Source organism: Melozone crissalis, unplaced genomic scaffold (genome assembly GCF_028551555.1).
Source record: "Melozone crissalis strain CALT ecotype California unplaced genomic scaffold, PUWL_Pcris_2 ptg000066l_1, whole genome shotgun sequence".
NCBI lineage: Eukaryota > Metazoa > Chordata > Aves > Passeriformes > Passerellidae > Melozone > Melozone crissalis.
In genome coordinates, this window is record NW_026535844.1 from 8,967,273 (window position 1) to 9,531,078 (window position 563,806).

The 563,806-nt window shown below is 50.6% G+C and overlaps 6 protein-coding genes and 2 pseudogenes across 9 annotated transcripts; 3 read left to right on the forward strand and 5 right to left on the reverse strand.

The window, feature by feature from the left end:
* Positions 1-39,278: 39,278 nt before the first annotated feature.
* LOC128945510 (zinc finger protein 239-like) lies at positions 39,279-49,045 on the reverse strand. The gene is made up of 2 exons (XM_054289274.1): positions 49,023-49,045; positions 39,279-40,359 (listed from the first exon to the last, which is right to left on the reverse strand). The coding sequence occupies exon 2, from the start codon at positions 40,346-40,348 to the stop codon at positions 39,440-39,442; it is 909 nt and encodes a 302-aa protein (XP_054145249.1). The 5' UTR covers positions 40,349-40,359; positions 49,023-49,045; the 3' UTR covers positions 39,279-39,439.
* A 4,066-nt stretch (positions 49,046-53,111) lies between these two features.
* On the reverse strand, positions 53,112-99,613 carry LOC128945582 (serine/threonine-protein kinase PAK 3-like; the record flags this gene model as incomplete). The annotated part of the gene is made up of 14 exons (XM_054289317.1): positions 99,308-99,613; positions 88,906-88,928; positions 78,641-78,695; positions 75,108-75,187; positions 62,378-62,387; positions 58,713-59,094; positions 58,158-58,463; positions 57,903-57,966; positions 57,024-57,072; positions 55,894-56,003; positions 55,025-55,142; positions 54,533-54,632; positions 54,085-54,281; positions 53,112-53,243 (listed from the first exon to the last, which is right to left on the reverse strand). Coding segments are annotated over exons 1-14 (1,932 nt in total), but the record flags the coding sequence as incomplete, so codon positions are not given.
* Positions 99,614-117,504: 17,891 nt separating this feature from the next.
* On the reverse strand, positions 117,505-202,507 carry LOC128945481 (zinc finger protein 420-like). Its single transcript, XM_054289246.1, has 5 exons — positions 202,442-202,507; positions 195,790-196,607; positions 192,157-192,263; positions 191,309-191,401; positions 117,505-118,284 (listed from the first exon to the last, which is right to left on the reverse strand). The coding sequence occupies exons 2-5, from the start codon at positions 196,594-196,596 to the stop codon at positions 117,543-117,545; spliced, it is 1,749 nt and encodes a 582-aa protein (XP_054145221.1). The 5' UTR covers positions 196,597-196,607; positions 202,442-202,507; the 3' UTR covers positions 117,505-117,542.
* LOC128945469 (zinc finger protein 208-like) lies at positions 154,032-458,134 on the forward strand (annotated as a pseudogene).
* Positions 237,985-293,270, reverse strand: LOC128945492 (class I histocompatibility antigen, F10 alpha chain-like). Of its 4 annotated transcripts, none has more exons than XM_054289261.1 (8): positions 293,136-293,250; positions 291,147-291,410; positions 290,501-290,776; positions 289,957-290,229; positions 289,764-289,871; positions 289,630-289,665; positions 238,570-238,602; positions 237,985-238,215 (listed from the first exon to the last, which is right to left on the reverse strand). In XM_054289261.1, exons 1-8 carry the CDS (start codon positions 293,209-293,211, stop codon positions 238,202-238,204), a joined length of 1,080 nt encoding a protein of 359 aa, XP_054145236.1. In that variant the 5' UTR covers positions 293,212-293,250; the 3' UTR covers positions 237,985-238,201. The 4 variants fall into 4 exon arrangements, with proteins under 4 accessions (XP_054145236.1, XP_054145235.1, XP_054145234.1 ...); XM_054289260.1 differs by lacking the exons at positions 289,630-289,665; positions 289,764-289,871; positions 289,957-290,229; positions 290,501-290,776 and adding exons at positions 238,722-238,757; positions 238,857-238,964; positions 239,044-239,316; positions 239,525-239,800 and having other exon boundaries at positions 293,136-293,234; XM_054289259.1 differs by lacking the exons at positions 237,985-238,215; positions 238,570-238,602 and adding exons at positions 288,788-289,023; positions 289,478-289,510 and having other exon boundaries at positions 293,136-293,255.
* An 18,573-nt stretch (positions 458,135-476,707) lies between the features above and the next one.
* Positions 476,708-478,083, reverse strand: LOC128945583 (zinc finger protein 345-like; the record flags this gene model as incomplete). Its single annotated transcript, XM_054289319.1, has 2 exons — positions 478,078-478,083; positions 476,708-477,457 (listed from the first exon to the last, which is right to left on the reverse strand). Coding segments are annotated over exons 1-2 (756 nt in total), but the record flags the coding sequence as incomplete, so codon positions are not given.
* Positions 478,084-478,702: 619 nt separating this feature from the next.
* Positions 478,703-497,169, forward strand: LOC128945584 (serine/threonine-protein kinase PAK 3-like). The gene is made up of 14 exons (XM_054289320.1): positions 478,703-478,823; positions 481,285-481,302; positions 481,911-482,024; positions 482,487-482,524; positions 482,923-483,304; positions 483,464-483,769; positions 483,961-484,024; positions 491,731-491,779; positions 492,802-492,911; positions 493,665-493,782; positions 494,924-495,023; positions 495,275-495,471; positions 496,382-496,519; positions 496,969-497,169. The coding sequence occupies exons 1-14, from the start codon at positions 478,703-478,705 to the stop codon at positions 497,056-497,058; spliced, it is 1,845 nt and encodes a 614-aa protein (XP_054145295.1). The 3' UTR covers positions 497,059-497,169.
* A 3,438-nt stretch (positions 497,170-500,607) lies between these two features.
* Positions 500,608-542,884, forward strand: LOC128945475 (zinc finger protein 850-like; annotated as a pseudogene).
* Positions 542,885-563,806: the final 20,922 nt, after the last annotated feature.

Sequence of the window (563,806 nt, forward strand, 5' to 3'; positions counted from 1 at the left end):
AGCCCAGGCTGAGCAGCTCCAGCTGTGCTGGGAGACCCTGGGGGAGGTTCTGGGGCAGCTGCTCAAGGACCCCCTGACCTGGAGCCCCAGCCAGGCATTGGGCTCCTGGAAGGGGATGAACGTCCTTGTCCCCAGGAGGGAAATCCCAGCACCCCCAGGGTGTCAGGGGCAGCTGAGAGACCACAGCAGGAAGGGGAAAGCCAGAGAGAGCTGTCCCCCCTCCAAAACTGCACCCCAAAAATCCCAAAACTCAGGGATTCCTCTCAGGAAAAAGCACCCAAGAGCTGCCAGATTTCAGGGAAAAGGGGAATGTGACCCCCCAGACAGAGCCAAGAGGGGCCTGAATCCCCCAAAACCAAGCACGAGGGTGAGGGATGGGGCTGGAGGGACAATGGCAAAGGGGCAGAAGAACAGGGGAAAAGCGGATTCAAAGAGAGTGGGAGAGGCATGGGACCCCAAACCTGAGTTGCAAGGGATCTTTAGTTTGGAGGAATGATGGGAGAGGGGAGGAAAAGGTGGGGATGGAACAGAAAAAGGGCAGTTCCATGGGGATCCCTGAAGTGCTTCCCTGGAACTCTGGGGCGGGATGGATCCCCACTGGGTGGGTCCTCAAGCCCATTGCCCATCCCTGGGGGGTTCATGGGGGTTCCCTCCACCCAAAAGCTGGTGGTGCTGTGGCTGTGGAAGAGATGTTGTGGGGAAAGGGGGGTCTGGGGTGGGCAGGGAGGGGGAGCAAGAGGAAGAGAGGATGAGGAGGAGGAAAGGAGGAGGGAAAGGAAGAACAGGAACAGTACCAGGAAGAGGAAGAGCAGCAGGAGAACCACGCGGTTCCCCCACCCACCCTCTGAATCCACAGCTCCCCCTGGTCCCAGCAGCATCGATCCACCCTCCACATCCTGCAGGTGAGCGAGCTTGTCCCACATCCCTCAGGGAGTGTCCAGGAGGGCTTTTTGCGAGGAAGGGGATGTTTGGATCTCACAGAACCCATCAGCTGAGCCGCAAATGCCCCTTGGAGGGGTCTTGGAGGACCCACATGGTGATTGCCTGGTACCGGCAGGGGCAGGGGGGTGACATCAGTTTTGGGGCTTACTGGGAGTGGGAGAGCAGGGAGGAGCAATCCCGGAGCTGGGGGATCCCAGCAGCCTGGAGGGGTGGGGGAGGCTGGAGATGAGCAGGGTCTGGGCCCACCAACAGTGAATGGGGCGGTGACTTCTGGAGCTGGACTTGATCAGAAGGACCAAGGTGCTCACCCGTTGTTTTTCCCCCAAGCCAGGATTTGTCAATCCCAAACTTTGTCCAGATGGAAAAGGAGGAGACAGCTGCCAGGAAAAGGAAGATTGCATGGGGCACTGAGGCAGGTGAGGAGAAAGTCACTGCTCCTTTCCCCCTCTCCTCTGTTCCATCTCCCAGCCTAGCATCACCCCTGGCTGCAGGACAACCCTGCTGATGAAGCTGTCCTGCTGGGGATGCATTGGGTGGATCTTCTTCCCCATCCCTATGGCATGGAGGCAAATCCCAGCCTCTCCTTGTCCACCCTCCTTCCTCTCCTCATTCTGTCCTTCCTTCTTCATTCCTTCCTCTCCTTTTCTTTCCTTATCCCAGGCACTGAGCTGCAGACAGAGACCAGGGAGGACAAATCCCCATGGCAGAACCTCATGGAAGAGGCCGTTTTGAGTGGCTCCAGGGCAGAGCATGGGAATCTAACGGGTGTGGGATATCTTCTCCCTGGGAGGGAGCTCCTGGGCAGGTGTGGTCAGAGCAGACTCCTCAAGGTTTGAGGGAGCAGCTCCCCAGCCCACCTTGCACTCAGGCCCTGATGGATAATCTTGTGCTCGACCAGTTGAAGAAGGAGGGCTCTAGACACTGCTGAGGGTCCAGCTGGTTTATTATAGGAGAATCGAAGGGTCCAGGCGAGGAGAGGAGCAGGGACACGACCACAGCCAAAGGGGAGCTAGTGGCAGAGCCCAGAACAAGGGTGGGGCCAGGATTTATAACAGGAAGAAGGTGGGTGGGGCCAGGATACAGACAAGCAATAGGAAGAGGGATCAGAGGAGAAGTCAAAGTGGGGTGACAAGGGGTACATCAATGGGGTTGGGGGAAAGGGTGGTCTTACAACACAATCCAATGGGGAAATGAGGAACAGAGAACCTTCTAGAAATGGGGGAGCGGACCACATCTGATTAACAATTAGACAGAAGTGTCCTCCCAAGGCATCTCCGCCCCATTCTCCCTGTGGTCCCTTCCCACAAAGGGCGAGGAAAAGCCCTGGAGATCCCACACAAGGAGAGGCTGCAAATCCAGCCCCAGGAGCTGTGAGGAGGAAAGACTCTCCATGTGCCGGGAAGGCGGCCAGAGGGAGATCCAGACAGAGCTCAGAGCTGGTGGAGAAGCCTCAGGATGGGGAGAACCTCCATCAGTGCTTGGAATGTGGGAAGGGCTTCAGAGGGAGCTTTGGAGCTTCGACTTGATCCACCACCAGGTGATCCACACAGAGGGAATGGCCCTAAGAGTGTGGGGAATGTGGGAAGGGCTTTGGGCAGAGCTCCAACCTCATCAATCATCAAAAGATCCACAGCAGGGAGAGGCCCTATGAGTGTCCTGAGTGTGGGAAGAGGTTTTGGACTAACTTGCATCTCCTTTACATGAGCAGATTCACACAGAGGAGAGGCCCTACCACAGCCCCACTTGCAGGAGCGGTGTTAACTGCAACTCCACCTGTGCATCCACACCGGGGAGAGGCCCTATGAGTGTCCTGAGTGTGGGAAGAGCTTCTCCAGGAGCTCTCACTTGACCCAACACCAACGGAGGCACTGGTAAGGGAAGCTGTGCGAGTGCCCCAAGTGCTGGAAGAGCTTTGTGCACTGCTCCAGCTCCCTCTTTAGTGCAATACAGCAATCCCCCATGGGAAGAGCCACACTGGATGGTCTCCAGTAACCCCCGTTAGGCAGAGCTCTGGTTATGCCCATTCTGGGTGACTCTTGTTGGGTGGGGGGGAGGGGTTGGAGAGATTTATTTCCTCTCTCCTTGTCCTGATTTGATCTGGTTGATAATAAATTCCTCCCTGTGCCCAGGCTGTGTCTGTGATGCCCATTTTGGTGTTTAGTGAGGGATCTCTTCTCATCTTATCCTGACCCAGGAACTCTTGGTTAAATTTTCTCTCCCCTGTGCACCTGCCGGAGGGCAGGGACAGAGTGGCTTTGGTGAGTGCCTGACATCAGGCCAGCATCACCCAGGCCATGGGTGTCTTTCTGTCCCTGGCCCTCCAGGGAATGAACCCCTTTGCAAAACATACAGAAGACCTTTCCCTGTTCCTTGTCCCTGCCCTCAGTGCAGTCCTATCCCCAACGCAGTCCACCCGTGCCGTACAGCAGCTGTGCCCTATGGCTGCACCCTGGTTTAACTGCTACCAGGGGACAGCCCGCTCTCACCCACAGTGCTGGGAGCCAGTTGGGCCGAAGAAATCCGGCACCACCGCACCTGTCCTTCACCCAGTGGAAGATGCAAGAGCATCTGAAGGGAGGATTTCAGTAACCCCCGAGGGGAATTTTTCACAGGTACCTTGCTTGCACTGACTGTTTCTGTCTGTGTGTGTGCCCCTGCACACATGTGTGACCGTGATTGAAAAGGGTCTTCTCCAATTAAATATCTCCCAAGGCTGCAGCCATCTCAGTGGCCATGACCTGAAGGGGCATGGAGTTCAAACGAACGAGAGCATCCAGACCGGGTCTTTCAAATGCACTGTATAAGGGGGGCTTGGGAAATAAACTGCCTCTGTTGCCACATGAAACTGCCCCACCTGTGCACCACTCCCCCCACACGTGCCCTAACACATGGTGACCGCCAGTGATCAGGACTCTGCCATAACCTGGCACAGAGCAAAGGAGACAGATGGCGAAAAGCCGCTATGGTGTTTAGAACCAGGAATATTACAGTCTAAAGCTGGAAATCGGTGTAGAACCGGGTTGCAAGCAGTGTAAGAGCTGGGAATCAGTGTAGAACTGGGTTACAAGCAGTGTAAGAGCTAGGAATCAGTGTGGGAACCGGAATAAATACAGTGTAAAAGTGAGAATCAACGGGACAGCCAGCATGGTGATGTGACCGTGATCACAAGGGTTCTTGAATAAAGGAAGAGGTGAGAATGTTGACTCCATGTTCAGAAGGCTTGATTTATTATTTTATGATATATATATATTACATTATAACTATACTAAAAAGAATAGAAGGAAAGGTTTCCTCAGAAGGCTAAGCTAAGAATAGAAAAGAAAGAATAACAAAGATCTGTGGCTCGGACAGAGAATCCAAGCTATCTGGTCTGTGGTTGGCCATTAATTGTAAACATTCAAGATGGCCCAATCAAAAATCTACCTGATGCATTCCACAGCAGCAGATAACTATTGTTTATATTTTTTCTCTGAGGCCTCAGCTTCTCAGAAGGGAAAATCCTAAAGAAAAGGATTTTCACAAAAAGATGTCTGCGACATGGTGAAAAACCAGAACTTTGCCTAATAGACAGCAGAAAGTGCTGTGAGGTTTCTAGCCCTGTTTTTGTGGAGTGGAATCACCTAGGAGACCATGGGAGCTTGGATGTCAGCGCCAGAAAACTCTGTAATGAAGGTACTGATTTTCTTCTTTAAAAGGAGAAGGATTGATTACGATGAATGAGCCCTACAAGCTTTGTTCACATGGTGTGAAAGCCATCAGCTGGATCAGAAGCGGGTGTTTTAGATTTGCCCTTTTGGGAGGGAGCTGGACAATATATATTTGCAGCAGCCTCTAATGCTGAGGACAAAGCCACGGGTGTTATAAAGCCTTGGTCAGCAATTATGGACTTGCTAAAACAGTTGGAATATGAGAGGCAAAGGGGGAAGAGCAGCAGCACAGCTGCTCCTTTGTGTAATGCTGTGCGGGGGCCGGCGGGCCCCAGCTGCTGTAAAAATGTGTCCTGCTACATTGGGACTGCGGCTGAGAACTGCTGTGAAAAGCGCCAATCACTTGGGTTTTTTAAAAAAATTTAAAAGTTTAATAGTAATAAAATGGTTATAAAAATAGTAACACAATTAGAGTAATAATAATTTGGACAATTTGAATTAGGACAATATGAGACAATAGAAACAAAGAGTTACAGATGTCTGGGTACCTTTTTCTGGGCAGTGTGTTTCCAGTATCCTTTTTCTGTCTGAAAAAGGACACCCGTTAACAAAGGATTAACTTTTAAAAACAATAGCCTGTTGCATATTCATACACTTCATAGATGATACATAAATTCCATTCAAAACCAGGATTCTGTCTGGTCATTGTTAGCTTCGTCCTCTGAATCTTAACAGCACCTTTGAGGTGGGAGGATGTTTGTTTCTTCTGATAAGAGGGCAATAAATTCTTTTTCTCTGAAAGATATCGGTGTCCTGTGGCTTCTATTTCGCTGCAAGTCCTTTCTTTAAAAAAAGTATCCTACATAGCATGGTTTATATTTTAACATTTTTTATGACCTAAAGCTATATTTAACACACTACTTAAGAGAATTAATACAGCATTACTTTCTAACACAACAAATATAATATTCATTTTAATATTTGCAAAAAGCCAATCATAAAATACACATTTTTCACAATCCCCACTCTTATTCTTTGTAAATCATTTGGTTTGAGCAATATTTCTTGTCTACTTGCATCTTCTGGACTATGCTGGCAAAATAAAACAGGGGATTACGCAAGGAAGAAATATCAAAACAGTTGTAACACATAAAATGTAAAATCTTAATTTCTTCTAATACATTACCCCACCAGCTAGGTTTCTAGCTAGGTGGGGTAATGTATTAGAAGAAATTAAGATTGTTTTCTAATTTTTGGACTGGTACCTGGGTTATTATATGCATAAATTTTTTCTTCTTTGATTTCTTTTGCTTTTTCTAGAATGACTTTTCTGGGGTCATCAATTTTCAGCAATCTGATATATTAAACTTGGCACAAACACCCCCTTCTTTGGCCAATAAATAGTCTAAAGCCAACCTATTCTGATACACTACAGTTTTTGTTTGGCTTAGCTGACTTGATATTAACTCTAATGCCTGGGTGGCTTTATTTGCTACTGTTTCTGTAACTGCTTGGAGTCTTGTAATACGACTCAACAGATAATTTGGGGTCAATACAGAGTTAGATTGCTGTGCTGGTTTTACCTTTTGGTTTACTAGTTGTTTTATTACCGAATCCTGAACTGTAAGGTTAAATGTAAAACAAATCCATCTCTCTCCTTTTGGACATTCAATTCCAAATCTATTACCATTTTTCCTAAGTTTCTTGCAATCCAATAATTTTCCCCATTTTGCCTGCAGGTTCCTAATTTGTATGGGTTATATAATAGTGGCTGTTGACATGGGTGTGTGTAATGGAAGAGGAACTTTGGTTTCTTTCCATGTAATACTTTCTGTGGCATTTGTGACATGATCTTGCTGGTATCCCAAAAGGGAAAAGACAACTGTCTTGGTTTGGAAAGACAAGTGCCTGCTAAGGAAGGCAGGAGCCTCCCCTGAAATGGAGAATGTAAACCCTTCCCACCCCTCCAAATTGCTATAAATTTTAAATTAAGGGGCTCTCAGGCAAAAAATATGAGAGCAAGAAATAACAGATCTTTATTAGGGAAGAAAAATAAAAGGATAAAATAAACAATGCAGTAACCACAGCAACACTGACAGAGTCAGAACTCAACCTGACACCCTGTTGGTCAGGGTGTTGTTAGCAGTCCAATTGGAAATGTGGCTGCAGTCCTCCTGGAGTGTCAGGGGTGGTTCTGTTGCAGCAGGGGGTCCTGCAGAAAAGGGTTTAATCTTCCTCTGAAGATCCAGTGGAAGAAGAGGCAGCTGCTGTTCCTCTGGGGAATCCGGTGGAGAAGCTGTGTTGGTGTTTCAGAACCTCTGGATTATATCTGGGTAGCAATACTTGGCTCCTCCCTCTGGGCGGAGCATCTCACAATGGGATGTTATAGTTCTTATCAGTCATGCAGTGACATTCAATAGTCTGTTATCAGCAGATGTCCCCTCCCAAGGGAGGAGTGATTGTGGTCACTCAAAGAGAGAGATAAGGCAAACTGCCCACTTGACAAAAGACAACGGCCATCCAGATGGTAATAGAATACGTCTTTTCTTGCAATCTGGAACAGACGGGCTCAGCCTCATCTTCCTCCTGTTCATCTAATTCAGTTTCTTGCTCTAATTCCTGTTCCTCCAATTCCTCCCCTCTATCTTGTTCTGCTTTTCATTCCTTCAATGCCTGATACAACAGTCTCCAGGTAGTAGCCAAATTGACATCCGTCTTATCTCCCTTAGATATCACTTCCCATAGTCTCTTCCCAAACTTTTTCCATGCCCTGACGCTGAAGGCAGTGTCAGCATCAGCTTTAAAGTTGTGTGATTTGCACCATATCAGTAAGCTATGAAGAGCATAATCAGAAGCTTGAACATTTTTTATTTTCAGTAAAGTTTTCCACGTAGACAAAAGTCTTTTCCTCGTTTGATAAATTATTTCCCATTATTTTCCAAATCACTCACCTTGAATCAGACATCTGAATTAGGTCCAGACCTCTATAGCGTCCGTGCTGCCTTCCCTGATTTTTAGGGTACTCTTCAACTTTTTTTCTCTCTTTTTTCGCTTTCCTTTTTTACAGTCCAGTTGCAATCATGGTGGGCGGCACCAGATGTTGCTATAGAACGAGACACAGCGCCAAGTACTGACTCCATCAGAAGGGTGTATAAGAGCGATTTATTATAACAACATGTTGGCTTTATAGTTTTTCAAGATATTTTAATTTACTTAGCAGACACATCCACTGCCCATTTGTCATAAGAAAGAAACAATGTTCTCAGTAAGTGAACAAGGAGCCACGTCATTCTGTGAACCAGCTAAAGTCCGTATGTTTTTACTTTCTCTTTTCCATCCTGTTGCCATGGGGATAGCCTTGGTGTCTTCCTTGAGAGAGATACGAGGAGGAAGGCTTTCCTTATCCTCAGGAAGCCTTCGCTGGCTCACAAGAACAGCACAAAATGCCTTTCATACACTGCCATGTCTATTGTCTGGCACTGGTCAAGCACAAGGGGATTGAAGCCAACTTGCCCATAAGGATCAGCATAATTGCCTGTGCCCCACAGCACATCAGTGCCAATCACATGCCTGGGATCCTGCAGACCCAGCGTAGCATTCTGCTCCACTGCCCTGGCTGCCAACTGAGTCCATTTAGACTCAAAAATGCCGAATTCTACTGGCAGAATAGAAGCCAAACTGTGGATGTCGTAAGGTGTCAGCAAATCAGTAGCAAGCATTCGAAGCAGCTGCATGACTTCAACAGACCCCAGACCATATTGTCCAAACTTATCACAGAGTTCCATCATAGCTATCCATGATAAAGGCTGATAGGTGTTATGAGTAACACCCCTAAGCACAGGGAAAGCCTGGCAACCCCCTGGTAAGGTGGCAGCACCTCTCAAGTCCCATCCTTTGGGCCCCACAGGGACAGAGGCAGACGCCTGACTGGGAGTCAGCTCAACACCATGCAACACCGTGTCCCCTGCAGCATCAGCAGGGCCAGAGGAGCCATCTCGGCAATCCAGTAGATGCTGCGCGAAGGCACAATCAACCATTTCCTTGACCTTAGCTTTGACTTCCCACCAGAACCGCCTGTGTTCCCTTGGACGTACAGTCACCTGACACGGGGGGAGTGTCCACAAGACCATCAAGGAGCGTCCACGCCGACTGTCACCATTTGCACTAAAAGTGAACACCAGAGCGTCTTCCTGCACCACAGCCCCAGTGTCTGTGGGAGGCCGGGGTGGCAGGGCCGAACCAGCCACTGCAGGGCCCACTCCAGCCCCAGCAGAGCCCGTGCCCGTTGGCAACCCAGCAGTGCTGACTGCTGCACTTTGGGCAGAGGACATGGTGGTGGACGCAGGTCCCGGCAGTACTCGTAGATCCGGTGCGGGTCAGAGTGGGACCTGCGTGGGGCCCCCCTTCCGCGGCACGAGGGAGGGATGGGGCGCAGAGACGCGACTCATGGAACTGCAGGGCAGCACAGGGGTGTCCGGGACCACCCCTATGAGAGTTCTGCCCGTGACATGAAACCCCACAGCAGACACCGCCCCCCCAAGTGAAGTGGGGCGGGCTGCCCACCCACCGTGGTGGGGCCCAAGAAAGCACCGATCACACCCCGCCTCCAGCAGCTTCCACCGCCTGCGCATGCCCAGCAGGCTGCGCAGACTCAGAGGCTGTTGATACCGCCCCCCTGAGGACGAGACCAGTGCTGAAGTGGATGAACCTGCTCCCGTCGTGCCCAGGGGGTATTTTGTGGAAACGCCACAATTTCGACAAAGTATTGTCACCAAATCAGACTCAAGCAAAGGTGGGGGCTGAGCCGGGGCTCCCTGCAGCCCTCGAGTGCCAGGAAGGCAAAAAGAGAGGGGGATGCCCCCCCTGACCCACCATCTCCACGGTGTGAGGCAGGGTGGGCTTGGCTTAGCTGACTCCACAGGGCCCCCAGAAGTCTGCGGGGCTCTGCCCACTTGCTGGCTGCTCAGAACCAGCTGGCTGGGACCCCAATCCACCTTTGGGGAACAAACGTCGCCCTCTGAGCCAGAACCGTCTCCCAGCTCACCATCTCGAGGGAGAGGGGAAGCTTCTGCTTTGTGCAGAAATTCAAATTCCCCCTCCTCCATGTCCAAGATGGAAGAGTCCCCCTGGGAACTCTGAGAGCTACAAAATCCAAACCCTTGCCAAACCATGTCAAACTTTTCCCATTGCACCAGCAACAATCCCATGTCTATACTACAATCAGCAAAGAGAGCTTCCATGAGGCATTCTCCCACGAGAGACCACGCCTCCCTGGAGAACACCTCCGCGGGGTCTGAAAAAAACCCCTTGCTCTCTGGCCCACAGAGATAATCTTTCAAAATTGTTCCAGGAAATGAAAGCCCGTTTCCACTCCATGAGACCATTCCTGAGATCCAAAACCAAGGAGTCCTCCATAGAAACCACAGGTATTGCCACTGTCACAAGAGCTGCAGGCAAAGTGCCAAACGGCTCACAGTCACCACGCCAAAGCAGGGAGTGGGGGGTAAAACTATACGACCTCACCCATGGCTGTCCCACACATGGTGGCCACCAGATAATGCAATAGGACACGAAATAAAAAAACGCGGACACTGGAATTCCATGGTAAGAAGAAAGTAAGTTTATTTTCTGATTCCACTATTTATAGAATTTCAAACGTGACAGAGGATTGGAGGATGGAATTGCCACCTCCCCACTGACACTGGACAAGCCAACAATCCATCAGATTTCTCCCCCTCCAGAAAGGAATGTAAAAACAACAATTATTTACATAAAAATGCGTGAGAAACTCCATTACAAGAATGTAAACATCAGAAGGCTTAGAAGAACTTAGAAGACCAGGGCAACAAGGAGCCAAGCATTCCTAACTGGGTGTAATCTGAGATTTGGAACAACGAAGACAGCCTTTTCCCACTGGATTCCTAGAGAAGCAGCTTTTTTCTCCACTAGATTCCCAGAGGAAGTCCACGCCCATCTACACCACCACTGGATCTTCAGAGGACAACTCCACCCTTCTACAGGATCACTGCTTCAACAGAACCACACCTGTCACTCCAGGAGCACTGCAGCCACCATTTAATAGGACTGCTACCACCACCCTGACCCACTGGGTGTCAGGTCGTATTCTGACTGTCAGTTTCCTTTGTTTTGTACTATTGCATTTGTATTTTTATTTTTCCCGTATAAAGAACTGTTATTCCTATTCCCACATCTCTGCCTGAGAGCCTTTAAATTTCAAAATTATAATAATTCAGAGGGAGGGGGTTTACATTTTCCATTTCACAGGAAGCTCCTGCCTTCCTTAGCAGACACCTGTCTTTTCAAACCAAGACAGAGTGTCATCCATATAATGTAGGATGATGGCATCTGGGAAGGTCCTTTGGATGGGAGACAGGACATGGGCCATGTACCACTGGCATATAGAGGGTGAGTTTTTCTCACTTTGTGGGAGGACTCACCAGTGGTAGCGCTTCAGATGTGCCTGTTCGGGGAGGGAATGGAAAAAGCGAATCTGGGAGCATCTCAAGGACAGAGAGTGATGTTAAAAGAGTGGTCTTTGATATCTATGACCACCAGTCTCCAGTCATGGGGAAGCATGAAGGGAGAGAGAAGGCCAGACTGCAAGGGACCCATGTCCTCCATTATTTTAGTGCATTTTCTTTGTTTGGCAGGTTCACTGCTGAATTTGTGGTTTTGTTGTCTGCTTAATCTGTGGTCTTGTCGTCCCCCTGTATTGTCCTCCCCCTGTCTTCACAGTGGCATAGGCTCCTCATTTTGTATTTTGTGTTTCTAAAATTAGACGTACTCCCTCATTGTTATTCAGTTCAGTTAGATGTCAATCTTTTTCTTTGTCACCTATCCACTCCCTACCAAGGTTTAATCCCCAACCTTCCCAGTTGTCAATCCTTCCTATCCTTGCCCCTTTTCCCCAGAATCCTCCTTGCTTTCCCCTCCCATTGAATGTCAATCCTCCCCCAAACCTGCCCTTTCTTCTGGAGAACCTGCCCTGTCTATTCTGTATCTTTTAGAACCCTGTTTACCCAAGTTATGTCCCTCCCTATGGCTCCCTTATTGGTTCAAGTGTAAAATGTCCTGCTTGGACCCCTCCCCAACCATACTCCTATTGGTTTGCTACCCTAAACCCCTCCTCCTGAGTGATGTTATAAAAGCGCTTGTTCACCCCAAGTCTTTATCTTGGGTGCTGGTCATGAAATAAAGCCACCCTGGTTTCACCCCCAAGACCCGTGCTGCTGCCTTTTTGTTCCTGCGCTGGACTGGGACTGGTAGCTGGGATTTGCGGAGCTTGCGAGGGGAATCTGTCACGCCCCTGTTGTCATTGTCACCTGGCCAGGGCACAGTCCACGCCGCGACACTGCATGACCTCATTAATTTTATGAAGGTCATAGAGGAGCCTCCAGCTGTCCTTACCAGGTTTTTTAAAAACAAAGACAGGGGAGTTCCAAGGGCTGTTGGTAGGTACAATGTGTCCCTTGGAAAGCTGCTGCTTCTCCACAAGGAGCTCAAGGGTACATAATTTCTCTGTTGAGAGGGGCCACTGATTCACCCATGGTGGGGTGTCAGTCTTCCAGGTGAGTTGTGGGGTGTTGCACTCTGCAGTGGCCCCAACTAGAAATCCTGGGATGGAGGTGGAATATCAAGTCATGCTCCCCATTGGGACAATAGGTCCCTGGCCCACAGGGTGATGGGTGCCCTGAGTACAAATGGCCTGATGGTGGCAGTTTGGCCCTCTGGTCCCTCTATTGTGATAGTATGCTTGCTCCTCATGGAGACGATGGCTCCTCCAATCACTGAGATGACTCCAGTGACAGGAGTCAGCTCCCAGTTTGGGGGCCATTTAGGTTGTGAATTCATAATAATGTCAGCCCCTGTGTCCACCATCACTTCTAGGTAGATATTACCTTTATTCAACTGACTGCAGTCTATAAGAGGTTTGTCTTGGCCCATGATTTCAACCCAGAATGCCACTGGGTGCTCTGGGATATTGTCTATGCTTAATGGCAATAAAAAGTCTTGGGCGATCACAGTCTCTCTGTGCAGGAAGCGTGCTGGTTTTGTGCAGCAGACAGTGACTGTGATTTCATCAGTTGGCCCAACAGTTTGTACTGCTGCTATAACATGTATTTCATTTGGTCCATGAATACAATTACCTATTACCAGCACATCCCTCAGGTCCTCCAGGGGTCCATATTTTCTGGTGGGAATAAGATGGAAAGCAGATGTATCAAATTGTACAGACAGAGCACTCACCAGCTGGTGTCAGGTCCTGACCTGAACTTGCTGGAAAGCCTTGGTGACTCTGGTCTGCTGTTCTGAGTATGAAGAGCTCCACGGGAATTTCCCACCTCTTGAGCCTCTGGAATAGTGGGGAGGGTACAGTGAAACAGCTTTCCATTTGCTGTCTTCAGGTGGGGCCACCCCCCCCTCTGTTGGAAGATTTTTGGCTGATAATGGTGCTGGTGGTGGTGAGGCTGCTGGTGATAAAGAAACTGAGAACGGCTGTTAGAATGTCTGTTGCAATCCATACAATGTGGTGAATGGCACCTCTTTGGTGGCTGCTGGTCTTCAGGCATTTTGTATTCTTGACCGTCCTTCATAAAATGGCCCAGTTCCCCACAGTTAAAACATTTTGCAATGTCTTTGCATGTTAAAAAGGCCTCTGCTACTCCCTTAGAGATTGCCTTTGCCACGGTGTGTTCAGTGGAAGTCAATCTGGCACAGGCCTCAATTATCTGGTCGATTGTAGGTTCTAGGTCGAAGGGGAGAGCTCTTAATATTGTTTTGCAGTCAGCGTTCACCTTTGCCAAGGCCATTTTATTTAGCACTTCCTTCTTGGCCTCTGGGCTTTCTATTTGTCTCTCAAGTGCAACTTTAGGTCCGTCTACAAATTTTATGAAAATTTCACTTGCCCTCGTTTAGTGTTAGTGAAACTCTGTGTATGTAGGGTGTCGTTGGGAGTGAGGAGCTGGGATGTCTTTGCAGCAGTGGCGATGTCATTGAGTGCAGCTTTTTGTAAATCCTTTGCTTGGTCTTGTGGCATCTGGAAGTCACCTTCTCCTGCCATTTGTTCAAGGGTTATTGCAATATCCGTGGTCTCTGGGCTTATATGAGTCCAAACCCGACTCACTCAGGACCCAAGCCCACACAGAACCGCATGAACGAGATAAAAGACGAGAAGCGCTCCCTGCCACGTGGGTCAAAGTGTCCAGTTTATTCGTGGGGGACAGATCACCTCTGGCACAGGCGACCACCCAGGCAGCAAAGAGGGCGTGCCTCACCTGCACTGGGGTTTTATGCCCCAGGTGCTGGGGGCGGGGAAAGAGGACCACGGTCAATGGGATAACACTGGGGAGGGGCAAAGGGAAGGACCACCCGTGGGACAGACCACCAGGGATACAGAGACCAGGGATGTGAGGGAGGAACCATGTGAGGGGGAATATACCATCCACGTGACCCAATAACATTTTTTTCCCAACACCCAGTGCAACCAACTAAATATCTAGTGCTATACAACAGGTTATATTTGGTTTGTTGGTATCTTTTGAATATATGTCCACCGGTGATTTGATATGCCTTTTTCACTGCCTCTCCCACAGCATGCACTCAGCCAGGGAGAGGAGGTAGTTCATGATATTTTTAATATCATGGGGGATCAAGATATGGGCAGAGAAAGTAGCTTTCAGCAAGTTTTTTAAGAAATGCATCCCTTGACCATATTCCTTAGCCACTTTGCAGAGCTCCTTCAATTCCCCATAGGGGATTGGCTCCCAGGAATTGATTGCAGTTGCCCTTCTGCTGTGTTTACATATAATTGAAAGCCCAAGATTTTTTGGCAAGCTCTGGCCCCTCCCAGGTAGGTTCCCTCTGCAGTTTGGTCCAGCGATCCTCAGACTCAGGACCAGAATCCAGGTCTGCGGAATCCCTACTTTCATCCCCCGAGGAGGATGAAGGGTGCTTGATGACTGCACGGGGCCTCTTGGGGCAGCTGGAATCTGCCTGTTTGTGGGCAGCTGTGGAAGCCAATATGGCCTCCTTCTGGTCATTGTCATCACCACTTCTGGCTCCAGTGTTGTGGGAATGGGTAGGGGAGGACAATCAGAGGAGGAGTCAAGAGAGGAGGGGATTCCCAATAGAGAAGGGAAGTCCCAACGGGGACACACTTCCTGACAGAGAAGGGAGGGGCAGGCCGCGATTACAGGAGTGGAGAAAGTGGGGGGAGGGTAAGAGAGGCCATTTTTGGCAGGATAGGGAGGTGACAAAATGGCCGTCACCTTCATGGGGTCAGCACCATTTTGTGAAAAAAGGGCAGGAAAACTTGGAGAGGGAGAAGACAAGATGGCAGGGTGGGCAACATTGCTGGCACCATCTGGGAGAACAACAGGGGGTGGTAGAACTGGGTATGTGGACATTGGTAAGAGGGCCAGGACAGAGCCCAAAGCAGCATGGCCAGTGCTGCCCTTGAGAGGGAACAGAGAACACTGGGAGATGTCAGGTTGACAGTAGCAATCCTGTGCCTGCTGGCAGGATCCATCTCCTGATTCTCCCTGGGGCAGGGAAGAGGGTTTAGGGATGTGAGGGGAGGAATGGGGAGAAGGGGTGTTAAACTGGGGTCCCGAATGTTTCCCAACATTTTCTACAGATGTAACAATAAGGCCAAAGGATAAAATTTCCCCACTGAAAGATCCCCTTTACTCGAAGAACATAGAATCTTTTCTCTATATGGTCCCAAAACTCATTGGAATGGATTCCCTCATACTATCAGGAAAATACTTGAACAACCAATGAAGAAAAGATTTTAAATCTCCCTTTGAAAAATGAAAATTTTCCCCAACAAGGATTCCTTTAACTTGGGTATAAACTTCCCTTTGTGGGTGGGTCAGTTTGGCTCCCATCCCCACACTTCCTCCCAACATCCAAGAGGAAAAGAAGGCAAAGGAAAGACAAAAAAGGGTGACCCCCAAATATATTACTCACCAGGAAGGAATCAGCAAAAGCTCTCCAGGTGCTCCATCAGCTCCAGCCGATCTTCTCACCTCAAGAAGGTTGCTGGTCACCTGTGGGATTGCCAGAATAAAACTTAGGAGTATCCTCTGGGAACTGGCTGCTCCGAACATGGCTTAATTTCAGTAGCAAAAAAGCTACTGAAGACGCCTCCAGGAATGCTCTGAAGAGGTCCCTGTTCAGGCTGCCAGCTGTCCCAAGCTGCAAGCCCATTGGTGGTGGAGCAAGAGGAAGCGGAGCTGTGACCTTCCAGAAACATCTCCAGTAATGAAGCTGCTCAGTGGCACAGGCGCACACACACACACACACGATCACTCTAGCACACACTTCTCTTGTAGAATCACCAACAACAAAGAAACAGGAAGGGCCTGTCTATGGAGGTCTGAGGCAGAGGTTTATTCCAGCCATGCACAAAGGGGTCCAGGGACAAAGACAAAAAGAACAGTGGAGGGTCCAGGTTTAAATACAGGGGACAAGGGAGGGCAGAGCACAGCATCCGCCAATGGGCCAATGGGCTGAGGGCTCAGGGCGGTACAGAGGGGAGACATGGGGTGGCAGCCAATAGGGTAAAGGGGGTGGGACACTGAGGCAATATGGGGCCAATGGATAAGCAGGGAAGGGAGAACATTCTAGGACATATAAATATAACGAAAAAGGGAGGGAGATGCCAACAGTTCAACCAGGAAGGTAGAACTGGGTACATTTGCATGTACAACAAAGCATCCTAGAAAAGGCTCTGCTCAGTTGCCCTGAACAGGGGAGATTTCTCCAGCTTGGGCTCTGTCTGTCTGTCCAAAGGACTATAATGGCCTTTGTTCTGTAGGCCCACTGGCCTCCACAGATGCTCAGTGGAAAAAGGAGTTAGAAGCCTTGCTTGTGAAATTTGTGGGACATGCAAACCAGAATATCGCTGTCCTCATGATTGACCACCTGGCTGGAGAAGGAACCCACTCAGACCCTGTTGGGCAAACCCACATTCCTGGAGAGGCCCTTGAGGGTATTACTGAAGCTGTGCATAGCACATTTTTAAAGGTTCCTGATGCTGTGACCCCCAAAAAGCATTCACTTATGTAAAGCAAGGACCAGCTGAGCCTTATATGCAATTCAAGGGCTGCTTGAAAGAAGCTCTTAAAAGACAAATTGAGAATGACTTTGCCAGAGAGGTGTTGCTTTCAAAATTAGCTGTTGAAAATGCTAATGAGAATTGCAAAAAACTTCTAAAATGCTTGTCTAAGGAGGAACCCACCCTGCTGGAAATGATAGAGGCATGTAACCACCTGCCTACCTTCAGCATAGGGCAACCGTTACTTATGAAGCTGTGGGGGCTGGTATAGCAAATGCCTTTGTGTGGAAGGGGCTAACAGTAGGCGTGTTAGCTAAAGGAGTGAGAAGAAAGTTAAGAAGCAAGAAGCTGATAAGGAGCTCTCTCCAGGGCTGTAACTAAGGAGACCATGAGAAGTGAGGAATTGAAGAAAGATAAGAAGAGAACTTTGCAGCTGGATGAAGTGTTTTTTAGAAAGTCAGTTGAAGCCACTGTAACTTTTCAGCAATGATGTTATGTTGATTTATTGTGGCCAATAGTTAGGGTAGAAGAAGTATAAATAATTAGAAAGTGTATAAAAGTTCAGCCATGTTCGATAATAAAGTTGCCATCTGAGACTGCTTGTAGTCTCTGCTTTGTGTCATGACTGCCTTGACAGCGTCCTCTGGTGACCCCGACGTGATTCAACACCCTTAAGAACATACTTGGTCTGGACCCATACGGGGTCCTAGCGACTGCAGCCGTGACCCACTGGGACATAGTGGGGGAAGTGGCCTTGGTGCAGCTGAGAATGGCGGGTGGAAGCCACAAGGAAGTCCAGACCTGACTTTCTCCTATCAAGACACCTGGAAGTAGGTGAGCCACCAAGTAGTAATAATGGGAAATAATTTATCTAATGAAGAAGAGACTGTTTTGGCTACATGGAAAGTTTTGTTAAGAAATAAGGGAATTAATAGTTCAGACTATGCCCTTCATAGTAAATTGCTGTGGGCTAAATCACAGGATTTTGGAACTGATCCTGACACAGCATTTAGTGTTAAGACATGGAAAAAAGCCGGGGACAGACTGTGGGAAGCCATCTGAGCAGGAGATTAAACTGTTTTTGATCTAGCTGTTACCTGGGGATCGCTTTTTGAGGCATTAAAAAAATGGGAAAAAGACCAAGAACAAGCAGAGCAGAACGCGGACTAAGAATCAGGGTTGATAACAGAAACTGATGAGGGAGATGAGGCAGAGGGGGCCTCTGATGGGGAACTTGGTGAATCTGTCCTTGAAGAAGGTGCAGGTGCCATGCAAGTTACCAGGCAGGCTAGCACAGCTTCCAGGAAAGCTGCCAGAGTTTCTGGGCTGGATGCCAAAGCTTCTGGGAAAGCTGCCAAGGCTTCTGGGCAAACTGCACAGCAGCTCCCGATGGTGCCTGTATACACTACACTGCTGCACCAGGTAGCTGAAATGTCTTTAGCAGAGAGAGAAACCCAGCTGTCTGGGCCCCTGCTTGCCTCTGCTCTAGTCCAGCCATCTACCCCCTCACTCCCCTCTGAGTTGCATGAACAATCTGCAAGTTGTATCCTCTGTTACCTGACAGTGACAGAAACAGTGAATCAAGTGAAGAGTTGCCCGCAGTAACCTGAGTTGGGGCAGGGAACTGTTGACTGTTCACCTTCTAATAGCTTTACCCCTACTACCGCATGGACTTTGCCCCCATGTCAAGTAACTGGGCTTCCTTGACAGCCTCAAGAGTTTTGGGAATTTGTTAGGAAGAAAGCAGCTGAAGAAAAAAATTGGGACATGATAGAAAGATTAGGTGGTCCAAGAGTACCTCAGGAGAACGGTGCCAATGCAAATGTTGCCTGTGATAATCCTATGGCTTTTCCAGTTTTTAAAGCAGCTCCTGGAACACGGCAGGATGATAGTCATCACATCTGTGCCTGGAAGGTTGTGCAAGATCTCCAGTCAAAAGTGGCTCAGTATGGTATTAATTCCTCAGAGATAATGCAATTAATACATGTAATTAATGCAGTTATCCTTGCACCTTATGACATCATGCATCTTTCTACAATTTTATTCCAGCCAGTAAAATACGGTGTATTGCAAGAAACTTAGAGGCAAGTGCCCGAGCACACAGCTCTAACAAATATGCTGTTGCCTCAACACAACCCTCCTCATGCTGTGGGTGTTGATGCCTTACTGGGTACTGGGCCTTTTGCTAACCCAGATTTACAGGCAAGGTGGGATCCCTCAGTTTTGGCACAAGCTCAGAGAATTGGCATTGAGTGCTTTAATTAAAACAATGGAAATGGCAGCTCCAAAACAGAGATGTATTACTATACAACAAGGGATGAGAAAACCATTTTTGCAATTTGTGGAAGAGCTTTCTGCAGCTATTGAAAAACAGGTAGATGATGAATCTTTGCAACACAAATTGTGTATACATTTGGCCAAAGAAAATGCAAACTCAGACTGCAGAAAGATTATTGACACTTTACTTGGGGAACCCACATTGCCTGAAATGATTACTGCTTGATCAAAAGTTGGTTCAGTAGAGCATAAAGTGGCAGCTCTTGCTGTGGTTCTAAGACCTTCATCAAAATGCTATAATTGTGGACAGCAAGGGCACGTAAGGGCACAGTGCAATACCCAGAAAATAACATCTAAGTCAAGTGCAAACAGCAATATTGATGGCAATTGTTGTACTAAATTTGGGCACTATGCTAAATAATGCAGGAGTAAATATCATGCAAATGGTCAGCTGTTGCAGGGAAACAAGAAGAGGAACATGAAGGGGCATGTGGGAAAACAAATACCCCAACAACCACAGCAGCAAATATGGGCCTTTCCAGAACTGCAAAGCTACCCATTTGTGAACAATACTCAGGGGCAACAAGTGGGTCCGCAGGGACTGATATACCCACCGCCAACACAGTAACCATTCTGACAAAAGAAATGTGCAAAGTGCCCCTCAATGCCTATGGTCCAGTAGGACAGGGATTGAGTGTATTTTTGATAGGAAGATCAAGTACTACACTTAAAAGGTATTCATGTGCATGTAGGACCTATTGATGCTGATTATTTAGGGCAGATTCATGCTATGGTATCCATTGATGACCCTCCTGTCACTATTCAGAAAGGAACTTGCATTGCTCAACTTGTACCTATTGTGAGTTCTGTTCCAAATACAGTGGACCGAAGTCATGGCAGAGGATGTTTTGGATCAACAGGGGTACCTCAAGTGTTCTGGACTGAGAAAGTAATGGAGAACTGTCCAGAAAAGACATGCATCCTCACCGCCAGTTGTGACAGTGGTCACAAGGGTTTGGAGGTGAAGAGAGGTGAGAATATTGATCTCATGTTCAGAAGGCTTGATTTATTATTTTATGATATATATATATTGTAGTTAATAGGGTTAGGCGCTCGGAAAATCTCGCGATGTCACGGAAACCAGTAGAATTCCTCTCCCCCAAAAGCCTAGTGATAAAGGATCACCCAAGAATGTAGTTCCCCCTAACATTAGTAACTTTCGACTCCTTACTAACCAATTACAGTAAAGTAAGACCCCCTGACGTAGAGAGAAAACTCTCCCAGTATAAAACCCGACAAGACGGGACAATAAAGGTCTTGAACCGTCCACCATACTGGTGCCTGCATGTGTTCTTGGCCCGAGTGACCCTGGAGAGTTTGGGTTGCCGTGCCGTTTCCTCAGAACCAGGTCGCCTCGCCTTGCATCAGAAGGCAACAAGTGATGCCGACACCCGGGATCGAACCAGTGCCCGGGGAACGGGGATCCACCTGGAAAGAGGACGGCGGCTGTAGCAGCGGGTCCGACTACAGCGGAGGGGACGCCCTCGAATCATGGAATCAGTCCCAAAGGTCGTAAGTGAAGTGTGCACACAATGGGGAATAGATTGTAAGCTTAAAGATACGACTCTCGCATTGTCGAGATTGATTAAGCTGGGGGCTATAGAGAGCCCCGTGGGTATTTTACACCCGGAGGTGTGGGATAATTGTACGAAAACCCTGGCCGAGGATACCATGTGTTCAGGCTCGGGGAAAGCTCTAAAATCATGGGGCAGAGTCATCCGGGCTCTGCAAAAAGCTCGACAAGAGCAAGAAACCTGGAAAGCTGCCAGAAGCTGCTTAATAGCCACTCCGCAGCTAGGGGTGGGGGCAGCAACACAGATCACCCCGGAAAATGATCAGATTGCAGATGGGGATGTGCGGGGGCTAGGCGCGTCCCACCTCCTCTCGAGCCTGAGCCCAAAACCCCCGGGAGACCCCCCAACCCCCCCGCGAAGCCCGCCAGATCCCAGCCCCCCCCCGGAGCCTCCCGACAAAACCGCAGCTCCTCTACCCGTCCCCCCCACACCGATCGCCGACCCAGCGCAGGAGGCAGAGCAACGGGCGCAGTGTTTTTGGGGGGGGCTGGCGGAGGAGGCGCGGGAAGCGGCGGGACGGTCAGAAACCGCCCGGATCGATAAAACCTCTCCGCCGCCATATGAGCTTGAAAACGGCGACCGACCGCATGGTCAGGGCGGAAGAGAAGAGGGGGAAAAGGGCGGAAATGGAGTCAGCCCGCTTAACAATGCATGCGCGGGAGAGCGGGGAGGGGGGGCGGTCCCCGCGGTGGGGGGTGAGACCAGTCAGAGCGCTCTATTCAAATTAAGCCCGTATAAGGCAAGGACCTCCCACAGCAGGAGGCGGGGAGACCCCAGGGGGAGGGAACGGTCCGCCCCCCGCAGGAGGGGGCGGGGTCGGAGCCCGAGAAAAAGGCAGAGCAGCCCAGAAGTGCTCAGCCATTCGGCTTCCGACTCCGACTCAGACTCGAGCCGGGACGAGTCTGAGAGGGAGTCGGGGAGCTCCGGTTCGGATACTAGCCTTAACAGAGGGAGAGCAGCAGCATATAAGGTCTCTAGTCACAGTGCTCCCGCATGGGTGAAGGGGTCATCAGAGAAAGACCGGACCCCACTTACAGACTGGCGAAAAATAGCCTGCGCCGAGTACACCCCTTCAGCCAAGCAAGTGTTCCCTGTCTGTGTGGGGGGGACAGGCGAAAACCAAAGAAGGACCTATTCTCCAGTGAATCCAAAAGAGGTACAGGCAATTATTAAAGCGATTGCAGACAAGGGAATTAATTCTGCCATGGTTAACACACTCATAGACGGCATTTTTGGGGGGGATGACATGCTTCCCTTTGACATCAAATAGACGTGTAGGATGATTTTCGATGATTGTTTTTGAACAAGAGTGGGAGGATCAATGCACAAAGGAGCTAGCCCAGATAACGGGACCTGACCATCCACTGCACGGCTCCAGTATACAGAGATTGATGGGTAGAGACCCCACTATGATCACCCCCCAGGCCCAGGCTGAGGGATTAAGGGCCCATGAAGTTATGACAACCACACGGGCTGCCCGAGAGGCCATTCGTTCTGCTTCCAAAGTAGTGGCTAAACCTGCCCCGTGGTCCACCATAAGACAGAGTGAAAGCGAGAGCTTCACTCAGTTTGTGGACAGGCTTCAGGCAGCATTAGATTCCTCCTCATTACCCTCAGAGGTGAAGGGTCCCGTGCTGGCAGACTGCCTACGCCAGCAATGTAACTCAGCCACCAAGGACATTCTAAGATCACTGCCTCCTGGGGCCAACATAGCAGACATGATCAGACATGTCGCAAATAAGGAACACCTAGCTCCCATCCAAGCAGCAGTCCACACTGCAATAACCAGTGTGATGGCATGCCTTAAGTGTGGCCAGGCAGGCCACTTGGCAGTAAACTGCCCCCAGCCAGGACGCCTATCAGCAGCTGCTCCGCCACGAGAAGGAGAATTTAAGGGACCGTGCTGGGCATGTGGGAAGAAGGGACATTTAGCTAAGGAATGCAGATCCAGGCTTCAGGGAAACGGGGGAGGGAGGGGGTGGCCGGGCCGTGCTCAGCCCCCTCCCATCTGGAATGTGCAGCGGCCCAGCTACAGCAACCCCCAGTGAGGCAGGGGACCCTCATACCCCATGTCCCCACAGAGAGCAGTCAATTTTACATCCCCACCTACAACGCAATGCTAGAACTGCACAACACCACCAGTAATGCTTTCACACCCCCCACCGCCACAAGCCGAGCCGGTGTCACAGGACCAGCAGGGGACGCCCCAGTGCGGGATCCCTGGGTGGCCCTGGCCATGAGAATAGGGAAGGAGCCCCTGATGGTGTGGGGGACATGCCGCCTTTACGGCAGTCAGGATCCCCACGTCATAGGGTTTAAGTTCTGGGCAGACACGGGATCAGACTGCACAATTTTTCCCCAAGCACATTGGCCCGGACATTGGCAATTCAAAGAAGTCCCTCCAGTGAACGGAGTGGGAGGGCAGTCCCGGGCATGGAAAAGCACCCAGCTGGTGGCTTTAACACCTCACACAAAAAAGGGACCAGGAGTGTCAACATCTGCAGCAGCCCTAATGCTGGAAGAAGCACCCTCATCGCGACAGGGCACCGTGTCAGTCATTCACATCAACAGCCACGACCCAGTCAAAGGTTACTTCCAGATCGGCAACGACAAAGCGGACGCCGCAGCGAAAGGCGTCTGGACGTTGCAGGAAGCCCTGAAAAAGCCCAGATCGAGGAGCAGAGAAAGGCAGAGCTGGAGGATGAGAGGGACCACGGGAGAGACGTGGATGAGGAGCTGCAGCAGGAGAAGCAGAAGCTGCCGCAGCGAGCGACAAGGATGAAGCTGGAGGAGGAGGAAGATGTGCGGGAACTGAACGCGCTGTTCCTCAGTGCCAAGTGCAACATGACCTGGAAAAAGCAAGTCCTGGAGAAGCAGATGATCCTTGAGGAACTGGCGGAGGAAGAGAAGCTCTTGGATGAGATGATGGAAATGGAGCGGGAGAAGGGCATGGAGGCCCAGGAGGAGCTGGAGCACCAGAGGAAGCAGGAGCTGATGAGAGCCCGGCAGGGCATTGTGAAACAGATGAAGCAGAATGTAGAGGAACAGGCATTGAGGGCTGAGGAGCTGTACCAGGAGGGCCAGAGGCAGCTGGAGCGACTGGAGCAGATGGAAAAGGGAGGATCAGAAGGCCTGGGAGCAGAAACAGGAGCAGAGGGCCCACAGGTGGTAATTAGAAACGAGCTAGGTGAATGGGAACGGGGCTGGAGGTTGATGCTCATGGGGAGAGGGTACGCAGCTGTCAAAAAGGACGGCAAAATCAGGTGGTGTCCACTTAAGTCAATTAAACCGGACCTCCATAACGAGCAGAATGAGACTGACGAGAGTTGCGAGTTTCTGTTTACAGGACCTGCTCATGGGACGTCCTTGTGATGCGTACATCCCCATTCCAGAGGAAAGAGACAGACCGCCAAGCCCCCAGGCAGCACCCGAGAGACCCGCACGGGTGCAACCCAAGCATCAAGGGTGTTTCTGTGTGATTTTGCTGTTGGGGCTTGTTGCCAGAGGGCAAGCCAGCCCAGACCACTACCCCCATCGGCCATTCAGGTGGGTCATGCAACACCTTAGTAGTGACAAAGTGCTCAAAGAAATCACCACACCGAACGCCCCATCCTTCGTGCTCCACATCACCGACCTGTTTCCAGGACAACCAAAGGTAGACCCCCATTCCCCACACTCCACACACATGTACCTATCCTACTGGTGCCCAGCTTCAAACCCTGGGAAAAGCTACTGCAATCATCCAGGGTGGGGACACTGTGGGCACTGGGGCTGCGAAACCATTGTCACAGATGCCAGACCGTCGGGGCCTGGGTGGGATCCACAAGAGCCAGACAAATTCTTACAGTTCACCTGGGCACCCACCCGTTGCAAAACACCCATCTTCATACCTGGAAACTTCCATCGATATCGCCATAAAATCCCCAAATTTCGGAAATGCACTGACTACAACATGACAGTTTTGCAGCCACATCACCCTAGCTGGGCAATAGGCAGAGCGTGGACAGTAGTCCTTCAAGGGTCAAAAGAGAGAGTGAATGTGCGAATTATTAGGCTCCAACCGTCGGCACCCCGAGTGGTCGGACCCAACAAAGCGATTAAAAGCGTGCCGAAAGGGAGAAACGCGACCCACCCCAAAGCCTTGCCCACAAGGGTCGCTGATATCCCGACCGGCCATGCGGAAGCCTTTCAGATAGACCGTTCAGCCGAGTTAGACTCAGACCCAATCCTCCGTATGTTAGAAGCTACCTTCCTATCCCTGAACGAATCTAACCCTAACCTAACCGAGTCCTGCTGGCTTTGTTACGATGTTGAACTTCCTTTTTACGAAGGAGACGCTTTAAACACTCCCTTCAGTTACTCCACAGCAGATGCACCCAACCAATGTAGATGGGACACCCCCCGCAAAGGAATCACCCTGAGTCAAGTCACAGGCCAGGGCAGATGCTTAGGCAATGCAACCATAGCCAAGCGGAGAGGCAACGTCTGCACCGAAGTTGTCAAATCCAATGGGAAAAACAATAAGTGGGTAGTCCCATCCGCATCTGGGATGTGGGTTTGCCAGCGATCTGGAGTGAGTCCCTGTGTGTTCCTTGCCAAATTCGATGACTCTAACGACTTTTGTGTCCAAGTTCTGATTGTTCCTAGGGTCCTGTACCACGCAGATGAAGAAGTGTACCACCTTTTCGAGGAATCCAGCCGGCTCCACAAAAGAGAAATAATAACAGGTATAACTACTGCAACGTTGCTTGGCCTAGGAGCAGCCGGAACGGCCACAGGAGTCTCAGCCCTAGCGACCCAGCACCAAGGACTGTCACAGCTGCAGGCAACAATTGACGAGGACCTGCAGAGGATCGAGAAATCCATCTCCTTTCTAGAGAAGTCAGTCTCCTCACTCTCAGAAGTGGTCTTGCAGAACAGGCGAGGACTAGACCTCCTGTTCATGCAGCAAGGGGGCCTGTGTGCCGCCTTGAAGGAGGAGTGCTGCTTCTACGCATACCACATGGGAGTCGTGAGAGACTCCATGGCGGAACTCTGAAACAGACTGGCTCAGAGACAGAAAGACAGGGAAGCCCAACAGGGTTGGTTCGAGTCCTGGTTCAATCGATCACCATGGCTAACCACCCTAATTTCTACCCTAATAGGTCCATTGGCATTGCTGCTTTTTGCTGTTACCTTCGGACCATGCCTGCTGAACAAGCTAGTCTCATTCGTTCAAACCCGCCTAGAAAGGGCCAACATCCTGTTCATAGACCGGCAACAAATGCTGTGAATTCGACCAGGGAACACTGCCAGTCACAAGATTTTCTACCCAAGTTTACCAAACCCCTTTCTTTGTCAACAACCCCATGCCTCATCTCAGTACCTATATATATGACTACTTTGTTCATTTGTAGAAAAGGGGGGAGAGATGTAGTTGATAGGGTTAGGCGCTCGGAAAATCTCGCGATGTCACGGAAAGCAGTAGAATTCCTCTCCCCCAAATGCCTAGTGATAAAGGATCACCCAAGAATGTAGTCCCCCCTAACATTAGTAACTTTCCACTCTTTACTAACCAATTACAGTAAAGTAAGACCCCCTGACATAGAGAGAAAACTCTCCCAGTATAAAACCCGACGAGATGGGACAATAAAGGTCTTGAACCGTCCACCATACTGGTGCCTGCGTGTGTTCTTGGCCCGAGTGACCCTGGAAAGTTTGGGTCGCCGTGCCGTTTCCTCAGAACCAGGTCGCCTCGCCTTGCATCAGAAGGCAACAATATATTCTACATTATAACCATCCTAAAAAGAAATAGAAGGAAAAGTTTTTAGAAGGCTAGCTAAGCTAAGAATAGAAAAGAATGAATAACAAAGGTCTGTGTCTCAGCAGAGAGCGAGACTCAGCTCTGCCGGGAGTGGTCAGTAAATCCAAACATCCCCAGGAGACCAATCACGGATCCACCTGTTACATTCCACAGCAGCAGATAACCATTGTTTACACTTTGTTGCAGAGGCCACAGTATCTCAGAAGGGAGAAAAATCTCAAGAAAGGATTTTTCAGAAAAGATGTCTGTGACATTTCACCCTTTTAATTTTATTAAATTAAAAAGAAAAATGTTTGTAATTTTCTCTGCTGTGCACATGCAGAGGAAAGAACAAACACTTGAGAGGTTATCTGTTCCCAATCCAAATGTCAGTCAAGTGCTGGTGTGGAAAGAACAGGGAATTTCTTCACCTGTAGAAAATTAAATGCTATCAAATCACAAAAACAATCTTACAATATAAGAAAATGCAAAAACAACGCAAAGAAAGTCCAAGTCCAAACAGCTGAGTTTCAGGAAAAAGTCCATGGACTGAAGATGTTCCTCTTAGACATCTCTGAAACTCCTTTTTGGTCCTGAAACAGGCTTGCTGCAGAAAAGTCCATCAATAGTTATCAAAAGTCCATTGACAGTCATAGAAGAATTTCAAACAATTTGAGACAATTTCTGGAATGTCCTGGCCACAGCCCTTTATTGAACAACTTTGGGCTGAAGTTAATTTTTGGCCCTTCAGTGCTTCAGAGCTGCTGCCAGGTATTTCAACTCTTCTGATTTAATTAAAATTTTTGGGGGGTTTGTTTGGTTTCTTCTTTGTTTTTTTTTTTTTTCTATCGAAAAAAGCAGCAGCAGCAGAGCAGCCCAAGAAAGGCCCTGGGAGGCCCTGGCCCATGGAGAGGGATCAGGAACCCAAGATCTGGCCCACAAAAAGGTGGGCCAGGACCAGAAGGGTGAAGCAAAATCCCCAAACCCATTAGGAGGCCGGAAGGTGGCCCTGGCCCAGGGACCCAAGCCCAACAGCCCAGGCCCAGCCCCCGAGGCAGGCTGTGCCTTGCCACAGGCCTGCACCCTGCTGCCAGTACAATGGCAGAACGGATGGTGAAACGCTTCTTTTCCCCAAAATCACTGAGGCATGCCAGCAGCTGGGGAATAGCAGCCCTCCCAGAAATCCTCATCTCGGGTGTAGGATTGTTTGTTCCTCACAGCAAGCAAGCCATGATGGCTTCCTGCTGTGCCCTCTGCCTCTGCAATACAAATACAACAGGTGTGTCTCCCATCTGCCTCATGGCACCACCCCCTCTGGGCTGGGGACCAAAGGCAGAGCTTTCGGGACCCACCTGCCCCTCGCCGCTGGGGTGCACGAGGGGCAGGACAGATGGCAACCTCCAAGGGGCAATCCCCGAAGAAATGCCCCCCAACCCGCCAAGAAGGGTGATTTTGAAAACAGGCAGCCGGGCTGCCCCCGCCCCCAGCTGTCGGGCCATGCCTCCTCCATGGAAGGAGAGGCTGACGCCCTCTTCTCCTGTCCCAGCTCCCCCTGCAGGGGCAGCCCTGGGACAGCCCGAAAAACTCGGGGGGGAAAATCGCTTTGGGCGCAGGAGCCGCCGTGGGCTGCTCCGAGGGTCCTGTGGGTTCGGTGGCGTTTTCAGCATCATCCTGAACAGGGACTGGCTCGGCGGCAGGCGGCAGGGGTGCGCAGGAACACACCGCTGCTGTGTCGCTTGTCTCCGGGAGCGGCAGCGAAGGCGACGAGGCCAGAGAGGGGGCTGGCGGAGGCAGATCACTGTCACCTAGCAACATTGGTGCAGCCACAGGGAGCGGTGTTTCTGAGCTGTCAGACGCAGGCATGGAATCCAGTGAAGGCGCGGACAGGGCCGCCTGAGGAGGCAGCCGCGGGGTGGCTCTGGGAGGCGGCCCCGCAGGCCCGGCAGAGGGGGCGTCGGAGACCAGTGCCGCCCCCATCTCTGAGTGGGGCGGGGTCCAGGAGGCCGGCCGTGGGGGGGCCTGCCGGGCATCCAGGGGCCGTGCTTGCGGCGCCGGCCAGGGCGGCGCTGCCCACTCTTCATTCCCCGGAGAGAAGGGGGGGAAAAAGACAGCCCCATCTGAGCATGCTCCGAAGACACAGTAAAAAAAACTTTTTCGGCTCCGAGTGAAACTTCGCCCCCCCGCCAGGATGCAGGGGGGCTGGGAAGCAGCAGATTGTCCCCCTCCAAAGGATCTTCTCCTGCTGGAGTTGGGGGAAATGGGGCGAGCCTGTTGCAGTTAGCAATCAAGAGAAAAAACGCTGCTCTTCGTTCCAAGACCGGAAAGAGTGCCTTAAATGTTAGATAAATTCAGGGGTGCCCGATTCCACGGTCCAAAACAACTGGGAAAATGGATTCCATGCACCCCCATACAAACACATCCAGGGCATACAGCACATTCATAAAAAACCCAAAAAGCTTTGCCCATTGGAAAAACTCATAGAAATGTCTTTCTGACAGGAAAATTCCATGAATTCCATTCTCTTCACCCCATTTTTGCCAGAGGGCAATAAGTTTCTCCTCCGAAGGGGAGAAAGGAACCTCGGCCCTGCTGGGAATGCACCACCACCTTTGCAGCCGTAATCTGCAACGGCCAGGATCAGCAGGAAGGGAAAAGCCAACAGTACCTTTTGAAAGAGTCCAGCATGCTCTGGCCATCTGCACGGTGCTGAGCTTTCCCGCCATTCTCCTGGAGACTTTTCAGAAGGTTCTTTTTGTGGTTAGCCTTGGCTGTGAACTCTGTCCAAATCAGGATCTTCAGTTCTTCAGCTCCTGGCTATAATCCACTTCTGTGGTCACTTGTGAAGCAACCATCAATGCCACACATTCGGGGTTTACCTAGTGCAGCAAATGCTCCTCTGGGATCTCATCAAGTGATGATTTGCTCTTTAGACAAGGGGTCACCAATTGATGATTTTTTCCTCCTCAGTCACTCGGGGTTCACCAATTGTGACAGTGGTCACAAGGGTTTGGAGGTGAAGAGAGCGGCGAGAATGTTGACCTCATGTTCAGAAGGCTTGATTTATTATTTTATGATATATATATTCTACATTATAACTATACTAAGAAGGAATAGAAGGAAAAGTTCTCAGAAGGCTAGCTAAGCCAAGACTAACACTCAAGGTCTCAGCCTGTGAAGTTAGACATTGATGTTAAAACTGCTACTGATGTACAGAAATTGGTTGGTTTAATAGGTTGGATTAGATCATATTTAGGCATAACTACTCATCAGATGCAACCATGGTTTGATTTGCTCTCAGGTATCACTTCCTCTACTGAGGAGAGGCAATTGACCCCAGTGGCAAAAAAGACTCTAGAAGAAATTGAATTAGCCTTAGCACACAAATTTGTTAACAGAATAGATACCTATGTTGGTGTTCAATTGTTTATTTTGAAGCACCATGAAATACCATGTGGAATACTGTGTCAATGGAGTGATAATTGGGAATATTAACTGCATAACCTGGAGTGGATATATTGATCTTTCAGATCTCAGAAAACAGCTCCAGGACTTTATGAGCTTTTTGCAGACATCATCATCAAAGGCCGCAGACGTTGTCATGAGATTTTGGGACATGACCCTGTGACCATTGTGATACCTGTAAAACAGTGGTATTTTGAATGGTGCTTTGAAAATAATAATGAGTTACAATCTGCCTTATCTTGTTTTACAGGCCAAATAAAATACCATTTGCCTTCTCATCCTGTTCTAAAACTGGCCAAACAAATTCATTTTGAAGGGAAACAAATTTGTTCTCCTGTTCCAGTGGAAGGTATAACAGTTTTTACAGACGGATCCGGGAAAACGAAAAAAGCAGCTGTGGCTTGGAGAAAATATGATCACTGCTAATATGAGACAATGATTCAGCAAGGATCTCCTAAATTGGTTGAACTTTGTGCTGTTTTTTTGGCTTTTACTTTATTTCCTGATTCTGTAAATAGAGTTACTGATTCCATTTATGTTGCCAATTAGGCTCCGCATTTAGATCAAGCAGTGTTGTATAATATTCAAGAGAAACCATTATTGATCATGTTAGTGAAGTTATGGACAGTTTTTAGTGGTCAAAAATATCCTTACTTCATCATGCATATTTGTAGCCATACGCCATTACCTGGATTTTTTTTGAAGGCAAAGCCTATGTGGATTCTCCAGTAGCTGCTGCTGCAATCAAGACTGTACCTGATGTGTCGCAGCAAGCAATTTTATCTCATCAAGTTTTTCATCAGAGTGCTCAAGCTTTACAGCAGCAATTTAAATTGTCTCCTGGTGAAGCAAAATCAATTCTTTCTTCTTGTCCTGACTTGTCACATGACTCATGTCACTCAATATTATGATACCAACCCTAGGGGTCTTCTTGCTTTAGAGGAATGGCCAACTGATGTTACTAAAATGCCAGAATTTGGTCGCTTTAAGTATATTCGTGTCACAGTTGATACCTTTTCTCATGCAGTGGTTGTTTCAGCATTCACAGGAGAAAAACCTTGTGATGCTATTCGTCATTTTCATCATGCCTTTTCTATTCTAGGTGTTCCATGTCAAGTAAAAACAGATAACGGCCCAGCATATGCTTTGCAGAAAATGCAAACATTCTTTTGTGCTTGGGGCATTGAGCATTCAACAGGCATTCCACATGTCCCCACAGGCCAAGCAATCATTGAAAGAGCCCATGGTCTTCTTAAACGCCAGGTTCAAAAACAAAAAGGAGGAATGTAACAGGAGTCACCTCAAGCGAGATTAGATAAAGCTATTTATGTGTTAAACTTTTTGCATTCCCAACTTTACTCACAGTTATCTCCAAACTTTTACCATTTTCCCTCTTTGAATTCTAAGCAACCAGATTTCTGTAGAAATGTCAAGGTATGGGTCAGGAATTTAATTACTGGTATGTAGGTCTGGTCCAGAGGAACTAACAACCTGGGGAAGGGTTATGCTTGTGTTTTGACAGATAATGGTCCTCGATGGGCTCCTGCTCGCTGTGTTAAACCTTATCTGGAGAATGCAGGACAGGACAGGATGGATGGTTCTGCAGCTGAAGCAGAACGTGCGGATGACACTGGCTAAGGCCATATATCAGGACATGTATTTCATCAGTTTTAATGTGCATTCATAGCAGTTAAAGCGTGTGGTTTTGGTTTGCACTGATCAGGAGAATGCAGGTTTTTGGAATCTTTGTTCTAGTATTCCTGCAGCTCATTTTGAGCACTTGGGGTGGTTATAGTTTAAGATTTGAGTATTAGACATATAACTTAATAGGATAAAGTAGTTAAAAAATTTAAAAGCACTTATAGATGAAGGACAGGAACGATTGTATTAAGAATGAGAATGTTAATTTTGTTGATGGTTGTGATTGTTGCTTTGTGTTTCCCCTGTCTGCTTGGATTTTTGCAAAGGGCCCTGCAAAAATCCATAGCAGCTGTATTTACAGATCAAAAACAAAAAGGAGGAATTGTGGTAGGGGCTAACAGTGGGCCTATTATTGCTAAAGGAGTGAGAAGAAAGCTGAGAAGCAAGAAGAAGCTGATAAGGAGCTCTCTCCAAGGGTGTAACTAAGGAGACCAAGAGAAGTGAGGAACTGAAGAAAGAAGAGAACTTTGCAGCTGGACAAAGTAATTTTAGATAATCAGTTGAAGTCACTGTAACTTTTCACCAATGATGTTATGTTGATTTATTGTGGCCAATCGTTAGGGTAGAAGTAGTATAAACAATTAGAAAGTGTATAAAAGTTCAGCCATGATTGATAATAAAGAGTTGCCATCTGGGACTGCTTGTTGTCTCTGCTTTGTGTTGTGACCACCTCTACAGTGACACCTTTGCAGCTTTGAGGACTATGCCAGGGGACTCCTGAACATGCTCCAGGGTCAGGAAATCTGGGCATTTGAATAAAGAAGTGCTTTGGAAAGTGGGAGGCAGATCCAAAGCTCCCTGTATTTGCCGTTGGTGCCGTAATGGAAGGTATTATGCTAATCAACAATGTTCCAAGTCGTGGATTTTGAAGAGCATTTGATATCGAGAAACAGGAGCTGAGGCACAGGGTGGCACCGCACACAGACACAAATGCCCCAGCTGATGCCTCAGAGCAAACCACAGCAAGTCCCAGCCCAGTTGCCACAAGCAGCCTTTGCCTGACCATTGCCAATTTACAACCATCACAGCAGGGAGCACCGGACTGGACCTGGCCACCTCCATCACAGTAACGTTACTTGAGTCATCTGTTCATTTGCTTCCCACAGGAATTTTCAGACCACCCGGGCAGCATATGCATGCATTGTTTATAGGTTGGTGATCCACCTCTTTGATGGGACTTTTTGTTCTCCCTGGGGTTATAGACTCTGACCCTGATAATGAGATTATGATCATGGCCTGGACACTCCAAATGCCTTTCACTGTTCCCCAAGGAAATTGAAAAGTTTAATTGATTTTATTTCCCCAAACTATGAGCATACTTTTCACAGACATGATGCAAAAAAGGGGATTTGGGTCTATTGCAACACCCCAAGTATGCTGGGTAAAACCTATATTAGAACAACACCCCACATGCTGGTGTACTCTGACATCAAAAGGACAAAAGATAACACTTGACAGCCTCATAGACACAGGGGCTGAAGTTACAGTTATCTCTCAAGCCAAATGGCCCTCACAGTGGTCCCTTGCTGAAGTGCTCCAGCCATTTGCAGGCATCGGAGGAAACAACTGCAGCTGTCAAAGCCAGCACTTGATACAGATCAAAGGCCCCGAGGGACACTGTGCCTTAGTCATACTGTTTGTATTACCAATGCCAATGGTACTGTAGTGGGGGATGTTCTCTCCCAATGGGGCTTTGGAATACAATCAGATTTTTAATGGGGGCCATTGGAGCGCGACACTTTAACCTGGAAAACAGGAAAACTGGTTTGGGTGGATGAAGGGCCCCTACCATTGCAAAAACTTCATGTATTAACAGTGTTGCTCCAACAACACCTCCAGAAAGAGCATATTGTCCCTTCTACCCATCCTTCGAATTCTCCCATGTTTGTTATCAAAAAGCAAACTGGCAAATGGAATTTACTCCATGATTTTCAATAAATGTAGCTGTGGGGAACACGGAGGCCTTACAGCCTGGTCTCCCATCTCCTACCATGATCCCTGAAATTGGCACTAGACTGTTATTAATTTAAAAGATTGGTTTTTTGATACTCCTTTGCATCCTGATGATGCTCCTAAATTTTCCTTTTCAGTTCCAAGCACAAACATGCAGGCGCCCTTACAGCGATATCACTGGGTAGTTTTACCTCAGGGCATGAAACCCAGCTGTACTATTTGCCAGTGGTGTATTGCTAGGTCCTCAATTCTGTTCATCAACAAATGCCCAATGTTTTTTTCTACCATTCTATGGATGATATTCTTGTAGAAGCTGAACAACAGGAAGTCACGGAGAAAGCCTAAGTTAGCTCTTGTCACCAAAGCTGTAAATCAGGCAGGGCTTTGCATAGCTCCCAAAAAGGTACATAAACATCCTCTGTGGAGGTATTTGGGGTAGTGTGTTGGAGTCTATTCAGTTTCTCCCCTAGCTCTGCAAATTCAAATATTTGCACCTTATATGTATTAGGCATTGTATTATGTATTGTTATGCTTATTCTTTGTATTTTACAGTCTGTGAAAAAATTAATAGACAAGTCACGTAAGAGGGTATTTTTGTTTGAACAGATAGGGGGAGGTATGGGGAATAAAACAGAGAGTACAGTGGAACTGATAAAGGGGCCTGTTATCTGAGGCCTGATCAAGCAGAAACCATGGGAAAGACAGACACAGATAAAGGTTCTCAGGGCAAGAAGTGACCAAGAAAAATATTGTGAGACTTAGTGATAAGATAATGTTAACAGGTGACATGATGTCCTGAAGAATGTGTAACCAGTGGGGGATTGTTACCGAAAATAGAGCCCTATATAAGTACCATACAAGTAAAAATCTCTATAAACCCCTGGTATACTCAATAAAGTTGGCTTCTGATCTACATTCGGATATCCCTGTGTCTCCATCATCATTTACCCCCCCTGGGTGGGGGGAAGAGGTTGGAGAGATTCCTTTCACTTCTCTTTGTCCTGCTGTGATTTGGTTGGTAATAAATTCACTCCCTGTGCCGAGGCTGGGTCTATTTTGCCAATGCCGGTGCTCTGGGCGGGATCACTCCCATTCCTGCTCTCAACACCCAGGCCTCTCCACAGCCAATCAGAGAATGTGATGAACAAGAGTCAGCCAATCAGAGAGAGCAGGTCTGATGACTCACCACTTGCTGGGCAGACCCTCAGCACCCAGTGTTCCCCACCTGGCCCACACCCTCCCTGCCCAGTCACACCCCAATCCTCCCTGCCCAATCACAGGAGGTCTCAGACAGGTGCAAGGCCATGGGAAGGGGCTGTGGCCGCCACCAGCTCAGGAGCTCTGTGGGCAGAGAACAGGGGGTGACACCAGGACTGGGGACACTCACAGGACTTCCCTTCATTGTGCCTCCATTTGTGTTGGCTCAAGTGAGAGCTTCTGGAGAATCTCTTCCCACACACAGGACAGTCATTGGGGCTCTCCCCAGTGTGGATGTGCCTGTGGGTGACGAGGGTGGAGTTGTGCCTGAAGCCCTTCCCGCAGTGGGGCAGCGGAAGGGCCTCTCCTCTGTGTGAATCTGCTGATGTACTGAAGCACAGACAGACAACTCTTCAACTAATTAAAGTTGAAAAGAAGGATATTTTATTGCAGTTCTGGACACATGAGGAATCATTTCCAAATGCAGGTGCAAGGAGTTGCAGACTCCGGCTCTTTATACAGAAAAGGCTTTACATATCCAAGCAGTTTCTAAGGAGTTGTAGTACAAAATCATTACCTGCCCAATTTGTATTATAATCAGCTGAATACCTAATATGGCTGCGCACTTGCACTCCCTTAATTGGGTCAGTGGGATTTTGAAATAAGGGAGTGGGCATATGGGAAGAAGAAAGCTCTCTTTCTCATGGTAAACTCTTCACCCATGGCCAGTTGGCAGGACTTTTTGATCTGCTGATCACAATCCAAGCCTCTCCTAACTGTTTGATTATTCTTAAGGCAAGATATTTCTATGGTCTCTGCTCCTTCACAATTGCTACATCTATCCCTGTCACTCCTAGCTTTACTTTTCTAATATATTTCTTACTCTTTCACTAAGGTATATGATTTTCGCTAATTAACTTAGCTTCTTAACTAATTTTAAAATCTTAGCTAAAATATGTAACCTTCTACTATCTCAATAATATTCCCAGCTGGCCCTGGACTCATCCAGAGTTTTCAATTATCATAAATACATTTCCAGCTGACCCTTTGACTCATTACGATGAGATTGCAGCTGCTCAGAAACCAGTTCCTACACTCAGGACACTCATAGGACCTCTCCCCAGTGTGGATCTTGCAGTGATTGATGAGGTTGGAGCTCCACCCAAAGCACTTCCCACACTCCCCACATTTGTAGGGCCGTTTCCCCATGTGGATCACCTGAAGCCAGATCACATCTGAGCTCCAGAGCTCTGGCTGAAGCCCTTCCCACATTCCAAGCACTTGGGTGGTTTCTGCCAGCCATGAGTTGTCTCCACCACCTCTGTGTTCCAAATGGATCTCCAGCTGCCTTCTGGATACAGGGGGCATCTTTGCTCCTCACAGCTCCCAGGGCTGCGTTTGCAACTCCTCCTTATATGGGATCTCCAGGGCTTATCCTCCCCATTGGATTCCCATGCCATGGAGCTGCTCAAAATGGCCTCTTCCATAAGGTTCTGCAGCAGGGATTTGCTCTCCCTGGTCTCTGTCTGCACCTCAGTGTCTGGGGTAGAGAAAGGAAAGGAAGGAATGAGGAAGAAAGAAGGACAGAATGAGAAAGGGAAGGAGCTATGGACAAGGAGAGGATGGGATTTGCCTCTGTGCCAGAGGGAAGGGGAAGGAGATCCCCCCAGTTCATCCCTGGCAGGACAGCATTGGTAGTGGGCATTGTCCTTCAGCCAGGGGAAATGTTGGTCTGAGACATGGAGCAGAGGAGAGGGGGACAGGGGCAGCGACTTCCTTCTCACTTGCCTCAGTGTCCCATGCCATCTTCCTTTTCCTCGCAGCCTCCTCCATCTCCATCCAGACAAAGTTTGGGATTGACAAATCCTGGCTTGGGGGAAAACAATGGGTGAGACCCTTGGTCCTGCTTCCCAAGCCCAGCTCAAGAAGTAACCGCCCTGTTCACGGTCGGATGGGCCAAGACCCTGCTCATCTCCAGGTTTCCCCACCCCTCCAGGCTGCCGGGATCCCCCAGCTCCAGGACTGGCCTTTGCTGCTCTCCCCACTGTGATGCCAATCAGAGCCCCAAAATCAAGGTCCCCCCTCAACTGGTACCACTGCCCCAGCCAGTACAGACAGTTTGCCACAGGAACCCTCCACAATTCTCCACAGGGGCATCTGCATCTCACTTTTGGGGCATCTGCAAGATCCAAACATCCCCTCCCCTGCAAGAAACCTTCCCAGAGATCCCCCGATGGATTTGGGGTGAGCTCCCCCTCCCCGCTCACCTGTGAGATCTGGGGGGTTGATGCTGCCAGGGCCAGGGGAGCTTCAGACTCAACGGGCAAGCAGGAAAACCATAGGGTTCTGCTGCGGCTCCTCCTCTTCCTGTTCCTGCTCTTCCTGTTCCCATCCCCCGCCTCCTCTCTCCCTCCTCTTCCTATTGCTCCTCCTCCCTGCCCACTCCAAGTCTTCCTTTTACACCCTTCTCTCTCCCATGGCTGCACGATTTGGGTGGAGGAAACCAGGGAACTTCCCATGAGCCCCCCAGGGATGGGCAGGGGGCTTGGGAACCCACCCAGTGCAGATCCATTCCCCTCCAGAGCCCCAGGGAATCACTCCAAGGATCAAGCGATGGGGACACAATGGGATCCCCACCGAACCACCCTTTGTCTATCCCATCCCCTCTCCCATCGTTCCCCCAACCCAAGAACCTCTCCCAGCTCAATCTTGGGATCCCATCCCTCTCACACTCTGAATCTTCTTTTCCCCTGCACTCCTACCCCTTTCCCATCGTGCCTTCAACTCCACCTCTCGTCCCTGTGTTTGGTTTTGGGGGATACAGGCCCCTCCTGCTCAGTCTGGGCGGGTCAGATCCCCCCTTTCCCTTAATTCATGCAGCTCCTGGATGCTTTTTCCTGGGACGAATCCCTGAGTTTTGGGACTTTTGGGGAGTCGTTTAGAGTGTAACATCTCTGACCGGCTTTCCCCTTCCTGTTGTAGCCCCTCAGCTGCCCCTGACACCCTGGGGGTGCTGGGATTTCCCTCCTGGGGACAAGGACGTTCATCCCCTTCCAGGAGCCCAATGCCTGGCTGGGGCTCCAGGTCAGGGGGTCCTTGAGCAGCTGCCCCAGAACTTCCCCCAGGGTCACCCAGCAGAGCGAGAGCCACTCGGCCTGGGGCCCCCAAAGGCCTCAGTAAGTCCCAGGTCCCTCCCAGGAACCCTCAACTCCCTCAAACCCAGCATCCCCCACATGCCCTATAAGTTTCCCCCATGGCACTGGCCATGGCCATGTCCCCACATGTCGCTGACCACGTCCCACCATGTCCTCACCCATGCCTGTCTCCCCACCATGTTTCCATCCCTGTCATTGTTCCCCACATCTCCATCCATGCCCGTGTCCACACATGTCCCCATGAATGGCTATGGCCCCCTCCATGTCCATGTCTCCCTATGTCAGTCTCCATGTCTGTGTCCCACCATATCTGTGTTGTACCATGACCACACCCATGTCTTAGTTCAATGTCTACTTTTACCTCAAGATTAGATATTTTAAAGGGATGAAGAGAAATTAAAAGAAAATCAAGACCATAACAAAAGGATTTCAGTGTCCATGCTGGCTGAGGATCCACGTGCTTGGGCAGAAGGCAAGAACCTTTTCTGGTGGAGTTTCTATCCCACTGTCTCCAAAATCTTGGTCTTTTCCCCAGTTTTTCACCATTTGGTTACGGAAGACACCCTTGGGCAATAGGAAATCAAAATTGTGGAATCCCTGAAGTTGGAAAAGACCTTGTCCCGGCTCAGGGCAAATTTGGGAGAGAACCCCCAAAGGGGTTCCTCTAGACAGCAGATTCAATTGGCCCCTCCCCCAACTGGTTCAGGAAAAATAAAAGACCTCCTTGAAGAAAAGTGGAAAACCCTGTTTATTACACAATAAAACCTAAACAGTATTAAACAATAAAACCTCTTGCTGCTCTAAAAGAGAAACAAACTCACAAAGTCCCCTCCGTGGGCTGTAGCTTGGCTCACTCAGTCTCTTATCAGTCCCTCTGGTGCTGGAAATGCAACGGCCCAGGCCCGGCCTGGTGGGCCACAGGTGTGAGCTGCCGGTGCTCCCCTGGGTGTTCAGGCCAGAGCAGGTTTAAACAGGTCCAAAGAAAAGGGAAAAAACCCCACAGTCCAGGGAACTTCTTTGCCTCAACTAGCTAAAACTAACTAAAAGCAAAGGAGAGCTCTGTCTTGCCGTTTGTCCAACCACAGACAACACAGCACAGGAGCAGGAATGTGGAGGAGTGAGTGTCGAGTCTGAAAACAAACTGCACGCTGCTTCTCTCCTCCTTTCACTCTCAGGACAAGTCCTAAAGGTACAAAACTTATTATTCAGCATAAACAGAACAGACTGGGGATACAAGCATCATATAGTCCAGTCCACCCTGAACATACCTTCAACACCATTCAGTACTAGCTGATGTTACTAGAACATAGGATTGAATGCAAAAGATTTTATGTGGTTGAAAGTTGAAATCTGCTGTCCCCAAGGAATTCTGTGTCCCAATGGATGTTCCTGCTGCTGCATTTATCTAGCTGCCCACAGGGAACCAGAAAGATGTGAAGTCTCCAAACCAGGTGTCTTCCCAACACAGATCACCAGGACCATGGATCACCAGGGCTCTGCCCAACAACGGTCACTGGGGATCATCCAACGTGGATCCTCTCATGGGGGATGGAGCTGGAGCAGCACACAAAGCTCTTCCCACACTTGGGGCACTCGCAGGGCTTTCCTCAGTGGTGCCTCCATTGGTGTTCTGTCAAGTGAGAGCTCTGTGAGAATCTCATCCCACACTCCCAACACTCGTAGGGCCTCTCCCCGGTGTGGATGCGCCGGTGGATGGTGAGTTTGCAGTTTTGCTTGAAGCCCTTCCCGCAGTCGGGGTAGCGGAACGGCCTCTCCTCCGTGTGAATCCGCTCATGTTTGAGGAGATCGCAGCTCCTGTGAAACCTCTTCCCACACTCAGGACACTCGTAGGGCCTCTCCCCAGTGTGGGTGCGCTGATGTTTTCTCAGGTCAGAGTTCCACCCATAGCTCTTCCCACATTCCAAGCAGCTGTAGGGCCGTTCCCCCGTGTGGATCACCTGGTGCCGAATCAGGGCCGAGCTTCCTCTGAAGCTCTTCCCACATTCCCCACACTCAAAGGGCTTCTCTCCAGTGTGAATCATGTGGTGCTGCACCAGGTAGCCCTTCTGCCTGAAGCTCATGCCACATTCCTCACACTCATAGGGCTTTTCCCCAGTGTGGATCACCTGGTGTCGTATCAGTTGGCCCCTCTGCCTGAAGCTCTTCCCACATTCCCCACACTCAAAGGGCTTCTCCCCAGTGTGGATCCTCTGGTGTTGGATCAGGACGGAGTTGTGGCTGAAACTCCTCCCACACTCCTCACACTCAAAGGGCCTCTCCCCAGTGTGGATCACCTGGTGCTGCCTCAGGGTGGAGCTCCAGCTGAAACACTTCCCACATTCCAAGCATCTGTGTGGCTTCTCCCTGACATGAGGCTTCTTCACTAGCTCTGAGCTCTGGCTGGATTGCAGGATGCATTCCTGGCTCACAGGGGCTCTTTCCTCCCCAGAGCTCCCTGGGCAGGGTTTGCTGCCCCTCTTCATGAGGTACATTTGGGGCTTTTCCTCGTCCTCCATCAGGCCACGCCCTGGGAATGAAAAATCCTGGTTTGGGGAAAAAATCAAGAGGAGAGCAGCTTGGACTGGAAAAACCTCCATGTCCAAGTTTATCTAGAAAAGTCATTGGGCAACTTGTGTCTGTAAGAACCTCCAAAACACCAAGATTCAGCACAGAAATCCTCTGAAGATCAAGATGCAAGTCTAAAATTTCCCAAACGTCAATATTCAGCAAAAACTCCCGCCAAAATAAAGAGATTCAGCCCTCACAAAAAAACAAAAGCACCAACATTTGCCCAATAAAGCTCAGAAACATCAAGATTCAGCCCCCATGAAAATCATGGATTCACCCTACCCCAGTCACCTGATGCATCTGGGGGCACAAAGCTCCTGGGGCTGGGGGGCAGGCTACAGATACAGGGAGGAGTAGAACCTTGTGGTGCCACCTCTTTCTGCTCCTCCTTCTCCTCTGTCCCTGCTCTTCCTCACACTCCTCTTCCTCCTACAACTCCTCCTTCTCCTGCACAATCCCACCTTTTCCTCCCACGTGCAGCATTTGACCAGTTCGTTCCTCAACCCGGCTTCTCCTTCCCTTCTCCTTCTGCCCCAGGCCCAGCTCCCACTGCTGGCTCCCTCTTGCCCCCAAACCCACAGCACCCCACGGCAGGGGCAGGGATGGAGCTGGGGCAGGTCGGGCTGGGGCAGCGTTGGGCTCTCGGCCGCTCCCGCCCGTACTCGGTCCCCACTGCAGCCGCTCCCACCAGGACAGCACAGGGGGGCCCGGCCTTGGCGCTGCCCCACTCCCACCTCCCCAAATTCCCCTCAAGGGGGGCACACATATGGGGAAAGCTGGGAGCTGCAGGTCTGCCCGGCAACTGCTGAGTCATCAGCTCCATGTGCTATGATTGGCTGAGCACTGCCTGAGGGGTGGAGCTGCAGCAAGGCGGGATACCCTGCTCCAGGGGGGATGTCCCACAAATGGGGGACCCCCATGAAAGGAAGAAGTGTAAAGTGTCTTTACAAACAGATGCTGTGAATCTGCTCAGAGATAGAGCCAGGAACTTGTACATAAAGAAGCGACAGGAGAAGCCACCAGTTTCAGAAAATGTTATCAATTGATGACACAGACTGCTGCTCAGGCAAGGTCCTGCTAAATTCATGAACTTCGAGAAGAACAAAGACTTCACAGAGCCATGATAACGGTTTGCTACATAAAAGTAGGGAGCATATCAAGGGGATATGTAGTAGGTGGATTGGGAAGTCTGTTCCTTTCAAGTACTCCACCCAATGGGGAAAGGAAGAGGGAGATGCAGCTGAGAAAATTAGGATGATCAGGAGGCTGTGTCCTCCAACAACTGGAGAGACCCCATAGGAAATGTCCCATGGACCCTGCCTTTTTTTAGGAATTAAATTACTTTTACAGGACTCGTCTGTCTGCTTTGTGGACAGAAACCTCTGGTGATGTCAATTTTTCCACACACCTTGGAACGCGTCTGGAATTCCTTCCACCATCTGGGGCGGCGGGCAGTGAGTGCAGCTGAAGGTGCCTCACCCAGTTTGGGTGATCGGCTCCCTTGGGGGGCAGGAGCACCAGGGATTGATTGGGTACCTGAGAGTGACCAGGAGACAAACAAGTGACACATCAGGGGAGGCTGTGAAGAGTCAGCAGGGAGAGAGCAATGAAAATCTCATCAGTGAGTGCACTGGGATCTTTGGGGAGTGAACATGGCAGGGCACCCACGCAGGGTAGTAAAGAGAAAGCCAGGAAGGGGTCCTGTGCCAAAGGGATGATGATCCCAAACTATCTCTGAAGGGTTCCTTCCGAGAAGGGTGAGGAAGATTGCACATTTCCCCACAGGTAATTAAGGACTTGGACACCCAGGGTGGCAATAAGGGAAGTGGAGAAGGGATTTAGACAAAAGGGGATGGATGGTGTTGGTGTGCTGGGAAGAGACTGGGTGAAGAGGAGTGTGCAGCAATAAGGTTAAGGCAAGAAGCAGCAAGAGGAATCTATGTGGTAAGAAAAAGAAAAGAGGAGGAAGAGAAAAATACCGAGGATTGGGATGTTTTTCAGCAGGGTCTTATCCTCAACCTTTGCCAGCTGATCATTTGTATCCCCGGTTTCCAGGAGAGGAAATCAAGGAGGTCAGGGTTTCAGGGGGTTTCTCTGTGGGGGGCAGCGGCAGCACCGGGCGCAGAGCTGCGGCACCGGGAGCACGGGCTGGGGGCCTGTGGGCAGCTGCGGGGCCGGGCCGGGGCTGTGGGGCAGCCGGGGCTCAGCGCCGGGCGCTGCCTGACCCCACCAGCCCCGGGCAGGGCCGGCAGCGGCCCCCGGCCCCCAGGAGGCTGCGGGACGCCCCGGCCGCTGCCCGGCCCCGCGGAGCTGCCGGCCCTGCCCGCCGGGGGCGCCTTTGGACACTGCGGCAGGACAGGGAGCGGCTCTGGGATACGGGCTGGGGAGGGCACCCTGAGCACAGGGAGGAGGAGCAAGGAACATCTGGGAAAGGCGGATTATAAGGGAAGGATCAAGATATTCTTTGGGTCGCTGGAAAAAAAATGATTCTGCAGAAAGCTCAGCAGTTGTCAGAGGACGAGCACCCACAGGCACTGAGGGGGGCTGCAGGAGGGGCACAAGAAGGCCCTGCAGCACTTGGGCACAAAGGCACAGCAGGTGAATGCAAGAAGGGAGCAGCAAAAGGCCAAGCTGAAGGCAAAGGCCAGGGCACAGTTCCTACAGCCCCTGAGGGATCAACCCCAGGGCCCAAGGGGGCCCCAGCACCCAGGGCACGGCTCGGCCACAAGCACCTGGCAGAGGCATTGCCCTCCTCGGCAGGGGAGAGCCCACCCAAACAGCCCCTGGCAAGGAACCAGGGCTCCAGCTGCAGGGCACAAGGACACTGCAAGCACAGACAGCAGCACCCTCAGGACCAGCAAGTCCACCCCTTGATGGACATGGATTGGCAGGGCTGTCACATCTCCCATCACACCAGGGACCCTCCACACTGCAGCCCTTGAGAACATTCAGGGTGGGTCTGCATTGAGAGGAGGCATTTCCTGATGGACACAGGAGTCTCTCAATCCACTCTGAATCTTAGACCTAATGGGTAAAACAGTAAAGGCATGGTTTAATTATTAAGGGAATAAGTGAGAAAGATGAGCAGGTATGATTTAATCAACCACTATTAGGAGATCTAGGGGATACATCTCCTAATGTTTGAAATAAACGCATTTTTTTTTCTTCCTACTGTGATTGCAACTTACTGGGAAGGAATTAGTGGCTGAATTTTGATATTGTAAAAGGTCATACAGAGGCTTATGCCGTTGTACTTTCTGTCAAATGTCTGGCAAGGCCTATGCTGAAGTGAACCCACAAATGTGGGAAGTCCCAGGGAAAGAGGGAAAATTAGGTATGGAGCCTCACCAAATTACTGTGAAGCAACAAGGACAAGAGGTTGCTTGTATTGATTTAAAATCAATACCCTATTCCAAGAGAGGGAAGGAAGGGCTTACCGCTTATCACTCACTCCCTGTTAAAGGCAGGGTTTTGGAGCCAGGGATCTCTCCCTAGAATACTCCAGTCAACAAACTGGATGGATGGACACAAGGAGGAATCACAGAATTTTCAAGTGTTAAAAAGGAGATTAACTGAGGCTCCTGCCTATTGGAATAAGAATCCCAATATTACCAGGTAGATTGTGCCTGGGCCAGTGTGACCCTTGCTGCTGGGCCAAAGGCATCAACTGTGGTGTATCACCCAGTGACACCTTTAGCTTGCTGGAGATTGCAGCTAGGCAGTGAAGAAGTCCAGGCTTGTTAGGAACTCCGTTTACCTCAGGGGAGGAGGCTTCAGGCGATGGTGAAGAGAAAGGAGACGGATTCTGCTGGAGGGTTATATCCAGAGCTTTATTCCATGGTCACAGAGGTCTGAATCTTGGCAACAACTCCAACAGAATCCCGACCACATGGCTTGGTTCGGCTTTTAAGCTCAGGGACAGGGGAAGGGGAGGGACAGGTGAGCCACCAACCAGGTGGGAGGGGCAGGGTCTCAAGGGACGAGGGACACCTATACAGGCCAATGACCCCCAGGCCTGAGGGGCATCCTTTGAAAGTGACGAACCACAGGACACCTTGCAGGAATGTTAAAACTGATTGACAGCCCAGCAGGGGGCGAGGGGGGAAGGGGAAGAGGGGTATTGGCACACCTGGGGAAGGGACCTGGAAGTTTAAGACAGGTTATTACGACACACCGCAACACCTGCCCTGGCCCTCCTAGACAGGGAGAAAGAATTTGAATTATAGGTAAATTTTAAACAGGGCCATGCCAAAGGAATTCTTGTGTTAAAATGTTTAACCCAGTGGCCTGAGTGGCCTCAATGTCTGCAGAATTGTGCAGCCACAGCTTTCGTGGGAAATGAGGCCTGAAAACTGATGACAACAGGAGGATCTCCTATAGTTCAAGTCTGGCACCAAGGTAAAGCTTTGACAACCAAAAGAGCCTCTAAATGGATGTGCAGGGCTCGGTTATTGCAGTATGAAACTTGTTCAACAGCACAGGAGGATTTAGAACTGAGGACAGGGCAAGGGTTTAACCCAGCCTCCTGTTTGAACAGCCTGGAGAGGGGCTGGCAAGGAACCCAGGACTGCACTCAAGGGACAGAGCTCCAGACCCAGGCTGGGACAGATTGATGATGGGACATTGCCTGGCCTGAAGGAGAAAATGTGTTTGTGGATGGCTCTGCAAGGGCAGCAGAAGGGAAAAGAGCTACAAGACAGGCTGTGATTAAGGAAGGGGAATCAGACACAGCGCAGGTCACCGCCCCATGCTCAGCTCAACCCGCGGAGCTGTGGGTGCCTGTGAGAGCCTGGTACTGAAATGCCCTGAGCAGGAAGGCTTCAATATCTTCTGCTGACACCATGGCACCTAACAGGGGGGCAAAAGCAATTCTCACTTCTTCAGCATTCACTGCATCACTTATCAGGAATTTCTAAAAGAACAATTCATAGAGAAGGGATTGTGGAAGCAATAGACTCAGAAAGAAGTCGTCATTTTACTGGAAAGATCCTTCAGGGGGTTATGGCAGCTTTAGGAATACAATGGGACCTCCATATCCCCTGGCACCACCAGGAGTTCAGGTCAGGTAGAAAGAACGAATGGGGAAAGAAAGAAAGAAAGAATGAAAGAAACACCTTTGGAAGCTGGTGATAAAAACCAAGAGGCCATGGGTACGGCTTTTGCCATTGGCTATGGCAAGAAGAAGAGACAGACTCAGGGCAGATATTCAATTATCTCCCTTGGAACTGATGTCTGGAATTCCTTACCCTGGTAATTCTCCACCCAGTGCAGGGTGGAGATGAGGGATGTACATTTAAGGCAGTCTGTGGCCACAATCCTGTCTCTTGTGAAATCTCTCCCACAGGAAGCTGGGCTGGCACACAGCCTGCCCTGGCACTTTGCTGCTGCCAATACCCAGCCAGGACATCGGCTCCTGCCTAAGGAGTGCAAAGCAGCACCACTGGTGGCCAAGGGGCCCGTGCCAAGTTTCTGAGGCCAGAAACAGCCGCCAGCACAGCTCAACACGGGGGGACCCCTCAGCCTGGCCTCAAGGGCTCTGAAGCCCCGCAGATTTGCACTTCCCGCCCGCAGCAGGAGGATGGGAGGCCGCCCCTGAGCCTGCCCTGAAGGCAACGCAGCAGCAGCCAGGGCTCCACAGCGGGCCAAGCCCCTGCGCCTGCCCACAGATCCTTGCCTGGAATCCTCTGCAATCCTGGCCACCCTCCTCTGCCATCTCCAGCCACTGGGGCCAAGCCTTGCTGCCACTGCTGCAGCTTCAGCGCTGGCTGGGCCTGCACTGCCACAGCTGCTGGGGAACACCACGGCACAATTCCACTCTGGGCCTCACTGACACCCACACTCTGGGCTCCCTGCCATTGCACTGCTGCAAAATGTACCGATTTGGGTTCTTTTAAATATACTTTCTCTACTCAGGTTTGGTTTGTCTTTGCCTCGAGGAAAGGAATTTTAAAGGTTTTATTTAAGGGGTGTTACACCATTCAATGGAGAAGAGTTCAACATCCGAACAGACTGGGAACAGCCCAAAAGACACCCACAGAGATAACGACCAGCAACAAAACATCAACATTGCCCAGCAGCAAACAGCAACCAACAGCTACCCCAGACACTGCCCCTGGCAGAGCTGGAGACACCTGGGCTGGAAAAGGCTGAGAAGGAAATCCAGGAGTTTGGACCTAATTTACATCAGAGGGGAAGAAATCTGGGTCTAATAGGAAACCAAACACTAAAAACTTACACAACTTGAAAGCAATGAACATTAAACCAGTGGATTTCTGTAGGTTTTGGATGGCATAAAGTTTAGGAAAAATCTAGTAAAACTCACATGTCATTCAACAATTTTCTCTCCACACCCGGGCTGTGTGTGAGTGAAATGATTTCTGTTGCACATCCTGGCCAGAATCAAGTAATGCCTTGACTTTTTAACACTGGAAATGTTGGAGAGTTTTGGCTCTTCTCACCATTTTGGTGACAAGATTACAACATTAGAATGTTTTTTTCTTAATAACCCTTCTTTTGGTCAGTAGGGTTTGGGTCAGGGGTGTCAGAATCAATTTATATTCTGAGGAGAAGTACAGGCTTTTTGGGTATGTGTGTGCTTGTCTCTAAGTGATGGCACAATTTTGGTCTGGGTTTCTCCATGTTCACCTTTAGGATGCATTTGGAAAAACTAGAAGAGGTTTAAATGTGACGCTTTAACTCATAAACAGTTAACAGAATAGTGTTTAAAAAAAGGAAAAAAAAGACATCAAAAAAAAGGCAAAGGAAGCTGGGTGGGAAAGGAAAAGGGGAATCACCAGGTTACTGCCCTGGAAGAGAAGCTTTGGTTCTAGTCAGCCTGAGAGGAGCTTTAGAAATGCACATTAACACTGCTGGGCAAAGTGTGGACAATGCACCTGGGTCTCTTGCCTGGGGCAGGAATTGGGCTGATTCCCTCTGCCCCTCACCCCAAGCTCTGCCTGCTTGCACTGATGGAATTTGCACAGCTCAAGGCAGAGCCCAGGGTGAGGATATCTGACCCTGCAACACAAACGGGTGAAGCTGCAAAGGGAAACAGCAAATGGAGAATGTTGGGAAAACTGCACTATAAATAAATGGGGGGGAATCATCCTGCTGCCATCTCCAACATGTGCTGTCACTGTCTATGTTATATAGGGTGGATTACAGCATGGTGGCTGTTCAGGAAAGCAGTTGAGAACCCAAGTATTTGATGTTTAAATTACAGAAAATTGGCCAATTGATGCAGCCCTGGCTCCTGAGGCAGTGCAAATAATGGGAAAAACATAAACACCCACCAGAACAAATCCTACAACACCACGGACCAGCTCCTGGGAACCCGAACCAATTCATATCAGGAGCCACAGAGCCCATTTCTCATTTCAATGGCATCATTAGATTACAAGCTGTCCTCGGAATAACCAAGCAGACAGCTCCAGCTCCTGACCTTCCTGCTGACCAATCCACTGAAATGAGGAACACAACACTTCACCATGGGATGGCATCAGATCATCTGGTAGCAGAAGGAGGAGGAGTTAATGAAAAATTAAATGACTTAAACTGCTGCTGGCAAATAGATCACAAAGGAAAAGCGGTGAAATAGAAAACAAAGGAAAAAACAAAGCAGCTCATGTTCCAACTAAAACGTGAAAAGAATGGCAATGGGACACGGTTTTGTGGCTCCATGACAGACCATGGGATAAACAAACGCTGTTTCTCCTCTGATGTGCTACAGCAACTCTCATCTTTTTACCATGCTCCACACCTTGAGAGTGCAGCTCATTCAGCAGGTGAGCGAGGGGATGCAGGTGGCAGCCAGGCCTCCTGATCCAGAAACGGCTACAGAAGGACAGGGAATAAGGGCACTGAGAATAATCCCAAAACCAAAGACACAGTAAGGCAAAAAAAAAAAACAAAAAAAAAAAAAAAAAAAAAACCCCAAAATAAAATAAAATTCACCGAGTGAATCTGCCTGGAGATAGGGCCAGGGACGTGTAGATAAGGAAGGGAGAAACCATCAGTTTCAAAAACTGTTACTAATTAACATGGACTGCTGCTCAGACAAACTCCCGCTGAATTCCTGAACTTCGGGAAGAACAAAGACTGAACAGAGCCATGAATATCGGCTGTTATACAAAAGTGGGGGTGCACATTAACGAGGACATGCAGTTGATGGATCGGCAGGTCTGAACCTTCCAAGTACCTCAGCAAAGGGGCAAACGGAGAGGGAGATGAGGCCGGGAAATGAGGATGAAAAGGAGGCTGCGAACTACAACAATGGCAGAGAGCGCACGGCAAATGCCCCACGGCCTCTCCCTCTGCTCAGCAATAAAGTCACTTTTACAGAACTCCTCTGTCTCCCCTGGGCACAGAAACCTCCGGCCACGGGAATTTCCCCGCACAGCCCCGGACACGGGGCAGCCCCCTCTGTCCCAGCCACAGCAACCGGGCCGAGCCAGCGCTGCTCCGGCAGCGGCTCCTGCCGAGGCAGCGACGGCAAGGAGACCGCGGGCAGCCGCTCCCGCAGCGCCCTCACGCCAGCGGCAACACGGGCCGGACACGACACAACGAACCCGCCCGAGCCCCCTGCCGCCCCCGAGGCCCCGCACAACCCAGCGCGACTCCCACCTGCGCTGCGGCCGCGTCCGAGCTCCGCCTCCGAGCTCCGCCGCCGCCTCACCGCGCTCCGGCCGCTGCCGCCGCTCACGGGCCCGCACCGACAATGGCGCCGCTGCCCAGCCACGGCCGCCCTCAGCCCGCCACCGGGGCCCTGCTCCGCCCCGCTCCCACCAATCAGCGCGCCACAACCACGACTGACGGCACCATCACCCAATCCCAGCCAGGGCCGGGCTCTGCACACGGCACAGCCCCGCCCCGCGCTCTCAGGGCACCCAGGGCTGCGTGAGGGCAGAGCCGGAGCTGAGGAACAGCCCTGGAACGGGCCCGGGCCCGAGGGGGATTGAGCTGAAAACACAAACAAACTTCTCCGCACCTCCCGCCACGGCTTTCCCGACACTGCGGCTCCGGTGGCTCCGGCTCAGCGGGAAGCCCTGGAGCCTCACTTCTCGTACCCCTAATTAGGAGCATCAGTGCATCGCTTTGAATTCCCCCAAAAACAGGAAAACCGTTCCAAACCCCAGTGGATGAGTGGGGGAGGGGAGAGATTTGTGACAGAAAACTCCAAAAACTCAGAGCAGGATAATGAGAAGTAAGTGAAGACCTTTAAATCCAGTCATCCCCCACGCCTTCCTCCTTCCAGCTGCACCTCCTACCCCGGCAGTGCCGCAGACAGGGAATGGAGCCGGGCTCAGTTCATGCCCCGGGGCTTCTCCCTCTGCTCAGGGACAGGAGTCGTTCCCCTGCTGCACCCTGGGCTCTCTCCCACCGGAGACTTCTCCAGGAACTTCTCCAAGCTGAGTCCATCCCACGGGGCACAGCCCCCTCCAAGTGCTGCAGCGTGGGTCACTGTGCCCCGGGGTCAGTCCTGCCAGGACAGGCTGCTCCAGCGGGGCCGCGGGGTCACAGCCTCCTCTCAGGCATCGCCGTGCTCAGCGTGGCTGCTCCGCGGGCTGCAGGGGGATCTCTGCATCCCCGTGGATCTGCAGAGGGATCTCTGCATCCCCGTGGATCTGCAGGGGGATCTCTGCATCCCCATGGATCTGCAGGGGGATCTCTGCACCCCCATGGATCTCTGCATCCGACATGGCCGTCTTTGGAGTCACCAGGAATAGGCTGAGCTCTACCTGAAGCTCTTCTCACATTCCCCACACCTTTCCCAGCACAGGGAGGCTTTTACCTCCTCACAGTTCCCCGGGCTGACAAGGAGAGGAATAGACATGGTGAAGGGAAAAGGAAAAGGCAGAAGGAGAGGAAGGAACAAGAGGGAACAAGGGAGGAAGGAGATGAGAAAGGAAAGTGGATGGATGTAGGACAGAATGAGGAGAAGGAGGGCAGACAAGGAGAAGATGGGATTTGCCTCCATGCCAGAGGGAAGGGGAAGGAGATCCCCCCAGTCCATCCCTGGCAGGATGGTGTTGGCAGTGAGGCTGTCCTGCAGCGATGCTGGGCTGGGAGATGGAGCAGCAGAGAGGGGAAAGGGGCAGTGATTCCTCCTGCCCTGCCTGGCTGTCCCAGCCTGGAGCGTCCTGAGGCTGCCGAGGCCCTTGGAGCGTCCAGCACTCCGGAGCCCGAAGCTCAGGGCTGCTTTATAAAGCTGACAAAGTCGGCAGGATGGGTCTGGGTATGATCTGCAGCAAACTGGGTTTATTGGTACAGGAACAGGGGATGGAGCTGAACAGGGCCCAGGGACAAAGACAGGGTGCAAGCTGAGGGCACAGGGGGTTTTTATATGGGGTAGTGAGGGTGGAGCTGAGGGTCAGGGTCCAATGGATATGGGGGAAATGGTGCAAAGGAGGGATTAAGGGTCGGGTCTGCTAATAGGGAAACAGGGGCAGAGGAATGCAGTAAATTAGGGCCAATGGAGGGACAGAGAGGAGAACATTGTAGGGACTAACCAGACACCAGTAATAGGGGGTGAACTAGGGTAATTAGGCCAACAGGCCAATGGAGTAACATAACTTTACATAAATGAGCATGTGCCTGCAAAGATCTGTGGGAGAAGCAAGCTTCTCACCATAACCTTGAAATCTATTCCTCTTACTGGGGACCAGTCCTCCACGGGTGGGAGATTAAACTCTAATGGTAGGCCCATGGGCCTCCACACCAATGCATTTTCCTTTTCTTTGCAGTCTTTTTCTTCTCCATCCACACAAACTTTATGATTGACAGATCATGACTTGGGAGAACAACAAGGGGTGAGGACCTTGGGCGTTGTGAGAAAGGAGCCTCACGCTTTAGAATTTTTAGAATTTTAATAAGGGATAAATAGAGACACATGAATAACAGCACTGGTGCTTGGCGATGGCCTGAGGCACACCTGTTAACCACAGCAACTCTTCTTATCTCCTTTTCCCCCTACATTCGTAAATGCATATTCATAATGATCATAGTAATTCAAACATTTCTTTTAACTTGTTTACATGTTCCAGGAATTCTTTAGGTTGGTTTTACCCCCATCTCGCCTTTTTAGAGTACATGCAGGAATCATGGATTGCTGTTTTGAGGGTTGTGTGTCACTCCCTCACAAGGGCCCCCTGTTCTGTGGTTTCAGCAGGTGACAGTTATTGACAGTGGAAGGGTCAGTGGCAGGGCTCCTCATCACATCCCTTCCTTAAATGTTATCTGACCATGCAGAGGGTTTTAGCCATTTCCACAGGTCCTTTAAATGAACATTAGCTATTTCACAAACATCTCTGAGTTATTATTGTCAGTTAGTTACAAAAATAAAAGCATTAGTTATTATTTCACTACAGCTACTTCTGCAAAAGTTAACATTATAATGGACAACATCTGGCATCCACTTTAATATTTTGCAAAAGCCAAAACTATAATGTATGTTTTTCACACTGTTCGCAAATTAAAATATCATCCATAAATGATGGTCTGAGGATATGAGCTACACAGAGGCCAGGGCATTGGCCACAAAAACCTGACAAATTATGCTATAGCAAAAGCAGTTAAAAGTGATTACAAACTGTACTGCAGCAAAATTGTTGTAATTAAGAATACTTTGCAGAAGTCAATACATAATAGCAAAAGCAACACTACCTAGTTATTTATAACAAACCCAGGGCAGGTTTTTCCCTTGCATGGAGCACTTGGGCCTTCCCCGGGCCCCTTCTGCCCTCGTGCAGAGCCGGTGGCATTTTCCAGCACACCCAGTTTGTAACCAAGAGCCGGGTGCAGCCGAGAAGGCTCCAAGCGCCTCCTTCCAGGCTGACTCTGCAGGTGCCGAGGCTGCTCTGGGCTCTGCCAGGGCTCTGCTGGGGCTCAGCTCTGGGCCAGGCTGGGCCCGCTCTCCCCTCACATTGCTCCGGGCAGCTGAGGCACAGCGGGAGAAGGAAGGGACACGGCAAGGCAGTTGAGGGTTAAGAGAGTTTTTATTCAAAAAACTGCCATAACAAACAGGCTGTCATAAGAACCATAACACACAGGCAATCCTAACTACCCTAACCAACTAGCAGTGCTAACTACCATAACCAACTAGCAGTGCTAACTACCATAACTACCTAGTTGACCTAACTACTGTAACAAGAAGCTGCCCTCAAGTGCTTCATCTCCTCCGCTGCTCCCTCAGTTGCTTCGCTGCAGTGATCAGAGGTGTCAGGCTGGAGAGAGGCTTGGCTGATGATAAAAATGGGTGCTGCCAAAAGGATAAAGAGGAAAGAAATGAACTGTTACTTTCCAGAGTCAAGTTCCTCACAGGCTCTGTTGCAACAGGACAAAGGGAAATGGTTTGTAACTCAGGAGAGGGAAGCAGGCTCAGATTGGATCTAAGGAAGAATTTTTTAACCAGCAGAGTGGGGAAACAGTGACAGAAGGTGCCCAGAGATGTGGGAGGTGCCTCCTCCCTGGAAACATCCAAGCTCAGGTCAGGCAGGGCTCTGGGCCCCCTGAGCTGCTTGAAGATGTCCCTGCTCGCTGTTGTGCACCAGGCCCAGATGAGCTCCAAAGGAGCTGCCAAGCCACAGCAGGCGAGGATTCTGCTTGCTCTGCGTGTGGAACGCAGCCAGACTGGAGACTGTCGGAGGGGGCCCCACAAGAAAACCCCTCCCTGGCGCTGCTGCTTCCCCTGCAGCCCCTGGCCCTCACCTGCAGCAGCTCCTGGGCAGCCCAGCGCCGCTCCTCGTCCGTCTCCAGGCTGCACTCGAGGAAGTCCCGCAGCAGAGCCGACAGGCGCCGGGGCTCCTGCAGCTGCGGGGTCCCGTTCTGCCGGATCAGAGCGCGAGCCTGCAGGGAAAGCAAACTCAGTGCTCTGCCAGCTCCCTTCACACCCACACGGGCTCACATCCACCCCGGGGCCTCAGCCCCAGCTCCAGGGGCACTTTCCTCCCTGCCACAGATGCTGCTCACAGCTCATTTTGCTATGCCAGCCAAAAACCCCAAACCCTGGGGCTGCCACAGCCACTGCAACATCCAAATGATCTCGCCTTGAGAGCCAGTTTCACTGGCTGACTTTGTTCGTTGGAACCTCCATGAGAAATATTGTGTTATTTCAGAGGATTCTTACGTCAAGTGCATCTCTGCAGTGCCACTGACACTCAAGTAGATGCATTTCTGATGCCCCGTCCCAAAAATTGCCAGGCAAGAAACAGGAGGTTTGTGTTGCTGAAAGCTCAGGATTGGTGCCAAAGAGAAAGTAGCTTGGACTAGGAAAGAAATATGTTAGATTCTAAAGGGGATGTTAAGCAATCATCTTCAGGTTTTAGACAAGTTTCCCAGTGAGAAGAATCAGGGGGGTGATCATCTTGCAAAACCTCTTTTTAGAAACTCCTTCAAAAAACTTGTTGGGATTTGTGGGTGGGATTTGGGGATGGTTTGGGGTTTTCTTTCAACATTAGAGCTACTGCACTCGTTCACATTTTCAGGTCATCCTCCCAGCCAGAAGAGCTGCAACAACATAAATCCCAAAGCAGATTTTTGCTGGAGACTGCAGAATAATCATCTGTGTTGAGGATGGAGTCCTCTGGGAATTCCCTTCCCATGTGTAGAAACTTCCAGCTGCTGCTCCCAGTGCAGGGTCCCCCTGTGCTCACAGGCCTCTGCAGCCACTGCAGAATTTGCCTCTTACCATGGCCGCCGTTTCCCTGAAGTAAGGAGGTTCTCCTTCCACCATCTCGATGGTCACAATTCTAAAGGCCCAGATGTCCACCTTGGGGCCATAAGGAGATCTGGTCACAACTTCTGGGGCCATCCAGTGAGCAGTGCCCACCATGGAGCTGCACTGGTCCTGCTTAGGGCTGAGCTGAGCGCAGAGGCCAAAATCAGCTGAGAACAGAAACAAACCCTGTCAAAGGCAGCTGGAATGAGGAAACCAAGCACAAAGAAGGGCCATAGGCAGAGCAAAGGCACTGCTGGCACCCTGCTCCTCTCCTGAGCTCTCTGCAGGGGCAGCCTCTCTCAGCTGGCAGCAGAGGCCGGGCAGTGCCCCCAGCAGCCCTTGTGGGGCTCTGGCCCTCCCTGGGAAGCAGCCCCACACCCGCAGCCCGGGAGCGCCGTGCCTGGCCAGGAACACCCACCCAGCCTGACAGAGCCGTCCGTGCCCAGGAGGATGTTGGAGCTCTTCAGATCCCTGTGGATCACCCGCTTGGAATGGAGGAAATCCAGGCCCTGCAGACACTGAGAGAGAACAAGAAACATGAGGGCAAAAACCAATGGCCAGAATATATCACACAAGAAAGGACAGTTCAGAATTCTGCCAGCAGCAGCTTTGCTGTGACAGGCCAGGAGTGCAGTGCACACCAGCTCCAGGCAAATGGTTCAAGGCAAAGCTGAGAACAGCAAATCAAATCCAAACCAGACAGAGAGTACCACAACAGCAGGAGAGAGAACAAGAACAGAGTAGAAGTGCAGTGATGCTGGCAGGCCGTTCACTGCAGAGGCTCTTTCTTCTCCAGCTCACAGAAACAACACAGAAACAAAGGCCTGAGCATGGAGCCACTCCTGTTCTCACGCCCTCTTTGGAAGGGCCATCGTGTCCCAGCCATGGAGTGACAAGCAGGACCGCTCACCTCCCGACTGACAGCTGCCATCTCTCCTTGAGCCATGCGTATCTGTCTGACAACGTCCTGCAAAGTTCCTCCATCCATGTATTCCATCACCAGCCAGAGATCTCCATCAACAAGGAAGCTGGAAGAGGAAAGCAATGGCATGGAAAGGAAAGTGCAGAGCTCAATTCCCCCATGGAAAAGCCTGGAGTGGGGTTTTGTTTCCAGGTCAATTATCAATGAGGACAGAATCAGATGGAGAGACATTCCTGCCAGGCTGCACAGCCCTTGGAATCTGCACAGTCTAAAGGAGAAGGAGACACCTGTGAGAAAGGAGAGGCCTTAGATGGCAAGCAGGTGAAAAATAGCAACAGCCCAGATCAATGTGGAACCACAACCCTTGGCCCCAGCTGGTTCAGCTTCTGAACTCATCAGTTCCACCATTCCCTGCAGAAGAAGGCAACACAACTGCCAGGGTTATCCAGGGGAGGAGGCTGTTCAGCACTTGGGACAAAAGCAGTCAGAAAACCTTTCAGAAAGTCCCTTCAGAAACAGGCAAGGCCAGTGAAAAATGGGCAAATGAGGCATTTCTGGACACAAGAACCTGATCTTCCTGGCATCTGTAGCAATGGAAAAGGGCTGGGAAGAAGAAGCCAAGGGAAATAATTTCTGCTGTGGTTCATCAGCATTTGTTAGAAGACACAGCAAATGGGGAGGAACTTGAAGGAAAAACCAAAGCAAAGCAACAAAAGCACACGGAGGGAGTGAACTGCCAGGCTGTTGTTTTGGGAAGATGTGGCTGGGTCAGGCATTTTCCAAACAGGCTACAGACTCCAGATGCCAGGAAAGGTTAACGCAGGGCCTGGGCACGGGATAAGAGCGGAAGCACTGACCTGTCCAGAAAGTTGACAATGTTGGGGTTCTTCTTGTCCTTCAGGAGCAGGATCTCATTCACAGCTCGTTCCCTATTCTGCCCTCTGAGACTCATTTTCTTGATGGCCACCTGAAGGGACATTGCAGCCTTTAACTGCAGGAGTCTGTGGCAGGAGGCCACAGCAAACACGGAGCGAGTCTTTTTGGAGCAACGGAGCCGGCCTGGGCCCAACTGCCTTGGGATGGGACACCAGAGCTCAGCAAGGGCCATTCCCACAGCCCATTGCTCTGCCAGCCGGGGGCTGCTCACAGGACACATGGCCAGAGACATTTGGCCTTGCAAGCTCTGCAGAAATGGTCCCTCAGCTGCCAGCCTCAAAGCTCTAACAACATTCTCTGCACCTACAGTCTTCTCAAATGGCCTCAACACTCTCATTATTATTATTATTATTCAAACACATGTTGCAAGCAGGAGGTAATTCTGGTTCTGTAAAAACAGAGCAAAACAGCCAGAAACCCTTTAGCAATTCTATGGGATTTGGTCATGATTTCAGATCCAACTGCTCTGTTTGGGATTGCACAACTAAGCAAACACACACCCATTGCTCAGGTGATGCCTGTCACAGGCTGTCACTGACACCAGACCCAAACACAACTGCAGGATTTAGGAGAGAGCTTTGCTCTGGACACCCATCTTCTCATTTCTCTCCCTCTCCCTCTGTGAACAGCTGAAGTAGGACTAAAACCCCAAAATAAGCCCAAGCAGGAGCTCTCCCTAATTAGGCCTTGAGGTTCCCTTTGAAGATAAAAGGCAGGATGGAAAAACTGCTAAATAATGTTCCTGTCTGAGGCTGGGATGACGATAAACTGGACCTCAGTCTCCAGCAGCTGATGCATTCACACTTTTAGATATGAAGACCAAGCCAGGGCGTCCTGCACTGACAGACACCGCTGCCCTCCTTGCATTCCTTGTGCTCTTCAGAAGGACCAAGTGTGTCCCAGCTGTGCTCTGCAGGCTGACACTGCTCTGCCTTCAGAGGAGCAGCCTGGGCAGGAAAGCTCTGCTGGCCCCCAGAGCTGCAGCCACAGCTCCCAGCAGAGGGGAAAGCCCTGCAGAGCTGCCAGCCGTGCTGGGCGTGTTGGCACTGACCTCTCCTCCAGTGACCCTGTCGAGTCCTTTGTAAACGGTTCCGAAAGCCCTGGAGACAAAAGAGCAGAGAAGAAAGAAGCAGCGCTTTAGGCCCTGGCAGTGAAAGCCAGCCCAGACAGGAGATCTCTGCTGCCTGCAGCGTTCACAAACACCTGGGTGCATCGACCCTTCCATCACCAGCACAGCAGCCACCAGCCCTCTGCCATGCAAGGTGTGCAAGAGGAAACTGAGACCCAGCACGAAGGAACTGGGCTGGAGCAAATCCCAAATGTCCACGCTGAATTGCTTTAGTTCCAAAGCTAGGAGGAGAAATGGGTGTCTAAAGAACTGGAAAAGAATGCATTTCATCCTTTTCCATTTCCTGCCTAAGACCTGCAGGATCCACAAGGGCTCTGCCATCAGACAGGTGATGCTTTTTCCTCCACAGTGCATCAGCTCTGTGTCTGTTACTGAATGTATGGGGTCTGCTACCTGTGCTAGAATAGAGTACTTATTATTTCATCTCTGGTTTCTGTTTCTAAACCATTAGGTTGATACTCCTGACCAGTGGATATTTTTTGACGGAAAATATTTGAAAGAAATCTTCTTGAGAACTGTTTTCTGACAGTCACCAGATGGTGAGTTGGTCTTTTAGGCAATCCAGTTCCAGGGACAGAAGATCTTCCAGGTCCTGCTCCTTGCTGCAGGCAGGACACTGCCAGTCTCAGGGGCCTTGGATGGTGCCTTCTGACCACAGTTATCAATTCTGATCTGGACTGAGAGACAGCAGGATGGTAGCCAGTGTCTGAAGGTGCTTTGGGCTCTCCTGACCTCTCACTTGATCCTGCACCAGTGCAACACCCAGCCCTGCTTGTGCAGAAGCAGCTGCTGTGCACTTACCCTTGGCCAATCTCCTCCACTTCCAGGTATTTCTGGGCAGGCTCCGCCTCGCTCACGGTGTTCCCTGAAAGAAAAAATGTGGAAGACGCTCCCTCCCAGAGTGAGAGCCCACCTTGCAGCAAAGCCAGAACCAGCCCCGCTCCCTGGGGCCGTGAGCCCCTTGGTGTCAGCTGGGGAAGGACAATAAATGGCTCTGGGACATTCAGCTGCAGAGCAACCCTGGGTGCAGCTGATGCCCAGACACACACACAGCACCTGCTCGGGCACCCAGGAACAGAGCAGACGTACTCAGCTGCATCAGGCACCACTCCCCTCTCCCCTCTGGCTGCAGGGCTGTGCTGCTGTCAGGATGTTCAGCCCAGGATCCCACAGCGGAGGGAGCTTCATTGTCCTCTTCCCAAGCAGAGGGAGGTTCTCCATCCTCTTCCCAAAATGCTGCAGCTTCTCCATCCTCTTCCCAAAATGCTGCAGCTTCTCCATCATCTTTCCAAGCCAGGGGATCCTTGCTGTCCACTTCCCATGCTGGGAGATGTTCACTCTCCTCTTCCCAAGACACAGGATGTCCTCCATCCTGTGCGAGGAGGATGGGAGATGGGAGATGTCCTCCATCCTCATCCCACTCCAGGAGATGTCCTCCATCCTCATCCCACACTGCGCATTGTCTGTTGTCCTCGTTCCACACTGGGAGATGTCCTCCATCCTCATCCCACTCCGGGAGATGTCCTCCATCCTCATCCCACTCCGGAAGATGTCCTTCATCCTCATCCCACACCGGAAGTTGTCCTCCATCCTCATCCCACTCCGGGTGATGTCCTCCATCCTCATCCCACTCCGGGAGATGTCCTCCTTCCTCATCCCACACTGCGAGTTGTCCGTTGTCCTCGTCCCACTCTGTGGGAGCTTGGCCATTCTGGTCCCACACCAGGGCACATCCACCGTCCTCGTCCCATGCCAGGAGATGCCCCCTGTCCTTGTCCCACCCTGCGGGAGCCTCGCCGTTGCATTCCCACACCGCGGGATGTTCGCCCTCGTCTCCCAGAGCAGTGGGAAGTTCACTGTCATCTCCTGGCACTGAGGGAAGTTCACCATCGTCCCCCAGAGCAGCAGGAAGCTCACTGCTGTCTTCCTTGTCTTTGGCCTCCGCTTTGGAAGCAGAGGGAGTCCCAGGAGGTGCTGGTGCTGCTTTTGTGCCCTGTGGACAGACGGCAGTGTGAGGGACAGGAAGTTCTATCTCAGTTATCACCTTATTTATCCTCAGCTGCACATCCAGCTGCACTAAGAAAAAATTTGGTTCAGAGCTGTTCCGACTAACAATGGGCTAAAGTCGACATTGCCACTTGTTGTTGGGAATTCAATATTCCACCATGGCTAAAGCCAGCAAGCAATCCTCTGCCTGCAAAACCAGACCTGCAGCTCTTCAAAAGCTCTTCAGCAGAAAAGGAGAAAACTGCCAGGGATCCCTTTGCTGCTGCTGCTGCTGCAAAGATAGTGACAGGAACTTTCCTTCAGCCTCCCAGGCTTGCACTCGGCTGCCACATGCCGAGCTCACCACTTGCTGCACAATTCCAAACACCAAAGGTTCCTTTCCCACTCACCGAAGGAGGAGCTGCTTGGAATGTAGACATGAGGTGCCCTGAAACGGGAGAGGGAACATGAACCAGATGCTGTTAGGAGAAAAACTGCCTGTGGTGGGAAATGCCACGGAGCAAGGCAACCCCGAGAGAGCATTTTGCTTTCACAGCATCCCTCCAGGAGCCACAGTCCTTTCCCACAGCAAGCAAGAGAGCAGCACAAAATACTGGGCTGGGTCAGCTCTTGGCTGGAGCAGCAAAGGGAGGGAGTTCCAGGCTCTGCTGGCACAGACTCCCTGCTTGACGGAACAGAACCCCCCAGGGCCCATTGCAGATGCTGTGCACCCCCCGCTGGCTGCAGACACCCCCTTTTTCAGCTGCAGCTGCTGGCAGGAGCTCTCCCAAAGCAATGGTGTCTTCATGGAAATTTGGTTCCAAAGTCAACTCAGCTCCAGAGGAAGAACAGAAAGCACACAGCAAGGCCAAAGCCACAGATGCTGCAGCAAAGGAAAACCTCAACTTACGTGCCAAGTGGGTTAAAAAATACCCCGAATAAGCCACAGAGTACATAGTGCAAACTGCAGCAGCCATGTGCTGCATCATTTTGGCTGCGCTGCACACGTCTGCAGCCTGTAGTCCTGCAAGCACAGAAGGACACCCGTCAGGGTTGGGCTGGCTGCTGAGAATGCCTCGGGCAGGAGGATCCTCCAGCAACGAGCCCAGAGCCACTCTGGGCACTGAGGCCTCCGTGTCGCACAGCAACGGGAACACCACGGGGACGTGGCGCTGTTCCTGTGACGTCCCAGCAGCAGCTCACGCAGAAACCGCCTGGAAGGTTCTCCTGTGTCACAAAGGAGCACAAAGAACCCTCCCAGGGCACAGCCTATGGCCCAAAGGGTGCAAGAGGAACTCGGAAAATGCAGCAAACAAGGACACACCATAGCCCAGCCTGAACACTGAGGAGGAACAAGGACGCACCAAACCAAAGGAAACGTGACTTTTAGTCACTGATACATCTGACTAAAAGCAGCAAGCCGTGTTCCGTCTGGGATCTTTGTTCTGGTTCTAAATGCAAGCAAGGTTTTCCACTCTAAATACACAAAAGGCAGGAACTGGGGAGGAAGTGGGGTAGGGAGGAGGAGGAGGTGGAGGAGGGAGAGAGGAAAAGGAGGAGCAGGAAAAGGAAGAGCAGGAGCAGGAACAGGAGGAACAGGAGGTTCCAGTGCCCCCTGTGGCCGCGGCTGCGGTACCATCGCCCCCAGCTCGTCCTGAAAGTGAGCGGGGAGGGGGAGCCCGTCTCAAATCTATTGGGGGTCCCTGTGAGGGTGTTTTTATTGGGGTGTGTTTGGAGCTCACAGATTGTGGAATTGACCCCAAACATCATCTGGTGTCCCTGGGAGGTTTTTTTCTCTGTGTGTGTAGGTTTGGATCTTGCAGGAGCCCAAAGCTGAGCCCCTTGTGGGATCTTTGGGGGCCCATGTGGCCATTGCCCAGTATGGGCAGGGGAGGACATTGGTCCTGGGGACCCCCGAGAGAGCAGAAGAGGGGAACCCCTGGGACCCCCAGAGTGGGGAGAGCAGAGAGAGGCGATCCCAGAGCTGGGGGACCCCGGCAGATTGGAAAGGGGGGGAGCCTGGAGAGGAGGGACCCCTGGGATCCCTGGGATCTCAAAGTAGAGCATGAGGGCAGAAGGCCCCCATGGACCCCCAAAAGCCCCTGGATCATCCCTAAGCAGAACGCTGGAGAAGGGGGAACCCCTGAAACCGTTGGGCTGAATCTTGATATTGTGGAGATTTTCATGGACACAAGACTCCTGCTGAGTTCCAGAGATGGACCTGGCCAGGAGGAGCCTCTACTCCAAGGCACTCCCACCTTGGTTTCCCCCAAATCAGGGTTTGTCATTCTCAAGCTGTGGCTAAATGGAAGAGGTGGAAAAGTCCCAGAGATCCCGCACGTGGAGGGGCTGCAAACCCAGCCCAGGGAGCTGTGGGGAGGAAAGAGCCCCCCTGAGTCAGGAAGGCGGCCGGAGATCCAGCCAGAGCTCAGAGCTGGTGGAGAAGCCTCATGGCAGGGAGGAAAGCTTATGTTTCCTTCTTGCTGGTTGGTGGAGACATTGCTGTGATCTTGTTGATGACATCAGTGGGAATCTGATGCCATCCATCTTGCCACTTTACTCCAGGAACTGGATCTTTTGGGCAGGTCCTTTGATTTTGCTCTTCTTGATGGTGAAGCTGGCTTCCAGCAGAATCTGGATGATCCTCTCTCCTTTCTCAAACACTTCCATTGCTGTGTTCCCCCACACAATGATGTCATCGATGTCCTGGATGCCTCACCCCTTTCTAGTGCAGTCTGGATCAGTCCATGGCAGATGGTGGGGTTGTGCTTCCACCCCTGGGGCAGTCGGTTCCAGGTGTACTGCATGCCCCTCCAGGTGCAAGCAAACTGAGGCCTGCATTCTGCTGCCAGAGGAATGGAGAAAAATGCATTGGCAATGCCAATGGTGGCATACCATTTCACTGCCTTGGACTCCAGCTCGTACTGGAGTTCCAGCATGTCTGGCACAGCAGCGCTCAGTGGTGGAGTCACTTCATTCAAGCCACGATAGTCCACAGTCAATCTCCATTCTCTGTGAGACTTGCGCACAGGCCAGATGGGGCTGTTGAAGGGTCAGTGGGTTTTGCTGAGCACCCCTTGGCTCTCCAGCTCACAGATCATTTTGTGGATGGGGATCACGGCATCCCAATTTGTCCAGTACTGCCGGCGGTGCACCGTCAAGGTGGCAATTGGCACTCGTTGCTCTTCCACCCTCAGAAGTCCTAATGCAGATGGATTTGTGATAGTCCAGGCAAAGTATTCAATTGCTTAATGTTCTCTGTCTCTACAGCAGCTATGCCAAAAGGTCACTTGAGTCTTTCTGGATCTTTGTAAAGCCATTTGGGAGGAAGTCTATGCCCAGAATACACGGGGCCTCTGGGCTGATCACAATAGGATGTTTCTGCCACTCCTTCCCAGTCAGGCTCACCTCAGCTCCCAACGGGGTCAATTGCTGGGATCCCCCTGTCACCCTGGCAATGGAAACAGGTTCTGCCCCCACCTGTCCCGATGGTATCAGGGTACACTGCACACCAGTATCAACTAAGGCATCATATTTTTGTGGCTTTGATGTGCCAGGCCATCAGATCCACACTGTCTAAAAGATCCAGTTTGCCCGTGCCTCTTCCTGGCTAGAGGCAGGGCCCCTCTAGTCCATGTTATTTCTTTCCTGGGCATACATGGTAGAGGTTCCTTCAAGGGGATCTGACAGATCATACTCAGCAGCTCGGTCATGGGAGGTTGAGGCTACCTTCACTTTACTGGAGTTCCCTCGATTTGTGTTTCCCTCCTTGAATTGACGCACCCGTGCTGCCAGGACAGAAGTGGGTTTTCCATCCCACCTTCCCATGTCTTCCCCATGGTCACGCAGGGAGAACCACAGGTCAGCCCCTGGGGGGTACCCTCTCTGTCTAGCTGGGGAACATTGGGCTCTGACTTTGGGGCCTGTGACTTGCACTGGTGCCATATGGGAACTGTTGCTCCTCACTGTGACAGTGTTCACAGGGGTCCCAGAATGAGGGAAGAGACGAGAATGTTGACTCCATGTTTCAGAAGGTTTGATTTATTATTTTATTATATATATTATGTTAAAACTATACTAAAATAATAGAAGAAAGGATTTCATCAGAAGGCTAGCTAAGAATAGAAAAAGAATGAATAACAAAGGCTTGTGACTGACCAAGACAGTCCAGACAGCTGGACTGTGATTGGCCATTAATTAGAAACAACAACATGAGACCAATCACAGATCCAGCTGGTAATTCCACAGCAGCAGATAATTATTGTTTACATTTTGTTCCTAAGGCCTCTCGGCTTCTCAGGAGGAAAAAATCCTAAGGAAAGGATTTTTCATAAAATATGTCTGTGACACCTCACCTCCTCCCTCATCTCCTCTTTGAGATTTTTAATCACAGCAGAGACATGAGCCAGCATTGGGCCATTGATCATACTCTCATAATTTCTAAGCTTGTTGGCAACACAGCCCACTGTCTCTCGGTTGGTGTCGGCATTAATCGTTGAAATAAAGGCAGTGTATTGAGATGGCCCCAGATTTACCACACTCCACAACATTTGCGCTGTGCACCTGACCTTGTTGGGGCCATTATCATGCTGTCCATCCCCCCCAAAGAGTACCTCCAATACTGCCACATCTCTCAGCTGTTGGATGCCTTCCTCAAGGGTCTTCCAGCACATTCTATGGTGGTGCTCCTGCATGCTCTCCCTGTGGACAAACCTCTCTCTGGCACTCATTAAAAGCCGCTCCTAGAGGGAAAGGGACCCTGGCTCCCTTACAAAAATCTGATTGATACCTGAGTCCTGGGTCAAGGGTCCCAAATTCCTTGCCTCACCACCATCTAGTACAGGACACCTGTACTTATAAGGTCCCAGACCCAAAGTAGCCAGGTTGTATAAGTCTCACATCCCCATCATACAGTGTCTCTGTGCAGATTTTGGAGATTTTCGTACGTCAGGGACTCGGTGACGATCTCAACCTCTGGATCTCCTGAGGGTTGTGAGGGCTTTCCCTTATCTGGGTGCTCTGCTTTCATCTTAGATCTCCTTGTTTCTACAGGGGCAACTGCTGCTGGCTGTGACTGCCTTTGCAGTTCAGCAGGAACCCGGACAGTTGTAATGTCTGTGGGTTTCATTGCTGCACTATCAGACTCTCCCTCTTTGAGGCACTGGGAGGGCTTCTCATGAGCTTGAGAAATGTGCTCCTTCAGCATCTGGTTTATCTCGTGTATCTCTCCCTCACCAGAACCCCCATCCAATCTGGGTAGTTTATAGCTGAGGTGGGCTGTGGGGCAGGGTCAGGCTCTGGGGCAGCATCCGTTGTCTTTGGGGTAGGTGTCAGGGTGGTGCAGGATCCCCGAAAAAGGGGGGCAGGGGGCTCCCAGAACTCTGACGGGGCTGTAGGGGAGTCCCAGTCCCAGATAACGGGGTTTAGGGGAATCCCAGTCCCGGAAATGGAGATTCAGGGGTGTCCCAGTGCCCAGGAATGGGGGTTCAGGGGGGTTCCCACGCCGAGATTCGGGATTCAATGGGATCCTGAGCCCCAGGAATGGGAGATCGTGTAGGTCCCGGTGCCAGATAAGGGGGTGCAGGGGGTCCCGCTGCCATGAAAGGTTCACAGGGTCCCCATGCCCAGGAACAGGGACTCAGGGGGTCCTAGTGCTAGGGAAGGTGATAGAGGGGGATCACAAGACCCAAAATGGGGGTGCAGGGGAATTCCCCTGCCCGGCAATGGAGGTTAGGGGGTTCCCAGTGCCCAGAAATGGAAGTTCGGAGGGGTCCCTGTTGGGATTTTAGCTGACTAGAGATTGGAAAAGTACAAGGCCATGGCTAATTCCAAGTCCTGCACCTGCAAGATAGCGTGTCCTTGGGCCTAGCTGTAGTATGATAACAAATAGTGAAAGAGACACGAGAACAAGAGAGATGTAACCCCTGAGGAATGGGGAAGAGCTGGTGTTGTGGTGTGGCCAATGGACGGTGTAAATCACAGAATATTCATGAGTTTATTACTTTCTGTATAAGTGTCTGATGCTCTCCTCAATAAAACGGAACTTGCGGATGACTCAATATGAGTCCGAGTTTTCCGTGCACCCGACAAATGGCTCATCCCCGACAAACGGCTCATCCCCGACAAACGGCTCATTCTGCAACAGGTCCCGGTGCCCGGGAATTGCGGTTCAGGGGGGTCCCGGTTTCGGGGGGTCCCACTCACCTTTGGTCGCGCCCCCCGAGTTCCCCAGGAGCCCCCAGAGCACCCCCAGCCCCAGCGCTGGAGCCATCGCAGCCGTCCCCGATCGCGGCTGTGGCGCAGCTGGAGAGACGCGAAAGCGAAAGTGTCCGAGGAGCGCGGGGGGAGGGGAAAAGGGGGAGGGGAAAAGGGCGAATTCCAGTGAATTCACCTGGATCCCCTCCTGCCCCCCCTCTGGATCCCTCGGGATCCGTCTGGGACCCTCCAGGGTCGTGCCCTGCGGGACCCCCGGGCCGGGCTGTGCTGAACTCCCGGCCCTGCGCTCAAACTCTGCCCGGACCCCGCTGGGCTCGGCCCAAAGCCGGGCAAGCACCGCGAGCAGCGGAGCCAATTTTTCCTGCGGGTGCGGGTCCCAGCCCCGGCGGAGCAGGGCTGGGCGCTGGGACCCGACCCCTGATCCCCAATCTCCTTCTCTCTCTCCCTCTGCTGTTCTCTCCCTTTCCTTTGGGGGATCACAAATCCCAGAGCGGCCGCAGAGCCCCGTGCCCAGGCCGGGTTTCCCAGCAAAGGGAGGCTGGGGCTGAGGTGCCCCGGGCTGGCCGAGAATGGGGGCCCGGGGGTCCCCGGGGTCACGGAAACGGGGGATCCAGGGGCCGGGAGAGGAGGATACCCGGGAAAGGGGGTGCAGGGGGTGTTGGTGCAGGATAAGGGGGTGCAGGGGGGTGTCGGTGCAGGATAAGGGGGTGCAGGGGGGTGTTGGTGCAGGGTAGGGGGGTGCAGGGGGGTGTTGGTGCAGGGTAAGAAGGTGCAGGGGGTGTTGGTGCAGGATAAAGGGCTGCAGGGGGGTCCCAGTGCCCGGGAATTGGGTGAGGGGGGCAGGATCTGTGAAATGGCAGCAGCTGCTGGGGAGGGACTGAGATGGACTGGGATGGACTGGGACAGATTGGGAAAAGAACCCACTGGAAGCAGAACTGAGGCACCAGGGATCATACTGGGATATACTGGGACCACACTGAGGGTGACTGGGAGCAACTCAGAGCATGCAGGGGACAATTGAGATATACTGGGAGGGACTGGGAATGGTTTGGATAATCCTGGGACTGACTGCAATCATACTGGGAGTGATCAGATCTGTAGTAGAGGTGAAGAGGAGAAACTGGAATAATGCAGGGAGCAACTGGGATGATACTGGGAGCAGCTGGCCCATGCTGGGGTCATACTGGGATCATATTGGGACTGATGGGGTCACACTTGGAGTGACTGGCATAGTACTGGGAGTAACTGGGATCACACTGGAGGTGACTGGGGCCACAGAGAGCTCTTACTGAGAATGAAAGGAACCATACAGGGCATGACTGGGAGCCACTGGGACCATGCTGGGGGCAATTGGGATCCTACCGGGAGTAATTTGGAACATACTGGGAATGACCGGGATCATCCACGGGGTGACCGGGACCCCACAGGTGACGCGGCGGCGGAGCTCGGAGGCGGCCGCAGCGCAGGTGGGAGCCGTGCTGGGTTGTGCGGGGGCTCGGGGCTGGCTGCGGGCCTCGGGGGCGGCAGGGGGCTCAGGCGGGTTCGTTGTGCCGTGTCCGGCCCGTGTTGCCGCTGGCGTGAGGGCGCTGCGGGAGCGGCTGCCCGCGGTCTCCTTGCCGTCGCTGCCTCGGCAGCAGCCGCTGCCGGAGCAGCGCTGGCTGGGCCCGGTTGCTGTGGCTGGGACAGAGGGGCCTGCCCCGTGCCCGGAGGCTGCGCTGGGGCTGCCTCCGAGCTCCGTCGCCGCCTCACCGGGCACCGACCACTGCGAGCGCTGGCAGGCCCGCACGAACACTCCGGTAATGGCGGCTCTGCCGAGCCAAGGCCGCCCTCAGGGCGGCACCAGGGGCCGTGCTTGGCCCCGCTCCCACCAATCACCGCGCGAGCTCGAGGAGTGACGGCAGAATCAGCCAATCGCGATGAGGGGCGGGCTGTGCACACGGCACGGGCCCGCCTCCCTTTCCCCGCACTCGGCATTTCCCGGCAGCCGCGGCTGAGGAGCGGCCTCGGCGCTGGGCCCGGCCCGGGCAGGAGGCCAAGGAGCCGCTGGTGCTGCCCCGAACCGCCGGGAGCTCGGTGTGACCGGGACCTGAGGGCGCTGGGAGCTGGGGTGAGTGCGGGACGGAGCCGGGACCCGCCTGCAGCCTCGGCAGGAGCCCAGGCCGGAGCAAGGGATGCTGGAGAGAGGCCAAAACCTCTCTGTCACTTCCCTCCTGTCCCTGGGCGGGGAACAGAGCGCGTAAGGAAAAGCTCGAGGGTCTGGGTGAGGGTGGGACAGTTCAATCACTGGTGACGGGCTCAACGCACTTGTCAGGAAAATTAATCCACAAACCTCAGAGGTTTGTGTCCAAAAAGGAGACAGAGGAATCCTTTTACTTTATTCGAATAAAGAGAGATGCCATGGGGCATTCCCCTGGGGTCTCTCCAATTTTTGGAGGACGCAGCCTCCCTTTTTATCCCAGTTTCCCGGCCGCATTTTCCTTCTCTCTTTCCCCATTGGCTGAGGTACTTGAGAGGTTCAAATTTCCCGCTACTCCTGATACTTAAGATTTCCCTCTGATGTACAACCGCCCATTTAATTTTTAATTCTTATGGAATTTAGGGTTTTCCCTCATTGTTTCTTTCATCTTTCAGTGTTCAGTTTCATTTATCAGCAAACCTAAAGTTTGTTTGTAAAAGCAACTATCTTTTCCCATTCATCAATCAGTGGAATCTTTTCCATTGTTTCTTTTATCTCTCAGTGCTGGTTTGATCTACCAGCAGACCCACAGCCTGTTTGTAAGGACAAAATCCATCATTCCTCTCACACTTGACTTGGGGAAATTAATTGAATTTATGATCAAACATGGCAGGGCAAGAGAATGAGAACTGAAATAATTCCTACGAAAATATCCTGGCCCCACTTCTCTCTCCTTCCCGGGCTTAACTCTGTCCCGCATTCCCTCGCTTCTCCCCAGCCAGAGGCGCAGGGGATGGGGGTCACAGCCCGGTCCTGTCACAGCCTCCCCTCAGGGACAGGAATCCCCGTCCTGCTCCGGCCTGGGGTCCCTCCCACGGGACACATCCCTCGGGAACGGGCTGCTCCAGCGGGGATCGCCCCGGGCTCACAGGTGCCACCAGGAGCCGCTTCCATGGCTCTGCAGGGGCTTCCCAGGGGCTCGGGGCCTCTCTCGGGCATCCCCTGCCCGCGGTCTCCTTGCGGCCGCTGCCTCGGCAGGAGCCGCTGGCGGAGCAGCGCTGGCACGGCCCGGTTGCTGTGGCTGGGACAGAGGGGGCTGCCCCGTGCCCGGGGCTGTGCGGGGAATTCCCGTGGCCGGAGGTTTCTGTACCCAGAGGAGACAGAGGAGTCCTGTAAAAGTGACTTTATTGCTGAGCAGAGGGAGAGGCCGTGGGGCATTTGCTGTGCAGTCTCTGCCATTGTTGTAGTTCGCAGCCTCCTTTTTATCCTCATTTTCGCGGCCTCATCTCCCTCTCCCTTTGCCCACTGGCTGAGGTACTTGGAAGGTTCAGACCTCCCGATCCGCCAGCTGCATGTCCTCGTTAATGTGCATCCCCACTTTTGTATAACAGCCGATATTCACGGCTATGTTAAGTCTTTGTTCTTCTGGAAGTTCAGGAATTCAGCGGGACTTTGAGGAACTTTCTGTGTCAATTTCTAATATTTTCTAAAACTGATGGCTTCTCCCATTACTTCCTTATCTACAAATCCCTGACCCTATCTCCAAGCAGATTCACTCATTGACTCTGTTTTTTCTTCCTGGGTCCTCTTTGGATTTGGTATTATTCTCAGTGCCCTCATTCCCTGCCCTTCTGTAGCCGTTTCTGGATTAAGAGGTCTGGCTGCCACCTGCATCCCCTTGCTCCGCTGCTGAATGAGCTGCACTCTCAATTTGTGGAGCATGGTAAAAAGATGAGAGTTGCTGTAGCACAGGAGAGGAGAAACAGCATTTGTATAACCCATGGTCTGCCAGGGAGCCACAAAACCGTGTCACATTCTGTTATGGTTAGAGGCTGGCACAATGGTAGTGCTCCTATGAAGATAGTTTCTCTCTGGCGTCTGCCGTGAGATGTGACCAGGAATAAGCAAAGCAGGCTTTTACTTAGAAATAAAGAAAAGAAAACTTTATTAACTAAACTACAACTCTAAATAACAAGAAATATGCAGGGAAAATGAAAACTTTCTAAAAACATTTCCTCCTTTCTCTACTAAATTCCAATACAACTATCTCTCAAATTTCAACTCTCAGTCTATCACTAGTCTTTAGATAATCAATTCTCAATTCATCAAGAGGAGAGGAGTCTTTCTTGTGCTATAGGCTTCTCTGGAAACACCATTGAATCTTTGTGTGTTTCTGGTCACTCGTGGCACCGCCAGGAGTAAATCTGCTGTTGTGACCTCTTCCCTTTATGTCTCTGCTCTCACCACTGACCATGGACTAGAGCTGCTCCTAGGGTTGTCTTTTTAAGGATGCTTTGTCCCGTTCCAAACAGAGCACAGTCTCATCTTCGGGGCACTTGTCTTCTTCAAATTTCCCTCCTTGGTGCTGAGGGGTACTGACACTGAACTTTCTTGGGTCTGAGCCATTGCCTCCCTCTGGATGCAGTTTCTGTGTCACACGAAACATGTTCTGTCCATGGCTATAACCAGAAGAGTCTGGCTAAGCTACTTTATCATCTCTTCTCACTTAAGATTCTTCACTGTCACACTTGCACACTCTTTATTCCATTTCATCTCTATCTCTCTTCTAGGAAAGGTTAATGTTCTGCAAAGTTTTCATTGTCTGAGAAAGGGTTAAAAGCTCCCACAAGCGGCCGGACCCCTTCTCGCTGCACCCCCTCCCTCCTTCTCCGCAGGCTGGGCTGTGCTGCCAGCACTTGATATCAAATTTCAAGGCAGCACAGGCTCGCTCTGTCTCTGGGTGGGGGTGCTGCCCGATGCCTCCTGGTGCTTCTCCCACCCTTCTGTGCTGGGGCCTCTTCACTTCCCTCGCTGGGATTCAAGAGATCTTCCCCCGAGAGTTCTTTGCTCTTAACCCCTGCGTTCTCAGAGGCGTGTCTAATGTCTCTAGTGGCTACACAAGGTGCTAATATTAAAATCTGAACACTTATTGGTGACTACAGCATATCTCAGAAAACTTACTTCCTCTCAAACTATGACACATTCCCATCCTATCTGCGTTTGGATTGGTGCATGAGCTGCTTTCTTGTTTCCTTTGTTATCTGTTTCACCACTTTTCCTTTGTCATCTATTTGCCAACAGCAGTTTGAGTTATTGAATTTTCCACAAACTCCTCCTTTTTCTGCTAACAGATGATCTGATGCCATCCCATGATGAAGTGTTGTGTTCCTCATTTCAGTGGATTGGTCAGCAGGAAAGTCAGGAGCTGGAGCTGTCTGGTTGGTTATTCCAAGGACAGCTTGTAATCTAATGATGCCATTAAAATGAGAAATGGGTTCTGTGGCTCCTGATATGAATTGGTTTGGGTTCCCAGGGGCTGGTCCATGGTGTTGTGGGATTTGTTCTGGTGGTCTTTCAGCTTTTCCCCATTTTTGGGCGCTCCCTTGAGCCAAGACTGCATCAACTGACCACTTTTCTCTAATTAAATCATCAAATACTTTGATCCCGAACTGATTTCCCTGAACTTGTGATAGCTAGAACATCTCAGTGCTCTAATCCACCCTATATAACACAGACAGTGACAGCACGTGTTGCAGTGGGCAGTAGGCTGATTCCCCCCCATTTATTTATAGTGAAGTTTTCCCAACACTCTCCTTTTGCTGTTTCCCTTTGCAGCTTCACCCGTTTCTGTTGCAGGGTCAGATATCCTCCCCCTGGGCTCTGCCTTGAGCTGTGCAAATTCCATCAGTGCAAGCAGGCAGAGCTTGGGGTGAGGGGCAGAGGGAATCAGCCCAATTCCTGCCCCGGGCAAGAGACCCAGGTACATTGTCCACACTTTGCCCAGCAGTGTTAATTTGCATTTCTAAAGCTCCTCTGCAGGCTGCCTGGAATGAAGCTTCACTTCCAGGGTGTACTCACATATGCCCCCCCCCCCCCCCCCAAAAGCCAGGGTTTGGGGTATTTTTAATTTTTAGGGTTTTTTTTTTGAAGAGTGTTCTATTAACTGTTTATGAGTTAAAGGGCCACCTTTAAAGCTCTTCTAGTTTTGCAAAGTGCAGCCTGAAGCTAAACACCAGAAAACCCAGACCAAAATTTTGCAATCTCCAACAGCCACGCAAACACACAAGAAAAAGAATCCAAAGCAATAAAGACTTTTTCTACTTCTTCTGCTAAGAATAAAAATTGATTCTCACGTCCCTGGCCCAAACCTAACTGACAATATCAAAGTAGCATTAATTAGAAACAACATTCTTATGGTGTAATCTTATTCCAGCCAGCCCAGAGTGTGGGTGTCAGTGAGCCCCAGAGTGGAATTGTGCCGTGGTGTTCCCCAGCAGCTGTGGCAGTGCAGGCCCAGACAGACATATGACACAGAGGTACAACAGAACTGACCTCTGTATCACCTTTTATAAAATTAATTTGCATTCCAAGTTTAGGAATCAAAACCCTTCCCAGTAAATCATGATAGCAATTAGGAGCAAATAAAAATTCATGCATTTCAAGCCCATCTCCCACATCAGCAAACAGTGGTAGAATAAAACCACTGCTCTTTCCCACTTATCTCCTCACTAATTAAACATATTTTTAGCATTTTTCCCCCCTTGGGTCCAAGATTCAAAGTGCACTGAGAGGCTCCTGTGTCCATCAGGGGAGGCCTCCTCTCAATGCAGACCCTGCCTGAATGTTCTCAGTGTGGAGGGTCCCTGGTGTGACGGGAACTGTGACAGCCCTGCCAATCCATGTCCATCAAGGGGTGGACTTGCTGGTCCTGAGGGTGCTGCTGTCTGTGCTTGCAGTGTCCTTGTGCCCTGCAGCTGGAGCCCTGGTTCCTTGCCAGGGGCTGTTTGGGTGGGCTCTCCCCTGCCGAGGAGGGCAATGCCTCTGCCAGGTGCTTGTGGCCGAGCCGTGCCCTGGGTGCTGGGGCCCCCTTGGGCCCTGGGGTTGATCCCTCAGGGGCTGTAGGAGCTGTGCCCTGGCCTTTGCCTTCAGCTTGGCCTTTTGCTGCTCCCTTCCTGCACTCACCTGCTGTGCCTTTGTGCCCAAGTGCTGCAGGGCCTTCTTGTGCCCCTCCTGCAGCCCCCCTCAGTGCCTGTGGGTGCTCATCCTCTGACAGCTGCTGAGCTTTCTGCAAAATCATTTGTATCTCCAGTAACCCGAATAAAATCCTTAAAAGATAATCTCCATGCTAAAATGTACAATCCACATTTCCCAGGTGTTCCTTGCTCCTCCTCCCTGTGCTCAGGGTGCCCTCCCCAGCCCGTATCCCAGAGCCGCTCCCTGTCCTGCCGCAGTGTCCAAAGGCGCCCCCGGCGGGCAGGGCCGGCAGCTCCGCGGGGCCGGGCAGCGGCCGGGGCGTCCCGCAGCCTCCTGGGGGCCGGGGGCCGCTGCCGGCCCTGTCCGGGGCTGGTGGGGTCAGGCAGCGCCCGGCGCTGAGCCCCGGCTGCCCCACAGCCCCGGCCCGGCCCCGCAGCTGCCCACAGGCCCCCAGCCCGTGCTCCCGGTGCCGCAGCTCTGCGCCCGGTGCTGCCGCTGCCCCCCACAGAGAAACCCCCTGAAACCCTGACCGCCTTGTTTTCCTCTCCTGGAAACCGGGGATACAAATGATCAGCTGGCAAATGTTGAGGTTAAGACCCTGCTGAAAAACATCCCAATCCTCGGTATTTTTCTCTTCCTCCTCTTTTCTTTTTTCTTACCACATAGAGTCCTCCTGCTGCTTCTTGCCTTAACCGTATTGCTGCACACTCCCCTTCACCCAGTCTCTTCCCAGAACACCAACACCATCCATCCCGTGTTGTCCAAATCCCTTCTCCACTTCCCTTATTGCCCCTCTGGGTATCCATGTCTTTAATTACCTGCGGGGGAATGTGCAAACTCCCTCAACTTTCTTGGAAGGGACCCTTCAGAGATAGTTTGGGATCATCATCCCTTTGGCACAGGACCCCTTCCCGGCTTTCCCTTTTCTACCCTGCGTGGGTGCCCTGCCATGTTCACTCCCCAAAGATCCCAGTGCACTCACTGATGAGATTTTCAGTGCTCTCTCCCTGCTGACTCTTCACAGCCTCCCCTGATGTGTCACTCGTCTGTTTCCTGGTCACTCTCGGGTACCCAATCAATCCCTGGTGCTGCTGCCCCCCAAGGGAGCCGATCACCCAAACTGGGTGAGGCACCTTCAGCTGCACTCACTGCCCGCCGCTACATATGGTGGAAGGAATTCCAGACGCATCCCAAGGTGTGTGGAAAAATTGACATCACCAGAGGTTTCTGTTCAGAAAGAAGACAGAGGACTCCAGTAAAATAATTTTATTAAAAAAAAAAATGGGAGAAGCCATGGGACATTTCCTATGGGGTCTCTCCAGTGATTGGAGGACACAGCCTCCTGGTCATCCTAAGTTTCCTGTCTACATCTCGCTTTCTCTTTCCGTATTGGCTGAAGTACTTGAGAGCTACAAACATCCCAATCCACCTCCTGCTTCCCCTTCCTAATATGCTCCCCAATTTCGTATAGCAAATGATATTTATGGCTCTGTGAAGTCTTTGTTCTTCTTCTCGAAGTTCATGAATTTAGCAGGACCTTGGCTGGGCAGCAGTCTGTGTCATTAATTAATAACATTTTCTGAAACTTGTGGCTTCTCCTGTCACTTTCTTATGTACAAGTTCCTGGCTCTATCTCTGAGCAGATTCACAGCATCTGTTTGTAAGGACACTTTACACTTCTTCCTTTCATGGGGGTCCCCCATTTGTGGGACATCCCCCCGGGAGCAGGGTGTCCCCCCTTGCTGCAGCTCCACCCCTCAGGCAGTGCTCAGCCAATCATGGCACATGCTGATGATGACTCTGCAGTTGCCAGGCAGACCTGCAGCTCCCAGCGTTCCCCACCTGTGCCCCCCCCTCGGCCCCAGCACCCCCCTCGAGGGGGAATTTGGGGAGGTGGGAGTGGGGCAGCGCCAAGGCCGGGCCCCCCCGCGCTGTCCTGGCAGGAGCGGCTGCAGTGGGGACCGAGTGCGGGCGGGAGCGGCCGAGAGCCCAGCGCTGCCCCAGCCCGACCTGCCCCAGCTCCATCCCTGCCCCTGCCGTGGGATGCTGTGGGTTTGGGGGCAAGAGGGAGCCAGCAGTGGGAGCTGGGCCTGGGGCAGGAGGAGAAGAGAAGGAGAAGCAGGGTTGAGGAACAAAATGGTCAAATGCTGCACGTGGGACGAGATGGTGGGATTGTGCAGGAGAAGGGGGAATAGCAGGAGGAAGAGGAGTGTGAAGAAGAGTGGAGACACAGGAGGAGGAGCAGAAACAGGAAGCATCAGAAGGTTCCATCTCTCCCTGTATCTGCAGGCTCTACCCCACATCCCAGGAGCATTGACCCCTCATATGCAGCAGATATCTGGGGAGGAGGATCCATTAATTTCACTGGGGTGAATCTTGGTGTTTCTGAGCTTTCTTGGGCTAAATGTTGGTGCTTTGGTTTTTTGCAGGGGCTGAATCTTTATCTTTTGGAGGAGGTTTTTGCTAAATCATGATGTTTGGGGAGTTTTTGATCTGTGTCTTGGTGTTGGGAGAATTTTTGTGCTGAATCTCGGTGTTTTGGAGGTTCTTACAGACACAAGATGTCCAGTTAGTTCCTGAGATGAAGTTGGGCAAGGAGGAACTCCCAGTACAAGGCACCCTCTTATTCTTTTTCTTTTTTTTTTTTTTTAAACCCAAACCAGGATTTTTTATTCCCAAGGCTTGGCCTGATGGAGGACGAGGAAAAGCCCTGGAGATCCTGCACAAGGAGTGGCTACAAACCCAGCCCAGAGAGCTGCGAGGAGGAAAGAGCCCCCCTGAGCAAGGAAGATGGCCAGAGATGCAGCCCGAGCTCAGAGCTGGTGGAGAAGCCTCATGGCAGGAAGAAGCCCCACAAGTGCTTGGAATGTGGGAAGGTTTTCAGCCAGAGCTCCAACCTGATCCAGCACCAAAGGATCCACACTGGGGAACGGCCCTTTGAGTGTGGGGAGTGTGGGAAGAGCTTCAGACAGAGCTCTGGCCTAATTCAGCACCAGGTGATCCACACTGGGGTACGACCCTACAAATGTGGGGATTGTTGGAAGAGCTTCAGAGACAGCTCTGACCTGATCCGGCACCAGATGATCCACACTGGCGAAAAGCCCTATGAATGTGGGGAATGTGGGAAGAGCTTCAACCAGAGATCCCACCTGATCCAGCACCAGAGGATCCACACTGGGGAACGGCCCTACACCTGCTTGGAATGTGGGAAGAGCTATGGGTGGAGCTCGGACCTGAGAAAACACCAGCGCAGCCACACCGGGGAGAAGCCCTACGAGTGTCCTGAGTGTGGGAAGAGGTTTCAGATCAGCTCCACTCTCCTCAGACATGAGCGGATTCACACAGACGAGAGGCCCTTCCGCTGCCCTGACTGCGGTAAGGGCTTCAACCGCAAATTCGCCCTCGTCTCCCACCAGCGCATCCACTCCAGGGAGAGGCCCTAAGAGTGTGGGGAGTGTGGGAAGAGCTTCTCCCTGAGCTCATCCTTGACCAAACACCAACGGAGGCGTCACTAAGGGAAGCCCTGTGAGTGCCCTGAGTGTTGGAAGAGCTTTGTGCACTGCTCCAGCTCCATCCCCCATGGGAGGATTCACGTTGGATGATCCCCAGTGACCTCTGTTAGGCAGTGCCCTGGTGATGTGTGTTGGGATGACACCTGGCTGGGGGGCTCCACATCTTCCTGGCTCCCTCTGGACACTTGGATGAATGCAGAGAGCAGAACATCCATCAGGATGTAGACCAACAATGGGAATTCCTTGGAGAGAGCAGATTTCTTGGCTTTCAACCCCAGAACATCTTTTGTATTCAGTCCTATCTTCTGGTGGCATCAAGGAGTTCTGGATGGTCTTGCAGGTCTTTTCTAACTTCAGGGATTCCATGATTTTAATTTCCTGTTGCCTAAGTGTGTCTTCTACAGGCAGATGATGAAAAAGTGAGGAAAAGACCAAAATTTTGGAGACAGTAGGGTAGAAACTCCACCAAAAAAGGTTCTTCTCTCCCACCCAAGCAGGTGGAACCTCAGCCGGCACTGTTGCGATCCATCCCAGCGGACGGGTAACGCGATGATTTTTAGGTGCAAAAATAACCAACAAGGCACAGGGGATTTGCAGTAACAAATCAACAAAGTGCAGGTTTATTGAAATAACCACAACTGAAATGCGTTGGTAAGGGGAGCTGGGGAAAAAAGGGAGAAGAGGGAGGAAAAGAGGGAAGATGGGTTATAGCTACCGAGACATGATGGTGCTTTTGTCCTTTGGGGTCCAGCCATCAAAGCTCACTGGGTCACGTCCGGGGAGATCTCGAAAAGCACGGCTAACCAGGACTCCAATGATACGATTTTTCGTTGGGGAGAAGGGGAGCCGAAACAAAGGTCTCCAGGGAGGGGGAAAGAACAGAAAAGGGGGCACACAGAGTCCTAGCCAAGCAACAGGCAAAATCATTGTTTCCATGGCCCAATGCTCGCAGGTGCGTTTACTCTGGGCAGCTTTTCCCCCCTTTGTGCACACCTCCCCCGAGTTGGGGGGGGTTCAGTCCCAGTCTCTGGAAGAAGGTGCGAGGGGGGTTTTCTTGCACGGGGATTTCCTGTCTTGGTTCTTTGATGGAGAGGCTTGCATTTCTGCTTGTCTGTCACAATGGCTGAGGACAGATGAGAGGGGTCTTCTGTGGGAGACCACCCAGAGCTGAAGCCAGGCAGGCCAGGAGATAGGGAGAGTCCATTGTTCAGGAGGGGCAGAATGCCCTCTTCATGTTCAGCGTGGTGTGTTATGCAAATAACACCTGTGGAAACAAGCTGATGATCACATGACTTCCCCTCCCCACTGGCTCAACAGTTTTAACTTTTCGGTGGTCTTTTCTTCATGACAATTGTGAGGCAAAAATGAAGGATATTTTGGACAGACTCTCACAGGCACGGACATGGAAATCTTTTTCTTTTAAGCTTGATTTTCTTTTAATTTCTCTTCATCCCTTTAAAATATCCAACACAAGCGTAAAAATAAAGACATCGAACTAAGACATGGGTGTGGTCATGGTGGACACAGATATGGTGGGACACAGACATGGAGAGTGACAAGGGGACACATGGACATGGAGGAGTATGGGGACGTGGGGGCACAGGGGCACAGAGGCGGATGTTGGGGACAATGACAGGGATGGAAACATGGTGAGGAGACAGCCATGGGTGAGGACATAGTGGGACATGGCCGGTGACATGTGGAGACGTGGCCATGGCTGGTGCCATGGGGGAAACTTGCAGGGGATGTGGAGGATGCTGGGTTTGAGGGGTTTGAGGGTTCCTGGGAGGGACTTGGGGCTTGCTGAGGCCTTTGGGGAGCCCAGGCTGAGCAGCTCCAGCTGTGCTGGGAGACCCTGGGGGAGGTTCTGGGGCAGCTGCTCAAGGACCCCCTGACCTGGAGCCCCAGCCAGGCATTGGGCTCCTGGAAGGGGATGAACGTCCTTGTCCCCAGGAGGGAAATCCCAGCCCCCCCAGGGTGTTGGAGGCAGCTGAGGGGCCACAGCAGGAAGGGGAAAGCCAGAGAGAGCTGTCCCCCTCCAAAACTGCACCCCAAAAATCCCAAAACTCAGGGATTCCTCTCAGGAAAAAGCACCCAAGAGCTGCCAGATTTCAGGGAAAAGGGGAATGTGACCCCCCAGACGGAGCCAAGAGGGGACTGGATCCTCCAAAACCAAGCACGAGGGTGAGGGATGGGGCTGGATGGACAATGGCAAAGGGGCAGAAGAACAGGGGAAAAGCGGATTCAAAGAGAGTGGGAGAGGCATGGGACCCCAAAATTGAGTTTGGAGGGATCTTTAGTTTGGGGGAATGATTGGAGAGGGAGGAAAAGGTGGGGATGGAACAGAAAAAGGGCAGTTCCATGGGGATCCCTTTGTGTTCCCCACTTGATCCCTGGAACTCTGGGGCGGGATGGATCCCCACTGGGTGGGTCCCCAAACCCCCTGCCCATCCCTGGGGGGTTCATGGGGGTTCCCTCCACCCAAAAGCTGGTGGTGCTGTGGCTGTGGAAGAGATGTGATGGGGAAAGGGGTGTCTGGGGTGGGCAGGGAGGGGGAGCAAGAGGAAGAGGAGGGACAGAGGATGAGGGGGAGGAAAGGAGGAGGGAAAGGAAGAACAGGAACAGTACCAGGAAGAGGAAGAGCAGCAGGAGAACCACACAGTTCCCTCACTCACCGACTGAGTCCGCAGCTCCCCCTGGTCCCAGCAGCATCGATCCACCCTCCACATCCTGCAGGTGAGCAGGGAGGGGGATCTCATCCCACATCCCTCAGGGAGTGTCCAGGAGGGCTTTTTGCAAGGGAGGGGATGTGTGGATCTCACAGAACCCATCAGCTGAGCCGCAAATGCGCCTTGGAGGGGTCTTGGAGGACCCACATGGTGATTGCCTGGTACCAGAAGGGGCAGGGGGGTGACATCAGTTTTGGGGCTCATTGGGAGTGGGAGAGCAGGGAGGAGCAATCCCGGAGCTGGGGGATCCCAGCAGCCTGGAGGGGTGGGGGAGGCTGGAGATGAGCAGGGTCTGGGCCCACCAACAGTGAATGGGGCGGTGACTTCTGGAGCTGGACTTGATCAGAAGGACCAAGGTGCTCACCCGTTGTTTTTCCCCCAAGCCAGGATTTGTCAATCCCAAACTTTGTCCAGATGGAAAAGGAGGAGGAGGCTGCAAGGAAAAGAAAGATGGCATGGGGCACTGAGGCAGGTGAGGAGGAAGTCACTGCTCCTTTCCCCCTCTCCTCTGTTCCATCTCCCAGCCTAGCATCACCCCTGGCTGCAGGACAACCCTGCTGATGAAGCTGTCCTGCCGGGGATGCATTGGGTGGGTCTCCTTCCCCTTCCCTCTGGCATGGAGGCAAATCCCAGCCTCTCCTTGTCCACCCTCCTTCCTCTCCTCATTCTGTCCTTCCTTCTTCATTCCTTCCTCTCCTTTTCTTTCCTTATCCCAGGCACTGAGCTGCAGACAGAGACCAGGGAGGACAAATCCCCATGGCAGAACCTCATGGAAGAGGCCGTTTTGAGTGGCTCCAGGGCAGAGCATGGGAATCTAACGGGTGTGGGATATCTTCTCCCTGGGAGGGAGCTCCTGGGCAGGTGTGGTCAGAGCAGACTCCTCAAGGTTTGAGGGAGCAGCTCCCCAGCCCACCTTGCACTCAGGCCCTGATGGATAATCTTGTGCTCGACCAGTTGAAGAAGGAGGGCTCTAGACACTGCTGAGGGTCCAGCTGGTTTATTATAGGAGAATCGAAGGGTCCAGGCGAGGAGAGGAGCAGGGACACGACCACAGCCAAAGGGGAGCTAGTGGCAGAGCCCAGAACAAGGGTGGGGCCAGGATTTATAACAGGAAGAAGGTGGGTGGGGCCAGGATACAGACAACCAATAGGAAGAGGGATCAGAGGAGGAGTCGAGGTGGGGTGACAAGGGGTACATCAATGGGGTTGGGGGAAAGGATGGTCTTGCAACACAATCCAATGGGGAAATGAGGAACAGAGAACCTTCTAGAAATGGGGGAGTGGACCACAGCTGATTGACAATTAGACAGAACTGTCCTCCCAAGGCATCTCTGCCCCATTCTCCCTGTGGTCCCTTCCCACAAAGGGCGAGGAAAAGCCCTGGAGATCCCACACAAGGAGAGGCTGCAAACCAAACCCCAGGAGCTGTGAGGAGGAAAGACTCTCCATGTGCCGGGAAGGCGGCCAGAGGGAGATCCAGACAGAGCTCGCAGCTGGTGGAGAAGCCTCAGGATGGGGAGAACCTCCATCAGTGCTTGCAATGTGGGAAGGGCTTCAGAGGGAGCTTTGGAGCTGGGACCTGATCCACCACCAGGTGATCCACACAGAGGGAACGGCCCTAAGAGTGTGGGGAATGTGAGAAGGGCTTTGGGCAGAGCTTCAACCTCATCAATCATCAAAAGATCCACAGCAGGGAGAGGCCTTATGAGTGTCCTGAGTGTGGGAAGAGGTTTTGGACTAACTTGCATCTCCTTTACATGAGCAGATTCACACAGAGGAGAGGCCCTTCCACAGCCCCACTTGCAGGAATGGTGTAAACTGCAACTCCACCTGTGCATCCACACCTGGGAGAGGCCCTATGAGTGTCCTGAGTGTGGGAAGAGCTTCTCCAGGAGCTCTCACTTGACCCAACACCAACGGAGGCACTGGTAAGTGAAGCCGTGCGAGTGCCCCAAGTGCTGGAAGAGCTTTGTGCGCTGCTCCAGCTCCATCTTTAGTGCAATACAGCAATCCCCCATGGGAAGATCCACACTGGATGATCTCCAGTGACCCCCGTTAGGCAGAGCTCTGGTTATGCCCATTCTGGGTGACTCTTGTTGGGTGGGGGGGAGGTGTTTGAGAGATTTATTTCCTCTCTCCTTGTCCTGATTTGATTTGGTTGATAATAAATTCCCTCCCTGTGCCCAGGCTGTGTCTGTGATGCCCATTTTGGTGTTTAGTGAGGGATCTCTTCTCATCTTATCCTGACCCAGGAACTCTTGGTTAAATTTTCTCTCCCCTGTGCACCTGCCGGGGGGCAGGGACAGAGTGGCTTTGGTGAGTGCCTGACATCAGGCCAGCATCACCCAGGCCATGGGTGTCTTTCTGTCCCTGGCCCTCCAGGGAATGAACCCCTTTGCAAAACATACAGAAGACCTTTCCCTGTTCCTTGTCCCTGCCCTCAGTGCAGTCCTATCCCCAACGCAGTCCACCCGTGCCGTACAGCAGCTGTGCCCTATGGCTGCACCCTGGTTTAACTGCTACCAGGGGACAGCCCGCTCTCACCCACAGTGCTGGGAGCCAGTTGGGCCGAAGAAATCTGTCACCACAGCACCCGTCCTTCACCCGATGGGAGATGGAAGAGCATCCGAAGTGAGGATTTCAGTGACCTTTGAGGGGAATTTTTTACAGGTACCTTGCTTGCACTGTTTCTGTCTGTGTGCGTGCCCCTGCACATGTGTGACCGTGATTGAAAAGGGTCTTGTCCAATTAAATATCTCCCAAGTCTGCAGCCATCTCAGTGGCCAGAACCTGAAGGGGCATGGAGTTCAAACCACTGAGAGCATCCAGACCGGGTCTTTCAAATGCACTGTATAAGGGGGGCTTGGGAAATAAACTGCCTCTGTTGCCACATGAAACTGCCCCACCTGCGCACCACTCTCCCCACACGTGCCCTAACACATGGTGACCGCCAGTGATCAGGACTCTGCCATAACCTGGCACAGAGCAAAGGAGACAGATGGCGAAAAGCTGCTATGGTGTTTAGAACCGGGAATGTTACAGTGTAAAGCTGGGAATCGGTGTAGAACTGGGTTGCAAGCAGTGTAAGAGCTGGGAATCGGTGTGAGAACTGGGTTGCAAGCAGTGTAAGAGCTGGGAATCAGTGTGAGAACTGGGTTACAAGCAGTGTAAGAGCTGGGAATCAGTGTGGGAACCGGAATAAATACAGCGTAAAAGTGGGAATCGACGGGACAGCCAGCATGGTGATGTGACCGTGGTCACAATGGTTCTTGGATAAAGGAAGAGGTGAGAATGTTGACTCCATGTTCAGAAGGCTTGATTTATTATTTTATGATATATATATTACATTATAACTATACTAAAAAGAATAGAAGGAAAGGTTTCCTCAGAAGGCTAAGCTAAGAATAGAAAAGAAAGAATAACAAAGATCTGTGGCTCGGACAGAGAATCCAAGCTATCTGGTCTGTGGTTGGCCATTAATTGTAAACATTCAAGATGGCCCAATCAAAAATCTACCTGATGCATTCCACAGCAGCAGATAACTATTGTTTATATTTTTTCTCTGAGGCCTCAGCTTCTCAGAAGGGAAAATCCTAAAGAAAAGGATTTTCACAAAAAGATGTCTGCGACATGGTGAAGAAACAGAACTTTGCTAAATAGACATTGGAAAGTGCTGTGAGGTTTCTAGCCCTGTTTTTGTGGAGTGGAATCACCTAGGAGACCATGGGAGCTTGGATGTCAGCAACAGAAAACTCCATAAAGAAGGTAGTTATTTTCTTCTTTAAAAGGAGAGGGATTGATTACGATAAATGAGCCCTACAAGTTTTGTTCACATGGTGTGAAAGCCATCAGCTGGATCAGAAGCAGCTCTTTTAGATTTGCCCTTTTGGGAGGGAGCTGAACAATATATATTTGCAGCAGCCTCTAATGCTGAGGACAAAGCCATGGGTGTTATAAAGCCTTCGTCAGATTTATAACATGGGTATATAAAGTCTTGGTCAGCTTTATAACTTTTAGCAAGTCCATATAATTATGGACTTGCTAAAACAGTTGGAATATGAGAGGCAAAGGGGGAAGAGCAGCAGCGCAGCTGCTCCTTTGTGTAATGCCGTGCGGGAGCCGGCAGGCCCCGGCTGCTGTAAAAATGTGTCCTGCTACGTTGGGACTGCGGCTGAGAACTGCTGTGAAAAGCGCCAATCACATGGGTTTTAAAAAAAAATTTAAAAGTTTAATAGTAATAAAATGGTTATAAAAATAGTAACACAATTAGAGTAATAATAATTTGGACAACTTGAATTAGGACAATATGAGACAATAGAACCAAAGAGTTACAGATGTCTGTGTGCCTTTTTCTGGGCAGTGTGTTTCCGGTATCCTTTTTCTGTCTGAAAAAGGACACCCGTTAACAAAGGATTAACCTTTAAAAACAATAGCCTGTTGCATATTCATACACTTCATAGATGATACGTAAATTCCATTCAAAACCAGGATTCTGTCTGGTCATTGTTAGCTTCGTCCTCTGAATCTTAACAGCGCCTTCGAGGTGGGAAGATGTTTGTTTCTTCTGATAAGAGGGCAATAAATTCTTTTTCTCTGAAAGATTTAGGTGTCCTGTGGCTGCTATCTCGCTGCAAGTCCTTTCTTTAAAAAAAGTATCCTACATAGCATCGTTTATATTTTAACATTTTTTGTAACCTAAAGCTATATTTAACGCACTACTTACGAGAATTAAAACAGCATTACTTTCTAACACAACACATATAATATTCATTTTAATATTTGTGAAAAGCCAATAATAAAATACATATTTTTCACAATCCCCACTCTTATTCTTTGTACATCATTTGGTTTGATCAATATTTCTTGTCTACTTGCATCTTCTGGACTATGCTGGCAAAATAAAACAGGGGATTACGCAAGGAAGAAATATCAAAACACTTGTAACACATAAAATGAAAAATCCTAATTCCTTCTAATACATTACCTCACCAGCTAGGTTTTAACATTGTTTTCTACTTTTTGGACTGGTACCTGGGTTATTATATGGATAAATTTTTTCTTCTTCGATTTCTTTTGCTTTTTCTAGAATGACTTTTCTGTGGTCATCAATTTTCAATAATCTGATATATTAAACTTGGCACAAACACCCCCTTCTTTGGCCAATAAATAGTCTAAAGCCAACCTATTCTGATACACTACAGTTTTTGTTTGGCTTAGCTGACTTGATATTAACTCTAATGCCTGGGTGGCTTTATTTGCTATCATTTCTATAACTGCTTGGAGTCTTGTAATACGACTCAACAGATAATTTGGGGTCAATACAGAGTTAGATTGCTGAGCTGGTTTTACCTTTTTGTTTACTAGTTGTTTTTTTACCAAATCCTGAACTGTAAGATTAAATGTAAAACAAATCCATCTCTCTCCTTTTGGACATTCAATTCCAAATCTATTACCATTTTTCCTAAGTTTCTTGCAATCCAATAATTTTCCCCATTTTGCCTACAGGTACCTAATTTGTATGGGTTATATAATAGTGGCTGTTGACATGGGTGTGTGTAATGGAAGAGGAACTTTGGTTTCTTTCCGTGTAATACTTTCTGTGGCATTTGTGACATGATCTTGCTGGTATTCCAAAAGGGAAAAGACAACTGTCTTGGTTTGGAAAGGCAGGTGCCTGCTAAGGGAGGCAGGATCCTCCCCTGAAATGGAGAATGTAAACCCTCCCCACCCCTCCAAATTGCTATAAATTTTAAATTAAGGGGCTCTCAGGCAAAAAATATGGGAGCAAGAAATAAAAGATCTTTATTAGGGAAGAAAAATAAAAGGATAAAATAAACAATGCAGTAACCACAGCAACACTGACAGAGTCAGAACTCAACCTGACACCCTGTTGGTCAGGGTGTTGTTAGCAGTCCAATTGGAAATGTGGCTGCAGCCCTCCTGGAGTGTCAGGGGTGGTTCTGTTGAAGCAGGGGGTCCTACAGAAAAGGGTTTAATCTTCCTCTGAAGATCCAATGGAAGAAGAGGCAGCTGGGGAATCCAGTGGAGAAGCTGTGTTGGTGTTTCAGAACCTCTGGATTATATCTGGGTAGCAATGCTTGGCTCCTCCCTCTGGGCAGAGCATCTCACAATGGGATTTTATAGTTCTTATCAGTCATGCAGTGACATTCAATAGTCTGTTATCAGCAGATGTCCCCTCCCAAGGGAGGAGTGATTGTGGTCACTCAAAGAGAGAGATAAGGCAAACTGCCCACTTGACAAAAGACAACTGCCATCCAGATGATAATAGAAAACATCTTTCCTTGCAATCTGGAACAGATGGGCTCAGCCTCATCTTCCTCCTGTTCATCTAATTCAGTTTCTTGCTCTAATTCCTGTTCCTCCAATTCCTCCCCTCTATCTTGTTCTGCTTTTCATTCCTTCAGTGCCTGATACAACAGTCTCCAGGTAGTAGCCAAATTGACATCCGTCTTATCTCCCTTAGATATCACTTCCCATAGTCTCTTCCCAAACTTTTTCCATGCCCTGACACTGAAGGCAGTGTCAGCATCAGCTTTAAAGTCGTGTGATTTGCACCATATCAGTAAGCTATGAAGAGCATAATCAGAAGCTTGAACATTTTTTCTTTTCAGTAAAGTTTTCCATGTAGACAAAACAGTCTTTTCCTCATTTGATAAATTATTTCCCATTATTTTCCAAATCACTCACCTTGAATCAGACATCTGAATTAGGTCCAGACCTCCATAGCGTCCGTGCTGCCTTCCCTGATTTTTAGGGTACTCTTCAACTTTTTTCTCTCTTTTTTCGCTTTCCTTTTTTACAGTCCAGTTGCAATCATGGTGGGCAGCACCAGATGTTGCTATAGAACGAGATACAGCGCCAAGTACTGACTCCATCAGAAGGGTGTATAAGATTGATGTATTATAACAACATGTTGGCTTCATAGTTTTTCAAGATATTTTAATTTACTTAGCAGACACATCCACTGCCCATTTGTCATAAGAAAGAAACAATGTTCTCAGTAGGTGAACAAGGTGCCAGCTAAAGTCCGTATCTTTTTACTTTCTCATTTCCATCCCATTGCCATAGGGATAGCCTTGGTGTCTTGCTTGAGAGAGATACGAGGAGGAAGGCTGTCCTTATTTTCAGGAAGTCTTTGCTGGGCCTCAAGAACAGCACAAAATGCCTTTCCTACACTGCCATGCCTATTGTCTGGCACTGGTCAAGCATAAGGGGATTGAAGCCAACTTGCCCATTAGGACCAGCATAATTGCCTGTGCCCAACAACACATCAGTGCCAATCACACACCTGGGATCCTGCAGACCCAGCATCGCATTCTGCTCCACTACCCTGGCTGCCAACTGAGTCCATTTAGACTCAAAAATGTCGAATTCTACCAGCAGAAAAAGAATAGAATCCAAACTGTGGATGTCATAAAGTGTCAGCAAATCAGCAGCAAGCATAGCAAGCATTCGAAGCAGCTGCATGACTTCAACAGACCCCAGCCCATATTGTCCAGCCTTATCATGGAGTTCCATCATAGCTTTCCACGATAAAGGCTGATAGGTGTTATGAGTAATACCCCTAAGCACAGGGAAAGCCTGGCCACCCCCTGGTAAGGTGGCAGCACCTGCCAAGTCCCATCCCGTGGGCCCCACAGGGACAGAGGCAGACGCCTGACTGGGAGGCAGCTCAACATCACGCAAAACCGCATCCCCTGCAGCATCAGCAGGGCCAGAGGAGCCATCTCGGCAATCCAGTAGACGCTGCGCGAAGGCACAATCAACCATTTCCTTGACCTTAGCTTTGACTTCTCACCAGAACCGCCTGTGTTCCCTTGGACGTACAGTCACCTGACACGGGGGGAGTGTCCACAAGACCATCAAGGAGCGTCCACGCCGACTGTCACCATTTGCACTAAAAGTGAACACCAGAGCGTCTTCCTGCACCACAGCCCCAGTGTCTGTGGGAGGCTGGGGTGGCGGGGCCGAATCAGCCACTGCAGGGCCCACTCCAGCCCCAGCAGAGCCCGTGCCCGTTGGCAACCCAGCAGTGCTGACTGCTGCACTTTGGGCAGAGGACATGGTGGTGGACGCAGGTCCTGGCAGTACTCGTAGATCCGGTGCGGGTCAGAGCGGGACCTGCTTGGGGCCCCCCTTCCGCGGCACGAGGGAGGGATGGGGTGCAGAGACGCGACTCATGGAACTGCAGGGCAGCACAGGGGTGTCCGGGACCACCCCTATGAGAGTTCTGCCCATGACATGAAACCCCACAGCAGACACCGCCCCCCCAAGTGAAGTGGGGCGGGCTGCCCACCCACCATGGTGGGGCCCAAGAAAGCACCGATCACACATCGCCTCCAGCAGCTTCCACCGCCTGCGCATGCCCAGCAGGCTGCGCAGACTCAGAAGCTGTTGATACCGCCCCCCTGAGGACGAGACCAGTGCTGAAGTGGATGAACCTGCTCCTGCCGTGCCCAGGGGGTATTTTGTGGAAATGCCACAATTTCGATGAAGTATTGTCACCAAATCAGACTCAAGCAGAGGTGGAGGCTGAGCCGGGGCTCCCTGCAGCCCCCGAGTGCCAGGAAGGCAAAAAGAGAGGGGGATGCCCCCCCTGACCCACCATCTCCACGGTGTGAGGCAGGGTGGGCTTGGCTTAGCTGACTCCACAGGGCCCCCAGAAGTCTGCAGGGCTCTGCCCACTTGCTGGCTGCTCAGAACCAGCTGGCTGAGAGCCCAATCCACCTTTGGGGATCAAACGTCGCCCTCTGAGCCAGAACCGTCTCCCAGCTCACCATCTCGAGGGAGAGGGGAAGCTTCTGCTTTGTGCAGAAATTCAAATTCCCCCTCCTCCGTGTCCAAGATGGAAGAGTCCCCCTGGGAACTCTGAGAGCTACAAAATCCAAACCCTTGCCAAACCATGTCAAACTTTTTCCATTGCACCAGCAACAGTCCCACGTCTATACTACAATCAGCAAAGAGAGCTTCCATGAGGCATTCTCCCACGAGAGACCACGCCTCCCTGGAGAACACCCATGCGGGGTCTGAAAAAAACCCCTTGCTCTCTGGCCCACAGAGATAATCTTTCAAAATTGTTCCAGGAAATGAAAGCCCGTTTCCACTCCATGAGACCATTCCTGAGATCCAAAACCAAGGAGTCCTCCATAGAAACCACAGGTATTGCCACTATCACAAGAGCTGCAGGCAAAGTGCCAAACGGCTCACAGTCACCACGCCAAAGCAGGGAGTGGGGGGTAAAACTATACGACCTCACCCATGGCTGTCCCACACATGGTGGCCACCAGATAATGCAATAGGACACGAAATAAAAAAACGCGGACACTGGAATTCCATGGTAAGAAGAAAGGAAGTTTATTTTCTGATTCCACTATTTATAGACTTTCAAAAGTGACAGAGGATTGGAGGATGGAATTGCCACCTCCCCACTGACACTGGACAAGCCAACAATCCATCAGATTTCTCCTCCTCCAGAAAGGAATGTAAAAACAACAATTATTTACATAAAAATGCGTGAGAAACTCCATTACAAGAATGTAAACATCAGAAGGCTTAGAAGAACTTAGAAGACCAGGGCAACAAGGAGCCAAGCATTCCTAACTGGGTATAATCTGAGATTTGGAACAACGAAGACAGCCTTTTCCCATTGGATTCCTAGAGAAGCAGCTTTTTTCTCCACTAGATTCCCAGAGGAAGTCCACGCCCATCTACGCCACCACTGGGTCTTCAGAGGACAACTCCACCCTTCTACAGGATCACTGCTTCAACAGAACCACACCTGTCACTCCAGGAGCACTGCAGCCACCATTTAATAGGACTGCTACCACCACCCTGACCCATTGGGTGTCAGGTCGTATTCTGACTGTCAGTTTCCTTTGTTTCGTACTATTGCATTTGCATTTTTATTTTTCCCCTGTAAAGAACTGTTATTCCTATTCCCATATCTCTGCCTGAGAGCCTTTGAATTTCAAAATTATAATAATTCAGAGGGAGGGGGTTTACATTTTCCATTTCACAGGAAGCTCCTGCCTTCCTTAGCAGACACCTGTCTTTTAAAACCAAGAGAGAATGTCATCCATATAATGTAGGATGATGGCATCTGGGAAGGTCCTTTGGATGGGAGATAGGCCATGGGCCATGTACCACTGGCGTATAGAGGGTGAGTTTTTCTCACTTTGTGGGAGGACTCACCAGTGGTAGCGCTTCAGATGTGCCTGTTCAGGGAGGGAATGGAAAAAGCGAATCTGGGAGCATCTTGGGGATAGAGAGGGATGTTAAAAAAGTGGCCTTTGATATCTATGACCACCAGTCTCTAGTCATGGGGAAGCATGAAGGGAGAGAGAAGGCCAGACTGCAAGGGACCCATGTCCTCCATTATTTTAGTGCATTTTCTTTGTTTGGCAGGTTCACTGCTGAATTTGTGGTTTTGTTTTCTGCTTAATCTGTGGTCTTGTCGTCCCCCTGTATTGTCCTCCCCCTGTCTTCACAGTGGCATAGGCTCCTCATTTTGTATTTTGTGTTTCTAAAATTAGACATACTCCCTCATTGTTATTCAGTTCAGTTAGATGTCAATCATTTTCTTTGTCACCTATCCACTCCCTACCAAGGTTTAATCCCCAACCTTCCCAGTTGTCAATCCTTCCTATCCTTGCCCCTTTTCCCCAGAATCCTCCTTGCTCTCCCCTCCCATTGAATGTCAATCCTCCCCCAAACCTGCCCTTTCTTCTGGAGAATTCCCTGTCTATTCTGTATCTTTTAGAACCCTAATTGGTTTACCCAAGTTATGTCCCTCCCTATGGCTCCCTTATTGGTTCAAGTGTAAAATGTTCTGCTTGGACCCCTCCCCAACCATACTCCTATTGGTTTGCTACCCTAAACCCCTCCTCCTGAGTGATGTAATAAAAGCTCTTGTTCACCCCAGGTCTTTATCTTGGGTGCTGGTCATGAAATAAAGCCACCCTGGTTTCACCCCCAAGACCCGTGCTGCTGCCTTTTTGTTCCTGCGCTGGACTGGGACTGGTAGCTAGGATTTGCGGAGCTTGTGAGGGGGATCTGTCACGCCCCTGTTGTCGTTGTCACCTGGCCAGGGCACAGTCCACGCCGCGACACTCCATGACCTCATTAATTTTATGAAGGTCATGGAGGAGCCTCCAGCTGTCCTTGCCAGGTTTTTTAAGAATAAAGACAGGGGAGTTCCAAGGGCTGTTGGTAGGTACAATGTGCCCCTTGGAAATCTGCTGCTTCTCCACAAGGAGCTCAAGGGTACATAATTTCTCTGTTGAGAGGGGCCACTGATTCACCCATGGTGGGGTGTCAGTCTTCCAGGTGAGTTGTGGGGTGTTGCACTCTGCAGTGGCCCCAACTAGAAATCCCAGGATGGAGGTGGAATATCAAGTCAAGCTCCCCATTGGGACAATAGGTCCCTGGCCCACAGGGTGATGGGTGTCCTGAATATAAATGGCCTGATGGTGGCAGTTTGGCCCTCTGGTCCCTCTATTGTGATAGTATGCTTGCTCCTCATGGAGACGATAGCTCCTCCAATCACTGAGATGACTCCAGTGACAGGAGTCAGCTCCCAGTTTGGGGGCCATTTAGGTTGTGAATTCATAATAATGTCAGCCCCTGTGTCCACCATCCCTTGTAGGTAGATGTTATTACCTTTATTCAACTGACTGCACTCTATAAGATATTTGTCTTGGCCCATGATTTCAACTCAGAATGCCACTGGGTGCTCTGGGATATTGTCTATGCTTAATGACAATAAAAAGTCTTGGGCGATCACAGTCTCTCTGTGCAGGAAGTGTGGTGGTTTTGTGCAGCAGACAGTGACTGTGATTTCATCAGTTGGCCCAACAGTTTGTACTGCTGCTATAACATGTATTTCATTTGGTCCATGAATACAATTACCTATTACCAGCACATCCCTCAGGTCCTCCAGGGGTCCATATTTTCTGGTGGGAATAAGATGGAAAGCAGATGTATCAAATTGTATGGACACAGCACTCACCAGCTGGTGTCAGGTCCTTACCTGAACTTGCTGGAAAGCCTTGGTGACTCTGGTCTGCTGTTATTCGGAGTATGAAGAGCTCCACGGGAATTTCCCACATCTTGGACCTCTGGAATAGTGGGGAGGGTACAGTGAAACAGCTTTCCATTTGCTGTCTTCACGCAGGGCCACCCCCCGCTCTGTTGGAAGTTTTTTGGCTGATAATGGTGCTGGTGGTGGTGAGGCTGCTGGTGATAACGAAACTGAGAACAGCTGTTAGAATGTCTGTTGCAATCCATACAATGTGGTGAATGGCACCTCTTTGGTGGCTGCTGGTCTTCAGGCATTTTGTATTCTGGACAGTCCTTCATAAAATGGCCCAGTTCCCCACAATTAAAATATTTTGCAATGTCTTTGGATGTTAAAAAGGCCTCTGCTACTCTCTTAGAGATTGCCTTTGCCACGGTGTGTTCAGTGGAAGTCAATCTGGCACAGGCCTCAATTATCTGGTCGATTGTAGGTTCTAGGTCGAAGGGGAGAGCTCTTAATATTGTTTTGCAGTCAGCGTTCACCTTTGCCAAGGCCATTTTATTTAGCACTTCCTTCTTGGCCTCTGGGCTTTCTATTTGTCTCTCAAGTGCAACTTTAGGTCCGTCTACAAATTTTATGAAAATTTCACTTGCCCTCGTTTAGTGTTAGTGAAACTCTGTGTATGTAGGGTGTCGTTGGGAGTGAGGAGCTGGGATGTCTTTGCAGCAGTGGCGATGTCATTGAGTGCAGCTTTTTGTAAATCCTTTGCTTGGTCTTGTGGCATCTGGAAGTCACCTTCTCCTGCCATTTGTTCAAGGGTTATTGCAATATCCCTGGTCTCTGGGCTTATATGAGTCCAAACCTGGCTCACTCAGGACCCAAGCCCACACAGAACCGCATGAACGAGATAAAAGATGGGAAGTGCTCCCTGCCATGTGGGTCAAAGTGTCCAGTTTATTCATGGGGGACAGATCACCTTTGGCACAGGCGACCACCCAGGCAGCAAAGAGGGCGTGCCTCACCTGCACTGGGGTTTTATGCCCCAGGTGCTGGGGGCGGGGAAAGAGGACTACAGTCAATGGGATAACACTGGGGAGGGGCGAAGGGAGGGACCACCCGTGGGACAGACCACCAGGGATACAGAGACCAGGGATGTGAGGGAGGAACCATGTGAGGGGGAATATACCATCCACGTGACCCAATAACATTTTTTACCCAACACCCAGTGCAACCAACTAAATATCTAGTGCAATACAACAGGTTATATTTGGTTTGTTGGTATCTTTTGAATATATGTCCACCAGTGATTTGATATGCCTTTTTCATTGCCTCTCCTGCAGCATGCACTCAGCCAGGGAGAGGAGGCAGTTCATGATATTTTTAATATCATGGGGGATCTAGATATGGGCAGAGAAAGTAGCTTTCAGCAAGTTTTTTAAGAAATGCATCCCTTGACCATATTCCTTAACCACTTGCAGAGCTCCTTCAATTCCCCATACGGGATTGGCTCCCCGGAATTGATTACAGTTGCCCTTCTGCTGTGTTTACATACAATTGAAAGCCCAAGATTTTTTGGCAAGCTCTGGACCCTCCCAGGTAGGTTCCCTCTGCAGTTTGGTCCAGCGATCCTCAGACTCAGGACCAGAATCCAGGTCTGCGGAATCCCTACTTTCATCCCCCGAGGAGGATGAAGGGTGCTTGATGACTGCACGGGGCCTCTTGGGGCAGCTGGAATCTGCCTGTTTGTGGGCAGCTGTGGAAGCCAATATGGCCTCCTTCAGGTCACTGTCATCACCACTTCTGGCTCCAGTGTTGTGGGAATGGGTAGGGGAGGACAATCAGAGGAGGAGTCAAGAGAGGAGGGGATTCCCAATAGAGAAGGGAAGTCCCAACGGGGACACACTTCCTGAGAGAGAAGGAAGGGGCAGGGCGCGATTACAGGAATAGAGAAAGTGGGGGGAGGGTAAGAGAGGCCATCTTTGGCAGGACAGGGAGGTGACAAAATGGCCGTCACCTTCATGGGGTCAGCATCATTTTGTGAAAAAAGGGCAGGAAAACTTGGAGAGGGAGAAGACAAGATGGCAGGGCGGGCAACATTGCCGGCACCATCTGGGAGAACAACAGGAAGTGGTAGAACTGGGTATGTGGACATTGGTAAGAGGGTTAGGAGACAGCCCAAGGCAGCATGGCCAGTGCTGCCCTTGAGAGGGAACAGAGAACACTGGAAGATGTCAGGGAGATGGTAGCAACCCTGTGCCTGCTGGCAGGATCCATCTCCCGATCCTCCCTGAGGAAGGGAAGAGGGTTTAGGGATGTGAGGGGAGGAATGCGGAGTAGGGGTGTTAAACTGGGGTCCTGAATGTTTCCCAACATTTTCTACTGATGTAACAATAAGGCCAAAGGATAAAATTTCCCCACTGAAAGATCCCCTTTAACTTGAAGAACATAGAATCTTTTCTCTATATGGTCCCAAAACTCATTGGAATGGATTCCTTCATAACATCAGGAAAATACTTGAACAACCAATGAAGAAAATATTTTAAATCTCCCTTTGAAAAATGAAAATTTTCCCCAACAAGGATTCCTTTAACTTGGGTATAAACTTCCCTTTGTGGGTGGGTCAGTTTGGCTCCCATCTCCACACTTCCTCCCAACATCCAAGAGGAAAAGAAGGCAAAGGAAAGACAAAAAAGGGTGACTCCCAAATATATTACTCACCAGGAAGGAATCAGCAAAAGCTCTCCAGGTGCTCCGTCAGCTCCAACCAATCTTATTGCCTCAAGAGGGTTGCGGGTCACCTGTGGGATTGCCTCAATAAAACTTAGGAGTATCCTCTGGGAACTGGCTGCTCTGAACATGGCTTAATTTCAGCAGCAAAAAAGCTACTGAAGATGCCTCCAGGAATGCTCTGAAGAGGTCCCTGTTCAGGCTGCCAGCTGTCCCAAGCTGCAAGCCCATTGGTGGTGGAGCAAGAGGAAGCGGAGCTGTGACCTTCCAGAAACATCTCCAGTAATGAAGCTGCTCAGTGGCACAGGCGCGCACACACACATACACGATCACTCTAGCACACACTTCTCTTGTAGAATCACCAACAACAAAGAAACAGGAAGGGCCTATCTATGGAGGTCTGAGGTGGAGGTTTATTCCAGCCACGCACAAAGGGGTCCAGGGACAAAGACAAAAAGAACAATGGAGGGTCCAGGTTTAAATAAAGGGGACAAGGGAGGGCAGAGCACAGCATCCGCCAATGGGCCAATGGGCTGAGGGCTCAGGGCGGTACAGAGGGGAGACATGGGGTGGCAGCCAATAGGGTAAAGGGGGTGGGACACTGAGCAATATGGGGCCAATGGATAAGCAGGGAAGGGAGAACATTCTAGGACATATAAATATAATGGAAAAGGGAGGGAGATGCCAACAGTTCAACCAGGAAGGTAGAACTGGGTACATTTGCATATAGAACAAAGTATCCTGGGAGAGGCTCTGCTCAGTTGCCCTGAACAGGGGAGATTTCTCCAGCTTGGGCTCTGTCTGTCTGTCCAAAGGACTATAATGGTGTTTGTTCTGTAGGCCCACTGGCCTCCACAGATGCTCAGTGGAAAAAGGAGTTAGAAGCCTTGCTTGTGAAATCTGTGGGACATGCAAACCAGAATATCGCTGTCCTCATGATTGACCACCTGGCTGGAGAAGGAACCCACTCAGACCCTGTTGGGCAAACCCACATTCCTGGAGAGGCCCTTGAGGGTATTACTGAAGCTGTACATAGCACATATTTAAAGGTTCCCGATGCTGTGACCCCGAAAAAGCATTTACTCATGTAAAGCAAGGACCAGCTGAGCCTTATACGCAATTCAAGGGCTGCTTGAAAGAAGCTCTTAAAAGACAAATTGAGAATGACTTTGCCAGAGAGGTGTTGCTTTCAAAATTAGCTGTAGAAAATGCTAATGAGAAGTGTAAAAAACTTCTGAAGTCCTTGTCTAAGGAGGAACCCACCCTGCTGGAAATGATAGAGGCATATAAACACCTGTGTACCTTCAGCATAGGGCAACTGTTACTTGTGAAGCTGTGGGGGCTGGTATAGCAAATGCCTTTGTGTGGAAGGGGCTAACAGTTGGCCTGTTAGCTAAAGGAGTGAGAAGGAAGTTAAGAAGCAAGAAGTTGATAAGGAGCTCTCTCCAGGGCTATAACTAAAGAGACCATGAGAAGTGAGGAATTGAAGAAAGATAAGAAGAGAACTTTGCAGCTGGATGAAGTGTTTTTTAGAAAGTCAGTTGAAGTCACTGTAACTTTTCAGCAATGATGTTATGTTGATTTATTGTGGCCAATAGTTAGGGTAGAAGAAGTATAAACAATTGGAAAGTGTATAAAAGTTCAGCCATGTTCAATAATAAAGTTGCCATCTGAGACTGCTTGTAGTCTCTGCCTTGTGTCATGACCGCCTTGACAGTGTTCTCTGGTGACCCCGACGTGATTCAACACCCTAAGGAACATACTTGGTCTGGACCCATACAGGGTCCTAGCGACTGGCAACCGTGACCCACTGGGACCTAGTGGGGGAAGTGGCCTTGGTGCAGCTGAGAATGGTGGGTGGAAGCCACAAGGAAGTCCAGACCTGACTTTCTCCTATCAAGACACCTGGAAGTAGGTGAGCCTCCAAGTAGTAATAATGGGAAATAATTTATCTAATGAAGAAGAGACTGTTTTGGCTACATGGAAAGTTTTGTTAAGAAATAATGGAATTAATAGTTCAGACTATGCCCTTCATAGTAAATTGCTGTGGGCTAAATCACAGGATTTTGGCACTGATCCTGACATAGCGTTTAGTATTAAGACATGGAAAAAAGTCAGGGACAGACTGTGGGAAGTCATCTGAGCAGGAGATTAAACTGTTTTTGATCTAGCTGTTACCTGGGGATCACTTTTTGAGGCATTAAAGGCATGGAAAACAGAGCGAGAACAAGCAGAACAGGACGTGGATGAAGAATCTGGGTTGATAACAGAAACTGACAAGGGAGATGAGGCAGAGGGGGCCTCTGATGGGGAACTTGGTGAATCTGTCCTTGAAGGGGGAACTTGGTGAATCTGTCCTTTAAGAAGGTGCAGGTGCCATGTAAGTTACCAGGCAGGCTACCAAAGCTTCCAGGAAAGCTGCCAGAGTTTCTGGGCTGGATGCCAAAGCTTCTGGGAAAGCTGCCAAGGCTTCTGGGTAAACTGCACAGCAGCTCCCTATGGTGCCTGAATACACTACACCGCTGCGCCAGGTAGCTGAAATGTCTTTAGCAGAGAGAGACACCCAGACATCTGCCCCCCTGCTTCCCTCTGCTCTAGTCCAGCCATCTACCCCCTCACTCCCCTCTGAGTCGCATGAACAATCTGCAAGTTGTATCCTCTGTTACCTGACAGTGACAGAAACAGTGAATCAAGTGAAGAGTTGCCTGCAGTAACACCTGAGTTGGGGCAGGGAACTGTTGACAGTTCACCTTCTAATAGCTTTACCCCTACTACCCCATGGACTTTGCCCCCATGTCAAGTAACTGGGCTTCCTTGACTGCCTCAGGACTTTTGGGAATTTGTTAGGAAGAAAGCAGCTGAAGAAAAGAATTGGGACATGATAGAAAGATTAGGTGCTCCAAGAGTACCTCAGGAGAACGGTGCCAATGCAAATGTTGCCTGTGATAATCCTATGTCTTTTCCAGGTTTTAAAGCAGCTCCTGGAACACGGCAGGATGATAGCCATCACATCTTTGCCTGGAAGGTTGTGCAAGATCTCCAATCGAAAGTGGCTCAGTATGGTATTAATTCCTCAGAGATAATGCAATTAATACATGTAATTAATGCAGTTATCCTTGCACCTTATGACATCATGAATCTTTCTACAATTTTATTCCAGCCAGTACAATACGGTGTATTGCAAGAAACTTAGAGGCAAGTGGCTGAGCACACAGCTCTAACAAATGTGCAGTTGCCTCAACACCACCCTCCTCATGCTGTGGGTGTTGATGCCTTACTGGGCACTGGGCCTTTTGCTAACCCAGATTTACAGGCAAGGTGGGATCCCTCAATTTTGGCGCAAGCTCAGAGAATTGGCACGAGTGCTTTAATTAAAACAATGGAAATGGCAGCTCCAAAACAGAGATATGTTACTGTACAACAAGGGATGAGAGAACCATTTTTGCAATTTGTGGAAGAACTTGCTGCAGCTATTGAAAAACAGGTAGATGATGAATCTTTGCAACACAAATTGTGTATGCATTTGGCTAAAGAAAATGCAAACTCAGACTGCAGAATGATTATTGACACTTTACCTGAGGAACCCACATTGCCTGAAATGATTACTGCTTGATCAAAAGTTGGTCCAGTAGAGCATAAAATGGCAGCTCTTGCTGCGGTTCTAAGACCTTCATCAAAATGCTATAATTGTGGGCAGCAAGGACACATAAGGGCACAGTGTAATACCCGGAAAATAACATCTAAGTCCAGTGCAAACAGAAATATTGAGTGCAATTATTGTACTAAATTTGGGCACTATGCTAAATAATGCAGGAGTAAATGTCATGCAAATGGTCAGCTGTTGCAGGGAAACAAGAAGAGGAACATAAAGGGGCATGTGGGAAAACAAATACCCCAACAACCACAGCAGCAAATATGGGCCTTTCCAGCACTGCAAAGCTACCCATTTGTGAACAATACTCAGGGGCAACAAGTGGGTCTGCAGGGATTGATATACCCACCACCAACACAGTAACCATTCTGACAAAAGTAATGTGCAAAGTGCCCCTCAATGCCTATGGTCCAGTAGGACAGGGATTGAGTGTATTTTTAATAGGAAGATCAAGTACTACACTTAAAAGGTATTCATGTGCATGTAGGACCTATTGATGCTGATCATTTAGGACAGATTCATGCTATGGTATCCATTGATGACCCTCCTGTCACTATTCAGAAAGGACCTTGCATTGCTCAACTTGTACCTATTGTGAGTTCTGTTCCAAATACAGTGGACCGAAGTTGCGGCACAGGAAGTTTTGGATCAACAGGGGTACCTCAAGTGTTCTGGACTGAGAAAGTAATGGAGAACTGTCCAGAAAAGACATGCATCCTCACCGCCAGTTGTGATAGTGGTCACAAGGGTTTGGAGGTGAAGAGAGGTGAGAATATTGATCTCATGTTCAGAAGGCTTGATTTATTATTTTATGATATATATATATTCGACATTATAACCATACTAAAAAGAAATAGAAGGAAAAGTTTTCAGAAGGCTAGCTAAGCTAAGAATAGAAAAGAATGAATAACAAAGGTCTGTGTTTTACCAGAGAGCGAGACTCAGCTCTGCCGGGAGTGGTCAGTAAATCCAAACATCCCCAGGAGACCAATCACGGATCCACCTGTTACATTCCACAGCAGCAGATAACCATTGTTTACACTTTGTTGCTGAGTATCTCAGAAGGGAGAAAAATCCCAAGAAAGGATTTTTCAGAAAAGATGTCTGTGACATTTCACCCTTTTAATTTTATTAAATTAAAAAGAAAAATGTTTGTAATTTTCTCTGCTGTGCACATGCAGAGGAAAGAACAAACACTTGAGAGGTTATCTGTTCCCAATCCAAATGTCAGTCAAGTGCTGGTGTGGAAAGAACAGGGAATTTCTTCACCTGCAGAAAATTAAATGCTATCAAATCACGAAAACAATCTTACAATATAAGAAAATGCAAAAACGACACAAAGAAAGTCCGAGTCCAAACAGCTGAGTTTCAGGAAAAAGTCCATGGACTGAAGATGTTCCTCTTTGACATCTCTGAAACTCCTTTTTGGTCCTGAAACAGGCTTGCTGCAGAAAAGTCCATCAATAGTTATGAAAAGTCCATTGACAGTCATAGAACAATTTCAAAAATTTGAGACAACTTCTGGAATGTCCTGGCCACAGCCCTTTATTGAACAACTTTGGGCTGAAGTTAATTTTTGGCCCTTCAGTGCTTCAGAGCTGCTGCCAGGTATTTCAACACTTCTGATTTAATTAAAAATTTTGGGGGTTTTTTTGTTTTTTTTTTTTTTGTTTTTTTTTTGGTTTTTTTATCTATTGAAAAAAGCAGCAGCAGCAGAGCAGCCCAAGAAAGGCCCTGGGAGGCCCTGGCCCATGGAGAGGGATCAGGAACCCAAGATCTGGTCCACAAAAAGGTGGGCCAGGACCAGAAGGGTGAAGCAAAACCCCCAAACCCATCAGGAGGCCGGAAGGTGGCCCTGGCCAAGGGACCCAAGCCCAACAGCCCAGGCCCAGCCCCCGAGGCAGGCTGTGCCTTGCCACAGGCCTGCACCCTGCTGCCAGTACAATGGCAGAACGGATGGTGAAACGCTTCTTTTCCCCAGAATCACTGAGGCATGCCAGCAGCAGGGGAATAGAAGCCCTCCCAAAAATCCTCATCTCAGGTGTAGGATTGTTTGTTCCTCACAGCAAGCACGCGATGATCGCTTCCTGCTATGCCCTCTGCCTCTGCAATACAAATACAACAGGTGTGTCTCCCATCTGCCTCACGGCACCACCCCCTCTGGGCTGGGGACCAAAGGTAGAGCTTTTGAGACCCACCTGCTCCTCGCTGCTGGGGTGCACGAGGGGCGGGATGGATGGCAACCTCCAAAGGGCAATCCCCGAACAAATGCCCCCCAACCCCCCAAGAATGGTGATTTTGGAAACAGGCAGCCGGGCTGCCCCCGCCCCCAGCTGTCGGGCCATGCCTCCTCCATGGAAGGAGAGGCTGACGCCCTCTTCTCCTGTCCCAGCTCCCCCTGCAGGGGCAGCCTGAAAAACTCGGGGGGGAAATCGCTTTGGGCGCAGGAGCCGCCGCGGGTTGCTCCGAGGGTCCTGCGGGTTCGGTGGCGTTTTCAGCATCATCCTGAACAGGGACTGGCTCGGCGGCAGGCGGCAGGGGTGCGCAGGAACACACCGCTGCTGTGTCGCTTGGCTCCGGGAGTGGCAGCACAGGTGACGAGGCCAGAGAGGGGGCTGGCGGAGGCAGATCACTGTCACCTAGCAACATTGGTTCAGCCACAGGGAGCGGTGTTTCTGAGCTGTCAGATGCAGGCATGGAAGCCGGTGAAGGCGCGGACAGGGCCGCCCGAGGAGGCGGCCGTGGGGCGGCTCCAGGAGGCGGTCCCGCAGGCCCGGCAGAGGGGGCATCGAAGACCAGTGCCGCCCCCATCTCTGAGTGGGGCGGGGTCCAGGCGGCCGGCCATGGGGGGGCCTGCCGGGCATCCAGGGGCTGTGCTTGTGGTGCCGGCCAGGGCGTTGCTGCCCATTCTTCATTCCCCGAAAAGAAGGGGGGGAGAAAGATGGCCCCATCTGAGCATGCTCCGAAGACACAGTAAAAAAAACTTTTTCGGCTCCGAGTGAAATTCGCCCCCCCCGCTGGGATGCAGGGGGGCTGGGAAGCAGCAGATTGTCCCCCTCCAAAGGATCTTCTCCTGCTGGAGTCGGGGGAAATGGGGCGAGCCTGTTGCAGTTAGCAATGTAGTTAGGGAAAAACCGCTGCTCTTCGTTCCAAGACCAGAAAGAGTGCCTCAAATGTTAGATAAATTCAGGGGTGCCCGAATCCATGGTCCAAAAGGACTGGAAAAATGGATTCCATGCACTCCCATACAAACACATCCAGGGCATACAGCGCATTCGTAAAAAACCCAAAAAGCTTTGCCCATTGGAAAAACTCATAGAAATGTCTTTCTGACAGGAAAATTCCAAGAATTCCATCCTCTTCACTCCATTTTTGCCAGAGGGCAATAAGATTCTCCTCCGAAGGGGAGAAAGGAACCTCGACCCTGGTGGGAATGCGCCATCACCTTTGCAGCCGTAATCTGCAACGGCCAGGATCAGCAGGAAGGGAAAAGCCAACAGTACCTTTTGAAAGAGTCCAGCATGCTCTGGCCATCTGCACGGTGCTGAGCTTTTCAGCCATTCTCCTGGAGACTTTTCAGAAGGTTCTTTTTGTGGTTAGCCTTGGCTGTGAACTCTGTCCAAATCAGGATCTTCAGTTCTTCAGCTCCTGGCTATAATCCACTTCTGTGGTCACTTGTGAAGCAGCCATCAATGCCACACATTCGGGGTTTACCTACTGCAGCAAATGCTCCTCTGGGATCTCATTAATTGATGATTTGCTCTTCAGACCAGTGGTCACCAATTGATGATTTTTTCCTCCTCAGTCACTCAGGGTTCACCAATTGTGACAGTGGTCACAAGGGTTTGGAGGTGAAGAGAGCGGCGAGAATGTTGACCTCATGTTCAGAAGGCTTGATTTATTATTTTATGATATATATATTCTACATTATAACTATACTAAGAAGGAATAGAAGAAAAAGTTCTCAGAAGGCCAGCTAAGCTAAGACTAACACTCAAGGTCTCAGCCTGTGAAGTTAGACATTGATATTAAAACTGCTACTGATGTACAGAAATTGGTTGGTTTAATAGGTTGGATTAGATCATATTTAGGCATAACTAATAATCAGATGCAACCATGGTTTGATTTGCTCTCAGATATCACTTCCTCTACTGAGGAGAGGCAATTGACCCCAGTGGCAAAAAAGACTCTAGAAGAAATTGAATTAGCCTTAGCACACAAATTTGTTAACAGAATAGATACCTCTGTTGGTGTTCAATTGTTTATTTTGAAGGACCATGAAATACCATGTGGAATACTGTGTCAATGGAGCGATAATTGGGAAGATTAACTGCATAATCTGGAGTGGATATATTGATCTTTCAGATCTCGGAAAACAGCTCCAGGACTTTATGAGCTTTTTGCAGATATCATCATCAAAGGCCACAGACGTCATGAGATTTGGGGACATGACCCTGTGACCATTGTGATACCTGTAAAACAGTGGTATTTTGAATGGTGCTTTGAAAATAATAACGAGTTACAATCTGCCTTATCTTGTTTTACAGGCCAAATAAAATACCATTTGCCTTCTCATCCTGTTCTAAAACTGGCCAAACAAATTCATTTTGAAGGGAAACAAATTTGCTCTCCTGTTCCAGTGGAAGGTATAACAGTTTTTACAGACGGATCTGGGAAAACGGGAAAAGCAGCTGTGGCTTGGAGAAAGGATGATCACTGCTAATATGAGACAATGATTCAGCAAGGATCTCCTCAATTGGTTGAACTTTGTGCTGTTCTTTTTGCTTTTACTTTATTTCCTGATTCTGTAAATAGAGTTACTGATTCCATTTATGTTGCCAATTAGGTTCAGCATTTAGATCAAGCATTGTTGTATAATATTCAAGAGAAACCATTATTGATCATGTTAGTGAAGTTATGGACAGTTATTAGTGGTCAAAAATATCCTTACTTCATCATGCATATTTGTAGCCATACGCCATTACCTGGATTTTTTTTGAAGGCAAGGTCTATGTAGATTCTCTAGTAGCTGCTGCTGCAATCGAGACTGTACCTGATGTGTCGCAGCAAGCAATTTTATCTCATCAATTTTTTCGTCAGAGTGCTCAAGCTTTACAGCAGCAATTTAAATTGTCTCCTGGTGAAGCAAAATCAATTCTTTCTTCTTGTCCTGACTTGTCACATGACTCATGTCACTCAATATTATGATACCAACCCTAGGGGTCTTTCCGCTTTAGAGGAATGGCCAACTGATGTTACTAAAATGCCAGAATTTGGTCACTTTAAGTATATTCATGTCACAGTTGATACCTTTTCTCATGCAATGGTTGTTTCAGCATTCACAGGAGAAAAACCTCATGATGCTATTCATCATTTTCATCATGCCTTTTCTATTCTAGGTGTTCCATGTCAAGTAAAAATGGATAACGGCCCAGCATATGCTTTGCAGAAAATGCAAACATTCTTTTGTGCTTGGGGCATTGAGCATTCAACAGGCATTCCACGTCTCCACAGGCCAAGCAATCATTGAAAGGGCCCATGGTCTTCTTAAACGTCAGGTTCAAAAACAAAAAGGGGGAATGTAACAGGAGTCACCTCAAGTGAGATTAGATAAAGCTATTTATGTGTTAAACTTTTTGCATTCCCTACCTGACTCACAGTTATCTCCAATCTTTTACCATTTTTCATCTTTGAATTCTAAGCAACCAGATTTCTGTAGAAATGTCAAGGTATGGGTCAAGAATTTAATTACCTGTATGTGGTCTTGTCCAGAGGAACTAATAACCTGGGGAGGGGTTATGCTTGTGTTTTGACAGATAATGGTCCTCGATGGGCTCCTGCTCGCTGTGTTAAACCTTATCTGGAGCACGCAGGACGGGACACGTGTGGTAGATAGGGACAGGCGTTCGGAAGATTACGCAATGTAACAGAAAGGCAGAACCCCCTGTTCACCTAAGATAAGAAACCACCCTAGGAGGAATGTAACCCCCTAACGGTAGTAACTTTCCATTCCACCCCTGGTAACTTTCCACTCCTTACTAACCATAGATAGTAGAGGCAGACCCCCCTGTGACGTAGAGAATCCCTTAGACTATAAAACCCCACGAGAAGAGTTAATAAACGCCTTTGTACCGTCCACCACATTGGTGTGTGCATGCTCATTGGCCCGAGCAACCCTGGAGAGTGGGTCGCTGTGCTGTTCCTCAGAACCAGGTCGCCTTGCCTTATATCAGAAGGCAACAGACATGATGGATGGTTCTGCAGCTGAAACAGAACGTGCAGATGACACAGGCTAAGGCCATATATCAGGACATGTATTTCATCAGTTTTAATGTGCATTCATAGCAATTAAAGGCTGTGGTTTTGGTTTGCACTGATCAGGAGAATGCAGGTTTTTGGAATCTTTGTTCTAGTATTCCTGCAGCTCATTTTGAGCACTTGGGGTGGTTATAGTTTAAGGTTTGAGTATTAGACATATAAGTTAATAGGATAAAGTAGTTAAGAATTTCAAAAGCACTTATAGATGAAGGACAGGAATGATTGTATTAAGAATGGGAATGTTAATTTTGTTGATGGCTATGATTGTTGCTTTGTGTTTCCCCTGTCTGCTTGGAATTTTGCAAAGGGCCCTGCAAAAATCCATAGCAGCTGTATTTACAGATCAAAAAGAAAAAGGAGGAATTGTGGTAGGGGCTATCAGTGGGCCTGTTAGCTAAAGGAGTGAGAAGAAAGCTGAGAAGCAAGAAGAAGCTGATAAGGAGCTCTCTCCAAGGCTGTAACTAAGGAGACCAAGAGAAGTGAGGAACTGAAGAAAGAAGAGAACTTTGCAGCTGGACAAAGTAATTTTAGATAATCAGTTAAGTCACTGTAACTTTTCACCAATGATGTTATGTTGATTTATTGTGGCCAATAGTTAGGGTAGAAGTGGTATAAACAATTAGAAAGTGTATAAAAGTTCAGCCATGTTCGAAAATAAAGAGTCGCCATCTGAGACTGCTTGTTGTCTCTGCTTTGTGTTGTGATCACCTCTACAGTGACAGCTTTGCAGCTTTGAGGACTATGCCAGGGGACTCCTGAACATGCTCCAGGGTCAGGAAATATGGGCATTTGAATAAACTAGTGCTTTGGAAAGGGGGAGGCAGATCCAAAGCTGCCTGTATTTGCCGTCGGTGCCGTAATGGAAGGCATTATGCTAATCAAAAATGTTCCAAGTCGTGGATTTTGAAGAACATTTGATATCGAGAAACAGGAGCTGAGGCACAGGGTGGCACCGCACACAGACACAAATGCCCCAGCTGATGCCTCAGAGCAGACCACAGCAAGTCCCAGCCCAGCTGCCACAAGCAGCCTTTGCCTGACCATTGCCAATTTACAGCCATCCACAGCAGGGAGCGCAGGACTGGACCTGGCAACCTCCATCACAGTAACGTTACTTGAGTCATCTGTTCATTTGCTTCCCACAGGAGTTTTCAGACCACCCGGGCAGCGTACGCATGCATTGTTTATAGATTGGTCATCCACCTCTTTGATGGGACTTTTTGTTCTCCCTGGGGTTATAGACTCTGACCCTGATAATGAGATTATGATCATGGCCTGGACACTCCAAATGCCTTTCACTGTTCCCCAAGGAAATTGAAAAGTTTAATTGATTTTATTTCCCCAAACCATGAGCATACTTTTCACAGACATGACGCAAAAAAGGGGATTTGGGTCTACTGCAACACCCCAAGTATGCTGGGTAAAACCTATATTAGACCAACGCCCCATATGCTGGTGTACTCTGACATCAAAAGGACAAAAGATAACACTTGACAGCCTCATAAACACAGGGGCTGATGTTACAGTTATCTCTCAAGCCAAATGGCCCTCACAGTGGTCCCTTGCTGAAGTGCTCCAGGCATTTGCTGGCATTGGAGGAAGCAGCTGCAGCTGTCAAACCACCACTTGATACAGATCAAAGGCCCCGAGGGACACTGTGCCTCAGTCATACTGTTTGTATTACCAATGCCAATGGTACTGTGGTGGGGGATGTTCTCTCCCAATGGGGCTTTGGAATTCAATCAGATTTTTAATGGGGGCCATTGGAACGTGACACTTTAACCTGGAAAACAGGAAAACCGGTTTGGGTGGATGAAGGGCCCCTACCATTGCAAAAACATCATGTATTAACAGTGTTGCTCCAACAACACCTCCAAAAAGAGCATATTGTCCCTTCTACCCATCCTTTGAATTCTCCCATGTTTGTTATCAAAAAACAAACTGGCAAATGGAATTTGCTCCATGATTTTCGATAAATGTAGCTGTGGAGAACACGGAAGCCTTACAGCCTGGTCTCCCATCTCCTACCATGATCCCTGAAATTGGCACTAGACTGTTATTAATTTAAAAGATTGTTTTTTTGATACTCCTTTGCATCCTGATGATGCTCCTAAATTTTCCTTTTCAGTTCCAAGCACAAACATGCAGGTGGCCTTACAGCAATATCACTGGGTAGTTTTACCTCAGGGCAAGAAAAACAGCTGTACTATTTGCCAGTGGTGTATTGCTAGGTCCTCAGTTCTGTTCATCAACAAATGTCCAATGTTCTTTTCTACCATTCTATGGATGATATTCTTGTAGCAGCTGAACAACAGGAAGTCACGGAGAAAGCCCAAGTTAGCCCTTGTCACCAAAGCTGTAAATCTGGCAGGGCTTTGCATAGCTCCCAAAAAGGTACATAAACATCCTCTGTGGAGGTATTTGGGGTGGTGCGTTGGAGTCTGTTCAATTTCTCCCCTAGCTCTGCAAATTCAAATATTTGCACCTTACATGATGCACAAAAACCTTTGGGAACAATCAACTGGGTGCACTCCTTGTTAGGGATTTCAAATACAAAGCTAAAAGTTCTTTGCTTGAATGGTTAAAAGGAGATTCAGATCTTTTATCACCTAGACAACTTAGATATCATGTTCAGCAGGCACTGCAATGCCCGACTGATGCCATAGTAAGCCAACAAGCTTCACGCTGGGTACCTTGAGGAAAGTGAAGGGAGACGACCACATCCTGATTGATGAGCATCAATCTCCGATTTATTGATCCAGCTTACACACTTTTATAGTAGTGTTAATTAAGCTCATACATATTGCAAAACCTGAGCTCATCATTGGTTACAGATTACACACCAACACCTCCTTTGTTGTCAATACCTGTGGTTTCTTGTTGAGGCTAATACTTGTTTTTCTCATCCTGCTATTGACTTGTTATTGAGCACCCTTTCAAGGACTCCATGTTTTTCACCATGCCTTTCTCATCACTTAGCCAAGGACACGGTATTTACTTTTTAAGGAAAAAGCCTGAGAACTTGCTGCTTACAGCTGCCTTTTACTTTTTAACCAGCTGTATGTGGTCATGGCCTTTCTATAAGCCATGTCTGAACAAAATTCTCCAACAAATTCCCCATTTTTCTTTTTTGCACAAGGAGGTTAGTCTGCAAGGTTTTTTCTATCATTCTACTGACCATATCTTGAATACAATTAAAAATACAAGGTAAAATAAGGAAAAGCATTAAAAGCACACCTAGTATCCCTATAAGGTTCCCCAGCCATGGTCTAAGCAATGGCTTTTACCCCAAAGGGTTAAAACCACCCCCAACTGAGCCATAATGTCCTGCCTTATCAGGCATTGCAAGGTAGGTGGTAATTGGACTACTGAAAAAGAATACTGGTAGCTGTTTTTCATTCATGAGAACCTGGAGAGGAGGCAAATGGCTAGGGCTAATATTGCTGGAATTTGCTCCAGTGTCCAACAAGTCTGAAAATGATCCTTTCTGTCCTTGAAATTCCACTTCCACCCTTTTCTTGGGTCTCTCAGAAAGGTTCAAAGTCAGTAAGGTAAGTCCTCCGGTGGATTCAAAACCATTTTCCCGCCCTCTCTTGTTCTTTTATAGTCTGTAATACCTTAGTCATTTGGCTCAAGTGGCACCAGCTGAGCAATTCTCAGTCCTTTGTTAATCTGGAGTGGTGGGAAAGGAGTATGCACCATAACCATATAGTCCACACCAATGATGCCAGGCAAAACAAATAATCCCAAAGCAGATGATCTTCCGAACAGCAAAGCACCCAGCTTGACCCTGTATAACAATAGGTCCATGATTCCCTGTTGGGATTTTTCGTGGGTGCGGGGTCATCAGCATAACTTCTACGGCGGCTGCCAGTTCCAAGCCAAAGTTCCCTGTGGTGTCGGGTTGGAGACAGGAGAGGGTGCTGATGCTGCAGCGACGACTTGTGTCGGTGCGCGGTCACTGCGGTTCTGGGACCAACTAGCCGTTGGAGGCAGTGCTGCTGACGCTTGAAGTGGTGCAAGAGCAGCTAACACCCAATTTTGAGAGGACTTTGCCTGTTCTTGTAAGCCTAGCCCTAATTGTTTGATTGCCTCTACTACAAAGGCTTGTGCTCTGTTTGGCATTAAAGCCATCCTCTCTAATGCCTCCTCTATAGTCCAATTGGCACCCAGAGTATTAAGCACTCTCCTAGTAGTAGAATTACAATTTTGGAGAGCACACTCCTTGAGTAATGCCCCCCTAAGATATTCTGGTACTCCAGCCCTTTCGATTGTGGCAGTAGCCTTATCAATAAATGATCCAAATGACTCTTCCGGCCCTTGCTTAATTCCCATATACACGGGTATCCCTCCTGGCTCTTTTACCCTCTCTATAGCAAGCCTGACCAACCTCATAGCCTCCCGGCATTTCTCTTGCCCCAGCAAAGCTTGTGCCTTGGTACAAAGAAAAGGTCCCAGGCCCGTAAGCTCATTAACGGTTATACCATGGAGAGGGTCTCCCTGCTGCCTCTCTACTGCCACACACTCGTTTACAAGCTCTTGCCAATGAGCATTAAATAACAATTGCTGATGTGGGGTAAAGATCAATTTAGCTAATCCTCGACAATCATTCACCAAAAGAAGACTGGTGTCAAAAATATAGTCTAACATCTGTTTAGCTGGCTCACTTTTCACTCCAAATTGACTAACAGTAGACCTCAGCTGAGACAGAAATTTCCAATCCAGGGCTGTAATAGTAGCCTGCATGCCCCCTCCCTCCTGCGGATTGAATACAACAGGACAAGCCAGCTCGGTAGCAGCACTGATAACTTCCTCATCACCCTTTTCCATAGCTTCTCTTGCAAGCACAGCTCACGCCAACCTCCGCTCCCTTGCAATAGCCCCCGCTAGGTTGTTTTCTGCCCCGGGGATCAGCTCATTACTTTGCGGGAGCCTATCAGGTGGTCTTGGCCACGGCTCCTGTTGTTCAGAGGGTGCGGAAGCCTCAGAAGCGCGCTGTATAGCCTGGCTTGCTGAAGCAGAGGAGGGCGGCAAAGCAGGTAAGAAAACCGTCCTCAATGCAGGAGCTAATGGTGTTCCCCTCTCCTGATCGTAATCTTTATTACGCCCATGAGCAGCTGTTGCTTCTCAGCAGCTTTTTGCTTGGCCTGATGTTGTAAGAGCTCATTGTGTACCACCCTCCATAATTTACCTAACTTCTTGGCAGTTTTATCATCCTCTAAAGTAGCCTCCCACAATAAATCACCGAATTTAGGCCACTCCATTAACTTGTGAACCGTATGGGGGTTAATAAAAACTCCCCTATCGTAGCCATAAGCCAATAGCCCTGGCAAATCCTTCTGCAAATCTATCCCCTTAACCTGCCTTTTTTGTAAAAAGGCAGTAAATAAATAATATGCTGCTTGCCTTTCCAAACCTAAATCGTCAGCGCTGTTTGCAGCCTCTTCAAAGTCCGGCAGCAGTATCGGTCGGGCTCGTCTATACGACACCCGAGGCATGGCGCGTCTCACCTTCTTTTTTCTCCTTTTTTTTTCTCCGTGATTTTCTGCCGTCCCGGCTGCTTCAGGACCCAACCCGTGTCTTCACTCCTCTGTGGTGCTTCGCAGCATCATGATCGGGTGTCACCATTTGAGGGAAGTGAAGGGAGACGACCACATCCTGATTGATGAGCATCAATCTCCGATTTATTGATCCAGCTTACATACTTTTATAGTAGTGTTAATTAAGCTCATACATATTGCAAAACCTGAGCTCATCATTGGTTACAGATTACACACCAACCCTTCCTTTGTTGTCAATACCTGTGGTTTCTTGTTGAGGCTAATACTTGTTTTTCTCATCCTGCTATTGACTTGTTATTGAGCACCCTTTCAAGGACTCCATGTATTTCACCACGCCTTTCTCATCACTCAGCCAAGGACACGGTATTTACTTTTTAAGGAAAAAGCCTGAGAACTTGCTGCTTACAGCTGCCTTTTACTTTTTAACCAGCTGTATGTGGTCATGGCCTTTCTATAAGCCGTGTCTGAACAAAATTCTCCAACAGTACCTGATCTGCCTTTTTTAAAAATAACCTTGCATCCAGCAAAACAGCCCCATGCCTTGATGTTTCAATGGGACTCCAAGGCACCAGACTCTTTGTTTATCACTGAATGGATTCATTTACCGCACCAAATGACTAATACCATTAGTAACCAACATGAAATGATGGCCCAACTGGTTGTTCAGGCCTGACAGAGACTCATTTCTCTTGCAGGAGGGGAATTTTCCACTGTTTTCCTACCTGTAGGGTAGCCTTTGCTGAATTCAGTGGACAAATCTCAATACATCCTGCAAAACATGAACTGTTTTGACATCTTTTAAAAGCCTTTTTAAGCTTTTATATTTTTTTTCAATTGACAGAGAAAACCACCTTCAAGGCTTAGCAGTATTCACAGATGGTTCTGGTCGTTCTCAGAAATCCATGGTAGTATGGAGATATGGAGAGACCCCCCTTCTAGTGCCTGGAGAGCAGATGTATCCACAGCTCAGGGGTCCCCCCAAATTGTTGAACTTGCTGCTGTTGTCAGAGCTTCTCAAAAGTTTTCTGTTCCTTTAATCTGGTTACAGATTCAGCTGAAGTTGTAGGAATTGTGATGAGAGCTGAAGCATCAGTTTTGAAGAAGGTTGAAAATTGACAACTTTTTTATTGGTTGCAACTCCTCATTTTTTCCTTAGAAAATAGAACATTTCCTTATTTTGTTAAGCATATTTGATTGCATACAGACCTTCCCAGATTTTTAGCTGAAAGGAACAGGCAAGCTGGCCTTTTAACAATGCCTGTACGAGAATCTGTTCTACCTAATAAGATAGAATAGGCTAAATTGAGCCATTCGGTTTTTCACCAAAATGGTGTCACTTCGATTTGGCACTTTGGCATTACTAAAGCCCAAACTTCAAGAATTATTGCTGTTTGTCTTGATTACCAAAAGTATTCTTTTCTCTCTATTGTAGGAAGTATTAATCCCAGAGGGTTTCAGAGCCTTCAAGTCTGGCATCAGACATTACCCATTTTTCTGAATTTGGCCATTTAAAATACATTAATTCCTCTTTTGATATCTTTTCTGGTGCTCTTTTTGCATCTGCCCATTCAGGGAAAACAGCTTAAGATGTCTCTAGACACGTTGCTGCTTTTGCAATGCTTGGTATACCATCTGAAGTAAAGACAGGGGACGGCCCAGCTCATACTTCCTGTCAAGTTGCTACCTTTATTGCCTTATGGGGAATTCTTATATTTGTGGGGTTCCCAGACCAAGGAAGGAATGATGAATCTGACTCCATGTTCTTAGAAGGCAAATCTATTATTTTATTATATTTTACTATATTAAAGAATGGTATACTAAAACTATATTAAACTACACTAAAGAATACAGAAAGGAGACTTACAGAAGGCTAAAAGATACTAATGAAAAACACATGACTCCTTCCAGAGTCCTGACACAGCTTGACTGTGATTGGTCATTAAGTCAAAACAATTCACATGAAACCCATGAAACAATCACCTGTTGGATAAACAATCTCCAAACACATTCCAAAGCAGCAAAACACAGAAGAAGCAATGAGATAATATTGTTTTCCTTTTTCTCTGAGGCTTCTCAGCTTCCCAGGAGAAGAATCCTGGGCCAAGGCATTTTTCCAGAAAATATGACTTCCACAGGGAATTATGCACAAAGCAGGTATTGCTCATTCCCCAGCAGGCCAATCTGTCACTGAACGGGCTCATGGCTCCCTCAAACGTCTCTTGGTACAACAGAAAGGGGGGGCCAGAGATAGCACCCCTGACAAGAGACTGCAGAAAGCCCTTCATGTTTTAAAATTTTTGAATTGTTATTTGATGGACCCCAACCCACATTGTTTGATTGTACATTTTAATTGTAATTCACAATTGCAAAAAAAGGGAAAAAAACCCTGCCTTAATGAAGGATCCAGAATCTGGTAAGGTATTGGGGCCTTATCCTTAGTTCACATGGTGTCACCATTGAGTCAGGAACAGGAGTCAGGTGACACATGAAGTCTAACTCTCTTCAGGAGACTAATATTAATTTTATGAGAAACCCGTTCTTTTTTATACACTGCTCTGACACAGGTGGACCTGATTGATCCTTTAATCAATACACTTCACATGATTGGCTACTTAAGGAAACACCCTTTAGCAAACATCTTATGAGAAAACAACTGTTCAAAACACCAGCTGCAGCATTGTTTTAATTCTTTCTTTTAGACTTCTCAAAACTTCTCCCAAAATTCTTGGGAAAGTTTATCTGGCTTTCTCTCTCTTACCAGGCTGCCAGTATCCACAACCTGGGGTAGAGGTTTTGCTTGTGTCTCCATAGAGAATGGTCCCAAGTGAATTCCAGCAAATAATGTGACGCCGTTTTGAGAATCTTTGAGTGTATGCCCTGAAGATTCACCTTGAACACCAATACTGGCAGAGAACCCTTGTGAACAGGACCCCAACACCACATCAGCACGTTTTACCTCTAACAGACTTATGCCCTTGTGAAAATGGTTAAGGTTACCCAGTGGTATCAGGGTTTACAGGGCTAGGAAAACTTCTGGGGGACTGGAAACTTGGTGGATGAATAACAAATTTCATTAATATAGCCTTATATGTATTAGGCATTGTATTATGTATTGTTATGCTTATTCTTTGTATTTTACAGTCTGTGAAAAAATTAATAGACAAGTCACCTAAGAGTGTATTTTTGTTTGAACAGATAGGGGGAGGTATGGGGAATAAAACAGAGAGTACAGTGGAACTGATAAAGGGGCCTGTTATCTGAGGCCTGATCAAGCAGAAACCATGGGAAAGACAGACACAGATAAAGGTTCTCAGGGCAAGAAGTGACCAAGAAAAATATTGTGAGACTTAGTGATAAGATAATGTTAACAGGTGACATGATGTCCTGACGAATGTGTAACCAGTGGGGGATTGTTACCGAAAATAGAGCCCTATGTAAGTACCATACAAGTAAAAATCTCTATAAACCCCTGGTACACTCAATAAAATTGGCTTCTGATCTAAATTCGGATATCCCTGTGTCTCCATCATCATTTACCCCCCCTGGGTGGGGGGAAGAGGTTGGAGAGATTCCTTTCACTTCTCTTTGTCCTGCTGTGATTTGGTTGGTAATAAATTCACTCCCTGTGCCGAGGCTGGGTCTATTTTGCCAATGCCGGTGCTCTGGGCGGGATCACTCCCATTCCTGCTCTCAACACCCAGGCCTCTCCACAGCCAATCAGAGAATGTGATGAACAAGAGTCAGCCAATCAGAGAGAGCAGGTCTGATGACTCACCACTTGCTGGGCAGACCCTCAGCACCCAGTGTTCCCCACCTGGCCCACACCCTCCCTGCCCAGTCACACCCCAATCCTCCCTGCCCAATCACAGGAGGTCTCAGACAGGTGCAAGGCCATGGGAAGGGGCTGTGGCCGCCACCAGCTCAGGAGCTCTGTGGGCAGAGAAAAGGGGGTGACACCAGGACTGGGGACACTCACAGGGCTTCCCTTTGTTGTGCCTCCATTTGTGTTGGCTCAAGTGAGAGCTTCTGGAGAATCTCTTCCCACACACAGGACAGTCATTGGGGCTCTCCCCAGTGTGGATGTGCCTGTGGGTGACAAGGGTGGAGTTGTGCCTGAAGCCCTTCCTGCAGTCGGGGCAGCGGAAGGGCTTCTCCTCTGTGTATCTGCTGATGTACTAAAGCACGGACAGACAACTCTTCAACTAATAAAAGTTGAAAAGAAGGGTATTTTATTGCAGTTCTGGACACATGAGGAATAATTTCCAAATGCTGGTGCAAGGAGTTGCAGACTCCTGCTCTCTATTTATACAGAAAAGGCTTTACATATCCAAGCAGTTTCTAAGGAGGTGTAGTATATAATCATTACCTGCCCACTTTGTATTATAATCAGCTGAATACCTAATATGGCTGTGCACTTGCACTCCCTTAATTAGGTCAGTGGGATTTTGAAATAAGGGAGTGGGTGTATGGGAAGAAGAAAGCTCTCTTTCTCATGGTAAACTCTTCACCCATGGCCAGTTGGCAGGACTTTTTGATCTGCTGATCACAATCCAAGCCTCTCCTAACTGTTTGATTATTCTTAAGGCAAGATATTTCTATGGTCTCTGCTCCTTCACAATTGCTACATCTATCCCTGTCACTCCTAGCTTTACTTTCTAATATATTTGTTACTCTTTCACTAAGGTATGTGATTTTGCTAGCTAATTTAGCCTTCTTATCAAATTTTAAAATCTTAACTAAAATATGTAACCTTCTACTATCTCAATAATATTCCCAGCTGGCCCCTGGACTCATCCAGAGTTTTCAATTATCATAAATACATTTCCAGCTTACCCCTTGACTCATTACAATGAGATTGGACCTGCTCAGAAACCACTTCCTACACTCAGGACACTCATAGGGCCTCTCCCCAGTGTGGATCTTGCAGTGATTGATGAGGTTGGAGCTCCACCCAAAGCCCTTCCCACACTCCCCACATTTGTAGGGCCGTTTCCCCATGTGGATCACCTGCAGCCAGATCACATCTGAGCTCCAGAGCTCTGGCTGAAGCCCTTCCCACATTCCAAGCACTTGTGGGGTTTCTGCCAGCCATGAGTTGTCTCCACCACCTCTGAGTTCCAAATGGATCTCCAGCTGCCTTCTGGATACAGGGGGCATCTTTCCTCCTCACAGCTCCCAGGGCTGCGTTTGCAACTCCTCCTTATATGGGATCTCCTGGGCTTATCCTCCCCATTGGATTCCCATGACATGGAGCTGCTCAAAATGGCCTCTTCCATGAGGTTCTGCAGCAGGGATTTGCTGTCCCTGGTCTCTGTCTGCACCTCAGTGTCTGGGGTAAGAAAAGGAAAGGAAGGAATGAGGAAGAAAGAAGGACAGAATGAGAAAGGGAAGGAGCTATGGACAAGGACAGGATGGGATTTGCCTCTGTGCCAGAGGGAAGGGGAAGGAGATCCCTCCCAGTTCATCCCTGGCAGGACAGCATTGGTAGTGGGCATTGTCCTGCAGCCAGGGGAAATGTTGGGCTGAGACATGGAGCAGAGGAGAGTGGGAAAGGGGCAGCGACTTCCTTCTCACCTGCCTCAGTGTCCCATGCCATCTTCTTTTTCCTCGCAGCCTCCTCCATCTCCATCCAGACAAAGTTTGGGATTGACAAATCCTGGCTTGGGGGAAAACAATGGGTGAGACCCTTGGTCCTGCTTCCCAAGCCTAGCTCGAGAAGTAACCGCCCTGTTCACGGTTGGATGGGCCCAGACCCTGCTCATCTCCAGGTTTCCCCACCCCTCCAGGCTGCCGGGATCCCCCAGCTCCAGGACTGGCCTTTGCTGCTCTCCCCACTGATGTCAATCAGAGCCCCAAAATCAAGGTCCCCCCTCAACTGGTACCACCGCCCCAGCCAGTACAGACAGTTTGCCACAGGAACCCTCCACAATTCTCCACAGGGGCATCTGCATCTCACTTTTGGGGCATCTGCAAGATCCAAACATCCCCTCCCCTGCAACAAACCTTCCCAGAGATCCCCCGATGGATTTGGGGTGAGCTCCCCCTCCCCGCTCACCTGTGAGATCTGGGGGGTTGATGCTGCCAGGGCCAGGGGAGCTTCAGACTCAACGGGCAAGCAGGAAATCCGTAGGGTTCTGCTGCGGCTCCTCCTCTTCCTGTTCCTGCTCTTCCTGTTCCCATCCTCCACCTCCTCTCTCCCTCCTCTTCCTAATGCTCCTCCTCCCTGCCCACTCCAAGTCTTCCTTTCACACCTTTCTCTCTCCCATGGCTGCACGATTTGGGTGGAGGAAACCAGGGAACTTCCCATGAGCCCCCCAGGGATGGGTAGAGGGCTTGGGAACACACCCAGTGCAGATCCATTCCCCTCCAGAGCCCCAGGGAATCACTCCAGGGATCAAGCGATGGGGACACAATGGGATCCCCACTGAACCACCCTTTGTCTATCCATCCCCTCTCCCATCGTTCCCCCAACCCAAGAACCTCTCCCAGCTCAATCTTGGGATCCCATCCCTGTCACACTCTGAATCTTCTTATCCCCTGCACTCCTACCGCTTTTCCATCATGCCTTCAGCTCCACCTCTCGTCCCTGTGTTTGGTTTTGGGGGATACAGGCCCCTCCTGCTCAGTCTGGCGGGGTCAGATCCCCCCTTTCCCTCAATTCATGCAGCTCCTGGATGCTTTTTCCCGGGAGGAATCCCTGAGTTTTGGGACTTTTGGGGTGTCATTTAAGAGTGTAACATCTCTGTCTGGCTTTCCCCTCCCTGTTGTGGCCCCTCAGCTGCCCCTGACACCCTGAGGGTGCTGGGATTTCCCTCCTGGGGACAAGGACGTTCATCCCCTTCCAGGAGCCCAATGCCTGGCTGGGGCTCCAGGTCAGGGGGTCCTTGAGCAGCTGCCCCAGAACCTCCCCCAGGGTCACCCAGCAGAGCAAGAGCCACTTGGCCTGGGGTCCCCAAAGGCCGCAGCAAGCCCCAGGTCCCTCCCAGGAACCCTCAACTCCCTCAAACCCAGCATCCCCCACATGCCCTATAAGTTTCCCCCATGGCACTGGCCATGACCATGTCCCCACATGTCGCTGGCTATGTCCCACCATGTCCTCACCCATGCCTGTCTCCCCACCATGTTTCCATCCCTGTCATTGTTCCCCACATCTCCATCCATGCCCGTGTCCACACATGTCCCCATGAATGGCTATGGCCCCCTCCATGTCCATGTGTCCCTATGTCACTCTCCATGTTTGTGTCCCACCATATCTTTCTTGTACCATGACCACATCCATGTCTTAGTTCAATGTCTTCTTTTACCTCAAGATTAGGTATTTTAAAGGGATGAAGAGAAATTAAAAGAAAATCAAGACCATAACAAAAGGATTTCAGTGTCCATGCTGGCTGAGGATCCATGTGCTTGGGCAGAAGGCAAGAACCTTTTCTGGTGGAGTTTCTATCCCACTGTCTCCAAAATCTTGGTCTTTTCCCCAGTTTTTCACCATTTGGCTACGGAAGACACCCTTAGCTAATAGAAAATCAAAATCGTGGAATCCCTGAAGTTGGAAAAGACCTTGTCCTTTGGTTCAGGACAAATTTGGGAGAGAACCCCCAAAGGGGTTCTTCTAGATAGCAGATTCAATTGGCCCCTCCCCCAACTGGTTCAGGAAAAATAAAAGACCTCCTTGAAGAAAAGTGGAAAAAACTCTTTATTACACAATAAAACCTAAACAGTATTAAACAATAAAACCTCTTGCTGCTCTAAAAGAGAAACAAACTGACGAAGTCCCCTCCGTGGGCTGTAGCTTGGCTCACTCAGTCTCTTATCAGTCCCTCTGGTGCTGGAAATGCAATGTCCCAGGCCCGGCCTGGTGGGCCACAGGTGTGAGCTGCCGGTGCTCCCCTGGGTGTTCAGGCCAGAGCAGGTTTAAACAGGTCCAAAGAAAAGGGAAAAAACCCCACAGTCCAGGGAAATTCTTTGCCTCAGCTAGCTAAAACTAACTAAAAGCAAAGGAGAGCTCTGTCTCGCCGTTTGTCCAACCGCAGACAACACAGCACAGGAGCAGGAATGTGGAGGAGTGAGTGCCGAGTCTGAAAACAAACTGCACGCTGCTTCTCTCCTCCTTTCACTCTCAGGACAAGTCCTAAAGGTACAAAACTTATTATTCAGCATAAACAGAACAGACTGGGGATACAAGCATCATATAGTCCAGTCCACCCTGAACATACCTTCAACACCATTCAGTACTAGCTGATGTTACCAGAAGATAGGATTGAATGCAAAAGATTTTATGTGGGTGAAAGTCGAAATCTGCTGTCCCCAAGGAATTCTGTGTCCCAATGGATGTTCCTGCTGCTGCATTTATCTAGCTGCCCACAGGGAACCAGAAAGATGTGAAGTCTCCAAGCCAGGTGTCTTCCCAACACAGATCAGCAGGACCATGGATCACCAGGGCTCTGCCCAACAACGGTCACGGGGGGTCATCCAACATGGATCCTCTCATGGGGGATGGAGCTGGAGTAGTGCACACAAAGCTCTTCCCACACTTGGGGCACTCGCAGGGATTCCCTCAGTGGCGCCTCCGTTGGTGTTCTGTCAAGTGAGAGCTCTGTGAGAATCTCATCCCACACTCCCCACACTCGTAGGGCCTCTCCCCAGTGTGGATGCGCCGGTGGATGGTGAGTTTGCAGTTTTGCTTGAAGCCCTTCCCGCAGTCGGGGCAGCGGAAGGGCCTCTCCTCCGTGTGAATCCGCTCATGTTTGAGGAGATCGCAGCTCCTGTGAAACCTCTTCCCACACTCAGGACACTCATAGGGCCTCTCCCCAGTGTGGGTGCGCTGATGTTTTCTCAGGTCAGAGTTCCACCCATAGCTCTTCCCACATTCCAAGCAGCTGTAGGGCCGTTCCCCCGTGTGGATCACCTGGTGCCGAATCAGGGCCGAGCTTCCTCTGAAGCTCTTCCCACATTCCCCACACTCAAAGGGCTTCTCCCCAGTGTGGATCATGTGGTGCTGCACCAGGTAGCCCTTCTGCCTGAAGCTCATGCCACATTCCTCACACTCATAGGGCTTTTCCCCAGTGTGGATCACCTGGTGTCGTATCAGTTGGCCCCTCTGCCTGAAGCTCTTCCCACATTCCCCACACTCAAAGGGCTTCTCCCCAGTGTGGATCCTCTGGTGTTGGATCAGGACGGAGTTGTGGCTGAAACTCCTCCCACACTCCTCACACTCAAAGGGCCTCTCCCCAGTGTGGATCACCTGGTGCTGCCTCAGGGTGGAGCTCCAGCTGAAACACTTCCCACATTCCAAGCATCTGTGTGGCTTCTCCCTGACATGAAGCTTCTTCACTAGCTCTGAGCTCTGGCTGGATTGCAGGATGCATTCCTGGCTCACAGGGGCTCTTTCCTCCCCAGAGCTCCCTGGGCTGGGTTTGCTGCCCCTCTTCATGAGGTACATTTGGGGCTTTTCCTCGTCCTCCATCAGGCCATGCCCTGGGAATGAAAAATCCTGGTTTGGGGAAAAAATCAAGAGGAGAGCAGCTTGGACTGGAAAAACCTCCAAGTCCAACTTTATCTAGAAAAGTCATTGGGCAACTTGTGTCTGTAAGAACCTCCAAAACACCAAGATTCAGCACAGAAATCCTCTGAAGATCAAGATGCAAGTCTAAAATTTCCCAAACGTCAATATTCAGCAAAAACTCCCGCCAAAATAAAGAGATTCAGCCCTCACAAAAAAACAAAAGCACCAACATTTGCCCAATAGAGCTCAGAAACATCAAGATTCAGCCCTCATGAAAATCATGGATTCACCCTACCCCAGTCACCTGATGCATCTGGGGGCACAAAGCTCCTGGGGCTGGGGGGCAGGCTACAGATATAGGGAGGAGTAGAACCTTGCGGTGCCACCTCTTTCTGCTCCTCCTTCTCCTCTGTCCCTGCTCTTCCTCACACTCCTCTTCCTCCTACAACTCCTCCTTCTCCTGCACAATCCCACCTTTTCCTCCCACGTGCAGCATTTGACCAGTTCGTTCCTCAACCCGGCTTCTCCGTCCCTTCTCCTCCTGCCCCAGGCCCAGCTCCCACTGCTGGCTCCCTCTTCCCCCCAAACCCACAGCACCCCACGGCAGGGGCAGGGATGGAGCTGGGGCAGGTCGGGCTGGGGCAGCGTTGGGCTCTCGGCCGCTCCCGCCCGCACTCGGTCCCCACTGCAGCCGCTCCCGCTGGGACAGCGCGGGGGGGCCCGGCCTTGGCGCTGCCCCACTCCCACCTCCCCAAATTCCCCTCAAGGGGGGCACACATATGGGGAAAGCTGGGAGCTGCAGGTCTGCCCGGCAACTGCTGAGTCATCAGCTCCATGTGCTATGATTGGCTGAGCACTGCCTGAGGGGTGGAGCTGCAGCAAGGCGGGATACCCTGCTCCAGCGGGGATGTCCCACAAATGGGGGACCCCCATGAAAGGAAGAAGAGGAAAGTGTCTTTACAAACAGATGCTGTGAATCTGCTCAGAGATAGAGCCAGGAACTTGTACATAAGGAAGTAACAGGAGAAGCCACCAGTTTCTGAAAATGTTATTAATTGATGACACAGACTGCTGTTCAGGCAAGGTCCTGCTAAATTCATGAACTTCGAGAAGAACAAAGACTTCACAGAGCCATGATAACGGTTTGCTACATAAAAGTAGGGAGCATATCAAGGGGATATGTAGTAGGTGGATTGGGAAGTCTGTTCCTTTCAAGTACTCCACCCAATGGGGAAAGGAAGAGGGAGATGCAGCTGAGAAAATTAGGATGATCAAGAGGCTGTGTCCTCCAACAACTGGAGAGACTCCATAGGAAATGTCCCATGGACCCTGCCTTTTTTTAGGAATTAAATTATTTTTACAGGACTCGTCTGTCTGCTTTGTGGACAGAAACCTCTGGTGATGTCAATTTTTCCACACACCTTGGAACGCGTCCGGAATTCCTTCCACCATATGTAGCGGCGGGCAGTGAGTGCAGCTGAAGGTGCCTCACCCAGTTTGGGTGATCGGCTCCCTTGGGGGGCAGCAGCACCAGGGATTGATTGGGTACCTGAGAGTGACCAGGAGACAAACAAGTGACACATCAGGGGGGGCTGTGAAGAGTCAGCAGGGAGAGAGCACTGAAAATCTCATCAGTGAGTGCACTGGGATCTTTGGGGAGTGAACATGGCAGGGCACCCACGCAGGGTAGTAAAGAGAAAGCCAGGAAGGGGGTCCTGTGCCAAAGGGATGATGATCCCAAACTATCTCTGAAGGGTTCCTTCCGAGAAGGGTGAGGAAGATTGCACATTTCCCCACAGGTAATTAAGGACTTGGACACCCAGGGAGGCAATAAGGGAAGTGGAGAAGGGATTTAGACAATAGGGGATGGATGGTGTTGGTGTGCTGGGAAGAGACTGGGTGAAGAGGAGTGTGCAGTAATAAGGTTAAGGCAAGAAGCAGCAAGAGCAATCTACGTGGTAAGAAAAAGAAAAGAGGAGGAAGAGAAAAATACTGAGGATTGGGATGTTTTTCAGCAGGGTCTTATCCTCAACCTTTGCCAGCTGATCATTTGTATCCCCGGTTTCCAGGAGAGGAAAACAAGGAGGTCAGGGTTTCAGGGGGTTTCTCTGTGGGGGGCAGCGGCAGCACCGGGCGCAGAGCTGCGGCACCGGGAGCACGGGCTGGGGGCCTGTGGGCAGCTGCGGGGCCGGGCCGGGGCTGTGGGGCAGCCGGGGCTCAGCGCCGGGCGCTGCCTGACCCCACCAGCCCCGGGCAGGGCCGGCAGCGGCCCCCGGCCCCCAGGAGGCTGCGGGACACCCCGGCCGCTGCCTGGCCCCGCGGAGCTGCCGGCCCTGCCCGCCGGGGGCGCCTTTGGACACTGCGGCAGGACAGGGAGCGGCTCTGGGATACGGGCTGGGGAGGGCACCCTGAGCACAGGGAGGAGGAGCAAGGAACACATGGGAAAGGCGGATTATAAGGGAAGGATCAACATATTCTTTGGGTCGCTGGAAAAAAAATGATTCTGCAAAAAGCTCAGCAGCTGTCGAGGATGAGCACCCACAGGCACTGAGGGGGGCTGCAGCAGGGGCACAAGAAGGACCTGCAGCACTTGGGCACAAAGGCACAGCAGGTGAATGCAAGAAGGGAGCAGTAAAAGGCCAAGCTCAAGGCAAAGGCCAGGGCACAGTTCCTACAGCCCTGGAGGGATCAACCCCAGGGCCCAAGGGGGCCCCAGCACCCAGGGCATGGCTCGGCCACAAGCACCTGGCAGAGGCATTGCCCTCCTCGGCAGGGGAGAGCCCACCCAAACAGCCCCTGGCAAGGAACCAGGGCTCCAGCTGCAGGGCACAAGGACACTGCAAGCACAGACAGCAGCACCCTCAGGACCAGCAAGTCCACCCCTTGATGGACATGGATTGGCAGGGCTGTCACAGCTCCCATCACACCAGGGACCCTCCACACTGGAGCCCTTGAGAACATTCAGGGTGGGTCTGCATTGAGAGGAGGCATTTCCTGATGGACACAGGAGCCTCTCAATCCACTCTGAATCTTAGACCTAATGGGCAAAACAGTAAAGGCATGGTTTAATTATTAAGGGAATAAGTGAGAAAGATGAGCAGGTATGATTTAATCAACCACTATTAGGAGATCTAGGGGATACATCTCCTAATGTTTGAAATAAACACATTTTTTTTTCTTCCTACTGTGATTGCAATTTACTGGGAAGGAATTAGTGGCTGAATTTTGATATTGTAAAAGGTCATACAGAGGCTTATGCCGTTGTACTTTCTGTCAGATGTCTGGCAAGGCCTATGCTGAAGTGAACCCACAAATGTGGGAAGTCCCAGGGAAAGAGGGAAAATTAGGTATGGAGCCTCACCAAATTACTGTGAAGCAACAAGGACAAGAGGTTGCTTGTATTGATTTAAAATCAATACCCTATTCCAAGAGAGGGAAGGAAGGGCTTACCGCTTATCACTCACTCCCTGTTAAAGGCAGGGTTTTGGAGCCAGGGATCTCTCCCTAGAATACTCCAGTCAACAAACTGGATGGATGGACACAAGGAGGAATCACAGAATTTTCAAGTGTTAAAAAGGAGATTAACTGAGGCTCCTGCCTATTGGAATAAGAATCCCAATATTACCAGGTAGATTGTGCCTGGGCCAGTGTGACCCTTGCTGCTGGGCCAAAGGCACCAACTGTGGTGTATCACCCCAGTGACACCTTTAGCTTGCTGGAGATTGCAGCTAGGCAGTGAAGAAGTCCAGGCTTGTTAGGAACTCCGTTTACCTCAGGGGAGGAGGCTTCAGGCGATGGTGAAGAGAAAGGAGACGGATTCTGCCAGAGGGTTATATCCAGAGTTTTATTCCATGGTCACAGAGGTCCATTGGCAACAACTCCAACAGAATCCCGACCACATGGCTTGGTTCGGCTTTTAAGCTCAGGGACAGGGGAAGGGGAGGGACAGGTGAGCCACCAACCAGGTGGGAGGGGCAGGGTCTCAAGGGACGAGGGACATCTAGACAGGGCAATGACCGCCAGGCCTGAGGGGCATCCTTTGAAAGTGACAAACCACAGGACACCTTGCAGGAATGTTAAAACTGATTGACAGCCCAGCAGGGGGCGAGGGGGGAAGGGGAAGAGGGGTATTGGCACACCTGGGGAAGGGACCTGGAAGTTTAAGACAGGTTATTAAGACACACCGCAACACCTGCCCTGGCCCTCCTAGACGGGGAGAAAGAATTTGAATTATAGGTGGATTTTAAACAGGGCCAGGGCAAAGGAATTCTTGTGTTAAAATGTTTAACCCAGTGGCCAGAGTGGCCTCAATGTCTGCAGAATTGTGCAGCCACAGCTTTCGTGGGAAATGAGGCCCGAAAACTGATGACAACAGGAGGATCTCCTATAGTTCAAGTCTGGCACCAAGGTAAAGCTTTGACAACCAAAAGAGCCTCTAAATGGATGTGCAGGGCTCGGTTATTGCAGTATGAAACTTGTTCAACAGCACAGGAGGATTTAGAACTGAGGACAGGGCAAGGGTTTAACCCAGCCTCCTGTTTGAACAGCCTGGAGAGGGGCTGGCAAGGAACCCAGGACTGCACTCAAGGGACAGAGCTCCAGACCCAGGCTGGGAGAGATTGATGGGACATTGCCTGGCCTGGAGGAGAAAATGTGTTTGTGGATGGCTCTGCAAGGGCAGCAGAAGGGAAAAGAGCTACAAGACAGGCTGTTATTAAGGAAGGGGAATCAGACACAGCGCAGGTCACCGCCCCATGCTCAGCTCAACCCGCGGAGCTGTGGGTGCCTGTGAGAGCCTGGCACTGAAATGTCTTGAGCAGGAAGGCTTCAATATCTTCTGCTGATACCATGGCACCTAACAGGGGGGCAAAAGCAATTCTCACTTCTTCAGCATTCACTGCATCACTTAACAGGAATTTCTAAAAGAACAATTCATAGAGAAGGGATTGTGGAAGCAATAGACTCAGAAAGAAGTCGTCATTTTACTGGAAAGATCCTTCAGGGGGTTATGGCAGCTTTAGGAATACAATGGGACCTCCATATCCCCTGGCACCCCCAGAGTTCAGGTCAGGTAGAAAGAACAAATGGGGAAAGAAAGAAAGAACAAAAGAACGAAAGAAAGAAAGAACGCAAGAACGAAAGAAACACCTTTGGAAGCTGGTGATAAAAACCAAGAGGCCATGGGTACAGCTTTTGCCATTGGCTCTGGCAAGAAGAAGAGACAGACTCAGGGCAGATATTCAATTATCTCCCTTGGAACTGATGTCTGGAATTCCTTACCCTGGTAATTCTCCACCTAGAGCAGGGTGGAGATGAGGGATGTACATTTAAGGCAGTGTGTGGCCACAATCCTGTCTCTTGTGAAATCTCTCCCACAGGAAGCTGGGCTGGCACACAGCCTGCCCTGGCACTTTGCTGCTGCCAACACCCAGCCAGGACATCGGCTCCTGCCTAAGGAGTGCAAAGCAGCACCACTGGTGGCCAAGGGGCCCATGCCAAGTGTCCCTGAGGCCAGAAACAGCCGCCAGCACAGCTCAACACTGGGGGACCCCTCAGCCTGGCCTCGAGGGCTCTGAAGCCCCGCAGATTTGCACTTCCCGCCCGCAGCAGGAGGATGGGAGGCCGCCCCTGAGCCTGCCCTGAAGGCAACGCAGCAGCAGCCAGGGCTCCACAGTGGGCCAAGCCCCTGCGCCTGCTCACAGATCCTCGCCTGGAATCCTCTGCAATCCTGGCCACCCTCCTCTGCCATCTCCAGCCACTGGGGCCAAGCCTTGCTGCCACTGCTGCAGCTTCAGCGCTGGCTGGGCCTGCACTGCCACAGCTGCTGGGGAACACCACGGCACAATTCCACTCTGGGCCTCACTGACACCCACACTCTGGGCTGCCTGCCACTGCACTGCTGCAAAATGTACCGATTTGGGTTCTTTTAAATATACTTTCTCTACTCAGGTTTGGTTTGTCTTTGCCTCGAGGAAAGGAATTTTAAAGGTTTTATTTAAGGGGTGTTACACCATTCAATGGAGAAGAGTTCAACATCCGAACAGACTGGGAATAGCCCAAAAGACACCCACAGAGATAACGACCAGCAACAAAACATCAACATTGCCCAGCAGCAAACAGCAACCAACAGCTGTGGGATCTCAGTCTCTCAGAACTGGGGGGCTCGGGAGTCCTGGAATGCTGCCAGAAATGTCTGGTGGCTGGACTTTGATCCCACATGGGAGATGACATCAGTATGAGGACGGGAGGATTTCACTGGGGTGAATGGTGAAGGGACAAGTTAATTGGAGTGTGAGATACAGGGTTTAAGATCCCTGTACAGGGGGGTCTAGAGAGGCAAGATGGAGGGATTGGGGCGTGCCCTTCTTCTTCTTCTTCTTCCTCTAGGCCTCCATCTTCTGTGGTGATGTTGGCACTCCGGGATTGGACCTTACTAGGGGAACACTGGTTAATAAGGGTAGAGGGTATTGGAGAAAAATGATAAATATTGTATACGTAACTCCGGGTATAAAGATAGGTGACCGCCCCAGGGGCTTTCAGTGTGTGCCCATGGCTGACTGCTGAGCAGAACTCTGTCAGGCCAAGAGAAAATCTTTTAGATAAGCAATTAATAAACACCAAGACCAAGAACAAATCTGAAGCTTCCTCTCGTCCTTTCGAACCCGGGGGCCCAAGGCCATCTTTGGGCTTTTCCCCAGACCATCTGAACAGCCCAGAAATCCCACAATTGGCGTCCGCTGTGCGGGCTATCTCCCACCAAACCTTTCGGGGGGGGGAAAGCCCTGAAGAGCTGAAGAGCCAAGAGAACAGCACTGATAACTTCAGAGGAGGGAAGCCTGAAGAAAGAAAGAAGAAAAAGAAAAAACCGGCCGGGAGAAGCTGCAAAAATCAGCAGTCACTGAGAAATTCCATCTCTCAGCTTCTGCTGAAGACAGCTCGTAGCAGAGCGGCCTGGACTGGGACCAGAAAGGCGCCTCTGATCCATCCCTCGTGATCTGCTGGACGGAGAACAAGGGCCTCCAGACCACGCTGACGACAGATTCGGTAAGAAGGCCAAAATAAAATTATGGGGGCAACACTCTCCCAAGAACAACGGGAAATCTTATCCACCTTACAAAGTGTAGCAGAATTATATACAGAAGGGATCCCAAAGAAAGAATTAAAACAGCTGTTATTATGGGCAAGGCTCAATTACCCACTTGCGGAGACATATCTTTTGTTCGAAGTTGGGTTTTGGCAAGAGATTAATAGGCATTTATATATTTTAGCAACAAAAAAAGATGAGACAGCGTTAAAGCTACTCTCGCCGGCAAGAATCATGTTACAAGGTATTTCAGTGCAGTCTAAAAGACTGGAAAAGCAGCGAGAAGCTGCGGTACCCTCAGAGAAGGGGGCGGAGCGGCAGAGCTCCGGAAAAAAAATTGCTCTGGCTTTGAAAGGCCAGGGGGAAAGGGCTCTCGAAAAAAGAGAGCGGGAAAAAATATTAAAACCCCCGATCAAAAAATGCAACAAACCCCAAGGGCGTCCTGAAACTCCAGAGAGTGTGGAGGAGTCAGGAGCAGAAGGGGGGGAGCAGGAAGATAAGGGATCGGGGGGGGGGCCTGTTCGCGGTGAAAGCGGCGACGGCAAACGCGAGCAGCGCGGGTGAGGATGAGGAAACGCGCGCGGAGGGCGAAACTCGCAAAAACCGGGGTGTAGACTCACACGCGAACGCGGAAGGCGGGCTGAGGGAAAATTTGCAGCCTCAGAGGGCCGCCGCGGCGGGACGCAGGAGGCGCGCGGGTGTGACGTCAGAGCCGGTGCGACGGTCAGCTCGAATCGCGGGTAGAGCCGGGGTGCCGGCGGGAGAGGCGAACACAACGTCAGAGGAGGAGGGGTCGGATTCCGGGACAGACCGAGGGGCGGGAACCTCGGAGGTGAAACAGGGGGGAGACGATGATGACGTCACCTTGGGGGACACCGGAAGTAGCTCAGAGAGTACGCACGCGCAGAGAGTAAGACGCGGGCGGGCCCGAGCCCGGTCCCCTGTGACGTCGCGGGTGAGGAGGGGCCGTGCTAGGGATTCTACGTCCCAGGGCTCCACTCCGTCTCCAGATCTGGCGCCTTTGGTCCCGAGCCTCGGAGTTTCAGTTCCTTCCCTTCATGGGAGACGCCGAGCCGGAAGAGGAAGTGGGGCAGTCGAGATTGCACCGTCATCCGAGCCAGGGAGGCCGGTGACAGCGCCACCTAGTGGCAGGAGGGCAGAAGTGCATGACATGCCGGGTCGGCTCGGCGGAGCCACAGCGCCATCTCGTGGCGAGACTGCAACAATGCAGCAATTTTTTCCAACAATATATAAAAAGAAAAGCACCTCGAAGAAAACAATGTTAACACGACAAAGGGATTATCCATCCACTTCGGGATTTCATGAAGATGATGAAAGCTCAGATGAAGAACAGCTACAAGGGGAAGATGTCATAAGGATCACAGCATCGGAAGGTGTCCCAACATGGATGCTATCAGCAGCAGAAGCAGCAAAAAGCTTCTTGCATTCATTCGATGCAGTAAAGAAGAAATATCAACAGGATCCTCGAGTTTCCTTTTCGGATTTAGGAGCAAGGCCAAAAACCTCAAGGCGAAAAATGAGACACTATGAATCACCGATGACATCTACAACACCATTATTCATGCAAATCCCAATGGAGTCTGATGAAGAGGGGTTTCAAGAGCCGGTGAAGACAATGGATTGGAGGCAAATCAGAGAAGCATTGGAAAAGGAAAAGCATTTATTCCCGGGATCAGGGGATTTGACAATGCCAGTGACATATGATGCCCAGGGACAGAATCCAAGGTGGGAAAGGATGGGTCATGAGACACTCAAAGACTTAGGGAAGGCAGCTCAGACTTTTGGGCTGAACTCACAATACTTCAAACAGCTATTAAGAGGGACATTCTCTATGTATGATCTCACACCATATGACATTCGAAGTATTGTGGCAATGATCCTCACTGACACACAGAGTCTTGTCTGGGAAAAAAGGTGGAGAAAATATCTTGCTGAGTTGCGGAACAGATACCAAGGTGGGCCGAATGCGAACCTCACAGAAGGGCAATTAGCAGGGGATCCTCCAGATGACAATCCAGGGGAACAAGCAGCGCGGCTTCCACGGAGAGTGTTAAGCGACATCAAAGAAGCAGCGCGATTGGCAATCATGCAAATTACGCCGACAGGAGCTCCGGATGTCCCGTTCTCTTGCATCAGGCAAGGTCCCACAGAGCCATTCATGTCATTCATCGACCGACTCACGCAAGCCGTGGATCGACAGGTGACAACAGAAGAAGTGAAGAGGCCTCTCTTGGAGAATTTAGCTTTCGGCAATGCCAACCCGGATTGTCAACGGGTGATTAGCACCATGCCAGGACGGCCATCCTTGGCAGAGATGGTGGAGGCATGCAGCAAGGTGGGGACGCCTCAGCACGTCGCAGCGATTGTAAAGGATGAATTAAAAGAGGAATGGGAGAAACAGCTAAAGGGACGCTCAGAAGGGCAATCAGAGGACAAGACATTGGAGAAGATGTTCGAGAAATTACTCCATCAACAGGACGAAAATATCAACAAAGTTCTTGCGGCAATGCAGAAAAGAAACAGACCCCAAGGAGGACAGTGTTACGGATGTGGGGAATCTGGGCACATGAAAAGGAATTGCCCACGGACACATATACCAACGCCAGTCCAGAGAGCGGAAAGACCAATTTGCGCACGGTGCGGAAGAGGAAGACACTCCGTGAAAGAATGTTATTCCCGGACAGATGTGGAAGGAAATCCGTTGCCGCATCCGGGAAACGGGAAATTGAGCGCGGGAAATCCCCGGCGCGCTCCGACACAAATACTGGCGGTGTCACAAGAACAGACAGGGCAGTCATCAGTGAGCGACAAGCAGATGCCCTCAGCAAAACCCTCAGTCGATTCCACAGTGACCCAGACCTCCTCCCACCAGGGGCACAGTGTGCACTGGCAGCTTCAAAACTAGTATGCTTTCTAGATGAAAGTCATGCGGAGATACCAACAGGTATCCGCGGGGACTCATACAAGAAACAAGATTTTTTGATAGTTGGACAAGATAAGTGCAGTATTCTTGGGCTCATTGTCTATCCGACAGTTGTCTCAGCAGACAAAAATACAGAGTTAACAGTTTTGGCAAGAGCGCTTCGTCCACCATTGACTGTACCAGAAAATACTGTAGTTGCGAGAGCCTTTGCATTGCCACCACATGCAGTTGGAGAGGTCATGTCAATCTTCGACGAAGAAGGTCTCCCTATGAAAGAGCATGTTGAAGTACATACAACATGGGTGAAGCACATAGGTCGAGACCGACCCACGCTCACGTGCCAATTGACATGTGGGGACAGGACAATATCGATCAGAGGTATGCTCGACACAGGGGCGGATGTAACAGTAATATCGTACATCTTTTGGCCACGCAATTGGAGCTTGGTCGCGCCATTGGGCTCTCTCTCAGGCATCGGGGGAGCATCTCTGTGTCTGCAAAGTGAGAATTCCGTCGTTGTCACGGGACCAGGAGATAAGACGGCGATCATTCGTCCTTTTGTCGTTCAAAAGCCGATCACAGTCTGGGGTCGGGACCTTTTGGCACAATGGGGCGCGAAGATCGAAATGGATTTTTAATAGGGGTCACTGCAGCACTCGCCACACTGAAGCTGACATGGAAAACAGATGATCCAGTTTGGGTGGATCAGTGGCCCCTTGAGCGGAAAAAATTGAGTGCTTTGAAAGACCTGGTCCAAGAACAATTGCAGAAGGGACACATCAAGCCAACAGACAGCCCTTGGAATTCTCCGGTGTTTGTCATCAAGAAAAAGCTGTCGGGCAAATGGAGGTTGTTACACGACCTCAGGAAGATCAACGAAGTCATAGAAGACATGGGGCCACTTCAGTTGGGACTTCCATCTGTCTCAATGATTCCCAGAGATTGGCAGCTTGTGGTCATTGACCTCAAGGATTGCTTTTTTAGTATCCCACTCCATCCAGATGATGCTCCGAGATTTGCCTTTTCAGTCCCGAGTATCAACAGGGAAACGCCTCTGCAGCGGTACCATTGGGTCTGCCTTCCACAAGGCCTGAAAAATTCTCCGACGATCTGTCAATGGTACGTGGCGCGAGCTTTGGCACCAGCACGAAAGAAATTTCCGAAGGCGAAGATCATTCATTACATGGATGATTTGCTCATCGCAGCATCAACACGACAGGAGCTGCAAGAAGCTCGTGACTGTGTGATCGCAGAGGTGCAAAAGGCAGGTCTGGAAATCAGCATTTCAAAGATTCAAGAGGTTGCACCTTGGAAATATCTAGGGTGGAAAATCTCAGAGAAAACAATAAAGCCTCAAAAGGTGGAGATCAGCACAAAGGTCAACAATTTGCATGATTTGCAACAGCTTTTGGGAGAAATCAACTGGATGAGACCAGTTTTGGGAATCGCAAATAGTGACATTCCAGCACTGCTTGATCTCTTGAGAGGAGACACAGACATTCGTTCTCCCAGGACACTCACACCAGAAGCAAGAAAAGAGTTGGAGAAAATCTCGGATGCGATACAGAAAAGGCAGGCACATCGATTTGTTCCATCGTTGCCTTTTCAGTTGGCAGTGCTGGGGAAGAAAACGCAGTTCCATGGTTTGATCTTCCAATGGGATGAATCACAAAAGGACTCTTTGATAATCATAGAGTGGATTTTCCTACCGCACAGGCCCGCGAAAACGATTCTCACAGATCTGGAGATGGCAGCACAAATCATCATAAAGGCGAGAACAAGGCTGCTGACAATGGCAGGAAGAGAATTCTCAGTCATCAGGTTACCTCTGAAACGAGACTACTTCGATTGGGCAATGCAACAATCGAAAGACCTGTTAATCGCATTGTTAGCGTTCCCAGGAGCTTGCACAATCCACTTTCCCCAACACAGAATACTGCAGTCGCAAATATGCTATAGAGCAAAACCACAGATAAGTGAAGAACCTTTGGACGGGATCACCGTGTTCACGGATGGCTCGGGGAAGACACACAAGTCAGTGATCACGTGGAGAGACTCAACGACAGGAATTGGGAATCAGACGTGAGGATGGTTCAGGGCTCTCCACAAATTGTGGAGTTGGCAGCCGTTGTCCGAGCATTTCAGTTGTTCAAACAGCCTCTCAATCTGGTGACAGATTCCGCATATGTTGCGGGTGTGGTCAAGAGATTGGAGGGTTCGCTCTTGAAAGAAGTCAGTAATGAGGTTTTATACTCATACCTGACAAGCTTGAAAACACTGCTAGAGAGCAGGGAAAGGAAGTATTTTATCACACACATTAGAGCGCACACAACACTTCCAGGGTTTTTAGCGGAAGGGAATGCTCGGGCGGACAGGTTGACAATGCCCATTTTGCAAACGCTGCCGGACATTTTTGAGCAGGCAAGGTTAAGTCATGCGTTCTTTCATCAGAATGCGCAAGCACTGATGGAGTCCTTTCGTCTCACAAAGAGTCAGGCGAGGGAGATCATTAGTGCTTGTCCAGACTGTCAGCTTGTGCAGCCACCTTCTTCTACCGGGGCCATCAATCCGCGGGGGCTGCAAAGTCTTCAGTTGTGGCAAGCTGATGTCACAAAATACCCATCTTTTGGGAAGCTCAAAAATGTTCATGTTTCTGTAGATACATTCTCAGGTGCAGTCTTTGCTTCAGCACATGCTGGGGAAACAGCAGACCATGCTTGCCGACACTTTCTGCAGGCATTTGCAGCATTAGGTGTGCCTCAGGAGATAAAAACAGATAATGGTCCAACATACACAGGCAGGGTGCTTGACAGATTCCTGAAAAGATGGGGTGTCAGACACACGTTTGGTATTCCGCATTCACCCACAGGTCAGGCAATCATTGAGAGAACACATCACACCCTAAAATCCCTTCTGGACAGACAGAGAAGGGGTGAGCCAGAGGCAACACCTCACATGAAATTAAATAAGGCATTGTATGTGCTGAATTTCCTAAATAGCTCATCCTCGGAACCTGATCCACCGATCGTGAGACATTTTCTAAACAACACACAGGCAAAGCTAAGGGAAAATCCTTTAGTTTTGATCAGGAACCCGGAGACCGGACAAATAGAGGGTCCTTTCAGACTAATCACTTGGGGAAAGGGTTTCGCTTGTATCTCCACAGATCGAGGTCTGAAGTGGGTGTCAGCGCGGCACGTGAAGCCATTCCGAACGCGAGAACACGAGAATGCTGATCCGAGAAGCAGAGAGACGAGTACTCAGACAGAAGTCGAGACTCGGGCTGCGAAAAACGACCCAGAAGAGAAATGAAAAGAAACTAAGGACTTTGGGGGGTTTTCACATAAAAGCAAAAAAAGGTCTTTTGGTGCAAACAGAAGGGGGAGATGTGGGATCTCAGTCTCTCAGAACTGGGGGGCTCGGGAGTCCTGGAATGCTGCCAGAAATGTCTGGTGGCTGGACTTTGATCCCACATGGGAGATGACATCAGTATGAGGACGGGAGGATTTCACTGGGGTGAATGGTGAAGGGACAAGTTAATTGGAGTGTGAGATACAGGGTTTAAGATCCCTGTACAGGGGGGTCTAGAGAGGCAAGATGGAGGGATTGGGGCGTGCCCTTCTTCTTCTTCTTCCTCTAGGCCTCCATCTTCTGTGGTGATGTTGGCACACCGGGATTGGACCTTACTAGGGGAACACTGGTTAATAAGGGTAGAGGGTATTGGAGAAAAATGATAAATATTGTATACGTAACTCCGGGTATAAAGATAGGTGACCGCCCCAGGGGCTTTCAGTGTGTGCCCATGGCTGACTGCTGAGCAGAACTCTGTCAGGCCAAGAGAAAATCTTTTAGATAAGCAATTAATAAACACCAAGACCAAGAACAAATCTGAAGCTTCCTCTCGTCCTTTCGAACCCGGGGGCCCAAGGCCATCTTTGGGCTTTTCCCCAGACCATCTGAACAGCCCAGAAATCCCACAAACAGCTACCCCAGACACTGCCCGGGCAGAGCTGGAGACACCTGGGCTGGAAAAGGCTGAGAAGGAAATCCAGGAATTTGGACCTAATTAACATCAGAGGGGAAGAAATCTGGGTCTTATAGGAAACCAAACACTAAAAACTTACACAACTTGAAAGCAATGAACATTAAACCAGTGGATTTATGTGGGTTTTGGACGGCATAAAGTTTAGGGAAAATCTAGTAAAACTCACATGTCATTCAACAATTTTCTCTCCACACCCGGGCTGTGTGTGAGTGAAATGATTTCTGTTGCACATCCTGGGCAGAATCAAGTAATGCCTTGACTTTTTAACACTGGAAATGTTGGAGAGCTTTGGCTCTTCTCACCATTTTGGTGATAAGATTACAACATTAGAATGTTTTTTTCTTAATAATCCTTTTTTTGGTCAGTAAGGTTTGGGTCAGGGGTGTCAGAATCAATTTCTATTCTTAGGAGAAGTACAGGCTTTTTGGGTATGTGTGTGCTTGTCTCTTAGTGATGGCAAAATTTTGGTCTGCGTTTCTCCATGTTCACCTTTAGGATGCATTTGGAAAAACTAGAAGAGGTTTAAATGTGGCGCTTTAACTCATAAACAGTTAACTGAATACTATTTTAAAAAAGGAAAAAAAAGACATCAAAAAAAAGGCAAAGGAAGGTGGGTGGGAAAGGAAAAGGGGAATCACCAGGTTACGGCCGTGGAAGAGAAGCTTTGGTTCTAGTCAGCCTGAGAGGAGCTTTAGAAATGCAAATGAACACTGCTGGGCAAAGTGCAGACAATGCACCTGGGTCCCTTGCCGGGGGCAGGAATTGGGCTGATTCCCTCTGCCCCTCACCCCAAGCTCTGCCTGCTGGCACTGATGGAATTTGCACAGCTCAAGGCAGAGCCCAGGGGGAGGATATCTGACCCTGCAACACAAACGGGTGAAACTGCAAAGGGAAACAGCAAATGGAGAATGTTGAGAAAACTTCACTATAAATAAATGGGGGGGCATCATCCTGCTGCCATCTCCAACACGTGCTGTCACTGTCTGTGTTATATAGGGTGGATTACAGCATGGTGGCTGTTGCTACCACAAGTTCAGGAAAGCAGTTGGGAACCCAAGTATTTGATGTTTAAATTACAGAAAATTGGCCAATTGATGCAGCCCTGGCTCCTGAGGAAGTGCAAACAATGGGAAAAACATAAACACCCACCAGAACAAATCCTACAACACCATGGACCAGCCCCTGAGTACCCGAACCAATTCATATCAGGAGCCACAGAACCCATTTCTCATTTCAATAGCATCATTAGATTACAAGCTGTCCTCGGAATAAGCAACCAGACAGCTCCAGCTCCTGACCTTCCTGCTGACCAATCCACTGAAATGAGGAACACAACACTTAACCATGGGATGGGATCAGATCATCTGGTAGCAGAAGGAGGAGGAGTTAATGAAAAATTAAATGACTCAAACTGCTGTTGGCAAATAGATCACAAAGAAAAAGCGGTGAAATAGAAAACAAAGGAAAAAACAAAGCAGCTCATGTTCCAACTAAAACGTGAAAAGAATGGCAATGGGACACGGTTTTGTGGCTCCGTGACAGACCATGAGTTAAACAAATGCTGTTTCTCCTCTCATGTGCTACAGCAACTCTCATCTTTTTACCATGCTCCACACCTTGAGAGTGCAGCTCATTCAGCAGCTGAGCGAGGGGATGCAGGTGGCAGCCAGGCCTCCTGATCCAGAAACGGCTACAGAAGGACAGGGAATGAGGGCACTGAGAATAATCCCAAAACCAAAGACACAGTAAGGCAAAAAAAAAAAAAAAAAAAGAAAAAAAAAAAAATTCACCGAGTGAATCTGCCCGGAGATAGGGCCAGGGACGTGTAGATAAGGAAGAGAGAAACCATCAGTTTCAAAAACTGTTACTAATTAACATGGACTGCTGCTCAGACAAACTCCCGCTGAATTCCTGAACTTCGGGAAGAACAAAGACTGAACAGAGCCGTGAATATCGGCTGTTATACAAAAGTGGGGATGCACATTAACGAGGACATGCAGTTGATGGATCGGCAGGTCTGAACCTTCCAAGTACCTCAGCAAAGGGGCAAACGGAGAGGGAGATGAGGCCGGGAAATGAGGACAAAAAGGAGGCTGCGAACTACAACAATGGCAGAGAGCGCACGGCAAATGCCCCACGGCCTCTCCCTCTGCTCAGCAATAAAGTCACTTTTACAGGACTCCTCTGTCTCCTCTGGATACAGAAACCTCCGGCCACGGGAATTCCCCGCACAGCCCCGGGCACGGGGCAGCCCTCTCTGTCCCAGCCACAGCAACCGGGCCGAGCCAGCGCTGCTCCGGCAGCGACTCCGGCCGAGGCAGCGGCCGCAAGGAGACCGCGGGCAGCCGCTCCCGCAGCGCCCTCACGCCAGCGGCAACACGGGCCAGACACGGCACAACGAACCCGCCCGAGCCCCCTGCCGCCCCGAGGCCCGCAGCCAGCCCCGAGCCCCCGCACAACCCAGCGCGGCTCCCACCTGCGCTGCGGCCGCCTCCGAGCTCCGCCGCCGCCTCACCGCGCTCCGGCCCCGACCGCCGCTCACGAGCCCGCACCAACAATGGCGCCGCTGCCCAGCCACGGCCGCCCTCAGCCCGCCACCGGGGTCCGGCTCCGCCCCGCTCCCACCAATCAGCGCGCCACAACCACGATTGACGGCACCATCGCCCAATCCCAGCCAGGGCCGGGCTCTGTACACGGCACAGCCCCGCCCCGCGCTCTCAGGGCTCCCCGGGCTGCGTGAGGGCAGAGCCGGAGCTCAGGAGCAGCCCTGGAATCGGCCCGGGCCCAAGGGGGATTGAGCTGAAAACTCAAACTTCTCCGCAGCTCCCGCCACGGCTTTCCCGACACTGCGGCTCCGGTGGCTCCGGCTCAGCGGGACGCCCTGGAGCCTCACTTCTCCTACCCCTAATTAGGAGCATCAGTGCATCGCTTTGAATTCCCCCAAAAACAGGAAAACCGTCCCAAACCCCTGGGGATGAGTGGGAGAGGGGAGAGATTTGTGACAGAAAACTCCAAAAACTCAGAGCAGGATAATGAGAAGTAAGTGAAGACCCTTAAATCCAGCTGTCCCCCACGCCTCCCTCCTTCAAGCTGCACCTCCTGCCCCGGCAGTGCCGCAGACAGGGAATGGGGCCGGGCTCAGTTCATGCCCCGGGGCTTCTCCCTCTGCTCAGGGACAGGAGTCGTTCCCCTGCTGCACCCTGGGCTCTCTCCCACCGGAGACTTCTCCAGGAACTTCTCCAAGCTGAGTCCATCCCACGGGGCACAGCCCCCTCCAAGTGCTGCAGCGTGGGTCACTGTGCCCCGGGGTCAGTCCTGCCAGGACAGGCTGCTCCAGCGGGGCCCTCTGGCCGCGGGGTCACAGCCTCCTCTCAGGCATCGCCGTGCTCAGCGTGGCTGCTCCGGGGGCTGCAGGGGGATCTCTGCATCCCCATGGATCTGCAGGGGGATCTCTGCATCCCCATGGATCTGCGGGGGCATCTCTGTATCCGCGTGGATCTGCAGGGGCATGTCTGCAGCCCCGTGGGTCTGCAGGGGGATGTCTGCAGCCCCGTGGATCTGCAGGGGGATCTCTGCAGCCCCATGGATCTCTGCATCTGACATCGCCGTCTTTGGAGTCACCAGGAACAGGCTGAGCTCTACCTGAAGCTCTTCTCACATTCCCCACACCCTTCCCAGCACAGAGAGGGTTTTACCTCCTCACAGCTCCCCGGGCTGACAAGGAGAGGAAGAGACATGGAGAAGGGAAAAGGAAAAGGCAGAAGGAGAGGAAGGAACAAGAGGGAACAAGGGAAGGAGATAGGAAAGGAACATGGATGGATGAAGGACAGAATGAGAAGAAGGAAAGTGGTCAAGGAGAAGATGGGATTTGCCTCCATGGCAGAGGGAAGGGGAAGGAGATCCCCCCAGCCCATCCCTGGCAGGATGGCGTTGGCAGTGAGGCTGTCCTGCAGCGATGCTGGGCTGGGAGATGGAGCAGCAGAGAGGGGAAAGGGGCAGTGATTCCTCCTGCCCTGCCTGGCTGTCCCAGCCTGGATCGTCCTGGCGCTGCCGAGGCCCTTGGAGCGTCCGGCACTGCGGAGCCCGAAGCTCACGGCTGCTTTATAAAGCTGACAAAGTCGGCAGGATGGGTCTGGGTATGATCTGCAGCAAACTGGGTTTATTGGTACAGGAACAGGGGACAGAGCTGAACAGGGCCCAGGCACAAAGACAGGGTGCAAGCTGAGGGCACAGGGGGTTTTTATATGGGGTAGTGAGGGTGGAGCTGAGGGCCAGGGTCCAATGCATATGGGGGAAAATGGTGCAAAGGAGGGGTTAAGGGTCGGGTCAGCAAATAGGGAAACAGGGGCAGAGGAATGCAGTAAATTAGGGCCAATGGAGGGACAGAGAGGAGAATATTCTAGGGACTAACCAGACACCGGTAATAGGGGGTAAACTAGAGTAATTAGGCCAAAGGGCCAATGGGGTAACATAACTTTACATAAATGAGCATGTGCCTGCAAAGATCTGTGGGAGAAGCAAGCTTCTCACCATAACCTTGAAATCTATTCCTCTTATTGGGGACCAGTCCTCCACGAGTGGGAGATTAAACTCAAATGGTAGCCCATGGGCCTCCACACCAATGCATTTTCCTTTTCTTTGCAGTCTTTTTCTTCTCCATCCAGACAAACTTTATGATTGCCAGATCCTGCCTTGGGAGAACAACAAGGGGTGAGGACCTTGGGCGTTGTGAGAAAGGAGCCTCATGCTTTAGAATTTTTAGAATTTTAATAAGGGATAAATAGAGACACATGAATAACAGCACTGGTGCTTGGCGATGGCCTGAGGCACACCTGTTAACCACAGCAACTCTTCTTATCTCCTTTTCCCCCTACATTGGTCAAATACATATTCATAATGATTATAGTAATTCAAACATTTCTTTTAACTTGTTTACATGTTCCAAGAATTCTTTTGGTTGGTTTGACCCCCAACTCGCCTTTTTAGAGCACGTGCAGGAATCGTGGATTGTTGTTTTGAGGGTTGTGTGTCACTCCCTCACAAGGGCCCCTGTTCTGTGGTTTCAGCAGGTGACAGTTATTGACAGTGCAAGGGTCAGTGGCAGGGCTCCTCATCACATCCCTTCCTTAAATGTTATCTGACCATGCAGAGGGTTTTAGCCATTTCCACAGGTCCTTTAAATGAACATTAGCTATTTCACAAACATCTCTGAGTTATTACTGTCAGTTAGTTAGAAAAATAAAAGCATTAGTTATTATTTCACAACTACAGCTACTTCTGCAAAAGTTAACATTCTAATGCACAACATCTGGCATCCACTTTAATATTTTGCAAAAGCCAAAACTATAATGTATGTTTTTCACACTTTTCACAAACTAAAATATCATCCATAAATGATGTTCTGAGGATATGAGCTACACAGAGGCCAGGCAATGGCCACAAAAACCTGACAAATTATGCAATAGCAAAAGCAGTTAAAAGTGATTACAAACTGTACTGCATCAAAATTGTTGTAATTAAGAATACTTTGCAGAAGCCAATACATAATAGCAAAAGCCAACACTACCTAGTTATTTATAACAAACCCAGGGCAGGTTTTTCCCTTGCATGGAGCACTTGGGCCTTCCCTGGGCCCCTTCTGCCCTCGTGCAGAGCCAGTGGCATTTTCCAGCACACCCAGTTTGTAACCAAGAGCCGGGTGCAGCTGAGAAGGCTCCAAGCGCCTCCTTCCAGGCTGACTCTGCAGGTGCCGAGGCTGCTCTGGGCTCTGCCAGGGCACTGCTGGGGCTCAGCTCTGGGCCAGGCTGGGCCTGCTCTCCCCTCACATTGCTCCGGGCAGCTGAGGCACAGCAGGAGAAGGAAGGGATATGGCAAGGGAGTTGAGGTTTAAAAGAGTTTTTATTCAAAAAACTGCCAGAACAAACAGGCTGTCATAAGAACCATAACAAACAGGCAATCCTAACTACCCTAACCAACTAGCAGTGCTAACTACCATAACCAACTAACAGTGCTAACTACCATAACTACCTAGTTGACCTAACTACTTTAAAAAGAAGCTGCCCTCAAGTGCTTCATCTCCTCTGCTGCTCCCTCAGTTGCTTTGCTGCAGTGATCAGAGGTGTCAGGCTGGAGAGAGGTTTGGCTGATGATAAAAATGGGTGCTGCCAAAAGGATAAAGAGGAAAGAAATGAACTGTTACTTTCCAGAGTCAAGTTCCTCACAGGCTCTGTTGCAACAGGACAAAGGGAAATGGTTTGAAACTCAGGAGAGGGAAGCTGGCTCAGATTAGATCTAAGGAAGAATTTTTTAACCAGCAGAGTGGGGAAACAGTGACAGAAGGTGCCCAGAGATGTGGGAGGTGCCTCCTCCCTGGAAACATCCAAGCTCAGGTCAGGCAGGGCTCTGGGCCCCCTGAGCTGCTTGAAGATGTCCCTGCTCGCTGTGGGGCACCAGGCCCAGATGAGCTCCAAAGGAGCTGCCAAGCCACAGCAGGCGAGGATTCTGCTTGCTCTGCGTGTGGAACGCAGCCAGACTGGAGACTGTCGGAGGGGGCCCCACAAGAAAACCCCTCCCTGGCACTGCTGCTTCCCCTGCAGCCCCTGGCCCTCACCTGCAGCAGCTCCTGGGCAGCCCAGCGCCGCTCCTCGTCCGTCTCCAGGCTGCACTCGAGGAAGTCCCGCAGCAGAGCCGACAGGCGCCGGGGCTCCTGCAGCTGCGGGGTCCCGTTCTGCCGGATCAGAGCGCGAGCCTGCAGGGAAAGCAAACTCAGTGCTCTGCCAGCTCCCTTCACACCCACACGGGCTCACATCCACCCCGGGGCCTCAGCCCCAGCTCCAGGGGCACTTTCCTCCCTGCCACAGATGCTGCTCACAGCTCATTTTGCTATGCCAGCCAAAAACCCCAAACCCTGGGGCTGCCACAGCCATCACAACATCCAAATGATCTCGCCTTGAGAGCCAGTTTCATTGGCTGACTTTGTTAGTAGGAACCTCCATCAGAAATAGCACTTTTTGCTTCTCCAAATATGGACACCAGCTTTACAGGCCATTTTGCAGAGTCAGTGTGGTCTGCTTGTGTTATTTCAGAGGATTCTTACATCAAGTGCATCTCTGCAGTGCCACTGACACTCAAGTAAATGCATTCCTGATGCCCCATCCCAGAAACTGCCAGGCAAGAAACAGGAGGTTTGTGATGCTGAAAGCTCAGGCTTGGTGACACAGAGAAAGTAGCTTGCACTAGGAGAGAAATTTATTAGACTATGGGGATGTTAAACAATCATCTTCAGGTTTTAGACAAGTTTCCCAGTGAGAAGAATCAGGGGGGATATCATCTTGCAAAATGTCTTTTAGAAGGTCCTGCAGAAATCTTGTTGGGTTTGGAGGTAGGATTTGGGGGTGGTTTGGGGTTTTCTTGCAAGATAACATTAGAGCTGATGCACTTGCTTCATATTTCCAGGTCATTCTCCCAGCCAGAAGAGCTGCAACATCATAAATCCCAAAGCAAATTGTTGCTGGAGACTGAAGAATAATCATCTGTGTTGAGGATGGAGTCCTTTGGGAATTCCCTTCCCATGTGCAGAAACCTCCAGCTGCTGCTCCCAGTGCAGGGTCCCCCTGTGCTCACAGGCCTCTGCAGCCACTGGAGAATTTGCCTCTTACCATGGCCGCTGTTTCCCTGAAGTAAGGAGGTTCTCCTTCCACCATCTCAATGGTCACAATTCCAAAGGCCCAGATGTCCACCTTGGGGCCATAAGGAGATCTGGTCACAACTTCTGGGGCCATCCAGTGAGCAGTGCCCACCATGGAGCTGCACTGGTCCTGCTTAGGGCTGAGCTGAGCGCAGAGGCCAAAATCAGCTGAGGACAGAAAAAAACCCTGTCAAAGGCAACTGGAATGAGGAAACCAAGCACAAAGAAGGGCCATAGGCAGAGCAAAGGCACTGCTGGCACCCTGCTCCTCTCCTGAGCTCTCTGCAGGGGCAGCCGCTCTCAGCTGGCAGCAGGGGCCGGGCAGTGCCCCCAGCAGCCCTTGTGGGGCTCTGGCCCTCCCTGGGAAGCAGCCCCACACCCGCAGCCCGGGAGCGCCGTGCCTGGCCAGGAACACCCACCGAGCCTGACAGAGCCGTCCATGCCCAGGAGGATGTTGGAGCTCTTCAGATCCCTGTGGATCACCCGCTTGGAATGGAGGAAATCCAGGCCCTGCAGACACTGAGAGAGAACAATGTGGTAAATAGGTATGATTCATGCTGATAAAATTGAAACAGTAATCAATATTGATACAGTAATTAATATTTAGAAATAATAAAACAGTTAAAAGTTGTAATGCCAAATAAGAAAGGGAGAGGAGGGGCTCCACCCCCCCCCCTCCTGGCAGATATTCAAGGATAGGAGGAAAAAGCAAGAGATAACAGTTACTAAAAATTAACAGAGATAAGGGAAAATCTGCTTGGGTCCCAGGAAAATGCCCGCTATAAGAGATTTATTGCTTTGATGCTAAAATGTAGTCATATGTTAATTTTGGCTTACATTATACTGGCTTGGTGCACATGTGTAACCCAAAGGTGAATTAAAGGACAAAGAGGAAGATGAGAGGTCTTCATCCAAAATGACCCCCAAAGACTTGTGTGACCACCAAACCGAGTGGTGGAGCATGCGCGGTAAAGGTGGTGATGAGGGCGGAGGTAAAAATGTGATGAATCGAAAATGGGAGGAGATGACATTGACACATGACATATAAGGGGGGAATCTTCACTTGCAAGCTCGCACGTGAGGTGGAAAGGGTCCAAGAGCCCTGCACTCCGTACCTCACGGTTATCTTTTGCTTATGAGCTATTATTTGAACCAAATTATCCCTTATTTTTAATCAAATTATATTGTCAATATATATTTTCTAAACTATTCAATTAAAATTGCTGCAGTCTCAAATATTGTTTGTTTTTTTTTATGATGGGATAATTGGGCAGACAGAACAGCAAGAAACATGAGGACAAAAACCAATATATCACACAAGAAAGGACAGTTCAGAATTCTGCCAGCAGCAGCTTTGCTGTGACAGGCCAGGAGTGCAGTGCACAGAAGCTCCAGGCAAACGTTTCAAGGCAAAGCTGAGAAGAGCAAATCAAATCCAAACCAGACAGAGAGTACCACAACAGCAGGAGAGAGAACAAGAACAGAGTAGAAGTGCAGTGATGCTGGCAGGCCGTTCACTGTAGAGGCTCTTTCTTCTCCAGCTCACAGAAACAACACAGAAACAAAGCCCTGAGCATGGAGCCACTCCTGCTCTCACGCCCTGTTTGGAAGGGCCATCGTGTCCCAGCCATGGAGTGACAAGCAGGATCCCTCACCTCCCGACTGACAGCTGCTATCTCTCCTTCAGCCATGCGTATCTGTCTGACAACGTCCTGCAAAGTTCCTCCATCCATGTATTGCATCACCAGCCAGAGATCTCCATCAACAAGGAAGCTGGAAGAGGAAAGCAATGGCATGGAGATGAAAGTGCAGAGCTCAATTCCCCCATGGAAAAGCCTGGAGTGGAGTTTTGTTTCCAGGTCACTTATCAATGAGGACAGAATCAGATGGAGAGACATTCCTGCCAGGCTGCACAGCCCTTGGAATCTGCACAGTCTAAAGGAGAAGGAGACACCTGTGAGAAAGGAGAGGCCTTAGATGGCAAGCAGGTGAAAAATGCAGTTTAGCAACAGCCCAGATCAATGTGGAACCACAACACTTGGCCCCAGCTGGTTCAGCTTCTGAACTCATCAGTTCCACCATTTCCTCCAGAACAAGTCAACACAATTCCCAGGGTAATCCAGGGGAGGAGGCTGTGCAGCACTTGGGACAAAAGCAGTCAGAAAACCTTTCAGAAAGTCCCTTCAGAAACAGGCAAGGCCAGTGAAAAATGGGCAAATGAGGCATTTTTGGAAAGAAGAACCTGATCTTCCTGGCATCTGTAGAAATGGAAAAGGGCTGGGAAGAAGAAGTCAAGGGAAATAATTTCTGCTGTGGTTCATCAGCACTTGTTAGAAGACACAGCAAATGGGGAGGAACTTGAAGGAAAAACCAAAGCAAAGCAACAAAAGCACATGGAGGGAGTGAACTGCCAGGCTTTTGTTTTGGGAAGATGTGGCTGAGTCAGGCATTTTCAAAACAGGCTACAGACTCCAGATGCCAGGAAAGGTTAATGCAGGGCCTGGGCATGGGATAAGAGCTGAAGCACTGACCTGTCCAGAAAGTTGACAATGTTGGGGTTCTTCTTGTCCTTCAGGAGCAGGATCTCATTCACAGCTCGTTCCCTGTTCTGCCCTCTGAGACTCATTTTCTTGATGGCCACCTGAAGGGACATTGCAGCCTTTAACTGCAGGAGTCTGTGGCAGGAGGCCACAGCAAACACGGAGCGAGTCTTTTTGGAGCAACGGAGCCGGCCTGGGCCCAACTGCCTTGGGATGGGACACCAGAGCTCAGCAAGGGCCATTCCCACAGCCCATTGCTCTGCCAGCTGGGGGGTGCTTACAGGACACATGGCCAGAGACATTTGGCCTTGCAAGCTCTGCAGAAATGGTCCCTCAGCTGTCAGCCTCAAAGCTCTAACAACATTCTCTGCACCTACAGTCTTCTCTAATGGCCTCAACACTCTCATTATTATTATTATTCAAACACATGTTGCAAGCAGGAGGTAATTCTGGTTCTGTAAAAACAGAGCAAAACAGCCAGGAACCCTTTAGCAATTCTATGGAATTTGGTCATGATTTCAGATCCAACTGCTCTGTTTGGGATTGCACAACAAAGCAAACACACACCCATTGCTCAGGTGATCCCTGTCACAGGCTGTCACTGACACCAGACCCAAACACAACTGCAGGATTTAGGAGAGAGCTTTGCTCTGGACACCCATCTTCTCATTTCTCTCCCTCTCCCTCTGTGAACAGCTGAAGTAGGACTAATACCCCAAACTGAGCCCAAGCAGGAGCTCTCCCTAATTAGGCCTTGAGGTTCCCTTTGAAGATAAAAGGCAGGATGGAAAAACTGCTAAATAATGTTCCTGTCTGAGGCTGGGATGAAGATAAACTGGACCTCAGTCTCCAGCAGCTGATGCATTCACACTTTTAGACATGAAGATCAAGCCAGGGCGTCCTGCACTGACAGACACCGCTGCCCTCCTTGCATTCCTTTGGCACTTGGGAAGGACCAAGTGTGTCCCAGCTGTGCTCTGCAGGCTGACACTGCTCTGCCTTCAGAGGAGCAGCCTGGGCAGGAAAGCTCTGCTGGCCCCCAGAGCTGCAGCCACAGCTCCCAGCAGAGGGGAAAGCCCTGCAGAGCTGCCAGCCGTGCTGGGCGTGTTGGCACCGACCTCTCCTCCAGTGGCCCTGTCGAGTCCTTTGTAAACGGTTCCGAAAGCCCTGGAGACAAAAGAGCAGAGAAGAAAGAAGCAGCGCTTTAGGCCCTGGCAGTGAAAGCCAGCCCAGACAGGAGATCTCTGCTGCCTGCAGCGTTCACAAACACCTGGGTGCATTGACCCTTCCAACAGCAGCACAGCAGCCACCAGCCCTCTGCCGTGCAAGGTATGCCAGAGGAAATTGAGACCCAACAGGAAGGAATTGGGCTGGAGCAAATCCCAAATGTCCACGCTGAATTGCTTTAGTTCCAAAGCTAGGAGAAGAAATGGGTGTCTAAAGAACTGGAAAAGAATGCATTTCATCCTTTTCCATTTCCTGCCTAAGACCTGTAGGATCCACAAGGGCCCTGCCATCAGACAGGTGATGCTTTTTTCCCCAGAGTGCATCAGCTCTGTGTCTGTTACTGAATGTATGGGGTCTGCTACCTGTGCTAGAATAGAGTACTTATTATTTCATCTCTGGTTTCTTTTTCTAAAGCATTAGGTTGATAATCCTGACCAGTGGATATTTTTGACGGAAAATATTTGAAAGAAATCTTCTTGAGAACTGTTTTCTGACAGTCACCAGATAGTGAGTTGCTCTTTTAGGCAATCCAGTTCCAGGGACAGAAGATCTTCCAGGTCCTGCTCCTTGCTGCAGGCAGGACACTGCCAGCCTCAGGGGCCTTTGACGGCACCTTCTGACCACAGTTATCAACTCTGATCAGGACTGAGAGACAGCAGGATGGTAGCCAGTGTCTGAAGGTGCTTGGAGCTCTCCTGACCTCTCACTTGATCCTGCACCAGCACAACACCCAGCCCTGCTTGTGCAGAAGCAGCTGCCATGCACTTACCCTTGGCCAATCTGCTCCACTTCCAGGTATTTCTGGGCAGGCTCCGCCTCGCTCACGGTGTTCCCTGAAAGAAAAAACGTGGAAGACGGTCCCTCCCAGAGTGAGAGCCCGCCTTGCAGCAGAGCCAGAACCAGCCCCACTCCCTGGGGCCGTGAGCCCCTTGGTGTCAGCTGGGGAAGGGCAATAAATGGCTCTGTGACATTCAGCTGCAGAGCAACACTGGGTGCAGCTGATGCCCAGACACACACACAGCACCTGCTCGGGCACCCAGGAACAGAGCAGACGTACTCAGCTGCATCAGGCACCACTCCCCTCTCCCCTCTGGCTGCAGGGCTGTGCTGCTGTCAGAATTTTCAGCCCAGGATCCCACAGCGGAGGGAGCTTCATTGTCCTCTTCCCAAGCAGAGGGAGGTTCTCCATCCTCTTCCCAAAATGCTGCAGCTTCTCCATCCTCTTCCCAAAATGCTGCAGCTTCTCCATCATCTTTCCAAGCCAGGGGATCCTTGCTGTCCACTTCCCATGCTGGGAGATGTTCACTCTCCTCTTCCCAAGACACAGGATGTCCTCCATCCTGTGCGAGGAGGATGGGAGATGGGAGATGTCCTCCATCCTCATCCCACTCCGGGAGATGTCCTCCATCCTCATCCCACACTGCGCGTTGTCTGTTGTCCTCGTTCCACACTGGGAGATGTCCTCCATCCTCATCCCACTCCGGAAGATGTCCTCCATCCTCATTCCACACCAGGACATGTCCTCCATCCTCATCCCACTCCGGGAGATGTCCTCCATCCTCATCCCACACTGTGAGTTGTCCGTTGTCCTCGTCCCATTCCGTGGGAGCTTGGCCATTCTGGTCCCACACCAGGGCACATCCACCGTCCTCGTCCCATGCCAGGAGATGTCCCCTGTCCTTGTCCCACCCTGCGGGAGCCTTGCATTCCCACACCACAGGATGTTCGCCCTCGTCTCCCAGAGCAGCGGGAAGTTCACTGTCATCTCCTGGCACTGAGGGAAGTTCACCATCGTCCCCCAGAGCAGCGGGAAGCTCACTGCTGCCTTCCTCCTCTTTGGCCTCCTCTTTGGAAGCAGAGGGAGCCCCAGGAGGTGCTGGTGCTGCTTTTGTGCCCTGTGGACAGATGGCAGCGTGAGGGATGGGAAGTTCTATCTCAGTTATCACCTTATTTATCCTCAGCTGCACATCCAGCTGCACTAAGAAGAAATTGGGTTCGGAGCTGTTCCGACTAACAATGGGCTAAAGTCGACATTGGCACTTATTGTTGGGAATTCAATATTCCACCATGGCTAAAGCCAGCAAGCAATCCTCTTGCAAAGGAGGCCTGCAAAACCAGACCTGCAGCTCTTCAAAAGCTCTTCAGCAGAAAAGGAGAAAACTGATGGGAATTCCTTTGCTGCTGCTGCTGCTGCTGCAAAGACAGTGACAGGAGCTTTCCTTCAGCCTCCCAGGCTGGCACTCGGCTGCCACATGCTGAGCTCACAACTTGCTGCACAATTCCAAACACCAAAGGTTCCTTTCCCACTCACCGAACGAGGAGCTGCTCGGAATGTAGACATGAGGTGCCCTGAAACAGGAGAGGGAACATGAACCAGATGCTGTTAGGAGAAAAACTGCCTGTGGTGGGAAATGCCACGGAACAAGGCAACCCCGAGAGAGCATTTTGCTTTCACAGCATCCCTCCAGGAGCCACAGTCCCTTCCCATAGCAAGCAAGAGAACAGCACAAAATACTGGGCTGGGTCAGTTCTTGGCTGGAGCAGCAAAGGGAGGGAGTTCCAGGCTCTGCTGGCACAGACTCCCTGCTTGGGGGAACAGAACCCCCCAGGGCTCATTGCAGATGCTGTGTACGCCCTGCTGGCTGCAGACATCCCCTTTTTCAGCTGCAGCTGCTGGCAGAAGCTCTCCCAAAGCAATGGTGTCTTCATGCCAATTTGGTTCCAAAGTCAACTCAGCTCCAGAGGAAGAACAGAAAGCACACAGCAAGGCCAAAGCCACAGATGCTGCAGCAAAGGAAAACCTCAACTTACGTGCCAAGTGGGTTAAAAAATACCCCGAATAAGCCACAGAGTACAGAGTGCAAACTGCAGCAGCCACGTGCTGCATCATTTTGGCTGCGCTGCACACGTCTGCAGCCTGTAGTCCTGCAAGCACAGAAGGACACCCGTCAGGGCTGGGCTGGCTGCTGAGAATGCCTCGGGCAGGAGGATCCTCCAGCAACGAGCCCAGAGTCACTCTGGGCACTGAAGCCTCCATGTCCCACAGCAACGGGAACACCACAGGGACGTGGCGCTGTTCCTGTGACATCCCAGCAGCAGCTCACGCAGAAACCGCCTGGAAGGTTCTCCTGTGTCACAAAGGAGCACAAAGAACCCTCCCACGGCACAGCCTATGGCCCAAAGGGTGCTAGAGGAACTCGGAAAATGCAGCAAACAAGGACATCCCACAGCCCAGCCTGAACACTGAGGAGGAACAAGGACGGCACCAAACCAAAGGAAACATGACTTTTAGTCACTGATACTTCTGACTAAAAGCAGCGAACCTTGTTCCATCTGGGATCTTTGTTCTAGTTCTAAAAACAAGCAAGGTTCTCCACTCTAAATACACAGAAGGCAGGAACTGGGGAGGAGGTGGGGTTAGGAAGGAGAAGGAGGAGGAGGGAGAGAGGAAAAGGAGGAGCAGGAAAAGGAAGAGGAGGAGCAGGAGCAGGAACAGGAGGTTCCAGTGCCCCCTGTGGCCGCAGCTGCGGGACCATCACCCCGTCCTCGTCCTGCAGGTGAGCAGGGAGGGGGAGCTTGTCCCAAATCCATCTCGGGGGGTCCCTGAGAGGGTTTTTTATTGGGGTGTTTTTGGAGCTCACAGATTGTGGAATTGACCCCAAACATCATCTGGTGTCCCTGGGAGGTTTTTTTCTCTGTGTGTGTAGGTTTGGATCTTGCAGGAGCCCAAAGCTGAGCCCCTTGTGGGATCTTTGGGGGCCCACGTTCCTTTGCCCAGTATGGGCAGGGGAGGACATTGGTCCTGGGGACCCCCGGGACAGCAGAGGAGGGGAACCCCTGGGACCCCCAGAGTGGGGAGAGCAGAGAGGGGCGATCCCAGAGCTGGGGGACCCCGGCAGACTGGAAAGGGGGGGCCTGGAGAGGAGGGACCCCTGGGATCCCTGGGATCTCAAAGTAGAGCATCAGGGCAGAAGGCCCCCATGGACCCCCAAAAGCCCCTGGATCATCCCTAAGCAGAACGCTGGAGAAGGGGGAACCAGTGAAACCGTTGGGCTGAATCTTGATATTGTGGAGATTTTCACGGACACAAGACTCCTGCTGAGTTCCAGAGATGGACCTGGCCAGGAGGAGCCTCTACTCCAAGGCACTCCCACCTTGGTTTCCCCCAAACCAGGGTTTGTCATTCCCAAGCTGTGGCTAAATGGAAGAGGTGGAAAAGCCCCAGAGATCCCGCACGTGGAGGGGCTGCAAACCCAGCCCAGGGAGCTGTGGGGAGGAAAGAGACCCCTGAGTCAGGAAGGCGGCCGGAGATCCAGCCAGAGCTCAGAGCTGGTGGAGAAGCCTCATGGCAGGGAGGAAAGCTTATGTTTCCTTCTTGCTGGTTGGTGCAGACATTGCTGTGATCTTGTTGATGACATCAGTGGGAATCTGACGCCATCCATCTTGCCACTTTACTTCAGGAACTGGATCTTTTGGGCAGGTCCCTTGATTTTGCTCTTCTTGATGGTGAAGCTGGCTTCCAGCAGAATCTGGATGATCCTGTCTCCTTTCTCAAACACTTCCATTGCTGTGTTCCCTCACACAATGATGTCGTCGATGTACTACAAGTGCCCTGGAGCCTCATCCCTTTTCTAGTGCAGTCTGGATCAGTCCATGGCAGATGGTGGGGTTGTGCTTCCACCCCTGGGGCAGTCGGTTCCAGGTGTACTGCATGCCCCTCCAGGTGCAAGCAAACTGAGGCCTGCATTCTGCTGCCAGAGGAATGGAGAAAAATGCATTGGCAATGTCAATGGTGGCATACCATTTCACTGTCTTAGACTCCAGCTCGTACTGGAGTTCCAGCATGTCTGGCACAGCAGCGCTCAGTGGTGGAGTCACTTCATTCAAGCCACGATAGTCCACAGTCAATCTCCATTCTCTGTGAGACTTGCGCACAGGCCAGATGGGGCTGTTGAAGGGTCAGTGGGTTTTGCTGAGCACCCCTTGGCTCTCCAGCTCACGGATCATTTTGTGGATGGGGATCACGTCATCCCAATTCATCCAGTACTGCCGGCGGTGCACCGTCAAGGTGGCAATTGGCACTCGTTGCTCTTCCACCCTCAGAAGTCCTACTGCAGATGGATTTGTGATAGTCCAGGCAAGGTGTTCAATTGCTTAATGTTCTCTGTCTCTACAGCAGCTATGCCAAAAGTCAGAAGCTCACTTGAGTCTTTCTGGGTCTTTGTAAAGCCATTTGGGAGGAAGTCTATGCCCAGAATACACGGGGCCTCTGGGCCGGTCACAATAGGATGTTTCTGCCACTCCTTCCCAGTCAGGCTCACCTCAGCTCCCAACGGGGTCAATTGCTGGGATCCCCCTGTCACCCTGGCAATGGAAACAGGTTCTGCCCCCACATATCTCGATGGTATCAGGGTACACTGCGCACCAGTATCAACTAAGGCATCATATTTTTGTGGCTTTGATGTGCCAGGCCATCAGATCCACACTGTCTAAAAGATCCAGTTTGCCTGTGCCTCTTCCTGGCTAGAGGCAGGGCCCCTCTAGTCCATGTTATTTCTTTCCTTGGGCATACATGGTAGAGGTTCCTTCAAGGGGATCTGACAGATCATACTCAGCAGCTCGGTCATGGGAGGTTGAGGCTACCTTCACTTTACTGGAGTTCCCTCGATTTGTGTTTCCCTCCTTGAATTGACGCACCCGTGCTGCCAGGACAGAAGTGGGTTTTCCATCCCACCTTCCCATGTCTTCCCCATGGTCACGCAGGGAGAACCACAGGTCAGCCCCTGGGGGGTACCCTCTCTGTCTAGCTGGGGAACATTGGGCTCTGACTTTGGGGCCTGTGACTTGCACTGGTGCCATATGGGAACTGTTGCTCCTCACTGTGACAGTGTTCACAGGGGTCCCAGAATGAGGGAAGAGACGAGAATGTTGACTCCATGTTTCAGAAGGTTTGATTTATTATTTTATTATATATATTATGTTAAAACTATACTAAAATAATAGAAGAAAGGATTTCATCAGAAGGCTAGCTAAGAATAGAAAAAGAATGAGTAACAAAGGCTTGTGACTGACCAAGACAGTCCAGACAGCTGGACTGTGATCGGCCATTAATTAGAAACAACAACATGAGACCAATCACAGATCCAGCTGGTAATTCCACAGCAGCAGATAATTATTGTTTACATTTTGTTCCTAAGGCCTCTCGGCTTCTCAGGAGGAAAAAATCCTAAGGAAAGGATTTTTCATAAAATATGTCTGTGACACCTCACCTCCTCCCTCATCTCCTCTTTGAGATTTTTAATCACAGCAGAGACATGAGCCAGCATTGGGCCATTGATCATACTCTCATAATTTCTAAGCTTGTTGGCAACACAGCCCACTGTCTCTCGGTTGGTGTCGGCATTAATCATTGAAATAAAGGTGGTGTATTGAGATGGCCCCAGATTTACCAGACTCCACAACATTTGCCCTGTGCACCTGACCTTGTTGGGGTCATTATCATGCTGTCCATCCCTCCCAAAGAGTACCTCCAATACTGCCACATCTCTCAGCTGTTGGATGCCTTCCTCAAGGGTCTTCCAGCACATTCTATGGTGGTGCTCCTGTATGCTCTCCCTGTGGAAAAACCTCTCTCTGGCACTCATTATAAGCCGCTCCTAGAGGGAAAGGGACCCTGGCTCCCTTACAAAAATCTGATTGATACCTGAGTCCTGGGTCAAGGGTCCCAAATTCCTTGCCTCACCACCATCTAGTACAGGACACCTGTACTTATAAGGTCCCAGACCCAAAGTAGCCAGGTTGTATAAGTCTCACATCCCCATCATACAATGTCTTTGTGCAGATTTTGGAGATTTTCGTACGTCAGGGACTCGGTGACGATCTCAACCTCTGGATCTCCTGAGGGTTTTCCCTTATCTGGGTGCTCTGCTTTCATCTTAGATCTCCTTGTTTCTACAGGGGCAACTGCTGCAGGCTGTGACTGCCTTTGCAGTTCAGCAGGAACCCGGACAGTTGTAATGTCTGTGGGTTCCATTGCTGCAGTATTAGACTCTCTCTCTTTGAGGCACTGGGAGGGCTTCTCATGAGCTTGAGAAATGTGCTCCTTCAGCATCTGGTTTATCTCGCGTATCTCTCCCTCACCAGAACCCCCATCCGATCTGGGTAGTTTATAGCTGAGGTGGGCTGTGGGGCAGGGTCAGGCTCTGGGGCAGCGTCTGTTGTCTTTGGGGTAGGTGTCAGGGTGGTGCGGGATCCCCGAAAAAGGGGGGCAGGGGGCTCCCAGAACTCTGACGGGGCTGTAGGGGAGTCCCAGTCCCAGATAACGGGGTGTAGGGGAATCCCAGTCCCGGAAATGGAGATTCAGGGGTGTCCCAGTGCCCAGGAATGGGGGTTCAGGGGGGTTCCCGTGCCGAGATTCGGGATCCAGTGGGATCCTGAGCCCCAGGAATGGGAGATCGTGTGGGTCCCGGTGCCAGATAAGGGGGTGCAGGGGGTCCCGCTGCCATGAAAGGTTCACAGGGTCCCTGTGCCCAGGAACAGGGACTCAGGGGGTCCTAGTGCTAGGGAAGGTGATAGAGGGGGATCACAGGACCCAAAATGGGGGTGCAGGGGAATTCCCCTGCCTGACAATGGAGGTTAGGGGGTTCCCAGTGCCCAGAAATGGAAGTTCGGAGGGGTCCCTGTTGGGATTTTAGCTGACTAGAGATTGGAAAAGTACAAGGCCATGGCTAATTCCAAGTCCTGCACCTGCAAGATAGCGTGTCCTTGGGCCTAGCTGTAGTATGATAACAAATAGTGAAAGAGACATGAGAAAAAGAGAGATGTAACCCCTGAGGAATGGGGAAGAGCTGATGTTGTGGTGTGGCCAATGGACGGTGTAAATTACAGAATATTCATGAGTTCATTACTTGCTGTATAAGTGTCTGATGCTCTCTTCAATAAAACGGAACTTGCGGATGACTCATATTGAGTCCGAGTTTTCCGTGCACCCGACAAATGGCTCATCCCCGACAAACGGCTCATTCTGCAACAGGTCCCGGTGCCCGGGAACTGCGGTTCAGGGGGGTCCCGGTTTCGGGGGGTCCCACTCACCTTTGGTCGCGCTCCCCGGGTTCCCCAGGAGCCCCAGGAGCCCCCAGAGCACCCCCAGCCCCAGCGCTGGAGCCATCGCAGCCGTCCCCGATCGCGGCTGTGGCGCAGCTGGAGAGACGCGAAAGCGAAAGTGCCCGAGGAGCGCGGGGGGAGGGGAAAAGGGGGAGGGGAAAAGGGCGAATTCCAGGGAATTCACCTGGATCCCCTCCTGCCCCCCCTCGGGATCCCTCGGGATCCATCTGGGACCCTCCAGGGTCGCGCCCTGCGGGACCCCCGGGCCGGGCTGTGCTGAACTCCCGGCCCTGCGCTCAAACTCTGCCCGGACCCCGCTGGGCTCGGCCCAAAGCCGAGCAAGCACCGCGAGCAGCGGAGCCAATTTTTCCTGCGGGTGCGGGTCCCAGCCCCGGCGGAGCAGGGCTGGGCGCTGGGACCCGACCCGTGATTCCCAATCTGCTTCTCTCTCTCTGTGCTGTTCTCTCCCTTTCCTTTGGGGGATCACAAATCCCAGAGCGGCCGCAGAGGGCCGTGCCCAGGCCGGGTTTCCCAGCAAAGGGAGGCTGGGGCTGAGGTGCCCCGGGCTGGCCGGGAATGGGCGCCCGGGGTCACGGAAACGGGGGATCCAGGGGCCGGGAGAGGAGGATACCCGGGAAAGGGGGGTGCAGGGGGGTGTTGGTGCAGGATAAGGGGGTGCAGGGGGGTGTTGGTGCAGGGTAAGAAGGTGCAGGGGGTGTTGGTGCAGGATAAAGGGCTGCAGGGGGGTCCCAGTGCCCGGGAATTGGGTGGGGGGGCAGGATCTGTGAAATGGCAGCAGCTGCTGGGGAGGGACTGAGATGGACTGGGACAGATTGGGAAAAGAACCCACTGGAAGCAGAACTGAGGCACCAGGGATCATACTGGGATATACTGGGAACACACTGAGGGCGACTGGGAGCAACTCAGAGCATGCAGGGGACAATTGAGATATACTGGGAGGGACTGGGAATGGTTTGGATAATCCTGGGACTGACTGCAATCATACTGGGAGTGATCAGATCTGTAGTAGGGGTGAAGAGGAGAAACTGGAATCATGCAGGGACCAACTGGGATCATACTGGCAGCAGCTGGCCCATGCTGGGGTCGTACTGGGATCATGCTGGGACTGATGGGGTGACACTTGGAGTGACTGGCATGGTACTGGGAGTAACTGGGATCACACTGGAGGTGACTGGGGCCACAGAGAGCTCTTACTGAGAATGAAAGGAACCATATAGGGCATGATTGGGAGCCACTGGGACCATGCTGGGGGCAACTGGGATCCTACCGGGAGTAATTTGGAACATACTGGGAGTGACCGGGATCATGCACGGGGTGACCGGGACCCCACAGGTGACGCGGCGGCGGAGTTCGGAGGCGGCCGCAGCGCAGGTGGGAGCCGCGCTGGCTTGTGAAGGGAGCTCGGGGCTTGCTGCGGGCCTCGGGGGCGGCAGGGGGCTCAGGCGGGTTCGTTGTGCCGTGTCCGGCCCGTGTTGCCGCTGGCGTGAGGGCGCTGCAGGAGCGGCTGCCCGCGGTCTCCTTGCTGCCGCTGCCTCGGCAGCAGCCGCTGCCGGAGCAGCGCTGGCTCGGCCCGGTTGCTGTGGCTGGGACAGAGGGGCCTGCCCCGTGGCCGGAGGCTGCGCTGGGGCTGCCTCCGAGCTCCGCCGCCGCCTCACCGGGCACCAGTCACTGCGAGAGCTGGCAGGCCCGCACGAACACTCCGGTAATGGCGGCTCTGCCGAGCCAAGGCCGCCCTCAGGGCGGCACCAGGGGCCGTGCTTGGCCCCACTCCCACCAATCACCGCGCGAGCTCGAGGAGTGACGGCAGAATCAGCCAATCGCGATGAGGGGCGGGCTCTGCACACGGCACGGCCCCGCCTCCCTTTCCCCGCACTCCGGCATTTCCCGGCAGCCGCGGTTGAGGAGCGGCCTCGGCGCTGGGCCCGGCCCGGGCAGGAGGCCAAGGAGCCGCTGGTGCTGCCCCGAACCGCCGGGAGCTCGGTGTGACCGGGACCTGAGGGCGCTGGGAGCTGGGGTGAGTGCGGGACGGAGCCGGGACCCGCCTGCAGCCTCGGCAGGAGCCCAGGCCGGAGCAGGGGATGCTGGAGAGAGGCCAGAACCTCTCTGTCACTTCCCTCCTGTCCCTGGGCAGGAAACAGAGCACATAAGGAAAGGCTCGAGGGTCTGGGTGAGGGTGGGACAGTTCAATCACTGGTGACGGGCAAACGCACTTGTCAGGAGAATTAATCCACAAACCTCAGAGGTTTGTGTCCAAAAAGGAGACAGAGGAATCCTTTTACTTTATTCGAATAAAGAGAGAGGCCATGGGGCATTGCCCTGGGGTCTCTCCAATTTTTGGAGGACGCAGCCTGCCTTTTAATCCCAGTTTCCCGGCCGCATTTCCCTTCTCTCTTTCACCATTGGCTGAGGTACTTGAGAGGTTCAAATTTCCCGCTACTCCCGATACTTAAGAATTCCCTCTGATGTACAACCTCCCTTTTAATTTTTAATTCTTATGGAATTTAGGGTTTTCCCTCAATGTTTCTTTCATCTTTCAGTGTTCAGTTTCATTTATCAGTAAACCTAAAGTTTGTTTGTAAAAGCAAATATCTTTTCCCATTGATCAATCAGTGGAATCTTTTCCATTGTTTCTTTTATCTCTCAGTGCTGGTTTGATCTACCAGCAGACCCACAGCCTGTTTGTAAGGACAAAATCCATCATTCCTCTCACACTTGACTTGGGGAAATTAATTGAATTTATCATCAAACATGGCAGGGCAAGAGAATGAGAACTGAAATAATTCCTACGAAAATATCCTGGCCCCACTTCTCTCTCCTTCCCGGGCTTAACTCTGTCCCGCATTCCCTCGCTTCTCCCCAGCCAGAGGCGCAGGGGATGGGGGTCACAGCCCGGTCCTGTCACAGCCTCCCCTCAGGGACAGGAATCCTCGTCCTGCTCCGGCCTGGTGTCCCTCCCACGGGACACATCCCTCGGGAACGGGCTGCTCCAGCGGGGATCGCCCCGGGCTCACAGGTGCCGCCAGGAGCCGCTTCCATGGCTCTGCAGGGGCTTCCCAGGGGCTCGGGGCCTCTCTCGGGCATCCCCTGCCCGCGGTCTCCTTGCGGCCGCTGCCTCGGCAGGAGCCGCTGGCGGAGCAGCGCTGGCACGGCCCGGTTGCTGTGGCTGGGACAGAGGGGGCTGCCCCGTGCCCGGGGCTGTGCGCGGAAATTCCCGTGGCCGGAGGTTTCTGTGCCCAGAGAGACAGAGGAGTCCTGTAAAAGTGACTTTATTGCTGAGCAGAGGGAGAGGCCGTGGGGCATTTGCTGTGCGGTCTCTGCCATTGTTGTAGTTTGCAGCCTCCTTTTTATCCTCATTTTCCCGGCTGTGTCTCCCTCTCCCTTTGCCCACTGGCTGAGGTACTTGGAAGGTTCAGACCTCCCGATCCTCCAACTGCATGTCCCTGTTAATGTGCACCCCCACTTTTGTATAACAGCTGATATTCACTGCTCTGTTAAGTCTGCTCTTCTGGAAATTCAGGAATTCAGCAGGACTTTGAAGAGCTTTCTGTGTCAATTTCTAATATTTTCTAAAACTGATGGCTTCTCCCATTACTTCCTTATCTACAAGTCCCTGACCCTATCTCCAAGCAGATTCACTCATTGACTCTGTTTTTTCTTCCTGGGTCCTCTTTGGATTTGGGATTATTCTCAGTGCCCTCATTCCCTGTCCTTCTGTAGCCGTTTCTGGATTAAGAGGTCTGGCTGCCACCTGCATCCCCTCACTCAGCTGCTGAATGAGCTGCACTCTCAAGGTGTGGAGCATGGTAAAAAGATGAGAGTTGCTGTAGCACATGAGAGGAGAAACAGCATTTGTTTAACCCATGGTCTGCCAGGGAGTCATGAAACCATGTCCCATTCCCATCCTTTCCGTGTTTGGGCTGGAACATGAGCTGCTTTCTTGTTTCGTTTGTTTTCTGTTTCACCACTTTTCCTTTGTCATCTATTTGCCAACAGCAGTTTGAGTTATTAAATTTTCCACAAACTCCTCCTTTTTCTGCTAACAGATGATCTGATCCCATCCTATGGTTTAGTGTTGTCTTCCTCATTTCAGTGGATTGGTCAGCAGGAAGGTCAGGAGCTGGATCTGTCTGGTTGGTTATTATTTTGAGGACAGCTTGTAATCTAATGATGTCATTGGAATGAGAAATGGGTTCTGTGGCTCCTGATATAAATTGGTTTGGGTTCCCAGGCGCTGGTCCATGGTGTTGTGGGATTTCTTCTGGTGGCCTATCAGCTTTTCAGAATTCCTTTTGTCACCCTGTTAGGTGCCATGGTGTCAGTAGAAGATATTGAAGCCTTCCTGCTCAGGGCATTTCAGTGCTAGGCTTTCATGAGCACCCACAGCTCCACGGGTTGAGCTGAGCATGGGGCGGTGACCTGCGCTGTGTCTGATTGCCCTTCCTTCCCTGCCCTGGAACAGGGTGTTGCTTTTAGACACCACTTGTCCTGGTTGCTTCAGAGTACTTTGGACAGACTCCATATCTAATTTTCCCTCTTTCCCTGGGGCTGCCCACACTTCTGGGTTCACTTCAGCATAGGCCTGGCCAGACGTTTGACACAGAGGTACAACAGAACTGGCCTCTATATCACCTTTTATAATATTAATTTGCATTCTGTGTTTAGTGATCAAATCCCTTCGCAATAAATCATGATAGCAATTAGGAGCAAATAAAAACTCATGCATTTCACACCCATCTCCCACATCTGCTAATAGTGGCTGAATAAAACCACACATCTTTCCCACTTTCCCTGAATAATCCAACACATTTTTGGTATTATCCGCCCCTTGGGTCTGAGATTCAGAGTGGATTGAGAGGCTCCTGTGTCCATCAGGAAATGACTCCTCTCAATGCAGACCCTGCCTGAATGTTCTCAAGGGCTCTAGTGTGGAGGGTCCCTGGTGTGATGGGAGCTGTGACAGCCCTGGCAATCCATGTCCATCAAGGGATGGACTTGCTGGTCCTGAGGATGCTGCTGTCTGTGCTTGCAGTGTCCTTGTGCCCTGCAGCTGGAGCCCTGGTTCCTTGCCAGGGGCTGTTTGGGTGGGCTCTCCCCTGCCGAGGAGGGCAATGCCTCTGCCAGGTGCTTGTGGCCGAGCCGTGCCCTGGGTGCTGGGGCCCCCTTGGGCCCTGGGGTTGATCCCTCAGGGGCTGTAGGAACTGTGCCCTGGCCTTTGCCTTCAGCTTGGCCTTTTGCTGCTCCCTTCTTGCATTCACCTGCTGTGCCTTTGTGCCCAAGTGCTGCAGGGCCTTCTTGTGCCCCTCCTGCAGCCCCCCCAGTGCCTGTGGGTGCTCATCCTCTGACAGCTGCTGAGCTTTTTGCAGAATCATTTGTTTTCCAGCGACCCAAAGAATATGTTGATCCTTGCCTTATAATCCGCCTTTCCCTTGCCTTATAATCCTCCTCCCTGTGCTCAGGGTGCCCTCCCCAGCCCGTATCCCAGAGCCGCTCCCTGTCCTGCCGCAGTGTCCAAAGGCGCCCCCGGCGGGCAGGGCCGGCAGCTCCACGGGGCCGGGCAGCGGCCGGGGTGTCCCGCAGCCTCCTGAGAGCCGGGGGCCGCTGCCGGCCCTGTCCGGGGCTGGTGGGGTCAGGCAGCGCCCGGCGCTGAGCCCCGGCTGCCCCACAGCCCCGGCCCGGCCCCGCAGCTGCCCACAGGCCCCCAGTCCGTGCTCCTGGTGCCGCAGCTCTGCGCCTGGTGCTGCCGCTGCCCCCCACAGAGAAACCCCCTGAAACCCTGACCTCCTTGTTTTTCTCTCCTGGAAACCAGGGATTCAAATGATCAGCTGGCAAAGGTTGTGGTTAAGACACTGCTGAAAAACATCCCAATCCTCGGTATTTTTCTCTTCCTCCTCTTTTCTTTTTCTTACCACATAGATTCCTCCTGCTGCTTCCTGCTTTAACCATATTGCTGCACACTCCCCTTCACCCAGTCTCTTCCCAGCACACCAACGCCATCCATGCCCTGTTGTCCAAAAGCGAGGGGAATTTGGGGAGGTGGGACCGGGGCAGCGCCAAGGCCGGGCCCCCCCGCGCTGTCCTGGCGGGAGCGGCTGCAGTGGGGACCGAGTGCGGGCGGGAGCGGCCGAGAGCCCAGCGCTGCCCCAGCCCGACCTGCCCCAGCTCCATCCCTGCCCCTGCCGTGGGATGCTGTGGGTTTGGGGGGAAGAGGGAGCCAGCAGTGGGAGCTGGGCCTGGGGCAGGAGGAGAAGGGAAGGAGAAGCAGAGTTGAGGAACAAAATGGTCAAATGATGCATGTGGGAGGAGAAGGTGGGATTGTGCAGGAGAAGGAGGAATAGCAGGAGGAAGAGGAGTGTGAAGATGTGTGGAGACACAGGAGGAAGAGCAGAAACAGGAAGCACCACAAGGTTCCACCCCTCCCTGTATCTGCACCCTCTACCCCCAGCTCCCGGAGTGTTGCCCCCTCACATGTCGCAGGTATCCGGGGAGGAGGATCCATGATTTTCATGGGGGCTGAATCTTGGTGTTTCTGAGCTTTATTTGGCTAATATGTTGGTGTTACAGTTTTTTTGTGGGTTCTGAATCTTTGTATTTTGGAGGTGGTTTTGGCTGAATCTTGATTTTGGCAGAGTTTTTTATCTATGTCTTGAAGATTGCAGGATTTTGGTGCTGAATCATGTTGTTTTGGAGGTTCTTACAGAGGCAAGGTTCCCAATGACTCGGGCATAGAGGAGCCACCAGCCCAAGGCACTCTCATCTTGTTTTTTTTCCCCAAACCAGGATTTTTCATTCCCAGGGCGTGTGTGGATGGAGGACGAGGAAAAGCCCTGGAGATTTCGCACGAGGAGGGGCTGCAAACCCAGCCCAGGGAGCTGCGGGGAGGAAAGAGCCCCCCTGAGCCAAGAAGGTGGCCAGAGATGCAGCCAGAGCTCAGAGCTGGTGGAGAAGCCTCATGGCAGGGAGAAGCCTCATGGCAGGGAGAAGCCCCACAAGTGCTTGGAATGTGGGAAGGGCTTCAGGTGGAACTCCAACCTGATCCAGCACCAGAAGATCCACACTGGGGAAAAGCCCTACGAGTGTGGGGAATGTGGGAAGTGTTTCAGCCGGAGCTCAACCCTGATCCGGCACCAGGAGAGCCACACTGGGGAACGGCCCTTTGAGTGTGGGGACTGTGGGAAGAGCTTCAGAGACTGCTCTGACCTGATCCGGCACCAGAGGATCCACACTGGGGAACGGCCCTACGAGTGTGGGGAGTGTGGAAAGAGTTTCAGCCAGAGCTCCCAACTGATTCGGCACCAGATGATCCACACTGGCAAAAAGCCCTACGAGTGTGGGAAATGTGGGAAGAGCTTCAGGCAGTGCTCTGGCCTGATGAGGCACCAGGTGATCCACACTGGGGAACGGCCCTACACCTGCTTGGAATGTGGGAAGAGCTTTGGGTGGAGCTCCACCCTGACAACACACCAGCGCATCCACACCGGGGAGAGGCCCTATCAGTGTCCTGAGTGTGGGAAGAAGTTTCACGTCAGCTCCGATCTCGTCAAACATGAGCAGATTCACACGGAGGAGAGGCCCTTCCGCTGCCCCGACTGCGGGAAGGGCTTCAAGCGCAACTCCACCCTCACCACCCACCGGCGCATCCACACCGGGGAGAGGCCCTACGAGTGTGGGGAGTGTGGGAAGAGCTTCTCCAGGAGCTCAGCCTTGACCCAACACCAACGGAGGCACCACTAAGGAAAGCCTGTGAGTGCCCCGAGTGTGGGAAGAGCTTCGTGGGCTGCTCCAGCTCCATCCCCCATTGGTGGATCCATGTTGGATGATCCCCAGTGACCATTGTTGGGCAGATCCGTGGTGACCCCTTATGGGGAATAAAACAGAGTACAGAGGAACTGATAAAGGGGCCTGTTATCTTAGGTCTGAGCGAGCAGAAAGTGTGGGAAAAACAGACACAGATAAAGGCTCCCTGGGCAGCAAGTGACCAAGCAACATGTGAGATTTTGATAAGATAATGTTACCAGGTGACATGATGTCATGAAGAATTTGTAACCAATGGGAAATTGTTACCAAAAATAGAGCCCCATATAACTACCATGCAAGTGAAACCCTATATAAACCCCTGGTATACTCAATAAAATTGGCTTCTGATCTAAACTCAGATGTCCCCATCTCTCCATTGTCAATACCCCTGTTCTGGGTGATCCCCATTGGGTGGGGGGAAGGTGTTGGAGAGATTTCTTTCCCTTCTCCTTGTGCTGCTGTGATTTGGTTGGTAATAAATTCACTCCCTGTGCCCAGGCTGGCTCTGTTGTCCCCGTGCTGGTGCTCTGGGCGCGATCTCTCCCTTTCCTTGTCTCATCTTCTGTGCCACTCCTCCGCCAATCAGAGAATGCAATGAATGGGAATCAGCCAATCAGAGAGAGCAGGGCTGATGACTCACTTGCCAAACAGACCCACAGCACCCAGTGTTCCCCACCTGGCCCCCACCCTCCCTGCCCAGTCACAGCCCCCCGCGGGGTCCCCCCAGGTCCCTCCCCAGTGCCCCCCATAAACTGGACTGTGTTTAACTGGGAAGATTTACTGGGAACACTGGGAGCAGCCAGGTGGGGGCAGAGTGACAGCGGGGCTTGGGGGACACACGACCCACCCCCAAAATCAGCACGGGGATGCAGCAGGAGGTCCTGGCTAGGCCCGAAGCCACGGGGATCTGTTTTCCCTTCTCTAAATTTTCAGTGTGAGGTGCCCTGATAAACCAAACACCATTTGTTTTTTCTGATTTTTCCTTCAGGGTTTTTACAGGTCCATATTGTCTACTGCAATTAATCTAATCTACTGCAACCTCACTCCATGTCCAAACTTTACCGCTACTGGCAGGTGAATTAGATTGAGAAGCTGGGGGCTGTGAGGGGATGGAGTATGGAGTGAAACCAGAATCAGTAGATCCAGTTTGGTCGGTGGGGTTACCAAGGAATCTACCTAGTCTCTCTATGGGACCCAAGGCCATGATGGTTTTCTGTAAAGTAATTGCTGTACATTTAGGTGTTCTGGAAGCCCTCGAATTAAAGAAGTAATAATTTCAGGTTTTACAGGTAATTGCATTGGTGACTGAAAACCAGGAATCAACTTTTATTCCATGAATCATTTGCAGGCAGGTGGCTTTGTGGGCGCTTTCCAAAACCTGGTTGAGGGTACTGACTATAGCTAAAGGGTCTCCCCTTTCCAAAGGATTCATTCCCCCGGCCCAGAAAGCTGCACATTGTGTCAGGGACCATGTGTCACGCTTATGTCCTGTTGTTTAGAAAACTCCATGTCCCCAGTACCCACTGGTCTCCTGTTCCGTTAATTTAATTTGATCTCCACCACTGAGGGACACTCAGAAGACATATTCTTCTCCGATTCTTGTGGAAGGCGCCCATATTTTTTCTTCAGCTTAGCTAATTCGGTAGCACTGAATGGTAGTTGTTCAGTTCTGATATGTGATTCAAAATCTTCATCATTAACATAATTATATTCTGTTCTAACCAAGGGTCTCAAATGAGTGTAGCAGTTTTCTCCACAGTGTTTTACTGCTTCTAGTTCCTTATGGGGATAAATCTGTTTAATGTGAGGAGTTTCTTTTTCCTCTGCCTGTGTCGAGGAATCAGCATTCAGTGAATTCTTAACATGTTCTTCTCTAAGGGCAGCTCGTAACAGATGGATCTCATTCCTTTATTAATTTAATTGTTTTTGCAAAATTTCAACTAGGTTTTGAAGGGAGTCCATTAGACCTTTTTCCTCACTTCTTCACTTTAAGAGAGTTTCTATAGCTGCTGTGAGACAAGCTCCCAAAACTGAGCAGAGAATAGTTTTGTTTTTGGCCAGTTTAAATTTTTGTTTCATGTTGTAAAGAACATACTCTATCAATAACATTTTCCAAATTAAATCAGTTACTTTGTACCCATTCTTCTCCTCCTGGAGAAGGTTTGGCATTGTGTTTGGCTAGTAGAGCATAAAATTCAGCTTTAACTTTTGTGTTGAGGTTTTCAGTCATTTTATGAAGGGACCAAAACCATGACAGAGAGGTATAGACTTAAGTTACACAATCTTACAGGTCTTGCTGTATTTCCCTTCCCTTCCCTGAGTGGGTGAAGAGACTTAATCTGCCTGGGAGGTTCTACTCAGTTACTTCAAGTAGTCCCTTCACTTCCCAGACAGTCCAGATTCACACATACACAAAAAACAGTTTCCCCTTTTGCACAAAGAGATCTTTTGTGAAATTCTGAAGACAGAACCCTCAGTTGAGTATGGGGATGTTTTTCACCTAGGTGTGTGCAGTTTGTGGCAAATTCGAGTCACCCCCCTTGCTTTCTAGACAACCGCTCACCCCTGTTGAGGTGTCGGGCTCAGTGCGGCTGGAGTGAAATGTCCTTCCCCTGTTACAAATCCACACAACCCTGCAAACCCCTCTGTCTGTCAGAATCCGGTCCATGATGCCAATTTAATGGCATGATCCGCTCATACAAGTGGGGTTGTAATGGTCCATTTTACCGATCTCAGAGTGCAAAAACAACACAGGGGATTTCAGTCTTAATCAAAACAAATGCACCTTTTATTGAGTGCCCATAGCAAAAGCGATAAAAGGAATAGAAAGCAGATAAAGGGAGAGAGAGAAAGACGGGGGTGGGAATAGCTACTGAGGGAGAGACAAAATCCTTGTGGTCCAGCCAACAGATGTGTCTTGTCATGTTGGAGAGAATCTCAAAATCTTTGGATAACTCAGGGGTCTTTTATAGTCGTCCACTGAGGGGGGAACAAGACATTAAAAGACAATGAAGAATAAGTCTATTGAAAATGAGTACAGACAGTCCATGTTCCAAAACAGGACAAGTCAATCTCAGCAGTGAGTGGCATCCATTGTTTTCAGGATTGGTGTCCATGAGAAACCAGTCTTGGTCCAGCAAACACACCTGCAGACAGTACTTGGCAAACATCTTCCATCATTCAGGCCAGCGCCCCTGTGTTAGAATTTTAAGGGTCTCAGTCTCAGTTCTTGGGAGAGGTCCTTACAGACCTTTCCCTTACAGCGGTTGTGAAGCAAATGAGGGATTTTCTGTAGGGGATCACCAAAGTTACCCCAGAAAGTTCATTTGGCCAAGAGGTTGGGAAATTCATCGACCATTGTGATGAGCAGAGATCGTGAAGCAGGTGTAAGTGTACAGCTCAAGCCACTCCCTCTCAGCCCCTGCTTGAAGCAGTTGTACTGTGGTGACACAGCAAGCACAGCTGCAAACAATCACTTGGTGAGCATCCACCTCAAACAGGCCAGAACTCCAGCCAGGGTCTTCAGGATCTTGGTCTCTGTCCTTGCCACGGTCAGGAGGCAAATGAGGGAAACTTTGGACCATCTCTTACAGCAGTTTACTTTATGGCTTCCTCAACAATCCCCCCTCTGGGAGATATCTGTTAATGGGCCATTGAGTGTCACTGCATGACTGATATAAATTTCATCATCCCCTTGTGAGGTGCTCCGGCCAGAGGGAGGAGCCAGGCATTCCTACCTGGATATAATTTGACATTTGGAAGAAGAGAGACAGCCTTTTCCCACTGGATTCCCAGAGGAGCAGCTTTCTTTTCCACTGCATTCCCAGGGGAAGTCCAGGCCCACCTACGCCACCACTGGACCTTCAGAGGAAAACTCCACCCTTCTACAAGATCTCTGCTTCAAAAGAACCACACCTGTCACTGCAGGTGCACTGCAGCCACCATTTAATAGGACTGCTACCACCACTGTGACCCACCGGGTGTCAGGTCATATTCTGACTCGGTCAGTGGGGTTTTTTGTTTGTACTATTGCATTTGTATTTTTAATTTTCGTAGTAAAGAACTGTTATTCCCATATCTTTACTTGAGAGCTTTTTAATTTCAAAATTATAATAATTCAGAGGGACGGAGTTTACATTTTCCATTTCACAGGAAGCTCCTGCCTTCCTTAGCAGACACCAGTCTTTTCAAACCAAGAGAGAATGTCATCCATATAATGTAGGATGATGGCATCTGGGAAAGTCCTTTGGATGGGAACAGGACATGGGCCATGTACCACTGGCATATAGAGGGTGAGTTTTTCATATTCTGGGGGAGGACTCACCAGTGGTAGCGCTTCAGATGTGCCTGTTCAGGGAGGGAATGGAAAAAGTGAATCTGGGAGCATCTCGGGGATAGAGAGGGATGCTTAAAAAGTGGCCTTTGATATCTATGACCACCAGTCTCCAATCATGGGGAAGCATGAAGGGAGAGAGAAGGCCAGACTACAATGACCTCGTTAATTTTACAAAGGTCATGGAGGAGCCTCCACCTGTCCTTGCCAGGTGTTTTAAGAACAAAGACAGGGAGTTCCAAGGGCTATTGGTAGGTATGATGTGTCCCTTGGAGAGCTGGTCCTCCACAAGGAGCTCGAGAGTACGTAATTTCTCTGTTGAGAGGGGCCACTGATCCACCCACGGTGGGGTGACAGTCTTCCAGGTGAGTGGTGGGGTGATGCACTCTGCAATGGCCCCATCTAGAAATCCTGGGATGGAGGTGGAATATCAAGTCAAGCTGCCCACTGGGACAACAGGTCCCTGGCCCACAGGATGATGAGTGCCCTACTACAAATGGCCTGATGGTGGCAGTTTGGCCCTCTGGTCCTTCTATTGGGATAGTATGCTTGCTCCTCATGGAGACAATGGGGGAGATGACTCCAGTGACAAGAGTCAGCTCCTGGTTCGGGGGCCATTTTGTTTGTGTAATGATAGTAATGTTGGCCCCTGTGTCCATCATCCCTTGTAGGTAGATGTTATTACCTTTATTCGACAGGCCACCCTCTATAAGGGATCTGTCTTGGCCCATGATTTCAACTCAGAATGCCGTTGGGTGCTCTGGGATATTGCTATGTCTAATGGCAATAAAAAGGCTTGGGCAATCACAGTCTCTCTGTGCAGGAAGTGTGGTGGTTTTGTGCAGCAGTGACTGTTATTTCGACAATTGGCCCAACAGTTTGTACTGCTGCTATAACATGTATTTCATTTAGTCCATGAATACGATTACCTATTACCAGCACATCCCTCAGGTCCTCTAGGGGTCCATATTTTCTGGTGGGAATATGCAGAGTCATCAAATTGTACAGACAGAGCACTCACCAGCTGGCGTCAGGTCCTGACCTGAACTTGCTGGAAAGCCTTGGTGACTCTGGTCTGCTGTTCTGAGTATGAAGAGCTCCACGGGAATTTCCCACATCTTGGACTTCTGGAATAGTGGGGAGGGTAGAGTGAAACAGCTTTCCATTTGCTGTCTTCAGGTGGGGCCACCCTGAAGTCTGTTGGAAGTTTTTTGGCTGATAATGGTGCTGGTGGTGGTGAGGCTGCTGGTGATAATGAAACTGAGAACGGCTGTTAGAATGTCTGTTGCAATCCATACAATGTCATGAATGGCACCTCTTAGTGGCTGCTGGTCTTTAGGCATTTTGTATTCTGGACAGTCTGTGGTAGATAGCGACAGGCGATCGGAAGATCACGCGATGTGACGGAAAGCGGTAGGACTCCTTTTCCCCTAATCCCTTAAGATAAGAGATCACCCTAGGAATGTAACTAGGAATGTAGCCCCCCTAACGATAGTAATGCTAATAACTTTCCACTCCTTACTAACCATACTGCAGACCCCCTCTGACGTAGAGAAGCCCCTTAGACTATAAAACCCCACGAGATGAGATAATAAAGGCCTTTGACCGTCTACCACATTGGTGTCTACGTGCTCTTTGGCCCAAGCAACCCTGGAGAGTTTGGGTCGCCGTGCTGCTCCTCGAAACCAGGTCGCCTTGCCTTATATCAGAAGGCAACAACTGGTGCCGACATCCGGGAAGAAGCTCGGGTAACGGGAATTCGCCTGGACAGAGGACGGCGGCTGCAGCGGCCGGACCGTCTGCAGCGGGGGGGACGCCCCCGGACCAGCGTGGACCATGGAGGCCATAGCGAAGGTCGTAAGTCAGATGCATGCGCAATGGGGTATTGAGTGTAAGCTTAAAGATCTATGTCTTGCATTACCGAGACTGATTAAGCTTGGGGCTATAGAAAGCCCAGTGGATATCCTCCATCCGGGGGTTTGGGATAATTGTACAAAAGCTCTGGCCGAGGAAGGTATGTCCTCAGGCTCAGGGAAAGCCCTAAAATCGTGGGGCAGAGTTATCCAGGCTCTGCAAAAAGCTCAACAAGAGCAAGAAACCTGGAAAGCCGCGTGAACTTGTTTATTAGCCACGCCTCCGCTGGGGGTGGGCGCTGCGATGCAAACCGCAGAGGATCTTGTCCCGGGTGAGCACGCGGAGGCGAGAACGCCGGAACGCCCTCAGCGAGCGGACTCACCATCAGAGGGGGGGGAACACGCGTGGGCGTTCTGGCAGGGGCTCGCGGAGGAGGCGTGGAACCCGGCCGGATTGTCGGACCCCATAGGGATCGATAAAAATGCCCCCCCACCCTGTGCGTTTGAAAATGGCGCCGAACCGCGTGTTCAGGGCGGAAAGGAAGACGTGGAGGGCGGAAATGCAGTCAGCCTGCTTAACAATGCCTGCGTGGGCGAGCGGGAAGAAGGGGCGGCCCCTGCGGAGGAGCGTAAGACCAATCAGAGCGCTCAGTTCACATTAGGTCCTTATAGGGCAAGGACCTCCCCCAGCAGGAGGCGGGAGAGCCCCAGGGGGAGGGAACGGCCTGACCCCCGCAGGAAGGGGCGGGGTCGGAGCCAGAGAAAACGGAAGAGCAGCCCAGAAACGTCCGGCCAGACAACTTCCGGCTCAGACTCTGACTTGAGCTCCGAGCTCGAGAGGGGATCGGAGGATTCTGACTCGGATTCTAGTTTTAACAGAAAAAGAGCAGCGGCATGTAAGGTCACTAGCCACACTGCGTGGGTGAAGGGGTTATCAGAGAAAGACTGAACCCCGCTTACAGACTGGCGGAAAATAAAAATAGCGTGCGCGGAGTGGGCTCCCTCTGCCACACTGATGTTCCCGGTCCATGTGGGGGGGGCAGGCGGAAATCAAAGGACCTATTCCCCAGTAAATCCGAAAGACGTGCAGGCAATTATTAAAGCGATTGCGGACAAGGGAATTAATTCTGCCATGGTTTCCACACTCATTGACAGCGTTTTTGGAGGGGATGACATGCTACCTTTTGATATTAAGTGGACTTGCAGGATGATTTTCGATGGGGCAGGGATGATCGTTTTTAAACAGGAGTGGGAGGACAACTGTAGAAAGCAGCTAGCTTTGGTAACCGGAGCTGACCATCCACTGCACGGCTCCAGCATACAGAGGTTAATGGGAACAGACCCCACTATGATCACCCCCCAGGCGCAGGCTGAGGGCCTGCAGGCCCATGAAGTTATGACAACAACCCATGCTGTCCGAGAAGCCATCCGTGTTGCTTCCAAAGTAATAGCCAAACCCTCCCCATGGTCCTCTATAAAACAGAGTGAGAGTGAGAGCTTCACTCAGTTCGTGGACCGTCTTCAGGCAGCATTCGATTCCTCTGCATTACCCTCAGAGGCGAAGGGTCCTGTGCTGGCAGAATGCCTGCGCCAGCAATGCAACTCAGCCACCAGGGACATTTTAAGATCACTGCCGCAGGGGTCTATCATAGCTGCCATGATCAGACACGTTGCAAAGGAAGAACACCTAGCTCCCATCCAAGCAGCAGTCCACACTGCAATAACCAGTGTGATGGCATGCCTTAAGTGTGGCCAGGCAGGCCACTTGGCAGTAAACTGCCCCCAGCCAAGATGCCCACCAGCAGCTGCTCCACCACGCCAGGGGGGACTTAGGGGACCGTGCTGGGCATGTGGAAGGAAGGGGCATTTAGCTAAGGAATGCAGATCCAGGCCTCAGGGAAACGGGAGAGGGAGGGGGCAGGCGGGCCATATCCAGCCTCCTCCCACCTGGAATATGCAGCGGCCCAGCTACAGCAACCCCCAGTGGGGCAGGGGACCCTCATACCCCATGCCCCCACAGGGAGCAGTCAGTTTCACACCCCCGCCAGTAGCACAATGGCAGAGTTGTGCAGCACTGCCAGCAGTACTCTCGCATTCTCCACCGCCAGAAGCTGCGCCAGTGCCACAGGGCCAGCAGGGGACGCCCCAGAGCGGGACCTCTGGGTGGCCCTGGCCATGAAAATAGGGAAGGAGCCCCTGATGGTGTGGGGGACATGCCACCTTTACGGCAGTCAGGATCTCCACGTTATAGGGTTTCAGTTTTGGGCGGACACGGGATCAGACTGCATGATTTTTCCCCAAGCACATTGGCCTGGACATTGGCAATTCAAAGAAGTCCCTCCAGTGAACGGAGTGGGAGGGCAGTCCCGGGCCTGGAAAAGCACCCAGCTGGTGGCTATAACACTTCACACGAAAAAGGGACCAGAACAGACAGTAGCGATCTATCCCTACATCCTGCAAAATTCTCCACCCCTGTTAGGAAGGGATGTCCTTTCCATGCTAGGATTCAGGATTACAAATTTATCCTGAGGGCCACTGCCGTACACCCTCCGCTGCCAATCAAATTGACTTGGAAATCATCAGACCCTGTATGGGTCGAGCAGTGGTCCCTGACAGAGCCTCGAGCGGCAGCCTTGCTGGAACTGGTCGACTGCGAACTGCAAAAGGATCACCTAGAACCCTCCATCAGCCTATGGAACACCCCTGTATTCGTGATCCCCAAAAGGTCCGGAGAAGGTTATCGCCTCGTCCACGACCTGAGAGAAGTGAACAAGACAATCCGACCCATGGGCCCAGTCCAGACACTGCTACCCACGAACTCAGCCATCCCCGCAGGGCAGCCATGCGCAGTGCTGGACATCAAAGACTGTTTCTTTTCAATATCCCTGCACCCTGAGGACAGAGAACGATTCGCCTTTTCCGTTGTGTTTCCAAACAGTGAGCGGCCCAACCTCCGCTTCCAATGGCGAGTATTACCACAGGGCCTAGTAGACAGCTCGACCATATGCCAAATCACCGTGGACAAAGCACTAACGCCAGTCTGACACTCCTACCCCACTGCGACCATCATTCAATACATGGACGACATCCTAGTCGCTGCACCATTGGCAAGCCAAGTAGATCACCTGGTGTCCACAATCACGGAAATCCTTCAGGCCAACAGCTTCGAGATCACGAGCGCAAAGATCAAGAGAGGACCTGCGTGACCTTCCTGGGAGTGGGGATCACAAGCTCCTATGTAACCCCCCCCAAGGTGAAGGTCCGTCGAGACATCAAGATGCTCCACGACGTGCGACGCCTGGTGGGATCGCTGCAGTGGCTTCGCAGCATCGTCCTAATTCCTCCCGAGGTCATGGACCCTCTATATGACCTCCTGAAAGGAAAGCACCCCTGGGAACCCAAGGAGCTGACACCGCAAGCAACGAGCTCCCTCGACTTCATCAAAAGCCAGATGTCCACTGGCACACTTGCCAGGTGGAACCCAGCCATGCCGCTGGACCTATACGTCCACTTTACACCGAAGGGAGGAGTGGGAGTACTGGCCCAAGGACCTTCCGAAAAGTCCCGACCAATCCAATGGGTGGTCCTCGGAAGACCTGCTCGTGCATTTTCCCCGGGAATCGAATGCATCGCTAACCTCATCATGAAAGGCAGGAAACTCACCTTGAAACACCTAGGAACCGAGCCGACAAGCATCCACCTTCCTTTCCGCAAGCAGCCGACCATGGAGTCAGCCACAATATCGGAGCACCTAGCCCTTGCTCTCACCGGCTTCGGAGGAGAAATCTCCTATTCTGCCAGACCACCCTGGACTCAGCTGCTGACCATTGTCGACATGGACATGCCGCCAAAGGTCATGGACCGACTGCAGCCAGGACCAACGGTCTTCACAGACGCTTCCTCCATGACTTCAACCGCAACAGCAGTGTGGCAGGCAGGAGAACAATGGCATTGCGTGTTGGAGAATTTTGCTCAGAAATGGCTTGTAGAGTTTTGTTCAGACATGCCATAATAATATACAGCTGATGGAAAAGTAGAAGGCAGCTGTAAGCAGCAGTTCCCAAGCCTGTTTCTGTAAATAACAAAAGTTCTCAGGCACGTTTATGTAAACAGCAGAAGTTCTCAGGTTGTTTTTAATAACAAGTAAATATTTTATCCTTAGGTAAGTTTTGGGAAAGCAAAAATGACAAACATGGAAGCCTTGAGAACCGTTCATATCAGGGTGAGAAAACAAATCTTGGTTTCAATAACAAACCACAGGTATTGAAAACAAAAGGAGGGATTAATGTTCAATCTGTAACCAATGATGAGCTTGGGTTTTGCAATATGTATGAGCTTAATTAACACTGTTATAAAATGTGCCTGGTGGATCAATAAATTGGAGTTCGATGCTGATCAAAGGACGGGTCGTCTCCCTTCGCTTTCTACAAATGGTGACACCTGATTGTGATACGGCAACACACCATGAAGGAGCGAAGAAAAGGGTCAGGCCCGAGCAGCCAGGGCGGCAGTAAACGCGACAAAAGGGATAAAAAAGAAGCTGAGACGCGTCGTGCCTTGGGTGATCGTAAAGGCGAGCCCGACTGGTACGTGCTGCATGGATCCTGAAGAGGCTGCAATCAGCGCTGACGATTTTAGGTATGGAAAGGCAAGCAGCGTATGAATTATTGACTGCCTTTTTACAAAAAAGGCAGGTTAAGGGGGTAGATTTGCAAAAGGAATTACCAGGACTTTTGGCTGACGGTTATGCTAGAGGGGTTTTCCTTAACCCCCATACGGTTCACGAGTTAACGGAATGGCGTAAATTCAGTGATTTATTATGGGAGGCTACTTTAGATGGTGATAAAACTGCCAAGAAGTTAGGTAAATTATGGCGGGTCATTCGCAATGAATTACTGCAGTTTCAGGCCGAAAAAGAGGCTGCCCAGCAGGCTAACGCCGCTCATGGGTGTAATAAAGGATGCGATCAGGACAGGGGATTACCATTGGCCCCTGCAATGAGGACGGTTTTATTACCGGCTTCACTGCCCTCTTCAGCAAGTCAGGCTACACAGAGCGCTTCTGAGGCTCCCGCACCCCCTGAACAACAGCAGCCATGGCAGAGATCCCCCGATCAGCTTCCGAAAATCAATCAGCCAATCCCTGGGGCGGAAAATGACCTAGTGGGGGCTATTGTAAGGGAACGGAGGGCTGCGCTTGCCAGAGACGCTATGAAAGGGGGGGATGGGGAGCTTATCAGCATTGGTGCCAAACTGGCTTGCCCTGTTGTATCCACGGCGCAGGAGGGAGGGGCCATGCAGGCTACTATTACAGATTTTGATTCGAAATTGCTGTCTCAACTGAGATCTACTGTTAGTCAGTTTGAAGTGAAAAATGAGCCAGCCAAACAGATGTTAGATTATATTTTTGATTCCAACCTTCTCCTTCTGGAGAATGATTGTCATGAGATAACTAAATTGATCTTATCTCAGCCCCAGCAATTGTTATTTAATGCTCATTGGCAAGGGCTTGTAAATTAATGCGTAGCACAATTAGGGCTAGGGACCTCTCAGAATCAGGTGTTAGCTGCTCTTGCACCTCTTCAAGTGTCAGTTGCATTGGCACCAGCAAATAGAAGAGGCTGCATGAAATGTTACCGATGCAGAGGCATGGATCACAAGCGCTGGGAATGCCAGGCTGCAGGACTCTGGTGCCGGAGATGCCGATCGGACACTCATAATACGAGCGCTTGCAGGCAGAAATCGGGAAACTTCCCCAGGAGTACGAACCGCAGTGACCAGGCACCAACAGAAGTCGTCGCTGCAGCATCATCACCCTCTCCTGTCTCCAACCCGACACCACAGGGAGCCGCCGCGGGGGGAGCGGAGCCGCCGTGGGGGGAGTGACCCGCGCCGCCACGGCTGCAGTGCGGACGGAGCGCGCGCCGCACCCAGCACGGGGGGGGGTCGCCCGCTCCGACACAAGCGGCGCGGGACTGGAGCGCTTTTCCAGCGCCAGCGTTTCTTCCTCCAACCCACAGCCGGTAAAAGCTTCAGTTTTAGATCTAACAGCCATAATAAATATGACTCTTGGCAACAAAAGAAGGGATCCCTACTGCAATTAAGAAACCAGTGATAATAAACAAGCGACACCAAGGAGCATTATTATCCAGACGTTCCTTGCCCGTTATGCTGTCTTAAAATCCCCTTTATTAACACAGACTTTAGATATCAGAAGCCCAAATAACTCAGTCAGTGAAACATCAGACTCTAAAATTGTATTTTGAAAAATTTAAAAATGTTAAAAATGTGTTAGTGATTGTAGAAGTAAGATGTAATGAGTGTGTTTTTTATATTTTTTAAGCCTTGTTTAGATGTGATAGATGTAAAAGCAAGCATTGAATTCAAAAGAATTTTTCCACAGGTATACCTTAAACAAACTTCTTATGTTTAAGTGCATTCAAGTATAAAAATGCTGCAGCAAACACGTGAAAAAAGTTGTTTTAGCTTAGTATTTTAGAATTAGGCCTGCAAGTAAGTTATGGTAAATGCTATATTTTATTTTTATAGCAAGTTTTATTTGTTGCTAAGTAGTTTAAGTCAAATTATCTATTAAGTGTTATTAAGCTTAAGTGAAGTAGATTCTGTTAAGATTAAATTATATTAGGTTTAAGTTATGCAGAATTTAAAGTCAGTTAAGTTCTGTTAAAGTTAAGTGATTTTACATGTAAGTTTTCTTGATTTGAAAATCTATTAAGTTTAAGTTCTGTTAAGGTTTAGTTCTGTTGAGTTAAAGTTCTGTTGAGTTTAGTTTTTGTTAAGTTTAAGTAAAGATAAATTTAAGTAATATTAAGTTCTGTTAAGTTTAAATATTTTAAGTTTAAGTATTTTAAGTCTAAGTGCTATTAAGTTTAAGTGATGTTAGATAGATTTATGCTAGATGTTTATTTTATGATCTGCATTTGTTGGGACTATTTGTTTTGCTTGGCATCATTGATGTGGACCATATGGTGATGGCATATACCCCTTTTTCCCCACTTCAAATCAACAAAGGGACAGAGAATTCCTCAGCTGGTGACATTTGAGCCAAATGACTAAGGGATTACAGACTGTAAAAGGACAAGAGAGGGGAAAAATGGTTTTGAATCCACCGGAGGACTTACCTTACTGACTTTGAACTTTTCTGAGAAACCCAAGAAAAGGGGTGGACGTGGAATTTTCAAGCTTGTTGGACACTGGGGTCAATTCCAGCATTATTAGCCCGAGCTGTTTGCCTCCTCTCTGGGTTTGCATGAATGAAAACAGCTAACAGCCTTCTTTTCTTAGTCAAATTACCACCTACTGTGCAATGCCCGATAAGGCAGGACATTATGGCTCAGCTGGGGGTGGTTTTAACCCTTTGGGGTAAAAGCCATTGCTCGGACCGTGGCTGGGGAACCTTATGGAGATGCTGGGTGTGCTTGTGACGCTTTTGCTTGTTTTGCCTTGTATTTTTTGATTGTGTTCAGGATATGGTCAGTAGAATGGTGGAGGGGTCCTGGCAGACTGGCCTCCATGTGCATAAAAGAAAAAAACCGGGGAATTTGTTGGAGAATTTTGCTCAGAAATGGCTTATAGAGTTTTGTTCAAACATGCCATAATAATATACAGCTGATGGAAAAGTAGAAGGCAGCTGTAAGCAGCAGTTCCCAAGCCTGTTTCTGTAAATAACAAAAGTTCTCAGGCACGTTTATGTAAACAGCAGAAGTTCTCAGGTTGTTTTTAATAACAAGTAAATATTTTATCCTTAGGTAAGTTTTGGGAAAGCAAAAATGACAAACATGGAAGCCTTGAGAACCGTTCATATCAGGGTGAGAAAACAAATCTTGGTTTCAATAACAAACCACAGGTATTGAAAACAAAAGGAGGGATTAATGTTCAATCTGTAACCAATGATGAGCTTGGGTTTTGCAATATGTATGAGCTTAATTAACACTGTTATAAAATGTGCCTGGTGTATCAATAAATTGGAGTTCGATGCTGATCAAAGGACGGGTCGTCTCCCTTCGCTTTCTACAATTGCGTCAAAGCCTGTGACCCCACACTGTCAGTACAACAACTGGAGGCAGCAGCAGTGGTCTTGGCGTGCAGACTCTTCCAAGATGAACACCTCAACATTGTAATGGACTCTATATTTGGGGCAAGGCTCTGCCTAGCCATGGCAGGACCAGGTGTGTCAACATCATCAGCAGCCCTAATGCTGGAAGAAGCACTCTTCTCGCAACAGGGCACCGTGTCAGTCATTCACATCAACAGCCACGACCCAGCCAAAGGTTACTTCCAGATTAGCAACGACAAAGCGGACGCCGCAGCAAAAGGCGTCTGGACGTTGCAGGAAGCTCGTCAACCGCACGAGTCGCTCCACATCGGAGCCAAAGCACTGGCAAAGAAATGCGGACGCAAAACATGTGGTAGCCACCTGCCCTCATTGCCAGAAGTCACCCCTATGGACCTGTGGGGTCAACCCGAGAGGTCTCAAGCCTTCAGAGATCTGGCAGTCAGACTTCACCTTGTGTCAACTGCTGAAGCCCCGAGCATGGCTTGCAGTGACAGTGGACACTTATAGAGGAACGATCATAGCCACACAGCACCCCAAAACTAACTCCAAGGCCACAATCCAGCACTGGCTGACAGCCATGGCTTGGCTTGGTATCCCCAAGCAGATCAAAACTGACAACGGTTCCAATTTCACCTCCAAACCAGTGCAAGAATTTGCCTCAAAATGGGGCATCACATTAGTGCAAGGTATCCCATATAACAGTACCGGGCAGTCCATAGTTGAGAGAGCAAATCAGACCCTGAAAACCAAGCTAGAAGTGTTGGCGAAAGCAGAGGGCTTTGCCAATTCCATTCCCCCAGGAGATCAGGCACGTATACTGGCAACCGCTTTGCTAGCACTGAATCAATTCCCTAGGGGAGATGAAACAAACAGTCCCGTTCAAAAACACTGGGCCACCCGAACGCTAGAGGAGGGCCCGCAGGTTGTAATTAGCAATGAGCTAGGCGAATGGGAATGGGGCTGGAGGCTGATGCTCACGGGGCGAGGGTATGCAGCTGTCAAAAAGGACGGCAAAATCAGGTGGTGTCCACTTAACTCAATCAAGCCCGACCTTCACAATGAGCAGAATGAGACTGACGAGAGTTGCGAGTTTCTGTTTACAGGACATGCTTGTGGGACGTCCTCGTGACGCGTACATCCCCATTCCAGAGAAAAGTGACAGACCACCAAGCCGCCAGGCAGCGCCCGAGAGACCCGCACGGGTGAGACCCAAGCATCAACGGTGTTTCTGTGTGATTTTGCTGTTAGGGCTTGTCGCCAGAGGGCAAGCCAGCCCAGACCACTACCCCCATCGGCCATTCAGGTGGGTCATGCGACACCTTAGTAGTGACAAGGTGCTCAGGGAAATCACCACACCGCATTGTTCGTGCTCCGCATTACCGACCTGTTTCCAGGACAACCAAATGTAGACCCCTATTCCCCACACGCCACACACATGTACCTACCCTACTGGTGCCCAGCTTCAAACCCAGGAAAAAGCTACTGCAATCACCCAGGGTGAGGATATTGTGGGCACTGGGGCTGCGAAACCATTGTTACAGATGCCAGACCATCAGGGCCTGGGTGGGAGCCACAAGAACCTGACAAATTCCTACAGTTCACCTGGGCACCCACCGGCTGCAAAACACCCGTCTTCCTCCAGGGAAGTTTCCATCGAAACTGCCATAAAATCCCTAGATTTTGGAAATGCACTGGCTATAACATGACGGTTTTGCAGCCAGATCACCCTAGTTGGGCCATAGGTAGAACGTGGACAGTAGTCCTTCAAGGGTCAAAGGAGAGGGTGAATGTGCGAATTATCAGGCTCCAACCGTCGGCAACCCGAGCGGTCGGACCCAATGAAGTGATTAAAAGCGCGCAGAAAGGGAGAAACACGACCTACCCCAAAGCCTTGCCCACAAAGGTCACCAATGTCCCGACTGGCCACGCGGAAGCCTTTCAGATAAGCTGCTCAGCCGGGTCGGACTCAGACCCAATCCTTTGTATGTTATAAGCTACCTTTCTATCCCTGAACGAATCCAACCCTAACCTAACTGACTCCTGCTGGCTTCAGTTACTCCACAGCCGAGGGCCCTCACCAGTGCAGATGGGATACCCCCCGCAAAGGAATCACCCTGAGTCAAGTCACAGGCCAGGGCAGATGCTTTGGCAATGCAACCCTAGCTAGGCGGAAAGGCAACGTCTGCACCAAAGCCCGACAGGAAAGACAATAAGTGGGTAGTCCCATCCGCACCTGGGCTGTGGGTTTGACAGCGATCTGGAGGGAGTCCCTGTGTGTTCCTTGCAAATTCAATGACTCTAACGACTTTTGTGTCCAAGTTCTGATTGTTCCTAGGGTCCTGTACCACTCAGATGAAGAAGTGTACCAGCTTTTTGAGGAACCCAGCCGGCTCCACAAAAGAGAAATAATAACAGGTATAACTATCGCAATGCTGCTCGGCCTAGGAGCAGCAGGAATGGCAACGGGTGTCTCAGCCCTAGTGACCCAGCACCAAGGACTGTCCCAGCTGCAAATGACCATCGATGAGGACCTGCAAAGGATTGAGAAATCCATTTCCTTTCTAGAGAAGTCAGTCTCCTCACTCTCGGAAGTGGTCTTGCAGAACAGGCGAGGACTGGACCTCCTGTTCATGCAGCAAGGAGGCCTGTGTGCTGCCTTGAAGGAGGAGTGCTGCTTCTACGCGGACCACATGGGAGTTGTTAGAGACTCCATGGCGGAACTCCGAAACAGACTGGCTCAGAGACAGAAAGACAGGGAAGCCCAACAGGGTTAGTTCGAGTCCTGGTTCAATCAATCACCATGGCTAACCACCCTAATTTCTACCCTAATAGGTCCATTGGCAATGCTGCTTTTAGCTGTTACCTTCGGACCATGTCTGCTGAACAAGCCAGTCTCATTCGTTCAGACCCGCCTAGAACAGGCCAACATCCTGTTCACAGGCCGGCAACAAATGCTGTGAATTCAACCAGGGAACACTGCCAGTCACAAGATTTTCTAAACTTGCCTGGCAAAAACTTACTCAGGTTTACCAAACCCCTTTTCCTTTGTCGAAATACAACCTTATACCTCATATCAGTGCCTATGTATATGACTACCTCATTCATTTGTGAAAAAGGGGGGGGAGATGTGGTAGATAAGGACAGGCGATCGGAAGATCACGTGATGTGACGGAAAGCGGTAGGACTCCTTTTCCCCTAATCCCTTAAGATAAGAGATCACCCTAGGAATGTAACTAGGAATGTAGCTCCCCTAACGATAGTAATGCTAGTAACTTTCCACTCCTTACTAACCATAGATGGTACTGCAGACCCCGTCTGACGTAGAGAAGCCCCTTAGACTATAAAACCCCACGAGATGAGATAATAAAGGCCTTTGACCGTCTACCACATTGGTGTCTGTGAGCTCTTTGGCCCGAGCGACCCTGGAGAGTTTGCGTTGCCGTGCTGCTCCTCAAAACCAGGTCGCCTTGCCTTATATCAGAAGGCAGCAACAGTCCTTCAAAAAATGGCCCAGTTCCCCACAATTAAAACATTTTGCAGCATTTTGGGATGTTTAAAATGTCCGTCTCCCTTAGAGATTGCATTTGCCACAGTGTGTTCATTGGGTCAACAAAAGCTCTCCAGGTGCTCCGTCAGCTCCAACTGATCTTATCACCTCAAGAAGGTTGCCAGTCGCCTGTGGGATTCCCCCAATAAAACTTAGGAGTATCCTCTGGGAAGTGGCTGCTCTGATCATGGCTTAATTTCAGTAGCAAAAAAGCTACTGAAGACACCTCCAAGAATGCTCTGAAGAGGTCCTTGTTCAGGCTGCCAGCTGTCACAAGCTGCTAGCCCATTGGTGGTGGAGCAAGAGGCAGAAGAGCTGTGACCTTCCAGAAGCATCTCCAGTAGTGAAGCTGCTCAGTGGCACAAGCGCGCACACACAGAATCACTGCAGCACACACTTCTCTTGTAGAATCACCAACAACAAAGAAGAGGGAAGGGCCTGTCTATGGAGGTCAAAGGAGGAGCTTTATTCCAGCCACACGCAGAGGAGTCCAGGGACAAAGTCAAAAAGAACAGTGGGAGGTTCGGGTTTAAATACAAGGGACAAGGGCGAGCGGATTAGAGCATCAGAGCCAATGGGCTGAGGGCTCAGGGCAGTACAGAGGGGAGACAAGGGGTGGCAGCCAATAGGTTAAAGGGGGTGGGACACTGAGGCAATATAGGGCCAATGGATATGCAGGGAAGGGAGAACATTCAAGGACATATAAATACAAGGCAAAGGGGAGGGAGAGGCCAACACTCCAACCAGGAAGGTAGAACTGGGTACATTTGCATATACAACAAAGTATCTTGAAAGAGGGTCTGCTCAGTTGCCCTGAACAGGGGAGATTTCTCCAGCTTGGGGTCTGTCTGTCTGTCCAAAGGACTATAACGGCCTTTGTTCTGTAGGCCCACTGGCCTCCACAGATGCTCAGTGGAGAAAGGGGTTAGAAGCTTTGCTTGTGAAATTTGTGGGACATGCAAACCAGAATATTGCAGCCCTCATGACTTACCACCTGGCCGGAGAGGGAACCCACTCAGACCCTGTTGGGCAAACCCACATTCCTGGAGAGGCCCTTGAGGGTATTACTGAAGCTATGCATACCACATTTTTAAAGGTTCCCGATGCTGTGATCCCCAAAATGTGTTTACTTATGTAAAGCAAGGATCGGCGGAGCCTTATATGCAATTCAAGGGCTGCTTGAAACAAGCTCTTAAAAGACAAATTGAGAATGACATTGCCAGGGAGGTGTTGTTTTCAAAATTAGCTGTAGAAAATGCTAATGAGAAATGTAAAAAACTTCTGAAGTCCTTGTCTAAGGAGGAACCCACCCTGCTGCAAATGATAGAGGCATGTAATCACCTGTGTACCTTCAGCATAGGGCAACCGTTACTTATGAAGCTGTGGGGGCTGGTATAGCAAATGCCTTTGTGTGGAAGGGGCTAACCGTGGGCCAGTTAGCTAAAGGAGTGAGAAGAAAGTTAAGAAGCAAGAAGTTGATAAGGAGCTCTCTCCAGGGCTGTAACTAACGAGACCATGAGAAGTGAGGAATTGAAAAAGAAGAGAGCTTTGCAGCTGGATGAAGTAGTTTTAGAAAGTTAGTTGAAGTCATTGTAACTTTTCAGCAATGATGTTATGTTGATTTATTGTGGTCAATAGTTAGGGTAGAAGAAGTATAAACAATTGGAAAGTGTATAAAAGGTCCACCATTTTCGATAATAAAGAGTTGCCATCTGAGACTGCTTGTAGTCTCTGCTTTGTGTCATGACTGCCTTGACAGTGTTCTCTGCTGACTCCGACATGATTCAACACCCTTAAGAACATACTCGGTCTGGACCCATACGGGGTCCTAGCGACTGGAAACGTGACTCACTGGGACCTAGTGGGGGAGGCTGCGTTGGTACAGCTGAGAATGGTGGGTGGAAACCACAGGGAAGCCCAGACCTGATTTTCTCCTTTCAAGACACTTGGAAGTAGGTGAGCCACCAAGTAGTAATAATGGGAAATAATTTATCTAATGAAGAAGAGACTGTTTTGGCTACATGGAAAGTTTTGTTAAGAAATAAGGGAATTAATAGTTTAGACTATGTCCTTCATAGTAAATTGCTGTGGGCTAAATCACAGGATTTTGGCAGTGATCCTGACACAGCATTTAGTGCTAAAGCATGGAAAAAGTTGTGGACAGACTGTGGGAAGTCATCTGAGTGGGCGATTAAACTGTTTTTGATCTAGCTGTTACCTGGGGATCGCTTTTTGTGGCATTAAAGGCATGGAAAACAGAGCGAGAAAAAGCAGAGCAGGACACGGACAAAGAATCGGGGCTGATAACAGAAACTGACAAGGGAGATGAGGCAGAAGGGGCCTCTGATGGGGAACTTGGTGAATCTGTCCTTGAAGAAGGTGCAGGTACCATGCAAGGTACCAGGCAGGCTACCAAAGCTTCCGGGAAAGCTGCCAGAGTTTCTGGGCTGGATGCCAAAGCTTCTGGGAAAGCTGCCAAGGCTTCTGGGCAAACTGCACAGCAGCTCCCAGTGGTGCCTGTATACACTACACCGCTGCATCAGGTAGCTGAAATGTCTTTAGCAGAGAGAGAAACCCAGCCATCTGCCCCCCTGATTCCCTCTGCTCTAGTCCAGCCATCTACCCCCTCACTCGCCTCTGAGTTGCATGAACAATCTGCAAGTTGTATCCTCTGTTACCTGACAGTGACAGCAACAGCGAATCAAGTGAAGAGTTGCCCGCAGTAACCTGAGTTGGGGCAAGGAACTGTTGACAGTTCACCTTCTAATAGCTCTAGCCTTTCTGCTGCATAGATTTTGCCCCCATGTCAAGTAACTGGGCTTCCTTGACAGCCACAGGACTTTTGGGAATTTGTTAGGAAGAAAGCAGCTGAAGAAAAGAATTGGGATATGATAGAAAGATTTGGTGCTCCGAGAGTACCTCAGGAGAATGGTGCCAATGCAAATGTTGCCTGTGATAATCCTATGTCTTTTCCAGGTTTTAAAGCAGCTCCTGGAACACGGCAGGATGATAGTCATCGTGTCTTTGCCTGGAAGGTTGTGCAAGATCTCCAATCGAAAGTGGCTCAGTATGATATTAATTCCTCAGAGATAATGCAATTAATACAGGTAATTAATGCAATTATCCTTGCACCTTATGACATCATGCATTTTTCTACAATTTTTTTCCAGCCAGTACAATACGGTGTATTTCAAGACACTTGGAGGCAAGTGGCTGAGTGCACAGCTCTAACAAATATGCAGTTGCCTCAACACAACCCTCCTCATGCTGTGGGTGTTGATGCCTTATTGGGCACTGGGCCTTTTACAGGCAAGGTGGGATCCCTCAATTTTGGCGCAAACTCAGAGAATTGGCATGAGTGCTTTAATTAAAACATTGGAAATGCTCCTCTGGGATATCATCAAGTGATGATTTGCTCTTCAGACGAGGGGTCACCAGTTGATGATTTTTTCCTCCTCAGTCACTCAGGGTTCACCAATTGTGACAGTGGTCACAAGGGTATGGAGGTGAAGAGAGAGGCGAGAATGTTGACCTCATGTTCAGAAGGCTTGATTTAATTTTTTTTGATATATATATTCTACATTATAACTACACTAAAAAGAAATAGAAGGAAAAGTTCTCAGAAGGCTAGCTAAGCTCAGAATAGAAAAGAATGAATAATAAAGGTCTGTGTCTCAGCAGAGAGTGAGACCCAGGTCTGCCGGGAGTGATCAGTAAATCCAAACATCCCCAGGAGACCAATCACAGATCCACCTGTTACATTCCACAGCAGCAGATAACCATTGTTTACACTTTGTTGCTGAGGCCACAGTATCTCAGAAGGGAGAAAAATCCCAAGAAAGGATTTTTCACAAAAGATGTCTGTGACAGTCAGTGGATGTCATCCAGGAACCATATCAGTACCAGTTTTGATTGACACTGGAGCAGATGTCAGAATACTCTCGTGACTTTGCTGGCCTCAATCGTGGCCTCTCGCTTATGCAAGTGTTGGACTTCTGGGGTTGGGTGGTGCCACAACAGGTGGTTTGTTAGCCATTGTAATTAATGTGAGACATCCTGATGGCCAACAAGCTAACATCAGACCCTACGTTGCCAATGCTCCTCAAAGTTTGTGGGGACGAGATTGTTTATCTCAATGGGGTGTCAAAATTACTACAGATTTTTAATAGGGGCCACTGTGATGCAGGGCAATGAATGTCCAGTTGTGGCCCTGACATGGTTGACAGATAAACCTATCTGTGTTGGCCAGTGGCACCTTACTACCGAAAAGCTTACTGCCCTGCAGGAATTAGTCACAGAACAATTGCAAGCGGGACATATTGAAGAATTATTCAGGTCCTGGAATACCCCTGTTTTTGTAATAAAAAGAAATGGTGAAAATGGAGACTTTTACATGATTTACGGCAGATAAATGCTGTAATGGCAACAATGGGAGCTTTACAATCAGGTCTTCCTACACCTACAATGATTCCACAGGAATGGCAAATAGTTGTCATTGGTTTGAAAGATGGTTTCTACACATTGGCTGAGGAAGACAAAGAAAAATTTGCTTTTACTGTGCCTTCCATAAATCATGCTGCACCCAATAAAAGATACCAATGGAGGGTACTCCCCCAAGACATGAAAAAATTGCCTGTTTGTGGCACAGGCCTTGTCAAAAGTGCAGGAGTAATTTAAAAACTGCTACTAGTATCACTACATGGATGATATCTTGTTGGCATCTGATAACAAACAACAGTTATCAGCTCTTAAACAATGTGCTGTGACAAATTTGAAAACTTTTGGTCTGATCATTGCCCCAGAGAAAGTGCAGGAACATGCCTTGGAAATATCTAGGTATGTTGGTGACTAACACTCAAGGTATGGCTCAGCCTGTGAAGTTAGACACTGATGTTAAAACTGCTACTGATGTACAGAAATTGGTTGGTTTAATAGGTTGGATTAGATCATATTCAGGTATAACTAATCATCAGATGCAGCCATGGTTTGATTTGGTCTCAGGCATCACTTCCTCTACTGATGAGAGGCAATTGACCCCAGCAGCAAAAAAGACCCGAGAAAAAATTGAATTAGCCTTAGCACACAAATTTGTTAACAGAATAGATACCTCTGTTGGTGTTCAATTGTTAATTTTGAAGGACCATGAAATACCATGTGGAATACTGTGTCAATGGAGTGATAATTGGGAAGATCAACTGAATATTCTGGAATGGATATTTTGATCTTTCAGATCTCAGAAAACAGCTCCAGGACTTTATGAGCTTTTTGCAGATATCATCATCAAAGTCTGCAGATGTCGTCATGAGATTTTGGGACAGGACCCTGTGACCATTGTGATACCTGTAAAACAGTGGTATTTTGAATGGTGCTTTGAAAATAATAATGAGTTACAATCTGCCTTATCTTGTTTTACAGGCCAAATAAAATACCATTTGCCTTCTCATCCTGTTCTAAAACTGGCCAAAGAAATTCCTTTTGAAGGGAAACAAATTTGCTCTCCTGTTCCAGTGGAAGGTATAACAGTTTTTACAGATGGATCCGGGAAAAAGGAAAAAGCAGCTTTGGCTTGGAGAAAGGATGATCACTGCTAATATGAGACAATGATTCAGCAAGGATCTCCTCATTTGTGGTGTTCTTTTGGCTTTTACTTTATTTCCTGATTCTGTAAATAGAGTTACTGATTCCTTTTCTGTTGGCAATTTAGTTCCTCATTTAGATCATGCATTGTTGAATAATATTCAAGAGAAACCATTATTTATCATGTTAGTGAAGTTATGGACAGTTATTAGTGGTCAAAAACATCCTTACTTCATCATGCATATTTGTAGCCATACATCATTACCTGGATTTTTGTCGAAGGCAATGCCTATGTAGATTCTCTAGTAGCTGCTGCTGCAATCAAGACTGTACCTAATGTGTTGCAGCAAGCAATTTTATCTCATCAATTTTTTCGTCAGTGTGCTCAAGCTTTACAGCAGCAATTTAAATTGTCTCCTGGTGAAGCAAAATCAATTCTTTCTTCTTGTCCTGACTTGTCACATGACTCATGTCACTCAATATTATGGTACCAGCCCTAGGGGTCTTTCCGCTTTAGAGGAATGGCCAACTGATGTTACTAAAATGCCAGAATTTGGTCGCTTTAAGTACATTCATGTCGCAGTTGACACGTTTTCTCATGCAATGGTTGTTTCAGCATTCACAGGAGAAAAAACTCATTATGCTATTCGTCATTTTCAGCATGCCTTTTCTATCCTAGGTGTTCCGTGTCACGTAAAAACGGATAGTGGCCCAGCATATGCTTTGCAAAAAATGCAAACATTCTTTCGTGCTTGGGGCATTGAGCATTCAACAGGCATTCCACATGTCCCCACAGGCCAAGCAATTATTGAAAGGGCCCATGGTCTTCTTAAACGCCAGGTTCAAAAACAAAAAGGGAGAATGTAACAGGAGTCACCTCAAGTGAGATTAGATAAAGCTATTTATGTGTTAAACTTTTTGAATCTCCTACCTGACTCACAGTTATCTCCAATCTTTTACCATTTTCCCTCTTTGAATTCTAAGCAACCAGATTTCTGTAGAAATGTCAAGGTATGGGTCAAGGATTTAATTACTTGTATGTGGTCTTGTCCAGAGGAACTAATAACCTGGGGAGGGGTTATGCTTGTGTTTTGACAGATAATGGTCCTCGATGGGCTCCTGCTCGCTGTGTTAAACCTTATCTGGAGCACGCAGGATGGGACACGTGTGGTAGATAGGGACAGGCGTTCGGAAGATTACGTGATGTAATGGAAAGGCAGAACCCCCTGTTCACCTAAGATAAGAAACCACCCTAGGAGGAATGTAACCTCCCTAACGGCAGTAACTTTCCATTCCACCCCTGGTAACTTTCCACTCCTTACTAACCATAGATAGTAGAGGCAGACCCCCCTGTGACGTAGAGAATCCCTTAGACTATAAAACCCCACGAGAAGAGTTAATAAACGCCTTTGGACCGTCCACCACATTGGTGTTTGCATGCTCATTGGCCCGAGCAACCCTGGAGAGTGGGTCGCCGTGCTGTTCCTCAGAACCAGGTCGCCTTGCCTTATATCAGAAGGCAACAGACACGATGGATGGTTCTGCAGCTGAAGCAGAATGTGCGGATGACACTGGCTAAGGCCATATATCAGGACATGTATTTCATCAGTTTTAATGTGCATTCATAGCAATTAAAGGCTGTGGTTTTGGTTTGCACTGATCAGGAGAATGCAGGTTTTTGGAATCTTTGTTCTAGTATTCCTGCAGCTCATTTTGAGCACTTGGGGTGGTTATAGTTTAAGGTGTAAGTATTAGACATATAACTTAATAGGATAAAGTAGTTAAGAATTTTAAAAGCACTTATAGATGAAGGACAGGAACAATTGTATTAAGAATGGGAATGTTAATTTTGTTGATGGTTGTGATTGCTGCTTTGTGTTTCCCCTGTCTGCTTGGATTTTTGCAAAGGGCCCTGCAAAAATCCATAGCAGCTGTATTTACAGATCAAAAAGAAAAAGGAGGAATTGTGGTAGGGGCTATCAGTGGGCCTGTTAGCTAAAGGAGTGAGAAGAAAGCTGAGAAGCAAGAAGAAGCCGATAAGGAGCTCTCTCCAAGGCTGTAACTAAGGAGACCAAGAGAAGTGAGGAACTGAAGAAAGAAGAGAACTTTGCAGCTGGACAAAGTAATTTTAGATAATCAGTTGAAGTCACTGTAACTTTTCACCAATGATGTTATGTTGATTTATTGTGGCCAATAGTTAGGGTAGAAGTGGTATAAACAATTAGAAAGTGTATAAAAGTTCAGCCATGTTTGATAATAAAGAGTTGCCATCTGGGACTGCTTGTGATCTCTGCTTTGTGTTGTGATCACCTCTACAGTGACAGCTTTGCAGCTTTGAGGACTATGCCAGGGGACTCCTGAACATGCTCCAGGGTCAGGAAATCTGGGCATTTGAAAAAAGAAGTGCTTTGGAAAGGGGGAGGCAGATCCAAAGCTCCCAGTATTTGCCGTTGGTGCTGTAATGGAAGGCATTATGCTAATCAACAATGTTCCAAGTCGTGGATTTTGAAGAACATTTGATATCGAGAAACAGGAGCTGAGGCACAGGGTGGCACCGCACACAGACACAAATGCCCCAGCTGATGCCTCAGAGCAGACCACAGCAAGTCCCAGCCCAGTTGCCACAAGCAGCCTTTGCCTGACCATTGCCAATGTAAAACCACGCACAGCAGGGAGCGCCGGACTGGACCTGGCAACCTCCATCACAGTAACGTTACTTGAGTCATCTGTTCATTTGCTTCCCACAGGAATTTTCGGACCACCCGGGCAGCGTATGCATGCATTGTTTATAGGTTGGTCATCCACCTCTTTGATGGGACTTTTTGTTCTCCCTGGGGTTATAGACTCTGACCCTGATAATGAGAATATGATCATGGCCTGTACAATTCCATCGGCCTTTCACTGTTCCCCAAGGAACTTGAATAGCTCAATTGATATTATTTCCCCAAACCATGAGCATACTTTTCACGGACATGACGTGAAAAAGGGGATTTGGGTCTACTGCAACACCCCAAGTATGCTGGGTAAAACCTATATTAGAACAGTGCCCCACATGCTGGTGTACTCTGACACCAAAAGGACAAAAGATAACACTTGACAGCCTCATAGACACAGGGGCTGAAGTTACAGTTATCTCTCAAGCCAAATGGCCCTCACAGTGGTCCCTTGCTGAAGTGCTCCAGGCATCTGCAGGCATTGGAGGAAGCAACTGCAGCTGTCAAACCACCACTTGATACAGATCAAAGGCCCCGAGGGACACTGTGCCTCAGTCATACTGTTTGTATTACCAATGCCAACAGTACTATGGTGGGGGATGTCCTCCCCCAATAGGGCTTTGGAATTCTATCAGATTTTTAATGGAGTCCATTGAAGCGCGACACTTTAAAACTAACCTGGAAAACAGAGAAACCAGTTTGGCTGGATCAATGGCCCCTACCATTACAAAAATATTGTGCATTAAAGGAGTTGGTCCAACAACAGCTCCAGAAAGGGCATACTGTCCCTTCCACTCGTCCTTGGAATTCTCCCATGTTTGTTACCAAAAAACAAACTGGCAAATGGAATTTACTCCATGACCTTTGAAAAATGTAGCTATGAAGGTCATAGAGGCCATACAGCCTGGTCTCCCATCTCCTACCATGATTCCCCAAACTTGGCACTTGACAGTTATAGATTTAAAAGATTGTTTTTTTTAACATTCCTTTGCATCCTGATGATGGTCCTAAATTTTCCTTTTCAGTTCCAAGTGCAAACATGCAGGTGGCCTTACAGTGATATCACTGGATAGTTTTACCTCAGGGCAAGAAAAACAGCTGTACTATTTGCCAGTGGTTTATTGCTAGGTCCTCAGTTCTGTTCATCAACAAATGCCCAGTGTTCTTTTGTACCATTCTATGGATGAAATTCTTGTAGCAGCTGAACAACAGGAAGTCACGGAGAAAGCCCAAGTTAGCCCTTGTCACCAAAGCTGTAAATCAGGCAGGGCTTTGCATAGCTCCCAAAAAGGTACAAAAACATCCTCTGTGGAGGTATTTGGGGTGGTGCGTTGGAGTCTATTCAATTTCTCCTCTGGCTCTGCAAATTCAGACAAATATTTGCACCTTACATGATGCGCAAAAACTTCTGGAAACAATCAACTGGGTGCACTCCTTGCTAGGGATTTCAAATACAAAGCAAAAAGTCCTTTGTTTCAATAGTTAAAAGGAGATAAAGATCTTTTATCAGTTAGACAACCTAGATATCATGTTCACCAGGCACTGCAATGCCCGACTGTTGTCTTAGTAAGCCAACAAGCTGCACACTGGGCACCTGAGCTGCCTTTTTTTAAAATAACCTTGCATCCAGCAAAACAGCCCCATGCCTTGATGGTTCAATGGGACCCCAAGGCACCAGACTCTTTGTTTATCGCTGAATGGATTTATTTACCAGACCAAATGACTAAAACCATTAGTACCCAACATGAAATGATGGCCCAAGTGGTTGTTAAGGTGTGACAAAGACTCATTTCTCTTGCAGGAGTGGAATTTCCCACTACTTTCCTACCTTTAACCACCTTTTATTTGAATTGGGTATTTCAGGAATCAGAGGCTCTTCAGATATCCTTTGCTGAATTCAGTGGACAAATCTCAATACATCCTGCAAAACATGAGCTGTTTTAACATCTTTTAAAAGCTTTTTTAAGCTTTTATGGTTTTTTCAATTGACAGAGAAACCCAAGAGGAGTGAGGTTCCACTTCAAGGCTTAGCAGTATTTACAGATGGTTCTGGTCACTCTCAGAAATCAGTGGTAGTATGGAGAGACCCCTCTTCTAGTGCCTGGAGAGCAGATGTATCCACAGCTCAGGGGTCCCCCCAAACTGTTGAACTTGCTGCTGTTGTCAGAGCTTTTCAAAAGTTTTCTGTTCCTTTAATCTGGTTACAGATTCAGCTGAAGTTGTAGGAATTGTGATGAGAGCTGAAGCATCAGTTTTGAAGGAGGTTGAAAACTGACAACTTTTTTATTGGTTGCAGCTCCTTGTTTTTTCCTTAGAAAATAGAACGTTTCCTTACTTTGTTATTCATATTTGATTGCGTACAGACCTTCCCAGATTTTTAGCTGAAAGGAACAGGCAAGCTGACCTTTTAACAATGCCTGTATGAGAATCTGTTCTACCTAAAAAGATAGAACAGGCTAAATTGAGCCATTCATATTTTCACCAAAATGGTGTCACTTTGATTTGGCACTTTGGCATTAGTAAAGTCCAAGCTTCAAGAATTATTGCTGTTTGTCTTGATTACCAAAAGTATTCTTTTCTCTCTGTTGTAGGAAATATTATTCCCAGAGGGTTTCAGAGCCTTCAAGTCTGGCATCAGACATTACCCATTTTTCTGCATTTGGGCAGTTAAAATACATTAATTCCTCTTTTGATACCTTTTCTGGTGCTCTTTTTGCATCTGCCCATTCAGGGAAAACAGCTTAAGATGTCTCTAGACACGTTGTTGCTTTTGCAATGCTTGGTATACCATCTGAAGTAAAGACAGGCGATGGCCCAGCTCATACTTCCTGTCAAGTTGCTACCTTTATTGCCTTATGGGGAATTCTTATATTTGTGGGGTTCCCAGACCAAGGAAGGAATGATGAATTGGCCTCCATGTTCTTAGGAGGCTATTCTATTCCATTATATTAATTATATTATATTATATTATATTATATTATATTATATTATATTATATTATATTATATTATGCTGTACTAAAACTATATTAAACTACACTAAAGAATACAGAAAGGAGACTTACAGAAGGCTAAAAGATACTAATGAAAAACTCGTGACTCCTTCCAGAGTCCTGACACAGCTTGACCGTGATTGGTCATTAAGTCAAAACAATTCACATGAAACCAATGTAACAACCACCTGTTGGATAAACAATCTCCAAATACATTCCAAAGCAGCAAAACACAGAAGAAGCAATGAGATAATGTTGTTTTCCTTTTTCTCTGAGGCTTCTCAGCTTCCCAGGAGAAGAATCCTGGGCCAAGGCATTTTTCCAGAAAATATGACTTCCACAGGGAATTATGCACAAAACAGGTATTGCTCATTCCCCAACAGGCCAATCTGTCACTGAACGGGCTCATGGCTCCCTCGAGCATCTCCTGGTACAACAGAAAGGGGGGGCCGGAGATGGCACCCCTGCCAAGAGACTGCAGAAAGCCCTTCATGTTTTAAAATTTTTGAATTGTTCTTTAATGAACCCCAACCTACCGATTATTTGACATTTTAATTGTAATTCACAATTGCAACAAAAGGGAAAAAATACCCAGCCTTAATGAAGGATCCAGAATATGGTAAGATACTGGGGCCTTATCCTTCGTTCATCTGGTCTCACCATTGAGTCAGGAACAGGAAGCAGGTGACACATGAAGTCTAACTCTCTTCAGGAGACTAATAATTATTTTATTAGAAACCCATTCCTTTTTATACACTGTTCTGACACAGGTGGACCTGATTGATCCTTTAATCAATACACTTCACATGATTGGCTACTTAAGGAAACACACTTTAGTAAATATCTTATGAGAAAACAACTGTTCAAAACACCAGCTGCAACATTGTTTTAATTATTTCTGTTAGCCTTCTCAAAACTCCCCAGAACAATTCCTGGGAAAGTTTATCTGGCTTTCTCTCTCTGACCAGGCTGTCAGTATCCACAACCTGGGGTAGAGGTTTTGCTTGTGTCTCCACAGAGAATGGTCCCAAGTGGATTCCAGCAAAGAATGTGAAGCTGTTTTGAGAATCTTTGAGTGCATGCCCTGACGATTCACCTTGAACACCAACACTAGCGGAGAACCCTTGTGAACAGGACCCCAACAAGACATCAGCACCTGTTTAACCTCTAACAGACTTATGCCCTTGGGAGAATGGTTAAGGTTACCCAGTGGTATCAGGGTTTACAGGGCTAGGAAAACTTCGGGGGGACTGGAAACTTGGTGGATGGATAACAAATTTCGTTAAAATAGCCTTATATGTATTAGGCATTGTATGATGTATTGTTATGCTTATTCTTTGTATTTTACAGTGTGTGAAAAAATTAATAGACAAGTCACCTAAGAGTGTATTTTTGTTTGAACAGATAGGGGGATGTATGGGGAATAAAACAGAGAGTACAGTGGAACATATAAAGGGGCCTGTTATCTGAGGCCTGATCAAGCAGAAACCATGGGAAAGACAGACACAGATAAAAGTTCCCAGGGCAAGAAGTGACCAAGAAAAATATTGTGAGACTTAGTGATAAGATAATGTTAACAGGTGACCTGATGTCCTGAAGAATGCGTAACCAGTGGGAAATTGTTACCAAAAATAGAGCCCTATATAAGCACCATACAAGTCAAACCTTATATAAACCCCTGGTACACTCAATAAAATTGGCTTCTGATCTAAACTCAGATGTCCCCGTCTCTTCATCGTCGATAAGCCCTGTTCTGGATGATCCCCGTTGGGTGTGGGGCAGGTGTTGGAGAGATTTTTTTCTATTCTTCCTGTGCTGCTGTGATTTGGTTGGTAATAAATTCACTCCCTGTGCCCAGGCTGGGTCTGGTGTCCCTGTGCCAGTCCTCAGGGTGGGATCTCTCCCATTCCTTTTCTCAGTGCCGAGGCCTCTCCACAGCCAATCGGAGAATTTGATGAACAAGAGTCAGCCAATCAGAGAGAGCAGGTCTGATGACTCACCACTTGCTGGGCAGACCCACAGCACCCAGTGTTCCCCACCTGGCCCACACCCTCCCTGCCCAGTCACACCACAATCCTCCCTGCCCAGTCACAGGAGGTCTCAGCCAGGTGCAAGGCCATGGGAAGGGGCTGTGGCCGCCACCAGCTCAGGAGCTCTGTGGGCAGAGAAAAGGGGGTGACACCGGGACTGGGGACACTCACAGGGCTTCCCCGAATGGTGCCCCTATTTGTGTTGGCTCAAGTGAGAGCTTCTGGAGAATCTCTTCCCAGACACAGGACACTCATTGGGCCTCTCCCCAGTGTGAATGTGCCTGTGGGTGACGAGGGTGGAGTTGTGCCTGAAGCCCTTCCTGCAGTCGGGGCAGTGGAAGGGCCTCTCCTCTGTGTGAATCTGCTGATGCACTGAAGCACGGACAGACAACTCTTCAACTAATTAAAGTTGAAAAGAAGGGTATTTTATTGCAGTTCTGGACATATGAGGAATCACTTCCAAATGCAGGTGCAAGGAGTTGCAGACTCCTGCTCTCTATTTATACAGGAAAGGTTTTACATATCCAAGCAGTTTCTAAGGAGGTATAGTACATAATCATTACCTGCCCACTTTGTATTATAATCAGCTGAATACCTAATATGGCTGCGCACTTGCACTCCCTTAATTGGGTCAGTGGGATTTTGAAATAAGGGAGTGGGCGTATGGGAAGAAGAAAGCTCTCTTTCTCATGGTAAACTCTTCCCCCATGGCCAGTTGACAGGACTTTTTGATCTGCTGATCACAATCCAAGCCTCTCCTAACTGTTTGATTATTCTTAAGGCAAGATATTTCTATGGACTCAGCTCCTTCACAATTGCTACATCTATCCCTGTCACTCCTAGCTTTACTTTCTAATATATTTGTTACTCTTTCACTAAGGTATGTGATTTTTGCCAGTTAACTTAGCTTCTTAACTAATTTTAAAATCTTAGCTAAAATATGTAATCTTCTACTATCTCACTTATACTCCCAGCTGGCCCCTTGATTCATCCACAGTTTTCAATTATTGTAAATACATTTCCAGCTGACCCTTTGACTCATTATGATGAGATTGCAGCTGCTCAGAAACCACTTCTACACTCAGGACACTCATAGGGCCTCTCCCCAATGTGGATCTTGCAGTGATGGACGAGGTTGGAGCTCCACCCAAAGCCCTTCCCACACTCCCCACATTTGTAGGGCCGTTTCCCCATGTAGATCACCTGCAGCCAGATCACATCTGAACTCCAGAGCTCTGGCTGAAGCCCTTCCCACATTCCAAGCACTTGTGGGGTTTCTGCCAGCCATGAGCTGTCTCCACCACCTCTGAGTTCCAAATGGATCTCCAGCTGCCTTCTGGACACAGGGGGCATCTTTCCTCCTCACAGCTGCCAGGGTTGCGTTTGCAATTCCTCCTTATATGGGATCTCCAGGGCTTATCCTCCCCATTGGATTCCCATGCCATAGAGCTGCTCAAAATGGCCTCTTCCATGAGGTTCTGCAGCAGGAATTTGCTCTCCCTGGTCTCTGACAGCAGCTCAGTGCCTGGGGTAAGAAAAGGAAAGAAAGGGAGAGGAAGGAATGAAGAAGGAAGAAGGACAGAATGAGAAAGGAAAGAAGCTGTGTACAAGGACAGGATGGGATTTGCCTCTGTGCCAGAGGGAAGGGGAAGGAGATCCCTCCCAGCTGGCAGGACAGCATTGGTAGTGGGGTTGTCCTGCAGCCAGGGGAAATGTTGGTCTGAGACATGGAGCAGAGGAGAGGGGGAAAGTGGCAGTGACTTCCTCCTCACCTGCCTCATGTCCCATGCCATGTTCCTTTTCCTCGCAGCCTCCTCCATCTCCATCCAGACAAAGTTTGGGATTGACAAATCCTGGCTTGGGGGAAAAACAACAGGTGAGACCCTTGGTCCTGCTTCCCAAGCTCGAGAAGTAACCCCCCTGTTCACAGTCGGATGGGCCCAGACCCTGCTCATCTCCAGCCTCCCCCACCCCTCCAGGCTGCCGGGATCCCCCAGCTCCAGGACTGACCTTTGCTGCTCTCCTCACTCTGATGCCAATCAGAGCCCCAAAATCAATGTCCCCCCTCAACTGGTACCACTGCCCCAGCCACTACAGCCAGTTTGCCACAGGAACCCTCCACAATTCTCCAAAGAGGCATCTGCATCCCACTTTTGGGGCCCTGCAAGACCCAAACATCCCCTCCCCTGCGAACAAACCCTCCCAGAGATCCCCCGATGGATTTGGGGCGAGCTCCCCCTCCCCGCTCACCTGTGAGATCTGGGGGGTTGATGCTGCCAGGACCAGGGGAGCTTCAGACTCAATGGGCAAGCGGGAAAACTGTGGGGTTCTGCTGTGGCTCCTCCTCTTCCTGTTCCTGCTCTTTCTTTTCCCATCCTCCGCCTCCTCTCTCCCTCCTCTTCCTATTGCTCCTCCTCCCTGCCCACTCCAGATCTTCTTTTCACACCCTTCTCTCTTCCATGGCTGCAGCATTTGGGTGGAGGGAACCCCAGTGGGGATCCATCCCTCCCCAGAGTTCCAGGGAGTCACTTCAGGGATCAAGTGGGGAACACAAAGGGATCCCCATGGAACTGCCCTTTTTCTGTTCCATCCCCACCTTTTCCTCCCATCTCCCATCATTCCCCCAAACTAAAGATCCCTCCCAACTCAATTTGGGGATCCCATCCATCTCCCACTTTGAATCCTCTTTTCGCCTGCACTCCTACCCCTTTCCCATCGTGCCTTCAGTTCCACCTCTCGTCCCTGTGTTTGGTTTTGGGGGATTCAGGCCCCTCCTGCTCAGTCTCAAGGGACCACATCCCCTCTTTCCCTCAATTATGGCAGGTCCTGGATGCTTTTTCCTGGGAGGAATCCCTGAGTTTTGGGACTTGTGGGGTGTAGCTTAGAAGTATGACAGCTCTCTCTGGCTTTCCCCTCCCTGCCGTGGTCTCTCAGCTGCCCCTGACACCCTGGTGGTGCTGGGATTTCCCTCCTGAGGACAAGGACGTTCATCCCCTTGCAGGAGCCCAATGCCTGGCTGGGGCTTCAGGTCAGGGGGTCCTTGAGCAGCTGCCCCAGAACCTCCCCCCGGGTCTCCAAGCAGAGCGAGAGCCACTTGGCCTGGGGTCCCCAAAGGCCTCAGCAAGCCCCAGGTCCCTCCCAGGAACCCTCAACTCCCTCAAACCCAGCATCCCCCACATGCCCTATAAGTTTCCCCCATGGCACTGGCCATGGCCATGTCCCCACATGTCGCTGGCCATGTCCCACCATGTCCTCACCCATGCCTGTCTCCCCACCATGTTTCCATCCCTCTCATTGCTCCCCACATCTCCATCCATGCCCGTGTCCACACATGTCCCCATGAATGGCTATGGCCCCCTCCATGTCCATGTCTCCCTATGTCACTCTCCATGTCTGTGTCCCACCATATCTGTGTTGTTCCATGACCACACCCATGTCTTAGTTCAATGTCTTCTTTTACCTCAAGATTAGATATTTTAAAGGGATGAAGAGAAATTAAAAGAAAACCAAGGCCATAATAATAGGATTTCAGTGTCCATGCTGGCTGAGAATCCACATGCTTAGGTAGAAGGCAAGAACCTTTTCTGGTGGAGTTCCTATCCTACTGTCTCCAAAATCTTGGTCTTTTCCCCAGTTTTGCACCATTTGGCTATGGAAGACCCTCAGGCAAAAGGAAATCAAAATTGTGGAATCCCTGAAGTTGGAAAAGACCTTGTCCTTTGGTTCAGGGCAAATTTGGGAGAGAACTCCCAAAGGGGTTCCTCTAGACAGCAGATTGAATTGGCCCCTCCCCCAATTGGTTCAGGAAAAATAAAATACCTTCTTGAAGAAAAGTGGAAAAAACACTTTATTACACAATAAAACCTAAACAATATTAAACAATTAAACCTCTTGCTGTTCTAAAAGAGAGACAAACTCAGAAAGCCCCTCTATGGGCTGTAGCTTGGCTCACTCAGTCTCTTATCAGTCCCTCTGGTGCTGGAAATGCAATGGCCCAGGCCCGGCCTGGTGGGCCACAGGTGTGAGCTGCCGGTGCTCCCCTGGGTGTTCAGGCCAGAGCAGGTTTAAACAGGTCCAAAGAAAAGGGAAAAAACCCCACAGTCCAGGGAACTTCTTTGCCTCAGCTAGCTAAAACTAACTAAAAGCAAGGGAGAGCTCTGTCTCGCCGTTTGTCCAACCGCAGACAACACAGCACAGGAGCAGGAATGTGGAGGAGTGAGTGCCGAGTCTGAAAACAAACTGCACGCTGCTTCTCTCCTCCTTTCACTCTCAGGACAAGTCCTAAAGGTACAAAACTTATTATTCAGCATAAACAGAACAGACTGGGGATCCAAGCATCATATAGTCCGCCCTGAACATAACTTCAACACCATTCAGTACTCCCTGATGTCAGCAGCAGAGAGGATTGAACACAAAAGATTTTATGGGGTTGAAAGTTGACAAATCTGCTCTCCCCAAGGAATTCCCATTGTTGATCTGTGTCCCAATGGATGTTCCTGCTGCTGCATTTATCTAGCTGCCCACAGGGAACCAGAAAGATGTGAAGCCTCCAAGCCAGGTGTCTTCCCAACACAGATCACCAGGACCATGGATCACCAGGGCTCTGCCCAACAACGGTCACTGGGGATCATCCAATGTGGATCCTCTCATGGGGGATGGAGCTGGAGCAGCACACAAAGCTCTTCCCACACTTGGGGCACTCGCAGGGCTTTCCTCAGTGGTGCCTCCATTGGTGTTCTGTCAAGTGAGAGCTCTGTGAGAATCTCATCCCACACTCCCCACACTTGTAGGGTTTCTCCCCAGTGTGGATGCGCCGATGGATGGTGAGTTTGCAGTTTTGCTTGAAGCCCTTCCCGCAGTCGAGGCAGCGGAAGGGCCTCTCCTCCGTGTGAATCCGCTCATGTTTGAGGAGATCGCAGCTCCTGTGAAACCTCTTCCCACACACAGGACACTCGTAGGGCTTCTCCCCGGTGTCGATGTGCTGGTGTTTTCTCAGGTCAGAGTTCCACCCATAGCTCTTCCCACATTGCAAGCAGCTGTAGGGCCGTTCCCCCGTGTGGATCACCTGGTGCCGAATCAGGGCCGAGCTTCCTCTGAAGCTCTTCCCACATTCCCCACACTCAAAGGGCTTCTCCCCAGTGTGGATCATGTGGTGCTGCACCAGGTAGCCCTTCTGCCTGAAGCTCATCCCACATTCCCCACACTCATAGGGCTTTTCCCCAGTGTGGATCACCTGGTGTTGGATCAGGACAGAGTTGTGGCTGAAACTCCTCCCACACTCCTCACACTCAAAGGGCCTCTCCCCAGTGTGGATCACCTGGTGCTGCCTCAGGGTGGAGCTCCAGCTGAAACACTTCCCACATTCCAAGCATCTGTGTGGCTTCTCCCTGACATGAGGTTTCTTCACCAGCTCTGAGCTCTGGCTGGATTGCAGGATGCATTCCTGGCTCACAGGGGCTCTTTCCTCCCCAGAGCTCCCTGGGCAGGGTTTGCTGCCCCTCTTCATGAGGTACATTTGGGGCTTTTCCTCCTCCTCCATCACACCACGCCCTGGGAATGAAAAATCCTGGTTTAGGGAAAAAGTCAAGAGGAGAGCAGCTTGGACTGGGAAAACCTCCGTGCCCAAGTTCATCTGGGAAAGTCACTGGGCATCTTGTGTCTGAAACAACCTCCAAAACACCATGATTCAGCACAAAAATCCTCTAAACATCAAGGTGCAGATTAAAAAATTCCCAAATGTCAATATTCAGCAAAAACCTCCTCCAAAATACGGATATTCAGCCCTCACAAAAAACAAAAGTACCAACATTTGCCCAATAAAGCTCAGAAACATCAAGATTAAACCCTGGTTAAAATCATGGATTCCCCCTCCCTCGGTCACCTGTGGTATATAGGGGCACAAAGCTCCTGGGGCTGGGGGGGGGGCTGCAGACACAGAGGGGAGTAGAACCATGTGGTGCCGCCTCTTTCTGCTCCTCCTCCTCCTCTTCTTCCTCCTACAACTCCTCCTCCTGTACAATCCCACCTTATTTCCACATACCTTTGGACTCATCCAGAATTCCTTCCACCATCCAGGGTGGCGGAGTGCAACTGAAGGTGCCTCACCCACTTTGGGTGATCGGCTCCCTTGGGGGGCAGCAGCACCAGGGATTGATTGGGTACCCGAGAGTGACCAGGAGACAGACGAGTGACACATCAGGGGAGGCTCTGAAGAGTCAGCAGGGAGAGAGCACTGAAAATCTCATCAGTGAGTGCACTGGGATCTTTGGGGAGTGAACATGGCAGGGCACCCATGCAGGGTAGAGAAGAGAAAGCCGGGAAGGGGTCCTGTGCCAAAGGGACGATGATCCCAAACTATCTCTGAAGGGTTCCTTCTGAGAAGGTTGAGGGAGTGTGCACATTCCCCCAGAGGTAATTAAGGACATGGATACCCAGAGGGGCAATAAGGGAAGTGGAGAAGGGATTTAGACAACAGGGGATGGATGGTGTTGGTGTGCTGGGAAGAGACTGGGTGAAGGGGAGTGTGCAGCAATATGGTTAAGGCAAGGAGCAGCAGGACGATTCTATGTGGTAAGAAAAAGAAAAGAGGAGGAAGAGAAAAATACTGAGGATTGGGATGTTTTTCAACAGGGTCTTAACCTCAATATTTGCCAGTTGATCATTTGTATCCCCGGTTTCCAGGAGAGGAAAACAAGGAGGTCAGGGTTTCAGGGGGTTTCTCTGTGGGCGGCAGCGCCAGCACCGGGCGCAGAGCTGCGGCACCAGGAGCACGGGCTGGGGGTCTGTGGGGAGCTGCGGGGCCGGGCCGGGGCTGTGGGGCAGCCGGGGCTCAGCGCCGGGCGCTGCCTGACCCCACCAGCCCCGGGCAGGGCCGGCAGCGGCCCCCGGCCCCCAGGAGGCTGCGGGACGCCCCAGCCGCTGCCCGGCCCCGTGGAGCTGCCGGCCCTGCCCGCCGGGGGCGCCTTTGGACACTGCGGCAGGACAGGGAGAGGCTCTGGGATACGGGCTGGGGAGGGCACCCTGAGCACAGGGAGGAGGAGCAAGGAACACCTGGGAAAGGCGGATTGTACATGGAAGGATCAGGATTTTCTTTTAAGGATTTTGTTTGGGTCACTGGGGATACGAAAGATTTTGCATAAAGCTCAGCAGCTGTCGAGGATGAGCACCCACAGGCACTGAGGGGGCTGCAGGAGGGGCACAAGAAGGCCCTGCAGCACTTGGGCACAAAGGCACAGCAGGTGAATGCAAGAAGGGAGCAGCAAAAGGCCAAGCTGAAGGCAAAGGCCAGGGCACAGTTCCTACAGCCCCTGAGGGATCAACCCCAGGGCCCAAGGGGGCCCCAGCACCCAGGGCACGGCTCGGCCACAAGCACCTGGCAGAGGCATTGCCCTCCTCGGCAGGGGAGAGCCCACCCAAACAGCCCCTGGCAAGGAACCAGGGCTCCAGCTGCAGGGCACAAGGACACTGCAAGCACAGACAGCAGCACCCTCAGGACCAGCAAGTCCACCCCTTGATGGACATGGATTGGCAGGGCTGTCACAGCTCCCATCACACCAGGGACCCTCCACACTGGAGCCCTTGAGAACATTCAGGGTGGGTCTGCATTGAGAGGAGGCATTTCCTGATGGACACAGGAGCCTCTCAATCCACTCTGAATCTTAGACCTAATGGGCAAAACAGTAAAGGCATAGTTTAATTGTTAAGGGAATAAGTGGGAAAGATGAGCAGGTATGATTTAATCAACCACTATTAGGAGATGTAGGGGATATGTTTGAAATAAATGAATTTCTTTTTCTTCCTACTCTGATTACAATTTACTGGGAAGGAATTGGTGGCTGGATTTTGATATTGTAAAAGGTCATACAGAGGCTTATGTTATTGAACTTTTGTGTCAAATGTCTGGCAAGGCCTACGCTGAAGTGAACCCACAAATGTGGGCAGTCCCAGGGAAAGAGGGGAAATTAGCTATGGAGCCTCATCAAATTACTTTGAAGCAATAAGGAAAAGAGGTTGCTTGTATTGATTTAAAATCAATACCCTATTCCAAGAGAGGGAAGGAAGGGCTTACAGCTTATTATTCACTCCCTGTTAAAGACAGGGTTTTGGAGCCAGGCATCACTCCCTACAGCACTCCAGTCAACAAATTGGAGGAATGGACATAAGGAGGAATCACAGAATTTTCAAATGTGAAAAAGCAGATTAACTGAGGCTCCTGCCCTGGCCCTCCTAGACAGGGAGAAACAATTTGAATTATAGGTGGATTTTAAACAGGGCCATGGCAAAGGAATTCTTGTGTTAAAATGTTTAACCCAGTGGCCAGAGATTGACTTCATTGTCTGCAGAATTGTGCAGACACAGCTCACATGGGAACTGAGAGCTGAAAACGGATGACAACAGGAGGATCTCCTATAGTTCATGTCTGGCATCAAGGTAAAGCTTTGACAACCAAAAGAGCCTCTAAATGGATGAGCGGGGCTCAGATATTACAGTATGAAACTTGTTCAGTGGCACAGGAGGATTTAGAACTGAGGACAGGGCAAGGGTTTAACCCAGCCTCCTGTTTGAACAGTCTGGAGAGGGGCTGGCAAGGAACCCAGGACTGCACTCAAGGGACAGAGCTCCAGACCCAGGCTGGGACAGATTGATGGGACATTGCCTGGCCTGAGGGAGAAAATGTGTTTGTGGATGGCTCTGCAAGGGCAGCAGAAGGGAAAAGAGCTACAAGACAGGCTGTTATTAAGGAAGGGGAATCAGACACAGCGCAGGTCACCGCCCCATGCTCACCTCAACCCGCGGAGCTGTGGGTGCCTGTGAGAGCCTGGCACTGAAATGCCCTGAGCAGGAAAGCTTCAATATATTCTTGTGACACAACCATCAGCTACCCCAGACACTGTCCCCGGCAGAGCTGGAGACACCTGGTCTGGAAAAGGCTGAGAAGGCAATCCAGGACTGTGGATCTAATTTACATCAGAGGGGAAAAATGCAGGTCCAATGAGAAACCAAATACTAAAAACTACACAACTTGGAAGCAATGAACATTAAACCAGTGGATTTCTGTGGGTTTTGGATGGTATAAAGTTTAGGAAAAATCCAGTAAAACTCATGTGTCATTGAACAATTTTCTCTGCACACCCGGGCTATGTGTGGGTGAAATGATTTCTGTTGCACATCCTGGCCAGAATGAAGTAATGCCTTGACTTTTTAACACTGGAAATGTTGGAGAGCTCTGGCTCTTCCCACCATTTTGGTGATAAGATTACAACATTAGAATGGTTTTTTTCTTAATAATCCTTCTTTGGTCAGTAGGGTTTGGGTCAGGGGTGTCAGAATCATTTTCTATTCTGAGGAGAAGTAGAGGCTTTTTGGGTATGTGTGTGCGTGTCTCTTAGTGATGGCAAAATTTTGGTCTGGGTTTCTCCATGCTCACCTTTAGGATGCATTTGGAAAAACTAGAAGAGTTTGAAATGCAATGCTTTAACTCATAAACAGTTAACAGAATAGTGTTTAAAAAAAGGAAAAACAACAGGCATCAAAAAAAGGCAAAAGAAGGTCGGTGGGAAAGGAAGAGGGGAGTCACCAGGTTACTGCCCTGGAAGAGAAGCTTTGGTTCTAATCAGCCTGAGAGGAGCTTTAGAAATGGAAACGAACACTCCTGGGGCAAAGTGTGGACAATGTACCTGGGTCTCTTGCCTGGGGCAGGAATTGGGCTGATTCCCTCTGCTCCTCACCCCAAGCTCCGCCTGCTTGCACTGATGGAATTTGAACAGCTCAAGGCAGAGCCCAGGGGGAGGATATCTGACCCTGCAACAGAAACAAGTGAAGCTGCAAAGGGAAACAGCAAATGGAAAATGTTGAGAAAACTTCACTTTAAAAAGTGGGGGGGAATCATCCCTCTGCCCACTCCAACACGTGCTGTCACTGTCTGTGTTATATAGGGTGGATTGCAGCATGGGGGGTGTTGCTACCACAAGTTCAGGAAAGAAATTGGGAACCCAGGTTTTTGATGTTTAAATTACAGAAAATTGGCCAATTGATGCAGCCCTGGCTCCTGAGGAAGTGCAAACAATGGGAAAAACATAAACACCCACCAGAACAAATCCTACAACACCATGGACCAGCCCCTGGGAACCCGAACCAATTCATATCAGGAGCCACAGTACCCATTTCTCATTTCCATGGCATCATTAGATTTCAAAATAATAACCAACCAGACAGATCCAGCTCCTGACCTTCCTGCTGACCAATCCACTGAAATGAGGAACACAACACTAAACCATAGGATGGGATCAGATCATCTTTAGCAGAAAAAGGAGTTTCTGGAAAATTCAATGACTCAAACTGCTGTTGGCAAATAGATCACAAAGGAAAAGTGCTGAAACAGAAAACAAAGGAAACAAAAAAGCAGCTCATGTTCCAGCCCAAACGTGGAAAGGTTGGCAATGGGACACAGTTTTGTGGCTCCCTGGCAGACCATGGGTTAAACAAATGCTGTTTCTCCTCTCATGTGCTATAGCAACTCTCATCTTTTTACCATGCTCCACACCTTGAGAGTGCAGCTCATTCAGCAGCTGAGCGAGGGGATGCAGGTGGCAGCCAGGCCTCCTGATCCAGAAACGGCTACAGAAAAACAGGGAATGAGAGCACTGAGAATAATCCCAAAACCTAAGAAGACTTAGTAAGGGAAAAAAAAAAATTCACTGAGTGAATCTGTCTGGAGATTGGGTCATGGACTTTTAGACAAGGAAGGGAGAAACCATCAGTTTCAAAAAATTTTACTAATTAACATGGACTGCTCAGACTAAGTTCTGTTAGATTCCTGAACTTCCAGAAGAACAAAGACTTAACAGAGCAGTGAATATCGGCTGTTCTGCATAAGTGGGGGTGCACATTAACGAGGACATGCAGCTGGCGGATCGGGAGGTCTGAACCTTCCAAGTACCTCAGCCAGTGGGCAAAGGGAGAGGGAGATGAGGCCGGGAAAATGCGGACAAAAAGGAGGCTGCGAACTACAACAACGGCAGAGACCGCACAGCAAATGCCCCACGGCCTCTCCCTCTGCTCAGCAATAAAGTGACTTTTACAGGACTCCTCTGTCTCCTCTGCGCACAGAAATCTCCGGCCACGGGAATTTCCCCGCACAGCCCCGGGCACGGGGCAGCCCCCTCTGTCCCAGTCACAGGAACCGGGCCGAGCCAGCGCTGCTCCGCCAGCGGCTCCTGCCGAGGCAGCGGCCGCAAGGAGACCGCGGGCAGCCGCTCCCGCAGCGCCCTCACGCCAGCGGCAACACGGGCCGGACACGACACAACGAACTCGGCTGAGCCCCCTGCCGCCCCCGAGGCCCGCAGCCAGCCCCGAGCCCCCGCACAACCCAGCACGGCTCCCACCTGCGCTGCGGCCGCCTCCGAGTTCCGCCGCCGCCTCACCGCGCTCCGGCCGCTGCCACCGCTCACAGGCCCGCACACACGCTCCGACAATGGCGCCGCTGCCCAGCCACGGCCGCCCTCAGCCCGCCACCGGGGCCCGGCTCCGCCCCGCTCCCACCAATCAGCGCGCCACAACCACGACTGACGGCACCATCGCCCAATCCCAGCCAGGGCCGGGCTCTGCACACGGCACAGCCCCTCCCCTCGCTCTCCGGGCCCCCTGGGCTGCGTGAGGGCAGAGCCGGAGCTGAGGAGCAGCCCTGGAACGGGCACGGGCCCGGGCCCGAGGGGGATTGAGCTGAAAACACAAACAAACTTCTCCGCAGCTCCCCCCACGGCTTTCCCGGCGCTGCGGCTTCGGTGGCTCCGACTCAGCGGGAAGCCCTGGAGCCTCACTTCTCGTACCCCTAATTAGGAGCATCAGTGCATCGCTTTGATTTCCCTCAAAAAGGAAAAACGGCTCAAAACCTGTGTGGATGAGTGGGGGAGGGGAGAGATTTCTGACAGAGAACTCGAAAAACTCAGAGCAGGATAATGAGAAGTAAGTGGAGACCCTTAAATCCAGCTTTCCCCCACGCCTCCCTCCTTCCAGCTGCGCCTCCTGCCCCGGCAGTGCCGCAGACAGGGAATGGGGCCGGGCTCAGTTCATGCCCCGGGGCTTCTCCCTCTGCTCAGGGACAGGAGTCGTTCCCCTGCTGCACCCTGGGCTCTCTCCCACCGGAGACTTCTCCAGGAACTTCTCCAAGCTGAGTCCATCCCACGGGGCACAGCCCCCTCCAAGTGCTGCAGCGTGGGTCACTGTGCCCCGGGGTCAGTCCTGCCAGGACAGGCTGCTCCAGCGGGGCCCTCTGGCCGCGGGGTCACAGCCTCCTCTCAGGCATCCCTGTGTTGAAGCGTGGCTGCTCTGGGGGCTGCAGGGGGATCTCTGCATCCCCATGGATCTGCAGGGAGATCTCTGGATCCCCACTGATCTGTAGGGGGATCTCTGCACCCCCACGGATATCTGCATCTGACACTGCCATCTTTAGAGGCGCCACAAATAGGCTGAGCTCTGCCTGAAGCTCTTTTCACATTCCCCACAGCCTTCCCAGCACAGGGAGGGTTTTACCTCCTCACAGCTCCACAGACTGACAAGGAGAGGAAGAGACAGGGAGAAAGGAAAAGAAAAAGGCAGAAGGAGAGGAAGGAACAAGGGAAGGAGATGGGAAAGGAACATGGATGGATGTGTGACAGAATGAGGAGAAGAAGGAGGGCGGACAAGGAGAAGATGGGATTTGCCTCCATGCCAGAGGGAAGGGGAAGGAGATCCCCCCCGTCCATCCCTGGCAGGATGGCGTTGGCAGTGAGGCTGTCCTGCAGCAATGCTGGGCTTGGAGATGGAGCAGCAGAGAGGGGAAAGGGGCAGTGATTCCTCCTGCCCTACCTGGCTGTCCCAGTCTGGAGCATCCTGGCGCTGCCGAGGCCCTTGGAGTGTCCGGCACTGCGGAGCCCGAAGCTCACGGCTGCTTTATGAAGCTGACAAAGTCGGCAGGATGGATCTGGGTATGATCTCAGCAAACTGGGTTTATTGGTACAGGAACAGGGGACAGAGCTGAACAGGGCCCAGGCACAAAGACAGGGTGCAAGCTGAGGGCACAGGGGGTTTTTATATGGGGTAGTGAGGGTGGAGCTGAGGGTCAGGGTCCAATGGATATGGGGGGAAAATGGTGCAAAGGAGGGGTTAAGGGTCGGGTCAGCTAATAGGGAAACAGGGCCAGAGGAATGCAGTAAATTAGGGCCAATGGAGGGACAGAGAGAGGAGAATTTTCTAGGGACTAACCAGGGATGGGTAACAGGGGTTGAACTAGGGTAATTAGGCCAATGGGCCAATGGGGTAACATAACTTTACATAAATGAGCATGTGCCTGCAAAGATCTGTGGGAGAAGCAAGCTTCTCACCATAACCTTGAAATCTATTCCTCTTATTGGGGACCAGTCCTCCACGGGTGGCTGATTAAACTCTAATGGTAGGCCCATGGGCCTCCACACCAATGCATTTTCCTTTTCTTTGCAGTCTTTTTCTTCTCCATCAAGACAAACTTTATGATTGACAGATCCTGCCTTGGGAGAACAACAAGGGGTGAGGACCTTGGGTGTTGTGAGAAAGGAGCCTCACGCTTTAGAATTTTTAGAATTTTAATAAGGGGTAACTAGAGACACATGAATAACAGCACTGGTGCTTGGCGATGGCCTGAGGCACACCTGTTAACCACAGCAACTCTTCTTATCTCCTTTTCCCCCTGCATTGGTCAAATACATATTCATAATGATTATAGTAATTCAAACATTTCTTTTAACTTGTTTACGTGTTCCAGGAATTCTTTAGGTTGGTTTTACCCCCAACTCGCCTTTTTAGAGTAGGTGCAGGAATCGTGGATTGTTGTTTTGAGGGTTGTGTGTCACTCCCTCATAAGGGCCCCCTGTTCTGTGGTTTCAGCAGGTGACAGTTATTGACAGTGGAAGGGTCAGTGGCAGGGCTCCTCATCACATCCCTTCCTTAAATGTTATCTGACCATGCAGACGCTTTTTGCTATTTCCACAAGTCCTTTAAATGAACATTAGCTATTTCACAACTATCTCTGAGTTATTATTGTCAGTTAGTTAGAAAAATAAAAGCATTAGTTATTATTTCACAACTACAGCTACTTCTGCAAAAGTTAACATTCTAATGCACAACATCTGGCATCCACTTTAATATTTTGCAAAAGCCAAAACTATAATGTATGTTTTTCACGCTGTTCGCAAACTAAAATATCATCCATAAATGATGTTCTGAGGATATGAGCTACACAGGGGCCAGGGCATTGGCCACAAAAAGCTGACATGTTATACTATAGCAAAAGCAGTTAAAAGTGATTACAAACTGTACTGCATCAAAATTGTTGTAATTAAGAATACTTTGCAGAAGTCAATACATAATAGCAAAAGCAACACTACCTAGTTATTTATAACAAACCCAGGGCAAGTTTTCCCCTTGCATGGTGCACTTGGGTCTTCCCCGGGCCCCTTCTGCCCTCGTGCAGAGCCGGTGGCATTTTCCAGCACACCCAGTTTGTAACCAAGAGCCGGGTGCAGCCGAGAAGGCTCCAAGCGCCTCCTTCCAGGCTGACTCTGCAGTGCCGAGGCTGCTCTGGGCTCTGCCAGGGCTCTGCTGGGGCTCAGCTCTGGGCCAGGCTGGGCCTGCTCTCCCCTCACATTGCTCCGGGCAGCTGAGGTACAGCGGGAGAAGGAAGGGACATGGCAAGGCAGTTGAGGGTTAAGAGAGTTTTTATTCAAAAAACTGCCAGAACAAACAGGCTGTCATAAGAACCATAACAAACAGGCAATCCTAACTACCCTAACCAACTAGCAGTGCTAACTACCATAACCAACTAACAGTGCTAACTACCATAACTACCTAGTTGACCCAACTACTGTAACAAGAAGCTGCCCTCAAGTGCTTCATCTCCTCCGCTGCTCCCTCAGTTGCTTTGCTGCAGTGATCAGAGGTGTCAGGCTGGAGAGAGGCTTGGCTGATGATAAAAATGGGTGCTGCCAAAAGGATAAAGAGGAAAGAAATGAACTGTTACTTTCCAGAGTCAAGTTCCTCACAGGCTCTGTTGCAACAGGACAAAGGGAAATGGTTTGAAACTCAGGAGAGGGAAGCCGGCTCAGATTAGATCTAAGGAAGAATTTTTTAACCAGCAGAGTGGGGAAACAGTGACAGAAGGTGCCCAGAGATGTGGGAGGTGCCTCCTCCCTGGAAACATCCAAGCTCAGGTCAGGCAGGGCTCTGGGCCCCCTGAGCTGCTTGAAGATGTCCCTGCTCGCTGTGGGGCACCAGGCCCAGATGAGCTCCAAAGAAGCCTGCCAAGCCACAGCAGGCGAGGATTCTGCTTGCTCTGTGTGTGGAACGCAGCCAGACTGGAGACTGTCGGAGGGGGCCCCACAAGAAAACCCTTCCCTGGCGCTGCTGCTTCTCCTGCAGCCCTTGGCCCTCACCTGCAGCAGCTCCTGGGCAGCCCAGCGCCGCTCCTCGTCCGTCTCCAGGCTGCACTCGAGGAAGTCCCGCAGCAGAGCCGACAGGCGCCGGGGCTCCTGCAGCTGCGGGGTCCCGTTCTGCCGGATCAGAGCGCGAGCCTGCAGGGAAAGCAAACTCAGCGCTCTGCCAGCTCCCTTCACACCCACACGGGCTCACATCCACCCCAGGGCCTCAGCCCCAGCTCCAGGGGCACTTTCCTCCCTGCCACAGATGCTGCTCACAGCTCATTTTGCTATGCCAGCCAAAAACCCCAAACCCTGGGGCTGCCACAGCCATCACAACATCCAAATGATCTCGCCTTGAGAGCCAGTTTCACTGGCTGACTTTGTTCGTTGGAACCTCCATCAGAAATATTGTGTTATTTCAGAGGATTCTTACATCAAGTGCATCTCTGCAGTGCCACTGACACTCAAGTAGATGCATTCCTGATGCCTTGTCCCAAAAACTGCCAGGCAAGACACAGGAGGTTTGTGTTGCTGAAAGCTCAGGATTGGTGCCAAAGAGAAAGTAGCTTGGACTAGGAAAGAAATATGTTAGACTCTAAAGGGGATGTTAAGCAATCATCTTCAGGTTTTAGACAAGTTTCCCAGTGAGAAGAATCAGGGGGGTGATCATCTTGCAAAACCTCTTTTAGAAACTCCTTCAGAAAACTTGTTGGGATTTGTGGGTGGGATTTGGGGATGGTTTGGGGTTTTCTTTCAACATTAGAGCTACTTCATTCGTTCACATTTTCAGGTCATCCTCACAGCCAGAAGAGCTGCAACAACATAAATCCCAAAGCAGATTTTTGCTGGAGACTGCAGAATAATCATCTGTGTTGAGGATGGAGTCCTCTGGGAATTCCCTTCCCCATGTGTAGAAAACTCCAGCTGCTGTTCCCAGTGCAGGGTCCCCCTGTGCTCACAGGCCTCTGCAGCCACTGCAGAATTTGCCTCTTACCATGGCCGCCGTTTCCCTGAAGTAAGGAGGTTCTCCTTCCACCATCTCGATGGTCACAATGCCAAAGGCCCAGATGTCCACCTTGGGGCCATAAGGAGATCTGGTCACAACTTCTGGGGCCATCCAGTGAGCAGTGCCCACCATGGAGCTGCACTGGTCCTGCTTAGGGCTGAGCTGAGCGCAGAGGCCAAAATCAGCTGAGAACAGAAACAAACCCTGTCAAAGGCAACTGGAATGAGGAAACCAAGCACAAAGAAGGGCCATAGGCAGAGCAAAGGCACTGCTGGCACCCTGCTCCTCTCCTGAGCTCTCTGCAGGGGCAGCTGTTCTCAGCTGGCAGCAGGGGCCGGGCAGTGCCCCCAGCAGCCCTTGTGGGGCTCTGGCCCTCCCTGGGAAGCAGCCCCACACCCGCAGCCCGGGAGCGCCGTGCCTGGCCAGGAACACCCACCCAGCCTGACAGAGCCGTCCGTGCCCAGGAGGATGTTGGAGCTCTTCAGATCCCTGTGGATCACCCGGTTGGAATGGAGGAAATCCAGGCCCTGCAGACACTGAGAGAGAACAAGAAACATGAGGGCAAAAACCAATGGCCGGAATATATCACACAAGAAAGGACAGTTCAGAATTGTGCCAGCAGCATCTTTGCTGTTACAGGCCAGGAGTGCAGTGCACACAAACTCCAGGCAAACGGTTCAAGGCAAAGCTGAGAACAGCAAATCAAATCCAAACCAGACAGAGAGTACCACAACAGCAGGAGAGAGAACAAGAACAGAGTAGAAGTGCAGTGATGCTGGCAGGCCGTTCACTTCAGAGGCTCTTTCTTCTCCAGCTCATAAAAAAACCACAGAAACAAAGCTCTGAGCATGGAGCCACTCCTGTTCTCACGCCCTGTTTGGAAGGACCATCGTGTCCCAGCCATGGAGTGACAAGCAGGATCCCTCACCTCCCGACTGACAGCTGCCATCTCTCCTTGAGCCATGCGTATCTGTCTGACAACGTCCTGCAAAGTTCCTCCATCCATGTATTCCATCACCAGCCAGAGATCTCCATCAACAAGGAAGCTGGAAGAGGAAAGCAATGGCATGGAGATGAAAGTGCAGAGCTCAATTCCCCCATGGAAAAGCCTGGAGTGGAGTTTTGTTTCCAGGTCAATTATCAATGAGGACAGAATCAGATGGAGAGACATTGCTGCCAGGCTGCACAGCCCTTGGAATCTGCACAGTCTAAAGGAGAAGGAGACACCTGTGAGAAAGGAGAGGCCTTAGATGGCAAGCAGGTGAAAAATGCAGTTTAGCAACAGCCCAGATCAATGTGGAACCACAACCCTTGGCCCCAGCTGGTTCAGCTCCTGAACTCATCAGTTCCACCATTCCCTCCAGAAGAAGGCAACACAATTCCCAGGGTAATCCAGGGGAGGAGGCTGTGCAGCACTTGGGACAAAAGCAGTCAGAAAACCTTTCAGAAAGTCCCTTCAGAAACAGGCAAGGCCAGTGAAAAATGGGCAAATGAGGCATTTCTGGAAAGAAGAACCTGATCTTCCTGGCATCTGTAGCAATGGAAAAGGGCTGGGAAGAAGAAGCCAAGGGAAATAATTTCTGCTGTGGTTCATCAGACTTGCTGGGAGACACAGCAAATGGGGAGGAACTTGAAGGAAAAACCAAAGCAAAGCAACAAAAGCACATGGAGGGAGTGAACTGCCAGGCTTTTGTTTTGGGAAGATGTGGCTGAGTCAGGCATTTTCAAAACAGGCTACAGACTCCAGATGCCAGGAAATGTTAACGCAGGACCCGGACACCGGATAAGAGCTGAAGCACTCACCTCTCCAGAAATTTGACAATGTTGGGGTTCTTCTTGCCCTTCAGGAGCAGGATCTCATTCACAGCTCGTTCCCTATTCTGCCCTCTGAGACTCATTTTCTTGATGGCCACCTGAAGGGACATTGCAGCCTTAAAATGCAGGAGTCTGTGGCAGGAGGCCACAGCAAACACGGAGCAAGTCTTTTTGGAGCAACAGAGCCGGGCTGTGCCCAACTGCCTTGGGATGGGACACCAGAGCTCAGCAAGGGCCATTCCCACAGCCCATTGCTCTGCCAGCCGGGGGGTGCTTACAGGACACATGGCCAGAGACATTTGGCCTTGCAAGCTCTGCAGAAATGGTCCCTCAGCTGTCAGCCTCAAAGCTCTAACAACATTCTCTGCACCTACAGTCTTCTCAAATGGCCTCAACACTCTCATTATTATTATTATTATTATTCAAACACATGTTGCAAGCAGGAGGTAATTCTGGTTCTGTAAAAACAGAGCAAAACAGCCAGGAACCCTTTAGCCATTCTATGGGATTTGGTTATGATTTCAGATCCAACTGTTCTGTTTGGGATTGCACAACAAAGCAAACACACACCCATTGCTCAGGTGATGCTTGTAACAGGCTGTCGCTGACACCAGACCCAAACACAACTGCAGGATTTAGGAGAGAGCTTTGCTCTGGACATCCATCTTCTCATTTCTCTCCCTCTCCCTCTGTGAACAGCTGAAGTAGGACTAATACCCCAAACTGAGCCCAAGCAGGATCTCTCCCTAATTAGGGCTTGAGGTTCCCTTTGAAGATAAAAGGCAGGATGGAAAAACTGCTAAATAATGTTCCTGTCTGAGGCTGGGATGAAGATAAACTGGACCTCAGTCTCCAGCAGCTGATGCATTCACACTTTTAGATATGAAGACCAAGCCAGGGCGTCCTGCACTGACAGACACCGCTGCCCTCCTTGCATTCCTTGTGCTCTTCAGAAGGACCAAGTCTGTCCCAGCTGTGCTCTGCAGGCTGACACTGCTCTGCCTTCAGAGGAGCAGCCTGGGCAGAAAAGCTCTGCTGGCCCCCAGAGCTGCAGCCACAGCTCCCAGCAGAGGGGAAAGCCCTGCAGAGCTGCCAGCCGTGCTGGGCGTGTTGGCACTGACCTCTCCTCCAGTGGCCCTGTCGAGTCCTTTGTAAACGGTTCCGAAAGCCCTGGAGACAAAAGAGCAGAGAAGAAAGAAGCAGCGCTTTAGGCCCTGGCAGTGAAAGCCAGCCCAGACAGGAGATCTCTGCTGCCTGCAGCGTTCACAAACACCTGGGTGCATTGACCCTTCCAACAGCAGCACAGCAGCCACCAGCCCTCTGCCGTGCAAGGTATGCCAGAGGAAATTGAGACCCAACAGGAAGGAATTGGGCTGGAGCAAATCCCAAATGTCCACGCTGAATTGCTTTAGTTCCAAAGCTAGGAGAAGAAATGGGTGTCTAAAGAACTGGAAAAGAATGCATTTCATCCTTTTCCATTTCCTGCCTAAGACCTGTAGGATCCACAAGGGCCCTGCCATCAGACAGGTGATGCTTTTTTCCCCAGAGTGCATCAGCTCTGTGTCTGTTACTGAATGTATGGGGTCTGCTACCTGTGCTAGAATAGAGTACTTATTATTTCATCTCTGGTTTCTTTTTCTAAAGCATTAGGTTATACTCCTGACCAGTGGATATTTTTGACGGAAAATATTTGAAAGAAATCTTCTTGAGAACTGTTTTCTGACAGTCACCAGATGGTGAGTTGCTCTTTTAGGCAGGACACTGCCAGCCTCAGGGGCCTTTGACGGCACCTTCTGACCACAGTTATCAACTCTCATCAGGACTGAGAGACAGCAGGATGGTAGCCCAGTGTCTGAAGGTGCTTTGGGCTCTCCTGACCTCTCACTTGATCCTGCACCAGCGCAACACCCAGCCCTGCTTGTGCAGAAGCAGCTGCTGTGCACTTACCCTTGGCCAATCTCCTCCACTTCCAGGTATTTCTGGCCAGGCTCCGCTTTGCTCACGGTGTTCCCTGAAAGAAAAAATGTGGAAGATGCTCCCTCCCAGAGTGAGAGCCCGCCTTGCAGCAGAGCCAGAACCAGCCCCACTCCCTGGGGCCGTGAGCCCCTTGGTGTCAGCTGGGGAAGGACAATAAATGGCTCTGGGACATTCAGCTGCAGAGCAACCCTGGGTGCAGCTGATGCCCAGACACACACACAGCACCTGCTCGGGCACCCAGGAACAGGGCAGACGTACTCAGCTGCATCAGGCACCACTCCCCTCTCCCCTCTGGCTGCAGGGCTGTGCTGCTGTCAGAATTTTCAGCCCAGGATCCCACAGCGGAGGGGGCTTCATTGTCCTCTTCCCAAGCAGAGGGAGGTTCTCCATCCTCTTCCCAAAATGCTGCAGCTTCTCCATCCTCTTCCCAAAATGCTGCAGCTTCTCCATCATCTTTCCAAGCGAGTGGATCCTTGCTGTCCACTTCCCATGCTGGGAGATGTTCACTCTCCTCTTCCCAAGACACAGGATGTCCTCCATCCTGTGCGAGGAGGATGGGAGATGGGAGATGTCCTCCATCCTCATCCCACACTGCGCGTTGTCTGTTGTCCTCGTTCCACACTGGGAGATGTCCTCCATCCTCATCCCACACTGGGAGATGTCCTCCATCCTCATCCCACTCCGGAAGATGTCCTCCATCCTCATTCCACTCCGGAAGATGTCCTCCATCCTGATCCCACACTGCGAGTTGTCCGTTGTCCTCGTCCCACTCCATGGGACCTTGGCCATTCTGGTCCCACACCAGGGCACATCCACCGTCCTCGTCCCACGCCGGGAGATGTCCCCTGTCCTTGTCCCACCCCACGGGAGCTTCGCCGTTGCATTCCCACACCGCAGGATTTTCGCCCTCGTCTCCCAGAGCAGCGGGAAGTTCACTGTCATCTCCCGGCACTGAGGGAAGTTCACCATCGTCCCCCAGAGCAGCGGGAAGCTCACTGCTGCCTTCCTCCTCTTTGGCCTCCTCTTTGGAAGCAGAGGGAGCTCCAGGAGGTGCTGGTGCTGCTTTTGTGCCCTGTGGACAGACGGCAGCGTGAGGGACGGGAAGTTCTATCTCAGTTATCACCTTATTTATCCTCAGCTGCACATCCAGCTGCACTAAGAAGAAAATGGGTTTGGAGCTGTTCCAACTAACAATGGGCTAAAGTTAACATTGCCACTTATTGTTGGGAATTCGATATTCCACCATGGCTAAAGCCAGCAAGCAATCCTCTGTCTGCAAAACCAGACCTGCAGCTCTTCAAAAGCTCTTCAGCAGAAAAGGAGAAAACTGATGGGAATTCCTTTGCTGCTGCTGCAAAGATAGTGACAGGAACTTTCCTTCAGCCTCCCAGGCTGGCACTCGGCTGCCACATGCCGAGCTCACCACTTGCTGCACAATTCCAAACACCAAAGGTTCCTTTTCCACTCACCGAAGGAGGAGCTGCTTGGAATGTAGACATGAGGTGCCCTGAAACGGGAGAGGGAACATGAACCACATGCTGTTAGGAGAAAAACTGCCTGTGGTGGGAAATGCCACGGAGAAGGTAACCCCGAGACAGCATTTTTCTTTCACAGCATCCCTCCAGGAGCCACAGTCCCTTCCCACAGCAAGCAAGAGAGTAGCACAAAATACTGGGCTGGGTCAGCTCTTGGCTGGAGCAGCAAAGGGAGGGAGTTCCAGGCTCTGCTGGCACAGACTCCCTGCTTGGGGGAACAGAACCCCCGAGGGCTCATTGCAGATGCTGTGCACGCCCCGCTGGCTGCAGACACCCCCTTTTTCAGCTGCAGCTGCTGGCAGGAGCTCTCCCAAAGCAATGGTGTCTTCATGGAAATTTGGTTCCAAAGTCAACTCAGCTCCAGAGGAAGAACAGAAAGCACACAGCAAGGCCAAAGCCACAGATACTGCAGCAAAGGAAAACCTCGACTTACGTGCCAAGTGGGTTAAAAAATACCCCGAATAAGCCACAGAGTACAGAGTGCAAACTGCAGCAGCCACGTGCTGGAGCATTTTGGCTGCGCTGCACACGTCTGCAGCCTGTAGCCCTGTAAGCACAGAAGGACACCCGTCAGGGCTGGGCTGCTGCTGAGAATGCCTCGGGCAGGAGGATCCTCCAGCAACGAGCCCAGAGCCACTCTGGGCACTGAGGCCTCCGTGTCCCACAGCAACGGGAACACCACGGGGACGTGGCGCTGTTCCTGTGACATCCCAGCAGCAGCTCACGCAGAAACCGCCTGGAAGGTTCTCCTGTGTCACAAAGGAGCACAAAGAACCCTCCCAGGGCACAGCCCATTGCCCAAAGGGTGCAAGAGGAACTCGGAAAATGCAGCAAACAAGGACACACCATAGCCCAGCCTGAACACTGAGGAGGAACAAGGACGGCACCAAACCAAAGGAAACGTGAACTTTAGTCACTGATACTTCTGACTAAAAGCAGCGAGCCTTGTTCCATCTGGGATCTTTGTTCTGGTTCTAAAAACGAGCAAGGTTCTCCACTCTAAATACACAGAAGGCAGGAACTGGGGAGGAGGTGGGGTTAGGAAGGAGGAGGAGGAGGAGGGAGAGAGGAGAAGGAGGAGCAGGAAGAGGAGGAGCAGGACCAAGAACAGGAGGAACGGGAGGTTCCAGTGTCCCCTGTGGCCACAGCCGCGGGACCATCACCCCATCCTCATCTTGCAGGTGAGTGGGGAGGGGGGAGCTCGTCCCAAATATATTGGGGTTTCCCTGAGAGGGTTTTTTATTGCTGTGTGTTTGGAACTCGCAGATTGTGGAATTGACCCCAAATATCATCTGGTGTCCCTGGGAGGTTTTTCTCTGTGTGTTCATAAGTTTGGATCTTGCAGGATCCCAAAGCTGAGCCCCTTGGGGGATCTTTGGGGGCCCACGTGGCCATTGCCCAGTATGGGCAGGGGAGGACATTGGTCCTGGGGATCCCCGGGAGAGCAGAGGAGGAGAACCCCTGGGACCCCCAGAGTGGGGAGAGCAGAGAGGTGCGATCCCAGAGCTGGGGGACCCCGGCAGATTGGAAAGGGGGGGAGCCTGGAGAGGAGGGACCCCTGGGATCCCTGGGATCTCAAAGCAGAGCATCAGGGGAGAAGGGAACCCATGGACCCCCAAAAGCCCCTGGATCATCCCTAAGCAGGACGCTGTAAAATTGGGATCCCCTGGAGGCATTGGACCCCTATGATCCCAAGGAAAGGAAACCGCTGGAACCCCATAAGTGGGATTCCAGCAATAGGGAACTCCTAGGAGAGTTTTTTTGGGCTGAATCTTGACATTGTGGAGATTTTCATGGACACAAGACTCCTGCTGAGTTCCAGACATGGAATTGTGCAGAAGGAGCCTTTACTCTAAGGTGCTCCCATCTTGGTTTCCCCCAAATCAGGGTTTGTCATTCCCAAGCTGTGGCCAGATGGAGGAGGAGGAAAAGCCCCAGAGATCCCTCACAAGGAGGGGCTGCAAACCCAGCCCAGGGAGGTGTGAGGAGGAAAGAGTCCCCCTGAGCCAGGAAGGCGGCCAGAGATCCAGCTAGAGCTCAGAGCTGGTGGAGAAGCCTCATGGCAGGGAGAAGCCCCACAAGTGCTTGGAATGTGGGAAGGGTTTCAGCTACAGCTCCACCCTGATGGAACACCAGAACATCCACACTGGGGAGAGGCCCTGGGAGTGTGGGGAATGTGAGAGGAGCTTCAGTGGGACCTCTGACTGAGCTTCAGCAAGCACCACAAGATCCACACTGGGGAACGGCCCTATGAGTGCTGTGAATGTCAGAAGAGCTTCAGGTGGGATTCAGAGATCGTCACTCACCAGCACTTCTGAAATAAACAGGGCCAGGAGACTTCTTCTCCTTTTTAATGCCTTTATTAAAAGTGATCAGCTCAGGATTGGGCGGCTCGGCGGGTCTGCAGCGTCCCGTCGTCTCCCAGGGCGACTCAGAGGAGGAGGATATGCGCAGCTCTGTCCACAAGGGGCAGAGTTGGGGGAATCCAGTCCTCGTGGGAGCCTTTTGGGCGTGGTATTCCCCGCCAGGTGGTACTTTTGCCGGCTGTCTTAGCAGGCCCTCATCTCCGGGGGCTTCTCCCATGGTCAGGGCGAGAGGGTCCGAAGGTGTTCCGCATCTCTGCAGGCTCAGCATTCGGCTCCTCTCGTCCAGACATCACTCCAGTCTCTCAACTCTTAGGTGGCTCGTTGTTTTGGGGTCTTCTCTGTACACTGGGGGACCCATGCTGCATTGTGGTCTTGGAGTCACTTTGCATAGCCCCCCTCACCTTCTCAGGTCTCTTCATCCTTCTGGGAAAAGGACACCTTAGCCTCGGGCGAGGCTCTGCTAATACAAAAGGAGTGATTAGCCTCAAGGACCCGTGATTACAATAACAAAACACGAAGAACTTGGGCAGCTACCGTGCTCTGGCTGCCTTTTTGTAACTTTTTCTCACAAAAAAATATTACCCGAATTTTGTTCATAACAGTCCCCCCTCTTTTTCTTTGATCGAGCTTAAATTCTAAGCTCGCATCAACTCACAATTTTTTGTTTTGAATCTACTATAAATTTCTTGTGCACTTTGGTAATCATGGTTACTTAACCTTGTTACTTTCCTTGGTTTCTTCAGGTTGGTCTGCACGGCAAGTACTATTCTACTAAAACAGATAAATAAGCATAGTAAAAAAAGCAATCCTCCAAGTACACACACAGTGAGAAAAACTACCTTTTCTCATACATCCTTTTTGAAAATCTCCAGGTTCTCCCACCCACTGGGATCAAGTGTAGGAGTTTGATCACGATTATTTGCACATGTTAATCTTTTTATTTCGTTTGAAATGTTCCTAATAATTGAATTCCTTATTCTTAATACTGCCTGGAGGCGGATTACTTTATTTAACATAGAGATTGGGATCCGAATTTGGCTTTTACAATTTTGGATTTTCTCAATTTCTATTTCACTTTCCCGGTTCTGTTTATTTTCTCTCAAATCATTATATATAGGAACTCCCAAACTTGATCCAGTTTCTTTGGGTAATAAGAAAATTGGTTTTATCACTCTAGCAATGCAGCTGCCAGGCGAGATAAAACCTAGGGGTTTTGGGCTCCCCTGAAATGTGTTCCAAAAGGGGTTCATCTCTTTTCCAGTACACTCATATAAATACTTGTAACAAACAATTTTTCTTACCATTTTCACAATTTCTTTGCTTTTTACTAGTTCTGCTGAGCTCGTTTCAGCAGCATAACATTCAATGCACAACCAGGCTTCCCCTATAGTATACTCTCCTAGGAGTGGCTGCCCAAAAGTGGCAGTATTGTATGCTCTCCAATACACTCTCTTATTTTTCTGATAAAGGACCAATTGGGAGGGGTTAACACGATCAGGGTCAGAACTGATGTGGACTCTCGACAAGGAGCTCACTTCCTCCTCACAGAGAGGTTGGTAGCATTCACTGCACCGCTCAGCTGGGCTTCCCAGAGCACCACCAGCAATCAGAGCCATCAGTACTACCCTTCCCAAGAGTCCGGTATGGGTCATCTTGCACAGTCTGCCCACCCGGCCTTGCCTCTTGGGGAATTTTACTGAGGAGAAGCTTCCAAGCTCTTTAGAGTCCCTTCTGCCCGCTTCTTTGGTTAAACCCCTCTTGGTCTGTTCCCTACCAATTTTGGTTTCCCCTCCCAGGGGAGTGTTCCGTAGTGGATTAACCTGGAGTCTTTAGAAATAAATTGGGGAACTTAACCAGAATTACTTATTTACAGTCTTAAACTTTTTACCAACATAGTTTACACAAAACAGTTTTGAAACATTTTAAGCAATATTAGAACTCTTGATACCAATTTTTTCCACACAGTTCAGTCTTTTTTACTCTTCCTTCTGAGAGTCAACTTTAAATCACAGTATACTCAGGTGAATTAACGTGTGAAGCAGATGAATCCTTATCCAGTGCCCAGAGGTGAGAATGGTGTGGACTCTGGCCCAATGCCAGAAGGAAAAACTGGGACTCTGGCCCAATGCCAGAAGGAGAAAGGGGTGGAGTCCGGTCCAATGCCAGAGGGAGAATGGGGTGCAGTCCGGTCCAATGCCAGAATGCCAGAGGGAAAAAAAACCTGATGTTGAATCCTGGTCCAATGCCAGGAGGAGAGAGTGATGTGAGTCCAACCTTTTCCTTTTGGTCTGCACCGTCGAATTAGTAATGAAGGGTACCTGAAACGGGCTTTCAAACACAGGCATTAATGGTCTGCTATTTAATGGTTCTGTCAAAACTCAGTTTCTCTGTTTAATATTATTGGTTAATTTCTCTTTTTTCCATAGCTTGCATGTTTCTCTCATCAATTTCTACATACTCTGTATTTTGAAAGGAGTTGTATTTCGGTCAGCTAACTTAACTCCCAAAGTACTTTTATTCTCTTATATCTCTGTGTATTTAATTCACGGGTTTTCTGTTCTATTTTTCAAGATCTTATCTATTTATCTCTTGCTTCTGTTTCTTACTTTCACTTACAGCTTAAATACTTCTTTCAACCCCTTACACTTAATTTTTTTTTTTTTTTTTCTTACACCATTCTTCTACACAATACACTTCCCTCTAAGGAGATGTGGTAAGACTTATAATGCACAATCTACATTACTTCTATTCTAATTTGTCTATATTCATTCTCACACATTCCTTCACACCCTCAAGACACAAACTGGATCATTATTGCTAGAAAATCACGGGTCCCTGCAGCCCCCCCCTCACCCTGGGGTTGGCCCACAGGTCTCAGTATCCCTGGGCCTCTTGGAAGGGCCCTGACTCTGGTTGCCTCTGGTGCCCATTCAACTGTGAGGCTGTCTGCATTCACTCACGCTCTTACAGCTACAGCTACCTCACACACCTGAGGAGCACTAGTTTGGTTTGCAGGTCACACACACACACACTTCCACTGCCCCCTTCCCACCTGCCTGGGAAGTTGAGGCTGACTTTGCTTGTGACTCACTCTCACACACACAACAAGACAACAGAAAGGTACCTTTTACTTTCACATCACTTATTACAAGTTTAGTTTCACTGGCCAGTTTTGGTGCTATTGGATATCCTTTCTACCTAGCTGTTTTTGTCTAACTTCAGATGTTTTTTCACTATACTATACTTTTTAGTACTTTGTTGAGACAGGACTTATCTGCTCCTGTATCTACTCAAAAATTCAAATTCTTCATTTAGGGGTCCCATCTCAAAGTTTACCAAGGGCTCTTCTAGATGTTGCATCGGGTCCCCTAGTGTAAAGCCCCTGACCCTCTAATCAGCATCTTTAAGGATCTTCCCTAAATTATCTTGTTCCCTGGCTATTGCCGCATCGAGACTGAGCTTTCTACAAAACCTCCTGACGTGTCCTGGCTCTCCACAGTAATAGCAATGTCGCTCTCTCAAAGGGCCTTGAGGTGTCTCCATCCCTCTTGCACCTGACAGTACTGGCCTATCCTTGCCTCCTCCTGGTGGTGGACCCGCCCACCCTGCACTTTCTCTAGCTACAGCAACCATGATCTTAGCCTTGGCCTTTGCTTTTTCTTCCTCCCTCCTTAAATACACCTTTAATGCCTCTTTTAATAACTCATTAATGTCCTTCTCTTGCCAATCTTCCATCTTTTCCAGTTTTCTCCTTATATCAGGCCAAGATTTGGTAACAAATTGGACTTTTAGCAGCATTTGACCTTCTGGGGTGTCTGTGTCTATTTTAGAGTACAACTGGAAGTTCCGCCTTAGGCAATTTAGCCAGGCAGCAGGAGCTTCATCTTTCTCCTGTGTACCCTCAAATGCCAATTGGGTGTTAGTTCCTTTGTGAACTGACTCTTTGATCACCCGTATTATCAAAGACCTATATTCCCTCATGGCCTTCCTCCCCTCCTCCTGGTTAGGGTTCCAGCTGGGCTCCGTTAGCGGCAATTTCTGTTCACCTGTTGGCACCTGGGGTCCTGGACTGTTATCTTTCTCACAAATTCTTATGCCAGTCGCCCTTATCATCTGGACCTCTTCTGGGGAAAATAATATACTCAGGATGGAATTCATCTCCCCTCAAGTGTAGATATTTGGACCTAGAAATTGATCCACTTGGTTGGCTATGCCCACTGGGTCCTCAACTAAATGCCCCAACTCTTTCTTGAATCCTCTCACCTCAGAAGCAGTTAGGGGAGTATTCACAAAGCCAACACCTCCCGCTATTCCTCCCATAGGAACCTCTCTGAGGGGAAAGAGTCTCTCCGCCTTGGAGGTCTTGGATCTGGTGCTACAGTATGGCCCATCTTCAGATGCCAAACTACTTTGAGGTATATCTGGGTTACCCTGAACTTTCTGCCCATCAGCAGGTGTACTTGCTGATAGCTGTTTACTGGACAAGGAGACATTTGTGTCCCAACTAGGAGGAGGTAAAGGGACAGCAATAGGAGGGGGAGAAGAGCCTGAGTGTATATTAAGCGGAGCTGGAGAAGGGGTGGAGAATACAGCAGGTGGAATAGGCGCTTGTGGTGATGCAGAAGGATCTGGAGGAGCTGAAGGGGGTGGTGAGGGAGTGTTTGGAGGAGATACTGGGTTTATCATAGCAGAAGCTGAAGAGGTAGAAGGAGGAATTTGAGCAGGTGGTAGTGGGATGGCAGCCGGGGGAGGAACCGGACCTGCCATTTGAGGTGCTTGAAGAAGAGGATTATAAGGTGGAGGGGCAGAAGGAGGCAAATAATCCAGGGGGTCCCATCTACTAGTTCTATCATCCCCTCCTTCATTCCCCTCTTTCTTCCTTTGTACCTTACAAATTCACACCCTTTCATCCTCAACAGCGCTCCTTACCCAGTAAGATATATACAGTAATTGCTCAGGATCAGTATCTCCTCGAGCTGTCAGATAATTATTTAATTGTTGGCACATCCACTTATCCTTTGTCCCACACCAAGGCCATCCTCCTTGCACCTCTAAATCTGGCCACACTTCCATACAATAATGGATCATTTTCACTTTATCTAATTCCTCCGTGGCCTCTATAGAATCCCATTTTACTAACAGTTCTCCTAAGGGACTATTGGGATGTATATACCTCAGTTTCTTGCTGGTCTTTTTACTACTACAACATCCCATTTTTCAGGTCTCAATAAAAAAGTCTCAAAGGTGCCTCTACTGACCGGGAGTTTCAAAAAACCTTGTCTGAGGAGCTTCAGCCTCCTCCACTGAACTTCAAATTTCTGCCTGATGCTCAGGACTTTATACTGAAACAACTGCCCAATCTCTTGATTGCCCAACTTCCCAAGGTCAGGTCTTATATCTATCGGGACTTGAACACACAAAGCCTCGCCCAAGAATCCGGGTCGTGCCTGACTCCCTCAGTCAGGAAAAACAACTGCCTGATTTTTAGTTTGCCTAACTCGCCAATTTTTAGGCTTCACCGTATCAGGACTTAAAGTAAACCACAGCCTCCTTCGCTGGGGTTTGTGCCTGACTCCCTTTGTCAGGACTTACTTTGCCTGCAGGGCTTGTGAAAACACCCGAATCCTTCTCGGGACTGACAAATCTTACTCGAATCCTTCTCGAGACTTACGAAGGTGCCTGACCTCCCTTTGTCAGGACTTTGGGGTGCGTGCCACTCATACACAGTAATTCACTCCGCACGCCCGGAGTGGGGGGGCCCTTTATTCCCCCTTGGGAGACGACTTCACTCACGCTAATTCCAGTCGCTTTCCCCTGTTTCCGGCCTGCCCCTTCGCAGGAGTCAGGAAACGCGGTACTGAGGGGTCCCACTCGCTTCGAAGGTCTGGCTGCCGGCCCACGTCTCACTCACACAATTGCGCACGTCTCCCACTCCCGCCACCGGGTTTCTCACCAGTCCGGTGCTCCTCTGCCTCGCTGCTCCTGAGCCGATCTCTCTGGTCCTAGTAGCCAGCTGTCCTCTGAAGATCCAAGATGGCCAGTCCTGAGTCCTCTTGCGGTGTGGCTATCCCGGACGAGCGCCCCAGCTGAAATAAACAGGGCCAGGAGACTTCTTCTCCTTTTTAATGCCTTTATTAAAAGTGATCAGCTCAGGATTGGGCGGCTCGGCAGGTCTGCAGCGTCCGTCGTCTCCCAGGGCAACTCAGAGGAGGAGGATATGCGCAGCTCTGTCCACAAGGGGCAGAGCTGGGGGAATCCAGTCCTCGTGGGAGCCTTTTGGGCGTGGTATTCCCCGCCAGGTGGTACTTTTGCCGGCTGTCTTAGCAGGCCCTCATCTCCGGGGGCTTCTCCCATGGTCAGGGCGAGAGGGTCCGAAGGTGTTCCGCATCTCTGCAGGCTCAGCATTTGGCTCCTCACGTCCAGACATCACTCCAGTCTCTCAACTCTTAGGTGGCTCGTTGTTTTGGGGTCTTCTCTGTACACTGGGGGACCCATGCTGCATTGTGGTCTTGGAGTCACTTTGCATAGCCCCCCTCACCTTCTCAGGTCTCGTCATCCTTCTGGGAAAAGGACACCTTAGCCTCGGGCGAGGCTCTGCTAATACAAAAGGAGCGATTAGCCTCAAGGACCCGTGATTACAATAACAAAACACGAAGAACTTGGGCAGCTACCGTGCTCTGGCTGCCTATTTGTAACTTTTTCTCACAAAAAAATATCACCCGAATTTTGTTCATAACGCTTCCACACCAGGGAGAGGCTCTGCGAGTGTCCCGAGTGTGGGAAGAGCTTCGTGCACTGCTCCAGCTCCATCCCCCATGGGAGGATCCGTGCTGGATGGTCCCCAGTGACCCCCATTGGGCAGAGCCCTGGTGACCCCTGTTCTGGCTGATCCGTGTTGGGCAGGGGGAAGGTGTTGGAGAGATTTCTTTCCCTTCTCCTTATGCTTCTGTGATTTGGTTGGTAATAAATTCCCTCCGTGTGCCCAGGCCGGGTCTGTTGTACCCGTGCGGGATTTGCTGCGTGATCTCTCCCGGTCCTTGTCCCCACGCAGGAACCCTCGGTTCCATTTTCTGTCCCTGTGCGGCTGCCGTGGGCAGGGACAGAGCAGCTCTGGGGGTGCCTGGCATCTGGTCGGCGTTACCGCTCACCACGGGCAGCCCTGAGATGCCGCGCACCTGGGCACTCAGGTGAGCCCACACATTGCTGGGCTCACCTGAGTTCCCACCTGCCCAGCGCCCCAAGGTTCCCCCCTGTTGCCTTCTGATATAAGGCAAAGCGACCTAGTTACATTCCTAGGGTGATCTCTTATCTCAGGGGATTAGGGGAAAAGGAATCCTGCCACTTTCTGTCACATCGCGTGATCTTCCGATCACCTGTCCCTATCTACCACACCCCCCCCACCTCCCCAAAAACCTCCAGCCAGGGCCTGTAGCGTCCCGGGAACCCCTCAGCCAATCAAAACACAGCCAAAATGCGCCGTAGCCAATGAGCGCGGTGGGCGTTGAAGAATCATCAGTTGTGTGGCAGAGCCTCTGAGATCGGTTCCCCAAAAGTGGCGGCAGCCAGTGAGAGCGTGCGGTGCTGCCGAGCCCGCCCTGCTCCGGACTGGCGCTCCCAGCGCAGCGCGGCTGCTTTGGGGCTGCTGCTCCCTGCCTGGCCCCAGCCATGGGGCGAGGGGCGGCAGCTGGGGCCCTGCTGGTGGCACTGGTGGTGCTGGGAGCCCCCCCGGCTGCGGGCGTGGAGCTCTCGGGTGAGCGGGGGGGGCGGGAGGTGCTGGACAGGGGCGAGAACGGGGAAAAGGGGGCGAAAGGGGGAGCCCAGAATGGAGCGACAGGAGGAGGGGACCCCCCAAAGGGAGAGCGGGAGGGGGCTGAGACTTGGGGGGAGGTGAAGAAGGGGTGGGAGACGGTGGGAAAGTGGTGAAAAGGGGAGAGTGGGACCCCAAAATCGAACCCATGGGACCCCACAGAGATGCCGCCGGAGGTGCCCACAGCAAGATGCTGACAGGGATTAGGAACTCCCTGTTGGGCTTTGTCTTCCTGGCGCTGGGACTCGGCTTCTACCTGTGCAAGAAGGTGAGGGGGGGTCCCGCGGGTCGTGTCCCCCCTCCCCCGGAGTGTGTGTGCTCCCCCCGGGGCCCCCCAGCCCGGTGTCACCCCCTTTTCTCTGCCCACAGAGCTCCTGAACCGCCAGCGGCTGCAGCCCCTCCCCGTGGGCTTGGGCCCGGCCGGGACCCCCTGCTCCGTCCCGGCTCTGCTGATTTATGGGGTGGGGTTGTGTCTCCCCAGCCCCGCTGTCACTCACAAGAGAACTTGCTAACACTTTATATGAAGTTCAGAGTTATATACTAGCACAGTACAGAATATGGAAAATATGAAAGTTAAAACCTAAGGCATCATTCTTATGGTCTTGATCACCACATGGCCATGGTTGCATTGCGGTCATGTCTTGGTTACAATCATCTCATGTTCATGGTCATCTCATGGTCATGGTCTTGTCATGGTCACATTCATGGTCATCTGACTGTAATGGTCATCTTATGATCATGGTTGTGTCATGGGCATGGCCATCTCATGGCCATCTCAGGGTGATGGTCATTTCCTGGTGACCACTTCCTGATGATCATCATCTTATTCTCGTGGATATCTCACTATAATGGTCATCTCACAGTCATGTCATGATCATGATCACACATGGCCATGGTGTGTTGTGATCATCTCTTGGTCATCTCTTGGTCACAATCATCACATGCTCATGGTCATCTCATTTGTAATGGTCATCCAATGGTTCTGGTTGTGTCATGGTCACGGTCATGGTCATTGCATTGTCATGGTCATTTTATGATCATCTCATGTTCAACTCATTTGCCACAGTCTTGTCATGGTCATCTCTGGGCTATGGTTGGGTCATGATTGTGGTTATCTAATGATCACAGTCATCTCATGGCCATCACATGGTCACGGTCATTTGCTGACAGTCATCATGCATCCTCTCAGTCATCTCATTGTTATGCTCATCTCATGGTCACAATCACATCATGGTCAGCTGGTGGCCATCTCATGGTCACAGAATTCACAGAATCACAAGGTTGGAAGAGACCTTAAAGATCATTGAGTCCAACCCATGCCCCAACTGCTCAACTAAACCATGGCACTGAGTGCCATATCCAGTCTTTTCTTGAGCACATCCCAGAATGGTGATTCCACCACCTCCCCAGGCAGGCAATTCCAGAAGTTTATCACCCTTTCTGTAAAAAACCTTTTCCTAATATCCAACCTATATTTCCCTTGACACAGCTTGAGACTGTGTCCTCTGGTTCTGTCAGTGCTGACTGGAGAAAAAGACCAACCCCACCTGACTACAACCACCTTTCAGGAAGTTGTAGAGAGTGATAAGGTTACCCCTGAGTCTCCTTTTCTCCAGGCTAAACAACCCCAGCTCCATCAGTTGTTTCTCACAGGGCTTGTGTTCCCAGCCCCTCACCAGCCTTGTTGCCCTCCTCTGGGTGCACTCAAGTGTCTCAATGTCCTTCCCAAACTGACGGTCCAGAACTGGACACAGCACTCAAGGTGTTGCCTCACCAGTCCTGAGTATAGGGGAAGGATGACCTCCCTAGTTCTGCTGGCCACACCATTCCTGATACAGGCCAGGAGCCCTTGGCCTTCTTGGCCACCAGGGCACTCTGCTGGCTCATGTTCAGCCAGCTGTTGACCAGCACCCCCAGGTCCCTTTGTGCCTGGGCACTGTCCAGCCACACCATCCCCAGCCTACAGCACTGCAGGAGGTTATTGTGGCCAAAATGCAGGACTGGGCACTTGGATTTATTAAACTTCATCCTGTTAGACTCTGTCCATCCATTCAACCATTCCAATTCTGTCTGCAGAGCCCTCCCACCTTCCAACAGATGGACACACACTCCCAGCTTAGTGTCGTCCGCAAACTTACAAATGAAAGACTCAATCCCTTCATCCATGTCATCAATAATGATATTAAACAGAACTGGTCCCAGCACAGACCCCTGAGGGATACCACTGGTGACTGGCTGCCAGCTGGATGCAGCACTGTTCACCACCACTCTCTGGGCCCGGCCATCCAGCCAATTCCTAACCCAGCACAGAGTGCTCCTGTCCCAGCTGTGGGCTGCAGCTTTTCCAGGAGTGTGCTGTGGGAGACAGTGCCAAAGGCCTTGCTGAAGTCCAGGTACACAACATCCACAGTCTTTCCCACATCCACCAGGAGGGCCACCTGGTCATAAAAGGAGATCAGGTTGGTCAAACATGACCTATGCCTCCTAAACCCCTGCTGTCTGGGTCTTACACCCTGGCCATCCTGTGAGTTCTGTGTGATGACACTCAGTACGAACTGTTCCATAACCTTACCTGGTACTGAGGTCAGACTGACTGGCCTATAATTACCAGCATCCTCCATCCCACCCTTTTTGTGAATGGCTCTCACATTGGCCAGCTTCCAGTCATCTGGAACCTCACCAGTGAGCCAGGACTGCTGGTAAATGATGGAGAGCGGCTTCACAAGCTCATCTGACAGCTCCCTCATGACCCTGGGATGGTTCCCATCTGGTTCCATGGATTTATGAATATCCAAGTGTCTCAGCAGTTCTCTGACTGCCTCCTCTTGGATAATGGGGGAAACACTCTGCTCCCTGACACCACTGAGCAGCCCAAGAGGACAGTTGTCCTTGAAGGCAAGTCTTCTCACTAAAAACTGAGACAAAGAAAGCTTTAGGCACCTCTTCCTTCTCTTCATTTGCAGTTATTAAGTTCTGTCCCTCATCCAGTAAAGAACAAAGGTTGGTCTTACTCTTCCTTTCACCATTAATATATATGTATATATAAACATTTTTTGTTTTCCTTTACAAAAGTCACTATTTTAATTTCAAACCAAGCTTTAGCCTCCCTAATTTTTTTCCTGCATGCTCTAGCAGCCCCCTTAAATACTTCCTGAGTGACCTGACTCTCCTTCCAAAGATAATACATCCTTTTTTTATTCCTGAGTTGTCGGGGGAAGGAGACCCAGACACCAATTGGTTCATCCAAGTCCAATTTATTGATCGAATACGGCGGGTTAAATATAGTTCTTAATAAGCTTCATACATATTGCAAAAGTGGAGCTCAGGATTGGTTAGTTACATATCAGCAACTACACCTACTTCTACATTCTTGTGCTTATTCTTCTGTTACATTCTGCAGATATTCAGGACTAATCTCACCTCCCTTTCCTCATGTTGCAGCAAGGCCATCCGGCATTCTTGCTTGTCAGCAGTCACTGAATCAGAGACTGCTGACCTCCCTTTCAAGCTTAACCCGTGGCATTATGTCAGGATGGCCTTTCTCACTTAACCAGTTATTAACCAACCTCTCCACATTTCCCCCGTTTTCTTCTTGAGCAAGGAGATTAGTTTGCCAGGTTTTTGCTATCATACGGCTGACCATGTTTTGAATACAATTAAAGACACAAGGCAAAATAAGCAAAAACATTAAGATCACGCCCAGTAAGCCGATAGCATATGTCACAATGTTCCTTAGCCATGGTCCAAGCCCTAAGCTTTTAAGCCATTCGTCAATTCCTAAACCTTCTTCTTCTTTGAGATGGTGAAGTCCCTGTTGCAGTTCTTTTATCTTGGTATGAATGGACACCGAATGATCAGACAAATTCATGCAACACATTCCCTCAAACTCTTCACATCCATGTCCTTGTGCTAAGAGCAAAAAGTCTACAGCAGCTCTATTTTGTAAAACAGCATGGTTAACACTTTGCACATCTGCAGTTAACATGTCTAGAATTTGGGATGTCTTGTTTAGCTCATTTTTTGCCCAGCACCCTAATTGCTTTGCTAAATTCATAGCCTTATTGGCAGATCCTCCTGGTAAAATAGTTGAAACTACTACTTGCCTGAATGTACCCCAAAACTTTGGGTCTCCTATCTGGCTGCAGTCCAAGTCATGTATACTACGCTTTTTCCTGTTTGATGTTTGACTGAGCTGCATTAGCAAGGATACATTAGGGTGAAATAAGGACAATTTTCCCAAATAACAGGATCCACCCTGTGGCTTAGCTGGTACACCATTCCACACCCTGTCTCCACAAATTAGAAATATTCCTGTAGGTAATTTCATTGGTGCCGTGATATTCGTGCCGTTACATTGATTGTAATGCTGTGGAGAGAATTCACTCAAATTCAGGGATGAATCTAAGGTGGCCCATGTGTCTTTAAGTTGATTTAAATTCTGGACATCTAAGGGTTTGAAACTAAACCATCCGCCAGCTGTAGTGTTAGGCATACTGGCATTTGCACTTCCAAAAAGATCCAATTCTTCAGGAGGAGAATGCAAGGAAGTGTTAAGTGATTGGATTAGTAAGCATTGGCGATAGCCATCACTCTGACCTGCAGTATACCCTTGTTGCACTGGCAATGTGATGTTCGACATGTTAGACATACATAAGGTTCGATTATTTATCAAACCACAAAATTCTCCAGGAGACCACACCGGAAGTCCCACCAGGCATGTTCGAAATGGGTTAGTGACTCCTCCAAGACTAAGACAAAGCGATGATTGATTAATTTGATTAGCAAGTGTTACCCATAAATTCTCTCTTGGCTGACTAAAGTGTGTTATTCCTACTGCTTCACTTGCTACAGCATTGAGCAGTATAATAAAAACAAACTTCATTTTTCTTTCTTCTTTGCCTGTTTTTCCTTCCTTCGCTGACTTTTATCTGGTTTGTTAGGCCGATTAAAATGGACCTGAGTCAGTCTTTGAATACACTGATCTAACTCCAAATCAACATCCTTGCTTACAGGTATAGCACGTGGCAGATTTAAAGGCAAATCAGCTTTACAGCGAGCTGCTATAATGCGTGAGGCATTAGTAATTTCAAACTCTCTAAGCACTTGCTGCAACTTCCATCTAATATATGCTATAGCTACTTGTTCTGCACTCTCAAAAAGCTCTAATCCTGCCCTTCCTGGCAGGCCAGTACTTTGTTCAAGAGGTCTAACCCAGACGAAATCTTGAATCCACTTCCCGAAACATGGTCTACACCATAAATTTGCTATTGTCTTTTGTGAGTACCAATAAATCTTATTACAACCTGCACAATGCAAAGCTATCCATGCATAGCACTTATCAGCATCCCTTTTGCAAACATAACAAGGAAGTGAATGTAAGTAAGGACCAGTATAAAAGTCTGTCTCTTCGACCCAATGCAACCAATTTAATGGTGGTGATTGCAAAGCCTCTTCACCTTTCTTACTATATAAGGCTAATAGTTCAAGCTCTTTCTTTAGCGCAAGGCATATTTTATTTTGTAATCGTTGTTTGTATTGTTCATTGTCTTCATCAACTATACCCTCCTGAGGGTTCCATAAATATAAAAGTATTCTATTCATAGAAATTAATTAGCCTTATTTAGAAGAGGTCGTTCCCTTCCTAGCCTTCTTTTTCTTATCGGTCTTCAGTTTTGCCGCTCCTAATTTCACTGGTCCCGTCACTTACCAACCTAATTTTTGTAATTTTTTAATGCAATGATCTAATGCTCCTTCAGGATTCCCCCTGAAGGGCCCTACAATAGAATGTTGTGTTAAAGGTACTAATTTTCTACACCTTACAGAAATTATACGTGATTTACTTTGAACCTTAATTCTACTCACAACACATTGTACTTCCCAACGATAATAAGCAAGAATTTTCTGTTCAGGAGCCTTATAAAGATTTAAAGCTACATATGCATTTTGCCCCGTCTGTCTCCTTAATTCATCTTGCCAATCTTTACCCCACGTGTGCTCATGCTCACAAGTGTGACACCATAAATCCCATAATAATGATTGTTCTATCCAAAAGGTATTATCACAACCCCCGCAGCGTAAAGCTATCCAGGCAGCACAATGTGGATCATAACAGTCAAGGCAAGGTGCTTTTGCTGGATTTGTTAAACGAAAAGTTGATAATGAGTCAATAAAACCAATCAACTCCTGGGCCGTCCGATAGTGACGTGTCAGTGCTCTGCCCAACACTTCCGAGTGTCCCTTCAATTGTAGCAGTAGCGGTTGTAGGATTAAGGGCAGTTTCTTCCTCAGTCGCTCCTTGTCCTCCTCCGTGAGGCGGTCCACCAGACGCTGCATCAAAAACAGGTTTAGTCCACTTAGCAGGCACCCACAAAGGCCCTGTAGGTGAAGAAACACAAAGATACCCCCGACCCCAATATAATACTTTCACAGGTTTTTCCCATAATCCTGTACTCGGGTTCTTATACCTAACCCAGACCTCTGTCTCCTCAATATTTTTCTGACCTGACCTCGGATGATGTTTAATCGCAGGAGGGGTATCATCTTCTCCAAAAATACATAAATGATTGATCACATACAGAACCTTAGCCAAACATGATTGTGGGTCTGTTAAATCTTGATGCTTCTCAATATACCATTTAAGGGTACCGTTTGCTCTTTCCACTATTGCCTGTCCAGTAGAAGAGTGTGGAATACCTGTCACATGCTTAATGGACCACCGATTTAAGAATTTCTGGACCCTAGCACACACATAAGCTCGACCATTATCCGTTTTGATACTTCTTGGAACTCCCATAACAGCAAAGCAACTTAACAGGTGCCTGATAACATGTGTAGCTTTTTGTCCTGCTTGAGCCGTAGCCCATATGTAGTGACTATATGTATCTACAGTGACATGCACACACTTAACTTTACCAAATCTAGGTACCTGTGTAACATCCATTTGCCATTTTTCATTTATTTCCAAACCTCGAGGATTAACTCCCATGCCTAAACCTATTCCCTCATTATGATAACTACATATTGGACATGCTCTAACAATGGCTTTAGCTTCTGATAAACTCAGCTCAAAATGTTTTGCAAGCCCTCTTGCATTTTGATGATGTCTGCTATGTGCTTCTCTGGCCAATGTATGCTTGTCAATAGGACAAGAGTTATCAATGGGTAAAGTAACCAATTTGTCTGCACGTTCATGCCCTTCTCCTAAACCTTCAGACCATTTATGGCTCCTAATATGAATCACAGAATACGCTGCACTTCTTTCTCGTAAAGCTTTCCTTAATTGTATCAATAACTCATACAATCATTTATTATTCACTTCCTTAATTGCTGCTTCCTCTATTCGTCTGGCTACTCCGGCAACATACATAGAGTCTGTGACCACATTTAAAGGCTCCTGTAAATTAGACACTGCCCATACTACTGCCAACAATTTCAAAGTTTGTAAGCTATCTGCAGGATCTGTTGTAAGAAGTTGATGCTTCCATTGTCCTTTTTCTTGCCAGGTGACAGCAGCACGCCTTGATTTCTTTCCCGCATCTGTAAAAGTTGTAATAGCTCCTTCTATAGGGCGTTCTTCTCTCAATGGTCGAGTAATCCAGTTCCATTCTGTCATCCATTGCAAAACTTTAGGCACTAATTTGCTGGTTTCTACTTTAGCAGATGATGCTAATAATGCTTCCTGCAAATTCTTTGAATTAATCAAGTACCAGTCCAAAGTTTCTTTCTCCATAGGCAATCTAATGGTAGCAGGTTCTCGACCATCCACTTCAATAACTCTGAGACGCCCTTTTTTGACTAACACAGCCAATTGTTCAATTTTTGAGAATATTGTTGTCTTATGTTGTAGTGATGGTGACAACCATTCCAGAACTCGTATCTCCCCCGTTTTCTCCTGTTGTTGAGAGAGAGCACCAAGCAAATGGCAAGGACTATTCCAAATAGTAAGGTCAATAGGGCAGTCGAGTTGTCGACGAGACACATATCCCTGTTGTACACAATTACTAATTTGTTGCAAGGCGAGGTGGTGCTCCTTTGTCAGGTGTACAGGAGTAGTAGGATCAATACCCTTTAACAAAGGCCGTAGGGTTTCTAACAAATGATTTGGTATTCCCACAATAGGTTTTAACCGCTGTAAATCTCCCAGCAACTTCTGTGCATCATGCAAAGTTTTAATGTCCAATTGTAATTCCAATATTTGAGGTATTACTTTTTGATCTGTTAAAGTCCATCCCAGATATTTCCATGGTGTGGTGGTCTGAATTTTCTCAGCAGCAATAACAAGCGAATATGCTGAAAGAGTATCTCTAATACTGTCAATCTGCAGAGAGGAGAATGGTTGTTGCTGTGCAAACAAAATATCGTCCATGTAATGATATATTATAGTTGCTGGCCATCTGCGATGTAGTGGCTGTAATGCAGCATCAACATAAAGCTGACATAACATAGGGGAATTGCGCATCCCTTGCGGAAGAGTCGTCCATTCAAATCTTTTATCTGGCTCTCCACGATTTATTGCCGGTAAAGTAAAAGCAAATCTCTTCATATCATCAGGATGTAGCCCAATAGTGAAAAAACAATCCTTTAGATCAATAATTAAAAGTGGCCAGTGTTCTGGGATCATAGCTGGATTTGGAAGACCAGGCTGTAAGGCCCCCATTGGTTCCATTTGTTCATTTACAGCCCGTAAATCATGTATCAAACGATATTTCCCTGATTTCTTCTTGATAACAAAAATAGGTGTATTCCAGGGGCTCGTAGAAAGTCGTAAGTGTCCCTGTGAATATTGTTCCTTTACCAATTCATGGGCATGCATAAGACTCTCCCCTTTTAATGGCCATTGCTTAACCATCACCGGTGTGTCCGTTTTCCAGGTGAGTGGAATGGGGAAAGTCCAAGCAATGGCAATTACCCCAAAGGGTGATGATTAGTTAACACCACTCCCAATTGTGTTAAAATGTCCCTTCCAATTAAACAAGAAACTGTAGGAGGTAATTGAACAACTGAAAACACAGCAGATACTTGTTGATCATCAATACACACTAACAAAAGTGGTGATCTACTTGCTAATGTAAATCCTCCTACTCCAGTGAGCATATTTGATGATGGGAATAGAGGCCAATGTTGAGGCCATGCTTCTGGAGAAATAATGCTGGTATCTGCTCCTGTATCCAATAATCCATAAAGGGTTATGCTTTGATGTCCATGGGTAATTTCCACCTTTTGTTTTGGTCTATTTTGTAAATCCACAGTCAAAAGTGTAACACCAGTAGAGCCAAAACCTTTTTCATCCCGCGTTTGTCCAGTAAATGATGGTATACCAGATGTCATTTGTGATAGTGGTATTAATTGTGCAATGCGTTGTCCTTTTGTTATTTTAATAGGAGGATAAAGGGTGTAAACCATAATTTGTATTTCCCCTGTATAATCCGCATCGATAACACCAGGCAATACAAATAATCCCAGCATAGTTGTTGAAGAACGTCCTAATAACAATGCTCCACATTTTTGTTCATTCAAAATGAGAGGACCCTTTACTCCAGTTGGTATCCTCTCAGGCTGATTCATCATTAATGTGACGTCTACTGCTGCTGATAAGTCCAAGCCGAGGCTCCCTGCTGTGGCTGGTTGCAGACAGGAGGGGGCAGCGATGTTGCGTCGGCAGCTGGTGTCTCCAATGTCACGGCGGCTACTTGTGTCTGGGCGCGGCTCGCCTGCTGCGCGCTCCTGGGATAGTTTCCCAACCGGCGCCTACAAGCTGTAGAGTTGTGGGAACTGGATCGGCAGTTGTGACACCATATCCCGGTTGCTCGACACGTTCGTCGCGTATGTCCCTCACTGCCACATCTGTAGCACTTGAGGAATGGTCTCGAGCTCTGCGTGACCGCCAGTGAGCCACTTCGGAGAGGAGCAAGAGCAGCTAACACTTGACTTTGAGTAGACTCTGCTTGCTTTTGTAATCCTAACCCTAGCTCCTTTAGTGCATCTATTATAAATGCCTGTGAAGCTGTTGGCATTAATGCCATTCGCTCTAATGCTTCCTCAATGGTCCAATTTGCCCCTAAAGTAGCTAACACTCTTTGTGTTGCTGGATTGCTATTTTGTAACGCACACTGCTTCAATAGCGCCCCCTTCATGTAGTCCGCAACACCAGCCCGATCTATAGCAGTAGCTGCCCTGTCTATAAAATTCCCAAATGATTCTTCTCTACCTTGTTTAATGCCCATATAAGCCGGTAACCCTCCTGGTTCTTTAACCATATCTATTGCAGCACGCACTAACCACATAGACTCTCTAAGCTTATCTGCTCCCGATATCATCTGTGCCTCTGTACGCAAAAATGCCCCTAAACCCATAAGCTCATCTACTGTCACTCCATGTAATGGATCTCCTTGAGCTCGCTGCACAGCAACTGACTCATTAACCATAGCTTGCCAGTGTGCATTAAACAATAACTGCTGATGTTGAGTAAATATCAACCGAACTATTCCTCTTAAATCATTTGGACATAAAATCTGAGTATTAAAAAGGTAATCTAACATTTGCCTAACAGGTTCACTTTTTACTCCAAACTGACTAACTGTAGAATGTAACTGAGCTAACAACTTCCAGTCTAAAGGCTCATAGGCTGCTATATTATGCGTAAGGTTCCCCTGTGCATCATATTGTGGTGTATATGTAACCGGACATGCAAGACTAGAGGCTACCTCCATCGCCTCGCCGTCCCCCATTGCATTACTTCTTTTGCCACAGCAGCCCAAGCTTCCCTTCTCTGCTTAGCCATCTCCCCCCATAGGTCACTGTGTGCCCCCGGGATAGGATCTGACTTTTTAAGGGTGCTATGCTGCTGGCATTTCGGTAGAGACACCGAGCTTTCCGGCGGGGAAGTCGGCCCCCCCGCCGGTGCTGACTCATTCTGGGGAAGCGGCGGAGGCAAAGCCGGTGAAACCGGAGCTGGCTCGCGCGGGGGAAGTGCCCCCCCCCCCCCATCGAAGCCGAAGGTGAAACCGGAGCCGGCTCGCGCGGGGGAAGCGACCCCCCCACCGAAGCCGACTCTCACGGGGGAAGCGGCGGAGGCAAAGCTGGAGACGGAGGTGAAGCTGGCTTGCCCCCACCCCCACCATCCAACCTGCCTGAAGCTGGCGGCTGAGGCGAGCTCTTACCTCCACCATCCAACTTGCCCTCCTCCCCCAACAGTAAAGGTGCAGACGATTCCACACTATTTATAGGAAATTCCTGCACACCACTCTGCTGGGGACTCTTAGGCATAAGTATCTGAGTTACAGAAGGTGCCAGGGGATCATCCTCACGACCATACCCTATATTCTTCTTATAAGCTTCTGTTGCCCTTTCTGCTGCCTTTCTCTCAGAGACCTGCTGAAGCAACGTATTATACACCACCCGCCATAACTTGCCAAATTTCTTTGCTGACTTATCATCATCTAACACTGCATCCCACAGGATATCCTCAAACTTTTTCCACTCTGCTATCTCATGAACTGTATGTGGGTTAGCAAAAATCCCTTTAGAATGACCATAAGCTAATAACCCTGGTAATTCCTTTTTTAAATCTATCCTTTTTACTCCTCGCCTTTCTAAATATGAGGAGAAGAGGTCGTATGTTGCTTGCCTATCCATACCTATATATCAGCGCGCGCTGTCGCAGCCTTCCAGGCTCCTGCGACATGTAGAGACTTGAGTCACCTTTGTGATCCTCAAGGGTGCTTTTAAAATCCGGCACTGTCCCGGCTGCAAGGACTCTCACCCAACTTCCTCGACCGTGGCGAATTTATAATCCAAGAAAGCGAACATTCAGAGTGCTGCCCGCATTCTCCACCATTTGTCGGGGGAAGGAGACCCAGACACCAATTGGTTCATCCAAGTCCAATTTATTGATCGAATACGGCGGGTTAAATATAGTTCTTAATAAGCTTCATACATATTGCAAAAGTGGAGCTCAGGATTGGTTAGTTACATATCAGCAACTACACCTACTTCTACATTCTTGTGCTTATTCTTCTGTTACATTCTGCAGATATTCAGGACTAATCTCACCTCCCTTTCCTCATGTTGCAGCAAGGCCATCCGGCATTCTTGCTTGTCAGCAGTCACTGAATCAGAGACTGCTGACCTCCCTTTCAAGCTTAACCAGCGGCATTATGTCAGGATGGCCTTTCTCACTTAACCAGTTATTAACCAACCTCTCCACACTGAGTTCTTCCAAAACCTCCTTGCCCATCCAGGCTAGATATTTGCCTCTTCGACTCATCTTTTGGCACACAGAGACAGTCAGTTCTTGTGCCCTCAGGATCTCCATTTTGAAGCATGCCCACCCTTCCTGAACTCCTTTGTTTATAAGGACTACATCCCAAGGAACTATCTCAATAAGTCTCCTGAATAGGCCAAAGTCTGCCTCCCAAAAGTCCAGTGTAAAAGTCTTATTAATGCTCCTCTTGACTTTACCAAATATTGAGAATTTTATCATTCCATGATCACTATGCCCCAAGTGGCCTCCAACTACCACATCTCCCACCAACCCATCTCTATTTGAAAATAGATCATGATGGTCTCACGAGCATGGTCATCTCATGGTCATCTCTTGGTCACAGTCATCACATGCTCACAGTAACCTCACATTCACGGTCATCTCATTATAATGGTCATCTCATGACCATGGCCATGCCATGGTCATAGTCAAAGTCATTGTGTGGTCATGGTCAAATCATGATCGTCTTGTGGTCAACTCATGGCCACAATCATATCATGGTCATCTCATGGCTGTGGTTGTGTCATGGTCATGATAATCTCAAGGTCACAGCCATTTCCTGATCACCATCATCTCATGGTCATGGATATCTCATGGTCATCTCACACTCACCTCGTGGTCCCTATTGTCTCACAGCCAAGGTCATGTCATGGTCATGTCAGGGTTCTGTTTTGGTCATCTCATATTCATAGTCCTGCCATGGTTATCTCACGGTCATGGTCACCACATGGTCAGGGTCATCACATGATCACATCATGGTCACCTCACGGTCACGGTCATCTCACTGTCATCTCAGAATCACCTCATGGTCACAGTGGTCTCATGGCCATGGTTGTGTTGTGGTCATATCATTGTCATCTCTTGGTCACAATCATCTCATGGTCATGGTTGTCTCATTGTTATATGTTGTCTCATGGCCATGGTTATCTCTTGCTCATCTCGTGGTCTTTATGACCCCATGGCCATGGTCAAATCATGGTCATCTCATGACCTTGATCACCTCACAGCTGTGTCATGGTCGTGAAATGCTCACGGTCATTAAATGATCATGGTCATCTCATGGTCAGCTCATGGTCATAGTCATGTCATGGTCGTGGTCATTTCCTGAGCACCATCACCATCTCATGTTCATGGTCATCCCCTGATCACCTCAAGGTCATGGTCCTCTCATGGTCACTATCTCATGCTCATGGCTATGTCATGGTCATGCGATGGTCACAGTCCTCTCACGGTCATGATCATATCGTGGACATGGTCACAGTCATGGTCCTCACATGTCATGGTCATCCCAAGATCATCTCATGGTCAACTCATGGCCATAATCATCATGGTCATCTCATGGTCATGGTTGTGTCATGATCACAGTCATGGTCATGGTCACCTCATGGTCATGCACAGCAATGGGGAACAAGGACACATGGACCTCCTTGCTTGTTCCAAAGAAGTTCATTTGTTGTAACCAGCTGATCTTTTTTATATTCAAAACTTGCCCCAAACTTTACAAAAATAAGCATGCATTGTTTGCCTGCCACTGCAGTGTTGCTATTGATTTGTCCAATCAGCTTTACCCAATCAGCTCTCTGATCATGTGGTGTCCACGCATCTCCTCAGCCAATCCCTGCCTCACACATGAGGCAACCACCAACCACCATGTGGCCATCGACCCACAGCTGAACCTCCCCAGAATGCCTTTTGGTGAACAGAAGTGAACAGGATTGAACAAAGGTGGGAAAGGTCCTTATTCTGTAAGGCTTATTCCCCACAGTTATGGTCATCACCATCACCTTATGGTCATGATCATCTCATGGTCATCTCACAGTCACCTCATGGTCACAATTGTCTCACAGCCATGGCTGCGTCATGATCATTTCATGGTCATGATCACCACATAGCCATGGTGTGAGACGATTGTGGTCATCTCATGGTCACCTCTTGGTCAAGATCGTGTCATAGTCATAGTGATGGTCATCTCAAAGCCTTCATAATTTCATGGCCATGGTGGTGTCATGGTCATCTCATGGTCATCCCATTGTCATAATCATCTTGTGGTCATCTCATGGTCATGGCCATCTCACAGTGATGGTCATGGTCATTTCCTGATCACCATCATCTCATGCTCAGGGTCACGTCACTGCAATGGTCATCTCATGATCATGTCATTGTCACTTCATGGTCATCTCATGGCCACGATCACGTCAGGGTCACCTCAAGGCCATAGTTGTGCCATGGCCAAGCCATGGTCATCTCTTGGTCCAAATCATCTCATGGTCAGGGTTGTGGTTGTGTCATGGTCATGGTCACAGTCATGGTCATCCCATGGTCATGGTCATCTCAGGGTTGTGTCACTCATGGTCATTCTCACGGCCATCTCATGCTCATGTCATGGCCGTGGTCATGGCCAGGGAACCACTCTGAGATCCTGAGCCCTGATTTTGGGACACTCAAGGACCTCTGGGGACAAAAACGCTTGGCCTGACCCCTCCCCCCATCTGACTGTCCCTCCAGGAGCCCAGCGTGGCCAAACCCTCTTGGGGACACCTCAGACATGGGACACGGAGCGGGAAATTAATCCTGGGAGATGGAGCCGGGTGTGGCTGGCAAGCCCCCATCCTGCTCCTGGTGTCCCAGTCCAGCTCCTGATCTCCCCATCCTGCTCCTGGTGTCCCCATCCCTGCTCCAGTGACCCCATTCCCATTCCTGGCTCCCAGAGATGAACTGCCAGACACTGAAGGAGGGAACCCAGATTTATTGCCCAAAGCAGGATAGTTTCACACCAGAAGTGAAGCATGGTGAATATTTGTGGTTCTTGCCTTTAAAACATTGGAAAATGGGAAATGGATCTGTTAGCAAGAGCTGTGGGGTGGGTGGGAGCAGTGGGATGAGCTCTGCTGGCAGCTCTCAGCTTTCCAGGGAAGAGGGAAGGGGCCAGATCCAACTCCATGGATTGCTCAGGCGGCGATTCCTGCCAGGATGAGAGAGGGTCATGGTGTCACCCTGTCCCTGTCCCCATTCCACAGGTTGGCCTGGCTGGAACCCATGGAGAGCAGGAGATGCTCCAGAATCCCACGTGATCCCACCCCAATCTTGCTGCAACCCTGCTCCATCCATCCCACCCGATCCCACTCCATCCACTCTGCCACAACCCTGCTCCATCCATCCCTCCTGATCCCACTCCAGAATCCAGCCCCAATCCCACTCTACAATTCCACCTGATCCCACTCTGGACCCTGCTCTGATCCAGAATTCCTCCCCGATCCCAGTCTGTCCATCCTGCCCCGATCCCCCTCTGGAATCTCACCCTGATCCTGCTCCATACCTGTGCTCAAGCCATTGGTTCCCACATCTTTTCCTGCAGAAAGAGAAGATCCATGAGATGCCACCACGGATCACACAGTGGGATTAACCCCAGGATCTATCCTGGAATCCGCACAGAGGGGATCCAGAGCTGGATCCACCACTGGAACTCACCAGCTGCCGGGTTGTATCCATTCCTGTCCCTCCTCCCTGTGGAAACAAAGTGGGATCAGTGTCAGTGGCACAGGATTCCCAGAACGGTTGCTGGGTGGATCCGTGTCCCTTCCCGACCCCCATCCCGTGTGTTACCGGATTGGAGCTTCCAGACGCCGAATCCGATGAGGACGATGAGAATGAGGATGGCAGCGATGACGGACACAGTGACCACCACGGTGAGATTCCTGCCAGATGTCCTCTCTGGGAAACGTGGGATAGTGAGGATGGGAATCCCCATTTGGGAATTCCAAATTCCCAATCCCCACATTCCCAGCCTCACCCCAAGCGAAGATCCCGGGCTCTGGCATTCCGGGATGCTCCACCCTGCACCGGTACTGCTCCCGCTCCTCCGGCAGCGCCTCGATCCTGGCCCAGGTGTGGAAGGTGCCGTCGCTGTTGGGAACGATGCCGCCCCACTCCGTCTCCTGATCCAAGGTTTCACCCCCCTTCATCCAGCTGACTGCGATGGTGTTGGGGTAGAATCCGTACACGTGGCAGGAAAGGATCAGCGTCCCGTGTTCCTCTCTTCCGGACACGTGGACATCAGGGGGCTCTGGAATGGGATAATAGTGGAATTCACCATTGGGGTGAACTCTACTCGTGGAATTCCCACTTGAATGGGATAAGAGTGAGATCTGACTATGAAATTTGATGGGAATGTGATGTTGGCGAGATCTACCCACGGAATTCCCACAGTAATGACCATGTTCCCAAGTCCTCCATTCCGAAATTCCAAATCCCCACAGGAATTCTGCTCCCACCTTTGCGCTCCAGCTCCTTCTGCCCGTATCTGACGTATTTCCGGAGCCATTCGGGGCAGACGTGCTTCAGGTAATTCAGGTGCCTCTCAGCCACGGTCCCATCCTGTTCCCAGCGCCTCCTGGTGATCTCAGCAACGCTGTCGGCTGCCATGAATCTCCCGGATCCCAGGTCAAAGGAGATGAAATTCCTTCCGTCGTAGCCCTCCCAGCGGGACCCACGGACACTCCCATCGGACAGGAGTTCACAGCCAGAAAGCCGCTGTACGGTGTGGAGACCTGGGGGGATTGTACCCACAGAGACCCGTGGAATTGTGTCCCAGCTCCACAGAGCCCTATGGAGCCCCAGAGTCTAATGGAGACCCACAGAGCCTCCTCCCAGCCCCTTGGAGCCCCATGGATCCACATCCCAACCCCATGGATCCCAACTCAGCCCCACAGATCCCATCCCAATCCCATGGATCCCAACCCAACAGATCCCAACCCAGCCCTACAGATCCCATCCCAGCCCCACGGATGCACATCCCAACCCTATAGATTCAATCCCAGCCCCATGGATCCCATCCCATCTCAGCCCTACGGATCCAATCCCATCCCCACGGATCCCATCCCAGCCCAGCCCAGCCCCATGGATCCAATCCCAGCCCCATGGATTACAAGATATTCCATCCCAGCCTAATGGATCCCTGTTTCAGCCCCTTGGAGCCCTGTGAATGCACACCTGAGACTTATAGATCACACCCCAGCCCCACAAATCCCCATCCTAACCCCATGGATCCCCATCTTAGTCCCACAGTTCCTATCCCAGCCCCACAGTTCCCATCCCAGCCCCATGGATCACAACCCAAGCCCATAGATCCCATCCCAGGCCCATGGATCCATATCCCAACCCATGGATCACAAGATGTCCCATCCTAGCCGAATGGATCCCCATTTCAAACACCTGGAGCCCTGTGAATCCACATCCGAGACCTACAGATCCCATCCCATCCCCATGGATCCCCATCCCAGCCCTACAATTCCCCTTCCAGCCCCACAGATCCCATCCCAGCCCCACAGCTCCCCCTACTCACCCCCGCTCTGGTTATATCGCTCTTGCAGTGTCTCCAGGTTCCTGGCAGCCACGTGCTGGTTCCCCTCATTGATCTGGGTCTGCCTTTCCCAATATTCCGGCTCGGCTCCATCCTTCATCCACTGTGTCAGCGGCTCTGCCCAGCCCCTCTCGCTGTCATAACGTACGAAGGGGATCCCATCCAGGTACCCCATGGACATGTACTGGGGGATTCCCGGGCTGGGCTCTGACACTGCCACTTGCAGGTAATGCAGGGAGTGGAGAACTGGGGGGACACGGAGATTTGGGGGGGTTGAGGGGATCATGGAACAATGAAAGGGGAACTGGGAGAGCTGGGAAGGGGTTTGGGGATCCTGGGGCCAAGGAAAGAGTGTGCAGGGTGGGAGAGGTGGGATGGACAGGAAAGGGCCTGCAGGGGGTCCTGGTGTCCAGGAATGGGGGCTCGGGGGGTTCCAGGGTTATGGAAGGGGATGGGGGGGGCAGGGACTGGGAAAGTGGGATGGGGGTTCCAGGGGATCCCTGTGCCCAGGAAAGGGAGTCCAGGGGTCCCCAGTGCCAAGGAAAGAGGTCACAAGATGGGAGGACATGGGAATAGGAGGTTCAGGGATCCCTGATGCAGAGGTAAGGGGGGGCTGGGGGCTGAGAAAAGCAGGAATGGGGTCCAGGTGATCTCAGAGACAAGGAAAAGGGGGGGTTGGGGACTGGGGAAGAAAGGATGGATGGGAAAAAGGGTGCAGGGAGGTCCCAGTGCCCAGAACTGAAAATTCAGGGGGGTCCTGGGGCCCAGAATCCCCCCTGGGACCCCCCTGGGACTCCCCACCAGATGTCAGAGGATGGAGAACTGGAAAGGTGCAGAGATTGGCGGGGGAGGAAGGATGGGGAATGAGGAGAGCCAGGAAAGGTCCAAGGTTCAAAGAAGGGACTGGGAGAGGTGGCATAGGGGGATCCAGGGGGTCCCTGTGCCCACCAAAGGGGGTCCAGGGGTCCCCGGTGTTGAGGGCAGTAGGGTCTGGGAGCTGGGAAAGGAAGGAATGGGGCTCCTGGGGGTCCCTGAGTCACGGAAAGGGGGGTCTGGGTCTGGGAGAGGCGGGTGGATCCCGGGGACGCAGCTTGGGAGACGAGAAAGAGACTGAGGGAACGCGGGGGAAGGGGATGGGGAAAGGGGGAATTCCAGGGAGTTCATCTGGATCCCTCTGGATGCCCCCTGCGACTCCCCTAAAACGCCTAGAACCCCGTTTCAGGAAGAGGTGGGAGAGGAAAACGGGAGAGACACGGAAAGTTGGCAGACCTGAGGGGTCCAAAAGTCAAGGGAAAGAGTCAAAGGATCTGGAGTCTGGGAAAAGTAAGATGCCCGAAAAGGGGGACAGGGGCGTCCCAGAGCACTGACGGGGGTGCAGGGGGAGCCCAGTCCCGGATTAGGGGGTGCAGGGGCGTCCCGATGCCCGGGAATGGAGATTCAGGGGTGGCCCCGTGCCCAAAAATGGGGGTTCAGGGGGGTTCCCGTGCCGAGATTCGGGTTTTAAAGGGATCCTGAACCCCAGAAATGGGAGATCCGGTGGGTCCCGGGGCCAGATAAGGGGGTGCAGGGGAGCCGCACTGCCAGGAAATGAACGTTCATGGAGGTCCCCGTGCCCAGGAATGGGGGCTCAGGAGCTTTCCCTGCCCAGGAATGGGGGTTCAGAGGATTCTCTTCCCAGAATTCGGGGTTCGAGTGGGTCTCGGTGTCGGGAAATGGCGATTCAGGGGGTCCCGATGCTGGGGAAGGGGGATCACGGGGGTCCCTATGCCCAGAAATGGGCGCTCAAGGGGTCCCCGTGCTCAGGAATGGGGGCTCAGTGGATTCTGATGCCCGGGAATGGCGGTTCAGGGGGTTCAGGGGGGTCCCGGTGCCACATGAGGGGGTACAGAGGGGTCCCGGTGCTGGGGAAGGGGATGGAGGGGAATCAGAAGACCCAAAATGGTGGTTCAGGGGAATTCCCCTGCCTAGGAATGGAAGTCTAGGGCGTTCCCGGTGCCCGGAAATGGAAGTTCGGGGGGTTCCCGGTGCCCGGTAATGGAAGTTCAGGAGGGTTCCGCTGCCCAGAAATGGAAGTTCAGGGGTTTCCCGGTTTCGGGGTTCCCACTCACCGTTGGTCGCGCCCCCCGGGTCCCCCAGGAGCCCCAAGAGCAGCCCCAGACCCAGCTCTGGAACCATGGCGCTGCTCCGCTGCGGCCCCGCCCACAGACCTGACCCCGCCCCAGACCTGACACCGCCCCCAGAGCAGCCTCCGACCTCGCCACTGGCCTCGCTATTTCCTGCCCGCCAATGGCAGTCTGATCTGTCAGTGACGTCATCGGTCGCCGGGCAGATCTCGGTCTCGCAGGTTGGGACGCGGAAGCGAAAGGGACCGAGGAGGGCGGGGCGGGGAGGGGAGGGGACGGGGGAATTGCAGAGAATCCCTCTGGATCCCTCTGGATCCTCGCTGCGACCGCCCTGGAGCCCTCTGAGAACCACCTGGGAACCCCTGGGACCCCCTTAAGGAAGCGCCGGGAGTGAAGAACTGGGGGGACCCGGAAATTTGTGAGATCTGGGGGCGCAAAGGGGAAGGAAAAGGGCGGGTCTGGGATCTGGGAAGGGCGGGAGGGCCGGAGAGGGGTGCGGGAGGTCCCGGGGGGGGTGTGAGGGGGGTCCAGGAAGGGGTCCCAGTCCCGGATTAGGGGGTGCAGGGGGTCCCCATGCCGGGAACGGAGGTTCAGTGGGTCCCAGGTCAGGGGATGGGGGTGAGGGCAGTGGGGGGTGCAAGGCATCCCTGTGCCCAGGAAAGGGGGTGCACGGGCAGATCCCCAGTGTTGAGGAAGGTGATGGGTGGGGGCTGGGGAAGGCAGGAGTGGGGGTTCAGGGGGTGCCGGGGTCAAGGAAAAGCGGGGGCTGGGGTGTCTGAGAGGGGGAGGGCCGGGAAAGGGGGTGCGGGGGGGGCATTGGGGCTGGATAAGGGCGTGCAGGGGGATCCCCGTGATGGATAAAGAGGTACAGGGCAATCCCCATGATGCATAAGGGAGTGTGGGAGGGTCCCGGTGTGTGAGAATGGAGGGTTTGGGAGGGTTCCAGTCCTGGATAAGGGAGTGCACGGGGGTCCTGGTGCAGCGGAATGGGGGTTCAGTGGTGTCCTGGTGCCAGACAATGGCATGGCAGGGATCCAGTGACCGGGAAGAGGGTGCAGGGGGTCCCCATTGACATGAATGGGGGGCTCGAGGGAGTCCTGATGCAGTGGAATGGCGGTTCAGGGGGTCCCAGGGCCAGATAACGGGATGCACTGGGGTCCCGGTGCCCAGGAAATGGGGTTCAGGGGGCTTCACTTCCCGGATTCCGGGGTTCAAGGGGTCCTGCTGCCTGAAAATTGAGGTTCAGGGGGGCCCGGTGCCGGATAAGTGGATGCAGAGGGTCCCCGTGCCCAGAAATCGAGGTTCAGGGCGGTTTCCGTGCCCGGGATTCAGGGTTCAGGGGGTTCCAGGCTCCAGATAAGGGGGGTGCAGGGGATTTCGGGCGTCGGGAAGGGGTTACAGGGGGATCCCAGTGCCCCGAAACGTTCAAGGGGGTCTCTGTGCCCTGGAATGGGGGTTCGCCCGCAAATGGAAGTTCGGGGGGGGTCCCCGTTCCCGGGAATTGCGGGTCAGGGGGTCTCGGTGCCAGGGCAGTCCCCGGTCCCCGGGCGGATCCCGGAGCCGCAGCCTGGGAGACGCGAAAGTGACCGGGGCAGCGCGGGGAGTGGGGGGGGGGGGGGGGGACAGAGGAAACCCTGGGAATTCCCCTGAACCCCCCGGGACCTGCCCGGACCCCGCGCAGGGGGTGGAGAACTGGGGGGACGCAGAGACTGGGGGGTCTGGGGGCGTCCAAGGGTCGGGAAGGAAACCGAGAGAGCCGGGAAGGGTCCAAGGTTCAAGGAAGGGACTGGGAGAGGCGGGATGGGGGACCCAGGGGGTCCCTGTGCCCACCAAAGGGGGTCCAGGGGTCCCCGGTGTTGAGGGCAGTGGGGTCTGGGAGCTGGGAAAGGCAGGAATGGGGCTCCAGGGGGTCCCTGAGTCACGGAAAGGGGGGTCTGGGGCTGGGAGAGGCGGGCGGATCCCGGGGACGCAGTTTGGGAGTGTCATGATCTGTCCTTACGAACGGGTTTCGTGATGGTTCGTGGATTGATCTCAGGGTGCAAAAGAGCTGACACGGTACAAGGGGGTTTGCAGCGATAATCAAAACAAATGCACCTTTATTGAAATAACCACAGCAAAAACGCACTGGGGAGGAATCAAGGAAAAAGGGAAAAGAGGGAGGAAAAAGAATGGGTATACAGCTACCAAACGTCGAACTGCGAAGTCCCTCCATGTCCAGCCGATGGAGTTCACCAGGCCACGTCCGGGGAGATCTCAGAGGCCCAGCTCATCTGGACCCCAATTATACTCTTTTTTGATGGGGGAAGGGGGGATGAATTTTGCAACCAAATCAAAGTTAGTTTACTGTATCTTCGGGGGGAAAGAATGGTGTTTGGAAAGGGGCACGCACAGTCCATGTTTGGCCATAGGTGAGAGCCATTGTTTTTGTGGTTGACTGCCTGCACTTGCAACATCCATCTTGCTTTGGGCAGCTTTCCTTCTCCCCCCCATAGACCTCCCCTGATTTGGGGGTTTCAGTCCCAGTCTCTGGAAGAAGGTGAGAGGGGCCTTCTCACATAGGGATTTCGTGTCTCGGTCTCTTGATGAAGAGGCCTCTTACATCTCAGTTTGTCTGTCACAGTTGTTATAAACGAGTGGGAGGGGTCTTCTTTGGGGGGGACCACCCTAAAGCCTAGGAGAAGTTCAGCCAGGCCGAGAGGTGGGGAGAATTCCAGAGCTATTGTGCAAAAGGGCAAAATGCCCTTTGAGCTCAGTGAAGCATATAGCAAATGCACCTGTGAAAACAATAATTTAGCAACGCTCTCAGGTCTCAGGCATATGACTTTCCCCTACAGGCTCAGAAACTTCAGACAGGAAGGGTCTGTTTTTCAGTGACCCCCCCAATGACGATCATGAGGCAGATGAGGGATATTTCAGACAGACTCTCACACGACCCCGTGACTCACTATTGTCTTGAGGGATCTTCATCCGCAGGGCTCTGGAGTGTCGTTGATGAGTCTGCAGAACTTGCTGTACATTGGTTGTATAACCTGGAAAACAGGGACAGTATGACAGAGAGAGGAAAGAGAGAGAGAGAGAGAGAGAAAGGAGGAAAAGAAAGGATAGGAAAAAGAGGGGGAAAAGGGAGACAATAAACAAACATAATTAATATTGATTATAACAGTATTATTTTCATAACAATTTTCAAAATGGTTAATTAATTAAAGTAGCGCTATTTTTGTAACAATTTTCAAATGGTTGAAACAAATCACAAATAATCAAAAGCAAAAGCAATAAACAAATCATAAGCATTAACTTTAAAATTATTTTCTAAAACAAAACGCTAAAAATCGAAGGTAATTCTCACAAAATCATAAACTGGAATCAAGGATTGCTCTAAAACACATATGCTTAATTCATAATTGCCTTGTGTCAACTGACTTGGGGATGTCCACAGTGTAGAGGACATCAGCCAAGTTGTGTGCATGAACTATAGACATCAATCTTGTCAGCCGTTTCATCATCCTCCAATTCATAACAAATAGGGCTGCTGACAAGATAAAACAAAGCAGAATTAGAATCAAAAGGATAACAATGGGATGACACACTGTTTGGACACCCGTGGCAGTAGGTGACCACCCAAAGAGGGTATCTCACCACCTGTGCTCAGCATCTTTCTTTACCCTCTCCATAACACGGTGTATCTGTCTCACATTGTGATGAACAGTTACCAGGGTTTTCTGTCTGTTTTTCTTAATCTTTTCGAGGATTTTTAATGGAGCAGCAGTTGTCTTACCAAAGTAAGATTCATCCCAATAGGAGTAGGCATCAGTTTGTGAATCAGTGTGTAGTTAGATTGCAATAGGTGGTGAGAGGTAACTGGAGCTTCATAAGAGAAATCACATCCTGTAATCTTGGTAAAGTTACAAGCACAAAAATTTGAATCATTTTTAGTATCTACTACAACATTCTCTACAAATAGAAAATCACAAGCAGTTCTGAAGCATGCACACACCCATTGCCTACATATATATAAGGACTGTTTCAGATGCCTCATTGGGACAAATTTCAAAATGACAGATATTTTGCTCTGTGTCTAAACAAATGTCTTAAGCTATGATTGCATTGCTTTTACAGATGAACCCTTGTTGTTCTCGGACAATACAAGATTCTAAATTGACAGTTTGCCATTTCTCACCAATTTGATGGGCCCATTCCCTATGCTCAGAAGGATAGAGAATAGCTCCATCATGATTCAGCCCTAATGCAATCGTAGGAACTATCAAATGCACTGAGGCATTACGTATGGTTAACACAGAAGCCGTGGCTGTGTTTGTAATGGGGTTGTAAGTAAAATACACTAAGTTCCACCAGGATTGGAATTCTCTTTCAAAATCAGTGGCATTGTCCCAAATTATTTTCTGAATTTCAGTGGGAAAAGTGCCTTCTTCACCTTCTCTTACACTTGAGGCAGCAACTGACTGCATCCACAATTGTGCCTGGATACAGCTGAGAGCCAAAGAAACGTTGTTTTGTGCAGCACCGAGTGCATCAATTACCAATTTTTGGTCATTTACCTTTACCTTTTCCCAACTTGGCAAAATGTTTGATAGCAGCCACTGGTGTGTTCCTAAAGCCAGTACGGACGACTGCAATGGTTGTTACAATTTGGTCAAATCTCTAGTTGTAGCAGCCAATTTTATTCATTCACTTCTGAATCAATACTTTTTAGAATTTCCAATCCTGTTCCCACAACACTGGTTATGTCTCTTAGCATTCATCTTTTAAAAGAGTTCTGCTTTTGCAACCAGGTCATCCAACCCTCAAAGGAAGTTTGCAAGAAAGGCGAACAGGCCGGCTGAATTTCTGAGACATTATTTTGCATCAGCAATTTGACTTGTTTAAGAGACCATGCGGGATTGAACAGTATTTTTTGTTGTCCTGTTTTCCTAATTATATCTGGTCCATTTTCAAAAATTCTTGGGCTAAACATAACCAGTGGTTGGGCTGGAGTGGTGGTGGTGTAAATTGTAACAAGTTGGGCAATAGCATTTACTATAAACTTAAAATGTAGGCCCTACAGGCCTACATTTTTTGGACCAAAGACAAACCACTTCTATGGTTTGTGCTAATGTAAAATTGTGCCAACAATCCTGTACACTTGGGTGCGTACAAACCTTTTCATGCTTATTTGTTTGATCTGTCAAAACACTGATTGAGGTTGCCTTACTATGGGTAGTACCATTAATCATTTGGATCCTATACCAATTTTTTTCCCCACTATCCCTTGAAGCTGCCAGGTTTTTTGGTTTTCCCATTCCTGCCTAGTGTATATCTGATTTTCATGCATAGCAACAGTTGATAGTTTTAAATCCTTCACATTTCCTGTGGATTCGGAAAAATGAACAAAAGCCTGGGACCAAGGCCATTTAGTACCTAGTTCACTAAGGGCGCTCTCAGTCCTTTCTACCCATTGGGGTGTAACTACTGTACTCAGTGTGGGCTTTGTTATAGCGTTTATCTTAAATTTGTAAACCGGGCCTTTTAAACTTAATGGATCTGTCAAGTTATTTTGCCAACGGCGTGTCACATAAGTTGGTTTGGCTAAAGTAAAATTATGCCAGCAATCAGTTGATGCATTTCTATAATCCTTTGTAATTGCATTGTTGGTTCTGGGGCCTAAAGTGTAGTTACCAACATATTCCTGCTGGCAGCACAGAGTGAGGGGTATTTGTTTGGTACACTCCCACTTTGTCGTAGGACACAGTTCTGTTGTAGGGATGTGCAAATAGTTTTTTCCATCTGGTTCTAAAAATTTTCTGGCAACTGTTATGGAGGTGGCTTTCTCATAGAGAGATCCTTCCACTTTTTTGCATGCGACCACAATTGACTCACCAATTGTTCCAGTTAGGGTTCTAGTTCGGTCCTTCTAATCCCATCCCCACTCACCTGGACAATATACCTCCGAGTCATGCAGCACTATAGGCTCTAGGTTCAGGTGGTGACACTTGGGATACGCTCCTAGAACATTAGTGTGATGGATGGTAGCTTCAGACCAAAACCACTCAGCAAGATTCTGTCCATGAAATTGTGGTAGGATGCAGAAAAGTATCACCAGTGTTATCATGGTTCAGATGATCCTCATGTCGCTTGGGGTTCTTCTGTCAAAGTAAACACAACAGAATCCTGCCACTAAGGGGCAGAAAAAGTTAGAATGATGGAATTATCCAGTGTGTATTTATCTGATGATCTCTCCCTAGAGCATCAGAGGCTACCCATGCGTATTTATTCAGAGGGGGTTTTAGCACTAGTGGTACTTCCCCTACAGTAGAGAGATCCACCAGAACAGGTTGTCCAGGGTAATGTGCTGGAATCTTGAAATCATCTGGTCTCCCTAGAGAGGCAATTATGCTTGGAGTTATCGGGCAAAAAGCAGTGATTTTGGGACACCCATTTACCCCCGTCTATCATTCACACTTTTCACAGCTTCCCATAACCAAACATTCTAATTTCCCTCCTCTGGTTTCAAAAGTCGTTTCAAAAGACCATTGATCCTTTCTATGATCCCGTTAGCTTGAGGGTAGTAAAGGGTGTGAAAAGTCCACTTAATCCTTCATTTTTTGACTAATCCTGTACAATTCTAGCAGTGAAGTGGGACCCATTATCAGAATGAATTTCTTATGGTTTTGGGAAAATTCCACACCATCCCTGCAATGCTTTGACAGTATTATCTTCTGTAGCTCTTTTAAAAGCATTGACCTGGACCAACCCAGATACAATTTCTACTCCTACCAGCACAAAGTGTTTGCCTTCTGACTTCTTAAAGGGTCTGATATAATCTACCTGCCATGCATCCCATAAGCCTTTATCCTTTCTTAAATGCAGAGGGTTATCTTCCAAAGGATGTCTCTCCAGTCTCCAGTCTGTGATTGCTCACAGGCTGATACGCATGTTTTACACCTTTCCCTGGTGATAGCCAACCCTGGGCAAGTGCTTCCTTGCACAAATCTTTTGCATCTGTGTGCTGTCTTTTTACATGCAGCCATTCTAATGGTTGATCCCAGTTCTCTCTAATTTGTTGCTTTTCAGGGGACTTAGTCTTGTTCCACCTTCCTGCTGGATTTCCATCTGTCTGGTGAAAGGCTGCCCACCCCGACAAAGTTCCCTTGGCTTGCGATGTTTAAAATTTCTTGCCACTTTTCCTTTTGCCATACTGGAATTCTGTTAACTTCTCAATAATTTTGCTGCCAAAAAGGAAGGCACTCAGTACATCCTTTATACACAGGATAGGAGTCAGTGTAGATGCAGACAGGAGAGGTATTCTGTACCTCACGTTGGAAAGCACTCCAAACAACTATCAGCTCCCCAGCCTGAGCGCTGCCTTCTCCCTCAGTAATAATTTGTTCACCAGAGGGAATGTGGAGGGCTCTGCCTCTGTATCTCCACACCTTCCCCTCTCATTTAGCAGAGGCATCAGGGAACCAAGAATTTGCTGATTGTTCAGGGGAGAAAGGTAGGGCTACTTTAATTACAGAGGCAGGTTTATTTTGGCTGCAACCGAAGTTCTCAGTTTCTTGTATCGCTAAATTTTTTACAGCACCTTCTGTTATGGAGAAAGTGTTAGAGTCATGTTCAATCTGAGCATACCAGTTTGTAACTGAGGCCCTCTGGGCCACCCCGTCAGGTGGGGGGATCCCAGTAGTGTCTTTATAACTTTGAAAAGGGCCTCTCAGACAATTAGTTGTTGTCGTGCAATTTTTTCCACTTCTGTGAGAGATAAGCTAACCACAAACAATCCTTTTTCCCAGGTGGTGTATCTTTTCTCAACATCTTTGAAACCACAGGAATAGAAACCAACAGGCCTCATCAGACCCTCAGGACCCCACTGCCAAATGTGTACTGATAGCCCTGAGGAGGCAAATCCACTTTCCACCTGAAAGGGATCTGTGGGATGGACAGGGTCCAGTGCTTGGTAAGCTGTTGCTTCAAAATCAGTAATTGCAATGCTTCATCCTGAGAAGGAGTCCAATCCCATTTCATCCTTTTCCTCAGCAAGTCAAAAAGCAGCCTAGCAATTATTGAAAGATCTGGAATGTGTTTTCTCCAGAACACTAATAATCCTAGAGTTTACTGGAGATCTTTCCTGGATTCAGGCATTTTGATCTGATCTAAAGAGGTTAGGATATCAGGTGGAATACATGTCATACCTCCTTTCCAGCAAATTCCAAAAAACTTCACTTCCTGAGAAGGCTTTTGAATTTTCTCGGAGGGAATTTGCAAATCAAGACTTTCTAAATGGGAGATTATTTATTGTTGGGTATCTCCCACTACTTCTATTTAATCTCCTGCCACCAGGATATCATCATCTATTGATAAACAGCTACATTGTCAGGTTTGGGTATTTTTCCTAATTCCTGGGCTAAAGTAAGGTGGACCAAAGTGGGGGAGTGTTTGTAGCCTTGAGGAAGCCTAGTGAAAGTGTATTGCTGTCCTTTCCATGTGAAGGCAAAACGGTCCATATCTTCTGGCTGTATCATAAAAATCGTGTCTTTGACATCTATTATTGCCATGATTGAGTGAGCCTTTTCTTGAATTGATGTTATTAATTCAGCCAAATCTGGGACCACTGCTGTAAGAGGGTCTGTGTTGGCATTAAGCCTGTGAAAGTCAACTGTCAGCCTCCACTTCCCATTGGGTTTTCAAACTGGCCAGACTGGCAAGTTGAAAGGAGAATGGGTATTGACTATTACTCCTTGGTGTCACAAGTCCTGCATAACCGGTTGATGCCCTCTTTGGCACCAGAGGGTAGAGGGTATTGTTTTACATGAGCAATTTTGCTAGACAGTAAGGAGGGTGCAGCTTGGAGCAGTCAAATGTTAAGATGTGGGACGCCAAATGACCACAGGAATCCTTCAGAACCTTCCCACTGCCTCCCAGCAAGGATATCCATCCCTAATAAATTGTTTGGAATATCCCCAATTACCACTTTGAGAACTAATTCATTCCCCTCTGTCATTATAGAGCACGACACAGTACAATAATACACAACTCCATCAAATGGTGCAAGAGATAAAGTTATTAAACCAACGTAGCTTTTAAAGCTTTTCCAGATCTTTACACCCATCTAACACACATACAGTGCCCATTGGCCATAAAAGAGAAACAAAGTTCCCAGCAGGCAGCCAGGGAGCCATGTCACTCTGCGAGCCAGCCAGAGTCCATATCTCCCAACTTTCTCTCCTTTCTCTGGTCTCCACGGTAACGACCTTGGTATTCCTTCAGGAGAGATATAGGGCTTCTCCTTATCTTCAGGAGGCCTTGCTGGCTCACAAGGACAGCACAGAATGTCTTTCCCACACTCCTTTCCATGGAGCGTGAGCTTTACTAAGGTCACATTCATAGATTCTGTAGCTCCTAGGACGTTTAAAACACAACATTATTTCTTTGTTGGAGCAATTCTACACTTCTGGGCATCCTTTCTGTTAGTGCAGAGATTTGTACCCCAGTGTCAATCAGAAAGGTTACAAGTGTCCATTTGAGGCCTGTGATTGCTGTGATCAATATATCTCCTGATTTATTTTTAGTGAGCATTCTCAGATACATCCATGCTCTGACCCTTTGCTCACCCATAAGGAATGGAGAACCTAGTTTCTCTGGTTCTGTGTTTGCTTTGGCTCACATCCTAAATTCTGAGGGAGAGGCTGGGAGAGGGTTTCTTTTGGCTCACTGCCTCGATTCTGAGAAGGGAGGGGTGCACTGGGTTGAACTGATAAATTCAGTTTCTGATAGTGCCAATTAGTTATTATTTTCTGTAATTTATCAAGGGGCAAACCATCCATCACCTCTCTGGGGACCCACCTTTTAACTTCCAACAATCACCAACATTGCAAGTTAGAGATCTGTTTTCCCTTCTCTAAATTTTCACTGTGAGGATCCCTGATAAACCAAACACCTTTTTTTTTTCCTGATTTCTCCTCCAGGGTTTTACAGGTCCATATCATCTATTGTATTTAATCAAATCTACTGCAACCTCACTCCATGTCCAAACTTTATGGCTACTAGCAGGTGAATCAGATTGAGAAACCGAAGCTGTTAGGGGATGGAGTATGGAGTGAAACCAGAATCAGTAGATCCAGTTTGGTCAGTGGGGTTACCAAGGAATCTATCTAGTCTCTCTATGGGACCTAAGGCCATTATGGTTTTCTGTAAAGTAATTGCTGTAGGTTTAGGAAGCCCTCAAATTAAAGGAGTCATGATTTCAGGCTTTACAGGTAATTGCATTGGTGACTGAAAACCAGGAATCAACTTTTATTCCATGAATCATTTGCAGGTAGGTGGCTTTGTGGGTGCTTTCCAAAAGCTGGTCTGGGGTACTGACTATAGCTAAAGGGTCTCCCCTTTCCAAAGGATTAATTCCCCCAGCCCAGAAAGCCACACATTGTGTCAGGGACCATGTGTCACGCTCATGTCCTGTTGTTTAGAAAACTCCATGTCCCCAGTACCCACTGGTCTCCTGTTCCATTAATTTAATTTGATCTCCACCACTGAGGGACACTCAGAAGGCATATTCTTCTCCGATTCTTGTGGAAGGCGCCCATATTCTTTCTTCAGCTTAGCTAATTTGGTAGTGCGGAATGGTATTTGTTCAGTTCTGATATGTGGTTCAAAATCTTCATCATTAATATAATTATATTCTGTTTTAACCAGGAGTCTCAAATGAGAGCAGCAGTTTTCTCCACAGTGTTTTACTGCTTCTAGTTCCTTATGGGGATAAATCTGTTTAATGTGAGGAGTTTCTTTTCCTCTGCCTGTGTTGAGGAATCAGCATTCAGTGAATTCTTAACATGTTCCTCTCTAAGGGCAGCTTGTAACAGATGGATCTCATTTCTTTCTTCATTTAATTGTTTTTGCCAAATTTCAACTAGGTTTTGAAGGGAGTCTATTATAGCTTTTTCCTCACTTCTTCACTTTAAGAGAGTTTCTATAGCTGCTGTGAGACAAGCTCCCAAAACTGAGCAGAGAATAGTTTTGTTTTTGCCCAGTTTAAATTTTGTTTCATGTTGTAAAGAACATACTCTATCAATAACATTTTCCAAATCAAATCCGTTACTTTGTGCCCATTCTTCTCCTCCCAGAGAAGGTTTGGCATTGTGTTTGGCTAGTAGAGCATAAAATTCAGCTTTAACTTTTGTGCTGAGGTTTTCAGTCATTTTGTGAAGGGACCAAAACCACGACAGGGAGGTATGGACTTAAGTTACACAATCTCACAGCCTTTGCTGTGTTTCCGTTCCCTTCCCAATTCCCTGGGTGGGTGAAGAGACTAAATCTGCCTGGGAGGTTCTACTCAGTTACTTCAAGTAGTCCCTTCACTTCCCAGACAGTCCAGATTCACACATACACAAAAACAGTTTCCCTTTTTGCACTAAGAGATCTTTTGTGAAATTCTGAAGACAGAACCCTCAATTGAGTATGGGGGTGCTTTTCACCTAGGCTTGTGCAGTTTGCAGAAAATTCGAGTCACCCCCCCTTGCTTTCTAGACAACCGCTCACCCCTTTTGGGGTGTCGGGCTCGGTGCGGCTGGAGTGAAACGTCCTTCCCCTGTTACAGACTACACACAACCCTGCAAACCCGTCTGTCTGTTGGAATTCTGTCCGTGACGGCAATTTAATGTCACAATCCACTCGTACAAGTGGCATTGTGATGGTTCATTAACTGATCTCAGAGTGCAAAAACAACACAGGGGATTTCAGTCTTAATCAAAACAAATGCACCTTTTATTGAGTGCCCATAGCAAATGCAATAGAAGGAATAGAAAGGAGATAAAGGATAGAGGGAGAGAGAGAAAGACGGGAGTGGGAATAGCTACCAAGGGAGAGACAAAATCCTTGTGGTCCAGCCAACAGATGTGTGTTGTCATGTTGGAGAGAATCTCAAATTCTTTGGTTAACTCAGGGGTCATCCTCCAAGGGGGCAACAGATAAAAGACAATGAAGAATAAGTCTATTGAAAATGTGTATAGACAGTCCATGTTCCAAAACAGGACAAATAAATCTCAGCAGTGAACAGACGCATTGTTTCAGGATTGGTTTCTATGGGAAACCAGTCCTGGCTCAGTGAACACACCCGCAGGCAACACTCGGCAAACCTCTTGCTTCAGTCAGACCAGCGCCCCTGTGTTACAATTTTAAGGGTCTCAGTCCTTGGGAGGGGGCTTCCCTTACAGCAGTTGTGAGGCTGATGCGGGATCTTCCATGGGGGGATCACTGGAGTTACCTCAGAAAGTTCATTTGGCCAAGAGGTGAGGAAATTCATGGACCATTGTGATGAGCGGGGATCGTGAAGCAGGTGTAAGTGTACAGAGCAAGCCGCTCACTGTCAGCCCCTGCTTGAAGCAGTTGTACTGTGGTGACACAGCAAGCACAGCTGCAAACAATCACTTGGTGAGCATCCACCTCAACCAGGCCAGAACTCCAGCCAGGGTCTTCAGGGCCATGGTCTCTGTCCTTGTGACGGTTGTGAGGTAAATGGGGGAAACTTCAGACCGCCTCTCACAACAGTTTGCTTTATCTCCTCCTCAACAATCCCCACTCTGGGAGATATCTTCTGTTATTGGGCCATTGTCACTGCATGACTGATAAAAATTTCATCATCCCATTGTGAGATGCTCCAGCCAGAGGGAGGAGCCCAGCACTCCTACCTGGATATAATTTGACATTTGGAAGAAGAGAGACAGCCTTTTCCCACTAGATCCCCAGAGGAGCAACTTTCTTTTCCACTGCATTCCCAGAGAAAGTCCAGGCCCATCTATGCCACCACTGGACCTTCAGAGGAAAACTCCACCCTTCTACAAGATCTCTGCTTCAACAGAAAAATACCTGTCACTGCAGGTGCACTGCAGCCACCATTTAATAGGACTGCTACCACCACTGTGACCCACCGAGTATCAGGTCATACTCTGACTCTGTCATTGGGGTTTTTTGTTTGTACTATTGCATTTGTAATTTTAGTTTTCCTAGTGAAGAGCTGTTATTCTTATTCCCATATTTTTGCTTGAGAGCTTTTTAATTTCAAAATTATAATATTTCAGAGGGAGGGAGTTTACAATTTCCATTTCACAGGAAGCTCCTGCCTTCCTTAGCAGACACCTGTCTTTTCAAAACCAAGACAGAATGTCATCCATATAATGTAGGATGATGGCATCTGGGAAGGTCCTTTGGATGGGAGATAGGACATGGGCCATGTACCACTGGCATATAGAGGGTGAGTTTTTCTCACTTTGGGGGAGGACTCACCAGTGGTAGCGCTTCAGATGTGCCTGTTCAGGGAGGGAATGGAAAAAGCGAATCTGGGGGCATCTTGGGGATAGAGAGGGATGTTAAAAAAGTGGCCTTTGATATCTATGACCACCAGTCTCCAGTCATGGGGAAGCATGAAGTGAGAGAGAAGGCCAGACTACAATGACCTCGTTAATTTTACAAAGGTCATGGAGGAGCCTCCACCTGTCCTTGCCAAGTGTTTTAAGAACAAAGACAGGGGTGTTCCAAGGCCTGTTGGTAGGTACGATGTGTCCCTTGGAAAGCTGCTGCTCCTCCACAAGGAGCTCAAGAGTACGTAATTTCTCTGTTGAGAGGGGCCACAGATCCACCCACGGTGGGGTGTCAGTCTTCCAGGTGAGTTGTGGAGTGGTGCCCTCTGCAGTGGCCCGAACTAGAAACCCCGGGATGGAGGTGGAATATCAAGTCAAGCTGGCCACTGGGACAATAGGTCCCTGGCCCACAGGGTGATGGGTGCCCTGACTACAAATGGCCTGATGGTGGCAGTTTGGCCCACCAGTCCCTCTTTTGTGATAGTATGCTTGCTCTTCATGGAGACAATGGCTCCTCTGATCACTGAGATGACTTCAATGACAGGAGTCAGCTCCTGGTTCAGGGGCCATTTAGGTTGTGTAATGATAGTAACATTGGCCCCTGTGTCCATCATCCCATGTAGGTAGATGTTATTACCTTTAGTCGACAGGCCACCCACTATAAGGGGTCTGTCTTGGCCCATGATTGTTGGGAAATTTAGGAGACTAGAGAATGGAAAAGTACAAAGCCGTTGCTAATTCCAAGTCCTGCACCTGTGAGATAGCGTGTCCTTGGGCCTAGCTGTAGTAGGATAACAAATAGTGAAAGAGACATGAGAAAAGAGAGATGTAACCCCTAAGGAATGAGGAAGAGTTCATGGAATAGTTTGACCAATAGATTGCTTGGCTTACAGAATATTCATAAGCTTATTATTTGCTGTATAAGTGTTTGATACTTTCTTCAATAAACTGGACCTGTTGGACCTGTGATGAACCACCTGGTGTCCTGGTCCCCTTTCCATGACAAATGGTGACCTCGAACGCTGACCCCTCGTCTCGACTAAAAGAAAAAGGGGGAGAACACGCCACAGTCAAGGAAGTTGGAGCTGGGTCCCGTTTGCAGCCGGGACGGTGCCAGAATTTTGAAGCACCCTTGGGGTTCACATCGGTGACTCAAGCCATTTACATGCTGCCGGAAGCCTGGAAAGCTGCAAAATTTCACTTACCCTTGTTTGATGTTAGTGAAGCTCTGTGTAGGTAGTGTGTCATCAAGAGTGAGGAGCAGGGATGTCTTTGCAGCAGTGGTGATGTCACTTGAGTGCAGCTTCTTGTAAATCCTTTGCTTGGTCTTGTGGCTTCTGGAAGTCACCTTCTCCTGCCATTTTTTAAAGGGTTAAATTTGGTTTGTTGGCATCTTTTGAATATGTGTCTGCCAGTGATGTGAGATGCCTTTTTTACTGCCTCTCCCATAGCATGTACTCAATCGGAGTGTGAGACTCTGTCCAAAGTTTCTCTCATCTGCCTCACGATCGTCATTGGGGAGCACTGAAGAAAAGATCCTTGTCTGAAGTTTCTGGCCCTGTTGGAGAAAATCACCTGCCAACAGCTCCAAGACCTGAGCACAGTGCTAAGCTATTGTTCACAGGTGTTGTTTGCTGTATGCTAAACTGAGCTCAATGAAAGAAGAAAGGGGCATCTTGCCTTTTTGCAGCAATAGCCTTGGAAGCTGTCCTAACACTCAGCCTGGCTGGACTTCTCCTGAGTCTTAGGTGGTCCCCCACAGAAGACCCTTACCTGTTTTACAGCCACTGTGACAGACAGACTGAGATGTAAGAAGCCTCTCCATCAAAGACCGAGACATGAAACCCCCATGTGAAAAGGCCGCACTCTTCCTTCCAAGGAGTGGGACTGAAACCCCCAACCTGGGAGAAGTGTGTGGGGGAGGCAAGCTGACCAAAGCGAGATATTTGCCTGCGGGTTGTGACCACTGGACCAAGAAGACAATGGCTCTCGCTTACTGCTGAGAACATGGACTGTTGCATCTGTTCTTTATTGTATGTGTCGTCGCCCTCCCTGCCACCCCCAGCAATTTCCAATAGAGTTATCATAATAAAAACCTCTGAGTTAGCTAGAGATTTCAAGATCTCCCCAGACGTGACCTGGTGAACTGCACTGGACATCAAAGACTTCGCTGTTCTATGTTTGGTAGCTATATACCATCCTTACTCTTGTTCCCTCTTTTCCTTCTTTTTCCTTTTTTTCCTCAATTCCTCCCCAGCGCATTTGGCTGTGGTTATTCAATAAAGGTGCATTTGTTTTGATTATCACTGCAAACCCCCCTGTGCCATGTCGGTTTTTTGCACCCTGGGATCAAATCCACAAACAATCACGAAACCCATTCATAAGGACGGATTGTGACACGGGAAGAGTAGACAGTTCAAGATATTTCTATTTTCATGCACAACCAAGACACGGGAAGAGAAGGTGGCTTCCAGAAAGTTTTTAAGAAATGCAATCCCCAATGATATTCCTTAGCCACTTTGCAGAGCTCTTTCAATTCCCCATAGGGGATCGGCTCCCAGGAATTGATAGCAGTCACCCTTCTGCTGTGTTTACATATAATGGACAGGCCCACAATCTTTTTGGCGAGCTCTGAGCCCTCCCAGGTAGCTTCCTTCTGCAGCTTGGCCCAGCGATCCTCAGACTCAGGACCAGAATCCAGGTCTGTGGAATCCCTACTCTCATCATCCGAGGAGGATGGAGGGTGCTTGATGACTGCATGGAACCTCTTGGGGCAGCCAGAATCTGCCTGTTTGTGGGCAGCTGTGGAAGCCAATATGGCCTCCTTCTGGTCATTGTCATCACCACTTCTAGCTCCAGTGTTGTGGGAATGGGTAGGGGAGGACAATCAGAGGAGGAGTCAAGAGAGGAAGGGATTCCCAATAGAGAGGGGAAGTCCCAACCCGGACTCACTTCCTGACAGACAAGGGAGGGGCAGGGCATGATTACAGGAATAGAGAAAGTAGGAGGAGGGTCAGAGGCATCATTTTTAGCAGGACAGGGAGGTGACAAAATGGCCATTGCCGTTGTGGGGTCAGCACCATTTTGTGGAGAAAAGGCAGGAAAACTTGGAGAGGGAGAAGACAAGATGGCAGGGCTGGCCACATTCCTGGCATCATCTGAGAGAACAGCTAGGGATGGTAGAACTGGGTATGTGGACATTGGTAAGAGGGTTAGGAGAGAGCCCAAGGCAGCATGGCCAGTGCTGCCCTTGAGAGGGAACAGAGAACACTGGGAGATGTCAGGGAGATGGTAGCAACCCTGCGCCTGCTGGCGGTATCCCTCTCCCGATCCTCCCTGGGGCAGAGAAGAGGGTTTAGGGATGTGAGGGGAGGAACAGGGAGAAGGGATCCCAAATGTTTCCCAACATTTTCTACAGATGTAACAATAAGACCAAAGGATAAAATTTCCCCACTGAAAGATCCCCTTTAACTCGAGGAACGTGGAACCTTTTCCCTATATGGTCCCAGAACTCATTAGAATGGATTACCTTATAATATCAGGAAAATACTTGAACAATCAATGAAGAAAAGATTTTAAATCTCCCTTTGAAAAATGAAAATTTTCCCCAACAAGGATTCCTTTAACTTGGGTATAAACTTTCCTCTGTGGGTGGGTCAGTTTGGCTCCCATCCCCACACTTCCTCCCAACATCCAAGAGGAAAAGAAGGCAAAGGAAAGACAAAAAAGGGTGACCCCCAAATATATTACTCACAAGACAGTGGGTCAACAAAAGCTCTCCAGGTGCTCCGTCGGCTCCAACCGCTCTTCTCGCCTCAAGAAGGTTGCCGGTCACCTGTGGGATTGCCCCAATAAAACTTAACAGTCTCCTCTGGGAACTGGCTGTTCTGAACATGGCTTAATTTGAGTAGCAAAAAAGCTACTGAAGATGCCTCCAGGAATGCTCTGAAGAGGTCCCTGTTCAGACTGTCAGCTGCTGCAAGCCGCAAGCCCATTGGTGGTGGAGCCAGAGGCAGCAGAGCTGTGACCTTCCAGAAGTGTCTCCAGTAATGAAGCTGCTCAGTGGCACAGGCACACACATACAGAATCCCTGCAGCACACACTTTTCTTGTGGAATCACCAATGACAAAGAAATAGGAAGGGTCTTTGTATGGAGGTCAAAGGAGGAGGTTTATTCCAGCCACACACAAAGGAGTCCAGGGACAAAGACAAAAAGAACAGTGGAAGGTTCGAGTTTAAATACAGGGGACAAGGGGGGCGGATTAGAGCATCAGGGCCAAACGGCTGAGGGTCCAGGGCAGTACAGAAGGGAGACAAGGGGTGGCAGCCAATAGGGTAAAGGGGGTGGGACACTGAGGCAATATGGGGCCAATGGATAAGCAGGGAAGGGAGAACATTCAAGGACATATAAATATAACGAAAAAGGGCAGGAGAGGCCAACAGTCCTACCAGGGAGGTAGAACTGGGTACATTTGCATATACAACAAACATCCTGGAAGAGGCTCTGCTCAGTTGCCCTGAACAGGGGAGATTTCTCCAACTTGGGGTCTGTCTGTCTGTCTGTCCAAAAGACTATAACGGCCTTTGTTCTGTAGGCCCACCGGTCTCCACAGATGCTCAGTGGAAAAAGGGGTTAGAATCTTTGCTTGTGAACTTTGTGGGACATGCAAACCAGAATATCGCAGGCCTCATGATTGATCACTTGGCCGGAGAAGGAACCCACTCATACCCTGTTGAGCAAGCCCACATTCCTAGTGAGGCCCTTGAGGGTATTACTGAAGCTGTGCATAGCACATTTTTAAAGGTTCCCGATGCTGTGACCCCCAAAATGTATTTACTTATGTAAAGCAAGGATCGGCAGAGCCTTATATGCAATTCAAGGGCTGCTTGAAACAAGCTTTTAAAAGACAAATTGAGAATGACTTTGCCAGAGAGGTGTTGCTTTCAAAATTAGCTGTTGAAAATGCTAATGAGAAGTGTAAAAAACTTCTGAAGTCCTTGTCTAAGGAGGAACCCACCCTGCTGTAAGTGATAGAGGCATGTAACCACCTGTGTACCTTCAGCATAGGGCAACTGTTACTTGTGAAGCTGTGGGGGCTGGTATAGCAAATGCCTTTGTGTGGAAGGGGCTAACAGTAGGCCTGTTAGCTAAAGGAGTGAGAAGAAAGGTAAGAAGCAAGAAGGTGATAAAGAGCTCTCTCAAGGGCTGTAACTAAGGAGACCAAGAGAAGTGGGGAATATAAGAAAGATAAGAAGAGAGCTTTGCAGCTGGATGAAGTAATTTTAGAAAGTTAGTTGAAGTCACTGTAACTTTTCAGCAATGATGTTATGTTGATTTATTGTGGCCAATAGTTAGGGTAGAAGAAGTATAAACAATTAGAAAGTGTATAAAAGGTCAGCCATGATTGATAATAAAGAGTTGCCATCTGAGACTTCTTGTAGTCTCTGCTTTGTGTCATGACCGTCTTGACAGTGTCCTCTGGTGACCCCGACATGATTCAACACCCTTAAGAACATACTTGGTCTGGACCCATACGGGGTCGTAGCAACTGGCAAACGTGACTCACTGGGATGTAGTGGGGGAGGCGGCCTTGGTGCAGCTGAGAATGGAGGGTGGAAACCACAGCGAAGCCCAGAGCTGATTTTCTCCTATCAAGACACCTGTAAGTAGGTGAGCCACCAAGTAGTAATAATGGGAAATAATTTATCTAATGAAGAAGAGACTGTTTTGTCTACATGGAAAGTTTTGTTAAGAAATAAGGGAATTAATAGTTTAGACTATACCCTTCATAGTAAATTGCTGTGGGCTAAATCACAGGATTTTGGAACTGATCCTGACACAGCATTTAGTGTTAAAGCATGGAAAAAAGTTGGGGACAGACTGTGGAAGTCATCTGAGTGGGATATAAAACTGTTGTCAATCTAGCTGTTACTTGGGGATTGGTCTTTGAGGCATTAAAGGAATGGAAAACAGAGTGAGAACAAGCAGAGCAGGATGCAGATGAAGAATCGGGGTTGATAACAGAAACTGATTAGGGGGATGAGGCAGAGGGGGCCTCTAATGGGGAACTTGGTGAATCTATCCTTAAAGAAGGTGCAGGTGCCATGCAAGTTACCAGGCAGGCTACCAAAGCTTCTGGGAAAGCTGCCAAAGCTTCTGGGAAAGCTACCAAAGCTTCTGGGAAAGCTGCCGTTGTATCTCCTTATCAGACTCCTAAACTTCTTTATGTCACAGCTGCACAGCAGCTCACGATGGTGCCTGAATACACTACACTGCTGCACCAGGTAGCTGAAATGTCTTTAGCAGAGAGAGAAACCCAGCCGTCTGCCCCCCTGATTCCCTCCGCTCTAGTCCAGCCATCTGCCCCCTCATTCCCCTCTGAGCTGCATGAACAATCTGCAAGGTCATATCCTCCGTTACCTGACAGTGACAGCAACAGCAAATCAAGTGATGAGTCGCCCGCAGTAACACCTGAGTTGGGGCAGGGAACTGAGGACAGTTCACCTTCTAATAACTTTAGCCCTACTGCCCCATGGATTTTGCCCCCATGTCAAGTAACTGGGCTTCCTTGACAGCCTCAGGAATTTTGGGAATTTGTTTGGAAAAAAACAGCTGAAGAAAAGAATTGGGACATGATAGAAAGATCAGGTACTCCAAGAGTACCTCAGGAGAGCAGTGCTAATGCAAATGTTGCCTGTGATAATCCTATGGCTTTTCCAGGTTTTGAAGCAGCTCCTAGAACACGGCAGGATGATAGTCATCGCGTCTTTGCCTGGAAGGTTGTGCTAGATCTCCAATCGAAAGTGGCTCAGTATGGTATTAATTCCTCAGATGTAATGCAATTAATACATGTAATTAATGCAGATATGCTTGCACCTTATGGCATCATGCATATTGCTACAATTTTATTCCAGCCAGTACAATACGGTGTATTTCAAGACACTTGGAGGCAAGTGGCTGAGTGCACAGCTCTAACAAATATGCAGTTGCCTCAACACAACCCTCCTCATGCTGTGGGTGTTGATGCTCTACTGGCCACTGGGCCTTTTGCTAACCCAGATTTACAGGCAAGGTGGGATCCCTCAATTTTGGCGCAAGCTCAGAGAATTGGCATGAGTGCTTTAATTAAAACAATGGAAATGGCAGCTCCAAAACAGAGATATGTTACGATACAACAAGGGATGAGAGAACCATTTTTGTAATTTGTGGAAGAGCTTGCTGCAGCTATTGAAAAATAGGTAGATGATGAATCTTTGCAACACAAATTGTGTGTACATTTGACTAAAGAAAATGCAAACTCAGACTGCAGAAAGATTATTGACACTTTACCTGAGGAACCCACATTGCCTGAAATGATTACTGCTTGCTTAAAAGTTGGTTCAGTAGAGCATAAAATGGCAGCTCTTGCTGCGGTTCTAAGACCTTCATCGAAATGCTATAATTGTGGACAGCAAAGGCACGTAAGGGCATGGTGTAATACCCAGAAAATAACATCTAAGTCAAGTGTAAACAGCAGTGTTGTGTGCAATCGTTGTGCTAAATTTGGGCACTATGCTAAACAATGCAGGAGTAAATATCAGGGAAATGGTCAGCTGTTGCAGGGAAACAAGAAGAAGAGCACCAAGGGGCATGTGGGAAAACAAATACCCCAACAACCACAGCAGCAAATATGGGCTTTCCAGCACTGCAAAGCTACCCATTTGTGAACAATACTCAGGAGCAAGAAGTGGCTCTACAGGGACTGATATACCCACCGCCGACACAGTAACCATTCTGACCAAAATAAAATGTAAAGTGCCCCTCAATGCCTATGGTCCAGTAGGAGGGGGATTGAGTGCGTTTTTGATAGGAAGATCAAGTACTACACTTAAAAGGTATTCATATGCATGTAGGACCTATTGATGCTGATTACTTAGGACAGATTCATGCTATGGTATCCATTGATGACCCTCCTGTCACTATTCACAAAGGAACTTGCATTGCTCAACTTGTAAATATTGTGAGTTCTGGTCCGAATACAGTGGACCAAAGTCGCAGCACAGCAAGTTTTGGATCAACAGGGGTACCTCAAGTGTTCTGGACTGAGAAAGTAATGGAGAACCGTCCAGAAAAGACATGCATCCTCACTGCCAGTGGATGTCATCCAGGAACCATATCAGTGATAGGCTTGATTGATACTGGAGCAGATGTCAGAATACTCTCATGACTTTGCTGGCCTCATTCATGGCCTCTCACTTGTTGGGATTTTAGCTGACTAGAGATTGGAGAAGTACTGGACTCAGCCTAATTTGAGCTATTGCACCTGCAAGATAGTGTGTCCTTGGGCCTAGCTGTAGTATGATAACAAATAGTGAAAGAGACATGAGAAAAGAGAGATGTAACCCCTAAGGAATGAGGAAGAGCTGATGTTGTGGTGTGTAAATTACAGAATATTCATGAGCTTATTACTTGCTGTATAAGTGTCTGATGCTCTCTTCAATAAACAAAACTTGCTGATGACTCATATTGAGCCCCGAGTTTTCCCTGCACCAGACAAATGGCTGGGAAACCGCAACAATTGGCGCCCAAACAGCGACCCTATGCACTCTACAGACCCTACGGACTTTACAGAAGACTTGGGCCTGCGAGCCACGGTCCGATGCAGTATTTCTGTGTCAATCCCAACGCAGCCTGGGAGGCACAAAAAGCAGGCCCCACGTCTCAGGCGACCATATATAGAAGAGCTGACGAAAGGCAAAAGGGCGGGCTGCGGTGCCCTGGCGACCACATAGGAGAGTCCAGCTGACTGAACGCCGCTGACATCCTGGAAAGGCTGCAGCGCGCTGAATATCAGGTTAAAAGGTAATATAGAGACAAGCGGCGTATAATCCTCTTAAATGCTTTTTAGAAAAGCGGGGACTATAGACTGTCGACTTGGGAAGAGAATTCCCGAGATTGCTGCGCATAGACTTGCAAAAACGTCTGTTGTGGTGCTGGCACTGTAAGTACACGCAGAATAAATCAGCGACCCTGCTGTGATGGCGGCAGCAGCCGCGGCTTGGGGCGCCTGCGGGGCTGTGCCACTCTGAACTTGGCATGGGCGCTGTGCCATGGGGAGCAGCCACAGTAAGCGGCTCGCCTGAGGCGGCAGTGGCGGCTCCAAGCAGCGGCGGGCACAGGCAGATCGTCTGAGGTGGCATTGGCGGGGGAAGCGAAGCCCCGCCGCGCGGGGAGCGACCCGCGCCGCAGTGGATGCTGCGCTGGGTCTGGCCCACACAGTGAGTCAGCCTACAGTGCATCTCGCAAAACAAGAAGCCCAGCATGGAGGCGGTCGCGCCGCTGCGTTGCGGGCGGCGGCGCGGGACTCGAGCGTTTTTCCCAGCGCGAGCGCTTCTTCCCTCCGCTTGCAGCCGGTGGGGGCCTTAGTTTAGACCCAGCAATCTTTAATAGACTGAACCTTAACAGACTGCAAGTATAGGTCTGGACCTCGGCCGGCGCTGCCACGGACAGTGTCTCTGGTGCGCAGGGATCGGTGCCACCGGCCGGCGCTTGGTGGCAGGGACAACTCGAGAGTCCGCGCGAGCCCAGCCTTTCTGGCGCACTAAGCAGTTAAGAGACCAGTGATGATAAATAAGCAACAACAAAGAGCATTACTATCAGGACAATCCTCACCTAAGTTAAAAAGACTTTTTGTTCCTCCTGGCAGAGACTGTGAAAGAGAAATCAGTGTGGTGAATGCGTAGAGCCAAATTTCGGCTGATTTGGCTTAGCATCCATTATGCTGCCTTAAAATCACCTGTATTAACATAGACTTTAAACATCAGAAGCCCAGATAACTCAGTCAGTGGAGCATCAAACTCTGAAATTGTATTTTGAAAAATTTAAAAATGTTAAAGATGTGTTAAAGCGATTGTATAAGTAAGATGTAATGAGTGTGCTTTTTGTGTTCTTTAAGCCTTGCTTAGATGTGGTAGATGTAAAAGCAAGCACTGAATTCAAAAGAATTTTTCCACAGGTATACCTTGAACAAACTCCTTATGCTTAGGTGCATTCAAGTGTAAAAATGCTGTAGCAAACACATGAAGAAAGTTGGTTTAGCTTAGTATTTTAGAGTTAGGCCTGTAAGTAAGTTATAGTAAATTCTATATTCTATTCTATTTCTATATTAAGTTCTATCCGTTGCTAAGCAGTTTAAGGTAAATTGTCTATTAAGTGTCATTAAGTGTTAAATGCTGTTAAAGTTAAGTAGTATTTTTAAGTTTGATTTCTGTTAAGTTCAAGTGTTATTAAGTTTAGGTGAAGTTAGATTCTGTTACATTTAAATTATATTAGGTTTATGTTATGTAGAATTTAAAGTCGGTTGAGTTCTGTTAAGGTTAAATTCTGTTAAATTTAAGTGATTTTACATGTAAGTTCTGTTGATTTGAAAATCTGTTAAGTTTAAGTTCTGTTAAGGTTAAGTTTTGTTACGGTTAAGGTCTGTTAAACTTAAGTTCTGCTAAGTTAAAGTTCTGTTGAGTTTAATTTCTGTTACGTTTAAAATAAGTTTAAGTGATGTCAAAATCTGTTACGTTTAAATATTTTAAGTTTAAGTGTTTTAAGTGCTGTTAGGTTTAAGTGACGTTTGATAGATTTATGCTAGACATTTATTTTATGACTTGTGTGCAGGGTGTTGTCGTGAACATCAGAGAAACCCTAGTTAGAAGAGACAATCAGAGGCATTTGTGAGTAGAGCCATTCCTGTTTGAAGTATATCTGCTGTTTGAGAATGGAAAGCAAACTTACCAGACAATTGACGCAGATGAAACCTGCGCACATGTTGCTCCTTTAGCTTATTTTTGTAGGTTGTATTAGCACACCTGAGTTTTATTTGAGCCTTGTAGCAGCATAGAATCCTTTTTGTATCTGTCGTATGGCATATCCTATAGATAGTGATAGACTTTTCGGTTTGTTTCCCTGGCTTAGATCCCTTGTAAGAGAGAAACCTTGCTAGCTGAGAATACTGCTTGTAATGTAATAGCTGCTGGAATTGCCTATTCTTGTATTGCAAAGAGTGTGACACAGTTAGCCCATAGAACTTGGCTTGTTCCAAAAGAAAGTGAGGGAAATGTTGGGATTTTAGCAGACTAGAGATTGCAAAAGTACAAGGCCATACCTAATTCCAAATCCTTCACCTGCGAGATAGCGTGTCCTTGGGCCTAGCTGTAGTATGATAATAGTGAAAGAGCCATGAGATAAGAGAGATGTAACCCCTAAGGAATGGGGAAGAGCTGATGTTGTGGTGTGGCCAACGGACGGTGTAAATTACAGAATATTCATGAGCTTATTACTTGCTGTATAAGTGTCTGATGCTCTCTTCAATAAACAGAACTCACTGATGACTCATATTGAGCCCCTAATTTTCCCTGCACGCGACAAATGGCTCATCCCCGACAAACGGATCATTTCTGCAACACATATCCAGTCTTTTCTTGAACACATCCAGGAAGGGGGATTCCACCACCTCCCCAGGCAGGCAATTCCAGAAGTTTATCACTATTTCTGTAAAAAACCTTTTCCTAATATCCAACCTATGTTTCCCTTGACACAGCTTGAGACTGTGTCCTCTGGTTCTGTCAGTTGCTGCTTGGAGAAAGAGACCAACCCCACCTGACTACAACCACCTTTCAGGGAGCTGTAGAGAGTGATAAGGTCACCCCTGAGTCTCCTCTTCTCCAGGCAAAACAACCCCAGCTCCATCAGTTGTTTCTCACAGGGCTTGTCTTCCAAGACTCTCACCAGCCTTGTTGCCCTCCTCTGGGTGCACTCAAGTGTCTCAATGTCCTTCCCAAACTGACGGTCCAGAACTGGACACAGCACTCAAGTTGTGGCCTCACCAGTGTCGAGTACAGGGGAAGGATGACCTCCCTAGTTCTGCCGGCCACACGATTCCTGATATAGGCCAGGAGCCCTTGGCCTTCTTGGCCACCAGGGCACTCTGCTGGCTCATGTTCAGCCGGCTGTCGACCAGCACCCCCAGGTCCCTTTGTGCCTGGGCACTGTCCAGCCCCACCATCCCCAGCCTACAGCACTGCAGAGGGTTATTGTGGCCAAAATGCAGGACTGGGCACTTGGATTTATTAAACTTCATCCTGTTAGGCTCTGTCCATCCATTCAACCATTCCATTTGTGTCTGCAGAGCCCTCCCACCTTCCAACAGATGGACACACGCTCCCAGCTTAGTGTCGTTTGCAAACTTACAAATGACAGACTCAATCCCTTCATCCATGTCATCAATAACGATATTAAACAGAACTGGTCCCAGGGACTGGGAACTGAGGGACACCACTGGTGACTGGCTGCCAGCTGGATGCAGCTCCATTCACCATCACTCTCTGGGCCCGGCCATCCAGCCAATTCCTAACCCAGCACAGAGTGCTCCTGTCCCAGCCGTGGGCTGCAGCTTTTCCAGGAGTGTGCTGTGGGAGACAGTGTCAAAGGCCTTGCTGAAGTCCAGGTACACAACATCCACAGTCTTTCCCACATCCACCAGGAGGGCCACCTGGTCATGAAAGGAGGCATAGGTCAAACATGACCTATGCCTCCTAAACCCCTGCTGTCTGGGTCTGGTACCCTGGCCATCCTGTGAGTTCTGTGTGATGACACTCAGTATGAACTGTTCCATAACCTTACCTGGTACTGAGGTCAGACTGACTGGCCTATAATTACCAGGATCCTCCATCCCACCCTTTTTGTGAATGGCTCTCACATTGGCCAGCTTCCAGTCATCTGGAACCTCACCAGTGAGCCAGGACTGCTGGTAAATGATGCAGAGTGGCTTCACAAGCTCATCTGCCAGCTCCCTCATCACCCTGGGATGGATCCCATCTGGTTCCATGGATTTATGAATATCCAAGTGGCTCAGCAGTTCTCTGACTGCCTCCTCTTGGATAATGGGGGAAACACTCTGCTCCCTGACACCACTGAGCAGCCCAAGAGGACAGTTGTCCTTGAAGGCAAGTCTTCTCACGAAAAACTGAGACAAAGAAAGCATTAGACACCTCTCCCTTCTCTTCCTTTGCAGTTATTAAGTTCTGTCCCTCATCCAGTAAAGAACAAAGGTTGGTCTTACTCTTCCTTTCACCATTAATATATATATATATAAACATTTTTTGTTATCTTTTACACAAGTTGCAGTTTTAATTTCAAACCGAGCTTTAGCCTCCCTAATTTTTTTCCTGCATGCTCTAGCAGCCCCCTTAAATACTTCCTGAGAGACCTGACTCTCCTTCCAAAGATAATACATCCTTTTTTTATTCCTGAGTTCTTCCAAAACCTCCTTGCCCATCCAGGCTAGATATTTGCCTCTTCGACTCATCTTTTGGCACACAGAGACAGTCTGTTCCTGTGCCCTCAAGATCTCCATTTTGAAGCATGCCTGCCCTTCCTGAACTCCTTTGTTTTTAAGGACTACTTCCCAAGGAACTCTCTCAATAAGTCTCCTGAGTAGGCCAAAGTCTGCCTCCCAAAAGTCCAGTGTAAAAGTCTTACTAATGCTCCTCTTGACTTCACCAAATATTTAGAATTTTATCATTCCATGATCACTATGCCCCAAGTGGCCTCCAACTACATCTCCCACCAACCCATCTTTATTTGCAAATAGATCACGATGATCTCACAAGCATGGTCATCTCATGGTCATCTCTTGGTCACAGTCATCACATGCTTACAGTAATCTCACATGGTCATCTCATTATAATGGTCATCTCATGATCATGGCCATGCCATGGTCATAGTCAAAGTCATTGTAGGGTCATGGTCATCTCATGATCGTCTTGTGGTCAACTCATGGCCACAATCATATCATGGTCATCTCATGGCTGTGGTTGTGTCATGGTCATGATAATCTCAAGGTCACAGCCATTTCCTGATCACCATCATCTCATGGTCATGGATATCTCATGGTCATCTCACACTCACCTCATGGTCCCTATTGTCTCACAGCCAAGGTCATGTCATGGTGATGTCATGGCCATGGTTCTGTTTTGGTCATCTCATATTCACAGTCCTGTCACTGTAATGGTCATCTCACAGTCAGCTCATGGTCATGATCACATGTGGCCATGGTGTGTTGTGATCATCTCTTGGTCACAATCATCTTATGCTCATGGTCACCTCACAGTCATGGTTATATCATTGTAATGGTCATCCCGTGGTCCTGGTCATCTCATGGTCACAGTCATCTCATGGCCATTTCATGATCATGGTCATTTCCTGATCACCATCATCTCATGGTCATGGTCATCTTAAGGTCATGGTTGTGTCATGGTCATTGCATGATCATTTTGTGGCTGTCTCATTGTCACCGTCATGTGTTGGTCTTGATCCTGTCATGGTATCATGGTTATCTCACGGTCATGGTCGTCACATGATCACATCATGGTCACCTCACGGTCACGGTCATCTCACTGTCGTCTCAGAATCACCTCATGGTCACAATGGTGTCATGGCCATGGTTGTGTTGTGGTCATATCATAGTCATCGCTTGGTCACAATCATCTCATGCTCATGGTTGTCTCATTGTTATATGTTGTCTCATGGCCATGGTTATCTCTTGCTCATCTCGTGGTCTTTATGACCCCATGGCCATGGTCAAATCATGGTCATCTCATGACCTTGATCACTTCATAGCTGTGTCATGATCATGATATGCTCACGGTCATTAAATGATCATGGTCATCTCATGGTCGACTCATGGTCATAGTCATGTCATGGTTGTGGTCATTTCCTGAGCACCATCATCTCATGTTCATGGTCATCCCCTGATCACCTCAAGGTCATGGTCTTCTCATGGTCATGATCTCATGCTCATGGCTATGTCATGGTCATCTGATGGTCACAGTCCTCTCACGGTCATGATCATATCGTGGACATGGTCACAGTCATGGTCCTCACATGGTCATGGTCATCCCAAGATCATCTCATGGTCAACTCATGGCCACAATCATCATGGTCATCTCATGGTCATGGTTGTGTCATGATCACAGTCATGGTCATGGTCACCTCATGGTCATGCATAGCAATGGGGAACAAGGACACATGGACCTCCTTGCTTGTTCCAAAGAAGTTTGTTTATTGTAACCAGCTGATCTTTTTTATACTCAAAACTTGCCCCAAACTTAACCAAACTAAGTACGCATTGTCTGCCTGCCACTGCAGTGTTGCTATTGATATGTCCCTTTACCCAATCAGCTCACTGATCATGTGGTGTCCACGCATCTCCTCAGCCAATCCATGCCTCACACATGAGGCAACCACCAACCCACTCTCTGGCCATCAACCCACAGCTGAACCTCCCCAGAATGCCTTTTGGTGAACAGAAGTGAACAGGATTGAACAAAGGTGGGAAAGGTCCTTATTCTGTAAGGCTTATTCCCACAGTTATGGTCATCACCATCACCTTATGGTCATGATCATCTCATGGTCATCTCATGGTCATCTCACAGTCACCTCATGGTCACAATTGTCTCACAGCCATGGCTGCGTCATGATCATTTCATGGTCATGATCACCACAGAGCGGACTTTCACAGGTAGCCTCCCTACCCTGGTAGCAATGTCTTTCCACTCTTCAGCAGCCCAAATTGGTTTTCCTCTACGTTGCCAGTTGGCCTTTTTCCACCTCTCCAACCATCCCCACAGAGCATTGGCTACAATCCATGAATCAGTGTAGAGGTAGAGCTTTGGCCACTTCTCTCTCTCAGCAATGTCTAGGGCCAGTTGAACAGCTTTGAGTTCAGCAAGTTGGCTTGGTCCACCTTCTCCTTCGGTAGCTTGTGCAACATGTTGTGTGGGGCTCCATATGGCTGCTTTCCACTTCCAGTTCATCCCTACCATGCGACAGGAACCGTCAGTGAAAAGAGCGTAGCGTGTTTCCTCTGGTGGTAGTTGGTTATAGGGAGGAGCCTCTTCAGTCTGTGTCACTGGTTCTTGTTCCTCTTCATCTGTGACACCAAAATTCTCACCTTCGGGCCAATTTGTAATGACCTCCAAAATCCCAGGGCGATTCAGTTTACCTATACAGGCGCGCTGAGTGATGAGAGCAATCCACTTGCTCCATGTAGCACTGGTGGCATGGTGAGTGGAAGGAACCTTGCCTTTGGACATCCACCCCAGCACCAGTAGTCGGGGTGCCAGGAGGAGTTGTGCTTCAGTGCCTATTACCTCCGAGGCAGCCTGGACTCCTTCATAGGCAGCCAAGATTTCCTTCTCTGTGGGACTGTAGTTGGCTTCAGACCCTCTGTCGCTTCGACTCCAAAATCCCAGTGGTCGACCCCGATTCTCTTCAGGCACCTTCTGCCAAAGGCTCCAGGACAAGCCATGGTTCCCTGCTGCAGAGTAGAGCACATTCTTCACCTCTGGTCCTGTCCTGACCGGGCCAAGGGCAACTGCATGAGCAATCTCCTGCTTAATCTGGACAAAGGCTTGTTGCTGCTCAGGGCCCTACTGGAAATTGTTCTTCTTGCGGGTGACCAGGTAAAGAGGGCTCACAATCTGACTGTACTCAGCAGTGTGCATCCTCCAAAAACCTATGGCACCTAGGAAAGCTTGTGTCTCTTTCTTATTGGTGGGTGGAGACATTGCTGTGATCTTGTTGATGACATCTGTAGGAATCTGACGCCGTCCATCTTGCCACTTCACTCCCAGGAACTGAATCTCACGAGCTGGTCTCTTTACTTTGCTCTTTTTAATGGCGAAACCAGCTCCCAGGAGAATCTGGATGATTTCCATCCCTTTCTCAAACGCTTCCGCAGCTGTGTTCCCCCACACAATGATGTCATCAATATACTGCAGATGTTCTGGAGCCTCACCCTTTTCCAGTGCAGCCTGGATCAGTCCATGGCAGATGGTGGGGCTGTGCTTCCACCCCTGGGGCAGCCGGTTCCAGGTGTACTGCACTCCCCTCCATGTGAAAGCAAACTGAGGCCTGCATCCTGCTGCCAGAAGAATGGAGAAAACTGCATTGGCAATGTCTATAGTGGTGTACCACTTTGCTGCCTTGGACTCCAGCTCGTACTGGAGCTCTAATTTGTCTGGCATGGCAGCGCTCAGGGGTGGAGTCACTTCATTCAATGCATGATAGTCCGCAGTCAATCTCCATTCTCCCTCAGATTTTCGCACAGGCCAAATGGGGCTGTTGAAGGGTGAGTGGGTCTTGCTGACCACCCCTTGGCTCTCCAGCTCTCGGATCATCTTATGGATGGGGATCACAGCATCTCGAGTGGTTCTATACTGTCATCGATGCACTATGGAAGTGGCAATTGGCACCTGTTGCTCTTCTCCCGTCAGGCATCCTACTGCAGATGGATTCTCAGACAACCCAGGCAAGGTGTTCAATTGCTGGATGCCCTCTGTCTCTACAGCAGCTATTCCAAATGCCCACCTGAGTCCTTTTGGGTCTTTGAAATACACACTTCTAAGGTAGTCTATGCCCAAAATACATGGGGCCTCTGGGCCAGTCACAATAGGATGCTTCTTTCACTCATTTCCTGTTAGGCTCACATCAGCTTCCACCAAAGTGAAATCCTGGGATCCCCCTGTCATACCCACAATAGAAACCGACTCTGTCCCCACATGTCTTGATGGGATTAATGTGCATTGCACACCCGTATCAACCAAAGCTTTATCCTCTTGTGTTTCTGATGTGCCAGGCCAACGAATCCACACAGACCAGAAAACACGATTTTCCCTAGCCTCTACCTGGCTAGAGGCAGGGCCCCTCTAAGCCTGGTTATCCTTCTTTCCCTGGGCATATGTTTTGGATGTTCCTTCAAGGGGATCAGACATGTCATCATCATCATACCTGGCCATTTGGCTACGGGCAACTGGAGCTGCTTTCCTTCTGGTGGCTTCCTTCAGTTCACGCACCCGTCATGCCAGAACAGCAGTAGGTTTCCTATCCCACCTTCTCATGTTTTCCCCACAATCACGCAGGTAGAACCACAGCTCAGCTTGTGGGGTGTACCTTCTCTCACCATCTGGGAAATGTCTGCCTTGGATACCAGAACCTCTGATCTGTACTGCTGAAATTTGGAGAAGGAGAAGGTCTTCTTTAATCTCCTCTCTAAGCTTCTTATGATTCTCCTCTATCTTATCCTCTAAGTTCTGCAGACGTGTTTCTACCGCTGCGATTCTGGCATGTGTCGAGCCATGCACAGCATCTGCATATGTTTGGAGCTTCCTTGCCATGTCAAGCACAGTCTCATCCCTCTCATCCCTCTTCATTATAGCTAAGGCAGAAGCATATTCGTGTGGCCCAAGTCGTACAAGTTTTCGCCACATCACAGACGTGCATGGTACCAAGTCTGGGTTCCTAGTTGTTACGTCATCTGAGAAGATAATCTCTGCCACTGCCATTTCTCTCAGGCGTTGGATCCCTTGCTCTATGGTCTTCCACTGAGTTTGTTGCATATAGAGATCATCTGCACACAGGTATCTTCGTGCAAAACTGTCCAAGACCCGTGCCCAGAGGCTGTGTGGATTAGCCCCCCTCATAATTTCTTGGTCGATGACAGGATCCTGTGACAGGGATCCCAAATGCCTGGCTTCAGTGCCATCCAGAATTGTAGCCTTGCCTGCAGCATCCCAGAGACGGACCAGTCAACTAATTATGGATTCATCAGGTTGTTGGGTGTAATCCTTCTGTAAGCCACGAAGGTCCTTCAGGGAAAAGGACTCAATATTTGCATCTGATCTTGCACCTGCTGCTTTGACTCCTGATTTTATATCAGGAGGCACTGAGGTTCCTTCTCCTTCATCATCATCATCATCATCATCATCCACTGGTCGATTGGTCTTGTCCGTGCATTTCCCACTTCTAGTGCTGGTAGCAACAGCCATGGGTTTAGATGCTGACTTCGAGCCTGGAGTGTTGGCTGCAGCCTGAGTCACTGGGATAGTTGCTGATTTATCTCCCTGCCCCCCTGCCTCTGTCTGCTGCCCGACAGTATCTAACAGTGTGCGATAAGCATATGCCAGGGCCCAGCTCACTGCAATGACCTTCCTCTCCTTAGGCTCATCCTGGTACTTCTCTTTCAGATATTTCTCCACCTCAGCTGGGTTCTGAATTTGTTCATGGGGAAAATCCCAGACTAAAGGGTCAGAGAATTCCTTCAGGATTTGGCCCATATCCTCCCATTTTCCACACCACTTAGGATTTTCCACACTGGGGTCTACTCCTGAGTCAGGGGTCTCATCAGCCCATCTAGAAATCTCAGCCCTCATTCTAGAGAAGCAGCAGGCTGTATAGAGGAAGGTTACCAGATTGAATACCAGAAAGATGGTTTCTTTAACATTGAGGGGAAACTCAACATCCTTCACTAGTGATGCAACGGATTCATAGGAGAAGGAGGAAAGCAGAGGCTGAAAAACCTCATTCCCTGCTGCTCCCCCTCTAACAAACTGGATGCATAACCATAGCCATGAACCATTCATACCTGGAGCAGACCCCAGCATGTTTATAAACTTCTTGCACATCATTGCCACCAAGCCCAGCAGGATAGCTACTCTGGTCACTGCCCCTCTGATGTAAAAACTACGTATTAGGGACAATACTAAAGCTATTTTTGAATAAGAAAATAAACCTAGGGACCATAGAGGTATTAAAATCTCAAAAAACCCTAGGGACCAGAAATGCATGCAAATTTTCACCCCAATAGACATTATGAATTCAAAAAGCATGGCTATTAGCTGATTTAAATGAACACAGAGTAATAGCAACCAAAATGCAGTCAAAACAGGGTTTTTCCACTCTCTCGAGCCCCCAGGATGGGGGCCAATATTATGTCCTGGTTTAGGGCAAATTTGGTAGAGGATCTCCAAAGGGGGCCCCTCCAGAAAGCAAAACCCACATGGCCCCTCCCCCCAACTGGTTCAGGAAGAATTCCTCAGAGAGAAGTGGAAAGAACCTGTTTATTTAACAGGCACAGCATGCCCCAGCACACAAAATGAACAATACCGGATGACACCGCTCTGAAAAAGGTGGCAAAATCAGAAAGTCTCTTTTGGGGATTTTTGCTCTGTTCTCAGTCCCTCCGGCTCTGGGGCAGCTGCTGCAGCCACAAGGTGCAAACTCTCGGTGTTCCCAGGTCCCAGTCCGGTGCAGGTTCGAGATGGTCACAGAAACAGGAGAGGAGAAACAGTCCAGGAAGGAATTTGGACTGTTTAGCTAGAACTAGCTAATAAGCAGAGGCCAAAGCAGAGCAGAAGTGAGAGCAGAAAAGAGAGCAAGCAAAGCAGCAAGATGAAAGCAAGAAGCGAAAACAGCCCTATGTACTGCCCGTCTGTGTGTCCCTGATAAGAGAAACCCAAACAAAACTTCCACTCTTCAGAGCCGGTCTTAAAGGCACAGAACATACGAATGGGGATACAAGCATCATAACGTCACCCCAGGACATTCCACCCCTTATCCCCATATCATCAACATACTACAACACATCATACATTATTCATACAAAATTTCCATCTGTTTCCCCAAAATTTACAAGCAATACCCATCATGCCTTCATCACATCCCCACACTGGACCACTGAATCCAGGCCCTATATTACAGAGCTGTAGGATACCCCCTTTTCACTTTAGCCACTTAAAGCTCCATCTATCACTATCATCATAACATCACCCCAGAACACAGGTGCAGAACTTGGAATTAACTACGGCCTTGTACTTTTGCAATCTCTAGTCAGCTAAAATCTCAACATTTCCCCCATTTTCTTTTGGAACAAGCCAAGTTCTATGGGCTAACTGCGTCACACTCTTTGCAATACAAGAATAGGCAATTCCAGCAGCTATTACATTACAAGCAGTATTCTCAGCTAGCAAGGTTTCTCTCTTACAAGGGATCTAAGCCAGGGAAACAAACTGAAAAGACTATCACTATCTATAGGATATGCCATACGACAGATACAAAAAGGATTCTATGCTGCTACAAGGCTCAAATAAAACTCAGGTGTGCTAATACAACCTACAAAAATAAGCTAAAGGAGCAACATGTGCGCAGGTTTCATCTGCGTCGATTGTCTGGTAAGTTTGCTTTCCATTCTCAAACAGCAGATATACTTCAAACAGGAATGGCTCTACTCACAAATGCCTCTGATTGTCTCTTCTAACTAGGGTTTCTCTGATGTTCACGACAACACCCTGCACACAAGTCATAAAATAAACGTCTAGCATAAATCTATCTAATATCACTTAAACCTAATGACACTTAAACTTAAAACACTTAAAATATTTAAACTTAACAGATTTTAACATCACTTAAACTTATCTTTACTTAAACTTAACAGAAATTAAACTCAACAGAACTTTAACTTAGCAGAACTTAAGTTTAACAGACCTTAACCTTAACAAAACTTAACCTTAACAGAACTTAAACTTAACAGATTTTCAAATCAACAGAACTTACATGTAAAATCACTTAAATTTAACAGAACTTAACCTTAACAGAACTCAACCGACTTTAAATTCTACATAACATAAACCTAATATAATTTAAATGTAACAGAATCTAACTTCACCTAAACTTAATAACACTTGAACTTAACAGAAATCAAACTTAAAAATACTACTTAACTTTAACAGCATTTAACACTTAATGACACTTAATAGACAATTTACCTTAAACTGCTTAGCAACGGATAGAACTTAATATAGAAATAGAATAGAATATAGAATTTACTATAACTTACTTACAGGCCTAACTCTAAAATACTAAGCTAAACCAACTTTCTTCATGTGTTTGCTACAGCATTTTTACACTTGAATGCACCTAAGCATAAGGAGTTTGTTCAAGGTATACCTGTGGAAAAATTCTTTTGAATTCAGTGCTTGCTTTTTACATCTACTATATCTAATCAAGGCCCAAAGAATACAAAAAGCACACTTATTTGTGGAGAGGTTGGTTAATAACTGGTTAAGTGAGAAAGGCCATCCTGACATAATGCCGCTGGTTAAGCTTGAAAGGGAGGTCAGCAGTCTTTGATTCAGTGACTGCTGACAAGCAAGAATGCCGGATGGCCTTGCTGCAACATGAGGAAAGGGAGGTGAGATTAGTCCTGAATATCTGCAGAATGTAACAGAAGAATAAGCACAAGAATGTAGAAGTAGGTGTAGTTGCTGATATGTAACTAACCAATCCTGAGCTCAACTTTTGCAATATGTATGAAGCTTATTAAGAACTGTATTTAACCTGCCGTATTTGATCAATAAATTGGACTTGGATGAACCAATTGGTGTCTGGATCTCCTTCCTCCGACAAATGGTGGAGAATGCGGGCAAGCACTCTGAACGTTCGCTCTCTTGGACTATAAACTCGCCACGATCGAGGAAGTTGGTTGAGGGTCCTTGCAGCCGGGACGGTGCGAAGTTTAAAAGCACCCTTGAGGATAACAACAGTGACTCAAGCCTCTACGTGTCTCAGGAGCCTGTAGAGCTGCAACAGCGCGCGCTGATATATAGGTATGGATAGGCAAGCAACATACGACCTCTTCTCCTCATATTTAGAAAGGCGAGGAGTAAAAAGGATAGATTTAAAAAAGGAATTACCAGGGTTATTAGCTTATGGTAATTCTAAAGGGATTTTTGCTAACCCACATACAGTTCATGAGATAGCAGAGTGGAAAAAGTTTGGGGATATCCTGTGGGATACAGTGTTAGATGATGATAAGTCAGCAAAGAAATTTGGCAAGTTATGGCGGGTGGTATATAATACGTTACTTCAGCAGGTCTCTGAGAGAAAGGCAGCAGAAAGGGCGACAGAAGCTCATAAGAGGAATATAGGGTATGGTCGTGAGGATGATCCCCTGGCACCTTCTGTAACTCAGATACTTATGCCTAAGAGTCCCCAGCAGAGTGGTGTGCAGGATTTTCCTACAGATAGTGTGGAACCGTCTGCACCCTTACTGTTGGGGGAGGAGGGCAAGTTGGATGGTGGAGGTAAGAGCTCGCCTCCGCCGCCAGCTTCAGGCAGGTTGGATGGTGGGGGTGGGGGCAAGCCAGCTTCACCTCCGCCTCCAGCTTTGCCTCCGCTGCTTCCCCCGCGTGAGTCGGCTTCGGTGGGGGGGTCACTTCCCCCGCACGAGCCGGCTCTGGTTTCATCGGCTCCGGTTTCACCAGCCTTGCCTCCGCCACTTCCCCAGAATGAGGCAGCTCCAGCGGGGGGGCCGCTTCCCCTGCAGGAAGCCTCAGAGTCTGTACCGAAGTGCCAGCAGCATAGCACCCTTAAAGGGCCAGATCCTATCCCGGGGGCACACAGTGACCTATGGGGGGAGATGGCTAAACAGAGAAGGGAAGCTTGGGCTGCTGTGGCAAAAGAAGTAATGCAAATGGGGGATGGTGAGGCGATGGAAGTAGTTTCTAGCCTTGCATGTCCAGTTACATATACACCACAGTATGATCCTCAGGGGAACCTTATGCATAATTTAGCAGCATATGAGCCTTTAGACTGGAAGTTGTTAGCTCAGTTACGTTCTACAGTCAGTCAGTTTGGAGTAAAAAGTGAACCTGTTAGGCAAATGTTAGATTATCTTTTTAATACTCAGATTTTATGTCCAAATGATTTAAGAGGAATAGCTCGGTTAATATTTACTCAACATCAGCAGTTATTGTTTAATGCACATTGGCAGGGTTTGGTAAATGAGTCAGTTGCTGTACAGCGAGCTCAAGGAGATCCATTACATGGAGTGACAGTAGATGAGCTTATGGGCTTAGGGGCATATTTGCGTACAGAGGCACAGATGATATCGGGAGCAGATAAGCTTAGAGAGTCTATGCGATTAGTGTGTGCAGCAATAGATATGGTTAAAGAACCAGGAGGGTTACCGGCTTATATGGGCATTAAACAAGGTAGAGAAGAATCATTTGGGAATTTTATAGATAGGGCAGCTACTGCTATAGATCAGGCTGGTGTTGCAGACTACGTGAAGGAGGCACTATTGAAGCAGTGTGCGTTACAAAATAGCAATCCAGCAACACAAAGAGTATTAGCTACTTTAGGGGCAAATTGGACCATTGAGGAGGCATTAGAGCGAATGGCATTAATGCCAACAGCTTCACAGGCATTTGTAATAGATGCATTAAAGGAGCTAGGGTTAGGATTACAAAAGCAAGCAGAGTCTACTCAAAGTCAGGTGTTAGCTGCTCTTGCTCCTCTCCGAAGTGGCTCACTGGCGGTCACGCAGAGCTCGAGACCATTCCTCAAGTGCTACAGATGCGGCAGTGAGGGTCATACGCAACGAACATGCTGAGCAACCGGGGTATGGTGTCACAACTGCCGATCCAGTTCCAACAACTCTGCAGCTTGTAGGCGCCGGTCGGGAAACTATCCCAGGAGCGCGCAGCAGGCGAGCCGCGCCCAGACACAAGTAGCCGCCGTGACATCGGAGACACCAGCTGCCGAGGCAACATCGCTGCCACCTCCTGTCTGCAACCAGCCACAGCAGGGAGCCTCGGCTTGGACTTATCAGCAGCAGTAGACGTCACATTAATGATGAACCGGCCTGAGAGGATACCAACTGGAGTAAAGGGTCCTCTCATTTTGAATGAACAAAAATGTGGAGCATTATTATTAGGACGTTCTTCAATAACTATGCTGGGATTATTTGTATTGCCTGGTGTTATCGATGCGGATTATACAGGGGAAATACAAATTATGGTTTACACCCTTTATCCTCCTATTAGAATAACAAAAGGACAACGCATTGCACAATTAATACCACTATCACAAATGACATCTGGTATACCATCATTTACTGGACAAACGTGGGATGAAAAGGGTTTTGGCTCTACTGGTGTTACACTTTTGACTGTGGATTTACAAAATAGACCAAAACAAAAGGTGGAAATTACCCATGGACATCAAAGCATAACCCTTTATGGATTATTGGATACAGGAGCAGATACCAGCATTATTTCTCCAGAAGCATGGCCACAACATTGGCCTCTATTCCCATCATCAAATATGCTCACCGGAGTAGGAGGATTTACATTAGCAAGTAGATCACCACTTTTGTTAGTGTGTATTGATGATCAACAAGTATCTGCTGTGTTTTCAGTTGTTCAATTACCTCCTACAGTTTCTTGTTTAATTGGAAGGGACATTTTAACACAATTGGGAGTGGTGTTAACTAATCATCACCCTTTGGGGTAATCGCCATTGCTTGGACTTTCCCCATTCCACTCACTTGGAAAACAGATACACCGGTGATGGTTAAGCAATGGCCATTAAAAGGGGAAAGCCTTATGCACGCTCATGAATTAGTAAAGGAACAATATACAAAGGGACATCTACGACTTTCCACGAGCCCTTGGAATACACCTATTTTTGTAATTAAGAAGAAATCAGGGAAATATCGTTTAATACATGATTTACGAGCTGTAAATGAACAAATGGAACCGATGGGGGCCTTACAGCCTGGTCTTCCAAATCCAGCTATGATCCCAGAACACTGGCCACTTTTAATTATTGATCTAAAGGATTGTTTTTTCACTATTGGGCTTCATCCTGATGATATGAAGAGATTTGCTTTTACTTTACCAGCAATAAATCGTGGAGAACCAGATAAAAGATTTGAATGGACGACTCTTCCGCAAGGGATGCTCTACTCGCCCACATTATGTCAGCTTTATGTTGATGCTGCATTACAACCACTACGTCGTAAATGGCCAGCAACTATAATATATCATTACATGGATGATATTTTGTTTGCACAGCAACAACCGTTGTCCTCTTTGCAGATTAACACCATTAGGGACACTGTTGCAGCATATTCACTTATTATTGCTACAGAGAAAATTCAGACCACCAAGCCATGGAAATATTTGGGGTGGACTTTAATGGATCAAAAAGTAATTCCTCAAAAATTGGAATTACAATTGGATATTAAAACTCTGCATGATGCACAAAAATTGCTGGGAGACTTGCAGTGGTTAAAGCCCATTGTGGGAATACCAAATCATTTGTTAGAAACCCTACGGCCTTTGTTAAAGGGTATTGACCCTACTACTCCTGTACACCTGACAAAGGAGCATCGTCTTGCCTTGCAGCAAATTAGTAATTGTGTACAACAAGGGTATGTGTCTCGTCGACAACTCGACTGCCCTATTGACCTTACTATATGGAATAGTCCTTGCCATTTGCTTGGTGCTCTCCCTCAAGAACAGGAGAAAACGGGGGAGATACGAGTTTCAGAATGGTTGTCACCACCATTACAACATAAGAAAACAATATTTTCAAAAATTGAACAATTGGCTGTGTTAGTCAAAAAAGGGCGTCTCAGAATTATTGAGGTGGATGGTCGAGAACCTGCTACCATTAGATTGCCTATGGAGAAAGAAACTTTGGACTGGTACTTGATTAATTCAAAGAATTTGCAGGAAGCATTATTAGCATCATCTGCTAAAGTAGAAACCAGTAAATTAGTGCCTAAAGTTTTGCAATGGACGACAGAATGGAACTGGATTACTCGACCATTGAGAGAAGAACCTATAGAAGGAGCTATTACAGCCTTTACAGATGCAGGAAAGAAATCAAGGCGTGCTGCTGTCACCTGGCAAGAAAAAGGACAATGGAAGCATCAACTCCTTACAGCAGATCCTGCAGATAGCTTACAAACCTTGGAATTGTTAGCAGTAGTATGGGCAGTGTCTAATTTACAGGAGCCTTTAAATGTGGTCACAGACTCTATGTATGTTGCAGGAGTAGCCAGACGAATAGAGGAAGCAGCAATTAAGGAAGTGAATAATAAACGATTGTATGAGTTATTGATACAATTAAGGAAAGCTTTACGAGAGAGAAATGCAGTGTATTCTGTGATTCATATTAGGAGTCATAAATGGTCTGAAGGTTTAGGAGAAGGAAATGAACGTGCAGACAAATTGGTTACCTTACCCATTGATAACTCTTGTCCTAATGACAAGCATACATTGGCCAGAGAGGCACATAGTAGATATCATCAAAATACAAAAGGATTAGCAAAACACTTTGAGCTGAGTTTGTCAGAAGCTAAAGCCATTGTTAGAGCATGTCCAATATGTAGTTATCATAATGGGGGAATAGGTTAAGGCATGGGAGTTAATCCTCGAGGTTTAGAAATAAATGAGAAATGGCAAATGGATGTTACGCATGTACCTAGATTTGGTAAAGTTAAGTACGTGCACGTCACTATAGATACATATAGCCACTACATATGGGCTACGGCTCAGGCAGGACAGAAAGCTACACATGTTATTAGGCACCTGTTAAGTTGCTTTGCTGTTATGGGAGTTCCAAGAAGTATCAAAACGGATAATGGTCGAGCTTATGTATGTGCTAGGGTCCAGAAATTCTTAAATCGGTGGTCCATTAAGCATGTGACAGGTATTCCACACTCTTCTACTGGACAGGCAATAGTAGAAAGAGCAAACGGCACCCTTAAACGGTATATTGAGAAGCATCAAGATTTAACAGACCCACAATCATGCTTGGCTAAGGTTCTGTATGTGATCAATCATTTATGTATTTTTGGGGAAGATGATACCCCTCCTGTGATTAAACATCATCCGAGGTCAGGTCAGAAAAATACTAAGGAGACAGAGGTCTGGGTTAAGTATAAGAACCCGAGTACAGGATTATGGGAAAAACCTGCAAAAGTATTATATTGGGGTCAGGGATATCTTTGTGTTTCCTCCCCTACAGGGCCTTTGTGGGTGCCTGCTAAGTGGACTAAACCTGTTTTTGATGCAGCCTCTAGTGGACCGCCTCACGGAGGAGGACAGGGAGCGACTGAGGAAGAAACTGCCTCTAGTCCTACGACCGCTGCTGCTACAGCTGAAGGGACACTCGGAAGTGTTGGACAGAGCACTGACACGTCACTATCGGATGGCCCAGGAGTTGATTGGTTTTATTGACTCATTATCAACTTTTGGTTTAACAAATCCAGCAAAGGCACCTTGCCTTGACTGTTATGATCCACATTGTGCTGCCTGGATAGCCCTACGCTGTGGGGGTTGTGATACCACTTTTTGGATAGAACAATCATTATTATGGGATTTATGGTGTCACACTTGTGAGCACGAGCACACGTGGGGTAAAAACTGGGAAAATGAATTAAGGAGACAGACGGGGCAAAATGCATATGTAGCTTTAAATCTTTATGAGTCTCCTGAACAGAAAATTCTTGCTTATTATCGTTGGGAAGTACAGTGTGTTGTGAATAGAATTAAGGTTCAAAGTAAATCACGTATAGTCTCTGTAAGGTGTAGAAAATTAGTACCTTTAACGCAGCATTCAATTGTAGGGCCCTTCAGGGGGAATCCTGAAAGAGCATTAGATCACTGCATTGATAAATTGCAAAAATTGAGTTTGCAAGTGACAGGACCAGTGAAACTAGGAGCAGCAAAACTGAAAACAGATAAGAAAAAGAAGGCAAGTAAGGGAGCAACCTCATCTAAATAAGGTCTAAATAAGGCTAATTAGTTTCTATGAATAGAACACTTTTATATTTATGGGACCCTCAGGAAGGTATAGTTGATGACGAAGACAACAAACAATACAAACAACGATTACAAAATAAGATACGCCTTGCGCTAAAGAAAGAGCTTGAACTATTAGCCTTATATAGTAAGAAAGGTGAAGAGGCTTTGCAATCACCACCATTAAACTGGTTGCATTGGGTCGAAGAGACAGACTTTTATACTGGTCCTTACTTACATTCACTTCCTTGTTATGTTTGTAAAAGGGATGTTGATAAGTGTTATGCATGGATAGCTTTGCATTGTGCAGGTTGAAATAAGGTTTATTGGAATTCACAAAGATCAATAGGAAATTTATGGTGTAGACCTTGTTTTGGGAAGTGGATTCAAGATTTCGTCTGGGTTAGAGCTCTTGAGCAAAGTACTGGCCTGCCAGGAAGGGCAGGATTAGAGCTTTTTGAGAGTGCAGAACAAGTAGCTATAGCATATATTAGGTGGAAGTTGCAGCAAGTACTTAGAGTTTGAAATTACTAGTGCCTCACGTATTATAGCAACTCGTTGTAAAGCTGATTTGCCTTTAAACCTACCTGACGCTATACCTGTAAGCAAGGATGCTGATTTGGAGTTAGATCAGTGTATTCAAAGACTAACTCAGGTCCACTTTAGTCGGCCTAACAAACCAGGTAAAAAACAGCGAAGGAAGGAAAAACAGGCAAAGAAGAAAGAAAAATGAAATTTGTTTTTATTATACTGCTCAATGCTGTAGCAATTAAAGCAGTAGGAATAACACATTTCAATCAGCCAAGAGAAAATCTATGGGTAACACTTGCTAATCAAATTAACCAATCATCGCTTTGTCTTAGTCTTGGAGGAGTTACTAATCCATTTCGAACATGCCTGGTAGGACTTCTGGTGTGGTCTCCTAGAGAATTTTGCAGTTTAATAAGTAATCAAACTTTATGCATGCATAACATGTCAAACATCACATTGCCAGTGCAACAAGGGTGTACTGCAGGTCAGAGTGATGGCTATTGCCAATGCTTACTAATCCAATCACTTAACACTTCCTTGCATTCTCCTCCTGAAGAATTGGATCTTTTTGGAAGTGCAAATGCCAGTATGCCTAACACTACAGCTGGCGGATGGTTTAGTTTCAAACCCTTAGATGCCCAGAATTTAAATCAACCTAAAGACACATGGGCCACCTTAGATTCATCCCTGAATTTGAGTGAATTCTCTCCACAGCATTACAATCAATGTAACGGCACAAACATTACGGCACCAATGAAATTACCTACAGGAATATTTCTAATTTGTGGAGACAGGGCGTGGAATGGTGTACCAGCTAAACCACAGGGTGGACCCTGTTATTTGGGAAAATTATCATTGTTTCATCCTAATGTGTCCTTGCTAATGCAGTTGAGTCAAAATTCAAACAGAAAGAGGCGTAGCATACATGATTTAGACTGCAGCCAGATAGGAGATCCACAGTTTTGGGGTACATTCAGGCAAGTAGTAGTTTCAACTATTTTACCAGGAGGATCTGCCAATAAGGCTATGAATTTAGCAAAGCAATTAGGGTGCTGGGCAAAAAATGAGCTAAACAAGACATCCCAAATTCTAGACATGTTAACTGCAGATGTGCAGAGTGTTAACCATGCTGTGTTACAAAATAGAGCTGCTGTAGCCTTTTTGCTCTTAGCACAAGGGCATGGATGTGAAGAGTCTGAGGGAATGTGTTGCATGAATTTGTCTGATCATTCGGTGTCCATTCATACCAAGATAAAAGAACTGCAACAGGGACTTCACCATCTCAAAGAAGAAGAAGGTTTAGGAATTGATGAATGGCTTAAAAGCTTAGGGCTTGGACTGTGGCTAAGGAATATTGTGATCTATGCTATAGGACTACTAGGTGTAGTTTTACTGTTTTTGCTTATTTTGCCTTGTGTTTTTACTTGTATTCAACATATAATAGCAAAAACCTGGCAAACTAATCTCCTTGCTCAAGAAGAAAATGGGGGAAATGTGGAGAAGTTGGTTAATAACTGATTAAGTGAGAAAGGCCATCCTGACATAATGCCGCTGGTTAAGCTTGAAAGGGAGGTCAGCAGTCTGTGATTCAGTGACTGCTGACAAGCAAGAATGCCGGATTACCTCGCTGCAACATGAGGAAAGGGAGGTGAGATTAGTCCTGAATATCTACAGAATGTAACAAAAGAATAAGCACAAGAATGTAGAAGCAAGTGTAGTTGCTGATATGTAACTAACCAATCCTGAGCTCAACTTTTGCAATATGTATGAAGCTTATTAAGAACTGTATTTAACCTGCCGTATTTGATCAATAAATTGGACTTGGATGAACCAATTGGTGTCTGGGTCTCCTTCCTCCGACACTTATTATATCTTACTTATACAATTGCTTTAACGCATCTTTAACATTTTTAAATTTTTCAAAATACAATTTCAGAGTTTGATGTTCCACCGACTGAGTTATCTGGGCTTCTGATGTTTAGTCTATGTTAATACAGGTGATTTTAAGGCAGCATAATGGATGCTAAACCAAATAGGCCAAAATTTGGCCCAACGCATTCACCACACTGATTTCTCTTTCACAGTCTCTGCCAGGAAGAACAAAAGGTCTTTTTAACTTAGGTGAGGAGCGTCTTGATAGTAATGCTCCTTGGTGTTGCTTATTTATCATCACTGGTCTCTTAACTGCTTCGTGCGCTGGAAGGCTGGGCTCATGCAGACTCTCGAGTTGCCTCTGTTGCCGAGTGCCGGCCGGCGGCACCGAGTTTTGTGCACTGGAGACACTGTCCATGGCGGTGCCGGCTGAGCCGCACAGCTATGCTTGCAGTCTGTTAAGGTACAGTCTATTTAGGTTGCCAAGTCGAAATTAAGGCCCCCGCTGGCCGCGGGGCGGAGGGAGAAGCGCTCGCGCTGGAAAAGCGCTCTGGTCCTGCGCCGCTTGTGTCGGAGCGGGGCGACCCCCCCGCGCTGGGCTTCTTGTTTTGGGAGACGCGCCGTAGGCTGAATCACTGCGTGCGCCGGGCCCAGCGCAGCATCCACTGCGGCGCGGGTCGCTCTCCGCGTGGCGGGGCTCCGCTCCCCCTGCTGCTGCCGCCCATGCCCGCTACCGCTTGGAGCCACTGCTGCCACCTCACGCGAGCCGTCCGCCGCGGCTGCTCCCCATGGCGCAGCGCCCATGCGGAGTTCAGAGTGGCACAGCCCCGCAGGCGCCCTGAGCCACGGCTGCTGCCACCATCACAGCAGGGTCACTGAATTTTTGTGCGTTTACTTGCAGCGCCAGAACCAAAACGCACGTTTTTGCAAGTCTATATGCAGCAATCTCGGGAATTCTCTTCCCAAGTCGACAGTCTATAGTCCCCGCTTTTCTAAAAAGCATTTAAGAGGATTATATGCCGCTTGTCTCTGTACTACTTTTTAACCTGATATTCAGCGCGCTGCAGCCTTTCCATGATATCGGCAGCGTTCAGTCAGCTGGACCCTCCTATGAAGTCACCAGGGCACTGAAGCCCACCCTTTTGCCTTTCTCCAGGTCTCCTCTATAGGGTTGCCTGAGGCGGGAGCCCGCTTTTTGTGCCTCCCAGGCTGCGTCGGGACTGACACTGATATACTGCACCGGATCGTGGCTCGCAGGCCCAAGTCTTCTGTAAAGTCCGTAGGGTCTGTAGAGTGCATAAGGTCACTGTTCAGGCGCCAATTGTTGTGGTTTCCCAGCCATTTGTCTGGTGCAGGGAAAACTCAGGGCTCAATATGAGTCATCAGCAAGTTCCGTTTATTGAAGAGAGCATCAGACACTCATACAGCAAGTAATAAGCTCATGAATACTCTGTAATTTATGCCATCCATTGGCCACACCACAACACCAGCTCTTCCCCATTCCTTAGGGGTTACATCTCTCTTTTCTCATGTCTCTTTCCCTATTTGTTATCATACTACAGCTAGGCCCAAGGACACGCTATCTTGCAGGTGCAGGACTTGGAATTAACTATGGCCTTGTACTTTTGCAAGCTCTAGTCAGCTAAAATCCCAACAGCCAGGTGTGGCTGACAAGCCCCCATCCTGCTCCTGGTGTCCCAGTCCAGCTCCTAATCTCCCCATCCTGCCCCTGGTGTTCCCATCCTGCTCCTGGTGTTCCCATCCTGCTCCTGGTGTTCCCATCCCTGCTGCAGTGACCCCATTCCCATTCCTGGCTCCCAGAGATGAACTGCCAGACACTGAAGGAGGGAACCCAGATTTATTGCCCAAAGCAGGATAGTTTCACACCAGAAGTGAAGCATTGTGAATATTTGTGGTTCTTGCCTTTAAAACATTGGAAAATGGGAAATGGATCTGTTAGCAAGAGCTGTGGGGTGGGTGGTTGCAGCGGGATGAGCTCTGCTGGCAGCTCTCATCTTTCCAGGGAAGAGGGAAGGGGCCAGATCCAACTCCATGGATTGCTTAGGCGGCGATTCCTGCCAGGATGAGAGTGAGTCATGGTGTCACCCTGTCCCTGTCCCCATTCCACAGGATGGACCTGGCTGGAGCCCATGGAGAGGAGGACCTGCTCCAGAATCCCACGTGATCCCACCCCAATCCTGCTGCAATCCTGCTCCATCCATCCCACCCCATTCCACCCCATCCATCCTGCCCCAATCCTTTTCTGGAACCCCAACCTGATCCTGTTCCATTCCATCCCACCTGATTCTTGTCTGGAATCTGGCCCTGATCCCACTCCATCACTCCCACACCAATCCTGCTCCATCCATCCCTCCTGATCCCACTCCAGAATCCAGCCCCAATCCCACTCTACAATTCCACCTGATCCCACTCTAGACCTCTGCTCTGATCCAGAATCCCTTCCCGATGCCAGTCTGTCCATCTTGCCTCAATCTCCTTCTGGAATCCCACCCTGATCCCATGCTGTACCTGCAGAGGAGCCATTCATTCCCATGTCTTTTCCTGCAGAAAGAGAAGATCCATGAGATTCCAGCACAGATCACACATCAGGATTAACCCCAGGATCCATCCTGGGATCCGCACAGAGGGGATCCAGAGCTGGATCCACCACTGGAACTCACCAGCTGCTGGGTTGTATCCATTCCTGTCCCTCCTCCCTGTGGAAACAAAGTGGGATCAGTGTCAGTGGCACAGGATTCCCAGAACGGTGCCGGGTGGATCCGCGTCCCTTCCCGACCCCCATCCCGTGTGTTACCGGATTGGAGCTTCCAGATGCCGAATCCGATGAGGACGATGAGGATGAGGATGGCAGCGATGACGGACACAGTGACCACCACGGTGAGATTCCTGCCAGATGTTGGCTCTGGGAAACGCGGGTTAGTTAGGAGGGTGAGGGGAATCCTTATTTGGGAATTCCAAATTCCCAATCCCCACATTCCCAGCCTCACCCCAAGCGAAGATCCCGGGCTCTGGCATTCCGGGATGCTCCACCCTGCACCGGTACTGCTCCCGCTCCTCCGGCAGCGCCTCGATCCTGGCCCAGGTGTGGAAGGTGCCGTCGCTGTTGGGAACGATCCCGCCCCACTCCGTCTCCTGATCCAAGGTTTCATCCCCCTTCATCCAGCTGACTGCGATGGTGTTGGGGTAGAATCCGTACACGTGGCAGGAAAGGATCAGCGTCCCGTGTTCCTCTCTTCCGGACACGTGGACATCAGGGGGCTCTGGAATGGGATAATGGTGATAGACATCCATGGAATTCCCACTGGAATGGGTCTGGGGTGAGATCTGACCATGGAATTCCCACTGGAATGGGATGGAGGGGAGATCTGACCATGGAATTCCATGGGAATGGGATGGGAGTGAAATCTGACCATAGAATTCCATGGGAATGGGATGGAGGTGAGATCTACCAATGGAATTCCCATAGGAATTGACATTTTCTCGAGTCCTCCATTCCGAAATTCCAAATCCCCACAGGAATTCTGCTCCCACCTTTGCGCTCCAGCTCCTTCTGCCCATATCTGATGTATTTCTGGAGCCATTCCGGGCAGATGTGCTTCAGGTAATTCGTCCAATACTCAGCCACGGTCCCATCCTGTTCCCAGAATCTCCTGGTGATCTCAGCACCGCTGTCAGCCGCCACCAATCTCCCAGATTCCAGGTCAAAGGAGATGAAATCCCGCCCATCGTAGCCATCCAGGTGGGATCCACGGACGCTCCCATCAGACAGGAGCTCACAGCCAGAAACTCGCAACCTCGTGTGGAGACCTGAGGGAATTGTACCCACAGAGCCCCATGGAATTGTGTCCCAGCCCCACAGAGCCCCATTTCAGCCCCATGAAGCGTCAGAGTCTGAGGGAGACCCACAGAGACTCATCCCAGCCCCTTGGAGCCCCATGGATCCACATCCCAACCCCATGGACCCCCACTCAACCCCACAGATCTCATCCCAACCCACAGATCACAAGATATCCCATACCAGCCTAATGAATTCCCATTTCAGCCCCTTGGAGCCCTGTGAATCCACATCCGCTACCTATAGATCCTATCCCAGCCCCAGGGATCCCCATCCCAGCCCCATGGATCGCCATCCCAGCCCTACAGTTCCCATTCCAGCCCCAGAGATCCCCCCACTCACCCCCACTCTGGTTGTACCGCTCCCGCAGTGTCTCCAGGTCCTTGACAAATGTGTGCTGGTGTCCCACAAGCTTCTGGGTCTCCCTATCCCAATATTCTGGATCGACTCCATCCTTTATCCACTGCGTCAGTGGCTCCACCCGGGCCCGCTCGTTGTCATAGCGCGTGAAGGGGATCCCATCCAGGTACCCCATGGACATGAACTGGGGTGCCCCCGGGCTGGGCTCTGACACTGCCACTTTCAGGTAATGCAGGGAGTGGAGAACTGGGGGGACACGGAGATTTGGGGGGGTTTAGGGGATCATGGAACAATGAAAGGAGAACTGGGAGAGCTGAGAAGGGGTTTGGGGATCCTGGGGCCAAGGAAAGGGTGTGCAGGGAGGGAGAGGTGGGATGGACAGGAAAGGGCCTGCAGGGGGTCCTGGTGTCCAGGAATGGGGGCTCGGGGGGTTCCAGGGTTATGGAAGGGGAGGGGGGGAGGCAGGGACTGGGAAAGTGGGATGGGGGTTCCAGGGGATCCCTGTGCCCAGGAAAGGGGGTCCAGAGGTCCCCAGTGCCGAGGAAAGGGATCACAAGGTGCGGAGACCTGGGAATGGGAGGCTCAGGGGTCCTAGATGCAGAGGAAAAGAGGAGCTGGGGGCTAAAAAAAGCAGGAATGGGTGTCCAGGGTGTCTCAGAGACAAAAAAAAGAGGGGTCTGGGGAAGGTGGGATGGATAGGAAAGGGGGTGCAGGGGGATTGGATAAGGGGGGTGCAGGGGGGTCCCAGTGCCCAGAACTCAAAATTCAGGGGGTCCTGGGGCCCAGAATCCCCCCAGGTACCTTCCCAGACATCCTGAGAGCCCCCCGCAGGACGCGCAGGGGGTGGAGAACTGGGGGGACGCAGAGATTGGGGGGTCTGGGGGCGTCCAAAGGTCGGGAAGCAGAACTGGGAGAGCGGGGAAGGGTCCAAGGTTCAAGGAAGGGACTGGGAGAGGCGGGATCCAGGGGGTCCCTGTGCCCACCAAAGGGGGTCCAAGGATCCCCGGTGTTGAGGGCAGTGGGGTCTGGGAGCTGGGAAAGGCAGGAATGGGGGTTCAGGGGGTCCCTGGGTCACAGGAAGGGGGCTCTGGGGCTGGGAGAGGCGGGCGGATCCCGGGGACGCAGCTTGGGAGATGGAAAAGTCCCCCAAGGGGAGATTCCAGGGGAATTCCAGGGAATTCATCTGGATCCCACTGGATCCTCGCTGAGACCCCCTGGGACCCCGGAGGACCCTCTGGGACCCCTGGAACCCCTTCCAGGAACCGCCGGTAATGGAGAACTGGGGGGACGCAGAAATTTGGGAGATCTGGGGATCCAAAAGCCGAGGAAAAGGGGGGGACTGGGGTCTGGGGAGGGCGGGATGGCCGGCAATGGGGGTGCAGGGGGTCCTGGAGCACTGATGGGGGTGTGGGGGGATCCCAGTCCCGGATTAGGAGGGGCAGGAGGGTTCCAGTGCCCAAAAATAGGGGTTCAGGGAGGCTTCCCGTGCCGGAGAATGCGGGTTCAGGGGGAGTTTCCTTCCCGGAACTCGGGATTCAAGGGGGTCCCAGTGCCCGGAAATTGCGCTTACTGGGGCGCCGGTGACCAGAAATGGGGGTTCAGGGGGTCCTGGTGCTGGGGAAGGGGAGTGAGGGGGATCACAGGAACCAAAATGGGGGTTATGCTGGGTGCCCCTGCCCGGGAATGGGGGTTCAGGGGGTTCCCGTGCCCAGAAATTGCGATTCCGAGGGTGCCGGTGCTCAGGAATGGGGGTTATGAAGGGTCCTGGGACTAAATAAGAGGGTACAGGGGTGTCCCAGTGCTGGGGAAGGGGATTGAGAAGGGGTCACATAATGGGGGTTCAGAGGCGTTCCCCTGCCCGACAATGGAGGTTTAGACGGTTCCCGATGCCCGGAAATGGAAGTTCGGGGGGGTCCCGGTGCCCGGGAACTGCGGTTCAGAGAGGTCCCGGTTTCGGGGGGTCCCACTCACCTTTGGTCGCGCCTCCCGGGTTCCCCAGGAGCCCCAGGAGCCCCCAGAGCACCCCCAGCCCCAGCGCTGGAGCCATCGCAGCCGTCCCCGATCGCGGCTGTGGCGCGGCTGGAGAGACGCGAAAGCGAAAGTGCCCGAGGAGCGCGGGGGGAGGGGAAAAGGGGGAGGGGGAAAGGGCGAATTCCAGGGAATTCACCTGGATCCCCTCCTGGCCCCCCTCTGGATCCCTCGGGATCCGTCTGGGACCCTCCAGGGTCGCGCCCTGCGGGACCCCCGGGCCGGGCTGTGCTGAACTCCCGGCCCTGCGCTCAAACTCTGCCCGGACCCCGCTGGGCTCGGCCCAAAGCCGGGCAAGCACCGCGAGCAGCGGAGCCAATTTTTCCTGCGGGTGCGGGTCCCAGCCCCGGCGGAGCAGGGCTGGGCGCTGGGACCCGACCCCTGATCCCCAATCTCCTTCTCTCTCTCCCTCTGCTGTTCTCTCCCTTTCCTTTGGGGGATCACAAATCCCAGAGCGGCCGCAGAGCCCCGTGCCCAGGCCGGGTTTCCCAGCAAAGGGAGGCTGGGGCTGAGGTGCCCCGGGCTGGCCGGGAATGGGGGCCCGGGGGTCCCCGGGGTCACGGAAACGGGGGATCCAGGGGCCGGGAGAGGAGGATACCCGGGAAAGGGGGTGCAGAGGGGTGTTGGTGCAGGATAAGGGGGTGCAGGGGGTGTTGGTGCAGGATAAGGGGGTGCAGGGGGGTCCCAGTGCCCAGGAATGGGGGGGGAGGATGTGGGAAACGGCAGCAGCTGCTGGGGAGGGACTGGGATGGACTGGTACAGACTGGGAAAAGAACTCACTGGGAGCAGAATTGGGACACCAGGGATCATACTGGGTTATGCTGGCATCACACTGCGGGCAACTGAGAGCAACTGGGAACATGCAGGAGACAATTGAGATTTACTGGGAGGGACTGGGACTGGTTTGGATCATCCTGGGACTGATTGGAATCATACTGGGACTGATCAGATCTGTAGTAGGTATGAAGAGGGGAAACTGGAATAATGCAGGGAGCAACTGGGATGATACTGGGAGCAGCTGGCCCATGCTGGGGTCATACTGGGATTATACTGGGACTGATGGGGTCACACTTGGAGTGACTGGCAAAGTACTGGGAGTGTCTGGGAGTAACTGGGATCATACTGGAGGTGACTGGACTTATACTGGGAGCAACTGGGACCACAGCAGGGGCAAATGGCATCGTGTAAGGTGTGACTGGGTTCATACTGGAAGTGACTGGGGCCACACTAGGCTCTTACTGAGAGGGACTGAGAGTGAAAGTAACCATACAGGGCATGACTGGGAGCCACTGGGACCGTGTTGGGGGCCACTGGGACCCTACTGTGAGTTGGAACATACTGCGAGTGATCGGGACCCCACAGGTGAGGCGGCGGCGGAGCTCGGAGGCGGCAGCAGCGCAGGCGGGAGCCGCGCTGGGTTGTGCGGGGGCTCGGGGCTGGCTGCGGGCCTCCGGGGCGGCAGGGGGCTCAGGCGGGTTCGTTGTGCCGTGTCCGGCCCGTGTTGCCGCTGGCGTGAGGGCGCTGCGGGAGCGGCTGCCCGCGGTATTCTTGCTGCCGTTGCCGCGGCAGGAGCCGCTACCGGAGCAGCGCTGGCTCAGCCCGGTTCCTGTGGCTGGGACAGAGGTGGCTGCCCCGTGCCCAGAGGCTGCGCTGGGGCCGCCTCCGAGCTCCGCCGCCGCCTCACCGGGCACCGGCCGCTGCTGCCGCTACCGTGTCCGCACGGACGCTCCGACAATGGCAGCTCCGCCGATCCAGGGCCGCCCTCAGGGCGGCACCGGAGGCCGTGCTTGGCCCCGCTCTCACCAATCAACGCGTGAGCTCAGGGAGTAAATGATCGGCTGAATCAGCCAATCGTAGTGAGGGGCGGGCTCTGCACACGGCACGGCCCCGCCTCCCTTTCCCCTCACTCCGGCATTTCCCGGCAGCCGCGGCTGAGGAGCGGCCTCGGCGCTGGGCCCGGCCCGGGCAGGAGGCCAAGGAGCCGCTGGTGCTGCCCCGAACCGCCGGGAGCTCGGCGTGACCGGGACCTGAGGGCGCTGGGAGCTGGGGTGAGTGCGGGACGGAGCCGGAACCCGCCTGCAGCTCCGGCAGGAGCCCAGGCCGGAGCAAGGGATGCTGGAGGGAGGCCAAAACCTCCTCTGTCACTTCCCTCCTGTCCCTGGGCAGGGAACAGAGCGCGTAAGGAAAGGCTCGAGGGTCTGGGTGAGGGTGGGACAGTTCAATCACTGGTGACGGGCACAACGCACTTGTCAGGAGAATTAATCCACAAACCTCAGAGGCTTATGTCCGAAAAGGAGACAGAGGAATCCTTTTACTTTATTCGAATAAAGGGGAGAGGCCATGGGGCATTGCCCTGGGGCCTCTCCAAGTTTTGGAGGACGCAGCCTCCCTTTTTATCCCAGTTTCCCGACCGCATTTCCTTTCTCTATTTCCCTATTGTCTGAGGTACTTGAGAGGTTCAGATTTCCCAATACTTAAGATTTCCCTCTAATGTATAACACTCCCTTTTAATTTTTAATTCTTATAGAAGTTAGGGCTTTCCTTCATTCCAGCAACTCCTCCTTTTTCTGCTTACAGCTAATCTGATCCCATCCCATCCCATGGTGAAGTGTTGTGTTCCTCATTTCAGTGGATTGGTCAGCCAGGAAGGTCAGGAGCTGGAGCTGTCTGGTTGGTTATTATTGCGAGGACAGCTTGTAATCTAATGATGCCATTGAAATGAGAAATGGGCTCTGTGGCTCCTGATATGAATTGGTTCGGGTTCCCAGGGGCTGGTCCGTGGTGTTGTAGGATTTGTTCTGCTGGCCGTTCATCTTTGCCCCATTTTTGGGCGCTCGCTTCAGCCAAGACTGCATCAATTGACCACTTTTCTCTAACTGAATCATCAAATACTTTGATCCCGAACTGATTTCCCTGAACTTGTGGTAGCAAGAACATCTCAATGCTCTAATGTACCCTACATAACGAAGACAGTGACAGCACATTTTAGAGTGGGCAGAGGGATGATTCCCCCCCACTTCTTTTAATGAAGTTTTTGCAACATTCTGCTTTCGAAGTTTCCCTTTGCAGTTTATTGCAGGGTCAGATATCCTCCCCCTGGGCTCTGCCTTGAGCTGCGCAAATTCCATCAGTGCCAGCAGGCAGAGCTTGGGGTGAGGGGCAGAGGGAATCAGCCCAATTCCTGCCCCAGGCAAGAGACCCAGGTGCATTGCCCACACTTTGCCCCAGCAGTGTTAATTTGCATTTCTAAAGCTCCTCCAGGATGCCTGGAATGAACCTTCTCTTCCAGGGCAGCCATCTGGTGAGTCACATGTGCCCCCCCCCCCATGTTTTGAGGTATTTTTAATTTTGGGGGGGGAGTTTGAAGAGTGTTCTATTAACTGTTTATGAGTTAAAGGGTCACCTTTAAAGCTCTTCTAGTTTTGCAAAATGCAGCCTGAAGGTAAGCACCAAAAAACCCAGACCAAAATTTTGCAATCTCCAACAGCCACGCAAACACACGCACAAGAAGACTCCAAAAAGATTTTTTTTCTACTTCTGCTAAGAATAAAAATTGATTCTCACATCCCTGGCCCAAACCTAACTGACAATATAAAAGTAGGATTATTTAGAAAAAAGATGCTCATGGTGTAATTTTTATTCCAGCCAGCCCAGTGTTTCGGTGAAAGTGAGCCCCAGAGTGGAATTGTGCCGTGGTGTTCCCCAGCAGCTGTGGCAGTGCAGGCCCAGCCAGCGCTGAAGCTGCAGCAGTGGCAGCAAGGCTTGGCCCCAGGGGCTGGAGATGGCAGAGGAGGGTGGCCAGGATTGCAGAGGATTCCAGCCGAGGATCTGTGGGCAGGCGCAGGGGCTTGGCCCGCTGTGGAGCCCTGGCTGCTGCTGCGTTGCCTTCAGGGCAGGCTCAGGGGCGGCCTCCCATCCTCCTGCTGCAGGCGGGAAGTGCAAATCTGCGGGGCTTCAGAGCCCTCGAGGCCAGGCTGAGGGGTCCCCCCGTGTTGAGCTGTGCTGGCGGCTGTTTGTGGCCTCAGGGACACTTGGCATGGGCCCCTTGGCCACCAGTGGTGCTGCTTTGCACTCCTTAGGCAGGAGCCGATGTCCTGGCTGGGTGCTGGCAGCAGCAAAGTGCCAGGGCAGGCTGTGTGCCAGCCCAGCTTCCTGTGGGAGAGATTTCACAAGAGACAGGATTGTGGCCACAGACTGCCTTAAATGTACGTCCCTCATCTCCACCCTGCTCTAGGTGGAGAATTACCAGGGTAAGGAATTCCAGACATCAGTTCCAAGGGAGATAATTGAATATCTGCCCTGAGTGTGTCTCTTCTTGCCAGAGCCAATGGCAAAAGCCGTACCCATGGCATCTTGGTTTTTATCACCAGCTTCCAAAGGTGTTTTTTTATTTCCCCATTCATTCTTTCTATCCAACCCAAGCTCTGGGGTTGCCAGGAGTTAAGGAGGTCCCATTGTATTCCTGAAGTTGCCATAATCCCCTGAGGGATCTTTCCTGCAAAATGAGTTCCCCATCTGAATCTATTGCTTCCACAACCCATTATCTTTGAATTGTTTGTTGTAGAAATGAGTTAATAAGTGATCCAGTGGTTGCTGAAGCAGTCAGAATTGCTTTTGCCCCCCTGTTAGGTGCCATGGTGTCAGCAGAAGATGTTGAAGCCTTCCTGCTCAGGGCGTTTCAGTGCCAGGCTCTCACAAGCACCCACAGCTCCGCGGGTTGAGCTGAGCATGGGGCGGTGACCTGCGCTGTGTCTGATTGCCCTTCCTTAATAACAGCCTGTCTTGTAGCTCTTTTCCCTTCTGCTGCCCTTACAGAGCCATCCACAAACACATTTTCTCCCTCAGGCCAGGCAATGTCCCATCAATCTGTCCCAGCCTGGGTCTGGAGCTCTGTCCCTTGAGTGCAGTCCTGGGTTCCTTGCCAGCCCCTCTCCAGGCTGTTCAAACAGGAGGCTGGGTTAAACCCTTGCCCTGTCCTCAGTTCTAAATCCTCCTGTGCCATTGAACAAGTTGCATACTGTAATAACCAAGCCCTGCTCATCCATTTAGAGGCTGTTTTGGTTGTCAAAGCATTACCTTGATTCCAGACTTGAACTATAGGAGATCCTCCTGTTGTCATCAGTTTTCAGCTCTCAGTTCCCATGTGAGCTGTGGCTGCACAATTCTGCAGACATTCAGACCACTCTGGCCACTGGGTTTTTAGCAGAAGAATTCCTTTGGCATGACCCTGTTTAACATCCACCTATAATGCAAATTCTTTTTCCCTGTCTGGAAGGCCCAGCTCAGCCACCTCAGTTAATCTTCATTTTAACACTTGAAAATTCTGTGATTCCTCCTCCTGTCCATCCATCTAGTTTGTTGACTGGCAGGATAGGAGTGTTGTAGGGAGAGATCCTTGGCTCCAAAAGCCCTGCCTTTAACAGGGACTCAGTACCAGGCTGTGAGCCCTTCCTTCCCTCTCTTGGAACAGGGTATTGATTTTAGACACTTCTTGTCCTGGTTGCTTCAAAGTCATTTAGGGAGGCTCCATATCAAATTGTCTGTATTTTTCTGGGGCTGCCCACACTTCTGGGTTCACTTCAGCATAGGCCTTGTCAGATTTTGGCACAAAGGTAGAACAGAACTAGCCTCTGTATCCCCTTTTACAGTATTAAAATCCAGCTCTCAAATTCCTTCCTAGTTAATTACAATCACAGGAGGAAGAAAAAGAAATTAATTTGTTTCAAACCTATCCCCCACAGCTTCTAATAGTGGTTGAACAAATCATACCTGCTCATCTTTTCCACTCATTGCCTTAAAAATTAAAATATTCCTTTACTGTTTTCCCCTTTAGGTCTAAGATTCAGAGTGGATTGAGAGGCCCCTGTGTCCATCAGAAAATGCCTCCTCTCAATGCAGACCCACCCTGAATGTTCTCAAGGGCTGCAGTGTGGAGGGTCCCTGGTGTGATGGGGGCTGTGACAGCCCTGCCAATCCATGTCCATCAAGGGGTGGACTTGCTGGTCCTGAGGGTGCTGCTGTCTGTGCTTGCAGTGTCCTTGTGCCCTGCAGCTGGAGCCCTGGTTCCTTGCCAGGGGCTGTTTGGGTGGGCTCTCCCCTGCTGAGGAGGGCAATGCCTCTGCCAGGTGCTTGTGGCCGAGCCGTGCCCTGGGTGCTGGGGCCCCCTTGGGCCCTGGGGTTGATCCCTCAGGGGCTGTAGGAACTGTGCCCTGGCCTTTGCCTTCAGCTTGGCCTTTTGCTGCTCCCTTCTTGCGTTCACCTGCTGTGCCTTTGTGCCCAAGTGCTGCAGGGCCTTCTTGTGCCCCTCCTGCAGCCCCCCTCAGTGCCTGTGGGTGCTTGTCTTGCTTTACAAGAGAGGTGTCTGCTCGGGAAGGCAGAAAAAGCCTCTCTTGGAATGGAGAATATGAACCCCCTCCCTCTTAATTTTTAGACTAGTGAAATCAAGGGGCTCTGAGGCAAAGATATGGGAATAGGAATACCAGTTCTTTACTAGTGTGTATAGTAAAGCAAACAAACACCAACAGCTGCGGCACTGACCGCAAACAGAGCCCGGACCCAGTCCCGGCCTTTGGGCTGCGGCGCTTTGCCCTTGGGTGCAGTTCCGGGCACGGCCGGCAGGGGCGCTGGTGGCTCCCGCGGGGCGGGGCAGCGCATCCCTCCCATGGGAACCTCTCTGAACGGAAATAGAGCAATCCCTTCATCTAACTCTTCCACTTTTTTACCTTCTATAGCCTTTTTCCCGTGTTTTGGGAAAGAATTTGGAGAGGTCTGCCTTTTAACTGAGCTCCTAGTGTTTCGATAAGGTGCTTCCTGTAGAGAGAGAGTTTCCTTGAACAGCCGGAGCTGTGGTTACCAAGGGGACGTAACTCAGAGCAGGACGGGGTCAGGAGAGGATATCCCGCCGAGGCTCGGTCGGAGTGTGGGCAGGGTCTGCTGCCGGAATCGGCAGAGGGGGATCTTCCCGTGGAGCCCGAGGCGGAGCGTGGGTAGCCCCCACATGGCTGATGGCGGCTGATCCGGCAGCTGCCGGCAGAGCAAAGGCAGGTGGGAGAGCCCGGCAGCAGCGGCGGTGCCCAGCGCAGGTGGCACGGGCAGGGCAGCCGGGGATGGGATGGCTGGGACCCCCCCTGGGTGCGGTGGGCGCGGTGACCTCGGAGCAGGCGGCAGGACAGAGCAACCCCCATCTTCCCCAGCACGGCCGGCAGAGCGGCCGCGGGCCAGGCAGTGGGAGCAGGGCACACAAATTGAGCGACAGCGCCGGGGCAGGTGGAGCTGCCCTGGGCAGTGAGGCCGCACCTGGGATGGAAACCGGGGCAGGCGGAGCTGAGGCGGGCAGCGAGCCGGGACCCGGGACAGGCGCCTGGGCCGCGAACGGAGGGGGCAAGACCTGCAGAGGATCCCACTCTCTTTCTGATTTTTCCTCCTGTTCCCCTCTCTTTTATTTCCCCTTTTCCTTGTCTTGTTTTTTCTCGGGTGTTTGTGATACTTTAAAGATTTTTATTCTCCTAAAATCTCCTGTATATCATATGGCATATTCTCTTTCTTCTAGATTAAACAGTTTTTTTTTACAAATAAATCCAGAGCCGAACAAATCTAAAATTCTGCTTGGATACTTTGAAATGGTCGATGAGCTAACTCACGACCTCCTAATGTTTTTCTCATCACCTTTTTATTTGTCCTTTGGCAAATTAAGCATCTTTCAGTTACTTGCCTTGCTACTCCAAAAATCCCAGTGCACCCATAGTTCCTTAAAAAATGATCACACAAAGCTTGAGTACCCCAGTGGGTTTTCTGATGCCTGTCTTCTAATCATTTCCTAGTAAGCACATTTTATTAAGTAATTGTCTTCCATTAAGAAGTTTCCATTTCCCTGGTTTATCTTGTTCACTTCCAATTCTTTTTTCTCTGATTCCCTAAACTTTGGAATTTCCAGTTTTTCCTTGTTTGGAGTTAATATTAATATTAACATAACTCTTTCAGCTCCATTTTCTGCTGCATCCTTAGCTTTGTGATCTGCCAAATTATTTCCTCTTATTTCTGGAGTCTTTCCCTTTTGGGGTTCCTTAATATGTACTGTAGCTATCTCTTTTAGGTAATTGTAAAGCCTCTAAAACCTCTAAAGTAAGTTCCTCATGTACTAATCCTTTTCTTCTTGAATTAAGTAATCTTCTTCCTTTCCAAATTTTTTAAAGGTATGTACTACTCTAAAGGCATACCTTGAATCAGTATATATAGTTCCTTTCTTTTGTGTTAAATATTCTAGTGCTCTTTTTAAAGTATATAATTCACAAGTTTGAGCTTACTAGTTTAAGATTAATTTCCCTTTTTCTATAGTTTGCATGTTTTTCCCATCAACTATTACGTACCCTGTATTTTCTCCTTTTGCAAGGAGTTGTATCTCTGTTAGGTAACATAACTCCCAAAGGACTATTTTGGGGTATCTCTGCTAGTACACCTTTATTCCCTCTTTTTTTTTCTTTTTTTTTTCCCTGTATCCAACTTACTGGTTTTCTGTCTAATTTTTCAACAAGATCTTATCTATTCATCTTCTGCCTCTGTTTTTCACTTTCACTAACAAGCTAAATACCACTTTTCTTTCAACTACACACACAAAAATAAAAAACCTTTTTCTCTCACTACTTTCAATACAATACACCTCCCTCCAAGGAGATATAGTGAAGCTTAAAATAGAGAATCTACATTACCTTTACTTTCATTCATCTACATTCACTCACTTTTATTCCTCACTCACTTCCACACATTCTTTCCCACCCTCAGGACACAGAGTGGATCCCTGTTGACAGAGAATCGCGGGTCCCTGTGGCCCCCCCTCACCTTGGGGTGGCCTCTGGGTCTCAGTATCTCCGGGCCTGCTGGGAGGGCCCTGACTCTGCTGCCTCCGGTGCCGTTCACCTGTGAGGCTGATTTGTGTGTCACTCACACTCTTTAGCCACGGCCCCCTCGCACGCCCTGGGGACAATGGCCTGTTTGCAGGTCACCTGTACCTTATGCCACAGCTCCCACAAGCCCAGGAGAACAATGGCTTATTTGTGGGTCACACACTCCTCTTTGCACAGCCCCCCTTCCCACCCACCAGGGAAGGGCTGATTTTGTGTGTGACTCACTCTCACACACAACAAGACAACAATAAGGTACCTTTTACTTTCACATCACCTATTACAAGTTTAGGTGTTTCTTGCCAGTCCTGGTGCTCTTGGATATCCCTCAACCCAGCTCTGCTGCCCAACCCCAGATGCTCTTGAGCATATCCTCAATCCAGCAGAATTTTGCTTAACCCTGAATGCTCTTGGAATATTAATCCCTCAACCCAGCAGGTTTTAATTCTAGATGCTCTTAGGCACTCTTATCCCTCAATCCAGCAGGTTTTTAGGGTTCCCTTTTGTCCCATTTCCTAGTGGATTTGGCTCGGAAACTCCTCTGCTCCCTTCCTCCGAGGGGTCCAGCCCCTCTCTGGGACCCAGTCCCAGTTACCCCGGGGGATTCTCTCACTCCTGTTAACATTCACTTCGTCTCTCTCCTGGCCACTTACCGCGGGAAGTCGGAAACGCAGCGTGGGAGACTCCAGCACTCACTTGGCAGGTCTGGGACAACCAGCCCTCCTCTCATTCACACACATTCATCCCCCTGTACCTGCCCCCCTGAGAAATACTTACCAATCCCTTTTCCTTCCCGGGTTCTTAATGCACATTACTACTCTTAGGGGGCCAATTACCGCAGTTGTAGGGAGCCTTTTCCCTTCTCTTTGTTTTATTGTCTCCTTTTGTCCACCATAACCTGCGTCTGTCAGTCACCCCAGGGGAAACAGAGCGAGGCTGCCAATGGGGCAGGGCGCGCCTTCCCCACTCTGACTCTCCTAAAGCACCGGCAGTGAGGTGTTAGTAACCATCCTCTGCTACCAAAATTGTGAAAAACGCCAATCACTGGTTTTTAAAACTTTATAAGTTTAATAGTAATAAAATAGTTATAAAAATAGTGATACAATTAGACTCATAAAAGTTTGGACAATTAGGATTTAGGACAATACAAGACAATGAAAACAAAGAGTTACGGACTGTCCAGGTACCTTTTTCTGGGCAAAATAAGCCCAAAAATGGACACACGTTAACAGAGGATTAACCCTGGAAAACCATAGCCCATTGCATATTCATGCATCTCATACATGATACATAAATTCCATTCAAACAAAGGATTCTGTCTGGTCAGTGTCAACTTCTTCCTCTTAGTCCTGATGGCATCTTCAGGGATGAGCAAGGCAGGAAAAAGTTAGTTTCTTCTGATAATGGAGCAATAAATTCTTTTTCTCTGAAAGATTTAGGTGTCCTGTGGCTGCTGTCTGATGTGAGTACCTCCTTCCTTTCTTTAAAAAATATCCCACATACATAGTTTCCATTTTACATTATGTTATAACCTAAAACTACATTTAACACACTACTTAAAAAAATTAATACAGCATAACTTCCTAACATAACACATATAATACTCATTTTAATATTTGCGAAAAGCCAATCATACGCATTTTTCACACGGGCTCGGTCAGCAGCAGTGGAAAGAACAGCCTAAGGGCAGCAGCTCCAATTGTCCTCTTCCAAAAACCTGGGAGAGGGACAAAAAACTGAGAGAGGGCCAGCAACTGCGCCCAGCCCCTACCCTCAGCCCGAATCCTCCGGCATCTCCGCCCCCTTCCTCCTCCCCCCCCTCCCTGCCCTGCCCCTGGGAAAACTCCCAAAAAAACCAGAGGTCCCAAGCACGCAGCAATCTGCTCTCATCAGCAGCTCAACCCTAACTCTAACCTTCTGACAGCTGTGCTGTTTTCTGCAAATTCATTTCTCCAATGACCCAAACCAAATCTTTAGAAGAAAATCCTGATCCTTCCATGTACAATCCGCCTTTCCCAGGTGTTCCTTGCTCCTCCTCCCTGTGCTCAGGGTGCCCTCCCCAGCCCGTGTCCCAGAGCCGCTCCCTGTCCTGCCACAGTGTCCAAAGGCGCCCCCGGCGGGCAGGGCCGGCAGCTCCACGGGGCCGGGCAGCGGCCGGGGCGTCCCGCAGCCTCCTGGGGGCCGGGGGCCGCTGCCGGCCCTGCCCGGGGCTAGTGGGGTCAGGCAGCGCCCGGCGCTGAGCCCCGGCTGCCCCACAGCCCCGGCCCGGCCCCGCAGCTCCCCACAGACCCCCAGCCCGTGCTCCCGGTGCCGCAGCTCTGCGCCCAGTGCTGCCGCTGCCGCCCACAGAGAAACCCCCTGAAACCCTGACCTCCTTGATTTCCTGTCCTGGAAACCGGGGATACAAATGATCAGCTGACAAGTTTTGCGGCTAAGACCCTGCTGAAAAACATCCGAATCCTCAGTATTTTTCTCTTCCTTCTCTTTTCGTTTTCTTACCACATAGATTCCTCCTGCTGCTTCTTGCCTTAACCATATTCCTGCACACTCTCCTTCAGCGAATCCCTTTGCAGCACACCAACACCATCCATCCCCTGTTGTCCATATCACTTCTGACTTTCCCTTATTGCCCCCTTGGGTGTCCAAGTCCTTAATTACTTGTGGGAGAATGTGCAAACTCCCTCAACATTCTCCCAAGAGGCCTTCCAGAGATATTTTGGTGGGAACCCCTTCCCGGCTTTCTCTTTTCTACCCTCCGTGTGTGCCCTGCCATGTTCACTCCCCAAAGATCCCAGTGCACTCACTGATGAGATTTTCAGTGCTCTCTCCCTGCTGACTCTTCAGAGCCGCCCCTGATGTGTCACTCGTCTGTCTCCTGGTCACTCTCGGGTACTCAATCAATCCCCAGTGCTGCCGCCCCCCAAGGGAGCCGATCACCCAAAGTGGGTGAGGCACCTTCAGCTGCACTTGCTGCCCGACGCCCCGGATGGTGGAAGGAATTCCGGACGAGTCCCAGGGTGTGTGGAAAAATGGACATCACCAGAGGTTTCTGTCCACAAAGCAGACAGAGGAGTCGTGTAAAAGTAATTTCATTCCTCAAAATAGGGAGAGCCATAAGACATTTCCCACGGAGTCTCTCCAATTGTTGACTCAGCCTCCTTTTCATCCTAATTCCCCCTGGGCACATCACCCTTTCCCTTCCCCTATTGGCTGAAGTACTTGAGAGGTACAGACTCTCCAATCCACCTACTATGTACCCCCCCTTTACATGCTCCCCAGTTTTGTATAGCAAATGATATCCATGGCTCTGTGAAGTCTTTGTTCTTCTTGAAGTTCGTGAATTTAGCAGGACCTTGGCTAAGCAGCAGTCTGTGTCATCAATTAATAACATTTCTGAAACTGGTGGCTTCTCCTGTCGCTTCCTTATGTACAAGTTCCTGGCCCTATCTCTGAGCAGATTCACAGCATCTGTTTGTAAAGACACTTTCCTCTTCTTCCTTTCATGGGGGTCCCCCATTTGTGGGACATCCCCCCTGGAGCAGGGTGTCCCCCCTTGCTGCAGCTCCACCCCTCAGGAAGTGCTCAGCCAATCAGAGCACACGGCATTGATGACTCAATAGTTGCCGGGCAGACCTGCAGCTCCCAGCAGTCCCCACCTGTGCCCCCCCTCGGCCCCAGCGCCCCCCTTGAGGGGAATTTGGGGAGGTGGGAGTGGGGCAGCGCCAAGGCCGGGCCCCCCCGCGCTGTCCTGGCGGGAGTGGCTGCAGTGGGGACCGAGTGCGGGCGGGAGCGGCCGAGAGCCCAGCACTGCCCCAGCCCGACCTGCCCCAGCTCCATCCCTGCCCCTGCCGTGGGATGCTGTGGGTTTGGGGGCAAGAGGGAGCCAGCAGTGGGAACTGGGCCTGGGGCAGGAGGAGAAGGGAAGGAGAAGCAGGGTTGAGGAACAAAATGGTCAAACGCTGCATGTGGGAGGAGAAGGTTGGATTGTGCAGGAGTAGAAGGAATAGCAGGAGGAAGAGGAATGTGAGCAAGAGCAAGGAGACTGGATGCGTAGGAGGAGCAGAAACAGGAGGCACCAAGGTTCGACTTCTCCCTGTATCTGAAGTTTCCTGCCCAGCCCCGGTAGCATTCTCTCCTACCATGCAGCAGGTGACCAGGGAAGGGGAATCCATGATTTTCACGGTGCTGTATCTTTGTGTTTCTGAGCTTTATTGAGCTAAATGTTGTTGCCTTGGGTATTTTGGTGTGTGAATCTTTATATTTTGGAGGGGAGTTTTGGTGAATCATGATGTTTTGGGAGTTTTTGATCTGTGTCTTGCTGTTGGGAGAATTTTTGTGCTGAATCTTGGTGTTTTGGAGGTTCTTACAGACACAACATGCCCAATGACTTCCTGAAATAAACTTGGGCAAGGAGGAACTCGCAGTCCAAGATGCTGTCATTTTCTTTTTTACCCATACCAGGATTTTTCATTCCTAGGGCTTGTGTGGATGGAGGATGAGGAAAAGCCCTGGAGATCCCGCACGAGGAGGGGCTGCAAACCCAGCCCCAGGAGCTGCGGGGAGGAAAGAGCCCCCCTGAGCCAAGAAGGCGGCCAGAGATGCAGCCAGAGCTCAGAGCTGGTGGAGAAGCCTCATGGCAGGGAGAAGCCCCACAAGTGCTTAGAATGTGGGAAGGGTTTTAGTCGGAGCTTAGACCTGACTGAACACCAGGTGATCCACACTGGGGAGCAGCCCTACGAGTGTGAGGAATGTGGGAAGCGTTTCAGCTGGAGCTCCAGCCTGAGGCAGCACCAGGTGATCCACACTGGGAAGAGACCCTATGAGTGTGAGGAGTGTGGGAAGAGGTTCAGCCACAACTCTGTCCTGATCCAACACCAGAGGATCCACACTGGGGAAAAGCCCTTTGAGTGTGGGGAATGTGGGAAGAGCTTCAGGCAGAGGGGCCAACTGAAGCAACACCAGATGATCCACACTGGGGAAAAGCCCTATGAGCGTGGGGAATGTGGGATGAGCTTCAGCCAGAAGGGGAGCCTGATTCAACACCAGAGGATCCACACAGGGGGAAAGCCCTATGAGTGTGGCGAATGTGGGAAGAGCTTCAGCCAGAGTTCTGGCCTGAAGAAACACAAGAGGATCCACACTGGGGAAAAGCCCTATGAGTGTGGGGAGTGTGGGAAGAGCTTCAGCATCAAGTGCCAGCTGACGGAACACCAGAAGATCCACACTGGGGAAAAGCCCTACAAGTGTGGGGAATGTGGGAAGAGCTTCAGAGGAAGCTCGGCCCTGATTCGGCACCAGGTGATCCACACGGGGGAACGGCCCTACATCTGCTTGGAATGTGGAAAGAGCTATGGGTGGCACACTGACCTGAGAAAACACCAGTAGAGCGTTCACTCTGGGGAGAAGCCCTACAAGTGTCCCCAGTGTGGGAAGAGGTTTCACAGGAGCTCTGATCTCCTCGTACAGGAGCGAAGTCACACAGACGAGAGGCCGTTCCGCTGCCCCGACTGTGGGAAGGGCTTCAAGCAAAACTCCAAACTCACCATCCACCGGTGCATCCACACGGGGGAGAGGCCCTACAAATGTCCTGAGTGTGGGAAGAGTTTCTCCACGAGCTCAGTCTTGACCAAACACCAACGGAGGCGCCACTGAGGGAAGCCCTGTGAATACCCCAAGTTCAGGAAGAGCTTCATGCACTCCTCCAACTCCATCCCCCAAGGAAGGATCCATGTTGAGTGGTCCCCAGTGACCCTCATTGGGCAGAGCCCTAATGATCCATGGTCCTGGTGATCTGTGTTGGGAAGACACCTGGCTGGGTGGCTCCACATCTTCCTGGCTTCCCGTGGGCACATGGATGTATACAGGGGCAGGAACATCCATTGGGACGCAGACCAACAATGGGAATTCCTTGGGGAGAGCGGATTTGTTGACTTTCACCCCCATAAAATCTTTTGCATTCAGTCCTATCTTCTGGTGGCATCAAGGAATACTGAATGGTCTTGGAGGTCTTTCCCAATTTCAGGGATGCCATGATTTTGATTTCCTATTGCCCAAAGGTGTCTTTGGCAGACAAATGGTGAAAAAGTGGAGAAAAGACCAAGATTTTTGAGACAGTGGGGTAGAAACTCCACCAAAAAAGGTTCTTCCCTCCCACCAAGCACACAGGTCCTCTGCCAGCATAGACACGGAAGTCCTTTTCTTTTGGCCTTGATTTTCTTTTCATTTCTCTTCATCCTTTTAAAATATCTGATATTGGAGTAAAAATAAAGCCATTGAATTAAGATATGCATGTGGTCATGGTAGGATACAGACATGGAGAGCAACATGGGGACATATGGTCATGGATGGGAATGGGGACATGGGCATGGATGGAGATGTGGGGAACAATGAGAGGAAACATGAGGGGGGAGACAGCCTTGTGTGAGGACATGGTGAAACATGGCCAGCGACATGTGGGGACATGGCCATTGCCGGTTCCATGGGGAGAACTTGCAGGGGATGTGGGGGATGCTGGGTGTCATGGTTTGGGCCTGGCACAGAGCCAGTGCCCCCATGAGAATACCCTCTCCCTGGTGTCTGCTATGAGATGTGACCAGGAATAAGCAAAGCAGGCTCCAGCTTAAACATAAAGAAAACTTTATTACCTAAACTACAAGAAAAGAAAGGAAAAAAACTATAAGAGAAAAAATTGAAAACCTTACAAAAACACTTTCCTCCTCCCCACCACCAAAATTTCCCAATCCTATACATTCTCCCAAATCACCAACTGCCCAGTCTGGCACCACCCTTTAGAATACTCAAACTTCAGTCCATGAAGAGGAGAGGAGTCCTTCTCGCACCATAGGCTTCCCCTGGAAACACGCTGAAACCGCGTGTGCTTCCATATCACTCAGCACCGCCCGGAAAGTCCTTTTGCCGCTTGTGACATCTTCCTCCCATGCCCAGTGCTCTCACCACTGTGCATGGACCAGAGCTGCTTTTAGGGTTGTCTTTTAAGGATGCCTTGTCTCACTCCAAAAAGGCACAGTCTCTGCTTTGGGACATCTGTCCCCCCCATTTTTTTCCAACCCCCTGGGGCCGAGGGGTCCCCACACTGAACCCTCCTGGTTCTGAGACACTGCCTCCCCCTAAATGCAGTCTCTGTGTCACAGGAATAAAACTGAGTCTATGGCTACACAAGAAAATTCCAGCCAAAAGGCCACTCCAATCATCTCTCTCTCCACTCAGCAAGCCTTCTCCACGTCCTTCGGGCCAGGTCCTTGGTTATCTCATCTCTTATCTCTCTTCTTATTCAGGTCTGAGGAGGATCAGCATTTTTGCGAGGTCCCAGTCATGAAAGAAAGGGGTTAAAAATTTCAATCTCTGTCTGTCCCAGAACTCCAGCACTCCCACACTTGCTGCTGCTCCGGCCGGGCACCTCCTCCCTGGCCGCACTCCCCCCTTCTCCTCCTCAGCTGGCTGCTATCACATTCGTCGTCGCCGGCTCTCCCTCTCTCTCTCCGGGGGGGGAGGGGGTGGGGGGGTGGCTGCCCGATGTCTCTTGGGGCTCCTCCACCCTTCCGTCCTCAAGGGCCTCCTCACCCCCCATCTCTGTCCAGGCCCAGGCGTACCACATGGCTGCCCCTCCCCTGCCCAGCAGCAGTGGCTGGACGGGGGAAGGGCGATCCGACCTCCATCCCTCAAAGTCCCAAGAGAGCCTCCCAGGGCCAAAGCTCTGGTTTTAACCCCTGTGTGTTCTCAGAGGTGTGTCCAAACCCAACTGGCCACACCAGGTGCCAATATCAAAATCCGAGCACCCATTGGTTTGACCACAGCATCCCAGAATTCCCACTTCTTCCTGGTCAAACCACCACATTGGGTTTGAGGGGGTTGAGGGTTCCTGGGAGGGACCTGGGGCTTGCTGAGGCCTTTGGGGACCCCAAGTGGCTCTGGCTGAGAGACCCAGGGGGAGGTTCTGGGGCAGCTGCTCAAGGACCTCCTGACCTGGAGCCCCAGCCAGGCATTGGGCTCCTGGAAGGAGATGAACGTCCTTGTCCCCAGGAGGGAAATCCCAGCACCCCCAGGGTGTCAGGGGCAGCTGAGAGGCCACAGCAGGGAGGGGAAAGCCAGAGAGAGCTGTCACACTTCTAAGCTACACACCAAAAGTCCCAAAACTCAGGGATTGTGCCCAGGAAAAAGCATCCATGAGCTGCCATAATTGAGGGAAAGGGGGGATCTGACCCCCCCAGACTGAGCAGGAGGGGCCTGCAACCCCCAAAACCAAGCACAGAGGCTAGGGTTGGGGCTGACGGGATGATGGGGAAAAGGTGGAAGAGCCTGGAAAAGAAGATTCAGAGAGAGCAGGAGAGGGATGGGACCCCCAAATTGAGTTGGGAGGGGTCTTTGGGTTGGGGGAATGATGTGAGATGGGAGGGAAAGGTGAGGATGGCACAGAAAAAGGGATGTTCCATGGGGATCCCTTTGTGTCTCCATCACTCAATCCCTGGAGTGATTCCCTGAGTCTCTGGAGGGGAATGGATCCACACTGGGTGGGTCCCTAAGCCCCCTGCCCATCCCTGGGGGGTTCATGGGGGGTTCCCTCCACCCAAAAGCTGGTGGTGCTGTGGCTGTGGGAGAGAGGTGGAGGGGAAGGGGGATCTGGGGTGGGCAGGGAGGGGGAGCAAGAGGAAGAGGAGGGAGAGAGGATGAGGGGGAGGAAAAGAGGAGGGAAAGGAAGAACAGGAACAGTACCAGGAAGAGGAAGAGCAGCAGGAGAACCACACAGTTCCCTCACTCACCGACTGAGTCCGCAGCTCCCCCTGGTCCCAGCAGCATCGATCCACCCTCCACATCCTGCAGGTGAGCAGGGAGGGGGATCTCGTCCCACATCCCTCAGGGAGTGTCCAGGAGGGCTTTTTGCAAGGGAGGGGATGTGTGGATCTCACAGAACCCATCAGCTGAGCCGCAAATGCGCCTTGGAGGGGTCTTGGAGGACCCACATGGTGATTGCCTGGTACCAGAAGGGGCAGGGGGGTGACATCAGTTTTGGGGCTCATTGGGAGTGGGAGAGCAGGGAGGAGCAATCCCGGAGCTGGGGGATCCCAGCAGCCTGGAGGGATGGGGGAGGCTGGAGATGAGCAGGGTGTGGGCCCACCAACAGTGAATGAGGCGGTGACTTCCGGAGATGGACTTGATAAACAAGGGGCTAACATGTTTTTCCCCCAAGTCAAGATTTGTCAATCCCAAACTTTGTCCAGATCTGAGTTGGCTGTGCCGCCCCAGCCGGAGCTGCGGATCCCTCTCCAGCCAGCACCGCGGATGCTGCTGGTCCCCCCCACAGCCCCTCCGGCAGTCACCCCTCCAGCAGAGCCCATGAGGGCTCCAATGGTGACGGCTCCACCTTCGCCTGCCACGCTGGTGGAGGAAGTTGAAGCTGAGAACAGCGACCAGCAAGCAGCACCGCCCCCACGGGCCCCCAGCAGTTCTGTCACCTTCCACTGGCCCGGTCCTAGTTCAAGATTATGCTGAGGATGGTTCTGAGCCCGTGGAACTGTCTTTGGAGCTGTCCATGGTCCCCCTGCCCCCAGTGGCAGATGCCGCGGCACCTGCAGCCAGCGTGACTTCCCCCCCGAGCCTTTTTGGGCTGTCCCAGGGCTGCCCCTGCAGAGGGAGCTGGGACAGGGGAAGGGGACGCCAGCCTGTCCCTCCGTGGGGAAGGCGTGGCTCGGCAGCTGATTGCGGGTGCATCCCAGCTGCCTGCTTTCAAACACAGCGTTTTTTACAGGCCAGTTCATGTTTGGCCAGGGATTTCCTGTTGGCGGTTGGAATGCCTGACTCCCTCCGTGCGCCCCAGTGGCATGAGGGATGTGGCTCCCAGGAGTTCTGCCTCTGGTCTCCAGCCCAGAGGGGGTGGGCGTGGTACCGGGAGGCAGAAAGAAGGAACACCTTTTGCTTATGCATTGCAGAGGCAAGGGAAACAGCGGAAAGCAACCATCGCTTGCTTGCTGTGGGGAAAAAACATCCCCGGACCCGAGATGAAGATACTCGGGACAGCTTCTGTTTCCCAACTGCTGGTGTGCACCGGTGTTGCTAAAGGAAGGAAGCGTTTGGTCACTGGTGCTGCCCAGGCATTGGCAGCAGGGTGCCGGGCTGTGAGAACACAGAGCCCACCTCGCGGGCTGGGCCTGGGCTGTTTGGCTTGGTTCCCTGGGCCAGGGCCTCCTCCCGGCCAGCTGATGGGTTTGGGGGCTTTGCTTCCCCCATCAGGACCTGGGCCACCATTCTGTGGGCCCCCGCAGGGCCTCAGAGGCTCCTCTGCTGCTGCTTTTTCTGAAAAAAAAAAAAAAGAAAAAAAAAAAGCAAAGAAAAATAATTGAAAGAGGTAGTAGCAGCTCAAAAGCAATGAAGAGACAAAAATTAACCTCGACCCAAGTGGTTCAATAAAGGGCTGTGTCCAAGACTGTCGGATTTGGGGCTGTTTAGATGGTCTGGAAAAAGCCCAAAGATGGCCTTGGGCCGCCCGGGTTCGAAAGGACGAGAAGAAACTTCAGATCTGTTCTCGGTCTCGGTGTTTATTAATTGCTTATCTAAAAGATTTTCTCTTGGCCTGACAGAGTTCTGCTCAGCAGTCAGCCATGGGCACACACTGAGAGCCCCTGGGGCGGTCATCTATCTTTATACTTGGAGTTACGTATACAATATTTATCATTTTTCTCCAATCCCCTCTACTCTTATTAACCAGTGTTCCCCTAGTAAGGTCCAATCCCGGAGTGCCAACATCACCACAGAAGATGGAGGCCTAGAGGAAGAAGAAGAAGGAGAAGGGCACGCCCCAATTCCTCCATCTTACTTCTCTAGACCCCCCTGTACAGAAATCTTAAACCCGGTATCTCACACTCCAATTAACTTGTCCCTTCACCGTTCACCCCAATGAAATCCTCCTATCCTCATACTGATGTCATCTCCCATGTGGGATCAAAGTCCAGCCACCAGCCATTTCTGGCAGCATTCCAGGACTCCCGAGCCCCCCAGGGGTGGTCTTGTTCACCCTGCACCCCAGTGCTGAGAGGCTGAGATCCCACACAAGACATTCCAGAGACTTTTTCAAAATTGTTTTATAAATGTCAATGGATTTTAGATAATTATTGATGATTTTCTTTAGCAGTTCTTTGTTTCAGGATTCTGCAAGCCTGTTTCAGGATCAAGAGGAACTTTCAAAGATGTCAAAGAGGATCATCTTCAGTCCATGGAGTTTATCCTGAAACTCAGATGTTTGGACTTGAAGCAATGAACTTTCTTTGCATTGTTTTCAGCATTTTCTTATATTGTAGGATTGTTTTAGTGATATGATAGAATTTTATGTTCTACAGGTGGAAGAATTTCCCTAATCATTCCACATCAGCACTTGATTGAGGTTTTGATTGGCAACAGATAACCTGTCAAGTGTCTGTTCTTTCCTCTGCATGGGCCCAGCAGAAGAAACTACAAACATGTTTCTTTTTCATTTAATTATAATAAAAAGAGTGAGATGTCACAGACACATTTTATGAAAAATCCTTTCCTTAGGATTTTTTCTCCTGTAAGGCTGAGAGGCCTCACGAACAAAACATCAACAATGGTTATCTGCTGCTGTGGAATGCAACAGGTGCATCTGTGATTGGTCTCATGTGGTTGTTTCTAATTAATGGCCAATCACAGTCAGCTGGCTTGGATTCTCTGTCTGAGACACAAGCTTTTGTTATCATTCTTTCTTTTCCTATTCTTAGCTAGCCTTCTTATGAAACCCTTTTTTCTATTCTTTTAGTATAGTTTTGATATAATATATATCATAAAATAATAAATCAAGCCTTCTGAAACATGGAGTCAGATCCTCATCTCTTCCCTCATCCTAAGACCCCTGCGCACACACCATCACAAGGATCGAGTGACTTTTTATTCCACTGAATAAGCAGGGTATAAAATTTAGCACTAGGACTGAGGATCTCTAGGGAGAAATGTTGGTCTGGGCTGTACCAGCGGGGTTATTTAGCTCTTAAAGCATCGGCCACTTTATTTACTGCTTCCTTGGTCTCTGGTGTAAGTGATCGCAGAGAGTCCAGGTTCTCACTGCCTTTTAGAAGCTGGAATAGCAGTGTGTGGTCTTTTGTTGTAATTCCCAGCAGAGAACAATCCCAGTTGATGCCCTTGCAAAGTTGATGGGAGTTCTTGCAGGGTTCTGGGATCATTCTTGATGTCAAGTGGTTTGGGCACGATGGTCCTCACCATGACCCTGAGGCCAAGGTATTTCCATAGTGAGGTATACTTGTGTCTTGTCTGGAGCTACCTCAAACCCCATGTCTTGAACTGCTTTGGAAACACTGGCTAAAGCAAGGTTTAGAATGGTGGAAGTCTTTCCACAAATCAGAATGTCATTCATATAAGGAAGAATTATCACTTTTGGGAATTTTGTCTAATGGGAGATAGCATACAAGCCATGAACCATTGGCCAATTGTTTGTCTGTTCCTCATGCCCTGGGGCAAAGCTGTCCAATGGTATCTCTGTAGAAGTGCTCTGTTTATTCAGAGGCAGGACAGAAAAGGCAAATCAGAGGGCATCTTCGAGGTGCAGGAGAATGTTGAAAAAAACAGTCCTTGAGGTCAACGATGACCATCTGCCAATCCCTCAGTAGCATGGAGGGAGAAGGTAGGGCAGGTTGCAAGGGACCCATATCTTCCAGGACCTGATTGATTTTACAGAGGTCCTGCAGGAGTCGCCACCTGTCTTTGCCTGGCTTCTTGGTTACAAAAAGAGATGTGTTACAAGGGCTGGCAGGTGGTATAATGTGGTCCATTGACAGCTGCTTCTGAAAGAGGGACTGCAGCGCCTTTACCTGTTTCACTGGAAGGGGCCACTGATCCATCCAAACAGGGTGACCAGTTTTCCATGAGAGCTGCAGGGTGGTGCACTGCTCAGTGGCCTCAACCAGAAATCCTCTGGTGGCTTAAGGATTTCTAGCAGAGTCCCCCATTGGCACAACAGGTCCCTATCCCAAAGCGTGACAGGTGCCCCTATCACTGAATGTTGCAGTGAGGCAGAGAAATTTTAAAGAAAAGCCTCATAAAATCAAGCCTGCTCTCCTAAAATCAGTGTCTGGCCTTGTCAAACTAGCACTTTACAAGTTCCCATGCGAAAGCAATCCTGGTGTGAGCAGTTTGTTAACATAACAATCTATTCCTGGGTGAAAAGCAACTAGCACCTGTGTAAACTTTTTTTGCAATGTTAGATAGAAAAATGAAAACTATTGCTCACAAACAACTTTTCCCACACGTACACACCGGGGATTTGAGTGACCAATCAATACAGGGTAACAACTTGTTACTTACCAATAAAATAATTGGAAAGAAAGCTTCTAACCAATTGGAATCACACACCAGCTCTGTAAAACTGTATAAAAGCAAGTTACCTGAATAAAGAGGGGGCTTTTTCCACCAGGAAAAAAATGGAATCCTGCATGATTTATTTCCATAAAGTGGGTTTCCTATCCCACCTTCCCATTTCTTCCCCATGATCGCAAAAGAAGAACCACAGGTCAGCTTGTGACATTTACCCTCTCTCTTTAGCTGGGGGACGTTTGACTCTGACTTTGGGGCCTGTCACTTGCACCGGTGCCTTATGGCAACTGCTCCTCCTCACCTCCTGCCTCACCTCCTCCCTCATCTCTGCTTTGAGTTCCTTGACCATGGCAGAGACATGAGCCAGCATTGGGCCACTGATCATACTCTCATAATTTCTGAGCTTGTTGGCAACAAGCTGTCTCTCAGTTGTAAGAGGTGTCGGCATTATTCTTTGCAATGAAGGTGGTGTATTGAGATGGCCCCAGATTTGCCAGACTCCACAACATTTGCCCTGTGCACGTGACCTTGTTGGCGTCATTATCATGCTGTCCATCCCTCCCAAAGAGTACCTCCAATACTGCCACATCTCTCAGCTGTTGGATGCCTTCCTCAAGGGTCTTCCAGCACATTCTATGGTGGTGCTCCTGCATGCTTTCCCTGTGGCACTCATTAAAAGCTGCTCCCAGAGGGAAAGGGACCCTGGCTCCCTTACAAAAATCTAATTCATACCTGAGTCCTGGGTCAAGGGTCCCAAATTTCTTGCCTCTCCACTATCCACTTGCTCATCTGTACCCATAACGTCCCAGACCCAAAGTAATCAAGTTGTATAAGCTTCACATCTCCATCGTACAATGTCTTTGGGCAGATTAGGGAGACTTTCGTACGTCAGGGACTTGGTGATGATTGCAAACTCTGGCTCCTCTGTAGGCTGTGATGTGGTAGATAGGGACAGGCGATCGGAAGATCACGCGATGTGACGGAAAGCCAGGACTCCTTTTTCCCCTAATCCCTTAAGATAAGAGATCACCCTAGGAATGTAACTAGGAATGTAGCCCCCCTAACAGTAGTGCCAGTAACTTTCCACCGCACTCCTGGTAACTTTCCACTCCTTACTAACCATAAAAGGTAAAGCAGACCCCCTCTGACGTAGACAGACCCCTTAGACTATAAAACCCCACGAGATGAGATAATAAGCGCCCTTTGACCGTCCACCACATTGGTGTCTGCGTGCTCTTTGGCCCGAGCGACCCTGGAGAGTTGGGTCGCTGTGCTGTTCCTCAGAACCAGGTCGCCTTGCCTTATATCAGAAGGCAACACTGTGAGGACCCTCCTTTCTTATTTTCATCTGGGTGCTTTGATTTCATCTTAGATTTCTTTGTTTCTACAGGGGCAACTGCTGCTGTCTGTGGCTGCCCTTGCAGTTCAGCTGGAACCTGGACAGTTGTAACATCTGTGGGTTCCACTGCTGCACTATTAGACTCTCCCTCTTCAAGGCAGGGGGAGGGCTTCTCACCAGCTGGGGACATGTGCTCCTTCAGCATCTGGCCTATTTCCTTTACCAGAACCCCCACCCAATCCAGGTGATTTATTTCTGAGGTGGGCTGTGGGACAGTGTCAGGCTTTATGGCAGCCTCCCTCTTCTCTGGGACAAGGTCAGGCTGTGTGGCAGCATCCCTAGTTTCTGGGGGCATGTCAGGTTCTGGGGCAGCATCCTTGTTCTCTGGGGTAGATATCAGGGTGGTTATCCAGGTAAATCTTCTTTTTATCTGAATGTTAAATAGAACAGGCTTAACAGGCATATCAGCAACACCAGCCACTGTCGGATACCATTAGCATTTAGAGAGGATTTGAATCCTTCAAAAACTGGTGGGGTAGAGCCAAAGAGATGGTTGAGGGGTTGGGAGAAAATTTCCCCCAGTGTCATTTCCTCACAGTAGGTAGCATTATTAAAGTAACCCCAAAACCATATAGTTAGTGTGTGATAGCTCTGAATCTATGAGAATCTAACCTTAATTTTCAGAGGAAGTTAAAAATCCATTAATTCCTCATCTTCTTAACCCATAAAACAAAGTGGATAACAGCCACAGTAGCCTTAGTTATAGGACCCATGTTTAGATAAGGGCCTGCAAATGGGAAAAATGTAGCCATGATGACATGCCACCCAAACCTGGGTAAGCTAGACCACATGGTGACACCTAAAGAGGTTTCCATGTCCAGCACACAAAAATTAGGTTATTTAAAAACTGTTATTCCATTTTTCTCTCAGTGCCCTTGAGTCTCATGTTGGGCACCAAAATCTGTCTTGGTTTGAAAAGACAGATGTCTGCTAAGGAAGGCAGGAGTCTCCCTTGAAATAGAGACCTTAAACCCCCTTCCTCTGAATTATTCAAATTTTGAAATTAAGGGCCTCTCAGGCAAAGATATGGGAGTAGAAATAACAGTTCTTTATAAGGGAAAAATAAAAATAAAATAAAATAAAATAAAACAAAATAAAATAAAATAAAATAAAATAAAATAAAATAAAATAAAATAAAAATTTTAGTAATGCAAAATCCCACTGACAGAGTCAGAACATGACCTGACACCCTGTGGGTCAGGGTGGTGGTACCAGTCTATTAAATGGTGGCTGCAGTGCACCTGAAGTGACAGGTGTGATTCTGTTGAAGCAGTGATCTTGTAGAAGGGTGGAGTTTTCCTCTGAAGGTCCAGTGGTGGTGTAGATGGGCCTGGTCTTCCTCTGAGAATCCAGTGGAAAAGAAAGCGGCTCCTTTGGGAATCCAGTGGAAAAGGCTGTCTCTGGTGTTCCAAATCTCAGATTATATCCAGGTAGGAATGCTTGGCTCTTCCCTCTGTGCAGAGCATCTCACAATGGGATGATGAAATTTCATCAGTCATGCAGTGACACTCAGTGACCCATTAACAGAAGATATCTCCTGGAGGGAGGATTGGTTGTGGAAGAGATAAAGATAACTGCCCCACCTCTAATAGATGGCAATAGAATACATACCCCCAGCCATATCTTGCATTTTCAACCTAAGACAGAGCTACACCCCCCAAGGAAAAATGGTTCTTGGGGACCACCCAAGATATTTGGGGTGACCTCCCCCTCTCCGCTCACATGGGTGAAGCGGGGGGACAATGCTCCCAGATATGCAGTGGACAGAGCAGGCGGTGACACCCGCACTTCCCCACCGCTCCTCCTTTTCTTGCTCCTCCTCTTCCTGCCTCCCTCCTCTTCCTCCTGTTCCTCCTCCCCTGGCTCCTCCTACATTGCACCTCCGACTCCCTCTCCTTCCTCATTCCACCTGTTTAGGGGAGTCCTGGCAACTTTTGGGGTTCACTGCATTCTGTGCTGCAGTTCAGGTGCTTCCCAATTGCCATCCCAGAGTGGAGTGACATGGGGGTGGACACAGGGGAGTTCTCCATTCCCAATCCATCCTGTGGTTGGCTCTGCCCCCCCCAATCACAGCCCCCCTGAGAGGCCCCCCAGAGTCCCTCCCCAGTGACCCTCCAAAAATTGAGACCAGGGCAAACTGAGAAATTTTATTGGGAACACTGAGAACAGCTGGAGGAGGGCAGTGACAGTGGGACTGGGGCATACATGGCCCCATAAAAATCAGCGTGGGGACAGGCTGGGGAGGTTTGGCCTGGCCTGAGGCCATGGGGAGGGGCTCCAGCTGCTGCCAGGAAGGGACCAGTACAGAAAGTGACAGGCTGGGATGGACTGGGGCAGACTGGGACACCAGGATACACTGAGACCTGGACTAGGATGAGGCAGAACAAGATTTGGGGCACCCGGGATCATACTGGGACCACATTGAGGGGTACTGGGAGCATGCTGAGGGTAACTGGGTGTTTCTGGGATACACTGGGTGTGATTGGGATCATACTGGGACTGACTGGAATCATACTGGGACTGACTGGAACCATAGTAGTGGTGAAAAAAGCACAATTGGAAAAATGCAGGAGGCAATTGGGATCACACTGGGAGCAACTGGCCCATGCTGGAGTAATAGCGGGACTGAAAGTGTCATACTGTCAGTGACTGAAATAATACTGGGAGTATCTGTGTGTGACTGGGATCATACTGGGGTGACTGGACTCATACTGGGATCATGCTAGGAGCAACTGGGGCCATCATGTGGGCAAATGACATTCTAGGAGTGACTGGGTTCATACTGGAAGTGACTGGGGCCATACTGGACTCCTACTGGGAGGGACTGAGATTAGAAGGAACCATACAGGGCCTGACTGGGAGAAAATGGGACCATGTTAGGGGCAACTGTGATCTTATTGGGAAGTAGAAATAGAGAATAAAAATGGCATTATAGAAGATGAAAAAAAAAAGTTAAATATATATGATATTTAAAACAAAAAATAACAATGGAAAAAACATTGTGGAGCTACTTCTCCTGTAACTTTGGGTTTCTTGTCCAAGTTCCATGCTGCGTCTGAGCCAGAAACCAGTGGTTGGGAGAAACATTGCTGCTGAAGGGCCTCTTATTGCCAAAACTAAAGTGTTGAGTATCAAGTAACATCTTGACATTATGGAAGTCCCAGCGTCCACGTTGGATTCCCTCGTTTGAAGCTGAAAGCACGAAGCATGATTTCAAAATTTAAGATTTCAGCTGAGGATTAGAGGCAATTCATAGTGATCAGGATGTAAGATGATAGAGTCACGATTATTAGATGCTTAAGCTAGAGCTGATTGTTATATTGCTTGCTATTATGAGCTTATAAGTGTGGAGAAATGGCTACATAACAGAGGTCACGTAGACATTTGCTTGTTAGCCGACCAGGGGCTGGGAAAATACCGAACACAGCTAGTTTGAGTTTTTGCACCTGCAAGATAGCTTGGACCTAGCTGGGTATGATAACAAGTAGACAGAGAGACATCGGCAAAGGGAATGTAGACCTGAAAGAATGAGGAAGAGTTGGTGGTATAGCTTAACCAATGGGTTGCTTGGCTTGCAGAATATTCATGAAGCTTATTACTTGTGTGTATAAAAGTTTGATACTTTTGCTAAATAAACGGACCTTGCTGATCTCATATTGAGTGTCCGAGTCTTCTCGCACCCGACATAGAAGGAAGTGGAGTAAGTGAACTGTTGTAAGAATATATTGAAGCCAGTAGTACAATAATTAGCACCTGGGCTTTATATAATCAACCACGAAGCAGGGGGCCATGGATCATGCCAAAGGGTCACAGAGATCTGATGAATATACTCCTGACTTCATCCCTTAAGATCACTGACCCAATTCAACACCACCAATCCAATTCAAGAGAAGAATTGCACATGTGTGAAGGACTAATAATAACCTCATTGTAATAGAGAGTGAGGATGGGAGGTGCTGGAGTTATGCATATGTATTGTATGTAAGATCGCAGGAAAGAAATAGAGGTTAAAGAACTTTGTCCTTTCAGGTATGACCCCTGTGCTCCCCGCCAGTGGTAATAAACATACCACTTTCTAACTTTGATTAGAGAGTCTTTGCCTGTGATCTTAGGTTTTAACAACTCAAGTGGAGCTTCACTTGTGACTCTGCTTTGTAACAATGAATGTAAAACTTCAACACCACCGCCAGTTCCCTCCCTCCCCTGCCCAGCTGCGCAGGCAGATGTGATGGGAGTTACGGTCAGTTCATGCCACTGCTTCCCCCTCAGGTTCAGGAATCCTTGCCCCTGCTCCAGGATGTGGGATCTGTCCATGGGGTCAGTCCCTGCCCTGTCCAGCGAGGGTCCCTTCCCACCCGTGCAGCCACTCCTCAGCTTGGCCCTGAGGTGCAGGGCAGTCACGCTCCAGCCCCGTTAGCGGCAGCGCTGGTTCGTGCTGGGCAGGAGTGGCAGAAGGAGCCAGGCAGTGGCGGGGGCTCGATCCCATCCAGAGTAAGAAGAGGAAGAAGAAGGGGCCAGGGCCGCCTGCGGTGTTCAATCCCCAGGGAGCAGTGGGGAGACCTTGGGGGGAGCAGTGGGGAGACCTTGGGGGCAGCAGTAGGCAGGGCCATTTGGAGCCCCCCTGAGAGGTTTCTGCTGCCCCAAGTCCCTGAAGAAGTTGCTCCATGAGATGGGTGATGTGGGAACGAAAGAAGAGACTAAACTGGAGAGAAGAGACTAAAGTGCAATTAAAGAGCCACATGAAGGGCATCTCCCTCATTTGAAGGAGCTGTACTGAAGCTGTACAGGCAGAGGGCAAATAGAATAAAATAAAGATAATTTAGTAGAATTGAGTAATAAAAAACTGCACCTGGGGGTCCCCGTCACCCGGTGTCACTGAAGATTTGCATCGCAGGATGGGCGCTGTTGGGTGTGACCAGAAACGCAGCGCCGAGGCTGTGGAAGGTGTTGTGAGAAACAACTGCTCACTTTCAAAATTTGTAAAGGTTTATTAAACCTTAACAAATAATACAACCAAGAGACTAAATAAGGAAAAACAGCACTGGGATGACAGCCCCTCCCCACATGCTCTTCTACAACACGGATGCCTTTTATATCCTTATATCCTTTATATCCTCTGCCTTTTATATCCTTAGCCCCTCCCAAAGTTTTGTCAATCAACTCCTTCTCTGCCGTCCATTGGTGGAGATTACCTTCTTACATCTAGACTGGAGATCAGGTGTTGTTATGCTGCGTCTCTTGGTAATAGCCAGCCTTCTCTAAATGCCCTGACTACTGAGGCTATTTCAAGGGGGAGGGGAAAGGGGGCTATGGGGACATACTACCATAACATAACTATACATCCACATAATATCTATCTCTTAAAATTCACATAATATCTATGTCTTAATTGTTAGAGCCAATTATTATATTGCTCATCTGTAACAGTGTGAATAGAATTAAACATAGAAAATAGTGTATAATACAAGAAAAAAGCCGTACTGAGAGTTCCCCACCACCTGTGTCACAGAAGGGTTGCACCAAGAGCGGCGAGAAGAAGGAGCAGTAGAGAATAGAATAAAAAATAACAAAAAACCCACACTGGCAGTGGCCGCTGCCCAACACTAAAAGAGCCACACTGAGGGCTCATCAGGGCAGCACTGGGGGTCTCAGCTGCTTTGTGTCACTGAAAGAGCTGAAGCCAGGGGGAGCTGGGCCTTCTGGAGCCACCCCAAGGGCTCTCGGCCGCCCTGTGTCACTGAAGGAGGTGCAGCGAGGGATGGGCGGGGCACGGCCCAGATGAAGCCCAGCTGCGTGATGAGCGTTGACTCCGCGGGACCATGCTGGGGCTGAATGGTGGCGGTAGCCAGAGAAGGGGAAGTGGCTTAGAGTGGTAGAGATGAACTGTGTATTCCCAACCAGGTCTGCTCAGCCCTTGGGCACCAGGGGGGTTCCAGGAGGTGTTCCCAACCAGCTCCACTCAGCCTTCAGCCACTGTGCTGGGGTAGCTGCAGTTTTCAACCCCTGCTGCTCCCATGGGCCAGGTCCTGCAGGTCCTGCTGCCGCTGCCTTGGGCCCACGAACCCAGAAACCCCAGAAAATCGATCCCAGGCACTAAAAAGCCTTCTTGTGCTCAGCAAGGGCTGCAGGGCGGCAGTTGTTTATGAACTCCCCTCTCCTCAGTGCCTCCTGAGCAGGGCTGGGCATTAGTGCAGCTCCCAGGGCTGTCTCGGCTTCCGCTGCTGCCACAGGGCATAGACTTGCTGCATTTGGGTATTAAACACAACAAATTTGGGGAGGGGGACAGTCCTAGAAAACAGGATTTTGCCCTCAAGAGCTTGGAGCTGTATGAGGCGCATAAAGGATCCCCAGAATACACCGATGCTCCCAGCAGTGGCTCTGCTCCCCCAAGAATGGGACTGTGTTTGGGAGAGAGAGGATGGCCAAGATGTGGTCTGGAATGAAACAGCTGCACATTGGGATGAAGCGCTTGGGCCAGTATGGTTACTGAGATTTTGGGGCACCTTTCTGAGGGATGAATAACTGGAAAGTAGGAGAGACCTGGCTCTGATGTTGGAATGGGGAAGGGAAGCACGTCAGGAGCCTGTATTAGGGAAGACCCTGCTGCTTTCCACCAGTTTTGGCAGGTTATAAATGGCTTTGGGGGATTTCTCCCTCAGTTTATGGGCAGAAATTACCCCTTTATTTGGGAGAATCCTGATGCTTTCTGCCAGTTTTGGAGGTTCTAAATGGCTTGTGGTAGACCCACTTTTGTCTCCAAAATCTTGGTCTTTGCCCCAGTTCATCACCATTTGGCTGCGAAAGACACTCTAGGGCATTAGGAAATCAAAATTGTGGAATCACTGAGGTTGGAAAAGACATCCTGTTACAGTGATTGACAGGGGCCTCGCCCAATCACATATCTTCCAAGGCTGCAGGCATCTCACTGGCCAGGACCCGAAGGGGCGTGGAGTTCAAATCAATGAGCGCATCCAGATAGGGTCTTTCAAATGCTCTTTATAAGGGAGGGCTTGGGAATAAACAAGCTCTGTTGCCGCATGAACCTGGTGGTGAGTGGTCTCTGTCTCCTGCACTGCTCCTCCCTGCAACGTGACCTAACGTGTGGTGACCCCGACATGATGACGACTCGGCAGCCATAGCCTGGCACAGAGCAAAGGCTTAAGAGCTGGTACAGTGTTTAGAACCAGCATTATTACAGGCGTCAGAGCTGGACATTGGTGCTGGAATCGGAATACAATAGGGCGTAGAGCTGGAATCAGTCTAGAACCAGAATAATTGACAGAGAGCTGCATCAGTGTACAACCAACCGGAACAAACAGCTTAGAGCTGGATCAGTGTGGAACTGGAAAAAACAGCGTAGAGCTGGATCACTGTGGAACCAGAATAACTACAGCATGAAAGCAGGGACGTCAGCAAGAGAGCTGTCACAGTAACTGGGACTTCGCCGGGCAGACAGCAAAAAGTGCTATGTGGCTTCAAACTCTGTTTTTGTGGACTAGAATCATTACTGAGACCATGGGAGCCTGGACTTCAACACCAGAATATCCCATCCTGAAGGCATGGATGTTCTTTTTCTTAAAAAGAGGGATTTATTACCATGAACGGGCTCTGAAAGCCCTTTTCACGTGGTGTGAGAGCCATGAACTAAATGTGTCCAAAGAGACCACTTTAAACTTACCCTTTTGGGAGGGGGTTGGACAATATATATTTGTGGCAGCCTCTAATGGTGAGAACACAGCCATCAGTGCTATAAAGCCTTGGACAATTGTTACGGACTAGATAAAACAGTTGGAATATGACAGGCAAAGGGGGAAGGGCAGCAGCGCAGCTGTTTCTTTGTGCAACCCCACGCAGGAGCTACACTGCCCAGGGAGCTGGCGGGCCCTGGCCGCTGCAAGAACTGCTGCAGAGTGACCGTGGGGAGCGGCACAGCCCCAAGGAGTGGGGGAAGCCCAGCAAATGGAGACAATCCGAGGGCTGCCCGTGCCATGAATGCCGGTACTGCCCAGGGAGCTGGCAGGACAGATAGCGCAATTCAGCCATGTGGAGAGATGGCGGCCTGGCCCTGGCAGCTCCAAAATGCCCCATGTCCACTCTGGACTGCTGTAGTCACTATGCAGCCACCTTGGGCCACTATATGGCTGACCCGGCAGATGCGCCATGCCGCCCTGTTCTGGTGTGATGGCTGAGACCCCTCTTGGGATAAAGGCGAATTCCGCAGCCATTACTCTGTGCCGTGCGGCTGCTGAGACTGCCACCCCACCATTTGCAATGGGACCACCAGCACCTCCCATCACCATGGAAATGTCAAGATTTTCCCCTCTGGAGACCGAGTGGGCTGGCTCCAAAGCCACACCTCCGTGGAGCCTGGCCACACCTGCATCGCAGGATGTGCCTGCCCCACCCCAATCCCAGGATCCCGCACCCAAGGCAGCCTCCGTGGAACACAGCCGTGCCTCCAGTGGGAACAGCCCTGCCTCCGACCCTCCCCCCAGAGTGGAGCTGGGAATGGCACCACCAGGAGCTCCTGCAAACCTCACACCCAGAAGGAGAGCGTGGGAAAAGCCCCTGAGAGGATCCAGCCCGGCTAAAAGCAGTGGAAATAAGCATGCAAAGGTTTGGTGCCATGATGCAGAAACATTGGAGTCTGCCCCAAGAGATGGGGCCAGATACATGAGATAACTGTGTCACAGCAGCTGAAATCAACACACCCTCTCACCCAGTCCAGCGAGAAGCCAGCTTTTCCCTACAAATGGATGATGAGAAGGCAAAGAAACAAACACCAAGTTTCCACCTCTCAAGGGCTTGAAACCCACCTTACCTCCTGACATATCAAGGTTTTCATATTCTAAAGACTCTAATAAACTAATAACATATGCCAAGAGTAAAAATATTGAAGGGTTATCCCACAAGAGTTAGAAAAATGTACAACTGTTTGTGAAATCTGCCTTAGAGTTCATAGTACAATACTTATTGTTATTGTTTGCATTTGCTAAAACCAAAATTGATAAGCCTGTGATCACTAGTTCTGCTAAAGTTATTTGGAAAACGTTTACAGTTCTGTCTCAGGCAGGTACTACTGTGTCTTAAGGAAACTCGAGTATGTGTATTAACATGTCTTTTCTTACTCCTAGTGACAATTTTCTGTACTCCTAGTAACTATTCTTGCATTGCTTCAAGATAAATGGGTGAGATTCAAAGAATATCCACTGAGGTACACAAAGAACATCCATTTCTCATAAGCAAATTTCAGTTGCAAAGTTTTTTAACTGAAATTCTGCCACTTGTCATCATTTTAAAAGTTAAAAGTAATCTATTAAAGTCAATAACAAAAATTCTAACTTCTAACAAAGGGGGGAAAGTATATGGCTCGCACTGTTATTCATGCTAAAAATTCTTCTTGCACTAGATATTAATAAAATCTTGTTTTTAAAATATATACACAGAAAACATCTCCCAACCAAGGTTATTGCCCTGATCAAGCCATGAACCTGGCTGGTAAAGAAAAGTATATTAGTAAACCTAGATGAAACTTTGCATAAGGTAAACCATTCTTACATTGAGATAAATGAGAAAGCCTCATCTGGAAGAGGTTTTTTCAAGTCCTGATAGAAAAAGAGACCCCCTCAGTAACCCCCTAAGTAATAGTATTCAAATTCCATGTTGTGTTCCTATTTTTATTTATTATACAAAGAAAAAAGGGGAAAAAAGGTTGGGGTGAAAGTACACCCCCACATTGAATTTTAAGTAATATCATGTTCTCATGTTTTACAATAAATAATACAATAGTACAATAACCCTATGATATTCAGCTGCCGAAAATACATTTCAATGGACACTGAAAATCACAGATGGCATCCTGATGTCACCTCAACAGTAGATCACAAATGATCACCTACCTCATGCACAGTTCATATAAGGACTTGATTTGCTTACAAATTTTTTCTCATGTTTATAAACTGTTTTTCTGTTTACAGATTGTTTTCTGGGAATTGGGTTTTTCTCCAAGGGATAAATGGGTTACAGCTTGTTTTTTAATAGTTGGGTTTTTCTCTAAGGGTTAAATGGGTTAAGGGTTAAATAGCTTTCTGCTTGCAGAGATAAGTTTTAATTCATATAAGCATTATGCCTGTGGCCTGAGCTCCTCCCTAACAGGTCCTGGAAGTGAATGCTGCAGCTCCAGTGTAAATTAGATCCATGCTGCTTTCTGTTGCCCTGTTTACAAAGGGCCCTTGCAGATGGATGACAGAGAGCACTTCACAAAAATTTATAAAGACAAGAAGGGTGAGATGTTACCATGATTGACAAGGGCCTCCCCCAGTCACATATCTCCCAAGGCTGCAGGCATCTCACTGGCCAGGACCCAAAGGGGTGTGGAGTTCAAACCAATGAGGGCATCCAGATGGGATCTTTCAATGCCCTTCATAAGAGAGGGCTTGGGAAAAAATAAGCCCTGTTGCAACATGAACATCGGGGTGAGGGGTTTTTGTCTCCAGTGCCGCTCCCCCTCCTTATTACTTAACAACCTCCCAGACCATTCAGTATTCCTTGATGCCACCAGAAAATATGACTGAACGCAAAAGATTTTCTGGGATTGAAAGTCAACAAATCCACTGTCTCCAAGGAATTCCCATTGTTGGTCTGTGTCCCAATGGATGTTCCTGTCCCTGTGTTCATCCAGGTGCCAATGGGAGCCAGGAAGATGTGCAGCCTCCCAGCAGGTGTCTCCAAACATGGATCACCAGGACCATGGATCACCAGGGCTCTGCCCAATGAGGGTCACTGGGGATCGTCCGACGTGGATCCTCTCATGGGGGATGGAGCTGGAGCAGCACATGAAGCTCTTCCCACACTCAGGACACTCGTAGGGCCTCTCCCCGGTGTGGATGCGCCGGTGGATGGTGAGTTTGCAGTTTTGTTTGAAGCCCTTCCCGCAGTCGGGGCAGCGGAAGGGCCTCTCCTCCGTGTGAATCCGCTCATGTTTGAGGAGATCGCAGCTCCTGTGGAACCTCTTCCCACACTCAGGACACTCGTAGGGCCTCTCCCCAGTGTGGATGCGCCGGTGCAGGATGAGGTACAAGTTGCACTTGAAGCCCTTTCTGCAGTGGAAGGGCCTCTCATCTGTGTGAATCTGCTGATGTACTAAGAGATTGGAGCTGGACTGAAACCTCTTCCCACACTCAGAACACTTGTAGGGCCTCTCCCCAGTGTGGAGGCACCAGTGGTGGCTTCTCAGGGCATAGCTCCACCCAAAACTCTTCCCACACTCCAAGCACTCATAAGGCCCTTCGCCAGGGTGGATCACCTGGTGCTGGATTAGACCAGAGACCGTCCTGAAGGCGTGCCCACATTCCCCACACTCAAAGGGATTTTCCCCACTGTGGATCGTCTGGTGTTTCCTCAGGTTGGAGCTGTGGCTGAAGCATTTCCCACATTCCCTACACTCATAGGGCTTTCCCGCAGTGTGGATCCTATGGTGTTTACTCAGGTTGGAGCTGTGGCTGAAGCCCGTCCCACATTCCAAGAACTTGTGGGGCTTCTCCCTGCCATGAGGCTCCTCCACCAGCTCTGAGCCCTGGCTGGATCTCCAGCCGCCTTCCTGGGACAGGGGGGGGTCCTTCCTCCTTGCAGCCCCTTCTTGTCCAGCATCTCCAGGAATTTTCCTCCTCCTCCATCTGGCCACAGCTTGGGAATGAAAAATCCTGGTTTAGGAGAAAAACAAAATGAGAGCGCCTTGGGCTGGGGGCTCCTCCTTGCCGGCGTTCATCTCAGGAAGTCATTGGGGATCTTGTGTCTGTAAGAACTGCTAAAACACCAAGATTCAGCACAAAAATCCTACAAGCATCAAGACACAGATCAATAGCTGCCAAACATGAAGATTCAGCCAGAACCCCCTCCAAAACGTAAAGATTCAGCCTCCGCAAAACACCAAAGTACCAATATTTACCCCAATAAATCTCAGAAACACCGAGATTCACCACCATGAAAATCGTGGATCCCCCTTCCCCGGAGGGCTGCATGTGGGGGGGGAGCAACGCTCCTGGGGCTGGAGAGGAGGCTGCAGACACAGAGAGAGGTGGAACCTTGTGGTGCCTCCTATTTCTGCTTCTCCTCTTCCTCCTGTGTCCCTACTCTTCCTCACACTCCTCTTCCTCCTGCTATTCCTTCTTCTCCTGCACAATCCCACCTTCTCCTCCCACGTGCATCGTTTGACCTTTTTGTTCCTCAACCCTGCTTCTCCTTCCCTTCTCCTCCTGCCCCAGGCCCAGCTCCCACTGCCGGCTCCCTCTTGCCCCCAAACCCACAGCATCCCACGGCAGGGGCAGGGATGGAGCTGGGGCAGGTCGGGCTGGGGCAGCGCTGGGCTCTCGGCCGCTCCCGCCCACACTCGGTCCCTCTGCAGCCGCTCCCGCCAGGACAGCGCGGGGGGGCCCGGCCTTGGCGCTGCCCCACTCCCACCTCCCCAAATTCCCCTCGAGGGGGGCGCTGGGGCCGAGGGGGGGGCACAGGTGGGGAACGCTGGGAGCTGCGGGTCTGCCCGGCAACTGCTGAGTCATCAGCGCCATGTGCTCTGATTGGCTGAGCACTGCCTGAGGGTGGAGCTGCAGCAAGGGGGGACACCCTGCTCCAGGGGGAATGTCCCACAAACGGGGGACCCCCATGAAAGGAAGAAGAGGAAAGTGTCTTTACAAACAGATGCTGTGAATCTGCTCAGAGATAGGGCCAGGGACTTGTACATAAAGAAGCGACAGGAGAAGCCATCAGTTTCAGAAAATGTTATTAATTGATGACACAGACTGCTGCCCAGCCAAGGTCCTGCTAAATTCATGAACTTCGAGAAGAATAACAAAGACTTCTGTGAGAATCTGTCCGAAATATCCTTCATCTGCCTCACGACTGTCATGGATAGCGACCAGGGAAAAATTAAAACCCCTGTTTGCTGAACCAGTGGGGGGGAATGTCATGTGCCTGAGGCCTGAAAGTACTGCTAGCTTACTGTTTTTCCAGAGGTGTTTTTTGCTATATGCTACACTGAGCTCGCAGGGCACCCTGCCCTTTTTGCACAATAGCTCTGGAGTCGTCCCCACCTCTCAGCCTGGCTGCTTTGAGCTTCGGGGTGGTCCCTCCTCCAAGAGAAGACCCCTCTCACCCGTCCTTAACCGCTGTGACAGACAAGTAGAGATGTAAGAGGCCTCTTCATCAACGGACTGACACGAGGCAGGTCGGACTCGGAAGCGCTGGGCTCTAGGCCCGGCCTGGGCGCCCCCCACGCGCCCCCTCCCCAAACAGCCCCGGCGGGGGGACGCGGGAGGGGTCCGGGTGGCGAGCGCTGGGCTCCTGTTTTGGGGTCCCACCGTCCCCTTTTCCCCACTTTCCCACCCTCTCCCACCCCTTTCTCACCTCCCCCTCCCCCCCCCCGCGTCAGCCCATCCCGCTCTCCCCTTGGGGGGTCCCCTCCTCCTCTCGCTCCATTCCGGGCTCCCCCTTTCGCCCCCTTTTCTCCCTTCTCCCTCCCGTCCCAGCGCCTGCCGCCCCCCGCTCACCCGAGAGCTCCGCGCCCGCAGCCGGGGGGGCTCCCAGCACCACCAGTGCCACCAGCAGGGCCCCGGCTGCCGCCCCTCGCCCCATGGCCGGGGCCGGGCAGGGAGCAGCAGCCCCAAAGGAGCTGCGCTGCGCTGGGAGCGCCAGTCCGGAGCAGGGCGGGCTCGGCAGCGCCGCGCGCTCTCATTGGCTGCCGCCACTTTTGGGGAACCGATCTCAGAGGCTCGGCCACACAACTGATGATTCTTCAACGCCCACCGCGCTCATTGGCTGCGGCGCGTTTTGGCTGTGTTTTGATTTGCTGAGGGGTTCCCGGGACGCTGCAGCCCCGGACTGGGCAGGGGGAACCTTGGGGCGCTGGGCAGGTGGGAGCTCAGGTGAGCCCAGCAATGCGTGCCCAGGTGCGCGGCATCTCAGGGCTGCCCGTGGCGAGCGGTGACGCCGGCCCGATGCCAGGCACCGCCAGAGCCGCTCTGTCCCTGCCTCCCGCAGCCGCACAGGGACAGAAAATGGAACCGAGGGTTCCTGCGTGGGGACAAGGACCGGGAGAGATCACGCAGCAAATCCCGCACGGGCACAACAGACCCGGCCTGGGCACACGGAGGGAATTTATTAACAAATTACAGCAGCACAAGGAGAAGGGAAAGAAATCTCTCCAACACCTTCCCCCCAGAAAGTGGAGATCATGCAGAACAGGGGTCACCAGGGCTCTGCCCAACAGGGGTCCCTGGGGATCATCCAGCCACGATCCTCCCATGGGGGATGGAGCTGGAGCAGCGCACGAAGCTCTTCCCACACTCGGGACACTCGCAGGGCCTCTCCCTGGTGTGGAAGTGCTGGTGAGGGATGATCTCTGAATCCCACCTGAAGCTCTGTGACATTCCAAGCACTCCTAGGGCCGTTCCCCAGTGTGGATCTTGTGGTGCTTGCTGAAGCTCAGTCAGAGGTCCCACTGAAGCTCTTCCCACATTCCCCACACTCCCAGGGCCTCTCCCCAGTGTGGATGTTCAGGTGTTCCATCAGGGTGGAGCTGGAGCTGAAACGCTTCCCAGATTCCAAGCACTTGTGGGGCTTCTCCCTGCCATGAGGCTTCTCCACCAGCTCTGAGCTCTGGCTGCATCTCCAGCCACCTTCCTGGCTCAGGGGGGCTCTTTCCTCCTCACCCCTCCCTGGGCTGGGTTTGCAGCCCCACCTTGTGAGGGATCTCTGGGGCTTTTCCTCCTCCTCCATCTGGCCACAGCTTGAGAATGACAAACCCTGGTTTGGGGGAAACCAAGGTGGGAGCACCTTGGAGTAGAGGCTCCTCCTGGCCAGGTCCATCTCTGGAACTCAGCAGGAGTCTTGTGCCCATGAAAATTTCCACAATATCAAGACTCAGCCCAATGATTCCAGGGGTTCCCCCTTCTCCAGCATCCTGCTTAGGGATGATCCAGGGGCTTTTGGGGGTCCATGGGGTCCCTTCTCCCCTGATGCTCTACTTTGAGATCCCAGGGATCCCAGGGGTCCCTCCTCTCCAGGCTCCCCCCCTTTCCAATCTGCCGGGGTCTCCCAGCTCTGGGATCTCCCCTCTCTGCTCTCCCCACTCTGGGGGTCCCAGGGGTTCCCCTCCTCTGCTCTCCCGGGGGTCCCCAGGACCAATGTCCTCCCCTGCCCATACTGGGCAATGGCTACGTGGGCCCCCAAAGATCCCCCAAGGGGCTCAGCTTTGGGCTCCTGCAAGATCCAAACCTACACACACAGAGAAAAAAACCTCCCAGGGACACCAGATGATAGTTGGGGTCAATTCCACAATCTGTGAGCTCCAAACACACCCCAATAAAAAACCCTCTCAGGGACCCCCCCAATGGATTTGAGACGGGCTCCCCCTCCCCGCTCACCTGCAGGACGAGGACGGGGTGATGGTCCCGCAGCCGCGGCCACAGGGGGCACTGGAACCTCCTGTTCCTCCTGTTCCTGCTCCTGCTCCTCCTCTTCCTGCTCCTCCTTTTCCTCTCTCCCTCCTCCTCCTCCTTCCTAACCCCACCTCCTCCCAAGTTCTTGCCTTCTGTGTATTTAGAGTGGAGAACCTTGCTTGTTTTTAGAACTAGAACAAAGATCCCAGATGGAACAAGGCTTGCTGCTTTTAGTCAGAGGTATCAGTGACTAAAGGTCACGTTTCCTTTGGTTTGGTGCCGTCCTTGTTCCTCCTCAGTGTTCAGGCTGGGCTATGGTGTGTCCTTGTTTGCTGCATTTTCCGAGTTCCTCTTGCACCCTTTGGGCCATAGGCTGTGCCCTGGGAGGGTTCTTTGTGCTCCTTTGTGACACAGGAGAACCTTCCAGGCGGTTTCTGCGTGAGCTGCTGCTGGGACGTCACAGGAACAGCGCCACGTCCCTGTGGTGTTCCCGTTGCTGTGGGACATGGAGGCCTCAGTGCCCAGAGTGGCTCTGGGCTCGTTGCTGGAGGATCCTCCTGCCCGAGGCATTCTCAGCAGCCAGCCCAGCCCTGACGGGTGTCCTGTGCTTGCAGAGCTACAGGCTGCAGACGTGTGCAGCACAGCCAAAATGATGCAGCACGTGGCTGCTGCAGTTTGCACTCTGTACTCTGTGGCTTATTCAGGGTATTTTTTAACCCACTTGGCACGTAAGTCGAGGTTTTCCTTTGCTGCAGCATCTGTGGCTTTGGGCTTGCTGTGTTCTTTCTGTTCTTCCTCTGGAGCTGAGGTGGCTTTGGAACCAAATTGCCATGAAGACACCATTGCTTTGGGAGAGCTCCTGCCAGCATCTTCAGCTGAAAAAGGGGGTGTCTGCAGCCAGCGGGGCGTGCACAGCATCTGCAATGAGCCCTGGGGGGTTCTGTTCCCCCAAGCAGGGAGTCTGTGCCAGCAGAGCCTGGAACTCCCTCCCTTTGCTGCTCCAGCCAAGAGCTGACCCAGCCCAGTATTTTGTGCTACTCTCCTGCTTGCTGTGGGAAGGGACTGTGGCTCCTGGAGGGATGCTGTGAAAGCAAAATGCTCTCTCGGGGTTACCTTCTCTGTGGCATTTCCCACCACAGGCAGTTTTTCTTCTAACAGCATCTGGTTCATGTTCCCTCTCCCGTTTCAGGGCACCTCATGTCTACATTCCGAGCAGCTCCTCCTTCGGTGAGTGGGAAGGGAACCTTTGGTGTTTGGAATTGTGCAGCAAGTGGTGAGTTCAGCATGTGGCAGCCAAGTGCCAGCCTGGGAGGCTGAAGGAAAGTTCCTGTCAGTGTCTGCAGCAGCAGCAGCAGCAAAGGAATTCCCATCAGGTTTCTCCTTTTCTGCTGAAGAGCTTTTGAAGAGCTGCAGGTCTGGTTTTGCAGGCAGAGGATTGCTTGCTGGCTTTAGCCATGGTGGAATATTGAATTCCCAACAATAAGTGGCAATGTTGACTTTAGCCCATTGTTAGTTGGAACAGCTCCAAACCCATTTTCTTCTTAGTGCAGCTGGATGTGCAGCTGAGGATAAATAAGGTGATAACTGAGATAGAACTTCCCGTCCCTCACGCTGCCGTCTGTCCACAGGGCACAAAAGCAGCACCAGCACCTCCTGGAGCTCCCTCTGCTTCCAAAGAGGAGGCCAAAGAGGAGGAAGACAGCAGTGAGCTTCCCGCTGCTCTGGGGGACGATGGTGAACTTCCCTCAGTGCCGGGAGATGACAGTGAACTTCCTGCTGCTCTGGGAGACGAGGGTGAACATCCCGTGGTGTGGGAATGCAACGGCGAGGCTCCCGCAGGGTGGGACAAGGACAGGGGACATCTCCCGGCATGGGACGAGGACGGTGGATGTGCCCGGGTGTGGGACCAGAATGGCCAAGCTCCCACAGAGTGGGACGAGGACAACGGACAACTCACAGTGTGGGATGAGGATGGAGGACATGTCCCGGTGTGGAATGAGGACGGAGGACATCTCCTAGTGTGGGACGAGGACAACGGACATCTCCCGGAGTGGGATGAGGATGGAGGACATCTCCTGGAGAGGAATGAGGATGGAGGACATCTCCCAGTGTGGAACGAGGACAACAGACAATGCGCAGTGTGGGATGAGGATGGAGGACATCTCCCAGTGTGGAACGAGGACAACAGACAACGCGCAGTGTGGGATGAGGATGGAGGACATCTCCCGGAGTGGGATGAGGATGGAGGACATCTCCCATCTCCCATCCTCCTCGCACAGGATGGAGGACATCCTGTGTCTTGGGAAGAGGAGAGTGAACATCTCCCAGCATGGGAAGTGGACAGCAAGGATCCACTCGCTTGGAAAGATGATGGAGAAGCTGCAGCATTTTGGGAAGAGGATGGAGAAGCTGCAGCATTTTGGGAAGAGGATGGAGAACCTCCCTCTGCTTGGGAAGAGGACAATGAAGCTCCCTCCGCTGTGGGATCCTGGGCTGAAAATTCTGACAGCAGCACAGCCCTGCAGCCAGAGGGGAGAGGGGAGTGGTGCCTGATGCAGCTGAGTACGTCTGCTCTGTTCCTGGGTGCCCGAGCAGGTGCTGTGTGTGTGTCTGGGCATCAGCTGCACCCAGGGTTGCTCTGCAGCTGAATGTCCCAGAGCCATTTATTGTCCTTCCCCAGCTGACACCAAGGGGCTCATGACCCCAGGGAGTGGGGCTGGTTCTGGCTCTGCTGCAAGGCGGGCTCTTACTCTGGGAGGGAGCGTCTTCCATGTGGTTTCTTTCAGGGAACACCGTGAGCGACGCGGAGCCTGCCCAGAAATACCTGGAAGTGGAGCAGATTGGCCAAGGGTAAGTGCACAGCAGCTGCTTCTGCACAAGCAGGGCTGGGGGTTGCGCTGGTGCAGGATCAAATGAGAGGTCAGGAGAGCTCCAAGCACCTTCAGACACTGGGCTACCATCCTGCTGTCTCTCAGTCCTGATCAGAGTTGATAACTGTGGTCAGAAGGCGCCGTCAAAGGCCCCTGAGGCTGGCAGTGTCCTGCCTGCAGCAAGGAGCAGGACCTGGAAGATCTTCTGTCCCTGGAACTGGATTGCCTAAAAGAGCAACTCACCATCTGGTGACTCTCAGAAAACAGTTCTCAAGAAGATTTCTTTCAAATATTTTGCTTCAAAAAATATCCACTGGTCAGGATTATCAACCTAATGGTTTAGAAACAGAAACCAGAGATGAACTAATAAGTTCTCTATTCTAGCACAGGTAGCAGACCCCATACATTCAGTAACAGACACAGAGCTGATGCACTCTGGGGTAAAATGCATCACCTGCCTGATGGCAGGGCCCTTGTGGATCCTGCAGGTCTTAGGCAGGAAATGGAAAAGGATGAAATGCATTCTTTTCCACTTCTTTAGACACCCATTTCTCACCTCAGGTTTTGAGCTAAAGCAATTCAGGGTGGACATTTGGGATTTGCTCCAGCCCAGTTCCTTCGTGTTGGGTCTCAGTTTCCTCTTGCACACCTTGCATGGCAGAGGGCTGGTGGCTGCTGTGCTGCTGTTGGAAGGGTCAATGCACCCAGGTGTTTGTGAACGCTGCAGGCAGCAGAGATCTCCTGTCTGGGCTGGCTTTCACTGCCAGGGCCTAAAGCGCTGCTTCTTTCTTCTCTGCTCTTTTGTCTCCAGGGCTTTCGGAACCGTTTACAAAGGACTCGACAGGGCCACTGGAGGAGAGGTCAGTGCCAACACGCCCAGCACGGCTGGCAGCTCTGCAGGGCTTTCCCCTCTGCTGGGAGCTGTGGCTGCATCTCTGGGGGCCAGCAGAGCTTTCCTGCCCAGGCTGCTCCTCTGAAGGCAGAGCAGTATCAGCCTGCAGAGCACAGCTGGGACACACTTGGTCCTTCTCAAGTGCCAAAGGAATGCAAGGAGGGCAGCGGTGTCTGTCAGTGCAGGACGCCCTGGCTTGATCTTCATGTCTAAAAGTGTGAATGCATCAGCTGCTGGAGACTGAGGTCCAGTTTATCTTCATCCCAGCCTCAGACAGGAACATTATTTAGCAGTTTTTCCATCCTGCCTTTTATCTTCAAAGGGAACCTCAAGCCCTAATTAGGGAGAGCTCCTGCTTGGGCTCAGTTTGGGGTTTTAGTCCCACTTCAGCTGTTCACAGAAGGAGAGGGAGAGAAATGAGAAGATGGGTGTCCAGAGCAAAGCTCTCTCCTAAATCCTGCAGTTGTGTTTGGGTCTGGTGTCAGTGACAGCCTGTGACAGGGATCACCTGAGCAATGGGTGTGTGTTTGCTTTGTTGTGCAATCCCAAACAGAACAGTTGGATCTGAAATCATAACCAAATCCCATAGAATGGCTAAAGGGTTTCTGGCTGTTTTGCTCTGTTTTCACAGAACCAGAATTACCTCCTGCTTGCAACATGTGTTTGAATAATAATAATAATAATAATGAGAGTGTTGAGGCCATTTGAGAACACTGTAGGTGCAGAGAATGTTGTTAGAGCTTTGAGGCTGACAGCTGAGGGACCATTTCTGCAGAGCTTGCAAGGCCAAATGTCTCTGGCCATGTGTCCTGTAAGCAGCCCCCGGCTGGCAGAGCAATGGGCTGTGGGAATGGCCCTTGCTGAGCTCTGGTGTCCCATCCCAAGGCAGTTGGGCACAGCCCGGCTCTGTTGCTCCAAAAAGACTCGCTCCGTGTTTGCTGTGGCCTCCTGCCACAGACTCCTGCAGTTAAAGGCTGCAATGTCCCTTCAGGTGGCCATCAAGAAAATGAGTCTCAGAGGGCAGAACAGGGAACGAGCTGTGAATGAGATCCTGCTCCTGAAGGACAAGAAGAACCCCAACATTGTCAAATTTCTGGACAGGTGAGTGCTTCAGCTCTTATCCCATGCCCAGGCCCTGCATTAACCTTTCCTGGCATCTGGAGTCTGTAGCCTGTTTGGAAAATGCATGACGCAGCCACATCTTCCCAAAACAACAGCCTGGCAGTTCACTCCCTCCATGTGCTTTTGTTGCTTTGCTTTGGTTTTTCCTTCAAGTTCCTCCCCGTTTGCTGTGTCTTCTAACAAGTGCTGATGAACCACAGCAGAAATTATTTCCCTTGGCTTCTTCTTCCCAGCCCTTTTCCATTGCTACAGATGCCAGGAAGACCAGGTTCTTCTTTCCAAAAATGCCTCATTTGCCCATTTTTCACTGGCCTTGCCTGTTTCTGAAGGGACTTTCTGAAAGGTTTTCTGACTGCTTTTGTCCCAAGTGCTGCACAGCCTCCTCCCCTGGATTACCCTGGGAATTGTGTTGCCTTCTTCTGGAGGGAATGGTGGAACTGATGAGTTCAGGAGCTGAACCAGCTGGGGCCAAGGGTTGTGGTTCCACATTGATCTGGGCTGTTGCTAAACTGCATTTTTCACCTGCTTGCCATCTAAGGCCTCTCCTTTCTCACAGGTGTCTCCTTCTCCTTTAGACTGTGCAGATTCCAAGGGCTGTGCAGCCTTGCAGGAATGTCTCTCCATCTGATTCTGTCCTCATTGATAATTGACCTGGAAACAAAACTCCACTCCAGGCTTTTCCATGGGGGAATTGAGCTCTGCACTTTCATCTCCATGCCATTGCTTTCCTCTTCCAGCTTCCTTGTTGATGGAGATCTCTGGCTGGTGATGCAATACATGGATGGAGGAACTTTGCAGGACGTTGTCAGACAGATACGCATGGCTGAAGGAGAGATAGCAGCTGTCAGTCGGGAGGTGAGGGATCCTGCTTGTCACTCCATGGCTGGGACACGATGGTCCTTCCAAACAGGGCGTGAGAACAGGAGTGGCTCCATGCTCAGAGCTTTGTTTCTGTGTTGTTTTTGTGAGCTGGAGAAGAAAGAGCCTCTGCAGTGAACGGCCTGCCAGCATCACTGCACTTCTGCTCTGTTCTTGTTCTCTCTCCTGCTGTTGTGGTACTCTCTGTCTGGTTTGGATTTGATTTGCTGTTCTCAGCTTTGCCTTGAACCGTTTGCCTGGAGCTGGTGTGCACTGCACTCCTGGCCTGTCACAGCAAAGCTGCTGCTGGCAGAATTCTGAACTGTCCTTTCTTGTGTGATATATTCTGGCCATTGGTTTTTGCCCTCATGTTTCTTGTTCTCTCTCAGTGTCTGCAGGGCCTGGATTTCCTCCATTCCAAGCAGGTTATCCACAGGGATCTGAAGAGCTCCAACATCCTCCTGGGCACGGACGGCTCTGTCAGGCTGGGTGGGTGTTCCTGGCCAGGCACGGCGCTCCCGGGCTGCGGGTGTGGGGCTGCTTCCCAGGGAGGGCCAGAGCCCCACAAGGGCTGCTGGGGGCACTGCCCGGCCCCTGCTGCCAGCTGAGAGCGGCTGCCCCTGCAGAGAGCTCAGGAGAGGAGCAGGGTGCCAGCAGTGCCTTTGCTCTGCCTATGGCCCTTCTTTGTGCTTGGTTTCCTCATTCCAGTTGCCTTTGACAGGGTTTGTTTCTGTTCTCAGCTGATTTTGGCCTCTGCGCTCAGCTCAGCCCTGAGCAGGACCAGTGCAGCTCCATGGTGGGCACTGCTCACTGGATGGCCCCAGAAGTTGTGACCAGATCTCCTTATGGCCCCAAGGTGGACATCTGGGCCTTTGGCATTGTGACCATTGAGATGGTGGAAGGAGAACCTCCTTACTTCAAGGAATCGGCGGCCATGGTAAGAGGCAAATTCTGCAGTGGCTGCAGAGGCCTGTGAGCACACGGGGACCCTGCACTGGGAGCAGCAGCTGGAGGCTTCTACACACGGGGAGGGAATTCCCAGAGGACTCCATCCTTAACACAGATGATTATTCTGCAGTCTCCAGCAAAAATCTGCTTTGGGATTTATGTTGTTGCAGCTCTTCTGGCTGGGAGGATGACCTGAAAATGTGAACGAATGCAGTCGCTCTAATGTTGCAAGAAAACCCCAAACCATCCCCAAATCCCACCCACAAATCCAAACAAGTTTTCTGAAGGAGTTTCTAAAAGAGGTTTTGCAAGATGATCACCCCCCTGATTCTTCTCACTGGGAAACTTGTCTAAAACCTGAAGATGATTGCTTAACATCCCCTTTAGAGTCTAACATATTTCTTTCCTAGTCCAAGCTACTTTCTCTTTGTCACCAATCCTGAGCTTTCAGCAACACAAACCTCCTGTTTCTTGCCTGGCAGTTTTTGGGACAGGGCATCAGGAATGCATCTACTTGAGTGTCAGTGGCACTGCAGAGATGCACTTGATGTAAGAATCCTCTGAAATAACACAATATTTCTGACGGAGGTTCCAACGAACAAAGTCAGCCAGTGAAACTGGCTCTCAAGGCGAGATCATTTGGATGTTGTGATGGCTGTGGCAGCCCCAGGGTTTGGGTTTTTTGGCTGGCATAGCAAAATGAGCTGTGAGCAGCATCTGTGGCAGGGAGGAAAGTGCCCCTGGAGCTGGGGCTGAGGCCCCGGGGTGGATGTGAGCCCGTGTGGGTGTGAAGGGAGCTGGCAGAGCGCTGAGTTTGCTTTCCCTGCAGGCTCGCGCTCTGATCCGGCAGAACGGGACCCCGCAGCTGCAGGAGCCCCGGCGCCTGTCGGCTCTGCTGCGGGACTTCCTCGAGTGCAGCCTGGAGCCGGACGAGGAGCGGCGCTGGGCTGCTCAGGAGCTGCTGCAGGTGAGGGCCAGGGGCTGCAGGGGAAGCAGCAGCGCCAGGGAGGGGTTTTCTTGTGGGGCCCCCTCCGACAGTCTCCAGTCTGGCTGCGTTCCACACGCAGAGCAAGCAGAATCCTCGCCTGCTGTGGCTTGGCAGCTCCTTTGGAGCTCATCTGGGCCTGGTGCCCCACAGCGAGCAGGGACATCTTCAAGCAGCTCAGGGGGCCCAGAGCCCTGCCTGACCTGAGCTTGGATGTTTCCAGGGAGGAGGCACCTCCCACATCTCTGGGCACCTTCTGTCACTGTTTCCCCACTCTGCTGGTTAAAAAATTCTTCCTTAGATCTAATCTGAGCCTGCTTCCCTCTCCTGAGTTTCAAACCATTTCCCTTTGTCCTGTTGCAACAGAGCCTGTGAGGAACTTGACTCTCGAAAGTAACAGCTCATTTCTTTCCTCTTTATCCTTTTGGCAGCACCCATTTTTATCATCAGCCAAGCCTCTCTCCAGCCTGACACCTCTGATCACTGCAGCAAAGCAACTGAGGGAGCAGCAGAGGAGATGAAGCACTTGAGGGCAGCTTCTTGTTACAGTAGTTAGGTCAACTAGGTAGTTATGGTAGTTAGCACTGCTAGTTGGTTATGGTAGTTAGCACTGCTAGTTGGTTAGGGTAGTTAGGATTGCCTGTTTGTTATGGTTCTTATGACAGCCTGTTTGTTCTGGCAGTTTTTTAAATAAAAACTCTCTTAACCCTCAATTGCCTTGCCGTGTCCCTTCCTTCTCCCGCTGTGCCTCAGCTGCCCGGAGCAATGTGAGGGGAGAGCGGGCCCAGCCTGGCCCAGAGCTGAGCCCCAGCAGAGCCCTGGCAGAGCCCAGAGCAGCCTCGGCACTGCAGAGTCAGCCTGGAAGGAGGCGCTTGGAGCCTTCTCGGCTGCACCCGGCTCTTGGTTACAAACTGGGTGTGCTGGAAAATGCCACCGGCTCTGCACGAGGGCAGAAGGGGCCTGGGGAAGGCCCAAGTGCTCCATGCAAGGGAAAAATCTGCCCTGGGTTTGTTATAAATAACTAGGTAGTGTTGCTTTTGCTATTATGTATTGACTTCTGCAAAGTATTCTTAATTACAACAATTTTGATGCAGTACAGTTTGTAATCACTTTTAACTGCTTTTGCTATAGCATAATTTGTCAGCTTTTTGTGGCCAATGCCCTGGCCCCTGTGTAGCTCATATCCTCAGAACATCATTTATGGATGATATTTTAATTTGCGAACAGTGTGAAAAACATACATTATAGTTTTGGCTTTTGCAAAATATTGAAGTGGATGCCAGATGTTGTCCATTATAATGTTAACTTTTGCAGAAGTAGCTGTAGTTGTGAAATAATAACTAATGCTTTTATTTTTCTAACTAATTGACAATAATGAGAATAACTCAGAGATATTTGTGAAATAGCTAATGTTCATTTAAAGGACCTGTGGAAATGGCTAAAACCATCTGCATGGGCAGATAACATTTAAGGAAGGGATGTGATGAGGACCCCTGCGACTGACCCTTCCACTGTCAATAACTGTCACCTGCTGAAACCACAGAACAGGGAGCCCTTGTGAGGGAGTGACACACAATCCTCAAAACAGCAATCCACGATTCCTGCACCTGCTCTAAAAAGGCGAGTTGGGGGTAAAACCAACCTAAAGAATTCCTGGAACACGTAAACAAGTTAAAAGAAATGTTTGAATTACTATAATGATTATGAATATGTATTTGACCAATGTAGGGGGAAAAGGAGATAAGAAGAGTTGCTGTGGTTAACAGGTGTGCCTCAGGCCATCGCCAAGCACCAGTGCTGTTATTCATGTGCCTCTGTTTATCCCTTATTAAAATTCTAAAAATTCTAAAGCGTGAGGCTCCTTTCTCACAACACCCAAGGTCCTCACCCTTTGTTGTTCTCCCAAGTCATGATCTGTCAATCATAAAGTTTGTCTGGATGGAGAAGAAAAAGACTGCAAAGAAAAGGAAAATGCATTGGTGTGGAGGCCCATGGGCCTACCATTAGAGTTTAATCTCCCACCCGTGGAGGACTGGTCCCCAGTAAGAGGAATAGATTTCAAGGTTATGGTGAGAAGCTTGCTTCTCCCACAGATCTTTGCAGGCACATGCTCATTTATGTAAAGTTATGTTGCCCCATTGGCCCATTGGCCTAATTACCCTAGTTCAACCCCTGTTACCCATCCCTGGTTAGTCCCTAGAATATTCTCCTCTCTGTCCCTCCATTGGCCCCAATTTACTGCATTCCTCTGCCCCTGTTTCCCTATTAGCTGACCCGACCCTTAACCCCTCCTTTGCACCATTTTCCCCCATATCCATTGGACCCTGACCCTCAGCTCCACCCTCACTACCCCATATAAAAACCTCCTGTGCCCTCAGCTTGCACCCTGTCTTTGTGCCTGGGCCCTGTTCAGCTCTGTGCCCTGTTCCTGTACCAATAAACCCAGTTTGCTGAGATCATACCCAGACCCATCCTGCCGACTTTGTCAGCTTTATAAAGCAGCCCTGAGCTTCGGGCTCCGCAGTGCCGGACGCTCCAAGGGCCTCGGCAGCGCCAGGACGCTCCAGGCTGGGACAGCCAGGCAGGGCAGGAAGAATCACTGCCCCTTTCCCCTCTCTGCTGCTCCATCTCCCAGCCCAGCATCGCTGCAGGACAGCCTCACTGCCAACGCCATCCTGCCAGGGATGGACTGGGGGGGATCTCCTTCCCCTTCCCTCTGCCATGGAGGCAAATCCCATCTTCTCCTTGTCCGCCCTCCTTCTTCTCATTCTGTCTTACATCCATCCACGTTCCTTTCTCATCTCCTTCCTCCCTTGTTCCCTCTTGTTCCTTCCTCTCCTTCTGCCTTTTCCTTTTCCCTTCTCCATGTCTCTTCCACTCCTTGTCAGCCTGGGGAGCTGTGAAGAGGAAAAACCCTCCCTGTGCTGGGAAGGGTGTGGGGAATGTGAGGAGAGCTTCAGGTAGAGCTCAGCCTATTCCTGGCACCTCCAAAGACAGCGATGTCGGATGCAGAGATCCGTGGGGCTGCAGAGATCCCCCTGCAAATCCATGGGGCTGCAGACATCCCCCTGCAGATCCACGGGGCTGCAGACATCCCCCTGCAGATCCACGGAGATGCAGAGATCCCCCTGCAGATCCACGGGGATGCAGAGATCCCCCTGCAGATCCACGGAGATGCAGAGATCCCCCTGCAGATCCACGGGGATACAGAGATCCCCCTGCAGATCCACGGGGATGCAGAGATCCCCCTGCAGATCCACGGGGATGCAGAGATCCCCCTGCAGATCCACGGAGATGCAGAGATCCCCCTGCAGATCCATGGGGATGCAGAGATCCCCCTGCAGATCCACGGGGATGCATTGATCCCCCTGCAGCCCCCGGAGCAGCCACGCTGAGCACGGCGATGCCTGAGAGGAGGCTGTGACCCCGCGGCCAGAGGGCCCCGCTGGAGCAGCCTGTCCTGGCAGGACTGACCCCGGGGCACAGTGACCCACGCTGCAGCACTTGGAGGGGGCTGTGCCCCGTGGGATGGACTCAGCTCGGAGAAGTTCCTGGAGAAGTCTCCGGTGGGAGAGAGCCCAGGGTGCAGCAGGGGAACGACTCCTGTCCCTGAGCAGAGGGAGAAGCCCCGGGGCATGAACTGAGCCCGGCCCCATTCCCTGTCTGCGGCACTGCCGGGGTCGGAGGTGCAGCTGGAAGGAGGGAGGCGTGGGGGATGACTGGATTTAAGGGTCTCCACTTACTTCTCATTATCCTGCTCTGAGTTTTTGAAGTTCTCTGTCAGAAATCTCTCCCCTCCCCCGCTTATCCACAAAGGTTTTGAGCAGTTTTCCCTTTTTGAGGGAAATCAAAGCGATGCACTGCTGCTACTAATAAGGGGTAGGAGAAGTGAGGCTCCAGGGCTTCCCGCTGAGCCGGAGCCACCGGAGCCGCAGTGCCGGGAAAGCCGTGTCGGGAGGTGCGGAGAAGTTTGTTTGTGTTTTCAGCTCAATCCCCCTCGGGCCCGGGCCCGGGCCCGTTCCAGGGCTGTTCCTCAGCTCCGGCTCTGCCCTCACGCAGCCCAGGGGGCCCTGAGAGCGCGGGGAGGGGCTGTGCCGTGTGCAGAGCCCGGCCCTGGCTGGGATTGGGCGATGGTGCCGTCAGTCGTGGTTGTGGCGCGCTGATTGGTGGGAGCGGGGCGGAGCAGGGTCTCGGTGGCGGGCTGAGGGCGGTCGTGGCTGGGCAGCGGCGCCATTGGCGGAGCGTGTGGGCGGGTCCGTGAGCGGCGGCAGCGGCCGGAGCGCGGTGAGGCGGCGGCGGAGCTCGGAGGCGGCCGCAGCGCAGGTGGGAGCCGCGCTGGGTTGTGCGGGGGCTCGGGGCTGGCTGCGGGCCTCGGGGGCGGCAGGGGGCTCGGGCGGGTTCTTTGTGCCGTGTCCGGCCCGTGTTGCCGCTGGCCTGAGGGCGCTGCGGGAGCGGCTGCCCGCGGTCTCCTTGCGGCCGCTGCCGGGGCAGGAGCCGCTGCCGGAGCAGCGCTGGCTGGGCCCGGTTGCTGTGGCTGGGACAGAGGGGGCTGCCCCGTGCCCGGGGCTGTGCGGGGAAATTCCCGTGGCCGGAGGTTTCTGTGCCCGGAGGAGACAGAGGAGTCCTGTAAAAGTGACTTTATTGCTGAGCAGAGGGAGAGGCCGTGGGCAATTTCCTTCAGGTGTCTCTTGAATGCAGGCTCCTTTATATTTCCCCATGCTCATCTCCCTCTCCCTTTGCCCGCTGGCTGAGGTACTTGGATGGTTCAGACTTCCTGATCCGCGAACTGCATGTCTCCCTGAAGATGCAAACCCTTCCCCCCATATAACATCCGATATTCGTGGCTCCGTTAAGTCTTTTTTCGTCTCGAGGCTCGGGAATTCAGCGGGACTTAGTTTGAGCAGCAGTCTGTGTTAATTAGTAACATTTTCTGAGACTGGTGGTTTCTCCCGTTACTACAAGTCACTGGCCCTATCTCCAAGCCGATTCTCACATTGACTTGTTTTTTCTAACTGGGTCCTCTTTCGTTTAGGGATTATTTTCAATTACCTCATTCCCTGTCATTTCGTAGGCATTTCTTGATCAGGAGGCCTGGCTGCCACCTGATCACAGGCTGCCACCTGTGAGAAATGACCATTCACTTTAAAATTTTAAAGTTTTATTAAACTAAAACAAACACAAGAAAGGACTGAATAAGGTAAAAGGGGGAGTGCTGCCAGCATAGCTATCTGCCAGATGCTCATCCACCAAATGGCTGCTCCACCTTTTCTACGCTGGTGTCTCATCAGTCAACCCTGGCACCTCCCAAATGCCAGTCAGCTCTTCCTTGCCGTCATTGATGGGGAAATTCATGCAGCTCGATTGGAGGTGCGGTGTTCCCCATTTCTGCCTGCCCCATGCAAGGGGCACATGTGCCGCCCTCCCTCCAGGTCACCCCAACAACCCTGACGACCGAGGCTCTCCAGTGGCAACAGTACAGGAGGGGATGGGGGACAGCAAGAAGAACAGAGGTTGTCCAAATTACAAACAAAAATAACGTAACCATACATCAGCAAAGCTTCTCTTAACATACACAAAATATTCATCCCTTAATTCCAAGAGCCAATCGTCATATTACCCATCTATAACAATCCCCTTGCTCACCTTCTGAATGAGCAGCACTCTCAAGGTATGGTGCATGGTGAAAAGATGAGAGTTACTGTAGCACATCAGAGGAGAAACAGCATTTGTTTAACCCATGGTCTGCCAGGGAGCCACAAAACCGTGTCCCATTCCCATTCTTTCCACGTTTGGATTGGTGCCTGAGCTGCTGTCTTATTTCCTTTGTTTTCTGTTTCACCACTTTTCCTTTGTCATATATTTGCCAACAGCAGTTTGAGTCATTTAATTTTCCACAAACTCCTCCTTTTTCTGCTAACAGATGATCTGATCCCATCCCATGGTGAAGTGTTGTGTTCCTCATTTCAGTGGATTGGGCAGCAGGAAGGTCAGGAGCTGGAGCTGTCTGGTTGGTTATTATTGCGAGGACAGCTTGTAATCTAATGATGCCATGGAAATGAGAAATGGGTTCTGTGGCTCCTGATATGAATTGGTTCGGGTTCCCAGGGGCTGGTCCATGGTGTTGTAGGATTTGTTCTGCTGGCCATTCATCTTTTCCCCATTTTTGGGCACTTCCTCAGGAGCCAGGGCTAAATCAATTGACCACTTTTCTCTAATTAAATCATCAAATCCTTGGATTCCCAACCGATTTCCCTGAATTTTTGGTAGCAAAAATCCCCAGTGCTCTGATACACCCTATATAACATATAGACAGTGACAGCACATGTTGGAGTGGGCAGCGGGATGATTCCCCCCCACTTTTTAAAGTGAAGTTTTCACAACATTCTCCATTTGCTGTTTCCCTTTGCAGCTTCACCTGTTTGTGTTGCAGGGTCAGATATCCTCCCCGTGAGCTCTGCCTTGAGCTGTGCAAATTCCATCAGTGCCAGCAGGCAGAGCTTGGGGTGAGGGGCAGAGGGAATCAGCCCAATTCCTGCCCCAGGCAAGAGACCCAGGTGCATTGTCCACACTTTGCTCAGCAGTGTTAAACTGAACCTTGTGTTCCAGTGCAGCAATCTGGTATCTCATGTGTTCCCTCCCCTCCACTATTTTTATTTTTCTGCTTTTTTTAAACAATATTCTGTTAACTGTTTACAGCTAAAGGGTCACCTTTAATGCTCTTCTAGGTTTTAAAAGGCAGCCTGAAGTGAATATGGAAGAACCCGTAACAAAATTTTGCCATCACTAAGGGCTATGCATACACATACACAAAACCTCCCAACGGAATAAAAATTTCTGTTACTTCCCTTAAGAATAAAAATTGGTTCTCAGAACCCTGGTCCAAACGTAACTGACAATATTAAAGTAAGTTTGTTAAGAAAAAAAACATTCTGATGTTGTAATCTTAGCACTGAATCTGCAGGAAGAACAAAAACTCTCCAACAATATTTTTAGTGTTAGATAATCAAGGCATTACTTGATTCTGGCCAGGATGTGCAACAGAAATTATTTCATCTGCATATAGCCTGGCTGTGTAGAGAAAAATCATTCCATGACATGTGAGTTTTACTAGATTTATCCTAAACTTTCTACAGTCTGACCCAATATAAATCCATTGCTTTAATATTCATTGTTTACAAGTTGGGTTGTTCTTAATATTTGGTTTCCTATGGGACCCAGATTCCTTCCCCTCTGATGTGAATTCGGTCTCCACACTCCTGGATTTCCTTCTCAGCCTTTTCCAGCCCAGGTGTCTCCAGCTCTGCCCGGGCAGTGTCTGGGGTAGCTGTTGGTTGCTGTTTGCTGCTGGGCAATGTTGATGTTTTGTTGCTGCTCATTATCTCTGTGGATGTCTTTTGGGCTATTCCCAGTCTATTAACATGTTAAGCTCATCTCTATTGAATGCTGTCACATCCTATAAAAAAATAATTCAAAACTCCTTTCCCCAAAGCAAAGGGAAAAGAAGCACAATTAGAGAAATATTTTTTTTTATAAATTAAATTTGAAATTATTCTTTTTTAAAATACCTTCATAATTGATGCAGTGATTGCTGAAGCAGTCAGAATTGCTTTTGCCCCCCTGTTAGGTGCCATGGTGTCAGCAGAAGATATTGAAGCCTTCCTGCTCAGGGCGTTTCAGTGCCAGGCTCTCACAGGCACCCACAGCTCCGCGGGTTGAGCTGAGCATGGGGCGGTGACCTGCGCTGTGTCTGATTGCCCTTCCTTAATAACAGCCTGTCTTGTAGCTCTTTTCCCTTCTGCTGCCCTTGCAGAGCCATCCACAAACACATTTTCTCCCTCAGGCCAGGCAATGTCCCATCAATCTGTCCCAGCCTGGGTCTGGAGCTCTGTCCCTTGAGTGCAGTCCTGGGTTCCTTGCCAGCCCCTCTCCAGGCTGTTCAGACAGGAGGCTGGGTTAAACCCTTGCCCTGTCCTCAGTTCTAAATCCTCCTGTGCCACTGAACAAGTTTCATACTGTAATAACCGAGCCCTGCACATCCGTTTAGAGGCTCTTTTGGTTGTCAAAGCTTTACCTTGATGCCAGACTTGAACAATAAGAGCTCCTGTTGTCATCAGTTTTCAGCTCTCAGTTCCTATGGAAGCTGTGGCTACACAATTCTGCAGACAATGAGGCCACTCTGGCCACTGGGTTAAACATTTTAGCAGAAGAATTCCTTTGGCATGGCCCTGTTTAACGTTCACTTACATTTTATTTTCCCTGTCTAGGAGGGCCACGGACGCCTCAGTTAATCTTTATTTTAACACTTGAAAATTCTGCTTTTCTTCTGCAGTCCATCCTTCTGGTTTCTTGACTGGCAAGATAGGAACATTGCGGGAAGAGATCCCTGGCTCCAAAAGCTCTGCCTTTACAAGGACTCAATACCAGGCTGTGAGCCCTTCCTTCCCTCTCTTGGAATAGGGAATGGTTAAAGTAATTCAATAAGTTTTCCCATATAAATTTGCATTCACACATTTGCCATAAAATTCCTTCCCAGAAATTATAATCACAATTAGGAGCAAGCAAAAATTCATGTTTTTGAACCTGTACACCACATGTACTGAGTGGTTGAAAACACACCTGCTCATTTTTCCCACTAACCCTCTGAATAATCAAAGAATTTCTGTCAATTTTCCCCCCTTACATCTGAGATTCAGAGTGGATTGAGAGGCCCCTGTGTCCATCAGGAAATGCCTCCTCTCAATGCAGACCCACCCTGAATGTTCTCAAGGGCTCCAGTGTGGAGGGTCCCTGGTGTGATGGGAGCTGTGACAGCCCTGCCAATCCATGTCCATCAAGGGGTGGACTTGCTGGTCCTGAGGGTGCTGCTGTCTGTGCTTGCAGTGTCCTTGTGCCCTGCAGCTGGAGCCCTGGTTCCTTGCCAGGGGCTGTTTGGGTGGGCTCTCCCCTGCCGAGGAGGGCAATGCCTCTGCCAGGTGCTTGTGGCCGAGCCGTGCCCTGGGTGCTGGGGCCCCCTTGGGCCCTGGGGTTGATCCCTCAGGGGCTGTAGGAACTGTGCCCTGGCCTTTGCCTTCAGCTTGGCCTTTTGCTGCTCCCTTCTTGAATTCACCTGCTGTGCCTTTGTGCCCAAGTGCTGCAGGGCCTTCTTGTGCCCCTCCTGCAGCCCCCTCAGTGCCTGTGGGTGCTCATCCTCTGAAAGCTGCCAAGTTTTTTCCAAAATCATTCATTTCTCAAGTGACCCAAACGAAATCATTAAAAGAAAATCCTGATCTTTCCGTGTACAATCCGCCTTTCCCAGGTGTTCCTTGCTCCTCCTCCCTGTGCTCAGGGTGCCCTCCCCAGCCCGTAGCCCAGAGCCGCTCCCTGTCCTGCCGCAGTGTCCAAAGGCGCCCCCGGCGGGCAGGGCCGGCAGCTCCACGGGGCCGGGCAGCGGCCGGGGCGTCCCGCAGCCTCCTGGGGGCCGGGGGCCGCTGCCGGCCCTGCCCGGGGCTGGTGGGGTCAGGCAGCGCCCGGCGCTGAGCCCCGGCTGCCCCACAGCCCCGGCCCGGCCCCGCAGCTGCCCACAGGCCCCCAGCCCGTGCTCCCGGTGCCGCAGCTCTGCGCCTGGGGCTGCCGCTGCCCCCCACAGAGAAACCTCCTGAAACCCTGACCTCCTTGTTTTCCTGTCCTGGAAACCGGGGATACAAAAGGATCTGTAATTGGTCCTGCATCACCTGGCAAATTTTGAGGATTAGATGGTGCTGAACATTCCAAATCCTCACAATTCATTCTTTTCCTCCTCCTTTACATCATCCTTTTTCATACCACATAGACTCCTCTTGCTGCTCCTTGCCTTAACCAGATTGCTGCACACTCCCCTTCACCCAATCCCTTCCCAGCACACCAACACCATCCATCCCCTGTTGTCCAAATCCCTTCTCCACTTCCCTTATTGCCCCTCTGGGTATCCGTGTCCTTAATTACCTCTGGGGGAATGTGCAATCTACCTCAACATTATCCACTTTTTTATCACCTATGATAATAATGCCTCTGTTAAGTCTTTGTTCTTTTTCTGGAGGGTCAGGAATTGGCAGGACCTTGGCTGAGCAGGAGTCACGTCAAATAATAACATTTTCTGAGACTGATGGTTTCTCCTGTCACTTCCTTATCTACAAGTCCCTTCCTCTATCTCAAAGGAGATTCACACCATTATTTTGTAGACACTTTCATCTCATTCTTTTCAATATGATGGGAAAAGGGGGGAGAAGCCTTAAAAGGGCATTTAGGACACTAAAACTGTGAGGGACAGGGGAGGGTCAGCCCTAAGCTGAGCCAGAGGGGAGCTGGGATTTAGAGGGGATGACAGACAAAGGATAGGAGAGGTGGATAACGGGAGGGGGGGACAGCAGCAAAGGGGTTCCCATGGTGTTCCCTTTGTGTCCCCATCACTCAGTCCCTGGAGCGATTCCCCAGGGCTGTGGGAGGGGATGGATCCGCGCTGGGCGGTTCCCCAAACTCCCTGTCCATCCTTGGGGAGCTCCTTGGGCTGGTTCCCCCCACCCAGCAGCCGGTGATGCTTTTTCAGCTGTGGGGCAGAGGGGGGTGGGAAAGGGGGATCTGGGTTGGTCATGAAGGAGGAGGGGAGGGGGAGAGGAGAAGGAGGAGCAGGAAGAGGAGCAGAAGGAGAAGCACAAGTTTCCATCCTGCTGGTGACTGGGTGGGGGAGCTCGCCCCAAATGTATCAGGGAGTCCTCCAGAGGGGTTCTTCTGGGGGAAGTGTTTGGAGTTGGCAGATTCCAGAGGTCCCTGGGAGGCCTTGTGGTTCTCTGGGGGAGGGAAAGTTTGAATCTTGCAGGACCTGAAAGCTGAATCACAGATTCCACTTTGGGGGGATATTTGGCGATCCCCAAGATGATCACCAGGTACTGGTGGAAGGAGCGCATCAGTCTTGGGCCCCCCCAGGAGAGTGGTGGAGGGGAACTGCAGGACCCCTGGAGTGGTGAGAGTGGAGAGGGGCAATCCCATAGCTGTTGGACCCACAGCATCCTGAAGGGGGGAGGAGAAGATTCTGGAGTTGGGGGACTCCTGGGATCCATGTGTCACAACCCAGGACATCCCTCTGGCTGTCCTGAGCAGCCAAGACCCCTGCCAGGGGTCTCAGAGACCCTGGCACAGAGCCCAGATGCCCCTGTGGTTTTGATTATGACCCATGGAGCAAGTTACCAACCTTAGATGAAGATCAGCAGGCCACAACAGTTGAAGTTGAATGTAGTGAAGTTATCACGGGGTGGAAAAGTTGATTTTGGGATTTTTAATATGGGGGTTCAGGAGGCAAGTGTGGGTGTGTCCAGCCTTTCTACTACTTCTTCTTGGCCTCCATCTTCCGCTGTGATGTTGGCACTTTTAGATTGGTTTAGAGTAGAAGCTCGCTGTCTAACATAGGTGATAGGTATTGGAAAGTTATTGTAAACATTGTATACGTAGTTTTTAGTATAAAGACATACTAGTATAAAGACATACTAGTATAAAGACATAACGCCGCTCTGTGGGCAGGCAGAGTGCCTGGAACTGTCCTGCTGAGCTGACCTCGGCAGGCCAGGAGAAAATTTTTTATAGATAAAATAAGCAACCTTGAGATTGAGAAATGAAGAGCCCTGACTCCTTCAAGCACCGGGCTGGGAAAAAAGACTTTCGAATTTTTCTCGGGGTCACTCTGACCAGCTAGAGATCCCGACATCCATGGAACCCTCTAATAGGGAGTCAGGGGAGAAGGGACCACTGGGACCCTCAAATACCCTGGGTCATCTGTAAGCAAGACCCCAGGATAGAGGAGCCACAGGAACCCGATCAGCCAAAGGAAGGGAAACCCCAAAACCCAGAGTGGAGAAACAAGAGAGGTGAATCTCCTGTGAGGATTTTTTTGGGGGCTGAGCCTTTGTGTTTTGGAGATTTTTATGGACACATAATATCTGGTCACTTTCTGAGAGGAACTTGGGTAGGAGGAACCCCAGCCTAAGGTGTTCACCTCTTCTTCCTCCCCCCAGACCAAGATTTGTCCTTCCCAATCCTTGGGCCAATGGAGGAGAAGGAAGAGCCCCAGAGATGCAGCATGAGGAGGGGCTGCAAACCCAGCCCAGGGAGCTGCAAGAAGGAAAAACCCCCTATGTGCCAGAAAGGTGGTGTGAGGTCCAGCCAGAGCTCAGAGCTGGTGGAGAAGCCCCACAAGTGCTTGGAATGTGGGAAGGGCTTCAGCCGCAACTCCCACCTGCTCCGGCACCGGATGATCCACACTGGAGAACAGGTGGAAGAACCCTACAAGTGTGGGGAATGTGAGAAGACCTTCAGAGACAGCTCCAACCTGATCCGGCACCTGAGGATCCACACTGGGGAACGGCCCTATGAGTGTTATTTGTGTAAGAAGAGCTTCAGACAGAGCTGCAGCCTGATGGAACACCGGAGGATCCACACTGGGGAAAAGCCCTATGAGTGCTTGGACTGTGGGAAGAGCTTCGGGTGGCACTCCGACCTGATCCGGCACCGGAGGACCCACACTGGTGAGAGGCCCTACGAGTGTTCCGAGTGTGGGAAGAGGTTTCGGAGCAAGTCCCACGTCCTCCTGCATCAGCGCACTCACACAGACGAGAGGCCCTTCCGCTGCCCCGACTGCGGGAAGGGCTTCAACCGCAACTCCCACCTCACCCTGCACCGGCGCACCCACACCGGGGAGAGGCCCTACGAGTGTGGGGAGTGTGGGAAGAGCTTCTCCAGCAGCTCTGGCTTGACTCAACACCAACGGACGCACCAGTAAGGGAAGCCCTGCGAGTGTTCCAAGTGCAGGAAGAGCTTCGTGAACTGCTTCAACTCCATCCCCTGTGGAGACTCAGGGGCCTGCCAGTGGGGCTGTAACGCCTCAGTTCTGGAGGGGCAGAAACAAGCAAGGAGAAACACTCCTCTGAGGTTAGGGTTAGAGGAGCCTCCCTCCCATAGGCCTCTGCAGACACATGTAATGTGCTAAATTTCATTGGTTTATCCAGTTGACATTACCCCTGTTCAGCCCCTTTTTATTATATTTGTATCCCCCTAGAATGTTCTTCCCTCGCCTGATTACATTGGCCCCAGTTTGCTGCAGTGTTCCGTTCTTGTTATCCCATTGGTTCCCCTAGTTTACTGCCCTTCCTCTGCACCACTTTTCCCTGTTTCCATTGGTTCTTGGCCTTCAAGTCCGCCCCTTTTTCCATATTTAACCCTGTGTCCCCAACCCCTCTGGGTCTTTTCCCTGGGCCCTCTTCCTGCCAATAAAGGGCTTTCAGATCTCCAAAGAAAGACCTGTCCCTCCCCTCCTTTGCCAGCTCCTTTAGCAAGCGTGCTCCAGGCCCTGAAAGCGCAGGTTGCTCTCTGGGACTCGTTGAAGCGCGCTGCTTCAGCTCCCATGGGAGGATCCACAGTGGATGGTCCCCAGTGACCCCCATTGGGAAGAGCTCTGGTGACCCCTGTTCTGCATAATCTCCATTTTGTGGGGGGAAGGTGTTGGAGAGATTTCTTTCCCTTCTCCTTGTCCTGCTGTGATTTGGTTGGTAGTAAATTCACTCCCTGTACCCAGGCTGGGTCTGTTTTGCCTGTGCTGGTGCTCATGATGGGATGTCTCCCGGTGGTTCTCTGCACTCCTGGCCCTTTCCTTGTATTTCCTCTCCCTGTGCCTTTGCAGAAGGCAAGGACGGAGCAGTTTTGGTGGCTCCCAGCATTCTGGCAGGACCAGCCCAGCTCCGGGGTTCTGAGGAGCTTGTGGGGCTCCCCTGTTTGTGGGACATCCCGGCTGGAGAAGGGTGTCCCCCTTGCTGCAGCCCCAGCCCTCAGGCAGCGCTCAGCCAAGCAGAGAATGCCCTCACCTGGGGCCTCATTTATGGGCACACCTGAGCCCCTGGACAATTCAATACCCATCTTGGAGTTCACCTGAGTTCCTGAATATCCATTTTTAGAGCTGTTTTGGGTTTGCACAGCCTGTTTTTTGTAGCGGGGGTGCTCCAGGGGTGGGTTCTGAGAGAAGCTATGGAAGCTTCCTCAATGTCCAGCAGAGCCAATCCCTGGTGGTTCCAAAGATGGAGGTGCTGGATGCAGAGACCCCCCCCCACAGCCCCTGGACATCTGTTGAGGGTTTCTTGCAGAACTGTGGGCGTGTGCACAACCCAGCCTTCATTGAGACTGAGCAGGAGGTCGCAGTGGCCTTAAGGACACGAAAGAGGAAGAGCGTACTCAGGAGTAAACGAGTCCAGGATGGAAGGCAGGGTATGAAGACAGAACTAAAAGCCACAGCAGAGCGCATGAAGAAAGAAAACTAAACAATTAGCTGACAGCTTGAGACGCATGCACAGACCCAATCATGTATTCACTTACGGTGCGTGAACAGTAGAACATGGTATAAATGTGACTTATTTGAGCAATAAATCGGCTCCACTTGATCACATTGATCATGGTGTGATGTCCCATTTTTGACCCTCCACAGACATCCATGGGGATGCAGAGATCCTCACACTCCCAGTGCTTCTCACTTCATTCCCTGCCCCTCCCAGTGTCCTCCATCTGTCCCTGTCCAGTGCCTTCCAGTTCTCATCCAGGTCATCCAAGTCTCAATCTATTTTGCTTAGTTCAGTCCCCGTCCCTTCCTGTTCAAGCCCAGTCCCTAGGATTCCCTCCATCCCTCCCAGTCCATTTCCAGTTCATTCTCAGTTAACTTAGATCTGCCTCTGCCCCCTCAGTGCTCCCCAACCTGCTCCACTCACGCTTAGTGCCACCCCATTCCATTCCCAGTCCCTCTTAGTGCCACAACAGCCCTGCACCCTCTTTCTCCCCACGCCCCCCGTGTCTCCCTGCTCTCTCCCAGTGCCCCCCAGCGTGTCTACCTCACTGGTGCCCTGGAGCTCCCAGGCCAGCCCCAGCTGCCTACTCTGCTCTGTGATGGATTTTTCACCTTGCACAGGTGCAGCTGGGATGGTTCCAGGGCCAGCAGGAGCTCTTGGGGCACGTGCTGACCCCTAATGTGGTCCCCAATGGTGACTGGACCCACCAGCTCCTGGTGCTGCTGGAAACCTCCCCTGGTGTGGGGTCACCTCCACCTGCCACTGTGGACACCCTGGGGGGGCATTCCCTGGTTTTTAGGAGACGCAAGAAGCTTCACTCAAAAAGCTGTTAGACCCCATTGACTCCTTCCCCGTTCCTATTTCTGTTCCATGTCCCTGAGCCCCTCCTTGTTGGGCGGGCCAAGGAAACCAGACCCGGCCCATGGTGGGGGTCTTTGTTCTCACGACCCGGCCCCGCCGTGCTGCGAGTGTCTTGGCAACAGGAGGGACCAAACTCGTAAAGTTTCTCTGAGGGCACGAGAACTCCGTGGTCACAAACCAGGTTCTCCATATCCTAAAAGTGACTCTCTCTCTCCCCGCAAATCAAGTGCTGATGTCTACAGACATTTCTTCCTAAAGTCAAGGTCCCCCCAGTCGGGCTGTGCCTGCCAGAAGGGCTTCCCCAGCCCTCGCCTTTAAGGCTGGGGGGCCAAACTCGGCCGGAAAAGACCGAGCCTCCACCTAGGGAGACGCAGGAAAGGGGAAAGCAGGCGGCAGTGTCCCGTTTCAGCGGCTGGACTCCGCTGGGTCCTAAAGGCTGTCCGCGGCTTCTCCCGCCTGTCCCGCGAAGGATCCGGACACGCTTCTGGGAGGATTCGGCAGATTCTTCTGTGCTCGGTCTGGCCGCCAACTCCGCCCAAATTCAGGGTCCTGGTTCTGCAGTCCAGGCTACAGCACACGTCTGCGGTCACCACTTATCGAATCAAAGGCCCCCCCAAAAAGGAGAGGAATGATTCATCTGACTGCATGGATATCAGAAGGCTAATTAATTACTTTATTATACTATATTGTTCTATACAATATACATTATATCTAAACTGAATCTGCCAAGCAGTCACTCTGCACACAACTGCACTTCACTGCACTCATCCCGTGACTGTCAGCTGACAGTCCCAACTCACACACACGCTTGGCCCTGATAGGTCTAGGAAACAAAACACCATCACTTTGGATAAACAGTCTCCATGTTACATTCTACTTTTGCACAACACAGGCACAGCAAATGAGAATTATGGTTTTTTTCTCTGATGTTCAGAGAATGTGAAACCCAGAAATATTCTTGGGAAGAATTGTGCCTTGCTTTTCTCTGTGAAAAGAAATGTGGCAACAGTTGGTCTTACCCTTCCTTATACCATTAATATACACACACCAGCTACACCTTTCAACCATAGACACAGCCTCCTGTCAGGCACCCCCATGTTCCAGCATGGCTTCTCCAGCGGCTGCGGGTGAATCATTGCATCCCCATGAATCTCTGCATGCAGCATCTCCATCATTCAGGCACCAGGGATTGACTCTGTGGGACATGAGGAAGCTTCCAGCAGCTTTTCTCAAACCCAGCCCTGAAACCTCCCTGCTAACAAAACCTGCATGCCCAAAACAGCTCCAAAAATGGGGTCCGAGATATCCAGGAGCTCAGGTTAACCCAAAATGGGGATGGAGATTTCGAGGGGCTCAGGTGTGCTCAAAAATGAGGCCACATCTGAGGGTGTTCTCTGCCTGGCTGAGCTCTGCCTGAGGGCTGGGGCTGCAGCAAGGGGGTACACCCTCCTCCAGCGGGTTCCAGTTTGTGTCCCCGCAAACAGGGAACATCCACAAACCCCTTTGATCATCCAGGGCTCGGCTGACCCTGCCTGGAAGCTGGAAGCCACAAAAACTGCTTTGTGCCTGCCCTCTGCAGCTGCACAGGGAGAGGAAACACAAAGGCGAAGCCCAGGAGCTCAGAAAAGGAAGGGGAGAAGTCCCATCCTGAGCACCTGCACAGGCAAAACAGACCCAGCCTGGGCACAGGGAGTGAATTTATTGCCAACCAAATCACAGCAGCAAGGAGAAAGCAAAGAAACCTCTCCAACACCTTCTCTGCACTCAATAGGGATCACACGGATCAGGGATCATCAGGGCTCTGCCCAGTGGGGGTCACTGGGGATCATCCAGCGCGGATCCTCCCACGGAGGATGAAACTGGAGCAGCGCACAAAGCTCTTCCCACACTCGGGACACTCGCAGGGCTTCCCTCAGTGGCGCCTCCGTTGGTGTTGGGTCAAGTGAGAGCTCTGTGAGAAGCTCTTCCCACACTGGGGACACCTGCAGGGACTCTCCCTGGTGTGGATGCACTGGCGGGTGACGAGCTGGGAGCTCGGGCTGAAGCCGTTCCCACACTCCCCACACTCACAGCGCCATTGCCCGGTGTGGATCTGGTTGACCTTGATGAGGTGGGAGTTCTTACTGGAAGCTCTGCCCAAATTCCAAGAACTTGTGGGGCCATTCCCTGAGGTGGACCCTATGATGGGTGACCAGGTCAGACTTCCATATGAAGCCCTTCCCACATCCCAGGCCCCAGCAGGGATGTTCCTTGCTTTGGATCTCCTGGTGCCGGATCAGGTGGGAGCTCTGGCTGGAGCTCATTCCACATTCCAAGCACTTGTAGGGTGTCTCAGCTTGAGAGATGATTTAAAAGAGGACACTCTGGGGTGAGTGTTGTCCCCTCTACAGGGTTCCAGTAATCTCTTTCCACCAACAGGAAATGAAGGTTCATAGATGAAACTGAAAAAACCTCCAACAGTTTATTAACAAACAGAATGCCCACAAGGCATGAACAAAAAACCATTAAAAAACATTAATAGACATTGAGTTGTCAGCCCTTAGCCCCCCCCCACACCCTGGTACAAAAGACCCAAAATGCCAGAGAAATCCCCGCTCACAGCACGGGCTACAGGCGGCACCGGTTTCTCCCGCAGGGAAAAGCCAACCATGGGCTGTCCCAAGGCGATGCGAGCCCGGGGCTCGCCCGGCGTTGCGCTCCTCCCCAGCCGCGCTCCGCGGGCGCGGTCCCGGCGGGTGGAGCGGCGGCGCCGCAGCCTCGGGCTGTTTTCTCTCCCGGCCCGGCCCGGCCCGGCCCGGCTCGCAGCGGCTTCGGGCGGCAGCGGCGCCGCTCCGCTCCTGCCCGCGGGGCCCCGGGCTCCGGCACAGCCGCTGCTCAGCGCCCCGGGCACTCCCAGGCTCGCGCTGCAGCCTCTCCCGGCCGAGGAAAGGGAAAATCCATTCGTTGCCTGGCCCGAAAAAGCTTTTCAGCCACACAGAAAACCACGGGGCGCAGAGAGAGCCGCGGAAAAGCCGCGCAGCGAGGCTTCGAAATGCCCGCGCAGCGAACAAGGAGCTGCTCCCGCCCCCGCTCCCGCACACGGCCCGTCCCGGCTGCCGGGGGTTAAAGACACAATAGCCACTCTTTGGGCACAAAGCCGAGGAGCACGGAATGTGCCGTCACAGCAACTCACTGCGAGACAACTGCATACACAATAATCACAGGTCTCCATCTATCTATAAAAGCACGTACTGAACTCGGGATACAGCAATGTGCACCAGGACAGGAGCGGAGAGGCTGAACGGACACCAGGGGAGATGGGGAATGTACGGACAGAGGAAACCCTCCAAGGGCTTTAACCTGATTCCCAGCTTTTCCGTGTTTCAAGGGCTTTGACTGCTGGATTTGAAAGAACTGGGATCTCACAGTGAAAAGCAGAGCAGTCAGAACCAGACACTGCTGTTGGAGTCCCAGTCTGGACTTGTCACATCTCAGGTTTGAAAATACATTGAATAAAAAACTCCAATACCCACAACCTTTCCCAGCCCATCCCTCCGGATATATAACAAAAAGTGATTAATCTCATTTTAAAGGGAGAAAATATTGTAAAATGAATGTAAAAATGTTTCCTCATAGAAACTCACATTGAGAAAATACAGAATAATGAAGTGTGTCTAGCAACACGTGCTGTCGTTTTCAGGTGTCTCAGGCTCAGAGTCAGCTCCGAGCCGGGCTCTGTTCCCCAGGTGCCCGAGCCCGGGCCAGCTCCGAGCAGCCTCTCCCGGCTCTCCAGCGCGGCTCTCCCCGGCCGTGCCCGGGCAACCCCTCGGTGTTTCCGTGGTGCCGCTGCCCCGCTCGGCTCCCCGTGCCCTGCCAATGGCCGGGGCTGCGCTCGGTGCCCCCGGGTGTCCCTGAGCAGGGCAGGGCCGAGCCCCGGTGCCCGGCAGAGCCCCGAGGGTCCCCCTGGGCCCCGGCCTCCCCGGGACACGGAGCCACGGCCCGCAGGGCCCCGGCGCGTCCGGCCGGGCCATTCCCGCTGCCCCGGCAGCCCGGGCTGCGGCCCCGGGCTCGGCAGGGCGGCGCTGCGGCTGTCGCTGGAACCCGGCCAGAGCCTGCCCGGGGCCCCGGGCACCGCAGGGGCTGCAAGGCCACAAGGCCGCGGCTGCTCCCGGCCCCTTCCAGGCTGTCCCTCGGCTGCTGGGTGCCGGCTGTGGCCCTTGTGAAACCCTCGGGGATGTGGGACATTGTGGGGCAGTCAGGAACGAGAGTTGTAGGAGTGTCAGGGGGTAGGACGGTCGGAAGGGGCAGAGACGAGAGATCTCTGCAGCCAGGTCTGGAACTTGTGGTTTATTGCAAAGGGCCTGGGTGCAGGGCCCTGCTGGGAGCTGCCAGGCACAGCTGGAGCAGCCCCGAGAGAAGAGAGGGGTAGAGAGGGTGAGAGGGTGAGAGAGTAAGAGAGGCAAGAGAGTAAAAGGGGTAAGAGACCAAGGATCCCGTTACAATACAATCAATCTTCTTCTGTGTTGAATATACTGATTCTCACTAACCAATCTAGTACAAGATACAAATCCTATAGCATTTACATACAGCCTATAAGAATCATTACATTACCACAATGTGTTACATTTTAAACCCTAAAACCTCCTCTTTGGACCCCTTCTGCCAAGCTGGCAGGGTCTGCTCTGACCCTTGGAGCTGTCTGCAAGCAGAGGGTATTGTTTCATCAAAAGGGGATTACCTTCAGCCGGCCACACCATTGTTTTCCCGTTGTTCAGTAACTGAGGGATCTCAAAGCTTGCTTTCATTTCAATCTCGCTTATAGTTTCTGTATTCTCAAAATCTTTTGCCAGACAATCATATTTTATGTTTAGTCTTCCCCAAGAAGAGTGTTTGAGATTGCTTAAAAATCAGTGGCAAAGGCATGAGTAAAAGTCAGATTTAATGTTTAGCAACAAAGCACAATCAATTCATTGGCCAGAGTCACTCTACTGCCTACAAGACAGCTAAGGCACCAGGGAAAACAAGCAACAACAAACCCAAACAAAATCCAGTCAATCAAAACAGAAATGAACTGAGAAACTCTCCAAGACAGTGTGAGTGGAGGCATGCTGTGCTAAGGGCATGGGACAAAAGAAAGTTTGGACAGGGATTAAAAGGAACGAGGCCTAAAAGTTAACAACACTGAGCAGCACTTCAAATTCTACCTTAATTTATAACCTAACTTATACCTTAGGGCTAGCAATTCAACACAGCAATAACACTCAGCACTTAACCTAACTTACAGCTATAACTTCCACATTCTATTCAGCAACTGAACTGAAAAACAACACTTCACTTATAACTTATGTTTAACAACTGAGCAAAAGAACAATACTTAGCAGCATTTAAGTAAGTTCAGAACAATAACTGAACCTTGCTTACAGGCCTAACTTAGATATCCAAGGTACTTACACATCCAAGAAAGCATTATTTCTCCCTGATTTCCTATGGCACATGTGCAGGAGCACACACACAAACAGAAACAGTCAGTGCAAGCAAGCTACCTATGAAAAATTCCCCTCAGAGGTCACTGAAATCCTCCCTCCAGATGCTTTTGCATCTTCTGCTGGATGAAGGTTGAGGCCTTGAGGAGTGAAGGTATCAGCCAGGACACGTTTCAGTGATCCTGCAGGCAGAGCAAACCCGAGGGCATGATCCAGCATGATCCCCAGGGTTTGCTGGCTCTGAGAGGCCCCCTCAGAGGGAGACTGAGGGTCACAGCCCACAGTGGCCCAGGACAGCTCACAGGGTCTCCTTTTGGACCACTATTGCTAGGGCCACAAGAGAGTGGGCTTCAGTCACAAGGGTGTTTCATCCCAGCCACAGCTTGGCTTGGCACTTCCTCTAAATGTGTGAGAAAGGAATGTTGTGCCATTCAGGCAAGAGGAACATTTTCCAAGGCTGGCCATAAGGAAAACAGGAGCCTTTTAGCAGTTCCTGAGTTTGTTGTTTTGAGAGGGTTCACATAGTTCCCACAGCCTTTCATTTGAATTCAGTCCCGATGCAAGTCCTCCTGGGAGCAGGGGAGCAGGGGAGCAGGGAAGTGGTTCCCGACAGGAATGGGTGAGATGGAAAGGGGTACAAATACAGAGTATGACGGTGAGAGATACAAATACATGGTAAAATAGTAACATCTAACAGCAGCAACTAAAGGCAAGTCTTAGAATTCTAGCATTCCAGGTTTAACAACAGACTAACACGGGGTACAAATACAGAGTATGACAAGGAGAGATACGAATACAGGGTAAAATAGTAACATTTAGCAACGGCAACTGAAGGCAAGTCCTAGAACTCCAACATTCAATGTATAGCAACAGACCAACATTTCAAATTAAGACCTTATCAATTTCATTAACATCAACTACCAATTACTACTCTGAAAAGGAGCTCTCATCTCCAGGATTTCATTCCTCACACAAGCACTTGTGTGGCTTCTCCCTGCCATGGGGCTTCTCCACCTGCTCTGAGCTCTGCCTGGATCTCCGGCCGCCTTCCCGGCTCAGGGGGGCTCTTTCCTCCTCACCCCTCCCTGGGCTGGGTTTGCAGCCCCTCCTCGTGAGGCATCTCCGGGGCTTTTCCTCCTCCTCCATCCGGCCACAGCTTGGGAATGACAAACCCTGATTTGAGAGGCAAAACAAGGGGTTAGCACCTTGGGATGGGGACTCCTCCCGCTTCCCCTCCTTCCTAATCCCGCCTCCTTCTCTTCCCTCTGGTCCTTCTCCTGTTCCTTCCTCGGCACTCCTCCTCCTCCTCCATCCCTTCCCCTGCTCCCCCCGGGCCTGGCGCGTACCCTTGGCCCCTCATATCCCAACGCCGTCACTTCCCGCGGGAGGAGCCGGGATGGAGCCGAGGCAGGTCGGGCTGGGGCCGGCCTGGCAACTGGGGAATCATCAGCGCCCAGCGCTGTTTTAATAAAAAATGTTCACCGCCTTCTCTGACTGGCTGCTTTCCGCAGATTTCTTTTTCGGTAGAATTTTTCTGTGGCATTTGGGGGTCCTTGGGGCCTATGGGGCGACTTAGGAGGGTCCTGGCGCCTTTTGGGGTTCGCTGGGTGCCCCGCTGGGGTTCATATCAAGGCCCCCCCCGAGCGGGGACACACAGGGGTCCCCATTCCCGATCCATCCCGGGGTCAGTTCTGCCACTCCCAATCTCGAGCCCCCCGCGGGGTCCCCCCAAGTCCCTCCGCAGTGCCCCCATAAACTGGACTGGGTTTAACTGGGAAGCTTTATTGGGAGCACTGGGGGCAGGCACTGGGCGCGGGCAGAGCGCCAGCGGGGCTGGGGGGGACACGGGACCCCCCCAAAATCAGCGGAGCGGGGACGGAGCGGGGACGGAGCGGGGGGTCCCGGCCGGGCCCGAGCCCACGGGGAGGGGCTGCGGCCGCCGCCGGCTCAGGAGCTCTGTGGGCACAGAAAAGGGGGTGACACCGGGCTGGGGGCCCCGGCGGGAGCGCACACACCCCGGGGGATGGGGGACACGACCCGCGGGACCCGCCCTGACCTTCTTGGGCAGGTGAAAGCCGACATGAGGACAAAGCGCGGGCGCTGGGCCCGGGGGGAGCACGAGAAGAGATGGAGCAGAAGGAGGTGGGAAGACAAAGGAGCTTGAGAAGGGCCGGGATGAGAGGAAGAGGAGAAGGAGGCGGGATTAGCAACGGGAGGACGAGTGGGAGGAAAGACGGAGGAGGAGCGGGTGGAAGAGGAGGGAGAGAGGAAGAGGAGGAGCAGGAAGAGGAGGAGGAAGCCGAGGAGAAAGAAGAAGGTTCGCGGCGTGCTCCCCGCTCAGTGCGCGGCCCTGCAGCCCCGGGAGCGCCTCCGCTCCCTCGCCCTCTTCATCTCGCGGGTGAGCTGGGACGGGGAGTTCGCCCCAGATTGGTCAGCAGGAAGGTCAGGAGCTGGAGCTGTCTGGTTGGTTATTGCGAGGGCAGATTGTAATCTAATGATTCCATTGAAATGAGAAATGGGCTCTGTGGCTCCTGATATGAATTGGTTCGGGTTCCCAGGGGCTGGTCCATGGTGTTGTAGGATTTGTTCTGCTGGCCGTTCATCTTTGCCCCATTTTGGGTGCTCCCTTCAGCCAAGACTGCATCAATTTTCTCTAATTAAATCATCAAACCACTTTTCTCTAATTAAATCATCAAAAACTTGGATTCCCAGCTCATTTCTGTGAAGTTGTGTTAGCAAAAAATCCCCAGTGCTCTGATACACCCTATATAACACAGACAGTGACAGCGCATGTTGGAGTGGGCAGAGGGTTGATTCCCCCCATTTATTTATAGTGAAGTTTTCCCAACATTCTCCATTTGCTGTTTCCCTTTGCAGCTTCACCCGTTTCTGTTGCAGGGTCAGATATCCTCCCCCTGGGCTCTGCCTTGAGCTGTTCAAATTCCATCAGTGCAAGCAGGCGGAGCTTGGGGTGAGGGGCAGAGGGAATCAGCCCAATTCCTGCCCCAGGCAAGAGACCCAGGTGCATTGTCCAGGCTTTGCCCAGCAGTGTTAATTTGCATTTCTAAAGCTCCTCTGCAGGCTGCCTGGAATGAAGCTTCACTTCCAGGGAAGCCATCTGGTGACTCACTTGTGGCCCCCCTAAAAGCTACTTTTTTTTTAACAATAGAATATTAACTTTTTACCTGTTTGACGGTCACCTTTAAAGCTCTTCTAGTTTTTAAAAATGAGGCCTAAATTTGAATATCGAAGAGCCCATACCAAAATTTTGCCAGCACAACAGCCACACACACACATACACAAAATCCAAAGCCATAAATTTTTTTTCTACTTCTTCTCCTACGACTAAAAGCTGACTCTCACACCCCTGGCCCAACACCCCTAGTCTAACTGGCAGTATAAAAGTAGGATTATTAAGAAAAACCATTCTAATCGTGTAATCTTGTCACCAAAACTGCAAGAAGAACCAAAATTCTTCAACAATATTTGTAGTGTTAGAGAATCAAGGCATTAATTGATTCTGTCCAGGATGTGCAACAGAAACAATTGCATCCACATATAGCCCGGCTGTGTAGAGAAAAATCATTCCATGACACATGGGTTTTACTAGATTTATCTTTAAGTTTTTACCATCCAAAACCCATTGAAATTGTTTATTGTTCAGTGCTTCCAAGTTGCCGAGTTCTTATTTAGCATTTGGTTTCCTATAGGACCCGGATTTCTTCCCCTCTGATGTGAATTGGGTCCAAACTCCTGGATTTCCTTCTCAGCCTTTTCCAGCCCAGGTGTCTCCAGCTCTGCCCGGGCAGTGTCTGGGGTAGCTGTTGGTTGCTGTTTGCTGCTGGGCAATGTTGATGTTTTGTTGCTGGTCATTATCTCTGTGGGTATCTCTTGGGCTATTCCCAGTCTATTAACATGTTAAGCTCATCTCTGTTGAGTGGTGTAACATCCCTTATAAAAAACATTTAAAATTCCTTTCCCTAAGGCGAAGACAAACCAAACCTGAGTAGAGAAAGTATATTTAAAAGAACCCAAATCGGTACATTTTGCAGCAGTGCAATGGCAGGCAGCCCAGAGTGTGGGTGTCAGTGAGGCCCGGAGTGGAATTGTGCCGTGGTGTTCCCCAGCAGCTGTGGCAGTGCAGGCCCAGCCAGCGCTGAAGCTGCAGCAGTGGCAGCAAGGCTTGGCCCCAGGGGCTGGAGATGGCAGAGGAGGGTGGCCAGGATTGCAGAGGATTCCAGGCGAGGATCTGTGGGCAGGCGCAGGGGCTTGGCCCGCTGTGGAGCCCTGGCTGCTGCTGCGTTGCCTTCAGGGCAGGCTCAGGGGCGGCCTCCCATCCTCCTGCTGCAGGCGGGAAGTGCAAATCTGCGGGGCTTCAGAGCCCTTGAGGCCAGGCTGAGGGCTGACCGAGCCCTGCTCATCCATTTAGAGGCTCTTTGGGTTGTCAAAGCTTAACCTTGATGCCAGACTTGAACAATAAGAGTTCCTGCTGTTATCAGTTTTCAGGCCTCAGTTCCCATGAAAGCTCTGTCTGCACCATTCTGCAGACAATGAGGCCACTCTGGCCACTGGGTTAAACATTTTAGCAGAAGAATTCCTTTGGCATGGCCCTGTTTAACATACTATTCAAATTCTTATTCCCTGTAAGGACCAGGGCAGCAGCCTCAGTTAATTTTCATTTTAACACTTGAAAATTCTGTGTTTCCTCCTCCTGTCCATCCATCCAGGTTGTTGACTGGCAGAATAGGAGTGTTGTATGGAGAGATCCCTGGCTCCAAAAGCCCTGCCTTTAACAGGGACTCAATACCAGGCTGTGAGCCCTTCCTTCCTTCTCACCCTTGGAATGGGGTGTTTCTTTTAAACACCTCTTGTCCTGGTTGCTACAAAGAACTTTGGAGAGGCTCCATATCAAATTGTCTGTATTTTCCTGGGGCTGCCCACACTTCTGGGTTCACTTTAGCACAGGCCTTGCCACTCATCTCACACAAAGGTACAGCATGAGCCTCTGTTTTACCTTTTAGAATACAAATCTATATTTCCACATTAGCCATTGAATCCCTTCCCAGTAAATGATGATCCCAATTAGGAGGAAGTAGAAACCCATGCATTTCAAATCTATCTCCCACATCTACTAATAGTGGCTGAAGAAAACACACCTGCTCATTTTTCCCACTTATTCCCTGAATGGTCAAACAACTTTTTGACAATTTTCACCCCTTAGGTCTGAGATTCAGAGTGGATTGAGAGGCCCCTGTGTCCATCAGGAAATGCCTCCTCTCAATGCAGACCCACCCTGAATGTTCTCAAAGGCTGCAGTGTGGAGGGTCCCTGGTGTGATGGGAGCTGTGACAGCCCTGGCAATCCATGTCCATCAAGGGGTGGACTTGCTGGTCCTGAGGGTGCTGCTGTCTGTGCTTGCAGTGTCCTTGTGCCCTGCAGCTGGAGCCCTGGTTCCTTGCCAGGGGCTGTTTGGGTGGGCTCTCCCCTGCCGAGGAGGGCAATGCCTCTGCCAGTTGCTTGTGGCCGAGCTGTGCCCTGGGTGCTGGGGCCCCCTTGGGCCCTGGGGTTGATCCCTCAGGGGCTGTAGGAACTGTGCCCTGGCCTTTGCCTTCAGCTTGGCCTTTTGCTGCTCCCTTCTTGAATTCACCTGCTGTGCCTTTGTGCCCAAGTGCTGCAGGGCCTTCTTGTGCCCCTCCTGCAGCCCCCCTCAGTGCCTGTGGGTGCTCATCCTCTGACAGCTGCTGAGCTTTCTGCAGAATCATTTGTTTTCCAGCGACCCAAAGAATATCTTGATCCTTGCCTTATAAGCCGCCTTTCCCAGATGTTCCTTGCTCCTCCTCCCTGTGCTCAGGGTGCCCTCCCCAGCCCGTATCCCAGAGCCGCTCCCTGTCCTGCCGCAGTGTCCAAAGGCGCCCCCGGCAGGCAGGGCCGGCAGCTCCACGGGGCCGGGCAGCGGCCGGGGCGTCCCGCAGCCTCCTGGGGGCTGGGGGCCGCTGCCGGCCCTGCCCGGGGCTGGTGGGGTCAGGCAGCGCCCGGCGCTGAGCCCCGGCTGCCCCACAGCCCCGGCCTGGCCCCGCAGCTGCCCACAGGCCCCCAGCCCGTGCTCCCGGTGCCGCAGCTCTGCGCCTGGTGCTGCCGCTGCCCCCCACAGAGAAACCCCCTGAAACCCTGACCGCCTTGATTTCCTGTCCTGGAAACCGGGGAAACAAATGATCAGCTGGCAAGTTTTGCGGCTAAGACCCTGCTGAAAAACATCCGAATCCTCAGTATTTTTCTCTTCCTCCCCTTTTCCATCATCTTTTTTCTTACCACATAGATTCCTCCTGCAGATTCTTGCCTTGATCATATTGCTGCACACTCCCCTTCACCCTGTCTCTTCCCAACACACCAACACCATCCATGCCCTGTTGTCCAAATCACTTCTCGACTTTCCCTTATTGCCCCCCTGCATGTCCACGTCCTTAATTACCTCTGGGAGACTGTGCAAACTCAACATTCTACCCTTTTGTATAAAATACAATATTCATGGCTCTGTTAAATCTGTGTTCTCCTTCACAAAGTTCAGGAATTTAGCAGGACCTTGGCTGAGCAGCATTTCCTGTTGATTAATAACATTTTCTGAAACTGATGATTTCTCCTGTTACTTCCTTATCTACCTCAAAGGGGATCCACACTATCTGTTTGTAAAGACACTTTCATCCTATTCTTTTCAATACAATGGGATAAGGGGGGAGAAGCCATAAAAGGGCATTTAGGACACTAAAACTTCGAGGGACAGGGGAGGGTCAGCCCTAAGCTGAGCCAGAGGGGAGCTGGGATTTAGAGGGGATGATAGACAAAGGATAGGAGAGGTGGATAACGGGACGGGGGACAGCAGCAAAGGGGTTCCGTGGTGTTCCCTTTGTGTCCCCATCACTCAGTCCCTGGGGTGATTCCCCAGGGCTGTGGGAGGGGATGGATCCGCACTGGGGGGTTCCCCAAACTCCCTGTCCATCCTTGGGGAGCTCCTTGGGCTGGTTCCCCCCACCCAGCAGCTGGTGATGCTTTTTCAGCTGTGGGGCAGAGGGGGGTGGGAAAGGGGGATCTGGGTTGGTCACGGAGGAGGAGGGGAGGGGGAGAGGAGAAGGAGGAGCAGGAAGAGGAGCAGAAGGAGAAGCACAAGTTTCCATCCTGCTGGTGACTGGGTGGGGGAGCTCACCCCAAATGTATCAGGGAGTCCTCCAGAGGGGTTCTTCTGGGGGAAGTGTTTGGAGTTGGCAGATTCCAGAATCAAGACTCAAATATCTTGGTGGTCCCTGAGAGGGTTTGGTTTTTTGTGGGTATGTATGGATCTTGCAGGACCCCAAAGCTGATCCTCCTTTTGGGAATATTCAGGGTCCCTCATGGCAATCACCAGGTTCTGGTAGGGGGAGGACATCAGTCTTGGGGACCCTCCCAGAAGAGCAGTGGAGTGGAACCTCAAGACCCCTGGAGAAGGAGAAGGTGAGAGGGGTGGTTCCAGAGCTGGATGCGACCCAGCAGCCTGAAGCGGGGAGGGAACGCCGGGGGTATGGGGACCCCTGGGATCTGTGGAATCCTGGAGCAGAGAATCAGGGGAGAACGGACCTCTGGGACCCTCAAAATCCCCTGGGTCATCTGTATGCAAGACTTCAGAGAGGGGCAACTCCAGGAGCCACGGGACTCCCTTCAGCTCAAGGAAGAGAAACCAAACCCCAGATTGAAGAGACAAGAGGGGCAGATCTCCTGTGAGGGTCATTTTGAGAGCTATATCTTGGTGCTTTGCTGATTTTTTTTAACTCAAAAGCCTGGAGACTTCCAGCAATAGTCCTCTGCAGGAGGAACCCCCAGCCCAAGGCTCTCACCCCTTTTTTTTCCCCCCAGACCAGGATTTGTCATTCCCAAGCTGTGGACAGATGGAGAAGGAAAAGCCCCAGAGATCCCTCATGAGGAGGGGCTGCAAACCCAGCCCAGGGAGGTGTGAGGAGGAAAGAGCCCCCCTGAGCCAAGAAGGCGGCCGGAGATGCAGCCAGAGCTCAGAGCTGGTGGAGAAGCCTCAGGCTGGAGAGAGGCCACACAAGTGCTTGGAATGTGGGAAGAGCTACAGCTACAACTCCTGTCTGAAGAAACACCAGGTGATCCATACGGGGGAATGGCCCTACAAGTGTGGGCAATGTGGCAAGAGCTACAAGTGTAGGTCCAGCCTGAGGCAGCACCAGGTGATCCACACTGGGAAAAAGCCCTATGAGTGCTTGGAGTGTGGGCAGAGCTTCAGCTGGAGCTCCAGTCTGACCAAGCACCAGAGGATCCATAGCGGGGAAAGGCCCCATGAGTGCTTGGAGTGTGGGAAAAGATTCAGTGAGAGGTTTGCCCTGAGTCACCACCAGAGAACTCACACTGGAGAACGACTGTATGAGTGTTTGGAATGTAGGAAGAGCTTCAGCCACAAGTCCAGCCTGCGCAGCCACCAGAAGATCCATACTGGGGAACGGCCCTATAAATGCTTGGAATGCGAGAAGAGCTTCAGCGATAGCTTTTGTCTGATTCGCCACCGGATAATTCACACAGGGGAACGGCCCTACACGTGTAGAAAATGTCGGAAGAGCTTCAGTGACTACTCCAACCTCATCAACCACCAGCGCCTGCACTCTGAGGAACAGCCCTACCAGTGTGAGGACTGTGGGAAGAGGTTCAAGCTCCTGTCCTACCTCAGCCGCCACCAGAGCATCCACACCGGGGAGAGGCCCTACGAGTGTCCTGGGTGTGGGAAGAGGTTTCGGCTCCGTGCCCATCTCCTCCATCATCAGCCCATACACACCGAGGGGAGGTCCTTCTGCTGCCCCGACTGCGGGAAGGGCTTCAAACGCAGCTCCTCCCTCACCACCCACCAGCGCATCCACACTGGGGAGAGGCCCTACGAGTGTGGGGAGTGTGGGAAGAGCTTCACCAAGAGCTCTTACTTGACACAACACAAACGGAAGTGCCACTGAGGGAAGCCCTTTGAGTGCCCGGAGTGTGGGAAGAGCTGTGTGTGCTGCTCCAGCTCCATCCCCCATGGGAGGATTCACGTTGGATGATCCTCATTGACCCCCGTTGGGCAGAACCCTGGTGATCTGTGGTCCTGGCTGGGGATGCTCCACATTTTCCTGTCTCCTCATGGGCACCTGGATGAATGCAGGGGCAGAAACATCCGTTTGGATGGTCCTGGCAGGACTGACCCCGCGGCACAGTGACCCACGCTGCAGCACTTGGAGGGGGCTGTGCCCCGTGGGATGGACTCAGCTTGGAGACGTTCCTGGAGAAGTCTCCGGTGGGAGAGAGCCCAGGGTGCAGCAGGGGAATGACTCCTGTCCCTGAGCAGAGGGAGAAGCCCCGGGGCATGAACTGAGCCCGGCCCCATTCCCTGTAGAGCTGGAAGCAGGGAGGGGTGGGGGAAGATGTTTTGGAGGGGTTTCTTTCTACTTCTAGTAGTCCCCAGTTTTTTAGCAATAAATTCAATTCATATCTCCAGTTTTGAGCCTGTTTTGCCCATGATGGTGTTTGATGAGGAAACTCTTCCAATCCTTAACTCCTTAACCCCAGGTTAAATTTTGTCTCCTCTGTCTGGCTGTGGAGGGCAGTGAGAGAGTGGCTTTGGGGGGTGCCCGGCATCCGGCCAGCGTCACCGCACTCCAGTGGGACACGTCCTCGTGTGGCCCTGTGCTACGGTGATGCTGTTGCTGTTCCTTTTGCCTTCCTTATGATTTTATCTTTTGCATTGAATGCTTGTGAAGTGCCCCCGGTGTCCCTCGCATTCCCCTGGTGCCGGCAGCCCCATCCCTTCCCCTGCTCCCCCTGCCACGTTCCACCCCAGCTGGAGGAGCCTCGGAGCTGCTGTGGGGCTGCCCCGGGGCTGCGGCCCGAGCCGGGGCCCCTTCCCAGAGCTCCCGGTCTGCCCTTGAGCCTGGAGCAGCCAGCGAGGGCTGCAGCTGGGACGGCAGAGAGGCGCTGCTGGGGGGTCCCACATCGGTTCAGTTTGGCTGGTTCTTTCCAGACTCAGGAAAAACAATATTGGAAGTGTTCTGCTAAACCCTGTCCCATCCTCTGCTCAGCTGAAGGGGTCTGGGGCGGTTTTCCCTTTTTGGGGGAAATCAAAGCAATGTGGGGCTTGCTTCCCCCTGGGAGAAGGTGTGGGACTGCCCAGGACTGTTCCTCCCCTCTATTCTCACCAGGCCACGCTCAAGGACGAGGAGTGATGGGAGAATCAGCTGGGTGAGGTGCAGATTGGGTACATGGGATAAATTTCCCCAGGCCTTGCAGTGTGCTGCTCTCCCAGGAAATGCTGAGATTTGCACACCCCAGAATGGCCCAGGCAGGAGGCCGAGGAACTGCTGCTGCCCTGGACCACCGGGAGCTTGGGGTCACCTGGAGCTGGAGGCGCTGGGAGCTGTGGCTGAAGCCAGGATGGAGCAGGGACCCACCTGCAGCCCCGCAGGAGCCCAGCCCGGAGCAGGGGATGACTGAGAGAGACCCTGAGCCTCTCCAGATCTTCTCTCTTTTCAGCCTCTCTCAGATCTTCCCCCGAGCCCCTGGGAAGCCCCTGCAGAGCCATGGAAGCGGCTCCTGGCGGCTCCTGTGAGCCCGGGGGGATCCCCGCTGGAGCAGCCCGTTCCCGAGGGATGTGTCCCGTGGGAGGGACCCCAGGCCGGAGCAGGACGGGGATTCCTGTCCCTGAGGGGAGGCTGTGACAGGACCGGGCTGTGACCCCCATCCCCTGCGCCTCTGAGGGGAGAAGGGAGGCAATCTGGGAGAAAGCAAAGCCTGGGAAGCAGGCAGAGGTGTGGGGAAGGTGTTTTTGGTAGGATTAGTTTTACTTTTCCTTCTGCTGTGATTTGCTTGGCAATTGTCCTGGTTTAAAAGAGAAGTGTCTGCCAAGGAAGGCAGCAACCTTCGTGGAACGGAAAAGATGGCCCCCTCCCTCCACAATATTATACCTTTGAAATTGTGGGGCTTTCAGGCACGGGTATGGGAAAAGAAATAATTCCCAGCCATTTCTCCCCATCGAGCCCAGATTTACCCTTTGCTGAAGTTACAATCGTGACGGGACGGGGACACCGCTCCTTTGGGGATCCCGGGACAGCGACCTGTCCCCGCACCGACCCACCCCGGGGGGCAGCGGAGTCAGGTGGGTCCCGTGGGCAGTGCGGGACCTCAGCGGGACCTCGGCACCACCCCCGGCAGCCGCAGGGACGGCGACAGTGAGGGCAGTGAGGCGACAGCGAAGCCCCGTCCCAGCAAAGGGGCGCCCGCTCTCCGCACCACGCGTGGCCGCTCGCTCTCTCTGCCATCCCCGAAAGCGCCGGGGATCAGCTCCCACCCCCCGGAGTGCACCGCAGTCAATACCTTTCGAGGCATTTCTGCCATTCCTGAGAAACATTTCGCCCCAGACAGAGAAGTCAGTCCCCAGCCAGGACTTCCAAACTCTCCATTCTCTGGCTGAGCCATTCCCGTGGCATGGGAGAGTGCGTGGCCTTTTCGTTTGTTTGTCCCTGTTTGTCTCCCCTCTCTGCACCTCACTGTTTGATCTTTCAAGTAGAAGATGGGATAAGAAATTGCCTGACCAGAAAAATCCAAACATGGAAACAACAGCAACACCACCTTATCCCCAAATTCAATTAATTTCCCCAAGTCAGATGTGCTGTGCCCATGAGTGACCTCTCCCTGTCCTTACCCTGACCCTGGAGCCTCTCCTTGTGTTCTGTTCCCTGCCCAGCCTCAGGACGGCAGTGACAGAGCGATTTTGGTGGCACCGGGTACCCGGCCAATCCCAATAATCTCTGCAATAATTCGTTCCAACATTACCCAACCCCACGGCGGGTCCAGCTGCATGGACAGGCAGCTGGGAAAAACGGGGCACAGTGAGAGGTGTGGTGCCAGTGGGAGAAATCTCTTCCCTCTGAACTGTCAGGGGGAGGAGGAAGGAGAATCTGGTGCAAAGTAAAGAGGAGAGGAGAAAGCGTAGGGCTGGAGCCAGGGATTTTCCTTTTTAGCTCTGTGGAGTGAATGGGGGCGGTGTAAAATCCGCCAAGAAAAAAAGGAGAAAGAGCAGGTGGTGGAAACCGCTGACATTTTGAATTCGATTTACCTGCCTGAAGCACAAACGCCAACAGCCTCCGAGCGTGACAGATGCCCGCCGGCGATGCGTGTGCTCTGCCGCTCCCCTGGCTGCAGCCCGCGTGTTAAAGGCCCCATAAGCATCTTCCCGGGGGCCGCTTCGCTTTTTGGGGCCATTTGTGGCAATTTCGTAGGGTTTTTAAACTTTGTTCTGTTTTTTCGAGGTAGGAGGGACCCCGCTGCAGGGGCAGGCGCCTCTGGGCTGTTTTGAGGCAGAGGGAGCGACAGTGCGGGAAAAGGGGGGAATGGGGTTTATAGAGGGGCGCGGCGGGGGCTCCGCGGGCCGGACCGGATCGGGGCCGCCTCCCTGTGGGGCCGAAGCCGCCCCACACCGTGATCGAAACCTTGGGGCAGATTCCATGGAAGGACTCAGCAGGAGCGGTGTAGGAATTGTTATAAAAGGCACGAGCCTCGCCGAGCTTTGCAGCCCGGGAAATCCCATCTGGGGGAGTTTCGCTCTCTGTTCATGACGTGGTTTGAACGCAGCAGAGAGCAGAGCCAGGAAACATCACCGCCCATTTGGGCGGCTCCGGCCTCCCCATCCAACCCCGCTGGCTCCCGCATCCCGCCTGGCTCCCGCATCCCGCCTGGCTCCCGCATCCCTCCTGGGCGTTTCTCCTGGCCCCCAGGTCAGAGTTTGGTGGCTTCTCTCTAGCAGATCCGCTGCAATTCCAAGCTGCAGTCCTGAGGGATGGTTCTGCTGCTCCTGATCATCCCACAATCGCCAGGTCTCTCCCTGAGGTCCATCTGGGACCTGAGGCTCCAGGAGGGAGCCCGGATCATGCCCGGGCTCTGTCGAACACTCCCGGCCCCCCGCGCTGCCCCCGGTGCTCACCGGGGCCGGTCCAGGCTGGAGCCGTTCGGCCACGTCCAGCCCGTCCCGGCCGCGGGCTCCCAGAGCCTGATCCAGAGGCAGAGCCCGGATTTCTCCAGGGCTACATTTGGGAGCTCCTGGGACAGGGAATGGAGAAGCGGTGACCTTGCCAGCCGTGGATGACAGAGCCCATTTTGGGGGGACCATCCATGGCCCATCAGTCACCACTTCATCCTCTCCCCCAGGAACTCCTGAATGAAACCCTGCAGAAACCCTGCGCTGCCTCTGGATCTCTCCCAGTGCCCGCGGCTGTGGCTGAACGGCTCCCGCCCGGACCGGCCCCGGGGAGTACCGGGGGCCAAGAGGGGCACCCCTGACCCCCAGCTCCCTCCTGCACCTGCAGGTGTCAGGAGGATCCCAGGGAGCGACCTGGCGATTGTGGGGCGATCGGTGACAGCAGAACCATCCCTCAGGACTGCGGCTCGGCTTCGCAGTGGATCTGTCAGAGAGAAGCCGCCAAACTCCGACCTGGGGGCCGGAGAGATGCTCAGGTGGGGGATGCAGGAGCCAGGTGAGGGATGCGGGAGCCAGGCGGGGGATGCGGGAGCCAGGCAGGGGATGCGGGAGCCAGCGGGGGCGGATGTGGAAGCCGCTGTCGCTGCACAACAACCGCCTGCACAAATGGGCGGTGATGTTTCCTGGCTCTGCTTTCTGCTGCGCTCAAACCATGAACAGAGAGCAAAACTCCCCCAAATGGGATTTCCTGGGCTGCAAAGCTCGGCAAGGCTCTTGCCTTTATAAACATATCTGGTTTTGTACAAACCAGTCCTTCCGAGTCCTTTCACTGGAATCAGCCACAAGGCGTCAATCACAGGACCCTCGGCCCCCACCTCAGAGCGGGGCTGTAAGAGGAAATTGGTATCAAAGGGCCTCGCCCGCCGCTGCTCCACGGGGATCGGACACCGCAGGCGGCCCCAGCCCCTTCCTCTTCCTCTTCTTCCTCTTCCTCTTCCTCTTCCTCTTCTTCCTCTTCTTCCTCCGGACGGATCAGCCCTGCCGCCGCTCCTTGAGCCGCCCCTGCCCCGCACGAACCCCAGGGCCGAGCCCAGCAGGGACCGCACGGGTCGGGGGGACCGCGCTGGACCGAGCAGGGACCGGCCCCGTGCGGAGCTGAGCTGACATCTTGAAACGAGGGAATCCAACGTGGATGCTGAGACTTCGTAATCTCAAGGTGTTACTTGATACTCGACACTTTATTTTTGGCAATACGAGGCCTTTCAGCAGCAATGTCTCTCCCAGCCATTGGTTTCTGGCTCAGAACCAGCTTGAAAGGTGGACAAAAAACCCAAAGTCCCAGCAGAAAAAGCTCTGCCGTTACTTTTTATTTTTCAGAGTTTTATTTTATTTTATTTTATTTTATTTTATTTTATTTTATTCTATTCTATTCTATTCTATTCTATTCTATTCTATTCTATTTTATTTTATTCTATTTTATTCTATTTTATTTATTTTATTTTATTTTATTTCAGATACGTTTAACTTTTTTTTTTTTCTTTTTCTATAATCCCGTGTTTATTCTCTATTTACCCCCTCACCCGTGGCCGCTCCGGTGCCACCAGGGCCTGCCTCGTGGGGAAACCACAAACCCCTCTGAAAATAAAGCCGGTCTGGGGGAAAATCCTGCAGGAGGGATTGGATCCCAGGGCGAGCGCTGGCTGAGAGCTGGAGATTCCAAATGCTCCAAGGGGCCGGAGGGAGCTGCGCTGGGGCCTCGGGGCCTCCCTGGGGCACCGCCGAGACTCCCGAGCAGAGCGACCCCTCCCACCCCCCAAAATCTGCAGGTTTGGGTCAGCTGAGGAAAAGAGCTGGAAAAGGGACTGGAAAGGGGGTGGAGCCTGAGGGGATCCCTCAGCCTTTCTGCAGGAAAGCCACAGGAAAATACCCCAGAAACCAAGAAAATAATGATGAATTTTTTAACTCTTTCCACTCCTATTTCCAGAAGGTCCCGGCCGGGACCTCCCCGACCATGTGGGGAGAAAATGTAAATGGAGGGGATTTGAATAGGAGGGGATGATTTGAATCGGGGAGAGAAAATGAAGTCGGGGGAGGAGCCCCCAGCCCTCAGCTGTGTCCCGAAGGTGCCGCCAGCGGTTTCCCCTGCTCTGACCCCCAGGCTGGGGGCACGGAGCTGCCACTGCTCCCCAGGAATGCCACGGGATAGAAACTCCATTCAAGCTTTTATGTTCCCAGTCACTCCCAATAAGATCCCAGCTGCCCCCAACACGGTCCCAGTTTCTCCCAGTCAGGCCCTGTATGGTTCCTTCCAATCTCAGTCCCTCCCAGTAGGAGTCCAGTATGGCCCCAGTCATTTCCAGTATGGCCCCAGTCACTCCTAGAATGTCATTTGCCCACATGATGGCCCCAGTTGCTCCTAGCATGATCCCAGTATGAGTCCAGTCACCCCAGTATGATCCCAGTCACACACAGATACTCCCAGTATTATTGCAGTCACTGACAGTATGACACTCTCAGTCCTGCTATTACTCCAGCATGGGCCAGCTGCTCCCAGTGTGATCCCAATTGCCTCCTGCATTTTTCCAATTGTGCTTTTTCACCACTACTATGGTTCCAGACACTCCCAGTACTGTGCCAGTCACTCCAAGTATGACCCTGTCAGTCCCAGCATGATCCCAGTATGACTCCAGCATGGGCCAGCTGCTCCCAACAGGATCCCAGCTGCCTCCTGCATTATTCCAATTGTGCTTTTTCACCACTACTATGATTCCAGTCAGTCCCAGTATGATCCCAATCACACCCAGTATATCCCAAAAGCACCCAGTTGCCCTCAGCATTTCCCAGTAGCCCTCAATGTGGTCCCAGTATATCCCAGTATGATCACTGGTGCCCCAAATCTGGTCCCGCTGGTATATCCTGGTGTCCCAGTGTGCCCCAGTCCATCCCAGCCTGTCACATTCCATCCCGACCCTTCGGGGCAGCCGCCGCCGTTTCGGGATCCTGCCCATGAGCAGCCACCGAAAGCTCCCCCAAGATGCTGACGGGCATCGGGGGCTCCGTGTTGGGCTTCGTCTTCCTGGCGCTGGGGCTCAGCTTCTCCCTGCGCAAGGAGGTGAGGGAGTGTCCCGTGGGTCGTGTTCCCCCATCCCCCGGGGTGTGTGCGCTCCCGCCGGGGCCCATGGCCGGTGTCACCCCCTTTTCTCTGTGGAGAGTTTTGTCAAAGAGTGGCTTGAGGAGAGAGGACACAGCCGAATTGATTTGATAAAGATGTCCTAACTAGAGCAGAGGCCTTTTTGCAGGCAGGGTGTCTGTTGAGAATGTAGCAGACTAGAGAATGGAAAAGTACAAGACCGTGGTTAATTCCAAATCTTGCACCTGCAAAGAAAACGTGTCCTTGGGCCTAGCTGAGGATGATAAAGAAATAGACAGCGAGACATGAGAAGTAGAGAACGTAGGCCCAAAGGAATGAGGATGAGTTAATGGTATAGTTTAACCAACAGATTGCTTGGCTTACAGAATATTCATAAGCTTATTATTTGCTGTATAAGTGTTTGATGCTTTTTTCAATAAACTGGACCTGTGATGAACCATCTGGTGTCCTGGTCTCCTTCCTACGACATTTCTCTGCCCACAGAGCTCCTGAGCCGCCGGCGGCCGCAGCCCCTCCCCGTGGGCTCGGGCCTGGCTGGGACCCCCCGCTCCGTCCCCACTCCGCTGATTCTGGGGGGTTCGTGTGTCCTCCCAGCCCCGCTGAGGCGGCGCTAGGAACGAGGAGGAGTGGGACGAGCAGTGGAGAAAGAGACGGGGGAGCAGTGGGAGGGAGAGAGAGAAGAAGAGGAGGAGCAGAAAACAGAAAAGGAAGAGGAAGAGGAAGAGGAAGAGGAAGAGGAAGAGGAAGGATTCTCGGTCCCAGCTCCCGCTGCGTCCGCAGCAGCCTCGGCCCCTGGAGCATCTCCCCCCTGTGTGCCGCAGGTGAGCAGGGAGGGGAGGTTCGCCCCAGGTAAGCGGGGGGTTCCTGGCGGGTGTTCTGGGAGTTGTGGCTATTTGGGCCTTGGATGAGCCCAAGGCTAACCCGCAAATGCCCCGTGGTAGATAATGAGGGTCCACGACCGGCTGGGGGTTTTTGGGAGGAAGGGGCGCGGGTGGTCGCTGCCAGCAGAGCGCGGGCGGGGGCTGTGGGATCACCAGATTGTCCCTAAGCGAGATCCTGGAGAGGGGGGACAGCAGGAGCCACGGGATCCCCATCAGCCCAGGAAAGGGCACCCACGAAACATCAAAGCGTGAAGATCACAGAGGGGGAACTCCTGGGAGGGGTTTTTGGGCTGAATCTTGGTAGTTTGAAGACTTGTATGAACACAAAACACCCAGTGACTTCCTGAGATGTTCTTGGGCAGTAGAAACCCCCATCCCAAGGCACTCACCCTTGTTTTTCCTCTCAAACCAGGATTTTTTATTCCCAAGCTGTGGCCGGATGGAGGAGGAGGAAAAGCCCCGGAGATTCCGCACGAGGAGGGGCTGCAAACCCAGCCCAGGGAGGTGTGAGGAGGAAAGAGCCCCCCTGAGCCAGGAAGGCGGCCGGAGATGCAGCCAGAGCTCAGAGCTGGTGGAGAAGCCTCATGGCGGGGAGAAGCCCCACAAGTGCTTGGAATGTGGGAAGGGCTTCAGCCAGAGCTCCAACCTGATCCGGCACCAGGTGATCCACACTGAGGAACGGCCCTACACCTGCTTGGATTGTGGGAAGAGCTTCAGACAGAGCTCACACCTGACTCGGCACCAGGTGATCCACACTGGGGAAAAGCCCTATGAGTGCATGGAATGTGGGAAGAGCTTCAGGTGGAGCTCTGACCTCAACAAGCACCACAAGATCCACACTGGGGAAAGGCCCTATGAGTGTAGGGAATGCGGGAAAAGCTTCAGCCTGAGCTCCAGACTCATCTGGCACCAAACAACCCACACTGGGGAAAAGCCCTACGAGTGCTCGGAATGTGGGAAGCGTTTTAATCGCAACTTCCACCTCATCAGGCACTTGCGCTGCCACACCGGGGAGTGGCCCTACGAGTGCTTGGAGTGTGGGAAGAGCTTCAGACGGAGCTCCAGCCTAAACATCCACTGGCGCATCCACACCGGGGAGAAGCCCTATGAGTGTCCTGAGTGTGGGAAGAGGTTTTGGACCACCAAGAAACTCCTCCAACGTCAGCCAACACACACAGGAGAGAGGCCATTCCACTGCCCCGACTGCGGGAAGGGCTTCAGCCGCATCTCCCACCTGGTCAGCCATTGGCGCATCCACACTGGGAAAAGCCCTACAAGTGTGGGGAGTGTGGGAAGAGCTTCAGCACGAGCTCCGACCTGATCCAACACCAGAACATCCACAGAAACGGCCCTGTAAATGTGAGGAATGTGGGAAGAGCTTCACGCTGAGCTCCCACCTTATCAGACACCAAAAGATCCACGCCAGCAAACGGGAATGGCCATATGAGTGCTTGGAATGTGGGAAGGGCTTTAGCCGGAGCTCCGACCTCATCAAGCACCAGAGGATCCACACTGGGGAGCGACCCCATGAATGTGGGGAATGTGGGAAGAGCTTCAGGCACAGATCCAACCTCATCCGCCACCAAACAACCCACACCAGAGAACGGCCCTACAGGTGCTTGGAATGTGGGAAGGGCTTTAACCGCAACTTCCACCTCATCAGGCACCAGCACATGCACACCAGGGAGAGGCCCTGAGTGTGTGGGAAGAGCTTTGTGCGCTGCTCCAGCTCCATCCCCCATGGGAGGATCTGCACTGGATGATCCCCAGTGACCCCCGTTGGGCAGAGCCCTGGTTATTCATGGTCCTCATGATCCTGTTGTGTGGAGGGGAGGTCTTGGAGAAATATCTTTCCCTTCTCCTTGTGCTGCTGTGATTTGGTTGGTAATAAATTCCCTCCATGTGCCCAGGCGGGGTCTGTGATGCTCATTTTGGTGTTTGATGAGGGATCTCTCCCCATCTTATCCCAACCCAGGAACTCTTGGTTAAATTTTCTCTGCCCTGTGCAGCTGCGGGGGCAGGGACAGAGTGGCTTTGGTGGGTGGCTGACATCAGGCCAGCATCACCCAGGCCATGGGCACCCCTGAGATCCCAGTGTGGTGGTGCATTGCCCCCTCCTCCTTTCCAGGCTGCAATGTGATCTGAGAAATGCTTGTTAGGTCTTGTCCTTGGAAACAGCACCTGGGTTTTGCTCTTTCCAGACTTATCAGAAACACTGTCTGCTCCCAGGAACTGCTAAAAGGCTCCTGTTTTCCTTATGGCCAGCCTTGGAAAATGTTCCTCTTGCCTGAATGGCACAACATTCCTTTCTCACACTTTTAGAGGAAGTGCCAAGCCAAGCTGTGGCTGGGATGAAACACCCTTGTGACTGAAGCCCACTCTCTTGTGGCCCTAGCAATAGTGGTCCAAAAGGAGACCCTGTGAGCTGTCCTGGGCCACTGTGGGCTGTGACCCTCAGTCTCCCTCTGAGGGGGCCTCTCAGAGCCAGCAAACCCTCGGGATCATGCTGGGTCATGCCCTCGGGTTTGCTCTGCCTGCAGGATCACTGAAACGTGTCCTGGCTGATACCCTCACTCCTCAAGGCCCCAACCTTCATCCAGCAGGAGATGCAAAAGCATCTGGAGGGAGGATTCCAGTGACCTCTGAGGGGAATTTTTTACAGGTACCTTGCTTGCACTGACTGTTTCCGTCTGTATGCATTCCCCTGCACATGTGTGACCGTGATTGAAAAGGGTCTTGTCCAATTAAATATCTCCCAAGGCTGCAGCCATGTCAGTGGCCAGGACCTGAAGGGGCATGGAGTTCAAACAAATGAGAGCATCCAGACTGGGTCTTTCAAATGCGCTGTATTAGGGGGGCTTGGGAAATAAATTGCCTCTGTTGCCACATGAAACTGGGGTGAGTGGTCTCCATCACCTGTGCCCTCTCCCCCAACACGTGACCTAACATGTGGTGACTGCCAAAGTGATCAGGACTCTGCCATAACCTGGCACAGAGCAAAGGAGACAGACGGCAAAGAGCCGGTACAGTGTTTAGAACCGGGAATATTACAGCGTAAAGCTGGGAATCGGTGTAGAACCGGGTTACAAGCAGATTAAGAGCTGGGAATCGGTGTAGAACTGGGTTACAAGCAGTGTAAGAGCTGGGAATCGGTGTAGAACTGGGTTACGAGTGGCCTAGAGCTGGAATCAGTGCTGGAACCAGAATAAATACAGCGTAAACCTGGGAATCGGGCGGGAGAGCCAGCACCGTGAAAAACCAAGACTTTGCTAAGTAGACATTGGAAAGTGCTGTGAGGTTTCTAGCCCTGTTTTTGTGGACTGGAATCACCTAGGAGACCATGGGAGCTTGGATGTCAGCAGCAGAAAACTCTGTAATGAAGGTACTGATTTTCTTCTTTAAAAGGAGAGGGATTGATTATGATGAGTGAGCCCTACAAGCTTTGTTCACATGGTGTGAAAGCCATCAGCTGGATCAGAAGCGGCTGTTTTAGATTTGCCCTTTTGGCAGGGAGCTGGACAATATATGTTTGCAGCAGCCTCTAATGGTGAGGACACAGGCATGGGTGTTATAAAGCCTTGGTCAGCAATTATGGACCTGCTAAAACAGTTGGAATATGAGAGGCAAAGGGGGAAGAGCAGCAGCACAGCTGCTCCTTTGTGTAATGCCGTGCAGGAGCTGGCGGGCCCTGGCTGCTGTGAAAACGTGTCCTGCTACACTGGGACTGTGGCTGAGCTGTGGAGCGACCGTGGGGAGTGTCACAGGCCCGGGGAGTGTGGGAATTCTGGCAAACGGAGATCTGCAGGCTGCCCGGTGTTAGAAATGATCGATTGTGAACCAAATTATTAAAAATGCAAAAAGATTTATCTTTTTGCGCGACCAAAATACGGTCCTCAAAACCACCACAGCCAAAGAGACAGCGTTGAGCCTGGGGTTGGCGCTGGGTGAACCTGGATCTGACCTCTATCGCATTGAAATGCCCCGCGTTCATGAGAGCCACTTCTAGCAAAGAGGTTTTATACAGTTTATTGTGCCTGAGGTGAAGGAGTCCCAATTTCTTTTGTAACTCTTCACATTCATAGCTGTTTCTTTCGGTGTGCAGAGCTGGACAAAGATCGTCTCCAGGTGGATAGTCAGTGTTTTACTTTGGGGAAGCCATGTATTCACATGTATAACTCTGGCAGTCCCTGGCTATCTTGATTGATGTTATCTGCAGGACAATGATCGCTCTTGGGTTTCCGAGGACTTGAGATACCAGTGATCATCGTGCTGGTAGCGTCCATTCTTACGCTGAAGTGTCGATCATTATCTTAGCTGTGTCCGGGAATCTTTAGAATCTGAAGAGACATCCACTCTCGGGCCATGTGTGGTCAGAGACACGTTCAGATTTCACAGTCTTTATAAAATATATTATTTATTAGCATGAATTATTTCTAACATATATTACAATCTCTCCCCTTTAATATCACCACATTAATTCATGCTCCTTCTATATCTTAAATTGCTAAAATCTATTTATTTTCTACTTCTACCCCACCACCTTTAAGGGTCTCCCACAAAGAAAAAAACTCTTAGATTCTTTTTCCACGTTCTCCTTGTGGAATCCCCTGATAACCAGTATTGTTTACATTTGTTTTGACTCGTTTTGCAAATTTTGCCAATACTTCGGCAGCATTGCTCACATGATCTCTCAAGCTCATGATCTTGGATGCGTTGTTTCTGGAAGCCAACTCCGGGTCCACAGGTACTATTGCTATCTGCATCCCCTGTACCACGGAATGAATCAGTCTAATAAAATAAAGAATTAGACGTGGAAGACATAGGATTCCTGCTACTGAACACAGCACAAAGAATATTATTTTGTTGCACCAGGCCTCATCAAATAATCTCTCCCACCAAGATGATTGTAAAATTGAATTCCATCTCTGAACTGGGACATGGGCCACCTTTTTAATTCTGGCTGCCAATTCTCTTATGGTTTCCCCATAATCATCAATTTCAATAAAACATTCTAATTCGTTGAATTTTCCACACACTCCCCCTTCTTTGGCCAGCAAATAGTCTAAAGCTATTTGATTCTGGTACACAAATGCCTGTACCTGGGTGTGTTGCCGACTTAGTTAAATCCAGGGCTTCTGAAATGTGATTTGATAAAATTTCTACCACTGCCTGCAGCCTTATCAGCCGGTTCAGTTGGTAAATCGAAGTCCGATACCCATAGCTTCCATCTTGAGCCCATGTGGCCGGTCCATAATAGTCAATTATTCTCGCAGCCAGCCACTCTTCCTCCCCCCAAGTTTGCCCACCACTTATGACATGTATCATCTTTTTCAGACTTCTTCGCTCCCTCCTCAGGGTCTCGTACAAAGGAGCCCCTAGCAAGTTACTTTTTGTTCGGGAGGGAATGAAGAAGACTGGTCGGATCATGCCCAAAGTGCATGATCCCTTCCATCTCGGTGGAACTCACTGTGTGCTTTCTTTCCGCAGATCCAGTAGATTCCATCTGGGGCTTTCCATCTAATGTTTGTCTTCCTTGGGTTTCCCCAGTATTCTCTCAGGCCCTCCAAGGATTGGTAAGGGTTGGCTCCAGGACTTTTGACCCAGAAGAGTCCTATCTTTCTGTTCCATTCACAATTTGTTTCATTTTTCTGGCTCCAGTACCTCATAGGGGGTTCCTTGTCCTTATTGTTTGAATTTACCATTAGGGTGGTTATATACAGAGTGTATCCCACCATTTCGGTATATTCCTTTTCTTCCCAACTGATGCAGATTGTTCTGATCACCCTTTGATCCAACACCCACCCCTCAGGTCTCTGTGCCAATTTTGAGACCCTTGGGTTTTCCCATTTCAAAAGCTGTTCTGGAGCCAAACTTTCAGCTTTCCAAGGCCATTTTTCTGCCAACTTCAGCCCCCCGCAAATCCAGCAATTTGATAATCCCAATTCTGTTGCAATTTCTTGCATTAAATCAATAAATAAGTTCCAATCCGGGGAAGGTAGTTCCCTGTCACTGTATTGTTTTTCAAGCAGCTCATACTGCTCTCCCAGGGTTTTCAGTCTTTCTTGCTCTATTCTTTTCTTCCTCAATTCTGACTCTCTTCAATTCCTGAGTAATTTCCCTCATCTTTCCCTCAGGATCCGCACCGTCTTTGTTTTTCGCGAAGCAGACAACCCTATCATATTGCAGGCAAACTCAATCATCGTTCGCCTGCACTAAATCCAATATGATCGGTTCCCTGCTTAGGGTGAATTTGTCATCGAATTTAACATTTCTTCCCACCCAGTACATTTTTCCGTTCATCACACACATCCCCAGTCTTGCATTGTCATAGCACAATGGATTCACCTGGTGATAAGCTACAAAAATTGACTCCGTCTTTCCCCCAACCCACATTGTTCAATTACATTGATTGCAAACAGGGGTTGACATTATTTCCACATTCCTTTTCCATATCTAATGTCAGAGCTTGCCTGACTGTCTGTTCCATGTCCCCGCCTCTGGATCTATACACAAGATCCCTTTGCCCGATTTACATAATTTGACCCTTGTGCCGTTCACCAAACAGTACCTGCCAGGCTCCCTGATGCACTCCTCTGGGGCTTGGTATGCTGAGGTTCCCCCGTCCCTCTGTTCAACTGGGACAACCTGAGTGCACTTATTGCACTCGTCCGCAGAGCTTTTATTTCCACCACTCATCGGGACTTCAATGTGCAGACTCTGCATCACGCACCTGCCTAGGCTCAGGCCAATCAGGATTCCCACCAGGCGTACTCCTCTGCCTTTGTCACCGCCCCCTGGGGTGCCACCAGCGGCGAGGAAGACCATCTTTGTGGCAGCAGGAGTAGTCTTCAGGGAATGCATTCTCTGACCTTGCCGCATGCCTCCTCTTAAAGGCGCCCCACCTTGAGACCTTGACACCATGTGAGCTACTCAGTACTTTGATTGGCTTCCAACACTCCACATCCAGAATCTCTGCCTTAGACCCAAGCTTTCCACGCACCCTGTGCTGAAAAATGTGAAACCACTCCTGCGAGTCCAATTCAATGATTCCTAAATTTGTGGCTAGGGTTAGAATACAGTTAGTCAGTTCAAGCTCCTCTTCCAGACACTGAGTGCACAATCCCTTTGGCCTCTGTCCCCGTCTGCAATGTACAATAAAAGTTCCCTGACAAAACTCACACTTGAAATGTACAAATGGATAGCATACACAGTTAGATAGTATACCACCTATCCATTCACCATTGGTCATTTACAAGGACGTTGGAGTTTGATTTTCAAGTCGCCAGGGGAAGAAGTGACCCTCCACTCGGGTGCTTTTTCCTGGTGTTCAGGTTTCTTCACCCTAGAAGCGTGTATCCAGCCTTTCTCTGCAGTCTGAATGGCCGTGTCTGTTGTCAGAAGGACAAGAAAGGGGTCTTCCCAGTGAGGGGAGAGGGGTACATCTTTCCACACTTTCACAAGCACTCTGTCACCTGGTTGAATTTTGTGGATAGCAAATCCCAGAGGGGAGCTCTGAGATTCTATCCCTTGTTTTCTCAGTTCCTGTATATTCCCATTTTTTCACTACCAAATATGGTTGAATCTGGCTGTCCTCAAGTCTGGGGTGTCCCACCGGCATCCGGTGCTTATATGGCATTCCATATAGCATCTCAAAGGGTGAGAGCCCTGTCTCCAAATGGGGCATCGTCCTGATATTAAGCAAGGCTAAAGGTAGGCATTTCAGCCAGGACATCCAAGTTTCTAAAATTAATTTAGACAATTGTGCTTTCAAGGTCTGATTCATCCTTTCCACCTGTCCTGAGCTCTGGGGATGCCGTGGAGTGTGGTATTCCCACTGAATGCCTAGTGCCTCTGCCATCTGCTTAATAATTTTTTGACGTAAAATGAGTTCCTTGATCTGAATCAATGTAATTCACCACCCCATATTGGGGCACAATTTCTTCCAGCAATTTCCTGGACACTGTCTGAGCCATTGCCCGTGGACTGGGGAAAGCTTCCACCCAGTAGGTCAATTTGTCCATGATCACAAGCACAAATTTGAACCTCCCCATCTTGGGCAATTCAGTGAAATCAACTTGAATCCTTTCAAATGGTCGGTACGCGATGGGGTGACTCCCCAGGATTGCCTGTCTTACTTTAGACTTGTTAACTTTCTGGCAAATCAGGCATCCTTGTACCTCTTGTTTGGCCAATTCATAAATGCCCCTGCACCCGAAAAATTTCAAAAATTGTTCCGCTAGGGCCTGTGCCCTCCAATATGTTCACTGGTGCAGCTTTCTCAAAATCCTCCTGGTAAAACCTTTAGAGACTAGTTCTCTCCCATCTGGTAATTTCCACTTACCTTCCTCCAGTTTCCCCCCAATCTTCTCATAACTTTCAATCTCCTTTTGGGAGGGTTGAGGAGGGTTGTCAGGGACCTTGATCCCTTTGATCTCCAGGGTACTTACCACCACCAGTGCCAAGGTCTTGGCTTCCTGGTCTGCCAAATTGTTTCCCTGGGTTCGGAACTGCATTGCTGCCTAGTGTCCCTTCACTTGGACAACGTGAATTTCCTCTGGTCCCTTTATTGCTTCCAAAATTTGCCAAATCAGTTGTCTGTGCATCAGTCCCTTCCCCCGTGTGTTGATCAACCCCCTTTCTTCCCAGATCTTCCCAAAGGTGTTAACCACCCCAAAGGCATACCTAGAGTCTGTAAAAATCGTTCCCTTCTTTCCTTTCAGTCCTTTCAAGGCTCTCAGAACTGCGTACAGTTTGCAAGCCTGTGCCAACCAACCCGCACTCAGGGGGCCTGCTTTTATCACTTTTCCTGTTTGCCCGTCCACGATTGACCTTCTTTTTTTTTTATCCTGACCTTCTTTTCCCATCAATCACCCTGCTTGATCCATCTACAAACCATTTTTCCCCTTCATCTAATTCCTCTTCCTCCAAATCCTCCCTGATCTTTGTCTGCAACTCAACCACTTCCACACAATTGTGAATGAGTTCCTCCAAAGCTTCCCCAAACAAGAACTGTGCAGGTTTTTGTGCAGTTGTTGTCCGAAATTCCAAATCCTGTGAGTGAATCAAAATGGCCTCATACTTCAGCAATCTAGCATCCATGAGCCACTTATCTGCTTTCTGTTGTAGTATGCCCCGCACATTGTGCGGGGCAAATACTACCAAAGGTGCTCCAAAAGTTTCTTTCTAGGCTTCTTCCACCAACAATGCTACAGCGACAATCGCTTGCAAGCAGGTGGGCCAACCTCTGCTGACCGGGTCCAAAAGTCTAGACAAGTAACCAACTGGTTTCCTGACCCCTGCCCAGTCCTGTGTCAGCACACCATATGCTGTGTGATTGCTCACATCCCCAAACAACTGGAATGGCTGTCTCACATCAGGGAGGCTCAGCACTGGTGCTGCTGTGAGTGCTTCCTTGACTCCCCTGAATTCATCCTCATCTTTTTCTGTCCATTTGATCCTGTCCATGGTGAGTTTCTCATACAGAAACTTCACCTTCTCACTGTATCCTTCAATCCACTGCTGGCAATATCCCAACAGCCCCAAAAGTTATCTTACCTCCCTTTTTGTTTGCGGGGGTGGTAAGGCAATAATCCCTGCCACCCTTCCAGGATCCAACTTCTTTTTCCCCTTGGTTAACCAATGTCCCAAGTACCTGACCTCAGGCTCTGTGAATTGCAACTTCAACCCCTTTTCCCCTAGAAAGTTCAAAAGTTCAATGGTACTCGTCCTCACATCCTCCTCTCTTGGACCTGCAATGAACAAATCATCTACATATTGTAGCAATTTTGTTCCCTCCGTTGGTACAAAGTGACTCAGCACCTGTTCGAGTGCTTGCCCAAAAAGTTTTGGGGAATCAATGAAGCCCTGAAGCAGTGATGTCCACCTGAGCTACTGCTTTCTGTTCATTTCTGGGTCTTTCCACTGAAACGCAAAATAATCTCTGCTGTCCTCTGATAAAGGACAGGTCCAGAAAGCATCCTTCAGATCAATCACGCTGTACCACGTGTCCTCGGGAGAGATGTTATTCAGCAGGGTGTAAGGATTCGAGACAGTGTCTTAGTCCTTTGATTCACAGCCCTTAAATCTTGCACTAGCCTGTAGCTGCCGTCCATCTTTCTCACTGCCAAAATTGGGGTGTTGTGCTGGGACATGCAGGGCTCCAACACTGCTTTTTTTATTAATTCATCACTCACTGGTTTCAGTCCCTTCCTCCCTTCCATGGAGATGGGGTAGTGTTTGACCTGAATGGGGTCCCCTGGTCTTTCAATTTCAATGTGGATTGGCTCTATGTCCAGCCTCCCGACCTCCCCTTGGACATACCAAACCTTTGGATCCATTTTCTCCTTATCCTGGATGGTGAGCCTATATATTCTCATCCTGAGCCAGGAATTCTCCACTGCCAAACCAATTTCCAGGGCTACTATCAAGTCCTGCCCCAGCAAATTAAAGTCTGTGTCCTTTATTAATAACATAATTCCTATACATCTTTTGTTTTCCATCTCTATCTTGACATCTTTTATGATCGAAACCTTGAAGGGTTCCCCTTTTGCCCCGATTACCATCATTGTGTCATCGCTCAGAGAACACCCCTGCGGTAACTGTTGTACCGTGGTTCGTTCTGCCCTGGAATCTACTAAAAACCAAATTTCCTGCCTGTGGGGTCCAATCTTAATTTTATCAAGGGCTCCCTCGGTGTTCTGGACCCCAAACTGAAAAGCCCCTGACACCCCTAATCTTCCTGAAACATTGCTTGATCTTTGACTTTGTTGGGACAATTTCTTTGGATATGTCTTTTTTGTTTGCAGTAGTAGCCCTTCAGTCCTTCTTCTGGTTGTTTGAACCTTTTCCTTGGGAAGGGTTTTGTTTCTTCGCCGGCGCCTCTTTCACCAAGTCTGTGACCTGTTCCTGCTTCTGTGCCTCCCTCACTGCAGCTACCAGTACCTTTGCTTGAATCTTCTTCTTTTCTTCGTCTCTCCTCATGTAGACCTTCTGGGCTTCCCGGAGCATATCCTGCAGTCCCTTGTCCTGCCATCCATATTTTCTAACTTTTTCTGTATGTTTTCCCACAGTTTTGCCACAAACTGATGTTTTCAACAAAACCACCCCAACCAGAGAATCGGGGTCCATCCTGGAATACATTCTCAGGCTCTTTCGGAGCCTTTCCAGCCATTCCGGGGGGGTTTAGTCTTTTCCCTGGCATTCCCTGAGTACCTTACTCATGTTCTGTCCCTTCAGCACTGCCTCTCTGATACCTTGGATTATCGTGTTTCTCAAATTTATCATTTTCTGCCTCCCCTCCTCCATCTGGGCACTCCAGGACGGATTTTGGTTCAGCCATCTCTGGTCTCCGCTCTCCCCCTGGGGATTTCTATGTTCCCAGTCCCTGATCGCAGCTTGTCTGATCATTTCTCTCTCTTCGTTGTTGAACAGCAACTTCAGGATCGCATTGAGATCCTCATAAGTGTAGATGCGGATTCCTAGAAATTCATCTAGTCTTTGTGCCACCCCCAAAGGATCGTCCATCAATTTCCCGTATCTCTTTCTTGAATTCCCTCACATTTCTGGTGTCAATCGGTGCATGTCCGAAGCCGATAACTCCCGGAGCCATCAGCACCTCCTGTAAAGGGAAGATGCTGGGCTTCTCCTTCTCGTCATCACTGTCTCCAGTGGTCGCCCTCCTTGTTTGCTGCCTCGTTTGATGGGCCAGGGGAGAGCTAACTTTCTTGGGGAAAGCTACCTGTTTTTCTTTGGTCTTGGGGAGGGTTGGTGGCTGAGGCTGCTCACATGGGAGCGGAGGCTCCACTGCCTGCCCACATGGGAGAGAAGGCGCCACAGCTGGCTTCGGTGGGAGTGGGGTCATTGAGACCTGTCCTTGTGGGATCGCTGCCTCGGGAGGCAATGCGTGCACCAGAGGTACCTGGGCTGGCACGGGCTGGGGTGGAGGGACAAGGTAGGGGGGGTGGGAGGTTGTCCAGGGGTTCCCACTCCTTACCCAGGTTTGCCGCACATCTGAGAGCTCATATGGGGTATAAACTCGTACAAGTGTACCTCCGCATCTTGTCATACTCAATTTCCTCGAAGTCCTGCAAGTGGCGATCAAATACGTGGTCGTACAGGGACTCACACATCCATGCTTCTGGCCAAACCACATATTTTGTGATGTCCTTCCCTCCCCACTTTTCCATGCAAAAATGTATCATTTATTCCTGTTGTCCCAATTCAAAAATGTATCATCTTTTCCTGTCGTCCCAATGCTCTGACATCCATCCCAACGGGCCTTCCCTTGGAATTTCTGGCAGAACCTTCCCGGGACCCTGGGGAGATTTTTCTGGGACTATTTCTGGAACCTGCATTTTCCCAACCCCGTTTTTCCAAAACTCCTGCTTGCGAATTTTCTCACCTTGTCTTCTTTGGCTGGGATGAACCGTTTTAAGAAAAAGTGTCTTCTTCCCCCTTGACCGACCACGTCCCTTGCAGGATAGTGGAAACGTGATTGTGGGGTCCACACTCGCTTTGTTATAGAATCACGTCTCACACACATGCTCAGTCACATCCCACTCAACCGCATGATGCTCACAGTTCCTTTCACGCGTGGATTCTTCGCGCACGTCGATTTCTGAGTGGAAAAAGCACCTCGGTCTCAGGGATCCCCTCTGGATCATACAGAGTTTCCAAGAGCTAGGCCCATTTTTATCCCTCTTTGGCTGTGGTTCTGGCTTTGGTTTGATGATTTTGATTGGTTTCGTGCATTCCCAATCCCGTCAGTCCGCTGAAATCAGCGGGCCGCCTTCTGGCCGGGAGCCCTAAATTCAAATCACGTTGGATTGTCACCAAAATTTTTAAAAATGATCAATTGTGAGCCAAATTATCAAAAATGCAAAAAGATTTAATTATCTTTTTGCACAACTGAAATACGGTCCTCAATACACCATAGCCAAAGACATAGCATTGAGCCCGGGGTCAGCGCTGGGTGAACCTGGATCTGACCTCTATTGCATCGAATCCTCCCCCCGTTCATGAGAGCTGCTTCTAGCAAAAAGGTTTTATACAGTTTATGGTGCCTGAGGCAAAGGAGTCCCAATTTCTTTTGTAACTCTTCACATTCATAGCTGTTTCTTTCAGTGTGCAGAGCTGGACAAAGATCATCTCCAGGTGGACAGTCAGTGTTGATTTACTTTGGGGAAGCCATGTATTCACATGTATAACTCTGGCAGTCTCTGGCTATCTTGATTGATGTTATCTGCAGGACAATGATCGCTCTTAGGCGGTTTCCGAGGACTCAAGATACCAGTGATCATCGTGCTGGTAGCGTCCATTCTTACGCTGAAGTGTCGATCATTATCTTAGCCGTGTCCGGGAATCTTTAGAATCTGAATAGACATCCGCTCTCGGGCCATGTGTGGTCAGAGACATGTTCGGATTTCACAATCTTTATAAAATGCATTCTTTAATAGCATGAATTATTTCTAACATATATTATGTTGGGATGCCGATATTGCCAAGGGAGACAGCAGGTCTGGTTGCTCAATCCAGCCATGTGGAGAGATGGCGGCCGCCGCCGCCCTGGCAGCTCCAAGATGCCCCGTGTCCCCTCAGGACTGCTGCAATCACCAAGCAGCCACCCCGGGCCGCTGTATCGCTGACCCAGGCGGGCACAGCATGCCGCCCTGATTGGGAGAAAAGAGCACAGGGTGGACACTTCTGGCCCCCAGGACACTTCTGGCCCCCATGACCACGCCATGCCACTGAGACGGGGCCGCTGGCACCTACCACGGCCATGGAAACCGAGTGGGCTCCAGAGCTGCGCCTCCATGTGTTGGAAAAGAAATGAAATTTAGCAAAATGTGTAATTATAGTTTAGTTATGAGTTGTGTGTGAATTGGTTTGTTAAAAGCAGTTTTGCAGTTTTGCAGCCGTTGATAGTGTGTGTGTTTGGTTTGTGTGTAACTTAGCAGGTAGTCTTAGGAATTTAGTAAATAATTAAACTAGTGCAGGAGAGTAAGAATGCTAACCTGTCTGAAGGCAGCATACAATGCTCTTAGAATAAGATAAGCAGAAGATTTATGATCTTGCCTGTGAACTAAGGAATGTATCACAAGGGAACTGTTTCTTGGAGACTTTGTTGTGAATCGCATGTATAAGAGGGAAGCACCCATATGTGAAATCGGGGGCTTGGGTTTTTGGGACGTGAGTCCCCCAGCACCCCGGGCCCGTAATAAAGCACCCACAAAACTTATCCGAGTTTTGTGTCATTTATCAATCGGGCAACAGTTTTTCTGGCGACCGCGGCAGGACTCCAAAGGCAGCTGGGGCGGTTCCGCGTCCCGATCCACTCCAAGCCGGCACCGAGCACTTCTCGGGGAGACATCGGTCGTACCCGATCCCGCGCCTGTTGGACAACTGCCAGGGTAAGCCCGAAGGTGCTTTATATTGGAAAAAGGTGATAATTGGATTTGGATTTGGTGGTTGGTAAAAAGCCTAGGCTCCGGCCATAAGACGTCTAAGGACGCAGGACCAGAACTCGCCTCCTGTTTTTGTTTGGGAAGGACGGCGAGAAGGTATATTGGTTTAAGGTGTATTGGTTTACTGGAACTAAAGGTGGAATTAAAGGCTGTAATATGATGTCTTTTAAAACTTTTAAAACCTTAGTGCAAGCCAATGGTAAAATACCTGGAAATACGCCATTAGGTTGTATATTGAAACGGTGGAAAAGTGAGGGGTATTATCAAGAATTGGATAAAAGTAAAATGATAGATTATTGTAATCATTGTTGGCCTGAATATGAGATTGGGCAAGCGGGATGGCCGGTGAATGGTACACTGGAATTGGAGATAATGGAATCTTTGATGCAATTTTTAAGGAGAAATGAGAAATGGGATGAAATACCATATTTGGATTTGTTTTTCGTTTTGTACCGGAAAGATGAATGGCAAAAGGAGTGTGGTATTTTGGTTTTAGAAGTGAATGATGAAAGGGAGTGTGTGGGATGTAAAGAAAGAAAGGAGCGTAATTTGTATCCTTCAGTTGAGGAAGATTTGTCTTACTGTATAGCACTTCCGAGGGCTCCGGTTGCTCCTAATGTGCCCCCTGCTCCCCCTGCGGATATAGCTATAAAAACAGGATCTAGTGAGAGTGATAGTGACGGTGGTGATGGTGAAAGGAATGAGAGTGTTAAAAGAACTCCGTTAGCAGGGCGGACTCGCAAGGGGAGGAAGGGGCAGAAGGGGCCACAGTTAATTGCGCCGTTAAGGGAAGCTGTGGGACCACAGGGAGAAAGGATACTTATAAAGGTGCCTTTCTCCCCCGGGGATTTGGTAATATGGAAGCAATCAGCGGGGAGTTATCGGGAGGATCCTGAAAGGGTGGCAAGGGTGGTTAAAATGGTAATAAAGACTCAGAATCCGGACTGGAATGATTTACAGGTATTATTAGATACTATAATGGATTCCACAGAAAAGGAAATGGTTATTAAAGCCACTAGAGAAAAGGCTCGTGAGGAGATACGGTTGAGACAACTAAATGAAACAGTTGATGAATTGGTACCTAGTGAGGAACCAAGGTGGGACCCAAATTCTACGGGGGGAATAAGGGCTGTAAAACGATATCAGGAATTGTTGGTGGAAGGAATTAGGACAGGAATACCTAAGACTATGAACTGGTCTAATCTGTATTCGGTCAAGCAGGACAAGAATGAGTCACCGTCTGCCTTTTTAGAACGATTAAAAGACATGGCTCGGAAGTTTACTAATTTAGATGTAGAGGATCAATCAGGAAAACTTCAATTGGCATTGTTGTTTATGGGGCAATCACAAGAGGATATTAGGAAAAAGTTACAAAAGTTGGAAGGAGAGGACACTCGAAGTTTGGATAAAATGTTGGAGGTAGCGTGGAAGGTATACAACAACAGGGAAAAAGAAACTGCAAAAAGACAACAAGCTAGTATTCTGGCTGTAATGCAACAGACAGGGGTAGGAGGAAGACCCATTAGGGGTCGAGGTCGGGGAGGAGCTAATCACGGACAAAGGGGGCTGGCAAGAGGTCGGGGAGGATTTGGGTTTGCACCTAACACGGGGAGGTTGGATCCAAACCAGTGTGCGTTTTGCCGACAGTTGGGACACTGGAAAAATAAATGCCCGGTTAGAGGAGGTATGGGCATGGGAAACATAGGATTAAGGACAGGTCCAATGGGGAATGCTCCTGTGGGAGGATTCACGGGAGGACCAGCAGAAGTCGCTCAAGCACTAGTTTTGGGAAACTATCAGAATCAAAGCTGACTAGAAAAGGATCTTAGGGTAGTTTTAGAGATAGATGGAAAGGATCAAGAATTTATGGTAGACACTGGAGCAACCTATTCTGTACTTAACAGACGATTGGGACCTTTGAGTGACACAACAGTACAGGTGGTGGGGGCAACAGGGAAGCTAGAGGAACAACCATTTTTACAACCTTTAAATCTTAGGTTTGGGGGGAAGGAATTAGATCACCAATTCTTGTATATGCCAAACTGCCCCACACCCCTTCTTGACAGAGACCTGTTGTCCCGACTTAATGTGAAAATAATATTTGAAGGGGGAAGGGTGAAATTGGAAATACCTGAGGAACAAATAGCAGGCATTTTTGTGATCAAGGAAGTGGATGCCTCTCCTATTCCAGAAGAAATTGAGCAGGCTGTAGTACCCTGGGTATGGGAGTCAGGGGTTCCCGGAAAATCTAAAGCTGCACAGCCAGTAAAGGTGGAACTAAAGGAAGGGGCCCAACCAGTGAGGGTAAAGCAATACCCCTTGAAGCTTGAGGCAAGGAGGGGAGTAGCCCCATTAATTAAACAATTTTTGGCTCAAGGAATATTACAGGAATGTGAATCGGAGTATAATACTCCAATTTTTCCAGTAAAGAAACCTAATGGTAAGTAGCGTTTGGTACAGGACTTGAGGGCTATTAATGAAATAGTGAAAGACATACATCCAGTTGTTGCTAATCCTTATACCTTGTTAACATCTGTATCGGAGGAGTTTAAATGGTTCTCAGTGATTGACCTTAAAGATGCCTTCTTCTGCATCCCACTGGCAGTAGAGAGTAGGAAATATTTTGCCTTCGAGTGGGAGAGTCCTGATTCTGGGAGAAAGAAGCAGCTTACATGGACCAGAATCCCACAAGGATTTAAATGGTCCCCCACTATTTTTGGAAATCAACTGGCCAAGGAGCTGGAGGAATGGAAGATAACCCAGGTAACAATATCCCCATCCTTGTATGTAGTCCTGCAGTACGTGGACGACATCTTTCTGGCTACTAAGGAAAGGGAAATGTGCGTGGAATTAACAATTAAATTACTCTACCTGCTGGGCCAAGCAGGGTATCGGGTTTCTAAGGAAAAAGCTCAACTGGTCAAAAATAGCGTTATTTATCTCGGTTGTGAGATCACACAAGGGCAGAGACGTTTGGGAGTAAACCAAATAGAGGCAATATGTGCTATTCCTTTGCCTCGTAACCATCAGGAATTGAGATCTTTTCTAGGAATGGTGGGATGGTGTCGACTGTGGATCATGAATTTCGGTCTCCTAGCCAAGCCACTGTATGAGGCCTTGAAGCAGCATCGGCTGGAGTGGACGACACAGCAAAAGAAGGCCTTCCAGGAATTGAAGCAGGCACTAAAGGAGGCCCCAGCCCTAGGACTCCCTGACCTGACCAAGGAATTCCAGTTGTACGTGAATGAGAGGCAAAAACTGGCATTGGGGGTCCTCACCCAGAAGGTGGGATCCTGGAAGAGGCCAGTGGGATACTTCTCTAAACAACTGGATTCGGTAAGTTCCGGGTGGCCCTCGTGTTTACGAGCTGTGACGGCAACAATAATTCTTATTCAAGAGGCCCGGAAATTGACTTTGGGGGCAAAAATGAAAGTGTTTGTTCCCCATATGGTCATGGCTGTTTTGGAGCAAAAGGGGGGTCACTGGTTATCATCCAGTCGAATGTTGCAATACCAGGCTATCCTGAGAGAACAGGATGATATTGAAATAAGGACTACTAATCATGTTAATCCAGCAGAGTTTTTACGCAGTGACCAGGAGGCTGGGGGACTGGTGCACGATTGCGTAGAGGTAATTGAACAAGTATATGCCAGCAGACCCGACTTAAAGGATGAACCATTGGAAGACCCTGAATGGGAACTATACACTGATGGATCCAGTTTTGTCGAGAATGGGACTCGCTATGCCGGGTATGCAGTGGTAACATTGGATCAGGTAATAGAGGCAAAGGCTTTGTTACCTGGAACTTCGGCCCAGAAGGCAGAGGTGATTGGACTCACCAGAGCCCTGTATTTGAGCAAGGACAAAAGGGTTAATATCTGGACAGATTCTAAATATGCCTTTGGTGTGGTTCATGTACATGGGGCGTTATGGAAGGAAAGGGGGCTTTTGAATTCACAGGGAACCAACATCAAGCACCGGGAAGAAGTGCTACAGCTACTGGATGCAGTACATAGTCCCAAAGCAGTTGCAGTTATGCATGTTAGAGGACATCAGACTGCGGAAGGAGACGTTTACAGAGGAAACCGATTTGCTGATGTTACAGCACGGCAAGTGGCACGGGAAATATGGACTCAAATGGCACTGGTACCGGTAAGAACGAATCCGGCTACCCCTTACCTGAATCAGGAGCCTAAATATTCAATAGAAGATGGAAAACTAATAAACTTGCTAGGGGCACAGAGGAATCAACTTGGGTGGTATGTTACACCAATGGGACAAATAGTGGCACCTACTCGCATAATGAAATTTATTTTGGAATCAGAACATAACAAATGTCATTGGGGGGCAGAAGTATTGGTAAAATTTTTGAAAAATGAGATCATCTCTAATCAGATGTTAACAATGGCAAAAAGAGTTAATGCAATGTGCCCGGTATGTTTGAAAAATAACCCAGTAGTTAGGAGACAAATACAAATGGGAAAGCTGCAAGTCGGGCCACAACCGGGAGATTACTGGCAGGTTGATTTTTCCGAATTGCCTAGGGCACAGGGATACAGATACTTGTTAGTGTATGTATGTACGTTTTCAGGGTGGCCAGAAGCTTTTCCATGTAGAACTAATCAGGCTAAGGAGGTGGTAAAAACCTTGTTAAAAGAGATAATACCAAGATTTGGAGTACCTTTAGGATTGTCATCAGATAGGGGTCCGCATTTTATAGCCGGGGTAGTACAGGAATTAGCACGACTGTTAGATATAACATGGAATTTGCATACCCCCTGGAGACCTCAGTCTAGTGGGCAGGTGGAAAGGATGAATCAAACCCTGAAAGTACAAATTAAAAAGATTTGCCAGGAAGCTAAACTGCACTGGCCTCAAGCTTTGCCTTTGGCCCTACTCAGGATTCGAATTAAGCCAAGGGAAAAGGTAGGCGTAAGTCCATATGAGATACTATATGGCAAACCATATCATGCAACTGTATTAAAAGGGGAGGTACGTGTGAGTGGGGACCAGGCAATTGCAGAGTATGTTATGTCACTTAATAAGATCTTGAATTCTTTAAGAAATACTTTACAGTGGAATAGACCGCTCACGCTGGAGAATTCTGTCCACGACATTCAGCCTGGGGACCAGGTGTACGTCAAGAAGTGGATCACGGATCCGCTACGGGAATCATGGAGTGGACCCCACCAGGTGATGATGACGACCTATACGGCGGTGAAGGTCCAGGGGATGGATGCTTGGATCCATTACACCAGGGTAAAGAAGGCACCGTTCCAATGGGAAACCCAGATAGTGTCTCCAACCCGGATGATCTTCCGCGCAAAGCCGCCTTCTTAATTATATTACTGCTAGTGATCATGAGACTATTACCCGTTCAAGGGTCTACTCTAGTACAGGTTGAAGAAACAAAGGTTACAGTCATGGAAGGGATGGATGTTCAATTAACTTGTGTTATATTTGACAGCCAGAGAGTTGAGGCCGGTGAAGTTATTGCAATATGGCAACGGGGGGCTGAAAGAAGCCGAGGCAAGATCGGAGTCGGCTGGGATCAGGATAAACAACAAGGAAACACGGTACTGAATCTTACTAAGGTAACCACAAATGATACAGGAGAATATACATGTTTGGTCAAGATACAGGATATTTTGATTACAAAAGAGTGAGTATGAGGGTTTTGCCATGGACAGGGGATCGTGCTGAAAACATAAAGGTTGATCCAGTATCAATGGCAGCGGACATGTGGGATGGGTCACCCCTTAGAATAAATTGTTCCTTCCTAGTAAGATCAAGATATCAAAGGAACCTATGGGTCAAAAGGTGGAGGCAAAATAGGGAACTGACCTGGGACAGAATAGAGGACAGGACCAGTTGGTGGGAGAAGGAAGGCAAAGGTTGTGGGTGGTTGAATGTCACTAATTGTAGAATAGGAAATGCATGGTGGAGGCATGACAGAATGATGTTATCCTTACAGAGACATGGTAGAAGGGGTAGACGGGAGGCTAATGATACAATAGAACGGAATACTGAGCAGGAAAACTTAGTGGTAGGATTAATTAGAGATTTTGGGATCATGCAGAACGTGACTAAAATAACAGCTTGCCTACCATTACCACAGGCTGCAGGTGAACCAATTCCCTGGGGAATAATACCGGTAACCAAAATGCCTGAAACATTTAAGAATGTTTCATGGTCCTGCCAGTCAGTTCCCAAACCAGTGGATGTATGGAGGGATTTGTGTATGACCATTCGGGCTATGACTAGAGAGGAATGTGAAAAGAAACCCAATCATTATGGTTGGATTCAAAATACCAGGAGGTGTTTAATTGCAACCCCAATAGATGAGCCATGCAATACAGTACAAATAAGAACGAAATCCCACCGAAATGAGATGAGTTGTCAGAATGTCACACAGAATTTTGACACCTGGAATAGCTGGAAGACATTATGGGGACCTAGTGTTTTGGAACACTATAATTACCTTGGGGAAGTACAATGGTGCATCCAATGGTCAGGAGTAAAGAATCAGTCACATTATAGGGCCCTCATCACATCTACATCTTCCCGAGAGTTCAGACCACAGAAAGAGGATTGGAATTGTACTGAGGTTTTTACATGTGATACACCAGAAGACCGAATTGGATTGGTACCGGTGAAAATGGCATTAAAGTGGGGATGCGAGTGTAGGGGATATGATCACACGGTTAGCAAAGAGTCCATGGAGGGACCTATAGATTGCAGATATACTACTGTGCATAGCCCTGGAAATCTAGTCTGGGTGTTGGGACATGGACAGTGGACCACACATTTGCCTCTAGATGGATCAGTAACACAAATCACCCTAGGGGTTCCCACATTGTGTCCATACTGGAAACAGAATAGATTGATCCAAAGGAAAGGACTCAGAAAGAGGGAAGAATCCCTAGAGGAGCAGTGGCATGAACCTGGCTCAGGAGTACACTTTGGATGGATATTAGAATCATTATTCCCTCCGGTAGCGACATATCGAAATAGGGAAATGCTCAACAACTTGTTAGGACAGACAGAAAGGTTGGCAGCAGCTACTAAGAAGGGATTTAAAGATCTAAATTTGCAATTGCAAGCTACATCAAGAATGACCCTACAAAACAGAATGGCATTGGATTTGCTACTGTTAAGAGAACATGGAGTTTGTGGTTACCTGAGTAGGAGAATAGATCATTGCTGTGTACACATTCCAAATGTTACACTTGAAGTTGAGAAAGATATTTCTCAACTGGCAGAAGTGGAAACAAAAACCAAGGAAATTGAAAAGGAAGCACAGCATAACTGGATAGGAGCAGTATTTGATTCTTTGGGGCTTCACCTGTCTGGCTGGATTACATCTGCTATACAGTATGCACTAATGTTTTTAGTATTTTTAGTGACTATATGGATCGTATATAGATGCCTCTTAGGAGTGATCGAAAAGGAAAAGAATCGATCTCTCCGGTTGCTGAAGGCGATGACCCGCGGGCGGCAGAATGAAGAACACTCCCCACCTCGTTATGAAGATGTTACTGTCAATACTGTTGATTGAGCATCCTTGCAGTAGGACTGAAGGATGCTCAAAAGGGGGGAAATGTTGGAAAAGAAATGAAATTTAGCAAAATGTGTAATTATAGTTTAGTTATGAGTTGTGTGTGAATTGGTTTGTTAAAAGCAGTTTTGCAGTTTTGCAGCCGTTGACAGTGTGTGTGTTTGGTTTGTGTGTAACTTAGCAGGTAGTCTTAGGAATTTAGTAAATAATTAAACTAGTGCAGGAGAGTAAGAATGCTAACCTGTCTGAAGGCAGCATACAATGCTCTTAGAATAAGATAAGCAGAAGATTTATGATCTTGCCTGTGAACTAAGGAATGTATCACAAGGGAACTGTTTCTTGGAGACTTTGTTGTGAATCGCATGTATAAGAGGGAAGCACCCATATGTGAAATCGGGGGCTTGGGTTTTTGGGACGTGAGTCCCCCAGCACCCCGGGCCCGTAATAAAGCACCCACAAAACTTATCCGAGTTTTGTGTCATTTATCAATCGGGCAACACATGGAGCCTGGCTGTGCCTGCCTCAGAGGATGGGCCTACACCCCGAACCTGCCTGCAACAGGGGCAGGGCCCCGCACCCAAGGCAGCCTCCATGGAACGCAGCTATGCCTCCAGTGGGAATGGCCCTGCCTCCGGCCCGGCCCCCGGCACCACCAGGAGCTCCTGCAAACCTCACACCCAGAAGGAGAGTGTGGGAAAAGCCCCTGAGAGGATCCAGCCTGACTAAAAAGGGTGGAAAGAAATGTGTGGGGGTTTGGTGCCGTGAAAGCAGAAAGCAGAAACCTTCGAATCTGCCCAAAGAGATGGGGCTGGATGCATGAGATAACTGTTTCACAGCAGCTGAAATCAACACACCCTCTCACCCAGTCCAGCGAGAAGCCAGCTCTTCACTGCAAATGGATGATGAGAAAGCAAAGAAAGAAACACCAAGTTTCCACCTCTCAAGAGCTTGACAACCACCTTACCTCCTGATATATCAAGGTTTTCATATTCTAAAGACTCTAATAAACTAATAACATATGCCAAGAGTAAAAATATTGAAGGGTTATCACACAAGAGTTAGAAAAATGTACAACTGTTTGTGAAATCTGCCTTAGAGTTCATAGTACAATACTTATTGTTATTGTTTGCATTTGCTAAAACCAAAATTGATAAGCCTATGATCGCTAGTTCTGCTAAAGTTATTTGGAAAATGTTACATTTCTGACTCAGGCAGTTACTATTGTGACTCGAAGAAGCCCTAGTGTGTGTATTAATGTGTGTTTCCTTAAAACTCCTAGGAATTATTATTATATTGCTTCAGGATAAATGGATAAGATTCAAAGAATATTCGCTGAGATACACATGGAACATTAAAATAACAAAATTTCTAACTCCTGACTGTCCTAGGTTACAATATAAAGATGTATTCTATTCCCATCCTCGAGAGCTGCTGAAACCAGGAGGCGCATTGTTTTTTCCTTATCTCCTGTTAATGGGGCCATCAATGTCTTGCCACATGATTCAGAGATAACTCCCTCCGGGAGCCATTTCTGTTCAACGGGTAATCAAGGACCCACCACATGACTCAGAATCATTTCAGCCCATTGTGACATGCTCCGTCCAGGGGGAAGGAGCTCAGCATCCCCAAACAGGGGTTTGGGGCAGAACAAGCTGCCCTTACCCACTGGTTTTCAGAGAACAAGAACTACCAGATCTTTTCTATGGGATCACCACTTCAACAAGACCATTTTGTCTGGACTGCTACCACCACCCTAACTAGCAGGGTGTCAGGTTGTATTCTGACTCTGTCAGTGTTTTTCCTTTTGTATTATTGCATGTATTTGGGGTTTTTTTCCCTTCTCCTAATAAATTGTATTTCTCATTTGGAGTCTCTCACTGGTTTTGCTTTGAAACCAGAACAGAAAGTAATTCATCCAATCCCAGTGTGGGATTGGAAACTTCTTTTAGAACTGAATTTTCTGCCCTCTGAACTAGCCCAGCTACATGAAATAAAGAGGGCAGGAGACTTTTTCTCCTTTTAATGCCTTTATTAAAAGTGATCAGCTCAAGATTGGGCAGCTCAATGGGTCTGCAATCTCCGTCGTCTCTCCCAGGGCGACTCAGAGGAGGACGACATGGGCAGCTTTATCCTCGTGGAGCCTTGGGCATTTCCTGGTCTTCAACAATGCAGCCTCGCCCCCACTCCAGGTCTTGGCTTTGGGTCAACTCCTGCACTCAGGTTGAGGGGCCACGAAGGTCTCCAGCATCTCTGCAGGCTCAGGACTCAGTTCCTCACGTTTAGACATCACTCCAATTTCTCAACTCTATACTGGCTTGTTGTTTTGGGAGTCTTTTCAATGTGTTTGGAACAGTAGCTTCTCATGACATGCTGGTCCCGAAGTTATATGGCATGTCTCCCCCTACATCTCATCTTTTCTGCTCACTGTCTGGGGAGGTCCACACCCTTCACTGTCTCAGAGAAGAGCCATCAACCCAGCCCTGGCTAGGGCCTTTACTGATACAAAAGAGAACTATTAATGACAATGACTTGTTATTATCATAACAAACAAGCAGCACCCCAGCAGCAACTCTGATCTGACTAGTCTTTGTAACTCTTTTCTCACAAAAAACCCGGCAGATTTTTGTTTATAACACTAAGTATTCTGCATCTGTAATTAAATTGAGGGGCCCTTGGAATTTTGAGAAGGGTCTGACCACTGCTACTAATTTGGTGATCTGGGGGGACCCTTGAATGATTTCCACATTGTCTTTTCACTACCTGAGTCTCTGAGTCTTTCCATGTTATCACAGATTTGTGAGATCCTCCAGATCCATCAGTGAAGATGGTCAGAGCCTTCAAAGGATTTGGGCTGGGTAAAAGACTATAATTTGTTTTAAAAATTTTGTGTTTGGGGTAATGAATTGAAAGCTGGCCAGGGTAGCCATCAAGAGCAAACTGATAAAGTTCAGATGTTTGTAAAAGGCAATTAAGATTCTCAGTGATGAGGAATAAAAAAATTGTATGAAGGTCAACTCCTGCTAAGAAAAATAGATGAGCTTGAGCCTTGGTGATCAACTGAGCCATAATTTCTTGTGGTGTTATTGTTTTGTTGTGTTGGTGGGCGCTAAAGACCCACTCAATAATAATGAGGGTGATATGTCACAGATACATTTTATGAAAAATCCTTTCCTTAGGATTTTTTCTCCTGAGAATCCAAGAGGCCTCACAAACAAAATGTAAACAATGGTTATCTTCTGCTGTGGAATGCAGCATGTGCATCTGTGATTGGTCTCATGTGGTTGTTTCTAATTAATGGCCAATCACAGTCAGCTGGCTTGGATTCTCTGTCCGAGACACAAGCTTTTGTTATCATTCTTTCTTTTTCTATTCTTAGCTAGCCTTCTGATGAAATCCTTTCTTCTATTCTTTTAGTATAGTTTTAATATAATATATATCATAAAATAATAAATCAAGCCTTCTGAAACATGGAGTCAGATCCTCATCTCTTCCCTCATCCTAAGACCCCTGCACACACTGTCAAAATTGGTGACCTTGAGTGACTGAGGAAGAATTCCTCACTTGGTGAGACCCCAGAGGAGCATTGCTACACTGGGTAAACCCCGAGTGTGTGGCATTGATGGTCACCCCACAAGTGACCACAGAAGTGGATTCTAGCCAGGAGCTGAAGCACTGAAGATCCTGAAGTTGGGCAGAGTTCACAGCCAAGGCTGACCACAAAAAGAACATTTTTAAAAGTCTCCCAGGCAAGATGTCCGGAGACCTTCACAGCACAGAGCAGCCTGCTGAAGCACAGAAGACACTGTCACAAGGGACTGTTAACTCTCCCCTTTCTGAAAATGCTGCCCTTCACACAATGTGGGCTGGGATATGGCAGAAGGTGCCTACGGAGGCAGATGTTCCATTCTCCCCCTTAGAGGAGAAAATTATTACCCTCTGGCAAAAATGGGGTCATGAGGACAGAGTTCCTATGGTGAAGAGACATTTCTCTGAATTTTTTAGATGGACAAAACACCTTGGGTTTTCTGTTGATGTCCATATGCCTTTAATATATACATATGGGAATGCATGGAATCCATTTTCAAGGATGCTTTGTACCCAGGACTTGGATTTCCTTGGATTTATCCATCATGCAGAACTCTCTTCCCAGTTTTGAAACGGAAAGCATCTTCATTTCAGTGGATCACTGACTGAAGAGGTCAAGTTCCCTTCCCGCTAGAACTGGCAAAAGAGGACCCTTTCCAGGAACACCAGCTGCTGCTTCCCAGCCCCCCTGAATTGCGGGGGGCAAGGCTTTGCCCGCAGCTGAAGAAAAGTTTTTTTCTGTGCCTTTGGAGCATGCTCAAACTTTTTCCCCCCACTCGTTGCCCTCAAGGGGATCTGAGTTGGCTGTGCCGCCCCAGCCAGAGAAGCGGATCCCTCTCCAGCCAGCGCCGCGGATGCTGCTGGTCCCCACAGCCCCTCCTGCAGTCACCCCTCCAGCAGAGACCATGAGGGCTCCAACAGTGACGGCTCCCCCTTTGCCTGCAGCGCCGGTGGAGGAGGTTGAAGCTGAGAACAGCGACCAGCAAGCAGCACCACCTCCACTGGCCCCCAGAAGTTCTGTCACCTTCCACTGGCCCGGTCCCAGTTCAAGATTATGCTGAGGATGGTTCTGAGCCCGTGGAACTGTCTTTGGAGCTGTCCATGGTCCCCCTGCCCCCAGTGGCAGATGCCGCGGCACCTGCAGCCAGCGTAGCTTCCCCCCCGAGCTTTTTGGGCTGTCCCGGGGCTGCCCCTGCAGAGGGAGCTGGGACAGGGGAAGGGGACGCCAGCCTGTCCCTCCGTGGGGAAGGCGTGGCTTGGCAGCTGATTGCGGGTGCATCCCGGCTGCCTACTTTCAAACTCAGCGTTTTTTATGGGCCGGTTCGTGTTTGGCCAGGGATTTCCCATTGGGGTTTGGAATGCCTGACTCCCTCCGTGCGCCCCAGCGGTGAGGGGGAGGTGGCTCCCGGGAGTTCTGCCTTTGGTCCCCAGCCCAGAGGGGGTGGGCGTGGTACCGGGAGGCAGAAAGAAGGAACACCTTTTGCTTATGCATTGCAGAGGCAAGGGAAACAGCGGAAAGTGACCATCACTCACTTGCTGTGGGGGAAAAACATCCGTGAACCCGAGATGAAGATACTCGGGACAGCTTCTGTTTCCCAACTGCAGGTGTGCACCGGTGTTGCTAAAGGAAGGAAGCGTTTGGTCACTGGTGCTGCCCAGGCATTGGCAGCAGGGTGCCGGGCTGTGAGAGCACAGAGCCCACCTCACGGGCTGGGTCTGGGCTGTTTGGCTCAGTGCCCTGGGCCAGGACCTCCTCCCGGCCAGCTGATGGGTTTGGGGGCTTTGCTTCCCCCGTCAGGACCTGGGTCACCGTTCTGTGGGCCAGGTCTGGGATATCTTTCCACAAGCGCCAAGACCAACCAGGGCCTCAGAAGCTCCTCTGCTGCTGCTCTTTCTGAAAAAAAAAAAAAAAAAGAAAAAAGAAAAAAAAAGCAAAGAAAAAGAGTTGAAAGAGCTAGTAGCAGCTCAAAAGCAATGAAGAGACAAAAATTAACCTCGACCCAAGTGGTTCAATAAAGGGTTGTGGCCAAGACATTCCAGAGACTTTTTCAAAATTGTTTTATAAATGTCAATGGATTTTAGATAATTATTGATGATTTTGTTTAGCATTTCTTTGTTTCAGGATTCTGCAAGCCTGTTTCAGGACCAAAAGGGACTTTCAGAGTTGTCAAAGAGGATCATCTTCAGTCCGTGCACCTTATCCTGAAACTCAGCGTTTGGACTTGAAGCAATGAAGTTTCTTTGCATTGTTTTCTGCATTTTCTTATATTGTAGGATTGTTTTAGTGATATGAAAGAATTTTATGTTCTACAGGTGGAAGAATTTCCCTGATCATTCCACATCAGCACTTGATTGAGGTTTTGATTGGCAACAGATAACCTGTCAAGTGTCTGTTCTTTCCTCTGCATGGGCCCAGCAGAAGAAATTACAAACATGTTTCTTTTTGATTTAATTGTAATAAAAAGGGTGAGATGTCACAGATACATTTTATGAAAAATCCTTTCCTTAGGATTTTTTCTCCTGAGAATCCAAGAGGCCTCACAAACAAAATATAAACAATGGTTATCTGCTGCTGTGGAATGCAACAGGTGCATCTGTAATTGGTCTCATGTGGTTGTTTCTAATTAATGGCCAATCACAGTCAGCTGGCTCGGACTCTCTGTCCGAGACACAAGCTTTTGTTATCATTCTTTCTTTTTCTATTCTTAGCTAGCCTTCTGATGAAATCCTTTCTTCTATTCTTTTAGTATAGTTTTAATATAATATATATCATAAAATAATAAATCAAGCCTTCTGAAACATGGAGTCAGATCCTCATCTCTTCCCTCATCCTAAGACCCCTGCGCACACACCATCACAGGGATCGAGTGACTTTTTATTCCACTGAATAAGCAGGGCATAAAATCTAGCACTAGGACCGAGGATCACTAGGGAGAAAGGTTGGTCTGGACTGTACCAGCAGGCTTATTTAGCTCTTAAAGCATTGGCCACTTTATTTACTGCTTCCTTGGTTTCTGGTGTATATGATTGCAGAGAGTCCAGGTTCTCACTGCCTTTTAGAAGCTGGAATAGTGGTGTGCAGTCTTCTGCTGTAATTCCCAGCAGAGAACAAACCCAGTTGATGCCCTTGCAAAGTTGATGGGAGTTCTTGCAGGGTTCTGGGATCATTCTTGATGTCAAGTGGTTTGGATACGATGGTCCTCACCATGACCCTGAGGCCAAGGTATTTCCATAGTGAGGTATACTTGTGTCTTGTCTGGAGCTACCTCAAACCCCATGTCTTGAACTGCTTTGGAAAGACTGGCTAAAGCAAGGTTTAGAATGGTGGAAGTCTTTCCACAAATCAGAATGTCATCCATATAAGGAAGAATTATCACTTCTTGGAATTTTGTCTAATGGGAGATAGCATACAAGCCATGAACCATTGGCCAATTGTTTGTCTGTTCCCCATGCCCTGGGTCAAAGCTGTCCAATGGTATCTCTGTAGAAGTGCTCTGTTTATTCAGAGGCAGGACAGAAAAGGCAAATCAGAGGGCATCTTCGAGGTGCAGGAGAATGTTGAAAAAAAACAGTCCTTGAGGTCAACGATGACCATCTGCCAATCCCTCGGTAGCATGGAGGGAGAAGGTAGGGCAGGTTGCAAGGGACCCATATCTTCCAGGACCTGATTGATTTTACGGAGGTCCTGCAGGAGCCGCCACCTGTCTTTGACTGGCTTCTTGATTACAAAAAGAGATGTGTTATAAGGGCTGGCAGGTGGTATAATGTGGCCCTTCGACAGCTGCTCCTGAAAGAGGGACTGCAGCGCCTTTGGTAGATAGGGAAAAGGCGCTGCGGAAGATCTCGCGATGTCACGGAAAGGCAGGACCCTCTGTTCCCCTTAGATAAGACCCTCTGTTCCCCGTAGATAAGAAATTAACATAGGAATGTAGCCTCCCTTAATCGAATACCAGTAATTTTCCATCCCCTACCCAGTAACTGTCCACTCCTTACTAACCATAGATGGTAAAGACAGACCCACTCTGATGTAGAGACCCCTTAGTCTATAAAAACCCAAGAGATGAGATAATAAAGGCCTTTTGACCGTCCATCACATTGATGTCTGCGTGTGTCATTGGCCCGAGCGGCCCAGGAGAGTTGGGCCGCCGTGCTGATCCTTAGAACCAGGTCGCCTGCCTTGCTCCAGAAGGCAACATTTGGTGCCCGAAACCCGGGAGCCGATCTGCGCCCGGGGAACGGGGATTCTCCTGGAAAGAGGACGGCGGCTGTTGGCAGCAGGCCTGACCACAGCGGGAGGGACGCCTCCGGACCAGCGTGGACCATGGAAGCCATTGCGAAGGTCGTAACAGAAATGCATGCACAATGGGGTATAGAATGTAAACTTAGAGATTTAACTCTCGCATTGCCGAGACTGATTAAGCTTGGGGCTATTGAAAGCCCCGTGGACATCCTACATTCGGGCGTGTGGGATAATTGTACAAAAGCTCTGGCGGAGGACACCATGTCTTCGGGCTCAGGGAAAGCCCTAAAATCGTGGGGCAGGGTTGTCCAGGCTCTGCAAAAGGCTCGACAAGAGCAAGAAACCTGGATAGCCGCGCGAACTTGTTTATTAGCCATGCCGCAGTTGGGGGTGGGCGCGGCGACACAAACCGCGCAGGTGCCTGATCCAGGCGGGCGCACGGAGGCGCGAACGCCAGATCCCCCTCAGCGAGCGGACTCACCATCGGGGGGGGAACACCCGCGGGCGTTCTGGCGGGGGCTCGCGGAGGAGGCGCAGAACGCGGCCGAACTGGTGGACCCCGTAGGGATCGATAAAAACGCCCCCCCACCATATGCGTTTGAAAATGGCGCCGAACCATGTGGTCAGGGTGGAAAGGAGGAGGCGGGGAACGCGGAAGCGCCGTCAGCCTGCCTAACAACGCATGCGCGGGCGAGCGGGGAGACGGGGCGGCCCCCTCGGAGGCGCGGAAGACCAGTCAGAGTGCTCAGTTCACATTAGGTCCTTATAGGGCAAGGACCTCCCCCAGCAGGAGGTGGGGGGACCCCAGGGGGAGGGAATGGCCCGACCCCCGCAGGAGGGGGTGGGGTCGGAGCCCGAGGAGAAGGCAGAGCAGCCCGGAAGCGTCTCTTTATTTGACTTCCGGCTCAGACTCGGACTCGAGCTCGGAGCCCGAGATAGGATCGGAAGATTTCGATTCGGATTCTAGCTTTAACAGAGAGAGAGCAGCGGCGTGTAAGGTCACTAGCCACAGCACTCCCGCTTGGGTGAAGGGGTTACCAGAGAAAAACCGAACCCCGCTCACAAACTGGCGGAAAATAAAAATGGCTTGCGCGGAATGGACTCCGTCTGCCACTCTAGTGTTCCCGGTCCGTGTGGGGGGGGCAGGCGGAAACCAAAGGACTTATTCACCAGTCAATCTGAAAGATGTGCAGGCAATTGTTAAAGCGATTGCGGATAAGGGAATTCATTCTGCCATGGTTTGTACACTTATTGACGGCCTTTTTGGTGGGGACGATATGCTTCCCTTTGATATTAAGCAGACGTGTAGAATGATATTCGATGGTGCAGGGATGATCGTTTTTAAACAAGAATGGGAGGATAATTGCATGCAACAGCTAGCCTTGGTAACAGGGGCAGACCATCCACTGCACGGCTCCAGCATACAGAGGCTAATGGGCACAGACCCCACTATGATCACCCCCCAGCTACAGGCTGAGGTCTTGCGAGCCCATGAGGTTATGACAACAACCCATGCTGCCCGAGAAGCCATCCGTGATGCTTCTAAAGTGGTAGCCAAACCCTCTCCGTGGTCCTCCATAAAACAGGGTGAGAGTGAGAGTTTCACTCAATTTGTGGACAAGCTCCAGGCCGCAATAGATTCCTCTACGTTACCCTCAGAGGCGAAGGGTCCCGTGCTGGCAGACTGCCTACGCTAGCAATGCAACTCAGCCACCAAGGACATTTTAAGGTCACTGCCACAGGGGTCTAATATAGCTGCCATGATCAGACACGTTGCAAAGGAAGAACACCTAGCTCCCATCCAAGCAGCAGTTCACACTGCAATAACCAGCGTGATGGCATGCCTTAAGTGTGGCCAGGCAGGCCACTTGGCAGTAAACTGCCCCCAGCCAAGGTGCCTATCAGCAGCTGCTCCACCACGCCAAGGGGGAGGTAGGGGGCCATGCTGGGGCTGTGGAAGGAAAGGGCATTTAGCTAAGGAATGCAGATCCAGGTCCCAGGGAAACGGGAGAGGGAGGGGGCACTTGGGCCACAGCCAGCCCCCTCCCACCTGGAATATGCAGCGGCCCAGCTACAGCAACCCCCAGTGGGGCAGGGGACCCTCATACCCTATGCCCCCACAGGGAGCAGTCAACTTTGCATCCCCCCCAGCAATTCAATGGCAGAATTGTGCAGCACCCTCAATACCTTCGCACCCCCCACCACCACAAGCCGTGCCGGAGTCATAGGAACAGCAGGGGACGCCCCAGAGCGGGATCCCTGGGTGGCCTTGGTCATGCAAATAGGGAAGGAGCCCTTGATGGTGTGGGGGACATGCCGCCTTTACGGCAGCCAGGATCCCCACGTCATAGGGTTTCAGTTTTGGGCGGACACGGGATCAGACTGCACGATTATTCCCCAAGCACATTGGCCCGGACATTGGCAATTCGAAGAAGTCCCCCCAGTGAACGGAGTGGGGAGGCAGTCCCGGGCATGGAAAAGCACCCAGCTGGTGGCTATAACACTTCACACGAAAAAGGGACCAGAACAGACAGTAGCAATGTACCCCTACATTTTGCAAAATTCTCCACCCCTGTTAGGAAGGGATGTTCTCTCCTTGCTAGGATTTCGGATCACAAATTTATCATGAGGGCCATTGCCGTACACCCTCCGCTGCCAATCAAATTGACTTGGAAATCATCAGACCCTGTATGGGTTGAGCAGTGGCCCCTCACAGAGCCTCGAATGGCAGCCTTGCTGGAACTGGTTGATCGAGAACTGCAAAAGGGTCACATAGAACCCTCCACCAGCTCATGGAACACCCCTGTATTTGTGGTCCCCAAAAGGTCCGGACAAGGCTATCGTCTTGTCCACGACCTGAGAGAAGTGAACAAGACTATCAGACCCATGGGTCCAGTCCAGACACTGCTTCCCGCGAACTCAGCCATCCCTGCAGGGCAGCCGTGTGCAGTACTGGACATCAAGGACTGCTTCTTTTCAATACCCCTGCACCCTGAGGACAGAGAACGATTCGCCTTTTCCGTGGCATTTCGGAACGGCGAGCGGCCCAACCTTCGCTTCCAATGGAGAGTACTTCCGCAAGGCCTGGTCGACAGCCCGACCATATGCCAAATCACCGTGGACAAAGCACTGATGCCAGTCCGACACTCCTACCCCACCACAATCATCATCCAGTATATGGACGACATCCTGGTCGCAGCACCATTGACAAGCCAAGTAGATCACCTGGCGACCACAGTCACGGAAACCCTTCAAGCCAACGGCTTCGAGATCGTGAGCACAAAGATCAAGAGAGGACCCTGCGTGACCTTCCTGGGAGTAGGCATTACAAGCTCCTACGTGATACCCCCCGAGATGAAGATCAACCGAGACATCGAGACGCTCCACGACGTGCAACGCCTGGTGGGATCGCTGCAGTGGCTTCGCAACATCGTCCTGATTCCTCCCGAGGTCATGGACCCTCTGTATGACCTCCTGAAAGGAAAGAACCCCTGGGATCCGAAGGAACTGACCACAAGCAACGAGCTCCCTCGACTTCATCGAAAACCAGATGGCCACTGGCACGCTTGCCAGGTGGAACCCAGTCATGCCACTGGACCTGTACGTCCACTTTACACCGAAGGGGGGAGTGGGAGCACTGGCCCAAGGACTTGCTGAAAAGGCCCGACTGATCCAATGGGTGGTCCTCGGAAGACCCGCTCGTGCATTTTCCCCAGGAATCGAATGCATCACCAGCCTCATCATGAAAGGCAGGAGACTTGCCTTGAAACACCTAGGGATGGAGCCGACAAGCATCCACCTTCCGTTTCGCAAGCAACCGACCACGGAGTCAGCTGCAATATCAGAGTACCTGGCCCTTGCTCTCTCCGGCTTCGGAGGAGAAATCACCTACTCCTCCAAGCCACCCTGGATTAAGCTGCTGACCGTAGTCGACATGGACATGCCACCGAAGGTCAAGGACAGACCACAGCCGGGACCAACAGTCTTCACAGACGCTTCCTCCACAACTTCAACCGCAGCAGCAGTGTGGCAGGCAGGAGAGCAATGGCATTGCGTCAAAGCGTGTGACCCCACACTGTCAGTGCAACAACTGGAGGCAGCAGCAGTGGTTTTGGCGTGCGGACTCTTCCAAGACAAACACCTCAACATCGTAACGGACTCTATATTCGTGGCAAGGCTCTGCCTAGCCATGGCAGGACCAGGAGTGTCCTAATGCTGGAAGAAGCACTCTCCTCGCGACAGGGCACCGTGTCAGTCATCCACATCAACAGCCATGACCCAGTCAAAGGTTACTTCCAGATCGGCAACGACAAAGTGGATGCCGCAGCAAAAGGCGTTTGGACCTTGCAAAGAGCTCGTCAACTGCACGAGTCACTCCACATCAGAGTCAAAGCACTGGCAAAGAGATGCAGAATCTCGACGGCGGACGCAAAACATGTGGTAGCCACCTGCCCTCATTGCCAGAAGTCACCCCTTTGGACCTACGGAGTCAACCCAAGAGGTCTCAAGCCCTCAGAAATCTGGCAGTCGGACTTCACCTGGTGCGAACTGCTGAAGCCCCGAGCATGGCTAGCAGTGACAGTGGACACTTATAGCGGAAGGATCATAGCTACACAGCACCCCAAAACCAACTCCAAAACCACAATTCAGCACTGACTGACAGCCATGGCTTGGCTTGGTATCCCCAAGCAGATCAAAACGGACAACGGCTCCAATTTCACCTCCAAACAAGTACAGGAATTCGCCTCGAAATGGGGCATCACGTTAGTGCAAGGTATCCCGTATAACAGTACCGGGAACGCCATAGTAGAGCGAGCAAATCAGACCCTGAAAACCAAGATAGAAGTGTTGGCAAAAGCAGAGGGCTTTGCCAATGCCATTCCCCCAGGAGATCAGGCACGTATGCTGGCAACCGCTTTGCTGGCACTGAATCAATTCCCTAGGGGAGATGAAACAAACAGTCCCGTCCAAAAACACTGGGCCACTCGAACGCTAGAAGAGGGCCCACAGGTGGTAATCAGAAACGAGCTAGGCGAGTGGGAACGGGGTTGGAGGCTGATGCTCACAGGCGAGGGTACGCAGCTGTCAAAAAGGACGGCAAAATCAGGTGGTGTCCACTTAAGTCGATTAAACCGGACCTTCATAGCGAGCAGAATGAGACTGACGAGAATTGCGAGTATTTGTTTACAGGACCTGCTCGTGGGACGCCCTCGTGACGCGTACATCCCGGTTCCAGACGAAAGTGACAGACCACCAAGCCGCCAGGCAGCACCCAAGAGACCCGCACGGGTGAGACCCAAGCACCAAGGGTGTTTTTGTGTGATTTTGCTGTTGGGGCTTGTTGCCGGGGGCAAGCCAGGGGGCTTGTTGCCAGGGGGCAAGCCAGCCCAGACCACTACCCCCATCGGCCCTTCAGGTGGGTCATGCGACACCTTAGTAGTGGCAAAGTACTCAGAGAAATCACCACACCGAACACCCCATCCTTCCTGCTCCGCATCACCGACCTGTTTCCAGGACGGCCAAAGGTACACCCCTATTCCCCACATGTCACACACTCGTACCTATCCTACTGGTGCCCAGCTTCAAACCCTGGGAAAAGCTACTGCAATCACCCAGGGTGGGGATATTGTGGGCACTGGGGCTGCGAAACCATAGTTACAGATGCCAGACCATCGGGGCCTGGGTGGGATCCACAAGAGCCAGACAAATTCTTACAATTCACCTGGGCACCCATCAGTTGCAAAATACCCTTCTTCTCTCACGGAAACTTCCATCGAAACCAACATAAAATCCCTAGATTTCGGGCATGCACTGATTACAACATGACAGTCTTGCAGCCAGATCACCCTAGCTGGGCCACAGGCAAAACGTGGACAGCGGTCCTTCAAGGGTCAAAAGAGAGGGTGAACGTGCAAATTATCAGGCTCCAACCGTCAGCACCCCGAGTGGTCGGACCAAACAAAGCGATTAAAAGCGTGCCGAAAGGGAGAAATGTAACCTACCCCAAAACCTTACCCACAGGGGTCAGCAATGTCCTGACCGGTCAAGCGGAAACCTTTCAGATGAGCCGCTTAACCGAGTCAGACTCAGACCCAATCCTTCGTATGTTAGAAGCTACCTTTGTATCCCTGAATGAATCTAACCCTAACCGAGTCCTGCTGGCTTTGTTACGATGTCAAACCCCCCTTTTACGAAGGAGTTGCTTTAAACACTCCCTTCAGTTACTCCACAGCCGACGCCCCTCACCAGTGCAGATGGGATACCCCTCGCAAAGGAATCACCGAGTCAAGTCACAGGCCGAGGCAGATGCTTTGGCAATGCAACCCTAGCTAGGCGGAAAGGCAACGTCTGCACCAAAATTGTCAAGCCTAACAGGAAAAACAATAAATGGGCAGTCCCATCCGCATCTGGGATGTGGGTTTGCCAGCGATCCGAAGTGAGTCCTTGTGTGTTCCTTCCCAAATTCAATGACTCTAACGACTTCTGTGTCCAAGTTCTGATTGTTCCTAGGATCCTGTACCACTCAGACGAAGAAATGTACCATCTTCTTGAGGGACCCAGCCGGATCCACAAAAGAGAAATATTGACAGGTATAACTATCGCAATGCTGCTCGGCCTGGGAGCAGCCGGAACAGCCACGGGTGTCTCAGCCCTAGCGACCCAGCACCAAGGACTGTCCCAGCTGCAAGCAACGATTGACGAGGACCTGCAAAGGATCGAGAAATCCATCTCCTTTCTAGAGAAGTTGGTCTCCTCACTCTCAGAAGTGGTCTTGCAGAACAGGCGAGGACTGGACCTCCTGTTCATGCAGCAAGGGGGCCTGTGTGCCGCCTTGAAAGAAGAGTGTTGTTTCTACGCAGACCACACGGGAGTAGTGAGAGACTCCATGGCAGAACTCCGGAACCGACTGGCTCAGAGACAGAAAGACAGGGAAGCCTAACAGGGCTGGTACGAGTCTTGGTTCAATCAATCACCTTGGCTAACCACTCTGATTTCTGCCCTGATAGGTCCATTGGCGATGCTGTTTCTAACAGTCACCTTCGGACCATGCTTGCTGAACAAGCTGGTCTCGTTCATTCAGACCCGCCTGGAACAGACCAACATCCTGTTCTTAGGCCGACGACAATTGCTGTGAATTCAACCAGGGAACACTGCCAGTCACAAGATTTTCCGAACTTGTCTGGCAAAAGCTCACTCAGGTTTCCCAAGACCCCTTTTCCTTGTCGAACTACAACCTTATACCTCACTTCAGTACCTATGTATATGACTACCTCATTCATTTGTGAAAAAGGGGGGGGAGATGTGGTAGATAGGGAAAAGGCGCTGCGGAAGATCTCGCGATGTCACGGAAAGGCAGGACCCTCTGTTCCCCTTAGATAAGACCCTCTGTTCCCCGTAGATAAGAAATTAACATAGGAATGTAGCCTCCCTTAATCGAATACCAGTAATTTTCCATCCCCTACCCAGCAACTGTCCACTCCTTACTAACCATAGATGGTAAAGACAGACCCACTCTGATGTAGAGACCCCTTAGACTATAAAAACCCAAGAGATGAGATAATAAAGGCCTTTTGACCGTCCATCACATTGATGTCTGCGTGTATCATTGGCCCGAGCGGCCCAGGAGAGTTGGGCCGCCGTGCTGATCCTTAGAACCAGGTCGCCTGCCTTGCTCCAGAAGGCAACAAGCGCCTTTACCTGTTTCACTGGAAGGGGCCACTGATCCACCCAGAAAGGGTGACCAGTTTTCCATGAGAACTGCAGGGTGGTGCACTGCTCAGTGGCCTCGACCAGAAATCCTGTGGTGGCCTAAGGATTTCTAGCTGAGTCCCCCACTGGCACAACAGGTCCCTACCCCAAAGCGTGACAGGTGCCCCTATCACTGAATGTTGCAGTAAGGCAGAGAAATTTTAAAGAAAAGCCTCATAAAATCAAGCCTGCTCTCCTAAAATCAGTGTCTGGCCTTGTCAAACTAGCACTTTACAAGTTCCCATGTGAAAGCAATCCTGGTGTGAGCAGTTTGTTAACATAACAATCTATTCCTGGGTGAAAAGCAACTAGCACCTGTGTAAACTTTTTTTGCAATGTTAGATAGAAAAATGAAAACTATCGCTCACAAACAACTTTTCCCGCATGTACACACCAGGGGTTTGAGTGACCAATCAATACAGGGTAACAACTTGTTACTTACCAATAAAATAATTGGCAAGAAAGCTACTAACCAATTGGAGTCACACACCAGCTCTGTAAAACTGTATAAAAGCAAGTTACCTGAATAAAGAGGGGGCTTTTCCACCATGAAAAAAACTGAGTCCTGCATGGTTTATTTCCATAAAGTAGGTTTCCTATCCCACCTTCCCATGTCTTCCCCATGGTCGCAAAAGAAGAACCACAGGTCAGCTTGTGACATTTACCCTCTCTCTTTAGCTGGGTGACATTTGACTCTGACTTTGGGGCCTGTCACTTGCACCGGTGCCTTATGGCAACTGCTCCTCCTCACCTCCTGCCTCACCTCCTCCCTCATCTCTTCTTTGAGTTCCTTGACCATGGCAGAGACATGAGCCTGCATTGGGCCACTGATCATACTCTCATAATTTCTAAGCTTGTTGGCAACAGAGCCCACTGTCTCTCGGTTGGTGTCAGCATTAATCATTGCAATGAAGGTGGTGTATTGAGATGGCCCCAGATTTACCAGACTCCACAACATTTGCGCTGTGCACCTGACCTTGTTGGGGCCATTATCATGCTGTCCGTCCCTCCCAAAGAGTACCTCCAATACTGCCACACCTCTCAGCTGTTGGATGCCTTCCTCAAGGGTCTTCCAGCACATTCTATGGTGGTGCTCCTGCATGCTCTCCCTGTGGACAAACCTCTCTCTGGCACTCATTAAAAGCCGCTCCTAGAGGGAAAGGGACCCTGGCTCCCTTACAAAAATCTGATTCACACCTGAGTCCTGGGTCAAGGGTCCCAAATTTCTTGCCTCTCCACTATCCACTTGCTCATCTGTACCCATAACGTCCCAGACCCAAAGTAATCAAGTTGTATAAGCTTCACATCTCCATCGTACAATGTCTTTGGGCAGATTAGGGAGACTTTCGTACGTCAGGGACTTGGTGATGATTGCAAATTCTGGCTCCTCGGTAGGCTGTGATGTGGTAGATAGGGACAGGCGATCGGAAGATCACGCGATGTGACGGAAAGCCAGGACTCCTTTTTCCCCTAATCCCTTAAGATAAGAGATCTCTCTAGGAATGTAACTAGGAATGTAGCCCCCCTAACAGTAGTGCCAGTAACTTTCCACTCCACTCCTGGTAACTTTCCACTCCTTACTAACCATAAAAGGTAAAGCAGAGCCCCTCTGACGTAGACAGACCCCTTAGATTATAAAACCCCACGAGATGAGATAATAAGCGCCCTTTGACCGTCCACCACATTGGTGTCTGCATGCTCTTTGGCCCAAGCGACCCTGGAGAGCTGGGTCGCTGTGCTGTTCCTCAGAACCAGGTCGCCTTGCCTTATATCAGAAGGCAACACTGTGAGGACCCTCCTTTCTTATTTTTATCTGGGTGCTCTGATTTCATCTTAGATCTCTTTGTTTCTACAGGGGCAATTGCTGCTGTCTGTGGCTACCCTTGCAGTTCAGCTGGAACCTGGACAGTTGTAACATCTGTGGGTTCCACTGCTGCACTATTAGACTCTCCCTCTTCAAGGCAGGGGGAGGGCTTCTCACCAGCTGGGGACATGTGCTCCTTCAGCATCTGGCCTATTTCCTTTACCAGAACCCCCACCCAATCCAGGTGATTTATTTCTGAGGTGGGCTGTGGGACAGTGTCAGGCTTTATGGCAGCCTCCCTCGTCTCCGGGACAAGGTCAGGCTGTGTGGCAGCATCCTAGTTTCTGGGGGCGTGTCAGGTTCTGGGGCAGCATCCTTGTTCTCTGGGGTAGATATCAGGGTGGTTATCCAGGTAAATCTTCTTTTTATCTGAATGCTAAATAGAACAGGCTTAACAGGCATATCAGCAACACCAGCCACTGTCAGATACCATTAGCATTGAGAGAGGATTTGAATCCTTCAAAAACTGGTGGGGTAGACCCAAAGAGATGGTTGAAGGGTTGGGAGAAAATTTCCCCCAGTGTCATTTCCTCACAGTAGGTAGCATTATTAAAGTAACCCCAAAACCATATAGTTAGTGTGTGATAGCTCTGAATCTATGAGAATCTAACCTTAACTTTCAGAGGAAGTTAAAAATCCATTAATTCCTCATCTTCTTAACCCATAAAACAAAGTGGATAACAGCCACAGTAGCCTTAGTTATAGGACCCATGTTTAGATAAGGGCCTGCAAATGGGAAAAATGTAGCCATGATGACATGCCACCCAAACCTGGGTAAGCTAGACCACATGGTGACACCTAAAGAGGTTTCCATGTCCAGCACACAAAAATTAGGTTATTTAAAAACTGTTATTCCATTTTTCTCTCAATGCCCTTGAGTCTCATGTTGGGCACCAAAATCTGTCTTGGTTTGAAAAGACAGATGTCTGCTAAGGAAGGCAGGAGTCTCCCTTGAAATAGAGACCTTAAACCCCCTTCCTCTGAATTATTCAAATTTTGAAATTAAGGGCCTCTCAGGCAAAGATATGGGAGTAGAAATAACAGTTCTTTATAAGGGAAAAATAAAAATAAAATAAAATAAAATAAAATAAAATAAAATAAAATAAAATAAAAATTCTAGTAATGCAAAATCCCACTGACCGAGTCAGAACATGACCTGACACCCTGTGGGTCAGGGTGGGGGTACCAGTCTATTAAATGGTGGCTGCAGTGCACCTGAAGTGACAGGTGTGGTTCTGTTGAAGCAGTGATCTTGTAGAAGGGTGGAGTTTTCCTCTGAAGGTCCAGTGGTGGTGTAGATGGGCCTGGTCTTCCTCTGAGAATCCAGTGGAAAAGAAAGCGGCTCCTTTGGGAATCCAGTGGAAAAGGCTGTCTCTGGTGTTCCAAATCACAGATTATATCCAGGTAGGAATGCTTGGCTCTTCCCTCTGTGCAGAGCATCTCACAACGGGATGATGAAATTTCATCAGTCATGCAGTGACACTCAGTGACCCATTAACAGAAGATATCTCCTGGAGGGAGGATTGGTTGTGGAAGGGATAAAGATAACTGCCCCACCTCTAACAGATGGCAATAGAATACATACCCCCAGCCATATCTTGCATTTTCAACCTAAGACAGAGCTACACCCCCCAAGGAAAAATGGTGCTCGGGGACCACCCAAGATATTTGGGGTGACCTCCCCCTCTCCGCTCACATGGGTGAAGCGGGGGGACAATGCTCCCAGATACGCAGTGGACAGAGCAGGTGGTGACACCCGCACTTCCCCACCGCTCCTCCTTTTCTTGCTCCTCCTCTTCCTGCCTCCCTCCTCTTCCTCCTCTTCCCCCTCCCCTGGCTCCTCCTACATTGCACCTCCGACTCCCCCTCCTTCCTCATTCCACCTGTTTAGGGGAGTCCTGGCAACTTTTGGGGTTCACTGCATTCTGTGCTGCAGTTCAGGTGCCTCCCAATGCCATCCCAGAGTGGAGTGACATGGGGGGGGACACAGGGGAGTTCTCCATTCCCGATCCATCCTGTGGTTGGTTCTCCCCCCCCCAATCACAGCCCCCCTGAGAGGCCCCCCAGAGTCCCTCCCCAGTGTCCCTCCAAAAACTGAGACCGGGGCAAACTGAGAAATTTTATTGGGAACACTGTGAACAGCTGGAGAAGGTCAGTGACAGTGGGGCTGGGGCATACACGACCCCATAAAAATCAGCTTGGGGACAGACTGGGGAGGTTTGGCCTGGCCTGAGGCCATGGGGAGGGGCTCCAGCTGCTGCCAGGAAGGGACCAGTACAGAAAGCGACAGCCTGGGATGGACTGGGGCAGACTGAGACACCAGGATACACTGAGACCTGGACTAGGACGAGGCAGAACAAGATTTGGGGCACCAAGAATCATACTGGGACCACATTGAGGGGTACTGGGAGCATGCTGAGGGCAACTGGGTGTTTCTGGGATACACTGGGTGTGATTGGGATCATACTGGGACTGACTGGAATCATACTGGGACTGACTGGAACCATAGTAGTGGTGAAAAAAGCACAATTGGAATAATGCAGGAGGCAGCTGGGATCCTATTGGGAGCAGCTGGCCCATGCTGGAGTCATACTGGGATCATACTGGGACTGACAGGGTCATACTTGGAGTGACTGACACAGTATTGGGAGTGTCTGGAACCATAGTAGTGGTGAAAAAGCACAATTGGAAAAATGCAGGAGGCAATTGGGACCACACCGGGAGCAACTGGCCCATGCTGGAGTAATAGCGGGACTGAAAGTGTCATACTGTCAGTGACTGAAATAATACTGGGAGTATCTGTGTGTGACTGGGATCATACTGGGGTGACTGGACTCATACTGGGATCATGCTAGGAGCAACTGGGGCCATCATGTGGGCAAATGACATTCTAGGAGTGACTGGGTTCATACTGGAAATGACTGGGGCCATACTGGACTCCTACTGGGAGGGACTGAGATTGGAAGGAACCATACAGGGCCTGACTGGGAGAAAATGGGACCATGTTAGGGGCAACTGTGATCTTATTGGGAAGTAGAAATAGAGAATAAACACCGCATTCTAGAAGATGAAAAAGAAAAAGTTAAATATATATGATATTTAAAACAAAAAATAACAATGGAAAAAACATTGTGGAGCTACTTCTCCTGTGACTTTGGGTTTCTTGTCCAAGTTCCATGCTGCGTCTGAGCCAGAAACCAGTGGTTGGGAGAAACATTGCTGCTGAAGGGCCTCTTATTGCCAAAACTAAAGTGTTGAGTATCAAGTAACATCTTGACATTATGGAAGTCCCAGCGCCCACATTGGATTCCCTCGTTTGAAGCTGAAAGCACGAAGCACGATTTCAAAATTTAAGATTTCAGCTGAGGATTAGATGCAATTCATAGTGATCAGGATGTAAGATGATAGAGTCACGATTATTAGATGCTTAAGCTAGAGCTGATTGTTATATTGCTTGCTATTATGAGCTTATTTGTAGAAGTGTGGAGAAATGGCTACATAACAGAGGTCACGTAGACATTTGCTTGTTAGCCGACCAGGGGCTGGGAAAATACCGAACACAGCTAGTTTGAGTTTTTGCACCTGCAAGATAGCTTGGGCCTAGCTGGGTATGATAACAAGTAGACAGAGAGACATCGGCAAAGGGAATGTAGACCTGAAAGAATGAGGAAGAGTTGGTGGTATAGCTTAACCAATGGGTTGCTTGGCTTGCAGAATATTCATGAAGCTTATTACTTGTGTGTATAAAAGTTTGATACTTTTGCTAAATAAACAGACCGTGCTGATCTCATATTGAGTGTCCGAGTCTTCTCGCACCCGACATAGAAGGAAGTGGAGTAAGTGAACTGTTAGAAGAATATATTGAAACCAGTAGTACAATGATTAGCACCTGGGCTTTATATAATCAACCACGAAGCAGGGGGCCATGGATCATGCCAAAGGGTCACAGAGATCTGATGAATATACTCCTGACTTCATCCCTTAAGATCACTGACCCAATTCAACACCACCAACCCAATTCAAGAGAAGAATTGCACATGTGTGAAGGACTAATAACCTCATTTTAATAGAGAGTGAGGATGGGAGGTGCTGGAGTTATGCATATGTATTTTATGTAAGATCTCAGGAAAGAAATAGAGGTTAAAGAACTTTGTCCAGCACGGTCACACCTTTCAGGCATGACCCCTGTGCTCCCCGCCAGTGGTAATAAACATACCACTTTCTAACTTTGATTAGAGAGTCTTTGCCCTTGATCTTAGGTTTTAGCAACTCAAGCAGAGCTTCACTTGTGACTCTGCTTTGTAACGATGAATGTAAAAATTCAACACCACCGCCAGTTCCCTCCCTTCTCTGCCCAGTGGTGCAGGGAGATGTGATGGGAGTTACGGTCAGTTTGTGCCACTGCTTCCCCCTCAGGTTCAGGAATCCTTGCCCCTCCTCCAGGGTGTGGGATCTGTCCATGGGGTCAGTCCCTGCCCTGTCTAGCAAGGGTCCCTTCCCACCCGTGCAGCCACTCCTCAGCTTGGCCCTGAGGTGCAGGGCAGTCATGCTCTGTGAAAGTCTGTCCTAATTTTCCCTCATCTGCCTCGCGATCGTCCTGGGGAGACCACTGAAGAGAAGACCCCCCCCGCCCCGTCTATATCTGGCTCTGAAGGAGAAAAGTCACACGCCACGGGCCCTGAGACCTGAAAGCTCAGCGTTGAGCTATTGTTTTCACAAATGTGTTTGCTGTATGCTAAGAAGAGGGCACCATGCCCCGTTTGCAACAATAGCAGCTCTGGAAGCTGTCCCAGCTCTCGGCCTGACTGGACTTCTCCTGAGTTTCAGGTGGTCTCCCACAGAAGACCCTCACCTGTTTTACAACCACCATGACAGACAGACTGAGATGTAAGAAGCTTCTCCACTAAGGACTGAGACATGAAACTCCTAACAGGCTCCTTCCAAGGACTGGGACTGAAACCCCTAGCCTGGGGGAGGTGTGTGGGGAGGCAAGCTGACCAAAGCGAGATGTTTGCCTGCAGATTGTGACCACTGGAGCAAGAAAACAATGGCTCTCATTTACCGCTGAGAACATAGACTACCTGTTACATCTGTTCCCTATTGTATCTGTTTCCCCCCCCCCTCACAATTTTCAGTAATAAAAACCTCTGAGTTAGCTAGAGCCTTTGAGATCTCCCCAGCATAGCAGGCGGACCCTCGGCTGGACTGGACCAAAGGACTTCGTCTCTGCGTTGGTAGCTACATCCCCTCTCCCTCCCGCTCTCTCTGTCTTCTGTCTCTTTCTCTATCTTTTCCTCTCCCTTAATCCCTCTATTGCATTTTTTGCTGTGGTTATTTCAATAAAATTGCATTTTTTTTGATTATCACTGCAAACTCCCTTGTACCGTGTTGGTGTTTTGCACTCTGAGATCATTCCTACGAACCATCAGGTCATCTGTCCACTAGGACGGACCCTGACACGCTCCAGCCCCGTTAGCGGCAGCGCTGGTTCGTGCTGGGCAGGAGTGGCAGAAGGAGCCAGGCAGTGGCGGGGGCTCGATCCTGTCCAGAGTAAGAAGAGGAAGAAGAAGGGGCCAGGGCCGCCTGCGGTGTTCAATCCCCAGGGAGCAGTGGGGAGAGCTTGGGGGGAGCAGTGGGGAGATCTTGGGGGCAGCGGTAGGCAGGGCCATTTGGAGCCCCCTGAGAGGTTTCTGCTGCCCCAAGTCCCTGAAGAAGTTGCTCCATGAGATGGGTGATGTGGGAATGAAAGAAGAGACTAAACTGAAGAGAAGAGACTAAAGTGCAATTAAAGAGCCACATGAAGGGCATCTCCCTCATTTGAAGGAGCTGTACTGAAGCTGTACAGGCAGAGGGCAAATAGAATAAAATACAGAGAATTGAGTAGAATTGAGTAATAAAAAACTGCACCGGGGGGTCCCCATCACCCGGTGTCACTGAAGATTTGCATCACAGGATGGGCGCTGTTGGGTGTGACCAGAAAGGCAGCGCTGAGGCTGTGGAAGGTGTTGTGAGAAACAACTGCTCACTTTTAAAATTTGTAAAGGTTTATTAAACCTTAACAAATAATACAACCAAGAGACTAAATAAGGAAAAACAGCACTGGGATGACAGCCCCTCCCCACATGCTCTTCTACAACATGGATGCCTTTTATATCCTTATATCCTTTAAATCCTCTGCCTTTTATATCCTTAGCCCCTCCCAAAGTTTTGTCATTCAACTCCTTCTCTGCCGTCCATTGGTGGAGATTACCTTCTTACGTCTAGACTGGAGATCAGGTGTTGTTATGCTGCGTCTCTTGGTAATAGCCAGCCTTCTCCAAATGCCCTGACTACTGAGGCTATTTCAAGGGAGAGGAGAAAGAGGGCTATGGGGACATGCTACCATAACATAACTATACATCCACATAATATCTATCTCTTAATATCCAAATAATATCTATCTCTTAATTGTTAGAGCCAATTATTATATTGTTCATCTGTAGCAGTGTGAATAGAGTTAAACACAGAAAATAGTATATAATACAAGGAAAAAGCCGCACTGAGAGTTTCCCACCACCTGTGTCACAGAAGGGTTGCACCAAGAGCAGCGAGAAGCAGGAGCAGTAGAGAATAGAATAAAAAATAACAAAAAACCCACACTGGCAGTGGCCACTGCCCAACACTAAAAGAGCCACACTGAGGGCTCATCAGGGCAGCACTGGGGGTCTCAGCTGCTTTGTGTCACTGAAAGAGCTGAAGCCAGGGGGAGCTGGGCCTTCTGGAGCCACCCCAAGGGCTCTCGGCCGCCCTGTGTCACTGAAGGAGGTGCAGCGAGGGACGGGCGGGGCACGGCCCAGATGAAGCCCAGCTGCGTGATGAGCGGTGACTCCACGGGACCATGCTGGGGCTGAATGGTGGCGGTAGCCAGAGAAGGGGAAGTGGCTTAGAGTGGTAGAGATGAACTGTGTGTTCCCAACCAGCTCTGCTCAGCCCTTGGGCACCAGGGGGGTTCCAGGAGGTGTTCCCAACCAGCTCCACTCAGCCCTCAGCCACTGTGCTGCAGTAGCTGCAGTTTTCAATCCCTGCTGCTCCCATGGGCCAGGTCCTGCAGGTCCTGCTGCCGCTGCCTTGGGCCCAGGAGCCCAGAAACCCCAGAAAATCGATCCCAGGCACTAAAAAGCCTTCTTGTGCTCAGCAAGGGCTGCAGGGCGGCACTTCTTTATGAACTACCCTCTCCTCAGTGCCTCCTGAGCACGGCTGGGCATTAGTGCAGCTCCCAGGGCTGTCTCAGCTTCCACTGCTGCCACAGGGCATAGACTCGCTGCATTTGGGTATTAAACACAACAAATTTGGGGAGGGGGACAGCCCTAGAAAACAGGATTTTGCCCTCAAGAGCTTGGAGCTGTATGAGGCGCATAAAGGATCCCCAGAATACACCGATGCTCCCACCAGTGGCTCTGCTCCCCCAAGAATGGGACTGTGTTTGGGAGAGAGAGGATGGCCAAGATGTGGTCTGGAATGAAACAGCTGCACGTTGGGATGAAGGGCTTGGGGCAGTACTGTTACTGAGATTTTGGGGCACCTTTCTGAGGGATGAGTAACTGGAAAGTAGGAGAGACCTGGCTCTGATATTGGAATGGGGAAGGGAAGCACGTCAGGAGCCTGTATTAGGGAAGATCCTGCTGCTTTCCACCAGTTTTGGCAGGGTATAAATGGCTTTGGAGGATTTCTCCCTCAGTTTATGGGCAGAAATTACCCCTTTATTTGGGAGAATCCTGATGCTTTCTGCCAGTTTTGGAGGTTCTAAATGGCTTGTGGTAGACCCACTTTTGTCTCCAAAATCTTGGTCTTTGCCCCGGTTCATCACCATTTGGCTGCGAAAGACACTCTAGGGCATTAGGAAATCAAAATTGTGGAATCACTGAGGTTGGAAAAGACATCCTGTTACAGTGATTGACAGGGGCCTCGCCCAATCACATATCTTCCAAGGCTGCAGGCATCTCACTGGCCAGGACCCGAAGGGGCGTGGAGTTCAAATCAATGAGCGCATCCAGATAGGGTCTTTCAAATGCTCTTTATAAGGGAGGGCTTGGGAATAAACAAGCTCTGTTGCCGCATGAACCTGGTGGTGAGTGGTCTCTGTCTCCTGCACTGCTCCTCCCTGCAACGTGACCTAACGTGTGGTGACCTCGACATGATGACGACTCGGCAGCCATAGCCTGGCACAGAGCAAAGGCTTAAGAGCTGGTACAGTGTTTAGAACCAGCATTATTACAGGCATCAGAGCTGGACATTGGTGCTGGAATCGGAATACAATAGGGCGTAGAGCTGGAATCAGTCTAGAACCAGAATAATTGACAGAGAGCTGGATCAGTGTACAACCAACTGGAACAAACAGCTTAGAGCTGGATCAGTGTGGAACTGGAAAAAACAGTGTAGAGCTGGATCACTGTGGAACCAGAATAAATACAGCATAAAAGCAGGGACGTCAGCAAGAGAGCTGTCACAGTAACTGGGACTTCGCTGGGCAGACAGCAAAAAGTGCTATGTGGCTTCAAACTCTGTTTTTGTGGACTAGAATCATTACTGAGACCATGGGAGCCTGGACTTCAACACCAGAATATCCCATCCTGAAGGCATGGATGTTCTTTTTCTTAAAAAGAGGGATTTATTACCATGAACGGGCTCTGAAAGCCCTTTTCACGTGGTGTGAGAGCCATGAACTAAATGTGTCCAAAGAGACCACTTTAAACTTACCCTTTTGGGAGGGGGTTGGACAATATATATTTGTGGCAGCCTCTAATGGTGAGAACACAGCCATCAGTGCTATAAAGACTTGGACAATTGTTACGGACTAGATAAAACAGTTGGAATATGACAGGCAAAGGGGGAAGGGCAGCAGCGCAGCTGTTTCTTTGTGCAACCCTGCACAGGAGCTGGCACTGCCTAGGGAGCTGGCGGGCCCTGGCCGCTGCAAGAACTGCTGCAGAGTGACCGTGGGGAGCGGCATAGCCCAGAGGAGTGGGGGAAGCCCAGCAAATGGAGACAATCCGAGGGCTGCCCGTGCCGTGAATGCCGGTACTGCCCAGGGAGTTGGCAGGACAGATAGCGCAATTCAGCCATGTGGAGAGATGGCGGCCTGGCCCTGGCAGCTCCGAAATGCCCCATGTCCACTCTGGACTGCTGTAGTCACTATGCAGCCACCTTGGGCCACTATATGGCTGACCCAGGCAGATGCGCCATGCCGCCTGTTCTGGCGTGATGGCTGAGACCCCTCTTGGGATAAAGGCAAATTCCGCAGCCATTACTCTGTGCCATGCGGCTGCTGAGACTGCCACCCCACCATTTTCAATGGGACCACCAGCACCTCCCATCACCATGGAAATGCCAAGACTGTCCCCTCTGGAGACCAAGTGGGCTGCCTCCAAAGCCACGCCTCTGTGGAGCCTGGCCACACCTGCATCGCAGGATGTGCCTGCCCCACCCCAATCCCAGGGTCCTGCACCCAAGGCAGCCTCCGTGGAATGCAGCCATGCTTCCAGTGGGAATGGCCCTGCCTCCGACCCTTCCCCCAGAGCGGAGCTGGGAATGGCACCACCAGGAGCTCCTGCAAACCTCACACCCAGAAGGAGAGTGTGGGAAAAGCCCCTGAGAGGATCCAGCCCGGCTAAAAGCAGTGGAAATAAGCATGCAAAGGTTTGGTGCCATGATGCAGAAACATTGGAGTCTGCCCAAAGAGATGGGGCCAGATCCATGAGATAACTGTGTCACAGCAGCTGAAATCAACACACCCTCTCACCCAGTCCAGCGAGAAGCCAGCTTTTCCCTACAAATGGATGATGAGAAGGCAAAGAAACAAACACCAAGTTTCCACCTCTCAAGGGCTTGACAACCACCTTACCTCCTGACATATCAAGGTTTTCATATTCTAAAGACTCTAATAAACTAATAACATATGCCAAGAGTAAAAATATTGAAGGGTTATCCCACAAGAGTTACAAAAATGTACAACTGTTTGTGAAATCTGCCTTAGAGTTCATAGTACAATACTTATTATTATTGTTTGCATTTGCTAAAACCAAAATTAATAAGCCTGTGATCACTAGTTCTGCTAAAGTTATTTAGAAAACGTTTACAGTTCTGTCTCAGGCAGGTACTACTGTGTCTTAAGGAAACTCGAGTATGTGTATTAACATGTCTTTTCTTACTCCTAGTGACTATTTTCTGTACTCCTAGTAACTATTCTTGCATTGCTTCAAGATAAATGAGTAAGATTCAAAGAATATCCACTGAGGTACACAAAGAACATCCATTTCTCATAAGCAAATTTCAGTTGCAAAGTTTTTTAACTGAAATTCTGCCACTTGTCATCATTTTAAAAGTTAAAAGTAATCTATTAAAGTCAATAACAAAAATTCTAACTTCTAACAAAGGGGGGAAAGTATATGGCTCGCACTGTTATTCATGCTAAAAATTCTTCTTGCACTAGATATTAATAAAAGCTTGTTTTTAAAATATATACACAGAAAACATCTCCCAACCAAGGTTATTGCCCTGATCAAGCCATGAACCTGGCTGGTAAAGAAAAATATATTAGTAAACCTAGATGAAACTTTGCATAGGGTAAACCATTCTTACATTGAGATAAATGAGAAAGTCTCATCTGGAAGAGGTTTTTTCAAGTCCTGATAGAAAAAGAGACCCCCTCAGTAACCCCCTAAGTAATAGTATTCAAATTCCATGTTGTGTGTTAAATTCCTATTTTTATTTATTATACAAAGAAAAAAGGGGAAAAAAGGTTGGGGTGAAAGTACACCCCCACATTGAATTTTAAGTAGTATCATGTGCTCATGTTTTACAATAAATAATACAATAGTACAATAACCCTATGATATTCAGCTGCCGAAAATACATTTCAATGGACCCTGAAAATCACAGATGGCATCCTGATGTCACCTCAACAGTAGATCACAAATGATCACCTACCTCATGCACAGTTCATATAAGAACTTGATTTGCTTACAAATTTTTTCTCATGTTTATAAACTGTTTTTCTGTTTAGAGATTGTTTTCTGGGAGTTGGGTTTTTCTCCAAGGGTTAACTGGGTTACAGCTTGGTTTTTAATAGTTGGGTTTTTCTCTAAGGGTTAAATGGGTTAAGGGTTAAATAGCTTTCTGCTTGCAGAGATAAGTTGTAATTTGTATAAGCATTATGCCTGTGGCCTGAGCTCCTCCCTAACAGGTCCTGGAAGTGAATGCTGCAGCTCCAGTGTAAATTAGATCCATGCTGCTTTCTGTTGCCCTGTTTGCTAAGGGCCCTTGTAGATGGATGACAGAGAGCACTTCACAAAACTTTATAAAGACAAGAAGGGTGAGATATTACCATGATTGACAAGGGCCTCCCCCAGTCACATATCTCCCAAGGCTGCAGGCATCTCACTGGCCAGGACCCAAAGGGGTGTGGAGTTCAAACCAATGAGGTCATCCAGATGGGATCTTTCAACGCCCGTCATAAGAGACGGCTTGGGAAAAAAATAAGCCCTGTTGCCACATGAACATCGGGGTGAGGGGTTTTTGTCTCCAGTGCCGCTCCCCCTCCTTATTACTTAACAACCTCCCAGACCATTCAGTATTCCTTGATGCCACCAGAAAATATGACTGAACGCAAAAGATTTTCTGGGATTGAAAGTCAACAAATCCACTGTCTCCATTGTTGGTCTGTGTCCCAATGGATGTTCCTGCCCCTGTGTTCATCCAGGTGCCCATGGGAGCCAGGAAGATGTGCAGCCTCCCAGCAGGTGTCTCCAAACATGAATCACCAGGACCATGGATCACCAGGGCTCAGCCCAATGAGGGTCACTGGGGATCGTCCGACGTGGATCCTCTCATGGGGGATGGAGCTGGAGCAGCACATGAAGCTCTTCCCACACTCAGGACACTCGTAGGGCCTCTCCCCGGTGTGGATGCGCCGGTGGATGGTGAGTTTGCAGTTTTGCTTGAAGCCCTTCCCGCAGTCGAGGCAGCGGAAGGGCCTCTCCTCCGTGTGAATCCGCTCATGTTTGAGGAGATCGCAGCTCCTGTGAAACCTCTTCCCACACTGGGGACACTCGTAGGGCCTCTCCCCAGTGTGGATGCGCCAGTGCAGGATGAGGTACAAGTTGCACTTGAAGCCCTTCCTGCAGCGGAAGGGCCTCTCATCTGTGTGAATCTGCTGATGTACTAAGAGATTGGAGCTGGACTGAAACCTCTTCCCACACTCAGAACACTTGTAGGGCCTCTCCCCAGTCTGGAGGCACCAGTGGTGGCTTCTCAGGGCATAGCTCCACCCGAAACTCTTCCCACACTCCAAGCACTCATAAGGCCCTTCGCCAGGGTGGATCACCTGGTGCTGGATTAAACCAGAGACCGTCCTGAAGGCGTGCCAACATTCCCCACACTCAAAGGGGTTTTTCCCACTGTGGATCGTCTGGTGTTTCCTCAGGTTGGAGCTGCGGCTGAAGCATTTCCCACATTCCCTACACTCATAGGGCTTTTCTGCAGTGTGGATCCTATGGTGTTTACTCAGGTCGGAGCTGTGGCTGAAGCCCGTCCCACATTCCAAGAACTTGTGGGGCTTCTCCCTGCCATGAGGCACCTCCACCAGCTCTGAGCCCTGGCTGGATCTCCGGCCGCCTTCCTGGGACGAGGGGGGTCCTTCCTCCTTGCAGCCCCTTCTTGTCTGGCATCTCCAGGAATTTTCCTCCTCCTCCATCTGGCCACAGCTTGGGAATGAAAAATCCTGGTTTGGGAGAAAAACAAAACGAGAGCGCCTTGGGCTGGGGGCTCCTCCTTGCCGGAGTTCATCTCAGGAAGTCATTGGGGATCTTGTGTCTGTAAGAACTGCTAAAACACCAAGATTCAGCACAAAAATCCTACAAGCATCAAGACACAGATCAATAGCTGCCAAACATGAAGATTCAGCCAGAACCCCCTCCAAAACGTAAAGATTCAGCCTCCGCAAAACACCAAAGTACCAATATTTACCCCAATAACTCTCAGAAACACCGAGATTCACCCCCATGAAAATCGTGGATCCCCCTTCCCCGTGGGGCTGCATGTGGGGGGGGAGCAACGCTCCTGGGGCTGGAGAGGAGGCTGCAGACACAGGGAGAGGTGGAACCTTGTGGTGCCTCTTATTTCTGCTCCTCCTCTTCCTCCTGTGTCCCTACTCTTCCTCACACTCCTCTTCCTCCTGCTATTCCTTCTTCTTCTGCACAATCCCACCTTCTCCTCCCACGTGCATCGTTTGACCTTTTTGTTCCTCAACCCTGCTTCTCCTTCCCTTCTCCTGCTGCCCCAGGCCCAGCTCCCACTGCCGGCTCCCTCTTCCCCCCAAACCCACAGCATCCCACGGCAGGGGCAGGGATGGAGCTGGGGCAGGTCGGGCTGGGGCAGCGCTGGGCTCTCGGCCGCTCCCGCCCGCACTCGGTCCCCACTGCAGCCGCTCCCGCCAGGATAGCGCGGGGGGGCCCGGCCTTGGCGCTGCCCCACTCCCACCTCCCCAAATTCTCCTCAAGGGGGGCGCTGGGGCCGAAGGGGGGGCGCAGGTGGGGAACGCTGGGAGCTGCGGGTCTGCCCGGCAACTGCAGAGTCATCAGCGCCGTGTGCTCTGATTGGCTGAGCACTGCCTGAGGGGTGGAGCTGCAGCAAGGGGAGACACCCTGCTCCGGGGGGATGTCCCACAAACGGGGGACTCCCATGAAAGGAAGAAGAGGAAAGTGTCTTTACAAACAGATGCTGTAAATCTGCTCAGAGATAGGGCCAGGGACTTGTACATAAAGAAGCGACAGGAGAAGCCATCAGTTTCATAAAATGTTATTAATTGATGACACAGACTGCTGCTCAGCCAAGGTCCTGCTAAATTCATGAACTTCGAGAAGAATAACAAAGACTTCTGTGAGAATCTGTCCGAAATATCCTTCATCTGCCTCACGACTGTCATGGAGAGCGACCAGGGAAAAATTAAAACCCCTGTTTGCTGCACCAGTGGGGGGGAATGTCATGTGCCTAAGGCCTGAAAGTACTGCTAGCTTACTGTTTTTCCACAGGTGTTGTTTGCTATATGCTACACTGAGCTCGCAGGGCACCCTGCCCTTTTTGCACAATAGCTCTGGAGTCGTCCCCACCTCTCGGCCTGGCTGCTTTGAGCTTCGGGGTGGTCCCTCCTCCAAGAGAAGACCCCTCTCGCCCGTCCTTAACAGCTGTGACAGACAAGTAGAGATGTAAGAGGCCTCTTCATCAACGGACTGACACGAGGCAGGTCGGACTCGGAAGCGCTGGGCTCTGGGCCCGGCCCGGGTGCCCCCCACGCGCCCCCTCCCCAAACAGCCCCGGCGGGGGACGCGGCAGGGGTCCGGGAGGGGAGGGCTGGGCTCCTGTTTTGGGGTCCCACCGTCCCCTTTTCCCCACTTTCCCACCCTCTCCCACCCCTTTCTCACCTCCCCCCCCCCCCTTCAGCCCATCCCGCTCTCCCTTTGGGGGGTCCCCCTCCTCCTCTCGCTCCATTCCGGGCTCCCCCTTTCGCCCCCTTTTCCCGCTTCTCCCTCCCGTCCCAGCGCCTCCCGCACCCCGCTCACCCGAGAGCTCCGCGCCCGCAGCCGGGGGGGCTCCCAGCACCACCAGTGCCACCAGCAGGGCCCCAGCTGCCGCCCCTCGCCCCATGGCCGGGGCCGGGCAGGGAGCAGCAGCCCCAAAGCAGCCGCGCAGCGCTGGGAGCGCCAGTCCGGAGCAGGGCGGGCTCGGCAGCGCCGCGCGCTCTCATTGGCTGCCGCCGCTTCTGGGGACCCGATCTCAGAGGCTCTGCCACAAAACTGATGATTCATCACCGCGCTCTCATTGGCTGCGGCGCGTTTTGGCTGTGTTTTGATTTGCTGAGGGGTTCCCGGGACGCTGCATCCCCGGGCTGGGGGTTTTTGGCGAGGTGGGGGGGAACCTTGGGGCGCTGGGCAGGTGGGAGCTCAGGTGAGCCCAGCAATGCGTGCCCAGGTGCGCGGCATCTCAGGGCTGCCGGTGGCGAGCGGTGACGCTGGCCCGATGCCAGGCACCCCCAGAGCCGCTCTGTCCCTGCCCCCGCAGCCGCACAGGGACAGAAAATGGAACCGAGGGTTCCTGCGTGGGGACAAGGACCGGGAGAGATCACGCAGCAAATCCCGCACGGGCACAACAGACCCAGCCTGGGCACACGGAGGGAATTTATTACCAAATTACAGCAGCACAAGGAGAAGGGAAAGAAATCTCTCCAACACCTTCCCCCCAGAAAATGGAGATCATGCAGAAGAGGGGTCACCAGGGCTCTGCCCAACAGGGGTCCCTGGGGATCATCCAGCCACGATCCTCCCATGGGGGATGGAGCTGGAGCAGCGCACGAAGCTCTTCCCACACTCGGGACACTCGCAGGGCCTCTCCCTGGTGTGGAAGTGCTGGTGAGTGACAATCTCTGAATCCCACCTGAAGCTCTCTGTCATTCACAGCACTCCTAAGGCCATTCCCCAGTGTGGATCTTGTGGTGCTTGCTGAAGCTCAGTCAGAGGTCCCACTGAAGCTCTTCCCACATTCTCCACACTCTCAGGGCCTCTCCCCAGTGTGGATGTTCAGGTGTTCCATCAGGGTGGAGCTGTAGCTGAAACGCTTCCCAGATTCCAAGCACTTGTGGGGCTTCTCCCTGCCATGAGGCTTCTCCACCAGCTCTGAGCTCTGGCTGGATCTCCAGCCACCTTCCTGGCTCAGGGGGGCTCTTTCCTCCTCACCCCTCCCTGGGCTGGGTTTGCAGCCCCACCTCGTGAGGGATCTCTGGGGCTTTTCCTCCTCCTCCATCTGGCCACAGCTTGAGAATGACAAACCCTGGTTTGGGGGAAACCAAGGTGGAAGTGCCTTGGAGTAGAGGCTCCTCCTGGCCAGGTCCATCTCTGGAACTCAGCAGGAGTCTTGTGCCCATGAAAATTTCCACAATATCAAGACTCAGCCCAATGGTTCCAGGGGTTCCCCCTTCTCCAGCGTCCTGCTTAGGGATGATCCAGGGGCTTTTGGGGGTCCATGGGGTCCCTTCTCCCCTGATGCTCTACTTTGAGATCCCAGGGATCCTAGGGGTCCCTCCTCTGCAGGCTCCCCCCCTTTCCAGGCTGCCGGGGTCTCCCAGCTCTGGGATCGCCCCTCTCTGCTCTCCCCACTCTGGGGGTCCCAGGGGTTCCCCTCCTCTGCTCTCCCGGGGGTCCCCAGGACCAAAGTCCTCCCCTGCCCATACTGGGCAATGGAACGTGGGCCCCCAAAGATCCCCCAAGGGGCTCAGCTTTGGGATCCTGCAAGATCCAAACCTACACACACAGAGAAAAAAAACTCCCAGGGACACCAGATGATAGTTGGGGTCAATTCCACAATCTGTGAGCTCCAAACACACCCCAATAAAAAACCCTCTCAGGGTCCCCCCCAATGGATTTGGGACGAGCTCCCCCTCCCCGCTCCCCTTCAGGACGAGCTGGGGGCAATGGTCCCGCGGCTGCGGCCACAGGGGGCACTGGAACCTCCTGTTCCTCCTGTTCCTGCTCCTCCTCATCCTGCTCCTCCTTTTCCTCTCTCCCTCCTCCTCCTCCTCCTTCCTAATCCCACCTCCTCCCCAGTTCTTGCCTTCTGTGTATTTAGAGTGGAGAACCTTGTTTGTTTTTAGAACTAGAACAAAGATCCCAGATGGAACAAGGCTTGCTGCTTTTAGTCAGAGGTATCAGTGACTAAAGGTCACGTTTCCTTTGGTTTGGTGCGTCCTTGTTCCTCCTCAGTGTTCAGGCTGGGCTATGGTGTGACCTTGTTTGCTGCATTTCCGAGTTCCTCTTGCACCCTTTGGGCCATAGGCTGTGCCCTGGGAGGGTTCTTTGTGCTCCTTTGTGACACAGGAGAACCTTCCAGGCGGTTTCTGCGTGAGCTGCTGCTGGGACGTCACAGGAACAGCGCCACGTCCCCGTGCTGTTCCCGTTGCTGTGGGACACGGAGGCCTCAGTGCCCAGAGTAGCTCTGGGCTCGTTGCCGGAGGATCCTCCTGCCCGAGGCATTCTCAGCAGCCAGCCCAGCCCTGACGGGTGTCCTTCTGTGCTTGCAGGGCTACAGGCTGCAGACGTGTGCAGCGCAGCCAAAATGCTCCAGCACGTGGCTGCTGCAGTTTGCACTCTGTACTCTGTGGCTTATTCGGGGTATTTTTTAACCCACTTGGCATGTAAGTCGAGGTTTTCCCTCGGTGTAGCATCTGTGGCTTTGGCCTTGCTGTGTGCTTTCTGTTCTTCCTCTGGAGCTGTGTTGACTTTGGAACCAAATTGCCATGAAGACACCATTGCTTTGGGAGAGCTCCTGCCAGCAGCTGCAGCTGAAAAAGGGGGTGTCTGCAGCCAGCGGGGCGTGCACAGCATCTGCAATGAGCCCTGGGGGGTTCTGTTCCCTCAAGCAAGGAGTCTGTGCCAGCAGAGCCTGGAACTCCCTCCCTTTGCTGCTTCAGCCAAGAACTGACCCAGCCCAGTATTTTGTGCTGCTCTCTTGCTTGCTGTGGGAAGGGACTGTGGCTCCTGGAGGGATGCTGTGAAAGCAAAATGCTCTCTCGGGGTTACCTTCTCTGTGGCATTTCCCACCACAGGCAGTTTTTCTTCTAACAGCATCTGGTTCATGTTCCCTCTCCCGTTTCAGGGCACCTCATGTCTACATTCCGAGCAGCTCCTCCTTCGGTGAGTGGGAAGGGAACCTTTGGTGTTTGGAATTGTGCAGCAAGTGGTGAGTTCAGCATGTGGCAGCCAAGTGCCAGCCTGGGAGGCTGAAGGAAAGTTCCTGTCAGTGTCTGCAGCAGCAGCAGCAGCAAAGGAATTCTCATCAGTTTTCTCCTTTTCTGCTGAAGAGCTTTTGAAGAGCTGCAGGTCTGGTTTTGCAGACAGAGGATTGCTTGCTGGCTTTAGCCATGGTGGAATATTGAATTCCCAACAATAAGTGGCAATGTCGACTTTAGCCCATTGTTAGTTGGAACAGCTCCAAACCCATTTTCTGCTTAGTGCAGCTGGATGTGCAGCTGAGGATAAATAAGGTGATAACTGAGATAGAACTTCCCATCCCTCACGCTGCCGTCTGTCCACAGGGCACAAAAGCAGCACCAGCACCTCCTGGGGCTCCCTCTGCTTCCAAAGAGGAGGCCAAAGAGGAGGAAGACAGCAGTGAGCTTCCCGCTGCTCTGGGGGATGATGGTGAACTTCCCTCAGTGCCGGGAGATGACAGTGAATTTCCCGCTGCTCTGGGAGACGAGGGCGAACATCCCGCGGTGTGGGAATGCAACGGCGAGGCTCCCGCGGGGTGGGACAAGGACAGGGGACATCTCCCGGCATGGGACGCGGACGGTGGATGTGCCCTGGTGTGGGACCAGAATGGCCAAGGTCCCATGGAGTGGGACGAGGACAACGGACAACTCACAGTGTGGGATGAGGATGGAGGACATCTCCCGGAGTGGGATGAGGATGGAGGACATCTTCCGGAGTGGGATGAGGATGGAGGACATGTCCTGGTGTGGAATGAGGACGGAGGACATCTCCTAGTGTGGGACGAGGACAACGGACATCTCCCGGAGTGGGATGAGGATGGAGGACATCTCCTGGAGAGGAATGAGGATGGAGGACATCTCCCAGTGTGGAACGAGGACAACAGACAACGCGCAGTGTGGGATGAGGATGGAGGACATCTCCCGGAGTGGGATGAGGATGGAGGACATCTCCCATCGCCCATCCTCCTTGCACAGGATGGAGGACATCCTGTGTCTTGGGAAGAGGAGAGTGAACATCTCCCAGCATGGGAAGTGGACAGCGAACATCCCCTGGCTTGGAAAGATGATGGCGAACCTGCAGTATTTTGGGAAGAGGATGGAGAAGCTGCAGCATTTTGGGAAGAGGATGGAGAACCTCCCTCTGCTTGGGAAGAGGACAATGAAGCTCCCTCCGCTGTGGGATCCTGGGCTGAACATTCTGACAGCAGCACAGCCCTGCAGCCAGAGGGGAGAGGGGAGTGGTGCCTGATGCAGCTGAGTACGTCTGCTCTGTTCCTGGGTGCCCGAGCAGGTGCTGTGTGTGTGTCTGGGCATCAGCTGCACCCAGGGTTGCTCTGCAGCTGAATGTCCCAGAGCCATTTATTGTCTTTCCCCAGCTGACACCAAGGGGCTCACGGCCCCAGGGAGTGGGGCTGGTTCTGGCTCTGCTGCAAGGCGGGCTCTCACTCTGGGAGGGAGCGTCTTCCATGTGGTTTCTTTCAGGGAACACCGTGAGCGACGCGGAGCCTGGCCAGAAATACCTGGAAGTGGAGCAGATTGGCCAAGGGTAAGTGCACAGCCACTGCTTCTGCACAAGCAGGGCTGGGGGTTGTGCTGGTGCAGGATCAAATGAGAGGTCAGGAGAGCCCAAAGCACCTTCAGACACTGGGCTACCATCCTGCTGTCTCTCAGTCCTGATCAGAATTGATAACTGTGGTCAGAAGGCGCCGTCAAAGGCCCCTGAGGCTGGCAGTGTCCTGCCTGCAGCAAGGAGCAGGACCTGGAAGATCTTCTGTCCCTGGAACTGGACTGCCTAAAAGAGCAACTCACCATCTGGTGACTGTCAGAAAACAGTTCTCAAGAAGATTTCTTTCAAGCATTTTGCTTCAAAAAATATCCACTGGTCAGGATTATCAACCTAATGGTTTAGAAACAGAAACCAGAGATGAACTAATAAGTTCTCTATTCTAGCACAGGTAGCAGACCCCATACATTCAGTAACAGACACAGAGCTGATGCACTCTGGGGTAAAATGCATCACCTGCCTGATGGCAGGGCCCTTGTGGATCCTGCAGGTCTTAGGCAGGAAATGGAAAAGGATGAAATGCATTCTTTTCCACTTCTTTAGACACCCATTTCTCACCTCAGGTTTTGAGCTAAAGCAATTCAGGGTGGACATTTGGGATTTGCTCCAGCCCAGTTCCTTCGTGTTGGGTCTCAGTTTTCTCTTGTACACCTTGCATGGCAGAGGGCTGGTGGCTGCTGTGCTGCTGTTGGAAGGCTCTATGCACCCAGGTGTTTGTGAACGCTGCAGGCAACAGAGATCTCCTGTCTGGGCTGGCTTTCACTGCCAGGGCCTAAAGCGCTGCTTCTTTCTTCTCTGCTCTTTTGTCTCCAGGGCTTTCGGAGCCGTTTACAAAGGACTCGACAGGGCCACTGGAGGAGAGGTCAGTGCCAACACGCCCAGCACGGCTGGCAGCTCTGCAGGGCTTTCCCCTCTGCTGGGAGCTGTGGCTGCAGCTCTGGGGGCCAGCAGAGCTTTCCTGCCCAGGCTGCTCCTCTGAAGGCAGAGCAGTGTCAGCCTGCAGAGCACAGCTGGGACACACTTGGTCCTTCTGAAGAGCACAAAGAATGCAAGGAGGGCAGCGGTGTCTGTCAGTGCAGGACGCCCTGGCTTGATCTTCATGTCTAAAAGTGTGAATGTATCAGCTGCTGGAGACTGAGGTCCAGTTTATCTTCATCCCAGCTTCAGACAGGAACATTATTTAGCAGTTTTTCCATCCTGCCTTTTATCTTCAAAGGGAACCTCAAGCCCTAATTAGGGAGAGCTCCTGCTTGGGCTCAGTTTGGGGTATTAGTCCTACTTCAGCTGTTCACAGAAGGAGAGGGAGAGAAATGAGAAGATGGATGTCAAAGCAAAGCTCTCTCCTAAATCCTGCAGTTGTGTTTGGGTCTGGTGTCAGTGACAGCCTGTGACAGGGATCACCTGAGCAATGGATGTGCGTGTTTGCTTTGTTGTGCAGTCCCAAACAGAGCAGTTAGATCTGAAATCATGACCAAATCCCATAGAATTGCTAAAGGGTTTCTGGCTGTTTTGCTCTGTTTTCACAGAACCAGAATTACCTCCTGCTTGCAACATGTGTTTGAATAATAATAATCATAATGAGAGTGTTGAGGCCATTAGAGAAGACTGTAGGTGCAGAGAATGTTGTTAGAGCTTTGAGGCTGACAGCTGAGGGACCATTTCTGCAGAGCTTGCAAGGCCAAATGTCTCTGGCCATGTGTCCTGTAAGCAGCCCCCAGCTGGCAGAGCAATGGGCTGTGGGAATGGCCCTTGCTGAGCTCTGGTGTCCCATCCCAAGGCAGTTGGGCACAGCCCGGCTCTGTTGCTCCAAAAAGACTCGCTCCGTGTTTCCTGTGGCCTCCTGGCACAGACTCCTGCAGTTAAAGGCTGCAATGTCCCTTCAGGTGGCCATCAAGAAAATGAGTCTCAGAGGGCAGAACAGTGAACGAGCTGTGAATGAGATCCTGCTCCTGAAGGACAAGAAGAACCCCAACATTGTCAACTTTCTGGACAGGTGAGTGCTTCAGCTCTTAGCCCATGCCCAGGCCCTGTGTTAACCTTTCCTGGCATCTCGAGTCTGTAGCCTGTTTGGAAAATGCATGACCCAGCCACATCTTCCCAAAACAACAGCCTGGCAGTTCACTCCCTCCATGTGCTTTTGTTGCTTTGCTTTGGTTTTTCCTTCAAATTCCTCCCCGTTTGCTGTGTCTTCTAACAAGTGCTGATGAACCACAGCAGAAATTATTTCCCTTGGCTTCTTCTTCCCAGCCCTTTTCCATTGCTACAGATGCCAGGAAGACCAGGTTCTTCTTTCCAGAAATGCCTCATTTGCCCATTTTTCACTGGCCTTGCCTGTTTCTGAAGGGACTTTCTGAAAGGTTTTCTGACTGCTTTTGTCCCAAGTGCTGCACAGCCTCCTCCCCCGGATTACCCTGGGAATTGTGTTGCCTTGTTCTGGAGGGAATGGTGGAACTGATGAGTTCAGGAGCTGAACCAGCTGGGGCCAAGGGTTGTGGTTCCACATTGATCTGGGCTGTTGCTAAACTGCATTTTTCACCTGCTTGCCATCTCAGGCCTCTCCTTTCTCACAGGTGTCTCCTTCTCCTTTAGACTGTGCAGATTCCAAGGGCTGTGCAGCCTGGCAGCAATGTCTCTCCATCTGATTCTGTCCTCATTGATAATTGACCTGGAAACAAAACTCCACTCCAGGCTTTTCCATGGGGGAATTGAGCTCTGCACTTTCATCTCCATGCCATTGCTTTCCTCTTCCAGCTTCCTTGTTGATGGAGATCTCTGGTTGGTGATGCAATACATGGATGGAGGAACTTTGCAGGACGTTGTCAGACAGATACGCATGGCTGAAGGAGAGATAGCAGCTGTCAGTCGGGAGGTGAGGGATCCTGCTTGTCACTCCATGGCTGGGACACGATGGCCCTTCCAAACAGGGCGTGAGAACAGGAGTGGCTCCATGCTCAGGCCTTTGTTTCTGTGTTGTTTTTGTGAGCTGGAGAAGAAAGAGCCTCTGCAGTGAACGGCCTGCCAGCATCACTGCACTTCTGCTCTGTTCTTGTTCTCTCTCCTGCTGGTGTGGTACTCTCTGTCTGGTTTGGATTTGATTTGCTGTTCTCAGCTTTGCCTTGAACCGTTTGCCTGGAGCTGGTGTGCACTGCACTCCTGGCCTGTCACAGCAAAGCTGCTGCTGGCACAATTCTAAACTGTCTTTTCTTGTGTGATATATTGGTTTTTGTCCTCATGTTTCTTGTTCTCTCTCAGTGTCTGCAGGGCCTGGATTTCCTCCATTCCAACCGGGTGATCCACAGGGATCTGAAGAGCTCCAACATCCTCCTGGGCACGGACGGCTCTGTCAGGCTCGGTGGGTGTTCCTGGCCAGGCACGGCGCTCCCGGGCTGCGGGTGTGGGGCTGCTTCCCAGGGAGGGCCAGAGCCCCACAAGGGCTGCTGGGGGCACTGCCCGGCCCCTGCTGCCAGCTGAGAGCGGCTGCCCCTGCAGAGAGCTCAGGAGAGGAGCAGGCTGCCAGCAGTGCCTTTGCTCTGCCTATGGCCCTTCTTTGTGCTTGGTTTCCTCATTCCAGCTGCCTTTGACATGGTTTGTTTCTGTCCTCAGCTGATTTTGGCCTCTGCGCTCAGCTCAGCCCTGAGCAGGACCAGTGCAGCTCCATGGTGGGCACTGCTCACTGGATGGCCCCAGAAGTTGTGACCAGATCTCCTTATGGTCCCAAGGTGGACATCTGGGCCTTTGGCATTGTGACCATTGAGATGGTGGAAGGAGAACCTCCTTACTTCAGGGAAACAGCGGCCATGGTAAGAGGCAAATTCTGCAGGGGCTGCAGAGGCCTGTGAGGACAGGGGGACCCTGCACTGGGAGCAGAAGCTGTAGGTTTCTACACATGGGGAGGGAATTCCCAGAGGACTCCATCCTTAACACAGATGATTATTCTGCAGTCTCCAGCAAAAATCTGCTTTGGGATTTATGTTGTTGCAGCTCTTCTGGCTGGGAGGATGACCTGAAAATGTGAACGAATGCAGTAGCTCTAATGTTGCAAGAAAACCCCAAACCATCCCCAAATCCCACCCACAAATCCCAACAAGTTTTCTGAAGGAGTTTCTAAAAGAGGTTTTGCAAGATGATCACCCCCCTGATTCGTCTCACTGGGAAACTTGTCTAAAACCTGAAGATGATTGCCTAACATCCCCTTTAGAGTCTAACATATTTCTTTCCTAGTCCAAGCTACTTTCTCTTTGTCACCAATCCTGAGCTTTCAGCAACAAAAACCTCCTGTTTTTTGCCTGGCAGTTTTTGGGACAGGGCATCAGGAATGCATCTACTTGAATGTCAGTGGCACTGCAGAGATGCACTTGATGTAAGAATCCTCTGAAATAACACAATATTTCTGACGGAGGTTCCAACGAACAAAGTCAGCCAGTGAAACTGGCTCTCAAGGCGAGATCATTTGGATGTTGCAGTGGCTGTGGCAGCCCCAGGGTTCGGGTTTTTTGGCTGGCATAGCAAAATGAGCTGTGAGCAGCATCTGTGCCAGGGAGGGAAGTGCCCCTGGAGCTGGGGCTGAGGCCCCGGGGTGGATGTGAGCCCGTGTGGGTGTGAAGGGAGCTGGCAGAGCGCTGCGTTTGCTTTCCCTGCAGGCTCGCGCTCTGATCCGGCAGAACGGGACCCCGCAGCTGCAGGAGCCCCGGCGCCTGTCGGCTCTGCTGCGGGACTTCCTCGAGTGCAGCCTGGAGACGGACGAGGAGCGGCGCTGGGCTGCCCAGGAGCTGCTGCAGGTGAGGGCCAGGGGCTGCAGGGGAAGCAGCAGCGCCAGGGAGGGGTTTTCTTGTGGGGCCCCCTCCCACAGTCTCCAGTCTGGCTGCGTTCCACACGCAGAGCAAGCAGAATCCTCGCCTGCTGTGGCTTGGCAGCTCCTTTGGAGCTCATCTGGGCCTGGTGCCCCACAGCGAGCAGGGACATCTTCAAGCAGCTCAGGGGGCCCAGAGCCCTGCCTGACCTGAGCTTGGATGTTTCCAGGGAGGAGGCACCTCCCACATCTCTGGGCACCTTCTGTCACTGTTTCCCCACTCTGCTGGTTAAAAAGCTCTTCCTTAGATCTAATCTGAGCCAGCTTCCCTCTCCTGAGTTTCAAACCATTTCCCTTTGTCCTGTTGCAACAGAGCCTGTGAGGAACTTGACTCTGGAAAGTAACAGTTCATTTCTTTCCTCTTTATCCTTTGGGCAGCACCCATTTTTATCATCAGCCAAGCCTCTCTCCAGCCTGACACCTCTGATCACTGCAGCGAAGCAACTGAGGGAGCAGCGGAGGAGATGAAGCACTTGAGGGCAGCTTCTTGTTACAGTAGTTAGGTCAACTAGGTAGTTATGGTAGTTAGCACTGCTAGTTGGTTATGGTAGTTAGCACTGCTAGTTGGTTAGGGTAGTTAGGACAGCCTGTTTGTTATGGTTCTTATGACAGCCTGTTTGTTCTGGCAGTTTTTTGAATAAAAACTCTCTTAACCCTCAACTGCCTTGCCGTGTCCCTTCCTTCTCCCGCTGTGCCTCAGCTGCCCGGAGCAATGTGAGGGGAGAGCAGGCCCAGCCTGGCCCAGAGCTGAGCCCCAGCAGAACCCTGGCAGAGCCCAGAGCAGCCTCAGCACCTGCAGAGTCAGCCTGGAAGGAGGCGCTTGGAGCCTTCTCGGCTGCACCTGGCTCTTGGTTACAAACTGGGTGTGCTGGAAAATGCCACCGGCTCTGCACGAGGGCAGAAGGGGCCTGGGGAAGGCCCAAGTGCTCCATGCAAGGGAAAAACCTGCCATGGGTTTGTTATAAATAACTGGGTAGTGTTGGCTTTTGCTATTATGCATTGACTTCTGCAAAGTATTCTTAATTACAACAATCTTGATGCAGTACAGTTTGTAAACACTTTTAACTGCTTTTGCTATAACATAATTTGTCAGCTTTTTGTGGCCAATGCCCTGGCCCCTGTGTAGCTCATATCCTCAGAACATCATTTATGGATGATATTTTAATTTGCGAACAGTGTGAAAAACATACATTATAGTTTTGGCTTTTGCAAAATATTAAAGTGGATGCCAGATGTTGTCCATTATAATGTTAACTTTTGCAGAAGTAGCTGTAGTTGTGAAATAATAACTAATGCTTTTATTTTTCTAACTAATTGACAATAAGGAGAATAACTGAGAGATATTTGTGAAATAGCTAATGTTCATTTAAAGGACCTGTGGAAATGGCTAAAACCATCTGCATGGTCAGATAACATTTAAGGAAATGATGTGATGAGCACCCCTGCCACTGACCCTTGCACTGTCAATAACTGTCACCTGCTGAAACCACAGAACAGGGGGCCCTTGTGAGGGAGTGACACACAACCCTCAAAACAACAATCCACGATTCCTGCACGTGCTCTAAAACGGCGAGTTGGGGGTTAAACCAACCTAAAGAATTCCTGGAACATGTAAACAAGTTAAAAGAAATGTTTAAATTACTATAATGATTATAAATATATATTTGACCAATGTAGGGGGAAAAGGAGATAAGAAGAGTTGCTGTGGTTAACAGGTATGCCTCAGGCCATCGCCAAGCACCAGTGCTGTTATTCATGTGCCTCTATTTATCCCTTATTAAAATTCTAAAAATTCTAAAGCGTGAGGCTCCTTTCTCACAACACCCAAGGTCCTCACCCTTTGTTGTTCTCCCAAGTCATGATCTGTCAATCATAAAGTTTGTCTGGATGGAGAAGAAAAGACTGCAAAGAAAAGGAAGATGCATTGGTGTGGAGGCCCACGGGCCTTCCATTTGAGTTTAATCTCCCACCCGTGGAGGACTGGTCCCCAGTAAGAGGAATAGATTTCAAGGTTATGGTGAGAAGCTTGCTTCTCCCACAGATCTTTGCAGGCACATGCTCATTTATGTAAAGTTATGTTACCCCATTGGCCCATTGGCCTAATTACCCTAGTTCAACCCCTGTTACCCATCCCTGGTTAGTCCCTAGAATGTTCTCCTCTCTCTGTCCCTCCATTGGCCCTAATTTACTGCATTCCTCTGCCCCTGTTTCCCTATTAGCTGACCCGACCCTTAACCCCTCCTTTGCACCATTTTCCCCCATATCCATTGGACCCTGACCCTCAGCTCCACCCTCACTACCCCATATAAAAACCTCTTGTGCCCTCAGCTTGCACCCTGTCTTTGTCCCTGGGCCCTGTTCAGCTCTGTGCCCTGTTCCTGTACCAATAAACCCAGTTTGCTGCCGATCATACCCAGACCCATCCTGCCGACTTTGTCAGCTTTATAAAGCAGCCGTGAGCTTCGGGCTCCGCAGTGCCGGACGCTCCAAGGGCCTCGGCAGCGCCAGGACGCTCCAGGCTGGGACAGCCAGGCAGGGCAGGAGGAATCACTGGCCCTTTCCCCTCTCTGCTGCTCCATCTCCCAGCCCAGCATCGCTGCAGGACAGCCTCACTGCCAACGTCATCCTGCCAGGGATGGACTGGGGGGATCTCCTTCCCCTTCCCTCTGGCATGGAGGCAAATCCCATCTTCTCCTTGTCCACCCTCCTTCTTCTCATTCTGTCTTACATCCATCCACGTTCCTTTCTCATCTCCTTCCTCCCTTGTTCCCTCTTGTTCCTTCCTCTCCTTCTGCCTTTTCCTTTTCCCTTCTCCATGTCTCTTCCACTCCTTGTCAGCCTGGGGAGCTGTGAAGAGGAAAAACCCTCCCTGTGCTGGGAAGGGTGTGGGGAATGTGAGGAGAGCTTCAGGTAGAGCTCAGCCTATTCCTGGCACCTCCAAAGACGGCGGTGTCGGATGCAGAGATCCGTGGGGATGCAGAGATCCCCCTGCAGATCCACGGGGCTGCAGACATCCCCCTGCAGATCTATGGGGATGCAGAGATCTCCATGCAGATCCACGGGGATGCAGAGATCCTCCCGCAGATCCGTGGGGCTGCAGAGATCCCCCTGCAGATCCACGGGGATACAGAGATCCCCCTGCAGATCCATGGGGATGCAGAGATCCCCCTGCAGATCCATGGGGATGCAGAGATCCCCCTGCAGCCCCCGGAGCAGCCACGCTGAGCACGGCGATGCCTGAGAGGAGGCTGTGACCCCGTGGCCAGAGGGCCCCGCTGGAGCAGCCTGTCCTGGCAGGACTGACCCCGGGCCACAGTGACCCACGCTGCAGCACTTGGAGGGGGCTGTGCCCCGTGGGATGGACTCAGCTTGGAGAAGTTCCTGGAGAAGTCTCCGGTGGGAGAGAGTCCAGGGTGCAGCAGGGGAACGACTCCTGTCCCTGAGCAGAGGGAGAAGCCCCGGGGCATGAACTGAGCCCGGCCCCATTCCCTGTCTGCGGCACTGCCGGGGTAGGAGGCGCAGCTGGAAGGAGGGAGGCGTGGGGGAAAGCTGCATTTAAGGGTCTCCACTTACTTCTCATTATCCTGCTCTGAGTTTTTGAAGTTCTCTGTCAGAAATCTCTCCCCTCCCCCACTTATCCACAAAGGTTTTGAGCAGTTTTCCCTTTTTGAGGGAAATCAAAGCGATGCACTGCTGCTACTAATAAGGGGTAGGAGAAGTGAGGCTCCAGGGCTTCCCGCTGAGCCGGAGCCACCGGAGCCGCAGTGCCGGGAAAGCCGTGGCGGGAGCTGCGGAGAAGTTTGTTTGTGTTTTCAGCTCAATCCCCCTCGGGCCCGGGCCCGTTCCAGGGCTGTTCCTCAGCTCCGGCTCTGCCCTCACGCAGCCCGGGGGGCCCTGAGAGCGCGGGGCGGGGCTGTGCCGTGTGCAGAGCCCGCCCCTGGCTACGATTGGGCGATGGTGCCGTCAGTCGTGGTTGTGGCGCGCTGATTGGTGGGAGCGGGGCGGAGCAGGGCCCCGGTGGCGGGCTGAGGGCGGCCGTGGCTGGGCAGCGGCGCCATTGTCGGAGCGTGTGTGCGGGCCCGTGAGCGGCGGCAGCGGCCGGAGCGCGGTGAGGCGGCGGCGGAGCTCGGAGGCGGCCGCAGCGCAGGTGGGAGCCGCGCTGGGTTGTGCGGGGGCTCGGGGCTGGCTGCGGGCCTCGGGGGCGGCAGGGGGCTCGGGCGGGTTCGTTGTGCCGTGTCCGGCCCGTGTTGCCGCTGGCGTGAGGGCGCTGCGGGAGCGGCTGCCCGCGGTCTCCTTGCGGCCGCTGCCGGGGCAGGAGCCGCTGCCGGAGCAGCGCTGGCTCGGCCCGGTTGCGGTGGCTGGGACAGAGGTGGCTGCCCCGTGCCCGGGGCTGTGCGGGGAAATTGCCGTGGCCGGAGGAGAGAGAGGAGTCCTGTAAAAGTGACTATTGCTGAGCAGAGGGAGAGGCCGTGGGCGATTTCCTTCAGGTGTCTCTTGAATGCAGGCTCCTTTATATTTCCCCATCCTCATCTCCCTTCTCCCTTTGCCCGCTGGCTGAGGTACGTGGATGGTTCAGACTTCCTGATCCGCGAACTGCATGTCTCCCTGAAGATGCAAACCCTCCCCCCCATATAACATCCGATATTCGTGGCTCTGTTAAGTCTTTTTTCTTCTCGAGGCTCGGGAATTCAGCGGGACTTAGTTTGAGCAGCAGTCTGTGTTAATTAGTAACATTTTCTGAGACTGATGGTTTCTCCCGTTACTACAAGTCACTGGCCCTATCTCCAAGCCGATTCTCGCATTGACTTGTTTTTTCTAACTGGGTCCTCTTTCGTTTAGGGATCATTTTCAATTACCTCATTCCCTGTCATTTCGTAGGTGTTTCTGGTTCAGGAGGCCTGGCTGCCACCTGCATACCTGTGAGAAATGACCATTCACTTTAAAATTTTAAAGTTTTATTAAACTAAAACAAACACAAGAAAGGACTGAATAAGGTAAAAGGGGGAGTGCTGCCAGCATGGCTATCTGCCAGATGCTCATCCGCTAAATGGCTGCTCCACCTTTTCTACGCTGGTGTCTCATCAGTCAACCCTGGCACCTCCCAGATGCCAGTCAGCTCTTCCTTGCCATCATTGATGGGGAAATTCATGCAGCTCGATTGGAGGTGCGGTGTTCCCCATTTCTGCCTGCCCCATGCAAGGGGCACATGTGCCGCCCTCCCTCCATGTCACCCCGACAGCTCTGACAACCGAGGCTCTCCAGTGGCAACAGTACAGGAGGGGATGGGGGACAGCGAGGAGAACAGAGGTTGTCCAAATTACAAACAAAAATAACGTAACCATACATCAGGAAAGCTTCTCTTAACATACACAAAATATTTATCCCTTAATTCCAAGAGCCAATCGTCATATTACCCATCTATAACAATCCCCTTGCTCACCTTCTGAATGAGCTGCACTCTCAAGGTGTGGCGCATGGTACAAAGATGAGAGTTACTGTAGCACATAAGAGGAGAAACAGCATTTGTTTAACCCATGGTCTGCCAGGGAGCCATGAAAATGTGTCCCATTCCCATTCTTTCCACGTTTGGATTGGTGCCTGAGCTGCTGTCTTATTTCCTTTGTTTTCTGTTTCACCACTTTTCCTTTGTCATCTCCTTGCCAACAGCAGTTTGAGTCATTTAATTTTCCACAAACTCCTCCTTTTTCTGCTAACAGATGATCTGATGCCATCCCATGGTGAAGTGTTGTGTTCCTCATTTCAGTGGATTAGTCGGCAGGAAGGTCAGGAGCTGGAGCTGTCTGGTTGGTTATTATTTTGAGGACAGCTTGTAATCTAATGATGTCATGGAAATGAGGAATGGGTTCTGTGGCTCCTGATATGAATTGGTTCGGGTTCCCAGGGGCTGGTCCATGGTGTTGTAGGATTTGTTCTGGTGGCCGTTCATCTTTTCCCCATTTTTTGGGCACTTCCTCAGGAGCCAGGGCTAAATCAATTGACCACTTTTCTCTAATTAAATCATCAAATACTTGGATTCCCAACCGATTTCCCTGAATTTTTGGTAGCAAAAATCCCCAGTGCTCTGATACACCCTATATAACACAGACAGTGACAGCACATGTTGGAGTGGGCAGAGGGTTGATTCCCCCCCACTTATTTTAGTAAAGTTTTCACAACATTCTCCATTTGCTGTTTCCCTTTGCAGCTTCACCCGTTTGTGTTGCAGGGTCAGATATCCTCCCCCTGGGCTCTGCCTTGAGCTGTGCAAATTCCATCAGTGCAAGCAGGCAGAGCTTGGGGTGAGGGGCAGAGGGAATCAGCCCAATTCCTGCCCCAGGCAAGAGACCCAGGTGCATTGTCCACACTTTGCTCAGCAGTGTTAAACTGAACCTTGTGTTCCAGTGCAGCAATCTGGTATCTCATGTGTTCCCTCCCCTCCACTGCTTTTATTTTCCTGCTTTTTTTAAACAATATTCTGTTAACTGTTTACAACTAAAGGGTCACCTTTAATGCTCTTCTAGGTTTTAAAAGGCAGCCTAAAGTGAATATGGAAGAACCCATAACAAAATTTTGCCATCACTAAGGGCTATGCATACACATACACAAAAACCTCCCAGCGGAATAAAAATTTCTGTTACTTCCCTTAAGAATAAAAATTGGTTCTCAGAACCCTAGTCCAAATGTAACTGACAATATTAAAGTAAGATTGTTAATAAAAAAACATTCTGATGTTGTAATCTTAGCACTGAATCTGCAGGAAGAACAAAAACTCTCCAACAATATTTTTAGTGTTAGATAATCAAGGCATTACTTGATTCTGGGCAGGATGTGCAACAGAAATAATTTCATCCGCATATAGCCCAGCTGTGCAGAGAAAAATCATTCCATGACATGTGAGTTTTACTAGATTTATCCTAAACTTTCTACAGTCTGACCCAATATAAATCCATTGGTTTAATATTCATTGTTTAGAAGTTGGGTTGTTCTTAGTATTTGGTTTCCTATGGGACCCGGATTTCTTCCCCTCTGATGTGAATTGGGTCTTCACACTCCTGGATTTCCTTCTCAGCCTTTTCCAGCCCAGGTGTCTCCAGCTCTGCCCGGGCAGTGTCTGGGGTAGCTGTTGGTTGCTGTTTGCTGCTGGGCAATGTTGATGTTTTGTTGCTGGTCGTGATCTCTGTGGGTGTCTTTTGGGCTGTTCCCAGTCTATTAACATGTTAAGCTCATCTCTATTGAATGCTGTCACATCCTATAAAAAAATAATTCAAAACTCCTTTCCCCAAAGCAAAGGGAAAAGAAGCACAATTAGAGAAATATTTTTTTTAATAAAATAAATTTGAAATTATTCTTTTTTAAAATACCTTCATAATTGATGCAGTGATTGCTGAAGCAGTCAGAATTGCTTTTGCCCCCCTGTTAGGTGCCATGGTGTCAGCAGAAGATATTGAAGCCGTCCTGCTCAGGGCATTTCATTGCCAGGCCCTCACAAGCACCCACAGCTCCATGGGTTGAGCTGAGGATGGGGCGGTGACCTGTGCTGTGTCTGATTCCCCTTCCTTAATAACAGCCTGTCTTGTAGCTCTTTTCCCTTCTGCTGCCCTTACAGAGCCATCCACAAACACATTTTCTCCCTCAGGCCAGGGAATGTCCCATCAATCTGTCCCAGCCTGGGTCTGGAGCTCTGTCCCTTGAGTGCAGTCCTGGGTTCCTTGCCAGCCCCTCTCCAGGCTGTTCAGACAGGAGGCTGGGTTAAACCCTTGCCCTGTCCTCAGTTCTAAATCCTCCTGTGCCACTGAACAAGTTTCATACTGCAATAACCGAGCCCTGCTCATCCATTTAGAGGCTCTTTTGGTTGTCAAAGCTTTACCTTGATGCCAGACTTGAACAATAAGAGTCCCTGTTGTCATCAGTTTTCAGCTCTCAGTTCCTGTGGAAGCTGTGGCTGCACAATTCTGCAGACAATGAGGCCACTCTGGCCACTGGGTTAAACATTTTAACACAAGAATTCCTTTGGCAATACTCTGTTTAACATCCACCTATATGCAAATTCTTTTTCCCTGTCTGGAAGGCCCAGCTCAGCCACCTCAGTTAATCTTCATTTTAACACTTGAAAATTCTGTGATTCCTCCTCCTGTCCATCCATCCAGTTTGTTAACTGGCAGGATAGGAGTGTTGTAGGGAGCGATCCCTGGCTCCAAAAGCCCTGCCTTTAACAGGGACTCAGTACCAGGCTGTGAGCCCTTCCTTCCCTCTCTTGGAACAGGGTTTTGCTTTTAGACACCTCTTGTCCTGGTTGCTTCAAAGTCATTTGGGGAGGCTCTATATCAAATTGTCTGTATTTTCCTGGGGCTGCCCACACTTCTGGGTTCACTTCAGCATAGGCCTTGTCAGATTTTGGCACAAAGGTAGAACAGAAGTAGCCTCTGTATCCCCTTTTACAGTATTAAAATCCAGCTCTCAAATTCCTTCCTAGTTAATTACAATCACAGGAGGAAGAAAAAGAAATTAACTTATTTCAAACGTATCTCCCACAGCGCATCCCTCCCATGGGAACCTCTCTGAACGGAAATAGAGCAATCCTTTCATCTCACTCTTTCACTTTTTTACCTTCTATAGCCTTTCTCCCGTGTTTTGAGACAGAATTTGGAGAGGGCTGCCTTTTAACTGAGCTCCTAGTGTTTCGATAAGGTGCTTCTTGTAGAGAGACAGAGTTTCCCTGAACAGCCGGAGCTGTGGTTACCAAGGGGACGTAACTCAGCGCAGGACGAGCCGGAGCGTGGGTAGCCCCCACATGGCTGATGGCGGCTGATCCGGCAGCTGCCGGCAGAGAAAAGGCAGGTGGGAGAGCCCGGCAGCAGCGGCGGTGCCCAGCGCAGGTGGCACGGGCAGGGCAGCCGGGGATGGGATGGCTGGGACCCCCCCTGGGTGCGGTGGGCGCGGTGACCTCGGAGCAGGCGGCAGGACAGTGCAACCCCCATCTTCCCCAGCACGGCCGGCAGAGCGGCCGCGGGCCAGGCAGTGGGAGCAGGGCACACAAATTGAGCGACAGTGCCGGGGCAGGTGGAGCTGCCCTGGGCAGTGAGGCCGCACCTGGGATGGAAACCGGGGCAGGCGGAGCTGAGGCGGGCAGCGAGCCGGGACCCGGGACAGGCGCCTGGGCCGCGAACGGAGGGGGCAAGACCTGCAGAGGATCCCACTCTCTTTCTGAGTTTTCCTCTTGTTCCCCTCCCTTTCATTTCCCCTTTTTCTTTTCTTGTTTTTTCTCGGGTGTTTGTGATACTTTAAAGATTTTTATTCTAAAATCTCCTGCCAAACGGGTTTTTTTTACAAATAAATCCAGAGCCGAACAAATCTAAAATTCTGCTTGGATACTTTGAAATGGTTGATGAGCTAACTCATGACCTCCTAATGTTTTTCTCATCACCTTTTTATTTTTCCTTTGGCAAATTAAGCATCGTTCAGATACTTGCTTTGCTACTCCAAAAATCCCAGTGCACCCATAGTTCCTTAAAAAATTATCACACAAAGCTTGAGTACCCCAGTGGGTTTTCTGATGCCTGTCTTCTAATATTTTCCTAGTAAGCACATTTTATTAAGTAATTGTCTTCCATTAAGAAGTTTCCATTTCCCTGGTTTATCTTGTTCACTTCCAATTCTTTTTTCTCTGATTCCCTAAACTTTGGAATTTCCAGTTTTTCCTCGTTTGGAGTTAATATTAATATTAACATAACTCTTTCAGCTCTGTTTTCTGCTGCATCCTTAGCTTCGTGATGTGCCAAATGATTTCCTCTTATTTCTGGAGTATTTCCCTTTTGGGGTTCCTTAATATGTACTGCAGCTATCTCTTTTAGGTAATTGTAATGCCTCTAAAACCTCTAAAGTAAGTTCCTCATGTACTAATCCTTTTCTTCTTGAATTAAGTAATCTTCTTCCTTTCCAAATTTTTAAAGGTATGTACTACTCTAAAGGCATACCTTGAATCAGTATATATAGTTCCTTTTTTTAGTGTTAAATATTCTAGTGCTCTTTTTAAAGTATATAATTCACAAGTTTGAGCTTACTAGTTTAAGATTAATTTCCCTTTTTCTATAGTTTGCATGTTTTTCCCATCAACTCTACATACCCTGTATTTTTTCCTTTTGCAAGGAGTTGTATCTCTGTTAGGTAACATAACTCCCAAAGGACTATTTTGGGGTATCTCTGCTAGTACACCTTTATTCCCTCTTTTTTTTTTCCTTTTTTTTTTCCCTGTATCCAACTTACTGGTTTTCTGTCTAATTTTTCAACAAGATCTTATCTATTCATCTTCTGCCTCTGTTTTTTCACTTTCACTAACAACCTAAATACCACTTTTCTTTCAACTACACACACAAAAATAAAAAACCTTTTTCTCACACTACTTTCAGTACAATACACCTCCCTCCAAGGAGATATAGTGAAGCTTAAAATACACAATCTACATTACCTATACTTTCATTCGTCTACATTCACTCACTTTTATTTCTCACTCACTTCCACACATTCTTTCCCACCCGCAGGACACAGAGTGGATCCCTGTTGACAGAGAATCGCGGGTCCCTGTGGCCCCCCCTCACCTTGGGGTGGCCTCTGGGTCTCAGTATCTCCGGGCCTCCTGGGAGGGCCCTGACTCTGCTGCCTCCTTCACCTGTGAGGCTGATTTGTGTGTCACTCACACTCTTTAGCCACGGCCCCCTCACACGCCCTGGGGACAATGGCCCGTTTGCAGGTCACCTGTACCTTATGCCACAGCCCCCACACGCCCAGGAGAACAATGGCTTATTTGTGGGTCACACACTCCTCTTTGCACAGCCCCCCTTCCCACCCGCCCGGGAAGCTGAGGCTGATTTTGTGTGTGACTCACTCTCATACACAACAAGACAACAATAAGGTACCTTTTACTTTCACATCACCTATTACAAGTTTAGATGTTTCTGGCCAGTCCTGGTGCTCTTGGATATCCCTCAACCCAGCTGTGTTGTCCAACCCCAGATGCTCTTGAGCATATCCTCAATCTGGGTGAATTTTGCTTAACCCTGAATGCTCTTGGAATATTAATCCCTCAACCCAGCAGGTTTTAATTCTGGATGCTCTTGGGCACTCTTATCCCTCAACCCAGCAGGTTTTTAGGGGCCCCTTTTGTCCCATTTCCTAGTGGATTGGGCTCGGAAACTCCTCTGCTCCCTTCCTCCGAGGGGTCCAGCCCCTCTCTGAGACCCAGTCCCAGTTACCCCGGGGGATTCTCTCACTCCTGTTAACATTCACTTCATCTCTCTCCTGGCCGCTTACCGCGGAAAGTCGGAAACGCAGCGTGGGAGACTCCAGCACTCACTTGGAAGGTCTGGGACAACCAGCCCTCGTCTCATTCACACACATTCATCCCCCTGTACCTGCTCTCCTGAGAAATACTTACCAATCCCTTTTCCTTCCCGGGTTCTTTGTGCACATTACTACTCTTAGGGGGCCAATTACCGCAGTTGTAGGGAGCCTTTTCCCTTCTCTTTGTTTTATTGTCTCCTTTTGTCCACCATAACCTGCGTCTGTGGTCACCCCAGGGGAAACAGAGCGAGGCTGCCAACGGGGCAGGGCGTGCCTTCCCCACTCTGACTCTCCTAAAGCACCGGCAGCGAGGTGTTAGTAACCATCCTCTGCTACCAAAATTGTGAAAAACGCCAATCACTGGTTTTTAAAACTTTATAAGTTTAATAGTAATAAAAAAGTTTTTAAAATAGTAATACAATTAGACTAATAAAAATTTGGACAATTAGGATTTAGGACAATACAAGACAATGAAAACAAAGAGTTACGGACAGTCCAGGTACCTTTTTCTGGGCAAAATAAGCCCAAAAATGGACACACGTTAACAGAGGATTAACCCTGAGAAACCATAGCCCATTGCATATTCATGCATCTCATACATGATACATAAATTCCATTCAAACAAAGGATTCTGTCTGGTCAGTGTCAATTTCTTCTTCTTAGTCCTGATGGCATCTTCAGGGATGAGCAAGGCAGGAAAAAGTTAGTTTCTTCTGATAATGGAGCAATAAATTCTTTTTCTCTGAAAGATTTAGGTGTCCTGTGGCTGCTGATGCGAGTACCTCCTTCCTTTCTTTAAAAACTATTCCACATACATAGTTTCTATTTTGACATTATGTTATAACCTAAAACTACATTTAACACACTACTTAAAAAAATTAATACAACATAACTTCCTAACATAACATATAATACTCATTTTGATATTTGCGAAAAGCCAATCATACGCATTTTTCACACGGGCGCGGTCAGCAGCAGTGGAAAGAGCAGCCTAAGAGCAGCAGCTCCAATTGTCCTCTTCCAAAAACCTGGGAGAGGGACAAAAAACTGAGAGAGGGCCAGCAACTGCACCCAGCCCCTACCCCCAGCACGAATCCTCCGGCATCTCCGCCCCCTTCCTCCTTCCCCCCCTCCCCGCCCTGCCCCAGGGAAAACTCCCAAAACAAACAGAGGTCCCAAGCACGCAGCAATCAGCTCTCATCAGCAGCTTAACCCTGTCTCTAACTTCCTGACAGCTCTGCTGTTTTCTACAAATTCATTTCTCCAATGACCCAAACCAAATCTTTATAAGAAAATCCTGATCCTTCCATGTGCAATCCGCCTTTCCCATATGTTCCTTGCTCCTCCTCCCTGTGCTCAGGGTGCCCTCCCCAGCCCGTATCCCAGAGCCGCTCCCTGTCCTGCCGCAGTGTCCAAAGGCGCCCCCGGCGGGCAGGGCCGGCAGCTCCACGGGGCCGGGCAGCGGCCGGGGCGTCCCGCAGCCTCCTGAGAGCCGGGGGCCGCTGCCGGCCCTGCCCGGGGCTGGTGGGGTCAGGCAGCGCCCGGTGCTGAGCCCCGGCTGCCCCACAGCCCCGGCCCGGCCCCGCAGCTCCCCACAGGCCCCCAGCCCGTGCTCCCGGTGCCGCAGCTCTGCGCCCGGTGCTGCCGCTGCCGCCCACAGAGAAACCCCCTGAAACCCTGACCTCCTTGATTTCCTCTCCTGGAAACCGGGGATACAAATGATGAGCTGACAAGTTTTGTGGCTAAGATCCTGCTGAAAAACATCCGAATCCTCAGTATTTTTCTCTTCCTTCTATTTTCTTTTTCTTACCACATAGATTCCTCCTGCTGCTTCTTGCCTTAACCATATTCCTGCACACTCTCCTTCAGCCAATCCCTTTGCAGCACACCAACACCATCCATGCCCTGTTGTCCATATCACTTCTGACTTTCCCTTATTGCCCCCCTGGGTGTCCAAGTCCTTAATTACTTGTGGGAGAATGTGCAAACTCCCTCAACATTCTCCCAAGAGACCTTCCAGAGATATTTTGGTGGGAACCCCTTCCCGACTTTCTCTTTTCTACCCTGCATGGGTGCCCTGCCATGTTCACTCCCCAAAGATCCCAGTGCACTCACAGATGAGATTTTCAGTGCTCTCTCCCTGCTGACTCTTCAGAGCCTCCCCTGATGTGTCACTCATCTGTCTCCTGGTCACTCTCAGGTACCCAATCAATCCCCGGTGCTGCTGCCCCCCAAGGGAGTCACCCAAGATCACCCAAACTGGGTGAGGCACCTTCAGCTGCACTCGCTGCCCGGCGCCCCGGATGGTGGAAAGAATTCCGGACGAGTCCCAAGGTGTGTGGAAAAATGGACATCACCAGAGGTTTCTGTCCACAAAGCAGACAGAGGAGTCGCGTAAAAGTAATTTCATTCCTCAAAATAGGGAGAGCCATAAGACATTTCCCACAGAGTCTCTCCAATTGTTGACCCAGCCTCCTTTTCATCCTAATTCCCCTGGGCACATCACCCTTTCCCTTCCCCTATTGGCTGAAGTACTTGAGAGGTACAGACTCTCCAATCCACCTACTATGTACCCCCCCTTTACATGCTCCCCAGTTTTGTATAGCAAATGATATCCATGGCTCTGTGAAGTCTTTGTTCTTCTTGAAGTTCGTGAATTTAGCAGGACCTTGGCTAAGCAGCAGTCTGTGTCATCAATTAATAACATTTTATGAAACTGGTGGCTTCTCCTGTCGCTTCCTTATGTACAAGTTCCTGGCCCTATCTCTGAGCAGATTCACAGCATCTGTTTGTAAAGACACTTTCCTCTTCTTCCTTTCATGGGGGTCCCCCGTTTGTGCGACATCCCCCCTGAAGCAGGGTGTCCCCCCCCTTGCTGCAGCTCCACCCCTCAGGCAGTGCTCAGCCAATCAGAGCACACGGCGCTTATGACTCAGCAGTTGCCAGGCAGACCCGCAGCTCCCAGCGTTCCCCACCTGTGCCCCCCCCTCGGCCCCAGCACCCCCCTCGAGGGGGAATTTGGGGAGGTGGGAGTGGGGCAGCGCCAAGGCCGGGCCCCCCCGCGCTGTCCTGGTGGGAGCGGCTGCAGTGGGGACCGAGTGCGGGCGGGAGCGGCCGAGAGCCCAGCGCTGCCCCAGCCCGACCTGCCCCAGCTCCATCCCTGCCCCTGCCGTGGGATGCTGTGGGTTTGGGGGCAAGAGGGAGCCAGCAGTGGGAGCTGGGCCTGGGGCAGGAGGAGAAGGGAAGGAGAAGCAGGGTTGAGGAACAAAATGGTCAAACGATGCACATGGTAGGAGAAGGTGGGATTGTGCAGGAGAAGAAGGAATAGCAGGAGGAAGAGGAGTGTGAGGAAGAGCAAGGAGACTGGATGCGTAGGAGGAGCAGAAACAGGAGGTACCAAGGTTCCACTTCTCCCTATATCTGAAGTTTCCCGCCCAGCCCTGGTAGCATTCTCTCCTACCATGCAGCAGGTGACCAGGGAAGGGGAATCCATGATTTTCACGGTGCTGTATCTTGGTGTTTCTGAGCTTTATTGAGCTAAATGTTGTTGCCTTGGGTATTTTGGTGTGTGAATCTTTATATTTTGGAGGGGAGTTTTGGTGAATCATGATGGTTTGGGAGTTTTTGATCTGTGTCTTGGTGTTGGGAGAATTTTTGTGCTGTATCTTGGTGTTTTGGAGGTTCTTACAGACACAAGATGCCCAATGACTTCCTGAAATAAACTTGGGCAAGGAGGAACTCGCAGTCCAAGATGCTCTCATTTTCTTTTTTACCCATACCAGGATTTGTCATTCCTAGGACGTGTGTGGATGGAGGATGAGGAAAAGCCCTGGAGATACTGCACAAGGAGGGGCAGCAAACCCAGCCCAGGGAGCTGTGGGGAGGAAAGAGCCCCCCTGAGCCAAGAAGGCGGCCAGAGATCCAGCCAGAGCTCAGAGCTGGCGGAGAAGCCTCATGGCAGGGAGAAGCCCCACAAGTGCTTAGAATGTGGGAAGGGTTTTAGTCGGAGCTTAGACCTGACTGAGCACCAGGTGATCCACACTGAGGAGCAGCCCTATGAGTGTGAGGAATGTGGGAAGCGTTTCAGCTGGAGCTCCAGCCTGAGGCAGCACCAGGTGATCCACACTGGGAAGAGACCCTATGAGTGTGAGGAGTGTGGGAAGAGGTTCAGCCACAACTCTGTCCTGATCCAACACCAGAGGATCCACACTGGGGAGAAGCCCTTTGAGTGTGAGGAATGTGGGAAGAGCTTCAGGCAGAGGGGCCAACTGAAGCAACACCAGATGATCCACACTGGGGAAAAGCCCTATGAGTGTGGGGAATGTGGGATGAACTTCAGCCAGAAGGGCCACCTGATACAACACCAGAGGATCCACACAGGAGGAAAGCCCTATGAGTGTGGCGAATGTGGGAAGAGCTTCAGCCAGAGCTCTGGCCTGAAGAAACACAAGAGGATCCACACTGGGGAAAAGCCCTATGAGTGTGGGGAGTGTGGGAAGAGCTTCAGCATGAAGTGCCAGCTGACGGAACACCAGAAGATCCACACTGGGGAAAAGCCCTACAAGTGTGGGGAATGTGGGAGGAGCTTCAGAGGAAGCTCGGCCCTGATTCGGCACCAGGTGATCCACACAGGGGAACGGCCCTACAGCTGCTTGGAATGTGGGAAGAGCTATGGGTGGCACACTGACCTGAGAAAACACCAGCAGAACGTTCACTCTGGGGAGAGGCCCTACGAGTGTCCCCAGTGTGGGAAGAGGTTCCACAGGAGCTCCGATCTCCTCGTACATGAGCGAAGTCACACGGAGGAGAGGCCGTTCCGCTGCCCTGACTGTGGGAAGGGCTTCAAGCAAAACTGCAACCTCACCATCCACCGGCGCATCCACACGGGGGAGAGGCCCTACAAATGTCCTGAGTGTGGGAAGAGTTTCTCCACGAGCTCAGTCTTGACCAAACACCAACGGAGGCGCCACTGAGGGAAGCCCTGTGAATACCCCAAGTTCAGGAAGAGCTTCATGCACTCCTCCAACTCCATCCCCCAAGGAAGGATCCACGTTGAGTGGTCCCCAGTGACCCTCATTGGGCAGAGCCCTGATGATCCATGGTCCTGGTGATCTGTGTTGAGAAGACACCTGGCTGGGTGGCTCCACATCTTCCTGGCTTCCCGTGGGCACATGGATGTATACAGGGGCAGGAACATCCATTGGGACGCAGACCAACAATGGGAATTCCTTGGGGAGAGCGGATTTGTTGACTTTCACCCCCATAAAATCTTTTGCATTCAATCCTGTCTTCTGGTGGCATCAAGGAATACTGAATGGTCTTGGAGGTCTTTCCCAATTTTAGGGATGCCATGATTTTGATTTCCTATTGCCCAAAGGTGTCTTTGGCAGACAAATGGTGAAAAAGTGGAGAAAAGACCAAGATTTTTGAGACAGTGGGGTAGAAACTCCACCAAAAAAGGTTCTTCCCTCCCACCAAGCACACAGGTCCTCTGCCAGCATAGACACGGAAGTCCTTTTCTTTTGGCCTTGACTTTCTTTTCATTTCTCTTCATCCTTTTAAAATATCTGATATTGGAGTAAAAATAAAGACATTGAATTAAGATATGCATGTGGTCATGGTAGGATACAGACATGGAGAGCAACATGGGGACATATGGTCATGGATGGGAATGGGGACATGGGCATGGATGGAGATGTGGGGGACAATGAGAGGGATGGAAACATGGTGGGGAGACAGCCTTGTGTGAGGACATGGTGGAACATGGCCAGCGACATGTGGGGACATGGCCATTGCCGGTGCCATGGGGAGAACTTGCAGGGGATGTGGGGGATGCTGGGTTTGAGGGAGTTGAGGGTTCCTGGGAGGGACCTGGGGCTTGCTGAGGCCTTTGGGGAGCCCAAGTGGCTCTGGCTGTGCTGGGAGACCCAGGGGGAGGTTCTGGGACAGCTGCTCAAGGACCCCCTGACCGGGAGCCCCAGCCAGGCATTGGGCTCCTGGAAGAAGATGAATGTCCTTGTCCCCAGGAGGGAAATCCCAGCACCTCCAGGGTGTCAGGGGCAGCTGAGAAGCCACAGCAGGGAGGGGAGAGCCAGAGAGAGCTGTCACACTTCTAAGCTACATCCCACAAGTCCCAAAACTCAGGGATTGTGCCCAGGAAAAAGCATCCATGAGCTGCCATAATTGAGGGAAAGGGGGAATGTGACCCCCCAGACTGAGCAGGAGGGGCCTGCAACCCCCAAAACCAAGCACAGAGGCTAGGGTTGGGGCTGACGGGATGATGGGGAAAAGGTGGAAGAGCCTGGAAAAGGAGATTCAGAGAGAGCGGGAGAGGGATGGGACCCCCAAATTGAGTTGGGAGGGGTCTTTGGGTTGGGGGAATGATGTGAGATGGGAGGGAAAGGTGAGGATGGCACAGAAAAAGGGATGTTCCATGGGGATCCCTTTGTGTCTCCATCACTCAATCCCTGGAGTGATTCCCTGAGTCTCTGGAGGGGAATGGATCCCCACTGGGTGGGTCCCCAAGCCCCCTGCCCATCCCTGGGGGGCTCATGGGGGATTCCCTCCACCCAAAAGCTGGTGGTGCTGTGGCTGTGGGAGAGAGGTGGAGGGAAAGGGGGTTCTGGGGTGGGCAGGGAGGGGGAGCAAGAGGAAGAGGAGGGAGAGAGGATGAGGGGGAGGAAAGGAGGAGGGAAAGGAAGAACAGGAACAGTACCAGGAAGAGGAAGAGCAGCAGGAGAACCATGTGGTTCCCCCACCCACCCACTGAGTCCGCAGCTCTCCCTGGTCCCGGCAGCATTGATCCACCCTCCACATCCTGCAGGTGAGCAGGGAGGGGGAGCTCATCCCACATCCCTCAGGGAGTGTCCAGGAGGGCTTTTTGCAAGCGAGGAGATGTTTGGATCTCACAGAACCCATCAGCTGAGCCTCAAATGCCCCTTGGAGGAGTCTTGGAGGACCCACATGGTGATTGCCTGCTACCAGAAGGGGCAGGGGGGTGACATCAGTTTTGGGGCTCACTGGGAGTGGGAGAGCTCCGGTGGGCCCAGAGCTGGGGGATCCCAGCAGCCTGGAGGGGTGGGGGAAGCTGGAGATGAGCAGGGTCTAGGCCCACCAACAGTGAATGAGGCGGTGACTTCTGGAGATGGACTTGATAAACAAGGGGCTAACACGTTTTTCCCCCAAGTCAAGATTTGTCAATCCCAAACTTTGTCCAGATCTGAGTTGGCTGTGCCGCCCCAGCCGGAGCTGCAGATCCCTCTCCAGCCAGCGCCACGGATGCTGCTGGTCCCCACAGCCCCTCCTGCAGTCACCCCTCCAGCAGAGCCCATGAGGGCTCCAACGGTGGCAGCTCCCCCTTCGCCCGCCACGCTGGTGGAGGAGGTTGAAGCTGAGAACAGCGACCAGCAAGCAGCACCGCCCCCACTGGCCCCCAGCAGTTCTGCCACCTTCCACTGGCCCGGTCCCAGTTCAAGATTATGCTGAGGATGGTTCTGAGCCCGTGGAACTGTCTTTGGAGCTGTCCACGGTCCCCCTGCCCCCAGTGGCAGATGCTGCAGCACCTGCAGCCAGCGTGGCTTCCCCCACGAGCTTTTTGGGCTGTCCCGGGGCTGCCCCTGCAGAGGGAGCTGGGACAGGGGAAGGGGACGCCAGCCTGTCCCTCCGTGGGGAAGGCGTGGCTCGGCAGCTGATTGCGGGTGCATCCCGGCTGCCTACTTTCAAACTCAGCGTTTTTTACAGGCCGGTTCGTGTTTGGCCAGGGATTTCCCATTGGGGTTTGGAATGCCTGACTCCCTCCGTGCGCTCCAGCGGCATGAGGGATGTGGCTCCCGGGAGTTCTGCCTCTGGTCCCCAGCCCAGAGGGGGTGGGCGTGGTACCGGGAGGCAGAAAGAAGGAACACCTTTTGCTTATGCATTGCAGAGGCAAGGGAAACAGCGGAAAGCGACCATCGCTTGCTTGCTGTGGGGAAAAAACATCCCCGGACCCGAGATGAAGATACTCGGGACAGCTTCTGTTTCCCAACTGCAGGTGTGCACCGGTGTTGCTAAAGGAAGGAAGCGTTTGGTCACTGGTGCTGCCCAGGCATTGGCAGCAGGGTGCCGGGCTGTGAGAGCACAGAGCCCACCTCACGGGCTGGGTCTGGGCTGTTTGGCTCAGTGCCCTGGGCCAGGACCTCCTCCCGGCCAGCTGATGGGTTTGGGAGTTTGCTTCCCCCGTCAGGACCTGGGCCATGGTCCCGTGGGCCAGGTCTGGGATCCCTGATCCTTCCACAAGGGCCAAGGCCCCTGCAGGGCCTCACAGGCTCCTCTGCTGCTGCTCTTTCTGAAAAAAAAAAAAAAAAGAATAAAAAAGCAAAGAGTTGAAAGAGCTAGTAGCAGCTCAAAAGCAATGAAGAGCCAAAAATTAACCTTGACCCAAGTGGTTCAATAAAGGGCTGTGTCCAAGACATTCCAGAGACTTTTTCAAAATTGTTTTATAAATATCAATGGATTTTAGATAATTATTGATGATTTTCTTTAGCAGTTCTTTGTTTCAGGATTCTGCAAGCCTGTTTCAGGATCAAGAGGAACTTTCAAAGATGTCAAAGAGGATCATCTTCAGTCCATGGAGTTTATCCTGAAACTCAGATGTTTGGACTTGAAGCAATGAACTTTCTTTGCATTGTTTTCAGCATTTTCTTATATTGTAGGATTGTTTTAGTGATATGATAGAATTTTATGTTCTACAGGTGGAAGAATTTCCCTAATCATTCCACATCAGCACTTGATTGAGGTTTTGATTGGCAACAGATAACCTGTCAAGTGTCTGTTCTTTCCTCTGCATGGGCCCAGCAGAAGAAATTACAAACATGTTTCTTTTTAATTTAATTGTAATAAAAAGGGTGAGATGTCACAGATACATTTTATGAAAAATCCTTTCCTTAGGATTTTTTCTCCTGAGTATCCAAGAGGCCTCACAAACAAAATATAAACAATGGTTATCTGCTGCTGTGGAATGCAACAGGTGTATCTGTAATTGGTCTCATGTGGTTGTTTCTAATTAATGGCCAATCACAGTCAGCTGGCTTGGACTCTCTGTCCGAGACACAAGCTTTTGTTATTCTTCTTTCTTTTTCTATTCTTAGCTAGCCTTCTGATGAAATCCTTTCTTCTATTCTTTTAGTATAGTTTTAATATAATATATATCATAAAATAATAAATCAAGCCTTCTGAAACATGGAGTCAGATCCTCATCTCTTCCCTCATCCTAAGACCCCTGCGCACACACCATCACAGGGATCGAGTGACTTTTTATTCCACTGAATAAGCAGGGCATAAAATCTAGCACTAGGACCGAGGATCACTAGGGAGAAAGGTTGGTCTGGACTGTATCAGTGGGGTTATTTAGCTCTTAAAGCATTGGCCACTTTATTTACTGCTTCCTTGGTTTCTGGTGTAAGTGATCGCAGAGAGTCCAGGTTCTCACTGCCTTTTAGAAGCTGGAATAGCGGTGTGCGGTCTTCTGCTGTAATTCCCAGCAGAGAACAAACCCAGTTGATGCCCTTGCAAAGTTGATGGGAGTTCTTGCAGGGTTCTGGGATCATTCTTGATGTCAAGTGGTTTGGATACGATGGTCTTCACCATGACCCTGAGGCCAAGGTATTTCCATAGTGAGGTATACTTGTATCTTGTCTGGAGCTACCTCAAACCCCATGTCTTGAACTGCTTTGGAAAGACTGGCTAAAGCAAGGTTTAGAATGGTGGAAGTCTTTCCACAAATCAGAATGTCATCCATATAAGGAACAATTATCACTTCTGGGAATTTTGTCTAATGGGAGATAGCATACAAGCCATGAACCATTGGCCAATTGTTTGTCTGTTCCTCATGCCCTGGGGCAAAGCTGTCCAATGGTATCTCTGTAGAAGTGCTCTGTTTATTCAGAGACAGGACAGAAAAGGCAAATCAGAGGGCATCTTCGAGGTGCAGGAGAATGTTGAAAAAAACAGTCCTTGAGGTCAACGATGACCATCTGCCAATCCCTCGGTAGCATGGAGGGAGAAGGTAGGGCAGGTTGCAAGGGACCCATATCTTCCAGGACCTGATTGATTTTACAGAGGTCCTGCAGGAGCCGCCACCTGTCTTTGCCTGGCTTCTTGATTACAAAAAGAGATGTGTTACAAGGGCTGGCAGGTGGCATAATGTGGCCCTTCGACAGCTGCTCCTGAAAGAGGGACTGCAGCGCCTTTACCTTTTTCACTGGAAAGGGCCACTGATCCACCCAGAAAGGGTGACCAGTTTTCCATGAGAGCTGCAGGGTGGTGCACTGCTCAGTGGCCTCGACCAGAAATCCTGTGGTGGCTTAAGGATTTCTAGCAGAGTCCCCCATTGGCACAACAGGTCCCTACCCCAAAGCGTGACAGGTGCCCCTATCACTGAAGGTTGCAGTAAGGAAGAGAAATTTTAAAGAAAGGCCTCATAAAATCAAGCCTGCTCTCCTAAAATCAGTGTCTGGCCTTGTCAAACTAGCACTTTACAAGTTCCCATGGGAAAGCAATCCTGGTGTGAGCAGTTTGTTAACATAACAATCTATTCCTGGGGGAAAAGCAATTAGCACCTGTGTAAACTTTTTTCACAGTGTTAGATAGAAAAATGAAAACTATCGCTCACAAACAACTTTTCCGGCATGTACACACCAGGGGTTTGAATGACCAATCAATACAGGGCAACAACTTGTTACTTACCAATAAAATAATTGGCAAGAAAGCTACTAACCAATTGGAGTCACACACCAGCTCTGTAAAACTGTATAGAAGCAAGTTACCTGAATAAAGAGGGGGCTTTTCCACCATGAAAAAAATTGAGTCCTGTATGGTTTATTTCCATAAAGTAGGTTTCCTATCCCACCTTCCCATGTCTTCCCCATGGTCGCAAAAGAAGAACCACAGGTCAGCTTGTGACATTTACCCTCTCTCTTTAGCTGGGTGACGTTTGACTCTGACTTTGGGGCCTGTCACTTGCACCGGTGCCTTATGGCAACTGCTCCTCCTCACCTCCTGCCTCACCTCCTCCCTCATCTCTGCTTTGAGTTCCTTGACCACGGCAGCGACATGAGCCTGCATTGGCCACTGATCATACTCTCATAATTTCTAAGCTTGTTGGCAACAGAGCCCACTGTCTCTCGGTTGGTGTCAGCATTAATCATTGAAATAAAGGTGGTGTATTGAGATGGCCCCAGATTTACCAGACTCCACAACATTTGCCCTGTGCACCTGACCTTGTTGGGGCCATTATCATGCTGTCCATCCCTCCCAAAGAGTACCTCCAATACTGCCACACCTCTCAGCTGTTGGATGCCTTCCTCAAGGGTCTTCCAGCACATTCTATGGTGGTGCTCCTGCATGCTTTCCCTGTGGACAAACCTCTCTCTGGCACTCATTAAAAGCTGCTCCTAGAGGGAAAGGGACCCTGGCTCCCTTACAAAAATCTGATTCATACCTGAGTCCTGGGTCAAGGATCCCAAATTTCTTGCCTCTCCACTATCCACTTGCTCATCTGTACCCATAAGGTCCCAGACCCAAAGTAATCAAGTTGTATAAGCTTCACATCTCCATCGTACAATGTCTTTGGGCAGATTAGGGAGACTTTCGTACGTCAGGGACTTGGTGATGATTGCAAATTCTGGCTCCTCTGTAGGCTGTGATGTGATAGATAGGGACAGGCGATCGGAAGATCACGCGATGTGACGGAAAGCCAGGACTCCTTTTTCCCTAATCCCTTAAGATAAGAGATCTCTCTAGGAATGTAACTAGGAATGTAGCCCCCCTAACAGTAGTGCCAGTAACTTTCCACTCCACTCCTGGTAACTTTCCACTCCTTACTAACCATAAAAGGTAAAGCAGACCCCCTCTGATGTAGACAGACCCCTAAGACTATAAAACCCCACGAGATGAGGTAATAAACGCCCTTTGACCGTCCACCACATTGGTGTCTGCGTGCTCTTTGGCCCGAGCGACCCTGGAGAGTTGGGTCGCTGTGCTGTTCCTCAGAACCAGGTCGCCTTGCCTTATATCAGAAGGGAACACTGTGAGGACCCTCCTTTCTTATTTTTATCTGGGTGCTTTGATTTCATCTTAGATCTCTTTGTTTCTACAGGGGCAACTGCTGCTGTCTGTGGCTGCCCTTGCAGTTCAGCTGGAACCTGGACAGTTGTAACATCTGTGGGTTCCACTGCTGCACTATTAGACTCTCCCTCTTCAAGGCAGGGGGAGGGCTTCTCACCAGCTGGGGACATGTGCTCCTTTAGCATCTGGCCTATTTCCTTTACCAGAACCCCCACCCAATCCAGGTGATTTATTTCTGAGGTTGGCTGTGGGACAGTGTCAGGCTTTATGGCAGCCTCACTCGTCTCTGGGACAAGGTCAGGCTGTGTGGCAGCATCCCTAGTTTCTGGGGGCATGTCAGGTTCTGGGGCAGCATCCTTGTTCTCTGGGGTAGATATCAGGGTGGTTATCCAGGTAAATCTTCTTTTTATCTGAATGCTAAATAGAACAGGCTTAACAGGCATATCAGCAACACCAGCCACTGTCGGATACCATTAGCATTTAGAGAGGATTTGAATCCTTCAAAAACTGGTGGGGTAGACCCAAAGAGATGGTTGAAGGGTTGGGAGAAAATTTCCCCCAGTGTCATTTCCTCACAGTAGGTAGCATTATTAAAGTAACCGCAAAAACATACAGTTAGTGTGTGATAGCTCTGAATCTATGAGAATCTAACCTTAACTTTCAGAGGAAGTTAAAAATCCATTAATTCCTCATCTTCTTAACCCATAAAACAAAGTGGATAACAGCCACAGTAGCCTTAGTTATAGGACCCATGTTTAGATAAGGGCCTGCAAATGGGAAAAATGTAGCCATGATGACATGCCACCCAAACCTGGGTAAGCTAGACCACATGGTGACACCTAAAGAGGTTTCCATGTCAAGCACACAAAAATTTGGTTATATAAAAACTGTTATTCCATTTTTCTCTCAATGCCCTTGAGTCTCATGTTGGGCACAAAAATCTGTCTTGGTTTGAAAAGACAGATGTCTGCTAAGGAAGGCAGGAGTCTCCCTTGAAATAGAGACCTTAAACCCCCTTCCTCTGAATTATTCAAATTTTGAAATTAAGGGCCTCTCAGGCAAAGATATGGGAGTAGAAATAACAGTTCTTTATAAGGGAAAAATAAAAATAAAATAAAATAAAATAAAATAAAATAAAATAAAATAAAATAAAATAAAATAAAAATTCTAGTAATGCAAAATCCCACTGACAGAGTCAGAATATGACCTGGCACCCTGTGGGTCAGGGTGGTGGTACCAGTCTATTAAATGGTGGCTGCAGTGCACCTGAAGTGACAGGTGTGGTTCTGTTGAAGCAGTGATCCTGTAGAAGGGTGGAGTTTTCCTCTGAAGGTCCAGTGGTGGTGAAGATGGGCCTGGTCTTCCTCTGAGAATCCAGTGGAAAAGAAAGCGGCTCCTTTGGGAATCCAGTGGAAAAGGCTGTCTCTGGTGTTCCAAATCACAGATTATATCCAGGTAGGAATGCTTGGCTCTTCCCTCTGTGCAGAGCATCTCACAACGGGATGATGAAATTTCATCAGTCATGCAGTGACACTCAGTGACCCATTAACAGAAGATATCTCCTGGAGGGAGAATTGGTTGTGGAAGAGATAAAGATAACTGCCCCACCTCTAACAGATGGCAATAGAATACATACCCCCAGCCATATCTTGCATTTTCAACCTAAGACAGAGATACATCCTCCAAGGAAAAATGGTGCTCGGGGACCACCCAAGATATTTGGGGTGACGTCCCCCTCTCCGCTCACATGGGTGAAGCGGGGGGACAATGCTCCCAGATACGCAGTGGACAGAGCAGGCGGTGACACCCGCACTTCCCCACCGCTCCTCCTTTTCTTGCTCCTCCTCTTCCTGCCTCCCTCCTCTTCCTCCTCTTCCTCCTCCCCTGGCTCCTCCTACATTGCACCTCCCACTCCCCCTCCTTCCTCATTCCACCTGTTTAGGGGAGTCCTGGCAACTTTTGGGGTTCACTGCATTCTGTGCTGCAGTTCAGGTGCCTCCCAATGCCATCCCAGAGTGGAGTGACATGGGGGGGGACACAGGGGAGTTCTCCATTCCCGATCCATCCTGTGGTTGGTTCTCCCCCCCCAATCACAGCCCCCCTGAGAGGCCCCCCAGAGTCCCTCCCCAGTGCCCCTCCAAAAATTGAGACTGGGGCAAACTGAAAATTTTATTGGGAACACTGAGAACAGCTGGAGGAGGGCAGTGACAGTGGGGCTGGGGCATACACGACCCCATAAAAATCAGCTTGGGGACAGGCTGGGGAGGTTTGGCCTGGCCTGAGGCCATGGGGAGGGGCTCCAGCTGCTGCCAGGAAGGGACCAGTACAGAAAGTGACAGGCTGGGATGGACTGGGGCAGACTGAGACACCAGGATACACTGAGACCTGGACTAGGACGAGGCAGAACAAGATTTGGGGCACCAAGAATCATACTGGGACCACATTGAGGGGTACTGGGAGCATGCTGAGGGTAACTGGGTGTTTCTGGGATACACAGGGTGTGATTGGGATCATACTGGGACTGATTGGGATCATACTGGGACTGACTGGAATCATACTGGGACTGACTGGAACCATAGTAGTGGTGAAAAAAGCAAAACTGGAATAATGCAGGAGGCAGCTGGGATCCTATTGGGAGCAGCTGGCCCATGCTGGAGCCTTACTGGGATCATACTGGGACTGACAGGCTCATTCTTGGAGTGACTGGCACAGTACTGGGAGTGTCTAGAACCATAGTAGTGGTGAAAAAGCACAAGTGGAAAAATGCAGGAGGCAATTGGGATCACACTGGGAGCAACTGGCCCATGCTGGAGTAATAGCGGGACTGAGAGTGTCATACTGTCAGTGACTGAAATAATACTGGGAGTATCTGTGTGTGACTGGGATCATACTGGGGTGACTGGACTCATACTGGGATCATGCTAGGAGCAACTGGGGCCATCATGTGGGCAAATGACATTCTAGGAGTGACTGGGTTCATACTGGAAGTGACTGGGGCCATACTGGACTCCTAGTGGGAGGGACTGAGATTGGAAGGAACCATACAGGGCCTGACTGGGAGAAAATGGGACCATGTTAGGGGCAACTGGGATCTTATTGGGAAGTAGAAATAGAGAATAAACACGGCATTCTAGAAGATGAAAAAGAAAAAGTTAAATATATATGATATTTAAAACAAAAAATAACAATGGAAAAAACATTGTGGAGCTACTTCTCCTGTGACTTTGGGTTTCTTGTCCAAGTTCCATGCTGCGTCTGAGCCACAAACCAGTGGTTGGGAGAAACATTGCTGCTGAAGGGCCTCTTATTGCCAAAACTAAAGTGTTGAGTATCAAGTAACATCTTGACATTATGGAAGTCCCAGTGCCCACGTTGGATTCCCTCGTTTGAAGCTGAAAGCACGAAGCATGATTTCAAAATTTAAGATTTCAGCTGAGGATTAGAGGCAATTCATAGTGATCAGGATGTAAGATGATAGAGTCACGATTATTAGATGCTTAAGCTAGAGCTGATTGTTATATTGCTTGCTATTATGAGCTTATTTGTAGAAGTGTGGAGAAATGGCTACATAACAGAGGTCATGTAGGCATTTGATTGTTAGCCGACCAGGGGCTGGGAAAATACCGAACACAGCTAGTTTGAGTTTTTGCACCTGCAAGATAGCGTGTCCTTGGGCCTAGCTGGGTATGATAACAAGTAGACAGAGAGACGTCGGCAAAGGGAATGTAGACCTGAAAGAATGAGGAAGAGTTGGTGGTTAACATAGCTTAACCAATGGGTTGCTTGGCTTGCAGAATATTCATGAAGCTTATTACTTGTGTGTATAAAAGTTTGATACTTTTGCTAAATAAACAGACCTTGCTGATATTGAGTGTCCGAGTCTTCTCGCACCCGACATAGAAGGAAGTGGAGTAAGTGAACTGTTCGAAGAATATATTGAAGCCAGTAGTACAATGATTAGCACCTGGGCTTTATATAATCAACCACGAAGCAGGGGGCCATGGATCATGCCAAAGGGTCACAGAGATCTGATGAATATACTCCTGACTTCATCCCTTAAGATCACTGACCCAATTCGACACCACCAACCCAATTCAAGAGAAGAACTGCGCATGTGTGAAGGACTAATAACCTCATTTTAATAGAGAGTGAGGATGGGAGGTGCTGGAGTTATGCATATGTATTTTATGTAAGATCTCAGGAAAGAAATAGAGGTTAAAGAACTTTGTCCAGCACGGTCACACCTTTCAGGGATGACCCCTGTGCTCCCTGCCAGTGGTAATAAACATACCACTTTCTAACTTTGATTAGAGAGTCTTTGCCCTTGATCTTAGGTTTTAACAACTCAAGCAGAGCTTCACTTGTGACTCTGCTTTGTAACGATGAATGTAAAAATTAAACACCACCGCCAGTTCCCTCCCTTCTCTGCCCAGTGGTGCAGGGAGATGTGATGGGAGTTACGGTCAGTTTGTGCCACTGCTTCCCCCTCAGGTTCAGGAATCCTTGCCCCTGCTCCAGGGTGTGGGATCTGTCCATGGGGTCAGTCCCTGCCCTGTCTAGCAAGGGTCCCTTCCCACCCGTGCAGCCACTCCTCAGCTTGGCCCTGAGGTGCAGGGCAGTCACGCTCCGTGAGAGTCTGTCCTAATTTTCCCTCATCTGCCTCACGATCGTCCTTGGGAGCCCACTGAAGAGAAGACCCCCCCCCCCCCCCCCCGTCTATATCTGGCTCTGAAGGAGAAAAGTCACACGGCACGGGCCCTGAGACCTGAAAGCTCAGTGTTGAGATATTGTTTTCACAGGAGCGTTTGCTGTATGCTAAGAAGAGGGCACCATGCCCCGTTTGCAACAATAGCAGCTCTGGAAGCTGTCCCATCCCTTGGCCTGGCTGGACTTCTCCTGAGTTTCAGGTGGTCTCCCACAGAAGACCCTCACCTGTTTTACAACCACCATGACAGACAGACTGAGATGTAAGAAGCTTCTCCACTAAGGACTGAGACATGAAACTCCTAACAGGCTCCTTCCAAGGACTGGGACTGAAATCCCCATCCCAGGGGAGGTGTGTGGGGAGGCAAGCTGACCAAAGCGAGATGTTTGCCTGCAGATTGTGACCACTGGAGCAAGAAAACAATGGCTCTCATTTACTGCTGAGAACATAGACTACCTCTTACATCTGTTCCCTATTGTATCTGTTTCCCCCCCTCACAATTTTCAGTAATAAAAACCTCTGAGTTAGCTAGAGCCTTTGAGATCTCCCCAGCGTAGCAGGCGGACCCTCAGCTGGACTGGACCAAAGGACTTCGTCTCAGCGATGGTAGCTATATCCCCTCTCCCTCCCGCTCTCTCTCTCTTCTGTCTCTTTCTCTATCTTTTCCTCCTTTAATCCCTCTATCGCATTTTTTGCTGTGGTTATTTCAATAAAATTGCTTTTTTTTTGATTATCACTGCAAACCCCCTTGTACCGTGTTGGTGTTTTGCACTCTGAGATCATTCCTACGAACCATCAGGTCATCTGTCCACTAGGAAGGACCCTGACACGCTCCAGCCCCGTTAGCGGCAGCGCTGGTTCGTGCTGGGCAGGAGTGGCAGAAGGAGCCAGGCAGTGGCGGGGGCTCAATCCCATCCAGAGTAAGAAGAGGAAGAAGAAGGGGCCAGGGCCGCCTGCGGTGTTCAATCCCCAGGGAGCAGTGGGGAGACCTTGGGGGGAGCAGTGGGGAGACCTTGGGGGCAGCGGTAGGCAGGGCCATTTGGAGCCCCCCTGAGAGGTTTCTGCTGCCCCAAGTCCCTGAAGAAGTTGCTCCATGAGATGGGTGATGTGAAAGAAGAGACTAAACTGAAGAGAAGAGACTAAAGTGCAATTAAAGAGCCACATGAAGGGCATCTCCCTCATTTGAAGGAGCTGTACTGAAGCTGTACAGGCAGAGGGCAAATAGAATAAAATACAGAGAATTGAGTAGAATTGAGTAATAAAAAACTGCACCGGGGGGTCCCCGTCACCCGGTGTCACTGAAGATTTGCATCACAGGATGGGCGCTGTTGGGTGTGACCAGAAAGGCAGCGCTGAGGCTGTGGAAGGTGTTGTGAGAAATGACTGCTCACTTTTAAAATTTGTAAAGGTTTTTATTAAACCTTAACAAATAATACAACCAAGAGACTAAATAAGGAAAAACAGCACTGGGATGACAGCCCCTCCCCACATGCTCTTCTACAACATGGATGCCTTTTATAACCTTATATCCTTTAAATCCTCTGCCTTTTATATCCTTAGCCCCTCCCAAAGTTTTGTCATTCAACTCCTTCTCTGCTGTCCATTGGTGGAGATTACCTTCTTACATCTAGACTGGAGATCAGGTGGTGTTACGCTGTGCCTCTTGGTAATAGCCAGCCTTCTCCAAATGCCCTGACTACTGAGGCTATTTCAAGGGAGAGGAGAAAGAGGCTATGGGGACATGCTACCATAACATAACTATACATCCACATAATATCTATCTCTTAATATCCACATAATATCTATCTCTTAATTGTTAGAGCCAATTATTATATTGCTCATCTGTAGCAGCGTGAATAGAATTAAACATAGAAAATAGTATATAATACAAGAAAAAAGCCGCACTGAGAGTTTCCCACCACCTGTGTCACAGAACGGTTGCACCAAGAGCAGTGAGAAGCAGGAGCAGTAGAGAATAGAATAAAAAATAACAAAAAACCCACATTGGCAGTGGCCGCTGCCCAACACTAAAAGAGCGACACTGAGGGCTCATCAGGGCAGCACTGGGGGTCTCAGCTGCTTTGTGTCACTGAAAGAGCTGAAGCCAGGGGGAGCTGGGCCTTCTGGAGCCACCCCAAGGGCTCTCGGCCGCCCTGTGTCACTGAAGGAGGTGCAGCGAGGGATGGGCGGGGCACGGCCCAGATAAAGCCCAGCTGCGTGATGAGTGGTGACTCCGCGGGACCATGCTGGGGCTGAATGGTGGCGGTAGCCAGAGAAGGGGAAGTGGCTTAGAGTGGTAGAGATGAACTGTGTGCTCCCAACCAGCTCTGCTCAGCCCTTGGGCACCAGGGGGGTTTCAGGAGGTGTTCCCAACCAGCTCCACTCAGCCTTCAGCCACTGTGCTGGGGTAGCTGCAGTTTTCAACCCCTGCTGCTCCCATGGGCCAGGCCCTGCAGGTCCTGCTGCCGCTGCCTTGGGCCCAGGAGCCCAGAAACCCCAGAAAATCGATCCCAGGCACTAAAAAGCCTTCTTGTGCTCAGCAAGGGCTGCAGGGCGGCAGTTCTTTATGAACTCCCCTCCCCTCAGTGCCTCCTGAGCACGGCTGGGCATTAGTGCAGCTCCCAGGGCTGTCTCGGTTTCCACTGCTGCCACAGGGCATAGACTCGCTGCATTTGGGTATTAAACACAACAAATTTAGGGAGGGGGACAGCCCTAGAAACCAGGATTTTGCCCTCAAGAGCTTGGAGCTGTATGAGGCGCATAAAGGATCCCCAGAATACACCGATGCTCCCAGCAGTGGCTCTGCTCCCCCAAGAATGGGACTGTGTTTGGGAGAGAGAGGATGGCCAAGATGTGGTCTGGAATGAAACAGCTGCACGTTGAGATGAAGCGCTTGGGGCAGTACGGTTACTGAGATTTTGGGGCACCTTTCTGAGGGATGAGTAACTGGAAAGTAGGAGAGACCTGGCTCTGATGTTAGAATGGGGAAGGAAGCACGTCAGGAGCCTGTATTAGGGAAGATCCTGCTGCTTTCCACCAGTTTTGGTAGGTTATAAATGGCTTTGGGGGATTTCTCCCTCAGTTTATGGGCAGAAATTACCCCTTTATTTGGGAGAATCCTGATGCTTTCTGCCAGTTTTGGAGGTTCTAAATGGCTTGTGGTAGACCCACTTTCGTCTCCAAAATCTTGATCTTTGCCCCAGTTCATCACCATTTGGCTGCGAAAGACACTCTTGGGCATTAGGAAATCAAAATTGTGGAATCACTGAGGTTGGAAAAGACATCCTGTTACAGTGATTGACAGGGGCCTTGCCCAATCACATATCTTCCAAGGCTGCAGGCATCTCACTGGCCAGGACCCGAAGGGGCGTGGAGTTCAAATGAATGAGCGCATCCAGACAGGGTCTTTCAAATGCTCTTTATAAGGGAGGGCTTGGGAATAAACAAGCTCTGTTGCCGCATGAACCTGGGGGTGAGTGGTCTCTGTCTCCTGCACTGCTCCTCCCTGCAATGTGACCTAACATGTGGTGACCCCGACATGATGACCACTCGGCAGCCATAGCCTGGCACAGAGCAAAGGCTTAAAAGCTGGTACAGTGTTTAGAACCAGCATTATTACAGGCATCAGAGCTGGACATTGGTGCTGGAATTGGAATACAATTGGGCGTAGAGCTGGAATCAGTCTAGAACCAGAATAATTGACAGAGAGCTGCATCAGTGTACAACCAACCGGAACAAACAGCTTAGAGCTGGATCAGTGTGGAACTGGAAAAAACAGCATAGAGCTGGATCACTGTGGAACCAGAATAAATACAGCATGAAAGCAGGGACGTCAGCAAGAGAGCTGTCACAGTAACTGGGACTTCGCTGGGCAGACAGCAAAAAGTGCTATGTGGCTGCAAACTCTGTTTTTGTGGACTAGAATCATTACTGAGACCATGGGAGCCTGGACTTCAACACCAGAATATCCCATCCTGAAGGCATGGATGTTCTTTTTGTTAAAAAGAGGGATTTATTACCATGAACGGGCTCTGAAAGCCCTTTTCACGTGGTGTGAGAGCCATGAACTAAATGTGTCCAAAGAGACCACTTTAAACTTACCCTGTTGGGAGGGGGTTGGACAATATATATTTGTGGCGGCCTCTAATGGTGAGAACACAGCCATCAGTGCTATAAAGACTTGGACAATTGTTACGGACTAGATAAAACAGTTGGAATATGACAGGCAAAGGGGGAAGGGCAGCAGCGCAGCTGTTTCTTTGTGCAACCCTGCACAGGAGCTGGCACTGCCTAGGGAGCTGGCGGGCCCTGGCCGCTGCAAGAACTGCTGCAGAGTGACCGTGGGGAGTGGCACAGCCCCAAGGAGTGGGGGAAGCCCAGCAAAGGGAGACAATCCGAGGGCTGCCCGTGCCGTGAATGCCGGTACTGCCCAGGGAGTTGGCAGGACAGATAGCGCAATTCAGCCGTGTGGAGAGATGGCGGCCTGGCCCTGGCAGCTCTGAAATGCCCCATGTCCACTCTGGACTGCTGTAGTCACTATGCAGCCACCTTGGGCCACTATATGGCTGACCCAGGCAGATGCGCCATGCCGCCCTGTTCTGGGGGACCAGACCACGTGGTGGCTGCTGAGACCCCTCTTGGGATAAAGGCAAATTCCACAGCCATTACTCTGTGCCATGCGGCTGCTGAGACTGCCACCCCACCATTTGCAATGGGACCACCAGCACCTCCCATCACCATGGAAATGCCAAGACTGTCCCGTCCGGAGACTGAGTGGGCTGGCTCGAAAGCCACGCCTCCGTGGAGCCTGGCCGCACCTGCATCGCAGGACGTGCCTGCCCCGCCCCAATCCCAGGGTCCTGCACCCAAGGCAGCCTCCGTGGAACGCAGCCATGCCTCCAGTGGGAACGGCCCTGCCTGCGACCCTTTCCCCAGAGTGGAGCTGGGAATGACACCACCAGGAGCTCCTGCAAACCTCACACCCAGAAGGAGAGCGTGGGAAAAGCCCCCGAGAGGATCCAGCCCGGCTAAAAGCAGTGGAAATAAGCATGCAAAGGTTTGGTGCCATGATGCAGAAACATTGGAGTCTGCCCCAAGAGATGGGGCCAGATACATGAGATAACTGTTTCACAGCAGCTGAAATCAACACACCCTCTCACCCAGTCCAGCGAGAAGCCAGCTTTTCCCTACAAATGGATGATGAGAAGGCAAACAAACAAACACCAAGTTTCCACCTCTCAAGGGCTTGACAACCACCTTACCTCCTGATATATCAAGTTGTTCATATTCTGAAGCCTCTAATAAACTAATAACATATTCCAAGAGTAAAAATATTGAAGGGTTATCCCACAAGAGTTACAAAAATGTACAACTGTTTGTGAAATCTGCTTTAGAGTTGATAGTACAATACTTATTATTATTGTTTGCATTTGCTAAAACCAAAATTGATAAGCCTGTGATCACTAGTTCTGCTAAAGTTATTTAGAAAACGTTTACAGTTCTGTCTCAGGCAGGTACTACTGTGTCTTAAGGAAACTTGAGTATGTGCATTAACATGTCTTTTCTTACTCCTAGTGACTATTTTCTGTACTCCTAGTAACTATTCTTGCATTGCTTCAAGATAAATGAGTAAGATTCAAAGAATATCCCCTGAGGTACACAAAGAACATCCATTTCTCATAAGCAAATTTCAGTTGCAAAGTTTTTTAACTGAAATTCTGCCACTTGTGATCATTTTAAAAGTTAAAAGTAATCTATTAAAGTCAATAACAAAAATTCTAACTTCTAACAAAGGGGGAAAAGTATATTGCTCGCACTGTTATTCATGCTAAAAATTCTTCTTGCACTAGATATTAATAAAAGCTTGTTTTTAAAATATATACACAGAAAACATCTCCCAGCCAAGGTTATTGCCCTGATCAAGCCATGAACCTGGCTGGTAAAGAAAAATATATTAGTAAACCTAGATGAGACTTTGCATAAGGTAAACCATACTTACATTGAGATAAATGAGAAAGTCTCATCTGGAAGAGGTTTCTTCAAGTCCTGATAGAAAAAGAGACCCCCTCAGTAACCCCCTAAGTAATAGTATTCAAATTCCATGTTGTGTTCCTATTTTTATTTATTATACAAAGAAAAAAGGGGAAAAAAGGTTGGGGTGAAAGTACACCCCCACATTGAATTTTAAGTAGTATCATGTGCTCATGTTTTACAATAAATAATACAATAGTACAATAACCCTATGATATTCAGCTGCCGAAAATACATTTCAATGGACCCTGAAAATCACAGGGCATCCTGATGTCACCTCAACAGTAGACCACAAATGATCACCTACCTCATGCACAGTTCATATAAGGACTTGATTTGCTTACAAATTTTTTCTCATGCTTATAAACTGTTTTTCTGTTTAGAGATTATTTTCTGGGAGTTGGGTTTTTCTCCAAGGGTTAACTGGGTTACAGCTTGTTTTTTAATAGTTGGGTTTTTCTCTAAGGGTTAAATGGGTTAAGGGTTAAATAGCTTTCTGCTTGCAGAGATAAGTTGTAATTTGTATAAGCATTATGCCTGTGGCCTGAGCTCCTCCCTAACAGGTCCTGGAAGTGAATGCTGCAGCTCCAGTGTAAATTAGATCCATGCTGCTTTCTGTTGCCCTGTTTGCTAAGGGCCCTTGCAGATGGATGACAGAGAGCACTTCACAAAACTTTATAAAGACAAGAAGGGTGAGATATTACCATGATTGACAAGGGCCTCCCCCAGTCACATATCTCCCAAGGCTGCAGGCATCTCACTGGCCAGGACCCAAAGGGGTGTGGAGTTCAAACCAATGAGGGCATCCAGATGGGATCTTTCAATGCCCTTCATAAGAGACGGCTTGGGAAAAAATAAGCCCTGTTGCAACATGAACATCGGGGTGAGGGGTTTTTGTCTCCAGTGCCGCTCCCCCTCCTTATTACTTAACAACCTCCCAGACCATTCAGTATTCCTTGATGCCACCAGAAAATATGACTGAACGCAAAAGATTTTCTGGGATTGAAAGTCAACAAATCCACTGTCTCCAAGGAATTCCCATTGTTGGTCTGTGTCCCAATGGATGTTCCTGCCCCTGTGTTCATCCAGGTGCCCATGGAGCCAGGAAGATGTGCAGCCTCCCAGCCAGGTGTCTCCAAACATGGATCACCAGGACCATGGATCACCAGGGCTCTGCCCAATGAGGGTCACTGGGGATCGTCCGACGTGGATCCTCTCATGGGGGATGGAGCTGGAGCAGCACATGAAGCTCTTCCCACACTCAGGACACTCGTAGGGCCTCACCCCGGTGTGGATGCGCTGGTGGATGGTGAGTTTGCAGTTTTGTTTGAAGCCCTTCCCACAGTTGGGACAGCGGAAGGGCCTCTCCTCCGTGTGAATCCGCTCATGTTTGAGGAGATCGGAGCTGCTTTGAAACCTCTTCCCATACTCAGGACACTCGTAGGGCCTCTCCCCAGTGTGGATGCGCCAGTGCAGGATGAGGTACAAGTTGCACTTGAAGCCCTTCCTGCAGCGGAAGGGCCTCTCCTCTGTGTGAATCTGCTGATGTACTAAGAGATTGGAGCTGGACTGAAACCTCTTCCCACACTCAGAACACTTGTAGGGCCTCTCCCCAGTGTGGAGGCACCAGTGGTGGCTTCTCAGGGCATAGCTCCACCCGAAACTCTTCCCACACTCCAAGCACTCATAAGGCCCTTCGCCAGGGTGGATCACCTGGTGCTGGATTAGACCAGAGACCGTCCTGAAGGCGTGCCCACATTCCCCACACTCAAAGGGGTTTTCCCCACTGTGGATCGTCTGGTGTTTCCTCAGGTTGGAGCTGCGGCTGAAGCATTTCCCACATTCCCTACACTCATAGGGCTTTCCCGCAGTGTGGATCCTATGGTGTTTACTCAGGTCGGAGCTGTGGCTGAAGCCCGTCCCACATTCCAAGAACTTGTGGGGCTTCTCCCTGCCGTGAGGCTCCTCCACCAGCTCTGAGACCTGGCTGGATCTGCGGCCGCCTTCCTGGGACGGGGGGGGGGGGTCTTTCCTCCTTGCAGCCCCTTCTTGTCTGGCATCTCCAGGAATTTTCCTCCTCCTCCATCTGGCCACAGCTTGGGAATGAAAAATCCTGGTTTGGGAGAAAAACAAAATGAGAGCGCCTTGGGCTGGGGGCTCCTCCTTGCCGGCGTTCATCTCAGGAAGTCATTGGGAATCTTGTGTCTGTAAGAACTGCTAAAACACCAAGATTCAGCACAAAAATCCTACAAGCATCAAGACACAGATCAATAGCTGCCAAACATGAAGATTCAGCCAGAACCCCCTCCAAAACGTAAAGATTCAGCCTCCGCAAAACACCAAAGTACCAATATTTACCCCAATAAATCTCAGAAACACCGAGATTCACCCCCATGAAAATCGTGGATCCCCCTTCCCCGGAGGACTGCACGTTGGGGGAGGGGGGTTGGGGGGAGGGGCAACGCTCCTGGGGCTGGAGAGGAGGCTGCAGACACGGGGAGAGGTGGAATCTTGTGGTGCCTCCTATTTCTGCTCCTCCTCTTCCTCCTGTGTCCCTACTCTTCCTCACACTCCTCTTCCTCCTGCTATTCCTCCTTCTCCTGCACAATCCCACCTTCTCCTCCCACGTGCATCGTTTGACCTTTTTGTTCCTCAACCCTGCTTCTCCTTCCCTTCTCCTCCTGCCCCAGGCACAGCACCCACTGCCGGCTCCCTCTTGCCCCCAAACCCACAGCATCCCACGGCAGGGGCAGGGATGGAGCTGGGGCAGGTCGGGCTGGGGCAGCGCTGGGCTCTCGGCCGCTCCCGCCCGCACTCGGTCCCCACTGCAGCCGCTCCCGCCAGGACAGCGCGGGGGGGCCCGGCCTTGGCGCTGCCCCACTCCCACCTCCCCAAATTCTCCTCAAGGGGGGCGCTGGGGCCGAAGGGGGGGCGCAGGTGGGGAACGCTGGGAGCTGTGGGTCTGCCTGGCAACTGCTGAGTCATAAGCGCCGTGTGCTCTGATTGGCTGAGCACTGCCTGAGGGTGGAGCTGCAGCAAGGCGGGACACCCTGCTCCGGGGGGGATGTCGCACAAACGGGGGACTCCCATGAAAGGAAGAGGAAAGTGCCTTTACAAACAGATGCTGTGAATCTGCTCAGAGATAGGGCCAGGGACTTGTACATAAAGAAGCGACAGGAGAAGCCATAAGTTTCATAAAATGTTATTAATTGATGACACAGACTGCTGCTCAGCCAAGGTCCTGCTAAATTCATGAACTTCGAGAAGAATAACAAAGTCTTCTGTGAGAATCTGTCCGAAATATCCTTCATCTGCCTCACGACTGTCATGGAGAGCGACCAGGGAAAAATTAAAACCCCTGTTTGCAGAACCAGTGGGGGGGAATGTCATGTGCCTGAGGCCTGAAAGTACTGCTAGCTTACTCTTTTTCCACAGGTGTTGTTTGCTATATGCTACACTGAGCTCGCAGGGCACCCTGCCCTTTTTGCACAATAGCTCTGGAGTCGTCCCCACCTCTCGGCCTGGCTGCTTTGAGCTTCGGGGTGGTCCCTCCTCCAAGAGAAGACCCCTCTCGCCCGTCCTTAACAGCTGTGACAGACAAGTAGAGATGTAAGAGGCCTCTTCATCAACGGACTGACACGAGGCAGGTCGGACTCGGCAGCGCTGGGCTCTGGGCCCGGCCCGGGCGCCCCTCACGCGCCCCCTCCCCAAACAGCCCCGCCGGGGGACGCGGCAGGGGTCCGGGAGGGGAGGGCTGGGCTCCTCTTTTGGGGTCCCACCCGCCCCTTTTCACGACTTTCCCACCCTCTCCCACCCCTTTCTCACCTCCCCCCCCCCGTCAGCCCATCCCGCTCTCCCAATGGGGGGTCCCCTCCTCCTCTCGCTCCATTCTGGGCTCCCCCTTTCGCCCCCTTTTCCCGCTTCTCCCTCCCGTCCCAGCGCCTCCCGCACCCCGCTCACCCGAGAGCTCCGCGCCCGCAGCCGGGGGGGCTCCCAGCACCACCAGTGCCACCAGCAGGGCCCCAGCTGCCGCCCCTCGCCCCATGGCCGGGGCCGGGCAGGGAGCAGCAGCCCCAAAGCAGCCGCGCAGCGCTGGGAGCGCCAGTCCGGAGCAGGGCGGGCTCGGCAGCGCCGCGCGCTCTCATTGGCTGTCGCCACTTTTGGGGACCCGATCTCAGAGACTCCGCCACACAACTGATGATTGAACAACGCGCTCTCATTGGCTGCGGCGCGTTTTGGCTGTGTTTTCATTTGCTGAGGGGTTCCCGGGACGCTGCAGCCCCGGACTGGGGAGGGGGAACCTTGGGGCGCTGGGCAGGTGGGAGCTCAGGTGAGCCCAGCAATGCGTGCCCAGGTGCGCGGCATCTCAGGGCTGCCGGTGGCGAGCGGTGACGCTGGCCCGATGCCAGGCACCCCCAGAGCCGCTCTGTCCCTGCCCCCCGCAGCCGCACAGGGACAGAAAAAGGAACCGAGGGTTCCTGCGTGGGGACAAGGACCGAGAGAGATCACGCAGCAAATCCGGCACGGGCACAACAGACCCGGCCTGGGCACACGGAGGGAATTTATTACCAAATTACAGCAGCACAAGGAGAAGGGAAAGAAATCTCTCCAACACCTTCCCCCTGCCCAACACAGATCAGCCAGAACAGGGGTCACCAGGGCCCTGCCCAATGGGGGTCACTGGGGACCATCCAGCGTGGATGCTCCCATGAGGGATGGAGCTGGAGCAGCGCACGAAGCTCTTCCCACACTCGGGACACTCGCAGGGCCTCTCCCTGGTGTGGAAGTGCTGGTGAGGGATGATCTCTGAATCCCACCTGAAGCTCTTCTGACATTCCAAGCACTCCTAGGGCCGTTCCCCAGTGTGGATCTTGTGGTGCTTGCTAAAGCTCAGTCAGAGGTCCCACTGAAGCTCTTCTCACATTCCCCACACTCCCAGGGCCTCTCCCCAGTGTGGATGCTCTGGTGTTCCATCAGGGTGGAGCTGTAGCTGAAACCCTTCCCACATTCCAAGCACTTGTGGGGCTTCTCCCTTCCACGAGCCTTCTCCACCAGCTCTGAGCTCTGGCTGGATCTCTGGCCAGCTTCCTGACTCAGGGGGGCTCTTTCCTCCTCACACCTCCCTAGGCTGGGTTTGCAGCCCCTCCACGTGTGGGATCTCTTGGGCTTTTCCTCCTCCTCCATCTGGCCACAGCTTGGGAATGACAAACCCTGATTTGGGTGAAACCAAGATGGGAGCGCCTTAGAGTAGAGGCTCCTTCTGCACAATTCCATGTCTGGAACTCAGTAGAAGTCTTGTGTCCATGAAAATCTCCACAATGTCAAGATTCAGCCCAATGGTTCCAGGGGTTCCCCCTTCTCCAGCGTCCTGCTTAGGGATGATCCAGGGGCTTTTGGGAGTCCATGGGGTCCCTTCTCCCCTGATGCTCTACTTACAGATCCCAGGGATCCCAGGGGTCCCTCCTCTCCAGGCTCCCCCCCTTTCCAGTCTGCCGGGGTCCCCCAGCTCTGGGATCGCCCCTCTCTGCTCTCCCCACTCTGGGGGTCCCAGGGGTTCTCCTCCTCTGCTCTCCCAGGGGTCCCCAGGACCAATGTCCTCCCCTGCCCATACTGGGCAATGGAACGTGGGCCCCCAAAGATCCCACAAGGGGCTCAGCTTTGGGCTCCTGCAAGATCCAAACCTACACACACAGAGAAAAAAACCTCCCAGGGACATCAGATGATGTTTGGAGTCAATTCCACAATCTGTGAGCTCCAAACACACCCCAATAAAAACACCCTCACAGGGACTCCCAATGGATTTGAGACGGGTTCCCCTCCCTGCTCACCTGCAGGACGAGCTGGGGGCGATGGTACCGCAGCCGCGGCCACAGGGGGCACTGGAACCTCCTGTTCCTCCTGTTCCTGCTCCTGCTCCTCCTCTTCCTGCTCCTCCTTTTCCTCTCTCCCTCCTCCTCCTCCTCCTTCCTAACCCCACCTCCTCCCCAGTTCTGCCTTCTGTGTATTTAGAGTGGAGAACCTTGCTTGCATTTAGAACCAGAACAAAGATCTCAGATGGAACAAGGCTTGCTGCTTTTAGTCAAGTATCAGTGACTAAAGGTCACGTTTCCTTTGGTTTGGTGCCGTCCTTGTTCCTCCTCAGTGTTCAGGCTGGGCTATAGGGTGTCCTTGTTTGCTGCATTTTCCAAGTTCCTCTTGCACCCTTTGGGCCATAGGCTGTGCCCTGGGAGGGTTCTTTGTGCTCCTTTGTGACACAGGAGAACCTTCCAGGCGGTTTCTGCGTGAGCTGCTGCTGGGACGTCACAGGAACAGCGCCACGTCCCCGTGGTGTTCCTGTTGCTGTGGGACACGGAGGCCTCAGTGCCCAGAGTGGCTCTGGGCTCGTTGCCGGAGGATCCTCCTGCCCGAGGCATTCTCAGCAGCCAGCCCAACCCTGACGGGTGTCCTTCTGTGCTTGCAGGACTACAGGCTGCAGACGTGTGCAGCGCAGCCAAAATGATGCAGCACATGGCTGCTGCAGTTTGCACTATGTACTCTGTGGCTTATTCGGGGTATTTTTTAACCCACTTGGCACGTAAGTCGAGGTTTTCCTTTGCTGCAGCATCTGTGGCTTTGGCCTTGCTGTGTGCTTTCTGTTCTTCCTCTGGAGCTGAGTTGACTTTGGAACCAAATTGCCATGAAGACACCATTGCTTTGGGAGAGCTCCTGCCAGCAGCTGCAGCTGAAAAAGGGGGTGTCTGCAGCCAGCGGGGGGTGCACAGCATCTGCAATGGGCCCTGGGGGGTTCTGTTCCCTCAAGCAGGGAGTCTGTGCCAGCAGAGCCTGGAACTCCCTCCCTTTGCTGCTCCAGCCAAGAGCTGACCCAGCCCAGTATTTTGTGCTGCTCTCTTGCTTGCTGTGGGAAGGGACTGTGGCTCCTGGAGGGATGCTGTGAAAGCAAAATGCTCTCTCGGGGTTGCCTTGCTCCGTGGCATTTCCCACCACAGGCAGTTTTTCTCCTAACAGCATCTGGTTCATGTTCCCTCTCCCATTGCAGGGCACCTCATGTCTACATTCCGAGCAGCTCCTCCTTCGGTGAGTGGGAAAGGAACCTTTGGTGTTTGGAATTGTGCAGCAAGTGGTGAGCGTGGCATGTGGGAGTGCCAGCCTGGGAGGCTGAAGGAAAGTTCCTGTCACTGTCTTTGCAGCAGCAGCAGCAGCAAAGGGATCCCTGGCAGTTTTCTCCTTTTCTGCTGAAGAGCTTTTGAAGAGCTGCAGGTCTGGTTTTGCAGGCAGAGAATTGCTTGCTGGCTTTAGCCATGGTGGAATATTGAATTCCCAACAATAAGTGGCAATGTCGACTTTAGCCCATTGTTAGCTGGAAGAGCTCTGAACCCATTTTCTGCTTAGTGCAGCTGGATGTGCAGCTGAGGATAAATAAGGTGATAACTGAGATAGAACTTCCTGTCCCTCACGCTGCCGTCTGTCCACAGGGCACAAAAGCAGCACCAGCACCTCCTGGGACTCCCTCTGCTTCGAAAGAGGAGGCCAAAGAGGAGGAAGACAGCAGTGAGCTTCCTGCTGCTCTGGGGGACGATGGTGAACTTCCCTCAGTGCCAGGAGATGACAGTGAACTTCCCGCTGCTCTGGGAGACGAGGGCGAACATCCCGCGGTGTGGGAATGCAACGGCGAGGCTCCCGCGGGGTGGGACAAGGACAGGGGGCATCTCCTGGCATGGGACGAGGACGGTGGATGTGCCCTGGTGTGGGACCAGAATGCCCAAGCTCCCACGGAGTGGGACGAGGACAACGGACAACTCGCAGGGTGCAATGAGGATGGAGGACATCTCCCGGAGTGGGATGAGGATGGAGGACATCTCCCGGTGTGGGATGAGGATGGAGGACATCTTCCGGAGTGGGATGAGGATGAAGGACAACTTCCGGAGTGGGATGAGGATGGAGGACATCTCCTGGAGAGGAATGAGGATGGAGGACATCTCCCATCTCCCATCCTCCTCGCACAGGATGGAGGACATCCTGCGTCTTGGGAAGAGGAGAGTGAACATCTCCCAGCATGGGAAGTGGACAGTGAACATCCCCTGGCTTGGAAAGATGATGGAGAAGCTGCAGCATTTTGGGAAGAGGATGGAGAAGCTGCAGCATTTTGGGAAGAGGATGGAGAAGCTCCCTCTGCTTGGGAAGAGGACAATGAAGCTCCCTCCGCTGTGGGATCCTGGGCTGAACATTCTGACAGCAGCACAGCCCTGCAGCCAGAGGGGAGAGGGGAGTGGTGCCTGATGCAGCTGAGTACGTCTGCTCTGTTCCTGGGTGCCCGAGCAGGTGCTGTGTGTGTGTCTGGGCATCAGCTGCACCCATGGTTGCTCTGCAGCTGAATGTCCCAGAGCCATTTATTGTCCTTCCCCAGCTGACACCAAGGGGCTCCCGGCCCCAGGGAGCGGGGCTGGTTCTGGCTCTGCTGCAAGGCGGGCTCTCACTCTGGGAGGGAGCGTCTTCCATGTGGTTTCTTTCAGGGAACACCGTGAGCGAGGCGGAGCCTGCCCAGAAATACCTGGAAGTGGAGCAGATTGGCCAAGGGTAAGTGCACAGCAGCTGCTTCTGCACAAGCAGGGCTGGGGGTTGTGCTGGTGCAGGATCAAGTGAGAGGTCAGGAGAGCTCCAAGCACCTTCAGACACTGGGCTACCATCCTGCTGTCTCTCAGTCCTGATCAGAATTGATAACTGTGGTCAGAAGGCGCAGTCAAAGGCCCCTGAGGCTGGCAGTGTCCTGCCTGCAGCAAGGAGCAGGACCTGGAAGATCTGTCCCTGGAACTGGATTGCCTAAAAGAGCAACTCACCATCTGGTGACTGTCAGAAAACAGTTCTCAAGAAGATTTCTTTCAAATATTTTGCTTCAAAAAATATCCACTGCTCAGGATTATCAACCTAATGGTTTAGAAACAGAAACCGGAGATGAACTAATAAGTGCTCTATTCTAGCACAGGTAGCAGACCCCATACATTCAGTAACAGACACAGAGCTGATGCACTGTGGAGGAAAAAGCATCACCTGTCTGATGGCAGGGCCCTTGTGGATCCTGCAGGTCTTAGGCAGGAAATGGAAAAGGATGAAATGCATTCTTTTCCAGTTCTTTAGACACCCATTTCTTCTCCTAGCTTTGGAACTAAAGCAATTCAGCGTGGACATTTGGGATTTGCTCCAGCCCAGTTCCTTCGTGCTGTGTCTCAGTTTCCTCTTGCACACCTTGCATGGCAGAGGGCTGGTGGCTGCTGTGCTGGTGATGGAAGGGTCGATGCACCCAGGTGTTTGTGAACGCTGCAGGCAGCAGAGATTGTGGTAGACAGGGAAAGGCGCTGCGGAAGATCTCGCGATGTCACGGAAAGCCAGGACCCTCAGATCCCCTTAGATAAGACCATCTGCTTCCCATAGATAAGAAACTAACATAGGAATGTAACCCGCCTAACCAAATTCCAGTAACTTTCCATCCCCTACCCAGTAACAGTCCACCTCTTACTAACCATAGAAGGTAAAGACAGACCCATGCTGACGTAGAGACCCCCTAGACTATAAAAACCCAAGAGACGAGATAATAAACGCCTTTTGACCGTCCATCACATTGATGTCTGCGTGTGTCATTGGCCCGAGTGGCCCTAGTGAGAGGGCTGCCGTGCCGTTTCCTCAGAACCAGGTCGCCTGCCTTGCATCAGAAGGCAACATACTGGTGCCGAACCCGGGACTGCTGCAGTGCCCAGGGAACGGGAATTCTCCTGGTCAGAGGGCGGCGGCTGTAGCGGCGGGTCCGACTACAGCGGGAGGGACGCCTCCGGACCAGCGTGGACCATGGAATCCACAGCGAAGGTCGTAAGTCAGGCTCATGAGCAATGGGGAATTAAAGGTGAGCTCAGGAACTCTAATCTTGCTATTGCAAGGCTCCTAGAGCTGGGGACGATCGGACGTCCGTTAAATATATTATATTCGGGAGCGCGGGAGACGTGTACTGCCGCCTCAGCAGAGGACTCTAAGTCCGCAGGCAGAGGTAAAAACCTCAGAGCGTGGGGGAAAGTAGAAGAGACCCTACGCGAGACGTTAGAAGAACAGGAGATGCGGAAAGCCGCGTGTACACGTTTATTAGCTACACCACAGCCGGGGGTGGGGGCTGCGACACAAACCGCCTCCGAGAGCGATCGGATTGACGGCGGGACCATGCGGGGGCCGGGCGCGTTCCATCCCTTTCCGAGCCCGAGCCCAGACCCCCCGGAGCCCCCAGGAGACCCCCCGGAACCCCCATGGGACCCCCCGACCTTCCCACGGAGCCCGTCGGGTCCTAGCCCCCCCGCGGAACCATCCGAAAAAACCGCAGTTTCTCTATCCGTCCCTTCCCCGCCGGTCGCCGATCCAGCAGAAGAGGCAGAGCAGCGCGCGCGATGCTTCTGGCAGGGACCCGCGGAGAAGGCGCGGAACGCGGCCGGATGGTCGGACCCTGCCGGGATCGGTAAAAACTCGCCCCCGCCATGTGCGTTTAAAAATGGCGCCGAACCACATGGCGAGGGCGGAAGAGAGGAGGAGAAGGGCGGAAATGCCGTCAGGCTGCTTAAAAACGCATGCGCGGGCGAGCGGGGAGGGGGGGCGGTCCCCGCGGTAGAGTGCAAGACCAACCAGAGCGCTCTATTCAAATTAGGTCCTCATAGGGCAAGGACCTCCCCCGGCAGGAGGCGGGGAGACCCCAGGGGGAGGGAGCGGCACCACCCCCAAAGGGAGGAGCGGGGTCGGAGCCGCACAAAATGGCACGGAGCGCCGGAAGGGTACCGGCATTCAGCTTCCGGCTCAGAGTCAAGTAACAGCTGCTGAGACAGCTCGGAAGAGCCGACCGAGCCCGGCTGGGACTCGGAATCCGAGAGAGCAGAATTAATGCGGTTTCGAGCGAAACCGAATAAAGCTTCAAACAATATCGGGAAACAATCGCAACACAAACTCACCGATGGGGGAAAAATAAAAGCAGCCTGTGGGGACCGGGCACCGGCAGCCTCCATGCACGCTTTCCCAGGGGGGGTTGCCGGAGCGCGGGGGAACCAACAAAGGGCATATACCCCAGTTAACCCAAAAGAAGCCAAAGGGATTTCAGAAATAGGGATCAACTCAGTTGTAGTACCCACTCCTGAGGACGGCCTTTCTAGCAATAACGATCTGCTCAATTTTGATATTACGCAAATAAGCCGCATGCTTTTGATGGGGCCGGGCGGATTGCATTTAAGCAGGAATGGCAAGACGACCGCGTTAGCCCAGGCTTCCGGGGAAGGACAGCTAGTCAGCGAGCACAGCTTTCCCTGGCAGCACCCTCACTCCAAGCATCCCGGCCCAGGGGAAACGGGAGAGGGAGGGGGCGCGCGGGCCACACTCAGCCTCCTCCCGCTGCAAATGCGAGACGGCCCAGCTACAGCAACCCCCAGTGGGGCAGGGGACCCTCATACCCTATGCCCCCACAGGGAGCAGTCAATTTTGCAGAATTCTCCACCCCTGTTAGGAAGGGACGTTCTCTCCTTGCTCGGATTTCGGATCACAAATTTACCACGAGGGCCACTGCTGTACACCCCCCGCTGCCAATCAAACTGACTTGGAAATCATCAGACCCTGTATGGGTTGAGCAGAGGCCCCTGACAGAGCCTCGAATGGCAGCCTTGCAGGAACAGGTCGATCGAGAACTGCAAAAGGGTCACATAGAACCCTCCACCAGCCCATGGAACACCCCGGTATTCGTGGTCCCCAAAAGGTCCGGACAAGGCTATCGTCTCGTCCACGACCTGAGAGAAGTGAACAAGACGATCAGACCCATGGGTCCAGTCCAGACACTGCTACCCACGAACTCAGCCATCCCCGAAGGGCAGCCGTGTGCAGTACTGGATATCAAGGACAGCTTCTCTTCAATACCCCTGCACCCTGATGACAGAGAACGATTCGCCTTTTCCGTGGCATTTCGGAACGGCGAGCGGCCCAACCTTCGCTTCCAATGGAGAGTACTTCCGCAAGGCCGGGTCGACAGCCAGACCACATGCCAAATCACCGTGGACAAAGCACTGACGCCAGTCCGACACTCCTACCCCACCGCAACCATCATCCAGTACAATGGCGACATCCTGGTCGCAGCACCATCGACAAGCCAAGTGGATCACCTGGTGACCACAGTCACGGAAACCCTTCAAGCCAACGGCTTCGAGATCGCGAGCGCAAAGATCAAGAGAGGACCCTGCGTGACCTTCCTGGGAGTAGGCATCACGAGCTCCTACGTGACACCCCCCGAGATGAAGATCAACCGAGACATTGAGACGCTCCACGACGTGCAACGCCTGGTGGGATCGCTGCAGTGGCTTCGCAACATCGTCCAGATTCCTCCCGAGGTCATGGACCCTCTGTACAACCTCCTGAAAGGAAAGAACCCCTGGGAACCCAAGGAGCTGACACCGCAAGCAACGAGCTCCCTCGACTTCATCGAAAACCGGGTGGCCACTGGCACGCTTGCCAGGTGGAACCCAGCCATGCCACTGGACCTGTACGTCCACTTTACACCGAAGGGGGGAGTGGGAGCACTGGCCCAAGGACTTGCAGAAAAGGCCCGACCGATCCAATGGGTGGTCCTCGGAAGACCCGCTCGTGCATTTTCCCCAGGAATCGAGTGCATCGCCAACCTCATCATGAAAGGCAGGAGACTCGCCTTGAAACACCTAGGGACAGAGCCGACAAGCATCCACCTTCCGTTTCGCAAGCAGCCGACCATAGAGTCAACCGTAATATCGGAGTACCTGGCCCTTGCTCTCTCCGGCTTCGGAGGAGAAATCACCTACTCCTCCAGACCACCCTGGACTCAGCTGCTGACCGTAGTCGACATGGACATGCCACCGAAGGTCAAGGACAGACCGCAGCCGGGACCAACGGTCTTCACAGACGCTTTCTCCACGACTTCAACCGCAGCAGCAGTGTGGCAGGCAGGAGAGCAATGGCATTGCGTCAAAGCGTGTGACCCCACGCGGTCAGTTCAACAACTGGAAGCAGCAGCAGTGGTTTTGGCGTGCGGACTCTTCCAAGACGAACACCTCAACATCGTAACGGACTCCATATTCGTGGCAAGGCTCAGCCTAGCCATGGCAGGACCAGGAGTGTCAACATCAGCAGCAGCCCTAATGCTGGAAGAAGCACTCTCCTCGCGACAGGGCACCGCGTCAGTCATCCACATCAACAGCCATGACCCAATCAAAGGTTACTTCCAGATCGGCAACGACAAAGCGGACGCCGCAGCAAAAGGCGTTGGGACCTTGCAAAGAGCCCGTCAACTGCACGAGTCGCTCCACATCGGAGTCAAAGCACTGGCGAAGAGATGCGGAATCTCGACGGCGGACGCCAGACATGTGGTAGCCACCTGCCCTCATTGCCAGAAGTCACCCCTTTGGACCTGCGGAGTCAACCCGAGAGGTCTCAAGCCCTCAGAAATCTGGCAGTCGGACTTCACCTGGTGCGAAATACTGAAGCCCCGAGCATGGCTTGCAGTGACAGTAGACACTTATAGCGGAGCGATCATAGCTACACAGCACCCCAAAACTAACTCCAAAGCCACAATCCAGCACTGGCTGACAGCCATGGCTTGGCTAGGTATCCCCAAGTAGATCAAAACGGACAACGGCTCCAACTTCAAATCCAAACAAGTACAGGAATTCGCCTCGAAATGGGGTATCACGCTAGTGCACGGCATCCCACATAACAGTACCGGACAGGCCATAGTAGAGAGAGCAAACCAGACCCTGAAAACCAAGATAGAAGTGTTGGCAAAAGCAGAAGGCTTTGCCAATGCCATTCCCCCAGGAGATCAGGCACGTATGCTGGCAACCGCCTTGCTGGCACTGAATCAATTCCCTAGGGGAGACGAAACAAACAGTCCCGTTCAAAAACACTGGGTCACTCAAACGCTAGAGGAGGGCCCGCAGGTTGTAATTAGAAACGAGCTAGGCGAGTGGGAACGGGGTTGGAGGCTGATGCTCACAGGGCGAGGGTACGCAGCGGTCAAAAAGGACGGCAAAATCAGGTGGTGTCCACTTAAGTCGATTAAACCGGACCTTCAGGGCAAGCAGAATGAGACTGACGAGAATTGCGAGTTTTTGTTCACAGGACACGAGACGTCCTCATGACGCGTACATCCCCATTCCAGAGGAAAGCGACAGACCACCAAGCCGCCAGGCAGCACCCGAGAGACCCGCACGGGTGAGACCCAAGCACCAAGGGAGTTTCTGTGGGATTTTGCTGTTGGGGCTTGTCGTCAGAGGGCAAGCCGGCCCAGACCACTACCCCCATCAGCCCTTCAGGCGGGTCATGCGACACCTTAGTAGGGGCAAAGCGCTCAGACAAATCACCACACCGAACACCCCATCCTTCGTGCTCCGCATCACCGACGGGTTTCCAGGACGGCCAAAAGTAAACCCCTATTCCCCACACGTCACACACTCGTACCTATCCTACTGGTGCCCAGCTTCAAACCCGGGGAAAAGCTACTGCAATCACCCAGGGTGGGGATATTGTGGGCACTGGGGCTGCGAAACCATTGTTACAGATGCCAGGCCATCGGGGCCCGGGTGGGATCCACAAGAGCCAGACAAATTCCTACAGTTCACCTGGGCACCCATCGGCTGCAAAATACCCCTCTTCTCTCACAGGAACTTCCATCGAAACCCGCATAAAATCCCTAGATTTCGGGCATGCACCGATTATAACAGGACGGTCTTGCAGCCAGATCACCCTAGCTGGGCCACAGGACAGGGGTCCTTCAAGGGTCAAAAGAGAGGGAGAACGTGCGAATTATCAGGCTTCAACCGTCAGCACCCCGAGCAGTCGGACCCAACAAAGCGATTAAAAGCGTGCCAAAAGGGAGAAACATAACCTACCCCAAAACCTTACCCACAGGGGTCAGCAATGTCCTGACCGGTCAAGCGGAGACCTTTCAGAGGAGCCGCTTAACCGAGTCAGACGCAGACCCAATCCTTCGCATGTTAGAAGCTACCTTTGTATCCCTGAACGAATCCAACCCTAACCTAACCGAATCCTGCTGGCTTTGTTACGATGTCAAACCTCCCTTTTTCGAAGGAGTCGCCTTAAACACTCCCTTCAGTTATTCCTCAGCCAACGCCCCTCACCAGTGCAGATGGGACACCCCTCGCAAAGGAATCACCCGGAGTCAAGTCACAGGCCGAGGCAGACGCTTTGGCAATGCAACCCTAGCTAGGCGGAAAGGCAACATCTGCACCAAAATCGTCAAGCCTAACAGGAAAAACAATAAGTGGGCAGTCCCATCCGCATCTGGGAGGTGGGTTTGCCAGCGATCCGGAGTGAGTCCTTGTGAGTTCCTTCCCAAATTTAATGACTCTAACGACTTCTGTGTCCAAGTTCTGATTGTTCCTAGGGTCCTGTACCACTCAGACGAAGAAGTGCACCATCTTCTTGAGGGACCCAGCCAGATCCACAAAAGAGAAAAATTGACAGGTTTCTAACAGTCACCTTCGGACCATGCCTGCTGAACAAGCTGGTCTCGTTCGTTCAGACCCGCCTGGAACGGACCAACATCCGGTACCTAGACCGACGACAATTGCTGTGAAATCAACCAGAGAATTCAACCAGGGAATTCAACCAGGGAACACCGTCAGTCACAAGATCCTCCGAACTTGTCTGACAAAAGCTTACTCAGGACTCCCAAGACCCTTTTCCCTTGTCCAGTTACAACCTCATACCTCACTTCAGTACCTATGTATACGACTACCTCATTCATTTGTGAAAAGGGGGGGGGAGATGTGGTAGACAGGGAAAGGCGCTGCGGAAGATCTCGCGATGTCACGGAAAGCCAGGACCCTCAGATCCCCTTAGATAAGACCATCTGCTTCCCATAGATAAGAAACTAACATAGGAATGTAACCCGCCTAACCAAATTCCAGTAACTTTCCATCCCCTACCCAGTAACAGTCCACCTCTTACTAACCATAGAAGGTAAAGACAGACCCATGCTGACGTAGAGACCCCCTAGACTATAAAAACCCAAGAGACGAGATAATAAACGCCTTTTGACCGTCCATCACATTGATGTCTGCGTGTGTCATTGGCCCGAGTGGCCCTAGTGAGAGGGCTGCCGTGCCGTTTCCTCAGAACCAGGTCGCCTGCCTTGCATCAGAAGGCAACAAGAGATCTCCTGTCTGGGCTGGCTTTCACTGCCAGGGCCTAAAGCGCTGCTTCTTTCTTCTCTGCTCTTTTGTCTCCAGGGCTTTCGGAGCCGTTTACAAAGGACTCGACAGGGCCACTGGAGGAGAGGTCAGTGCCAACCCGCCCAGCACGGCCGGCAGCTCTGCAGGGCTTTCCCCTCTGCTGGGAGCTGTGGCTGCAGCTCTGGGGGCCAGCAGAGCTTTCCTGCCCAGGCTGCTCCTCTGAAGGCAGAGCAGTGTCAGCCTGCAGAGCACAGCTGGGACAGACTTGGTCCTTCTCAGGTGCCCAAGGAATGCAAGGAGGGCAGCGGTGTCTGTCAGTGCAGGACGCCCTGGCTTGGTCTTCATATCTAAAAGTGTGAATGCATCAGCTGCTGGAGACTGAGGCCCCATTAATCTTCATCCCAGCCTCAGACAGGAACATTATTTAGCAGTTTTTCCATCCTGCCTTTTATCTTCAAAGGGAACCTCAAGGCCTAATTAGGGAGAGCTCCTGCTTGGGCTCAGTTTGGGGTTTTAGTCCCACTTCAGCTGTTCACAGAGGGAGAGGGAGAGAAATGAGAAGATGGGTGTCCAGAGCAAAGCCCTCTCCTAAATCTTGCAGTTGTGTTTGGGTCTGGTGTCAGTGACAGCCTGTGACAGGGATCACCTGAGCAATGGATGTGCGTGTTTGCTTTGTTGTGCAGTCCCAAACAGAGCAGTTGGATCTGAAATCATGACCAAATCCCATAGAATTGCTAAAGGGTTCCTGGCTGTTTTGCTCTGTTTTCACAGAATCAGAATTACCTCCTGCTTGCAACATGTGTTTGAATAATAATAATAATAATGAGAATGTTGAGGCCATTAGAGAAGACTGTAGGTGCAGAGAATGTTGTTAGAGCTTTGAGGCTGGCAGCTGAGGGACCATTTCTGCAGAGCTTGCAAGGCCAAATGTCTCTGGCCATGTGTCCTGTAAGCAGCCCCCAGCTGGCAGAGCAATGGGCTGTGGGAATGGCCCTTGCTGAGCTCTGGTGTCCCATCCCAAGGCAGTTGGGCACAGCCCGGCTCTGTTGCTCCAAAAAGACTCGCTCCGTGTTTCCTGTGGCCTCCTGCCACAGACTCCTGCAGTTAAAGGCTGCAATGTCCCTTCAGGTGGCCATCAAGAAAATGAGTCTCAGAGGGCAGAACAGGGAACGAGCTGTGAATGAGATCCTGCTCCTGAAGGACAAGAAGAACCCCAACATTGTCAAATTTCTGGACAGGTGAGTGCTTCAGCTCTTAGCCCATGCCCGGGCCCTGCACGGGAGGGGGATCCGGAGTCTGTAGCCTGTTTGGAAAATGCATGACACAGCCACATCTTCCCAAAACAACAGCCTGGCAGTTCACTCCCTCCATGTGCTTTTGTTGCTTTGCTTTGGTTTTTCCTTCAAATTCCTCCCCGTTTGCTGTGTCTCCCAACAAGTGCTGATGAACCACAGCAGAAATTATTTCCCTTGGCTTCTTCTTCCCAGCCCTTTTCCATTGCTACAGATGCCAGGAAGACCAGGTTCTTGTTTCCAGAAATGCCTCATTTGCCCATTTTTCACTGGCCTTGCCTGTTTCTGAAGGGACTTTCTGAAAGGTTTTCTGACTGCTTTTGTCCCAAGTGCTGCACAGCCTCTTGCCCTGGATAACCCTGGCAGTTGTGTTGCCTTCTTCTGCAGGGAATGGTGGAACTGATGAGTTCAGAAGCTGAACCAGCTGGGGCCAAGGGTTGTGGTTCCACATTGATCTGGGCTGTTGCTAAACTGCATTTTTCACCTGCTTGCCATCTCAGGCCTCTCCTTTCTCACAGGTGTCTCCTTCTCCTTTAGACTGTGCAGATTCCAAGGGCTGTGCAGCCTGGCAGCAATGTCTCTCCATCTAATTCTGTCCTCATTGATAATTGACCTGGAAACAAAACCCCACTCCAGGCTTTTCCATGGGGGAATTGAGCTCTGCACTTTCCTTTCCATGCCATTGCTTTCCTCTTCCAGCTTCCTTGTTGATGGAGATCTCTGGCTGGTGATGCAATACATGGATGGAGGAACTTTGCAGGACGTTGTCAGACAGATACGCATGGCTGAAGGAGAGATGGCAGCTGTCAGTCGGGAGGTGAGGGATCCTGCTTGTCACTCCATGGCTGGGACACGATGGCCCTTCCAAACAGGGCGTGAGAACAGGAGTGGCTCCATGCTCAGGGCTTTGTTTCTGTGTTGTTTTTGTGAGCTGGGGAAGAAAGAGCCTCTGCAGTGAACGGCCTGCCAGCATCACTGCACTTCTACTCTGTTCTTGTTCTCTCTCCTGCTGTTGTGGTACTCTCTGTCTGGTTTGGATTTGATTTGCTGTTCTCAGCTGTGCCTTGAACCATTTGCCTGGAGCTTGTGTGCACTGCACTCCTGGCCTGTCACAGCAAAGCTGCTGCTGGCAGAATTCTGAACTGTGCTTTCTTGTGTGATATATTCTGGCCATTGGTTTTTGCCCTCGTGTTTCTTGTTGTTATGTTTGCCCAATTATCCCATCATAAAAAAACCAAACAATATTTGAGATTGCAGCAATTTTAATTGAATAGTTTAGAAAATATATATTGACAATATAATTTGATTAAAAATAAGGGATAATTTGGTTCAAATAATAGCTCATAAGCAAAAGATAACCGTGAGGTACGGAGTGCAGGGCTCTTGGACCCTTTCCACCTCACGTACGAGCTTGCCAAGTGAAGATTCCCCCCTTATATGTCATGTGTCAATGTCATCTCCTCCCATTTTCGATTCATCACATTTTTCCTCCGCCCTCATCACCACCTTTACTGCGCATGCTCCACCACTCGGTTTGGTGGTCACACAAGTCTTTGGGGGTCGTTTTGGATGAAGACCTCTCCTCTTCCTCTTTGTCCTTTAATTCACCTTTGGGTTACACATGTGCACCAAGCCAGTATAATGTAAGCCAAAATTAACATATTACTACATTTTAGCATCAAAGCAATAAATCTCTTATAGCGGGCATTTTCCTGGGACCCAACCAGATTTTCCCTTCTCTCTGTTAATTTTAAGTAACTGTTTTCTCTTGCTTTTTCCTCCTATCCTTGAACATCAGCCAGGAGGAGGGGTGGAGCCCCTCCTCTCCCTTTCTTCTTTGGCATTACAACTTTTAACTGTTTTATTATTTCCAAATATTAATTACTGTATCAATATTGATTACTGTTTCAATTTTATCAGCATGAATCACACCTATTTACCACATTGTTCTCTCTCAGTGTCTGCAGGGCCTGGATTTCCTCCATTCCAACCGGGTGATCCACAGGGATCTGAAGAGCTCCAACATCCTCCTGGGCATGGACGGCTCTGTCAGGCTGGGTGGGTGTTCCTGGCCAGGCACGGCGCTCCCGGGCTGCGGGTGTGGGGCTGCTTCCCAGGGAGGGCCAGAGCCCCACAAGGGCTGCTGGGGGCACTGCCCGGCCCCTGCTGCCAGCTGAGAACAGCTGCCCCTGCAGAGAGCTCAGGAGAGGAGCAGGGTGCCAGCAGTGCCTTTGCTCTGCCTATGGCCCTTCTTTGTGCTTGGTTTCCTCATTCCAGCTGCCTTTGACAGGGTTTGTTTCTGTTCTCAGCTGATTTTGGCCTCTGTGCTCAGCTCAGCCCTAAGCAGGACCAGCGCAGCTCCATGGTGGGCACTGCTCACTGGATGGCCCCAGAAGTTGTGACCAGATCTCCTTATGGCCCCAAGGTGGACATCTGGGCCTTTGGAATTGTGACCATCGAGATGGTGGAAGGAGAACCTCCTTACTTCAGGGAATCGGCGGCCATGGTAAGAGGCAAATTCTGCAGTGGCTGCAGAGGCTTGTGAGCACAGGGGGACCCTGCACTGGGAGCAGCAGCTGGAGGTTTCTGCACATGGGAAGGGAATTCCCAGAGGACTCATGCCTGCACACAGACGAAGATTCTGCAATCTCTAGCAACAATTTGCTTTGGGATTTATGTTATTGCAGCTCATCTGGCTGGGAGGATGACCTGAAAATGTGAAGCAAGTGCATCAGCTCTAATGTTATCTTGCAAGAAAACGCCAAACCACCCCCAAATCCTGCCTCCAAACCCAACAAGATTTCTGCAGGAGTTTCTAAAAGAGGTTTTGCGAGATGATTTCCCCCCTGATTCTTCTCACTGGGAAACTTGTCTAAAACCTGAAGATGATTGTTTAACATCCCCATAGTCTAACATATTTCTCCCCTAGTCCAAGCTACTTTCTCTGTGTCACCTAGCCTGATCTTTCAGCAACACAAACCTCCTGTTTCTTGCCTGGCAGTTTCTGGGATGGGGCATCAGGAATGCATCTACTTGAGTGTCAGTGGCACTGCAGAGATGCATTTGATGTAAGAATCCTCTGAAATAACACAAGCAGACCACACTGACTCTGCAAAATGGCCTGTAAAGCTGGTGCCCACATTTGGAGAAGCAAAATGTGCTATTTCTGATGGAGGTTCCTACTAACAGAGTCAGTCAATTAAACTGGCTCTCAAGGCGAGATCATTTGGATGTTGTGATGGCTGTGGCAGCCCCAGGGTTCGGGTTTTTTGGCTGGCATAGCAAAATGAGCTGTGAGCAGCATCTGTGGCAGGGAGGAAAGTGCCCCTGGAGCTGGGGCTGAGGCCCCGGGGTGGATGTGAGCCCGTGTGGGTGTGAAGGGAGCTGGCAGAGCGCTGCGTTTGCTTTCCCTGCAGGCTCGCGCTCTGATCCGGCAGAACGGGACCCCGCAGCTGCAGGAGCCCCGGCGCCTGTCGGCTCTGCTGCGGGACTGCCTCGAGTGCAGCCTGGAGACGGACGAGGAGCGGCGCTGGGCTGCCCAGGAGCTGCTGCAGGTGAGGGCCAGGGGCTGCAGGGGAAGCAGCAGCGCCAGGGAGGGGTTTTCTTGTGGGGCCCCCTCCCACAGTCTCCAGTCTGGCTGCGTTCCACACGCAGAGCAAGCAGAATCCTCGCCTGCTGTGGCTTGGCAGCTCCTTTGGAGCTCATCTGGGCCTGGTGCCCCACAGCGAGCAGGGACATCTTCAAGCAGCTCAGGGGGCCCAGAGCCCTGCCTGACCTGAGCTTGGATGTTTCCAGGGAGGAGGCACCTCCCACATCTCTGGGCACCTTCTGTCACTGTTTCCCCACTCTGCTGGTTAAAAAGCTCTTCCTTAGATCTAATCTGAGCCGGCTTCCCTCTCCTGAGTTACAAACCATTTCCCTTTGTCCTGTTGCAACAGAGCCTGTGAGGAACTTGACTCTGGAAAGTAACAGTTCATTTCTTTCCTCTTTATCCTTTTGGCAGCACCCATTTTTATCATCAGCCAAGCCTCTCTCCAGCCTGACACCTCTGATCACTGCAGCAAAGCAACTGAGGGAGCAGCGGAGGAGATGAAGCACTTGAGGGCAGCTTCTTGTTACAGTAGTTAGGTCAACTAGGTAGTTATGGTAGTTAGCACTGTTAGTTGGTTATGGTAGTTAGCACTGCTAGTTGGTTAGGGTAGTTAGGACAGCCTGTTTGTTATGGTTTTTATGACAGCCTGTTTGTTCTGGCAGTTTTTTGAATAAAAACTCTCTTAACCCTCAACTGCCTTGCCGTGTCCCTTCCTTCTCCCGCTGTGCCTCAGCTGCCCGGAGCAATGTGAGGGGAGAGCGGGCCCAGCCTGGCCCAGAGCTGAGCCCCAGCAGAGCCCTGGCAGAGCCCAGAGCAGCCTCGGCACCTGCAGAGTCAGCCTGGAAGGAGGCGCTTGGAGCCTTCTCGGCTGCACCCGGCTCTTGGTTACAAACTGGGTGTGCTGGAAAATGCCACCGGCTCTGCATGAGGGCAGAAGGGGCCCGGGGAAGGCCCAAGTGCTCCATGCAAGGGAAAAACCTGCCCTGGGTTTGTTATAAATAACTGGGTAGTGTTGGCTTTTGCTATTATGTATTGACTTGTGCAAAATATTCATAATCACAACGAGTTTGATAGAGTACAGTTTGTAATCACTTTTAACTGCTTTTGCTATAGTGTAATTTGTCAGCTTTTTGTGGCCAATGCCCTGGCCCCTGTGTAGCTCATATCCTCACAACATCATTTATGGATGATATTTTAGTTTGCGAACAGTGTGAAAAACATACATTATAGTTTTGGCTTTTGCAAAATATTAAAGTGGATGCCAGATGTTGTCCATTATAATGTTAACTTTTGCAGAAGTAGCTGTAGTTGTGAAATAATAACTAATGCTTTTATTTTTCTAACTAACTGACAATAATAACTGAGAGATATTTGTGAAATAGCTAATGTTCATTTAAAGGACCTGTGGAAATAGCTAAAACCATCTGCATGGTCAGATAACATTTAAGGAAGGGATGTGATGAGGAGCCCTGCCACTGACCCTTGCACTGTCAATAACTGTCACCTGCTGAAACCACAGAACAGGGGGCCCTTGTGAGTGAGTGACACACAACCCTCAAAATAACAATCCACGATTCCTGCACGTGCTCTAAAAAGGTCAGTTGGGAGTAAAACCAACCTAAAGAATTCCTGGAACACGTAAACAAGTTAAAAGAAATGTTTGAATTACTATAATCATTATGAATATGCATTTACGAATGTAGGGGGAAAAGGAGATAAGAAGAGTTGCTGTGGTTAACAGGTGTGCCTCAGGCCATCGCCAAGCACCAGTGCTGTTATTCATGTGCCTCTATTTATCCCTTATTAAAATTCTAAAAATTCTAAAGCGTGAGGCTCCTTTCTCACAACACCCAAGGTCCTCACCCTTTGTTGTTCTCCCAAGTCATGATCTGTCAATCATAAAGTTTGTGTGGATGGAGAAGAAAAAGACTGCAAAGAAAAGGAAAATGCATTGGTGTGGAGGCCCATGGGCCTACCATTTGAGTTTAATCTCCCACCTGTGGAGGACTGGTCCCCAGTAAGAGGAATAGATTTCAAGGTTATGGTGAGAAGCTTGCTTCTCCCACAGATCTTTGCAGGCACATGCTCATTTATGTAAAGTTATGTTACCCCATTGGCCCATTGGCCTAATTACCCCAGTTCACCCCCTGTTACCCATCCTTGGTTAGTCCCTAGAATGTTCTCCTCTCTCTGTCCCTCCATTGGCCCTAATTTACTGCATTCCTCTGCCCCTGTTTCCCTATTAGCTGACCCGACCCTTAACCCCTCCTTTGCACCATTTTCTCCCATATCCATTGGACCCTGACCCTCAGCTCCACCCTCACTACCCCATATAAAAACCCCCTGTGCCCTCAGCTTGCACCCTGTCTCTGTCCCTGGGCCCTGTTCAGCTCTGTGCCCTGTTCCTGTACCAATAAGCCCAGTTTGCTGAGATCGTACCCAGACCCATCCTGCCGACTTTGTCAGCTTTATAAAGCAGCTGTGAGCTTCGGGCTCCGCAGTGCTGGACGCTCCAAGGGCCTCGGCAGCGCCAGGACGCTCCAGGCTGGGACAGCCAGGCAGGGCAGGAGGAATCACTGGCCCTTTCCCCTCTCTGCTGCTCCATCTCCCAGCCCAGCATCGCTGCAGGACAGCCTCACTGCCAACGCCATCCTGCCAGGGATGGACGGGGGGGATCTCCTTCCCCTTCCCTCTGGCATGGAGGCAAATCCCATCTTCTCCTTGACCACCCTCCTTCCTCTCCTCATTCTGTCCTATATCCATCCACGTTCCTTTCCTATCTCCTTCCCTTGTTCCCTCTTGTTCCTTCCTCTCCTTCTGCCTTTTCCTTTTCCCTTCTCCATGTCTCTTCCACTCCTTGTCAGCCTGGGGAGCTGTGAGGAGGAAAAACCCTCCCTGTGCTGGGAAGGGTGTGGGGAATGTGAGAAGAGCTTCAGGTAGAGCTCAGCCTATTCCTGGTGACTCCAAAGACGGCGGTGTCGGATGCAGAGATCCGTGGGGATGCAGAGATCCCCCTGCAGATCCATGGGGATGCAGAGGTACCCCTGCAGATCCACGGGGATACAGAGATCTCCCTGCAGATCCACGGGGATACAGAGATCCCCCTGCAGATCCACGGGGATACAGAGATCCCCCTGCAGATCCATGGGGATGCAGAGATCCCCCTGCAGCCCCCGGAGCAGCCACACTGGAGCACGGCGATGCCTGAGAGGAGGCTGTGACCCCGCGGCCAGAGGGCCCCGCTGGAGCAGCCTGTCCTGGCAGGACTGACCCCGGGGCACAGTGACCCACGCTGCAGCACTTGGAGGGGGCTGTGCCCCGTGGGATGGACTCAGCTTGGAGAAGTTCCTGGAGAAGAAGTCTCCGGTAGGAGAGAGTCCAGGGTGCAGCAGGGGAACGACTCCTGTCCCTGAGCAGAGGGAGAAGCCCCGGGGCATGAACTGAGCCCGGCCCCATTCCCTGTCCGCGGCACTGCCGGGGTAGGAGGTGCAGCTGGAAGGAGGGAGGCGTGGGGGATGACTGGATTTAAAGATCTTCACTTACTTCTCATTATCCTGCTCTGAGTTTTTGAAGTTCTCTGTCAGAAATCTCTCCCCTCCCCCACTTATCCACAAAGGTTTTGAGCAGTTTTCCCTTTTTGAGGGAAATCAAAGCGATGCACTGCTGCTACTAATAAGGGGTAGGAGAAGTGAGGCTCCAGGGCTTCCCGCTGAGCCGGAGCCACCGGAGCCGCAGTGCCGGGAAAGCCGTGGCGGGAGCTGCGGAGAAGTTTGTTTGTGTTTTCAGCTCAATCCCCCTCGGGCCCGGGCCCGTTCCAGGGCTGTTCCTCAGCTCCGGCTCTGCCCTCACGCAGCCCGGGGGGCCCTGAGAGCGCGGGGCGGGGCTGTGCCGTGTGCAGAGCCCGGCCCTGGCTGGGATTGGGCGATGGTGCCGTCAGTCGTGGTTGTGGCGCGCTGATTGGTGGGAGCGGGGCGGAGCAGGGCCCCGGTGGCGGGCTGAGGGCGGCCGTGGCTGGGCCGCGGCGCCGTTGTCGGAGCGTGTGTGCGGGCCCGTGAGCGGCGGCAGCGGCCGGAGCGCGGTGAGGCGGCGGCGGAGCTCGGAGGCGGCCGCAGCGCAGGTGGGAGCCGCGCTGGGTTGTGCGGGGGCTCGGGGCTGGCTGCGGGCCTCGGGGGCGGCAGGGGGCTCGGGCGGGTTCGTTGTGCCGTGTCCGGCCCGTGTTGCCGCTGGCGTGAGGGCGCTGCGGGAGCGGCTGCCCGCGGTCTCCTTACGGCCGCTGCCTCGGCAGGAGCCGCTGGCGGAGCAGCGCTGGCTCGGCCCGGTTGCTGTGGCTGGGACAGAGGTGGCTGCCCCGTGCCCGGGGCTGTGCGGGGAAATTCCCGTGGCCGGAGGTTTCTGTGCGCAGAGCAGGCAGAGGAGTCCTGTAAAAGTGACTTTATTGCTGAGCAGAGGGAGAGGCCGTGGGCAATTTCCTTCAGGTGTCTCTTAAATGCAGCCTCCTTTATATTTCCCCATCCTCATCTCCCTCTCCCTTTGCCCGCTGGCTGAGGTACTTGGATGGTTCAGACTTCCTGATCCGCGAACTGCATGTCTCCCTGAAGATGCAAACCCTCCCCCCCATATAACATCCGATATTCGTGGCTCTGTTAAGTCTTTTTTCTTCTCGAGGCTCAGGAATTCAGCGGGACTTAGTTTGAGCAGCAGTCTGTGTTAATTAGTAACATTTTCTGAGACTGATGGTTTCTCCCGTTACTACAAGTCACTGTCCCTGTCTCCAAGCAGATTCTCGCATTGACTTGTTTTTTCCAACTGGGTCCTCTTTCGTTTAGGGATTATTTTCAATTACCTCATTTCCTGTCATTTCGTAGGCATTTCTTGATCAGGAGGCCTGGCTGCCACCTGCATACCTGTGAGAAATGACCATTCACTTTAAAATTTTAAAGTTTTATTAAACTAAAACAAACACAAGAAAGGACTGAATAAGGTAAAAGGGGGAGTGCTGCCAGCATGGCTATCTGCCAGATGCTCATCCACCAAATGGCTGCTCCACCTTTTCTACGCTGGTGTCTCATCAGTCAACCCTGGCACCTCCCAGATGCCAGTCAGCTCTTCCTTGCCATCATTGATGGGGAAATTCATGCAGCTCGATTGGAGGTGCGGTGTTCCCCATTTCTGCCTGCCCCATGCAAGGGGCACATGTGCCGCCCTCCCTCCATGTCACCCCGACAGCTCTGACAACCGAGGCTCTCCAGTGGCAACAGTACAGGAGGGGATGGGGGACAGCGAGGAGAACAGAGGTTGTCCAAATTACAAACAAAAATAACGTAACCATACCTCAGCAAAGCTTCTCTTAACATGCACAAAATATTCATCCCTTAATTCCAAGAGCCAATCGTCATATTACCCATCTATAACAATCCTCTTGCTCACCTGCTGAATGAGCTGCACTCTCAAGGTGTGGCGCATGGTACAAAGATGAGAGTTACTGTAGCACATAAGAGGAGAAACAGCATTTGTTTAACCCATGGTCTGCCAGGGAGCCATGAAAATGTGTCCCATTCCCATTCTTTCCACGTTTGGATTGGTGCCTGAGCTGCTGTCTTATTTCCTTTGTTTTCTGTTTCACCACTTTTCCATTGTCATCTCCTTGCCAACAGCAGTTTGAGTCATTTAATTTTCCACAAATTCCTCCTTTTTCTGCTACCAGATGATCTGATGCCATCCCATGGTGAAGTGTTGTGTTCCTCATTTCAGTGGATTGGTCAGCAGGAAGGTCAGGAGCTGGAGCTGTCTGGTTGGTTATTATTGCAACGGCAGCTTGTAATCTAATGATGGCATTGAAATGAGGAATGGTTTCTGTGGCTCCTGATATGAATTGGTTCGGGTTCGCAGGGGCTGGTCCGTGGTGTTGTAGGATTTGTTCTGCTGGCCGTTCATCTTTGCCCCATATTTGGGCACTTCCTCAGGAGCCAGGGCTAAATCAAATGACCACTTTTCTCTAATTAAATCATCAAATATTTGGATTCCCAAACGATTTTCCTGAATTTTTGGCAGCAAAAATCCCCAGTGCTCTGATACACCCTATATAACACAGACAGTGACAGCACATGTTGGAGATGGCAGCAGGATGATTCCCCTCCCATTTATTTATAGTGAAGTTTTCCCAACATTCTCCATTTGCTGTTTCCCTTTGCAGCTTCACCCGTTTGTGTTGCAGGGTCAGATATCCTCACCCTGGGCTCTGCCTTGAGCTGTGCAAATTCCATCAGTGCAAGCAGGCAGAGCTTGGGGTGAGGGGCAGAGGGAATCAGCCCAATTCCTGCCCCAGGCAAGAGACCCAGGTGCATTGTCCACACTTTGCTCAGCAGTGTTAAACTGAACCTTGTGTTCCAGTGCAGCAATCTGGTATCTCATGTGTTCCCTCCCCTCCACTGCTTTTATTTTCCTGCTTTTTTTAAACAATATTCTGTTAACTGTTTACAACTAAAGGGTCACCTTTAATGCTCTTCTAGGTTTTAAAAGGCAGCCTAAAGTGAATATGGAAGAACCCATAACAAAATTTTGCCATCACTAAGGGCTATGCATACACATACACAAAAACCTCCCAGCGGAATAAAAATTTCTGTTACTTCCCTTAAGAATAAAAATTGGTTCTCAGAACCCTAGTCCAAATGTAACTGACAATATTAAAGTAAGATTGTTAATAAAAAAACATTCTGATGTTGTAATCTTAGCACTGAATCTGCAGGAAGAACAAAAACTCTCCAACAATATTTTTAGTGTTAGATAATCAAGGCATTACTTGATTCTGGGCAGGATGTGCAACAGAAATAATTTCATCCGCATATAGCCCAGCTGTGCAGAGAAAAATCATTCCATGACATGTGAGTTTTACTAGATTTATCCTAAACTTTCTACAGTCTGACCCAATATAAATCCATTGGTTTAATATTCATTGTTTAGAAGTTGGGTTGTTCTTAGTATTTGGTTTCCTATGGGACCCGGATTTCTTCCCCTCTGATGTGAATTGGGTCTTCACACTCCTGGATTTCCTTCTCAGCCTTTTCCAGCCCAGGTGTCTCCAGCTCTGCCCGGGCAGTGTCTGGGGTAGCTGTTGGTTGCTGTTTGCTGCTGGGCAATGTTGATGTTTTGTTGCTGGTCGTGATCTCTGTGGGTGTCTTTTGGGCTGTTCCCAGTCTATTAACATGTTAAGCTCATCTCTATTGAATGCTGTCACATCCTATAAAAAAATAATTCAAAACTCCTTTCCCCAAAGCAAAGGGAAAAGAAGCACAATTAGAGAAATAATGTTTTTTTATAAATTAAATTTGAAATTATTCTTTATTAAAATACCTTCATAATTGATGCAGTGATTGCTGAAGCAGTCAGAATTGCTTTTGCCCCCCTGTTAGGTGCCATGGTGTCAGCAGAAGATATTGAAGCCTTCCTGCTCAGGACATTTCAGTGCCAGGCTCTCACAGGCACCCACAGCTCCGCGGGTTGAGCTGAGCATGGGGCGGTGACCTGCGCTGTGTCTGATTCCCCTTCCTTAATAACAGCCTGTCTTGTAGCTCTTTTCCCTTCTGCTGCCCTTGCAGAGCCATCCACAAACACATTTTCTCCCTCAGGCCAGGCAATGTCCCATCAATCTGTCCCAGCCTGGGTCTGGAGCTCTGTCCCTTGAGTGCAGTCCTGGGTTCCTTGCCAGCCCCTCTCCAGGCTGTTCAAACAGGAGGCTGGGTTAAACCCTTGCCCTGTCCTCAGTTCTAAATCCTCCTGTGCCACTGAACAAGTTTCATACTGCAATAACCGAGCCCTGCTCATCCATTTAGAGGCTCTTTTGGTTGTGAAAGCTTCACCTTGATGCCAGACTTGAACAATGAGAGTTCCTGTTGTCATCAGTTTTCAGCTCTCAGTTCCTATGGAAGCTGTGGCTGCACAATTCTGCAGACAATGAGGCCACTCTGGCCACTGGGTTAAACATTTTAGCAGAAGAATTCCTTTGGCTTGGCCCTGTTTAACATTCACTTACATTTTATTTTCCCTGTCTAGGAGGGCCACGGAAGCCTCCGTTTATCTGCTTTTTAACACTTGAAAATTCTGCTTTTCTTCTGCAGTCCATCCTTCTGGTTTCTTGACTGGCATGATAGGAGCATTGCAGGAAGAGATCCCTGGCTCCAAAAGCTCTGCCTTTACAAGGACTCAATAGCAGGCTGTGAGCCCTTCCTTCCCTCTCTTGGAATAGGGAATGGTTAAAGTAATTCAGTAAGTTTTGCCATATAAATTTGCATGCACACATTTGCCATAAAATTCCTTCCCAGGAATTATAATCACAATTAGGAGCAAGCAAAAATTCATGTTTTTAAACCTGTACACCACATGTACTGAGTGGTTGAAGAAAACATACCTGCTCATTTTTCCCACTAACCCTCTGAATAATCAAAGAATTTCTGACAATTTTCCCCCCTTAGGTCTAAGATTCAGAGTGGATTGAGAGGCCCCTGTGTCCATCAGGAAATGGCTCCTCTCAATGCAGACCCACCCTGAATGTTCTCAAGGGCTGCAGTGTGGAGGGTCCCTGGTGTGATGGGAGCTGTGACAGCCCTGCCAATCCATGTCCATCAAGGGGTGGACTTGCTGGTCCTGAGGGTGCTGCTGTCTGTGCTTGCAGTGTCCTTGTGCCCTGCAGCTGGAGCCCTGGTTCCTTGCCAGGGGCTGTTTGGGTGGGCTCTCCCCTGCCGAGGAGGGCAATGCCTCTGCCAGGTGCTTGTGGCCGAGCCGTGCCCTGGGTGCTGGGGCCCCCTTGGGCCCTGGGGTTGATCCCTCAGGGGCTGTAGGAACTGTGCCCTGGCCTTTGCCTTCAGCTTGGCCTTTTGCTGCTCCCTTCTTGCATTCACCTGCTGTGCCTTTGTGCCCAAGTGCTGCAGGGCCTTCTTGTGCCCCTCCTGCAGCCCCCTCAGTGCCTGTGGGTGCTCATCCTCTGACAGCTGCTGAGCTTTCTGCAGAATCATTTGTTTTCCAGCGACCCAAAGAATATCTTGATCCTTGCCTTATAATCCGCCTTTCCCAGGTGTTCCTTGCTCCTCCTCCCTGTGCTCAGGGTGCCCTCCCCAGCCCGTATCCCAGAGCCGCTCCCTGTCCTGCCGCAGTGTCCAAAGGCGCCCCCGGCGGGCAGGGCCGGCAGCTCCGCGGGGCCGGGCAGCGGCCGGGGCGTCCCGCAGCCTCCTGGGGGCCGGGGGCCGCTGCCGGCCCTGGCCGGGGCTGGTGGGGTCAGGCAGCGCCCGGTGCTGAGCCCCGGCTGCCCCACAGCCCCGGCCCGGCCCCGCAGCTGCCCACAGGCCCCCAGCCCGTGCTCCCGGTGCCGCAGCTCTGCGCCCGGTGCTGCCGCTGCCCCCCACAGAGAAACCCCCTGAAACCCTGACCTCCTTGTTTTCCTGTCCTGGACACCGGGGATAGAAAAGGATCTGTAATTGGTCCTGCATCACCTGGCAAATTTTGAGGATTAGATGGTGCTGATCATTCCAAATCCTCACAATTCATTCTTTTCCTCCTCCTTTGCATCATCCTTTTTCATACCACACAGACTCCTCCTGCTGCTCCTTGCCTTAACCAGATTGCTGCACACTCCCCTTCACCCAATCCCTTCCCAGCACACCAACACCATCCCTCCCCTGTTGTCCATATCCCTTCTCCACTTCCCTTATTGCCCCTCTGGGTATCCGTGTCCTTAATTACCTCTGGGGGAATGTGCAATCTACCTCAACATTATCCACCTTTTTATCACATATGATAATAATGGCTCTGTTAAGTCTTTGTTCTTTTTCTGGAGGGTCAGGAATTGGCAGGATCTTGGCTGAGCAGGAGTCCATGTCAAATAATAACATTTTCTGAGACTGATGGTTTCTCCTGTCACTTCCTTATCTACAAGTCCCTTCCTCTATCTCAAAGGAGATTCACACCATTTTTTTGTAGACACTTTCATCTCATTCTTTTCAATATGATGGGAAAAGGGGGGAGAAGCCGTAAAAGGGCATTTAGGACACTAAAACTGCAAGGGACAGGGGAGGGTCAGCCCTAAACTGAGCCAGAGGAGAGCTGGGATTTAGAGGGGATGATAGACAAAGGATAGGAGCGGTGGATAACGGGAGGGGGGACAGCAGCAAAGGGGTTCCCATGGTGTTCCCTTTGTGTCCCCATCACTCAGTCCCTGGAGCGATTCCCCAGGACTGTGGGAGGGGATGGATCCGCACTGGGCGGTTCCCCAAACTCCCTGTCCATCCTTGGGGAGCTCCTTGGGCTGGTTCCCCCCACCCAGCAGCCGGTGATGCTTTTTCAGCTGTGGGGCAGAGGGGGGTGGGAAAGGGGGATCTGGGTTGGTCATGAAGGAGGAGGGGAGGGGGAGAGGAGAAGGAGGAGCAGGAAAAGGAGCAGAAGGAGAAGCACAAGTTTCCATCCTGATGGTGACTGGGTGGGGGAGCTCACCCCAAATGTATCAGGGAGTCCTCCAGAGGGGTTCTTCTGGGGGAAGTGTTTGGAGTTGGCAGATTCCAGAGGTCCCTGGGAGGCCTTGTGGTTCTCTGGGGGAGGGAAAGTTTGAGTCTTGCAGGACCTGAAAGCTGAATCACAGATTCCACTTTGGGGGGATATTTGGCGATCCACAGGATGATCACCAGGTACTGGTGGAAGGAGCACATCAGTCTTGGGGAACCCCCCAGGAGAGTGGTGGAGGGGAACTGCAGGACCCCTGGAGTGGTGAGAGTGGAGAGGGGCAATCCCATAGCTGTTGGACCCACAGCATCCTGAAGGGGGGAGGAGAAGATTCTGGAGTTGGGGGACTCCTGGGATCCATGTGTCAGAACCCAGAACATCCCTCTGGCTGTCCTGAGCAGCCAAGACCCCTGCCAGGGGTCTCAGAGACCCTGGCACAGAGCCCAGAATGCCCCTGTGGTTTTGATTATGACCCATGGAGCAAGTTACCAACCTTGTATGAAGATCAGCAGGCCACAACAGTTTAAGTAGAATGACAGTGAAGTTGTCACGGGGTGGAAAAGTTGATTTTGGGGTTTTTGGTATGGGGGCTTCAGGAGGCAATATGGAGGGAACTGAGTGTGTCCAGCCTTTCTCCTTCTTCTTCTTGGCCTCCATCTTCCGCTGTGATATTGGCACTTTTAGATTGGTTTAGAGTAGAAGCTCACTGTCTAACATAGGTGATAGGTATTGGAAAGTTATTGTAAACATTGTATACGTAGTTTTTAGTATAAAGACATAATAAAGACTGTCGGAGGAAGGAGACCCAGACACCAGTTGGTTCATCCAAGTCCGATTTATTGATCGAATACGGCGGGTTAAATATAGTTCTTAATAAGCTTCATACATATTGCAAAAGTTGAGCTCAGGATTGGTTAGTTACATATCAGCAACTACACCTACTTCTACATTCTTGTGCTTATTCTTCTGTTACATTCTGCAGATATTCAGGACTAATCTCACCTCCCTTTCCTCATGTTGCAGCAAGGCCATCCGGCATTCTTGCCTGTCAGCAGTCACTGAATCAGAGATTGCTGACCTCCCTTTCAAGCTTAACCAGTGGCATTAAATCAGTATGGCCTTTCTCAATTAACCAACTCTTAATAAAATCCTCCACATTTCCCCCATTTTCTTCTTGAGCAAGGAGATTAGTTTGCCAGGTTTTTGCTATCACACAGCTAACCATGTTTTGAATACAAGTAAAAATACAAGGCAAAATAAGGAAAAACATTAAGATCACACCCAGTAAGCCGATAGCATATGTCACAATGTTCCTTAGCCATAGTCCAAGCCCTAAGCCTTTAAGCCATTCGTCAATTCCTAAACCTTCTTCTTCTTTGAGATTGTGAAGTCCCTGTTGTAGTTCTTTTATCTTAGTATGAATGGACACCGAATGATCAGACAAATTCATACAACACATTCCCTCAAATTCTTCACATCCATGCCCTTGTGCTAAGAGCAAAAAGTCTACAGCAGCTCTATTTTGTAAAACAGCATGGTTAACACTTTGCACATCTGCAGTCATCATGTCCAGAATTTGGGATGTCTGGTTCAGCTCATTTCATGTCCAGCACCCTAATTGTTTTGCTAAATTCATAGCCTTATTGGCAGATCCTCCTGGTAAGGAGACATAATAGTATAAAGACATAACGCTGCTCTGTGGGCAGGCAGAGTGCCTGGAACTGTCCTGCTGAGCTGACCTCGGCAGGGCAGAAGAACATTTTTATAGATAAAATAAGCAACCTTGAGATTGAGAAATGAAGAGCCCTGACTCCTTCAAGCACCGGGCTGGGAAAAAAGACTTTCGAACTTTTCTCGGGGTCACTCTGACCAGCTAGAGATCCCGACATCCATGGAACCCTCTAATAGGGAGTCAGGGGAGAAGGGACCACTGGGACCCTCAAATACCCTGGGTCATCTGTAAGCAAGACCCCAGAATAGAGGAGCCACAGGAACCCGATCAGCCAAAGGAAGGGAAACCCCAAAACCCAGAGTGGAGAAACAAGAGAGGTGAATCTCCTGTGAGGATTTTTTTGGGGGCTGAGCCTTTGTGTTTTGGAGATTTTTATGGACACATAATATCTGGTCACTTTCTGAGAGGAACTTGGGTAGGAGGAACCCCAGCCTAAGGTGTTCACCTATTCTTCCTCCCGCCAGACCAAGATTTGTCCTTGCCAAGCCTTGGGCCAATGGAGGAGAAGGAAGAGCCCCAGAGATGCAGCACGAGGAGGGGCTGCAAACCCAGCCCAGGGAGCTGCAAGAAGGAAAGACCCCCTATGTGCCAGAAAGGTGGTGCGAGGTCCAGCCAGAGCTCAGAGCTGGCGGAGAAGCCTCACAAGTGCTTGGAATGTGGGAAGGGCTTCAGCCGGAACTCCCACCTGCTCCGGCACCAGATGATCCACACTGGAGAACAGGTGGAAGAACCCTACAAGTGTGGGGAATGTGAGAAGACCTTCAGAGACAGCTCCAACCTGATCCGGCACCTGAGGATCCACACTGGGGAACGGCCCTATGAGTGTTATTTGTGTAAGAAGAGCTTCAGACAGAGCTGCAGCCTGATGGAACACCGGAGGATCCACACTGGGGAAAAGCCCTACGAGTGCTTGGACTGTGGGAAGAGCTTCGGGTGGCACTCCGACCTGATCCGGCACCGGAGGACCCACACTGGCGAGAGGCCCTACGAGTGTTCTGAGTGTGGGAAGAGGTTTCGGAGCAAGTCCCACGTCCTCCTGCATCAGCGCACTCACACAGACGAGAGGCCCTTCCGCTGCCCCGACTGCGGGAAGGGCTTCAACCGCAACTCCCACCTCACCCTTCACCGGCGCACCCACACCGGGGAGAGGCCCTACGAGTGTGGGGAGTGTGGGAAGAGCTTCTCCAGCAGCTCTGGCTTGACTCAACACCAACGGACGCACCAGTAAGGGAAGCCCTGCGAGTGTTCCAAGTGCAGGAAGAGCTTCATGAACTGCTTCAACTCCATCCCCTGTGGAGACTCAGGGGCCTGCCAGTGGGGCTGTAACGCCTCAGTTCTGGAGGGGCAGAAACAAGCAAGGAGAAACACTCCTCTGAGGTTAGGGTTAGAGGAGCCTCCCTCCCATAGGCCTCTGCAGACACGTGTAATGTGTTAAATTTCATTGGTTTATCCAGTTGACATTACCCCTGTTCAGCCCCTTTTTATTATATTTGTATCCCCCTAGAATGTTCTTCCCTCACCTGATCACATTGGCCCCAGTTTGCTGCAGTGTTCAGTTCCTGTTATCCCATTGGTTCCCCTAGTTTACTGCCCTTCCTCTGCACCACTTTTCCCTGTTTCCATTGGTTCTTGGCCTTCAAGTCCGCCCCTTTTTCCATATTTAACCCTGTGTCCCCAACCCTGCTGGGTCTTTGTCCCTGGGCCCTCTTCCTGGCAATAAAAGGCTTTCAGATCTCCAAAGAAAGACCTGTCCCTCCCCTCCTTTGCCAGCTCCTTTAGCAAGCGTGCTCCAGGCCCTGAAAGCGCAGGTTGCTCTCTGGGACTCGTTGAAGCGCGCTGCTTCAGCTCCCGTTGGAGGATCCGCATGGATGGTCCCCAGTGACCCGCATTGGGAAGAGCTCTGGTGACCCCTGTTCTGCATGATCTCCATTTTGTGGGGGAAAGGTGTTGGAGAGATTTCTTTCCCTTCTCCTTGTCCTGCTGTGATTTGGTTGGTAGTAAATTCACTCCCTGTACCCAGGCTGGGTCTGTTTTGCCTGTGCTGTTGCTCATGACGGGATGTCTCCCGGTCGTTCTCTGCACTCCTGGCCCTTTCCTTGTATTTCCTCTCCCATTGCAGAAGGCAAGGACGGAGCAGTTTTGGTGGCTCCCAGCATTCTGGCAGGACCAGCCCAGCTCCGGGGTTCTGAGGGGCTTGTGGGGCTCCCCTGTTTGTGGGACATCCCGGCTGGAGGAGGGTGTCCCCCTTGCTGCAGCCCCAGCCCTCAGGCAGCGCTCAGCCAAGCAGAGAATGCCCTCACCTGGGGCCTCATTTATGGGCACACCTGAGCCCCTGGACAATTCAATACCCATCTTGGAGTTCACCTGAATTCCTAAATATCTGGAGCCCCATTTTTAGAGTTGTTTTGGATTTGCACAGCCTGTTTTTTTTAGTGGGGATGCTCCAGGGGTGCGCTCTGAGAGAAGCTATGGAAGCTTCCTCCATGTCCAGCAGAGCCAATCCCTGGTGGTTCCAAAGATGGAGGTGCTGGATGCAGAGATCCCCCCACAGCCCCTGGACATCTGTTGAGGGTTTCTTGCAGAACTGTGGGCGTGTGCACAACCCAGCCTTCATTGAGACTGAGCAGGAGGTCGCAGCGGCCTTGAGGACACGAAAGAGGAAGAGCGTACTCAGGAGTAAACGAGTCCAGGATGGAAGGCAGGGTATAAAGACAGAACTAAAAGCCACGGCAGAGCACATGAAGGAGGAAAACTAAACAATTAGCTGACAGCTTGAGACGCATGCACAGACTAAACCAATCATGTATTCGCTTACGGTGCGTGAACAGTAGAACATGGTATAAATGTGACTTATTTGAGCAATAAATCGGCTTCACTTGATCACATTGATCATGGTGTGATGTCCCATTTTTGACCCTCCACAGACATCCATGGGGATGCAGAGATCCTCACACTCCCAGTGCTTCTCACTTCATTCCCTGCCCCTTCCAGTGCCCTCCATCTGTCCCCCGTCCAGTGCCTTCCAGTTCTCATCCAGGTCTTCCAAGTCTCAATCTATTCTGCTTAGTTCAGTCCCCGTCCCTTCCTGTTCAAGCCCAGTCCCTAGGATTCCCTCCATCCCTCCCAGTCCCTTTCCAGTTCATTCTCATTCCTTCCCAGTTCACTTAGATCTGCCCCCTCAGTGCTCCCCAACCTGCTCCACTCACGCTTAGTGCCACCCCATTCCATTCCCAGTCCCTCTTAGTGCCACAACAGCCCTGCACCCTCTTTCTCCCCACGCCCCCCGTGTCTCCCTGCTCTCTCCAGTGCCCCCCAGCGTGTCTACCTCACTGGTGCCCTGGAGCTCCCAGGCCAGCCCCAGCTGCCTACTCTGCTCTGTGATGGATTTTCACCTTGCGCAGGTGCAGCTGGGATGGTTCCAGGGCCAGCAGGAGCTCTTGGGGCACGTGCTGGCCCCTAATGTGGTCCCCAATGGTGACTGGACCCACCAGCTCCTGGTGCTGCTGGAAACCTCCCCTGGTGTGGGGTCACCTCCACGTGCCACTGTGGACACCCTGGGGGGGCATTCCCTGGTTTTTAGGAGACGCGAGAAGCTTCACTCAAAAAGCTGTTAGACCCCATTGGCTCCTTCCCCGTTCCTATTTCTGTTCCATGTCCCTGAGCCCCTCCTTGTTGGGCGGGCCAAGGAAACCAGACCCGGCCCATGGTGGGGGTCTTTGTTCTCACGACCCGGCCCCGCCGTGCTGCGAGTGTCTTGGCAACAGGAGGGACCAAACTCGTGAAGTTTCTCTGAGGGCACGAGAACTCCATGGTCACAAACCAGGTTCTCCATATCCTAAAAGTGACTCTCTCTCCCCGCAAATCGAGTGCTGATGTCTACAGACATTTCTTCCCAAAGTCAAAGCCCACCCAATCGGGCAGTGCCTGCCAGAAGGGCTTCCCCAGCCCTCGCCTTTAAGGCTAGGGGGCCAAACTCGGCCGGAAAAGACCGAGTCTCCACCTAGGGAGACGCAGGAAAGGGGAAAGCAGGCGGCAGTGTCCCGTTTCAGCGGCTGGGCTCCGCTGGGTCCTAAAGGCTGTCCGCGGCTTCTCCCGCCTGTCCCCCGAAGGATCCGGACACGCTTCTGGGAGGATTCGGCAGATTCTTCTGTGCTTGGTCTGGCCGCCAAATCCGCCCAAATTCAGGGTCCTGGTTCTGCAGTCCAGGCTACAGCACACGTCTGCGGTCACCACTTATCGAATCAAAGGCGCCCCCACAAAGGAGAGGAATGATGCATCTGACTGCATGGATATCAGAAGGCTAATTAATTACTTTATTATACTATATTATTCTATACATTATGTCTAAACTGAATCTGCCAAGCAGTCACTCTACACACAACTGCACTTCACTGCACTCATCCCGTGACTGTCAGCTGACAGTCCCAACTCACACACACGCTTGGCCCTGATAGGTCTAGGAAACAAAACACCATCACTTTGGATAAACAGTCTCCATGTTACATTCTACTTTTGCACAACACAGGCACAGCAAATGAGAATTATGGTTTTTTTTCTCTGATATTCAGAGAATGTGAAACCCAGAAATATTCTTGGGAAGAATTGTGCCTTGCTTTCCTCTGTGAAGAGAAATGTGGCAGCAGTTGGTTTTACCCTTCCTTATACCATTAATATACACACACCAGCTACACCTTTCAACCATCGACACAGCCTCCTGTCAGGCACCCCCATGTTCCAGCATGGCTTCTCCAGCGGCTGTGGGTGAATCATTGCATCCCCATGAATCTCTGCATGCAGCATCTCCATCGTTCAGGCACCAGGGATTGACTCTGTGGGACATGAGGAAGCTTCCAGCAGCTTCTCTCAAAACCCAGCCCTGAACCCTCCCTGCTAACAAAACCTGCATGCCCAAAACAGCTCCAAAAATGGGGTCCGAGATATCCAGGAGCTCAGGTTAACCCAAAATGGGGATGGAAATTTCGAGGGGCTCAGGTGTGCTCAAAAATGAGGCCACATCTGAGGGTGTTCTCTGCCTGGCTGAGCTCTGCCTGAGGGCTGGGGCTGCAGCAACGGGGGACACCCTCCTCCAGCGGGTTCCAGTTTGTGTCCCCGCAAACAGGGAACATCCACAAACCCCTTTGATCATCCAGGGCTCGGGTGACCCTGCCTGGAAGCTGGAAGCCACAAAAACTGCTTTGTGCCTGCCCTCTGCAGCTGCACAGGGAGAGGAAACACAAAGGAGAAGCCCAGGAGCTCAGAAAAGGAACGGGAGCAGTCCCATCCTGAGCACCGGCACAGGCAAAACAGACCCAGCCTGGGCACAGGGAGTGAATTTATTGCCAACCAAATCACAGCAGCAAGGAGAAAGCAAAGAAACCTCTCCAACACCTTCTCTGCACTCAATAGGGATCACACGGATCGGGGATCATCAGGGCTCTGCCCAGTGGGGGTCACTGGGGATCATCCAGCGCGGATCCTCCCATGGGGGATGGAGCTGGAGCAGCACACAAAGCTCTTCCTACACTTGGGGCACTCGCAGGGCTTCCCTCAGTGGCGCCTCCGTTTGTGTTGGGTCAAGTGAGAGCTCTGTGAGAAGCTCTTCCCACACTTGGGACACCTGCAGGGACTCTCCCTGGTGTGGATGCACTGGCGGGTGACGAGCTTGGAGCTCGGGCTGAAGCCGTTCCCACACTCCCCACACTCACAGCGCCATTGCCCGGTGTGGATCTGGTTGACCTTGATGAGGTGGGAGTTCTTACTGGAAGCTCTGCCCGAATTCCAAGAACTTGTAGGGCCATTCCCTGAGGTGGATCCTATGATGGGTAACCAGGTCAGACTTCCATATGAAGCCCTTCCCACATCCCAAGTCCCAGCAGAGATGTTCCTTGGTTTTGGATCTCCTGGTGCCGGATCAGGTGGAAGCTCTGGCTGGAGCTCATTCCACATTCCAAGCACTTGTAGGGTGTCTCAGCTTGAGAGAAGATTTAAAAGAGGACACTCTGGGGTGAGTGTTGTCCCCTCTACAGGGTTCCAATAATCCCTTTCCACCAACAGGAAATGAAGGTTAATAGATGAAACTGAAAAAAAAAAACTCCAACAGTTTATTAACAAACAGAACACCCACAAGGCATGAACAAAAAACCATTAAAAAACATTAATAGACATTGAGTTGTCAGCCCTTAGCCCCCCCCCCATACACTCTGGGGCAAAAGACAAAATGCCAGAGAAATCCCCGCTCACGGCACGGGCTACAGGCGGCACCGGCTTCTCCCGCAGGGAAAAGCCAACCAGGGGCTGTCCCAAGGCGATGCGAGCCCGGGGCTCGCCCGGCGTTGCGCTCCTCCCCGGCCGCGCTCCGCGGGCGCGGTCCCGGCGGGTGGAGCGGCGGCGCCGCAGCCTCGGGCTGTTTTCTCTCCCGGCCCGGCCCGGCCCGGCCCGGCCCGGCTCGCAGCGGCTTCGGGCGGCAGCGGCGCCGCTCCGCTCCTGCCCGCGGGGCCCCGGGCTCCGGCACAGCCGCTGCTCAGCGCGCCCCGGGCACTCCCAGGCTCGCGCTGCAGCCTCTCCCGACCGAGGAAAGGGAAAATCCTTTCTTTGCCTGGCCCGAAAAAGCTTTTCAGCCACACAGAACACCGCGGGGCGCAGAGAGAGCCGCGGAAAAGCCGCGCAGCGAGGCTTCGAAACGCCCGAGCAGCGAACAAGGAGCCGCTCCCGCCCCGGCCCCGCACACGGCCCGTCCCGGCTGCCGGGGGTTAAAGACACAATAGCCACTCTTTGGGCACAAAGCAGAGGAGGGTGGAATGCGCCGTCACAGCAACTCACTGCGAGACAGCTGCATACACAATAATCACAGGTCTCCATCTATCTATAAAAGCACGTACTGAACTCTGGATACAGCAATGTGCACCAGGACAGGAGTGGAGAGGCTGAACGGAGACCAGGGGAGATGGGGAATGTACGGACAGAGCAAACTCTCCAAGGGCTTTAACCTGATTCCCAGCTTTTCCGTGTTTCAAGGGCTTTGACTGCTGGATTTGGAAGAACTGGGATCTCACCGTGAAAAGCAGAGCAGTCAGAACCAGACACTGCTGTTGGAGTCCCAGTCTGGACTTGTCACATCTCAGGTTTGAAAATACATTGAATAAAAACCTCCATTACCCACAACCTTTCCCAGTCCATCCCTTCAGATTTATAACAAAAAGTGATTAATCTCATTTTAAAGGGAGAAAATATTGTAAAATGAATGTAAAAATGTTCCCTCATAGAAACTCACAATGAGAATACACAGAATAATGAAGTGTGTCTAGCAACAGGTGCTGTCGTTTCTCAGGTGTCTCAGGCTCAGAGTCAGCTCCGAGCCTGGCTCTGTCTCCCAGGTGCCCGAGCCCGGGCCAGCTCCGAGCCTCTCCCGGCTCTCCAGCGCGGCTCTCCCCGGCCGTGCCCGGGCAACCCCTCGGTGTTTCCGTGGTGCCGCTGCCCCGCTCGGCTCCCCGTGCCCTGCCCATGGCCGGGGCTGCGCTCGGTGCCCCCGGGTGTCCCTGAGCAGGGCAGGGCCGAGCCCCGGTGCCCGGCAGAGCCCCGAGGGTCCCCCTGGGCCCCGGCCCCCCCGGGACACGGAGCCACGGCCCGCAGGGCCCCGGCGCGTCCGGCCGGGCCGTTCCCGCTGCCCCGGCAGCCCGGGCTGCGGCCCCGGCGCTCGGCAGGGCGGCGCTGCGGCTGTCGCTGGAACCCGGCCAGAGCCTGCCCGGGCCCCGGGCACCGCAGGGGCTGCAAGGCCACAAGGCCGGGGCTGCTCCCGGCCCCTTCCAGGCTGTCCCTCGGCTGCTGGGTGCCGGCTGTGGCCCTTGTGACACCCTCGGGGATGTGGGACATCGTGGGGCAGTCAGGAACGAGAGTTGTAGGAGTGTCTAGGGTAGGATGGTCGGGACAGATGGAGACGAGAGATCTCTGCAGCCAGGGCGTGGAACTTGTGGTTTATTGCAAAGGGCCTGGGTGCAGGGCCCTGCTTGGAGCTGCCAGGCACAGCTCGGAGCAGGCCTGAGAGAAGAGAGGGGTAGAGAGTAAGAGAGGGTGAGAGAGTGAGAGAGTAAGAGAGGCAAGAGAGTAAAAGGGGTAAGAGACCAAGGTTCCCGTTACAATACAATAAATCTTCTTCTGTGTTTAATATTCTAATATTTAACCTCTAGTATATCTAGTATAATATACAAATCCTATAGCATTTACATACAGCCTATAAAAATCATTACATTACCACACTGTGTTTCATTTTAAACCCTAAAAACTCCACTTTGGACCCCTTCTGCTGAGCTGGTAGGGTCTGCTCTGACCCTTGGACCTCTCTGCAAGCAGAGGGAATTGTTTAATCAAAGGGGATCACCTTCAGCCGGCCACATCATTGTTTTCCCGTTGTTCAGTAACTGAGGGATCTCAAAGCTTGCTTTCATTTCAATCTCGCTTATAGTTTCTATATTCTCAAAATCTTTTGCCAGACTATCATATTTATAAAGGCTTTCCTGTTTCATCTTCCCCAACAAGAGTGTTTGAAATTGCTTCAAAATCAGTGGCAAAGGCATGAGCAAGAGTCAGATTTAATGTTTAGCAACAAAGCACAATCAATTCATTGGCAAGAGTCACTCTACTGCCTACAAGACAGCTAAGGCACCAGGGAAAACCAGCAACAACAAACCCAAACAAAATCCAGTCAATCAAAACAGAAATGCACTGAGAACTCTCTCAGACAGTGTGAGTGGATGTGTGTTGTGTTTAGGTGCATGGGACAAAAGACAGTTTGGACAGGGATTAAAAGGAACGAGGCCTAAAAGTAAACAACACTGAGCAGCACTTCAAATTCTACCTTAATTTATAACCTAACTTATACCTTAGGGCTAGCGATTCAACAGAGCAATAACACTCAGCACTTAACCTAACTTACAGCTACAACTTCCACATTCTATTCAGCAACTGAACCGAAAAACAACACTTCACTTATAACTTACGTTTAACAACTGAGCAAAATAACAATACTTAGCAGCATTTAAGTAAGTTCAGAACAATAACTGAACCTTGCTTACAGGCCTAACTTAGATATCCAAGGTACTTACACATCCAAGAAAGCATTATTTCTCCCTGATTTCCTATGGCATATGTGCAGGGGCACACACACACAAACAGAAAGAGTCAGTGCAAGCAAGGTACCTGTGAAAAATTCCCCTCAGAGGTCACTGAAATCCTCCCTTCAGATGCTTTTGCATCTCCTGCTGGATGAAGGTTGGGGCCTTGAGGAGTGAGGGTATCAGCCAGGACAGGTTTCAGTGATCCTGCAGGCAGAGCAAACCCGAGGGCATGACCCAGCACGATCCCGAGGGTTTGCTGGCTCTGAGAGGCCCCCTCAGAGGGAGACTGAGGGTCACAGCCCACAGTGGCCCAGGACAGCTCACAGGGTCTCCTTTTGGACCACTATTGATAGGCCCACAAGAGAGTGGGCTTCAGTCACAAGGGTGTTTCATCCCAGCCACAGCTTGGCTTGGCACTTCCTCTAAAAGTGTGAGAAAGGAATGTTGTGCCATTCAGGCAAGAGGAACATTTTCCAAGGCTGGCCATAAGGAAAACAGGAGCCTTTTAGCAGTTCCTGGGAGCAGACAGTGTTTCTGGTAAGTCTGGAAAGAGCAAAACCCAGGTGCTGTTTCCAAGGACAAGACCTAACAAGCATTTCTCAGATCACACTGCAGCCTGGAAAGGAGGAGGGGGCAATGCACCACCACACTGGGATCTCAGGGGTGCCCATGGCCTGGGTGATGCTGGCCTGATGTCAGCCACCCACCAAAGCCACTCTGTCCCTGTCCCCGCAGCTGCACAGGGCAGAGAGAATTTAACCAAGAGTTCCTGGGTTGGGATAAGATGGGGAGAGATCCCTCATCAAACCCCAAAATGAGCATTACAGACCCAGCCTGGGCACAGGGAGGGAATTTATTACCAACCAAATCACAGCAGCACAAGGAGAAGGGAAAGATATTTCTCCAACACCTTCCCTCCACACAACAGGATCATGAGGACCATGAATAACCAGGGCTCTGCCCAACGGGGGTCACTGGGGATCATCCAGTGCAGATCCTCCCATGGGGGATGGAGCTGGAGCAGCACACGAAGCTCTTCCCACACTCGGGGCACTCACAGGGCTTCCCTTAGTGGCACCTCCGTTGGTGTTGGGTCAAATGAGAGCTCCTGGAAAAGCTCTTCCCACACTCAGGGCCTCTCCCTGGTGTGGATGTGCTGGTGCCTGATGAGGTGGAAGTTGCGGTTAAAGCCCTTCCCACATTCCAAGCACCTGTAGGGCTGTTCCCTGGTGAGGTTTGTTTGGTGGTGGATGTGGTCTGGAGCTCTGTCTGAAGCTGTTCCCACATTCCAGATGTTATAAACAGGGGCAGGAGAGCAGCTCCTTTAAAAGGCCTTTATTAAAGACAGCTCTGGGTGGGGAACCCAAAGGGTCGCACACAGCACCACTGCTCCCACAGGACAACGCTGAGGAGGAGCAGGAGGAGTGCAGCTTTGTGGCTGGGCAGAGCTGGGGTTTCTCTTCTCAGGAGAGTCCTTAGGAAGGCAATATTGGCTCATAGCCCAGGGGTATCCTCCAAGCTGGGTACTACCAAAGTTATTGTGGCAGGACGGGTTCCAGCTCTGGTCAAGGGTGGGTGACTTAGTGTGGTTCTGGTGGGTTACAGTCAAAGTTTATGTGCTGGTTTGTTGTTTTGAGAGGGTTCACATAGTTCCCACAGCCTTTTGTTTGAATTCAGTCCCGGTGCACGTCCTCTGGGGAGCAGGGGAGCAAGGGAGCAAGGAAGTGGTTCCCGACAGGAACGGGTGAGATGGAAAGGGGTACAAATACAGAGTATGACGGTGAGAGATACAAATACATGGTAAAATAGTAACATCTAACAGCAGCAACTAAAGGCAAGTCTTAGAATTCTAGCATTCCAGGTTTAACAACAGACTAACACGGGGTACAAATACAGAGTATGACAAGGAGAGATACGAATACAGGGTAAAATAGTAACATTTAGCAACGGCAACTGAAGGCAAGTCCTAGAACTCCAACATTCAATGTATAGCAACAGACCAACATTTCAAATTAAGACCTTATCAATTTCATTAACATCAACTACCAATTACTACTCTGAAAAGGAACTCTCATCTCCAGGATTTCATTCCTCACACAAGCAGGTGTGTGGCTTCTCCCTGCCATGGGGCTTCTCCACCAGCTCTGAGCTCTGCCTGGATCTCCGGCCGCCTTCCCGGCTCAGGGGGGCTCTTTCCTCCTCACACCTCCCTGGGCTGGGTTTGCAGCCCCTCCTCGTGAGGCATCTCCGGGGCTTCTCCTCCTCCTCCATCCGGCCACAGTTTGGGAATGACAAACCCTGGTTTGAGAGGCAAAACAAGGGGTTAGCGCCTTGGGGTGGGGACTCCTCCTCCGCCGTCTCCTCCCGCTTCCCCTCCTTCCTAATCCCGCCTCCTTCTCTTCCCTCTGGTCCTTCTCCTGTTCCTTCCTCGGCACTCCTCCTCCTCCATCATCCCTTCCCCCGCTCCCCCCGGGCCTGGCGCGTACCCTTGGCCCTTCCTTATCCCAACGCCGTCACTTCCCGCGGGAGGAGCCGGGATGGAGCCGGGGCAGATCGGGCTGGGGCAGCGCTGGGCTCTGGGGCCGGCCTGGCAACTGGGGAATCATCAGCGCCCAGCGCTGTTTTAATAAAAAATGTTCACCGCCTTCTCTGACTGGCTGCTTTCCGCAGATTTCTTTTTCGGTAGAATTTTTCTGTGGCGTTTGGGAGTCCTTGGGGCCTGTGGGGCGACTTAGGAGGGTCCTGGCGCCTTTTGGAGTTCCCTGGGTGCCCCGCTGGGGTTCATATCAAGCCCCCCCCCGAGCGGGGACACACGGGGGATACACGGGGGTCCCCATTCCCGATCCATCCCGGGGTCGGTTCTGCCATCCCCAATCTCGAGCCCCCCGCGGGGTCCCCCCAAGTCCCTCCCCAGTGCCCCCATAAACTGGACTGGGTTTAACTGGGAAGCTTTATTGGGAGCACTGGGAGCAGCTGGGCAGGGGCAGAGCGCCAGCGGGGCTGGGGGCACACGGGACCCCCCCAAAATCAGCGGAGCGGGGACGGAGCGGGGGGTCCCGGCCGGGCCCGAGCCCACGGGGAGGGGCTGCGGCCGCCGCCGGCTCAGGAGCTCTGTGGGCACAGAAAAGGGGGTGACACCGGGCTGGGGGCCCCGGCGGGAGCGCACACACCCCGGGGGATGGGGGGACACGACCCCTGGGACTCGCCCTGACCTTCTTGGGCAGGTGAAAGCCGACATGAGGACAAAGCGCGGGCGCTGGGCCCGGGGCGAGCACGAGAAGAGATGGAGCAGAAGGAGGTGGGAAGAAGACAAAGGAGCTTGAGAAGGGCCAGGATTAGAGGAAGAGGAGAAGGAGGCGGGATTAGCAACGTGAGGACGAGTGGGAGGAAAGACGGAGGAGGAGCGGGTGGAAGAGGAGGGAGAGAGGAAGAGGAGGAGCAGGAAGAGGAGGAGGAAGCCGAGGAGGAAGAAGAAGGTTCGCGGCGTGCTCCCCGCTCAGTGCGCGGCCCTGCAGCCCCGGGAGCGCCTCCGCTCCCTCGCCCTCTTCATCTCGCGGGTGAGCTGGGACGGGGAGTTCGCCCCAGATTGGTCAGCAGGAAGGTCAGGAGCTGGAGCTGTCTGGTTGGTTATTGCGAGGGCAGCTTGTAATCTAATGATGCCCTTTAAATGAGAAATGGGCTCTGTGGCTCCTGATATGAATTGGTTCGGGTTCCCAGGGGCTGGTCCATGGTGTTGTAGGATTTGTTCTGCTGGCCGTTCATCTTTTCCCCAGTTTGGGTGCTCCCTTCAGCCAAGACTGCATCAATTTTCTCTAATTGAATCATCAAACCACTTTTCTCTAATTGAATCATCAAAAACTTGGATTCCCAGCTGATTTTTCTGAAGTTGTGTTAGCAAAAAATCCCCAGTGCTCTGATATACCCTATATAACACAGACAGTGACAGCACGTGTTGGAGTGGGCAGACGGATGATTCCCCCCATTTATTTATAGTGAAGTTTTCCCAACATTCTCCATTTGCTGTTTCCCTTTGCAGCTTCACCCATTCCTGTTGCAGGGTCAGATATCCTCCCCCTGGGCTCTGCCTTGAGCTGTGCAAATTCCATCAGTGCAAGCAGGCAGAGCTTGGGATGAGGGGCAGAGGGAATCAGCCCAATTCCTGCCCCAGGCAAGAGACCCAGGTGCATTGTCCACACTTTGCCCAGCAGTGTTCATTTGCATTTCTAAAGCTCCTCTGCAGGCTGCCTGGAATGAAGCTTCTCTTCCAGGGCAGCCATCTGGTGAGTCACATGTGGCCCCCCCAGAATCTGCTTTTTTTTTACCAATATTAACTTTTTACCAGTTTAAGGGTCACCTTTAAAGCTCTTCTAGTTTTTAAAAATGAGGCCTAAATTTGAATATCGGAATTTTGCCATCACAACAGCCACACACACACATACACAAAAAAATCCAAAACCATAAAGAGTTTTTCTACTTCTTCTCCTATGACTAAAAACTGACTCTCACACCCCTGGCCCAACACCCGTAATCTAACTGGCAGTATAAAAGTAGGATTATTAAGAAAAAACATTCTAATCGTGTACTCTTGTCACCAAAACTGCAAGAAGAACCAAAATTCTTCAACAATATTTCTAGTGTTAGAGAATCAAAGCATTAATTGATTCTGGCCAGGATGTGCAACAGAAATAATTTCATCCGCATATAGCCCGGCTGTGTAGAGAAAAATCATTCCATGACACGTGGGTTTTACTAGATTTATCCTTAAGTTTTTACCATCCAAAACCCATTGAAATTGTTTGTTGTTCATTGCTTCCAAGTTGCCGAGTTCTTATTTAGCATTTGGTTTCCTATAGGACCCGGATTTCTTCCCCTCTGATGTAAATTAGGTTCACACTCCTGGATTACCTTCTCAGCCTTTTCCAGCCCAGGTGTCTCCAGCTCTGCCCGGGCAGTGTCTGGGGTAGCTGTTGGTTGCTGTTTGCTGCTGGGCAATGTTGATGTTTTGTTGCTGATCGTTATCTCTGTGGGTATCTTTTGGGCTGTTCCCAGTCTATTAACATGTTAAGCTCATCTCTGTTGAGTGGTGTAACATCCCTTAAAAAAAAAAAAACAACTTCATCATTCTTTTCCCCAGGGCGAAGACAAACCAAGCCTGAGCAGAGAAATAAGGTTGAAAAGAACCCAAATCGGTACATTTTGCAGCAGTGCAGTGGCAGGCAGCCCAGAGTGTGGGTGTCAGTGAGGCCCAGAGTGGAATTGTGCCGTGGTGTTCCCCAGCAGCTGTGGCAGTGCAGGCCCAGCCAGCGCTGAAGCTGCAGCAGTGGCAGCAAGGCTTGGCCCCAGTGGCTGGAGATGGCAGAGGAGGGTGGCCAGGATTGCAGAGGATTCCAGGCGAGGATCTGTGGGCAGGCGCAGGGGCTTGGCCCGCTGTGGAGCCCTGGCTGCTGCTGCGTTGCCTTCAGGGCAGGCTCAGGGGCGGCCTCCCATCCTCCTGCTGCAGGCGGGAAGTGCAAATCTGCGGGGCTTCAGAGCCCTTGAGGCCAGGCTGAGGGGTCCCCCCGTGTTGAGCTGTGCTGGCGGCTGTTTGTGGCCTCAGGGACACTTGGCATGGGCCCCTTGGCCACCAGTGGTGCTGCTTTGCACTCCTTAGGCAGGAGCCGATGTCCTGGCTGGGTGTCGGGAACAGCAAAGTCCCAAGGTGTGTGTGTCCCATCAATCTCTCCCAGCCTGGGTCTGGAGTCCCTTGACTGCAGTCCTGGGTTCCTTGCCAGCCCCTCTCCAGGCTGTTCAAACAGGAGGCTGTTTTAAACCCTTGCCCTGTCCTCAGTTCTAAATCCTCCTGTGCGATTGAACGAGGTTTATACTGTAATAACTGAGCCCTGCTTATCCATTTAGAGGCTCTTTTGGTTATCAGAGCTTTACCTTGATGCCAGACTTGAACAATAAGAGATCTTGCTGTTATCAGTATTCAGGCCTCAGTTCCCATGAAAGCTGTCTGCACCATTCTGCAGACAATGAGGCCACTCTGGCCACTGGGTTAAACATTTTAGCAGAAGAATTCCTTTGGCATGGCCTTGGTTTAACATACAATTCAAATTCTTTTTCCCTGTCTGGAAGGCTCAGCTCAGCCACCTCAGTTAATTTTCATTTTAACACTTGAAAATTCTGTGTTTCCTCCTCCTGTCCATCCATCCAGGTTGTTGACTGGCAGAATAGTGTTGTATGGAGAGATCCCTGGCTCCAAAAGCCCTGCCTTTAACAGGGACTCAGTACCAGGCTGTGAGCCCTTCCTTCCTTCTCACCCTTGCAATGGGGTGTTTCTTTTAAACACCTCTTGTCCTGGTTGCTACAAAGAACTTTGGAGAGGCTCCATATCAAATTGTCTGTATTTTCCTGGGGCTGCCCACACTTCTGGGTTCACTTTAGCACAGGCCTTGCCACTCATCTGACACAAAGGTGCAGCATAAGCCTCTGTTTGACCTTTTAGAATACAAATCTGTATTTCCACATTAGCCATCGAATCCGTTTCCAGTAAATGATAATCACAATTAGGAGGAAGTAGAAACCCATGCATTTCAAATCTATCTCCCACATCTACTAATAGTGGTTGAAGAAAACACACCTGCTCATTTTTCCCACTTATTCCCTGAATGGTCAAACAACTTTTTGACAATTTTCCCCCTTAGGTCTAAGATTCAGAGTGGATTGAGAGGCCCCTGTGTCCATCAGGAAATGCCTCCTCTCAATGCAGACCCACCCTGAATGTTCTCAAAGGCTGCAGTGTGGAGGGTCCCTGGTGTGATGGGAGCTGTGACAGCCCTGGCAATCCATGTCCATCAAGGGATGGACTTGCTGGTCCTGAGGGTGCTGCTGTCTGTGCTTGCAGTGTCCTTGTGCCCTGCAGCTGGAGCCCTGGTTCCTTGCCAGGGGCTGTTTGGGTGGGCTCTCCCCTGCCGAGGAGGGCAATGCCTCTGCCAGGTGCTTGTGGCCGAGCCGTGCCCTGGGTGCTGGGGCCCCCTTGGGCCCTGGGGTTGATCCCTCAGGGGCTGTAGGAGCTGTGCCCTGGCCTTTGCCTTCAGCTTGGCCTTTTGCTGCTCCCTTCTTGCACTCACCTGCTGTGCCTTTGTGCCCAAATGCTGCAGGGCCTTCTTGTGCCCCTCCTGCAGCCCCCTCAGTGCCTGTGGGTGCTCATCCTCTGACAGCTGCTGAGCTTTCTTTTCTGCAGAATCATTTGTTTTCCAGCGACCCAAAGAAAATCCTGATCCTTCCATGTACAATCCGCCTTTCCCAGGTGTTCCTTGCTCCTCCTCCCTGTGCTCAGGGTGCCCTCCCCAGCCCGTGTCCCAGAGCCGCTCCCTGTCCTGCCGCAGTGTCCAAAGGCGCCCCCGGCGGGCAGGGCCGGCAGCTCCACGGGGCCGGGCAGCGGCCGGGGCGTCCCGCAGCCTCCTGGGGGCCGGGGGCCGCTGCCGGCCCTGTCCGGGGCTGGTGGGGTCAGGCAGCGCCCGGCGCTGAGCCCCGGCTGCCCCACAGCCCCGGCCCGGCCCCGCAGCTGCCCACAGGCCCCCAGCCCGTGCTCCCGGTGCCGCAGCTCTGCGCCCGGTGCTGCCGCTGCCCCCCACAGAGAAACCCCCTGAAACCCTGACCTCCTTGTTTTCCTGTCCTGGAAACCGGGGATACAAATGATTAGCTGGCAAAGGTTGAGGATAAGACTCTGCTGAAAAACATCCCAATCCTCAGTATTGTTCTCTTCCTCCTCTTTTCCATCATCTTTTTTCTTACCACATAAATTCCTCCTGCAGCTTCTTGCCTTAACCAGATTGCTGCACACTCCCCTTCACCCAATCCCTTTGCAGCACACCAACACCATCCATGCCCTGTTGTCCATATCACTTCTCGACTTCCCCTTATTGCCCCCCTGCATGTCCACGTCCTTAATTACCTCTGGGGGGAATGTGCAAACTCAACATTCTACGCTTTTGTATAAAATACAATATTCATGGCTCCGTTAAATCTTTGTTCTCCTTCACAAAGTTCAGGAATTCAGCAGGACCTTGGCTGAGCAGCATTTCCTGTTGATTAATAACATTTTCTAAAACTCATGATTTCTCCTGTTACTTCCTTATCTACCTCAAAGGAGATTCACACTACCTGTTTGTAAAGACACTTTCATCTCATTCTTTTCAATACAATGGGATAAGGGGGCAGAAGCCATAAAAGGGCATTTAGGACACTAAAACTGCGAGGGACAGGGGAGGGTCAGCCCTAAACTGAGCCAGAGGAGAGCTGGGATTTAGAGGGGATGATAGACAAAGGATAGGAGCGGTGGATAACGGGAGGGGGGACAGCAGCAAAGGGGTTCCCATGGTGTTCCCTTTGTGAGCCCATCACTCAGTCCCTGGAGCGATTCCCCAGGGCTGTGGGAGGGGATGGATCCGCGCTGGGCGGTTCCCCAAACTCCCTGTCCATCCTTGGGGAGCTCCTTGGGCTGGTTCCCCCCACCCAGCAGCCGGTGATGCTTTTTCAGCTGTGGGGCAGAGGGGGCTGGGAAAGGGGGATCTGGGTTGGTCATGGAGGAGGAGGGGAGGGGGAGAGGAGAAGGAGGAGCAGGAAGAGGAGCAGAAGGAGAAGCACAAGTTTCCATCCTGCTGGTGATTGGGTGGGGGAGCTCACCCCAAATGTATCAGGGAGTCCTCCAGAGGGGTTCTTCTGGGGGAAGTGTTTGGAGTTGGCAGATTCCAGAATCAAGACTCAAATATCTTGGTGGTCCCTGAGAGGGTTTGGTTTTTTGTGGGTATGTATGGATCTTGCAGGACCCCAAAGCTGATCCTCCTTTTGGGAATATTCAGGGTCCCTCATGGCAATCACCAGGTTCTGGTAGGGGGAGGACATCAGTCTTGGGGACCCTCCCAGAAGAGCAGTGGAGTGGAACCTCAAGACCCCAGGAGTGGGAGAAGGTGAGAGGGGTGGTTCCAGAGTTGGGTGAGACCCAGCAGCCTGAAGGGGGGAGGGAAGGGCCGGGGGTATGGGGACCCCTGGGATCTGTGGAATCCTGGAGCAGAGAGTCAGGGGAGAACGGACCTCTGGGACCCTCAAAATCCCCTGGGTCATCTGTATGCAAGACTTCAGAGAGGGGCAACTCCAGGAGCCACGGGACTCCCTTCAGCTCAAGGAAGAGAAACCAAACCCCAGATTGAAGAGACAAGAGGGGCAAATCTCCTGTGAGGGTCATTTTGGGAGCTATATCTTGGTGCTTTGCAGATTTTTCCGAACTCAAAAGCCTGGAGACTTCCAGCAATAGTCCTCTGCAGGAGGAACCCCAGCCCAAGGCTCTCACCCCTTGTTTTTTCCCCCCAGACCAGGATTTGTCATTCCCAAGCTGTGGACAGATGGAGAAGGAAAAGCCCCGGAGATCCCTCATGAGGAGGGGCTGCAAACCCAGCTCAGGGAGCTGTGGGGAGGAAAGAGCCCCCCTGAGCCAGGAAGGCGGCCGGAGATGCAGCCAGAGCTCAGAGCTGGTGGAGAAGCCTCAGGCTGGAGAGAGGCCACACAAGTGCTTGGAATGTGGGAAGAGCTACAGCTACAACTCCTGTCTGAAGAAACACCAGGTGATCCATACGGGGGAATGGCCCTACAAGTGTGGGGAATGTGGGAAGAGCTACAAGTGTAGCTCCAGCCTGAGGCAGCACCAGGTGATCCACACTGGGGAAAAGCCCTATGAGTGCTTGGAGTGTGGGCAGAGCTTCAGCTGGAGCTCCAGTCTGACCAAGCACCAGAGGATCCATAGCGGGGAAAGGCCCCATGAATGCTTGGAGTGTGGGAAAAGATTCAGTGAGAGGTTTGCCCTGAGTCACCACCAGAGAACTCACACTGGAGAACGACTTTATGAGTGTTTGGAATGTAGGAAGAGCTTCAGCCACAAGTCCAGCCTGCGCAGCCACCAGAAGATCCATACTGGGGAACAGCCCTATAAATGCTTGGAATGCGAGAAGAGCTTCAGCGATAGCTTTTGTCTGATTCGCCACCGGATAATTCACACAGGGGAACGGCCCTACACGTGTAGAAAATGTCGGAAGAGCTTCAGTGACTACTCCAACCTCATCAACCACCAGCGCCTGCACTCTGAGGAACAGCCCTACCAGTGTGAGGACTGTGGGAAGAGGTTCAAGCTCCTGTCCTACCTCAGCCGCCACCAGAGCATCCACACTGGGGAGAGGCCCTACGAGTGTCCTGGGTGTGGGAAGAGGTTTCGGCTCCGTGCCCATCTCCTCCATCATCAGCCCATACACACTGAGGGGAGGTCCTTCTGCTGCCCCGACTGCGGGAAGGGCTTCAAACGCAGCTCCTCCCTCACCACCCACCAGCGCATCCACACCGGGGAGAGGCCCTACGAGTGCGGGGAGTGTGGGAAGAGCTTCACCAAGAGCTCTTACTTGACACAACACAAACGGAAGTGCCACTGAGGGAAGCCCTTCGAGTGCCCGGAGTGTGGGAAGAGCTTTGTGCGCTGCTCCAGCTCCATCCCCCATGGGAGGATCCACGTTGGATGATCTCCATTGACCCCCGTTGGGCAGAGCCCTGGTGATCTGTGGTCCTGGCTGGGGATGCTCCACATTTTCCTGTCTCCTCATGGGCACCTGGATGAATGCAGGGGCAGAAACATCCGTTTGGATGGTCCTGGCAGGACTGACCCCGCGGCACAGTGACCCACGCTGCAGCACTTGGAGGGGGCTGTGCCCCGTGGGATGGACTCAGCTTGGAGAAGTTCCTCGGGAACCTTTCCTATGGGAGGGACTCCAGTACTGAACTGGGAAATGATTCCTGTCCCTGAGCAGAGGGAGAAGCCCCGGGGCATGAGCTGAGCACGGCCCCATTCCCTGTAGAGCTGGAAGGAGGGAGGGGTGGGGGAAGATGTTTTGGAGGGGTTTTTTTCTACTTCTACTAGTATACTACTTCTAGTAGTCCCCAGTTTGTTAGTAATAAATTCAAATCATATCTCCAGTTTTGAGCCTGTTTTGCCCATGATGGTGTTTCATGAGGGATCTCTCCCGGTCCTTATCTCAACTCCTGAACCCCAGGTTAAATTTTGTCTCCTCTGTCTGGCTGTGGAGGGCAGTGAGAGAGTGGCTTTGGGGGGTGCCCGGCATCCGGCCAGCGTCACCGCACTCCAGTGGGACACGTCCTCGTGTGGCCCTGTGCTACGGTGACGCTGTTGCTGTTCCTTTTGCCTTCCTTATGATTTTATCTTTTGCATTGAATGCTTGTGAAGTGCCCCCGGTGTCCCTCGCGTTCCCCTGGTGCTGGCAGCCCCATCCCTTCCCCTGCTCCCCCTGCCACGTTCCACCCCAGCTGGAGGAGCCTCGGAGCTGCTGTGGGGCTGCCCCGGGGCTGCGGCCCGAGCCGGGGCCCCTTCCCAGAGCTCCCGGTCTGCCCTTGAGCCTGGAGCAGCCAGCGAGGGCTGCAGCTGGGACGGCAGAGAGGCGCTGCTGGGGGGTCCCACATCGGTTCAGTTTGGCTGGTTCTTTCCAGACTCAGGAAAAACAATATTGGAAGTGTTCTGCTAAACCCTGTCCCATCCTCTGCTCAGCTGAAGGGGTCTGGGGCTGTTTTCCCTTTTTGGGGGAAATCAAAGCAATGTGGGGCTTGCTTCCCCCTGGGAGAAGGTGTGGGACTGCCCAGGACTGTTCCTCCCCTCCATTCTCACCAGGCTACGCTCAAGGACGAGGAGTGATGGGAGAATCAGCTGGGTGAGGTGCAGATTGGGTACATGGGATAAATTTCCCCAGGCCTTGCAGTGTGCTGCTCTCCCAGGAAATGCTGAGATTTGCACACCCCAGAATGGCCCAGGCAGGAGGCCGAGGAACTGCTGCTGCCCTGGACCACCGGGAGCTTGGGGTCACCTGGAGCTGGAGGCGCTGGGAGCTGTGGCTGAAGCCGGGATGGAGCAGGGACCCACCTGCAGCCCCGCAGGAGCCCAGCCCGGAGCAGGGGATGACTGAGAGAGACCCTGAGCCTCTCCAGATCTTCTCTCTTTTCAGCCTCTCTCAGATCTTCCCCCGAGCCCCTGGGAAGCCCCTGCAGAGCCATGGAAGCGGCTCCTGGCGGCTCCTGTGAGCCCGGGGCGATCCCCGCTGGAGCAGCCCGTTCCCGAGGGATGTGTCCCGTGGGAGGGACCCCAGGCCGGAGCAGGACGAGGATTCCTGTCCCTGAGGGGAGGCTGTGACAGGACCGGGCTGTGACCCCCATCCCCTGCGCCTCTGAGGGGAGAAGGGAGGCAATCTGGGAGAAAGCAAAGCCTGGGAAGCAGGCAGAGGTGTGGGGAAGGTGTTTTTGGTAGGATTAGTTTTACTTTTCCTTCTGCTGTGATTTGCTTGGCAATTGTCCTGGTTTAAAAGAGAAGTGTCTGCCAAGGAAGGCAGCAACCTTCGTGGAACGGAAAAGATGGCCCTCTCCGTCCACAATATTATACCTTTGAAATTGTGGGGCTTTCAGGCACGGGTATGGGAAAAGAAATAATTCCCAGCCATTTCTCCCCATCGAGCCCAGATTTACCCTTTGCTGAAGTTACAATCGTGACGGGACGGGGACACCGCTCCTTTGGGGATCCCGGGACAGCGACCTGTCCCCGCACCGACCCACCCCGGGGGGCAGTGAAGTCTCTTAACCTTAATTTCCTGTTGGTGGAAAGGGATTATTGGAACTCTGTAGAGGGGACAACACTCACCCCAGAGTGTCCTCTTTTAAATCACCTCTCAAGCTAAGACACCCTACAAGTGCTTGGAATGTGGAATGAGCTCCAGCCAGAGCTCCCACCTGATCCGGCACCAGGAGATCCAAACCAAGGAACATCCCTGCTGGGGCTTGGGATGTGGGAAGGGCTTCAGCAAGACCTCCCACCGCATCAATGACCACAACATCCACACCGGGGAGAGGCCCCCAGGTTTGGGGGGTGCGGGAAGGGCTTCTGACAGAGCTCAGCCTTTACCCTACACAAACGGAGCCGCCACTGAGGGAAGCCCTGTAAGTGCCCTGAGTTCAGGAAGAGCTTTGTGTGCTGCTCCAGCTCCATCCCCCATGGGAGGATCCGTGTTAGATGACCCCCAGTGACCCCCTTTGGGCAGAGCCCTGGTGATCTGTGATCCTGGTGATCTGTGTTCAGTGGGAAGAAGGTGTTGGAGAGATTTCTTTCCCTTCTCCTTGTGCTGCTGTGATTTGGTTGGTAATAAATTCACTCCCTGTGCTCAGGCTGGGTCTGTTGTGCCCATGATGGTGCTCAGGGCAGAATCTCTCCCGTTCCTTCTCAGCTTCTGGGCCTTCCCTTGTATTTCCTCTCCCTGTGCCATTGCAGAAGGCAAGGACGGAGCAGTTTTGGTGGCTCCCAGCATTCTGGCAGGACCAGCCCAGCTCCGGGGTTCTGAGGAGCTTGTGGGGCTCCCCTGTTTGTGGGACATCCCGGCTGGAGGAGGGTGTCCCCCCTTGCTGCAGCCCCAGCCCTCAGGCAGCGCTCAGCCAAGCAGAGAATGCCCTCACCTGGGGCCTCATTTATCGGCACACCTGAGCCCCTGGACATCTCCATCCCCATTCTGGAGTGCATTCGAGTTCTTGGATATCTGGGACCCCATTTTTTGGGATATATTGGGATTGTATGGACTGGTTGTGGTAGTGGGGTGCGCTCTGAGAGAAGCTACTGGAAGCTTCCTCCATGTCCAGCAGAGCCAGTCCCTGGTGGTTCTAAAGACGGAGGTGCTGGATGCAGAGATCCCCCCACAGCCCCTGGAGCAGCCCCCTGGTGCAGGGGGTGTCTGAGAGGAGGCTGTGACCCCGTGGGATCCCCGTGGCCAGAGGGGCTCCCCCTGGAGCTGCCTGTCCTGGCAGGACTGACCCTGTGGCACAGTGACCCCCGGGCTGCAGCAGGGTGGGGGGGTGCTGCCCGTGGGATGGACTCGCATCAGAGCCGGGCACTGATGGGGTTTGCGTTTCTCTGAGAGTTTTTGTCCCATTTGTCACCCGGAAAGATGCCGAGAACAGCAGGGGGTGGCAGCCACGGGTGACCGAGATGACAAAGGGCTGGCTGCTGGCTCTGGCACAGTCCTGAAATCGTTTGAGGGAGCGCAGGGGCTCAGGGCTCGGGCAGTCTGGGGTGTCGGGCGCTTCGGTCCTGGATTTTCCTGCCCGCGCCCGCGACTCCTGGGGCGTAGAGAGGGGCCCGAGCGTGTCCCCTCATAACCTCCCTGGGAATCACCCCAGCGCCCTCAGTCCTTCCTGTGACCGTCCCCGCGGCCTCTTGTCCGTCCCAGGGGCTCCCCTCGCTCTCCCAGTCCATTCCCGGTCAGTCCCAGTGCCCCCCGCGTGTCCATCTCTGCCGTGCGTGGTGCCACCGCCCCTCAGCCAATCAGAGCGCGTCTCTCTGATGACTCATCAGTTGCCGGGCAGACCCGCAGCCCCCGGTGCCCCGCGCTGGACTCGGCCTCCCAGTGCCGCGCGCGCCATTCCCAGTTCCGCCCAGTGCAGCCCCAGGCCCTCCCAGTGTCCACAAACTCCCTCCCAGTCCCTTTCATCTCATTCCCAGTACAATGCCAGTCCATTCCCAGAACTTCTCATTTCACTCCCAGACCTTCACCCTCGCTCTCAGTGCTCCACAGTTCTCGCAGTGCACTCCCAGTCCCTCTCAAGTCCATTCCACCCCTCCCCTCTCTCTCCCAGTTTCCCCCAGCTGATCCCAGTGTGTCCCCACACTCTCCCAGTGCCCCCCAGCGTGTCCATCTCGCTGGTGCCCCCCTCGAGCTCCCAGCCCGGCCCTGGCCGCCTGCTCTGCTCCGTGATGGATTTCTACCCTGCTGCCATCCCGGTGAGGTGGTTCCAGGGCCAGCAGGAGCTCTCGGAGCACGTGGTGGCCACCGACGTGCTCCCCAACGGGGACTGGACCTACCAGCTGCGGGTGCTGCTGGAAACGCCGCCCCGGCGCGGGCTCAGCTACAGCTGCCAGGTGGAGCACGTCAGCCTGGAGCAGCCCCTGAGGCGGCACTGGGGCACGGCCCGGCCCCCAAAGCACCCGGGGCAGCGGGGGAGGCACTGGGGGGGCTGAGAAGGAACGGGAGGGATTCTGCCCTGAGCACCAGCACGGGCACAACAGACCCAGCCAGGGCACACAGAGGGAATTTATTACCAACCAAATCAGGGCAGCACAAGGAGAAGGGAAAGAAATCTCCAACACCTTCCCCCCACCCAACGGGGATCATCAGGACCATGGATCACCAGGGCTCTGCCCAAATGGGGTCATTGGGGATCATCCAACGTGGATGCTCCATGGGGAGTGGAGCTGGAGCAGCGCACCAAGCTCTTCCCACACTTGGGGCACTCCCAGGGCCTCTCCCCAGTGCGGAGGCGCCCGTTCAGGAGGGTGGAGCTGCGCTTGGAGCCCTTCCCACAGTCGGGGCAGCAGAAGGGCCTCTCCTCCCTGTGAATGCGCTGATGCAGGAGGAGACGGGATGGCCTCAGAAACCTCTTCCCACACTGAGGACACTCGAAGGGCCTCTCCCCAGCGTGCAGCATCTGGTGTTCCTTCAGGCTGGAGCTCCGCGCGAAGCTCTTCCCACATTCCTGGCAGGTGTGGGGCCGTTCCCCAGTGTGGATCTTGCTGTGGCTGATGAGGTTGCAGCTCTTGCTGAAGCCCTTCCCACATTCCCCACACTTGTAGGGCTTTTCGCCTGTGTGGATCACCTGGTGCTGCCTCAAATGGGAGCTGTACCTGAAACCCTTCCCACATTCCAAGCACTTGTGTGGCCTCTCTCCAGCCTGAGGCTTCTCCACCAGCTCTGAGCTCTGGCTGCATCTCCGGCCGCCTTCCTGGCTCAGGGGGGCTCTTTCCTCCTCACACCTCCCTGGGCTGGGTTTGCAGCCCCTCCTCATGAGGGATCTCCGGGGCTTTTCCTTCTCCATCTGTCCACAGCTTGGGAATGACAAATCCTGGTCTGGGGGGAAAAAACAAGGGGTGAGAGCCTTGGGCTGGGGTTCCTCCTGCAGAGGACTATTGCTGGAAGTCTCCAGGCTTTTGAGTTAAAAAAAATCAGCAAAGCACCAAGATATAGCTCCCAAAATGACCCTCACAGGAGATTTGCCCCTCTTGTCTCTTCAATCTGGGGTTTGGTTTCTCTTCCTTGAGCTGAAGGGAGTCCCATGGCTCCTGGAGTTGCCCCTCTCTGAAGTCTTGCATACAGATGACCCAGGGGATTTTGAGGGTCCCAGAGGTCCGTTCTCCCCTGATTCTCTGCTCCAGGATTCCACAGATCCCAGGGGTCCCCATACCCCCGGCGTTCCCTCCCCGCTTCAGGCTGCTGGGTCTCATCCAGCTCTGGAACCACCCCTCTCACCTTCTCCCCATCCTGGGGTCTTGAGGTTCCACTCCACTGCTCTTCTGGGAGGGTCCCCAAGACTGATGTCCTCCCCCTACCAGAACCTGGTGATTGCCATGAGGGACCCTTAATATTCCCAAAAGGAGGATCAGCTTTGGGGTCCTGCAAGATCCATACATACCCACAAAAAACCAAACCCTCTCAGGGACCACCAAGATATTTGAGTCTTGATTCTGGAATCTGCCAACTCCAAACACTTCCCCTAGAAGAACCCCTCTGGAGGACTCCCTGATACATTTGGGGTGAGCTCCCCCACCCAATCACCAGCAGGATGGAAACTTGTGCTTCTCCTTCTGCTCCTCTTCCTGCTCCTCCTCCTCCTCCATGACCAACCCAGATCCCCCTTTCCCAGCCCCCTCTGCCCCACAGCTGAAAAAGCATCACCGGCTGCTGGGTGGGGGGAACCAGCCCAAGGAGCTCCCCAAGGATGGACAGGGAGTTTGGGGAACCGCCCAGTGCGGATCCATCCCCTCCCACAGCCCTGGGGAATCGCTCCAGGGACTGAGTGATGGGCTCACAAAGGGAACACCATGGGAACCCCTTTGCTGCTGTCCCCCCTCCCGTTATCCACCGCTCCTATCCTTTGTCTATCATCCCCTCTAAATCCCAGCTCCCCTCTGGCTCAGTTTAGGGCTGACCCTCCCCTGTCCCTTGCAGTTTTAGTGTCCTAAATGCCCTTTTATGGCTTCTGCCCCCTTATCCCATTGTATTGAAAAGAATGAGATGAAAGTGTCTTTACAAACAGATAGTGTGGATCTCCTTTGAGATAGATAAGGAAGTGATAGGAGAAATCATGAGTTTCAGAAAATGTTATTAATCAACAGGAAATGCTGCTCAGCCAAGGTCCTGCTAAATTCCTGAACTTCGTGAAGGAGAACAAAGATTTAACGGAGCCATGAATATTGTATTTTATACAAAAGGGTAGAATGTTGAGTTTGCACATTCTCCCAGAGGTAATTAAGGAAATGGACACCCAGGGAGGCAATAAGGGGAAGTCGAGAAGTGATATGGACAACAGGGCATGGATGGTGTTGGTGTGCTGGGAAGAGACAGGGTGAAGGGGAGTGTGCAGCAATATGGTTGAGGCAAGGAGCAGCAGGAGGAATTTATGTGGTAAGAAAAAAGATGCCGGAAAAGGGGAGGAAGAGAAAAATACTGAGGATTGGGATGTTTTTCAGCAGGGTCTTATCCTCAACCTTTGTCAGCTGATCATTTGTATCCCCCGTGTCCAGGCCAGGAAATCAAGGAGGTCAGGGTTTCAGGGGGTTTCTCTGTGGGGGGCAGCGGCAGCACCGGGCGCAGAGCTGCGGCACCGGGAGCACGGGCTGGGGGCCTGTGGGGAGCTGCGGGGCCGGGCCGGGGCTGTGGGGCAGCCGGGGCTCAGCGCCGGGCGCTGCCTGACCCCACCAGCCCCGGACAGGGCCGGCAGCGGCCCCCGGCCCCCAGGAGGCTGCGGGACACCCCGGCCGCTGCCCGGCCCCGTGGAGCTGCCGGCCCTGCCCGCCGGGGGCGCCTTTGGACACTGCGGCAGGACAGGGAGCGGCTCTGGGACACGGGCTGGGGAGGGCACCCTGAGCACAGGGAGGAGGAGCAAGGAACACATGGGAAAGGCGGATTGTACATGGAAAGATCAGGATTTTGATTGGGTCGCTGGAAAACAAATGATTCTGCAGAAAAGAAAGCTCAGCAGCTGTCAGAGGATGAGCACCCACAGGCACTGAGGGGGCTGCAGGAGGGGCACAAGAAGGCCCTGCAGCATTTGGGCACAAAGGCACAGCAGGTGAATGCAAGAAGGGAGCAGCAAAAGGCCAAGCTGAAGGCAAAGGCCAGGGCACAGTTCCTACAGCCCCTGAGGGATCAACCCCAGGGCCCAAGGGGGCCCCAGCACCCAGGGCACGGCTCGGCCACAAGCACCTGGCAGAGGCATTGCCCTCCTCGGCAGGGGAGAGCCCACCCAAACAGCCCCTGGCAAGGAACCAGGGCTCCAGCTGCAGGGCACAAGGACACTGCAAGCACAGACAGCAGCACCCTCAGGACCAGCAAGTCCACCCCTTGATGGACATGGATTGGCAGGGCTGTCACAGCTCCCATCACACCAGGGACCCTCCACACTGGAGCCCTTGAGAACATTCAGGGTGGGTCTGCATTGAGAGGAGGCATTTCCTGATGGACACAGGGGCCTCTCAATCCACTCTGAATCTCAGACCTAAGGGGTGAAAATTGTCAAAAAGTTGTTTGACCATTCAGGGAATAAGTGGGAAAAATGAGCAGGTGTGTTTTCTTCAACCACTATTAGTAGATGTGGGAGATAGATTTGAAATGCATGGGTTTCTACTTCCTCCTAATTGGGATCATCATTTACTGGGAAGGGATTCAATGGCTAATGTGGAAATATAGATTTGTATTCTAAAAGGTAAAACAGAGGCTCATGCTGTAGCTTTGTGTGAGATGAGTGGCAAGGCCTGTGCTAAAGTGAACCCAGAAGTGTGGGCAGCCCCAGGAAAATACAGACAATTTGATATGGAGCCTCTCCAAAGTTCTTTGTAGCAACCAGGACAAGAGGTGTTTAAAAGAAACACCCCATTGCAAGGGTGAGAAGGAAGGAAGGGCTCACAGCCTGGTACTGAGTCCCTGTTAAAGGCAGGGCTTTTGGAGCCAGGGATCTCTCCATACAACACTATTCTGCCAGTCAACAACCTGGATGGATGGACAGGAGGAGGAAACACAGAATTTTCAAGTGTTAAAATGAAAATTAACTGAGGCTGCTGCCCTGGTCCTTACAGGGAATAAGAATTTGAATAGTATGTTAAACAGGGCCATGCCAAAGGAATTCTTCTGCTAAAATGTTTAACCCAGTGGCCAGAGTGGCCTCATTGTCTGCAGAATGGAGCAGACAGAGCTTTCATGGGAACTGAGGCCTGAAAATTTATGACAGCAGGAACTCTTATTGTTCAAGTCTGGCATCAAGGTAAAGCTTTGACAACCCAAAGAGCCTCTAAATGGATGAGCAGGGCTCGGTCAGCCCTCAGCCTGGCCTCAAGGGCTCTGAAGCCCCGCAGATTTGCACTTCCCGCCTGCAGCAGGAGGATGGGAGGCCGCCCCTGAGCCTGCCCTGAAGGCAACGCAGCAGCAGCCAGGTCTCCACCGCGGGCCAAGCCCCTGCGCCTGCCCACAGATCCTCGGCTGGAATCCTCTGCAATCCTGGCCACCCTCCTCTGCCATCTCCAGCCCCTGGGGCCAAGCCTTGCTGCCACTGCTGCAGCTTCAGCGCTGGCTGGGCCTGCACTGCCACAGCTGCTGGGGAACACCACGGCACAATTCCACTCTGGGCCTCACTGACACCCACACTCTGGGCTGCCTGCCATTGCACTGCTGCAAAATGTACCGATTTGGGTTCTTTCAAATATACTTTCTCTACTCAGGTTTGGTTTGTCTTTGCCTTGAGGAAGGGAATTTTAAAGGTTTTTTTTTAAGGGGTGTTACACCACTCAACAGAGATGAGCTTAACATGTTAATAGACTGGGAATAGCCCAAAAGACACCCACAGAGATAACGATCAGGAACAAAACATCAACATTGCCCAGCAGCAAACAGCAACCAACAGCTACCCCAGACACTGCCCCCGGCAGAGCTGGAGACACCTGGGCTGGAAAAGGCTGAGAAGGAAATCCAGGAGTGTGGAGACCGAATTCACATCAGAGGGGAAGAAATCCGGGTTCAACAGGAAACCAAATGCTAAATAAGAACTCGGCAACTTGGAAGCAATGAACAACAAACAATTTCAATGGGTTTTGGACGGTAAAAACTAAAGGATAAATCTAGTAAAACCCACGTGTCATGGGATGATTTTTCTCTACACAGCCGGGCTATATGTGGATGAAATTGTTTCTGTTGCACATCCTGGACAGAATCAATTAATGCTTTGATTCTCTAACACTAGAAATATTGAAGAATTTTGGTTCTTCTTGCAGTTTTGGTGACAAGATTACACGATTAGAATGTTTTTTTTAAATAATCCTACTTTTATACTGCCAGTTAGATTAGGGGTGTTGGGCCAGGGGTGTGAGAGTCAGTTTTTAGTCGTAGGAGAAGAAGTAGAAAAAATCTTTATGGCTTTGGATTTTTTTGTGTATGTGTGTGTGTGGCTGTTGTGATGGCAAAATTTAGGTATGGGCTCTTCGATATTCAAATTTAGGCTTCATTTTTAAGAACTAGAAGAGCTTTAAAGGTGACCCTTAAACTGGTAAAAAAGTAGCTTTTAGGGGGGCCACAAGTGAGTCACCAGATGGCTGCCCTGGAAGTGAAGCTCCATTCCAGGCAGCCTGCAGAGGAGCTTTAGAAATGCAAATGAACACTGCTGGGCAAAGTGTGGACAATGCACCTGGGCCTCTTGCCTGGGGCAGGAATTGGGCTGATTCCCTCTGCCCCTCACCCCAAGCTCTGCCTGCTGGCACTGATGGAATTTGCACAGCTCAAGGCAGAGCCCAGGGGGAGGATATCTGACCCTGCAACAGGAATGGGTGAAGCTGCAAAGGGAAACAGCACATGGAGAATGTTGGGAAAACTTCACTAAAATAAGTGCCGGGAGGAATCATCCCTCTGCCCAATCCAACATGTGCTGTCACTGTCTGTGTTATATGGGGTGGATTAGAGCACTGGGGATTTTTGCTAACACAACTTCAGAGAAATTAGCTGGGAATCCAAGTTTTTGGTGATTTAATTAGAGAAAAGTGGTCAATTGATGCAGTCTTGGCTGGAAGGAGCACCCAAAAATGGGGAAAAGCTGAATGGCCACCAGAACAAATCCTACAACACCATGGACCAGCCCCTGGGAACCCGAACCAATTCATATCAGGAGCCACAGAGCCCATTTCTCATTTCCATGACATCATTAGATTACAAGCTGCCCTCGCAATAACCAACCAGACAGATCCAGCTCCTGACCTTCCTGCTGACCAATCCACTGAAATGAGGAACACAACATTTCACCATGGGATGGGATCAGATCATCTGTTAGCAGAAAGAGTTTGTGGAAAATTAAATGACTCAAACTGCTGTTGGCAAATAGATGACAAAGGAAAAGTAGAGAAACAGATGAAAAAGGAAACAAGAAAGCAGCTCATGTATTAGTCCAAACGTGAAAAGAATGGGAATGGGACACGGTTTCGTGGTTCCCTGGCAGACCATGGCTTAAACGAATGCTGTTTCTCTTCTGATGTACTACAGCAACTCTCATCTTTTTACCATGGGACAGAGGGACACAGGCATGGATGGAGATGTTGGGGACAATGACAGGGATGGAAACATGGTGGGGAGACAGCCATGGGTGAGGACATAGTGGGACATGGCCAGTGACATGTGGGGACATGGCCATGGCCAGTGCCGTGGGGGAAACTTATGGGGCATGTGGGGGATGCTGGGTTTGAGGGAGTTGAGGGTTCCTGGGAGGGACCTGGGGCTTGCTGAGGCCTTTGGGGACCCCAGGCCGAGTGGCTCTCGCTCTGCTGGGTGACTCTGGGGGAAGTTCTGGGGCAGCTGCTCAAGGACCCCCTGTCCTGAAGCCCCAGCCAGGCATTGGGCTCCTGGAAGGGGATGAACGTCTTTGTCCCCAGGAGGGAAATCCCAGCCCCCCCAGGGTGTCAGGGGCAGCTGAGGGACCACAGCAGGAGCTGTCACACTCTTAAGCGACACCCTAAAAGTCCCAAAACTCAGGGATTCCTCCTAGAGAAAAAGCAGCCAGGAGCTGCATGAATTGAGGGAAAGGGAGGATGTGACCCCCCCAGAGTGAGCAGCAGGGGCCTGGATCCCCCAAAACCAAGCACGGGGGAGGGGGTTCGGGATTGGTGGGATGATATGGAAGGGGCAAAAGAATGGCGGAAAAGAAGGGGCTGGGATCCCCAAAGACTGGGGCACGGGGCTGGGAAATCCCAGTTTTGTTGGAAGGGGTCTTTAGATTTGGGGAATGAGGAAAGGGGCTAGAGAAAGACGGTTCTCTGTCCTGCAGCACTTATTCCCTGGAGCGATTCCTTGGGGTGTGGGGGAGGGACGCAGGTTCGCACTGGGGGGGTCCCCAAGCCCTCTGCTCATCCCAGCGTATCCATCTCGCTGGTGCCCCCTCGAGCTCCCAGCCCGGCCCCGGCCGCCTGCTCTGCTCCGTGATGGATTTCTACCCTGCTGCCATCCAGGTGAGGTGGTTCCAGGGCCAGCAGGAGCTCTCGGAGCACGTGGTGGCCACCGACGTGCTCCCCAACGGGGACTGGACCTACCAGCTGCTGGTGCTGCTGGAAACGCCGCCCCGGCGCGGGCTCAGCTACAGCTGCCAGGTGGAGCACGTCAGCCTGGAGCAGCCCCTGAGGCGGCACTGGGGTATGGCCTGGCCCCCAAAGCACCGGGAGAGGGTGGGAGGACAGGGAGGGGATTCGGGGGTCCTGGGTTTAACTGTGAGCCCCTCATGGAGAACCCTTTCCCCCCGTCCCACCTCCCCCTGTCCCCCTCTCCCACCCCTTTCACCGGGTCCCGTCCCCGCTCCGCTCACCCGAGAGCTCCTCGCCGGCAGCCGAGGGACGGGAGGAGGAGGAGGGGGAGGAGCGGGAGGAAGAGGAGGGGCAGAGGAGGAGCCAGAAGAGGAGCAGCCAGAGGAGACCCCACGTGCGTCCATCGCTCTCCGGTCTGCAGGCCCTTCGCGCCGGGAGCATCGCCCGCAGGTGAGCGGGGAGGGAGACCTCGCCCCGAATATCTTGGGCGATGCCGGCAGGATTTTTTTGAAGGAGGGAGGGATATTTGGAGCCCACCCGAAGTATCTTTGGCGGTTCCTGTTTCTTTTTTTCGGGACAGGGCGGGCGGAGCGATGTTTGGATCTTACACGAGTCCAAAGCTGACTCGAAACCCCCTTTGGGCGGATCCTGCGGGGGTCTTGGAAGGTTTTTATTTGGAGTTTCCCGGTGCGGCTGCGGGTGGGTGGGCGATGGAGGTCCCCGGAGCCCCGTGACGGGAGGAGAGGAGCAGCTGTGAGAGGGGGAACGCGAAAAGGGGGAGCCCCGGGAGTGCCTGACCCTGAAATGAGGGCCTGGAGCGGGGGGACCCCGACAGCCGGGAGTGAGGGGAGCCTGGAGGAGACAGCAGAGAAGGGATGAGCCTGGAGTGGGGGACACCGTGGGACACCAAAGTGGGGACCCCAGAGGGAGGAAAACCCCGGCACCCCGGAGCAGAGAGTCAGGGGAGGAGGGACCCCAAAACCCTCGGCATCCCTTAGTGCAACCCCAGAGAGGGGGACCCATGGGACCCTCAGCAGCCCAGAGAAGGGGGACTCCCAGAACCCCAGCGTGGGGGGAATCACTGGGAAATCTGGAGCAGACCTCCAATATATGCAGGACCCCCAGCATCCACAAGGGGAAAACCCAGGGAGGGATTTTTTTCCTCTTGAGTCTTGACGTCCTGGCGATTTTCATGGACACAAGGTACTTGGTGACTTCTAGAGATGGACTCAGGCAGGAGGAACTCTCAGGCCAATGTGTTCACCCCTTGTTTTTTCCCTCAAAATCCGACTTCTTATTCCCAAGGCTTGGCCAAATGGAGGAGGAGGGGGCAGTGAGGAAGATGCTCCAGGATACCCAGGCAGGTGAGGAGGAATCACTGCCCCTTTCCCCTCTCTGCTGCTCCATCTCCCAGCCCAGCATCGCTGCAGGACAGCCTCACTACCAGCGCCATCCTGCCAGGGATGGATTGAGGGGATCTCCTTCCCCTTCCCTCGGGCATGGAGGCAAATCCCCTTCCTTCCTCTCCTTCCTCTCCTTCTGCCTTTTCCCTTCTCCTCCTCCCATTCTCTCCTTCTCTTTCCTCCCCCAGACACTGAGCTGCAGGTGGAGACCAGGGTGGACAAATCCCCACAGCAGAACCTCATGGAAGAGGCCGTTTTGAGCGGCTCCAAGGGGCAGGAATCCAATAGGGAGGAAAAGCCAAAGGAATCCCCCACAAGGAATGGCTCCAAACCCAGCCCAGGGTGCTCTGAGGAGCAAAGACGCCCCCATTGCTTCATCCAGAAATCCACTCTGGTGGTCCATGAGCAGTTTGATGCCGGGGAAAAGCCCTATATGTGCTTGGAATGTGGGAAGAGCTTCAGCCACACCTCCCACCTCTTCATCCACCACCAAGTACACACAGGGGAATGGCCCTACAAGTGCTTGGAATGTGGCAAGAGCTTCAACTGCAACTACCAGCTCATCCCCCACATGCGCCAGCACACTGGGGAACGGCCCTACAAGTGTGGGGAATGTGGGAAGAGCTTCAGCTTCAACTCAGTCCTAGTCCAGCACCAGAAGATCCACTCAGGAGAAAAACCCTACAAATGCTTCAAGTGTGGGAAGGGCTTCAGCCGTAGATCTAGCCTGATTGACCACAAGAAGACCCACAGTGAGGACCAGCCCTATGAGTGTCCCAAGTGTGGGAAGGAGTTTCAGACCAGGTCAAATCTCCTCATGCATCAGCAAACACACACGGAGTAGAGGCTCTTCTGCTGCCCTGCCTGTGGGAAGAGCTTCAAGCACAACTTCACCCTCACCCTGCACCGGCGCACCCACACCGGGAAGAGGCCCTACGAGTGTGGGGAGTGTGGGAAGGGACAGAGCTCTGCCTTGATGTCACACAAATGGACCCACCTGTAAGGGAAGCCCTGCAAGTGCCCTGAGTGCAAGAAGAGCTTTGTGCTCCAGCTCCATCCCCCATGGGAGGATCTGCTTTGGATGATCCCCCGTGACCCGTGTTGGGCAGAGCCCTGGTGACCCCTATTCTGGGTGAACTCTTTTGAGAAGACACCTGGCTGGTGGTCTCCACATCCTCCTGATTCCCTGTGGGCACCTGGGTGAAGGCAGGGGCAGGAATATCCATCGGGACTCAGAATGGCATCAAGAATTCATTGAGAAGAGTGGATTTGTTAACCTTCAACCCTAAAAGTCTCAGCTCTTCCATCCAACCCTTTCTTCTTGTGGCATCAAGTAATGTTGGATGGTCTTTGAGGTCTTCTCCAGCCTCAGTGGTTCCATTATTCTGATTCTCTATGGCCCACAGGTGTCTTCCACAGTCAAATGGTGATGGATTTGGGCAAAGACCAAGATTTGGGGTGGAAACCCCTCCAACAAAGGCTCTTCCCTGCACTGAACCCAACCCTACAGATATTCTCGTGATGCTGACAAGTAACTCCTTTTTTTGAGCTTGATTTTATTTCATCTATTTTTATTCCCTACAAAAGCATGAAATTGTCATAAAAATAAAGAATTTGAACAAAGACTTCTAAACCCAATGATTTTACTGTCATTTGGGGGGAAAATTTAGGGCTTGGGAGGATTTGAGGGTATTTATGGGTATTGGAGAGGGGTTTCCCCTGAAACTGGGTCCATGCAGGCCAGGATCACAGAATCACAGAATTAGCCAGCTTGGAAAAGACCTTTGAGATCAAGTCCAGCCTATGACCCAACACCACCCTGTCACCCTGACCATGGCACCAGGTGCCACATCCAGTTTTAAACAGCTTCAGGGACAGTCACTCCACCACCTCCCTGGGCAGCCCATCCCAATTCCCAATCACACTTTCTATGAAGAGCTTCCCAATGTCCAGCCTAAACGTCCCCAGTGCAGCTCCAGGCAGTGTCACCCTGTCCTGTCCCTGTTCCCCGGGAGCAGAGCCCAGCCCCACCCGGCTGCCCCCTCCTGTCAGGGACGTGCAGGCAGTGATGAGGTCTCTTCTGTTCTCCAGGATAAACACTCCCAGCTGTCTCAGCTGCTCCTCACAGGACTTGTGCTCCAGACCCCTCCCCAGCCTTGTTGCCCTTCTCTGGACATGTTCCAGTATCTCAAGATCCTTCCTAAATTGGGCGCCCAGAACTGGACACAGCACTCGATGTATGGCCTCACCAGTGCCAGAGACGGGCTGGGGCCGAGGCCGAGGGTGGGAGGTTCCCCAGGGCCCGGGTCCTGCGCTGGGGTCACAGGAGCCCTGCAGAGCCCGGGGCAAGGGGCTGGAAGGGCCTGGGGAGAGGGCTGAGAGCAGCTGAGCAGGACCAGCAGGGCACAGCTCCCTGAGAGCGCCTGCAGCAGGGGGGAATCGGCCTCTTCCCCCACAGGAGAGCGATGGGACGAGAGGAAATGGCCACAAGTGCCACAGACATGTTTTGTAAAAAACCCTTTCCTCAGGATTTTTCCTCCTGAGAAGCCGAGAGACTGGAAGCCTCAACAAGAGACCTCAGGAAACAAAATATAAACATTGGTTATCTGCTGCTGTGGAATGCAACAGGTGGATCTGTGATTGGTCTCATGTGGTTGTTTCTAATTAATGGCCAATCACAGTCAGCTGGCTCGGACTCTGAGCCACAGGCCTTTGTTATTCATTCCTTCTTATTCTATTCTTAGCTGGCCTTCTGATGAAATCCTTTCTTCTATTCTTTTAGTATAGTTTTTATAAAATATATATCATAAAATAATAAATCAAGCCTTCTGAAACATGGAGTCAGATCCTCGTCTCTTCCCTCATCTGAACACTCCTGTGAGCACGGTCACACACAAGTTGTGCCAGAGAAGGTTTAGATTGGACAGAGGAACAATTTTTTCCCTGAAAGCGTGGTCAAGCACTGGAACAGGCTGTAAGGGCTGAGGGTGAGCCACATCCATGAAGGCATTTCAAGCACCTGTAGATGGGGCACTTGGGGACATGGCTGTGGTGGCCTTGGCAGTGCTGGGTTGATGGTTGATGAGACTTGATGAGCTCAGAGCTCTTTTCCAACCTGAACAATTCTGTTCTCCTTAGAAGTCTTTGCTTCTCTTGTGAGGTCCCATTTTTCTCTGCCAGCTCAAGCTCTGTGTCTGCGGGAGAGACTTTCCTGCAAGAGAGGAATTTGGGCTGGAGATGGGCTGCCCTCAATGTAGAAAGCATTCACTAGAACAAAACATGTTTGTATTCCTGTGAGAAGGGGAAAAAGGAGGGACAGTTTCTGTTTCCAGGATAGCTTTGATTTATTCCTATCCACAAAGGAAAAGGCAGCTGTCCTTTCAAAGGAAAGCACCTTGGAATGGCACAGGCTTGCTGGATATACAGTCTCAATCCTTCTGTTGACAAACCGCACAATTTGATTAGGGGAAGGGGAAAATTTCCTATTTATTTTCTTTACCTAGAAGTATTTCAGCATCTCTGCTTAAAAAAAAAAAACCAAACTCCACTACCACAATTTTCCAGAAGACAACAGATATGAAAAACAGAGAAATCAAAAGCTAGATTTTCAATCAATACAGAATATTGTTTGCTTTGGCTTTTTAAAGACAACCATTGTCCCAAGAGGCCTTGCTTTTATTTTATTCAATACTACCTTTCTTTTTCTTTGCCTCAGCAAATTGAGAGGTTTTTCTTTTCAAACTGGCTCCTGGGAGGCAGACACGATTAATCAGAAATCCCCTCTGCCAGTGGCTGTTTTCAGCACGGGCTGTAGCTGCCCAGCTGAGGCTGTGGCGGGTGGGTGAATGTCCCTCCAGTGCCCCTGTGGCTCCGTGCCTGGCACAGGCTCTGCTGCTAAATGCTCACACCCCACACACTGAAAGACTGGAGCTGTGCTTACAGCCTCCCAATCTGGAAAGGGAACGGAGAAGACACATCGATATTTTAAAAATCCCAACAACACACACCCAAAAAATCCAGTCCTGAGGTTGCCAAGACTTGTCCATTATTTACAGGCTCACAGAGTACATGAGGACAATATTTATCGATGGAGAAGTGTCTGCACGTACAGAGGGGAGAGCAAGAAGTCAGTGGATCCAAGTTTTCTCCAGAGAAGAAGCCAGTGGAGGTGGTGGGAAGGAAAGGGCTAAACACAGGGGGATGGTGAGGAGGGGTTGGACTCCCTCAAGGGACCTGGAAACCAGGAATGCCAAGGGCTGGAGAATGCCGGGAGGGAAACCCCCCCAGTTCTGCCTATTGCTCTATATCCTCCTCTGTTCTAGGAAGCAGAACCTCTCCCTCATCCCACTAGTCCCAATCTCCATCCCCACCACTTCTGTGGGTTTTGGGGATTCTGTGGGATTGTGTATTTTGGGGAGGGGTTGAGGATTTTGAAGTGGGATCAAGCCATTTTGAGCCCGTGCCAACTCTCCAGCCGAGGGCCCCAGGAGCACCAGGGGGCTCCAGCCAGACCCTCTTCCCCCCAGCAAGGGACTCACACGATCCCTCATCCTGCCCCCAAAATCCCTGGGGATCCCCTATCCGTCTCTGCACTACCCCCTTTCAAGATCCCCAGACCAAAGGACTGGAAGGTCCCACCCAGGGTGACCACAACCCCCACATTTTTATCTCCACCCATCGCTTTTCCCTCCTTTCCCATTCCTGCTTCCCGCACAGCGGGTGGGAGCAGGCAAGAGCCCAGCGCTGCCCCAGCCAGAGCTCACACCTGAGGGCACAGCAGCGCATCCACCCCGGGGAGAGGCCCTGCGAGTGTCCTGAGGGTGGGAAGAGCTTCTCCAGGAGCTCCACCTTGACCTGACACTCACAGAGGTACCTGTAAAGGGAAATCCTGCCAGTGCCCCAAGTGTGGGAAGAGCTTCGTGCGCTGCTCCAGTTCCATCCCCCAAGGGAGGATCTGTGTTGGATGATCCCCAGTGACCTCCATTGGGCAGAGCCCTGGTGATCCATGGTCCTGGTAAGCAATGTTGGAGAGACACCTGGCTGGTGGGTTCCACGTGTTCTTGGCTCCCCACAGGTACCTGGAACACGGAGAGGAACATCCATCAGGATGCTGATTGACTTCACTAACTCATTGGGAAGAGCACACTGTTTGACTTTCAGCCCCATAAAATGTTACCTTTGGTTTTCAATTATTTCTTCTGGTGGCATCAGGGAATACTGATTCGACATCTTTTCTAACCTGAATGATTCCACAATTCTAATTCTCTCTGGCCCACAGGCATTGTCTTGGAAATGTTTTTTTATCCCATACCATTTTTGTAGTTTTTTGTTTCTGTGGTGGTCATTGGTCCCCTCTCACCTCCCCTGGCTCTGGGAATATTGGGATGGGTGAGAGCCAGCCCAGAATTTCCTGTGAGAGCAGCCAATCTGCGCAATGGCCCTCTTGCATCATGCCTCTGACCAGAAATACTGTTGCATTGTGGATTTTGACTGTTTCTTTTTGTTTCTTTTCCTTCGGCGCCGTGGCTGTGCTTATTGCCTTCCTTCTCTGGTTCTCTGCTGGTCGGGAGCCCAAAGCCAGTGTGCATCACACCAGGACCTGGGGCCAGGAGGCCCCAGTCCCCTGCCAGGCTCTGCCCCCTTGGCACAGCCTGACCAGGGAGCAATTTCCCACTCAGCCCTGCTCTGCTCTGCCTCAAGGCTCCCTGGTACACTGTAACCCAACATCCAGATACCCAGCAGCTTTGGGCAGCACCCCAGAATCTCTGTAAATGTACATACATACATACTAGTAAAGAACTGTTATTTCTTTTTTCATATCTTTGCCTGAAAGCCCCATCAGCCCCTTAGTTTCAAATTTATAATAATTCAGAGGGGAGAGGGTCATATTTTCCATTCCAAGAGAGGTTCCCACCTTCCTTTATAGGCACCTGTCTTTGAAACCAAGACAGATTTTGGCACCCAGTGTGGGGCCTGAGGGCATTGAGAGGAAAGAGAGACAAAGGAATAACAGTTCCTGGGTAATCCACTTTTGTGTGCTGGATATAAAAACCTTGTTAGGCAGCACCATGTGGTGTAGCCTACCCTGGTTTGAAGAGTGCATGATTGTGGCTGTGTTTTTCCCATTTGCAGCTCCTTATCTAAACATGGGTCCTGTGACTGAGGCTACTGTTGCTGTTATGCAGTGTTTGCACAATGGGTCAATAAGGTGAGGAATTAATGGATTTTTAACTTTTTGAAAGCAGGCACATGGACACATGGTTCCCACTCACTAAGTGTGTGGTTTTGGGGTTTCATTGATTATGGCACCCATTGTGAGGAAGTAGCACCGGGGGAAGTTTTCTCCCAACCCTTCACCCATTTCTTTGGGCCTACCCCAAGAGCTTTCTAAGGGATCAAATATTCTCTAGGTGCCAACCATATCATACAGTGGATGATGTTGCTGATATTCCTGTTCTATTTAGGATTTAGAGATAAGGTGAGACTGCCTTGGGTTACCACTCTAACATCTAGTCACTCTGCCTCAGTGACTAGGGATGCTGCCACACAGCCTGACACTGCCCAACCTCATAAATAAACCACCCAGATTGGATGGGGGTAATGGAGAAGACGCAACAGGTGCTGAGGGAATATGCTTCTCCAGCTGGTGGGTAACCCTCTCCCTGCCTCAGAGAGGGAGAGTCTGATGGTGCAGCACTGGAGCCCATGGATGTGACAACTGTCCAGGTTCCTGCTGAACTGCAAAGGCAGTCACAGCCAGCAGCAGTCGCCCCTGTGCAGAGGGGGAAGTATAAGGCATCATTAACAGTGTGCCCAGTAATAATTATGAGGAACCAGGGCCCTCAACCAGCAAGGGAGCCAGAAATTGAAATCATCAACTGAGTCCCTGTCATACCACAGTCGCTGTAATCTGCAAAAAGACGTTGTACAGCGGGGCTGTGAGGCTTATTGAACCTAGTTACTCTGGGTTTGGGTCCTTACGGGTCCAGGAGTGCAACTGGATGGTGGCAAAGCAAGGAATTTGGGATCCTTGACCCAGGACATGGGTATTGATCAGGCGTTTGTGAGGGAGCCATGGCCCCTTTCCCTCCCTCTGTGAGCGGCTTTTAACGAGTGTAAGAAAGAGGTTTGTTCACAGAGACAGAATGCAGGATTGCCATCCTAAGACCATTGAGGAAAGGATCCAACATCTGAGAGAAGTGGCAGTACTAGAGGAACTCTTTGAAAGGGGCTGACAGCACCATAATGACTCCAACAAGGTCAGGTGCACAGGGCGAATGTTGTGGAATGTGGGGCGAATCTGGGGCCATGTCAATGCACCACCTTCACTGCAATGATGAATGCTGAAGACAAGTGAAAGACAGAAGTTCTGTAGCCAACAGGCTCCGGTATTATGGGAGTACGGTCAGTGGCCTGATGCACACTCAAGTCTCTGCTTTGGCTAAGGACCAAAGAGGAGTTGTAAGAGGAGTTTAGGGAGGTGAGAGAGGAGGTGAGAAAGAACAGTTCCCATGTGGCGCCAGTGCAAGTCACAGCCCCTAACATCAAAGCCCAATGTCCCCCAGCTAGAGAGAGGGGGTACACCCAATGAGCTGAGCTGTGGTTCTTCCTTGGTGACCATGGGGAAGACATGAGAAGGTGGGATGGCAAACCCCCTCATGTCCTGGCAGCAGGGATGTCAGCTCAAAGAGGAAAACACCAAATGAGGGGTTTCTGCTAAAGTGAAGGTGACCTCAGCCTCCCATGACCGAGCTGCCAGGTACAACAGAAGGGAGGATGATACGTCACATCCCCTTGAAGGAACCTGTAGGATGTATGTTGAGGGAGGGAATGATAGAGGCCCTGCCTCTAGCCAGGCAGAGCCATGGGGAAATGGGCTCTTTTGGACATGTATGTATGTCCAAATATGTCCAAGTATGGATCCCATGGCCTGGCACAAACTGGTGCTGCTGCCAGCGGGGCTGGAGCGTGACTGCCCTGCACCTCAGGGCCAAGCTGAGGAGTGGCTGCACGGGTGGGAAGGGACCCTCGCTGGACAGGGCAGGGACTGACCCCATGGACAGATCCCACACCCTGGAGCAGGGGCAAGGATTCCTGAACCTGAGGGGGAAGCAGTGGCACAAACTGACCGTAACTCCCATCACATCTCCCTGTGCTGCTGGGCAGGGGAGGGAGGGAACTGGGGATTGTGTTGAATTTTTACATTCATTGTTACAAAGCAAAGTTGCAAGGGGAGCTCCGCTTTCAGCTTCAAATGAGGGAATCCATCATGGGTTCTGGGACTTCTGTGACTTCAAGGTGTTACTTGATACTTGACACTTTAGTTTTGGCAAAATGAGGCCCTTCAGCAGCAATGTCTCTCCCAGCCACTGGTTTCTGTCTCAGACCCAGCTCACAACTGGGACAAGAAACCCGAAGTCCCAACAGAAAAAGCTCTGCTGTCACTTTTTTTTTCATAGTTTTATTTCATTTAATATCATTTTAGGTATCATATATAGTCTATATTTTTTTCTTCTTCTTCTATAATCCCGTGTTTATTCTCTATTTCCCCCCAACCCTTGTCCCCTCCGGGGGTCTGTGGGGAGCTGCTGTCCCACAGCACTTCCTGCCCCTCACCCGTGGCCGCTCCGGTGCCACCAGGGCCAGCCTCGAAGGGAAACCACAAACCCCTCTGGAAATAAAGCCGGTCTGGGGGAGAACCCTGCAGGGGGGATTGGATCCCAGGGCGAGCGCTGGCTGAGAGCTGGAGACTCCAAATGCTCCAAGGGGCCGGAGGGAGCTGCGCTGGGGCCTCGGGGCCTCCCTGGGGCACCGCCGAGACTCCCGAGCAGAGCGACCCCTCCCACCCCCCAAAATCTGCAGGTTTGGGTCAGCTGAGGAAAAGAGCTGGAAAAGGGACCGGAAAGGGAGTGGAGCCTGAGGGGATCCCTCAGCCATCACTCGGAGCAGCCGCAGGAAAATCCCCCAGAAACCAAGGAAATGAATGGAAATAATGATGACATTTTTAACCCTTTCTTCTGTTTCCAGAAGGTCGTGGCCGGGTCCTGCCAGGTGGAGCTGGGGGCGGGGAGAGAGATCAGGGCTTAATTGTGGAGAAGTTTAATTGGGGTGAGGAGTGTGGGGAGAAAATGCGAATGAGAGGGGATGATTTGAACTGGGGGGAGAAAATGAAGTGGGGGAGGAGAGCCCCAGCCCTTGGCTGTGTCCTGAAGGTGCTGCCAGCAGTTTCCCCACTCTGACCCCCTGGGCTGAGAACACACACAGGGGAGAGGCCCATTCACTGCCCCAGCTGTGGGAAGAGCTACAAATGCAACTCCCACCTCACCATGCACAGGCACATCTGCACTGGGGAGAGTCTCTAAGGGTGTCCTGAGTGTGGGAAGAGCTTCTCCTGCAGCTCTGCCTTGGCCTCACACAAATGGAGCCACGGATCAGGGAACCCCTGCAAGTGCCCTGACTGTGGGAAGGGCTTTGTCCCCTGCTCCAGCTTTATCACCCATCAGAGTGACCCATGATGGACAGAGACCTGGCGACCCCCATTCTGGGTGATCCATGTTTTGATCCAGTGTATTGGGTTTGTGTGGCCAGGTTTTGGAAGTTAGGGGGGCTCATTAAAGTAATACAAGAGAAATTATGTAAAGAAAAAGAAAGGAAGCATCGGAGTAGAAAGATACACAGTCACCAGCTCTGGATCCAGCAACAAAAGTTTTGGTTTTGATTATTACAATGTCCTTGTCTTTGGTCTAAGTGATGGTCCCAGGATGGATCCCTTGGGGGCAGGAAAAGCCCCAGAAACACCAAGTTCTTTCTGAGAGTCAGCACAGGTTCAGGTTTGGTGAAGGCCCAGCTCCCTCCTCTGGCGGGAGTTTTACACTGTCGGATGTCACGCTGCGGATCCCAGGGCTCTGATGGTTTATGGCCCCTTCTGAGATGCGGCCCTGCCTCTCCCAGCAGCGCAGCTGAGCCAGGTGTGGCCCATGGGAAGGGGTGCAAACCTCCAGCCCTCTGTGTGAATGTCCCGGGCCTTCCCCGGGGAGTTCCCAGAGCTGAGCCAGTTGTGCCAGGGAGGGCCTTGCCCTGCTCCAAAGCCCTGTCCTGTTGGAACGTGGCGGGACACAAGACAGATGATGCACTTTGGACCTGGTTAACATAAGAGATTGGATAACAGGCTGCCTTGGGAAAAACAAATGGAACTTTGAAAATTAGACCTGGATTGCAAGAAGATTCAATCAAACGGGTTTACCGGAAAAAGAAAATCCCATTAAGCTCTGCAAGGAAGAGATGTTGTCATATGCATACGTTTGTGTATGTGATTTTAACCTAATCATTGTAGGACACATTACTAGTCTCCCTGAAATAGTATATAAGGGTTTGAATCCCACAATAAAATGGGATTCTGATCACTGCATCAGCCTTCCCTGTCTCTCCATGGCCGGCCCTGTCCCGCCTGGCAGCATCTGCTGCTGATCGGCCTCTGCCCTTCCCTGGCTCCAGCCCAGCCCGTCCCGTCGGGGGCTGGCTGCTCACCCCCTGTGCCCCGGGCACTGCCCATGCCCGTGGCCAGCAGAGCCCCCTCTGCTTCTGCCATAGTCCCAGCCATTAACCCGGGACATTCCAGTCCCTCACAGCTCTGCTCCCCAAGAGCACAGAGCGATGGGTGGTGCCTCTAAACGACTCCATCCCACTGAAAATGGCTCAACTCCACCTCCAAACAACTCAATCCCACCTCAAAACTTTGGGGTATCTCCTGAGCCCAAATTACTCCCACTTGTGGATGTTCTTTGTTCACAAACTTCACCCAGTTGTTGCCATTGGGGAAGTGACAGTGGGCTTTTCCCCAAAAATGGAACACACCTGTGTGGGAAAGGAGACAGGTGAGGGGGTGCCTCCCCTCAGCCCCAACAGACCCCATCAGCCCACAGCAGGTTGGGGGCTCAAGGGACCACCCTGGATCCCCCATTCCCACCCCCTGTGCCCCACAGCCCCCACAGCACCGGCTGCTGGCTGGGGTCACCCCCACTGTCAGCCCCAGGGAGGTTGGGGCCCCAACAAGATGGGGACCAGGAGAGAGAGAGAGAGAAGGGGCTCCCTGTTGCAGCCTCACGAGGAGCAGCCAGTCCCAGGCCCCTTCAGGTCGTGAAATGGGCTGTGTCAGGAACCTCGTAGCAGGAGACTGGAACAGCAGATGTGAGCACACGCAGGGTGGGAAACGAAGTGCGCCAAAAACTCTGAAACCATGTCTGGAGCCACAGAGGTCCGACGGCCATAAGGTGTGTGAGAAACGAATGTTGTTCCTTTGCTAAGTTGTAAATGTGAGTTGTAAGCTAAGTGTTGCTAAGTGTTGTTTTTCTGTCAAGTTGCTATGTAGAATGTGGAAGTTATAGCTGTAAGTTAGGTTAAATAATGTTAAGTGTTGTTCCTCTGTTGAATTGCTCGGCCCAAGGGATAAGTTAAGTTACAAATTAAAGTAGAAGTTAAAGTGCTGCTTAGTGTTAGTGTTTTAGGCCAAGTTCCTTTTAAACCTTGCCCACACTGTCTTTTGTCCCATGCACCTAAACACAACACACACACCTAGCCATCATCCCCCAGACAGTTGTCAGTTCATTTCTGTTTTGGCTGTCTGGATTTTGTTTGGTTTTGTTGTTGCTTGTTTTATTTTGTTGTGCCTTTGCTGTCCTATAGGCAGTAGTGTTAATCTTGCCAATGTACTTGTTGTGCTTTGTTGCTTAATGTTACCATGCTTGAAAAAGGGTCTTGTCCAATTAATTATCTCCCAGATAATTATGTAGCCATCTCAGTGGCCAGGACTTGAAGGGCCGTGGAGTTCAAACCACTGAAAGCATCCAGACTGGGTCTTTCTAATGCACTGCCTAAGGGGGCTTGGGAAGAAATGTTCTCTGTTGCCGCATGAACTCGAGGGTGAGCGGTCTTTGTCTCCTGCCCTCTCCCCCCAACTCATGACCCTGAATCATGATTTTAAAGGGTTAAGATTTTAGCTGAGGGTCAGAACCAATTTATATTGAAGTTAGATACACCGATGATAGGTTAATGATTATTAGATGCTTAAGCTAAATGTAATTATTACATTATGAACTCATTTGTAGAAAGAAGTGGAGCAAGTGAACCATTGTAGGAACATATTGAAACCAGTAGAACAATGCCCAGCACCTGGACTCCATGTTAATCCATCACAAAGCAGGGGGCCTTGGATCATGCCAGAGGGTCACAGAGACCTGATGAAGACCTTCCTGACTTCATCTCTGGGACCACTGACCCAATTTAGGAACACCAACTCAATTCAAGGAAGAATTGCACATGTGTGAAGGACTATTAGCCTCACTCTAATACAAGGTAGGGATGGGAGGTGCTGGAGTTATACATATGTACTATTCTGGGAAATAAATAGAAGGCAAAGAGCCTTGTGTGTGGTCACACATTTCAGGGATGAACGACCCCCTCCCCACCTCTGTGCTGCCCACCGGTGTAACAAACAAACCACTTTCTAACTTGGACTAGTTAGAGAGTCTTTGTTCGTGATCTTCAGTTTAATGATTCAATTGGCGAGCCAAGGCAGGAGGAGATTCTGCTGGGCTGTGAGACCAGCTCAGGTCATGGACCCCCTTGGTGCACCCCCAGGATATTCCTGGAAGAGTGGGCTCTGCTGCACAGACTGTTCATCCAGCAGCAGACAAGGACCCCTGACTACTAAAACTCTGGACAAAACAGTATTAAACAGTGACCTGTACGACATATGCATGGTCAGGAAAGGTCCTTTGGTAAGTCGTGGAAGATGTCCCACTTGCAACTTGTGCCTCTGTAGTGTGCTTGCAGGCTGAAGTTGCAGCTGAAATCTGGTTAATCTGCTTGCCGGCAGAAAGAGTTGTTGAACTGTTGTACTGAGCTCGCGCTTTTGTTGCTGACAGTAAGGGATTTTGTCATTTATTTCACCATAGAGGGCTCCGTTTGCTACCAACTGGGGCAGAAGACATAAGGGCAAATCCTGGTCTAAAGTTGTGCTGTTGTGAATGTGTCCTGACTGTGAGAATGATTGTGAGAGCATTTGTTGGGATGTGTTGTTAGCACGATGCAAGTGGGAGTTTGGACCTGCAGTTCCGTTTTCGGGCAACTGAAATGGCCAGGGAAAAACAAAGTGTGTGGGGTGCATGATCCTTAATAAATCTCCTCCCCGCTGTGACTGTGTGTGTGTGTGTGTCTGTGTGTGTGTCTGTGTGTGTGTGTCTGTGTGTCTGTCTGTCTGTCTGTCTGTGTTCTGGCTACGGGGACAGAATTTACTATAACACCCGGTTTTCATGTTAAAAGGGTTTGGATCTGAAAAATTAAAGGGCAGCGCTCTGCTGTTCAGGTGTTTATGTTTGTGGAATTTGAAATATAGAGGTTGAGTGCTTTAGTGTTGTGTGTTTTGTTTGTGTTTCCCGTGAGAATAATAAGATTGCGATATTGTTAGATTGCATGAAAGAGATTTTGTTTATTATATGTGAGTTTATGTTGTGGTCGTGTTTGGAGCTGTGGCGTATTTTTGAGGCAACACTTCCATCTTGTGTCAAAAGTTATAAGTGCAGCACAGGTTGAGTGTGAAGGGTAAAACTGGTTCATTAGAAAGTGCTGATTAATTTTTGAGAGCTGAGACATGAACATTTTGAAGCAAATTGGGGATAGACAAAGGATGGGGCCAGTTTGGCAAGAAAAAGTAGAAGCCTTTGGTAAGAGTTTACTTGTGGTTTTAGGTACGGGGATTGTGTTTGTAGATGGTGATTGCTAGAGTCATAATAGGGGTAGTTCTGGTCTGAGAATCCAATCTGGCCAGACAGATAGAAGTAACTGCTTTGCTTCAGTGGTTTAAGCTTGACTTGTGGAAGTTTGTGAACACAGTAAACTGGTGGATAGACAGGGGAAATTAGAGCATTTATTAGAAGGTTATATCAGTTGTCTGCTGAGAGACTAGTGGCTTTGGATTGGGAGCAACTGGCTGTGGAGAATCTAGACAGCCAAGGAAGAGTGAATGGAATAGCTTGCATTTGTGGGAATTTTCCTGCAGCTTTTGGTGCATCTCGAGGTTGGCATTGTGCGTGGGTGTTACTGCAATGTAAGATTTGTGCAGGATGTTATTATTGTTCTTCTGCTAACTGGTACAGAGAATGTGCCCAATGTCAACAGCTCACTGGTCAAGTTGATTTAGAACCAAATATTTTAAAGCTGATTTGTGGAAAATCACATTTAGTACCTGAGCTGTGGGCTGTGCAAGAAGAAGATTGGAAAAGGACTGTAAAAATCTGTGAAGCCAGGTTTGGGTGGAAGTGAGACAAGAAGCAAAGGAGGAGGCAATGAGGATTGGAGTAGGGTGTTGGTTTTGTTAAGGAGAAGGGGAGTGATGGGAAGCAATCAGAGTAAAGAGATCCCCAAAAGTAGTTCTTTAGGGTGTATTTTGGCACACTGGAAGGAACTAGTAGGGTATGGAGGGATAAAAAATAAAAGGACTCTAGTGAAATTTTCCACACAGTGGTGACCACTCTATAGGCTTGAAGAGGGGGTCAGCTGGCCCCCAACTGGAACTATCATTATGAGACTTTGTTACAGCTTATGTTGTTTTTGAGGAGGAAAAATGGGAAGAAGTGACATATGCTGACGTGTTTTTCTCCCTGCAGAGCCACCCTGAGTGGCAGAGAGATTGCGGGCTCAGGGCTCCCTCTGACCCCTTTGCATTGGCCCTGGAAAAAGAGATTGAGGCTAGCAGGGGGACGATGAAATGGTGTTGTAATGCATGCTCCATAAACCAACGCTGCACACACCCAGACAAGGAACATCCAGCTGAGTCACTGGAGCAAGAGTTGGGGGATCTGTTTGAACCATCCCTAGAAGGCAAGGGGGCGGAGAGGGGCAGCAAACTCGGGATGGGTAACTGTCCTTATAGAGCACGACACAGCACAAAGTACCACGACTCCATCAGAAGGGTGCAAGAGAGATTTATTATAGCAACATGCTGCTTTTATACTTTTTCAAGATATTTATATTCACTCAACATACACATTCACTGCCCATTGGTTACAAGAAAGATGTGGCTCATTGGGTGACCAAGGAGCCACACCATTCTGTGAGCCAGCTGGAGTCCTGTATCTCTGAACTTTGTCTCCTTCATCACGTCTCCATGGGGACAACCTTGGTGTCTTCCTCAGGAGAGATATGGGGTTTTCCTTTATCTTCAGGAGGCCTTTGCTGGCTCACAAGAACAGCATAGAATGTCTTTCCCACAGTTAACAACCTCTGCTCCAGTTCCAGCTCTTATTCCACCTCCTAAGACTTCACCCTCAACTCTAGTTTCAGCTTTTATTCCACCTCCTGACATCTGTCCAAACTCCAGCTCATATTCCATTTGCATCCCCCACTCCAATCAAGGCTATTACTTTTTCAACCCCAGCTCCAGCTTTAAACAAAGGTATTTCTGTTTCAGCTCCAGCTCCAGTTTTAAGCTCAACCGAATCAACTCCATTTTCTAGTTCAAATTCAACTCCAGCTTCTACTCTATTCCCCACCTTGATTACTCTGCTTACTCCTAAATCTTTCCCACTGCCCAGCAGCAGCAGCAAGGAAGAGAAGCCCTCTCCAAAGGGTCCTGCAGCATCCTGGACTCACAAACAAACCAGGGAAATTATGCAAGCACCCTTGAGGGGGCAGTAAGTCCTGATGGGAAAACAATGTGAGTCAAAATTCCTTTTTCTACAATGGATTTAGAGGCTTGGGAAAAGATTGCTAAACGTTATTGAAGTGACCCAACAGATGTTGCAAAGAAATTAAAGTTTATGATTAAACAGCATCGACCTGACTGGACAGACCTCCAGCTGTCATTGGATGTCTTAACTGAGACAGGAAAACAACTGGTTTTAAAAGAAGCTAGGGATTTAGCAGAAGATGATTGCAGAATAACACAGAGCAGATTGAGAGATGTTTTTCCCCTTCAGGATCCATACTGGGATCCTAATAATGATGGTGATGTGGAAAAGCTAGAGAATTGCCAGAATATATAGTGCAGGGGTTGGAAAGAGCCGTTCATAAACCAATAAATTGATCAACCCTATATACAACTAAGCAAGGTCCCTGCAAAACACCTTCTGAATTTCTAGAACATTGTCAGGATGCAATGTGTCATTGTACAAGCTGAGATCCTGAATCTGAGGAAGGGATACAACATCTAATGGGTTTATTCTTAGACAATCTACAGGGGACATTAGATGCAAACTTCAGAAGATACAGGGTGCGACAGCACGAGATTTAGAGACTTTGCTAGAAGAGGTATGGAGAGCATTTAGTAACCAGGAATAAAAGTGCAAAGAAGGGATGAATTATTATTAGCAGTAGTAAGAGAAGAAAACAAAGGGAAATGTGGACAAGTGCCACCAAGGCAGGGAGCACCTTGGCTAAGGAGAGATCAATGTGCATTCTGCAAGAGAGTTGGACACTGGAAGAACCAGTGCCAGGGACGAAGAAAAGGCGATGAACAAAGAAGAGATCAAAAAGAGAGAGGGGTGGTGGTTGCCCATGTTAAGGAAGATTGAGGTGGACTGGAGGATCCTACCCTGAGAGACCCTCTGGTTATAATGAAACCAGGCAACAAAGAAAAGGAAATGGAATTCCTGACAGACGCAAGGGCAACATATTCGGTGTTAAATAAAGCTTTAATACCAATAACAGATCATCATGTCATGGTAAAGGGGGCAGCTGGCCAATCTGAAAGAGCTTATTTTTGTAGGCCATTGAAATATAAACTTGGGGAAAAATGGAGACCTCACAAGTTTTTATATATGCCCAGTGCTCCATCAGCACTTTTGGGTAGAGATTTATTGGAAAAATTAGAAGCAAAAATAATCTTCAAAACCAGAGAGATTACTTTGGACCAACAATATGTGGAATTGTTAAGCCTGATGTTAATAACCAATGAGGCTGAAGTTGAAAGTGAAGATGAAACTCACAGGAAAATATTGGCTCAGGTATTTCCTGGGTTGTGGGCTTCTAACATATCAAGGAGAACAAAGAATCCACCACCAGTGCAAATTAGGCTTGAATAAGGAAAACAAGCAGTTATGGTCAAGCAGTACCCTTTGAGAAAGGATGACAAGAGAAGGGATTAGTCCAGTAATTAAAAAATTTTTACAGATAGGGCTATTAAAGGACTATCAGTCTGAGTTCAATACTCCTATTTTACTTGTTAAAAAGCTTGATGGATCATACCAAATAGTACAAGATTTAAGAGCTTTTAACAAGATAACTGAGGATTTATAACCAGTGGTTGCCAACCCCTACACTCTGTTAACTCATTTAACATGTGAACTACATGGTTTAACATGGTTTACTCTTTTGGATTTAAAAGATGCTTTATTTTGCCTTCCTCTCCATGAGGCCATCCAGAAAAATTTTGCATTTGAGTGGGAAAACACCAAAACTGGATGCAAACCTCAGCTAACATGGTCAGTTCTACCTCAAGGTTTTTAAGAACTCTCCCATGATATCTGAAGAACGACGAGCAAAAGATCTGGAATCCTGGGAAGCTCCATCAGAAGGAGAGATGCTACAGCATGTGGACAACCTTCTGGTGGCTACCAAAACTCAAGAGGCATGTATAGAGTGGATGGTAAGTCTCTTCAACATTTTGGGCCTACAGAGTGTCGAGTGTCCCAGAAGAAAGCCCAGATGGTGAAGCAAACAGTTGTGTATTTGGGCTACGAGGTTAGTGCTGGACAGAGAACTTTAGGACAGGATCTCAGGGAAGCAATATGCCAGACCCCAATGCCCCAGACAGTAAAAGAACTGAGAATCTTTTTGGGCATGACTGGGTGGTGCAGGCTGTGGGTTTATAATTACAGACTGTTAGTCAAACCCCTATATGCCTTGATTATAGAAGGGGACAGAGACCTTCAATGCACAAAAGAAGCAACACGAGCCTTCAACCAGCTGAAGAAGGCCCCTGTGTCAGCTCCAGCCTTGGGACTTCCACATGTGAGTAACCCATTCTTTCTTCTTGTTTTCTCACGAAAGGCAGAGAATTGCTTTGGGAATGCTGGCACAAGATGTGGGCCCATACCACAGGGCAGTCGCCTGCCTCTCTAAGCAGCTGGATGCAGCAGCTAAGGGGTGGCCAGGATGCCCCAGAGCTGTTGTGGTAGTGGCAGTGAACATCCAAGAAGCACACAAGTTCACCCTGGGCCAGAAGATGACTGTGCTGGTGTCCCACACAGTGTCTGCAGTGCTGGAAGTAAAGGGGGGACATTGGCTCCCCCCACAGAGATTCCTGAAATACCAAGCCAGAATGGTGGAACAGGATGATGCAGAAATTGTGGTAACTAACATTGTAAACCCAGCTTCTTTCCTCAGTGGTTGTACGGGAGAACCTATGATCCATGACTGCCTGGAGACTACCAAAGCTACCTACTCCAGAGACCCAGATCTGAAGGACATCCTTCTCAAGGACACTGAGACCTGGTTCACTGATGGAAGCAGCTCCGCCATCAGCGGAAAAAGGCAAGCTGGGTATGCAGTTACCACAAGCCAAGAGGTAATAGAGTCTGGATCATTACCAACCAACACCTCGGCACAGGAGGCTGAAATAATTGCCTTAACCCGGGCTTTAGAGATGGCAAAAGGAAAGAAAATCAATATTTACACAGACTCAAGGTATGCATTTGGGGTAATCCTTGTGCATGGAGCTATCTAGAAGGAAAGTGGACCGTTGAACTCACAAGGAAAAAGCATCAAACATGCACAAGAGATAATAAAACAGTTGGAGACAATCCAGCTACCTGAAAAGGTAACCATCATGCACATCAAGGCACACCAAAAAGTGAGCTCTGTAATGGAGGAAAGAAATGAGCTGGCAGACAGACAGGCAAAAGAACCAGCTAATGGTGAGGTAATTGTTGAGACAGTTGAGGCAGCCTCAATCCCAGATGGACAAATTTCTATTGAAGGTAAGCCAAGATACAGTAAAAAGGAGAAGAGGCTTATTGAGAAAGAAAACTGAAGTTATATATAAAGAGGAGTGAACTGTTACAGAAGAAGGAAAAGGAAGGCTTGTGATCCCCTCTTATATGCTGTGGTCAGTGAAAGAGGAACATGAGAAAACACACTGGGGAATAGATGCCTTGTATAATCACTTGAAAGATGGAATCCTAACCAGAAACTTGCAAAAAGTACAGTGATTCAGGTAATTCGCCAATGTAGCCTTTGCCACCAAATTAATCCCAAAAATATTCCTAAACCAAAGCTTGGGCAAATTGGAAAAGGATATGGACCTGGGCAACAATGGCAAATTGATTTTTCAGAACTGCCCAGGAGAGGGGGGTATCGATTCCTATTGGTGTTAACAGATACCTTTTCAGGGTGGCCAGAAGCTTTCCCTAGGGGAACTACCAAAGTGCAGGAGGCAACCAAAGCATTGTCACAGGAAATAATACCGTGTTTTGGAGTCCCAGCCACAATGTCTTCAGATAGGGGGCCACATTTTATTTCAAAAATTGTGCAGCAAATTAGCCCCCATTTAAGCATAGACTAGGAACTTCATGCTCCATATCATCCTCAGTAAAGCGGTCAAGCGGAGAAAACGAATCCTTTGATTAAGCAGCAAATAATGAGACTGGGACAAGAGGTGAAGTTGCCTTGGCCTCAGGCTCTTCTATTAGCATTATTACGAATCCGGACCAAACCAAGAGTAAAGGAAAAACTGAGTCCCTTTGAAATACTGTATGGAAGGCCATATGGATATCAAGAAGGTACAGCACCCACTCAAGTAGGGGAAGAAACCCTACACAGATATGTGATGGCCCTAAACAAACAACTTAGAGAAATTGAGAAACGCGGCTGGGGCTCGAAGCAGAGAATTAGATGGACCTGTACATGATGTACAGCGTGGATTATGTATATGTTAAGGCTTTTGCAGAAAAGACTCTGGAACTGCAGTGGGAGGGACCATTCCAAGTGCTCCTCACAACTTTTACTGTAATCAAGATTAAGGAACAAAGTGCCTGGATCCATCATTCCTGAGTGAAGAAGGCTCCTGAGGGACTCTGGAAAGGTGTGCCAAGTAACAACAAACTGAAATTAAAACTTTCTTGGGAAAATAAATAGGGTGTAGGTGAAATGCTAAGCATAGTTGAAGAATGGAAAAGTTTATAGTTATAATGGATAATCAAATAGGTGTAGCCTGGAGAGTTGTGGCATTTGTGATTATCACTATAGCCACAGCTAATGCAGCACTGCTGGTATGTAATGTGACTGGTATGTGTAAGTGCCAAGGGAAAGCCTATGACTCCAACCCATGTAAGTCTCTGGGTCAGATGCTAAGAGTGACAAATGCAACTGTGTGGGAAGGGAAAGATATTTGGGGATGTGAATATGTGTTTGTCCAGGATGGGTTTAATAAATTTTATCAAAAACCCATGAAACTTATTCTGATTGTTCCTGACTGCTGTGACAAAGGCTTAGCCGATTGTCCAGAGTTTAGACTCAAAATAGAAGGTTGTGCAATCAAGGATTTTAAGATTGATTATAATTTAACTCAATTTTGTACTGTTTCCCAAATGGATAAGGTTAAAATAACTCAACCAGTGCCAACACTGAGAGAAACCATGGCTACTCAAATCACTTTAGAACCCATGGTTTTCCCATAATTTCCAAAATTGGAACATATGCTGTCAAGAAGACTGGAATTCAAAAATTGCTAATTAATCCAAAGTGGTCATTGAAACAGGTAGAGATGGCAATGCAGGTGAATGCCTCTGCCATTCAGCCTGTGTGCTCCAGTTTTAAGGACCTCTTTTATGGACTGGACTACCTGGCTGCAGAATAAGCCTTATATGCCCAGACAGAAGAAAGACCCTACTGGATTATTGGGAACAGGACTAGGAGTTCTAAATACAATGAACTCAGAAGTACTTATGTACAAACTGATAGCACTTGGCAGTGATATGGTTAAATTACAACAATTCTTACAGTCCTCCTTGTTGGCATTAAGTACCAGTCAGTGGAAATTGTCCAAAATATTACCAGAATGGGAAAATGTGGAAGAAGGAGATAATCAATAGATAATTAATACCTTAGGCACACCTAGCAAGAACATTTCTTTGACTCTTGGGTGTACACAGGCACAATTGTGGATGCAATCAGTGGTGGCCTCAGTCATTAGGGATGGGGAGAAGGCATATTCCTTGCCAAAATTTGTAAAGTTGTTTGGGATAGTGCCCCAGGTTTAGAAAAAGGAACTTCAGTCCTGGTGGGTTTTAGTTAGTTTTACTTATGATCCCATGACAAATATGGTAACAGCTTTTGTTTTAACCATACATGATGCACCAGTGAGCTTGATATATCCGATTGTTCCTTTAGGGCTAAATTACCAGGGGACCATGCTATGTCCTTTTGAACACAGAATGTGGGGACGAAAGGTTGAAGGAAGGTGGTGAACTATTAACTTAGAACCTTGCTCAATGAGGGGACAACTGGTGTGTATATGTGAAGGCAACGTAAGTGATTATAAAGATATTTGTTTGGATATAAAGTAAAGCATTTGTCACTTTGAAATGCGTCCCATGAACCAGACGGCAATAGCTGGAACCTGCGGGATGTCCTGGCAGGGCAGGGGAATGTGGGGCCCAGCAGCAGAAGAAAGGTTCTCCGCTGGGTTGTGGTGGTGGCAGCGAATTCCTTTTCACAAGCGGCAGGTGGGACTGTCCTCCTCCGAAGCCCAGGAGAGAGAGAGCGTCCCCAGCTGCCCGGTCTTTTTTCCTGCTTGTACCTCTGTCGTTCCCCCCTCCCCACTGTCTTAAGCACACAGCCATTAGTGCTTCTTAGCAACTCA

Bases quoted from the DNA above. Each gene is read 5' to 3' on its own strand.
- LOC128945510 (XM_054289274.1), bottom strand. From the start codon at position 40,348: ATGGAGGACGAGGAAAAGCCCCAAATGTACCTCATGAAGAGGGGCAGC.
- LOC128945481 (XM_054289246.1), bottom strand. From the start codon at position 196,596: ATGGAGGAGGAGGAAAAGCCCCAAATGTACCTCATGAAGAGGGGCAGC. The intron at 191,402-192,156 runs GCCCTATGAGTG...CACAGAGGAGAG, and splicing joins AAGATCCACATTGGGGAGAG to GCCCTTCCACTGCCCCGACT. The intron at 118,285-191,308 runs GTGTCCTGTGTC...GAAGCCACACAG, and splicing joins ACTGGGGAGAGGCCCAATGA to ATGCTTGGAATGTGGGAAGT.
- LOC128945492 (XM_054289258.1), bottom strand. From the start codon at position 293,211: ATGGCTCCAGCGCTGGGGCTGGGGGTGCTCTGGGGGCTCCTGGGGCTC. The intron at 291,411-293,135 runs GTGAGTGGGACC...GTGTCCCCCCAG, and splicing joins CCCGGGAGGCGCGACCAAAG to TTCTCCACTCCCTGCATTAC. The intron at 290,777-291,146 runs GTGAGTGGGGGG...CAATTCCCTCAG, and splicing joins GCGGTACAACCAGAGTGGGG to GTCTCCACACGAGGTTGCGA.
- LOC128945584 (XM_054289320.1), top strand. From the start codon at position 478,703: ATGAACTTCGAGAAGAATAACAAAGTCTTCTGTGAGAATCTGTCCGAA. The intron at 483,770-483,960 runs GTGCTGTGTGTG...GGTTTCTTTCAG, and splicing joins GTTCCTGGGTGCCCGAGCAG to GGAACACCGTGAGCGAGGCG. The intron at 495,472-496,381 runs GTAAGAGGCAAA...CTTTCCCTGCAG, and splicing joins TCAGGGAATCGGCGGCCATG to GCTCGCGCTCTGATCCGGCA.